Here is a 500,985-nt window from a genome sequence, read left to right on the forward strand (position 1 = left end):
TCTCGCAAATTATCACTGGCAGAACAGAACTACGATGTCGGCAACCGGGAACTACTTGCCATCAAGCTGGCATTGGAGGAATGGCGTCACTGGTTGGAGGGAGCAGAACAGCCATTCATCGTATGGACCGATCACAAGAACCTGGCTTATCTCCGCTCAGCCAAACGGATCAACTTCAGGCAAGCTCGTTGGTGTCTCTTTTTTGACCGCTTCAATTTTGTAATCACCTTCAGACCCAGATCCCGAAATGTCAAGCCCTGTCCCGAAAGTACAGCCCTTCAGAACGCGCCCCAGCCACTATCCTTCCCTCCACCTGCGTCATCGGAGCCCTCACGTGGGACGTCGAAAACAAGGTACTCCAAGCCCTGAGAGACAATAATGACCACCCTCCTGTCCCCAGGGGTACCTTGTTCGTTCCTGCTGATCTCCGGTCCGAGGTCATCACATGGGGGCATACATCCCGCTTGGCTTGCCATGGGGGAATTCACCGGACTCTTAACCTTGTTCGCAAAAGGTTCCATTGGCCTGCCATGGAAAAGGACGTGCGGGAGTATGTAGCAGCCTGCTCCACGTGCGCCCGATCAAAATCTTCATCCTCTGCTCCGGCAGGTCTGCTTCATCCACTCCCCATTCCCAATCGACCCTGGTCCCATCTTGCCATGGATTTCGTCACCGGTCTTCCCCCGTCACACGGTAACACAACTATCCTCACTGTTGTTGATCGTTTTTCGAAAATGGCTCACTTCATTCCCCTTCCTCAACTCCCTACGGCCACTGAAACTGCTGACCTAATGGTCAACCACGTTTTTCGCCACCATGGCATCCCTATGGACATTGTCTCCGACCGTGGCCCCCAATTCACGTCACAAGTGTGGAAGGCCTTCTGCTCGGCCTTGGGGGCCACGGTCAGTCTCTCGTCCGGCTATCATCCCCAGTCAAATGGCCAAGCGGAGAGAGCGAACCAGGAGCTGGAGGCAGCTCTCCGCTGTCTGGCGGCACAGAATGAAAAGGACTGGTCCACCTTCCTGGTATGGATAGAGTATGCCCATAACACTCATCCTTCATCTGCCACCGGGATCTCTCCTTTTGAGGCCGCCCTAGGGTACTCACCACCTCTGTTTCCATCCCAGGAGTTGGATCTGGCAGTGCCTTCCGTCCACCATCACATCCAGCGTTGTCAACGCGTCTGGACTCAGACGAAGGCCGCTCTCCTCCGCACCAAGGAGAGCAACTGCCGGATCGCCAACCGTCGCAGGGTGGTGGGACCCGACTATCAACCTGGTCAGCGGGTTTGGCTCTCCACTCGCAATATACCCATTCAGGCATCCTCCAAGAAACTGGCTCCACGATTCATCGGTCCTTACGTCATTGACAAACTCATCAAACCTACCTGTGTCCGTCTTCGTTTACCCAAAGCCCTGAAGGTCCACCCGTCGTTCCACATCTCTCAGATCAAGCCAGTCCAGGACAGTCCTCTGTGCCCGCCGTCCACTTCCCCACCGCCCGCCCGGGTCATCGACGGCGCTCCGGCCTATGACGTCAGCCGGATTTTGGATGTCCGTCGAAGGGGTCATGGATTCCAGTTCCTGGTCGACTGGGTGGGCTACGGTCCGGAGGAGCGCTCCTGGATTTCCCGCTCGTTTATTTTGGACCCCTCAATCCTTGAGGATTTCTTCCGTGCCACCCTGATCGCCGCCCTTGACCGCCTGGAGGCGGTCGTTGAGGGGGGGGTACTGATATGGTGCCTCTGTCAGACTCCTCCCCCTCTCCTCTCCGCTTGGCTGCTGATTCTCCCCACCTGCGACCACTTACCTCATCATCTCATCCGCCTTCATAAGGAGCCACAGGATCATCAGTCTTCGCCAGTCCGTTGCCCCTGATGGTGCATAGTTGGTCCTCAAGTCAAGCTATTGTCTGTTTCGTTACATCAAGTCTATGATTAAAAACTGTCTCTCTCTACTCACCTCCAGGAATCCAGTACCACGAGTGGTCGCCAGAATCAGTTTCCAGCCGGTCTCGCCAATCTGTCCTCTCCTGCGGACCCACCACGAGCCTCTGCCTCTTCAAGTATCCCATCCTCCACCAACATCTGCCTACGGAGAAATCCACCAGTGACGCCGCTAACTTCTGCCTCTAGTTTGGAACCGACATCCAGTCCTGCTCACGCTCTGTTTCCTGCTCCACGTATTAAACCTCTTACCTGCCACGCTTGCCTCCCGCTGTGTTCCTTCTGGGTTTCAGCATCTGGGTTCGAAAAGTGTTCTGTAGCCATGACAAGGTGAGTCATTAAAAAACTTCCTGATTCAGGAATCAGCTTCATGGCAAATCCAGCTTTAGAGTTTATCCCCTTAGACATTTTCGTCAATTAAGAAAAACATGAAACTAAACGTGCACCTTCTGTCAATACAGAATAAACATCTAAAAACAGCTTCTGCTCTACAAGAAGTGGAAACAACCAGCCCTGATCAGTGCTCTGCCGCCCTCTTGTGGCCAACTTGACTTATAACATTCCAAGGTTTCAGTGGTTAAAGATCTCCTCAGAAAAAGCACCGAAATCAAAACTAGATCATTACACAATGAAGAGCAACAGTTACAAAGTTGTAATTAGAAATATTTCAAACATTTTTTTACATTTAGATCATAGTTATTGTGGTTTTGTATAACTGCAACAATAAATCTAGCCAAACAAACACAACATCGTTGAACATTTTCCCTAAGATAATTGAATTCAGTCTAAGTTGTAAAATAGAAAAATTATCTAGATGTGTTTAAAGTTTTTCTGAGATATTTATTTTTGCCACATTGAGAAAATGTGATGGAAGCATGTTATCTTTTAAACTGATTCGATTTTAAAATGACTAAAATCCAAATCTGACTCCTGACAAGCAGAACTGATTTACAACAACCACCAGGTTGCAAACGTTGGTCAGCTGGCCTATGATGAAGCTTTTCTGAAGGTATTACAAGGTGCAAAAAGTGGTAAATGCTGTCATACTGAATTGAATTCTGAAGTACCTCCTGATTTACTAGATTCTGCGTCAGATCAGTTTTATTGCAAGTTACTTTTAAACTGTATCACATTACAGATTATTTATATCTATTGTTCAAAGAATATCCCCATATTTACTTCCCTCAAAATTGCACTGCGTTCTTAATTATTCCTGTAATGTTTGATTCAAAGTTACTTTCTGCACAATGCCAGCAGAAGGATTAGAAGGAAGAAACAACTGTGCCACAAAGTATTTTTAAGGATGAGGGGGTGGTGTGGGGTCGTATTAACTACTAATAATAACAGTGTTTGTTTTGGGTATTTACTTAAAGAATAATTGAGGGAGCCACCCTGTGTTTTAGGCAATTTATAAAAAGGAAAATGATGTTGTTTTTTTAACTTTGGAAAAAGGGAAAATTGAGACCCAACAGAGAAGCTGAGCTCTGTGTGCCTCAGAAAAATACTGTCATAAAAGCAGGTTTAAATCACTGCACCTATAACCTACAATAACAGGACGAACGGACAGATCTGTGAAAAGCACAGAGCAAAACATAAAGGAAACACAAACATTTAATAAAAAGTATGGATGTATGAAGCCTGACAGAAAATTTAGCTCTGTAATTTACATTTATGTATAAGAAAGGCTAAAAGTAACTAAACATAAGCAGAAAAAACAGTTTTATTTTATTGTATCTTTTTCTATTATATTTACAGTCTTATTTTTTTATTTGGTATATTTTTTCTGAACATTATGTTATCTTTAGAGATTTTAGTCTGAATTTGCCGATTAATTGGTTTTGGCTTGTTGGCAAACATGTATAAATAAAAAAAATACAATCTTTGTCTTAAAATGCTTCATGGTCTCATCTCTTTATAAATATAAAATTGGGATGTTAAGTAGGTTGTAATACAAAGATATCTGAGCATGCAAAGAGTAAAATATTCCTCATAAACGTTTTAATAATGCATTACACTAGTTTTTATTACCAATAAATAACTTCCAACTTTTTGGTGCATCAAAAATAAATTTTAAAAACACCAAGTGAGATATAAAAACAGAGCCAGACCGAATATTAGTTTGAAAAACGTGGTAAACGTTCACATCATCTAAAGATGACCAGACAGTGGTGATGCCCCGTAGAAGGGAGGCTCCTGTACGTGCACGTTCACGACACCAGCGGCCGCGCGCACGTAGCTGTCAGTAGGAAATGCTGGGTGTTCGGGCAGTGTGCACTGCAACCGCTAAGCTTGAATAATTTGAACGCGTGGCGTTCTTTTAGAAGTATTGAACATTTAAAAAAAAGTTTTTAGTGCCGTTTGATGAGGCTGATAGTGCGCATGTCTAATGTGGAGATCGAAACCTTCAGATAAGCTCGGCTAACAGCAACGACGCTAATGCTAATAGTTGAAGGGGCTAAAAATTAGCTAGTTTGCAACTTAGCTTGCTAATGCGGAATATTTGCTCCTCCAACAGCGAACATTTTTCTGTGTTTCTATCCGGTCGGGCGGCTTGGGACCCTCGGTAAACGGAAGACGCTGTGGAGCCGGAGCTGTGGCGGGGGTGGGTGTATGTACAGGAACCCCCTGGCTGGCTACCCAGGAGGACGGATCGCAGTGACACGCAGGTCGAGGGTGAGTTCACCATCGGAGATGATGAACTTGTTGGGTGATGCAGTGGGCAGGGTGAGGCCGTGGACGCCGCTCGGCCGGGGCCTCGACGCTGTGAACAGTGACTAAACCTTTTGCTGCTGATTCGGGAAGTTGTGTCGCCGGGGCTGCTTCGCTGAATGACAACAAAGAGTTATTCGCTGCTACACCTGCGCGCGGATCGATTAGCCTACACGCGCGTGAACCTGCATTAGCAAAGCGGTTCTGCCCTTGTGTCAAAATAAAAGCAGACCTTAAATAAAATATATTTATACACGAAAATGTATTTTTTTAATGAAACACGCAGCTTCATTGATTCAGTTATGACCCTTAAGTATTCTGTAAACCCCAACGCATCACTTTTGTCAGGTAGTTCTTTAAAAAATGTACATTATAAATGTTTGCTGAAGGATTTTTTTGAGCTTTTATTAATTTATTGTTGTTTTTATAAAACATACATTTGTATGCAGCTGTTTGGTAAATGCTTTATTACCCATTGGGACATTTGTCAAAAAATTTGATTTACAATGCAAATGACTGGCTCTTAATTTGAAAAGTTTAAGCATTTTTTTTTAGATAATTTTTGTTTTACAGTCATAGTTAAATTGATATGATCTGTTTGAATTGTTATAGCTAATTAAATATGTTCTCTGTATTTCTCAAGGAGAGATCAGTGGGGAACCATGGCTGAGCTCTCCACGTTATCCCCATCTCCGCCTGCGTTGGGTGATCCCTGTGCAGCCCCACCCATAACTCCGTCTTCATCTGTGCTCCCTCCTGCTAGCAACACTCCACCAGAATCTATTCAGGAAATGCCTCTACCCAAGTCTTCCCTTTACAGTGACAAAGCTCTGAGTGGAAACGCTTCTGCAGCATCCTCAAACGCTTCACCGTTGACTCCACATTTGTCCGCAAGTCCCCCCACACTTGCAGGAGAAACTCCCCCTCCACCGTCAGGAAATCAAGAGTCAAATGAAAAATCCAACAGTGTCCCGGCTGCTGCAGAACTCCTGAATGCAGTGGAAGCTCCACAATGTGCAAGTGGGCCTTCAGATCCAAGCACAGAGCTGCAAGCGTCCTGTCCACCTGATCTAGATGTTACTCTGTACCCTAATGTGCAGGTAAGCCATGAGGACGGCCAATCTGAGAAGGTGCCCGATTTCACTCCCACAACTGCTTCTTCAGCTGCACCAGCGGCTGAGGTGGAGACTCCTCAGACAGTTGAACAAGAACAAAAGCCTCTAAGTAAGCCTCCTCCTTTGTCCCCAAAGCCTCGCTTATCTGGTGAACCCAACAAGCCAGAGCTTTTCCACACTCCAACCCGAGCTGGACACTCTAGCCCCACGGTCCCAATGATCCAAGAGCCCGTCCTCCCATACGCCAAACCGCGGCCGGCCCCCGACACCCTGAGTTACCTGGAATCCGCCAGCCTGATGTCGGGAACATTGGAGTCCCTATCTGGACTGGGAGAGGACGGGAGCTCCGTGGGCTCCGACTCCGAGATCAATGGCCTCACTGTCAAACGCACTGATAAATATGGCTTCCTGGGCGGCAATCAGTACAGCGACACAAAGTAAGTCATAAAGTAATGTTACATTGAACAGCAAGCACTCAATTAATATAGTTTGGGTTGAAATTCTTAAAAGGAACAAAGAGACTGTTTGGTTCAAGCACTAAAGCAAATAATTTATGAAAGAAGCTACATTCTGCTCAGTTCTCCTCTTTTGATTATCCATTTAGTTCGACATGAGCCAGATTAGCTTTCCTCTATATCTTTGTTGCTTGTCTTTTATCTCTCTCTGGTCCGACGCAGATCATGCTGAGAGCATTTTAATGACTCAGTGTGTGAGGACAGTGTCTGTGGCATCACCCCACCCAGCTGCCTCTCACTTTTTGTCAGATTCTCTGCTGTTTCTCTGACAGGCTAATGCACTTCTGCTGATACATAATTAAACTGTTATGGATCTAACATCGTCAATGGCAGGAGACTCTGGTTACAGCTGGAGATGCTCTGACACGGAGCCCTTCAGCACATTGTTTTGTGAACATATTTGTCATTAGTAAGTAGAAAAGTGGTTCCTTCCTCTGTTCTTGTGCAGCGAAAAGGACCTTCGAGTGGAAGTTGCCCGGCAGAGAGAACTGAAATGGCTCGAAATGTTTGCCCACTGGGATAAGTGGGTCAAACATCGCTTCCAGAAGGTATGCAAAGCCACTTTTGAGGAGTAGCTCGACCTGTCGATGTGCTCCAGCATCCATTTCTGTGTTACAGGTGAAGCTGCGCTGCAGGAAGGGGGTTCCCTCTTCTCTCCGGGCTAAAGCCTGGCAGCTGCTGTCCAACAGTGAGGAGCTCCTGCATGCTAACCCAGGCAAATTTGAGGTAAAACCTTAAGAAGTGGACGCAATCTCTTCCCTTTGTGCAATTTTACGTTCTGTGTAATGAAGAGGAAAAACGCCCCAATTTTTTATTTTGTTTATGTCAAGCTGGCCGTACATATGAAGAGTTTAAGCTCTTTTGCTGTACATTCTAGTCTAAAGGAGGTCAAAAACGGACCTCTCATCTTTTAAAACAACCATGTCAGACCTTTATTGTCTTTAGGTTCTCTCTCTAGGTTTTCATGCATCAGGTTTTGTGTTGAAATCTAAAAAGAAAAGGATGTAAATGTTGATAGCAATCATGATGAGGTAAAAAAAACCCAGTTTTCTCATTTCCTTTAAACAATAAATCTTCCGTGTGTGTATTTCCTTTTGTTTTAAACATGTTCATTGATTTTCCGCTCTTACAGAAGCTTCTGCTTTTTTTTTCAGAAGCAGGGACAGTGCATGACCAGAAATATATTTGGCAACAGACTTGAAGCAAAAAACAGCTTTTAAGGAATTTAGTGAGTGAGTGAGTGAGGTAAATTTAGCTCCAGCGGTGCGGGCCGAGTTGGCTGTGAGCCTCTTATCATGACCACTAATCCAGTCGGTCCAGGGCCCCCCCCCCTTTGTTCAAAGTGTAGCAGGGTTTGGCCCCGACCGGGCCTGAAACCTGGCACTCTAGTTTTAGGGAGAGTTTCACTTCTGCTTTTATTTCTTCTCAGGTATGATTTAGAAAACGAGTTTTAGAGTGTTTTCCTCCGCGCTAACCAACGCACAAAATGTTTAAAAACGACCCCAGAGAGTGTAAAAATGTGAATTTCTGTCTTTAGGAGCTGGAGAGGGAGCAGGGGGAAGCTAAATGGCTCGACATTATTGAGAAGGATCTTCACCGGCAGTTCCCCTTTCACGAAATGTTTGCTGCCCGCGGTGGCCATGGGTAAAAATATCAACTTGTTTATATTTATTTATACATTCATAAAATCGGTAGTCTGTGGGAAACAATGGCTCTTTGTTTGTATGAATATTGTCAATTTTTCAGCAATATTTTCACTCTGAACTATATCAGACTTAACTATAATATGACGATATGAAATTCTCCTTTGTTATTTTTGGTCCTGCAGTCAGCAGGACCTGTATCGCATCCTGAAGGCTTACACCGTCTACCGGCCTGACGAGGGTTACTGCCAGGCCCAGGCTCCAGTGGCTGCTGTGCTGCTCATGCATATGCCTGCAGAGGTGAGAGCCCCCCACACGTACATTAACCTTCTCTATGCCGGGATAACTGGCTTTCAAATGTGTCATTTCTGAATATTTCAGTACAAAAATCAACTGAAAGTGAATAAAAGATTCCTACACTTTCTCAGTCCATCTCTCAAAGTGTGGTTGGTTTTCTATGTTTTGTGACTCAGTAAAAACTCCTGCTGGTCCAAAGGGCGCAAAGATAAAGGTGTTCAGGAGTCTACCTATACATGTGCACGTATGTTCATACGCCCACGGCGAATTCGCGTCCCCTACCTCTCGTGACGCACATCCAATCCCCAAAATGTGCTCCTGAACGTGATAATCCAGACGCATGTGGGAGGAGCTACTATCAAACGCTTTTAGCCCCATCGGTCTATGGAAGCATTGACAATGCATTGCAGACGTGGATGGTGTTGAGAGATCAGCTTTGTTTATTTTAAAGAGCTCTACAAAAGCGTCAGTAATCACTGTGCCTCACCGTCTACGCCAGGAGCTGCGTCTGAACGAGGGCGCTTTCAGCGGCTCTATTGCTGTCCCGCAATAGTCCGAGCAGGGAAACATAATAACATTGTTATTATGTCAATACATATAAGAAAAAAGATCACAAAGTTCAGGAGTAGATCGACCAGATTCTCCTCCATGTTGGTTTTGAACTCCAACCGCTAACCACATCACCAACAGGCCACAAGCCAAAGCCGAGTTCCTGATTGGTTGACCCGACGTGAATTCTTCACCAAAGTTCAGAGTTTTTAAACTCTGGGACGCCCAAAAATGCTCCGCAGTCAGACCGCCGTGCCGTACCCGATGCTGAAAATGATGGCCTCTGTACATCGCCTTCACATTGAAACTGGATGCCCCTGACGCGCTCAGTGTGAACTTACCTTTATTCTGATGGAAGCTGTTGGTTTGAAGAAGCATCACGGAGACTTCCTTTGGGTTCCTCGCTGTTTGAAGAAAGCTGGATGTTCCTTGACGGCTCTGACACGAGAGCCCTCGAGTTTCACGCGCGGCCTGAACTTTACCGTTGAGGTTGATGTGACATCGCAGCTTCTCAAACTTGTTAAACCTCCTTTGACCGCCTGACGCCACATCAACAGTGTGTAGTGAAGTCGGTACCTGTGTGCTGCGGTTCAGAGGTTCAGTGCTTAGAAGCCAACTGTGAGGACGTTGAGACAGCAGCAGGTGTGTTTGTGCCAAAAAAGACGAAAGCAGTTTTCTGAATCTGATCATTAGAACCTAAAATATTTCATGATGTTTGCAAAGTGATTTAAGACAACGTTGTGAATTTTACAACTAAAATATAAAGGATTGTTTCAAGTAATTTAAAAAAAGGGGGGAAAAAAGTATAAAGCTTAAAACTGTACAGCTAAATGGCTCCAATATTGCTCGGCATTTTTGTTGCACCGATAATGTTAGATGGAGTTGTGAGAGGTTGGAAGCTAGCGGGAGTGCGTGTAAACAGAGAGCTCTCAGCAGCGGAGAGGGGAAGGGGAGTGGCTTTGCTCCACGCCAACAGAACTCCCGCCGCTCTGCAGAAACTACATCCTAGAAAACTATAATCTTTTTGGGCTAAAAACGGCATAATCCTGATTGAAAGACCACTGGGAACATTTTGAAAATGGCTTACAAAGTGATGGAGGTGGGTTTTTATTAAATGAAATACACAGATGATAAAAGCCATTAATTGAGGTTTTTATTTCTCGCTAATTTGTTATAATTTTGTTGTGTTTTGCAGCAAGCGTTTTGGTGCCTTGTCCAGATCTGTGAGAAGTATCTTCCTGGTTATTACAGCGCCGGCCTGGTGAGTAGAAAATTCTCTCTCCCTCTGTCACTCTGTCAGATCACAATCTTCAATCGTTTGTCGCTCCTCGTACCCAGGAAGCAATCCAGCTGGATGGCGAGATCTTCTTCTCTCTGTTGCGGCGCACGTGTCCAATGGCATACCGCCATCTGAAGAAGTTCAAGATAGACCCAATTCTCTACATGACCGAGTGGTTCATGTGCATCTTTTCTCGCACGCTGCCTTGGTCCAGCGTCCTGCGTGTGTGGGACATGTTTTTTTGTGAAGGTATGAGTCTTCACGGCTGAAACTCTGGTGTCTTTCTTTGCGCAGAAAATCAAACGTTGTGTTTGTGTGACTGCAGGAGTGAAGATAGTCTTCCGCGTTGGTTTGGTGCTGCTGAAACAGATGCTCGGATCTGTGGATAAACTGCGGGAGCTGCAGGGCATGTACGAGACCATGGAGCGCCTCCGAAACATCTCGCCCGACACTATCCGGGAGGACTTGTTGGTTCAGGAGGTGAGTCTGGATTTGAAAGAATGATGCTTCTGTCACAAGAGCTGTGAGTCACGTAGCGCCCGATCTTACGCTCCACTTCCTCTGTCTGCCTTCTTGACCTTGTCTGACGCGTCCATTTGCAGGTCATTGCTCTTCCAGTGACGGAAACCCTCATCGAGAGGGAGTGCAGCGTCCAGGTGAGGAAATGGAGGGAATCCAGGGGGGAGCTGACGCACCAACCGGGCCGCCGCCATCACGGTACAAGGGCCATCTATGAGCACAAGCGGCGCGCTGCCGCCATCACGTCAGGAGGCAGCTTCTCTTTTCTCGGAAGCCCAATCCCACCTCCAGGACCCCTCAGGGCTTCCTCCAGCCTTCTGTCCCTCCCTGGCTTCAGAAGATCGAAAGCCTCTTTCCTATCCCAGACGAAAAAAGGTTCCTTTTCAGGGCCGTCCGGATTTGAAGTCTCGCCACACCAAGCTCCACCTGCGGTGACTTCAGCCCGAGGTACGAGCCACAAACCGCCCATCCCTCCAGGGGCCGCTCAGAAGCCCCCGTCAGCCCAAGTTCAGAGCCCCGCAGTTCCAGCTGTCTCATCTCCACCAGCTGAGGGAACCCCGACACAAAGCACAGCCCCGCCCAACACTCTGTCCCCGTCTCCCGTGGTCGTTTCGGAGCAGATCACCCCCACCATCCCGTCTCCTACTGCGAACAACGCTCCTCTGCAGCCGTGCCCCGCTCCACCGAAAGACGCCGCGCCTCCGGCTGATGCCCCGGCTGCTGCCCCCGCTGCAGAGGAGGAGGGGAAGAAGAAGAAGAAAAGCAAAGAAGACAAGAAGAAGGAAAAGGAAGACGAGAAGAAAAAGATGAAAGAGAAGAAGGACAAGGAGAAAGCTGAGAAAGAAAGGCTCAAGAAAGAGAAGGAGAAGCAAGAAAGAGAGAAGAAGAAAGTGGTGAAGAAGAAAGAGAAAGGGGGAGGAGAGGCGGATAACAAAAATGGAGCCACAGCGGCGAAAGACTCGGCCTAATTCCCCCGACCGCTGCAGGATAACGAAAAGGGAGACTGAACAAAACAAAAATAAGAACATAAAGAGGTCAGACACAAAAAGCCCTTCATGTAATGACTCCACAAGATCCGCCGACCTCCTGTCCAATCCATCCTTTCATTCCATGTGGTTGAAGAACCACAATGGCGTTTTAGCTCCTCCCACACTTTTCACTTCGTTTTACTGAACCGGGAGAAGGGACACCTGGAGTACAGACTTTTTTCAGTCCGGTTTGTGTCTGTTTTTAACTAGTCATTGCTTAATCAATACTTTAATCAAAGTAAAAACGCAGAAATGAGTAAAACTAATAAAACTAGTGTTACAGTTAACAGTTTCAAAGTGTCGCCCACTCCCCCATCTGTCCCACCGAGCCTCATCTGATCCAATCAGGCCGAGAAGGAACGACATCATTTTCATCTCAAAACGCAGGATGTGGAGGCGGAACTGTTAGCCGTGTTGTTTAGAGTGTATTTATTGTCTAGTTAAATGTTGTGAGTGTGTGCCTTAGTAGATTATTGGCATGTGTTTGCTGTGTGCGTTCCTCCCCTGCCTGCTTTTTATACTTGAGTTTCTCCTCAGGTCAAACCACATTTCAGTCTTTCTGGGTTTTCACGGACAAACGGGACTGAATCAGTCCGAAAAGGGGAGCGTGTACATTTTTTTATTTTCTGTTTTTTTTTTTTTTTTGTCTGTGTCTTAGGCTGAAGCATTATTGCGCGTGTGAGCCGTGCAAACGTCATAAAGACCAAATGTCCTACAGAAGTAAGCGTTCAAAAAAAGGACTGTCTTTGAAAAGCGTTAAGAACATCCGTTTATTAGAATGTGATCTGATGCACCTGGAGGGGAAGGAAGGAAGGAAGGATGTATTTTTGCACTTGGGCTTTGGGTCGCCAAACTTAAGTGCTCCCTGGGTGTGGAGACCTGAAAGCTGGTCTGAACACTTCAAAATCTCCATAGGAAGCTACTTGACTGGAGATGCCGGGTCAGTGCCAATGTAGCAGCAATCTCTGGTCTCTGACCCGTGGGCTATATGGTGTATTTATGTACAAAGTGGTTAATTTAAGGAAATATAGTATATTATGAATTATTATTTTCAATCCCACTATTTTTCTAAAGAATGAGGAGACACCTGATAGACTGGAACGATGGCGAACGTCAGAGTTTTGCTGTGCGAAGATCTTTTTTTTTTCCTTTTTTCTTTAGCCGTGTTCTCTGCCTCTTCATCACACTCGCATGTTTGGTCGTTTCGTCTTTGTAGTCGCTGCCATTGTTTTTTTGGGGGGGGTCAAGTTGACAGGCTCGCAGTTACGAAAGTGCAGTATTAGTGAGGAAAATCTGGCGTCCTGGAGAACAGACGTTCTTCAGACGGACATCTCTGTACCGTAGGAGGGGATTCATCGGCTTCTCCGTCGACCTTCCTGACGTTTTTACACACAGTGTTCTGTACTGTAACTTATTTATGCATACATTGAAAGGCACTGAACCCCATCAGTATGCTCCGTTAGTGTAAAAAAAAAAGAAAAGCACTGATGCTTTAACTGTACTTTTTCATAGATGATAATTAGTAAGTCTTTTACACAATTGTAGCCGACCTAACATCTGTCCTCTCTGTCTTCCCCACTCGTTTCTGCTCTTTCAGTGGTGTCATTTGGATATACGGATGTGTCCATACGCTTTATGTAAATGCTGTCAGAGGCATGAATCCGTTTTGGTGAAGGAAACACATCTATGCAATCCTTCCTCTGTCCCTGCCTGTGGAGACAGCAGAGCGGTAACTCGGAGAAGGGAATCCTGTGCTTCTGTGGGGGTTCTAAGCACACGTTCAGCCCTGAGGACTCTGAAAGTCCTGCCTGGTTTTCCCCGCGACGGCTGGGGTTCTCGCTCAGTTCTTTGTGGAGGCCACCCCTTTCCAAAGTGTCCACTGTCCTCTCCGCCACTCCGTCTCTGTCCTTCGTGTCTTTAAGTTTACATGCCACTCTGGTGAAAGTGAAGTTAAATCATAGCTAAATGAGTTCATTCCTTCAGATCAACAACTGTTGTATTTATAATTAATGACAATAATGACATTTGTGATGAGTAATAAACCATAATATATTAAGACAGTACTGTGTTTTGGTGTGATTTCGGGATCTTTTGCGATTGTTTTACGGCCTTGGCAGAAGCTGTTGGCTCCTGCAAGACTCGACCACCAGCAGATGTCACCGTAAACCTGCCGGCTTTTCCTGCTGAGCCCTGCATGAATTCACTGAACAAACACACCACTGTACAAAAAGGAAAGTGGTTTTATTCACATTTTGTCCCTTTTATTGGTTACAGAGGAAATGCAAAATGCCGGATTTGAGACGGCTTATGGAAAAAAGGGGGGTGGACTGGAGGCTGGATGGAGAGGAGGAGAAAAAAATCAAAGATTGAAATGTTTTCTTTTGTCTTTTCTCCTTTCCTCTCCTTTCAGCCTATTTTGCTTTTAGGTTTTAAAGTAAAGATGGTTTTAAGGATGTTTTCCTTCTGCTCTGAGGAAACGCTTCCTCCTCTCATTGTTCTCTATCTTGGAGGACATCTTCAAAATTTGGAATGAGGTCCTTGAAACCACGCTGCGGTGTGCAGCAGGTGGTTTGTGTCCGCTAGAGGATGATGTGACGGAGCGAAACGAATGAAAAGGAAGGAAGGAAAGGGTTTGAGCAAAGCGTGCAGTTGGAAATGACTTTACAGAATCGTTTTATTGAAAATCATCCCTATTCCCCATAAGCAGATCTTCTCCAGGCCTCAACCATCCCATGTGCAAGTGTGACGGCTTTGGGTGAGCGGGGAGGAAAAGGAGGACAGAGGAGGTAGGGGAAGGCAGAAAGCAGAGGGATAGCTGTCTTTCTTGTCTTCTAGGTTTCTCTTTACTCCTCCTTCTCCTCTCCGTGTGTGATGACGTAGCAGATGTTCTTGTAGTCGACGTTGCCGGCCACATCTGGGGGGAAGGCGGCCCACATGTTCTTGATCTGAGGAGGGGGAAATGACAAACAGAAATGTTCTTAAGAAGCTCCATTTCCATGAAGATGTTAAACTAAAAAAGAAATCTGGACAGATCTTTACCTCCTCCGCGGAGAACCTGTCGCACTGAGTGGTCAGGAGCTCCTCCAGGCTGGAGAAGCAACAAATTCCAGATGTTAAAGGACTCTCCGTTGCGTCTGGACATACAGGAGGGAAAAAAACATGGACTCACAATTCCTTCTTAATGGATCCGGTTCCCTCGGGGTCCAGGACTTTGAAGGCAGAGAGAATAACATCCTCTGGGTCGGCACCTAGCATGAAAAGAGAGGAAGAGAAGCTGAACCTTCATCTGGAGAAAAAAAAAACACAGATTTCCTGGTTTCTTAGCGGATGCCCACCCTTCAGCTTCTCTCCGAACATGGTGAGGAAGACGGTGAAGTTGATGGGGCCGCTGGCTTCCTTGATCATGGCCTCCAGCTCCTCATTCTTCACGTTCAGTTGGCCTGATCAGAGCAAACGTCAGCGTCAAACTACGAGCTTCGTGGAGGAGCAGATTTTGCTCCGGGAAAACACCCACCCATTGATGCCAGCACGTCTCTGAGGTCATCTTTGCTGATGATGCCGTCTCTGTTCTGGTCAATGATTGTGAAGGCCTGTGAAGCAGAGGGCAGGGCTTTGTGATGGAAGGAAACTCTGATGGACAATTACAGAGGCATCTGGAAAGCGCAAATGGTGTTAGAAGATACTGTGCGGGAAAAGGGCTGCACCCCGCGTGGCCTTGGGTGGAGCAGGAGGAGTCTGCGGTGGTGGTGGGGGGTGCTTCAGCAGTCTGTTCTTACAAGTTAATTTGGGAACATGTCTTCATGGAGCAGCTGTCTAATTTTCACTGGGATGCAGTGATGAAACTTTAGATAACCTCCTGGACTTGAACGCTTCTTACTTCTTAGCCTCTCTTGGACTCTGGCTTGTGCCATAAATACATCCCTCCAACGGGTATTTGCACACCTTTGCAATGTGCTAAGACCATCCTAAGCATCGTATCATATCCTTCCCTAAGTGGAAGCACGTATCACTTTCTTTCTATCTGACGCAGACGTCGTGAAATCCCATCTATTCTGCTTCACTTTCACCTTTTTTTTCTGCATTTCTTCACTCCTTCAACCCTCCTTAACATCCAGCCGCCCGGCGATTCCTTTAGGGCCTCCAGGAGGAGGAGGAGCTCGGCGGAGACGTCTTAATGACAGCTGAGCGGCGGGCCAAAGGTGAGCTTCAGATGCCATCAACATTTCAACACCCCCGTCTAATGACATTCCCATACTTAGCATGTTGTCAAGGGAAAATGTGAGCCAGGCAAAACAGCAACTGCAGCCGAAGCCTCCAGTCTGATTTTCCCTGCACGTTCTCAGGTGAGCAGCCTCACCTCTTTGTACTCCTGGATCTGGCTCTGCTCAAACATGGAAAACACGTTGGAGGAGCCGCCGTCTCCTGCTGCCTGCCTCCTCTTGGCCTTCTTTGGTGCCTGGAGGAGGAACATTCAAAATACATTTTGGGATGTAAATCGGATATTAACCCCCCCATAACACAGAAAAAGTCTAACAAAGCAGAGCATCTTCTTTCACTATTGATGATAGTCTTTAGAAAAAAGTTTATTTGAGGAAGTATACTAACTGAATACTTCTTCAGAATATTACAATATAAATAATAAGTTAACTTCAAGTATACTTGTAGTAAACTTGAATGGATTAGTTTTTGCAAAGGGCGAGGATCTCCTTCAAATGTATAGCTTTAGAATTCTTCACCAATGGTTGACTTTCCCCCAAATGGATTAAAAAAAGTTTCCAGATCCTGCTGGTCTCTATATTCCAAGTTGAAACAGATGATGAGATAAAATCCCACCGGTTCCCGTACATGATCCCATATCGGCAGTGTGGAGATGCAGGAGCTCTGGTACTCACCATCTTCAGAAGCTGTGAGAGGAGCTTTGGGTGATCAAGAAAGAGAAGACAGTGTGAAGCCGCATTTTACGTATATTCCCGGGGGCTTATATACTGCTCCGCAGGCTGGGCTATCTTTAGCCGGCGCTTTAAATTTGGATGGGGATTAAAAAAAATAGGAGAGGGAGAGGATGGTCAACCATGAACTGATGGTGAAAGCGAAGGAGACAGAATGGCGGGTTAGCATATCACCTTACGGGAGATCAGAAATAGACTCAGGAGTCTTGGAATTAAGTAAACCTGATAGCTGAGGGACTCTGCACCATGTTTGCAGTCCCACGTGGACAAATAAGGACATTCAGGACATAGATGCTTACTTGGACCACTGGACACTGTCCCTCCTCCTGACCACCTCCATCTGCTTTGCAGAAAGCCGCTGGTGGCGGACTTTATTTTTGGTTTGTGATGCCCGATGCAACGTTATATTTTATATCCACTCCTAATGCAGCTTTTGCCCTGTATGTTCACAGCACTGCTGTCTTTTTAAAGCAGCACTGCTGCAGACGAATGCATGGGGAACATTGGGGATTTTACCCCCCAAAAATAAAAAGGGGATTGGTTTTTTAAGTGCTACAGACATGCATTGATGTAAAAAAAAAAAAGAAAAGATTATATTCTGTTCAATAAATGCCCAAAGAAATAATCTATTTGATTATTTTACAAAATTGTAATGTTTGGGAGGAAACAAAATATTTTTTCTATATTATTGCATGTTTATAAATGTAAAAGAAAATGTTTCTTGAAACTTTTATGTAAAATATTTGACATCTTCTTTTTGGATCAGTATGTACATTTGAGCTGAAATACTTTCAAATAGAAGTTTTTTTTTTCTCTGTTTTTGAGTCAATGGTTCTTTAAAAGGTTTTTGCATTTATAGTTTAATCTAAGAAATACTTAAAAAAAATCTTGTTTGTTCTTTAATGGGAGGTTAAAAAAATTCAAATCAAAGTTAATGATTCAGTACTAAATCCTGCATCACCATTAGAAATATAAACATTTTATCTGCTATTTAAATATCTTAAATAGTAAATAAGTTACTATTTAAGTCTAAGTCACTAAATTTACTATATTAGCTTTATTTAATATTAAAATAAAATCAAAACTTAGAAGTTGGAGGCTAAATCATTCAGAAAGACATTAGCTTAAGAAGTGAACAATCTTGATAACATATGGACTTTTTCTTTGATATGCAGTAACATTACGTTGATGTTTTCATTAGAAATCCTATTTATTCTAAGAAAGTTATAAACTATTGTTTACTTCCTGATCTCATTCTATTTTCCAGGAGTGACAGACCTTGGATTCCAGTCTTGCTCCGCCCCACAAAGGTGTATTTGGCATTTTGCCAGTTATGAAAACTTTCCCACCTGTTAAGCCCCCACCCCAACCCCTTCTTACCCCCCGCCCCGCCCCGCCTCTATTAAATATATGGGAATGACTTGGCTGCTTTGAAAGCTGCAGACATTCCCGGGGAACATAACTGGGGCAGCTGAGAGCGACTGAAATAGCTGAATAAACTTGACGGTCTGCCATTGAGCTGGCCCCAATGCTTCGTCTCATTTGTTTATTTTAAGGTTTTAAATCCGAATTCGCCCCAAAGACAACCTGGGTTTGCTTCGCTGACGTGTTTATTAGCTGAATCCATTTCCGCCGTGTGGTTGGGAATGTTTTGGGGTGCTGCTGGCAGTCAGGGATGAGTCTGTTCTGGGTTGATTTGTCACCTGACAATAACAGGGATTAGAGAAATGTTTGTTCTGGACACGCAGAGCCAGACACTAACAATCCCAGTTCCTGCTGACCTTTGACCTTTTTAGTGCAAAATCCACATGGTTTACAGCTTTTAAATCCTTGGGATTTGCATATAAGCAGTGACAGATCAGGTTTTTTTGATTGCTGATGACTAAATTCAGAGGGATTTCAATTTAAACCCTGAATTAACCAAATCTAGTGTGTGATTTATAGATTTTCTGTAATCTTAGTATTTGTTTTATTTGTTGTTTCTCTGTGCTGCAGTGATGTAAAGGCCTTTTCCACAACAATACTGCAAAACATTTAAGAAAAACCAAGCTTTTCAGGCCCATGAAATGTTTTTGATTTGCATGTTTCCTATTTTTGTCATGACAGCTGGCTTTGCTTGTGATTTACGAGCAAGTTTTAAAATGTATTTATTTTGAGCAAGATGCGTTATTTAATGTGTCAGATGCCCTAATGAACATTTTGTGTTTTTTTTATAGGAGTGGCTATGCTTTTAAATTTAATTAATTTCTCTCACTTATTCATTTTAATGCAGTAATGCTTCAATACTGCTTCAATGCTTCTCCCTGTTTGTGTTGAAATTTGAAGCCGCATTCCTTTTTTTTTTTTTATTGGAGGTCAACAGGGAACCATATCTGTCTGCCATGTTTGATTACCCATAATCCTTCAGATAGTCCAGATCTAAATGGAAATGCTAACAATTCTAAAATACATGAGACTGGAACCTTTCTTAATTACCTAATTAATTGAATTCGTCTTAATGTTTGCTGCTTTAATATCTAGTAGGACATAACTACTGAAACATTGAATAAGTGAATCTTAGAGGCGCATGTCTGCATTCATCCAACAGCACATTTTAAATTAAAAAAATTCAGTTTTAAATATTCATAAATAAAGTTTTTTCACTCTGTTTCTGTGAGATTTTCTGTTTGAAAACCTGAATTTTCGTGCTGCTATACAGATGTGTGAGGTCTGCAGGTAGCTGTAAAATGACTCGTCTCCCCACACTCCTCTGAAGCCATCAATCACCTTTTAGATGATTGGTATGTATGAATGTATGGCGGGGAATGTGAAGAAGCTCCCCTGCTTGACCTATGCGGAGGTTTCAGGAAAGGATGCAGCCTGTGAGGCCTTAGAATTTATGTTCCATTCTGGTGAGTGTCATTTCTCCCAGGCTTTAAGTTCCTTTGTTTTGTTTGTTGTTTTTATCTGATTGTTGGAAATCAATGACTAAGCAGAGCTGGTAACTTATTCAGTTAGATCTTTTCTTGAGTCATTTTTAAAGAGTAGTACCATAGTAGAGTCATTAAAAAATGGATTGGGCTACTTTTTTTTGCTTACTTTTATTTGTTATTTTGGAATGTCTATGACAATGATAGTATTAAAAAACGTGAATGTGAATTAACAGGCGCCAACACATCAAATACTAGTTAAAATTTAATTTAGTGGAGAAAAATACATTATTTACAGCCAGTTTGGCAGGCTAAAATGTTCTTCTTTTAATGTATTTTACGCCAACTAAAGCTTTGGCGCCATTTCACTACATTTCCCATGAAGCCTTTCGTTTCTTATGGGGGCGGGGCTAGTTTGGTAAACATTACAAGGAAAAAAATAATAATTCACTTTATTTCAGACTCGGGTGCGGTCCATAGAAGAAGATAAAAATACAACATACATAATATAATAAAATAAAAATTTAAAAGAGTATAATCGCTGTATCCAGTGTTTCCTCAAGGCGGAAGTGTAGCGGATCAGTCATCACTCCAATCAGTGTCCAATATATTTGATAGTTGAGGTTTGTTCCAGAGAGTTTCCACAAAGCTTAAAAACAGGAAAGTTTACATTTATGTCGTATTTGGTCCTTACAATCATTATTTTGCTTTTAGAAAGTGTAATATACGACGTGTACGGAGTCAAGTTTTCAGTCTACCGTCTGTTTATGTAGCTGTCTTTCACTGCACCACAACAGTACAACTCAAATCTCACAGCGACACCTGTGGACACAAAGTGTATAACAACTCCAATACACTACAGAAGGATTGTAGTTAATATCAAAGTCAGAGAAAACTTTTAGAAGTGTTCGTGTCCCAGCACTTTCCCAGTGTACATAAGATGATTAAAAGTTTGACATCCAACAACACACCCAGTTTTGCACAGATTCAACTTAGCAGATAGATCATCAATATACACATTGTATAAAAATGGAGAGAGGATCCCTCCCTGTTGAACGCCATTGCATACATCAAAAGGCTCAGATAAAACATTGCCCCATTTGACAACCATTGTTTGATTAGTGTACCAGAAAGCCAGGAATCGTACCAGATATTTCGGCACACCTCGATTAAATCGCTTCTGAAATAGTTTGTTTGTGGTGGTTCACCCTGTCAAAGGCCTTAGTGGCATCAATAAAACACAAAAATATGGATGTATTCAGATTCCTGGTATTTCCCGACTATTTCCTGTAATGCGTAGATACACATATCAGTGCCGAGGCTTTTTTAAAAACCAAATTGATTCTCACTTGTTAAAAGATGCACTTCGAGTCTAGTCAATACAACATATTGTAAAATTTTTGAGATGTTGCTGGCAAGGGCAGTCGGTTGGTAATTCAACATGCTATTTAAACTGGCAGTCTTGTCTGTAATGACAGGAACCAATACAACCGAGAGAACTGAATCAGGTAGGACTCCATGGGTTAAAAAGCCAGTGAAACACATGGCCAACAGGGGCAGTAATTTAAAACTTGAATATTTGAAATGCTCGACTGTGATGTCATCTAGACCACATGCTTTGCCTTCTTTTATCTTTAAAATTGCACCATGAATCTCACTTGCACGAATCACCATTGTGTTAGTAAAGTCCACATCGTCAATAGAAACTGCATGAATTTTTACCATATTAAGCAGTATAAATGTAATTGCTAGCAAGAAAGAGGTTAATTATTGTATGATGAGGATAAAATAAAAAGAAGGAGATAGAAAGAATAGAAGGATTTTTTTATTTATTTAAACGGTTTTATCTCATCTCTGAATATTTGGAAATGTTGCAAAAGTTTTATCGTTAAAAATTTTAGATAACAAACATTCAAAAATAGATCATGTGTTATATGAAAACACTGCACCAATAATTCATTCCGTTTTGTGATTAATTTTTTTTTTCAAATGAAAAAATAAATAAATGAGCAGGATTTAAAAATATATATATTTTAAATTTTAAATGTGCCTTTGCGCCCCATACTTTTAATAATAATTCCATAAACTCAGCTAGCAACATCAATACTGTGTCTGCAGCGCCCTCTACTGTTACAACTATTTTAATGAATAAAAATGAAAAAGTTCTTTGGATAAATTAGAAATCTCTCAATGAACTGTCTGAAAAGAAAACAGATGAAATAGTATAAATAGTATGAAATTGGATAAATTGAGATGCATTTTTGCTTATGTAATGATATCAACAGAATGATGTGGATATGACAGGGCACCCCCCTTCTTTTTTATTCCATCATCCACCTCAGCAGAACATAAACACACACCTGAGCACAGGTGTTAGCTCGCCTTTGCACAAAGAGTTTGCATGACTGAATGAAATGCTTTAAATGTGATGGTTCGGGGGAACTGTAGTGGTTGTGGACATGTTGACATGTTTGTACGCGAACATTTCTGGAGCCATCAGGTATGTTTGAAGCAACTTAGTGTGTGTGGACAGGCCCCGCCCCTTTTAGACTAACACCTGACAGTAATGAGCGTGAACTTCCGCAAACTTGTTGTTTATTATATTGGGAACAGGACAGGACAAGTTAAAAAAAGAATGATATAAATAGTTTTATTGATTGCAACAACCACAGAATTAATCATAACGGAAAGAAATAAGTTTTAAGTCCTTATCAAGGGCGTTTTCTCCATTTTCAGGTGAAAGTGCAGCGAGAGGAAGCTGTCATTTTCCTAAAAAAAGAACAAAAAATTATATTTACTTCAACTAAATTTTGTCTGAAAATCTGCTTTGTATTAAGCATTTTGTATCTTAGTATTATAAACATAAGGATTCAGAACATTTTTATGACAAATTCAAAGAACTAAACTTCCCACCCTGAGAGTATTTATTTACGCTGCAGATATTTTGTTTTTTGCAGTGAATTAAAACATTGATAATTATAGAAGCACAGTTTCAGGAAAAGCAGAAATTGATCGAATATGTGTTTTTATATCAGGTAATTTCTAAATCACCTTATATGACCTTCAATAGGAATTTCTCTAAGACAGCAAACACTCAACTGCTTTGAACATCAACAGGTGTTTGGGCCTTAAAGTTCAGTTCCTCCAGCTCGGTTCCAGTTCCTCCTAAAGAATCTCAAATCCTTTTTTTTTTTTTTTCTTCTTTACTGCAGGTCGATGAGGGCCTCCTCACTCGTATCCTCCTCCACACGTTTGCCTCTCAGCCACTCTTCTCTCACTCTTCCCACTTCCTGGCCGTAATAATCGTGAAGTTGGCTGAAGTCCTCCATTGCGTCCGACCCGACCAGAGGCCATTCTCCGTAGGGAGGAGGCGGCCCGTTGAGCGGGGTGACGTAGGCGTTCCTCCTGGACCACACTTTGGGGGATTTTTTGGTGACGGCTTTAGTTGATGATGGAGGCGCTTGTAGAACGGTGCTGGCACTGAAGCTTCTCCGCTCCCTGACACTGACGTCCACCGGTGGGCCCAGAGCTCCCGATGAGATCCTGTTCATGGCCAGACTGAGAGCACTGCCAGACGAGCGAGAAGCTCTGGAACCTTGTTTAGCTTCTGCAGAGTACAGAAGGAATTTGAACTTCTCTTCACAGAAAAGATTTCTTTTTTATCAGTGGCGGACCGTGCATCACACACCCAGGCCTTCAGTAGTGCTATGCATGAATCACTCAACCCCTCATTAACCATTTTATGATGCTTTGCATTGCATATTGAAAATTCCTGTAGCCACGGTAAATAAAACCTCGTTATGGAACTACAGCCACTAAAAAAAAAACATTGAAAAGAACCACATAAATTTGGAATATTTATGTGAAGGCCTAAAAAGTATCTGAATCATGTGTGAATTATATTTTGTCCATGGATACCACATAAATTTGAAATATGTATGTGGTATGCATGGACCAAGTATAATTAACTCATGATTCAGACATTTTTTAGGCCTTCAGAGAAGGCCTTGAAGGCCCTGACGGCCCACCGCTGCCTTTATGATATTGTTTGGAGGAGATATAATTTGAAATGAGATCAACTTGGGATTGCAGATCATTGTGGACCATGTATTTTGAAAAAGATTTGCATGCAAAAGTCAAGGAATGTTAAAAAACAAAAAGAACTTTCTCATGTACCTTCATACAGCCTCTCCAGGTCCCTCACCAGCAAGGAGAGGTAACAGTGACTTGCCGACATCAACGCTTCCACCCAGCTCTCCTGAGTTTGACGACTCTCCGCTGCAAACGTGTACGTTTTAAGTCCAGGCCCAAACACCAAGGAGAAGGCAAACGGTTCTTCGGCCTCCAAACACCGGACGGCACAGCCCTCCAGCACGATGACCCCCAGCAGGTGGCGGTCGGCGGGGCGCTCCTGGTAGAAGAGCAAGTTCGCCTTCAAAACAAACCATCGTCTCTGGAAGGTGGCGGTTCTCACTTTCTGTCGGGAAGAAAAGCGTAACAACAACTCCTGTGATTTCATCTCTGTTCATGTTTGTAAAATACATCTTTATGTTTGGAGTTTTGTCAGACCTTTTTGTAGAGGTAGCCTTCCTTATCAACTGGAGAAGTGCATGACAAGTAATGGGTCAGAATCTTCTCGTGGACTTTCATCCCAACTCCTAAAAATGAGAAACTAGTGGAATATGTTCAAGGTGGAAAATATTGCTGCAAAAGCCAAATAAAGCCCTTTTTACTGTTTAGCCATAGCCAACTTGTGTGCAGTTACTGGTTTCATGTTCACATCACTTTTTGGTTTAACCCACTAAAACAGAGCAAGCTTTAGTTTCGGTCTTCCTCCCTTTTGCACCTAAAACTTCCTGTAGTTTGCAGGAAGAAAAACACCAGTTTTTCAAGTTTTACAAAGACAAACACAACTTTTAACCATTGTTTATTTTGAAATTTGAAGTAATAACCACCTTGATATGTAAATGACCTTTCTTTTAGCAAACAAACCTTTACATATATTGTTTTTTTAAAGGAGGCTAAACCCTTTTTATCTAAACAAAAAAGGGCTTGGAGCTTTTATTTTTTTGTTTTTGAAGATGTTGCTCCTCTAATCTAACTGTTTTGGTCTGATATTTCTATTCTTCAGTAAAAACAGAATGTTAATCAATCTTTTTATTTATTTATAATACACCTTTTTGTTTTAATAAAGTAATGCAACAGAATTTTCAGAATAAAAGTATCTTTAAACCTTAACTACTAGAAGTGAACAAAGATCATCATATGAATAAATGAATAAATAAAACTTGTGAAACATGCAATACCATCAACCCCCATGCATCCAACATAACGACATTTATTTTAAACCTGGTAAGTACCTCATAATAAACAATAAAAATGTCAGCACATTTCCAAAACCACAATATTTTTCTTGGCTGCTCACATCACTGCAGATTTGACAGCGCTGACTCAGACTTACCTTTTGTCAAGCAGTAAGGGTCACTTTGGCCTCCCACGCAGTCCTTTCATTATTCAGATCGACACATTATGTTTTAATTTTTGTTGTTGTTAAATATGAAGGCGGTTGTTTGCTGTCAGGTTGATTCGACCAGCCCAGACAATGTTTTCATATTTAGCATTAAGTTACTAAAGCTGGTTCCCTCATGGGCACCGAAGGACGAGCGTTTAAATATAAATAACTCAACCCACTTCCTGGTAATAATACCCTGACACGTTATATTCTCTGTTGAGTCTGCCCGGAGCTCCTGGGAACTGAGCAGTCGCGACCTGCTTCACTGTCAAGAAGTGAGATTCTAGTGGCTGTGGTGGAGTTGACTGCCTTGGCTCCATCATTTCTCCTTTTATTTCTTTTATGATGTGATTTCCTTATGATTGCTTTTAAGGCGACTGACTCTGCTGTGGGCAGATGGAAAATAACTGAAAAGATTCAGTTCCCTGTCAAAAACAGCACCACTTTTATTGATCTAGGTTTTTTTTCCACTTTTTTTAAAGCTATAATTAGATCAGCTTCTGATTCTATATTTATAGAATAATTTCAACTCCTGGTAAGGATTTGTGTTTGTTGCCATGGAAAATAACAAAATCTTTTTTTAAATTGAGCAGCTTTCCTAATAAGGTTCCTATTGTGCATAAATCCCGTGCATTTTCCTTATGTGCTTTTAAAAACTAATACAATAAAAGATTAAAAATGCAAACGATTGAAAATGCAGATCTAATAATAATTATTTTGTTTGTGTGCTATCACAAATAAAAAAAGAGCTATTTTAAAAAATGATAAAATAAAAAGACTTAGTTATAAATTCAATAGCATTAATGGCTTTTAGGGAGAAGCATTAAATCTACAAAAATGAAACATAGCTCTATTCAAAGTGTAGTTTTCAAAATGACGTCTGAAAGAGCAAAACTGAAATCGAATATTGTTTCTCTGAATTCTCATTTCTAGATTTATTAACAGTTTTACAGAAAATTATTCCTGCTTTAACTATTCACAACTGCAGTTTTTCAAAAAGGGTGTGGTAAATAAAGACAGTTTGCTAAAAAAAACGGATAACAAAAGATGAATGAATCCTAAACAAAATGTAATTTTTGAGCCAGCCTCAACGCTTTTATCTTTGAAAATAACAGCTGTTACCCTCCACACCACATGGTGGCGGTGTTGCGTCATTCCGCCATTGTTGAATAACAATAAAATCTAGATTTCCGTCAAACAAGAAGCGAAAGCGAACGTTGACAATTTATGCAGGTTTTTTACCACGCTCTCCCTATCTGTTCTATTGTGTCATTTATACTTATTATTTGTTTATACATTATGTTGACCAACATAATGTTGAATGCCTTTCGTATATCGAGTCGCAGTTGGTGGCGAGGCGTTTACTTGTTCTGCATGCTCTCCGTGTTGTTGTTTGCTAACACTTAGCTGCAAAGCTAATAACGTGCGTGTTATTACAGTCACTTGTGGGTGTGTAGTTGCGTGGATAAAAGTGGTGCTCTGTTGTCTTCTCCAGCACCATGTCGAAGAGAAAAGTGACATTTCAGGACGGGAACGAAGAGTTTGAACTGGAAGACGACGGGCTCACGAAGAAGGTAAAGCCGGAGGATCTGTCAGGGTTTTGCTAAAAAAGTTTAGCCTTTGATTTCCTGAATTTTGATCTGGATAAACTATATAAGTAATCATTTGTTACGTATTGGTACTAATTAAGTGCCGCGTGTTTTATTTTAGTTTTGTGCTGCGTCATTCATTTCTGTGTTTTCCTCATGATGAGCTGTTGGCCTTTATTTGATGCACTATTTTCATTCCACTATTCTATTGAAATATTAGTACAGTTATTTTAAAGATGTTTACTTTATTTTGATATATTCTAAAACGGCATTTGCATAACTAATAAGTTATAACTTTTATTAGTCATTTGAAATCTTTTCCAGTAACTTATGAACTGAGATTATTTTTAGCTTAAGTGGACACTTTGTTTAATTCAAAATATGGCAGACCTGTGTAATTTTTTTATTATCTGAGAAATGATAGAATGTAAAAGAATAAAAACACCTATTTTTAGGTGAAGCATGACCTTGTTTTACTGTTTAGGTTATGCTTTTTTTGGGGGCATCGATCACAAAATAAATACATTTGTTTCGCTTTTGTTTCTAAGTGCCATCCCTATGACTTTGTTTTGTTGAAACAGAGCTGTGAGGCAGTGAGTGGACCAGGTTCCAGGTTCAAGGGCAAACATTCACTAGACAGTGATGAAGAGGACGAAGGAGGAGAATCAAAACACAGCAAATACAACATTCTAGCCAGCGATGATGTGGAGGGTAAGCCTTGTTTTTTGTTTGTTTTGAAAAATAATATAAGTGAGGGTGCTTTAATTTTAAACCAAGATGTTTAATATCTGTTTACCTGCACAAAGTAGTCCTTTATGCTAATAGTGCTTTCGTAAACTTTCCCTGGAAGCTGTTTTAATGTCAGAAAATGTGTTTTCAGGTCAAGAAGGAGCAACTATCGACTATGATGAGGGAGTATCTATTACACCTTTTAACCTAGAAGAGGAGATGGAGGAAGGTCACTTCGATTCAGAGGGAAACTATTTCATCAAAAAGGAGAAAGAGATTAAAGACAACTGGCTAGACAACATAGACTGGGTAACTAGTTTTAGGAACACATACATGGCGTATTTTCAGTCAAGAGAGAATGAATGAAACATCTTCCTTTATTACAGGTAAAAATAAGAGAGCAGCCTTTCAAAAAGAAGAAGAAAGGTCTGGGAGCCAAGCGGGTGCGCAGAGCTGGTGATGAGGATGAGGCTGAGGAGGAAAAGCGGAGGGAGGAAAAGCAAGTAGACAAGGGTGATCAGGAAGAGGAAGAGGAGGAGGAGGAGGAGGAGACACCTGTAGAGGACCCCCTGGCATCCTACACGCAGCATCAGCTCACTGAAGCTGTTGTTGAGTTATTGGAACCCGGAGAAACGGTTGCTACGGCGCTCCGTCGGTTAGGAGGCCTTGGGGGGAAGAAGGGGAAGCTGAGGAAAGAGAACGAACCCACAAAGGAGAACAAAAGAGATGCCGAGAAGCTGGATAAGCTCACAGCTCTCGCTGACAGACTGGTTGGATCAGGGATGTTTGAAATCTATCAGCACACTTATGAGAAACTAGGATTTTTGATGAAGAGGATGACGAGCAAGCAGCCAGCAGACAGGCAGAGAACCAGGTGTAGTGACGATGAGGATGAACTCGACATGTTTGGCGACAAATTTGATGAGAAAGTTGAGGAAAAATCAGAAGACAAAGAGGATGAGGAAGACAAAAGAGGTAATTTGGCGAAACATTTGAAGATTTTCGGTTGTCGTCACATGCAATGTAACTTATTTGATCGATCTTTCTGAACTTTTAGTGACGGATGAAGTGATGTGGGAGTACAAATGGGACAACAAGGAAAACACAGAGGTCTACGGCCCCTTCACCAGCCAGCAGATGCAGGTTATTCCCCTCAAATTTGTACATGAAGAATTATTCTTATGGGATTTGTGCAAAATTAAACTGTTAATCTCCCTTTTGTGTTTTAATATAAACAATTAGAAAGTGGTGTCTTTGTCTATATCTGTCAGCTAATAGTTCATTTGACGCCTAATGTACAAGAATTGTGTAATTATTGTTACTCCTATACATTGTTTTGAATAAAATCAGGATACAGAATATGTTTAAATGATATTTAAGTGAAGTCATAATTGACATTATTACAAAAAATGATAAAATCTGTGCAGCTTTAATGCAGCATTTTATGTCTACCTTTTAAAGTTTATTTATTTTTTAAGTGAATTTTAACTGCTCTCTTTCTGTAAAGATAGCAGTAAATCCCACCGTGTTTGCCAGATTATTGACTTGTAAAGTAGCTCTGACCCTCAGTTGGACCTGGTGGGGTTTTAATCTTCTTATTGTTCGTTTTCCAGGGCTGGGTGGACGAAGGCTATTTCAGCGACGGCGTGTACTGCAGGAGGGTCGACCAGGAAGGGTCTCAGTTCTACAACTCAAGAAGAATAGACTTTGATCTTTACACATGAATTATGGCCATAAATGATCCTCATCATTTTTGCAGTTTGGTGTTGTTTATCCCATAATTCTTTCAAAGTCTTCCCTGTCTCTTCTTTAATTTGAAAAACATGATATTTGTTTTAAATGTATTTCTTTTCTGCATGTTTTTAATAAACTTGCTGTGTTTAATATTGTTTCTTTCCTTTATTTTGTGGGTCATCCAATGTACCATAATATATTTTAACAGGTGCTGAAATTCAAATCAAGGAAGCAATATATATATATTTTGTATTTTTCTTATATTTGTTTAGACATTTCTTTAAATAAATTTGAAGATGAAGCTCGAGTATTTAATATGATTTGAAGAAATCTGCTTTAAAGCGGTGTCTTTTAAGTCATTCAATTTACATTCTTTTGAAAATTACTCATTACTGATACTGTGTCACCCGAGGACACAAAACAACCCAACGCTAAAGTTGTTGTTTCTCTTTCGGCTTTTTCCCATCAGGGGTCGCCACAGCGAACAAGTCGCATGGTAAATTTGGCAATGTTTTACGCCGGATGCCCTTCCTGACGCAACCTTCTCAAAGCAACCGGGCTTGGGACCGGCACAGAGGTAGAGAAGGGAACAGGGAGCAGCCCGGATTCGAACCTGGGTTTCACGGACGGAAGGCGCCGCAAACCAGCACGAGCTAAACCGGCTCCACAAAGCGTAATTTTCCACAGCGCTCCTATTGGCTAACCTCAAACAGTGACCCCGTTCATGTTGTCTCCTTATTGGTCAGATTACAAAAAGGCGGGCCTCGGTGGGAGCTCTTCGTGCCGTGATTGGTCGAGCTGTTTTGCCTGGCTGGTTCATTTGTAAAAACGGATATTTCGGCGAGTCGCGGTAGGGCGCCGTCCGTCCGGCATGTCTTGTTTACGTCGCGTTTGGATTATTACTCCACGGCCCAGTTAAATATTTCGCAAAGGTTTGTTAGCTGTTTTATATTAATGTGTGTGTTTCTACGTAAACTACACGCATTGGTCGAGCCCTGCTTCCACCTGAAATGTTCTGGCGAAATGACAGTTCTCGGATACGACTATTGTCTGCTGCAGTAACTGCTGAAAACCTTTGGAGAATATCGAGGTTAGCCGAGGAAAAGAGAACATAGATAATGTAAACGTACATGTTCTATCAGGGAAATGGCCTTAATTTGTGTTTTCAAAACGACAGGTGACCAACGTTAACCAGCTATATTTATTTCGTTTGTTTAAAAAAAAAAAAGTTTGGAAAATGAGACCCTCTCCAGGAAGTAGACGGCGCTCAGATTTGATGAAACCACCGCTTCATTTTTTTGGGGTAAAAACTAGCTCAGTTAAAGTTCATTGTAAGAATACTTGTGTCTTTTATGGGTTTGGGTAGGGTAAAAAAAATAAAAAATGATTGTGGTGCGTTAACCGCAATGAAGGAATCGGCGCGTGCTCATCTCAGTAGCTGGTATTTGATGCTAGAATTCAAATGATAATCAAATGGGAGTTATTTCTTTTTATGTATATTTTTCTCTAAGTTTGTTTTGTTTAAGACTCAAACTAAAACATGAAAGTAAATTTCATCATTGTTTAGTTGTATTAAATCGTTTAAATGCAGAAAACCAACAACATCAGGTTGTTGGAAGCAGAAATGCTTCATCAGATGAATTCCATGATAATAATCTGTGATCCTCCTCTTCATCACACAATAATTTAAGCATCTTCAGTCAGTCAGATCAGCTCAATTCATTCACAATGACTCTTAAAAAATCTTTAAAAAGTTGAAGTCATTTAAATGTTCCCCCCTGGAGGCCTAATAGATGAATTTAACACTTTAATATGAATATGTATCTCTCAATTTCAGACTAATCGCTGCAGCAGGCTTGAGGAAAGTAAGTGACCCGTCTTTGGAACTTGCTTTGAGCTGTGTTTGTTCTGATGTGAGCCCCCCCCCCCCCCCCCCCCCCCTCCGCCGCATGTTTTATCCACAGAGAAGACCAGAGGAGGAGAGTGAAGGAGCAAAGGGATGTTGACCCATCCCTCTGACTCGCTCGCTCAGATCATTTTCCCGATGGATGAAGATGCTATTGCCCCAAACCCTGTCTGTAGTGCACCTCCCCAAAGTGAACCTGCACCGCCTTTCCTCCCCCTTTCCTACATCACTCCCAGGTATAGTTGTTGTGGCACTTTTTGCTTCTGTTTTGCTTCCACCTTCATGTTTTGTTGCTATATTTTACAGTACAGCTGATTCAGGAATTATAAACAAAACACACTATAGTTATTTTTACCTGAAGAATCTGAAATTCTGTGCAGGTGACTCTTGGAAGTTAAAAAAAAAAGCTGCAAAGCTGATGACATAACTTTATGTTTATTTAAACAAAAAGCTAAAATGCACATTTGTGTACAAGAAAAGCCTTAAAAAATTGCTCAATAGACATCATGTATGTATTTTTCCCATAACTATTGTTTGTACATGTTGAATTTTTTTTAACAGTGATGCATTTTCTATAAGTAAACAACAGACTAAAGTTCTTATTTATTCTTTTTTTAAGCTGTTCAAAAGATGGCCTGTCTGGTCATCAGAGGAGTGGTGGCGTCCGAGGGATTAGAGGGCAAATGCAGAAAAAGCAGGGTTACGCCGACACACAAGTCACCCAAAAAACAACCACAAACAGTCCGTCCACTGCCAATGATCAAGAGGAGAGTGCAATTATGGTATGCCGTCTGCAAACGCACCATTTAACGGCTGAACTATCAATGCAAATTTCTCATTTCTCATTCAAAGTTCAAAACATGATCCTCATTGAAAAACATTCAAACTAAATCATTTGTTTGTGTTGATAGTTCACATGTGTTAAACCAACTATCACCTTTATATTTATATATTTCTGTAGAAGCCGTGCAAAGGCTCTGTGCAGACGAACTCGTGCAAAGGGTTAATTGACTGATTTAATCCTCTTTCACAGTCTGCTGCACCAACACAAACGAGCATTTGAGTTTCTGTGTGACCTACTAACACATAAATTGCAGTTATCATAAACTAAAATATGTACCGTTGCTTTTCTGAGGCAATGCACATCAAGATAAGAGAGTAAACACAAATCATGTTTAGTAATAACGATTACAGAAACTTTATTTTGTTAAATATTTACTAGTGATCACGTTGGTTTGTGCCCTTGGTGTTGTGCTCTGGGGCATCGCTGTTACTCTTGAGCTCAAAATAAATCCCACACGGCGGTCTGTAAAATAAAAACGCTTCATTTCAACAGAAAGGGCTGTGGAGAAAGATACTCACAAATGCTTTCTAATTAGGCCTGCACAATAAATCGCAAATGTATCATTATCACGATATCTGTGCAATATGCATATCGCAAAAGACGATGAAAATTACAAGAAATGGTTATGCATTTGACCAATTGGATGAAGCCCTTTTATGTAGACAAGTTTATTTGGAGTATAATTTAAGGTATGTTGACTCTTGTTTAAATTAGACTGCAGTGAAATAGAAATGATGTTTTTGGTTGTTTTGCTATTTGTTCATATATCGCTAGTTATGTCATCATCGCGATATTGATCACTAACATCGCATATCGCAAGTTTTCCTCATATCATGCAGCTATATTTCTAATCTAAGAATAATTTGTAAGGAGAATAAAATAACAAACACAAACAAGAAGAAACATGACAGAAGCTTCTATAGAGAAATAAACAGCTATTACTCAGTCATGATGTTGGTCAGAATAACCATTCTTACTCTGCTAATGTTTTTTAACATGTTCTTTTATAATCTCATTTTTTTTCATGATATTTTTTCTGTAGTTCAAGTTATTTAAGTTATAAATTGACCAATCAGATGCCTCAGTAAAAGAACGAGGTACCGCTGTGTCACATAAATGCAACAAATCCCAGAGGATTAAAGAGAACACTTGAATGTTAGACTTCTTAATGCAAAACAAAGCTGATTTGAGAACAAATGTTCTGCATTATGTTGCTCTCAGGATCCGTTCTTGTTGGGCTTTGAATGAGGCCAACGTATAACAATATCATTTCTTTGCAGGATGAATTTAGCAGACCTACAGTGGAACTCCAAACTGAGTAAGTTGGCACAATTATCAGATTCAAGCGTTATGATTTTAGCTACAAGCATTGATATTATTTATTCTTTTTTCAAGGGGACTTAAACTGTGTTTCTTCATTCCAGGCAAAAAGAATCAGAAACACGACAGAAGAACGTTGTTGTCTTCTCTGGAAAACACAAAGCTGAAACCTTTGAAGAGACGACCTCACAAAACACATGTCTAACTCAACCTGACATGGACACATGTGGAGAAATTCCCATAGGACATGTTGTTGAAGATGCAGGCGCCCCAAAGGGATGGGTCATTGGTCCGCTGGTTCAGTCGCTGAAGTCCAAGATGGCCAGTTTCACGGAGATCGTCATGACTCCTGTCAAGTTTTTCAGAACAGGGAGTCCTCCACAATCAATCAACTGCTCATCCACACAAGCAGATGGAGACGACGCCACAGATGAACTGGAGAACCACAACCAGGATGCTGAAAGTCATCCGCAGGCCCACGGTGACTCTGGAAATACAGAGTGTTCACAAACAGCTTCACCCAAGTATTCTAGGAAACTGGAATTTGATGGATTTTCCACAGACACACGTGAACAGAGGGACGAATGCGCGTTAAATCAACAGGAACAAAGCTCCTCTTCAGTGCCTTTGCTGGACGCTTCTCTAGCCTGTGTTGTCTCCCAGCAGCATTCAGAACCCTCTGGACCCACGTTGAGTTGGTCTTCCAAACTAAGTGCCTCGCACGAGTCCAAGTTGAACAGATCTTCTTCAGAGGAGAACCCCAGAAGCCGTCCACGAGGTGATGCCGGGATCAGTGACAGACGTGCCTCCCAGCAGAGTGTTGTCAAAGTTGAACCAAGTGAGACAAACAGAAAGCCATCGGTATCTTCTTCCACGTTTCACTCTAACACTGATGAAGACGCGCTTCGGCGTGAGGAAAGCAGCCGATGCTCCGTTCAGAATCGTCTTCGCAGCAAATTAAGTGGTGGTGCTAACAAAACGCCTCTGTTGCCTATTTTAAGCACACAGCCGGTGGAGTGCCAAGCAAACTCTGAAGTCCTTTTAGTCTCAGGTGTGGCAGCAAAAAGGGGACTGAGACCAAACTGCCATGAAAAGGACGCTTCAAAGCGCAAAAAAGTGACCTCTCTTTCACACGAGACAGAAAGTCTGCCTTTTTTAAGCACGGACTCAAGTGTTGGGAGGAAGTCAAAGGCACCGCGGAAGATGAGTGCGTCCACAAATCCCACGGCAAGCGAGGAAGAGGCCGTTAAGCAAAGCAAAAGAAAAAGGATTGAGCCAACAAAAGGAAGCACAAAGGCAAGAAACGGGCATGAGAGAGCAGCAGCAAACTGTTGCCCGGATCCCATGTTGCTTTGCTCAAGCTGCGTAGCGCCGCATGACGCCTCCAGAGGCTGTAAGAGCAAAGCAAAGCACGTTAGTTCACGCGAAAGTCTCAAAACAAAAGCAGCTGACGGTGAAGCCCGTGTCAGAGTAAAGCACAGTGCTCTTTCTATCGATCTGGAATCTTCCGCTGTAATCTCTCAGGTATCTGTAGCACTCGTCCATCTCGATGAGAAGCAGCTCCAGTGTGCGACTGCAAAAGATAATCCAATGAAGCGAAAGCTGTCAAGAGATGCCAGGGCAGCAACAGACGAGACCTCGGTGCCTGTCCCATCGGGGTGTAAAACGTCCCAGAACCGCCTCACAACCAGACCGTACCAGCGGCCGAAGAGACCCAAAAATGCTCTTTACGATGCACTCGAGCCCCCCAGCTCCGCCAAAACTCCAGAACAGTGCACTGACGGTCTGAAGACCAAAGACAACCAACAAGAAAATGGCAAAGTCGAAATCCCCAAGAGATCTTCAGATTCAGAAATGACAGCTTTTGAACAAACCGCCCAACATGTTTCTACACGATCACACAGTTCTGTAGACTCCTATGAAGAAGATAAGTGTGTTGTAGATCAGGGAAACTCTCCTTTCACAGGGAGTTTTCCAAGGAACTCAGAAACTAGGAGTAAGTCCCACATGAGACTAGTTAAGAGGAGAGCAGACAGAAGATGCAGAGTTTTACAAACCAGAGGTCCTAAAGCTGAAGAGGTGACAAAATCTGCCACCATGGAGGACGCCGATCTGGCTTCTTCATCCATCCGGGATTCAGAAAGCAGCTTATCAAGATGCCTGCAACGAAGCTACTCCTGCCCAGAGATCCTGTCTCTGGAATGTCACGATGCTCCGTGGAGAAGTTTGCATTCGCCACATCCCAGCAGGTTTCACGCCTCTCACCACCATCACCACCACGGTCCTCACGTCTCGCCTCCTCACAAAACCCTGCGCCGGGCCCGTCGCCACACCGTCTGCAGTGTGGAGGTGGAGAGGGAGATAGCTCCTCTGTGTCTCCGGAAGGAAGTCTACCCGTTCAGGAGATCCGCTCCACACGAGCCGGTCCCCCGCCACCCGTCTCCCACCCACACACATTCTCCCAGCGCCTCGCTCTCAGCTCTGGCCTCCTGCTTCCTGTCTAGCCCCTTGGCTTTCCTGTCAAAGAAAGGTGACTGCAGAGGATCTGCTGCCAGCTCCAGCTCTTCTGCCCACTTCTCTCCACCCTCTTCTTCCTCCTCTGTGACACCCCAACCGTGCCCCTCCACCTGGCCTCCAGGACTGAGTCCAAAAGCCGATGCCTCTGCCACCTCGGACTCAAGCTGCAGGTAACACTTTTAAGGATCCACTCTGAAGAAAATGGTGTTTTTAACATGTTCTCGTGATGATGGGGGGGACATGTATAAAGAAAATTAGGCTTCAAATTGCATTTCTACAGAAGCAGAGAACGCCCTTCATTGTTTTATGTTTTTTTGTGCCCGTTTTCTCATGATATCATCTACTATTTCAGTGGTCCCGCCGGGCCAACCTTCTCCTCAAATAACGATGACTGTTTATGACTGACAACATCAGTTAGACCACGATTAACGTAATCAATTAGAATCTTATCGATTCTCCTGGTGTTCCACACTTTCTCTGACAAACTAACAAAATGTTGTTTTGCTGCGGATTGTAGGAAAATTAAGAATAGTATTTTGACGTCTGACTGGATTTGGTAAAAGTCGCAAACGACCTTTTCCTGCTACAGACCTTTTGATGCCGATTTATATGGTTTCTGCAGGCTACAACCACGCCTGATCCGGGCACAGGATCCTTAAATGCTTTTAAGAAAAAACTCAAAGCATGAGAGACTGAAACAATAACGTGACACTGCTTTTGATGATGTATGTGGCTTTATTGATGTTTGTTTTTTTGTATTGAAATGTGCTGCCTCTCGGCCGGGACTCCCATAGAAAAGAGGGTTTTAATCTTAGTGGGACTTTCCTGGTTAAATAAAAAAATCCAGCTAAACCAGCTGTCCTATCCAGCCCCTATCCGCTTTAAACCAATCACTTTTATCACTAAACCTAGAACACAACAGAATCTCAGAACACAATAACACTAAAGCGCCGCTGGTCGCCACAGAACAGGCTTTATCTCGTTACCACGACATAACATTTGTTATCTCGTTATCACAAGAAAATGGGATCAAAACAAAAGCTAGGCGGGCCGTTTTGTGCTTCATTTCTGATTTTATTTATTTTATTTATTCAAATCAATGTGAATCAGCAGCAGACAAAAAAATTGCTGTTTGGAAAAAAAAAGAACTTCTTTGTGACGTCGAAAATACTCCGGGCGGTCCTCAAGATCCCTGCTCTCCTCCGAAACGAGGGAGAGAAAGAGGGGACGGGGTTGCTGTTTTTAACCAAGGTGTCACGTCTGAACACTGTTTTTTTTTCTTCTTAAGTGGAAATCCGGTCCAGCTTGAATCTGAGAGGAGACAACGGAGCGAAGAGGAAGATGATGGCGAAGACACAAGCTCCTCCAGCCAGGAGTGCGAGGACGTCGTGCTGAGGGAAGAGAAGGCTCTCTCGGATTCAGAAATCAAGGTATAAACGGTCTAAAGAAATGTTGACGCTTGTTTACATTTTCTTCATATTCTTTTTTACTTTTGCTCGTTTTGGAATTCCTCCTTTTTGTGTTACTGTTGTACTCTGTTGTGTTTCTTTTCCTGGCCAACTGATGTTATTATACATCAGACTAACATTGAAACAATTAAATAAAATAAGGTATGTTTCTTCAGTGGGTTTTTCTTTAAATACATATATGTTTGAACATGCGTGGCTTTACTGTCTGATTCAAGAGTTTTCTTGTTTCATCCCGTCAGTCAACAGTAGTCTTGCAGGAAAATGTTGCTGCATGTTGATTTATTTAAAACAAAAGGATTAGTTTCTTTATTTAATACACTGCTTTGACCTTTTTTTTTTTAAACCCGAATGCCTTCATTTGTCGCCGGGTTTGCTGTTTCAGTCCTACTTTTTGTGCTGCTTTGTTTGGGATTTGGTTCATAAACGTTGGCTTTCTGTTTCCTTCACAGCTTGTGCAGCAGCACCAAGAGCGGAAAAAGGTCTCGTCTATTCGAATCCGCAAAACGTTACCCAAACCTCAGACAAACCTGACACCCATGGGTCTGCCCAAGCCCATCAGGTATGATTGAAAACATCACTGCTGCTGCAAAAGATGATCAAGATCTGAGAGATTTCAGACAGATTAAAGCTTTAGTCAGGGGTGGATACGGCCTGTCTGCGGGGAGACACAGGTGGCCCACATGTAACATTGAGGTTGTTGACAGCTCGGTGAGCCCGAAGAGAGAATGCAACGCGTAGAGCCTGCGTTATACTGCACAGCGATTGGCCATCGCACCAGTCGGATATCCACAGGCGCTGGTTTTGCCTGCCACCATAACGGCGATCAACTTCTGAGTGGCGTTTATACCTTTCAACGTATCTAGCGTTTATTTTCAACATGATCAACATCTTGATCAGACAGTTTCTGCGTCTGTGAACCCGCAGGCACACGAGGAGACGGAGGAGGAAGTGGTGTTCGTCCGCCAAACAGAGGCAGGCAACTCGGAGGCAAAACACACAAAAAAAAACTGGGATGAGGTGGATTCTCTAGTGCCTGAAGACACAAGATATTAGATCAATCTTTCCACTTGCTCTCTGCGTCTGTGTGGGAAGTTAGGTGTTTCTATCAGGTTTTTATCATCAGCAGTGTTAAAGACAGTTTCCTGGACAGAGTTGCTCTGTCATCGCGTTTTCCAATAAAAAAAAGAAGTTGAATTTATACTACAGGTGTGAAATTCCGGTCGTGGATGATGTCATCAGCCAGTGACACATTTCCCAGTGATCGGGGCGAATCCGCCATACTTTAAAGCGATGGCAAATCGCTAAACCGGGCTTTAGGATGCGGCCGCTTGACCCTCCACGGACCTGGACGACCCAAAAACCCGCAGCGTTCGTACGGGTCAACACCTGTACGGACACGTCTGACCGAGGCTTCAAATGCAGTGATTTTTGGGGCTAACGCCAGCTTTGTTTCGTTGAGTTTTATAGAACGCATTCCAAAGTAGAACTGTTAAACTAATTAATGCTAACGTATTTAAACTGTTTATGAGATTTGAAAAGCCAGCCAGATCCTGGAATTCCTTAAAATAAAAGGCAGATTCATCCAAACGTCCGTCCTGCAGCGGCTTCACCAAACGTTCCATCAAACTGAAAACCCTAACAGCTGCTGAGCATCGACTCGAGTGCAGAGTTTAGAGAATTACTTCCATTCCAAACCGCAGACATCATATCTGGCTCTGAAAGCAGGACGAACACGGTTCGCTCACTTTCTGCAGTCTAACTGAGGCAAATGCATTCCTAACTGTCTTGGTTTGTCATATTGTTTACACGCATTCTCTGTTTCTCTCTATCTAACCACAGAGTGAAGAAGAAAGAGTTTAGCTTGGAAGAAATTTACACCAACAAGAATTTCACTAAACCTCCTGGAAGGTGAGCACTTTCTAGAAATTCAAAGAATTTGGGGAGTTTAGGTTGACGAATATCTGGGTAAACTTTACATTGATGTTTGGTTTTCTGTCATTTGTGACATTTTATGGAATCATGCTTTTGTAAAAAGAAAAACACTGATTTATTCCTGTTATGTTGGTGCAAAAGAAATCCCCCAAACACCAACATTTACCACAAACTGACAGTTTAAATGGGAAATTACTCTGGAAACCCAATGAAACTTGTTTTCTAATCTGGCGGAAAACAGGATTCATAAAAAAAAGGACAAATGTTGTCAATAAGCTTAAAATTGGCTGCAAACGTACCCGGTTTTTGAATTCTTTATTTTGATATGTCTATGTTTGATCAGGAGGTGGCAGCAAAGGAAACACTCAAGTCAAAAGTGTTTATCAATCTGATCTGGACCCAGATGTTCTGACTGAATTTGTTGCTCATGTTTCAGCCGGCTTGAAACCATTTTTGAAGTGGCTCTCAACCGCAAGAATGGCTCGGAGTCGTGGTTCGGACAAAGGCGCGTCAAGCGCTTTCTGGAGTTCTTGGAGGTTGGCGGGGCCAGAAAGCCGAAGAAGGCTTTGGTGGGAAGTGGAAAAGCAGGTATTTCCTCTTCGAGGACGAGGCGAGGAGCGTTTTCTAAAGACGGGCCTCCCCTCACCATTCAGGACGTGGACTCGCTGCTCTGTGCAAAACTCGACCAGTTGAGTTTGTGGTTGATTGGCGATCAGACGGAAACGTGACTGAAGCCTCTTTGTTACCGTGCCGACTGTTATTTGTGTTTGTTTCAATGTGATGACACGCTCTTTGCAGTTTTGCTTTTATAAATACTGTGGTATTTACACACACACATATATAAATATAGTGTCAATTTATTTATTACCACTATGAAACCGTTGCCGTTTGATTCTGAACCAGCGTCTTTGAAGCCATCTGTGGTGCAGTATTCTTTACGTCGCTGAGATTTCTCGTCTCGGTTCACAGTTTGTCCATATGAGGATAAGCTAGGCCGCTACGCTGAACAGGGCGGAGCTTGTCGCTCTGCCTGTTTGAAAAGAAGTCGGCGCTTCACGCCGGTTTGTGTAACCATCCAGCATCCTTGTAACTTGTTTCTGCAGGCAGCTACTATTTTAGAAGGCTGAAAAAACTCAACATCATGCGTGTTTGTAGCCTAACATTCTAGTCGGACTTCTTGGATCTTCAGCTCAGGAGTAACCCGTTTGACGTTTGTGGCTGGGTGATGTTGGACGTTTTCCAGTTCTTCACAAAGCCTTCTGAGTTTCTTTGTCTTCTTTCTCCTCCCCTTTTTGTGTTACTACTGTACCCTGTTGTGTTTTTCTTTTCTTGGCCAAAATGTAAAGGATTATTGTCAGGTTTAAATTGTGGGTTTTGTTTGTTACCGCTGTTGAGGAGGACAAGCAGAAGTGCATGAAGAAACCGAAGCACAACATCTTTACACATTTTTATCACAAAATACATTTTGTATGTTTGTATAAAAGTACAATGCTGTATATAATTTGACAATAAACGTCTAGTAACAATGCAATAATGTCAAGGTAATTACGGCACTTTAAGACTTTTTAAGAGCTCTGCTGTCGTTTCTAGTAAAGACTCAAGAATTGCTGTATTGCTGAACAACATGCTTAGACGTAGTAAACACATTTGATAGTATTTTAAAGTGGAATTGGATATTTTACATTTTAATAAAACATGGTAATGATGAAAGCAGGAGGGTTCTGATGTCTTTTATGGTCGATTTCTTCTAAAAGTGGTTCATATATTTTTTGTTCTTCTGCTTAAGTGAAAAGTCTCCAGATTGAGTCCTGCTTCGAACCTATTCCCACTTAAATGAACATTGAATCTGTAAAACAGTTTTTTTCAACCCTGGTCGTCGAGGCGCACTGTCCGTCACACCTGGAGCTCACCTGGTTCCGCTGTGCAGAAGTGCAAAATGCAGGACGGTGAACTCTGCCGCCAAAGGTCCGTTCTCTATGCATTTAGTGACTGCGTTTTCTTCCAAAAAAAGTAACTATAAACATTTGTAAAGGTCATGTAACTTCCAGCAGCGTCGTCTTGTCCGTCCTCGCAGTAAAACGTCTCCACTATGGACTTCCAGGTGAATCAGTCTTTCAGAGTGAGAAGATATGAGACCAGTGCCAGGAGGCAGAAAATGCTGATCAAAAAGGCGTACAGGGTAACGATGGAGATGATGCCGAACTTTTTAGCCTCCTTGGAAAGCCTTGCAGAAGCTTCTCTGTCATTCTTTCTTTCTTTAGCCTGAGAAAAAAATAACAGGTTTAAGGAGCAGTTTAAGGATTCCTTGAGGTCGAATCTTCCTGTCGGGTTCAATGAGACTCATTACCTTAACTGAACTTATCAGAGCTTTCATTCCGATGCAGGAAATGCCGCAGATGATGCTGAAGATGGCCAGGACCCGGTAACTGTCATCATTCCGCACATATGAGATCATCCGCCGGACTCTGCTGGCCACAGGTTTGCAGGTTTCGTCCCTTCTGTCCTGGTCCCCCCGTTGAGCCACGACCGTCAGAGGCATCACTTCATCCCTGGGCGCTTCCGCTGATTCTGGCATTTCTGCAAGAAAGATAACTAGACGAAAAGAAAACAAACCAGAAACTGGTTTCAGTTCTGAAGCAAAAGAGAACTTAACAGACCTCCAACTAATAAAAACATGTATCTTTATTTCATTCAACCACAAATATAAAATAAAAAGCTGATCCTGAAGTTGACCAACCAAACTCCTAAAAACTGATGTGAGCTTTTCTTCTAGGGGTTTGTTTCCTATTGATGCAAATGAACATCGAACCATTTATATGAAAACAAAAACAGTGATTTTTATTTCTTCTACTGGAAATAAGTCCCGACATCAAAGGATTATTAATGAGTTGCACTAAATTGTATTCTCTGACTCCATGCTTTTCGTTGCTCTGACAAATTTTCGGTCTGATTTGAGTTTTTTTCTCGCCTCTCCACCAAACCGCTGTTACTTCTGCAAAAATAAAATACACACGTTTGAATAGGTTCCTGAAAACTAAGTCAGCAAGTTTCAAGTCTGGTATTTGCATGGATCTGTTGTGTTTTCATTTGACAAACCTGCATGACCCTCAAAGGTGTTGCCACTTGTTTTTTTTTTTGACAGGTAAGGACAACAAAAACATGGCAGGTCGCTCTTCCCATCACAGATTTGATCAAGCTTCCTCCATATTTTTGAGAAACGCTGGAATGCAGCCGTTCCCACACAGCCATGTGAATCATGTTTAGCTTCACAAACATTTGGTTTTAAATCCTCAAATGTCATCATGAGCATCACAGTCATCTTGGTCGGGTTCATAAAAGCCTTAAACATCTAAAAAACTGTTCGGATCTGATCATGAAAAGGTTGAAATAGTGAACTCACCCGACTGTCTTGAATCACTTGTCAGTAGAAATCCTCAAAAGATCAAAAATGAAGCTGATGTGAAAGTTTCAAATCCTCTTTTCTCCTTAAAATCCGTTGTTGTTCTGGTGTTTCCACCTGTGACGAACCAATCCCAGCGGACAGCTGCTCTGCCGTCACTGTGGAAATCTGGTTTCATGTCATTGGTTTTATGGCAGGAAGAAAGATAGTCATGAAACTTCCACACCCACTTACTGAGAAGGAATTTGCTTCTGTGACTCTTCCCCTCTTCCCACCCACCTTCATATTTGTCACAGGAATCCGTCACTTTGTTAGTGTAGCAACCTCATACTCTTTCCTTTTCTGGTGGGTACCTCACTTGTTGGTCTCCGTGATTCAACTTTACTAAGATTAGAGTCCTGCTTACCCAATCCCACATTCCACAGGTGCTGTTGAAGGTGTGTCAGAACTTGTTCCTCCTCAACGGGGTCAAAGAAACATTTTTGTTGTTGTTTCTGAGTGTGGATTCCCCTGCATGCTTTCATTTTTCAGGATAGCTCTATATGTATTCATCTCAAACAACATTTTCTTTCAATTAATATTAAAAACCATGTAATTTCCTGCTTTGCTCTCTTACGCAGAGATTAGATAAACTGTCTCCCCTTTTTGATCACATGATGTCATTTTTTTTATAGATTAATGCCATAGTAACTGAACTGTCAATGACATGGAAAGAACCACACCCTGTTCTTTTTTTAAATCAATGTATTAACTATTTATACACCTGATTTCAATGTGAATTTTCATCATAATGTTGTTTTCCTTATGAAATGTAAAACTATAATAACAGTAAATTACTGCATGAGTTTTCCTGCATACTTGTGTGATTCATGTAAACCACAACATTCAAAATACGTAATTTGGGGATTTTTATAAATAGACACAGTGATATTTAAGAAAATAATACAAATTGTTATCATAATTTGAATTTAAACGTTTAAACGCTCAAATAAGTCCCGATAAATATCAGTAAGTAGCGTTTTTGCGGCTGGTCTCTGCTGCGCATGACTGTTCTGGAGCTCCGCCTCACTGTTCATCCACCAATGAGAAGCCGAGAAACTGTAAGGGCGGTAACAAACCCGGAAACAAAAAATAAATTAAAGAGGACGACACGTCAGCTGTAAATAAAAACACTAGTCTGTTACTAAAAAAATATCCACAATACTTACTTTTTTACGGTTAATAAGACGTCTAACAACAACATGGAGACAAATGTGGATGGAATAGTGGCTACAGAGCGGTACGGCAGCGCCGAGTCTTGGAAGTATGTAGTTCAGGACGGAGTGATGCAACGGAGGAAGGATGGATCCAGCAGCTTCTCTCTAGTTGGAGCTTTTAAAGTAAGGATTTTATTTATTCAAAGAGGTTTCATCCTCCCGGACTCTCATGACAAATGTGCTTTTTTTGCAGAGTGTTTTTCTGCCTCAGGGTTATCCTGAAAGCGTCAGTGAAGATTACCTGCAGTATCAGTTTTGGGACACCCTGCAGGTACAGCAAATCTGAGGCTCAGCCAAACCAAACAAATGGTTTCTGGCATCAGAGTGAGAGTCTGCACCCTCCTTATGTGTGTCAGGCGTTTGCCAGCACCCTGTCGTGGACTCTGGTGACTCAGGCTTCCCTCAAAGGTGTTGGTGTTGGAAACCAAGATGCCACTGTAGCTGCAGCTACGGTTACATGGATATTAAAAGGTTAAAAGTCATTTAACTAACACCATAAATAAGAACAGTATTTTTTTTAATTTGCATTCTAAATTTCTTGCAAACATATATATTTTTTTCTCCTGCAGATGGGACTGGAATGTTTGGAAGAATCCTCTTCGCCTGGCAGAAGGGGTAGGATTGAACTCCGGCCTTTTGGACCATCAAAGTTTTTTAGGTATTCGCCTCTTCTGAAGTGGCCCTCATTTGTTTTTCAGGAGTAGGCTGGACTCTGAGGCTAAAAAATGGAGGTAGGCAGCAAAAAAAAAAGGCTCCACGACTCCAGTTTTTTTCTTTTGCTTTATGATTGTTTCCCCTCTTTTTCCAACTACCAGACTGTTTGCCGACGTTCTCAATGACATCGCCATGTTCATAGAGATCTTGGCTCCTTTCTTCCCGTCCTTCTTCACTTTGATTGTTTGCACTGCAGGAGTTTTCAAGGTAAAAAAAACAAAAATAAAATTTTCCCGTGGTTTTCCCACCCCTGGTACACAATATGCTGTTATGCAATTGTTTCATTTAATTTATTTAAATGAGGACGAGGCATGTGTTCATCAATGTTTTAGCATAGTTGGAACATAAATATGCCTAAATTAGCACAATAGATAAATCACATTAAAATAAACATACAAACATTGCAAAGAAACAAAGGGAAGGCATAGAGTTCCACAACAGCACATAGCAGACATGACCATTGGTTTTGGCTTTTAAGACTTTTAAATCAGGTAAAATGTTCCCAATTTCTGATGTGATCAGGCAATGTGGTTGTACCTTTGATGGACGCCATCATTTCACTAAATTTAGCCCTGCGTCTTCTAACTTCACTTCACTGCTTTACTTCAGAAGTGTTCCCAGTGGTCTTTTGATTATGATGATGACATTTTTAGGCAAAATGAAGTAAACTGTAAATAAAAAGAACTGTTGTTTTCAAAGACAAGTTTTCTGCAGAATGGAATTAAGAAATTTGCCTCTGTGCTGTGGGCGGGACTGTTGGCGCAGAAGTAAGCCTCTGCTGATATCCCATCATCCCTTTGCTAACAATCTCTCCCACTAGTTTACAGACCCTCACAACCCCAATCTAACGTTAGCGGCGCAACAAAAATGGCGAGCAGTATTGGAGCTTTTGATCCAATTTCCAGCTCAGACGAAGAAAACCAAGATTTATTAATGGATCTATTTGTCTGCAAGTGGATGCATCAGAATGGAGCAGAGCAGGGAGACTTTGACTCGCCCTTTTTAGTTGCTATGTCACAAAAGAGAGCTTTTTTTGAATCTGGTTTTGATTCATCGTTATTTGAAAAAACAAAAACTCAGAAATGCAGTTTAAATACAAAGTATTTGTTTATGTCCTCCATCATGAGAACATTGCATCAAGAACATGTTAAAAAAACATGTTAAAAGCACAAATTTCATTGGAGTGGGTCTTTAAAGTTTTTTTTTAGCTCACATTTCTTTGTCTGTTGGAACGAATAACTTTAAGTAGATATTTTGAAGTTTTTCGTCACTCAGTTTGTGACATAAATGGGAAAACAAGTCGCATTGACTTTCAGAGACAGATGGAGCAGACGGTGGTGGATTTAGGTTCAGCTGTACAGAAACTGTCTGCACTTGTCTTCTTTAGGCCATCGTTGGAGTCGCTGGAGGTGCAACCAGAGCTGCGCTGACCGTTCATCAGGCTCGCAGGGACAATATGGCTGACATTTCTGCCAAAGATGGAAGTCAGGTCATTTTCATACATTAAGTTTTTTTTCCAAACTTCTTCTGAAACCTGAAAACGGCTCACAGGACAAATTTACTGAATTTACCCTCTTTTTATTTTTTATTCAGGAGACTTTGGTGAATTTGGCAGGACTTGTTGTTAGTTTGATACTTATTCCCCTCATCACTGATAACTCCTCGTAAGTGATCTGAATGTTTTTTCTTCCAAACACGAACTTTGGAGTCCTTTTAAATATCAAATCTTCCTTCATTCTTTCCTGGCTTTTTGCCCTTCAGGCTGAGTCTTGGTCTCTTCTTCCTCTTCACCATCCTCCATCTGTTTGCCAACTACAAGGCTGTGCGTTCAGTTGTCATGGAAACCTTCAACCAAGCTCGACTTTCAATCGTGTTGCAGCAGTACCTGAAGGACAAACGCATCCTGAGTCCATTTGAGGCCAATCGGAGAGAGCCCGTTTTCTTGGGTTTGTAATAAATCTTTTCATTTTTTCCACTGTCACTTTTTTGTCGTTTTGCGGTGATGAAATGTCGTCTTTTGTTTGTTTAACTTGCAGAGTTTAAAATAACCACACCGATCAAGCTTGGAGTGAAGCTGCAGGATGTTGTACAGAGGTGACTCGGTCTATCTTTTTTGCATAAATGTTGTTTTCTTTCAAATCAACAAACTAAACTGCTTCATTCACAGCCCAGAAGACTTCCATTTGGCTTTGAGGAATAACTCCATGGCTTACCTCCTAGGAGTCAGAAATGGTAACTCGTATTCCTTCAAACGATGCATATTTAATTGCCGTGTTAACACTAACCCTGTTTTCCGCTCAGGTTGTATTTGCGTTTGTCTGGGATCTGGGGCATCAGTGCACGATGAGATCCGAGCGGCATGTCAGGCCTTGTGCCTGAGCAATATGTTGAAAAGTCCTTCATTCAGTCAAACAAGCAAGCAAAGTGAGTCTTGACATCTCTTTGTATTCTTTTTGAAGTTCTTTTTTACTCTAAACTTTATTTCCATCAAAGGTTTGTGGGAAATGGTCCAGAAGAGTCAAGAGGTCATTGATGCTAATTTCCACACATTTCTCAAAGGTGAGTTAACTTAAAATTATCACTCGTAATTTAGCTTTTCTTTTTTTATGAAATGTATTTATTTGTATTACATTAAAAAAAGCACAATTTGCTAATATTTGCAGGTGTGGAAGCTGCAGGATGGGACACAAAACGAACTCTGCTCAACTGGGATGAATGGAGAGCAGAGTGGAAAAGAAAAAGCAGCTGAGCTTTCCTTTTTTTTAATCCTCTGATCCACTTTTGATTTAAAAGGACTTCTGTTTTTTTTTTGTCTAGTTGTTATATCTTTCACATAAAAAGGAGAAAATGTTTTTTGAGGCACATTTTTATTTGCTGTCAATAAAGCGATTATTGACCAGATTTAAGCTTTGTGACTTTTTTCTTTCTTATTCTTATTTGTTCTTCTTCTTTCTCTTTCGGCTTTTCCCATCAGGGGTCGCCACAGCGAATCATCCTTTTCCACCTCACTCTATCATGAACATCTTCTACCCTAACGTTAGCCAACTTCATGTCCTCTGTTAAGACATCCATATATCTCCTCTTTGGCCGTCCTCTTGCCCTCCGGCCAGGCAGCTCCATCTCCAACATCCTTCTACCAATATATCCACTATCCCTCCTCTGAACATGTCCAAACCATCTCAGTCTGGCTTCTCTGACTTTGTCGCTAACACAGGCAACATGAGCCGTCCCTCTGATGTACTCGTTCCTTAACCTGTCTAACCTGGTCACTCCTAAGGAGAACCTCAACATCTTCATCTCCGCTACCTCCATCTCAGCCTCTTGTCTCTGTCTCACTGCTACCGTCTCTAACCCATAGAGCAGAGCTGGTCTCACCACTGTCTTGTACACCTTTCCTTTGAGTCTTGCTGGCACTCTTCTGTCACACAACACTCCTGACACTTTCCTCCACCCGCTCCAACCTGCCTGCACTCGCCTCTTCACCTCTTTTCCACAATCCCCATCACACTGAACTGTTGACCCCAAGTACTTAAACTCCTGCACCTTCTTCACCTCAGTCCCCTGTAACCTAACGCTTCTACCTTGATCCCTCTCGTTCAGACACATGTATTCTGTCTTACTACGACTGACCTTCATACCTCTTCTTTCCAGAGCAAACCTCCACCTCTCTAGCTGTTCCTCCACCTGCTCTCTACTCTCACTGCAAATTACAATGTCATCCGCAAACATCATTGTCCAGGGAGATTCCTGTCTTACCTCGTCTGTCAGCCTGTCCATCAGCATAGCAAACAAAAAAGGACTCAAAGCCGATCCTTGGTGTAGTCCCACCTCCACCTTGAACTCCTCTGTCTGACCTACAGCACATCTCACCACCGTCATACTTCTCTCATACATGTCCTGAACTACTCTGACATACTTCTCTGCCACTCCAGACGACCTCATACAGTACCACAGCTCCTCCCTCGGCACCCTGTCATACGCCTTCTCTAAATCTACGAACACACAATGCAGCTCCTTCTGACCTTCTCTGTACTTTTCCATCAACATTCTCAAAGCAAAAATGGCATCAGTGGTGCTCTTACGGGGCATGAAACCATACTGCTGCTCACAGATCTCCACCTTCTTCCTAAGCCTGGCTTCCACTACTCTTTCCCACAGCTTCATTGTGTGGCTCATCAACTTTATTCCTCTATAGTTGCTGCAGTTCTGCATGTCACCCTTGTTTTTAAAGATCGGGACCAGAACGCTTCTCCTCCATTCCTCAGGCATCTTCTCACTCTCTAAAATCCTATTGAACAACCTTGTTAGAAATTCCACTGCTGTCTCTCCTAGGCACTTCCATACCTCCACAGGTACGTCATCAGGACCAACGGCCTTTCCGCTCTTCATCCTTTTCAGAGCCTTCCTAACCTCATCCTTTCCAATCTCTGCTACTTCCTGCTCCACAACAACCACATCTTCCTCCCTTCTTTCCCTGTCATTTTCCTCGTTCATCAGCTCCTCAAAATACTCCTTCCATCTTTTCTGTACACTCTCCTGGGTTGTTAGCACCTTTCCATCTCTGTCCTTAATCACCCTTATCTGTTGCACGTCCTTCCCATCTCTGTCTCTCTGTCTGGCTAGCCTGTACAAGTCCTTCTCTCCTTCCTTTGTGTCTAACCTGTCATAAAGCTCATCGTAAGCTTTCTGTTTGGCCTTTGCCACCTCTCTCTTCACTCTACGCTGCGCTTCCTTGTACTCCTGTCTACCTTCCTCAGTCCTTTCTACATCCCACTTCCTTTTAGCCAACCTCTTCCTCTGGACGCATTCCTGTACTTCCTCATTCCACCACCAAGTCTCTTTACCGTCTTTCCTCTTTCCAGATGACACACCTAGCACCTTCCTACCTGTTTCCCTGATAATTTCTGCTGTAGTTTCCCAGTCATCTGGAAGCTCATCCTGACCACCCAGGACCTGTCTCAACTTCTGCCTAAATTCCTCACAAGTTTCTTCATTCTGTAGCTTCCACCACTTGGTCTTCTTTTCTGTTTTCCCTCTCTTCTTCTTCCTGACCTCCAGAGTCATCTTACACACCACCATGCGGTGCTGTCTGGCTACACTCTCTCCTACCACCACTTTGCAGTCATTAACCTCTCTCAAATGACCTCGTCTACATAGGATGTAGTCCACCTGGGTACTCCTACCTCCACTTCTGTATGTCACTCTATGTTCCTCTCTCTTCTGGAAGTAAGTGTTGACTACAGCCATTTCCATCCTCTTCGCAAAGTCCACCACCATCTGTCCCTCCAGATTCCTTTCCTTCACACCAAACCTGCCCATCACCTCCTCATCACCTCTGTTGCCCTCACCAACATGGCCATTAAAGTCTGCTCCAATAACAACTCTCTCTCCTCTGGGAAAACTCTCTATGACCTCATCCAACTCACTCCAGAATCTCTCCTTCACTTCTAACTCACAGCCAACCTGTGGCGCATACCCACTGACTACATTCACCATCACCCCTTCAATTTCTAACTTTAGGCTCATCATCCTGTCTGAGACTCTTTTCACCTCTAGAACACTGTTTACAAACTCCCCCTTCAGAATCACTCCTACCCCGTTTCTCTTCCTATCAACACCATGATAGAAAAGTTTGTATCCTCCTCCAATACTACGTGCCTTGCTGCCCTTCCACCTTGTCTCCTGCACACACAGTACATCTACCTTCCTTCTCTCCATCATGTCTGCCAGCTCTCTGCCTTTCCCTGTCATTGTGCCAACGTTAAGAGTCCCTATTCTCAAACCTATGTTCCTGCCTTTTCCCTTCTCTCTCTGGCAACGGACCCTTCTGCCTCCCCTCTTTCTTCCACCAACAGTAGTCAAATTTCCACCGACACCCTGTAGGTTAACAGCATCGGTGGCGGTCGTTGTTAACCCGGGCCTCGACCGATCCGGTATGTCTAAAGTGTTGTGCATGATTCGCATGGTTATTTTGGCAATTTTTACGCCGGATGCCCTTCCTGACGCAACCCTCTCTATTTATCCGGGCTTGGGACCGGCACAGAAGTTACTGGCTTGCAACCCCTGTGGCTAGATTCTTATTTGTTGCACTTTAAATATTTATCACGAATTTCCCCCAAAAAAAGATGCACCCAAAAATAATCCTGAAGAATATACTAAGTTTTAAGTACAATATCTCCTGGAATGCCTAACTTGAGTCTCTCACTTTCAATCTTTGCAATCCACAGTTGGAAAAATCAGTTTCACATCACGTTCCAGGAAAAGTAATGAGGATGTTAGAGAGCTTTCAGAAAAATATTGTAACTTTGCATCGTGTTATTCATTATTGCAGACAAAAATGCAGATGATGTATCTTGCTAAAGGATACGTAGTCACTATCTTATTTCCAGTGATGTAAAATAAGTTTCTTAAAAATGTTACCTAGATTTTACCCTTCAAAAACGTATTTAAAAAGATTTAAATCCAGTAATGAGAAAATGTGGACCTTTTGTAAACTTTCACCTGAAACGTTTATTTATTTTGGCTTTGCCCCTTTTTTTAATCTTTTGGCACATTTATGGTGATTTCTTTTGTTACACACTCCTTTTTTGCCTTTGAAACATGTATTGTGTGGCTTCCATCAACACAAGAATAAGCCGTTAGAATTTTTAAGAAACTTACTACTTCTACTCTTTGATACATTTTACAATAATGAATTTAAATTTTCTAACAAAATTCTCTTGTTATATCGAATTAAAATGTGTTACGATTTGTTCCCAACATAAACATTTTTCATGTTAAATCTGTAATGTTATGTCATATGTAGCTTTACACACCCATTCTGTGCTATTATTTATTCAATCATACCCCTGGCATTCTATCTTATTGTATTTTTCATTCCTTGTTTAATTTTTGTGTTTATTTACAATGTATAATGACATTTTTTTTTGTGGTTTTGCACCAGACATTTACAATAAAGTTTCAGAAAGGAATTGTCACAAGCTTCCCCAAGGGGGCAGTGTCGAAGCAAATTGTGTAGAAGAAGAAGCAACATCCGGTCTGGAAATCTATTCGACAAAATAGGAATAACTTTCATGTTTATCCAACCTATATAAATGAGTTTTTCCTTAAAATATATGCGAAATATTTTCTTAGTGAAGAAGATTTAATATGTTTGTGTAAAAACTTTTGTTTTTCTCTTTTCCTCAAAGAAACTCTGCTGTTTAATGTTATTTTGAAAAACCAAACCGGATGTAGATACGGGGTCAGCTATTGATTGGCGTGTTTTGGACAAAATCTTTAGCAGCAGTACTAGTTTGTCGGGTTAAAAGTTGACTGAAACTTTATTATTGTTATTGTTTTATGAATTTAACTTATAAAAATGGGAAGATATCGTTGTGCATACAATTGCGAGGAGTCAAGCGGTTCCGACGTTAAATTCTTTAAGTAAGAATCTCTTTCTGTCGAAAAGAAACAGTCAACACAGACAGACGTGAACCAAATTCTGCAAAATGAGTTATATTTGGCAAATGTTCTCTATAAGACAGTTTGATATCTGTTAAACAGACTGGGAACGGGGCTCAGATTATTTACGTATGTATGTAGTGCATCGATTGGATGTTGAAAAGAACAGAAAGGTTCAGTTTGAAATCTCTTGTCCAACAGGTTTCCTTTGAATAACAGCAGAAAACTCAAAAAATGGCTGACGAATATGAACCTGGAGGACTGGACTCCGTCTCGCTTCTCTGTGCTGTGCATCCATCATTTTGAGGAGCAATACATCGACAGAACAGGAAAGAACGTGACTCTGCGAGGAGACGCGGTTCCTACGATATTCTCCTCCTCAAAGATCATCACACAGCAGGAAAAAAAGGTCTGTGCGTTTCTGTCTGTCCTCCATGGAAACATCTGTCTGCATCTCAGTCATAACTTCCTGCTGACTCCGATTGTCCATAGTTTAAAAAACAAACAAACAAACGAATATCTCCTATGTAAAGTTGGCATGAACCATAAATAATGAGAAAAAATTTCCGTAATGTTTTTTTTTCTTTTTTCTTTAGGTGTCTGCCAGTCAGAGACGAAAGAGAAGCAAGGTGGTACTAAACGGCAATAAAATGAAATTTATATAAGTGTTATCCCGTAAACATGAAACCGGTTTATTGTTGTGGTCTTTATACCATCTGCTAACTTGAACTTCTGTAATCAGCCTGCTGGTTCTGAAGCTTTGGAGTCGGAGACGGTTCAGTTTGCTGCAGAAACATCCAGAAGCGTCGCCCAGCAGAAAGAGGTCGACCAAACAGAACAAACTCAAACGTATGTCACTAAGTCTTCACCACTGATGGATTGATTTCAACCATTTATTGTAGCCAATGCAATAAAAACTTCACACAGATTTATCAAACTCAGTACAAAAATGATTTAATGCATAGATAAAAAAACTGAAAAAACAAAAACAGTTGATTCACATTTGCTCAATTGAAGATATGGTCTATTAACTAAAGTCATGTAGAGCTTAATGTATTGCTTGAAAAGGGGTGAGAAGATGCAATTTGATACAATCCCACTCCTACTGACTGAGTTAATTCATTTGATAGTTTTGAATAGTTGCCATAATCCGGTTCTGATCCGATAGATTCTTTTCAAGTAACAAAATCAAGTGCTGGTTGATTATCATCAGAAAACATTCATTAGAAGTCATTCTATGATATTCACACTGTAAAAGGTTTCAATTATTTCAAATATCTGTCACTTATCATGATAGCTGGTTGGAAGTTTTAACCCAGAAATATGAGCAAAGGCAGGTTTATGAGTATTCTAATGAACTGAGAAGACACTTCATGTTATCGTCAATATCTAAGATCGTTTTAAATTGTGTTTCTAACATGTTGTTGTAGCATTTTTCTGATCAAGGAGGACATATATATATAAAAAAAAATCACATTTCTGAATATTTCTTTTTGTGAATCAGGAGCAGGAAACAAACACTTTGAAAAAGATCGTATTTGTGACGTAGAAAATACTCTGCAAGCTCCCTGACCTACTTATGGACAAAAAGATCTGTGTATGTTTTGCATCTGTACAGCTGCATGGGTTGCTTGCCGGGAATGTAAGGTTGGGGGTGTGAGGGGCTGTAAGCTAAGCGGGAGTGGATGTAAAGTCATAGCTCGGTTATAAGTGATGGGAAGAGGGGATGGGGTTGCTCCATGCCAACGATCCCAGCCACAAATTTCTAATAATTTAGAATTTTGGCTTAAAAACGTCTTAATAAAAATCAAACGACCACTTGGACCACATTTAAGAAAAGATGATTTAAAATGAAAATGCAGTGAAACCATTTGACAGTGTTTTATCTGAAAAATCTGACTTTTTTTTGTCTTTTTACTCTGATATTTTCTGTTATTAGAGGTTCTATTGTGGTAATCATGTGTTTTTTTATGTCTAGAGACAAAGAACCTGTAAAGTTGGAGAGATGGAGAATCATAGCTGATGAAGGATTGATGAAGATCAAATCGTTTCCGCATTTCTTTCATGGACATTACTGTGCACCTCATGTACGTTATGTTGTGTGTGTTTGACCTGAACTAATTATAGTTAGTAGAAGAAGTATCCTAACTGCGCATTTATCTTCTCACATGTCTTTGTGCGTTTACAGACTGTTCAGTGGATCCCAGACTTTGATTTTACTGTAAGTAGCTGAAAAACTGTCATAAAAAAACACCCCAAATCTCTCAATATTAGTGCAATTTTCATTTTTCCTTTCTGTTTCCACAGACGAACCATAAAGACTCTGTAAATATTATAGAGGTACATCTTTTAGAAACAGGCTGACGCAACATACAGATGAGAGTCCTCGCCTGGAACTGACTCTTTGCCATTTTGGCCGTGCAGGTACAGGAGGCTTGGCAGTGGCTCGGCTTGGACGTCAGAGGGCCGCTGCCACGGACGCTGAACGGCCACAGATACATTCTGACCGTCGCAGACTACTACTCCAGATGGGTGGAGGCCGTGCCCATGCAGTCCTGCCTTCCTTCAGATGTGGCGAAGAACGTTGCAGATATGATCGCCTACTTTGGATACCCTTTCAGAATCCTGTCCAGACTTCCTCATGACATCGTGCACAAAGTGAGTGTTTCATTTACACTACTTCTGCAGACTTCAACACGTGTTTTTGTTGGCACCAAAGTAGGATAGAGGCTCTAGAACAAGGTGCCAGTAGCGCCAACTAAGAAAATTAATATTTCTTTCAGAAATGTAAATATTAGTAAATAAAGGGGCATCATGTTCAAACTATGACCCAATTTCTCCTGAGTAAGTGCTCCTTTCCTTCCTCCATCATGCCTCAGCACATACAGGATATGACTGATGCTTAAGTTGACCCACGAGCAGCTCACTCCTCCACCCTCTCTAAGAGTGAAAACTATTTTAGAACCTTCCGTCATCAAATGCGTCAGAGAAAACTGATGATGACTCCGTCCGGATAAGTTTTAGCAGATTTTTTAAGACCATGTTGGGATTTATTTGTGATTTGTTGTTTCCTTGTTCAAGGTTAACCAAGAGCTTAAAGATCAGCTGAAGATTTCCGTCCCTATCGTGGTCCAACATCAGCAGACGGGCTCTTTGGATTTGGTCACACCTCAGCTGATTGACAGGCCGGTGCTCAGATGACTTTGAGGATGACTCTTTTGTTTTTTGTTTTTTTGGAGTTTCGTCATTAAAGGTCAGGCTTGGTTGTCTCCAACACAACAGGATGGTGTGTGATCTCACTGAGGAGCACGCGGCTGACTGGAACGTTTACCTGCCGGCCAAAGTTTTCAGTCTGTGCTTCAATGAACACCCCTCCCTGAAGAACAGGCCTTTTTCAATACTCTGTTGTAATGGAGTGGAGCCTTATCGATCCCCCAGAGAGCTGGATGTAAGCTTTGAACATTTGAAGTCTAAAGGTGGTTAAAGGATTAACTGGGTTCTCTCTGTTCCACAGCGTTCTGCCTCCGAGATCCAAGACAGTGTTTTTGTTGTAAGATGAAGCCTAAAATGGTAAGAATCTGTTATATTTTGTTTGGAAAATTGAGTGTTTTGTATTTTTTTTTATGTTGTTGGGTAGCTGTTTATATTTTTAAAAAGTAGCTTCATGTTTTAAGCTACTTAACAAATTCTCTCCCAACAGTAGTGCAGGATTTGATGAATTGATTTTTACTTTCAGGGCCTTTGAATCTGCAGCCAAGCCAGCTTTGTATTTAAACCAGGATAGAATTTCATATATATTCTTGCTGGGAACTAAAGATTTTTTTTTAACCAGGAATAAAGTATTTTTCACCTCTTTAAATGATTCTCCAGTTGTTTTTGTTGATTAACGTAACTAATTGTGTTCTTTGAGAGGTTTTGTCTGATGTGTGGATCTCTGCACTCACTGCTTTTAACAGTACAGCTTTAGTTTTTTTTTTTATTCATATAAAACCTTTTACAGAATAAAACCCGCAAAGTGCGTTACAAAAATAAAAGCATAAAACCAAAGCCCAAACACAGACAGCTTAAAACATTCCACAATTTAAGTGCACATAAAAGTTAAAATTACCATTAGAAAAAAAAATATCAAGCGATCCTAAATAAATTCATCTTTACCTGAGTTTTAAAACATTTGATGGAGTTGTTCTGACGCAGCCACAAAAGAAGGGAATTCCAAAGATATAGAGTGATGGTCCGAAAGGCGAGATCTCCTCTTTGTTTATTTATTTAGGTTGCAGGTTTTCTGTATATTTAAAATGTTGAGGTTTTTAGACATGAAAGATTTAGTCTAAAAAGGTCTTAAACTGTCACCAATGCTATTACTGAACCACCACTATTTGCTTTAATTTACATTATAGATGTATATTTGGAGTTTTGGCTATTTAAAACAACTATTTCATCAAACAAGGGATTGTTTTTTTTAAATCAATTTAATGCACATAAATAAACATTTATTTTTCTAAGTTCTATTTTGCCATTTTGTGCAATGTCCATGGACGATTTCTTTTATTTTCAAAAGCAGCTGTTTGTAATGGGAGCGTCTTTGCTGCCCCCAGCTGGCAGAAGGTGGAACCGCAGTTGGGGCAGCCTAATAATGTTATGAGCTCAGAGTTGTCGTCGTGCAGTTGCGGCTTTTTTTTCCTGTGTGCAGCAAACCGCAAGAAATGGTGAGTGTGGAAAACATAACAACCCACAACATTCATCTCTTTTTGACTTATTAAAACCCAACTTACTAGTTCACCGAAACCGTGTCTACGTTGTAAAATGTCTAAAATTAGTCGCGTAATTCCGCGCGTCACAAAAAAATCTTTCTAAAAACAGACGTCTTTGTGTTTAGCTAACCTGTGCTAAAAGCGATTAGCTTCCACTAATGAACACGGCAGCTGACTCTTACAGCGTGACAGCAGTGTCGGTGGAAAAAAAAGTTTAGCAATGGTTAAAATGTGTCATAACGTTTGTCGCAAACAATAAGTAAACAAAAAACTTAAATATGTATAGCTACATGAGGGAGTTAGCTAAGTTGCTAACGTAATCGTCAGTGGAAGAACTTGACAAAAAATACTCAAGTACAGTCTTAAGTTGTATTGATTCAGGGTCAGATTAATTGTAAAATGCTGTATGTTTCGTAATTATTAACACACGTATCCTAGAATTGTCCTTAGCGAAGAGAAACTAATGTTTAGTGAAATGGTTAGCATTAGCTAACGCTGAAATAGCTAAGCTGTCCCGTCTAGTCTAGACGCTAAGCGACAGATGTATCGCTGCTTTTAGGAGGCCAAACAATTAAGTCAACTTCAGATTTTAGCTAATAAAAATGATCCCATGACAATAATGTGTACAAAATATCTAAATAGTTTGTTAGCTTTGAAGCAGATAAAGCTAACTCATGCTAGTCCTACTTTTCACACATTTGATAGACATGAATTTGCCATTGAGGTTTAATAGGGGAAAAAGACTTGACAACATTAATTGATTATTGATCTTTTCCTCATGATACGTGCTTTCAGTCTTTGAAATTGTGTTTTGCTTCTATCTGCATTATAAAACAAAAAATTGATCTTATCAGAATGAGGTTTTTGTTTTAAAAATAAAAGCCTTTTTGGGATGTAAGCATTTCTGCGTGACATCAGGGACTATTTCATTCTCCTAATGACATTTGTTGTTGTTTTAGGATGTGTTTTTAATGATCAGACGTCACAAGACGACCATCTTCACAGATGCCAAAGAGTCTACCACAGTCTATGAACTGAAGCGCATTGTGGAAGGCATTTTGAAAAAGCCACCTGAAGATCAGAGACTATATAAGGTGACTTAAACGCTCCCCATGTATGTTTTCCTTTTATGCTTTTGCTGTTAGTTTATCATAAATTGACACATTGTTTTTCAGGATGAATTCTTGTTAACCAGACCTGATAGTTTCGTATATGTTTGGATGGTGAAGGTTCTCAGTCATCATTCATAGGGAACTCAGAACAATCTTTTAGAATTCATTCATTCATTCTCCAATCCTTTTTTTTTATCCCTTTTGGGGTCACGGGGCTGCCGGAGCCTATCCCGGCCACTTGTGGGTGAAGGCAGGGGACACCCTGGAAAGCCTGGTTTTAATGCATTCTCATTTTAAGTCCCACTCCAATCATCTTGGAAAACAATATTTTAAAAACTATGAACTATAATTTGTACAACATTAACTACATTATGACTCCTCTGGTCTAAGAATTGTTGAATTCTGCTTTAAAAGAAAATCCTGGATAAGAAATCCTTCTTAACAAATACAAACTCCTAAGTTTTGAACATAGTATACACTCAAAATCAGCTTGTGTGGTGTGGTAAGGCCTTTCTGGTATAGACCCCTCCATCGTTACATAAATTCATTAGACAGAAATCTTCCAGGGGGTCATGCCAAGTAACTTGAGCCACTGTTAGAGGTGACTGCGAGCTCCTGTTCAGACGAATGTCTTTCTCACAAAGACATTTATAGACAAATTGAAAGTCTGAGCAAACAGAAAAGTTTGAAACCTCTTTTATCAAAAGATATGTGAAGAATCTGCCTTTCTGAGGCAAAGAGCACAAGGACGAACATTTAAAAAGATGCAATAATGGCTTTAAATAATGGCTTTAAAAAAGATCATGCAGATGTAAATGACTGCTGGCAGCATGCTGGTTAATCCATACTATTTTAATTTTGCTGGATTTTTCCCTACTCTCAAGTTGATCCTCTCAGATGTTAAGTAAAACAAGTGAACAGTTGGCTCTTCATCATTTCACTTTTATGTATTTTTTTTTAAGGATGACGTGCTGCTTAATGACACTCAGACTCTTGGAAATTGTGGCTTCACGAATCAAACAGCACGACCTCAAGCCCCGGCGACAGTGGGTTTAGCCTTTCGTCTGGGTGGTGAGTCGCGTCTTCGCTCATTTGATCGTTTTCACTCGAACTCTTCCAGTCCTGGCTGTTCCTTTCACCTCACATTTCCTTTTTTGTCCCTTTCCTCCCAGACGACTCATTTGAGCAGCTGAGGATCGAGTCATTTTCCACCCCGCCTGAGCTTCCTGATGTCATGAAACCCCAAGATTCAGGCAGCACAGCCAACGAGCAGGCCATCCAGTGAGGGGAGGAAGCGGGGACGCCGGAGGGACACGCAGAGGGAAGGATGGGTTGCATTTTGGGAAGTTATGCCTCTGCAAGACAAGTTTTCCTGTGTCTTTGGCAGATCTTCAGCAGGGCATCAACAAACATGGACTCCCTTTGTAATTGGAGGGTACCTAAATTGCCTTGAATTGGAAAGCGCATGCTAGATAAATTTACAACATTTTACAAGACCCTTCAGAAACATCTGTTGGACTTGTTATGACACTGTCAGTCATCCATTGGATTGGTAAAGGCTGAATTTAAGACTTGTACCTCTTTATTTAATTTTTATTTTTTAAGTAAGGTAACTGCTGTCTTACTTTGTGTTCTTGTTTTGCTGGCTTAAAACTCTGAGTTTTGAAGTTGTGACATTTTAGGCTTTTATGTTTGTCTTTCTTTATGAAACTTAAATTAGGATTAACATGTTTTTTGGTCTGAATGTGTTGCAACAAAAGGTGGGAATTGGTCAATCTTTGAGGTAAAGGACAAGAATTTATAAAAAGAACAGACATGTTTTCAGATTATTGGAATCTAAAAACGAGATTGTAGCTGGAAAATCAAGGCGGTGATTTGAATGAGTGGCCTTCATTGCTTCAGATACAGCAGGCGGCTCATTTGACTCCTTTTGTTTTGATCTTTGGTACCGAACACCCCTTTTAACATCACCCATAGAATATTGAGTTGAACTGGGGGTAAAAAAGTTTATAAAGGTTATGGTGTAAAACAACTGTGAACTTCATTCAGGAGTTCCTGTATTATTTCCCACTCACCGACCATGTCAAAAGTGTTTATTGTTGCATAAAATGTGTTTGAAAATCAAAGCAGTGGAACTGTGTGGCGGAAACAGAGCTGCACTTTTGTTTCATTTAACATTAAAACAATTGTTTTTGACCTGTTTTTGCACCGTGATTTATTACTGTTGACATTTTGTCAGTTAACTGCTGCTGATGGTAAGCTGTGCTTTTCCTCTGAACTAAAACTAGTGTAAAAGTTATTTTTGTTGTTGTTGAAAGAAAGTAGAATTTGGTTAAAAAAATGTCTTTATAAATGAAACATTTATTTCTGTGTGGAGTTTAAATATACTCCCTGTGAGTGTGCGTCTTCTGAGGACTACTCCTTACATAAAAAAAAAAAAAAAAAACTAATATACGCGCGTGCGTGAAGCCTCGTGATAGCGACCTCTCCTGTCATCATTTATACTACAATACACGTATACTTGTATTGAATGAAGTGCGTCATTTATTGGCGCTGTTATAAAATAAAACTCTCGACATAAGGTAATTAATGTACGATTTCCGAAAGATCCTAAACGTCTCATGCCGCTCAAATTTCCAACGGTACGTGAAGGCAGCAAACAACAGGCTAAGCTAGCTGTGTGCAGTTAGCTATGGTGCAAGAGCTAAAGGTCTGTCTGATTTGTGAACTTTTTTCTCGCTGCGTGGATAAAGGTGGACGTGGGTCACCTCTCATCCGCGCAGATGGACGTCACTGAGTATGTTTTGTCGGCGGGGAAAGCCGTTTTGGACATGATGGAGCGGGAATGGCAGCCTCTGAACGCGGTCGAGCTCGAGCATCAGTTGGACAAGGCGGTGGAGCAGATCCTGGAGTCGGACCTGGCATCAACACTTAAAAGGAAGAAGTCTCCTTGTATTTATGAACAGTTGACACAAAGTCAAGCGAACGCGGCGCCTCAAATGCGAACAGAAAGTGGGTCTGCAGAAGCCGTGGAGTCCCAGCCGAAGCGGGACTCTGTGGACGATGCGGCTGTTCAGGTGATCACGTGGTCTGAATGAGCATCCACATATTTAGCAGATACTTGCTTCTGAAATATATCAGATTTAAAAAAAAAGAAAACTTGATTATTTTAAGGAGGCTACCAATATTTGCTGATTGCTTTGTATTTAAATGCTTTTTCTTTATTTTAAACTTCCATAAAGTCTGGACCTGAAGTGTCACCTAATGTCCAAAAAAATTAATAAAACAATCGTAAACGTTTCTGTAGGATAAAGTCAACCTCATAGCGTTTGGGGAGTGAATGAGAACATGTTGAATGTCAGTTGCATCCAGAGATGAGCTGTGATTCTGTCTCCAGCACATCTCAGAGCTCCTGCAGAGCTCCAAAGCTGGGACTCGGATGGCTGGACGGGCTCGACTGTCTCTGTCCCACACGGTCCTCCTGTCTCTCACGCTGCTGTCGGAGCGGGTCAGCTACCGGGCAGTGTCTGACCGCTTCCAGCTGGAGAAAGGAAACATCCACCGGATCTTCTTCTCTTTCTGTGAGCGCATCAACAGGCTGGAGGAGAAGCTCATTAGATGGCCAGTTGGTGAGTTTAAGCGGGTTTAGAGGGTCAGGGTCATTTCTGGGCTGAAATGTTGTAACTGACGGTTGAATGTTACCGTCCAGGCAGTGACGCCGCGGAGACGCTTGTTCCATTTTCCAGTCTGCTTGGAAAAGGCGAGCAGGAGAACGGGAAAGGGGTTCCTCAAGTTCTAGGAGTGCTGGGACACACATGGATCCCAATCCGTCTGCCAGTAGGCAAACGTGTCATGGAGAGGGCTAAAATGAAGATGGAGACGCATCCTGGCTCCTGGCTCCGCCTGGAGCTGGTTTGTGACCACAGAGGCCAGATCCTCCACTGCAGAGCTGGAACAGGTTTAGAGGACGGGAGAGGCACCTCTCTGAGGAACAGACTTGCACAGCAGCCTGATCTGACGCCCTCAGGTTCTTTCCTCGTAGCAAGGGCCGGATACCCACTGACTCCACAGATTTTAACTCCATACGAAAACAGCTGCGGACGGAAGGAGGAGCTCTTCAACCAAACTCTAGAGGAGCATTTTGGGACATTTGATCAGGCTGTGGCTAAACTGAAAGCTCGATTCCAAAGACTCAAGTACCTGGACGTGGGAAACTTTGAGCGAGCCAGAGCCGTTGTGCTGACCGCTTGTGTTTTACACAACGTTTTCCTGAACACGGGACAAGAGTTTGAGGGACCCTTTGAGACAGAGGAGGCCCCGATCCCCGAGAGAGAAGTAGCAGTCGATGAGGAGGGGATTCTTCATCGAGATGGAGTTGCAGAGTTGCTGTTTAAAAATGTCAACAGTGCGAGGATTTAATATGTGGGTCAGTGAGGATGAACACCATCTTTATCGGATTTCCCTGAATTTCTGTCACTGCTGTTTTGTCCCATTCCATCAATTCAATCTTAATTTATAAAACATTTTTCATACAAAAACAAGAAAAAGTGCTTTTCAGAATAAAAAATTTTTTCAACTAAAAAACAAACAAACACAAAGCCAAACAAAAAGTTAAGCAATGTGTTTGCTGCAGGAACTTCTTTGGAATTCAAGCAAATTAATCTTTCGGCTGATAAACATTTTCATATCCGATTGTGTTTTGAAAAGGGAGTTAAGACATGTTCTGATCTTGACAACAAAACAAAGAATTAAAAGTGTAATTTATACGTTTAAAAAAAAAAATAACCAAACACAAAAATGTACAAAAACTTTGAATTTTCTGCAACTTTGAAGAGTAGTTAATGTCAATAATTTACTCAGCTGCCGTTCCCTCAAAGCAACACAATAATTAAAGACAAATCATTTCATGTTTGCACATTCCACGTATGTCCAGTGGGATCTGGGTATGCGGTTGTAAATGGTGGTTATGAAAAAAACTGGATATTGATGTTTTGTAGAAATATGAAGTTGAAACCTTCAGTGACAAGAGGAGGGCAGAGTTCCTGTCATCACCATCAATCTGCCTGATCAAGCAAAATTTGAAACTATAAAAAATAGGTTTGTCTTTGATTGGTAGTTGCTTCACATTTGTTTTTGGTAAAACTGTTAGTATTTCTAAATACTAACATGGATGTACTGATGATTAAGGCAAAAAAAATAAACTATTGTTGCATTCTTTGGGAGTCTAGTAAAAACAACAACCTCTTTAAGTATCAATAAGATTAAAATTAACGTGAGCCATTCTGATAAATCAGCCGTTTGTTATTTTTTGATCAAATGTTTTATGATGAGGTTTAAAACACGCAGCATTAATATAGTGTCATGAAAGTCTGATAGAAGCTGCTGTCCTAGTGTCCTTCGTTTGTCATCCTGTTCTTCTGAGCCAGACTGGAGATGGCCTGGGCCAGATTGTTGATTGCTTCTATTTTCCTCTCCTCCAGTGCTTTCTGTTGCACCCACATGTTCAACTTCCTCTCCTGCAAATCCATGTACAGTTGCAGGACGTCCTGTGGAGGCTTGGCGGGACAGGGAGCGGGCATAATGGGAGGCGTGGGCAGGATTGGCGTAAACCTCTTGCTCGCTATAGCCTTGCCCACCTTAGTGCCACTGAGCTTGGCCCTGCGCTGGGCTTCGATCTCATCTCTGCTCTTCCCCAGGACCTCATGCATGGCCTTAAAGAACTCCCAGTGGACGCTGGCGGGCCCCAGCCGCTTTGCCCGCTCTGCGTTCTTCCTGTATGTGGCCAGCATATTTCTCCACTTGAGATCACACTCGTATGCTTTTACTGTGAAATCTGAGGCCTCCGACTCCCTCAGTTTGCTGTTTACTTTCTCTGCCACCACTTCCCACAGTTTCTTCTTCTTGCACACAGGCTGGTCAAAAGCGTGGTCCATTTCCAGCCGGGTATTGACAAGCTGCCATGTAACTTGCACGGTCCAAATAAATTCTATGGATTTAAAAAAAAAAAAAAAAAAGAATCAATAAAAACATTTAAAAATTGTGTTTTTAACATGTTCTTATGCATTTTTCTCATGATTGAGAGCATATATAAAGAAGATTAAAATGAAATCATGCATTTCTGTTTATCAAGTTTTGGTAAATCATGAGTATTTGTGTCTTAGGAGCTGCAGTCGGTGGGGCACAAGCTCCCTGCTCCATTCCGATGCATCCATTTCTAAACAACTAGATCCAACTATGTCTTTGTCTTCCTCATCCGAGCCGGACTCTGGTTTAAAACCTTACGGTTGGATAGCTCCAACACTTTTGTTGCACTGTTAATGTTATGTCGGGGATTGTGAGGGGCTGTAAGATGGCGGGAAAGAGTGTAAACAACGGGATGATGGGAAGTGGAGACAGGCTTTCTAATGAACTCCTGTCAATCTGTAGAAACTATGTCCTAGAAAACAAGACAGATTTTTTTTATATATTTGGCGAAAACGTCATTATAATCAAAAGACGCTTTGAAAATAGTTTAAAAGATGGATGAGTGGAATTTAAAGTCTAAATATGTATACAGTCGACAATAGTCAGACATGCGCACTCACCAGTTCCTCATCGCATTATGCGATGAGGGATGAAACCTATTTTACTTGATGAACTGAGTACCAACCTGCTCTCGTTTTACTCACGTCGGAACCGGATATGGTCTTATCTGTCTCTTTCCCTTCATTATTTGTTATTACAATAGTCTCCATTGCATCCATGGTGTTCACTTGCCAAATATAAATCTAAACTCTCCTTAAAAGCGATGATGTCTATCGCGGAATTTAACAACCAAACTCAGAATCCATTACGCTTTTTTACGGCGTCGAAAAAGATCAACGTTTTACCTGCTTGTTTGGGATTTGTAGTCCTGTGTATCCTTAATAACTTTGCCCAAAATTAATCTAAACTACAATCCCTAAATGCTTTGATTTCGCAAACCTTTTTTGTGGGGAATGTAGTCTGAAATGCAGCGAGTAACACCAAAGAAATACCATATGAACTACAAATCCCAGAATTCATATAAACAACCGACCTCTTTTCTCATTTCTTCCCTTTTGTGCCCGCCCTTGTTTGTTGCTTTGCTAAAGATGGCGTTAGCGGCTAGCCACAGCGTTTGCATTTTTTTTCAATTTGTTTTTCGATGATCTGTAACAAAATAACGATGAAATGGGAATATTAGATGGACATAAAGGCATAATATTGAGCAGATACGCCTCTGTAATGCAGAATAAAGGTCGTTTGGTTTGATCGTCGCGTAGGCCTGTTTTTCAGGGAGTGGACCGGAAGAGTGAACTCCATTTCCCATCAGTGACTGCGGTGTCAGGTGGTACAAGTTTAATTGTTTCTCCCCCGGTGCCTATATCGTGTTAGAAATTACCAGAGGCTTTAAAAAAGTTTTATTATTTTTATGTAAATTATTATTTTCCATTTGGATGAATTATCTGACATTTAAAAGTGCGTAGATATGCTTTTTCATTTCTGGGAGTTTCATTGGAAGTGTCCAGTGGTGACCTATTATGTTTGTGGGGACAGACAAGAGGGATATTTTTGCCTGACAGTTTGAGGAGTCATGGCTGGATCATCAATAAAGAGTGAATGGAAGCACTCCAGACCCCCCTCCAAAGACAGCCACTCTGCACTGCCAGAGTCATCTCTGTCCTGGTGTTTGGCGCACCTCTACAGATCTGGACCAGGGACTGAAAACCAGGTGGATGCAGGCTCTGGTAAAGACGTGGACAAAAGATTTCGAGTCTCACAATGGCGAGCCCTGGTTGCTATTCGGACCCAGCACATCAAGGCTGGGAAGGCTGGCATTGCCAAATTCAGAGGTTATGGTGGACTCCGGCCTTTGATGAATCTCCTCAAACAGTCTGAATGCCCAAGGAAGACTTTGGACCTGGCCCTCAGCATCCTGGGCAACTGCTGCACAGAACAGGACACACGCAGAGAGGTGACACACATTTTACAGGCACTGTTTTTTTATTTATTGTTGTTGTTCATTTAAATACCCATGAAAATTGCTTATCTTTTAACAGGTTCGGAAGATGGATGGGATTAATGTTCTAGGTATGTAATCGTAGCAGTCCTGGACCGTAAGAAACAGATTGTTTTCCCAATGGTTTTTTTCTTAATGCACCTTTTGAGCAAACATTTCACCCCTGTCACATACTGAAAAGCTCACCAAAATTTTAACTCCCAGTACAAAACATCGGGCAAAAATGTAAAAAGAAAAAAGAATGGAACCAAATTCTCATATGGGACTCTAAAGATGAAACCACACGTGTTGGGGAGTTTGAAAACATTATGGGATGACCACTGGATGAAAACTTGGATAATTTATTTAAAAAAAAACTAAAGATTAAAATACATTTTTTCCCCACATAAATTGTTCAAATGCAATGCATTGTGGTCTATATTTACCACACTGGTTTTTCGCAGAGACTTCTGGGAAATTTCTAGGGCACTGGATTTTGAAAATGTAGATTCAGACAGCCCTACAAATAGTGATGTAGTGAAGTTACCAAAGTCTCACACACACACTCCCAACTTAAGTCTACAACCACAAAGTTTATTTTACCTTTGAGCTCGGGAAGACATCACTGTCTTTAATAAAATAAAATAAAAATCCCTTTAGTACCTGCTGAACTCTTCCTAAGGATTTCGATTTGTCGCCTCCTAACTCCTCGAGCGTCAGTGGGAAGCTACTGAGTGAAAAAGTGTTGCTTTTAAGTTTGTAATTTTAAATGGCGTCAGCGTAGCGAACTCCCAAAAGTAGCGTTCATCTATTGCCTGCACATTATATTTTTAAAATGCTGAATGAAACATTACGACATACACAATGAACATATTAGGAATGTGGGCGTGGTTAACAAAAAAAAATCTCTGTTGTGAAGGAAATTCACATTCTTCTAAAACTAAATCGACCTGTTTGGTGACCACAAAATTAAAAAGGTGACAAGGAGATAAAACCAACAGAGAAGCAGATGTTTAAAAATAAAAAAGTTTCCTACTTTACTTTTAGACAAATCTGTAAATCTTTGTAACATTTGTGCAATTTACTGTTTTTTTTTTTTTTAACTCAGTTGACATCATGAAGAGAAACGTGACTCTGGAATCGGTTCTGAACCGAGCAGCCCGGGCTCTGGGGAACTTGGCCATGGATCCAGACGGCTCTCACCTCATCCACTCTGCAGGTCATTAGGAATGGATGCTGAGAAGCATTTGTGGTGCTAAAATATAACTATTTATGTGCAAAATCTGTGGATACCAAACGAGAAACTTGAGTCTAAACCTTAAAGAAAAATAGAATGGAAAAAATCACATTGTTTTGCACTAATTGTATTTCCCTGTTTACAGGTGGCGTTCCTCTTCTCGTCCTCTGTCTGTCCATGTCCTCGGCTCCGTCTTCCCCCACCGCTGCTCCTCCCGCAGAGTCCTGCCTCAAACTGGAGTGTGCCCAGTCTGCCGCCCGGGCTCTCCTCTACCTCTCAGATACCCCTTCGAGTCGCCTCTCCCTGATCACCCAGGGAGCTTTTTCGGCCCTCGCCCCACTCATCGCTCCAGAGTATCCTCAGGGGTTGAGGCGGGTGTCGCTGAAGACCCTCCATGAGCTGACCAGAGGCTGCGGCATGGAATGTGCCAGGGAGGTGTCTCGTTCTGGGGTTCTGGCCCAGCTGGGTCTCATGGTGTCGGAGGACTCGGGGAAAGGCTTCGAGGAGCTGGCCCTGAAAACTCTGGCCAACATGTGCGCTCAGGGCTGCTTGCGCCCCCTTGTGGGCTCGCTGGGTGTCATCCAGAAATTCACAGAGGAGATCAAAAAGGACCCTTTGAAGTCGGGAGTCTTCCTCAAGGCTCTTTGCCTGTGCTGCAAAGAGGCCGTAAATCGGGCCAAAGTGAAGGAGAGCGGGGGCTTGGAGGTTCTCACCAGCTTTTTAGCTTCTCATCAGAACCACTCGCTTTCCAGGCTGGCCATTCTGGCCTGCGTGGACTTTGTTTTTGACGAGGCCGCCATGGAGCAGCTGCAGGAGCTGGGGCTCGTCCCGCTTCTGGTCGCACGGCTTGTCAAGATCACCAGAGAAGAGGAGCAGACCGCCGAGAAGCTGGATGCCAGCTCCTTATCCGGCACATCTCCAAAAGAGCTGCTACCCACGTCGTGTTTGGAGTCCTTTGATTTCCCCCCTCCAGAGGGAAGCAAGAAGGAGGAAGCCTGCAGAGAGCAAGGATCCTCGAGCTTTCTGAGTCTGAGGTACAGAAAAGGAACCGTCGAAGATGTTTTCTACAGTTACTTATACGTTTCTCCTCTGCAGATCCTGGCTGCTGTCTGAAGGATTAATATCTTCTGAAGGGGACCTTCTGGATTCGTCCCGTGTGGATGGAGAATGTGCGAGTCTTCCATCATCTTCTCCAAGCTCTTCCTCTCTTAAAACCGCTCAGTCTCCTAAAGTTGCCGTCACTCCGTCTGCGTCCTCTTCGTTTTCCCCCGCGCCGTCCTTGTTTTCCACTGGTTCTTCTTCACCTGCCTTCTCTTCCTCTTCAGAGACGTACAGTTATTCGTCTCCTTCCAGCGCGCTGGAGACTAGTTCCTCTGCTTCCTCTAAGACAAGTCAAGCCTCGGCCTCTCCGTCAAAGTTCTCCTCCCCACAGAAGAAGAGAAGAGTCAGTTCAGCGTCTCTCCTCGCTAAAGTCACTCTGGACTCCCCTCCGTCTTTGCCTCGGCCGGCAGCGGCTTACCAACACCCGTACCACCCCGAACCCTGGACGCCCGAATCTCCCGTCCTGCTGCTGCTGTCCCGCTTCTCCCACGCCGGCGACCCGAGCGGCGCTCTGGTCAGCTCTGGTGTCACGTCTGGGCTGCTCTACTACCTCACTCAGCACCAGGACCCGAGCAGCAGGTGCTTCCGTTTGCTCAGCCGCCTGAGCTGCAACCCAAACTGCTTGCAGGCTCTGGTCCGGACGGGTTCGGTGGCGCTCATTCACCATCACCTCTGCCAAACTAAAGGAGGAGAGGAGAGGCAGACGGAGAGAGTGAAGGCCAAAGTGAAACAGCTGGGTAAGACGGAAGAAGCAAAAGAAAGAAATGGCATTAAAGATCCACTCCGATCATCTTCTGATCTGTTTCAAAGCGTTCCCAGTCTTCTTTTTATCAAGATTAAATGATTACCGGTAAATTAAAAAGAGGATTTTTTAGAAAAGTCACCTCCGACGTGTGAGCGGAACTGTTGGTGTGGAGTAAGCCCGCCCCCCCTTCCCTAACAGTAGCGGTACGACAAAAACGGCTATCCGGTTGTCCAAGTGGATGCATCAGAATAGAGCAGAGCAGGGAGCTTGTGGCCAGTCCAGCATTTCCTACGCCTTTTCATCTGCTCCTGATTTACAGTGATTTAAAGAAAGAAACCCCATCTAAGCTTAATTCTGTTCTCTTCCATGAGAAAAATGCCACAAGAACATGTTTAGAATAAACAAACAAATCGGAGTGGATCTTTAAAATATCTCATTTGGTGTGGAGGACTCTTCTTGAAGGCTCTGCATTTGTCTTCTGCCTCTGCAGGCGTCGCTGTTCTGAATAACCTGCGGGTTCAGTGCGAGTCGGGCTTTGGTTCCGGCGTCCTTTCCCATGTGATGCTGTCGGGCTCGGAGTCAGACAGGATGAACTGTGCGCTGTCTCTGCCTTTCTTAAACAGGTGAGGAGACGATTTAATTCTTTGTCTGTTGTGTTCAGATAAGCGATTATGTGTTATTTTGCTTTATGTTTTTTTTAACCCTTCAGGGGAGTTTAGAGCATTTTTTTTACTACTATACAATTTGATTTATTAGTGAACCTGTTTTTTTACGGCACTGCTCGACATCCATTTCATTAGTACAACCTCAGATTCTTTTTCTGTACAGATATTTGTCATTGCATTCCACAATAATTCCACATAAAAATGTCCAAAAACTCAATCCTGAGAAGTGAATGCGATCGTTTATTTACTGCAAAAATCACAAGAATTGAGATCTTATGCTTTAATATGAAGGTTAAATGTGTAGAGAGAAAATAAAAATGAATACATCCAGAAGATAAAGTCAAAACAATAAGAAAAATGTCGACAAAATTTTCTACGAAGTCCCACTAAATGACGTACAAATGTTAAAGGATTTATCCCAATAACACAGTTATGTGTCACAACTCTTGTAATGTTAGTTTAAAGTCCCCTTTCCCATGAAAATCATGTTATTTGTGTTTTTGACACGTATTTGCATTTGTGTTCTCCCTTTGGCCGAGTTTGAAGGTCTGCTGTCCGGTGAGGGTCATAATAAAAACGAGAATAAAATCAGGGGACTTTTTTTTTTTAATCATTGCCGGCAGCCTGGCTCTCTGTCTGGCCTTTAGCTCGCCTCACGGGTGCCGGCATAATGATCGCCATCGCTCCTGCTCCAGCCGCCCTGCGACAGACTGCCCAGGGTGACTCCGCCTTCATTTGGTTCAGGCGGGTACCAAATTGCGCCCCGCTGCTGCCAGACCTTTGTGTTGCTCCCGTCACTCAGATTGCACGTCTGGACCTCATACCGCGTCGGTGTGAACACAGCCTCGCCGTAACCGTCATTCCTAAACTCAACCCATCCTCTGAGTCCCTGCGGACAAGAAAGAAGTTCAGCTCTGCCCCCACGTATTTGGAAAATTACATGTGAATAATAGTCACTTTCTTCCTGGGATTTCATTCTATTTGCTGTGCGAGTGAATTCAACAATCTGCTTGTGCTAGCATCTAACAGGGCTGCTTGCTGCCGTAACGGAGCCTAAATTCTAACCTCATTTAAAGCATTTTTAATGGGTTTCATGGGTCGGTGTCATTCCTCGGTCATTGTAAACATCTGGTATACTTCAGACTCTACTAAAGGTTATCTGATGACACAGTTGACCTAAAAAAGATGTTTTTGTTTCTTCTCCAGCAACAAAACTCTGTTGAGGAAGCTTCTTCTCGACACTGGGGGTCTGCTTCTGGCTCTGAAACCTCTGGGTCTTGACGCTGACGCTGATGATGATGACGATGAGGAGGGGGACGATAAAGATCACACCGTGGAGTGTGGCCGGCTGCTTCCCGACCTGATGAATTTACCCCCCTCCGGTCGGACCTCTCGCCTCCGTTCTCTGTACGTCTCTCTCCTGATTGGATGCTTGTCTGCTTTGACCGCTAAAGCTGACGTAGCCAGAACAGATAGGCGCTCACTGCCGTCACGCAGTCACCCTGAAGTGGACTCCACCCCTCCCTTGAAAAAGCCCCGCCTTTCCGACACCTGCCCGTACGGTCTGTCGGCGTCCGACTTGTTCCTGCTGCTGGACGACGGCAGCCGGCTCCCGGTCAACAGAGCGGCCGTGGGCGGGGCGGAGGGAGCGGGCGAAGTGCACTCGCAGTACTTTCGGGCTCTGTTGAGAGGAGGCTTTGGAGAAGCTCAGACTAAAGCAGAAGAAGCCATAAGAATCAAAGACGCAACTACAGGAATGCTGCTCCCGCTGCTTCATTACCTCCACGGGTGTCGTTTTGGCGGGGAAACCAGTCAGGGGGGCGGGACAAAAGCAACGTGTCTGATCCTGGACACATTGGTCCACGATGGACTCAACATCTGCCAAACGGCCAAAGAGCTTTCAACCAAAGACGCGGTTTTTCTGAAGACCCCTTTAGGCGAAGCGATGGTGGGAGCGTGCAGGTTTCTGGTGGATCCGCTGCAGAGAGACTTAGAGGATCTTTGCGTTTCGCTCCTGTGGTCCAGCTCCTCAAAGGCTGCTCCTCGAGGAGAACCCGCTGCAGACCGGAACGCAGAAAAGCGGAAGCTGGAGCAGGAGTTTGCTGAGGTGAACCTGGCGAGTCCAACATGTGAGGCAGAGCTGACGGGACTGAAGTGTCCTCTGCTGCAAACTGAGAGGAAGAAAAGGGGTTTTTCTGGAGCAGAGCACAACATTTGCACAGGACTGGATGCTTTGAGCGAAGTCACAACCAAAAAAGTGTCTCCTGCTTCAAAACCAGTAAAAGAACCCCCCCAGTGGGGTGAGGAGCCGGCAGCTGCTGGCCTCGTGGCCTCGCTGCTTCCTCAGATGTACTGCTTCTCGCAGCGCTACAACTACCCCACATTGGGTCGGACGTGCCTGTCCCTGCTGCTCGGCGTCCGGGATGGGCCCCCGCTGTTCCCGTCCTCGTCCGCCGCCGGAGTTTGCCTCCGTAGGTTAGCCAAGACGGCGGACAGCACAGAGACTCTGAAGCAGGACCTGCTCCATCTGGCTTCGGCCGCTCTCAGCTGAAGACATCCCGACCACGAGCTTCCAGCGATTCCACAAACTCTTCACATCCACTGGAGCTCCATAAACGAAAAAGATCTGCTTCTTTTTATATAATTGGACCTGTCCCTTCATGATAAGCTTCTGTTCCAGTTTTTATTTTATTTCTTACAACAGTATTATTTTTCTTCTGAAGCTGTGCATTGGATGGACATCAGAGCATCCCTGAACCGTCATGTAGCTGGACTTAAGGAATGCTGTAGGAGCCGGTTATTTATTTTGTACATAGAGATGCTATGGAACGACACACGTGCACTAACAGCTGTCAGATATGATGAGTGTGCAGCTAAATATATTCTTTGAACATCAATTGGTTTCCAGTTTGTCTTCTTTGCATCCAAATGCAGAAACAATTGTTTACGAATTAGAACCGGGAGGTCCAAATCCAGACAAAAACTGACATCAGTGGAGTTCAAAGTTCAAACCTGACCTGCTGGACTGTAATTCTGGACTTTCATGAAATCCAACGACAAAAAGGTGTTTTTGTTTCACTGAAGCCTAAAAACATGTTGCCGTTGGGATGAGACCAGCTATCTAAACTGAGTTATCCAAATATAAATATGCAGAAAAGAAAAAGTCCAGCAGATTTCCTCCAAAACTGACCTGTTTTTCTGAATTAAAAGCTTATGTTTTACTATCTGCATCATATCTCATTATGTAGCTGCTTATCCCTCATGAACTATGGTTCTTTGTCGTTTAACGTTTTAAAAGTCCGACTCCGATCGCCTTCTGATCTGTTTTCTAAGCGTCCCCAGTGATTTTTCCATAATAGTAATAATAAATTTTATTTAGAATGCGCTTTACATTTTAGATACAATCTCAGCGCTACAATGGAGGCAGGAATAGAAATGGTTTACAATAAGAACAAAGTAAGACAAAAAAAACAACTGCTTTTTGCCAAAATGTAAAAAATCTGTGATGTTTTCCTGGACATAGTTTCTGCAGAGCTGCTTTTTGTTTTGTCTGCCTCTCATAAATGTAATGGTAAACTACATTTTCCTAATATTCATCAGAAAAATGCCACAAGAACATGTACAAAACACTAAAAACAGCATTTTAGTTGGAGTGAGTCTTCAATCTTCCTCCACCTGGAGCTCCATGGACGATCTCACCTGGTGGAGTATGAAGGATTGGCGAGGAAACGGCCCAGAACTGGGAGAAACGCCACTCCCTGTGTTCAAAGAGGGAAGGATGCTGAAGGACACGATACCCACTGTGAGGCATGGAGGTGGAAGCATCATGGGTGCTTTTCTGAAAGGATGACTGATCCGTATGAAGAAGAAGATGGCAGGTCTGAAAAGATTTTGCACCAACTTGTCCTTTCATCAGTGAGAACATTCAGGAGGAAACATGGCTGGATCTTCTACAATGAAAATCATCCCACACACGTCACTTGGGCAACGAGGGAGTGTCTACGTTAAAAGCAATTTAAGGTTCTGGAGTGTTCTGGCCAAACTGTGGACCTCAGTCCAATACAGACTCTGTGGAGAAAAGTCTGTTACTCAGAAACGGCGGCAAAACATCGCAGCTCTGGAGAAGATCTGCATGGAGGAATGGACCGAATGGACTTTTCATTTATTTTGCCCCTCTGTTGTGTCCTAGAGTTTGGGAATAGAATGACCTCTTAGGGTAACTCTAAATCTGTTTGGATTGTCCGGCACCGTTTGGATTTTCTCAGCTCCACCCTCCACCTCCACATGACCTTTTCTTTAGAGTTCATACGTCCTCTCATCATCCTCTTCCCCTTCCTCCCTCCCGCAAACTTTTCTCAACCATTCAGCCCTCCTTTCCTGTTGTTTTCTGGGCACGACACTCAGCTTTCTGGCTCAGCAGACCCCCCCCCCCCCCACACACACACACACACACAAGCTCAAGACATCTTTGTTAAATTTCATTTTTGCTTAAAAAGTCTTTATAAGAGGTTTGGACTTGACAGCAAAAGGTGTTTTTGAATGTTTTTTCTAGCTTTAGTTGTTTTGTCTCTGCCAGCTTTTTGTTTTCATAAAAACAGACGCCAGAGAACGCTGTACTTCCTGTATTCAGGTTGTTGCTCCAGATCCCAAACATCTCATGGATTTAAATGCAATAGAAATGAAATGGTTCTCATTTTCACACAGAATAAAGTGGTTTTATTCCCATCGAGCCCCTCGATGACAGGGCTGCCTCTCCCGTTGGCCAACATTGTCAAAGCGAGGGTGGAGGCCTGCGTCAGCTGAGCGGACTGAGTGATGCTCTCAGTGCTCTGAGCTCTCGAAGCCGTCGGGAAGAGCGTTGGCGTGCGGGTTGTGGAACAGGCTGTGGTTGCCGTCACCCCAGGGGAATTTCTGCGGGAAGGAAAGATCAACTTCCAGGTGATGGAGATACAGATCGCCTGCTAATGAAGTGGGCCTGACGTTCACCTTGGTGCGGATGCGGAGGTGAGAATACGGCACAAACTCCGGCTGGTGGTGGCTGTGGTGCTGCATCTTCATGTAGGCGTTGGCCATGCAGACGCCCACGCCGGGAAAGGCCAGAACAAATGTCAGGATCTTCCAGGTCCTTGCTGTGGAAAAAAACATTCAACCAAACTGAAGACTGAAATGCAGAGGAGCAGATTTCTTCTGCTTATCAGGTTGAATTTCAGCCCTGCTGACCTTTCCGTTAATGTTTAACCGTGGATTCAAACTCTGCGCCTGCAATCTCACATCTGAAACGACTACATGGCTGCGGTAGATCCTGACGTCCTGCTATGGCGAACTCACCTCCTCCCTCCTCAGCTGCATGTGACGCAGCAGCGGCGAGGACTCGACGAGCGGCCAAGGTGGCAGAAGACATCTGTGGAAGAGGACAATGGGAGGGCAAAGTCAGAGCTGCGTCACATTGTGCACACGCTCACGCCTGAAGCCACATTGGTGACCTTCTCAGCAAAGACAGTGTGGATACATTTGAATTCAACTCTATGGTTTCTAATGAACCAACATCCCAAACAGAAATAAACCGATCCTCCAAAAGATCTTAAAGCGTCAAGCACACGTCCTCTCCTGAGCAAACAGAGGCTTGAGGCATGTCCTGCTGGTCCCCAGATATATCAACACCACACAAGCCTGTTTATGTTAAACTATGAAGAAAACATCAAGCAAACACTTACTTTCCAGCCTGGAATTTGTCAAAAAAAAAAAGAAGCTTTGTTGTTCCCTTTGTCCTCTCACAAATCTTCCTACTTGTTTGTCCTTCAGTCCGTCCTGAGTTGAACTCGGCGTCAGACTCCTCCCCGTTTTGAATCTGTCGCTCAGCCAAGAAATGGTTTATATTTGGGAAAGTGCTCAGTCGTTGGAGGAGGAGGTGCTGCATTCAGGACGTGAAACAGGAGGAGTGCAGCCGCACATGCATGACGGGGACTTTCCAGGCCTTCCACAGGGGCCAAAGAGCTGAATTTCTCTAGGTTCTGGTAAGGTGCAGGTCAGCGTTCAAGCTCCCTGCACTGAAAGTGACAGTTCAGCTGTCAGTCAAAGTTTTAAACATGATATGAGTTTGTTGCAGTCTGACAGAAAAGAATTTTTGTCTGATATTTTAGATGGGCACACATTTTAACCCTTGTTCTATCTTGTGGGGTCCAGATGACCCGTGGGGTCATCTGGACCCCACAAGATAGCACAAGGGCTAATGACAACTTAATTGAAATTCCAACAGGACTTAATTTAGCTGTCTATTACAAAGCATTAATATTACCTTTCTTTAAAGCTGAAGCTCAAACTTTTTCAAAACACAATAAAACAACAACTTTTATAGTTGGCAAAGTAAATTGTTTTGCATTTTTTGCTGTAAAATTCTCTAAATTAAATCACAAAGTGTGCTCTTATTTTGAAAGTTGGGGTTTTCAGCTACAATTTAAAGACCTGCTCAGATGAAAATGTTTTTTTTTTTTTTAAAGTTCTTCGTTATTCTGATGATGGAGGACAAATAAAAAAATAAATTTGAGCTTAAAATTGAGCATTTCTTCATTCAAATCATCGTGAATCAGGAGCAGACAAAAAAATATCCAACATTGCTCGCCATTTTTGTTGCCTTGGTAATGATAGGTTGGGGGTGTGAGAGGATGTAAGATAGATTCAGAGGCTGTTTTTTTTAAAGGCCTGTTAAAGTTGCACAAAAGACACAAATGTGAGAGTTTTTTTCAGATTTAGGTGGATCATGTCTAGTAGAGACCTTTAATGATGCTCAGAGGTGGAGTGTCCAGCAGATGGAGTGATGTTCTCTCACAGGATTGCTTGTCTTTAAATGCTTTCACTGTGACTCTTCTCGGTAGATTTTTCTTTGTGATGGTAAGTGGTGCAAACGTATGCAGCTCTTTTTATTTTTACCTTCATTCTAAGTGCTTTAAACAGTCACAAACATTCACACACTCATGGCGCCACCACACCAAACAGGAGCATTGTGGGGTTCAATTCCTTGCTCAAAGACACTTTGAAATTTCTATTTCTGCCTCATTTCACTTTACATGTCTGTTCTGCAGTCTGTGTCCTTTATTCAGGATTGAACAAAAGCAGCTTTTAGGAGTTTTTTTTCCAGGCTTTTTTTTTAACCATCTTTAACTCTGACAGAAGCTCCTGTCTTAGTTGCTTCTCTGTTGAGAGTCTCATCTGGGCAGCGGCAGACAGTCGTGCAAACAGAAGTGGAGCCAGCTGGCCGTGCGAGCAGCCAGTCTGAACGTCCAGCACGTCTTCATTCAGCCTAAAGATTTATGCTCTCACCTGGGTTACTTTAGAGCTTCTGTTTGACTCTCCGTGTGATTTGAGATGAGAACCAGCATAAAACTGCAGATCAGTCAGTTCAGGTAACAGAAAATATGACTGAGCGGACAGCAGACGTGTGAGCTCCACAGTCTGCTTACCTGCATCAGCTGTGCATGTGGAGTCTCTGCAGCTTGAAGGACGGCTGCGTTTCTGAAGGAATCAACAGGTTTTTGTTTGGAGTAAAGGAGCAGCTTTTCCACCGGCGGCTGTGAAGGCTGAACACACGCTTGAGCAGTGAAGGAAACACTGCAGACTCAATAAATCCCAGCGTGCGCATGACAGACTCATAAAGTCGTTCAAAAAAACATCACTTGACTTGATGGCTGTTTATTTTACAATTTTCAGGACAAGGATATTGAAAATCAGCCCTCAACGGTGACAAACTAGTTTGCAAATGAAATTGGGGGGGGAAAAAGCCGTGCGAGCTGAGCTCATGCAGGTTTGATGCCAAGACAGATAAGTCTAGGTGTCGTGAGACGTGGAACTGGGGTTTGTGCCAGTTTCACAAGTCACATTTCGTCTGGCCTTCGCCAAGCCGAGGTCTCCAAGGGTTGCCATGGCAGCCACGTCTCTGGTGTTCATGTTGTGCAAACACTGTGTGAAGTTTTAGCCAGAAAATTCAAGCTTCAAAATGACTTTTTCAACTTAATTTATCCCTAAAGATCAGAGTGTTTTTTTTTTTCATGTATTCTAAAAAATAACTAGTATACTAATCACAAATAAACACATTTGTTTGAACGAAATGAATGAATATCTTTAAAGATGTGTTTTGTTTGTCTTTTTCCATTGTGGAAACTTCTTGAAATGAACCAATAAATTCAAACAAAACAAAAAACTTTGATTTGAACTCTAATCCAAAGTGGAGAAATTAGTTTATAATCTTTTTTTTGTTGCCAGGTATGATGGGGATGAGCTGAACATCTATTAACATTTTGACCTAGATCTGAACAGGCATTTAAAGTCAATCAAACTCCACTCAAATGTTCTTTGTAAATCCTAAAGGGAAATTGAGTTGTTGTAAAAGTAAAAGTCATTGGGTTACAGCGGAGGCTAATTATGTTTTCTAATTGCTGCGGGAAGGAATAACCTTTATTAGCAGTCTGCTCTGCAGTAGAGCTGAAGATCCTTTGACCGAGGACTTCAGTGTTTTATGCAGTTACTCGACATCAGTGGTTCCAAATCCTCAAACGCCACTGCTTTGCGAGCTTTACTTATTTTTCTGCTCCAACGCACATGACTTACATGACTTACACCATGGGTTATTTATGTATTCATGAATGCTTTTCCTATATGAAAAATGTAAAAGTTTCCCTTGAATTAAATGAGATAACTTGAAGAGACACAATTTTCATTGTGTTTAATATTTATTAACTCCAACAAATAGCCCCAATTGACCATTTCCTACCACCATTTGCAGCAACAACGGCTTGTCGACGACATCTCATGCTTCTCACTAACCTCATGATGTTGTTCTGAGGCAAACTCCTCCACAACATACAGCTCTGCCAGGTCACTTGGGGATGGGGGTACCATCATCAGCTGGTTCCAGATGGGCTCTACAGAGTTCAGGTCATTGCTGGCCAAACCATATGAGGCCACGCCCACTTCCTGTAGTCCAGCTGTGACAATTCTGTGATGTGGAGCATTATCATCCATGAACAGATAGTTGTGGAATTGGGGGAGAATGATAGGTCCTATGATATCTCTGAGGTAAGAACGTGCAGTGACCAAAACTCTACAAAAAGCAAATGGGTTTTATGATATTTGGTGATGCCTTTCCAGACTGTTGCACCTCCTCCACCAGAGTTGACCCCGGCGTATGACTCACGACCATCATTTTTGTACAAGGTGACCCGACACAGACACCGACACCCGACACAGTAAACAGGACGGCAGAGCATTGCTGCATTGTCCAGGTCACATGGTCTTGTGTACACTGCAGATGTTCACGCCGGTGTCTTGACGTCAGTGGAGTCACCTGCAACCGTCGCCGGCCATTCAAGTCAAAGCGATGGAGTTGGTTGTGAATGGTTTGTCTGGAAACCCTGGTACCCCGAACATCTGGTCTGCAGCTTTGTGGCGTTTTCTAAACCATGTCTGAGTTCAGTCCTTAGGAACTAGTCACGGTTGTGGTCTTTCACTGACGGGGCTCCACTCCTGGGTCTGTCACAAACATCTGACTGCCTGCTACCAATCCGAAGGTGCCCTATGACCGGGTGGCGCTGCTTGTCCAGTAAGTGGCGTTGTGTGTCCATGGCTATTTGAATGAAGAACTTGGAACTTTTTACACATTGAAAAGGATTTTCTATTAGTATTTTGGGGTCTTGGCTCCAATATGTCACCTGCTGATTCGACGAGTCCTGCAAGAATCAGAGATTTTAAATGTTGCAAAACAGAGAGAACAAATATCTCGGTTCCTGCAGGGAAGGGAAGGTCTTGTCCTGAAGATGCTGTTTTGTACATTCTTAACCTGACTTTTTTTTACACCACAGATACTATTTGGAGGGAAATTATTCAGATTTCTGCCAAGTTGGACATTATTTTGCATTTTCTGTGTCTTAGTGGTAGCAGGACTGACGTTAAGTCTCTCAAAAGCTGATCCTCAAAAATCTGCATTATTTAAAACTTCTTTGCTTCCCTGCTGGGCCGTAGAGTTTGTAAAGTGACTCCCACATCCCACTCGTCTTCTGAAAAAAGAAAAAGGAACACATCAGTTTCCAAGAAAAACTGTAAAGTTGTTTTTTTTTGCCTGAGGTGGAGATATTTGACTCCAGACGTGCAAAAGTTCTGGCTTCATCATCCAGCTTGTCACATCTCTAATTCATTCATCTGCAGTTTTAGGAAACTTTACTCGACATTCTTATTTACTCATCAAACTGCTTCAGTCCTGACACTTCCTTCTGGCTCTGAGGATGTGATTAAACTTTGATTGAACGTATTTAGTGTCTGTCCTGGTTGGAAGGGGTTCAGCTGTCTGCCCTCTCTGGCGGTGATCTGTGTGTTCTTTGCTGAGTCTGTACGCATCACAGAGCTCAACACTAATATTGAGCCCCCTGGAGGTGGAGCGGAGTGCTTGACAAGGTGTAGACATACATGAGCGTAAAACCTCTGATAAACACTTCTGTTCCAGAGGCTGAGAGAGCAGACTTTACCGCAGCTCAAGTCCACAGAGAAAGACACCCGCCACTTCAAAGGTCATCTTCCACATTGGAGAACGTGTCGCAGCAAAGTGGTCATCACAGAGTCCATGAAAACTACATTATCTTTCCTTAAAAATGAGCTTAAATCACCTCAGATGAACAATAACCTAAAGGCAGATTTTAACAGTCACTTCTTTTCATTTTAAACAGCTGCAGCCAACAAGATGGCAAAGACGTCTTTAACTGCCGACCCTACCAGTTCCTTTGTTATTCTGACTTAAGCTTTAAACCTGTAACACTGGAGATGTCTCATGTCAAAACCTACTGAGCTCTTCGACATACTATTACTCTTTATGTACGTGAATCAGCTGATCCACAGAGAAAAGTGGCGGTAAGTAACACCTTAAAGCGGCTTTTCTCCGCCCCAGAATGTGCTGAGATGGCGTTAAAGGACCTACAGTATATCATGCTTTTTCTTAAGCCTTTCAGAATAAACTATATCCATATATTACCTTTGGCACACTAAAGATTTCTTTGTTTTTTAATGAATTATTAGTTATTTTCGCAACTCAGAGCGTTTATCCGATCATCACTAGCTCGGCGGAGAAAGTGTGTGTGTGTGTGTTATTCTGGGGGCGGAGCTGGCAGGGTAGACTCTTACTGGAAGGGGCTGTTCCTCATTTATCTACATCACAATGTGAGAACCCGCTTGTTTTTGTAGATTGGGAGGGGCTGGTGCTCAGAGAGCAGGTTAATGAGGAATACTTAGAAATGAATCAAAATACCGCTTTTGGGTTGTTGTTTGTGATGAATTAACATTAAAATACACTTGAAAGCTCAAAAAGTTTATTTTGCATGACACAGACCCCTTAAGGGTTGAAAAGCAATGCAAACACCGGAGCTAAAGCTTCAGTTTCAAAGGGTTAGCAGTTTTACAAATCTGAACCCTTTTGTTTGTATGACTTTTGAAAGGAACAAAACACGTGTTTTTGTCCCATTTTAAGATCATCTTGCACACTTAATGGTTTATTCACATTAAAAAGTTTTAATTAAAGATGCTCCAATTCTGAAATCTTGTTGAATTTCCATTTCAGGCTGGTGAGGGCCATCTAGTCTGCAGCCAGGTCCCTCTCTTAATTTTGCAGCAGGCTGACATTAAATTTTAGTCACTGCAGCATCCTGATTCCCTTCTTTTCCAGCCTTCTGGCAGCACTTTTTTTCCCCCATTTCCATCCATTTTCTCAACCCCCTGTAACCCTTTTGGGGTCCTGGGGCTGCCGGAGCCTAACCTGGCAAATCTGACAATCTGGACCTGTCGCCAGCCTGTTGCAGGGCCACACAATCACACACATACCTGTGAAGCATGCTTTTGAACTGTGGGAAGCTAGAGTGACATTTTTTATTCTATTTATTTAGAACTATTAGAAAAAAAAATAAACATCGTAGAACCGATATTGTAATTTAAAAAAAAGCTTTGGGTCAATAAGCTGATAGGACACTCATTCCCACAGTGATGGGAGGTGAGATGTCTGAAATATAGAACTGGGTCCTATCTGACCCCAGTGGGACTGTCATCCAGATGTGTCGACTCCTCTGTGAATAAATGAACCTGTCCCAGTCTTCTCCTCCATCTCTGACAGCCTGCCTTTCTTCTCAAGGACCTCTGCTTCAGGAAAACAGACACGCTCCTTATAGATGAGACAGACGCAGACAGACAGATGTTTACAGGGGGAGTCATGGGTGGCAGCCTCATGACTCAGATGGGGGTTTGTTATTGTCATGTGCTCCGTACCACCAGAGGAGACGATGCGGTGGTCCGCACGTGTGACAACAGTTTTCCTAAGTTGCCGAAAAACAACTGTCTTTTTTCAAAGTTTAACCAAAATATGTGGTTCTTTAGTCAGACGTTTGCATTGAGCGCAGTCAGTGCATGGCAGATTCCTACATAAACCTTTGCATTGTGGCTGTTTTAAGACCCACCACAGTATAGACCATAAGGTGGAACCCAAAGGCTGCAGATGCTCCCAAGGCCTGATGCATGTGTATCGTTACTCGATACAAGCGCATGTACTCACAGTTGGGAGAGGTTTGGTGCGAAATGTTGTAGCCGCGCAAAACTCGTAACTCGTACTCCAGGCTTTTCCATGAATCAAAAAAGATGCAACCCATACGTCACTAGCACGTCGGGTTCCCTGGTCAGGTTTAACTAGTAACTCGCGTATGACAGCTACGCATTTTGTATATGGAGCCCAAAAACTGACTTAAAACTGTGTTGCGTATGTAAACATAATGTAAAGCCAATGTAAACGCATGTAAATGCGTGATTATATTGACTTTTCATGCTGCATTCACACCGTCCACGTGTGGCGCGATTTCATGGAAGCACATTTAGCCGGTGGTGTTCGCATCAGACACGCAGGGAGCGGTAGGAAGTGGGATACTTCTTCTCTAGTATTTTTACTGTTAACTAGCGCTTGTCCGCCACCTACAGTGGGATGAGGCTTGACGTGAAATGTTGACGTGGTGCTCCAGGCTTTTTTCTTTCACAACTCTATTCCGATATGTGAACAATTCGGTGTCATATAGATCAAGCCGGGGCACAAAAAAGCGCAATTATTGATTTCTCCTCTATGATAGTGTCTACAATGGTTGGCACTTCCGACAAATAATTACCAAAACCGCGTCCCTGATTGGTCACAGTTCGGCGTTACCACGTTTTAACAGCCAAGAAGTTCAACCGGTTAAACTGACTGCGCGTGATCAACGAACGTAACGTAACGTAGAGCCCACGAACGGACTTAAACACTTGCGTAGCGACGCATGAATGCATTTCCAAGGAAGTCCAAAGTTTGAATCGACATGCGTCTACATAGACTTTTCATTGAAAGTGGACGCGTTTGGTGGGAACATTAGACAAAAACTGCAGGACTGCGTCAAAAATAACAAAACAAAGCAAAAGAAGTCAAACAAACTGACATCAGTTGAGCCGACTCTATTCAGGGTCGTTTCTTTGCCTTGTTGCCATAATTAATAGTAATTGCAGCCTATTTCTGTCACAACTTAAGCTGCAGATGTCAAAACACAGACATAATAATAATGATGTCACACATCCTTATTTGACTTACTAGAACATTTAAACAAACTTTTTCTTGCTTTATTTTTTTTAGTTTTTGGTGTGACATTTGGCTCGTTTGCTGAAACCAAGAACATCAAACCAATTATGTGTAGAAAAAAGAACATCATTGTTCCTGAATGAGACTGCTGTGTTTTCTCAGCTCTGTGAAGGAAAAGTAATGCAGGTAGACATTCATCTGCAAAAAATAGCAGCTCTCAAATACTTTTCACTGTACAATTGTCCTTTTAGTTAGGACAGTTTTTGTGCTTAAAATGCATATTTCGTTGGTTTTATCTAGAGTTTTTGCACATTCTGTTGGTTGATTTACTCCATAATCAAATCAGAGGATTTAGAAAAAATTGTAGACCAATTTTCCATAAATTTTCATTTATCCTCAGCCAGGTATTAACTGTATTGGAAAAAATCTCCAGGAAAAAGTGCTGATCTCACATCCCTCGTGTTTATGTGCACTAGTGCGAAATGTATGTTTAGAGGGCAGGACTGGTCAGGGGCGGACGGTATCAGACAGAGAAAAAAAACCCTCCAACATATAAAAGACATTAAAGGGGGGAGCTCTGCTTTAAGTCCAGTCTTGCATTCGGTCTGGTTCATCCCCCCGCTGTCTTCTTTGCACAGAACCCGGCCGGCTCCATCATGCTGCTTCCAGCGCTGACTCTGCTTCTCTGCTTGGCTCAGCAAACTCTGCAGGGCGGTAAGGAACCCACAACCCCACCAAAGAATTTCAGATCTCGTTTTTATCTGGTTTGGTTCGTTAGCTGATCTTTGTAACTTTTAACCACATCTTAGATCTCATCAGTTCTTACGTTGCCTTGTATTCATATTTTGTAAGATACTTTACAAATAAATTGCTTCATTACATTTAATCAAGTGCTTAAATTTTGCTATATTAACAATTTTATTTTTACAATATTGATAGGAGCTGTTTTATGAAATAGAGTAATTATAATTCTATATAATGGAACATAATGTGTTAAAATACATTTTACCTAAATATATGAAATGTATTGGGACAAAATCACCGTCTATTTTGAACTGTACACTTTTTTTTCTTTTTTTGTTTTTAAAGGTTTTAAATGTACACGTTTCACTGTAAAAACTTTATTTTTTAATTTTTTTAATAAAGTCAAATTCATCAAAGGATTTGCAGTGGGATCAGCGTTTCGTGCGACTCGGCCTCACATACCTGTTAGATTTCATGTCCGTGAGACGGAGGGAGAAAAGAACGCTGCTGTCTTCCAGACTTTTTTTGGCTGCAACATCAGTGACATCATGTGCTCTCCATCTTATAATTTCACTGAATCAAAGGATGCAATGAAAAAAAATGGCAGCTGCAGGTCAAATGTGACAAGCCGCTGCGAGAAGAAGGAACGGCCTCCGAGTCTGATCTGCATCAATACATGTCTGTTTCTGTGCTCCTCCAGTGAGAAAACAGTTAAAGCAATTGAAATGGGTTGTGAAATAGTTAAAAATGCACTGTTTTGTACATCTTGACTTACTTTTTCTTTTTAAAGTAACTAAGAAAAAGCTTCTAGGAGCAGAAGTGTCCTGAGTTTTAGGCTGTATTCGATAGTTAACCAGCCAACCAGTGGAGGACAGATCACTTTTCTTTCCTTTTTTTGTCTGAATCATGTAAACAGTTGCATTTTTCCTATCGTTGCAGGAGTTAAACCGCAAAGTGTGGCTTATGGGAGACCCCTGGCTGCTGGAGGTAAACTTTTTTTTAAAGTAAAATCCAATTATTCCTCTAAAATAAAAAATAAAAATTGATCAATATCATGTTTACTGCTTGGAAGCTGTTAAGTTGTGGCTTAGAAATGTACATTCTTTTATTTCTGGGATTGTTTTTGCCTTCATGTGTCAGTATTGGAATGAATCCTGGAGGTGGGTCTTTGTCTGAACAATGACGCTCCTTCTTGAACCCATTTTTGCATTTCTTTCGGGTGAAAGTATCCTGATGGGTTTCATTTCTGTTCAGTCAATGGGGCACTTGGAGCACTCGGGAGCAGATATGGAACCAAAGCAATGAAGACTGGAAGTAAGCTGATCTTAAAGACCTGCATTCTGAAGCTCTGATATTTTTAGTGGGGTGACATTTTGCTTGTGTTTTGAACCTCAGTTGGGCGTTATCCTGCAGCTCACCTTGGCACAGGTAACTTGCCATCAAATTTCATGATTCAAGTGTTGCAGTTTTTCCAAATCTTTGCCTGTAGTTCAGAGAAACACGCGTGTGGACTCCTAAGAGTTTGCTGCTTTGCTCCTTAGCAGGAGGATACAGGAATCTTGGGTTAGGAGGAAGAGGCGCGATGAGACAGGGTGGATATGGAGCCATGCAGGGAGGATATGGAGCCATGCAGGGAGGATATGGAGCCCGGGGAGCCTATGGTACAAGCCTTCACTGACCACTGTGTTTTACTGAGAAAGGACCAATTTCCCCATGTGGTGAGAATATTCAGTGGAAAAAGTTTTGGCTGCCTTGTGTTTGCAGGAGCCGGTATGGGGACAGGAATGGGCCTGGGACCTGGATTTGCAAACGGACTGGGAATTAACTTGGGCCAAGGAGGGAAACGCGGTGAGACAAACTTTTACTAAAATGTCAAATTCTTTTATTGTGATTGGATGACAAAAAGGTCCAGGAGCAATCTTAAACTAAAGGCTTACAGATTTAGCACAGTTTTTTCTTTTATTCTTGCTTCATTTTGCTTTTTTTTGTTGTTCTGGGCTGCAGATTTTTTGGTTTCATTTCCTAACATCAATCCCAGCATGCAGTGCTGTGACTTTAGCATTGCAGAGCGTCGTTGAGAGACAGAAGATTTCTGTGCTTTTCCGTCAGACGGGTGGAAACTGTGTGTGATTGCACATAAAATAAACATCATAACTTTGTGTCTTTTATGACTGTTTCCATGCAGGATATGGCGCCGGCCTTGGCGCTCTTCCAGGTACAAACTGTTTCTTCGTTCAGATCTTTGTTTTCTTTCCTTTTTGAGAACCGAATTCTTTTCTGTATGATTAGATTTGTCTGATGTTGGGAATAATCTGTTTGATCCTGTTTTTATCCTGTCAGGATATGGAGGTTTTGGAGGAGCTGGCTATCCTGTCTCTCGTCCAGGTGAGTGTCGACTCCAGTCTTAGCTGGGCCTCCCGTCACGTTGTGAATGAGTGTCCTACCTGCTTATTTTGTCTCTTTTTTTATGTTATCACTGCATTTCTTTCTTTCTGCTGCAACTTTACATTCCTGTCATTAGTTCTTTCCAATGAATTCTATGGAGTTCAAACTGAGAGAGGATCCTAAGAGCATAAACCTGCTTGAAATCATAACAACTACTGCTCTTAATGAGTGGAGGCTCTGCGTTTGTTGGGATTTATGCCCATTAAATGAAGAATCCACCCCAGTTTCAATCTTCAAACTGTCTAGCTTTCTGCTGTGCTTCACTTCAAAGCCTTTTTATCTATTCTTCTATCTCATCTCAGTTTAATTTTATCACCAGTACAATCAGCCTAGTTGTTCTTCGTGAACAAATTTGCTTTGGTTTAAGTAAAGATCAGTAAAGAAAAGAAAACAGAACCTCCGACCTGAAACTCCCTTGAAAAACAACATTTTTTGCTGGATGAGTAAGCCAAAGTCCTCCTCCTCTGACTCGATGACCTTGCTGCTTCACATGCATTTTTTTGCTTCTGTCTTTAGATTAATGAGCTTCAACGTTTTTTTGTTTTTTTTTTGCACTCAAATGTGGTCCCAGAATTTAGATGAGCAGCTAGATGTTGAATCTTCAGCTGCCTAACTGTATATATTCCTGTCAGAATATTTTGGGAGTCTTCGTCTTTGTCAGCCAACCTGCTGGTGACCACAGAACAATTCAGATTGGACCAATGCAAAAAAACGGTCCATCTCTTTATAGCCTGTGGTTGAAACATCCAAGTGTGGGACCTTTGCCCTGAGAGAGCTGAAGTCACGGCTGCACATTTAGTGATTGCAGACAGTGGGTCCCCTTGTTCGGATGTTTGGTTTGACCCATCCCATCCCAGATGATACAGTATTCTCACCATTCTAACTACTAGAATGTGGAATAAGGACACAGCATTAACTGTACGTCATACATGCGCGCAAATAACATTTACCTCACAAATTCTTCACACTTACCACACACACGACAATGGTACGTTCCATTTTCATGATGTGCCTTCAGCTGGCCGCACGAGCCTCAAGGGAACCGTAAGACACACCTGTGCTCCCCCTTAAGATGCGACCACTCCCCTATAGGACCCTCCACAGACAACCCAAAAACCGTACAGGTCAACCCCAAAAACAGGTACAGGTACAGGAACAACTAGTTACTGCCCCTCCATGATGTCATCATTAGCCGCCACTGGTGAGCTGCGTTGAAGCATACCTGCCAGCGCTTGGAAATCACATAACAACATCGGTTTAATAGCTCTAGAAAGTCATACAAAAACAAAAAATCAATTATTACATTTAAATGTGAACTCCTGCGTCCTTTAGAGCACACCCACGTAAAGTTTCTTCTTCGCCCAGAAGAGGTGGAGGGATCCCCAGCCTAGAATCGCCATGAACGTCTTTCTGACATAATCGGAAACAACAAAGCTTCAAAAACCAGAACTTTGCTGAAGCGACACAAACAGGTCCTAGAAGGTTTCCAGTGTTTTGTCTGTGCAGGAAACCCAACAAGAGCTCATTCCAGCGAGCCTCATTTTTTAATTCTGCCTCTTGTTGCCGGAGTGAACAAATGCTAACTCCATGACAGCATTTCTATACATGTTGGGCTCCACTTTTTGCATCATTTGTGTGCCAGACACTAATGATGCCTCTTTGTGCTTTTGTCAATGTTTGATGGCATTGCCACAGTTTGTGTTCTAATGCCATATTTTCCATTTTTGTGTCGTTGAACTGACACGCTCATGTACTTTTGCAGTTGTTGTCGTCTTTCCTCCTAATTTTGCCCAGAAAGCAGATTGTGTTTCTTTCATGAGAGTGGTGAACTCCTGGATGCCCTAATGCTATTTGAATTACTGAGTTTGGCCATTTTATGTTTAAAGATCACTGTTTTTTTGTTTCTTTTGACTGAAAACAGCATTCAGAATCTGCTGTGTCCCAACTGTCTGGAAGTAGTGAATCCATGATGGTATTTCTCTGTCAGGTGTGTCGGCAGCAGGAAATGGTGGACCTGATGTGGCCGGTCTGGGCCAAGCTGCTCCAGATCTTAAGAGAGAAAAGAGCACAGCTGTAGGAAACCAGTTCGGCGATAAAGACAGAAAAATTGGACCTGAAATGCCCGGCATGAGGAGGACCGGTGTTCTCGGTCCCAATCCTCCTGAGTCACATTCAGGACTCGAGGTCAAACGCCTCGATCCGCTCATTCGGTCTTCAGATCTTAGACCTGCGGCTCCGCTTGACACACAGCTGGGGATGCTTGGTCTAGATGTTTCAGGAGCTCACGGGGTAGGGCCCCTTGGGGCTTTGGTCCCTCGAAGAAAGGGGACATTAGGTCCTGAAGCCACTCCAGCTCCAGGAGGCAGAAGAGGGCAACTCCCTTTAAGCAAAGACAACATCAGAACTCTGGGTTCTGCCTATTCACGGGTACACAGTGCCAAAGACTTTGACCCATCCATCCAGCAAATTCCTAAAGCTAAAAACTGCGGATCCCCTTTGTCTGAAGTATTGCAGCAAAAGGAGGGAACTTATCGACCTCTGACAAAAGACCCCAGAGGCAATGTCTTCTCTGTTCAGGGGCAGGGAAGCAGAGATTATCTACCTTCTCTGGCAGACAGGCAGGATGCCAAAGGACCACTGGCTAAAAACAAAAACGGTCCAACTGAAACTCAAGGTTGGGACTTTGCTTTAGTTGGAAAAGAGCGTGATGCTCATGGCTTTACTGGCGAGGAGGCGAGGCGCCTTTCACAAGCTGAAAGGATAGAAAGAAAACCAAAAGCTCTCCCTATCCCAGGACAGGCTGAGAGGAGAACACAGGCAGCAAGTAAGCCTCCTCTTCTTCCCCATCCATCTACATAACGCTTTCTCCTTCTCCTCTAGTGGGATCTTGTCTGCATTAAATGCTACGTTCACACCAGGCTCAGAAACGCACATTCCAGCATCCACTTCCAATGAAAAGTCCATGCAAATGCCTTTTTCGGGCTTCTGTGTTCAAAAGTCTCCCGTTCAAGCGTTTTTTTGGGCTCTACGTAGAAAACGTGTTAGTTAAACAAGCTGAACTTTGACCAATCAAGGACTCAATCATGCAGGAGATATTAATAAGTGCAGCTTTTTCTCGGCAGAATTATATGACACCAGGTCTTTCACAACATTAAGCAATGCTTTGGTTTTTATGCTCCACTTTACGACCACACCTCAGAAACCTCTGTGTTCTTTTTGACCTTGGACGCCTTTTCAAGACACTTAGTTTAAAACAGTTTCTTTCATCTCTAAACGTAGGTCCATTCTTCCAAAATCTGACCTAGAGTTGGTCATCCAGGCTTAGGTTATCTGTCTTGACACATCTGTTGTCGCCCGCCTCCAGCTTGTCCAGAATGTGACTTGGAAAGGAACCAATAGAAGGGCACAGCCGCAACTGTTCTATGCCTATTTCTGCCCCAAAAGGTCAAGCGCCCAATTCAATGTCTGATATGGTCTTTGGACCTAAACCTCCTAAAAGTCCTGAGAACAGAGTTTAAAACTGGTGGAGACCTGCCCTCTCAAGGTGTAGCCCCCAGACTCTGCCGTTAAGCCTCCTTATGGCTGAATCTGTTGCTTCTTTTAAAAAGATTCTTTGGACATTTTTATTCAGACGGGTTTTTAGCTAACTTCTGCATCTGACTGCCTTTACTTGTTTTAACTTTTATTGTATTTTACCTATTTAGTTAATCAAATTTGAAATTTTACCCTGTAAAAAGTGCTATATAGATCAATTTCATCTACTTCTTTATCTTTCATTGGAAAAAAATTGCCATATTTGCACCGCTTCAACATTTTGCATCAAGCCTCTTCAAGCTTTGAATACATGTGCCAGTATCAGGTAACAACAGATCTGTGTGAACACTCTAGGCTAAAAGCGCATACAAAAACCCACGTTCAGCGGGTCCACACATGCCCGGGGTGTACGTAGCATTGTACTATGTATAATTATGATTGCATGATCAATTTTTAAATGGTTGGTACTTCCGTGTTCTGAAAAAGACGCTACCCTTTCGTCCCTACTGAATGAGAGTCCTTGATTGGTCAAAGTTCAACTTGTTTAACTTTTAGTGGGTGTTTAAAAGCGGCACTCTGTACGTAGAACCGAAAACAGACTTAAAAATATGTGTAGCAATGCTTGAATGCAGATAACCTGCATTGAGGTGCGTTTCTACAGACTTTTTACTGAAAGTGGACGCTCAAATGCACGTTTCCAAACTTTGAACTGTAACAACTATCCTCATTGGTATCTTAGGAAGTTTGGATTACAGTTCAAGGTTGTATTTTACTGGACTGTAACAATTAGGAATAAAATCTTTGTTTTGTCATTTCCCTCTATGTTCAAACACATGTTGTGCCAGACTTCAGCCTCACTTGAGAAAAAGTTTTGATTTTGTCTTTAATAGTTTCTTAAAACGTGTCTTTTATGGTTCCCTGAGTTATTGTGCAACTTGAAGTGATGGAAGGAATTATTTTACAAAGTTTATTTGAAAAAACGCTGCCAGGCTTTTGTTGCCTAATAAAGGCAACATGATCCAAAATCGTGTTCTTGTTCATTGTTAAAACATTTTTTTTTCAATGGAAAAAGGCATGTATTCCATTGACATACATGTATTTATTTTATTTGTTTTATTCTTCCCAGTAGATTTTGAGAAACGACTCTTTTCAAATTAGGACAAATGTAGAAACATTTCTTTGTTGTCTCATTCCTGCACATGTTGCTTGGTGTAGTCCTGCATAGAGTTGATCACCTTTTCAGTGATCAACTAGATCAGAATTTGTAGTAAAATGACAGTATGCGCTTTCTTGATGCTTACATCTGCTTTGCCAAACAGTAGTCAGCAGAAGTGGATAAAGACAGGATGAAACAGCCGCAGTGATCTGCTGGATGTCTCCTCAGGTTATCCGGCTGGAGCAGGAAACTACCTGGGAGCCAGTGTGGGAGCTGGAGGCTACGGAGCAGGTTGGTTTTCCCCTTGTCACACATGGAAGGCTGTGCTGCTTTCTTTCACTCCCTTAACATCTGTGTTCACAGGTCTGGGGCAGGGGGCTTACCTGGGAGGTGCAGCTGGAAAACATGGAGGTTAGATTGTAGAAGTATTATTTGTGCAGCGTCAAAGATGATTGGCCATATGTATGTTTTTTTTTACATACATTTTTCTCCTAATATAAATGTGAAGTTCCAGCTAATGGTGTGATATGACAGAGTATCCTCAGGACGGTGAGGATGTGAGACCGTTCTTCTTTCTGTTCACCTTCCTTCTGCTGCTCCCGTTCTTGTTGTGAACAGAAGTTTAGCTTCACGATTTTCCTCAAAGAAAGCTGCTGAGGAGCTGAGCTCCAAGCCAGACAGAGGCTACTTTGCCTACTAAATGAATGATTTGCTATTAAAACAACATCCTGTGTCTTCTTCGACTTCCTGAAGTTCCAGGAAGCTGATGAAGACACAGGATGTTTTCTTCGGCTTCCTGGAACTGCCTTCCATCTCAGGAGACTCTCAAGTAACACTTAAAGAAAAAATAAGAAAAAATATACAGGCTTTTATTTTGGCGGCTCCCTTGACCCTGGCTTTAAGTTGTTGCTATGGCAACTTTGCATCGGTTTCAATCACTGACTTAATTGTAGAATGGTTTTTCTTTATTTTTGATAGATTTGTTAGTTATAAGACTGAGCAGATCAAAAAACGTACAGTCATATTAATAAAAAGAAGAGTTTTTTAAAAAGATAGAACTCTTTTAATCTAAGATTCTGACCTTTTTTTTGCTCAAAATTATGAATTGTCTTCAAATTGAGAGCAAAATTTAATTTTTTTATTGAAGGAAGCGTTAATCTCAGTCAGGTGTTGTATTTACTACATTAATGTCTTTCTGACATAAAAGCAGCATCATAAAAGCCGTTTGAACGTGTTTTATCTCAGGTTATGGTGACGGATTAACCGGATACCTTGGTGCGGTGGCAGGGAATGGTTTTGGTAAGTCAGAGGAGCCTCAGAGCTGACGCTGTGTCGTCTGGCTTTCAGCTCAAGCTGCTCTCTCTCGGTGTTTGTTTACCTTGTTGTTTGTTTTCTCTGCAGGTGGAGATGCTGGAAAGACTTTGTCTGCAGGTTTTGTTCTCGTTTGTTTTGCATCCCTCTCAAAACCACTCTGCATGCTTCAGCTCGTATCTTCTGTCCACAGGTTACGGGAACGGATTCGGAAACGGTTATGGCACTGGTGAGTCCATTCCTTCAGCTGTTCAGGGGAAGCTTGTTCTTTTAAATTACAGACTTAATTACAGGGGAGGAAATAAGTATGTGATCCCTTAGTGATACTGCAAGTTTGCCCACTAAAAAAGAAACTGACAGTCAGTCATTTGAGCAGTGAGAGATAGAAAATCAAGAAATCGACACAAATTATTTGCCTCTAATTGAGGGAAATCAGTTTTTGAACCCTGTTGCGGGAAAGAGTTAGTGTTTTGTGGCAAAATCCTTATCAGCAGCACAGAGATCAGAGGTTTCTTGTAGTTGATCAGTAGGTTTCTGCACATATCAGGAGGAATTTTGCTCCAATCTTCTTTACAAATGACTTCTAAATCATACAGATTTTTTTTGGTAAAGCTGAGCTTCAGCTCTCTCCAAAGGTTTTCTATAGGATTAAGATGTCTGGCTGGGCCACTCCATGAACTTCGGTTGATTTGTGTCACTTTCCTGTTGAAAAACCCATCCATGACCCCTTTTAACCCCCCTGGTGGAGGCAAAGGATGTTTGATTTGGTGGCACATGGCTCCACCCATCCACACGATGAAGTAGCCCTGAGCAGAAAAACACCCCCACAACATAATACTTCCACCTCCATGCTTGACAGTGGGGATGGTGTCCTTGTGTTCATAGGCAGCATTTCTCTTCCTCCAAACACGACAGGGTGAGTTGATGCCACACTGCTCAGCTCACCTTCTCCCAATCCCTCTTTAAATCATTAAGGTGTTCATTAGTCAACTTCAGGCTGGCCTGCACACGTGTCCTCTTCAGCAGGGGAACTTTGCGAGCACTGCATGATGTTAAACCATTGATGTTTAAAGTAGTACCAATGGTTTTCTTGGTGACTGTGGTTCCAGCTGCTTTGAGATGAACAACTAACTCCTGCTGTGTTGTTTTAGGAGCCCCAGAGCTACAGGTGGATTGATGGTCATGTTGTCATGGTAACCTCCAGCTTCTTACTGATGGTGTTTTGGTCAATTGTGGTCTTGTGCAGGTCTACAGTCATCTCCCTTAAATCCACTGAAAGATCTTCCGTCTTCACATGTTGGAGGTGTATTTAGTTCAGCTGGCTGGTTGATTAGAAGAGTCTAACTGGTCGGAACCAGAGTGAACCCACCATTAGGAGGACAGACTGTCAGTTTCTTTTTTAAGTGGGAAAACCTCCAAAATCAGCAAAGGATCAAATACTTATTCCCTCTACTGTACCACTAATAAGAACTATGTTTCAGGGCTTGATTACCCTGCAGAGTTAGCTGTTGGTGCTGAGTACAAAGCAGGAAAGAGTAAAGGTAACATTAAGCTGCTGGAAACCTCTAACAGGTGTGAGCACTAACCTGTAGCTGCTGGAGCTGAGATGAGTGACAGCTTGAAGAATCACAGGCTGGGTGTCTAACACAGATCCAGATCGCTTTATTCCAGGCGTTTCTGCACATCTAGATGCTTTAAATAATATTTAGCCTTTTCAGTGAAAACTCAACGCTTACCTCTTCATTTTTTCATGACTTTACAGCGCTGGGCAACGGAGGTTATGCTGCACCGGTTCAGGGGGCCTTTGGTGAGGAGTGCACATTTCTGTTGCGTCATGATTCTGTTGAATCAAAGGGACATCCACACTTATGAGCTGTCTCCTCCTCTTGCAGGAGCTCTCGGGGCAGGGCTGGAGTCAGCTGGTGGAAAATACGGTGAGTGCTTCTGCCCCACTATGACTCAGCGCGGCCTTATAACGCATCAGTCAGAGTTGAAGCAGGGCGGTTGTCATGGGTAAAGTGTGGCTGGAGATGTGAGTCAGTCCGACTGAACGATGTTCCTTTCTCACAGCAGGAGGAGCAGCTGCTCCGGCTCATTATGGAAATGCTCCGGTGATTCCTGCTGCTCTGGAGGGTAAGAGCCGCTCAAACAGGACAATGGAGGCCCCATCCCTGCTTCTCCACAGCTTCATTTATCTGTGAGGAGAAGGGGGTTTAAGTCACACCCTTCTAAAGATAATAGACTGCTCAATTTGGAGACGTTTGTGACTGAAAAAGCTGCTCTCGCTTGGCCTGAACTCAGTTTCAGTGCAGCCAAGCACCCAAATGTCAGCAGTTTGTGACACCCTGACAGCTTTTCACAACATCACAGCTTTGTTGACGGTTTGTCGCTGCTGTAGGTGACGCCGGATACCCGTATGCTGCTCAGCAGCTCGGCCTCGCAGCTGAAGGGACCAAAACCGCCAGCAAATATGGTGAGAAAGAGAAGTTATTTGGTTAAAACAAGCGTCAGAGACGCAATGGAAACTTGTCTGTTGCTGTGGGTGTTACCCAGTTTGTCTTAGAAACCACTTAACATTTTTGTGGTGATGGAGTCACTAGAGCAACCGTGCAGAGACTACAAATGTAAAGACGGATTGAAGAGAGGGTTTTTTTTTGTTTGCATCCTTTCATTACTTCTGTGTGACTCATCATGCAAGTCTCTGCTTGTGCTTAACGGCTATATGTTATTTCAGGAGCCACTGAAGGATTTGGAGCTCAGCAAGCAGGTAGAGTTGCAAAAACATTCTCTAAAACCCAAAGTCTTCAATCACGCCAGTGTCCTTGTGAGCTTGACCTTTTTTTTGTGTGTGTGTGCATACATGACCTGTTTGGCTGAACACTCCAGCTTCCTTTCATGTACCAAATAAAACAGCTATATTTAACTGCTGTGTTTCCTCTCCTTGTTTCATATGTGCGGTTTTCAACTTTGTTCAGGTTTTGGCGTGCAGCTCGGAGCAGCTCAAGAGGCCTTGGGTAAGACATTTGAACAGGTTCTTCCTCTTTTCTGATGAACCCCCTCTCACTCTGCTGCTTCTAGTAATCCTAGTCATGTGTGTTTTTTCCACAATGTTCTTTTAAAAGGTAGCTGAGTACATCTTGTTCAGCTTCAGCTTTTATTGTTGGTCTGAGCTTCATCTCTTAGATATAAAGAGGAAAAGCTCTCTTCTTGGGTTTGTTTAGTCAGTTTTTATTCATGTAAAAGGAGAATACTCATAAGGATTCACCTTTCCTTTCTAGTTTATTGCTAACCTTTTTTCTGCTCATCCGTGGTCGTTCTCACAGGGCAGCAGCAGAGCAAATATGGAGGAGTGAATGGCGGGCTGGGTAATGGTTACAAAGGTGATAACACATTCATTTTAAGACCTTTTAATGGTTTAATTTTAAAAAAGTTAGGTCAGAAAACAGCCAGGATGCTAAACTCCTTCATTTGTGTTTTCAAACAGGCTGAACTCAAAGGAGTGGACCTCTTGACGTGATCAACAGCCCAGTGTGATGCTTTTTACCTGTTCGTATGTGTTTTAGTCTAGTTTGTCTTTGTCTTTTTAGCTTGTATTTCTTTGTACGTCCATGTTTGACACCATTTTTGTTGTTTGCTAAAAGAAAAGAATGAATTTAAATCCTCTGGTGCCCCACCGGCTCTTTTCTGTCAGAGCAGGTGGTGATTTTTGAACAGAAATGAAGACACGAATGGAAAAAAAAAGTTTGTCATTATTGTCATTTTCTGTTCTGAACCAATAAATTAAATTACAAAATTATGTTAGACCAGTGGTGTCACAGTTTTCATGAAGATGCAACCCTGTGTTTGTCATAAACAGTAAAAAAACAAACCTTGTGCATGTGTGTGTACACAGGAAGCAGAACCACTTCCCTTCTCACCTCAGGTTCTACTGCGAACTCTGAACGAACCAGTGAAAACATGAGACTAAGCACAAGCAGCTGTAATGCTTTGCTTTTATTCTGCGGATGCTAGAAAAACACACAAACTCGTATTAAATACATCAAACATTTCACATAAATATTCAGTTAAATATGGAGAGTGATTTTAAGAGTTTTTCAAGCATGTTTTTTTTTTAAGATCCTGTAAATACATTGTTAAAAGTAATGATGAAATTTACGGTTACATAGAGAAAATTATTGAAAAGGTTAATGCTGCATTCTGTATTTATGTTCTTTCGGGTTTTTTTTGTGGCTAAAACAAGTAAATCCATGTTACACATCCATCTGTCTTCCAAACCCTCTGACTCCCTTTTGGGGTCATGTTGCTGCTGCTGGAGCCTATCCCAGCCACTGCTAGGCAAAGGCGGGGGTACACCCCGAACAGGTCGTCTCTCTACCGCAGGGACACATCAGAGAAACCAATTCAGCTATGAAGTGTATTTTTGGAATGTGGGAGGAAGCCTGAGAAAACCAGCACATGCACGAGGTGAATGTGGAAACTCCACACAGAACCCATCTGGGATCCGAATCAGGACCCTCTTTTGCATAGAAAATATGGTGGGCGGGCCACAAGCTACAAGCTCCCTGCTCCATTCTGATACGTCCATTTGTAGCCAAATAGATCCATGTTGGTCTTTGTTTTGTCACTCTGCAGAAACTATAACCCAGAACATGACTGTTTTAAAATAATTTTTGGCTAAAAACAACAATCATAATTAAAAGACAATTGGGAACGCTCTGAAAATAGATCAAAAGATGATCGGAGGGAAATTATTAATGCCGGTGCAGATCTTTTGTACGTTTTAGAAACAAAATGGGATTCAAATGAGAACCATTACTTTAGAAAATATCTAATTATGAGAAATGGGAAGGTGTTTTATTATAACGGAAGGAGTGGGTGTGTTGTCGATGTCTGCAGGCAGGTTACAGTTTTTAGCAGGACTGTCCAAGCGGATGGATAATGTTTGGGTACAGGGAGCTAATGTGAGCAACAAAAGCTGAAAACATCGTCAGGAAGTCACTTTTAGGCATGGGTGGTGAGTTTGTAATGGGAATCGGACCCTCGATATGTACCAATGTTGATTTAAACAAAGATTGAAATAGAAAAGTGTTGTCTTCCAGCTGAGCAAATCTTGGTGGAGATGTCTTGTTAGATTGATGAAAGACTTCATGATTGGATGTTCATTGACTGGACCGCTGTGGTGCAATCTGGTGGGGATAGGTAGCCACACATAACATTGCTGTTTAGCCCTCAGTTGAGGTTGTGAGTGAGATTCGTGGATGAGCGATCTTTATCCACAAATACACCCATCTTCAACAGAATGGACTCTGGAATAGGGTGAGCGTGTCGGGATGTGTACATCTTCCTCAGGCTTTGATTCATCGGGGAAGCCTCATAGTCCGTGCACGACTTTCCTCCCAGACTTGGAGCACACTTCACCTCCCATTTGTAGTAGAATCGGCCGTGCTGCAGAGTGCACACATCCTCTTTTGTCCCGGCGGTCAGAATTTCCTCACACCCTCCCAGCAGGTCGTCGTCCCAGCCACTGTCCTGGTCCCAAACTTCAAAGCGGATGATATTTGGGGAAGACAAATCCATTGAGCCCAGGTCGACGATGTTCTCCCAGTGTGGATTGTTGTTGTTGTTGATGACAGGAGAACGATGAACCTGCTGGTTGTTGACCAGGACCTTCACAAAGCCGTCTGTGGGGGTGGAGTGGTCCCCCCAGAGATCCAAGGCTCGCTGTACTGTAATGATGACCCGGGCCATGCCCTTCCGAGTTGGACAGCAGTCCGAGTTTACAGCGGGCTCGTTGTGGCACAGACAGACACAGGAATCTCTTGAGTCGCTCTTGATACCGGCCTGGCAGGGTTGGCTGCAGTTCTTCCACAGACCTTTCTCCAGGATGTAATGGCGGATGGCAGAGCGCAGGTTTTTCCTGACAGGGTCCTTAGGACTGAGTAAGTCATGAAGGGAATCGAGGGAGTATGAGAGGATGTCGGGATACTGCGGCACGCTGCTCAACCAATCCTTGTAGGCTGATGGATCTTTTTTAGCAGAGAACAGAAGGTCTGGTTCTGTGGTATGACCGCCTCTGATTTCTGTCAGCCTGATGGTGAGAAGGTTTGACAAGTGAGCACATTTGTTGTTTAGAAAGAATTGTTGAAAACATTTAAGAGAATGTTTGAAAGAAAGGTACCGCACCTGTCTGTGAAGAAGTCTGAGAACGCTTGCTTGTTGTCCAGCTTGTTGGAATCTTTCTTGCAGTGCTTCATTTCTGTTTTCGCGCTCATTTTGACGTTTGCGGACGCCTCCGCTTCCAGACACATTTGAACCTCCTCGGCAGAGAGACCCTGCAGGCTGGCCTCGCACTGCCTGATGCTGGTCACAGTCTTAACTTTGCCCCCCAGCTTCACCTGTGGCAGAAAATTTCACACCGTCAGTCACCCAGAAGGGATTTTACAGATTTGAGAAAGACTTGTCCAAAACTTTTGAAGAAGCCCGACTTGACTGATTTGAACGTTAACATCACTTAACGTGACTGAAAAGAAACAGAGCAAGAAGACATAAATTAAAACAGTGTGTTGAGAATCATCAGAATAAGAAAAAAAAAGTTGTTGTGACGATTGAAACATCTGTGATTGTGACTTTGGTTGCTAACAAAACGAAAACCCAAACGTTTTTAAAGCACATCTGTGGGCGATTAATGGTCAAAGTTGTGCGGGGCACACAGGTGGCCTGCACACATTTTTTAAAAATAAGATTGTAGACTACTCAGTGAAAATCTCAGAGCACTTTTTTGTCGAGTATGCTGCAGGTGACAGGTCATAGCGAACACTCATACAACACACAAAGGTCAGTAAGGGGTGGTGGATGTGACACAGGTGTGTCATACGTTTTTTCAACCCCCGACTCTACACACTGCACAATAATAGATAATCGAAGTAACACGCACTTGCTGTATCCTCATGCCACACTATAGCCATTGGTGTGGTGCTAGATCTGGCGCCTTACTGACCGTGTGCAAATGCTTTAAGGACAGGATGTGCTAATCAGTTGCCTGTATGAGTTTACTCAACAGGTTCAATGAGCGATCTAAGATCTAAGAATTTTCTGTGGGCCGATTACGTGCCCCGTACAGATTTGCCCATTTTTCATCCGTAGGCGGCCCATATCCACCCATACGAACAGTTGTGACTAATGGTTAAGGCATAAAGGAATATTCACCTCCCATTTTCACTCACCTTCGTGATGTAATGGGTGCCGAACTTCTCGATGACTTTGTTAAATATCTTCCTGTTTTCTTGGGTGTAAACTTTGGGGAGCTCTCTGACGGCTTTACGAAACTCTTGGTGCATCCTGGGATGGCTCGACACTCTGTAGCTGCATTCAATGGAGAATTTAAACAGTGATTGATTTCTGGTCACAGATTGAGGTGGGAGTGGGAAGCATCTTCAATCAAATCCTTTCTTACCTGTAGTACTCACAGGTTATACTGTTAGTAGAAAAGCTAAACCTGTCATTTTTGGTTTTTTCCATTGCGTATTCGGCCAGTTTAGAGTTGGTTCCAGCCAGCATCACCGACCCGCTTTTGTCAGTCACCTCCATTTCCAGATCCACCTTCCAGTTGTTTTCAACAGAAGAGGTGCTGGACTCAACCAGAGACTCGCTGGATTTGTGAAGTTTGCTGGACACTTTGCCGCTGCAGGAATGCTTCGCCCTCCAGTCCACCACAGATAGAGGTAACTTCTGCTTTTTCATCTCCATATAAGGGTTACTGCACAGGGTGCAAGCCTTATCCTTGCGTTTCCATTGGTTCATGTCGAGCACAAAAGCCCCCTTACGCTCCATTTTTGTGATGTCGAAGCCTTCTCCCGCCAAATTGGAGCCTGGAACAAACTCTGCCTCCTGGCACTCTTTGGGCTTCCCGTCAGTGCACGTCTGAAGAGTGCAGCGAGGTAAGCAGAGGAGGAAGAGCGTGAGGATGATGATGTGCCACAGGAACATGTTGCTGTTTAGTTGAATGATGGATAGTGCCTAAAAAAGAAAACAAAAAACGAAAGAATCGGAACGAGTCTCTTACATTAGCATGAGGCTGTAAAATGAGAAAGGAAATGTTTATTTCTACAGCACTTTTCAGCCCAACGACAGCTTGAAAGGCAAGGTCTCCTCTGGTTTTAGAGCGGGTTATGGGGATTTGTAAAAGTTTTTGGTTTGTAGATCTCAGGGACCGAGCCGAAGAGTTCAAAGGTCATAAATGTATGCTGGAGTTTGCCCATACAAGACAACAGACAGCTTAAATAATTTATAAACAATTGTAAGACTCTGTTCAATTGTAAAATATTACATTTTAATGACAAGTGGACCTTTTAGTAGTTTGAATTAGTTGTAATTACTTGTTTTCAATAACCATATGATACACTTTTTTGTTGCAAATTATTTACATTTTTTAAATGACTGAATAATACATTGTTTATAAATAAATAAAAAAATTAGCAGTAAACTCTTTTTTTTTTTTAATGAATCATGCACTGACCTAATAGCATTTGACGATGACAAATAAAAGTTTCTAAGTTTCTATCAACCACTACGCCTCGGTGCAGCTCTCTCAAAGATCAATTTAAATTATTATTGCTGTGAAGACTAACAACCTGTGAGATTAATTAATGAATTGATCCTTTCACTTATTTCACACAGTCACTGAACCACGTTAAGCATTAAAGCTCACCGTCCCAGAAATGTTTTAATGATAGACTTTAAACAGAACTTGAATGAAATAGAACTTTATCGATCACATGAAGGAGATATTGATGTTTTACCACAGCTCTATGAAAACAGCACAGAAAGAATAAATAACACAATAAAAGTGTCTGAGAGGCACTGTAGAGTCTAATAGCTGGCAGGAGGAAAGACGGGTGAAAGCGCTCCTTCCTGCAACGAGGACGTTTCAGTCTCTGATTGATGGAGAGAATGCAAAATATACAGAATATTTAGTATAATAATACAGAATATTGAATCCAAAACCTAAACTAACGTGAAAAATGCTCTTATTAGTCATCTATCAACTCCTTATTGGAGCAGAAGCTGTGCTTTTTTACCTTCTTCAAGGCTTAAAACTGGCTGAACTGCCAACCCCTGTGTGAAGAATGGAGGTCAGTGTGTTGACCAAGGGCACTTCAGCACAGGGGCAGGCAAAGCAGGGAGTGAACCTGCAACCCCCCGATAAGTACAGTAAGCAGTAGTAAAAACAAGTTATTTTGTTCGGCACAGAAATGCTTCTCTTTTTCGCCAGTGGAGAAGGTCAGCTGGGTCTCCGCTGAGTCTTGTGATCAGCTCCTCTCCACTTCTCTTTTTGGCAACAAATAAATTTATCTTCAGATCACTAAAAAGCAGATGTAACAGTTGATGAACTTCTGTGGTTTCCTCAGAATCTCTTATCTGCTTTGAAAGCAGATCTCGCTCTCATTCTTTGCGCCTCTGATGTGTCAGAACAAGCGTGCTGAACTCCGCTTTCATTTGAAATTTGTTTTGAAAAACGCATAATTTGGCCACGATAAATACATGCTTTAGAGCAAAAAAAAAAGCCATTTAGTTCAGTGTCCTACAGACTAAAACCCAGCGAGAGCCGCAAAGTCCCACTTCACCGTAGGCATACAAATCCTGCATTTGACTCCAGAGCCTCAGGTTGAAGAGCCTTACTATAGACCAACAGTTTGATGCAACTCAGATGTAGAGTCAGAGTGTCTGCTTTGGCAGAAGTAACACATCTTTTTTTTCTGGCTCTCAAGGATCTCTGCTCTGCAGAAAACCTGCAGCATTTTGTACAGATTGCAAATGTTTGAAAGATAAAATATAAAAAAAATATATAAAATATAAAAAAATATAAATAAAATATAGAAAAAACAGATTTTAGTATCACAATGTTTGTTAAAGAAAGGTTGAGACTGTTCTTTGATAAAATGATAAGATAAGATTTCTACAACAGAGTATAAGGGCCACCATAAAAGTACGGTATTATATAAATATATAAAGAAGAAAGTCATAAAAGTATGAGAAATAAGTCAAACATTTACAAAATAAAGTCATATAATTTGAGAGACAAAATTTGTAATTTTAAATGAAAGAAGCTAGGCTTTTTCCAAAACAAAGTTGGTTGTGTAAGCCTCCATCGACCTTACACGAAAAGACAAAATCCATCACTGCAGCCACTTATGTCGATGCCACTAAGTTTATAATCGAACTCCTTTGCCACAATCTCCCAATTGTGTGACAGTTTGAACAATTTTCTGCACATCATTTTTTAATGTTGCTATAGTTACAGTCAGGGGCCTGCAACCCGAGGCTCTGGAGCCACATGGGGCTCTTTTACCCCCTCCAATGATAGAAAAATGAATAGTTTTTTATTTCAAACTGTAAAGTAAGAAGTAACTGAGTAGTACGGTAAAAAAAAAAAACTTTATTCAACTCATTCACAAACAATTTAAGTAAGTTTCACACATCAAACAAAATTGTTTTAACATATTTTGTACCACAGAAATCTCTAGAATTAAGGCGCACTGGACCATAAGGATGATTTTCTATTTTTGAGCAAAATTGAATCATTTTAGGTGCACCTCATGGTTTGAAAAAGTAAGTGTCACTTAATTAACTTAGATTCACTATTTTTTCCAGGAAGAGGTGAACCATAGAGGGAAAAGAGATTTTTAAATCACTGCTGACATTTCACTGCCTATTACTACATTTGCTGAATTCAGGTGACACAGGGGGTCTTTTATTTTGAAAGGAAGTCATGTGAACCTCTGTCAAAAGTTAGAAACGTTTTCATATTTAAAAAGAAAGGCTAATATGTCTTTATGTTCATGTTTTATTAATGACAATATCACAAAAATACAGCAGTGTCTTAATCTTCTACAAGGTGAAATGAGACTTTGCAGCCGCTGCTGGGTTGTAGTTGGTGCAAAATCGATCCGAACGGCTCATAAAATGTTTAAGGTTGCAGATGCCTGTTTACACCAATATAATGTGGACTTGCTAAAAGACTTCCTCATTTGTGGAGCCAAAGTTGACGTAAACGCTCTAGAGGTCTCCTCTACTGAAATATGAGGTTGATTCTTTTTTGTTGTTGCAATTTTTTTTAGCCTTTTGCATCATAAGTATGACTTTATGTAATATATTCTCAATTGATAAACTTGTGAAATTTTAACTTTATTGTTGTAAAAAAAAAAATTATTTCTCATAATCTTATGACTTCATTTGTGGACATTTTTTAATCTCACATGTTTGTTCCATGTTGACCGACAGACAAAAAAGTAGTCTGAAATAATTTATGAACTGGAGCAATGTAGTTCAGGACTTAAGTCTGTTTGGAGCAGACATGGACCGTTCTATCTATATTTTAACTGTCAGACATGTATACGGAGCTGCAACTTTAGAAAAGTGTGGAGAAACTGGTCACTATTTGCACGTGTTTTGTAAATAAATTATGGTAGAAAATCTTGGAGTGCTTCGTACCATTAAAAAAAAGCAGAAAACAGAGACATCACACATTCCCTGTGTGCTGATTTTCCCCACTCCCCGTTTTGAGGCAGAAATATAAATAAATCTTTAATTGATATGAAATTAATCTCAAAAAAAGGTTTTGTTAAAGTTCAGGAAATTTCCACTAACCACTCAATGGAGCCCCTTAACAGACCTGAAGGACCACACCACAAGTAAAGGTGTACTGTTAAGCTAGTTGCATCAAAAAGGCAAATACTCTGCTCTTTCTTTCATTACAACAGGGTTTCCTGAAGTGTGAATGGTTTCAAAATAAAAGCAGCTCTTAAATAGAAATTGTCCATATCTGTGGATTTGTCTCTTTAAGTTTGAACACGTTTCTTTAAACTTGCTTGTTTCCACAAAAACAAACTTTTTGCTGTTTGTTGATATATAACACTCATAGACTTGTAAAGTAAGGTTGTTTGTGTTAATATTCTGCATTTGAGGTTAAAATTGCAAATAAAAAAAGGAAAATTTGCTTTTCTTTGCTTTTCCCTCAAACACTCTTCGCCGTCTGCTCTTTCACGCACCAACAAATTTAAAAAAAATTTCATGCTCTACCAGTTTTTCTTTCAGAAGTAAAAGTTATAAGTATGAAACATGATACAGAAAAGACTTGCATAAAGGTTGGTGCAAAGTTTTTACAATGCAACATGATTAAACCACTTCCTGTAGCAAACATTTTGAGATGTGGTCCACAGAAGTTTAATTTTTTATCTATATATTTATATATATATATACTTCATACATATACATAAAAAAGCAGAAGTAAAACTTTTCTATAGCTCATGAGAAGAAACTCACCGATCTTTCCAGTTGAAGCTGAAACTGACTACTGCGAGAATGAACGTTGGTGCTTCAGGTATGACTGACAGAAGGAGGCAGTGAGGGGGTGATGTGACAGTGGTCTCAAAAAGACAAGAGGAAAAAAAAGGTGGTTTTGCTTCAGTTTCATTTATGCTGATTAAACGAGCTTGAGAGGTTAGTGGTCTGCCCAGACAAAGTCACATCATCGATATTGTGGAAGCTTTCCAGTCAGAGAAGAATCACAAACCACAGAAACGCATTTCCTAGAAAAAGGTAGTCACACTCTTTATTGATTTCAGTTTTTTTAACAGGAAAAACTGATGACAGTAAATACCGTCAATGACAGAACTGTCAAAATCCTTCCAGGTGTGAACCCCTCTGAGAACATTTGCTGATAAGCAAAGGGATAAGCAGTGAGCGTTCCAGAAAGAGCAAGACAGAAACACAAACATTTCAATCAAATTAGAAATGCTAATGCAAGATATGTAATTTTCTTCAAGCTCAAATAAATGTGTATTTTTTTTTTATTTCTTTAACTTAATGTCCAACAGCTGGGCAGACAGATGAGAGCTGAGGGCCTCTTGTGTTGGACATATTTTCCTTTAACAACAGGGGTTATGAAACTTCTGACAAACCAGAGGTATGTCTGAATAAACCCCTTTTGTAATCGAGGCCAAACTTTTTTCATTTTAATCGTTTTGAAAATCTTTTGTGTTGGACCGGACGGAATTGGACCGGACAGATTTAAGTGAGTCTTTAAAAATTGTGACCTCACCTCAATATTTTGTGTCCGCTCAGCAAATTTGAAAGAGCAAATGAGAAAGTTATCAAAGACTAACATGTTAAAATCCAAGATGTGCCATAGCACCAAAGTGTGACTGGAAAAAGCTTTGTAATAACCAAATCATGATACTACGGAGCCCGTGACCTGACATGGGTAAAAAGAAAGAAAAAGAAAAATTGTTCCCACGAAATAACAATCACAGAAATCCATGCCTGTCATTAAAGTAGCTGGAGAATGTAATTTTTCTCCCTAACTTGTCTTTTTTTTGCTCGGCAGTTCTGCACCTCAATTGAATTTGTATTTATGCTCATAGCTGCGAATGCTTAAACACTGAGGCAAGTCTCCGCCTCGTTCACTTTAATTTCTTCCAGGTGAGCTTTTTAAAATAAAATAATCAGATTTCTCAACATCCTTCATGTCTTTCATGCATTGTCATGAGATGTTCACAGAAAGAAATGTGAAGGTATCTGCCATAGAATGATTATTTCATGGGAACAAATTCATTACTTTGTGGGAACAAAATTTTATATTTTGGGAACGAAATATTTTTTGTGGGAAAATAATCTTTCCATTTTCATTCAAATTAGAAACGCTAATGCGAGATATGAAATTATCCTCAAGCTTAAATAAATGTGTAATTCTTAGCAGCAGAAAACATGCGCAATACTTGACCATCAAACCTGCCATGTGTTAAGAACTTTTTCTGATGTTAAATGGTCAGTAGATGGATCCGGTTTAAAGGAAATACTCTTTGGTAAAGTTAGAGAACTTCTTGTTGGCGTCATAGATTTTCATCAGATTCTCATTTTTCCTTGAACTTGATTTGTTCACAAACACACCCATCTGTTGGAGGATGTCTTTGGGAACAGGGAGGGAGTGCCTGGACCTGTACAGCTCCTTCAGGTTTTTATCCATTGGGCTGCTTTGATAATTCTGGCAGTAACTGCCACTCAGATTAGGAGTACATTCTACTTTCCAGTTAAAGAATAACTCACCATGATTAAGGGCACAAACACCCCTCTTAGTGCCTGATGTCAGAGCTCGCTCACATGTTCCAAGCAATTCATCATCCCAATTATCCTCATCCCAAACTTCAAACTTCAGTTTAACTATTTTTGACAGAACCTGGGTTCCCAGGTCAAGTTTCATGTTCCAGTGTGGGTTGTCATCGTCGGCGATGATAGGAGTACGACCCACCAGTTTACCAAAAAACACTTTCACATAGGCATCTGTGCCACTACTGTAATCCCCCCACAGCTTAGAGGCCCGCACCACTGTAATGATAACACGCGCCTCACTCTTCTCAGCTGGGCAGCAGTCCGGGGTCACAGCAGGGTTATTGTGGCACTGGCAGACACAGGGTTCTCTTGAATTGCTCTTGATACCTGCTTTACAGGGATCAGTGCAACTCTTCATCAGGCCTTTCTCCAGGATGTAATGGGTGATAGCAGAGCGCAGGTTTTGCCTCATAGGGTCACTCTTTGGGATTAACTCATGAACAGAGTCCAGAGAGTAAGAAAGGATGTCAGGGTTCTGTGGCACAGAGTTCAGCCAATCCTTGTAGGCTGATGGATTCGTGCTGGCAGAGAAGATGAGGTCTGGTTCTGTTGTCTGACCACCCTTTACTTCCATAAACCTGTCAAAAGAGCATTACTGTGTTACAGTATATACAATCTGTGTTGTGGCTTGGCTACCACACACAGACAAAATTAACCAGAAATTTAGCAGGACGAAATCCAATAAGATGTGATGGTTGGAATAAATCAATCAATATATAAACTACTGTACAATAAACTGTTTGATTTTATTTGTTGGTTGTTGTTAGAACTTATCCATTTAACTAAATGTAAGGAAAAATAAATCTAACTACTCCTTAATGTTAAATAACTCATTATTTTTTTACTATACCTTTTTAAAGAGACAATTGCAGTTGCATAGAAAACATACGTTTGCTTGTTACTCTAGCATAAATCCTTTTAAATTTTATTCTGTCAGGTCAGGTTATATGGACAGTGTTTAAGTCCTAATGTATATTTGTCCAATCGAATATTTCAAGTCTGATTCCCCCTAGATATTAATAAATACACACCAATTTTTAATTTTTTAATTCTAAAAATGTAAAAACTTTTATGTTCTCGCGGGCCACATAAAATGACATGGCGAGCCACATTTGGCCTTGAATTTAACACACGTGGTATACGGTGTAATTTCTTTTGTTTGGCTTAGCAATCTAAAATAGACAAAGGGAACCTGAATTCGAAAAATGAAATGGCATTAGATTCCATAAGATCAAACTTGTCAATGTTGTTTGTTGATGTAAATCCATACCTGTCGGTAAAGTAGCTGGAGAATGTAATTTTTCTCCCTAACTTGTCCTTCTTTCCTTGGCATTGCTCTGCTTCAGATGAAATTGTAGTTCCTTTTGTAGTTGCGGACGCTTCAACCCTGAGGCACATGTCCACCTCGTTCACTTCAATTCCATTCAGGTGGGCCTCACACTCACGGATGCTGGTGACAGCCTGAACCTTCCCGCCCATTTTCACCTGTAAAGAAACATTAAGAGGGTGTTTAATTTAGATTCAAGCCGCCCAGGTCAAGTAACATGTTTGATCTGTTGTGTTTCACCTTGGTGATGTAATGGGTGCCAAAGGTGTCAATCAGATGGTAATAGTTGTTCTTGCTTTGTGGGTTGTAGACTTTAGGAAGTTGTTTCACTGAGTCCAGAAAATCATTTTGCAAAGTTGGGGTTTTAGATACACGGTAACTGTTATCAGAGACGAACAGGGCAGAGAACATAGTTTATAGTGTGAAGGTATTTCACAAAATAGTTTGATTAAAAAGCTTTTGTTGTTATCTTACCTGTAGTACTCACAAGACAGACCTTGGGTCGTAAAGCTGAATTTGTCAGATTTGGTTTTTTCCATGGAGTAGCCAGCGACTTTGGAATGGCTTCCAGCCAGCATCAGATTTGCTTTGAAAGGAATATTGAGACCCACTTTCCAGTCATTTTGAACAGTAGAGGTGGTGGACTCGACCAGAGACTCGCTGGATTTGAAAATTTGACTGGACACTTTGCTGCTGCAGGAATGCTTCGCTCTCCAATCCACCACAGACAGAGGCAACTTCTGCCTTCTGTTGTCCATGTAAGGGTTGGTGCACAGGGTGCAAGCTTTATTCTCACGCTTCCATTGATTCATGTCGAGGACAAAAGCCCCCTTGCGCTCCATACTAGTGATGTCGAAGCCTTCTCCGGCCAAATTGGAACCCGGAACAAACTCTGCCTGCTGGCACTCTTGGGGCGTCCCGTCTGTGCACATCTCGAATGTGCACATGGGAAAGATCAGCAGAAGGAAGAGGGAAAATTTCACAGGGAACATGATGCTGTTCGCATGTGAAGTGTATGTAAATTTAAAAAAAAACTCTAGTTTAGTCAAGATCAGCAAATTACATTTCGTTTTACAGGTTAAATACCTGAAAATTCATATTGAGTAGTAGTTGAATATTTTGTATATTTAAAAAAAATGCAATTATTCAACTTTTGTGAAAAAGTTGTAACACACTGGGGTTCAAACTTGCTCCTTTGATACGACAGTCTTCCTCTTTCTGCTAACACCTTTCTCTCTAATCTGGTTTATTTAAATTCATTGAAACATAAGAAGAAAACTGCTGTGCTTTTTGCTTTTCTAAAGGGAATAAATATCAATTTTTGCTTCACAAGCTGTGAATTTCTGAAACTCTGATTGATAAATCACAAACATGATCAAGAACAGGTTTGGCGTTCTAATTAAGGTTGTTGTACATTTTAATTGATTTTTTTTTTCAGTCAAACAGTTTGCATCCATCAATCATCAATACTGGAAAGTACATGTACAGTACCATTGGAAATTATCAATCAAAAAGAAAACATTTAATTAAAAATGTGTAGGCCAAAGTCTTGTTTTATTGCGTCAACCCTTGGAGTCTACCTGTACGTAATTGTTAAAAATAATTTAAACAAAGATCATCTATATGTTCACATACAAACCAAAAAATCAGTTTTCACTTTTGTAATTATCAAAGATTGAGTTTGTAAAGACATTTTTTGGAGAACGGAGTAACATCTCATGTGTACAACCAATGGTTTTGTAGGGTAAAATAAGATTGAATTTACTTTTTCATTTTATTTCAGTATTTTAAACAAATTCTGGAACTTGATTCCATTAAATTTAACCTGAATGTCAAACTTAAAAGCTTGAAAACTGTGAAAGTGTAAAATTCGTTTGTGGAATTTTGTCAGAATATTTTATTTTTATCTCTAAATTATCTTTATCGTCATAAAGTGTATAAACCTATAATCTTTTAGCTTTTCAAAAAAAATCATTCCTTTTCGGCTAAAATTGACTTTTTATTTATTCTGTAAAAAATCAATCAGAATCAAAATCAAAAACATGTTTTAGAAAAACGGCTCAACGGACTTGAATTTTGAAAAGAATGATCACAAACCTGCCTGATGGGTCGTTGTTGAGGGTTTGGAGCTCACAGCAGAGACGCGGCGAGATTTAAGGACCATGCAGTGGAGGTGTGCGTGTTTGGGGGGAGTGTGGTGTGAAGTGACAGTTTCTATTGGTCAAAAAAATTTGTTTCCTCATTTTTACAAATTGACTTTTCAAGTTAGTGTTTATAAGCTAAGAAAATACGTAGTCAAACAGAGATGACATTTTTGCACTTGAATGAAGCAGTTTTTGTGCATTGAAGACATTGTATTCATTCATGTTCTAATCTGTTTGGGGGTCACGGGGCTGCCGGGGTTTATCCACTTGAGGGTTGAAGGCTGGGGACACCCTGGACAAGTCGCCACTCTGTCACAGAATAATCAAATTATACATAATAAAACACTGCCTAACTCCCTGTCATGGGAAGGACACATGAGATATGGAAGAGACAGAGAAGACTTTCTTGGAGGAATATCATTGTTAATAAGATGTTCCAACACCCATTCCTTAGAAGTGCTGTCCACCGGGTATCTGGGTAGCTGTAGATATCCAACCCATCCATGTTCACTTAGGACAACACCATGGAAACTGCGGACAAACCCATCTGGGGCCCACATTTTCTGCCCACTTTAAAACTACAAGGGCCAACTTGGCCTTGCTGGCTGGGTGGTGGCGTCATTTTGTGACCATTATTATCTGCCTTGCAGCGGGTAATTGCTCTGGTCCTGAATCCACGGTTCCAGAGGGGCGTCTGGCGGTGGTACCTGCTGGATGCATCGCTTCTTTGAGGCTTTCAGACAGAACTGTGAGCCTTCCGCCCTGACTTTTAAATTCAGTCACAGAGCAATTTGTTTTAGGATACGCAAACAAACACACAAGAATAGGATTCTTTTCTTTTGCTGGATATGCAATGGATGGTGCCAACCAGCCAAAAGTAAATAAATGGATAAATCTTTTGAGGTAACCTTTATTAAAAAGTTAACTTAAATATTATCTAGAAAATCTGGAAGCGTTTAATCTCATGTCTGAAATTAATCATTTTGGATATTAACAGAAGCACTGTTTCAAATTTTCTGAAATGTTTTTCTCTAAATGATTAAAAAAAGAGTCACTTGAAACTAGAAGCAATGTCTGGTCTGCGTAGCACGTTGGAGGATTTCTTCTTTTTTGTAAAAGAGCTGCAGAAGCAGGTGTGAAAAATTAATGGTGTGACTGATAACTCATACAGAAGTTTAGATACTATATTTGGTGTTTTAAATCTAAAGGGTTCTGGTAAAAACTGGAGTACATTTGATGAAGGAAGGACAGGAAAGGCAGGAATGAGAGACTTAGAGGAGGAACTTTGAATGCTGGGACCAGCATTTACAGCGTCACTCTGGAAAACAGCTTGTTGAATCCAGAAACGTGCATGTACTGATATCATTCAGAGTTTCGACAGATTCCCTGTGTGCTGACTTTCCCCAGACCTCATTCTGTCAGGTTTGGAGGGGCTGGTGAGCGTGAAGGACCCAAAATGCAGAGACAGGAAGCACACGGTTCAAGGGCAAGGGGTTTATTTAACAAAAGGCGCTGCAGAGCAGGGTAGCAAAACCAAACTCACTGTGGGCAAAACTTGAAAACATGGCAGAAGACAAACATGGACATTACAGCCAGGGAAGAGACTTGGACCAGCACAAGAGGAAGGCAGAGACAAGACTTATACACAGACAGGACTGACAAGACACAGGTGAACAAGATCAGGAGAGATTGGGACCAAGGAAGTAAAACTCAAAAGCATGACAAAACAGGAAACCTTTCAAAATAAAACAGGAAAAATAACTTTAATATGACAGAACAGGCAAAAACCAAGAGAAAGAAACCCAAACCATGACACATTTTTGAAAGAGACACAAACATTCTGTGTATATGTTGAGATTTTTAATTGACTAAATTGATCTCAAAAAAGAGGATTTGTTGAAAGATCTTGAACAAACCGTCCTGTTAAAGTTCAGGAAATTTCCACAAACCACTCAATGGAGCTGCTTAAAAGACCTGATCTGTGTGTGTGTGTGTTGGCAATGTTGATGCAGCGCCCTGAAGTTCCCCTAAAGTTTTTGTCTTCCTATTAGCCGAAACAACGCTGTTTTCTCCTCCACAACTGGCTCTGACAGTGGAGGGGCTTATGGACTGGATGGACTAGATGAAGGTCGCTGGTGTCAGAGTAGAGGATGCTGAAGACAGGGTTAGATGGGGGAAGCTGTGGCGACCCCTGACTGGAAAGGCCCAAAGAAAAAGAGGAAGAAGGAGATCAGATGACTATTTATTGAATATGTCTTTTTAAAACTTTTTAAGTTTTTATCATTTTTACACCGGGTTCCTTGAGCTGATCTAATCACTAGCTGTGTGACAGTTTCTGTAATGTTTTTACCGATGTGACTTCCTGTCGTAAAACTACTGGTATGTGGCCCAAAGAAGTGCAAATCTTTATTAAAAAAAATAGCAGAAGTAAAATCTTTTCTGATGCTCCAATCTGGCTCCAAAGGTGTTTGGCTGCTCATTTTATCATTTTATCAAAAGTATCTGCATTTATTTAAACTCTCACAATAGAAAAGCAAACCTTCCTCAAACCTTAAATGTAATTAAAAATGTAAAAAGGAGAATTCACAAAACATCAATGATACCTCATCATGATGAACTGTCTGCATTGGAAACAGTATTTTACATCATTTTTAACTAAATATTCTCACCAGGGTCCATTTGGTACAGAGCCTATGACCTGACATGGGAAAAAAAAATTGTTCCCAATAAATAATAATTTGCTTTTATTGCCATAAGAATATGTTCAAAACATCAAATAACCCTACTTTCATTGGAGTGAGTCTTTAATTATTGCACCCTCACCTCAATTTTTTGTGTCCACTCAACAAATTTGGAAGAGCAAATGAGTAAGCTATCAAAGACTAACATGTTAATATCCAAATTGTACCACAGCAACATAGTGTGTCTGGAAAAAGCTTTGTAACAACCAAATCATGATACTACGGAGCCCGTGACCTTACATGGGTGAAAAGAAAAAAAAAATTGTTCCCACGAAATAACAATCACAGAAATCCATACCTGTCATTAAAGTAGCTGGAGAATGTAATTTTTCTCCCTAACTTGTCTTTTTTTGCTCGGCAGTTCTGCACCTCAATTGAATTTGTATTTATGCTCACAGTTGCGGATGCTTCAACACTGAGGCAAGTCTCCGCCTCGTTCACTTTAATTCCTTCCAGGTGAGCATTTTAAAATAACAAAATCAGATTTCTAAACATCCTCCAAATCATGATACTACGGAGCCTGTGACCTGACATGGGTGGAAAAAAAACAATTGTTCCCACAAAATAATAATTTGCCTGGTAAGTCATTCATGGAGATCTGCTTACAGATGCTTTTGTAGACCTTTTTAAAATAAAAAATCCAATATCTAAACATCCTCCATGTCTTCCATGCATTGTAATGAGACACACACAGACAGAAATATGAAGGCATCTGCCGTAAATCCAAGTATTGCTCACATCCGTGTTTACGAGTGACTTATCACATGAATTATTATTTCGTAGGAACGAATTCATTATTTTGTGGGAGCAAATTATTTTTTTTTTTTTATCCACATCAGGTTGCAGGCTCCGCATAAAACATCCAGCGTCCCCTCTCAAAAATAAAGAAAAAAATATTCTGAATTTTAAATTACAATTTTCTGCCCCTCCACTATTTTTTCTTCTTTTTGCTTCAAGTTAGCTAGTCTCCACTTGCTAATTTGTCATTGACAGAATAGTCCATTGCTGCAGAGGGACGGGGGAGGAAGAAAACATTTTCACATGAGCCTTCTTATGCCATTTTATAGATTTTTTATGTTTTTATGACATAGTTAAATGATAATGAGCGTGGAAAAGATTTAAGAAATATTTTAAGAGTTCAGCACAATCGCCTTCCTTTGACTGATGGTTGATCTGCCTCTGGTGCTGTCTTGCAGGATGGATATGTGGTTGTTGCAGAAGCACTTGGCTGCATTTTCTTTGCTTAAGTAGTATCAGTAGTTTAATCAATGCTTGCGCATTCTTTTCTAACTTTTTTAACCAAGTTCTAATGCGCAGTTAATGGGTGGAACAATACAGAATGCGAAACTGAGATAATACCATAGCAGCAGCACCTGTTTTCAGAGAGCCTTGACCATGGATGAATGAATGAATGAATGAAGATTGGTGCTGCAGGTTTGACTGATATAAGGAGGTGGTGCGGCGGTGATGTGACAATGGTCTCAAAAAGACAAGAGGAGGTGGTTTTGCTTCAGTTTCGTTGATGCTGATTAAACAGCTTGGGGAGTTAGTGGTCTGCCCAGAAATCACATCATGGATGTCCTAAATGCTTTCCAGTCAGAGAAGAATCACAAAACACAGAAACGTAATTCCCAGAAAAAAGTAGTCACACTCTTTATTGATTTCAGTTTTATAACAGGAAAAACTGATGACAGTAAATACCATCAATGACAGAACTGTCAAAATCCTTCCAGGTGTGAACCCCTCTGAGAACATTTGCTGATAAGCAAAGGGATAAGCAGTGAGCGTTACAGAAAGAGCAAAACAGAAGCACAAATTTAAAAATTAAAGACATTCAAGTGATTGACATCTTTCCATTTTCAATTCAATCAGAAATGCTAATGCGAGATATGTAACTATCCTCAAGCTCAAATAAATGTGTAATTCTTAGCAGCAGAAAACATGCGCAATACTTGACCATCAAACCTGCCATGTGTTTAGAATGTTTCCTGATGTTACATTTAACAGTAGATGGATCCAGTTTAAAGGAAATACTCTTTGGTAAAGTTAGAGAGCTTCTTGTTGGCGTCATAGATTTTCATCAGATTCTCATTTTTCCTTGAACTTGATTTGTTCACAAACACACCCATCTGTTGGAGGATGTCTTTGGGAACAGGACGGGAGTGCCTGGACCTGTACAGCTCCTTCAGGTTCTTATCCATTGGGCTGCTTTGATAAGTCTGGCAGTAACTGCCACTCAGATTAGGAGCACATTCTACTTTCCACTCAAAGTATAACTCACCATAATCAAGGCTGCAAGCATCACTGTTAGTGCCTGATGTCAGAGATCGCTCACATGATCCAAGCAGGTCATCATCCCATTCGTTATCCTCATCCCAAACTTCAAACTTCAGTTTTATTTCTGACAGAACCTGGCTTCCCAGGTCAAGTTTCATGTTCCACTTTGGGAAGTCATCGTTGTCAATGGTATCGGTACGAAAGACCTGTTTACCAGTAAACACTTTCACATAGGCATCTGTGGCAGTAAAGTCATCTCCATATAGGTAAGACCCTCCCAACACTGTAATGATAACACGAGCCATGCCCCTCTGAGCTGGACAGCAGTCCGGGGTCACAGCAGGGTTATTGTGGCACTGGCAGACACAGGGTTCTCTTGACTTGCTCTTGATACCTGCCTTACAGGGATCAGTGCAACTCTTCAACAGGCCTTTCTCCAGGATGTAATGGGTGATAGCAGAGCACAGGTTTTCCCTCATAGGGTCACTCTTTGGGATTAACTCATGAAGGGAATCCAGAGAGTAGGAAAGGGTGTCAGGGTTCTGTGGCACAGAGTTCAGCCAATCCTTGTAGGCTGATGGATTCATGCTGGCAGAGAAGATGAGGTCTGGTTCTGTTGTCTGACCACCCTTTACTTCCATAAACCTGTCAAAAGAGCATTACTGTGTTACAGCATATACAATCTGTGTTGTGGCTTGGCTACCACACACAGACAAAATTAACCAGAATTTCAGCAGGACGAAATCCAATAAGATGTGATGGTTGGAAATAAAATTTGAAAAAAGGTTAAATTATATATATATAGAACCCTAAAGCTCCCAGGTGAGTTGAGTGAGAAACCACCCACGGAAGGGTGAAAGGCACAAGTTTTTATATATACATATATATATACACCGTACATATACACGTGTATATACACATTTATATATACACCGTACAGTAAACTGGTTGATGTTATTTGTTGGTATACAGTGGATATAATAAGTATTTGATCCCTGCTGATTTTGTAGGTTTTACCCACAATCGAACAGTGAGAGATGGAAAATCAAGAAATCGACTTTTAAAATTGAGACACATTTATTTCCATTTAATCAAGGGAAGTGAGTATTTGATCCCCATTAACCTGTGACCTGTGTAGAAGATATCTGTTTGAACTAATCACATGAATAAAAGACACCTCGGCCTAAAACAGCACTGCATGAGTTAGTTGATGGTCTCAAAGCAGTTGGGACCACATTCACCATCGGTAAGACTTTTCTTCCTCATGTGGATGGGAGGATGGGTGGAGCTATGTACCATCAAATCCTGAGTGAGAACCTCCTTCCCTCCACTGGGAGGCTAAAAACCAGTCATGGATGGCTCTTCAATAGGATGATGACCCAAAACATACAGCCAAGACAACCAAGAAAAGGCTGAAGAAGCAGCATATCAAGGTTATGGAGTGGTCTCTGGACCTCAATCTTATAGAAAACCTATACAGAGAACAGAAGCTCATGGTTGCCAGGCAACAGTCACCACATCTAAATGAGTTAAAATTCATTTCTAAAGAAACGTGGGCCAAAATACCTCCTGATATGTGCAGAAACCGGGTCATCAAGTCTGACCTCTGTGCTTGACAAGAGGTTTGTCACAAAGTACTAAGTCAATGAAATGATTTTTTAAAATTCTTTATAGCTGATTTCTTAGATTTCATTGGGATTTTCTTTCTCTCACTGTTCAAATAAACCTACCATTAGGACGTCAGACTTTGAATAGAGTAGGAATCAAATATTTATGTCCTCCCCAGTAAATCCATACCTGTCGTTAAAGTAACTGGAGAATGTAATTTTTCTCCCTAACTTGTCCTTTTTTCCTTGGCAGTGCTGCACCTCAGATGAAATTGTAGTTCCTTTTATAGTTCCGGACGCTTCAACCCTGAGGCACATCTCCGCCTCATTCACTTCAATTCCATCCAAGTGCGCCTCACACTCACGGATGCTGGTGACTGCCTGAACCTTCCCGCCCATTTTCACCTGTAAAGAAGCATTAGGAGGGTGTTTTACTCCTAATGCCGCCCAGGTCAAATACAATGTTTGATCTGTTGTGTTTCACCTTGGTGATGTAATGGGTGCCAAAGGTGTCAATCAGATGGTAATAGTTGTTCTTGCTTTGTGGGTTGTAGACTTTAGGAAGTTGTTTCACTGAGTCCAGAAAATCTTTTTGCAGAGTTGGGGTTTTAGATATGCGGTAACTGTTATCAGAGATGAACAGGGCAAAGAACATAGTTTAAGGTGTAAAAATATTCCACAAAATACGGTATGATTAAAAAGCTTTTGTTGTTATCTTACCTGTAGTACTCACAAGACAGACCTTGGGTTGTGAAGCTGAATTTGTCAGATTTGGTTTTTTCCATGGAGTAGCCAGCGACTTTGGAATGGCTTCCAGCCAGCATGAGATTTGCTTTGAAAGGAATATTGAGACCCACTTTCCAGTCATTTTGAACAGAAGAGGTGGTGGACTCGACCAGAGACTCGCTGGATTTGAAAATTTGACTGGACACTTTGCTGCTGCAGGAATGCGTCGCTCTCCAATCCACCACAGACAGAGGCAACTTCTGCCTTCTGTTGTCCATGTAAGGGTTGGTGCACAGGGTGCATGATTTATTCTCACGTTTCCATTGATTCATGTCGAGGACAAAAGCCCCCTTGCGCTCCATACTAGTGATGTCGAAGCCTTCTCCGGCTAAATTGGAACCTGGAACAAACCCTGCATCCTGGCACTCTTGGGGCGTCCCGTCTGTGCACGTCTCAAATGTGCACAAGGGAAAGATCAGCAGAAGGAAGAGGGAAAATTTCACAGGGAACATGATGCTGTTCGTCTGTGAATTTTCTGTGAATTAAAAAAAGATTTAGCTTTGTCCTGATCAGCAAATACAACATTTCCTATGACAGCTTAAATACCTAAAAATTGAATAGTAGTCGGATACTTTATACATTTTAAAAAAAATGCCATTAATCAAGTTTTGTGAAAAGTTGTAACACGCTGGGGTTCAAACTTGTGACTTAGATTGTACCTTTAATACGACAGTCTTCCTCTTCCTTCTGACACTTTTCTCTCTAATCTGGTTTATTAAAACTAATTCAAACATGTTGTGTTTTTTTGCTTTTCTAGATAAATAAGTATCAATTTTTGCTTCACAAGCTGTAAATTTCTGAAACTCTGATTGATAAATCACAAACATGATCAAGGACAGGTTTGGCGTTCTAATTAAGGTTTTTATACATTGTAATTGATTTTTTTTTCAGTGAAACAGTTTGCATCCATCTATCAATCATTAATACTGAAAAGTACATGAACAGTAACATTGTAATTAATCAATAAAAAAGAAAACATTTAATTAAAGATGTGTAGGCCAAAGTCTTGGTCTGTCGCGTCAACCCTTGATGTCTACCTGTACGTAATTGTTAAAGACAAATTTAAACAAAGATCATCTATATGTTCACATACAAACCAAAAAATATCAGTTTTCACTTCTGTAATTATCAAAGATTGAGTTTGTAAAGACATTTTTGGAGAACGGAGTAACATCTCATGTGTACAACCAATGTTTTTTTTTTCAGGGTAAAATAAGATTGAATTTACTTTTTCATTTTATTTCAGTATTTTAAACAAATGCTGGAACTTAATTCCATTAAATTTAAACTGAATGTCAAACTTAAAAGCACGAAAAACTGTGAAAGTGTAAAAGTCATTTGTGGAATTTTGTCAGAATATTTTATTTTTATCTCTAAATTATCTTTATCGTCATAAACTGTATATACCTATAGTTTGTTCGCTTTTCAAAAGAAAATCATTAATTTTCAGCTAATATTGACTTCTTATTTTTTGTAAAGAACCATATAACATGTTTACAAAAACGGCTAGACGGACTTGAATTAAAAAAAAAAGAATGATCACAAACCTGCCTGATGGGTTTTCGTTGAGGGTTTGAAGCTCACAGCAGAGACGTGGCGAGATTTAAGGACCATGCAGTGGAGGTGTGCGTGTTTGGGGGGAGTGTGGTGTGAAGTAGAAGTTTCTATTTCTCAATCAAATTTGGTTCCTCATTTTTACAAATTGACTTTTCTAAGTTAGTGTTTAAAAACTAGAGATATGTAGTCAAACAGAGATGACATTTTTGTACTTGAATGAAGCAGTTTTTGTGCATTGAAGACATTTTATTTCATTCATCTTCTAATCTGTTTGGGGGTCACAGGGCTGCCGGGGTTTATCCACTTGCGGGGGAAGGCTGGGGACACCCTGGACAAGTCGCCACTCTGTCACAGAATAATCAAATTATACATAATAAAACACTGCCTGACTCCCTGTCATGCGAAGGACACATGAGATATGGAAGAGACAGAGAAGACTTTCTTGGAGGAATATCATTGTTAATAAGATGTTCCAACACCCATTCTTTAGAAGTGCTGTCCACCGGGTATCTGGGTAGCTGTAGATATCCAACCCATCCATGTTCACTTAGGACAACACCATGGAAACTGCGGACAAAGCCATCTGGGGCCCACATTTTCTGCCCACTTTAAAACTACAAGGGCCCCACTTGGCCTTGCTGGCTGGGTGGTGGCGTCATTTTGTGACCGGTATTTTCTGCCTTGCAGTGGTTGATTGCTCTGGTCCTGAATCCACGGTTCCAGAGGGGCGTCTGGCGGTACCTGCTGGATGCATCGCCTCTTTGAGGCTTTCAGACAGAACTGTGAGCCTTCCGCCCTGACTTTAACATTCAGTCACAGAGCAATTTGTTTTAGAATGCGCAAACAAACACACAATAACAGGATTTTTTCTTTTACTGGATATGCAATGGATGGTGCCAAACAGCCAAACAGCCAAACTGCAAAATAAAAAAAATAAAAAAATAAAAAATCTTTTGAGGTAACCTCTTTAATAAAGTTAACTTAAATATAACTTTTGATTAATCTTGGCACCCCAAAGATGTTCAAGAAAGAACAAAGAGTTTTTGAGATTTTGCTCTTTATCAGATCTGGAAGGGTTTATTCTCATGTCTGAAATGAATCATTTTGCTTATTAACAGATGCTTTCTTTCAAATTTTCTGAAATGTTTTTCTTCTCTATATGATTAAAAAAGAGTCACTTGAAACTAGAAGCAATGTCTGGTCTGCGTAGCACGTTGGAGGATTTCTTCTTTTTTGTAAAAGAGCTGCAGTAGTAGGTGTGAAAAATTAATGGTGTGACTGATAACTCATACAGAAGTTTAGATCCTATATTTGGTGTTTTAAATCTAATGGGTTCTGGTAAAAACTGGAGTACATTTGATGAAGGAAGGACAGGAAAGGCAGAAATGAGATACTTAGAGGAGGAACTTTGAATGCTGGGACCAGATAGAGAGAAAGCAAGGCTCACAGAATGGGAGTTACCTGTTCTAGTGCATGTTCTAACAGTTGGAAGAGGCTTGATGCAAAACGTTGAAGCGCTGCAAAGCTCAGTCTGGCTTTTCCTTTCAAGCATCTGTTTTAATATAAGAAAGACTTGGTGTGATTTAATTTGGGCACAAACCACAATTATTATTCGTCTCCCATGATGACTTTTGAAACAGTTGGCACTTTTCATTTATTAAAAAGAACACCAATTAAAAATACCAAAAAGCCAAGTCAAACATGGTGTTTTCTATAGTGTGACTTTGAAGCACCTTCATCTTTTTTACTGAATATAAACATGACAACATGGGTGTAGAATCAGTTTTTTATCTAAATCTATTTCTTATGCAATTCTATACCGTATTTGAAGAACTTTGCCTCTAAATTATAACAACACACTGTTATTTAGCAGAAGATAAGAAAACCAACTTTAAGCTGGATATCAATCCAGTCTGACAGTAGATTAAACCTTTACAAGGCTTGTTTGTTAAAATGTAAATATAAATGACAAAACCTAACTGCAAACCTATTAATTATTTCACTTGGAAGACACAGGTTTTTTGAAAACGAGCAATCTGATGCACTTCAGGTTTAGAGTCAGCGTGTCCGTTTCTACTTTTTCTAAAGTGGCCCTCAAGTATCAGCGTCTGCTCTGCAGAAAACCTGCAGCATTTTGCAAAAGTTTTAAAACTAACACAATTATAAAAGGAAAGCAAAATATTTCAAACAAAAAAGCAGCATAAAGAATTTGTTATACTTCAGCATTGAGAATAGCAGATTTATTCTTTGTGATGTTTGGAAAAAGATCTAGTTTTCGAATCTGTTTTTTGAACAGAAGGAGAACAAATTTGGTTCTGAAAAAGAGCGTCACTCTGGAAAACAGCGTGTAGAATCCAGACACGAGCTTGTACTGATATCATTCAGAGTTTCAACAGATTCCCTGTGTGCTGATTTTCCACACACAGACATTCTGTATATATGTTGAGATCTTTAATTGATGAAATTGATCTCAAAAAAGAGGATTTGTTGAAGGATCTTGGACAAACCGTCCTGTTAAAGTTTTGGAAATTTCCACAAACCACTCAATGAAGCTGCTTAAAAGACCTGAAGGTTCCACATCACAAGTGAAGTTGTACTGTTGGGTTAGTTGCAAAAGAACAGAAAATACTCTGTTCTGTTATTTGATACAATGCGGTATCCTGAAGTGTGATTTGTTTCAAAATAAGTGCTGATCTGTGCGTGCATGTGGGCAATGTTGATGCAGCGCCCTGAAGTTCCCCTAAAGTTTTTGTCTTCCTATTACCCGAAATGACGCTGTTGTCTCCTCCACAACTGGCTCTAACAGTGGAGGAGCTTATGGACTGGATGGACTAGATGAAGGTCGCTGGTGTCAGAGTAGAGGATGCTGAAGACAGGGTTAGACGGGGGAAGCTGATTTGCTGTGGCGACACCTGACTGGAAAGGCCCAAAGAAAAAGAGGAAGAAGAAGATCAGATGATTATTTCGTGAATATGCCTTTTCAAACATTTAAGGTTTTTATCATTTTAGCACCGGGTTCCTTGAGCTGATCTAATCACTAGCTGTGTGACACTTGCTGCAATGTTTGTGCCAATGCGACTTCCTGTTGTAAACCTTCTGGTATGTGGCCAAAAGAAGTGCAAATCATTAAAAAAAAACAATAGCAGAAGTAAAATCTTTTCTGATGCTCCAATCTGGCTCCAAAGGAGATTAGCTGTTCAATTTATCATTTTATCAAAAGTATCCGCATTTATTTAAACTCTCACAATAGAAAAACAAACCTTCCTCAAACATTAACTGTAATTAAAAATGTAAAAAAGAGAATTCACAAAAGGTCAATGATACCTCATCGTGATGAACTGTCTGCATGGAAAACAGTATATTGCATCATTTTTTACTAATTGTTCTCAATAGGGTCCATTTTGTGCGAAGCCCATGACCTGACATGGTTAAAAAAATAATCAATTTCTTCCCTTGAAATAGTCATTTGTTCCTATTGTTCTAAGAATATGTTCAAAACACAAAAAAAACTATTTTCATTGGAGTGAGTCTTTAAAAATTGCACCCTCACTTCAATGTTTTGTCTCCGCTCAACAGCTTTGGAAGTGCAAATGAGAAAGTTATCAAAGACTAACATGTTAATATCCAAATTGTACCACAGCAACACAGTGCGTCTGGAAAAAGCTTTGTAACAACCAAATCATGATACTACGGAGCCCGTGACCTGACACAGGTAAAAAAAAGAATAATAATTATTTTCCAGGAAATAATAAGTTACGTGATAAGCCACTCATAAACATGGGGATGGGAATCTTATATTTTTTCATTATTTTTATCGAGACAACAAGAAATAGATCCTTTAATTTGATTCTTGTTTTATTTTTTTTCTTTCTTGAATTAATGTGGGTCACAGAGAAACGGAAGAAGCGGCGGAAAGCAGCTTTTGCGGACGGAATGTCAATGAACCCAGACATGGAGATGTACTTACAGATGCTTTTGTAGAGCTTTTTAAAATAAATAAATCATATCTCTAAACATCCTCTGTGTCTCCCATGCATTGTAATGCGATATAAATAGAAAGTAATGTGAAGGTATCTGCTGTTAATGAAAGTAAATTAAAGTTTATGAGTGACTTATCACGTGAATTATTATTTTGTGGGAAAAAAATGTGTTTTTTACTCATGTCGGGTCAGAGGCTTCGTATTATACTGCCAGCCTCCCTTCCTTTCCTTTTCTGTCCCTTTTCTCCTTCTTCACTTTCTTTAACTCTTTATGTAGTTCATTTGAATCTATTTTTCTCCTGTTTTGTCTTTCCTTCCCTCATTTTTGAAAGTGTAGCAACAAACACCTTTCTTTCTCAACGCCTTTTCCTTTTGTTACAGCCTCTTGATTATTGCTTCAAGTTAGAGGGCTGCATTGGGATTGGGTCCCGCCGGGTCCCGCGGGACCCAACGCAAATCTCGCGGGATTGGGCGGTTTGAATTATACTGCGGGCGGGAGCGGGCGGCAAAAAAAAAAAACTCTGCGGGATCAGTTTTGCCATGAATATCTCATGAATATATAATAGTGGACTACGTTAGGCTGTGCGGCTGTTGGAGTCTTATGTACTGAAGCTCCGTGAAGGCACCAGGTAGAGACGCCCAATGGCCACTTTCATCTAACCTGTTGTTGGGGGTGTGCAGCGCCCCGCCCCGCCTCTTAGAAATTGTGTTCTTTAAAGCCTGATACCGCGGTCGCGTATGGGCGGAGCTATCAGCTAAAGTTCTGGTCTGATCGCTGCATGGAGCGATGTGTGCATCAATGATGGTAGACACGAAGAATGTGGAGAGATCAGGCTTATTATTTTAAAGAGTTCTGCTTGATAATCATGTTTCCATGTTTGAGTTCATAGAATCATCCCAGAGAAAGTCTCTACTTCAACTCCCGCAGTGAAAGCTGCGTCTGAATCTGAAGCCGTGTTTCCATCTCTCTGACAGAGTTTGAAGCCAAAGCCCCTCCCCCGCCTCTTTACCTGCTTTTCCTCTCTACCTGTTCACCTGTTCACATCTTCTGCAGCTTAGAGTTATTTTCCCCGCGCTCCCAGTGTATTCTACACAGAGAGCGCAAAATACGGTCATAGCAGGTTAACACGTTAGTCGGAACGCTCTAGCGCAACAGAAGGATGAAAGAGCTGTCAATCTATCTGGCAACACTGCGCGGGATAAGGAAGAAGCAGAGGTTTCCTGACAGGGACATGATGTCAGTTGATGAAGCAGAAAAGAACCTCAAACGAGGTTCATCGTGTTCAGATCTGCGTGCCAATGCCCCACTGAGGCGCAAAACAGCAAAAACGGGAAAAGGCTGAAGCTAAAAAAAAAAAAGTATTTTTCCGTCAGGAAAAAATTAATTCATAGATTTTCAGCTCTGTTGAACCATTACAATGTTTTTCTTCCTGCAAATGACTTTGACCTGCATCTATCCCAGCTGGTTCAGCGCGCTTCAAGCTGTCTGTCTGCGCGCGGACACACGCACACTTTTTTTACCGAACAGGATTTGTGAAAATATATTTAATGATTATGTTGCACATTACACAAAAGAGGAATGCATGAAAAGATGAGACTGGAGGAGGGACATGAATCTCTTTAATAATATCAATAAAAATACGTGTTTTTTTCTGCGCGACGGGAGACGATACAAAATCAATGCATCTCTATTACTGTGCGGGACTAAATTCTATGAGTTTTGCGGGTGCGGGCGGGAGTGGACATACATATTGCGGGTGCGGGCGGGAGTGTAACGCATACGTTGCGGGAGCGGGCGGGATTGGTCAGAAATTTGGCGGGTGCGGGCGGGAGCGGGATGAAGAAAATAGTCCCGCGCAGGGCTCTACTTCAAGTTAGCTAGTCTCCGCTTGCTAATTTGTCATTGACGGAATAGTCCATTGCTGCAGAGGGACGGGGGAGGACCAAACATTTTTACATGAGCCTTCTTATGCCATTTTATTGATTTTTTATGTTTTTCTGACATAGATAAATGATAATGAGCGTGGAAAAGGTTTAAGAAATATTTTAAGAGTTCAGCACAATCGCCTTCCTTTGCCTGATGGTTGATCTGCCTCTGGTGCTGTCTTGCAGGATGGATATGTGGTTGTTGCAGAGGCGCTTGGCTGCATTTTCTTTGCTTAAGTAGTTTCAGTAGTTTAATCAATGCTTGCACATTCTTTTCTAACTTTTTAAGCCAAGTTCTAATGCACAATTAATGGGTGGAACAATACAGAATGCGAAACTGAGATGATACCATAGCAGCAGCACCTGTTTTCAGAGAGCCTTGACCATGGATGAATGAATGAATGAATGAATGAATGAAGATTGGTGCTGCAGGTTTGACTGATATAAGGAGGTGGTGTGGCGGTGATGTGACAATGGTCTCAAACTGACAAGAGGAGGTGGTTTTGCTTTAGTTTCGTTGATGCTGATTAAACAGCTTGGGGAGATAGTGGTCTGCCCAGAAATCTCATCATGGATGTCCTAAATGCTTTCCAGTCAGAGAAGAATCACAAAACACAGAAACGTAATTCCCAGAAAAAGGTAGTCACACTCTTTATTGATTTCAGTTTAATAACAGGAAAAACTGATGACAGTAAATACAGTCAATGACAGAACTGTCAAAATCCTTCCAAGTGTGAACCCCTCTGAGAACATTTGCTGATAAGCAAAGGGATAAGCAGTGAGCGTTACAGAAAGAGCAAGACAGAAGCACAAATTTAAAAAATGAAAGACATTCAAGTGATTGACATCTTTCCATTTTCAATCCAATTAGAAATGCTAATGCGAGATATGTAACTATCCTCAAGCTCAAATAAATGTGTAATTCTTAGCAGCAGAAAACATGCGCAATACTTGACCATCAAACCTGCCATGTGTTAAGAACGTTTCCTGATGTTAAATGGTCAGTAGATGGATCCAGTTTAAAGGAAATACTCTTTGGTAAAGTTAGAGAACTTCTTGTTGGCGTCATAGATTTTCATCAGATTCTCATTTCTTCTTGAACTGGATTCGTTCACAAACACACCCATCTGTTGGAGGATGTCTTTGGGAACAGGACGGGAGTGCCTGGACCTGTACAGCTCCTTCAGGTTCTTATCCATTGGGCTGCTTTGATAAGTCTGGCAGTAACTGCCACTCAGACTTGGAGCACATTCTACTTTCCAGTTAAAGAATAACTCACCACGATTAAGGGCACAAACACCCCTCTTAGTGCCTGATGTCAGATCTTGCTCACATGTTCCAAGCAGGTCATCATCCCATTTGTTGTCCTGATCCCAAACTTCAAACTTCAGTTTAACTAGTTCTGACAAAACCTGGGTTCCCAGGTCAAGTTTCATGTTCCAGTGTGGGTTGTCATCGTTGGCGATGATAGGAGTACGACCCACCAGTTTACCAATAAACACTTTTACATAGGCATCTGTGGCAGTAAAGTCATCTCCCCTTAGCTTAGAGGCCCGCACCACTGTAATGATAACACGAGCCATGCCCCTCTGAGCTGGACAGCAGTCCGGGGTCACAGCAGGGTTATTGTGGCACTGGCAGACACAGGGCTCTCTTGAATTGCTCTTGATACCTGCCTGACAGGGATCAGTGCAACTCTTCATCAGGCCTTTCTCAAGGATGTAATGGGTGATAGCAGAGCGCAGGTTTTGCCTCATAGGGTCACTCTTTGGAAATAACTCATGAAGGGAATCCAGAGAGTAAGAAAGGATGTCAGGGTTCTGTGGCACAGAGTTCAGCCAATCCTTGTAGGCTGATGGATTCATGCTGGCAGAGAAGATGAGGTCTGGTTCTGTTGTCTGACCACCCTTTACTTCCATAAACCTGCCAAAAAAGCATTACTGTGTTACAGTATATACAATCTGTGTTGTGGCTTGGCTACCACACACAGACGAAATAAACCAGAATTTGCGATTTTACCAGGAAAAAATCCAATAAGATGTAATGGTTGGAAAAAATAAATCAATATATAAACTACTGCATAATAAACTGGTTGATTTTATTTGTTGGTGTATGGCAGAGGTGTCAAACTCATTTTCACATCAGCCACATCAGCATAGCGACTGTCCTCAAGGGCCAGATAGAACTTATCCATGAAACTAAATGAAAAATAAATGTAACTACTTCTTAATGTTAAATAAGTCGTAATCTTTTTTTTACTATACCTTTTTAAAGAGACAATTACAGTTGCATAGAAAACATATGTTTGCTTGTTACTCTAGCATATAAATCCTTTTAAAATTTATTCTGTCAGGTTAGGTTATATGGACAGTGTTTAAGTCCTAATGTGTAGTTGCCCAATCTGATATTTCAAGTCTGATTCCCCCTAGATATTAATAAATACACACCAATTTTTATTTTTTATTCTAAGAATTTCAAAACTTTTATGCTCTCGCAAGCCACATAAATTGACATGGCGGGCCACATTTGGCCCGCGGGCCTGAGTTTAACACGTGGTATACGGTGTAATTTCTGTTGTTTGGCTTAGCTATCTAACATAGACAAAGGGAACCTGAATTCGAAAAAAAAAATGGGATTAGATTCCATAAGATCAAACTTGTCAATGTTGTTTGTTGATATAAATCCATACCTGTCATTAAAGTAGCTGGAGAATGTAATTTTTCTCCCTAACTTGTCCTTCTTTCCTTGGCAGTGCTGCACTTCAGATGAAATTGTAATTCCTTTTATAGTTGCGGACGCTTCAACCCTGAGGCACATCTCCACCTCATTCACTTCAATTCCATTCAGGTGGGCCTCACACTCACGGATGCTGGTGACAGCCTGAACCTTCCCGCCCATTTTCACCTGTAAAGAAACATTAAGAGGGTGTTTAATTTAGATTCAAGCCGCCCAGGTCAAGTAACATGTTTCATCTGTTGTGTTTCACCTTGGTGATGTAATGGGTGCCAAAGGTGTCAATCAGATGGTAATAGTTGTCCTTGCTTTGTGGGTTGTAGGTCTTAGGAAGTTGTTTAACTGAGTCCAGAAAATCTTTTTGCAAAGTTGGGGCTTTGGATACACGGTAACTGTTATCAGAGACGAACAGGGCAGAGAACATAGTTTAAGGTGAGAAAGTATTTCACAAAATAGTTTGATTAAAAAGCTTTTGTTGTTATCTTACCTGTAGTACTCACAAGACAGACCTTGGGTCGTAAAGCTGAATTTGTCAGATTTGGTTTTTTCCATTGAGTAGCCAGCGACTTTGGAATGGCTTCCAGCCAGCATCAGATTTGCTTTGAAAGGAATATTGAGACCCACTTTCCAGTCATTTTGAACAGAAGAGGTGGTGGACTCGACCAGAGACTCGCTGGATTTGAAAATTTGACTGGACACTTTGCTGCTGCAGGAATGCGTCGCTCTCCAATCCACCACAGACAGAGGCAACTTCTGCCTTCTGTTGTCCATGTAAGGGTTGGTGCACAGGGTGCAAGCTTTATTCTCACGCTTCCATTGATTTGTGTCGAGGACAAAAGCCCCCTTGCGCTCCATACTAGTGATGTCGAAGCCTTCTCCAGCTAAATTGGAACCTGGAGCAAACTCTGCCTCCAGGCACTCTTTGGGCGTCCCGTCTGTGCACATCTCGAATGTGCACATGGGAAAGATCAGCAGAAGGAAGAGGGAAAATTTCACAGGGAACATGATGCTGGTCCCCTGTAAAATGTATTTAAATAAAAAAAAAAGGTTTAGTTTAGTCAAGATCCACAAAATACAACATTTCGTTTTACAGCTTGAATACAAAAACCTCATATTGAGTAGTAGAAATAGATTCTTTAAAAAAGCAGATGTTTTGTTTTTTTAGCACTTTTTTAACCATGTTTTTTTAATCAAGCCTTCAATCTCCTATGATTATTCCTTCATTCATTCATTTTCTTCTTCCGTTTTGTCCCTTTCGGGGTCAAGGGGCTGCTGGAGCCAATCCCAGCCACAAAGGCAGGGTACACCCTGGGCAGGTCGCCAGTCTGTCACTGGGTCACACTGACACATGTGGACAATTTAGGGTTGGAAAGTTACCCATGAAGCATGTTTTGGGATGGTGGGAGGAAGCCGGAGACCCGGGAGAGAACCCACGCATGCACGGGGAGAACATGCAAACTCCACACACAAAGGTCCCCCATCGATGTTCTGTTTCAGTTCCCCCAGCCGGGACTTAAACCGCGGTTCTTCTTGCTGTGAGGCAAGAGTGCTAACCACTGCGACACTGTGATTATCCACCCAATTTTTATTCACAAATCATTTGTGACCACCAAAAAATTTTGAAAAGGTTCAATCCGGGGTATATTCCCAGACACTCCGAAGAGTTCTAATCTTGTTTAATATATTTGTCTGTGCACATACAGACCCATACAGACACCTGCAATGAACTTCTGAGTGGTGTTTATACTTTCCAAGCAACCTGATGTTTCCAGAATTTATTTTTAACATGAACGACATGCTCCTCACACGTGCTGCGCCTGCCAATCCGCTCAGACGGGAGGGAGTGGTGTGAGGCATCAAGCCCCAAAAGGAGATTTGCATTCTGTAGTTCAAGTAAGAAAGATAGATAGATGTAAGATCGATCTATATGAGATATATTTTTCCGTTAACTTACTCAATTTCCTATCTTGTTGTCCGCACTTTCTGTCTTCTCTGTGTGTCTCTGTCTGTGTGTAAAGTTTTGTATTTCTTCTCAACTTCAGTTACGTTTTTATCATCATAGTGTTAAAAAGACAATTTGCTGGACAGTTTTGTCCCTTATTGCGTACTCTTGTTGCTCGAAGTAAATTCAGGTTAAATGGCGCGATTGTATGCATTTGCACTACAAGTCACAGGTGTGGTCATCAGGAGGTGAGGCAGTCTGCAGCGACTTGGGTGATTCCCCTCCAATGGTCTTGCGACCATTGCGATGTTACAAATCACTTTGAACTATAAACCCGGCCTTGGTCAAGGCCCTTTTAAGCAACTTTGTAGCCACAAGCTACATAGGGTGAACCACAAGATTTGTGTATTCTTAATTTTTTATATAAATTGGGGCTTAAGCACATAAAACACACAAAAACAGGATTTCAGATCATTAGAATACTCTAAAGAGGTCTGCCCAAATTTACACGGCATAAATGAGGTGATGTAACAAACCTAATCTTATGAATGGCTCATTAATGTTATTGATTTGGGGGGGCATTTTGCCATCGATTTTTTTTTTAATTGAGGTAATATTATAATACTTAAATAAACTTGTTTTTAATCACTCCTGGCATGATGAGACAGTCATCATTTGGGCTGCAATATCAGGCGCTGGTGTTGATGAACTTGACTTTCTTCAATCCTGTTTTTGTGGGTTCTATGAACTTAGTGTAAGTAATCAAAACAACAGCTGAAATCAGTTAAATATGGAGCCCGTGACCTGACATGGGTAAAAAAGTAATTCATTCGTTCCCATGAAATATTAAATTTGTTCCCAATCAATTATAATTCGTTCCCACGAAATACTAATTTACTCCCACGAAATAATTATTTTTTACCATGAAATAATAATTCCTGTGATAAGTCATTCATAAACACGGACGTGAGCAGTACTTCCTTCGCATTTCTGTCTGTGTATATCTCATTACAATGCATGGAAAACACGGAGGATGTTTAGAGATCGGATTCATTTATTTTAAAAAGGTCTACAAAAGCATAGGTAATCACGTCTCTATAGGCGCTCCTAGCAGTGAACCCCAGAAAGGCAGCTGGCCCAGATGGAGTTCCTAGTAAAGTGCTCAGAGCATGTGCTTCTCAGCTCGCACTTATCTTCAAAGAGATCTTCAACCTCTCCTGATGCGAATTGTACATGTGTATAGTGACAACAAAGGCATTCTATTCTATTCTATTCTATTCTATTCTATTCTATTCTATTCTATTCTATTCTATTCTATTCTATTCTATTCTATTCTATTCTATTCTATTCTATTCTATTCTATCTGGGTTCATTCACATTCTGGTACGCACTCCGTCCTGCTTAAAAGCTGCCTTCCGCCGCTACTTCCGTGTCTCTGTGACCCACATTCATTCAAGAGGGGAAAAATAAAAACAAGAAACAAACTAGGGGATCCATTTATTATTGTCTCTGTGAAATTATGAAAAATATCATAACATTTAGGAGGCCTGAGCTGGGTGCTTCCCCATACAGCAGCAGCTCTATGTCTGTCTTCCTGGCAGCCACCCGGCGTAGTGATTACCTCGCTATAGTCAATGGAAAAAGATGTAACTGGAAGCATTTAAGTTTATTTCTGGTTGAAAATATAGGGTGTGTAAAAGGTCACAATAATTTCGTGGGAACAAATTACCATTTCGTGGGAACGAATTATTATTATTATTTTTTTCCATGTCAGGTCATGAGCTCCGTAGTTAAACAGTGGGCCCTGAATCTATATTCTATCAAAGTTTATTTTTTAATGTAATTTTGAAATACACATTTTCAATGAGGTAGACCAGTCGATCTCTTATAAAACGATCGTAGTTTCAGTCCCTGCCCTGTCTGCCCATGCGTCAAAGTGTCCTTGAGCAAGACACTAAACCCCACATTGCTCTTGGTGGTTATAGACCATCAGTCTTTTCACCACCATAACCACCAGTTATGTATGGCCAGTGTTTGGCAGCAGAGCCCCCATTCGTGCGTGAATGTGTGTGTTAGTGTGAATGGGACTGTGTCTGTAAAGCACTTTGGGCATTTTTCTAGAAGGCAGTAAATCGAGGCACGTGCACTCATCGGGCCCTATAGGTGTTTGAGCACCTGCCCTTTTTGCCTAGAAATAAAAAGTGCCCTCTGATTTTTTTTTCTTTTTTTTTGTATTAACATTCATCCATTTCTGTTAGAGATACAAATAAAAAACCCTGCTACAAAACCCTGCTGTATTTTATCAGGCCCATTTCTGAGCTGGCCTTTCTGTCTTTGCGGCTCCACTCGGACTCAGAGAGAGTTAAGGACAGCCGGGGACAGCGAGAGAAACTGCTGCCCAACGGAAAACCGAAGAGATGGGACAGTAAGCAACTTGAACCTGAGAGTTCTGGTCGCCATCCACTGATTTAACAAGCTTACATATGGTTCATATTTTAGAAAAACGCTCTACATTTGTCAAGGGGTCACTTTTTACTTTTGCCAGACGTCTGAATACAGCGCATCAATTCGGCAGATTGTGCGGGTACAGGAAGTTCGGATCTAAGTTTAAAATAAAAAAACGCCAGGGAATTTTCAAAATAAATGAACAGTATTTATGGTGAGTTCATAGCTCCCTCACTACTGCCACTAAATGTATCTGTTCAATGTAATCTTTTCTGATTAGAATTGCCTTTTATTAATTTCTATATCATTCAGTTTCAAAATCTTCTGTAAGAAAATCTTTCCAATCACAACAAAAGCTTGTTTTTGGAGGATAAGATGCTTACCGGATTTTAGTTGTGAATGCCAACATAGAACTTAATTTTAAGGGGATGTAATTTCAAGTTGTGCATACTGAAATTGTATTTTCTCTTTGTACGTCTTTAATATTTGATTGTACGTCTGAAATTAGAATTGTAACACAGATACGGACAAAAGGTATTGATTTATAAATCAAGAATTACGTACACACAAATCCAGTGAGACTATAGCTTTAGTCTTTTGACTTTTGAAAATTAACGTTTCTTTTCTGCTGCTAATGTCTTTTTATTTAACTGTGATATAACATTTTAACATGTTTCTTTAAAAAGGCTCAAAGGACAAAGATGCGGTCTTGTATTTGGAGAAAATAAACGGACACAAACCTGCACGAAGTCCCCTTTGGCTGATGGTCGCTGCCAAGGCTTTGAAGCTCACAAAAGAGATGCAGCGAAATTTAAGGACCATGCAGTGGAGGTGTGTGTGTTTGGAGGGAGCGGGGTGTGAAGTCACCATTTAATTTGGTTAACCACATTTATTTTCTCATTGTTACAAATTGTTTTTACAAGTTAGTGGTTGGAAAATGTTATATATGTTTTAACACTTAAAAAAAAAAAACTTTTTCATTCATTGTTTGTTATAACTTTTGTGAAGGATCTGATGTGTGTAAATGGCAACAGGCTGTCATATAATTTCTCTGCGGATCAATAAAGTATTTATCTGTCATCTATCAGATGTTTTATATAAAAATATTTTATATTTTTGATCAATGAACAAACAAAGTGTCCAATAAAACAATGGCAAACTCCCTGGGTTAAGAAAGGACATGAGATATGGACGAGACAGAGAAGAGCAGACTTTTAGTGGAAAATCATTGACAAAAATGTGATCTAACCGAATTTGTAACATCTGCATCAATCACACCACCAAACCTTCAGACAAAGGCTGAACCTTGCTTTGCCTCTTCCAGTTTTAAATAACCATGTTAACAGAGGCTTTGTTTAAGATTCTCCTATAAGTTTTTTTCTACAAACAAGTTAAGCCAAACCACATCTAAACTAAAAACAGTGTTTGGCTTGCGTGCAAGAAGATTTTTTTTGTGTGACACATCCACAGAAGTGTGAAAACTAATGGCTTGACTGGCTTTTTTTTTTTTTTTTTTTACACAGTTTAGACACCCTATTTGGTATTGCAGAACTTAAGGGTGCTGGTAAAAGCTGGACTCCATTTGGTGGCAGAAAAACAGGAAGTGGTCATGTTCATTTGAAGATAGGGCAAAAAGAAGGACAAGAGGGAAAGACTTTTAGGAGTTGATTTTCATTATAACAGTTCAAGATAAGGCATCCATGAGTGTTTCCGTGATACACAGCATCAAAGTGTTTGGGGATGAGGAACAGGAAGTGGTTTAGTACTGGCACATGCGTAAACGACAATGCTCGTTGCCACGGTGCTTGGCTGCATTTGCTTCACTGAAGTAGTTTCAATAGTTTCAATACTGCTTGTGTCTTCTTTGCTAACTTTTTAGCAAAGTTCTAACGCCCATTTTTAGCTATTATATTGTAGAACAATACAGAGGCAAAAATTGAAACCATACAGTAGTGGCAGCGCCTGTCCTTGATGGACCTCATTCGTGGACGAGGCCAGGCCTCTTTAAACCCATCAGAAGAAACTCACACATCTTTTCAGTTAAAGCTGAAACTAACTGCTACAAGAATGAACAGTGGTGCTATAAGGAGGCAGTGAGGTGGTGATGTGACAGTGGTCTCAAAAAGATGAGAGGAAAAAAAAGGTGGTGTTTCAGTTTTGTTCATGCTCATTAGAAAAGCTTGAAGAGTTGGTGGTCTGTGTAGACAATGTCACATCATCAATATTTTAAATGCTTTCCAGTCAGAGAAGAATCACAAACCACAGAAAAGTATTTCCCAGAAAAAGATAGTCACATTCTTTATTGTTTTCAGTTTTTTAACAGGAAAAACTGATGACAGTAAATACCATCAATGACAGAACTGTCAAAATCCTTCCAGGTGTGAACCCCTCTGAGGAGATTTGCTGATAAGCAAAGGGATAAGCAGTGAGCGTTACAGAAAGAGCAAGACAATAGCACAAATTTAAAAAATGAAAGACATTCAAGTAATTGACATCTTTCCATTTTCAATCCAATTAGAAATGCTAATGCGAGATATGTAATTATCCTCAAGCTCAAATAAATGTGTAATTCTTAGCTGCAGAAAACATGCGCAATACTTGACCATCAAACCTGACATGTGTTAAGAACGTTTCCTGATGTTAAATGGTCAGTAGATGGATCCAGTTTAAAGGAAATACTCTTTGGTAAAGTTAGAGTGCTTCTTGTTGGCGTCATAGATTTTCATCAGATTCTCGTTTCTTCTTGAAGTGGATTCGTTCACAAACACACCCATCTGTTGGAGGATGTCTTTGGGAACAGGGAGGGAGTGCCTGGACCTGTACAGCTCCTTCAGGTTCTTATCCATTGGGCTGCTTTGATAATTCTGGCAGTAACTGCCACTCAGATTTGGAGTACATTCTACTTTCCAGTTAAAGAATAACTCACCATGATTAAGGGCACAAACACCCCTCTTGTTGCCTGATGTCAGAGCTCGCTCACATGTTCCAAGCAGGTCATCATCCCATTTGTTGTCCTCATCCCAAACTTCAAACTTCAGCTTTTGTCCTTCTGACAGGACCTGGGTTCCCAGGTCAATAGCCATGTTCCACTGTGGGTTGTTATTGTTGGCGATAACAGGAGTACGACCCACCAGTTTACCAATAAACACTTTCACATAGGCATCTGTGGCAGTAAAGTAATCTCCCCAAAGACCTGAGGCCCGCACCACTGTAATGATAACACGAGCCTTACTCTTCTCAGCTGGGCAGCAGTCCGGGGTCACAGCAGGGTTATTATGGCACTGGCAGACACAGGGCTCTCTTGGATTGCTCTTGATACCTGCCTTACAGGGATCAGTGCAATTCTTCAACAGGCCTTTCTCCAGGATGTAATGGGTGATTGCAGAGCGCAGGTTTTCCCTCATACAGTCACTCTTTGGAAATAACTCATGAACAGAGTCCAGAGAGTAAGAAATGATGTCGGGGTTCTGTGGCACAGAGTTCAGCCAAGCCTTATAGGCTGATGGATCTTTTTTGGCGGAGAAAATGAGGTCTGGTTCTGTTGTCTGACCACCCCTTACTTCTGTGAACCTGTTAAAAAGGCATTAATGTGTTATATTTGTTTTGTTGTTTGGCAACCAAACAGACATAGGAAACTTGAATTCCTGAATATTACGGGATTAGACTTGATAAGATCAGATTGGTAAAAAAAATGTTTAAAAAGAGGAATGATACAGTGACGCAAATAAATATTCGAACACCCAGTGATTTTGCAGCTTTTCTCAGATATCATGAAGGGGCCTGAAATGTTCACCTTAGATGAATGTCCACTGTGAGAGACATGATCTAAAAAAAAAAAAATTGGAAATTCAGAATGTAGAAGTTTTTAAATTGTTTATTTGCTTCTGCTATAAATAAGTATTTTAACCCCTGTCTATCAGCTGGAATTCTCATCTTCAAAGGCGTGTTAATTCACCTTCCACTCCACTTATTGTTCTAAATCAGAAGCGCCTGTTAGAGGTGGTTAGATGTATAAAGACACCTGTCCACCCCATACAATCAGTTAGACTCCAACTACTAACACTGCAAAGAACAAAGAGCTGTACAATGACACCAGAGACAAAATTGTAGACCTCCATAAGGCTAGAAAGGCCTACAGGGCAATTGCCAAGCAGCTTTGGAAAAAAATATACACTGTTGGGGCAATTAGTAGAAAATGGAATAAGCTAAACATGACTGTCAATTTCCCTTGGAGTGGGGTTCTAAATGATCCTAAGAAAGGTGAGGACTCAGCCCAGAACTAAATGGGAGGAGCTGGTCAATGACCTGATAATAGCAAGAACCACCATCTCCAAGGTTACTGTTGACAACACACCAAAAAGTCACTAGCCGCGGTTACATGGGCAAAATGTCTTGATCGGACCAATGGTCGGATTAGAATTAAACCGTGTACATGGGCCCAGAAAAACTTTTTATGATTAGAACAAATGTTCAGATGGTCACACTTTCGGTCGGAATAAATCATTTGGGCATGCGCAGTAGTGTTGATAATGAGATCCAATGTAAACAAAGTGAGCTGCCATATACATTTATGCAGGAGTTCTGTAATATACGAGATGATGTTCTAAATGGGGTTTTAGTAATGTTATGAATATTATGAAACGCCTGTTCGCTCATCATTTTATTATTAATCCGTGTGGTCAGTGCTTTTTTTTGTGGAAGAACGGAGCTGGAAGAAGGGTTAGGAGAAGGCTATTTGAACGGTTTCTAAGGACTGAGTGACATTTCTGCTTTGAAAAGCTCACACACCGACCCAAAGCCGCTATGTGAGCTGGCGGTCCGAGTACGACACATAGTTCTCCTGAGTCCGGCAGCCGCTAACCCAGAGCGGCGGGCCGGAAGCCTCCCCCCCGGAGCGCAGATGTAACAAAGCACCCCCGCCCTGTCCGCAAACACAAAGCTATAAGTCCGGCTGCTCTGCTCACAGACACGGTTCACTCGCGTGGAGCAGCCGGTCGTTCCCGTATGCGTCCAAAGCTTTCTCTGAAGCACTGCACCTTCTATGCGTGACGTAAACCAGAGCAGTAGTGACACACGATCGGAATGAACTGTTTACATGCAACACGATCGGATCAACAATCGGCATAACCCACCTATCTTGATCGTAAAGAAATTTTGATCCGAACGAGTCTGATCGGGGCAGACTATTCCGAACGGCGTGTTTACATGATGCATTTTTCTTCCGATCAGGCGTTCTTTCTGATAACTTTTGTCCATGTAAACGCAGCTACTGTTTAAAATCATGCATGGCACAAAAGGTTCCCCGCCTAAACCAGTACACGTCCAGGCCTGACTAAAGTTTGCCAGTGACCATTTGGATGATCTAGAGGAATCATGAGAGAAAATTCATGTGGTCAGATGAGACCAAAATAGAAATTTTTAGTCTTAATTCCACTCACCATGTTTAGAGGAAGAAGGATGATTAGTTCCATCCCAAGAAAACAATCGCTACTGTGAAGTATGTGTTGGTAGCATCATGCTACGGGGTGTATTTCTGCATATGGGACAGAAAGACTGCACTGTTTTAAGAGAGGATCACCATAGCCATATATTGCCAGATTTTGGGGAACAACCTCCTTCCCTTGGTTAGAGCAATGGAGATGGGTCGTAGCTGGGTCTTCCAACATGACAATGACCCGAAGAACACAGCCAGGATAACAAAGGAGTGGCTCAGTTAGAAGCATATCAAGGTTCTGAACTGGCCTAGCCAGTCTCCAGACCTAAACCCAATAGACAATCTTTGGGGGAGCTCAAACTCCGTGTTTCTCAGCGACAGCCCAGAAACCTGACTGATCTAGACAAGATCTGGGTGGAGGACTGGGCCAAAATCCCTCCTGCAGTGTGTGCAAACCTGGTTAAAAACTACAGGAAACGTCTGACGTGTGTGGTCCCAAACAAAGGCTACTGTACCAAATTCTAACATTGAATAAAATTGATTATACCATGGTCCAGGCGATTACTCGATTTTGATTGGCTGCTGGGTGTGGATAAAAAAGTGACAATCCACAGTGATAATGCACACCTAAAAAAAGTGCTGGTCACATTGCTTAAATGTTCTCTATCACTGTTCTATATCAAGCGGTAAAACGTGAACTTTCTTTCTCAACTGATTATTTAACCCATCAAGATGATCAGCATATTAATCTCTTTCCTTTGCTGCTGCAGTCAAAGTCAGTTACCATCTTAGCCGGCTAAGCAGCGCGTTGTCATGGTAACATGCCAATACGCAGCACCAAGTAAAAAATAGTCCGCTTTTTGTGAAAAAAGTGATCTAAACTGAACAAATAACAAGAACGTAAGAAAGTAACAGAACAGACTTCGCGGAAGCAACCATCCGACGCGAAGGCTTCCGTGGCTTGAAAATTTCAGACCTCTCCATCATTTCTAAGTGGCAGAACTTGCTAAATCAAAGGGTGTATAAATAATAATTTGACTCACTGTATCAAACTTTTCGATGTTGCTTGTTGAAACAAGTTCATACCTGTCATTAAAGTAGCTGGAGAAAGCAATTTTTCTCCCTGACTTGTCTTTTTTGGCTTGGCAGTTCTGCACCTCAATTGAATTTGTATTTATGCTCATAGTTGCGGACGCTTCAACCCTGAGGCACATCTCCGCCTCGTTCACTTCAATTCCTTCCAGGTGGGCCAAACACTCACGGATGCTGGTGACAGCCTGAACCTTCCCGCCCATTTTCACCTGTAAAGAAACATTAAGAGGGTGTTTTATTTGGATTCATGCCGCCCAGGTCAAGTAACATGTTTCATCTGTTGTGTTTCACCTTGGTGATGTAATGGGTGCCAAAGGTGTCAATCAGATGGTAATAGTTGTCCTTGCTTTGTGGGTTGTAGACTTTAGGAAGTTGTTTCACTGAGTCCAGAAAATCTTTTTGCAAAGTTGGGGCTTTGGATACACGGTAACTGTTATCAGAGATGAACAGGGCAGAGAACATAGTTTAAGGTGTAAAAATTACGGTATGATTAAGAAGCTTTTGTTGTTATCTTACCTGTAGTACTCACAAGACAGACCTTGGGTTGTAAAGCTGAATTTGTCAGATTTGGTTTTTTGCATTGAGTAGCCAGCGACTTTGGAATGGCTTCCAGCCAGCATCAGATTTGAGATTGCACCAAAACTGAGACCCACCTTCCAGTTGTTTTCAACAGAAGAGGTGGTGGACTCGACCAGAGACTCGCTGGATTTGAAAATTTGACTGGAGACTTTGCTGCTGCAGGAATGCGTCGCTCTCCAATCCACCACAGACAGAGGCAACTTCTGCCTTCTGTTGTCCATGTAAGGGTTGGTGCACAGGGTGCAAGCTTTATTCTCACGCTTCCATTGATTCATGTCGAGGACAAAGGCCCCCTTGCGCTCCATACTAGTGATGTCGAAGCCTTCTCCGGCTAAATTGGAACCCGGAGCAAATTCTGCTTCTTGGCACTCTTTGGGCGTCCCGTCTGTGCACATCTCGAATGTGCACATAGGAAAGATCAGCAGAAGGAAGAGGGAAAACTTCACAGGGAACATGATGGTGTTCACCTGTAAAATGTATGACAATTTTTAAAAATTGTTTAGTTCAAACAAGATCTGCGTAATAAAACATTTCCTCTGTACACCTTAAATACAAAAAACTAGAAGGCGAACACGCTTGCTTTGCTGATGAATTTGATTGACAGATTCATAAGCCAATGATGATATTATTTGACCTGCTACGTCAGGGGAGTCTCAAAATTCACCACAGGGATTTCTCTCACAAATGAGAGGGGGTTTGTAAATGCACATTCTGCAGTTTGCATGATATGTGAGTTCATTTTACAAGTCTATCTGAAAATGTTTGTGAAGCATTTATTTCTGCATTTCTGAAACATTTATGGTGAATATCCACGCTGAGAAACAGCGTGGATATGTATGAAACACTTATTGTGCATTTGTGAAACATTTAGTGTGCATGTGTGAAACACAATGTGTGCATTTCCAAATGTACATTGAATGTTTGCATAAAATTACAGCTGTGAATCGGACTGTGTGCATTTCAGAATTATGAGATTGTTCTGGCCTCATTGATCATCATCATCATCATCATAGGGGTGGATGTGGTGCAGTGGTAGGGCGGTAGATCCATGATTGTAATATTGCAGGTTCGATTCCCGCCTTGCATGCCCGTGTGTCGAAGTGTCCTTGGGTAAGACACTGAACCCCACCTTCCCTTTGGTGGAAGGTTGGCGCCAGTGTTCGGCAGCGGAGCCGCCACCAGTGTGTGAATGCGTGTGTGCATGGGTGAATGGGCTCACATTCGGCTTTCAAAGAAGGTAAAAAAGTGCTATATAAGTATACTCCATTTTACCATTCTTTTAATTGCTTTTTTTAAATAGAGCCTTTAATCTGCTATATTCTTTGACACTATTTCTATTTACAGCTGTTTGTGACCAAGTTTCAACCCAGGGTAGACTCCCACTCACCCTATAGTTTTCTTTAACTTAAAGTAGTTATACATTACAAACCTCCAGCTAAAATGCCTTGCTGTAAAACTATGCAAATTTTGTGAAAACATTTTTTAGACAAGTGTTCCAAACCTCAACCAGTGATTTGGACTGTGCCTTTGATGTGGCAGTCTTTCTTTTTATCTGCTGACACCTTTCTTTCTGATCTATAATGTAGCGCTTTGAGATTTTTTTCAAAATGTAAAACGCATTTCTTTCTCAATAAAATGTATTCTTCTTATTCTTATTAATCTGGTCTATTGGAACTCCTATCTATTTGTGCACATGCAGACACTTTTCAAAAAATTACAATATCATGTAAAAGTGTGTTTCATTTCCATAAAAAAAATCCAACTTTGATGGAATAAAGATTTGGGGGCCCACTGTTGAATTGATTTATAGTATTAATTGTTTTGTTATTTTAACAGAAATTGAGGTTCTAGCTCAAAAAACCCTTAAACAAGAGGATTTATACAACCAAGAACAAAAATTGATGGAAATTCATGTTAACGGACATTCCTGCCGTGCCTATTTTAACCATAACCCTAACTGCAACCCTGACCCCGCCCTTATTACATACAAATAGTTGCTTCCCTTAATAAAATTGGAACACTCCTGAGAAATCTGACCAAATTCTGCAGGGTATGAATGTCTAAAACTGAGTTTCACCAACTAATCATCTACTAAACTTAAAGCATCTGCACAGGTTCCCAGATGTCATTACATTGGTTTAGTTCAGTTCAATTGACTCAGTTGGGTTCATTATGGGACGACTTCGGACTTGACAACTAGCCAGAAGACAATCACCGATCCTCTCCATAAAGACGAGATCAATGGTCGTGGTCAAAGGTACAGCGGTCGACCTCTGATCAGAAGATCACTGTTTCAGTTCATGCCATTCACCCATGTGTCCAGGTGTCCTTGGGCACGACACTGAACCCCATATTGGTGGTAGTTATAAGTTGGTGTCATAATTTTGCAGCGGAGCTGTCAGTTTTTTTTCTCTTTGAAATGCATATTTTCACCTTTTAATTACTCTATTTATAAATATAACATTTACTACCTAAATATTTAGTTAGCAAGCTAAAAATGTTCCTTAAAGTAAAATATTTTATAATTATATGTTTAGTTTATAAATTAAATGTTTAGTTGATAAGCTAAATATTAAATTTGATAAATGAAACATTTGGTTTGCAAATGTAATATTTAGATCTGACCTAAAAATTTATTTTCCAAACTAAGCATTTGAGCTTCATAACTAAACACTTTGTTTGTTATATAAATATTTAAGTCCAAATAAAATATTTAACTTTTTAACCAAATATTATTACTAATTATTTAGTTAATGTGATAAAGAACTTGCCAAGAAATGGAAGTGGAGTGTCAAAATAAAAGCTGGATTTTTATTCTGATTCTTGCCAATGTTGTTGTCCATGCATGCACTTGTGCTATACTGATTCAAGACATTTCCAATTAAAAGATAAAAATGCGCATTTGAAAAATGAAACCTGTTTTTCTTTTATCCTATAACAGGCTAAATAGCAAAAACTATTGCTGTTGAAATTTTATTTTGTCACTTTACAAACGACATCCCATAGCTGTGGGCCTTCTAAGGAGGTGGAAAAGCATCGCTTTATTCATTGTACATTTTTTGTGGAAATTTCCTTAAGGAAATTATCTTTATCCTCACATTTCAAATAAACCTTTAATCCTTAACTTTTTAACATTAATACATTTCTTTTCTGCTGCCTAATAGCAAAATTATTAAAGGAGACTCAACGGATCAAGAGCCTATCTGTTGTATTTTGAGAAAATAAGTGAACACAAACCTGCATGAAGTCTCCTCTGCCTGATGGGTTGTCGCTGAGGGTCTGAAGCTCACAACAGAGATGCAGCAACATTTAAGGGGCTGTGGAGGTGTGCGAATTTGGGGGGAGTGAGGTGTGAAGTGACAGTTTCCATTGGTTGACCAAATGAATTTGTCCCTTCTTACAAATTGTTTTTTAAAAAGTTAGTGGTTAAAATGAAGCAGGTGTAATCCATCATAGTTAGACGCCCATTTTTGCACTTTGCACATATCCACACACCCACATATACAGTGGCTTTTCAACCTTTTGCCACATTTCAGGCTTCAAACAAACATAAAGATATAAAACTGTAAGTATTTGTGAAGAATCAACAACAAGTGGGACACAATCATGAAGTGAAAAAAAAAATGTATTGGATATTTCTAACTTTTTCATCAAATAAAAAACTGAAATATTGGGCGTGCAAAATCATTCAGTCCCTTTTCTTTTAGTGCAGCAAACTCTCTCCAGATGTTCAGTGAGGATCCCCTGATGATCCAATGTTGACCTAAATGACTAATGAACATAAATAGAATCCACTTGGATGTAATCAAGTCTCCGTATAAATGCAGCTGCTCTGTGATCGTCTCAGAGATCCCTTTAAAGCACAGGGAGCATCTTGAAGAACAAGGAACACACCGGGCAGGTCCGAGATAAAGCCGGAGAAAGCCAGATTTGGATACAAAAATATTTCCCAAGCTTTAAACATCCCAAGGACCACTGTGCACGCACAATGGAGGGAGTATCAGACCACTGCAAATCTACAAAGACCCAGACGTCCGTCTAAACTTTCAGCTCAAACAAGGAGAAGACTGATCAGAGATGCAGCCAAGAGGCCCATGATCTCTCCGGATGATGATCTACAGCTGAGGTGGGAGAGTCTGTCCATAGCACAGCAATCAGTTGTATACTGCACAAATCTGACCTTTTTGAATATTGGTAAGAAGAGAGCCATTTCTTAAAGTTATCCTTAAAAAGTGTTGCTTAAAGTTTGCCACAAGCCACCTGGAAGACACCACAAACATGTGGAAGAAGGTGCTCTGGTCAGATGAAACCAAAATCCAATTTTTTGGCAACAATGCAAAACATCATGTTTGGTGTAAAATTTTTAGCTTTAAAAGTTTGAGGTGGCTCGGGCATCTAGTACGGATGCCCCCTGGACGCCTCCCTGGAGAGGTGTTTCGGGCATGTTGAAGAGACCATGTCTGTCGGCTGGCCTGGGAACGCCTCGGGGTCCCCCCAGAGGAGCTGGAGGAAGTGGCCGGGGCGAGGGAAGTCTGGGCATCTCGGCTTGGACTGCTGCCCCCGTGGCCCGGTCCCGGATAAGCGGAGGAAGATGGATGGTGGAAAAGCAACACATCACATCACCCTGAACACACCATCCCCACTGTCAAACACAGTGGTGGCAGCATCATTGTTGGGCTCTGCTTTTCTTCAGCAGGGACAAGGAGGATGGTTAGACTTGATGGGAAGATGCATGGAGCCAAAGATAGGACCATTCTGGAAGAAACCCCGACGGAGTCTGTTTTTCTTTTCTCGCCTTTTCTGGGGAAGTCAAGCAGGTCGGTCCTTGTCCATCTGCTCTGCTCAATGGCCCCACCTCTCCTCCATCATTGCAAGAGGCAACCCCTTCCTCCTACGGCAACAACCTTTTGTAACAGTTATTTTCTGCTTTGCAGTGTGTGATTGTTCCATGGTTCCTGAGGGGCGTCTGGTGATGGTACTTACCGGATGCATCGACTGTTTGAGGGAGAGTCATGGGCCTTTCGCCTTGACTTTTACACTCTGTGACACAACAATATATTTAGGAGACTCAAACAAACACACACAAACAAGATTAACTTTTGCTGGACATAAAGTTGCCCAACTTTGAACATTTATTTTGACTAATCCTTTTACTAAATCTAGCTCAAATATATTACTTGTGACTCATCTTGCCACTCCAAAACACTGATTAAGAAAGAAACAAAAAAAAAGGTTCTGCTCTCAATCAAAGCTCTGAAAGGGTACTATCCCATTATTGAATGAATCATTTATTTAAAAATAGGCATGTTAATGAATCATTGTTTCAAATTGTCCAAAAAGTTTTTTTGTTGTTTTTGACACGGTTAAAAAAAAGAGTCACTTGAAACGCCAAACCGCATCTAAACTAGAGACAGGGTTTGGTTTGACAAGGTCGCAAGAGGATTTTTTTTTTGTGACACATCTGCAAAAGTTTAAAAAAATAATGGTTTGACTGTTAATTTATTCACAGTTTCGGATACCATATTTGGTGTCATAGACCTTAAGGGTAGAAGTCGTGTTCACTTGTAGAGAAGGCGAAAGGAAAGACAGGAGGGAAGTACTTGGAGGAGGTACTTTAAATGTTGGGACTGACAGGAAATACTGGAGAGTTGGCAGACATAATAGAAAGAAAAAAATTGATTTCCTGTATGTTCAAGAGACCAGATGGAAAGAGGAAGGGAGGAAAGGACACTAAAATATTCAGGAGGTGAAGAGAGGGTAAGATAGGATTATTTCAGTCTGGTGACTGCAAGGCACTTTGGGCCTTAATGAAGGTAGAAAAACATCAAATAAAAATATAGCAAACCATTGTTTCAAGAACAACAAGAAGTGTTCAGGACAGGTGGCAGATGGAGCTATTTATCAAGGTCTTGGAGAGTAAACAATGAAGGAGTATGTCTTTGAGGACACCAGAGACATGCAAAGTTGTGGAAACCACCGAGAAATATAGCTGATGATTCACACGATGTAGTCATGGGAAAAAGTAGAGGAGGCTAGACTGAGGTCAGAACTAACAACCGTATGGTTTCATGCAGAGGAACAGAACCACAGGTGTAAAATTAGTGGTGAGATGCTGTGGCAGAGAAGCTGAAGGTGGAGGTGAAACTGCACTAAGGATCAGTTTTGAGCTCCTTCTTGTTTTCAGTTGTGATGGACAGACTGACAGATAAGGTTAGACAGGAATCTCTGTGGACCACGATGTTTGCAGATGACATTGTGATCTGTCGTGACAGCAGGGAACAGGTGGAGGAACATGTAGAGAAACGGGGAGGTTACAGGGAGGAGACGAGAAGAAGGTGGAGAATTTGAAACACTTAAGGCAAACAGTTTAGATTAACAGAGAGTGGCAAAGAAGTGAAGAGGTTTCTAGAAGCAGGTTGGAAGGTGGAAGAAGGTTTTAGGTGTGATGAGTGACAGAAGGGTGTCAGCAAGAACGAGAAGAAAGAAGTGCTATGTCTTTTAGTTTAGAGCAGGGGTCTGCAACCTGAGATCCAGGAGCCCATATGTGGCTCTTTTAACACTCATCTTTGGCTCTGTGGCTAAGAAAACAAAAAACATAAACCTATTTAGCATTGATTTTGTTTTAGTTAGTCATTTTCATAAATTTATCGCCGAGGTATTTCTATAGCAGTAAAGTGTGTAAAGTTTTTACACCACTGCTGACAATCAAAAACCTTTGTGTGAACAAAGACTGACTGCACTGGTTTCTAATACTGAGCAGAACGTGGGTAAAACGTTTGATCTTCTGTAGGCATGTATTTTATACTACTGAACAATGTTTAATTACTGCCCAGAGGGAAGTTAGCTCATGAGCCTATTCATTCCTGTTTATTTTCAGGTTAACAGCATCAGAAGAAAGATGACAGCACTCGAAGGTACAGTTAAGCTGTCACTAGAGAAAAAGCCATTCAAAATGTTGGCGTACATATCCTACAGTGAAATTATCCTTTGTTACACAGGGTGTCCAATTATAAAAAAGATTTCACACGACGTTCTGGAAAAAGTAAAAAAAAGTCTTTAAATTTAGAAACACACACATTTTGTTTTCATATTTTACATTTTATTAATGACAAAAGCAACATTTTATTTATATATGGCATGAGCAACGTTATTACAAAACTGTGTCAAATGTTTATAAGTAAGACTTTGCAGCTCCACAGGGTTCTTGTCTGAGAGGAATTGGCCCAAATGTATTTTTTGGTGTTGAAGTTTGCAGACTGCTGGTTTAGAGGCTCTGAGAAAGAGACAGGCCCAAACAAAGCCCAAAAATATAGTTAACTGCAGAACAGACATGTTTTGTAATCACTTGACCTACATTTTCCTGTTGTGTTTTAAGGGTGTAAGTTTACAACTCTGCCCATTAGCTAAGTATAATTTTGGTCTATAATTTTTTGCAAAGTTGGAAATCCTTCTCCCTAACACAGCTGGTTATATATTTTCAATAAAACTGGAGTAAATACCAGATAAACTGCCTTTTGTGGATTATTTAATATCAGTGCTTGTTTTATTTTGTACATTTTTGTGGTTACACTGAATAGTTTTGAGTCCCGTTGAGATTATTTTGCATTTGTCTGGACATTTTCTTTTTTCTGGGGGGGGGGGGGGGGGGGGGGGGGATAATTATGTGGCTTTGTAGTATGCCTATGTAGTATTGTCACAAGAACAGGCAGATGGCTGGATGAAAATGCAGCAGTTTTTTTAGCTGAGCTAAAAGTCCACAAAGGAGTCAATAGCAGGCATTAGATCATCAGAGGAGAGACAGGGTAGTCAAGATCCAGGTGAGAGTCGGGGCAGGTGGAAGGCAAACTGAGTCAGATACCGGGTCAGGAGACAGAAGATCAGGTCCAAATATTATGCTCGGTAAGGAAGGCAGAGTAGCACAAACAATACTCTGCACTGAACTTAGCTCATTGCAGTGCTTGAGTATGTCGTGGTTAATTGAATGTATGAGAGTCAGGTGTGCAGTATCCAGGAAGTGAGTGCTGGGGATGCTGGGAGCTGTAGTGTGGTAGAACTCAGGAGACAGTTCCTGCTGATGACCAGAGGGGGAGACAGAGCTCTGACTTCTGACAAGTGTATGGTTCAGTTTTTCCCCATTTTTTGATCTAAAATTCTAATAAATAAATAAATGAAATAAAATGAAGGAAAATTTCAGTTTATTAAGCATTTAGAAAAAATGAGCATAACGATACTCCTTATTTCACACATACATCTAAAAAAGTCGTAGTTCCATAAAAAGATACAACTAAAAAAAAACGTTTAAAAAAACATTTAAAATATATTTAGTGAGTTACTAACATAGTTTCATTGTCTTCCACGTGCTATCTGTTGAAATGACCAAACAATCTGGCATGTTCTATGAAGCGTGTTTTATTTTGAAAACATAAACCGGAAGTGCGGTGGTTCTTATTTAAAGAATCAGAAAACCTGAGGAGATGTGTGGGGACTTGAGGCCGCTAAAGAGGGTTCCGCTCCAAAGGAAGACTGTCACTGTAATATTTGGGAGGAAGATATTCAGACAGATCAACGTGTGGAGGCGAAAATAGATACCCGCTTCGCGGACCGGGTCATGTGGGTTCGGAGAAATGTTCTTATCCTCACGCGCGCCGGACATCGGTAGCCATCTGCCGGCTTGCTAGCTGAGTCCTTCAAAATTACCGCTCCGAACCCGCATTTTTATTTATTTATTTTTTTCCCGTTATCTGTTACTAACATCCGCGGCTGAACCTCCTGTCTGCTCTGGATTTTCGTGCAGCTACTAGTCCTCCGCTGTAAATCTGACCGCTGGAAGGATCGAGCTAGCATCCTCTGGAGTCGGGTGTCCGCGCGGCGCTCGCAGCATCCCCGATCATCAAGACAGTTCCTCTGCGCTGGAATGCTAACGAACGAGGAAGGGAAAGAGTCGCCATGAGCGCTGGCCGTTCCCGTCTCTGGAAGCACATCTGTGAGGCTCCGACGATCCACGGATGCCGAGCGGGATGAGCATCCGGAGCCATGCCCTCCGCTGCCGGCCGTGTCTGTCTCCATCCTTGGGGATGACGCTCGCACAGGGACCGGGCTTTGGATGCAAGCAGCGGCGGGACGCGCCGAGAGGACTTGACAGGAGCATGCTAGCGCGGTGCTAGGCGGCTAACGGACTTTAAACACATTTTTTTTAACAAATTAAGAAACAACCGAGACCAATGTTATCCAACAAGGTTTGGGTGGCAGTAGTTCTACTGGGCGTGTACATAGGGCTGCAGGCGAGGTTCTACTTGTTCGGCGGAGTCCTCCTAACGGTCCTGTTTGCCATGGCTTTTCTGAACGGACCCCGGCTGCTGGACTGGGCGAACTCCCCTCCGCACCTCCAGTTCAACAGATACGTCCTGACGGGATACCGGCCGAGCTCCTCCGTGCAGGACTGCATCCGGAGCCTGTTCTACCTGCACAATGAGCTGGGGAACATCTACACTCACGGTGAGCGGCGGATCAGATGCGGGACCAATAGAAAGATTATTTAAAAAAGAGAGAGGGGCGTTTTTTGAGTATTTCTTTATTCAAATCGTTGTGATTCAGGAGCAGACGAAAACATGAAAAAGCTGTAGCTGTGATGTAAAACCATTGACTGTATATGGGAACTGGACTGAAACAGGAAGTACTTTCTGGCTCCAAGAAGCCAAAATCCCATAGACTTCTATAGAGAATTAAACAGCTATTACTCAATCATAACTTTTGTCAGAATAACTTTTCTTATCTTCTTTTATTTTTTCTTTATCCTAAGTTAATCACTGACCAATCAGATGCCTCAGTAAAAGCCAGTGGTTCCCACCTCAAACGTTTCATTGATGGATTCTCCTGAGCCGCTTTCAGCAAACTCCCAAAAGCCAACAGCTGTTACCATAGAAACGCTGACTCAGACCAACTCAGATCAGTGATTGACGTCTGGCTCCAACGTGGTTGTATCACGGAAAAATGGTGACCGAATGTACTTCATTTAAATGGAGGTATGGTATTTTCTATGGTTGAAGTCACACGCGCTCAGTCCAGTTCTATTATACAGTCAATGCGTAAAACGGCCCTGCCCTGCTCCATTCCGATGCATCCACTTGCAGACACATAGATTCATGTACATCTTTGTTTTCCTCTTCTGAGCTGGAATCTGGCTCCAAACTGTACGGCCACATAGTAATGTTAGGTTGGAGGTGGTAAGGAGCTGTAAACTAGCGGGAGAGCACGTAAACAGATAGATGACAGGAAATGGGGGCGGGGCTTACTTGCACCAACAGTCCTGCCCACAACTCAGAGGTGAGTTTCTAATGAACTCCTGCCGCTCTGCAGAAACTAAGTCCTAGAAAACGACACAGATTTTAGATTTTGTCTAAAAACTGTGCAATCATAATTAAAAAACGCTTTGAAAATAGATCAAAGGATCATCGGAGTGGGTCTTTGACTAATTTTAGACAGATCAGTAGACAAAAGTTTATTTTTGCATTTTATTTTACACCACACCACATTACTGAGTCTAAATGGAGAAATATTATTTTATTCTTTCATAAGTAAGAGTTTCAACACTAATAGCCTTAAAAGTTAAATGATTAAACTGTTTTTGTAATCATTGTTTTTTTCTTTTAAAACGTTAGGCTGGGTTTTAAAAAAATTAAATCAATCTTTATTTAAAAAAATAAAATGATCAGTTCTATAGATTAATGTTCTTTTAAGGCAGTTTGTGTCAAAAAGACAAAAAGAAGACTTTATTTTTATTTTTTTAATAATACATTTTGTTTTTGGATATACAATTTAACAACATTTAATGAAAATACGTTTTATTGCAAATTGAATGTTGGAGTTCAAAATTTGACTTATTTAGTTGTTGTTTTAATGAGAAAACATAGCAAATATAGATTTATATCGGTTCTTGTAGAATTTCTAATTTAACATTGTAGCTTCATGTAATAGTTGTGTTACTAACTAACTGATCAATGTTAGGGTGGACTTTTTTTTAATATCTTTCTTAATTTATCATTTCATGACCAAAATGGCTAAATTTTTTTTTTTGTTTGACATAATGATAATGTCATAAAGTTAATAGAGTTTAAATTTTGAGCATCATAAAATCCTGAAAGATCTATTTCTTACATAAATGGGATGTTTTTCTGCCTTATTTTTTTCACCTTAACCTTCTTGTTTTTAGCAGTTTTAAAATAAAAAATAATCATCCGTACATGCCCTAATACACTGTTTCTCCCAAAAGCTGAAATTCCTTTGAAGGTTGTTGCTCATCTTATATTGTGGTTGTTGATTTAATATATATATATAAAAAAAGTTGAAATACATCCTGTGGCTTTATTTCCACTGGGATGTTTTGTAGATGAAATGTCTGGGTTGTGCAGTAATTTCCCTTTAGACCAGGGCTCCTTTGAAAAAGAGATCTGTGGATCTGGTTAAACAACGGCTACATAAATAAATCAAACTAGTCACTCCCAGGAAAAGGTACAAACATTTTCCAGATTGGCTCATCAGCTCTGATTGGTCAGCTTCTGTGGACTTTTCCATCTCTTCTGCATCATTTTAGCAGAATCTTTTAGCCCCAAATCCTTTGCTGTGAGCTTTGCAGTCCAGATGTTGGTGTGTAAAACAAAAATGATATAAAGTTGTGGTAAATACTAGGTATTTTATTCGTTTTATGTTGGAATTTAATGATGAATTAAAGGATTTTTTATTTATTTGAAAGAGAAAAAGCTTTAGAGAAGTTTTGCTTTGGCCCCAAATGTCATTGTTAGCTTATTTTCTCACAATATTTATAATAATTTAATGCAAGTCGGAGTTTATATTAACAATCTTTGCAGCCAAAGATAAACAGGAGCTATTTTTTCTGTGTTTATTCTTGACAAAAGCACACATTTGTTTCTTCTTCTGCTTTCTCTATTCCTCCTCATGGACGGTTGTCCGCAGCGCGCTCAGCAGTATCATGTCTGAAATTCTCCAGGTGGGGCTGTCAGGCGTGCCGGCGGTCACTCAGGTGACAGCAGCGCCTGTCATGATCCGGGCTCACCTGCAAACTCTTAACTACAGTTCAGCGTAGCCATCTGACCCTCACCGACAGCCCCGTCCTGATACCTTCACGTTTGGAAGTTGGTGAATTAACAATGCCGATCCGCTCAGGTGGAGCCTCCATGATGTAACATTAAGCTTCAGGTGCTGCCTTGCTTTGCATACGAACAGAGAAAAAAAAGCCTGCAGGCTTCAAGATGGACCGTCCACGCCTGACTTTGTCGGCTTGGCTCAGGACCAGCGTGGGGGGGAGCAGGGACATGGCACTTGAAATAGACGCGACCATAGATGGTGTTGGGTGCATCACCTGCTCGGGACAAAAAGCTCCGACTTTGGGAGCGGGCGGCTCGAGCGGCAGAGGAGAGCGTGGAGTGTGCGACCTCATATGTGCAGCAACAGTGGATGAAGATTATTTATGGATGCAATTTCAAGGTGTGGATTTCAGTGTCAAGCAGGGAATGAATGGAACAACACAGGGTTTGGCTCTTTCAAAATAAAAGCCTAATTGGAACTTTATTTTGGTTCTAGGAGCGTCATTTCAGTGGTTTTACTGTCCCACTCTGATCATCTTTTAATTTATTGTAAAAACATCCCGTATGGTCTTTTAATGATGTTTATGCTGTTTTTAGCTAAAATACAAAAAAAACCCGAATTTTCTCAGACATAGTTTCTACAGAGCGGCAGTAGCTCATTTGGAATTTGGCTCTGAGTTGTGGGCATGGAACAACCCCGCCCCTTTTCCCCTTCCCCTTGCTCAGAACTCGCTCTCTTTCTAGCCTAAAGCCCCTCACACCACCAACATTACATTAGCGGTGCAATAAAAATGCTATCGTTCACGGATCTGTTTGTCCGCAAGTGGATGCATCAGAATGGAGCAGAGCAGGGACCTTCTGCCCCCCCCCCCACCGTATTTTCTTTGATCTTTTTCAAACGTTTGCACTGGATTCAGAACTATTTGATTTTGAGCTGAATCTTCTTTATCCATGCTGTCCATCATCAGAAAAATGCTACAAGAACATGTTTTAAACACGATTTTCATGCGATGGGCTCTTTATACGCTCACACCGCTCTTGACCCCTTCCAACGAAAAGTCTGTGTAAATGAGCGTAAATGCAGGATTCCTCGTTCCAAACTCACGTTTACGTCTCACGTCACTGTTTTATGACCGTCTACGTGTTAAAAGTTCAGTCAGCTTACGCTAAAATTAGGCCTGCACAATAAATCGCAAATTTATCGTTATCGCGATTTCAAGCTGTGCAATATCCATATCGCAAAAGTCGGCAAAAATCGCAATAAATGGTAAACCTTAATTGTGCTAAAACAATCTTCTAGCAACTTGAACTATTTAATGAATTGAATAAATTTCTTTATCCATTTGACCAATCAGATGGAGCCCTTCACGTTGTTGACCAATCAGATGGAGCTTTTATGTTAGATGTTGCCCTCCTAATTATACGAGGGTCCTTTGGAGAAAAATTTAGAGTATTTTGACTCTTATTTAAATTAAACTTTTGCAGTGAAATGGAAATGTTTTTGTTGTTAATTTTTCGCAAGTTATATCATCGTTGCGATATTGATCACTAATATCGCGGGTTTTCCTCATATCGTGCAGCTCTAGCTAAAAGCGTCATCCGCCCGGTGTGAACGGCAGAATTGTGGAGCTTTTCTGTGAGAATTTGACATCCTGTCGCCTCCTTTCCCACGGTCCCGTCCACTTGAAGGGCCCCCCTCCCATCTTGAAAAGCATTAATAAGCCTTGCGTTTTCTCCCAGGCATCCCTTTGGTTTGCTTCTTGGTGCTTCTGCCCCTCAACATCCCCTGGTCTCAAATCAGCGTCACCTGGCTGGGGGTGGTGCACTTCCTGGCCTGCCTGTCGCCCCAGCTGGGCTCCGTGCTCTATCACCTGTTCATGAACCACGAGGGAGGGGAGCCGGTCTACCACACCCTCCTGAAGCTGGACGTGTGTGGCATCTGCATGATCAACACACTGGGTGAGTCCTCAGATTGGCCCGTCGCTCCAGGTTCACGGTCAGGTGCCTCTTTTTTATTGCTGACCTGTTTGCTTCGAGGGTTTATCGATCGCCAGTGACTTAGTGAGCAAACGTTTTGCTTTGGAGGTGTACAAGTATTGATCCGACAGCACAATTCACTGCGCAGCGCTCCGCCGCGGAGCAGGGGTCCATGTAAAAAATGATCCGTCTAACCCTACATCTGCATGCTGTTTTCAGAACAGAACAGCAGGATTATATATTTATGGATTTACATCACAAATGCTGATTGTATTTCAGCAAGAAAATGTAGTTTAGAGGTTTGGTTGATGATGTGCGATGACTTAGAGAAACTTTATGTTTTTGTGGCCTTTCATTTACATTCATTCAACTTTTAACATTTACAATATCTGAGTTAAAAGAGTATTAGTTTTTTATTTGATTTGAAATGGTTTATTTCAAGCAATCAAGTTAGAATAATACACAAAAACAATACAATCATCAGTTAGACATTAATACAATAACTAATCAAACTTAGGATAATTAGACATATTAATAAATATTGCTTAAAGGGAGGGGAAGGACGGGAACTTATATAATCCCATATCTGTTCTACCGTAACCATTTTATTACATGATTTATCATTATCTGGTTTTATCAGACAAGATAAAGAATCCTTAGGTATCAATAAAGCACATGACAAAGATGAATTACTTAATTATTATGTAAGAATAGACATAACTATTTTAGAAATCAACATGGCAAATGTAGATCAGTTATCTAAAATATATGCAGATTATATTCATTAGAAAAATCATTAACATGATTAAAAAATAATTGTAATTATTGTAACTGTTTCAAAAATCTTCATAGCAAAAATGGATCAAGTATCAAAAGTTAAAAATATGTGCAAATTAAGTTTCATTAGGAAAAATCATGAATAAACTTTTTGAGCAAGTGAAGTAATATCAATTCAACCATCTTAACCATCAAAAACCACAACAACAACAAAAAGACTGTAATAGTGGAACATTCCTTTAAAAAAAACACTTTTTTTTTACTATGTCAAATGTGATTTTTCTTAATGAATTTGACTTTTGACAGAAGTGGATACAAGTTCCTCTCAAAATAAAATACACCAGAGTCCAATCACAACTTCCTGCTGCAGCAGGAGTTCAACGTTTTCTGTCTCGATGACTTGGGTTCACTTTTTTTCTTCTTTTACTATTGAACATAAGCAACACTGCTATGGAATCAAAAAATCTATACATGTGAACGCTGCCTCTGAACAGTAACTAGACACTTTGATGGAACAGAAGATCGGAGTAGGACTTTGAAGCTTCTTCTAACCACTGACAGTAGATTCAACCTTTTATTTTGCTTGCTTGTTTACAATCTCAAAAGAAATAAAAAGAAACGCACTCAAAGACCCACTCATGAGCAGTGGACCGAATGTAGACATTCGGATGTTCGATCCTCTTTTGATCTATTTTCAAAGCGTTCCCATTGTGCTGTTTTTTTAGCCAAAATTTGGAACCAGATCAAATGAGGAAAGCAAAGACACACATGGATCTTTCTTGGATGCATCTTTGGTTCTACGTCACACCTATAAGCTTATTCAAACTGTATTTTTTCATTTGCTCCTGATTCACAGTGATTTGAATCAAGAAAATACACAATTTTACTCTTTTTATGTTTTTTTTCCATCACGAGAAAACATTTTCATAATTCAAATAAATTGACCTTAACTACCAAACCATTGTGTATTCAACTGGTTAGAATTTTTTTCAAAGCTAATTAGCCACAATAGAGGAATAGAAGAGCCTTTAATGAATCAATTTAGATAATGTTTTAGAACCAGAGAACATAAATGATCATTGTTTCAGCTTAAAAAAATGTATATGACCTTTTAGATCCTCTTTGTCATTTTAAAATCTAAACATTTAGTTTTATTTGAGTCTGAATGAAAATGTTTGATTTTTATTTGTTTTAACTTTATTTTTCTTTCACATGACTGAAACGGATGAAATGAAACAACAGTTTGGGATTTTGTCTTCATGACTCCAAACATGAACTGAGCCATAAATGACTTTTGCTGCTTTTAGGGGAATCTTTTGATCGTAAACTATGTTCCTCACCTGAAAACCCGAGTAGATGATGCCGAAAAGAGAGAGAGTCGTAGAAAAGAGAAGACGTTAGGTCAGTAACTTTGGCTGAGGATGAATCAGAAGCGAGTCTGTCTGACCGTCTGTTTCCTGCCTCAGGGGCTCTCCCCATCGTCTACAGCACGCTGCTGTGCTACCCCTTCATCCGCACCGTGGCTCTGCTCGTCTACATCCTCCTGTCCAGCCACGCCATCTACTGCGCCGTCACGGCCCGGAGCAGCGTGCGGCGGCTGCGCTCCTTCGCCTGGCAGGCGCTGTTCCGCTTCTCCTTCTTCCTGCTCCGCTGGGTGGGCGTCGGCGGCGGCAGCCCCACCTCCCTCCGCCACTTCCTCACGATGGACACGTTGGCCGTGCTGGGCGGGGTCATCAACATCGCCCGCATCCCGGAGCGCTTCCGACCGGGACTCTTTGACTACTGGTGCAACAGCCACCAGATCATGCACGTTCTGGTGGTGGGGTCCATTCTCTACCTGCACTGGGGCGTCCTGGACGACCTGCTGTGGATCAACAGCTACAACTGTCCCTCCGACTGACCCCCTCATTCCAGCCCCCGCCTACGGACGAGGAACGCCAGAACTCAACGTCGGAGGACCTCAGGGGGCGGCTGGGAGTGCCTTGGGAGTAAAAACAGTGGGACAGTGTCTCACCTCATGTACTTTTGCGTCGAATGTTCACACCTTCGCTCGTCTTTGTTCGCAGGGAACTCACAGGCATTCACACCCCCCCACCACTGCTGCATCTTTCACACAGGTGTGCACAGGTGTGCCAGAGCATACAACTGTAAAGTTAGGAGCGCTTCTCATGACAGAATTTGAGGAGTTTTCCAGGTAAAACGTCAAGAAAAAAGGAAGAACTGCAATAATAGAATTGTTTTATGACAGATCTACTGGTTCTCTGCATTTCAGAGGAAAACCTTTCAGATTTACCTTAATTAACAGCTAATAAAGGGAGGTGTAGTTACTCATTAGGTTAGTTTTTATAACAAGATGTTAGAAAAGCGTACAAGAAGCTCTGAAAATATGCAAAACTTCGTAAAAGGTCAGATGTGTGTAGAAGTAGAACCGACATCGTTTGGCTTCATTTCAAATCACCGCAAACGGATAAAAAGTCGAGACCAACTTTTTCTTCGGAAGCACAGAAACCTTTTCCGCTTCAGATGTTCTCCTGTGCCGTTTTTCTGAAAGTTCTCGGCGGCAGGAGATTGTTTTAAGATGTCAAAAAGTGAGCAGAAGATTGAAAAATAGTTCATACAATCTTGATGTCATTGTGGATAGACGGGGCTGCTACCAACTCAAGCTAACGCCGACTCATCAGAGATACGATTCATTCGTTCCTTTTTTTTCTTCTTCAGAAGTACGAACAAATGCGTAATTGTCTCTCGAGGCAAAGCTTAAGCTCGCCTTCATTTGCTAAATAGTTTCGTACAAACCGGCAGAAGTGTTTGATTCATTTGCCGCTGCAAAGATCCCTAAAGATCTACCGAGCTGACGGATCCTTTACACCGAGACGCAGGAAACCTTTTCCAGCAGCGTGAAACGCTTTTTGTCATTTGGATGTTTTACGAAGGCCGCTCCGCTTCAGTGGCACAGAGACGCAGAGTTTGAGAAAAGCGTCTAAAATGCAATAAGAGTAAAGGCCGAGCAGTTCTGCGACGATAAAAGCTGAGTTTAGGCTTCAGCTATTGCAGTTGATAAATAATAATATCACATGCTCCGTCTATATCTTGACTGCTCCACATCACCTCTATTTAAACCCGCTAGCACCGCTGAGTTCTTACTTTAATGAGTTTCAGCCACTGTGTGCAGCACGCTGTGACCTGTCTTTACTCTGGATACGGGCGAGGGGTTCATTCTGCGGTGCACCAGCTCTTTAGCAAGGCATTGACTCTGTCGGCCAGAGTTTATTAGGCCTGTTTCAGAACCCTTAATGCTTGAATGTATTTCCAGCTATTAAAAAAAAATCACTTATTCTTGGTTTCAGATAGATGCAAAATTAAGGTAATTTTGAAACCAAAGTGGTTTGATGCACATTTAGGCATCAAGGAGTTAAATCTGGCAATGTTTTAATCATTTGGGCTTTGTGGAATATGATTGAAGACACCTTTGTCCCCGTTTTACATTGAAAGACCTAAAGGAATATAATCTTCCATTCATTCTAAATGTTTCCGAAAGTGAGAGGAAGACGCTGTTTTAGTCTGAAAAGTGTTTCTATTGCACTTCATGAGAAACATGTCAAAAGAAATTTAAAGGAGATTTCTTTTTTTGCAGATTATGGGCTGAATTTGTCTGCTGATAACCTGGAAAATTGCTCCACGTTTTCTCCAAACGCACTTTTTTCTCCCCAAAATTCCCCAAAATTTTTGCTTAAAAAAACAGACGTTTACCTCTCTGCTGTATTTTGTGTCTGCCATAAATGTTTACATCCTTTCTATTTTTTATACTTTTAACTTATAGTAGCTTAAAGTTTGAAAATCCTTTAGGTGGAAAAAGGTTTTGCACATTTCTTTTGGAACATTTTAGGGTTTTAAATAGTTTGACTGTAAGGAATGAACCCCTCACCCTCCTGCTGTGCAAATCCACTGTTTGTTTGTTTGTTCTTCTTTTTGGTGCAATATTGAGTTATATTTATTTGTTAAAAAATGATTTGATTGTCAAAATGTCTGGGAAAAAAAAGGTCTTTGCACTTGTTTCCCTTTGCAACAGTCAGAATTGGGGCTAAGCGGCTCCCCTCACCGTCCATCTCAAATGAGCATTTGCTAACAGCAGCTTCAGACCCGCAGCTTCGGAGGTGTTTGCACGCTGACACTGACGCTGATGCTGACGCTGACTGATGAGTTAAGAAGCTGGTAGTGAGCCACAAGCCCCTCAGAGTTCAGGACTGGACACTGCCGGAGCAGAAACTCCTGCATCGTTGGCCCCTGAAGGGAAAAGTGTTGCATGAACTTGGACGGCTGGGACACAGAAGGGTCTAGTCCTCATTGCTCTGCTGGAGGTGGACAGTGCGGCGCCCCCTGCAGGACACTTCTATAAATCCCATATGTTCATTGTTCTCTAAAGGGCTTTAGTTTAAGTGAATTTTGCATCTCCTTCATATTTAAAGTCCAAATACATCATGTAAATACGTGTATTTAGATGATCTATATATCTATATGTACACACAGGAAAAAGGCATTATAGGATTTTTTTTTTTTAACAAGAAGGGAAGCAAGAAAGGATGCACGTTCGTGGGAAACAGTGAGGGATGGGGCCACACGCGTCCATATCAGTCGTATTTGTAAACAGAAACAAATGACGGAGGTTTGGGAAAAAGAGGCTTACCTTCGTATAAACTGTGACCACAGCAAGGCATGTGAATACCTCTCGACCGCACTCGGTCAGTCTATGCATCATCAGCTGAAGGATCCGTTCAAGTGGACGCGTGTGGCTCCAAACGGCGGGCGGGCGGGCGGGCTCCTACACCCTGGGCCTCCCACTGCTCAGGGTGCCGTAACTGTAGCTGCAACACGTGCTGTCCGAGCGGCGGCTGGGAGGCGTCCGAAAGCACGCCGGCTCCAGGTCGGTCTGCTCACTCCGTGGGCCTCGTAGCAGACTGCAGGCAAACTGGAGGAACCGCGGTACAGAAAAGAAACTGGCTTTGTTCTGTTTGTCTGTTCACTGAGAAGAACAAAACAACCCAAAATGCGTCTCCAACAAGACTTAAACCTGTTTTTTAAACACTGCAGGTGCCGGAAAGCCTGTTCACAGCCTGTTTATAACGACTATATGTCTTGTTATGTATTAATTATTATGCCTACTTGAATTATGTGACGATGTGTACAGGTCATGAGGTCAGCCCTTTCTTTTATAACGAAGGGAGCTTTCTGGAGAGTCTGTCTGTTCATATCTGCAGGGTTGAGGGATGGTGCCTCCATCTAGTGGAAGCTGTCGCAGTCCTCACAGCTCACCGGCGCGTCGCCGTGTCAGCGCTGGCCTCCGTACATTCATACCATGTATGTAAACGTGCGTTGGAGTCCACCTGCGGAGTCCATTGATTTTGCACTGGCGGGGCCTTGGCTGCAGCCCCCCCCCCCCCCCCCCCCCCCCCACCTAGGAGGAGGAACAAGCCAGCGCAACATTCACACACTCGCCGTCCAACGTTGGCATCCCGGGTAACAGACAGACTCTCCTCCTCCTCCTCCTCCTCCTCCTCAGTCTCCAGCAACGATTGTGCAATAAACTGAAGTCTATATTTTTAAACCTGTCTTCAAATCTGTATGTTGCAGTGAAAAATATTTTTATTTATGCCTAAATAACTCAAAAAGACATTTAAATATTTCACAAAGGTAACTGCATTTATTCGATTAAAAGCTTCTCCAGAAAAACATTGAATGTAAAGTAACGGATCACCGGATCCATTTGTCTTTCTCGTGGGACCTGAGTCATACGTTATCATAAACCGATGAGCATGAAAATGTCTGCAAAGACACACAGCTTCATGTTTGAGCGTCTTCCTGCTGCAGCAGATGTCACTTCTGTTTTCCTCACACAGATGCCATAAGCTTAAATGTCTTAAAGTCTCACTCCGATCATGTTTTGATCTGTTGTCAAAGCGTTCCCAGTGGTTTTTGATTAGGATTTTGCTGATTTTAGGAAAAAAAATAACTGTCATTTTCCAGGGCATAGTTTCTGCAGAGTTCCTTAGAAACTCACTTCCGAGTTGTGGGCGGAACCGTTGGTGCAGAGCAACGCCGCCACCCCTTCCCGTCATCCATACACTCTCTCCTGCTAGCTTAAAGCCCCTCACGTCTGAAACCTAACATTAGCCATGCAGCAAAAATGGCGAGCCGTATTGGAGCTATTCCTCAGTACAGTTCTGATCCAGATTCCAGCTCAGACGAGGAAAACAAAAACGTTTATGGATCCAGTCGTCTACGGGGGGGGATGCATCAGAATGAAGCGGAGCAGGGGGCTTATGGCCCACCCGCCGTATTTTCTGCGATCTTTTCTCAGCTGTATTTTTATGTCCGCTCTCGATTTAAGACTAATTGCACAAAAAAATCATTAGAAATGCAATTTAAAGCTGAATTTCCCCAAATATATATCCTCCATCATGAGAAAAATGCCAAAAAACACAGTTTTCATTGGAGTGGGTCTTTATACAGCAGAATGTCTGTTTACTAGGTCCAACTTGGTGATAGAATAAATAAAAATGACCTATATTCACATTATTTCTACTCAAATACCATCAGCAGCCTGTGACAGTGGCTGGACTCTGCATGTCTGCAGGATTTTAAGGATCAACCTCTGCTATTATAACAGTCACATTTGTGTTCCTGCTCTCTGAGTTCAGAGCTGGTTTGCTCCTGAAAACCGTTGGTTTGTATCCGCAGAATCAGTCTGCATTTTTCAAATCCCTTTCTAATCTAAAACATCCGTATTTCTCATTTCGCGTCCCTCTGCCGTTTTTCAAGAGCACAAAGTTGCAGAAGACACCTCCCACTTCCACCTTCATTTGAAATTTTCACTTCCTTCATGTCACTTTGTGATGTACATTAAGCCGCCGTCTCCTGTGAGCCGTCACTCTGGTTGGCAGGGTGTTGGGTGAACTCCTGAATCTCCTCCGGCTGCCTTCGACCCTGAAGCTCCCCAGGTAGGCCTGCAGCAGCATCTCACACAGCTTTCAGTGCACCTGGTAGACATGGAAGGTGAAGATGTGGTTTCTTCTGAATCACCGGCGGGTTTTCTTAACTTTCCCATGACACGGTGACACGAGCAGATTACGGACATGCTTGACAAAATTACAGCTCCCTCTGAGGAGTTATTAAATTAGACAGAGTTCCAGGTCTTGTGATGCACATGCAGCTCAACAGTTGTGCACTTCTGGGTTTGAAGTTAGGCGCGGCCGCACAGTCCAGGAAGTCAAATCTGCAAATGGAGGTAAATTGCAGCCATTCAAGCATTTGTTTTTTTCTTTAACGATGCAAAGGTTTGTCTTGCAGCTTTTTAAGATGCTGTTAGACCGATTGGTGCTTTGTTTTCTGCGTCATTTTGGAGGTCTTTGACGCAGAGCTTTAGAGCAGAGCACTGATGGTGGGATGAGTTTTCATGTGAAAGCTTTGGAGTTTTGCTGCTCACCCTGCAGGATGTGGTGTAACCGATCTCTGGCAGCTGCTTTACCTTTTTTGGCTGACTGCATGTGGGGCTCAAACACGTCACCAGAGCATGTTGTGTGTCTTTTATGGGTTTTTTTTTTGCACGTTTTTGTCCACTCTGATGTGTCGTTAAAGCACAAACGGGAGACAAAAGAGGCATTAGAGGAAGCAGTTGTGAAAGCGTTGGCTTCCCTTTTTTTTTGTTTTTTTAAACTTTCCTGTGTCTCTACAGCAGTGTCAGCTTTAAGTCTGTCACTTTGGTTCCACATTGAATCCGACAGCATGACCATAAAAGGGACAAAAAGTGTCAGTGAAGACTTGCTCTCACCTTAAAGCACCTGCATCTTCTTCCCAGTTCACCATGTCCAGGAAGGTTGTGAGGACCAGTAAGTTCCGTCACGTCTTCGGCCAGGCGGTGAAGGCCGACCAATGCTACGACGACATCCGGATCTCCCAGATGACCTGGGACAGCAACTTCTGCTCCGTTAACCCCAAGTTTGTGGCCATGATCGTGGACGCCAGTGGTGGGGGCGCCTTCATTGTGCTTCCTTTGAACAAGGTGAGGGAGGATGTCAGCCCCCCCCCCTGCAGACTTTCCAAAAGAAGGATGTGTCTTCTTCTGGAAAGCAGCCTCACACCTTCAAGCAAAGAAGGAAGTTTGATTTAGTCTTTCAGTCTGTCTACACGTCACTCAGACATGCAGTTTTCACCATATTAGGAGTTTGTTGTCAGCTCAGTGGAGATAGACAGGATGTGGCCTCTACCCAATTTCTTTCTACAGTCACCGGAGGAGTGCTTGGTTGCACCCGAGCTTTTTATGCCTCCAAAACGTCGACCTCAATCCTCACCTGAGCATGTGAACGTCTGCTCCCTCAGGCACCTGCTCATTAGCATCTTATCTAACAGAGCAATAAAATCGGATTTGATGCTCTTTATTATCTGTCAGTCCACAGCTGTTAGGTTCTGTTTTCACACCTTGGTGTTTTCTGCATTTCCTGTTTTTCTTACTGGAAATGGTTATGAGCCGTAAATTTCTGCTAATTTTAGGTTTTGCCGCTCTTGCTTCCTTTAAAAATTCCTCTATTCACTCAGTCTCAAAGATTCATGTGATTCTTACCTGCTGAAACGTTTCAACTTTCAAAAAATGTGTTAATATTTGCAGAGAAATCTGTTATAGAAAATCTAAACACAGTTTTTTTGTGTAAAGAAATACCTGCCATTTTCTCTGGTTTTTAATACTCTAAATTGAACCAGAGGTTTGTTGTCAGCGTTCCTCTCCATGATTTCCTGCAGACTGGACGCATCGACATGTCCTACCCCACTGTGTGTGGGCACACAGGTCCGGTTCTGGACATCGAGTTCTGCCCTCACAACGACAACATCATTGCCAGTGGGTCTGAAGACTGCAGTGTCATGGTAGGTCAGGTTTTTATTTTTTATTTTTTTTCTGGTACAAATTTGCAAAACTGTGCTGATAAATCCATCGTTTCCCTCCAGATTTGGGAGATTCCAGAGGGGGGGTTGACCACGTCCCTCACAGAGCCGGTGGTCAAGCTGGACGGCCACTCGAAGCGAGTTGGCATCCTGAGCTGGCACCCCACCGCCCACAATGTGCTAATGAGTGCAGGTGAAGCTCACGTTCACCAGAGAGGCGTTTAAACAACACTCAAATTACATAAATAGCAAGATAAATAAACAGTCATTTTATTAACAAATGTGTGTATCTGCTGCCTCTAGCAGATTATATTTAGAATAATGAACTTCCACTTTTTCCCCCCAAGCTTTTATTTTGTAATGCAGAACTCATCCAAAGCAACTTTAAGACTTTTTTCCTCTTCCTGGAATGCTTTGTTCCTTTTTTCACGGTTTCCACGGTAACCATCTCCCCTATTCTGCTTGTTGCATACAGAGCTGAGTTGTAAAACTTTTTCTTCAGCCACTCAAGCGTTTTGCTGTGAAAACGATCCGAACACCGAGTGTTTTTGAATTTTCTTTCCCTGCAGGCTGTGACAATGTGGTCATCCTGTGGAACGTGGCTCGGGGGGAAGCGGCCGTGAGGATCGACAGCGTCCACACTGACCTCATCTACTGCGCCTGCTGGAACAGGGACGGATCCCAGATTCTCACCTCCTGCAAAGACAAGGCGCTGCGAGTGCTGGACCCCCGAAAGGGCACCGTCCTCTATGTACGCTTCCTTCTCTGACCACAGAAACTGTGATTTCACCCAAACGCTCAGAGGACTCTGCTATCTTATCTCCATGCTATTCTTATGTTAACTTAAAAGATTTAGTTTAAAAGAAACCCTTTCTGTGATTTTTGTCCGTCGCAGGCGCTTGAATAATAGAAGCTCATATCCATCAAATCATAAATTCATTCATTTTATTTTTATTGAAAACAATAACAGGGATTTTGTTTACTTACTGTTTCAAAGTGTTGTGTCTCCGTTAACCCCGCCTCCTCCGCTCTGCCTCTCACCTGCAGGAGCGGGAGAAGCCTCACGAGGGCTCCAGGCCCATCCGAGCCGTTTTCACGTCTGACGGGAAGATCCTGAGCACCGGTTTCAGCCGGATGAGCGAGAGGCAGGTGGCGCTGTGGGATCCGGTGAGCTCCACCAACTCTCCCACTCCACTTTTTAGTCCCTGCAAAGGAACGGGAATCTTTCCGTGTTTGTTTGAAGCATCCGGGCTTTGTTCAGAGAAGTGATGCTGGAGTGCTGGATGTCGTTTAAGAACATTTTCAGCTGCTTCAGTTTCACACATCAATCTAGACAGCTGGACATTTGTCTACAGGGATTAACTTTAGTACTTTAATACTGATGTATGTCTTACAACACTGTTTCACAACAAGCAGATTACTGAAACATGGGTGAGGCGCCACGTCAGCCTCAATTAAACAAGGCCCAGGCTTACCTCCGGGCTGCAGAACGGGCTTGTTTTATGTGTGTATTAGAGACATTTAAGAGACATTTAAAAGTAAAATTTCCTCTGATTGTTTGATTACAGAAAAACTTCTCCGAGCCGCTGACTCTGCAGGAGCTGGACACCAGCAGCGGGGTCCTCCTGCCCTTTTATGACCCAGACACCAACGTGGTCTACCTCTGTGGCAAGGTCAGGAGCTGATGTTGAAACCGCCGCTCGGCCCGCGCTGATGCAGACGCCTCAGTTGTTTGTTGTTCACCGCAGGGAGACAGCAGCATCCGCTACTTTGAGGTGACAGACGAGGCTCCTTACATCCACTACCTGTCCATTTACAGCAGCAAAGAGAGCCAGAAGGGGATGGGCTGGATGCCCAAGAGGGGCCTGGAGATCAACAAATGTGAAATTGCCAGGTAGTAAAAGAAGCTTAATGAAATAACAAACAACTTTTTGGTGTTTTCAGCATGTTTTTGTGCCATTTTTTTAATGATGATAAAGAAAAATGAGCTTCAAACTGCATTTCTGAGTATTTCTTTAGAGCAGACGAATAAATGCAGTTTGAAAAAGATCGTATTCGTGACGTAGAAAATACTCTGGGCGGGGGCCACAGGCTCCCTGCTGTGCCTTATGCCGATGCCTCCTCTTGCAGACAAATAGATCCATGTGAGTCTTTGTTTTCCTCATCTGAGCTGGTATCTGGCTCAAAACTGTTTGACTGGACAGCTCCAATAAGAACCCATGCATGTAAACAGAGAGCTCTCAGTTATGGGTCACTCAGAGGGGAATTTTTAATGAACTCCTGCCGCTCTGCAGAAACAACAGGTTTTTTGCTTTGAGCTAAAAACAGCATAATCATATTTAAAAGACCACTTTGAAAATAGGTGATTGGAGTGGGTCTTTAACAATGTGTGTCACCAGTTTAATGCTGCAAGTAGGATCCACCCAAACAAACAAACAAACAAACATTTTGGAGTGTGTTTACTCTCCATTTGCTTCCCCTTTCCCTGACCGAACTTCCTGAAACATGAACCTTTTTCCACCTGCAGGTTCTACAAACTGCACGAGAGGAAATGTGAGCCCATTGTGATGACGGTACCTCGCAAGGTACGGTTTAGGCAGACAAATTTCAGAAAGCTGTCATGGACGTCTTCTTCACTGCTCTGCCCTCTCCGGCTTGTGTAGTCGGATCTGTTTCAGGAGGATCTGTACCCCGACACCCTCGGCTCCGAGCCTTCGGCCGAGGCCGACGAGTGGTTCGCAGGGAAGGACGCTCCTCCGGTTTTGATATCTCTAAAGGAGGGGTTCGCAACCACGACCAAATCCAAGGAGTTCAAAGTTCACAAGAGTCTCCTGAAGACCACGACTGCTTCAGCGGGAACTCAGCCGGACAGCAGCGGGGTGATTTCTTTGTTCTTTTTCCTGACTGAGCCTTTTTGGACCTAAAACCTTAAATGTTTATGTTTTTGACATAGTTCAGCTTTTTAAAAAAGCCATCATTACTAAGTTTTTGATGTTGGACTCTTTTCACTCTCAAAAAAATACATTTTTTCCCACTTGATTTGCTTATAATTCTTTATTTTTAGAGTAAATTGAGTAAATCAATGCTGCAAAATTGCCTTTCTGTCTCCCAGGAGGTGCAGTCTTTGAAGAAGGAAGTGAAGGACCTTAAAGCTGCGATAGAAGAGCTGACCAAGCGTGTGATGGAGCTGGAGAGCAAGCATTAAAGATGACAGACCTCCAAGCTAGAAAATGCATCAGAAGAGCTGATGGAAACACAGGAGCACAACCTGACAGAGCGCAGAAACTGCCGTTCACTTTGGGTGGAAGTGAGACAAAGGGATAGATTAGGACAGATGTGAAACCTTTCCAGTTTGAGAATTCATTTATTTGATTCTAGTGACCAATTAAATTTAAAATAAAAATACTTCCTTTTTAAATATATGATTTTATTTGGAATAAAGTCTTCCATATTTTCAAAATGTCTTTTTTTTCATCTTAAAAATGCGCACAAACATCCGTTTAGGTTGACCAAACTGTCATCATTTCAGTCAATTATCATAGAAAATGAGCATAAATGTGAGGGAATCATTGCAGAAAACGATGCACAGATATTCTTACTGAGGTGATTTTTGTTTGTGATTGATTTTTCTGACAACAAATAATACAAACAAAGAGAAAAACAGCAGATCATCTAAATCTGTGCCTGTAAAGCCGCTTTAAATCCTTGCATTTCCTAGCTTACAGATAATCATGGTTAGTATCTGCTGGCAGATCTGTGCTTTCCAGGTTTTTGATCTGATTTTCAGGAAAACTCAAATGTTTGTGGAGTCAATGAGGGTTTTTGTGTAGCCTCTCCTTTATGAGGCATGTCAAAACCAAAAAGGAAAACAGTGTAGATATTATCACAAATCTATTTTTGGAGTCAACATTTGAACAAACACTTATTTTTCCTGAAATCAACAACTGGGTTCATCTCTGCGTCCCAGTTTTTCCTCCATTCTCTCAACACTCGTCCCCTCTCTGAAGGACTCTACACGTAGTTTTTGTTGGAGGGGGGAGCGCTGTTGCTGTAGTACTTGGCGGTTGGCCCGGGGCTGCTGGATTTGGGCCGGCTGAAGCAGCACAGCAGACCTCCGGCCAGAAGCAGCAGCACGCCGGCGCCCCAGCCCAAATAGATGCAGGCCCCCATCTCCCTCTTCATGCTGGCAGGGACCAGCGGGTTGTTGAAGTCCCTCACGGTGATGTGGGCGGACCAGCTGACGGGGATGATGACCAGCAGTCCGGCCAGCAGCAGACCCACCCCGCCCACCAGGTTGATCTTGGGTTTGGCGTCTTCGTTCTGAATGCAGGTGGTGAAGTCGGCGCCGCAGAACATGATGAGGAGGCTGAGGACCGCCAGCATGCAGCTGATGATGGTCATGGCCCGGGCGGCCTGCAGGTCGGAGGGCAACACCAGAATGGAGTCGTAGTTCTTGCACTGTTGTTGGCCGGTGCTCTGCACCACACACTCCATCCACAGGCCCTCCTCGGAGTTCTGCTCCCACAAAGACACCGAGAACCTCAGCATCACCACAAGCCCCCGTTCTGAGACGTTTTGAGCATAACGCGAGAACCTTTCCTCACCTGTGCCGTGACGATGTTGGAGCCGATGAAGGACGACACTCTCCAGCGAGGAAGAATGCAGGCCACCACAATGCCGATCAGTCCCATGACCCCGAGGACCACGCACGCCATCTGGACGGCAGAAGATCCCATTTTAGCGGAGGAGGAGCTGAGGAGAAAACAAGAAATAAGAGGATCAGAAAACTCTCCATTCAGAGAAAAAAGATCATTTTTGAGGGAACAATTTTAGTTGTATAAATATCAAATTATTTATTCTTTTATATTTATGTATATATATATATATATATATAAAAGGTTAAAGGGAGAGAGTTAAGCAATCAGAAAAATTGCTGCCTCCAGGAACAGAACTTGTCTTTTTTTTCCTCAGAGGCTTGTTCAGACTTGCTCCATCTAGCTGTAAGCATCTTTCCCTCCACCTCAGGCTAAAAGAACCACACCCTCACAACCACCTAAACACTAAAGCTCTTTTCTTTAATCGGGCAATAAATAAAAATAAATCTACATTTAATTTAGGAAAATAAATCTCTCCCTATATAATCTCACCCAGGATTTACTTAATGTATATTTTTCAAAGCCAAACATTTTCATCCAGATTTTTTTAATTTTTCACAAAAACAAACAAAAGATTGGATCTTCATAAAAAGTACAAAAGACGCTGAAAGCCTTTAGTATTTTTACATTTTAAAACAGTATCAAAAAAAACCTTGAACACTCCTGTAATTATAGGATAACAGACAAAAAATTTTTTTTTTATAAAACTTAATTTTTAAATAATCTGAAAAATATTTATGTAAAAACTTTTTGAGAAACAAACCTAAATCTAGATCTTTTACAAACTTTATTTCTTATACCAACAAATCAGAAAAAATGAATGTGATGGAATACTTTTAAAATTGCCAGCGTTCATGTCTGTTTTTTGCTTTTAAACTCTCAAAAAAAAAAGTTATTTTTTTCCCCACAAAATTCAAGCAATTTTACAAAGAATTCCTGCTTTCTTTTGTCTTCTGATCTTTTTCCTACACCTGTAGAACTTTTTTTGGAGCAGGAAAAAACAATATTGTGAATAAAAAAGAATTTTCTTACCTTTTTTTTAAGATTGAACAATTGGTCAAGTTTTGAAGTTTTTCCTTTTGTGGGTCGTTGCAGATTCAGTTTTCTATTAAACTGTAGAACTGTGTTGCGTCTAACAATGTCAGAGTATTTAAGAAGGGCAGCAGGTGGAGGGAGGGGCTCAAAAAAAAAAAAAGAAAAGCTCAACCTGAAGAGTTGGAACCAACTAGTATCAGCTTGTCCAGCTGGGGTATTTAGGCCTTTGCATTAAAGCAGAGAAGTCACGCAAATCTATATACAATTGTAAAATCATTTTAAAAAGAAATACATGGATTATATCCATACTGAAACATTTGGATAAAGGATTTACTTTACTATAAGGTAAAAATCACAGCAGACGACACACACACACGTGAAGCAGCAAAAAATGATCAGTCCATCCTTTGAATGAAGCAAAAACATGTGACCATACAGTGTAGTAGAATGTTCCAATAACCTCCCCTTTGGGTTATTTGCGGTGGCAGTGGCCTGAACTTTCTGAAGCTAAAATATGAATGAATTTGACTTTCATTCTTGTTTACTGGTTTGTTTGCGCACATATTTCATTTATAGTTGATTATCTTGCAGATCATCTGTAAACCTTCCCCTGCACTGTTCAGGTATTTCTCTCTGAGTCACACTGGTGGAATTTTTGGCCAAAGATGACCTGGAATCCATTTTAGGTCAGTGAATCGTATCGCTCCAAATAAATCGAATACGAATCGAATCGCAACCACAAATTATAGGAATCGAATCGTTAAAACGAATCATTAATTTAATTCAGTTTCATTTAAATCGCTCAATATTACAACACAGTTGTCTCAACGGGATTCATTAATTGTACAACACATAAAATCAGTTATAAAGTTAAATGGCTGATTGCTAAACTAAACAGACTAAACTAGAGTGGGCATCTCTGCCCTTAGAGTTCCTTTTCGGTAAGGAAAAACATAGAATTCCAGGGAGGAAAAAAGAGAAAAAAACCTCAGGAAGGAGGGGTGTGCATTACACCCCCTAATATATATATAAATTCTTCTTGTCACCTTTTATCAAATAGAACAGCCACCCCATGTCTTTAAGTGTTGAGACAGCATTTTGATGATGCTGATGGTCATTTCTCAATCCCAAGTTTCCACCACAACAGAAGTGAGTCAGCTGAACTCCCGACATTTTTCTCCCTCACTCAACTTAACACAAACAACTCCCAAGGAGATTTCCAACCCACCTGTCTGAGGTCCACACCTTCTTGTGTTGAAACCAGGATGATGAACGACGAGAAAGGGGGGCAGGGACCGCAGGAGGTGCTTCGTGGAACCGTGAAGCTTTGTTTTATAGGTCAAATATAAAAGCCATGTACATATAAAAGGAATGCAGTCATAACAGTTTTGACTTGCATAATACATTGAAATAATTTTAGAAAAGGTTGCGACAACCAGGAGGTGTGAGAAATCATTGTTAGGCCACACTTATAATCACAGAATTGGGCTCTGTGGATCAGATGTTTATTTTACAATAAATGCACTGTTTAAGGTTTTTTTTAAGTAAAATTTAATTTGAATATCACAAAAATTCTGCATTAAAACACAAATCACAAGGTCCTGCGCAATACGAAAATAGCAATGACTGAAAATAGTTTCATTTTCTTGTACAAAGTATTGTTTCTCTCAACCCTGCATGTGGTAAAAGTCATATTTGTGCCACTGAAACGGGAACAATGGGGTACAGTTTGAAATTAAAACTTCCTCAAAAGCGAACAAAATGTACATGTGGCAGCACGAGAAAACGGGTTGACAACGCCACCTGGGGCTGCTGGGCCCCAGGAAAAGATTTTGAAGTAAGGCAGGTGCAGGTCCTGCTCTAAACCAAGGCAGAGGCGGTGGTTTGTTTTAAAATATAATTTATTAGAATTCAGTTAAAAACAATGTTAAGAAACCTTTTAATAAAACAATCCTTGACAAAAGTCAAAAAAAAATGTTCTGGAGGAGGAGCTTACCGAGGTGGCTAAAAACAGCATAAAAACAATGCAAACACCCCTTTTTGTGAATCACTGCACACTGTAAAAAATCCCAAGTTGACTCAACTTAAAATAATTTGTAACCTGGCTGCCTTAAGATTTTGATTAAATCTAGCAAATTATTTCAAGTAACTTCAACCTATCGATTTGTTTCCCAAACTTAAAAGATAAAGTTTATATCACTTATTGCTTTGTTTAAGAAAAATCTTTTTTTAAGTTAAATAAACAAATATTTTTATTACATCAACAAAGGAAGTCAAGTATTCTCAACTAACTTTCTGATTAAGTCTAACTAATTTGTTAAATAATGTCAACTTACAACTAAATTCAAACTACTTAAATAAATGTGTAAGCCAGATTTAAAATTGAGTTGTGATTACTTGATTTGTGTTGTTGAAACAACAAACTATATGTTTTTTTCAACTACAACATTAAGTACGCACAACAAATCAATAAGTTATGTGAACTTGAACTTTTAAGTTGAAAATACTATCATTGAGTTTAAATAACAACAAATATTTTGCTATCTTAAATTAAAATTTTAAGGCAGCCAGGTTACAAATTATTTTAAGTTGGAACAACTTGAATTTTTTTACAGGATGAGTCTGCTTCTTAAATGCAGAAGTCGGTCAGAGCTAAAGTTTAACACAAAGCAATAAGAAATACCATATTTAATCCACTACTATGAAAACAACATACCTTTGGATTAAAGACAATCTCAATAACTTGTGAAAAAAATTAATTCAAAAGTTATAATGTTATTAAAACAGTTTAATCATCCTTTTGAAAAAAGCCATGTTTCTTGCCTGTGTCAGTGTTTAAAGTGGCATCACAAGCAGTAAAAGCGGTTGGCTTGGCATTACAAACACAGCAACCCAACAGTTTAAATTAATGACTTAAAAAAATAAAAATTTGTTTTTTAACATGTCACTGTGCGGGGTGCACAGTGACATGTTAATGTTAAAAATGTTAAAACTTCCTCAAAAGCGAACAAAATGTACAGTTTTGAATGGGTTGAAAACGATTTTAAATATCAAAGCTAGGTGGAGCCATTGGCACAATAGGCTATATGCACACTCACTTCCGCATTCCAAGTCGGCCAGCCAGGTTACATCCGGCGTCGACGGAGCACATAGCGTCAATAACAACTATGGCATTTTTCACTCGGTCCCTTCAAGATGTCCCAAAGGTAACGGTCAACGACGTGAGTCGAATCATACAAAAGTTATGTCACACTTCGACAACCAAGAAAGAGAAGGGCTTCAAATTGTATGTGTCAAGCTACATCCACAATTTTGAAGGTAAGATCTGGACGTGTTCTGTGTTTACATGCCCATAGCATGCATGCTATCTAGTGCTAGCGCAGCAGGTGCAGCGTAGGCTATGTTTACTATTATGTGTCAATCACAGCCAATTTTCCTAACGCCTTTGTCAATGTCAGTTTCAAACAAGGATTCAAGCACAGGAGAGGTAACGATTAGGGCTGAGTGCTACAGATCTATCTATGAGGAAAAGCCAAAAGCCTCACAGCTTAAGCGTAAGAGAAAGTTATACTGCAGGTTCAGCGCAGATTGGTTCATGGTTCATGAGACAGGTTACGTTTGGCAGATCAAAGTTTCTGTGAATCATTGCATCTAATAATGCTAAAGGTTATTTTAAAGACAAATTTCATTTACCATACCATAAATAACACTGGTGTGTTGGAATATTTATCGATATTTAAATATGTACGCTAATCACTGGGATTCACAGAAACTGAGTTCCGTTTTGTCACTGCATTGACACACGTTCTGTGTCCACTGTTGGGGATGATGAGTAAAGTGAGATAAATAATAATATAAATAATATTGTGGCTACAATTTTAGCTCATACAAATTGTTTAGTAGTTATTAATTGTTTTAGTAGTTAATAATTATATGTCGATGGTTCAAATTTGTTTGTTTTGTTAAACATTCTCACTGTACTCATGTATTCTCTTTTTAAAAAAACTGCGCTTTTATTCTATTATAACAGATTTGTGTATTTTCAGATTGTGCTTGCGGATGCCCGTCCTGTGCAGCTACAAAGCTGCCAGTGTACCTGTGTGGCAGGTACAGCTGTGTGTAATCATGTGGCAGCACTGTTGTACCAGACTGCACATTATTGCCAGCTTAGCATCACCTCTGTTCCCCCAACACACAGCTGCACAGAGACTGAACAGAAGTGGCATAAGCCAAGATCCATGGTAACTAATGTTTTTAACAGGGTACTTTTCTACTTAATTTTCTATTTATGGATGTTTGTGTTTATTGAAAACCTTTTTTGTTCAAATGCAGGGTGTTAAACCTGGTCTTGTAAATGACATGGTGATTCTTTCAGCCAGACCCAAGGAACGAAAACTGATGGAAGGCATTAGGTTAGTATTATTTTTATTATCATTAAAGGAACACTCCACTGTTTTTTCATATTAAACTATGTTATTTCCTTAACTAAGATGAGTTGATGCATACCTCTCTCGTCTCAGTGCGTGCACTTAATTGCTCTGGATAACTATAATGGATAACTATAATGTATGGCAGAATAGCACTTGGGAACACTACTATATCTGCACTTGAGAGCACTTTGACTCGGCGCAGTAATATCATCACTCCTAAAAGGATATTTCTGTGGATATTACTGCGCCGAGTCAAAGTGCTCTCAAGTGCAGATATAGTAGTAATGCATTTTCTGTAGTAATCAGTGAGACCTCAGATAAAGTAATAATCTCATCATATGATACATTGTATGTTTAAATAAATAAAGCTTTTTTGTTGTTATTTTGTTCATTCAACTTATATGTAACTTACTTTATGGCTCATTTTAAAAAATTAAATTAAAAAAAAACATTATTTTGTTTTTTCCATAGGAGCAACTTGTATAAGGGTGTCAGTTCAGCTCTGCCTGAACTTTCCACACTCAGGGTGGATGAAGTCTACCATGATGTTCCAAGTGATGTGGCTCCACTGATAACAACTATGGCTATGGACATTAATGTTCCTCTGGTTGACTCTGCATTTGGAAAAGTGCAAGAAGGAAGTGTGTTATCCTATCATATGCCAGCAAAAAGAGTTCCAAAAACCTGTCCCCACACAGATGCTCCTTCTCCCCCACAGCTGCCACTTCAGGGTTACAGGCTGGGACCCGCTACCTGCTCTTTTGTCTGCACTGAACATCAGCAGCACCACATGATGTCCCTGGAAACAACATTAGAGAACGCACACAAAACAAACTCTTTGCTTCCCTAAATAATTAGATTCTGATTGCCTGTCACACTTCTTTATAGAGTGCTGTTAATTTCTCTTTTCTCCATTTCTCTTACTGGCAGTAACTCTTATTAGTTCAATCCATTTCAAAATATTTGTACATATATATTGATTCAAGTTTTTATTTTTTTTCTTAATAGTATTACTATGTTTCTTGTTGTATTAATACTAATCTATTATTAAATTACATGTTACATGTTCTTCCGATTAATTTTTTTGATAATTGGTTACCTAAAAATAGTATTTTATAACTGTTGTTTGTAAATTGGGAGCCCTAAATAAATGTTATTCAGTAAATAATTCACTGTGCATGAAAGTATTATTCTTATATTACAGATGGCTTAAAAGCATTGGTGAGGTAAAGTACATATAACATGCAAATAATTCAGTAGTTCTTTATTCAAAGAGTATGTGCAATGTACAGCAGTGCATACATAACATTAATTATAAAATTCAATTTATACAAAGTAATTTACAAAGCTAGGACGCTCTCTCCTCTCCCACACCCCCGGTCGTGAAGTGGGAAGGGTGAAATTGTTCCACTCAAACAGTGCTGGGACAGCTCCCTTGTTTAATAGCCGCCTCCCCGTCTCTGATAAGAGCTCACGAACATCATCCTTGTTTAAATGTCGGCTACATACTCGGGTATGGGGAGTAACTGTGAATTGTCCCTCCGGATAGCTACAAGCCATTTTCGCCTGATTTCCGCGTCAGATGGAAATGTATGAAAACTAAGTAAACTGTTGTACTTGCTCGAAGCTTGACACAGAGACACACAGCAATGCTCGGCTGTACTATAGATGGTTCGCTGAAATTTGAACGTTTTCTTACTAGTCATATTGTAGTTGCTGTTATGTCGCTTTGTAAACAATCGCTTCAGCGCGAGCGGAAATGGCTTAGCAGGCTGAGATTTTAGCGGAAGTACGTCATCACCTGATGCGTTTTGAACTGTCACGGGCGGGGCCTACGTGTTTGACGGAGCTATTCTATAGCCAATCATATCCAGATTTTTGTGTTGGTAAATCTTCAACGGACCAATCACCTTTCGACAGTTGTTAGCCCCGCCCCGAATTCTACCATAGACGCTCATTTGGAATGGCCCTGTTTTAAAGTTCCTGGGCAAAGAGCGGAGCGACCTGGCCAACCCCTTGGAAAGGGGCCAAGATTTAACTCAAAGAAAATATATTTTCACTCTTTACATACAAGCAGCGTACCTGTCACCCCGAATATAAGGTTTGGGAACATTTAATCTTCTGATTTGGGGTTTTGTTGAGCTAGTCGCGAATATTATTGAATGTTTCGCGTATGCTACTTGGCTAGCAGCTAGCTTAGCTTCGTTAGCTTAGTCTCAGTTAAGCTCATTGATTGTTTTTCTGTTGCTCGATTCGCCGGTGCGTCACATTCACACAAATATACCAAACTATAACAAATAAAAAGCTAACAAATGATTTGACCAACAGTTAACTTGTCTTAATCTGTCTGTTTTTGAATTTGAAGGCGCAGCACTAAAGAACCAAGGTCTACAGCTCGATAACGTCGGAAAATACGGAAAATGGCGGAGCCGGACAAATTAAACATCGACTCTATAATTCAACGTCTTCTGGAAGGTGAGGAGAATTAAACTCACGGTTAACGGAAATGCCCTTTTATTTTCACCGTTTATTGAGTTAAGTGGCTGTGAAATGTGTGTAACATATTTACTAGGTAGGTCATGCAACGCTAATGATGTCGCGGCGCGCTGGGATAAAATAGCATACTTATGATAATGTTGATTATGTTTATTATTATGATTATGTATGATTATGTTTAAGTTTGCTCTCAGGTTCAGTGGTTGGAATAAAATTAAAAATCTAAAATGATTAACCTTTTTGTTATTCAGATGTTCCTAAATGTGGAGTTTATGTGCGTTTGAAAGAAGACATTGAATTAAAATAACAAGATCATTTTTTGAATGTGGCCCTGGCTGACTCTCTAGTGCTTCCAGATGAGGTGATTTGTCTCAAACTGTTGCAATTATTAGTACAAATTTCTGTTTTACTCATCAAAAGCAGAAAGATCATAACTTGTGTTTATTCTTGCTGTAAGATTTCAGGTTTTGCTAGATTTTGGGATTCATAGTGTGACTAATATTAAATATAATTCCAGTTTTAAATCAGAATAACTCCATAGTAGTGAGGTGTATTGTTTACACGCTCTAAAGAATGTCTTCCTGCTTTTTTCTTTCCTGGTTTGTTCTCCACACCTTATAGACTATAGTTTGTTTTTTGCTGTATAGTTTTATTTCTACCTAAACTGGAAGAATTATTGACTGCTACGCATTATTTATGTCTTTATTTTTAATAACTTTGCATGAATCTGCATAAATGAATAGGTTTTAGCCCTAAACATCCACTTCAAAATTGATAAAAAAAAATAAGCGCATTTAAATATATCTAGATATATCAAGTCCCTTAAGAAAAACAGTCTTGAAGAAGAAAAAAGATATATATTTTTGCTTTTTATCTCAAGTGTATTTTAATTCACCTCTATTCCACTGTTTTGTGTCCCTTTATGATCAGATTATACAGCTACATTCAGCAAATTGTTACATTTTTCAGTTTTATTCAGTTTCTTTGAGAAAAGAGTCATGTTACAAATATCTAAGCTTCATTTTTTTAATGCTCCTTAAAACATTTTGGGTTTTAGTGTTGCTCTTAAAAGGATGCAGACAACAGAAGGTAAAGCTAATGAGGTGATGTGCTCCCACATGAAGGCAAAAGCTACACTAGCTTTTAGTTCATTGATCGCTCATCCTCAAACATCTAATGTCAACACACTGAGGTCCGGCTGCCTGGACGTCAGCGTGCACCCACACATGCTCCATGTTGTAGGCAATAAGCAGGAATTATTCAGCTTTACCTGGTTCAATTTCACTGAAGCAAGTTTCCACTAGGCCTTGGTGAAAAGTCCTAAAAATATTTGTATTGGCTGCAAAAATGCTTGTAAAACCCTGGTGGTTGTTTTGTGAGCTGCCGCTAGTTTGAACATCTCACAGAGAGCAGCACTTCTGGCGCTCGACTGACAGAGCCTCTGATTCAGACGTTGAAACAAATTTGTCATATTCCCACATTTGCTAGCCTTCAAACAGATTTAGCAGCGTGCAGGTTTGTTGCTCCAGGTCTGAATTTACAGAACACAACCAGTTCCTGTTTTGGGAACAAGCTCCTCTTTGCTAGTTGGCATCTTTACGTCTGTGCGTTGCGAGAGGCTAACCGTATCCGGAACAACGGAAGCCCAAGTGAGCAGAGTGCTAGGATCATTTTAAAAACCCAAATTTCCCTCAGAATAAATTTTCGGAAATGGCAAAGTGGAGTTAATAATAATGCTTTCTAGTTTTGTGTTTTTTCTTCTAATGCTCATTTTCTTCAGTCTTTTAGACGCTCTTTGTTTTTAATTTACATTTGTGGTGTAGATATTCTGCTGAAAATATCTGGCATTCTTAAAGCCTCCAACTATAAACACAGAAGAGATGCTGAATGATAAAGTGATGAGTGTCTTCAGCCGTTTTAGTTATTTTTTTGTTCCAAGTCGCAATAAAAAGGTGTTTTTGAAAAGTAAAAAAACAAAACAATGTTTGGAATGATGTTTCCTAGAAGCAGCCCTGTGAGAAAAGTGTAACCTTAACCTTCAGTGTGTTTACCGTCTTATGCGTTGGCCCGCATGATCAGCTGAGCTGAGCTGCTGGAGGTGATTGGGATTATACACAAATATGCCCGGGCAATAAAATTGCCTCCAGGCGGCTTGACTTTGACTGTGGGGCACGCTGAAGTGTTGGGTACATGGATGGCTGTGCACTAACCGTGATAAGGGTGTTTAACAAACACAGGAGAAGACAGAAAAGGCCTGATTCCGACAGTATTTATATCTTGTGTAACTCTCTTGACCTTTTCTGGCTCATGCGTTCGATTGCTCTGAATGCCGCTCATTAGTTGACACTTCCATTAGATCCATCTCTTTTCAAGAGGACTGTAGATTAAAGGATAAATGATGCATCAAAAGATTGCCGTTTGATCCTGAGTCGCCTCCGTTTTGAAACCAAACCAATTAAACGTGTTTGGGTAATGAGCAGCTTCAATTGGATTACTTCCTCGGGTCTGAAAGCTCGGCAGACTCTTGGTGTGTGTGTGTGTGACATCACATCAGCCTAACAGGAATAACTGGCACGGCGTCGGACGCGCATCTCGATTCCATCACTTCCGACGGCGAGCATCATTCTGTTGTTTCTGTGATCCGTGCTGTGGAAATTCTTTTGTTTGAGTCCACGTGATTGGCTCGCTGCTGCCCACTGACTGTGAAGCTAACTTTGGAGTGAACTCTGTCGGGGCTTAGCCTTTTCTAATCCAGGTTTAAAACAACAAGCCGTGCTGCAGTATTTATATCTACTTTTCATCGCCTTTTGTCGTCCCTTCACAACAGAGTTATTGTTCCACCGCATGCTCTCTGCTTTAAGTTTTGTCGGCAGCAGTGAATAGCTGCATGTTTTGTTTTTTTAATCTTTTACTGCAATAATCTACTTCAGAGTTCAGTTTTATTCAGGTCTGTGTTTGCTAATGTCATAAATTCATGAAATAACCCCAGAGGTTTCTTCTTTTGTTCCTGAATCCTGATTTGTTTAGGAGTTTTTCCTCGCCCAGAAGGAGGGTCAAAGGGCAGGGATTCCCAGTGTAGCTTAGTCTGCGTAGTTTAGCCATTACTTATTAAATTATGACTTCATGATTTCATGTTTCTTATACAATTACCGATATGAAGCCCTTTGAGACGACTATTGTTGTAATATTGGGCTATATACAAAAAATCGAACAAAACTCTGTCTGAAGCTGTACCTCTACAACAGCATGAGCTCCGTTCACACTCGCCCCAACACTGAAATGTGTCATAGGTATTCACTGGAGCGCTTTAGTTCCCATTGGAAGCTCCTGCATTTGATGGATCGGCATGGTTGGGTGGCGTTTGGGCATGAAGCCGCGCTGTCATGGCTGGGGTTGTTGTCGTCTGTCATTTGATTTGTTGTTTTCAAACTGCACCATTAGCAATCTTGCTTACAGTTTCAGTGCCTACAGATTATCTGAGGTACATTCATAGTTGGGAACTGTTGACCCAAATTCTACCAGTTCTCAAAGTGCGTGACGTATAAGTGGATTTCTTTCCTTTTGCTGACTTTTTTTTTTTTAATAATTTCAAAATATTAACTTTTTTCTTAAAAAATTCCATAATATAATTCTGCAAGAATAGCATTAAAATTCTCACACCTTTTTAGTGAGAAGTTTTATGTAGTATGTGCAAGGAAAGAAAATCGTGTAAATCAGAATGAACAGGCTTTACCTTTAGCCCGGACACAGCCGTTCTTCGTTGCAGCCCATCTACAGATGCATGCATGCATGTGCACAATCCGTCTGTACTTCCTCCCGAACGTGAATGCAATCAATCCTTACTTTACTGCAGGCTTAAGACGGAGGTAAACAACAACCCAAATGACATTTATGTGCTTGCACACAGTGTGTCATACATCATTAATGCACCCCCTCCCATGCACCTCAGTTTGGAAACTACTGTCAAATTCACATCAGAAGGAATTTAATGATGCGTCTGCAGTTTGTGCAACATCAGCAACAAGAGGAAGTGGCTCCGTGTCTCTAAGTTTCTTCCAGGTTCAAAAAATGTGCGTTGAGGTTAACAATCTACATCTAGTTTTCCACTGAGTTTTTTGAGAAAGCCTTTGTGTGCCGGCTCATTGTGTCGTGTCATGTTAGCAGCTCAGTTCCTCACAGTGCAGTTCTACCTCTGAAGTGATTGAAGTGTCCCCTGATATGGTGCCTTGACTGAACCGCTAACAGAGTTTGACAGCATTTGGCTGGTGGGAGGTGTTAACCGTCCGGTCTGGTTTAACATTTGAGTATTGCATTTCATTTCCTGTCTCTACGTCAATATTCTTGTAAATGCATCTCTGTAAAGGCTCTGTTTCCTTTCAAACGTTCACTTCTGTTTTGGTTCTTGCAGTCAAAGGCTCTCGGCCAGGGAAGAATGTGCAGCTCACAGAAAACGAGATCCGTGGCCTTTGCCTCAAGTCCCGCGAAATCTTTCTGAGCCAGCCAATCCTGCTGGAGCTCGAGGCTCCCTTAAAAATCTGCGGTAAGTTGGGTGTTGGTTAAGCCGGGCTGCTTCTGCGCCCTCCAGCAGAGTCCAAATGTCTCCTGTGAAACAGCACTCAGAGTTCAGATGATTCTGTGGGTTTTAGGGGATGCATCAAAATAAAAAATATCAAATGTGGATGTTACCTTTTTCATGGTTTTTTTAAGTATTGCATAAATGGCCTCGAATCACCTTTAAACATGGTTTTATAAATAAAGTAAATGTTTACATCTCAGGGAAACACTTGTGAGAAATCCCGCCGGGTCGGTATCGTGTAACTGGGTTCAGTTTAAGCCAGGGGTGGGCAATTCCAGGCCTCGAGGGCCGGTGTGTCTGCATGATTTCCAGATAGTCTTGCCCTACTCATGGCTGATTACCTAGTTCAGGTGTGTCCAGCCAATAATCTTGCCCTACTCGTGGCTGATTACCTGGTTCAGGTGTGTCCAGCCAATCAGAACATGCCAGAGCAGGGTATGCTGGAAAACATGCAGGAATGCGGCCCTCAGTGCCCACCTCTGGTTTAAGCCAAAGTCTTCAACACTAAACTGTTGCTCACCTTAAGCCACGTTCTCAACTACCACCTTGGTGATTCTCGTATCCATCGAGAATTAACACTAAGGTGCTGAAGTATTTAGCAGATGAACCCCCTCTGTGTGATTTGGTTCCAGGTTTGTTTCAAACTGCAGTTCTATTGCCGTTCTCGATCACTTAGGCGTACCTCCACACTGTAGAAGATCGTCGCTGCGCGTTGATTAGCCAGACTTTGATTGTGACACACGGCGCTCTTCAGCCTTACTTTCACTCACTCCCACTTAAAGTTGAATGTGGCTTTTTTTTTTTTGCAATATTTCGCTGAACATAATCAGTTGCCAAATATTCGGTGCATCCCTAGTAGTTTTTATGATGACAGTGAGAGGCATGCTGGGTAATTTAAAACCCTGTAATACGGTGTCTGCGTTTTCTCACTGTAGTCGTCTTTTGAATAAAGTCGGTGAAGGGATTCTCACCGTCGGAGCATATGTGGACTGCGTGACGCTGCACGGCACAGCCGTGAAGCTGGCGCTCAGCGCTGAAGCGTTTTGCAGCCGTAACCCTCCTGCAGCTGAACATGAGTCATAAACAGACGTCAAAAAGTCCCAACAGCTGCACAGCACTTTTTGTTGTCTTTTAAAGACCAAGCAACTTGAGATTTTTGTTTTCTTTTTAACATGTTCTGGTAGCATTTTTCTCATGATGGCTTATAGTCATAGGACTATAGCAGTGTACAAGTGCCCTTATAAAGGGCTGTTGTGGTGTAACTTCTGCAGTCAGGTGGGGGGGTAAATGTTGCAGTAACATGCTGAGACTGATTTTTACATTCCTGCCGTCCGTTTGGGAATCTGGTTGTTGATTCGGCCATTTGCGCGTGACTGAAACACACTGACATCACTAAAATAGTTCAGCATTGTTTGTGGCTTTGTTCATATTTAAACATGAACGCAGAGCCTGACTGACTCAGCTTATAGCACACATCATTCAACGTGCAGGTAATTGTCATTTTTACTTGCTGGTTGTTGAGAGAAATAAAAATTCATGCTGGGAGTGAATCCACATTTTGAATTCCTCTTCTCTGCTGCCCTCTACAGGTGATGTTCATGGTCAGTACTACGATCTGCTGAGGCTCTTTGAGTATGGAGGTTTCCCCCCAGAAAGCAACTACCTGTTCCTGGGCGACTACGTGGACAGAGGGAAACAATCACTAGAAACCATCTGCCTCCTTTTAGCCTACAAGATCAAATACCCAGAGAACTTTTTCCTGCTCCGCGGTAACCACGAGTGCGCCTCTATTAATCGAATCTACGGCTTTTATGATGAGTGTGAGTTCAGGAGACACACGGGAGGGATGGGAATTGATTTTCAGGTGGTAAATGTTCCCTTTTTGTGTCTTTGGTGTGTCTATAGGTAAGCGGCGGTATAACATTAAGCTGTGGAAGACCTTCACAGACTGCTTTAACTGTTTACCAGTGGCTGCCATCGTAGATGAGAAAATCTTCTGCTGTCATGGAGGTGGCCCTCGATGAACCTGAACATCAGCCGTCAAGAAGCAGACGCATTCAGAGAACGATGAACGCCTCTCGTTTCTGTCCAGGTCTCTCTCCCGACCTTCAGTCAATGGAGCAGATCCGCAGAGTAATGCGGCCCACAGACGTGCCGGACCAGGGTTTGCTGTGCGACCTGCTGTGGGCGGATCCAGACAAAGACGTTTTGGGCTGGGGGGAAAACGACCGCGGGGTCTCCTTTACGTTCGGTGCAGATGTGGTGGCCAAATTTTTGCACAAACATGACATGGACCTAATATGCAGGGCACATCAGGTAATATTAGCCTGTGCTGCACAGGTTATCCTATTTTCCGCACTGTAAGGCACCCCTAAAAAAGCCTCACAGGGCCTCAATCGTGCATTTCTAAAGCTTGTCAGAGTAAACTACATATATAATATATGACCTTTGGCACACTATAGAATTGCTTTTTTAATGAAATATAAGTTATTTTCATGAACTCTTTTCCTACCAAGAAGTGAGGCGCCTCGATCACTGAGGCCCCGCCTTTCTTTCCTTAATGGTGACGCCCATTTAATGTGTTTTTTCACAAAAACAAACAACATCCAAACTCTTGTACGTATTGTTCATATGAAAGGAAAGCATTTCTCCAATCACAGCTAGCTCCATAAAGAAAGTGTGTGTGTTAGCCTAGGGGCGGAGCCGGCAGCGCAGACTCTTCCTGGAAGGGGCGGTTCCTCACTCTGTGATGTCACAATGTGAGGACCAGTCCTTTTTGTGGATTGGGAGGGGCTGGTGCTCAGAGCGCAGGTTTTAGTGGAATACTCAGAGATACATGAATGGATCAAAATGCGGCTTTGAGGTTGTTTTTTTTGTGATCAATAAACATTATAATACACTTCAAAACTCAAACGGATGATTTTCTATAATATAGGCCCTTTAAATGCCTTAATTGTCCATAGCGGTCTGTCAGTTTTTTCTACATGTTCCAAACAAGGTTGGGCGTTAGCGCAGTCACAGTTACGACAGTTTAAGCGGCATCTGTCTATTTTATTACGTTAGTTTGGGAGTTGCAGCGATTGCAAAAATGCTAACGCTTCTAAGTTGGCTAACGTGTTGAGCGTTAAAAAAAACAAGGTTCTGGGAAAGTAGAGAATAACGTCTGACGGAGTCGTCTTTGACTCCTTTGTGTTAATGCGCCTTTTGGAAGATAGATGATCACCGACGGTGCTTCCTATAGTGCGAACAATATGGTTGCTTGGATGATGGGGCTTTTCAAAATCAAACAGATCTAACCATTCTTTCTCTTTTCCTAATTCAAGGTGGTTGAAGACGGTTATGAGTTTTTTGCAAAGAGGCAACTGGTCACTCTATTCTCAGCTCCCAACTACTGCGGCGAGTTCGACAACGCTGGTGCTATGATGAGCGTGGACGAGACGCTCATGTGCTCCTTCCAGGTGAGCAGAACCTTTTCTGTCCCTCCGTTTTCTGGATCGAAGCCTTTAGAGCTAAAGCCGACGTTCCGCCTTTTGCAGATTCTGAAGCCAGCAGATAAGAAACTGTATCCCTACGGGGGAGGAATGGGATCGGGACGACCGGTGACTCCTCCGCGAAATTCAGCCAAGGCTGCCAAGGCCAAGAAATAACACCCGCTGAGGTCCCTTCCTACAACGCGCCACCTCTGTCGGCCCAGTTTTTTTTTTTTTTTTTCTTTCCCCTCACCTCCCAAACTTGTTTGTCATTTTTCTTCTGGTTAAAAACCATCAACCAAAAAGAACAAGAGAGGGTTTTTCATTGTAAAACTAATTTTAATGGTTGTTTCTTTGGTCATTTGCATGTTTTATGTGAGCGTTTGGGTAAAAAGTGAGAATGGTAAAAAAGGGAGTTGTTTTCTTTTATATCCCTTCTCCTCTGAATTCTTATTCCTTCTGTTTTCTCTTCATTTTGTAAAAATAGATCTTCTCATGAATTCTGTACATTTGAACCTAGCTGCATCTATGGGGGGGGGGGCTGTTTAATGCTAAACAAGGGCGTTTGTCCACCATGTTTCAGAGGGCCATGTCTGTCTGTGTGATGGGGTGGGTGGGGGGCCTGTTTTGGGATCAACTCATGGTAGGGAGGGGGGCGGGGCTTCACAGTAGGTGAACGGGTGCACAGACGTGCGGTTGAATGCTGAAAGACGGAACCACAATAACGTGTTTTTATGTTTATTATTCCTACATCCACTTTGATATGACTTCATCATCATGGACGTGCTGTTAGATTTCCTCTTTTTATTTTTGTAGAAACATGAAACCAGCATTGTTTTTCTTTAGTTCACTCAAAGTTGACTAAATAAAAATCACAGCTCATTTCAAGTTGGCCATCATGCGGATCACTTTTGTGTTTGTCATGTTTGTCAAGGTCATGTTTTTTTTTTGTTTTTAGCTCTGTGTTGCTGGCTTGCTGAGAATAGACACATTTTTGGAATTTTAAGAATGGACGTTTGTGTTAAAGGTGCACAAACAGAGCCTTTTTTCGTTTCTTCTTTTTTTTTTTACATGTTATGAATAGTTTCAACATTCAAGTGTTCAGTTCAATGTAAACATTCCCAATCTAAACTGGGCACACGTGGCCGAGGAGAGAGCAGTGCAATAACTCCCGTTTGGAATTGTAGGAAGTGCGTATGAAACTTTGTTCAACAAATATACTTCAGATAATCACAACCACGTATTCCCATTGAACCTAGCTTAAGGCGTTTTCCACGCGACCAGCTTCTGCCGTTTAGTAATCTAGTAAAAGAAATTGCATAAGGAATGTAGAATTACTTGGGATGCTTTTGCCTGCAATAATTTTTGGTTCAGCTGTGGGGAAAAAAGAGCCATAGACGGATAAAACAAAACTGTTTTCAAATGCGGTGATTTTTATTTTATAATTACCGCTGTGCATTAAGTTCAGAGGCACACAGGGTCTTCCCAGTGAAAGCAGGCTGACGTTCAGCTTCCTGGTGAAAAACACAAAAGGCTTCCCTCTGCAGCGTATTAAAAGTATTTCACTGCCCGTTACTTCTAACCCAGACACACTTTCTGTCCGTCCGTCCGTCGTGTTGCATAATGGCTCCATTTGTCTGCTCTCTATCCTCATTCTTGAGCGCTCTGTTCAAGTGTAAACACATGCAGCTTTGAGATTACGAAGCCACTAAACGTCAGAGCGCGGAGGAGCTGGAGTTCTACCTGCTCTTGTTCCTCTTTTCTTTTTTGTTTCTTAGCCAGAGGTGCTAAATTCAAGGCCTCTCCAGACAAGAGATTCAAACGTCACCGGTAAATTCTGTTGAACGGTTTCTGTGCAACTTTCATTTTTATTTTTTTCTTTAAACACCCAGCAAGTCAACTCAGGAAGTGAAAATTCAACGACAAAATCATGCAATTTAATGATCCACATGGAAAAACACTCACAGCCCATGATTAGAGGATGAAGCAAGTTTTATGTTCACATTTAAATAAAAATGTAAACAGGCGTTCTAATGTTTATGAGGAGCCTGTCATGTTCAGGTGTTGCTACTTCTGATTGTAAATGTCAGCAAACACTGATCATAAATGTGGGAAATGTCTTCTATCATGGGTGTAAAAGAAATTTAGGATAGCATCAACAGATGAGTAAATCTCCTGCATTATTGCTCCATAGATGGACACTTTTCCTCTTAAACTTCAGCTTTAAGCATCTTTATCTTGTTTGTTTAAAGGTGTTGAGTCTAAAGTTTGCTTTCTGAGTTTTCCTATAGTTTTGACTGAACACTTAAGATACTGCTAGCTCGTTAGTGTAGGAACCTTTAATCAATCAGGGATGTTTTGCACCATGCACTGTTGCTGGGGAAAAGTCTAAAATCATAGGATTAAAGCAGTTAAACTCCAAAAGAAAGAGAAATAAACCATAGTTTTTATTATTTGGGTTTCATCTGTTTCAGGCCTCTCAGACAGTCTCTGTTCCAAGGCAAAAATAAAATACAGAATTTTGGAACTTTGTGTCTTGTTTTTCTTTTTCGTGAAATCTTAGAGGAAAAGTGAGGGGATGAGCATGTGCGGGCTGTACTTCTTCGGCCGAGTCATCCGGATGGGTGGCATTGGATCTGTGTGTTGCCGTATTTTGCCTCTTTCATGCCAACTGCACAGAAAACTGCAAAAGTATCTGCAGCACTCAGTCCTGACAGATGGAAAACAAAGAGTTCATCACAGCACGGCGTGCTCTTTCACCTCAGATTAACGTCATGCTCACGGTTTAATGCACATCAGTGTCTCTTTTTTTGTGTGGAATAAGATGATAAAAACTGTCAGTTACCTTCTGCCTTTACTGATAGACGGTGGATGCAGTTCAGACTTCAGCTTCTGGATCAATCAGCCACAAAGTCAGGCGGATGCCCCCCAGATCATTGTTGATTTTAAGAGTTTAAAATAGTTTTTTCGAGCAAAATGAATCCTTTTAAAAGCTAAATCAATACAGATAAATCATCTGAGATCAGACGACTTAATTATATTTAAAGAGGAGCTGCTGCTCCAGGGAGGTTAAAGATTTACTCTTTGATAAACGTCTATTAACATGACCAAACTCTAAGGTTAAATTGATTTGTTTAGCCACATAAAACAGTCTTTGTGATGACAGAGTGAGCAGTTTTTATTTTTTACAACAGCTTCATATCTGTGGAGTAGCTTAAATATTGCAGCAGCAATGGGTTGAATTGTTTTCCAGTTGGAACCTGTCCACAGAAGGAGAGACTGGCTGGTGGAGGCCAGGCCTGCTTTCCAAGACAATTCCCACAAGGGGGCTTCTATGAAGGTATTAATGTTCCAAAATGGACGAGCTTGTATATTTGATTTGAGAACTTGTAATACAGAATGTGAATACTTGTGCAAAAAAAATCTGCATCTGTGTGTAAAAATCTTCTGCTGTGAACTGACAAATTTCCATCTGCATGTGTTCATTTAGAGTTACAACTTCAAATCTGTGATTACAACTGCTCAAATGTGCTTCTGCGTGTGTTTGAATCTGCTGGCGCAAATCACAAGTGCGCTACAACTGCGCTCTGAATTCTGACTCATTCCTGGCGAGAAACTTGTGTCTAAACTGATCTGTGTCCGATAATGGACCTAGGGGGGGAGGGAGGGTTAGAGGAGGCGGAGTCAACCAATCAGAGTGCAGGATTCTGAGAACTAGGTAAAGTTAGAAAGAGCTTCACAGAGTCGGACTTCCTGCTTCAATAACTCTTTTGATAAACGTTCAAATGTGACAGCAAGTCTCTCAATCATTTTGTATTAACACGGAGAGTGAACTACAAATGCATTTCTAAAGAAAAAAAACGTTTTTTCCAGCATTTTAATGAGAAATGATCTCTTCGTGCTTAAATGCAGACATGCGATGCAGCTAGACGGCTGCCAACAGGAAAATCATCTTTGTTGTAGCAGGACAATAGGGCCAGGGCTGTTGAGCATCTTTATTATAAATCATACGAATTAACCTTTGAAAACATATATTAGAAACCATACTGGGTTTGTGACACCGCGCTACGCCGGCGCTCAGCGGCCAGCCGTGGAGCTCCGCCGATGAAGGAGATGCGAGGACCCGCTGACCGACGGCGGAGCACGGCGGTCGCGCAGACCCAGCCTCGCCCTCGCTCGGCGTCTGGCCGCTGAGCGAGGGCGTAGCGCGGTGTCACACCGCTGCCAGCCGCCGAGCTCCGCGGAGGAAGGAGAGGCCGAGGATCCCGCTGGACGAGGGCGTAGCGCGGTGTCGTGGACCCAGCCGTCGGTCAGCGGGATCCTCGCTTCTTCTTTCCTTCGCGGAGCTCAGCGGCCAGACGCCGAGCTCCGCCGAGGAAAGAAGAAGCGAGGATCCCGCCGACCGACGGTGGAGCACGCCCTGTCTCTTGCACAGAAACAGCCGTTGCTCAGTGGGCTGGGACCGTCACAGCCACGCTCCGCCGTGCCGTCGCCTGGAACATCGCGGGGAACGCCTTGATCTAATCTAATACATTTTTTTTCAAATGTTAATCCATATGATTTATAATAAAGCTGCTCAATAGCCCTGGCCCTGTTGTCCTACTGCAACAAAGATGATCTTCCTGCTGTCCGTTCGAAGCCGTCTAGCTGTATGTCTGCATTTAAAGCACGGAGAGATAATTTCTCATTAAAATGCTGGAAAAAAACGTTTTTTTTTTCAGAAATGCATTTGTAGTTCACTCTCCGTGTTATTACAAAATGATTGAGAGACTTGCTGTCACATTTGAACGTTTATCAAAAGAGTTATTGAAGCAGGAAGTCCGACTCTGTGAAGCTCTTTCTAACTTTACCTACTTCTCCGAACCTGCACTCTGATTGGTTGACTCCGCCTCCTCTAACCCTCCCTCCCCCCCCCTAGGTCCATTATCGGACACAGATCAGTTTTGACTCAAGTTTCTCGCCAGGAATGTGTCAAAATTCAGAGCGCAGTTGTAGCGCACTTGTGATTTGCGCCAGCAGATTCAAGCACACGCAGAAGCACATTTGAGCAGTTGTAATCACAGATTTGAAGTTGTAACTCTAAATGAACACATGCAGATGGAAATTTGTCAGTTCACAGCAGAAGATTTTTGCACACAGATGCAGATTTTTTTTGCACAAGTATTCACATTCTGTATTACAAGTTCTCAAATCAAATATACAAGCTCGTCCATTTTGGAACATTAATACCTTCATAGCTTCTGGTGAAAAAAACAAAACAAGAAAAACAGAAATAGACCAAACAGCTGAAAATAAGGCCCCTGCTGTGACCAACCAGAACATAGAATAGATCAGCATTTGGAATTTATGGTTGATTCATTGATGACTTTGTAGTTTATACTATTTAAGTTCCTATAATCCAACCAGATGGATCGGTCTGAGGCAAGTTGTTAATTGAATTGGCCTATACCATTATAAAACCATTTCAAAATTGAATAAATAGATTTTGGAAAATACCATTTAATCTAGCCACAGGGGTTGCAAGCCAGTTACTTCTGTGCCGGTCCCAAGCCCGGATAAATAGAGAGGGTTGCGTCAGGAAGGGCATCCGGCGTAAAAATTGCCAAAATAACCATGCGAATCATCCACAACACTTTGGACATACCGGATCGGTCGAGGCCCGGGTTAACAACGACCGCCACCGATGCTGTTAACCTACAGGGTGTCGGTGGAAATTTGACTACTGTTGGTCGAAGAAAGAGGGGAGGCAGAAGGGCCCGTGGCCAGAGAGAGAAGGGAAAAGGCAGGAACATAGGTTTGAGAATAGGGACTCTTAACGTTGGCACAATGACAGGGAAAAGCAGAGAGCTGGCAGACATGATGGAGAGAAGGAAGGTAGATGTACTGTGTGTGCAGGAGACAAGGTGGAAGGGCAGCAAGGCACGTAGTATTGGAGGAGGATACAAACTGTTCTATCATGGTGTTGATAGGAAGAGAAATGGGGTAGGAGTGATTCTGAAGGGGGAGTTTGTAAACAGTGTTCTAGAGGTGAAAAGAGTCTCGGACAGGATGATGAGCCTAAAGTTAGAAATTGAAGGGGTGATGGTGAATGTAGTCAGTGGGTATGCACCACAGGTTGGCTGTGAGTTAGAAGTGAAGGAGAGATTCTGGAGTGAGTTGGATGAGGTCATCGAGAGTATCCCCAGAGGAGAGAGAGTTGTTATTGGAGCAGACTTTAATGGGCATGTTGGTGAGGGCAACAGAGGTGATGAGGAGGTGATGGGCAGGTTTGGTGTGAAGGAAAGGAATCTGGAGGGACAGATGGTGGTGGACTTTGCAAAGAGGATGGAAATGGCGGTAGTCAACACTTACTTCCAGAAGAGAGAGGAACATAGAGTGACATACAGAAGTGGAGGTAGGAGTACTCAGGTGGACTACATCCTATGTAGACGAGGTCATTTGAGAGAGGTTAATGACTGCAAGGTGGTGGTAGGAGAGAGTGTAGCCAGACAGCACCGCATGGTGGTGTGTAAGATGACTCTGGAGGTCAGGAAGAAGAAGAGAGGGAAAACAGAAAAGAAGACCAAGTGGTGGAAGCTACAGAATGAAGAAACTTGTGAGGAATTTAGGCAGAAGTTGATACAGGTCCTGGGTGGTCAGGATGAGCTTCCAGATGACTGGGAAACTACAGCAGAGATTATAAGGGAAACAGGTAGGAAGGTGCTAGGTGTGTCATCTGGAAAGAGGAAAGATGGTAAAGAGACTTGGTGGTTGAATGAGGAAGTACAGGAATGCGTCCAGAGGAAGAGGTTGGCTAAAAGGAAGTGGGATGTAGAAAGGACTGAGGAAGGTAGACAGGAGTACAAGGAAGCGCAGCGTAGAGTGAAGAGAGAGGTGGCAAAGGCCAAACAGAAAGCTTACGATGAGCTATATGACAGGTTAGACACAAAGGAAGGAGAGAAGGACTTGTACAGGCTAGCCAGACAGAGAGACAGAGATGGGAAGGACGTGCAACAGATAAGGGTGATTAAGGACAGAGATGGAAAGGTGCTAACAACCCAGGAGAGTGTACAGAAAAGATGGAAGGAGTATTTTGAGGAGCTGATGAACGAGGAAAATGACAGGGAAAGAAGGGAGGAAGATGTGGTTGTTGTGGAGCAGGAAGTAGCAGAGATTGGAAAGGATGAGGTTAGGAAGGCTCTGAAAAGGATGAAGAGCGGAAAGGCCGTTGGTCCTGATGACCTACCTGTGGAGGTATGGAAGTGCCTAGGAGAGACAGCAGTGGAATTTTTTAACGAGGTTGTTCAATAGGATTGTAGAGAGTGAGAAGATGCCTGAGGAATGGAGGAGAAGCGTTCTGGTCCCGATCTTTAAGAACAAGGGTGACACGCAGAACTGCAGCAACTATAGAGGAATAAAGTTGATGAGCCACACAATGAAGCTGTGGGAAAGAGTAGTGGAAGCCAGGCTTAGGAAGAAGGTGGAGATTTGTGAGCAGCAGTATGGTTTCATGGCCCGTAAGAGCACCACTGATGCCATTTTTGCTTTGAGAATGTTGATGGAAAAGTACAGAGATGGTCAGAAGGAGCTGCATTGTGTGTTCGTAGATTTAGAGAAGGCGTATGACAGGGTGCCGAGGGAGGAGCTGTGGTACTGTATGAGGTCGTCTGGAGTGGCAGAGAAGTATGTCAGAGTAGTTCAGGACATGTATGAGAGAAGTATGACGGTGGTGAGATGTGCTGTAGGTCAGACAGAGGAGTTCAAGGTGGAGGTGGGACTACACCAAGGATCAGCTTTGAGTCCTTTTTTGTTTGCTATGCTGATGGACAGGCTGACAGACGAGGTAAGACAGCAATCTCCCTGGACAATGATGTTTGCGGATGACATCGTAATTTGCAGTGAGAGTAGAGAGCAGGTGGAGGAACAGCTAGAGAGGTGGAGGTTTGCTCTGGAAAGAAGAGGCATGAAGGTCAGTCGTAGTAAGACAGAATACATGTGTCTGAACGAGAGGGATCAAGGTAGAAGCGTTAGGTTACAGGGGGCTGAGGTGAAGAAGGTGCAGGAGTTTAAGTACTTGGGGTCAACAGTTCAGTGTGATGGAGAGTGTGGAAAAGAGGTGAAGAGGCGAGTGCAGGCAGGTTGGAGCGGTTGGAAGAAAGTGTCAGGAGTGTTGTGTGACAGAAGAGTGTCAGCAAGACTCAAAGGAAAGGTGTACAAGACAGTGGTGAGACCAGCTCTGCTCTATGGGTTAGAGACGGTAGCAGTGAGACAGAGACAAGAGGCTGAGATGGAGGTAGCGGAGATGAAGATGTTGAGGTTCTCCTTAGGAGTGACCAGGTTAGACAGGATAAGGAACGAGTACATCAGAGGGACGGCTCATGTTGCCTGTGTTAGGGACAAAGTCAGAGAAGCCAGACTGAGATGGTTTGGACATGTTCAGAGGAGGGACAGTGGATATATTGGTAGAAGGATGTTGGAGATGGAGCTGCCTGGCAGGAGGGCAAGAGGACGGCCAAAAAGGAGATATATGGATGTCTTAACAGAGGACATGAAGTTGGCTAATGTTAGGGTAGAAGATGTCCATGACAGAGTGAGGTGGAAAACGATGATTCGCTGTGGCGACCCCTGATGGGAAAAGCCGAAAGAGAAAGAAGAAGACCATTTGGATTGAGCCACAGTCGGTTTATTTTACCCCAACGTAAAAAAGGAAGTGAGTCGGATAAAAATAGGATCGTTCAAAATGAACCAATATCGACTGAATCCTATCAGCAACCACACATTATATGACTCGAATCATTGTTAAAATGAATCGTTACACCCCTACTTTGCACAGTTGTGAGACGGACTTTGTAGATTTTGGGGTATTAAGGCTGACGTCAGTTGTGTTACCATTTAACTAAGTAAAGAGAGTGAAAATATTACAAATAAGCGATTATCTTTCAGGTAAATGCTGTAAAATTGCTCTAAAGGCTGGTTATTAGTTTATTTGCTTTGCTATATTGAGTTTTAGGGGGCGGATTATAAAAGTTAGCTTCCTCCTACTCCCTTTAAAGCAATTTATTAAACTCCTTTTGACAAATCTAATATTTACTGGCTTCAATGTGTCATGTACCGTATACAAAAGTGCTAATTTGTCTATTTATGAATAGAGTAATTACAATTAATTTATTTTCACGTAAATGCATGCTTATTATCAATCCATTCATGACTAATTATCTTAGGTTTGGTATATTACTGCTGTTTGTCTTCTTTGGTTTTATTTTTGTTATGATTGCTTGAAATAAACCATATTCAAATCCAATTTTTAAACAGTTTTATGACACAACAATACAAGCTTACCAAATTAGTTCTTAAATTTTGTATTTTAGACTGTGCCACATTAATTTCCCTCTGTAAATCGAACCCCAAAAACACAATTAGTTTTTTGTTTTTTTTTTAGCTTTCTTAAATGGGTAAATATTTAAATGCAGCACATTCCAAAGGATGGGAGTAAACGCCTGGAGGAGAAGCTTTCAGACTCCTGCGGAGGCTGCCTCCTTGTGTTCAGGTCAGCTGTTGAGCAGATAAACACACTACAGCCCGCAGAGGAACCGCTCAGCAGCGTAAACCAGGCCGCATGGGCGGCAAAACGCATTGGAATCCAGCCAATCAGAGCGCGAAAATCTTACTCCAGGCGCTGTTCGCAAAATCGACCTGAACCTCAGCCAATAGCGTTGCGAGTGGGCGTGGCTACGCGCAGTTTGGTTGCATCGGACGTCGCTTATCAACTTTTGCAACTAGAGGATTCTTGCGAAGCTACTTACTTAGCAGCTTTGAAAACATTTACTCGACTCGAATCGTGTGTGCTGTTGTGCACGACCGTGACCCGGGAGTCCGCTTTAGGAGCCGCGATCGTCGGTAAAGCAGCGAGAAGCAGGCGAAGTGACGAGGAGACTCCATTTTCGGATGCAGCTCTGACTGAGGCTAGCTAGCAGCCCAGTGCAACTGCTCGCGAGGCTAGGCTAACTTTCCCTTCCAGGCGAACGGGGAGCTGCAGCAAGCAGAGCTGCCTGCGGTTATTTGACGATACTTTCGTTGACTACAAAAAGACTCCCAGGTAGGATGACCGGTGTGACCGATCGCCGTTCCGGTGGTCTCTCTAATAACGTCCTGATGCACTAAATAGATGATGCATTCCGTTAACTCACTGACTGACTGCAGGCCGCCAGGGCGGCCGCAATGTTTAGCCTCCTCCCTTCCAGCTGATAATGTCCCACATTTCCTCCGAGATGCTAAGCTAATTGGCCATGGATGCTAATTGGTACACACAGTTCTGGCATCCTTTTGTGGTTCTGGAGAAAACGGTACCATCCGAACCCAGAGGAAAAAAAAACAGAACATGAATGCCTAAGCGGTCGGCTGGGTGCATCATCATCATGTCTGCAGATTTCTGGATTGTGCATGATGGATGGATGCATAGTTTGTTGTTTTTTTTCTTCAAGCCCGTCACTTTGACCCCTGTGATTCATTGCAGCATGCTGATGGTGGGAGGCAATGGACGGGTGCACTAGAATGAGTGTGAAGGAACTGTGTGAGACCGATGACCTGGCCACCAGTTTGGTGCTGGACCCTCTTCTGGGCTTCAGCACCCACAAAATGAACATCAGGTAACATCTGCTTTATTTTGTTTTGTCTGTGTTTTCATCCAGCTATTAAAATAAATAAAAATAAACCCCTTAGGGATGATGGGAGATTGACCTTTAACCTTTGTTTTGTTTTATTAAAGACCCACTCTGTCGAAATGAGTGTTTTCTACATGTTCTTTTTGCAGTTTTCTCATGATGGAGGACATGTATAAAAGAAAATTAATTCCATATCTTGGGGTTTATTTATTTACACATCGTTATAAATTGGGAGTAGAAGGAAAAAGGCTGTTGGAAAAGGTGTGATGTTGAAGTTACTACGGTAACCCACAAGCTCCATTCTGATGCATCCACTTGCAGACAAATAGATCCATGTTCATCTTTTGTTTTTCCTCGTCTGAGCTGGATGACTCGATTGCTCCGATATTGTTTGTTATTTTGGTTACACCGCGGTTGGGATGGGACAGAGTGTAACTCTACAGCCGCTCTGCAGAAGCTATGTCCTAGAAAATGACACAGGTGTTTTGATGTTGGCTAAAAACAACCATTGTAAGAAAAAGACCCATCGGAACTCTTTAAAATAGATGATCAGAGTGGGTCTTAAGTGATAATTGTGGCAAGGAGTCGAAACGTTCTGGTTCTCCAAAACATGATTCATGAGTCCATCCCCCAGCTTCTCTGTTTTTTTTAGAGATATTGTTTCATTTTATCATACTTATTTAATGGTAGCAATGTAACTTTACATAAAACACAACTCGTAGTAGTATAATTTGTCTTTTTTTTTACTGCAAAATTTAGTTTTCATGTTTTACAATAGGGATAACAGAAAATCTTTAAATAAATTTAAAAAAAAATCAAATTGAAGGTCAAAACGACCACAAAATGACACGTCATCATGCATTTCAAATCCTGCAGAATCAGAATTGACCTCGGTCTGTTCGTCACATTCCTAGTTTGTCTGCAGCTGTGCATTCTGCTGGCTCACATACAGACGCTCTGCAAAACCTACTGTTCGGTCTTGCTCGCAGATACGATGTTAGGATGAATTACCGTAACAGTGGTTTGTTTTTGCTTGAATTCCTTGATTTCTATTGGCCCATTAAACACAACTTTGGAACAACGAACAAAGACCGCGTGGCCGTTTCAGACTTTTCAAATGAAAGACTCGCTCGACAATTTTCAGACATTTGAAGGACCTTGTTAGTTATGTGTCATAACTCATGTCATGTTTGTTTAAAATCCCAAATGCCAAAGCTAAAAGCTTTCTTGAAATCCTCTTTCTGTATTATGAATGAAAGGTTTCTGAAGGCGTCATTGCTGGGTCATCGGAAACAGCCGCTCTGGTTGGCAAATGCAGCGCTGCGATCAGAGGGTTGAAATGATGTTTCATTGGAAATGGGTCAAAAATGAAGTAAACTGCTATAAACAACCCCCCCCCCCCCTCAAATATTTCACTCAGTACCAAGTAATAAAGGTTTTTTTTTTCTTAAGCTTTCTACAAAAAACATATTTTAATTTATCCATCTGTTGTCACATTTTTATTTAAAGGTAAAACCTTTTTTTATTGAACAATTACAACACATGGAAGTAAATCAAATATAATGAGACATAGCTTGAGCTACTAAATCAGACGAAACACAATAAAACATAACATAACATAAAATAAAGATAAAACTGAGCAGAGTGAGGCAAAATAATAATATTTTATATATTTTTTCACACACCTATGAGAAGGATCAGGACTTTTTCACTTTATGAATGACTGTTTTTAGCTTTGGTTCCGTAAGGAGTTTCAGTGATTCCAGGTTTAGTTTTAAATTCCTTTTTTAATTTTTCTAAAAGCTGTTATGTTTTGCTTTTTCTGAATCGTTTGTGATTTAGTCCCCAACCAGAGATCCGGCGATGGGGGAACCTGAAAGAAACCTTGTTGCGGTTCCAGCGCACGCACGACTTCAACGCTGCGTTCGAGGCCCTGACGGTGGGAGAACCGGCGGGCGACTTCTTCGGTGCTTTGGGAAGCCATCGACAGGAGCTGCTGAGACAACATGTGGGCATGACGGGGACTTGTGTTTCTGTTAATGCAACTGGAAGGAGAATCTAATGCGTTTGCTGCGTTGTTATGCATTAAGGTCTACCGCTACCTCAGTGCCTTCCTGCTGGATAGTGGCATCAAGATCGAGCCCTGCGACAGATACTCCTCAGAGACGAACGGTGCAAAGATAACATCCACCAGGCACTGGTAAGTTTCTGTCCACGCGGTCCTGCGATCCTGAGCCGCAGTGATCCGACTCTGTGATTGCTGCTCTGCAGGTTTATAGGAGAACGCGTGGAGGTCCTGTTGGGCTGCATTGCAGAGCTGAGTCCGGCGGACAGTTGCTTTGTGACAGCAGGGGTCAATGACTTCAGCGTCATGTACTCCACGCGCAAACGCTGCGCTCAGCTGTGGCTCGGGCCTGCAGCTTTCCTTAACCACGGTGAGTGAGCCGGCCTCCATAACGCACACAAGCAGAACACTTCCAGCGTTGATCGATGGCGTTTTAATTACAGTCTTGCTCCCCAATAATTAAGTCTTAGTAAAAATTGTTTTGTGGTGCTGATGTGTTGCTGGCAGGACTGTGGAGGGCCTATAATTTTGCTTATGAAACCCCCCGCAATTAAGATTTCACCCCAACTGCTGCTCCGTTTTAAAGATTCGATGAAAACTTGTGTTTTTATCGTGTTTTTGTGACATTTTTCTGATGATGGAGGAATGAAAATGAAGCTCAAAATTGAATTTCTGAGTATTTCTTTATTCAGATCATTGTGAATTAGGACCAGATGAAAGCGTGCAGTTTATAAAAGGTCTTATTGTTGACGTAGACAAAACTCTGGGCGTGCTCCTGCTCGATCAATGGTCCCGACCACAACTCGGCGCAGATGTCGCTCAAAAGACAATCCGACCGGGTCTCAAACGTGTTCCCAGTGGTCCTCATTATTAGGATTATGCTGTTTTAATCCAAACAAATAAACTTCCCATTTTCTAATTCCTGCAGAGTGGCAGGAGATTAATAGAAATTAACCTCAGAGTTGTGCGAGGGACTGTTGCTGGCGAAGCAACCCCGCCCCACTCCCCTTCCCAGTTGCTAAGAGCTCAGAGCAGAAAGCTTTAGAGCTTTAGGCATATTTTCTAAATTACAAGTAGGATCTTTTTCAAACAGCATTTTTTCATCTGCTCCTGATTCCCGACATACAGAAAAAGGCCATAAGAACATGTAAAAAAAACTAATAACAGGTTTCTTATGTAATAAACTCCCATTCAGATATGAGTTTATTTTTCACACGATGTCCTTGTTTGTCTTTTTTGAACCATTTTGCTGTTTAATTAGTTGCAGATTTCGTAAATATCTTTAGTATTATGGCACTTTGCTTTTTCTATTTTCTAGGCTTCTAGGCAGCTGGATTGTAATAAAAAACCTATGAGATTTGATTAAAGGAAATCAGCTAAATAGGCCCCTGTACTATGGTCAATATATTAAAGCTGCAGTACTGAATGCCCCCCCCACCCCCTTCAATGAACTGAAAAATACCAAATGTTTATTCAAAGGCGTCTCTGTCCCTGACATGCCGCTGCACAAACATTCGGTCAGAAAGCTGCTCTGTAGGCGCTGATCTAAATCCAAAGAAATGACAACACAATGACAGTTGAGTGACAGACGAACCCAAACAGATGTTATGTCTACTGGGAAAACAGATTCCTTCAGGTAAAAGACTCACCTGTGTGGGAAATGGTTTGTATCGATCCTTCAGAGATGCTAAAAGTCTCGGTTCTTGATGTTTGTGACCCTCAGGGTTCAGTTCTTTGCCTCTCACAGCCTCACTGTAAAGAATCCACTTAATGAGTGACAGAGTCAGCACTTGTTTAAATAAAGTTTTTTCACTGTATAGTACGGCAAATGCATGAGCTTTTGATGAAGAATTTCAGATTTTGGGTAGAAAGTTTTTCTCTGCAGAAACACCTGGACTGAATGTTTTGTCACACAAAAGATCTGTGGAAAAATGCCCCCCCCCCCCCCCCCCCCCTGCTTTTTTTGTTGAAGGTTTAATCAGATTATAGTCTGAGCTTTTGCAAAATGAATCCAGTGTAAAAAAAATAAATAAATAAAAGCTGCCGATCTACATGTTGGTCTTGAAATGACTGAATTACTAACTTGCACTATTTTTTTTTCTTGATTTTTGCCTTTTCTGGGTTGAAGACTGCAAACCAAACTGCAAGGTAAGGCACAATGTAGCGCACGCATTGAAGATCACATCAAATCAGGCAGAATTAGCCGTCACTGACACAGTTTACTTGCTCGATATCTTTTAGACTGATGTTTCCTTTTGTTCTTCAGCTTTTACGCTTCCTCCCAGGCGGCCGGGCCATCTTTGTCTAACGCTGCTTTTCCTCCTGTCTAGTTCGTCCCCTGTGAGAAAAACGTCGCCTGCGTGGAGGTGATTCGACCCATATCGCCTGGGGAGGAGATCACGTGTTACTACGGCGCCAGCTTTTTTGGCGAAGGCAACGAAATGTGTGAATGCTGCACCTGTGAAAGGTGTGTCCGTCGTGTCAGGGGTGTTTGTCTAAAACTGGGCTCCCTCATTGAGTGCTAATCCATAAAATACAGCTCAGCTTGTATGTTACTGTCTTTATAATGTTTTCCTGTCCTTCAGGAACGGGGAGGGTCACTTCAAACACAGAGGAAAACAGCCCGAATGCGAGGAGACAAAGGAGCCCGGGGGCCAAAAGTACCGCCTGAGGGAGCGATACCTCCGTCATCAAAGGGAGAGAGGCCACTTTGCTGCGAGGCCAGTCACACCTGGATTACACTCTGGCATCTTCAAAGGTAAATCTCCTTAAAAAACAACAAAAAAAAGCAGTTTAATTTGCATTAAATTTCCTTTTGTTTGCTTTGTGAAATCCCAGCCAACCCACAGAAATAACAGCTCTTAATTACACAGGAGGATGTAATTATGAAGGTTTTTATTCAAAGCACCGCCTCACTGAAAGACTGCCTGTTCATTAAATCCCACTTGGGTTTCAGTTAAAAAGTTTAAGTTTAAAAAATAAATAATAAAATAAACGTGCTGTCAGACGCTTGGATCAGGCGCTTGACAAATGCTGCCAGTTAAACTTTTTCTCCTTTTATTAAAAAAAAGACGCATTTCTCTTTTAATTTAATCTATTTGGACAAAATTGATGCACAACTGTATTCCATTGGCAGGGTGGGGGTTTGCCAACAATAAAAACATCAAATTAACCATAAAGTGACAAATAATATAAAAGTTAAACAGCTTCTACACATTTGATCAAAAAACTTGAAAAATTATCTGCAATATTTCCTCATTATGCATCCAACACTGACATACAGACGTGCAGGTCCAGGCAACGTAGGAAACAGGACATGGCCTCTTTAAGAGTGTGTTTGGATTGAAGCCAAATTTGATGTACATTCCTAAATGTTTTTAAAAAGTGTGACCCTCTTTTAAGGTAAGGGGTTAACAGAGAACAGATTGTCCAAAGTTGAGTCATCTGTAGGCCACCACACGCTCACTGATGGCCAAGTGAGCGCTGTAGATTTCCCCTAATGGAGCAGGCATAAGTCCATTGTACATGCAAATTTAAAGTATTTATAGTTTTTGGAATTCAAAATGTTTTGTTTTCCAAGAAGAAGTTGGTTGTCCTTTAGTACAAAGATTCTATATTTAAAAACTCCAACCTCGGGATTCAAACTCAAGAAACCTCTTGGAAAAATATTACAAGTCATGAGCCGAAGCGCCTCCCATGAACGGTGGGAACGAGGAACTACCCAACGTAGACGTCAGTTTATCACCAAAGATTTGTAAACAACAATCAACCGTTTCCGTGGTAACAGCATGTAGGTCTGCCCCAAAAAAAGCCTGTTTTGATGATTTTTTTTAAAATAATTTATCAAGAAAACACATGTTCGCAACAGAAAAGAAGAAGAGCCAAAAAAGAAACACTAACTACAAATGAATATAAACTGTCACTAAAAGTCAGAAAAAAAAGAAAACTAATCACAAAGTGTGTCTGTGCCCTGGAGTCGAACTCGCATAACAAAAACAATATAAAACTATAGCAACTGATAATGAACCCAGACATGGAGATCATGTCTGGAAAAGCAATGCAGAGAGTGATTTCTTTCAATTTTTACTTTTTAGGAGTGGTGGGGTCAGTGATGGGGATTATTTGTGTGCAGCAGAAAGTGGGAGGGGGCTTTGCATGTTCAGATTTACTACAATTATGGGAAACATGCGTAATGCCAGCTTTAATTGAAAAAAAAAATTGCAATGGCTGCAAAAATCCCAAAGGGGGAAAAAAACATCTTTAAAATAAATAACTCAATGTCATTTGTGTCTTCCATGCATGGTAAATGCTGCAGACACTGCTCAATGTAGCGATCATGCTAAAAACATGTGGTGGTAGCTCCTCCCACATGTGGGGTGTCTAGTTAAAGAACACATTTTTAGATGACAGGAGCAGCAATTTGATTTCGAATCGCGTTGCGTCGCGCGTGAAGGTAGCATCACTACTGAGTGTTTGACTAAAACTAAAAAAGATGCCTGAACTTCTTTTTTCTTGTTGTCTTTTGTTTGTAGCCATCCCGTCGAGGAACTCCTTCACCCAGCAGATGAGGAGAAATGCCCTGAAGAACAGAAAACTGACCCAAACCAAGACGTGGAGAGAGAAGCAGAGACTTTCTGGAAGGCGGGTCAAACGGTGTCAGACGGTCCCGCCTCTGTCGAACGTCACTCTGAAGAACCTCAGTATCCGAGTCCGGCGCCACACGGTGGATTTTTTACTTCACTGCAAGAATCCCAAAAGCAAAGAAAGGGCTTTGCTTCAGGAACTGGAGGACATGAACCTCAAAGGTCACTCCACCGGCGAGCAGAATGGCAGCAGGGCGCTGAAGTTAAAACCTCTGACCCTCAACTCTTCCAGACCATCCCAGCAGAAGACCAGAGAGGCCCTGAACAGAGCAGGTCTGGACAGGAAGCCCGTCAAAGTGGCGGGCAAGCCCACTCCTCCCGTCAGGTCCTCTTCCAGAGCAAAAAGTACGGTTGAGCCCACCACACAAACTCAGACTATGAATGCTGACAAATCCAGCTGTGAAGTTACACAGGAAGAGAAGAAGACCGCAATCGCAGAAGGTCAAAGCAACAAGAGCAGCAGTTCTGAGTCCTGCACCATCACCGCGGACCAAACTCTGTCTGCCGAGCACAAAACCGTCAGGTCCTCCTCCCTGATGGAGGTCTGTAAAAGCATCACAGTTGGGTCAAAAAAGGCAGCAGACAATCAAACGGTGTCTCTGAAGCAATACGTCACGGTCAACCTGACCAGGTTATCGGTGCCGCTGACTCCACTGGCTGCTGCTGACGCTAAACAAACGGCTGTGGTCTCAGGTTCAAGGAAACAGCGTCCCAGACCGCGGAGCAGAAAGCGGAGTTCCAGGTCTGACCGCTGCGCGGGTGAAGGGAACGGAGAGAAGAACGCAACGTTTATCCAGACCAAAGACAGACTGAACTTACAGGAAACGGAGGTTTGTCACAAAAACAGGACCAATACGGTTACAAAACCTTTGAAACAAAAGAGCCAGCAGGACATCGAGAAAGAGGAAACTCTACCGCCGAGAGAAAGAAGAAACGATCTGGCAAATGTTGTCCAATGTAAAGATGAATGCGACGTGAAAGCAAAAGAGACGGTTTTTGAAGACAATGGTGGCGGAAATAAGATCAAAAGTGTTTGTAAGCAGATTCCGAAGGTGTCGGAACAAATCAAGCAGAACTTCAAGGAGCAGCCAGTTTGTCCAAATAAGGAAGTTGTAATAAAACGGGCAAAAGTTTTACTGTCAGATATTTTAGGGAAAGGTCAGTCGCTAAAAGAGAGAGTACTTTTGGAGAGTTTAAGGTCCTCGGTCTCCACAGAGACGCTAAGAGTCAAGGAAGAGCTAGAAGAGACGGAAATAAACGGCAGCAGGTGTCTTCGATCCTTAAGAAGGAAGACTGCGAGCGGTCAAAAGAGAAATCTTAGACCTGCAAAAACAAAAGCTGACAGCAAACAAAGCAAGGGTGAAGCGCCAGCTTCAGCTAAAGCAGCGATGAACCAGGAACGTTTCCAGCCTCAGTGTCCACAGAGGCAGGACGACCCAGTGACCTCCTGTCCCAGCCCGCTACCTCACAGATCACCAAGTTTAGCAAAAGCTGCAACCAACCTAAAGACAGACACTAACCCGCAGCTGCACACGCAGTCCAACATACCTCTGAAGAAACGCACGTTTCGCAGTTCCGTGGAAGTGGACACGGAGCAAAGTCGCCATCCTGCCTGTGAGCAAATTCCCCCCAAAATTCCTGACCTGGACTTAGCTCCAAAGCAGAAGGACGTTGTGGGTTCGCAGGAGAGGGACGGCAAAGTCAGGTGCAGAGCAGAAGGCCCGGCAAGAAAAAAGATGAAACCCGCCAAAAGTAGACGAGTGCTTAGGTCCAGAGCAAACCGAGTGCAGCGAAGACATCTAGCGAGGAAAGCGAAAAGAGGTCCATCGGAGAAGCGAAAGGAGCCCGCCGCTGCTCAGGAACGACAGACCGACAACACAAAGGAGGCGGACGCAGCTGAAACCCAGCAGGAAGGAAGTGAAAGTCAAGGGAACAAGCAGGTGGATGAACACAGTAGTTCTGAAGACACCAAACCGACCCTGGATTTTAAGATCCGCCTGAAGAGAAGAAGAGGCCGAGTGTGGGAAATGCAGAGCGAAAACATGCCGCTAAAGGCGGAGAAAGGAGACGACGTGGTGCCGTGTGATCCTTTCAAAGCCATCATGGATTCTGTGTCCATTCTGAACATGGAGATGGAGGCAGCTCAGGCTCATGTGCACGCCAGCAAGAAGTCACGGAACCGGTTGCACCGCTTGAAAAGGAGGGCGGAGAAAATGAGCGGAAAACAAGTTTCCGGTTCAGCTGCAGCTCGCCAAGCGCCTGCCAGATCCCCTGAACGCACCGGGCCGAGAGACTCTGTCAACGGAAGAGTGGCCAATAAGGAGACGTTCGCGGGATCGCAGCAGCTTTCAGGATCAACAGAGAACCAAAATGGTGGCGGTGTTGCATCCCCATTGATGGGGCGTGAAACAAAAACGGAGGATCGATTTCTAAATAATTGCTGCCTGTTTGAAAGTGGGTTGGAACCAAAGCTGGAGTCCAAATTAGACGATATTTCATTACCAGTAATCAAATTACGGAGGAAAGTGGAGGATATTTGGGAGGTGGACAGCAAGGACGGTCTCCTGCAGCCTGACCGTGAGTCAGAACTCTGCATTAAGAGGGAGATCAGGGGTCTTGGGTCAGACAAAAAGCCTAAAGGATGCACGGATTGCAGTGCTTTCAAAGAGGAGAAACTGAACAGCATCGCAGCCCCGCTGAAAACAGAACCGCCCTCCTTCACTCTGTCTCTGTCACCATTATCGCTTTCGTCGCCGGTCAGTGAAAGTAGAACGGAAGTCCCACCCTCTGCTGCAGAGAGAACCGCCGATAGGTCTGAGATGAACAGCGGAGGCAGGAAACCCAGGCACAAAATGGAGAGACCGCGCAGGTGTGCGCCTGTGGAAGCCCCGCCCACCTGCCTGAGTCACACGCTCCAGCAAATCGACAACAGCCTGTCCAGGCTCTCCGAGGGCTTGTGTTCCTCTCAGACGTTGGAGAAGCCGGCGGACGGCTCCTCGGATTCCAACTCTGTGGTCCAGCCGTCGTCGCAGTCTCCTCTGTTCGCGGCTGCAGAAAACATGCTTTCTGCTGAGCCCAGCTTCACCAACTGCTGTGAGGACATCCTAGACTTTCAGTGTCTGAACTTTGAGGGGTATTATCAGCCACAGAGCATGCTGCCGTCGTCTCCGTCAGACCTGTGTTCCCTGGATCCACCCACCGATCCCTTTAGCAGCCCGCTCTCCCACAGCCCGGCTGACACATGGACCACAGAAACGCCGTACCTCGGCCCGCCCAGTCCAGGAAATAACTTCACTAGTGAGGATTTGCAGTTTTTTCCGGGCCTCATTTCTTCTAAAAGTGAAGCTGCCGCTTTGGAATGTGAAGCCAGAGAGGCAGCTAAAGACAGAAACCCTCTCAATCCCACTTTTGGCTTCGTGGGAAACTCCGACTTGACCACAAAGGATCGAATTATTAGCAAAAACCTTGCAACGAGATCTAGAGAGGACCTCAAAACACAGTCTGTGTCTGTGGCCGGCAAGCCTCGTTTGTTTGGTTCCACCCCGTCTTCTGCTATGCCTCAAAATCCTGTTACTTTGACCCAACCATCCATCAGCATCCGGCCCAGCACCAGCCAGTGTAAAAGCCAGTCCAACCTCAAAAGCCACGGGCCTTTCCATCGCATGACCATTCCGGGAAAACCCCAGTCGTTCCCAACCGGTCAGTCGAGCACAGCTAGAGCTTCACCTCAAACGTCCAACAGATTCCTCAGTCCTCAACTTTTGTCTGTGAAAAACCCCAATCCTCCCGAAAGTCCATACAGTTTCCAGGAGAAGTCCTCCACGGTTATCCACAGGGTTTTGAAGTTTCAGGGGGGGAACCAGACGCAGAACTTATACAGCGCACCTAGCAAAGACACTATGGCTGCTGCTGACCCGTCTGTCACGGCCAGGACACATGCTGCTAAATCAGGTGTTGGCGAGAAGCCCCATGAGGCCTACGGCATTGGTGGTCATCAAAAGAGCATCAACTCTCTTCACGGGTTCGGTTCTTCCAACAATCACAGCAGGCCCAGCCTTCATTTCAACAAAAGCAGTTCTTCCATTTCACAACCTGTCAACGCAAGGAAGATGTCTTCGGACAAACAAGACGAAGCCAACATGACGTACAAAAACTTCTCTGCGATGCCGAGATCCTTCGTGTTTCCCTGCAAAGACAGCTACGCCTCACTGCACGAGAAGAGCTTGAAGCTGGATAAGCCCAGCATGCCAACCTCTGAGAAGAACCAGCCGTGTTACACCCAACAGGACCCCTTTGATTACAGCTTTGGGTCGTCGCTTTCGTCCATGACTCAGCACAGCAGCCCCCAGGTGATCCAGAGCACACCCCCTTCCACGCCAGCACCAGCAAACAAGAGCCAGTCCTCAACGTCCTCCTCTTTCCCTTACGGCTACCAAGGTCCTCCGTACGTGCTGAACTTCAGCGGAGACCACTCACTGACTCTGGGTCTCAGGGACGGGGCTGAAGGCTATCCGGGCTTCGGCTCCACAAACTACACCTACCACTGCCTGATGGAGCCTTCAGGAACTCAAGGGCGGCTGGTTCTGGAGCCGTGCGGACCCCAGCTCTCCAACGCAGCTAATTTAGGTATTTTTTCAGGTCTCAAGAGTCAAGATGACCACTGCAGGAAAGACCTGCAGCAGTGCCAGCCCGGAGAAAACCAGGCCACGTCACACTACGGTCCAGTCCTAACATCCCACTCTATGGGCGCCACAAAACCCAAGAGGGTGAGGCTGGTGGTGACGGACGGTACGGTCGACCTGGACCTCCAGTACTCCGACTGACAGCCGTCAGTTTGCCACAGAAATGTTTTTGTAAGCAACCGTGGGCTTCGCCAGCGGTACTGTTTTCCAATGTGTTATTTCAATAGACTGTTATTGTATAAATGGTTCTAGAGGGTTTTATGTAACGCGGGTTTATCCGAGTGTTTTTCTGGTTTAATAAGAAGTCCACTACAGTTCACTCAGAAAAACCAAACGCAGGAAGAATACTCAGCATTACATCCGTATGTGACGGGGTGAAGGTGAAATCCCCCTCTGCTGTACTGTAACATAGTCGTGTGAATTTTCTCCACGCCGTTTGGCGGCCACCGCTGTTTGCTGGTACTTGTTTTGGGGGTTTAAAAAGGCAGCTTTGTGCCTCGGTCTTTGATATATTCGTGACTTTTTGAAGCAACTGTTGAGATAACGCCGACCCTTCGTTTTTTTTTTTAATACTTTGTTTTTTTCTTTTCTCAAATTGTGTGTAATTTTGTGTGAGAACGTGCATGCTTTTGGTTGGTAGAACGTGTCCGACCCCAGGACTTTAGTAGTGGTGCAAAAGGACAAAGCCAGTGCAGGAAAAGTGTTACGAATTGAGCTGTAAGAAGATATTCTGGGACATGTCATCTGGGTGCAGATGGGTTTAATGAACGACACTTTTCAGCATCTGTTATCTGGGGACCAGAGGGGGGAAATACATTCATTCCACTTTCCACAATCTGAAAGGCAAAATAAAGAAAATATTCAATGTTTCCGTTGCATCCAAAGTGTGACAATCCTCCTTATTTATTTGTTTTCCCCCAAATAGACCGAAGAAAGCTTTGGTTTGTTTGTTGCCTGCAGTAGTTACAAACGGTGATCTTGTGAGCGGAGTTATTAGCTTGTGAGGGTCGAGTGCGATTCCCCCTCTTCGTCATTGCATTCTGTCTGTCTGTCGGTTGGTGTCATGTGACGAGGGTGTTCAGTGTGACTGCACAGCCTTACATTACTAACATTCATGTACTGTCTTGAAATGGAAAGGCCAATTATTTATTTTAATATTCTCACTCTTGAAAAGGTGCTTTGATGTAATTTATATTTCACGTTGATTGCTGAAACTAGTCAATGATTTTGTTTTTGTTATTATTATTTAATGGGACAAAATGATATTTACATTGAGTATTTAATTTTTAAACCTTTGAAATTTTATCCAGTTTTAAAGTGTTGCAGAGAAGCTAGTTCCTTTTTTTAATTGGCTGTTAGTCTGACTGGAAGTCTGCTGTAGAAATGTATAAATGTAGCCTATAACATTAAAGACACTTAATTCTTTTTATGCATCTTTATCTCTGACTTTTTATTTCATTTCCATGAGTGTAAGTTATCATAAAAAACAAGTATATTATATTTATAATACGTTCAAATTGATGCAACGCATGGTTTAGTGGTGTTTAGAATATTTAGGTGTTTAGTGGTATTTGGATGACATTTTAGGTCTTGAAAAGTCTCAAGCATAGGTTCTGGTTGGCAATTATTTATAAGAAGCAGTAAATGTTTATAATGTTTATATTGTGTAAAAAATAACATTAAAGATGCATTTTTTCAACTATTAAAGTTTATATCACAGTTTTTGTTAGCTGTTGCTTTTCTCTATACTTGTAAATGAAATTAAAAAAAGATCAAGAAGTTGATTTGATATTTTTCAGGAATTATTCTAAATCTGTGCATCATCAATTTTTCACATTTATTTTATTTCATCACCCAAAGCGTTTTTTTCAGTGAACAGAAACAAAACAAATGAATAAATTGGGTTAATAGGATCTCAAGCTGAGTCTACCATACTTTTTTCCACTATTACCTGTTTACTTCTGTTCATTTTCTACCCACTATTTTAGAATATTTGGATGGTTTATTTCACTAAACTTAGTGCTAAGTGACAGTTAGGATGCCATTTTTTTAGTTGCTCAGCTAATTTAACCCTGGATAACAAAATCCCATTTTTCTTCTTGGTTTTTTAAGTTCGTTTGACAATTAATTTGCTTATTTTATTCATATTTGGGTTGGAGCAATTAATAATCATTAAAACATAAAAAAAAACATTAAAAAGGAAAAAAATCTTGTTTCTAGCTCTTAATGAGACAAAAACAATTCTGTGCTGATTTTGATAAACGCTTAGAAAGATCCAGACCAGAGAAGTTAAAGCAAAGTAGTAAAAAATATCCCAAATGTCTAAAAACAAGGTTGCAAATCACTGCAAGTGTCAAATGGTTTGCAGTGTGGGGAACAGGCTGTAAAAATCCTTGCAAGTGTCCCTCGGGTTATAGTGCATCTGCCAAATTTGTTGTTTCTCCACAGATTTGGACGCGGCATCAATGCAGTTTGAATGCAGCACAAAGACATTTCTACTGTAAACTCATCAGAAGATAAACCGACAGCAAAACTGCTCTGCAGCTGATGCTAGAGGGTTGCTAAACAAGTAGGAAACACAACATTAGGAGATAAAGGACTGATTTTGCATCGAGCAGAGCAAGCCTCTCCGTTGTCTTACTGCTGCATTGTTATTACATAATCTATATAAATGAAAGAAAGGAGGTCACACATCTCCTTTTGTATATTTTACTGTGCATTCTTTAAATCTGAGCTGCCGTGCATATGCAGACACGTGACTGCATGTTCTCTCTGCACAGGACTCCAGGGATTATAATCTGTCATGGGATGTGAGCCGTGCACAGCAGCTGCAGCCTTGTAAAATGGCTGACAGTGTTAAGCTGCTGTAGGGTTTTGCACCGGCGCTGGGATCCTGGGAGCAGCATCGGGCGTGAACTAGGGCAGAAGCACAAACGGTGTCCGACTCTCACGTGCAACCTTAGGCTGAGTAGAAAGAGCTGCACCTCTTAGTGCATGCCGTTTCCCAGGTGAGGGGCTGAACCGGCATCAAATGGTTGGCTGTGGGCTGAGGTGGAGCGTGAGTTATGACTACAGAGAGGAGGCTGAATGAAAACATCAGCTGTTTTTCCATTATTACTGCTGCTATTGAGGCAACTCTCTTCTTTGGTGAAGCTCAGCTATTTACTTCTGTGACTTCTTTCCGACTTTTGGCCATTTGGTGCTTTTAGTTTGATCTGAGCCTGATGAGCAAAACCTTTCATACAGATTCAAACCATTAAATGATGGCGAGTCCCGTTAACCGCAAACCCAATTTAGAATAGGCGAATGAATCAAACTTTCCTCTATTGTCAAGATTTATTTCATCCACATCCAACTTTAATGAACATAAGTGAGCTGGTAGCTTTCATGAGGAGAGAAGGGGGACTGGAGAGCCATCCTCTGAATTTTTAGTCCTGTCAGAGAAATCTTGCAGTCAGAGAAAACTGACACTTCAGATTATGCCGCTGTTCTTATTCCAGGGGGCATGCACAGTGCATCCGTTTGGGAATAAAGCAGAAAAAGTACACAATTAGACTAAATTACACCATTGTGGAATCACCCCAACATTTCTTTAAATGCAAATAACAAGGCACAAGAGCAAAAAAAAAAAAAAAAAACAAATAACTTTTTTCTTGGCCACATTCATTTTGAGTGCTAATAATTAACGTAGCCGAAATAAATGTTGGTAACCATTCCCGTTAAAATACCACTTAAAACAGCAACAACATTCAGCCTTGGACTCATTAAAAATACGTTTAGGCAAAGCAGCAGTGTGATTCTTGGCCGTGCATGTTATGTGTGGCCAACATGTCAGTCAGTTTTTGTTGCTTGGGTGCACTTACGAATAACATCAGCCTTTCCGATGCAGCACAGCTGTAAAGACCCGCTCCGATGATCTTTTGATCCATTTTAAAAGCGTTCCCAGTGGTCTTTTTTTTTTAATCATGATTATGCCGTTTTTAGGCTAAATCAAAACACCTGAGTTGTTTTTTTAGGACAGAGTTTCTGCAAAGGGACAGGAGTTCATTAGAAATTCACCTCTGATTTGTAGGCGCGGAGTAAGCCTGCCCTCATGGCATCCCTTTGTTTACACTGTCCTAGCTTACAGCCCCTCACAACCCCAACCTAACACTATTGGTGCAACAAAAATGGCGAGCACTGTTTTTTAAATTTATTTATTTAAGTGAGACAACAGAAAAACAAAGCAACAACAAACACTAGAAAAAACAGATCTGACAAACACAGACTACCAATACTAGCGCATAAAGGCAGGAAATAGACAGCTGTTAAAGTTACAAACTGACCAATCAGACGCCTCAGTAAAAGCACGTGGTGCCTGCTGGCCCCCACCTCAAACATTTGATTGGCAGATTCTCGTGAGCCACTTTCAGTGGAAGGGGTGAGGACTTTAAATAAACGTTCTCATGACTGGCGACAGTGGTTGCCATAGAAACGTGACTTAGACCTACTTGGACTAATCACTATCGACTGGCTCCAAATGGCGGCGCCTGTGTCATCTGACGTGTCGCGACCGAACTGGCTTCATTTAGCTTAAGCCAGAGGTAAGGCGTTTTCCCGCGGTGTCGTCACACCTGGCTTTGTTCAGCTCCCCATGGACAGTCTATGCATCACAACCTTTTTTGTTTGCACCTGTTTCACGATTTGAATAAAAAATGATCAGAAACGCAACTTTGAGCTCAATTTTCTTCGTATATGTCCTCCATCATCAGAAAAATGCCACAATAAACAAGTTTAAAACCCAATTTTCATGGGCATTTTTGCAGCATTTCTTCTTTTATCTGAGTTTCCACGTGAGCATCAACACACCGCCAGCTCAGGATTTTAGCTTCTTTGGCAGTAGGCTCTCCTGGTCTCTGTAACCATCTCACACGCTTGTGCAGCTACTGTAACCCCCTCCTTCAGCTGTGAACTGTTAAAGAAGCATTAGCTCATCAGAGTGAGCGATAAAGCTCCCCTCAGCCCTGAATGGTGTTGAGGAGTTGCTCTCTACTTGCTATTCAATTCAGCTCGTCAGTAGAAAGCTCCTTCTCCACCCACAGTCATCTCTTTCATCCTCCTCTATATGTTAATAAGCATTGCAGCAGTGGTTCCCATCATCCTCTCAAACACGCTGCTTTCATTTCTTATTCATGTTTCTGAGCTGGTGAGAGCGTGCATGGGCGCTGTGCTGCAGACCGGATGGACATGTTTGGGTCGGAAACCCTGGAAAAAAAAAATCTGTCAGTTTTGTTTGAAGTTTTTTTTTGTGGTTTGGTTTTCTGCGTGGTTTGATGGGTCTCTGTGTTCTCTGTGCTGCTCTCAGCTCTGTAAAAAAAAAGAAAAGACAAAGAGTCAACTCCAGAACATCAAAGACTGGAGGATAGAGGGAAAGACCGATACAGAGAAGGAGGGAGGGGTACTCCCTGTATCTGGGTAATGATGGAGGAGGGAGAGATGGAGGGACACAGGGAAGTGAGGGAGGGGGAGAGATAGAAAACAACCAGTCGGTACAAAGAGAGAGAGTGGGGGGGACTATGAACAAGCTGAACAGAGAGAGGGAGGGAGGGAGGAGGGCATTGAGCGAGGGATGGGTAGTCTTCCAGGCTGAGGAGGCAGAAGTCTTACTACAGAGCTGCTGGAGGACAGGCTGGGAGCCCAGGATAATGCTCCGTCCCTCAGCTTGCGGCGGCTCGCCGGACACCTTGTAATGCCTTGAGGTGTTAGAAGGAGGAGGGTTTTTATTGTTGCAGCTGTGACTGTTTCTTTTTTTTTTCCATTTCCTTCTGCCCATTCCCATCTACTCCTCTTTCCTCGGCAACCGCCGGGCTGCCCCTCCTCTTCTTCCTACTTCTGTCCCCCTTTTCCAGTGGAGGGATTTGTGTATTTCTTCAGGGATTGTAGAAGACAGTAAGACTCTTTCTGTCCTTTTCCAAAAAAAAAAAAAATCCTTTCTGGGCATGCATGGAAACAGGGGAAGGTGCATGAAAAAGCAATGCAGAGTGTAATTTTTTTTAGGAGTGGTGGGGTCAGTAATGAGGTTTATTTGTGTGCAGCAGAAAGTGGGAGGGGGCTTTGCATGTTCAAGTTTACTGCAATGATGTGAAACATGCATTTCTTTCCATTCATGCACCCACAATGCCGGCTTTGATTGAAAAAATTGCAACGGGTGCACAAATCCCAAAGAAAAAAACACAAGTATTGAGGAAACAAAGCATCTTTTTGAAGTGTTTTCTGTCCGCAAAGACAGCTAAGGAAAGAAAATGAAACCCATTCAAGCTTTGGATCCTCACTTTACAAATCGTGTTGCAGCACAAGATACAAAGAACAACAGACAGTTGATCCCAAAATTTGGAAATACAAGTGTACACATGCAGGTGATGCATTACTTCTCACATATAATCTTCATGATCACTGATAATCTCAGCTACACATGCTCGCCTGCCTCTCCAGGGCTTCCGATGATCTGTGCACGCAGTGGCTTGCTGCACAGCAAAAGGCTATGCAGTGCATGAAATCACCCAGTAAATCAAAGCAAGGCTTCCCTGACATATGGACTGTGGTGTGAGCAGGGAGAGTATGCATGAATGAACACAGTCACAGATGCAAGTGGGCTTAAAAAAGTGTGGACTGTTGCACACAGGTTCAGATAGAAAATACTGCACACACAGTGGGGAGATGAATTTGAGGGATGATGCTCGGGCTGCTGCCCCCTCACTTGAGTAGCTGGTTTTACAAGAGGAGGTTCACTCTTTTCACAGAGAACATGTGTTCTGTCATTACCTCTTTCTGTGTGTTCAGTCTATCTATGGATGCCTTTGTCTTTGCTAATGACAGCCCACCCTCACATAATTGCACACAATTCTGTTTGTATTGTTTGGTTTTGCAGATTCGCTTGGAAAAACCTGCCCTTATAAAAGTGAGCGGCCATAAGTTCAGGTTGGGGGTTTCAGGGGACAATGCTAGAACAGGGACGTCACCCACATGCATGCATGCAGCCAAAGCAGCAAACATTTTTCCAAATGGAGAGAAGAAAAATAATCATTTGCCAGATGAAACCCCAGATATCTGCTAGATATAACCCCCCCCCCCCCCCCCCCCCGCCAAAAAAAAAAAAAGACACGAGAAAAAGCCTATAGATGCAGATTTGGCCCAAACAAGGACTTAGTTTGGGAATGAAGCCAATTTGAAAAGTAACTAGATCAGTTCCCTCAGTAACCACTAGGGGGTGTTCACATAATCATTTCTTTGTATTTCTTGTAGAACTTGTATTTCTTTTACCCAGAAATACAATTTCTTATATTCTTTTTTAAGAAGGACAAAGATCTTCCTTTTTTTTAACCAAAAATTGCACAACTCCTCAGCTGTAACAGCCTCAAGTTTAGGAGAAACCAGGGTTCTGTGCCGTCAAAAAAACTAGCCTAATGCAAGCCAAAGCAGCACATTCAACTACCATTCTACTCTTCTACTATTCTAGATGTTCTTCTGTCCTAAGCACAACCACCAATACAATCAATCACAGCTTTAAAGAAAGAAGGAAACACTTTTGTTTTCGGTTTGGAGCTGAATTAAAAATGACAGAACCTGGAGCCACCTCAGTTCCTTAGATATCTACGGTGGCCCTGCAATAAAAATGAAACGTTTTGGAAAACAAAACTAATATTCAGAAATCAAAATGAAATGTTTACAAATGAAACACAATACGAAACCGGAAAGGGTGGGAATCATGGGATTTCTCTGAGTGGATGATGATGTTTGTCTATTATTTCAACCGGAAGTTATTTGGCATGATGCGATACTAGATGTCCTTCGTACTAATCATAAAACCTCTTTTAGTAGTACGCGGACACTGAAGGCTCATTTACGTCATCATCCGGACAGTGATGTCCCATTGTACCTACATTTTTTTTCCTTATTGTGTTAACGTTTTTTTATTTTCATTTTGATTGCTTGAAATTGCTGTTGTATCTGAAATGTTTCCTTTTTTATCTTGTTTGTATTTTGGTTTCTGGAAGTTTGTTTTGATTTCTAAAATGCAGTTTTTTTGTAATGATCTGTTTTGCTTTTTTAATTGTTGTTGTGGTCTTTAATGTATTTTTACTCTTATTTGTTGGGGTAAATTGTGTTTCAGGGCCACCGTAGAAAACCACTAGGTTCCTTGTAGCATCAGTAAGTTAGTCTGATACCAGAAAACCCTATTTTTCATCTTCTTTGTTAGACCTGACTGGAGGCAAATTTGCATTACCCTTAAAACCTTGTTTTGTATTTCAGACTGAAATTTACAGTCAAGGTTGTGGTTTAATGATTGACAGGAGACTGTTGAATCCTCAGCTTCCACTTTTTGTGTTTATTTTTGCTAATTGTATGTATAAGCCACCGGTTTTTATGTATGGTTGACCTTACGGCAAATTTGGAGCTGAAAAACTGGCTTCAAACTGGTTTAATGCAAACCATTGAGCCAATCCAGATATTTAGATTTGCATCCAGAATAAACTGGAAAAAAAAACATTTTTCTGGTTAACTGGAGTTAGTTTAGGTCTGAATAAAAACGGTACAACTTGTTGACATACCTTGTTTGGATGGAGAAACAAGCGTCGAAAATGCCGCTGGAGTTCAGCTGAAGGAGTTGGTCTAAGTGAAATCAGAAATGTCTAAACTGGAAAGAGGGAAGCTGCAGATGTAGAGCACATGTGGCTTTAGCTTGCTCAGAAGTTGCATCACTTGGCTCAGTTTGCCAAAGTGAGTTAGCGTTTGTTCCCTGCTGTTGGTTTTGGAGGCAAATGTAAGACCAACATCCTGCTGTCAGTGATGATGAGGAGAGTCTGTGAGCAGAGCCACGGCTTCGACTTTGCTTCACTCTTTCTGTGTGGATGTGGAGCAGCCATTACTCATGCAGCCAAAGATCGCGGCGCCTCTCTTGCTTATGCAAAGTAATTATTCCTAATCCGCTGAATCCATTATACTGGACACATTGGAAAGAAAGCTCGTTAGTGTCAAATGTAATTGATTGATGTTATGGGAGATGTCTCTCTAGATGGAGAACTCATAACATCATGTCTGGGTCAGCTCCTGCTCCACCAGCTCCACCAAAATGTCTTCATCTGGCATTGTTCTTGTCTGTTGGATTTATTTCTCAAAAGTTTTTGCAAATTTGGCCTTTTAAAGGTCAAGTTGGTTCACTAGAGAGCTTTGAGCCTAGTAAAAGGTCCAGCAGACGCATCACTTCCTGTAGGAGGTGGCGCATTAACATTCAGCTCATGCGATCGGGACAGGACTGTGAATTCTGTTCTGTTCTGAACGGTGCATAGTTTAGTTCCACTTTGTGTACGGAGGACTCAGCACACAGTTGACATTTCCACCTGGTTAGCTCTCTCTCTCTGGGGTTCAGGGAGCACAATCTCCTCTCAGCACACGTTTAGTCTCAGTAAAGGGCTGCAAACACGAGTATTTATCGCCACATCGGAGCAGAGGGGGCCTAATTTGTGGAGAATAACAGGCTTTAACCAGGATCAATCTTGATTAATTAAAATTAATTAGATTTCTTCAAGCCATGTTTATTCAGAGTACAATTCATTAGGATGGGAGGTGCAGATGGATTATTGTTCTGAGGGCTCACCAGTTGCACTGTTAGACAAGTGTCATTATTCGTCAAAGTTCCTGGGCCAGAAGCTTACCTTTCTTTTCACTATTTGCTGAACTGCATAGTTGATATCTCCGGATTTAGTAATTCTGTTCACAGTCTTCTTCTCTCTCTTCTTCCTTCTCCGTCGTCTCCGGTGGCAAACGACTGATCTGGGACAGAAACTCTTCCCCTGTGCTCTGTCCTACTTCTGCATTGCCCTCTCCCTTGTTTCTCAAATCTTTTCTTGTCGATTTCTGCAACCTGCCCATTTTTTTAGCAACTTAATTGTCGTCACTCCTTTGGATTTCTGTGTTTTCCTCAAACCAGACGGATGCTTCTGTCTGCCTTTAAAGACCCACTCCCATGAAAATTTTGTTTTTAACGTATTCGTATGTTTTTCTGATGATGGACGACAAAGAAACTTAAGATTAAAACAGCATTTTTGAGTATTTCCATTTTCAAATCGTTGCGAATCAAGAGCAGATGAGAAAATGTTTGTAGGTGTGGCATGGGGGCTACAACCGGCAGGCTACAAGCTCCCTCCACCCCGCTAATGTGAGGTGTGTAGGGTTTAAGCAGCTCTAAGCTAGTGGGAGATCATGTAAACAAATAGATGATGGGAAATGGTGGCAGGCTTACTCCGGGCCAACAATTCCGCCCACAATTCAAAGGGGAATTTCTGCAGAAACTATTTTCTAGAAAAAAGTTTTTGAGTTTTTTCTAAAAACATCATAATCATTAAAATAAAAGAGCACTGGGAAGACTTTTACAATACATCAAATGATGATCAGAATGGGACTTGAACAGGCACTCAGGATCTTTGCGCGACTCAAATGCTATAAATTCTTTCGCTATTTTTTTGATTCAGAAAGTAGATGCTTGTGGCTCATGAAATGCCATCTTCCTTCAGCTGCAAAAAGGGGAATTGTTGAAGTTGTGCAGCTTTATAAAAAAAACACACAAGTCTTTCACCAGTCGGCTGTGGAACTGGCCTCTCCAAAAGCTCGATCACATACCTGTAGGATGTCTACTACACTCTGATTGTCTAATTTCCTCATTTTTAACAGTCAGGCTACAGCAAGGAGTGCACACCTCTCAGGTGAACAGCACTAACGGGCTCTTTGCCCAATGCGCAGGTTTCATCAGAGAGATGAAAAATCTGTAGGACGGGCTTGCATCTCACCTACTTCACCTTTACTCACCCTTGCATACTGTATAAGTGTTCACTACAATCTATCTGCGGCAGCTTGCCCATAGCAAAAATGTGCATCTCTCTAAAGGCACACCGAGTGGTCTAGATCTTGATACTTTGTGTGGACCAACTGTGTTCCCCTTACAAATTTGCCCATGTTTTGCCCGCAGACTGCTCTTATCCATCCATAAGGGCAGTTGTGACTAAAGCATAGAAGTTGCAGCTCCTCATGGGCCCGGACAATCCAACAAACCCCAGAACCTGTATGGTTAAACCTCTGTTTAGGTTCATGTTACTTAAAAAGATAGCAGGTGCTTTCTTTTTTAGTGTTTACTCATGCATTTTTATCATGCTATTGTTTACACCTTTGTCTATGGAAAATGTTTACCTGTTTTAACCTGGTTTTACTTTCCAAACTTCTTCTAGCAATGCAGACGAGTAAACACTTAGCCCTGATGATGATTTCGTTTTTACTGATTTGTTTTTTCTAATATAAAATGAAAGCAATGTCAAAAATAGCAATAAAAAAAAAAAAAAACTGCATTTAAAATTTTAATCAAGCCTAAATTTGATGCATTTTTCTCTTTAAAAAGTTCATTCAGGTGAGACGTAAGCCTAAAGGATTTTACTTTCTGATTGTCTCCCATGTGTCCCATCGCAAAGATCCCAATCAAGGCGAGGAATGCCTTCGTCCGAGGCGGAGAGGGGGAGGGCATTGGTCAAGCTGAATTCCCTCTTGGTTTATTACAGCTAATTGTACTGTAGTGGGGTGGGGGCTTTCAGTGCTCCCCACAGTCACTGCTGCATCATCAATGGGGTTGTTATTTTTAGCAGCAGCAGCAGCAGATGCAGTAAAGCGCTGCTGGCCCGGGATGATGAGCAGCGTATCGGGTGGGGTGTAATTTTCCGTGTTTGAGTGTTTGCACAGAACCGAAGGCAGCAGCTTCAGCATCAACAGGAGGATCTAATGTTGCACTAAAGTCCTCTGGGACAAACGGCCGATACCAGCCTCCCACTTGAAAGCACAGCTCTATCAGAGTCTGGGAAGCTCTTTCTCCATTAACAAACGCAAGAAACTCTGTAAACTGCTGTCCGTCCATCCTTTGCACTGAAAAGCCAGAAAAGATTTAAGATTTTACACATTAGGTGTTACAGGAGGATATAAGGGTAATCTGCTTTAACTGTTTTGTTTTTTCAAAGACTCATGTCTTTGAAAAAACTCATCTTGGTAGCAAACTGTCTCCTACCCAGAGCTGTTGTTTTAAAAGATGCTCCCAGCATTGGCAGCCAAGTGAAGACAAAAATGCATCTCCCATGAAAAAAAAAGAAGAAGTGTTAAATGGAGTTTAGTTTTTAGTTTAAGTTTATTTGAAGATTTTGTTTAAAAAATACCCAGCAAGTTTGGTTGCAGAGTATTCAGATAAAAATATTGTTTTGGACTTTCAATGTGAGTCTCAACACTTAAAAATCCCCTCTGGTCCTCTTTTGATCTATTTTTAAAGCAATTCCAATGGTCTTTTTAAGTCAAAATCCAAAAAGTTGTTGGTGGGACCGTTGGTACAGAGCTACCCCGTCCCCCCTTCCCCTCCCCCTCCCCGTTGCTGAGAGCTCTCCATTGAAACACAGCTAGCTTACATCCCCTCACTGCTCGGACGAGGAAAACACGGATCTATTCGTCTACTTGTGAATGCATCGGAATGAAGCTGGGTAAATTCTACGTCACAAATACGATCCTTTTCCAACCGCATTTTTTCATCTGCTTCTGATTCAAAATGATTTGAATTGGAAAAAATACTCATAAATGCAGTTCTGAGCTGAATTTTCTTTATACATGTCCTGCATCATCAGAAAAATGCCACAAAACATAATTTTCATGGGAGTGGGTCTTTTACAGGGAAATGAGGAGGAGTGGTGCGAGGCTTGAGGTTACTTTTGCTCCTGAGGGAGTCGAACCAACATCTGCTAGATGATGACCTCGTTCACCTCCTTCCTGGCTTTTATTTTGGTGACGTTTCCGTCTGCACGCTGGAGCGGATCTCAGCTCATCAGTTGGTTCAGGACCTCTGTCTGGAGCTGAGTGATGATGCTGTCGCCGCGTGCGACTCGCAGCTTTGAGCAAATTTAACCTGCTGTCAGATTTGCTTCTTGTGACTGAAGGGTGTCGAGCCGCAGGGCTGTGTTTCTGTCATGCAGTAACCTGTTGTGTGGGCAGCTGCACGTGACAGACATGTATGTGTTTGACTCTGCTCGTTTTCCGCTACAGTGATCATCTCTGACATTGCAAAAACACTTCATTATTTCTCCTCATCTCCCTGTGGTTTTATTAAGCAGCTGTACTGCATCTCAAATTGCTTCTCCAGAACTGTTTCAGTTTATAAATGTTATTATTTCTAAAACAGTGGTGTTGATTTGAGTTTAAATGCAGACTTTCATGTTTGCTTGCCTCCTACTGCTCCGTGAAGCTGTTTGGGACAGAAGCGTGCGTCGGTGTGTGCGCACGCCCCTCCTCTGCTCCTTCTTGGGCGCCAGTTTTGCACCAGCAGCAGGGAGCAGTGGGTGTACGGTCATGATGATTCAGCAAAGTATTGGACCAAGAAAGATTTTTTGAGTCTTAATGCATTATACATAGAAAAACGGCACTTTGCATTTGCATCATAAAAAAATTTAAGTCGACGCAACAACAACAACAGCAGCTAAAACAACAACAACAACAAAAACAGAAACAACAAAAACAGCAACAGCAGCAACAGCAACAACAGCAACAGCAACAACAACAAAAACAGCAACAGCAGCAACAGCAACAACAGCAACAGCAACAACAACAAAAACAGCAACAGCAGCAACAGCAACAACTACAACAGCAACAACAACAACAAAAACCGCAACAACAACAACAAAACAAAATCTATGACCTTAACATTACAATTTGCAAATTATTTCAAATGTTTTCAACTCATCATTATGTTAAAAGACCAAATTCACCTGACCTGCTGCTTTGTTTTGGGACATTTTTTATTAAGTCAAATAATTATATGCATCAAAAGTGAAACTCAAGTTTACTTTTGTTTAAGTCTAATTATTTGAGTCATTTCAACTCTTTGAAATAATTTGTTAACCACATTTTAAAAGTAAATTGAGATTACCTCCCTTCCCTTTGTTAACTTATTTAGTCATTTGAACTTAAAAAAATGACTGCAAACAAGCAATAAGTCACACATTTTAACCCTATATATCCATTTATGTGTTATTTATACACACCTTTTGAGACCCCTGTCTCATTGGCCAGATCAAACCTTCACTTTGGACCCCACTCCCACGAAAACTGTGTTTTTGTGGCCTTTTTCTCATGATGGAGGACATATATAAAGACAATTAAGCCTCAAATTACATTTCTAAGTATTGTTGTGAATCAGGAGCAGACAAAGAAATGCAGTTTGAAAATGATCGTTTTTGTGAGGTAGAAAATATGCTGGATGGGCCACAAGCCTACTGCTCCACTCCATTCTGATGAATGGGAGGAGAGGAATGCATGGAGAGTTTGGATTTGGCTGAATATTTTTGAGCACAGAAAGAGATAGATGACTTTATAAAGGGGCATTCATGAACATGTCTGTCCGAGATTTCTGTAAAAATGAACGTAGTGATAATCATTCATGAAGAAATTACATTTCATTTTGCGACTCACTGAACCTTCACACGAATTTCCTGATTGAATTTCTGTGAAGTTGTTTTCTATCAGGAGGAATTAACAAAAACATGGCCATAAGCAGCCCATTTCCATCTGTGATGCTCGCGCTGAAAGCAGAGCCCCTCATGACATAAATATCCACCTTTCAGCTAAAGTCTGACAACACAGGAACTAAATGAAGCAAAGCCCAACAGCGTAGCAGTTTAGGCTGTCCTGAACTGAAAATATTTGCCTCAGATTGAGCTTTTTCAAACTAGATCCTGAAAATAGGATACATTGATGATAATTAAAAACTATTGCTGCTTCTTCAAAAACATTTAGGAGCTATTTAACAGCTTTTCTCTGTCAGGCGGGAGCTGAGGAGCAATGCCGTTAGATCAGTAGACCATTTCTTCACACATCATTTAAAGTGAATCTCTTTCACTTAAAGAGGTTGATTTTAGCTTTTAAAGTCCAGAAAATTATCTTCACAAATGCTTCCATCATTGAAGATTTTTCAAAGCAATCTTCAACAATTTGCGATGGATCTTTGAAGGAGGTTTGATTGCTTTGAAATCTGATTTCATGCTTACAAGAGTTTGATTTCCAAGTTCACCTTTAGTTTAAACCTTTATCTCATTTTAAATCCTTTTGAAATTCAGTTTGTCCTCGTTGAAAAAATGCGAGTAAAATCAATTAAATGCCAAAAAATGTTGCTATAATCTCCATATATGGATGGTTTCTTCTTAAAGGATCAAGCTTCCCTCAGTGATGGATTCTTTGTGCTAGCGTACGGCACTACCACAATCCTGAAATTTAATATGCAGATTAATTGTTGCTCATACAGCTGTAATTAATGATTTAATAGCCCTTAATGTTCATTTCATGCCTCCATGCCTTTGCCGTTTTACCCAGAAGGATGCAACATCCATGAGTTCCAAACTGAATTTTACACTTTGATTATTCACACCACAGGGCATCTTTTTCTCTGCCTCATTTTACCCCAAAGTCAGATTTCTAACTGCGGTATGCATTTACGCAGGGCAGACGTTTATGGATGGACTGTTTTCTTTCTCTGTGAAGGAAACTAGTTTTTGCTCTAATCTGCAGCCTGTGAGCTTCAGATCACATGTGTCAAACTCAAGGCCCCCGGGCCAAATGTGGCCCGCCGTGTCAGTTTATGTGGCCCTCGAGAACATAAAAGTTTTTAATTTCTAAAAATAAAAAAATTAAAATATTTGTGCATTTATTCTTAATGTATTGGGCAACAACACATTAGGACTTAAACTCTGTCCATATAACCTAACCTGACAGCATCAAATGTAAAAGGATTTATGCTAGAATAACAAGCAAACATGTGTTTCTATGCAACTGTAATTGCCACTTTAAAAAGTTATAATAAATAAATAATGAGTCATTTAACATTAAGGAGTAGTTATGTTTATTTAGAGCAGGAAGACTTGAACAAATCCAATGCATTTAAAGGATTTGATGAGAGATCCAAACACAAAAGACGCTCCAACAAGAGAACCACCTTAAATAATGACTACACAGAGACAAGAACTCAGGAGGGTGTTGCGGCCGCGTCAGGCCTTACCAGGTCCGAATGGTTTAGGACTCCTTAAACCTAATGTGCTCTGGAAAAAGGAAATTCACACTAGAGTCTGCATGGAGTTTCAAATCTTTGCAAAGTGAGAGCCAGGGTCGTCTACAGAGAAGAAGTGCCTGCTCTGAGCTCCCCCCTCATGGCAAGCACTTATTAATTGTAATAGAATAATGTGTAAATCAAGTTATGGCATACGATGGCTCTGTGTCTGTCCGTACAAGCATGAGATTAAGAGACCATCTTAAACTTTCTGGAGTGAAGGACAGTTGGGTCCACATCCCCACAGATGTTTCATTTCTGTTCAAAAAGTCATAGACAAAAAAAAAAAAAAAAACTTTCAGCACTTCCATGCCCTTTTATGGCAATTCATGTAGGCTCCGCTTGTTCAGTTGGCAGCAAGCGAGCACAGTCGTTATTACAACAAGTATATGCATAGTCAACAAGTATAAAGGTATAATAAAATCAATTATCATTCTACAAGGGCTGAAGATAACCTGCATAAAACAAAAGAGAAACCCAGAAACAAAGACACAAGGGACAAACCCACATTCACACAACACATAAGGACTTGTTGAGCTCTGGGTGGGGACCTGCATCACCGCTTAGCTGTGGTGGAGCGGTCCCCGCCTGTGATGTTGCATTTGGCTGTCTATGCGGCTGTTCACAGGGGGGGAGGTTCCAATTACTAGCGTTTCCCGCATCATGTTTTTGTGCTCAGCATATGTTTTACAGCCTATTTTTCATTGTCATTTTCCATCAGTTAGAGAGTGGGAGGTGTGAAAGGCGTGGGGGGTTAGGTACGGGGAGGGGGGCCCTATTATTTATTTATTTATTTATTAATGCTTGCTTGTTTTTATATTTTGTTGTTTTAATGTAAAGCACTTTGTGTTATATTTTTATATGAAAAGTGCTTTATAAATAAAGTTTGATTTGATTTGATTTGATTAAAGTCCCTCTCCAATCATCTTTTGATCTATTTTCATATTGTTCCCGGTGGTCTTTTTATTATGATTATGCCATTTTTAGCCAAAATCAAAAAACCTGTATTGTTTTCTAGGACATAGTTTCTGCAGAGCGGCAGGAGTTTATTAGAAATGTGCCTGTGCCTTGTAGGCCTGACTGTTGGCACGGAGCAACCCTACCCTCCCTGCCCGTCATTCATCTGCTTGCATGCTCTCCCGCTAGCTTACAGCCCCTCGCACACCCAACCTGATATAAAAAAGTGGTGCAAACGAAAATGGCGAGCCATATATCAGTTTTAAGACAAATATGAGTTCAGACGAGGAAAACAACTGAAAGCATTACCAAGGATTTATGGCACGACACCCTAATTGGCCATTTCACCTTGGTTTCTCTACTTCTTGAAACGTTTCTTGTTGTGTGTGTTTTTTCTCTCTTTATTGTCTCGATGAATTTACCAGACAGGAACACAAACCTTGCTCAGGTTCTTCTGGTGAACGTTTGGCGTAACTGCCAATCATCCAAGACAGAAAAGATTCAAGTTGTGTTTAAAATTCTCCAAAGTGCGGAGATACACATTCTGATTTTAGGCTGTTAAATGAAAAAACTCTGACTTTCCCACAAAGACAGAAATTCTGTTGACTTGAGAAGAAGGCGCTGCTCTCAAAGTGTGGCAGCTTGGTTGGACACTCGTTCTCTGTTTAGTTTGTCTGAGGATGAATCAGCTGGCAGAAGCTGCTGAATTCATCTCATTTAGGAGCCCCCCCCCCCCCCCCCCCCCCCCCCCCGTTTTTTTTTATCCAGAGTGGCGTGCTCATCACAAACGCTGCTCTGGTCAACTCCCAGCGGCTCAGATCAAACTTCCTCTGCTGATGGCTGACGTTCTTATCAGGGCTTGTGGTTCCCTTATCAGGGAACGTGCCGGTGAGCCGAATAGCTCATTTGCTCTGTGACGGCCCATGAAAACCAAAACGCAGGAAGCTGAAGGGCATGGCCAGGCTCCCGTTAGGCCCCTGAAGCGCCGAAGCAGCATCCACCTTAATATTTCACAGCATCGTATGTTCACCCAGACTCCTCCCCTACAGCTACTCCCATTGTGATTCATTTATTCACACGCAGTGCCAGCTATGAGCTCCAACTTGGCCCTCAGTGAGACATCAGAGCAGCAAGTGGGTCTTGCCACTCAGCGCCGAGCCACCGCTTCAGCTGCTCTGCCAGGCGAGAGATGAGTCTGGAAGATTGGGGATATTACTCAGCTCTGAAACAGGCAGCACACATGGCTGCCAGCACAACACCAAAACCCATTCTGCACGGCGGCCCCTTTGAGGTTTAGCGGTGATGAGGAATAAAGCTAATTAATTAGTAGACTATTTGAATGTGATCTCAGCTCTCTGGTTCCCCAGCTGACTGACTTTCTTCATGTCTACGGCTGGAAATAGCGGCTTTGACAAACCCTCTGGCCTCGTTCGCGACCATGCAGATGGATTTTGCTCGGCTTCAACTGGTAAAGAGCGAAAAAAAAACAACAACAACAAAAACATGATCAGTTGTATGAAGTCATCATTGCTTATTTTTGTAATTTTACAGCTCTGAAAACAATGTCAAACATTCAGAATATATTTGTTTTATCTAAACATTTCAAAGACAAAGACAAAATCTGAAATGACAAAAAAAAAAAAAAAAAAAAACAGAAATATTCAATTTACAGAAGAAATAACCTTAGAAAAAAGCATGAAAGCAAACCTGTAGCTGTGACAAGTTTGAAAATGTTTGAAAGACCCACTCAGATGAAAATGGGGTTTTTAACAAGTTCTTTGGATAATTTTTCTGATGATGGAGGAAATATATAAAGAAACTTAAGGCTTAAAATTGCACTTCTGAGTTTTTTTTTATTCACTGTGAATTAGGAGTAGACAAAAAAATGCTGTTTGAAAAGGAGCTTTAATTTTTCAGCAACAGGGAGGGGAAGGGGGGCGGAGTTGCCCCCTTAGAAAACGACACAGAGTATTAAAGGAATTAAAACCAAACACAGCCATCATAAAATTAGTCTCTATGCAGATGACATATTACTGTTTTTAAGTAATATACATTCTGTAAATGAAACGGCAACAATCATTAATGAATTCTCTTCTATATCAGACTATTCCATTAATTGGAATAAATCTGTTTTATTACCACTGAACAGTAATGCGGAGCAAGGACTCACAATACCAGTTAAATCAGGCAATATAAAATATCTAGGTATTTATTTTTCCCCCAAAATATCAGAACTGGTGCTGCTAAACTACACCCCATTACTGAAAAACATACAGGACGACCTAACACGCTGGACCAACCTGCCTTTGTCCCTTATGGGCAAGGTAGCCACGGTTAAAATGAAAATCTTACCCAAAGTTAATTATCTCTTCTCAATGATTCCCACACAACCGCCATTAAAATGGTTCAAAACATTAGACTCATCCATATCAAGCTTTCTATGGAACAATAAACCTGCAAGAATTAGTCTAAAAACTTTAAAATCTGCAAAAAGCTGTGGAGGATTAGAATTACCTAACTTCCACAATTACTTTCTTGCAAATAGATTACAATACATCTTAAAATGGTTAAAAAATAATCCAGAAACCAACTCATGGTTAGACTTGGAACAGGCGTTATGTGGAAAGATCAACCTGTCAGATCTTCCATTTATTAGTCAAATAGTTAAAAAACAGGATTGTTTCAAAAGTATTAATATAAATGCCACTTTAACAGCCTGGTGGGAATTTCTCAAAATATCAAAATCATCAATTCAACCGTGCAAAATGACACCCATCTGGAACAACCCAGACATCCTCATAAACAAAAAAATTATCCACTTCCCAGCTTGGCAAGCAGGGGGCATAAAACAACTAGAGCACATAATTATTGATAGAAGATTCATAACTCCCCAGGAACTTCAAGACAAACATGGAATATATAACTTCTTGGAATATCAGCAACTTAAATCAATTATTACTAAAAAGTTTAAATACAGAGACAACGATTTAAAGCTACCAGATGTAGTTACCACTCTGATCAATTTCTCAATGAATAAAACTCTCTCCAAAATATACAAACTTTTATGTAATTTAGATAACAATATTTCACTTCCGACAACAAAATGGGATGCGGATTTGAGCATCAGCACAGATGAAAGTTTTTGGTCAGAACTTTGTCTAAACACCTTTAAAATGACAAAAAATCCAAATCTGCAGCTAATCCATTTCAAAACTCTTCACAGAATTTACTACACTGGACAGAGGATGTTCAAGATGGGTCTCAGTAACTCAGACATTTGTCAGCACTGTGACAGTAATCTACCCGACAATTACATGCATGCACTATGGTTCTGCACGCCTGTCCAGGCTCTCTGGCAGCAGGTATGTGCCGATCTATCAGTCTGGCTTAAGGTTTCAATCACAGCTTCACCGTCACTTTGTGTGCTTGGTGACATGAGTGCCATCGATGTAGAAGGAGGATTAGGCTCTATCATTTTCATAACTCTTTGCATTGCTAAAAAAACTATTTTAATAAATTGGAAAAGCAAAAAAAATATAAATATAAGTCAACACAGAAATCTGCTGCTTGATCATATCAGCTTGGAAAAAATGTCAGCCCAAAGTTCAAGTAACTTTGAAAGAATTCGGTCTCTCTGGTCTCCCATAGCTAACTCCGTGACTTAGGGGGTGCGGGGGGCATGGTCGTCGCTGCTCCTTGCCCTTCTGCCGTGGGCCGGGGTGGGGGTCGGGGCCTCCGGTGCCTGGCCGGGGGTGGTGGGGGCTCCGTTGGTCGGGGGGTCGGGTCCGGCGCCTGGGTGGGGCGGCCTGGGGCGCTGCGTGGTCCTCTGGGCTTGGGTGTGGGGGTGCGTGGTGGGTGGGGTGGTGGTCTGGCTTGGCTTGGGGGGGTGGTCCCTTTGCCTGTGCTGGGGGGGGTTGGCGGGGGGCGCTGCTCGGGGGGGGGGGGGGCCCAGCGGCGCTGGATGGGCTTCCCGTCTACACCTGGGGCTGGGATCGGCCCTTCCCTGGCTCTGGGGCGGGACGGGACAACCCTCTTGGGGCCCCCGGTCGCTCTGGGTGTCATCCGCTTCGGCTGCGGGGTCTGGGGGTGGGGTGGGGTGGGGGTCTTGTCGGCCCTGTCCTGTGGGGGGGCATTCTGGGGGAGGGGGGGGGCCACTATTGGTACGGGGCAGGGGGGGTTGACGGGTCGGGGTCTCCGCTGAGGCCATCGGCGGTTTCCCCGGCCGGTTGGCTGCCTCGGTCCCGTCGAGGCCTGACCAGAGCTCTTCTAGGGCCGGCGTTTGGGGGTGGGGGCCTGGGCTTGCTCCGGGGGGGGGCGGCGCTTTCTGGCTCCCCTCTCTCTGTGTGGGGGTGGTGGTGCTGGGCCTGGGGTGTCTGCGCCTCCGGGGGTGGGGCCCCGGGGCTGGGTGGGCCTGGCCCCCTTGCTGGGGGGGGGGGGGCGGGGGACGGCTGTTTGACCACCGGGGGACAGTCTATCATCTGTCCCCAACTTACCCCCTTCCTCATATAACCTCATAATAGGGTGAAGGGGTGGGGGGCTTAGCCTGCGATGAGCCTTGGGGGGGGGGGTTTACTAGGCAGTGACCCCCCTCCTGTGGTTGCCGTATGGAGTGGGCCCCCCCTCTTTCGGTTTTATTTGCACCTTAGACATGTAGGGCCCTTGGTAGGGGGGGTGCTTGGACATCACTGCCAGCAAGCAGCGGATGTCCTCCTAGCACCCTATCCGCCAATTTTAACCGCACCTTAGACATTTAGGGCCCCTTGGTGGGGAGGGTGAGGGGACGTCACTGTGAGTAATCAGGAGACGTCCCCTTAGTGCCCTACCCGCCAATTTTAACCGCACCCCCCTTAGTACACACACCCCTCCCCCCTCAATATATACATCCCAACATAAACACACACACATGCACACACACACTCTCTCAAACACACATACACGCACACACATTTTGCAAGGAAGGTGGGACCTAGGACCATCTGTCCCCTGCCTCTTCCCTGGTGGGGGGTACGGGCCCCTTTGCAACGGCGGCTGTGTCCCCGGGGTGCTGGCTTCCTGGGCCCGGCGGTGCTCTCTCCGCGCGGTGGGGGGGTTCACATTACATCTGAGCCGGGGGTGTTCGTGTCCCTGGGGGGTGGGTTCTGGTCCTTGCTCCTGAGTGCTGGGCCCCGCCAAATTTCCAACTGTGGCCGAGCCTGGTCGGGCCATATTTACAACACCCCTTGTGGGCCCTCTTTTTTCCCCGGGGTTCCCCCCTCCTGGGCGGGGGCGGCGGGCCCCTGCCTCGCTCCTCCCTGGACCAACCGTTGGCCGGGCGGATGGCTGCCTGGAGTGCGGAGTGGGTCTCCCTTGGGGGGTCCTGGCCCGTACCTGGGGTTGGGGCGGGGGGATGCCCAGAACTCCTGGGTGGTGGTGGGGTGCTCGTCTGGGGCTGTGGGCGTCCTTCTCCGGTGGGGCCCTGCGTTGGGTTCTCCCGGCGCGGCGGGGGGGCTGCTCTCCTGGTTGGGCTGGGGCGGCGCCCTCTTTCCCTCCGTGCCTCCCTGCTCTCTGGCTCTGGGGGCCTTGCGGCGGCCCTGCTGGCCCTGGCCTGGGTGGCGGGCTTGGTCGCCCGGGCGGCGGTTGTTCCCTGCCGGTTCCCGTGTGGTGTTGGGGGGAATCCGGCTGCCGCTGCTGGTGCGGTGGGGGTCTTGGGGTGGGGATGGCTGGGCACTCTCCCTCCTTCTTTTCACGTTCCACCATCCATTTTAGAAGAACATAAACACTCACCTGAGCACAGGTGTCAGCTCAACAGACTGAATGACTGAAATATTTCACACTAGTTGGTTTTAAGGCATAAGTATGCGTGTGAACACTATCTGTTTTGTGTACATGTCGACAGGTGGACATTTTTGCAACTAACAGGTGTGTTTATAACATTTGAGTGTGTGTGTGGACAGGCTCCGCCCTTTTTTTTTGTTTTTTTTTTACATTTGAACCTTACCATAATGATTAACAACCAGTAAACTTGTTGCTTTATGCTGCTTCATGGTCTTATCCCCCTTCCCCTCCTATTATCACCCCCTACCCCCCCTCTCTCTAACGTCCCTCTTTCTTCTTCCCCTCTTTCCTTTTCCGTCCGGTCCAACACCAAAGATTTTCAGACATGTTTGAAATTAATAAAGTTTGGCCTCAATTACAAAAGGGGTTTATTCAGACATACCTTTGGTTTGTCTGAAGATTAATAACCCCTCTTGTTAAAGTAAAATATGTCCAACCCAAGAGGCCCTCAGCTCTCATCTGTCTGCCTAGCTGTTGGACAGGACAAGTTAAAAAAAAAAGAAAAAAAAAAAAAAAAAAAAAAAAAGAAAACGACACCGACTTTTTGATTTCGGCTTAAAACAGCATAATCATAATTAAAAGACCACTGGGAACAATTTGAAAACAAATCAAAAGATGATCGGAGTGGGACTTTGAGAAGATTTTTCTTTTGGTTTGTAAAATAATTTGCTGGAATTCTGTTTCATTCCTGTTTCTTCACTTTTAGTTTAGCATCCTCTTTTTGGAAAACAGCCTCACAGCATGAAGCTGCCACCGCCGTGCTTCAAGGTTTTCCTCTGTTTTGTCTTATTTAGCTTTAAGGTGGCCATATCGTCCGAACTTAAAATTAAAATGAATAACATTTTAAATTTTTTTCTTTAACCAGAGAGCTACAAAGGAGGGGGGTCAAAGAACAACACGCACCTGCAACCTCCTGCTCTTCAAAATGATAGTCAATTTAGTCTGTTTAAAATTATAAAAAAAAACTTATATTAAATGTTTTTTTAATGTCAAACATTTTTTTTCATGTTTCTGATTTTGTAGAGAATTTCTACCCGATATTCTCTTCTTCAACTATTCACAGTTTAGTTTGTAAGATTAAAACATGACAACAGAAATGGCTGAAAGCAGGAGCTGCTCTACCGTTGACCTTTATCAGCTGTCGAGGTCTGACAGGTAAACAAGTCGCCATGTTTGTGACGGAAAAGCAAAGAGACGTTTGTCCAAGAGTGATTCGCTGTGTTTAAATGTCTGTTTAAAGTCAACCGAGACAAAAAAGCTGTTGTTTGTGACTTCTGACATTAGATCTTGATCTTCGTGGACGGGAAAACAAGCTTTTTACCGTTAAACACCTTTGAAGCCTCCTTCCTGAGGGACCGCACACCCCAAATTTTGAAAAACAGGGAAGTAGGCTTTGAGGTCAGTCCTACCCCACAGGAGGAGTGTGCACGCTCATTTCATCCCCGTGTTTTCATCCACCCACTAACATCCACACGATAAAGACTGATGTTTGTACGGAGGAGCCCTCTGGGCATCAGTTTTATTGCTTTTCCCCAGCATGTTTCTAAATGTTCTGCACTCATCTCCCTTTTGATGTGAGGACATGGAGTTGGAGCGCCGTCTTTGGACTGATTGTCAGTGCAAATTCCTTTTTTTTCTCAGGGATGAAAGTCATAATTGCCAACCTTTGATGTGTTTTGGATTTGGTTTTCGCGCCGTAATAAACTGATGCAGGGGTCTGTTGGAAAAGCAGATGATGTGACAAGATGAAAAATAAATGTTCATTGGTTTTAACAGCACTGGTACTTTCAAGAAGGATCATGTAGACATGTTTGCAGATCAACCATCATAAAGAATATTTTTATAAAACTGTCCCTGTATTTCAGGGTGTTTTGAATGGTTTCTAACATGTTTTTTTTACTTTAATTATGAGTTAAACTATCTTAAAAATATATTTTCTTTGAGTGGTGAACTTAAAAATCTCAATGAATAAAATTATCAATACTTAACTAATTATAAATGTCAATAGCTGGGTGACCACAAGATAACATATTTAATACAGTCCTGGTCCTTTTGCAGAAAAGAAGCCCCAAACCATGATGTTTCCACTACCATGCTTTATAGTGGGGTATGGTTGTTTTTGGGATGCAGCTCATTCTTTTCCCTCCAAAGGGCGAGCGGCGTGTATACCAAAGAGTTCAGTTTTGGTCTCATCTCACCACGGGACCGTCTCCCAATCCTCCTATGGATCATCCAGATGGTCTCTGGAGAACTTTAGATGGGCCTGGACATATGCTGGTTTAAGCAGGAGGACCTTTGGAGCTCTGCAGGCTTTAAATCCATGACTACGCCTTGTGTTACCAAAGCAACCGTTGTTACTGGGATCCCAGCTCTCCCCAGGTCATAGTCCTGTGTGGTTCTGGGCTTTTTCCTCACTGATCATTTGTTGCCCACCACATGAGATATTTGATGGAGCTCCATGTGTGTGTCTGTGTGGGTGGGGTGGTGGTGGTGGGTGGGGGGTTGTCAGTGATCTTTTTCCATTTTCAAATAATTGCTCCAACAGTTTCTCATCAAGCTGCTGATTATTGTGGATTGGTTCTTCTCAGTCGTCTGGTGTTCTTTGACAGCTCTTCGCTCGAGAGGTTGTAGTCTGACTGTTTAAGGTTGTGGACAGATGTCTCTTTTACAAATAACCAGTTCAGACAGGTGAAATGAATACAGGTAAAAAGTGTGGGATAGAAGAACTTCTTATAGATGTAACAGATTTAGAGTGACATAATTCTCGTCTGTTTCTGGGTGATAAATATTTATTTTCTGCACCATTATATAAATAAATTCTTTGAAAATCTAAAAATGTGATTTTCTAGATTTTTTTACATTATTAAAAAACTCAGGCTTTTCCACAAGCATTACTGCTTTTTAAATGGGACAACTAAAAGGGACAACTTGAAGAATTTATGACTTTCACCTCCATGTTTATGTGCAAGTCCTAACTTTTTCGGGGACTGAGCAGCTTCTAATAAGTTATCCTGGAGTTTCATCCAGGTCAATGGCTCAGGGATCTGTTTGACACTTGAATCCCAAAATGACAACGACCTAAAGGTGAATGGACTAAATCAAAAGGTTTAGTCAAATGACTTGGTGAAATGACATCTTAGCCATTAATAAAAACAACAACTTGCCTCTGAGACTTCCAATCCAGAGATTGTTGTTAGGAACCGCAGACATGATGGGATGTTTGCGTGTCTGCAGAGATGAAATGTTCTGGGACACTACATGTACTGAAGCTTATTTCCCTGAAAGCGCACGACCAGTGACGTTTTTGCTCACCTGCCCCACTTTTCCTTCAAACTGGAACCAGGTTTCTCTGCCGGGCCTCACCCTAGTTTCACAGCACAGGGGAAGGTTGCGTAAGAACCTGTGTAAAACAAGTGGCTTCGTTCTCCTTCACACAGCTCTTATGTGTGATGAACTAACCGCTCCTGCAGTCGAACCACGAACACATGAGTATGTGGCGGAGCAGAAGGTCATAGATTATGAACTTTATCAGCTGCAAACCTGCCATCTCCTTGCAGGAGTGAGTCTCCTTGCGCCGTGTCTGGGAGCGTCTGGTTTGTGTGTAGATGTCAAACGAGCAGGGAGGGAGATCGGCCGTTCCAGTTTAGTGGCATGAAAGTGGGGCGATCTGTTCTTTGGAAGTTTCCCAGTGAAATTTCCTGGGGACTGAGACACTGAAAATATCCATGTGTCCTACATAAAAGAGAGGGTGAAGCAGAGAGACAGAGATCAAGAGAAAGACAGAGCTGTGAAGATGTTTGGGACAGATAATAAGGCAGCAAGGTTGAGTTTGATGGAGTCACGGCAGACGGCGGACCGATCGAAGACGAGCTGAACAAGGTCAAACCTCTGGCAACACCACCGCAAAAGTTACTTCTTAACCTTTGTAGCTAAAGAACCTTCCATCTTCAAAACCATTTTGGTTGATCATTAGCATCAGTGTGTTCCTGATTATGTTTCTGAGAACATTTACAAACTAGGTTGGCAAACAAATCTGTAGATCTCGCCGTTTCTTTCCTTCCTTCCAAAACAAGTGTTACTAGTTTGTCTTGCATGTTCTCGTTCATGAATATTTAATTTTCTCATATTTGAAAAGTGATACTACAGTAGTTACAGCCATCTTTTTCATTTCATTAGTATATTAAACTCCAAAGGATCAGAGCAAAGCCTGGCTTAGAACATTTACACAATTCATTCAGTTTATTGCTTTGGGGTCAAACCTGTGACGGTGGATTGGGTGAGCTGATAGAGACATATTTAGGTTTAAAATCCCACTCCGATCATCTTTTGATCTATTGTCAAAGCGTTCCCAAAATCCAGAAATGTGTGTCATTATTTTAGGACATTGTTTCTGCAGAGCGGCGGTAGTTCATTAGAAATTCAACCCTGAGTTGTGAGCGAGGCTGTTGGCATGGAGCAAGTCCGCCCCCAGATCCCATCATCCATCTGCTTACATGCTTTCCTGCTAAACTACCAACCTAACATCAGCTGTGCAACAAAAATGGAGCTGTTTCAAGACGAGGAAAACCAAGCTTTACATGGATCTATTTGTCTGCAAAAGATGCATCAGAATGGAGCGGAGCAGGGAGCTTGAAGCTTGCCGTAGCAGCTTCTACATCACACCTACAAGATTTTTTAAAGGGCATCTGCTCCTGATTCACAACAATTTGAATCATGAAATACTCAGAAATGAAAATTTTGATCTTAGTTTTTTTTTATTTATAGTTTTCTTTAAGTCCTCCATCATCAGTAAAATGCCACAACAACATGTGAAAAACACCACAAATACAGTTTTGTCGGATCAGGTCGTTAAGAATTAATAAGAAAGGATCAATGTCGGTTCTGTAAGGAACACAAAAAGAGAGCCAGCTGTACATAATACGGCTCATCACAAAACAAGACCGATGGTCTTCGTGTGCGTCGCACGCCACTCCATCCAATATAAGCCTCGGCTGCAGAACTGCTGAAAGGGACAAATGTGAAAAGTGTCAGATCTTTGCAGGAAGACAAATTAATCTCAGCTTCTGTAAATGTGCTGAGACACAACGCTGGCAGCAGGAAAACAAACACTGTGACCTATAATCCATAAACCCACATCCAGATGTCTCAGAACTTAAAAATTCAATGGATCACGCTTTTTCACAACCTAACAGAGGATGCTACAGTTGACTTCATTCAGATCTCTGGTTCCAAAGCCTTTCCACCATCACATTCAGGCTGTTTTTGTATCATGTGACTCTCATCTGTCTATGAGTGAGACTGAAGAATTACCTGTAAGGTTGACATTCAGACCTCAGCTTTCTGTTGTATTTCTGACCTTGCAAATACTTTTTGTTGGATAAATCTTCTTTTAAAGCAACATTTCAATGTAATTAATTAATCGTGGCTTGAAAGCTCAGATCAGGTGCAGGATTCTAGAGACTCCAGAGTCTAGATGCTGGTGTATGGAACTGAGTAGAAGGAGGTGGAGCATTGGGTGGAGAACTTCTGCAGCAAATGAGTGTTAAGACGATGAAGAAGAAAAGAACTGATCTCCCACGATGGAGCAAAAGCTTCACATCGATGGTTGTGTGCTTCCCTCTGTCAGAGGTTGAAGGGAGGATTTCTACTCTGCAGTCAGCTTCTTCTTTTGTGTTGCCACGGCGATGAGTTTAGTGATGAAGCCACTCGCACCTGCAGCTACAACTTCTCTGACTGATCTTGATTTTACATTAAAGCAATTTTGACTAGATCTTCATCCAGCGAAGGTTCAAACGGAAAAGATGCCAAAACGTTTTCTGGCTACAAAAGATTTTTTAATCAAATTTATGAAAATGATCTTTATTCCAGGAGATTATGGTAGATGTGTGTAGAAAAGTTATTATAAAAAAAACTGAAAATAAATAGAATTAAATGCTTTTTCAAAAGAAGAGATTTTTAACAAAAAGACCTGACAACATTCCCCAAGGAAGAACTTTATTTGAATTTGATTAATTTAGAAAAGTGCTCACAAAATGCCACAATATGTTAACCCTTTAACATCTGTAATTCCTCGACAGTTATCGTGATCATTGTGAATCAGCTGACCTTACGTTGTTATTACTAACCCAAAGTGTAGCTTTTCTCTGCTCTGGATCTCTCTTAATTGTGTGAACGGTTTAGAATGTCAATAACGTATCTCATGCTTTGGTCAAAAATACAACTACAGCCGTGGGACAGGGAGGCATCAGCAGAGTCTTCAAGATTTAATGCCGCCGTCCAATTTTTGGAAAATTGTTGGCGTGGTCATGAATGCAGACGGCGGGCCACTTCTCATTTGCAACTCTGATTTTAGCACACACTATGACCTTGTCAACTGAAAAATTGACCCATTATTAGACAACATCACTCCGAAGAAGGGGCAAGGCCCCAACTCCCAAGAAAATAAAGGGCCTAGCAGTCCAAAGACGGCAACACAGGGGCAGTGGGGTGGCAGTCTGAAATTGGCAGATCAACAGACGACTCCCACCGTGCGACCTACAGGTGTTTAATTTGAACTTTTTTTTTAAAACTTTGGCGTGTAAAAAATGCAACAGCCGCCATCCGATTACAAATACCTGCTAAATTTCCTAAAAAACTTGCATATGGGTCGCAGCGCGGTGGCATTTTAAATATGTGACTGCAGTATAACGCTCCAGTGTTAAAAGGTTAAATGAGCTACAAATCAGCCCATTATTTAAAAAAAAAATGTTTTTTGCCTGTGAAGGGGGTAAAGCTTTCCCAACTATTCATTCTCTCGCATCAGAGCCAAGTTTTAGACAAGTTTCCTTGGCTTAGAGCATTTCCTGGTAGCTAAAGCCAGTTTCGATTTAGGTTTCCAGGTTTTTAGTCAACTGTGAGCCCTATGATGGACTGGCACCCTGTTTAGGGTGTACCTCACCATCACCCAATAGTAGATGGGATAGGCTCCAGCAACCCTGGAAAGGATTCAGCAAGTTAGGAAAAGGACGGATGAATAGTCAGGTTTGAGCCTGTTTCTATCAAGGGAAGACCTCTTCTCTTCTTTTTGACTTTTCTTGGAACCATGTAAGACCTGGATCATTGGATTAGTGCTTGATGCTGTTGGTGATATAAAGTGGTGCCGTGTGATAAAAGTAACAACGTTTTTTTATTTTTTAAAGAATTTTGAGAAACTGTTTGAAGAATAATTAAGAAAAGTAAAACTGAAATAATTGTTTGCCTTCATAAAAGAGGAAGAATTGAATTTTGTCAGATAATGTAGATTTGAACACTGGGCTCATAGAAAGCGCTGAAACAGGCTTTCATAGCCGCTGACAAACATTGTACTAAGTGGAATCTGTCGCAGAGATCTCAGTCCTTTTGTTGAAGTGGATGTCTCTAATTGCTCAGCCAGGTCAGCGTAGGTTTCGGTTGGTGAGTTGGCTGAAAAGAGTTAATGATCTGACCTCAAACGTCTCTCTGAGGAGAGCGGCAAAAGATAAAGATTCCCTTTCTCAGAAAGGAAGACGCTGGCTTACATTAGATAACATCTAATCACATCATCACCCAGATAGACGCTGATAAGCTCTCACACGCACAACATTCATTATGAGTCTTTTATGAGCGAGCCTCATTTTGTTTCCCCTGGGGAGCTGATTATCAGTCTCTGTCATGATTCCCCGTCCGGCCTGACCTGTTCCAGCTTAATTGACGGTGACCGATTCAATCAGAGGTTAGTTTTAGTCTTTTATTTTTTTTCCTTTTTTTCTGCTTCATCCCATAGGATGAGACTGATATCCACCATAAAAGTATGAATAAATAGCCAAGAAAGCATGACAAATAGGTCTGTCACACCATCCACGTTATTATTTCAGAGGGATGATGATTGCTGTGGTGTAGGTGGAGAAAAAACACCCAAGATATCAGTCTGGGGAAAAGCTGCAATAAAAGCTGTCTGAGCTCTTCACTGTTAACTCAATTTATTATTACATTTGAAACATTCGGGGGTTGCTGAGTTTCTACTGTAAATACGGTTATGGAGCTTTTTTTTTTTGGCTATGGATTAAATTTTTAAAAAGAAGTCTAAAAATGGAGCAAAAAGCTATAAATACAGCACATTTGGGAGTTAAGCATAGTCTTCATCGTCTCCAGTTCTAAACTCTAATGCAGTTCTGGTTTTTCCTTGTTCTTCTGAATCCCAAAAATTTTAAATTCCTTTTTTCTTCATTCCATCACAAATCCTCATCATTGTTGCACCACGGTTGTCTCACACCTTTAAATCTCCCTTAGGTACATTTTTTTTAAATTATTGATTATTCATGAACCTGACGGTTTAAGACAAAGGTTTTTTTTTTATACTGAAGTGGAAAAGTTGCTTTTGCAGTTTAAAGATCTCCTTTATTAAAGCTCAGTTATCATAAAGCAATACTGTATGATTACATTTTTACCATGATTAAAAAAAAACATATATTCTGAAGTTGAATCATCAATATTTAAAGGAAAGTTTATGAATTGGACAGATTCAGCATTGTCATCTCATTTTCTGATGCTTATCTCTTAAGCCTCCTCTCTCTTTTCATGATTTGTCAGCATTAATTTATAAAAATATAGGTTTTCCCCTTCTGTTTTTATCTTCAATGTGTGCAAATTCAGCAGAAGTCCGTCCGCTCTCACCGATTCCTCCTTTTTTCCATTGTTCTCATCATTTTTCGTCATTTGAACCTTCAAACAGTTCGAATCAGCTTTTGTCCTCCCTTCTCTGTCTGTGTTTTCTCAAGCTTCCTTGGATTTCGCTGCTATTTTTTCGCTTTTTACAAGAGGCAGAATCGATTCGAGCAACCACCAAAGGGACGCCATTTCACCTTTTCTGATGATTTAAAAATCTACCAGGCGATAGCGCCGCTCACCTTTGTTTGCACGGGTTCAAGTACTTGGTGTATTTGATTTTCTGCAGAAGTAGCCTAAATACTTTTATGGAAGCACTCATAAAAACAGAAATTAAATCTTAATCTAGAGTAGGAAATCAAAAATTGAATGTATTTGGAGTTGAAGGTATAAACTCTTAGATGTTAAAATATCTAAGTGTTAACAATTAGTTTTAAATAAAAAATGTAAGTATAAGTATACAATCTCAGTGTCAAATGTAAAGTTACGTTTATTATTTACATATAACTATATTTTACACTGAGATTTTTCTTTTACATTTAAGATTAATCATTAATATTTAGATTGAATTTAGCATCAACACCTTAAAACGTCAACACCAAGTTACAGATAATACTTAAATTTGGGATGACAAATTGTGCAGCACATATGGAAAGAAATGTCTAAATGTGGTAAAATGCATGCATGATCTCACTATCATCTATCTGGATGAAGATTTTGTGTTGACAAAAGCACAATAGAAGAATAAAACCTCAGGAAGAAATAAAAGAGAAGGAAAAACTGCTCTGAGGAGAGCGACGGTCCCTTTGAATTTAAAGGTGTGAGGATGAGAGGAGGCAGCCACGCTGCTCAGATGAAATTGTACATTTTGATCATTGAAGATGAGACCAAACATTTCCATTGACACAATTACAAGGGTCTGTGGAGAAGACCCAATCAGAAAGCTTTTTTATTTAAAGAAAAGTAGTGCTTGATGAAATTACCCAGTTTGTTCGATAAGTGGAAGAAATTTAGCCTCCGTTGTTGTTATAGTAAAGGTTATAGTAAAGGTTTAAATAAGTACATTTAACCCCCATTCATTTGGGTTGTTTACCCCTGATCTGGGGTAAATTGAACTACTCCTTTTTGTTGTAGATCATTTTTTTGTCTTTAGTTTCTGTTGAAAATGCACAGCTTTCATTTAAAAAATGGTCATTATATAGTTGATTTAAAACGTTTGGTATCCCCGTATCAGTCATTTTTAGCTCAGATGTCAGAAAAATGTCAAATCTTCTTTTCCTTTTTTATTTTATTATTTATATTCTGGGCGATGCAGTCTGGATGTTGTTGCAGTTTGCTTCACGCTCGGCTGCCATCTGTGTCTCCTTCTTTGCTGATGGTCTACAGAAGTTGGAGTGCTAACAGGCTTTCAAAAAACTGCTGCCATAGAGATTTGCAGTTAGTCTGTGTTCAGTCGTTGGAGTGTGGAAGAAGTCAGGAGAAATGAGAAGATCGAGCAGCACACAATAAACCTGCAGCTCAGATTTAACCCCTTGATGCCTGAATTCATGTCCACTTAAGAAAAAAACAAAAAAACATTCACTTATGTTTTTGCTTTCCTGTAGACTTTAAAATGTAGTAATCTTGGGCCCGCAGGGTTTGGATGCATATTTGTATCAAGGGGGTTAAACATTATTTACTTAACAACCCATGCAGCTTCCGATTCAGACCTGGATTTAAAGCAATTTCTGATAGTTTTACCTGTAAAAAGCTAAATATTGGGCACAGTGGGGTAAGCGGTAAATGTTTTCCCCTCACAGCAAGAAGGCCCTGGTTCAAATCCCAGCTGGGACCTTTCTTTGTGGAGTTAGCATGTTCTCTTCAGGCACCCATACAGTTCAAAAACATGATTCATAATCTCATTGGCATCTCTAAATTGCCCCTTTGCCCAACAGTGCCTGGGTGGGCTCCAGCAAACCCCATGACCATAAGAGGGACTCAGTGAGTTCTGAAAATGGATTCAGAAAAAAAATCTAACCAACAGTTACTTTTCATCAATCAGAAATGATCATATAAAAGCTGTCATCGCTTAAATCTCAATTTGCTATTGAGACTCAGAATAACAGTAAATTAAACCGTGTTTCCACTGAGTGGTGCGGTCTGGTCCGGTCCAGTCCGGTATTTTGAGCGTTTCCATTATAAAATGGACCCATCAAGTGGTCCAAACCGTACCCTTTTTTGGTGCCCCTGTTGGTTGTAGGTCCATAGGAAAATGGGCGGATATTGGTGGAGGGATTGAGGAAGGTGTTGGGTGAGGGGGTTGTAGAGGAGAGTTTTTAGTCTGGGGGGGGGGGGGGGGGGGGGGGGGGGGGCTGTGGTTGCGTCCCCATCTTTGGTGGGAGGTGGGTGACTCCTGGGTCCTCTGGGTTCTGGCTCTGTCCTTGGCCAGCATCTGGGTATCGTCTACTCCCGCCCATTTTTTTTCTTTTCCCCTATTTTTCACACATCTCCCCCCTCCCTTCCCTCTGTAAAAAAGAAAATGTATATAATACATTAAATGTAATAAATTGATAAAGACATTATAACTAACAAAAAGGTTTGTACAAACATACACCTTGGCTAATAGAAGGTAACCTCTTATTGTAATAGTTAAATCTGTCCAACACAAAAGGCCTTCAGCTCTTATCTGTTTGCTCAGTTGTTGGACAGAACAGGTTAAAAAAAAAAGAAAAGAGAAATGGAATGAACCGGTTAGGATCGAGTGACTGTTGAAACCCATTGATTGGTTGAAGGTCGTCACGACAAAAGAAAGCTCCAAGAAAGCGGATGTATCCGCAATCTTCTCTCAATCGAATTCTTCATGAAGTACCAACAGCAATGTGGAAAAAAAAGAGCAGCTGGACCTCCATAGTTGTTGTTGTGACGGTACATCTTTAAGTGGAAGCGCTCACCTGAATTGCCTGGACCATTCTAAACCAGACCAGACCAGACCAGACCAGACCGCTCAGTGGAAAGAAGGCCTAAAATGAGCCCCATAATTACACGTCTACCAGCATTTTTTCTTTACAACAAAAAACTGATCTTCTGCCTTCAATATTAATTATTTTTAATTTACCTGAACTTGATTTTTCTCGCTAAACATTCATTTTCTTTAACCTTTCGAGTCAGCGTTGAGACAGAAATGCATGTCAAACCCAAAAACATAAAGTGTTTCATCTTTTAGTGATAAACAATCGGTTCAGACTTCTTTCCAGTTGATCTTTCTCCTCTCATTGGTCCTTCCTTCTTTGACGAGTGGAGTTTTTTGTGATGCAGCTGCTTGTTTTGGAGCGCAGCCTTCCAGGCTGAAGTGCTCCTGAAAAATCCAGAAGCGGCTCGTGGAGCCAAGCGGTGGCCTTCAGGGACAGATCTGTAATCTTGCTCACTGGTGCTCTGAAGTGGCTCCTTGGCTCTGTTCGGACTGATGGCAAGAGGAAGATTACAAGGTTTGTGACAGGGGTATTTTTGTCCCCTGTGTTTGCAGAACCTGCCTTATGGAGGAAAATCAACATGCAGCTGTGAGATATTTCAGGAAAATGTCTTTGATTTAAATTGGTTTTATATTTTTAAAAGAAATAATTTCAAAAGAAATAATAACCCCATTCATACAGAGAGCTGCTCCGACCTTACTTTGCACCTTTACCGTGTAACAGTTCTAACTTTTGTGATGCGGTTCTCATAGTCATGCAGGCGTCTGATGACCCGGTTCTCAGCAGAACACGGACGGTTCTGGGTGTCAGTCAGGAGTCAAGTGGGTGCAAATTACAGCCATCGTGGGTGTGTTTATACACGAGGTGTGAAGAGTATGTCATCATGACTGTTATGTAGTTCTGACAGTTAGGGAGTCTGTTTCCATGGAAACTGGAGTTTATCAGAAGAGTGTTGTGTAGGCACCTGAAACCAAGCCGAGAAGAAACTCATGAACTTCATCTTTGTTTTGACTGATTTCAGCGTCTCTCTGGAAATGATGGTGCTGCTGCCGATGCTGCGCCCTCTGATGCCGTAACGATGCCATTCAGCCCCCTGTCAAGTGACGAGGAGCAACAAAGGATGCTGGGAAACAGTAGGCTTCTCTATCCCGGGGCAGAAGACGAGGAAGAGGAGGAGGAGGAAGAGGAGGAGGGGGAAATGGAAGAAGACGAGCGAGACGAGGAAGTAGAGGAGGATGAGAATGGTGAGCTGGAGGGGGAGGAAGATGAGGAGGAGGAGGAGGAGGTGAGACGGGGAGGTCTGTCTCGGATGGACCGGGGTCAGGGGCACAGGCAGTCTGGGAAAACGTCCGGGCGGCCCGCGGCAGAGCGACGCTCGGGGAATCCAGGACACGCGGCAAACCCATACTCATCCAACCCCGGACCCCCCCACCAACAAGCAGCCAATCAGATGCAGCAGCAGAGGAGGCTGAAGGATCGCAACTCAGTGGCATCTGAAGATGCCCACATCGCCATGATGGTGTTCCGCATAGGCATCCCAGACATAAAGCAAACGGTGAGAGCACGCCCACACACAATCACTGCAAACCGCCAAGCACACAACACTGTCCCTGCAAGCTGTTACAAAAATGCATGAACACAAAAACACAGAGAGACACCTGACCGACCGGCCACAAGGACGGTGGCCCTGAAGTGCAAATCACATCAACAAATCACTCAATGCAAGAAACATATTTAAGACAATTTAAAAAAGCAAAGAAAATGATAATTAGCGATATGACATCTTAGAATTGGAAGTAAAAAACAGAAAAAGAAACAAAATTTAAATGAAATGTTTTAGAAAACACCAGTAATTTCCAGACATGAAATGTTATAAAATGAAACTAAAGAGGAAACAGGAAATGGTTGGTATTACAGGACGTCACTGATTGAAAGACGAGGTATGTTCAACAGAAAATTATTTCCGTGGGAATAACTTCTGAGAGAAAACAGCTTCTGGCCACCAACACTGCAACATTTGATGATTGCTCAAGCAAATCTTTACCGCACTTCAACCGTTTTTCTGCTTTCCCTCTTCTTTAAAACTCAAGCATCAGTGATTTGGACTTACAGGGGTCTGTCTAAATTTAACAACATTGGTCCTTTAATATCTTTGGTTCAAGAACTTTGGTTCAAAAAACTCTGTTCTTGCTAAAAATGACAAGGAAATGTATGGATTGGAATATTGTCGCCATATTGACATTAGAAGTTAAAGCATCAGGTTTTCTGATCCTGTAAAGATTTGGTCCCTGAAACTTTGCATGTGCAAAAGTGCAGAAGAAACTGTGCAGGTCTCAGAGGACCGTCCTTCTTTCACCGCATCAGCACTGAAAAAACCCCAAAGAGGGACCGATAATTGGCTAATCTGGGAGAGAATGACTCTCAAGGTGACTCAGGAAGAGGAAGGGAAGTGAGCGGCAGAGCCAAAGTGCATGAATGCAATTCTGAAAAAGCCTGCAAGCATGAGAGGATTCAGAGTCAAAGAGAGGGAAGTTGAAGTGAGGATGAGCTGGAGGTTAACAGAAGGGAAGCACAGCCACTTGGTAAATGTTGCCAAAAAGCTTTTAAATAGTGCAACAAAGCCTCCACTGAAGGCTCTGTTGGCCTGAAATGCATTTAGAAGGGCCGTCCAACATCATGATAGACCAATCTGCGGTTCTTCACCTTCCCGAAAGCGGTGTGACGTCAGGAGGCGAAGCCTTTATCAGAAGTCTAAATGGATAGATGCAGCTGCCTCAATGAACGGTACCTCTCCCACACTTCAACAGCACACAAAATTACAGCCAGCACCGCCAGACGCCCGTGATGCCCCCCCTCCCGCCTGGGTGATGAGTAATCTCTTTCAGTGAACTGTCGCCGGAGACACAATTGTTCTGATAATTGAATTACCAGCAGTGGGGAATCATTGCTGTGGGGGACCAAAGGTGAGATAAGTGCGAATGTGCTGCTGAAAGAAAATTTAGGTAAAAGAAAAACAGAAGTGCGGAGAGAGAGGCGAGGGACGCTCCTCTGCACAGAAAACACGAGACAGAGCGCTTTTGTTTTGGAGGAGCAGAAGGCTGTGGAGCTCACAGCATCAGCTGTCAGTCTTTTCTCTGCATCCGGCTCACATCACGTCCACATCACACGCAGGACAGAAAGCGGCAAATGGACTAAGTGTATTTGTGTCTTCCTGCATGTATTTGTGTTCATATATCAGGTTCACCACCACACTGCACCACAAATACCTCTCTGAACACTTCATCCTCCCACTGCTCTGTGATTTAGTATTGATCTTTGCTTGCGGTGGATGTGTGTGTGTGTGTGCTGGAAACCACAATATTTAGTCAGTTAAGACTAAAAACGTTTGCAACAAAATTAGCAAAAGTCAAAACCTCATAAATTAGGCAAAATTGTCCTTTTGAAGCATCAAAACACAGAGAAAATGCAGAGAGCTGATCGAAACGTTGGAGTAAAGAAACAAAAGCAAATGGAGAAAAATTTGCTTTAATTCTTGCAATGGCAGGAGCAGGTATTAGAGTAAGAAATAAAAGCAAAAAAAAAGTTTCCATTTACAAATGTTTTAATATTGGAGTAGCTTTGATTTTTTACTAGATCAAATAAGTTAATGAGTAAAATGTTTAGCTGCAAACCAATGTGTGTTTTTTGTCTGGAACTGGTGGTGTAGGACCAAGAATGCAGAGGTATGATCCTCTTTTAATCCATTTTCCAAGCGTTCCCCGTGGTCTTTAATTATGATTCTGCCGTTTTTAACCAAATAAAAAAAAAAACCTGTGTCGTTTTCTGGGGCATATTTTCTGCAAAGCGGCAGGAGTTCATTAGAAATTCACCTCTGAGTTGTGGATGGATGATGGCATGGAGCAGCCATGGCTTACGGCTCCTCACAACCCCAGCTTAGCATTAGCGTGCAACATAAATGGCGAGCAATGCGAGAACATATTAGGAATGTGGGCATGGTTAAAAAAAAAAAAACTCAGTTGCCAAGGAAATCAAAAAATTTACTTTTGCAGATTCTAATGATTCAAAAAATTATATAGACCCGTTCCTCACACCCACGGGAACAAAAAACAAAATGGTTGCTATGGAGATAAAGCCAACAGAAAAGCTACCATATTGAAAAGCTCTGACCATGGTGGCAGGGGCGGGGGCAGGAGAGTGAGGGGCATGTAGTAGCCGCTTAGCCAGCGGGGGTGGCTCAAAGGGGATGGCGGGGGCGGGTCCTACAGCGTGGCCTCATGGCTTTAATTCTACATGTATTGGTTGGTTAAATCTCACTGCGTCCTTCACAACTGTTTCAAAACTGGCCTCAGTTCATTTCTTGTGTTATTAATGTGGTGTATTGGATCCCTTTTTCTCATGTGAGTTTCAGGCTTCAGTGAGTTCATCTTTCATTCACTCTATAATGCTTCACACTGCTGAACAGCTCTCCACCTTCTGCTTTTGACTTGAAAGGCAAAGTTAGGAACATGAAGCTCCATTCATGCAGTTTTAGATTTGTGGGTGGGGTGTAGAGATGGAGAAAAGGCAAAAAGAGACATTTATTTAACTTGGAAAAAAGTTGTTTTACAGACTTGCTGCAAAGATTCATGAACTCCACATTTCTCCTTAAAGGCCGTGTCATACTGTTGCTGTGTACAATCTGTGCATTGTCCACAGATGACATTTTGGTATTTCGTAATACGTGTGTAACATACATGATCCACGCGTGTTTCTTGCGTTCGTCATTTGTCAATGAGCGCAGATGTCTGTGAGGGTCTTCACGTGAATTCGGTTTTTGAAATTCAATATTTTTGGTGGGTTGCAGTTCACGCATAGGTCTCTTGCAGGGCGGTGTCCGGCGCCGCGCGGGAGGCGGGTCGGGTACAGCAGGCGTGGATGGGACTCGGGGCAGGCGCCAGGTATTTCTTGTGGGGGTCTCCAGTCTGGGCGGGAGTCCTAGTAGCTGACTTAAACTTGGTGTGGATCAGGGGAATCTGACTGTTTAATTAAAACAAAGGATATCGAGGTCCCACTGCGGGAGCTGACCATGGTGCTGAAGCGGTGTGATTTCAGTTCAGTGCTCTGTCAAAGTGAAGAATATCAATAAAGCGCAGGTTTACATGCTCTTTGGGTGGTTTATTGGGACTTCTTCAGTGGTCCTTCCGTCCACGCTGGACACCACCCGGTAATAGACCTATGCATGAACTGCAACCAGCAGATAATTTTGGGCAACTCAAAACAGAATTCACATAAACCCCTGGACGCCTGAAACCGTCGACTTACATCTGCGCACATCAACGAATTACACACAAACCTAAGCAACACTTGTCAATTAAGTATAATACACATGTATGACGGAAGACCGAGGACATCCGTCATCCGTGGACAATGCGCACATTGTACGTAGTGGCAGTGTGACAGCGGGCTTTTAGGTCAGGGGAGCTGCAACCCAGCTCTCCTTTTTTAGCTCCATTTCTGCCATATTTTCAGTGAATTTTCCTTTTTTTAATCCCTTGTTTCTCTCCCTCCCCCTCTCTGATGTGTTGGGTGATGAGCCTCCAAACTCCCCGTGTATTTGGTCTGTTCTACATGTCAGCAAATTCCCTCTCAATATATTCTAATTGTTGGTTAATTGTGCTGAAATGAGACAGGGGAGTGGAAGCCCTGCACAAATGAACATATTAGGAAGTGAGGGAGGAGGATGTGAGTGGAAAAAAGTGCGTTCATGTGCAGCTTTTTCAGAGGATACACATTATAAAACAAATGAACTGGTGACTGTTCATTCATTTTGCAGCAGAGAAAACAGAGCTTTAAATCCTTCTGTTCTGAGTGTGAGGTGAAACGATGGAGCTCGGTTACAGAGTGACCTCCGCAAACTGACCATGACACTAATGTGGTCAGGAAAGTTAAGTATTAGGAAAAAAAGACAAAATATTGTCTTTTTAGAGGCAGAATGTTAGCTAAAAGAGACAAATAAAATCGACGCATGGAGGGAATTTAATCAGAAATGATGTTTTCTCCTTCCATGGAAAGTAACAACAGCAGATGAATGCTGGCAGCTGGACATTTTGTGCTTTTTGAAAAACCTGAAGAGCAAACTTAAAATGATTAACTTAAATGTTGTCTGCAGTCTTGTCAACATTGCAGAAAATATTCTCCTTCACTTTAGTCAGATCCACCCACAGAACGGATGCTAAAGCTGCACCAAACCCGTCTCTGCTAGATGAGAACCTGATTCCTTCTGCAGACACACAGTTCCGTCCTCCTGTGGTATTTCTCAGCAGACTGTGTGCTGCATTGATGCACGTGGATAACAAATCTGCTCTGCTTCAGTTAAAGGAGAGTTTCAGAAGCAGACAGGCAGGTCAGGCTGTTAGAATTAGTTTGTGTTAGTGTTTTGTAAGTGTAAAATACATAAAGTATCTGTGTTTGTATTTCTGACTGTGTGAAATACTGAACTAGAACATCAAAGGCAACAAGTCCCTTGAGACTTTTTTATTTTTAAAATTATTTGAAGTTTCTGTTTAGAAAAATTTGAAGGATTCTGTGGAAATATAAGGTTAACGTTTTTTGTCATTAAAGTCCCCCTCTGATCCTCTTTTGATCTATTGTAAAAGTTTTCCCAGAGGTCTTTTAGGGATAATTCTGCTGTTTTTAGCCCAAATGAAAAAACGTGTGTCGTTTTCTAGGACTTACTTTTTGCAGAGCAGCAGGACTTCATTAGAAATTGAGATAAGATCTTTTTCAAATGGCATTGCTCCACAACTATTTGAACAAAGAAACGCAATTTTGAGCTGAATTTTCTTTATATATGAGAATAATGAGAAAAATGCCACAAGAACATGTTAACACAATTTGAGTCATTGTTATGTCTTTCATTCACAGCTGTTCCTGAAACAAGAAAACTCACAGTTTAGGAGCAAATGTATATCCAAAAAGTAGCTGTTCTCTACTTTCTGCCACTAAAACATACGCATCAACTTCCTTTTCTAGGTGACATTATTTGGGCAAACCTTCAAAATCGAACATTTTTCAAATTGTATGAATTATTATGAAATATGTCTTCGTAGAAAAAAACACAATCTTTGAATAAAAAAGATTAAAAGGAAAAAACTAAGATGCAAGATGTGATGGACATTTCTGTTGTCTATAGAAAAATGTGAGAAATGTCAAGCAACTCTTTTTTTTTAACCCTCTTTTAAAATTGTATTTTATTTAAAAAAAAAGAAATACTAAATCTTATTTTAAACTGACCTTTTATATTGCTGTACTGTAAATATATGAGCTGCAAACACAAATTCCCCCACATTAAATTGAGGATCAAATTCAATTTTCTTTTGACTTAATTTTGTTTTATTCATGAAAAATCTGGAAAAAAAGTCATTTTACTTCAGTAAAGTAGAACCAAAAAATTCATGTTTTCCATATGTTTTTATGGTATGTTTCCTCCATAACTGTACATGAAGTGAGCGACCTTGGGAGCAATTTCGAGCAGATAACTCAGGCAGGCGTTTACTTCGGTTACTCCCCTAGGTCGGTTCAGTTAATCAACTCACCTGTTCAGCGTCCTATTTAAGTCCAGGTGTGTAAGCTTTTCATCCTTCTTTACTGCAGCGCTGCGTTTGTGGCCCCACCCACCTCCCCGGCTTTCACCTTTGAGCTCCTTTTAATCTCCGTTACCCAAAATTTTATGGAAATTTGTCTCATGAAATTGCACGAAGTCTTATGCCAAACTAAAGGAATGTGAAATGCAAAGTTAAAGGAATCTGAATGCATACTGAATGCATTACTGCATGAGTTGTCTGACTGAAATATTTACCATTGTCTCTGCATACATCAGTGACCTTAATGGTAAACTTTCACATCACTTTACTTTTTAATGGGAAATGTATGCAATCAAAAAGGAAAACTCATCTAATAATCACCATTAGGACCATTAGAAGAAATCTGAATTATTTGTTCTTCTAGCATGACCTAGTTCCTGCCTGTTGCTCTGAAGGAACCCGTACGCTGACCCTGGTAGGATTTCCTGTCTGACTTCAGGCATAAAGTGGATTCAAAGTTTTGTTAAGAGCAAGAGACACCAGATGCTACAACAAATATGAAATGAGAGCTACTATCACAGAGCTGACATCCCACCTGACCAACACTGATGCAGCATTTTCTGTGGAAGGAAACCTGAGCAGGTGCTGAGTGAGCACACACAACCAGCTTTTGAAGGCCTTTTTTAAAAGACCTACTACCATGAAAATCTGTGTTTTTAACATGTTCTTGTGGCTTTTTCTGATGATGGAGATCATAAATAAAGAAAGTACAATTTTTAGTTTTCCATTAAAATCGTAAATCAGAAGCAAATGTAAAAAATGCAGTAGCATTTGAGACAAAAAATACACTGGACGGGCCCACAAGCTCCCTGCTCCACTCCGCTCTGACGCATCCACCTGCAGACAAACAGATCCATGTACATCTTTGTTTTCCTCCTCTAAGCTGGAATCTGTATCCAAAATGTACGGCTGGATAACTCTGATATTGCCTGCCATATTTGTTGCGCCGATAATGTTAGGTTGGGGGTGTGAGGGGCTGCAAGCTAGCGTGTGAGAACATGTACAGGGAGCACTCAGTTATGGGTAAGGGGAAAGGGGGGGGGCACAGTTTAGAGGTGAATTTCTATTAAACTTTTGCCGCTCTGCAGAAACTGTGTCCTGGCTAAAAATGGCATAGTCATAATTAAACAACCAATGGGAACGCTTTGAAAATAGATTGAAGATGATTGGAATGGGTACTTAATTATAATCTTTTGTTTTCGGATAAACTTATAAATAAATACTTAACTAAATTTATTATTCAAATGCTTATTCATTAAATTAATATGAAACTGTGATCCGTTAGTTTACAAACGTTAGAATTTTAAATTATTATCCTGAACTTTTATTCCTTTGAGCTACATCTACCCTGTGAAACAAGGTGTCAGCTGTTGCAGAGGTGGAGTGTTTGACCTCTGATTGGAAGGTTTCAGGTTTGGTTGCTGCCTTACCTTTGTGTTAAAGTGTCCCGACACTGACAGGTGGTTACAGGTTGGCACCCTGGATCACAGTGGAGCCACCATCAGTGTGTGACTTTGTGTGCAGGAGTGAGTGGGATTGTGACAGAAAGGCCTTATAACATTTATATCAAATTGAAATAAACATATTTTTTCATGAAAAATGTACAAATGTGACATTTATTTATAAATATTTCTTTTTGTTATCTCCGGCCGATTCATGTTCTATGTGATATTTTCATCCTCTGTGTAGCAGCAGAGAAGAGGTTGGACATTATAACAATAAATCAACTGCAGAAGCAGAAAAATAAAAAGCGACAGCTGCAGCCGGTCCAAAGGAGACGACACAAACGCAGCTCGTGGCGCATGCTGCTCAGTTTCTTTTCACTCTCAGGTTTATTTGCTGTTAAAGGCAATGGTCCGTGAACACTAGTGTTCACAGCGACAGTCACGTTCCTCCTTCGGTTCTCTCGCAGCAGGAGTTCAGGGCTCCAATGTTTGCAAGTTTATTAGATGATCAAATCTGCACACACCCAGCCAAGCTGCCATTTGTCAGGCGAGCGCATTAAACAGCAGGAGACAAACAGTTTTTTCTCTGTTGTTTGAACTGAGCTGAATCTCACAAACTCCAAGGTGCACATTGTATCGTTCAGTCAGGAGTTAGGCTCAGACTAAAAGACAGGAGTGTGAAGAACTAAAGGACAGAGTCTAGGAGGCCTCTCCTCACTGCTGAAGAGGCTGTATGCTAATGACAGGAGGAGGTCCGGGGTCAAGAGATAAAAAGAAAGAGGATTTGAATGAGTCAAAAAGGGAGAAGTGCAGAAAGATGAGATAAAGAAGAGGAGAAGGGGCAAGCTAGGAGGCAAGTCTTTTAAGGTTAAATAATTATACAAAAAACAGAAGAAAGAAGTTCAATTGAGCTGTGTGTGCTTGTATTAAATCAGAGTTTATTTCCCCACAGATATTGTTAAAGAGACCCGTCCTCCTGCATTTGGCCTGCAGAGATGCTGGCAGTGAAAGAGGAGCGCCTCGTATTTCTGCATTTATAAGTGACAGAGCAGCTCCTGAGAAGATGGACGGGGAGGAGACGGAGAGGCAGGGAAGATAAAGAGCAGCATGGACAGAGAGAGTGGGTGGGTGTGTGTGAGCAGGGAGTAGTGGAATTGCAGCTTTAACAGACAGGATAGAAATTGCGATTTCAAATAAAAGATTTAAATGTTACAAAAAGCTATAAAAGACCCATTTTTAAGGCGTTCGCAGTGGTCTTATAATTATGATGGTCATTTTTAGCCCAAATCAAAAACAGTTGTTGCCGGAGGCGTTGTTGAGAGCGTTTGTATGCTCTCTCGCTAGGTTTCAAGAATTATGAATTAAGCACACAGTTTTGACTGTTTTGACTCCATAATACCAGTGGGGGTCTCCCGCTCCACCCGACCCCCGTCATCCAGATACGGCACGTGCAACTCGGTGTGCCCTTCTCTGGATCTCCCCAGTTGCAGCCAGTCTGGGGTCCCTGTCTCGGCAGGGGCCCCAGAGACAGAGACCCTGGGCAGGGACGTCACCATTACTGACAACTGCGATGGAGAGAATACAAATCACTTTGAAGTATAACTTAGAAGTGGTGCAGACCCGGAGAATCCGACTGTTTAATATATAAAAAAAAAAAAACATTGTTTGCTCGGCGGGAGCTGACCATGGTGCTGATGCGATGGTGCTCAGTGCCCTGAGTTTCAAAGTGAAGAAATTCAATGAAGCGCAGATTTGCGTGCTCTTTGCATTATTAGTATTTCTTTCGTGGTTTTAACATTGTTTATGATGATACATCTGGGAAGATTTTCCAGAAGAACTATAACTTTTTTACTTTTTACATCCATGTTCAAGGACGACCAGTTTTCATCTGTAGACAATGTGCAAATTGTACTTAGCAGCAGTTTGACACAGCCTTCAGTTCCTTATACTTTCATCAAATCTCTACAGCTTTACTATTTCCCATAAACACTGGTTTTTCAGAAGAAAACAAAATAGATGTCAGTCTTATTTCTTTCTTGGTGTTTTTTTTAAATTGAAAGTCAATAAATATGAAAAGTTTATACCACCTTAAACAGAAAAACATAAAAATGTTTACCATCAGCACTGAACTAAGTTTATTTTTTAAGGAAAATTTAATCAAAAGAAAATTATGTAAAAAATATTTGCAAATGACCACCTTTGCGATGTTTGCCTCAAAAAAATCCTGACAAATGTCTCGTTTCCATAACTTTGCAAGTCAATAACACGAGAATGTGTGTTTTTTTCTGGGTCATCTGAACCTATAGGATCATTTTGTTCTTGTTGTTTTTCTGATCCATGTCTCCATCTCAGTCAAACAGCAGAATAACTGTCTTTTCTCCACAATCTGTGCTCCACAAAAAATTCTCTCACAGCTGATTGTGGTGATTTTCTCGCGGTGTGTCAGCTGAGTCCTTCATTTTTCATCCTCTCCTGCTGAGTCTGTGACTAATTTGAGAGTTTGTTCGATGGCACTGTAAGGGCGTGCAGGATCGTGCACGCATCTGTAGCCACAAACAAGCAGACGTCTTTATCTTTTGTGCTCTTCACCCTCAAAGCATCTCCTGTGTGCTGTGGCACACATTCGCGCGCGAAAGCTTGTGCACGCCGTTGCACGTGCTCACGTGCGACCACAAGCACACCCTCCCAGTACCACATCTTCTTGGGAACACAGCGATGTCTCTATGGCAACAAGCAGCTTGCTCCACTAATGAACTGGTTGCCACGGTGACCGTGTTGGCTGTGCGCTAACAGAGTGGCTCAGTAAAACAGAGGGAGAGAATGGGATGTTAGTCCTCTGCACTAAGCCGCAGGCTGCTCTTTCTCTCGGTTGGACACAGATGTGTGTCGATGTGATGTGGACGAGTGACGCTGAAAGGACGCTCTGTCAGGGAGCAGCCCTGCCAGGAACCCATGCAGCTGCTGGAACTCATCCTGCTGCCGCCTCAAGGTCAGAAAAAAGTGCAGGGAAAGGGGGTCGAAGAGGAGAAGAGACGGAGAGCAGAATGGAAGAGCTGCCATCTGCGTGAGGGAGTTCATCTTTGCTGAAGGAGCCTGTGAGCTGCTTGGATGCTCATGACCCGCCGCAGACACGGAGGGCTGCAGGAATCTGACATTCATTCCCTTTCTGCTGACGGAGGCTGTGAGGAGTCATCCTCTTTACTCCGACACTGTCTCCCCCCTCTGGCTCTCGGGGGGAGCGGCCTGAGAGTGCTGCAAACTGAACACCTGCTTCCAAGCAGCTGAGCTGGAGTGGATTCAAGCGACACATATATGTTGCACGCTCTGGATCCGCAGTTATAAATAAAATGCATATCTAAATAAAAACTCTGGCGGGAAGATTCTGAGCATCGCTGCTACTCCACAGAAGTTCTGCAAAGGTTTAGATGCAAGCAGAAGACCTCAAACATTCACCTTCACAATCATTTTTCTTTGCAGATTGTTTTCCTTAAGAGCGGACTGTCATCACTGGCTAATGATCTTTGCTTTTCCAAAAACTTTTGCAGTTTCCTCTGTGCTGAGAAGCATCCCACAGCATGACGCTACCGTCCCATGCTGCATGCATGGATGATTTCTTTTACATTTGTTTTTATTTTTCTGCTGTTTTTCCTTCAATCAAGACCTTTTTTCCTGATTGACATAAATTTATAATCTTAATAGTTGATCTTCCAACGTTTTACACATTGCTCTTTCTATAAAATAAAACCATCAAAACTTATCATGAAGTGTTATTGGCTTCTATGATCTTCAAGAAAACTACCCTTAGTAGTACTTTTTTGAGCTTTTATTTTATTTTATAATGTGCTTAGTTTATCTTTAAAACAGTTTCCGTGGCAATCTCGTTTCTTTTTTTACAGAGATATTTTCGATTATATTATGCAATGATTCCATGATGAACCTGAAACTGTCATTATTTTACTGCAAAAAGTAAGATAAAACTGTTTTTATGTTTTATTATAAGGATTAAACATGTAGAGACAAAAAAAACGTTTCCAAAATAAAATAAATAAAGCAAAGACAAAGTCAAAACAAACAAAAAATGTCTAAAAAAACAGGCAAAGCTCCACTTAATAATGTTACAACGATTTATTTCAAGGAGTCTCATAAATTACGTTGTTATGTTTGTTTTAAACTAAACTAATAATAATATAGGTAGAGACACCTGCGGGTTCATTTCCATTTTAATAGGAGGGTTGGGAGAGTTAGTGGTTTTAATTGTGGTTAAACAGCTTACTAATCAAAAATCAAAATAGAGTCTTAACCTTTAGTAATCAGGGGCCTTTTTGGGAATTTTTTTTTTTACTTCATAATTTGCTTAATTTATAATTAAAGCATGTTTTTTCTGTAACAATGTTTGACATCCATCTTCTTAGTGTATATTTTTGATTATATTGCATAATAATTCCACAATGAACCTGAAACCTTATTATCAAATGGTAAATGTGGTCTTTTTTACAACAAATTACCAAATATTAAGACCAAACTGATCTTATGTGTAACAAAAAAGGATCAAACATGTAGAAAAAACATAAAATGTATAAATCTAAAAATAAAGCAAAGACCAGGTCAATGCACACAGTAAAAAATGTCATAAAATCAGCGTAGCTCCAATAAAATATAAAATATTGATTCCGGGATATTACATCTTGATGTCAGAACTCTAATGTTTATTTTGATCCAATAAGGTTTTTAAAAACTTTGAACAGTTTCTTTGCAAAGGGCGTTCATGTTTAAAAAATGATCATTCTATCATTATCCTGAAAGTACATGTTTTTAGGTTTTTATATCTCATATTAAAAATGTATTTTTAATTCTAAGCCTGACTTTACAGACTCTTTTAAACACCTTGGCAGCATTATAATGTCCTTGTGCATGACAATAAAGAAAATTATGACTGTTGATCATAAAGGATCAGTTGTTTTACCTTTGTGTTGTTTTCTGTTGGGTTTAAAGTGCTGATAGTTTAGCAGAAGAACAAATAAATGTTTGTATTCATTAATAAACATATCAATAAATGTGTCTATTGGTTAAGTAAGACTGTTTCGTATCTCACATTTGACATTGACATTTTCTTTCTGCATTAGTGTTATTTTTTCTATCGCGTTAGCTCCTGTCCTTTAATGGAATGTGTTTGTCCTGCAGAAATGTTTGCGGTTCAACCCGGATGCCACAGTGTGGAAGGCCAAGCAGCAGGTGCTCTGCTCCCTGACCGAATCTCTACGAGATGTTCTGAACTACGGTCTGTTCCAGCCCGCAACGGACGGCCACGACGCCAAGTTCCTGGAGGAGGAGAGGCTGCTCAGAGAGTACCCACAGTCCTTTGAAAAAGGGGTTCCATATTTGGAGGTAACACCCAAACCTCCAGAAACACTTTGTGTTCCTGTACTTAATGTGAACATCATAAATGCCCACAGGAGGGCGCTGTTCTTCTGATTATCTTCCTCTTTACAGAACAAAATCTTGCGAAAATGTTAACATGCTTGCATAAAGTTCGTTCCAAATATAACTCTTTTTTCGTATAAAATTCTCTAAATGTTTGTGATGATCGGTAAGCTCCATAAACAAGACAACATTCCTCACATTGTGTCCTACAATGTCTTTAAGCTGTAAACACACCTTTTCCACCACAGGTGTAATAACTTCCCATTCACTGGCTTAGGTTAAATAAACTAAATCCCTGCCTTCTAAAAGGGTTTTAAGGCAAATTGTAGTCTTACCTGCTCGGTGACCCACCTGTTCAAGTCTCATTGGTCTGCACAGACGTCTACTTGCAATCTGGTAAGCAGTGAAGGAAGCAGATAAATCTTGTCTATGCAGTAAATCTACAGACCTCACTGGGTGGATTTGGGCCAAAAGGAGCTAAAAGAAACCAGGACAAAGTCCCAGTGTGTCAGGAGGATTAACCCCTTTCTCTTTTTCTGTCTCCACTTTAGTTCCGTTATAAAACCAGGGTATACAAACAAACTAATCTGGATGAGAAGCAGCTGGCCAAGCTGCACACGAAGGTACGCAAACCTCTGTGGGGACATGTGTGTAATATATGTGACCAATAAACAGGCAACGGTTTGTTTTTTTCCTGATTGTTTCAATTTTCTCCCTGTGTGGTTTACCACTTCAGGCCAGTCTGAAGAAATTCATGGATTACATTCAAACCAGCGCTGTAGACAAGATGGCCAAGTTTTTGGACAAGGGTCTGGATCCCAACTACCAGGATGCCGACACTGGCGGTAGGGAGCCACCACAACATGGAGGACATTAAAAACAATATCTGACAATCAAAACTGTAGAGAATGTGTTTAGGTTCACATTAACAAAGTTTCACCAACCACTTTTACTCAATAAAGTCCCTCATCTTTTGTAAAAGTGTTCCCAGTGGCCCTTTATCTATAATTATGCCAGGTTAAGTCACAAAAAAAAAAAGAAAACAGTTGCTTTCTGGGACACATTTTCTCCAGAGCGGCAGAAGTTCTTTATAAATTCACCTCTAAGTTGTTGGCAGGTCTGTAGGCGCGGAGTGAACCTTCCCAGTTTCTCATCATCCCTTTGTTTACACGTTCTTTCGCTAGCTCACAGCCCCTCACAACCCCAACTTAACATTAGCAGTGCAATGGAAATGGTGAGCAATATCAGAGGTATCCAGCTGTTAAGTTATGAGCCAGATTCCAGCTCAGACGAGGAAAACAAAGACATACCTTGATCTATTTGTCTACAAAGAAATGCATCAGAATGGAGCGGAAAAGGGGGCCAAGTGTATTCTGTATGTCACAACTAAAAGCTTTTTAAAACAACGTTTTTTTTGTCTGCACCTGATTCACAACAATTTGAAGAAAGAAAAACTCAGAAATACAATTTTAGGCTTAATTTTCCAAATAATAATCTTCCATCATCAGAAAAATGCCTTAAATGGGTGTTAGCATGATTAAATTATCCATTAAAAAGCTAAAAATTGACTGACAGAAGTAGTTAAAGTCCGTCCACGGAGTGTTTCCCCATTCCAGCAGGAGACAAATGTATGTTTGCGATCTAAAACTGTCAACATCTAGACTTGACCTCAAGGTAGAAGAAACTGATCGTGAAAAGTGGCTTAAAAACAACATCTCTAAACAGTAAAATCCAGACAAAAAGTTCATTTAAATGAGACCAGCATGCTGGTCCCAGCAGACCTATGACCCCCCAGGCTCAGCTGTTTAACTCAACCTTTACAGTGTCTGCAGGCTCCCGGCCTCCTGCTTAGCTTTCCGCCCTCAGCACTTTCATGTGTGTCTTCACACTTAGTGCATAATCTGAGTCAGAACTGTTCACGATTTTGTGGCTTTTCTCAGATGCTGTTACTGCTCTGGGGGTTGCAGCAGACGGCTGCTCTACAGTTTGGGTGTGTTGCACAGCGCCATTCCAGCTGTTCTGGGACCAGGTGTCAAAACACAAAAAGCAGCGTGTAATCAGGGGTGTGAAGCACACTCCCAGTGCTGAGCACTGGGGGGCAGCAGAGAGCCCCTGTAAGGGCCTTCCAGCAAAGGGACTAATCTAAAAATGTCTGTTTACAGTTTAAAGCCTTTTTTATTTGAAATATTTAAAGATTGTTTGCAAAAACGTTGCAAACGTTCAAACATGTTAATACTGTTTTTCAGAGCAGAAAAAAGTTTTTGTTGTACATCTAACTTTACTTTCTATGGAATTTTTCACTAAAGGATTCATGATTCATCACTTAAATTTCAAATAAAATTTGAAACATGACGTCTTATATTAAGGTGAACTTTAGAGTAACTGACTAAAGAATATAATTCATATCTTTAGCATTTAAATCTGTTTTTTTCTGAATTTTTTTTGTATGGCACAGCAAAAAAAGGTAAATTTGTTTTTAAAGTTGCTTTATTTTAACTAATTTTTTGCTGTTTGAGAATAAAATGAACAGTATACCAAATTATACAAATTTATATGGTGTTTATGCTTTTATTTGTTCTAATATGAATTTTAAGATGTCATTTAAGATTTTTTTTATTGTTTGCACTAATTACTTTTGATGTAATGCAAAAAAAGAAACTGTTAGACAATATAATGACTGGCTGCTGAATGCTGAGAGGAAGGCCATTCTTAACTTTCCTAACTAGTACAGCATAGAAAACAAAACAGCTTTGACTTCCAGAAAATAGTTTCCCTTAATTTCATAAGTAACGATATTAACAGACATGTGAAACACAAAATGTTTTATGTCTAAACTACGTTTTTATTTAAATGAAAAACAAAGTGTTTTAGAACCACGACAAAGAAAAGATGCTGCAAGCACGGTTTTTCCCCCGGCTTCAGCACCATGGACAGCGCAGAGAAACATCAACACACTCCCCTGTTTGACACAAATATCTGTCCTAGAGAGAATCAGTGGAGATCAGCTATAACTAGACTGAGAGGCTTCAAAGTGAACAGAAGTTTGTCTTTAATCCCAGCTGAAACCACATAGTTAAATAATAAAGTTTTTTTTTTTGTTTGTTTTCTTGAAGGCTGATGTCATTGGCACATACATGTGACCAGCACAAAAAGTGATTGAAATTCAGTTTGGCTACATATATTGCGTGCAGCCAAGATGCTCATTTCTGTACACGTATTTATTTTATGCGCATCCAAGGTTGCATTTTGTTGTTGGCCGCACGTATTCAAAATGAAACTTAAAGTTCCATTAACTGTTACACTTGTTACACACTCAAGCAAAGAATAAAAAGTTGTAACTCTGTTTAGGTCCCTTCTGAAAAAAAGTCCATCAAACTCTGGATCTGTGTTTTCCTGCAGAGACTCCTTTGACCCTGGCGGTGCAGTGCGAGCCAGGTGGGGGCGAGGCCATCCGGGTGCTGGTGGATGGAGGGGCTCACATCGACTTCCGTGCCAAAGATGGACTCACACCGCTGCACAAAGCAGTTCGAGGCCACCATCACACAGCCCTGCTGGTAAACAAACCTTCTTTAAGGCCGGGTTACATTGCCACGTACAACGATCTGCACATTGTCCACAGATGACATTTCGGTCTTTCGTGATACAATCGTGAGATTAATAATTCATAACTATTTCTTATGTTTGTCATTTGTCTATGTGCGCAGATGTCCATCGAGGGGTTCGACCGATGGGTCTTTACGTGAATTTGGTTTTGAGCCGTACAAAATCTTTGGTCGGTTGAAACTGAACGCGCATTAAGTGCGTCTTGTCTTGTTCACACCGGACACTCAGGGAGCTGCAAAGAGGGGGGATTCTTTTTTGTTTTTAACTTTTCACTGGCGCGTGTCCAGGTTGAACTTTGCGCGGTTAATGAACGACGAAATGTATATAGAGTTGGCGACAGGACCTTAAAAACATGCGTAGCGACGCGCAATACTCAGCGGCATTTCTTTGTCCGGAGTGAGTCTCTGTGTGCGTGGTTGACGGGTCTCTCAAACCGAACACTGTGAGCTCGGCGCGGAATATGGAATTAAGCCTTTACGTAGTGGTTCAGTTCCAGCGTAAATCCATATTGCCACCTGCGCTCTCAGTGTTCTGTTTGAAAGATCTCGCAATATTTGTTTTCCATATTCCACACTGATGGCACTTCTCCATACAGCTCATTAATGGCAGCCGCACACATCTCGTACACTCTCTAACAGCACAACTCACACCACAGGGTGGACAGTACATTTTAACCCGTGAAAACCACTAATAAAGTGCATATAAACAGCGCAAAAATCCTGCACTGTTCACGCACGCCAGTGTCCAGGCGTGGATGCGGCTCTAAATGCACGCCGGGACCTTCTGGCAAATCCCCCCAGCTGCGGCCCCCACCGGGTGTTCCTTGTCCCTGCCAGTGTCCCCCCACCCCCGGCAGGCTGCCTCTGCTGGCGCCCATAGCTGACTTAGAAGTGGTGCGGACCAGGGGACTCCCACTGTTTAGTTAAAACAAAGCATCCCAAGGGCCCGCATGGGAGCTGACCATGGTGCTGACGTGATGTGATTTCTGCTGTGCTCTGAATTAGAGGATGAAAAAGGAGTGGATTTTCACTCCTGTCCAGGTTTCTGGTATTTCCCAACGAAGTTCTGGAGAAGCTGGTTTGCTGTTTAGACCTAAATATTCCAATAAAATTGAGGACGGTGATCATTTACAGCCTGAAGTGTTGCTTAAATCCCCTGAACTCTCTGACTGTTTCCACCATTTACTAATACATAAATATCATCTGCTCCTGCAGGTGCTGCTCTCTTTGGGTGCATCTCCAGACTACAAGGACCGGCGGGGGCTGACACCGCTTTATCACACTGTGCTGACGGGAGGCGACACCTCCTGCTGTGAAACAATGCTGTACCACAGAGCCAAGCTGGGCATCAGGGACGAGAACGGCTGGGACGAGACGCATCAGGTAGAGTCGGGTGGATCCACAGACATTTTACTCTTAAATCAAGAAAAATATACTTGAGTATGCTTTTTTTGGCAGAGGTTTGCACGCATCCCTGCCTCTGAGTGTGTGTCTGCATTCAAACTCATGCCATCAGACGTGTCACCCTTCATCCCCTTATCCCCCTCATCTCACAGTTATGAAGACAGATGTGAAAGAAAGAGAAAGTCAAGGTTTGTCTTTGCTCTTTTTAATTTCTTGCGTTTTGTTTTCAATTAGGGGGAAGTTCTGAAAAAAATCTTCTGAAAATCCCCGGAATGTAAACATTTAGCGTAGTTTTTTACGCCAAATTGAACCAAAAAGTTCCATCAGGTGAAACACCCCACATCATCATTTGAATTCATTTCCAGCTATGTTATAGAAAATTTCACTTGTGTTTTTGCTTTCACATGATGAATAATTGTTATTTTGGAGCTGAAGTGGTTCGCTGCATTAATGCATCAATAGACGTCAAGAGGCTAAAACAGAAAATACCAAAAACAAATCCAAAACTAAAAAAAAAAATCATTTACAATAAAAGTAAGGAAAACCCTTGTAGGTTATTATATTTTGAAACATATTTTGTTCTTAAAGCATACAGAAAAGCTTCAATAACTAGAAACACAGGTGTCAAACTTGGCACACCTGTTCCACGTTACCAGCAGCAGATAAGTCAGAAAATCTGCAGGAGGCCTTGAGTCTGCCCCCCACTGAGTTACTAGAAGATAAATGGGGCTTTAGATCATCTTAATCTTCCACTGAAACAAAATAAAAATGACGCATAATTATGCGGCCAAATGTGACCTATAAAGATAAACTAGCTTGTGGAAGCACAAAAGATAATGAGCAGCTGTCACACAACCATCTAGTGACAGGAACCTCTGCATGTGTTTGAGGGGAAGAATGGCTCCAGCCTTTGTGATCTCACTTCCCCTCTCTTTGACTTTAGAGGTGGTGCTAATTAAACCTGGAGTCGCTCAGTGGCTCTCATCCTGCGTATCTGTGCGTATCATTGTCTTCATCCGTGTTTGCTTTTTCCCCTCATCTCCTTATTAAAAACCACATCATTCTTATTTGTTCACGCTTTGATTCATCTCACTTGTGTCTCTTTCTTCTCCCCCTCTTTTTTTATCATCTCTCCAACACGTTGACGCACAGGCCTGTCAGAACGGAAACTCGCAGCATCTGGAGCACCTCCTCTTCTACGGGGCAGATTCCTCCTCCCAGAATGCCTCTGGAAACACTGCCTTGCACATCTGTGCTTTATACAACAAGGTATTTGCGGAGTAAAAGTAGAAATAACTGCTGTATCTGTCCATTTTGTTAAAAAAGAAAAATGTAGTTTAACTGAGTGAAACAAAATCTAAATGATTTTACTATTTTTCTAAAGATATTTATGAGATTCTGCTCATTTGTTTTACAGTATTTAAGAATTTCTATTCACAGGAAAGTAACTGAACAGTTTGAAAAATTAATGTAATAAAGAAAAGGTGTGAAGGTTTTTTATTTAAAGCTACGGTGGCCGACAGGGCTCACACTACATACAAAAGAAAAAACACAATGGCATTACCCGAAGCGCAACAAAATTACCCGAAATGTGAAGAGAAAAACTTTGCAGCAGAGCCGTCTGCAGATGAGGAGGTGCCAACGGTGCATCTTGACTTCATCTTTGAAAAGCTTAGAACCCGTCAATGTTTGAGGTGTTGGTTGCAAATCTTAACCTGAACCTACTGTGGTTAAATTTGTGTGCAGTCATCTGATCTCCGCTCAAAAATTACTTCAAATTTTGCTCCTGAATTTCTGTTCTTCTTATTTTATTGTGTTTTCTGAACTTAAATCAGCCTGCTTGAATTCTCAAATTCAAGTATAATAGAGTCATGTAACAAAAGTAGAGTTTTTAACCAGTTAAAACAATCAATTTGTTGCCAGATGGTGAATGTTTAAGATTGAAAGCTGGTTTTAGGATCAACCGTTGGAATAAAGCTGAACCCAAATGCTCAGTTAAACCCCACATATTCATTTGATGCTGTATTAAAAGTACTTTCCATGAAAACCTTTAACCCAGAATACAACTTTTTAATATATTTTATCAACCTGAAATGTAATTTATTAGAAAATGTAAGTATTAATTACAAATGAGGAAAATGAAAATGTCTACCAGGACAGCAAAAATAACCTTTTTCTATTTGAACCAGATAATATAATGTGCATGAAGTTGTTTTTAAAAGAACAGTTTGTTTTGCAGGAAAGCTGTGCACGAATCCTGCTGTACCGTGGAGCCAGTAAAGACACTAAGAACAACAGCGGGCAGACGCCCTTTCAGGTGATTCACTGGTTTACATGGTTTCTGGCTTTATGTTCTAAAAAAAAAATCCCTCCAAGTGGCAGAGACTGCTTGGAATCACATCAGACTTCAGACTTCATTTTTCTAAAGGTCCCCAAATAAAAAGAACCAAACTAGCATTAGTGTCTGGAATTCGACGTCATCGCCCCGCCTTCCCTCTGCAACTGCTGACTGGAAATGAATTATGCAACACTTTTTGCGCTGTGGATGTGAAAATGCAATCCCCTCTTTGCATTATCGCTTTAATTATGTCACATAATGAGATATGTTGAAACAGAAAATGAAAAAACATTTCAGAGGAGGGATTTTTAATTTTATTTTTGAGTCATTGGATGCAGTTACATTGTGAAAATGAAAAAGCACTTCTGTTCATCCATTTCAATTGTCAAATTGGATACTTCTAATTGAATTTTGCTACACATTTACAGAGGAACTTTCTGAAAATAAAATGTCAAATACCATTTTATTTATCATTTTAATTAAGTGACAGAATGAGAAAAAGAAAAGGCTGTTTGGCGGATTGATTTTTCATTTTGTATTTGAGTCAACAAACGCAGCGTCATTGTGAAAATGGAAAAGCATTTCAGGTACGGACTTTTATTTTGAATTATGAGACACAAATGCTTCCAAATCTCCAAATCCAAAGAGTCCGAATTAGCTAAATAATTGATAGTCCCAGACTATCCTGATAATCCGAAAGAGTAAAATTAAGACGTAACCTAAAGAGGAAGAAGAGGAGGACAAGGGGTTGAGGTTTTTGGCTTTACCTACTCCAAGTGAACAAATAAAGGCTTCAGCTTTATGTGAACTGCATGGACGTTTTTTCACCAGTAATTCAAACGGATATTCAATTCTAAATTATATTTTGTTTATGCATACGGATGGAAAAACGCCAACAGAACTGCAGTGATTTGAATCAAAGTTCGGCCTCATACTGTAGAAGAAATGGCAAACCTTTGCCCTGTTGCATGCTGGGTATCTGGTTATCTGAGTGTTATTGTTTCCCTCATTTCAGTGGGTTTCTTTGCTTGTTTTTTATATGGCATTCACACAGTTTCCTGGATGCAATCAAGTGTTTTTGAGCTTTCAAGCCCATTTTTCTTTTCCTTCAGCAGTAAAAATGTCAAGTTTATCAAAAAAGAAAAACCCAAACGTAAACGACATCTTCCTCTGTAGAACAAAATCCTTTTGTAAAATCTGATTCAGTTGAAAAAATGTCTGACATGAGATTTCAGTTAAAGCACTTAAAGGTTTGCGGCTTGTCCTCATCAGGTGGCTGTCATGTCTGGTCATTTTGAACTTGGGGAAATCATTAAAAACCACCGGGACGTGGATGTGGGTAAGCTGACCTTCCGTTTTTTTTACCTTACATTTTGTGTTTTCACTGTAGTGACGGGTAAGTTGCTCTACAGATCAGGAAAGTGCAACATTCATGGAATTGTTTGCAAAAGTTACATTAAAAAGTAATATTTTGACACACAGTCATTCTGCAATTTTTGAAAACATCCTAGTTCCCTTTGTGGAGTCTCCAAAGTACGCCCCCCAGAGGCGGGACAGTTCCCGCACCCTGGCAGTGCCCCACCCTCACCCGTTCCTCCGGGCGAACAGTGACAGCAGCATGAACCTCCCAGACTGGATGGCAGTGCCCAACGCCCCGACCTCCAACATTGTCTCTGTGCAGGTACCTGCTTGAGATTTCTGAAGATCCGTCAGAATAATTTCCAAAGAATTGCTTTTAATGTGATTCCATATGTGAAACTGCGTCCTTCTGTGCAGTGCAAGCTTTGCTTTTCCCATCAAAAAGCTGTTTTTATTCCAGGATTTTGTCACGTTGGAGCTTAAACAGGGCTTGTTTTATTGTCTAAAAATGACCTTTGACCGTCTCATGTTTTGCTCTTCAGGGCTTCAAGCACACAGGAGCTCTGAGGAGTTCCAGCAGCCCCAGAGGAGCAAGGACACGCTCCCCATCACGAGGGAGGATCGGTGACAAGGAGGAACGGAGCAGGCAGAGCCGGAGGCAGGGGTGAGGTGCCAAAAAACAGAAAACAGAAACCTTGTTTAAAATTGACCAGCAAGTTAGAGCCACTGTGTCATTCCTGCACTTTTAAAACCAATTTAAAATCAAATCCATTTCAAGGAAGCTTTTTTGATTTGATTTGTAGAGTAACAAAAACAATTATGTGTTAAAACTTTATATAAAGTGTCTTTTTTTGCAGAAATATACTCAAAGCAAAAAGCAAATTATTAATATTTTCATGCCAGGCATGTTACAAAATAGAACTATATGACTTTATAGAAGGATTTTTGTGTTCAGCGGAAATGGAGATCATGGAGGATCTGGATGCAGATGATGGGATTGTTGTTTTTTTGAAAATAAACCTCAACAGACGATGGAACAGGGAAATTACCAAGATAGGTGGTATGAATGAAAACTTCAAAATAAAACAGGAGTAGAAATTAAAACCTGAAAAAACCCTAAAAAATTAATAAAGACAGAATTTGAGCTTTATCTTTGACAACCAAGAAAAAACAGACAAAGCAAACATTTAGATTAAAAGAATACTAAAGGAAACAAAAAGCAAAAGTAATGCAATTCCCATTGACAGAACACAGCATAGTCCCAACAGCCCAGGTTTCAGGTACCAATACTCCCATGCTTTTATTTTGTAAAGACTAAAGGGCGAAACGTTATTTTCTGTAGAAAAATTAAAACTGAAACTAGAATCTTGACTAATTTTAATATTTTATTTAATTCTAAATTGTCAGCACTTGATAAAAATATTTAAACTGTTTAAATTAGAAGTGCTTTTTATATTCGTTTTGTGTTGTTTTTACATCAACTAATTACTATTATTATTAACTAATTATTAGCTTAAAATGACAAAGTATATAAAAGTTATAAAGTAAAAAGTTGAATTGTAAATAGTGGTTTATTTTTTGATTTTAGCATTTACTGTTTACTTTTTATCTGGCTCTGTTTTATCTGCCCTGTCCAGTCAGAATAACTTTTTTCCATTTGAGGAGACAGAAGAAACTGCTGGAGGCGTTTAATAGTTTGTGTTTTCAAAAGAATGGCTAAGTTTCAGATTTGATAGATATGACTCCAATTTTATAGATATAGTAGGTGTAACAGTTTTTTCCCCCACATCTCACTTTGAGTAGTGGCATAGACCGCATGTGCTGTAACTTATTTTTGTGTCATTCACTCTGTTGTCTGAATTCTAACAAAACCAGGTTTGTCTAAAAAACTAAGTTAAGTGAAAGAAAAGAGGATCTTATATGTGCTGTTTTTTACCTTGAGAATTTATATGGATGAATAAAAAGTAAAGTAATAATTAGTGGATTACATTTTCTAATAAGTAACAAGTCATTTAATTACAATTTCATCCAGAAACTAAAGTAAAATAATGCATTACTTTTTGAATATAGTTTACCTAACACTGCCCATTTGCACTCTCATACTAGCTTGCAGCCCACTCAAATTCTCAACCTAATATCACTGGTGCAACAACTGATATATTTTAATGGCCAAGAGGGCCACAATTAAGCAAAAACTAGAAAATGTCAAAACCACTTATGTAAAAAAAACAACTTTAAAAGCTGTTTTTTTTTGGATAGCATTGAAATTTTTATCTTCAGGTAAAACCTTCCTCTTCCTCCCCAGGCCTTCCTCCACCAGCACCACAGCACAAACTGCAGATCCCCGCAGACGCCTGTACAGCGCCGTCCCAGGACGGGTCTTTGTGGCCACTCGTGCGCACTCTGCACAAGGAGAGCGAGAAATCAGCTTCAATAAGGGAGACAGGGTTAAAGGTGAGGACAGAAAAGACAAAAAACAAAAACTAGGAACAGACAGCTGTCTGACAAACTACTCACCGCCTCACTAATCTGCCAAATAAATCCACAAAATTGAGCCTCTACATGTTTAACTTAACATGTCTAATTTAAGACCAATGTTTTCTGTTTTTTTTCTGAAGAAAAAAGACTTCCTGTGTTTGCTTTGTTCTTATTTGGAGTGATGACAGCAGGAAGAAGACACATTTCTTTTTTGGCTTTGTGTTGGCCAAAAATCAGAACTCAGACAAAAATCAGTAGAGGTAACGTGGCAGCAGAGTTAGTTGTTCAGAGGCAGCTCTTGGAATTTCACCTTAGCCTTGGTGCTGTTGACTGAACAAAGTCTGTGGAGCTCAGAGATCCAAGTTTCTGCCCGTTTAAAGATGCACCTGTCCTCTCAAGAGTGTAAGGCCTCCATATATGTTTGTATTTAATGTCTGCAGGTATGAATATGTGTGTGTTTGTGAGTGAGTCTAAGGTGTCTCCAGGTATGTATGTCTTGGTGAGTATGTAGGAGGTTTGCATGTCAGTGTGTGCGTTTTTTTTTTTTTTAATCCTTTTATGTTTTTGTAACATCCGTTTTTGTGTGTGTCTGTTTATCGTTGTCGTCTGTGTGGTTGGGAACGTTTTGATGCAGCGTCCTAACACCGCGCTCTTCCCTGCTGGCGTGTTTTAGTGCTGAGCGTCGGCGAAGGCGGGTACTGGGAGGGCACGGTGAGAGGCCGCACAGGATGGTTCCCCTCCGACTGCGTGGAGGAAGTGATGCTGCGGAGCCAAGACAACCGATCAGGTCATCACAAGTACCACACATCACTGCGAAGACTTGACACTGTGCAACCATAAAAATAAAATAATTTTACTTTGTTGTTATGCTGTTAAAGTGTCAAAGTGTTCCCCAGTGGTCTTTTAATTTTGATTATTCTGTTTTTGGCCAAAATTTAAAAAACTGTGTCATAGTCTAGTATTGCTTAACAATAGTTTAAATAAAGAAATCAGCAGAAATTCAATTTTAATCTTACTTTTCTTTATATATGTCCTTCATCATCAGAAAATATGACAAGAAAATGTTAAAAACAGTACAAAATGTAGGTTTCAAAGGGGTTCTATTGTTTTTGCATCTGAAACATTATATTTCGGAAATCCCGTGCAGCAGTCATTTGCTGCTTGAAGTAAAGTCAGAGACTTAATCTAAGTTTTTGAATAAAGTAGAAATTGTCAAATTGCGAGCACTAAAATAAATGGGTGTCTGATTTGTGGACTGAGTGGCCCCTGAGTGGCCCCTCCCTCTTGGCGTTCCAATCAGGAAGTATCTGCTGGTTCCAAGAAGCCAAAATCCCTTAGATGGAACACTCAACACTAAATGAGTGTTATTAAAAAAACACAGGACGGATCTCTTTCCTTCTATACAGTTTGTGTTCATTTTATTTTTACACAAACAACCCCAAGGATGTTTCCCAGTTACTTTGTTATTTTTGACAAATGCACAGATATATACAAAAATATCAGTTATTTGGCGTCTTTCGTCTCCCAGGACAAAGCAGTCTGAAATATTGTGGGCCCTTTCACGCTCCATCTGCATTCAGATGGACAGCGGCTTCTTACCGGTACAGTTGAGTCAACTACTGTACGACTTTCCGATAAAAGGAAGACCTTATGATGTGTGGCAGAAAGTTCTGGCACACACCCCAACGATGCGTCCAGAGAAACATCTGTTGTATATTAATCCATCGGGATCCTGTTGTATTCCCAGAAGCAGTGATAGATCTGTTGGGAAAGTTTGTTTTTTCCCTTGCTTGGCCCACTCTCCTCCCTTTTTGGGCCATCGTTAGCCGTAATCAGTCACAAACTGAATAGACCCGAAGTCACACGGTAACTGACTCAACTGAACCGCTGAGTGTTACAGAGAAATAAGCAGCTAAACTTGTTCTTCATAATCAGGATATTTTTTTCCAATAAGCAAATTATTCAAGTTATAAACTGACCAATCAGATGCCTCAATAAAAGTAGGTGGAGCCTGCTGGCCCCCACGCCCAACCTTTGAAACTTTTGACAGATTTTGTGTTCAAACACCAGGGATGGGGACTTGCTACAAGCTCACTCCTGATTGACTGGTTGCCATGTTTGTCTCACAAATTTGTCAATTTTAAGGAAAAAACTGCGCAAACTGTGAAAAGAAAAACAAAAATGTTGGTGTTGAGACCTTTCTTTGATGTTGCTATTGATATTTCAACCCACGGGTAGGCTTCAGTTGTTCCAGCATTTTGACCTCATGATCTTTGTGTTTCAGAGAGTCGAGGGGAGCGAGCTAAAAGGCTGTTCCGACATTACACTGTGGGCTCGTACGACAGCTTTGATGCTCCCAGGTAAGAGCGTTTCCTTCACCGACCTGCAGGTCAGGCAGCAGAAAAGTGACGTTTATGTTATTTCTTCCTGTTATTTCCGTCTTATTTTGAGCTCACCAATCAAAGACTTAAAAAGTTTGCTTGAAAAATATAAATCGCAGATAAAAAATAAAAAACGTAAATAAAAACTGAAGCAGATGTAGACAAATCTAAAACAAAAACAAAGGAATAATTGTGTTTCTCTTTTTAACAAACCTGTTTCCATTAATTCTTTGATTAAGAACTTTTTCCAGATTAACACAGTAAATATATATATATCGTAGCTTTTAAGAAAATTAAGCAAATAAGCAATACAATTTAAAAAAAAAAAGACCATAGAAGAGTTATACCATGAGTCCCTCAGTGAACAGTTCTACTCCACACGGATCTCGGCTTCATCCAGAAACAAAGACTTGAACATTTTTTTGTTCTGCAGAGTCGTTTATAAATTCACTGCGACTTCACTTCCGCTGAATTGAACCTGACAGCTTCTTCCTTCTGACCCCCTTCCTCGCTTTCTCGCTGCGAGTTTGCGGCGCATGCTGGCAGGAGATTTGTTTGTATGGTAACAAACTGCACACATCCACCCAGATAACATGATTCATAGACTCCAGTGATACTTTGACCGGTTGGGAGTGCTGTGAGTGATTCATCCAGTCGGATGATGTATTCGGGTTTACCGCCTCCAGACTTCAAGCTGATCTTCCGGCTCGGATGGGCGTCTTCTTTACACAGTTTTGGGGGAGGCCGGCCTCCTTTTCACCAGTTGATGTGCTGCCTTTAGAAGTTTTTATTTTAAACATCCGCACTCAGCTGCAGCTCTAAGCTCCTATACGTTCCTCTTTGTTTGGACCGTTTTTGAGATTTCAGTAGATGATAGAGATAGTTTTCCCAGTTTTGTGCGATGAAGCAGCAGCCGAGCCACTCATCCTCTCACCACAACCTCATCAGCATCCACTCATGCTCAGCTGCATAACTGGCAGATGATTTTTAACAGAGTTCAAACTATTGTTTCAATCAACATCACAATGAATATCTAAAAGAAAATATAGCTTTGATGAAGGATTTTGTTGCCTTCTGATAGTTTCGCCAGCACACATGGAGGAATTTTAATAAGAAAGTATTTCTAGATGCTTTTACTCATTCATTCACGTTGGATACATTTTGTAGGGAAAATATATCAGAGTGAACTTTGTGCAACACAAAGTAGAAAAAAGGAAAGCTGTAGACGTTCGACGTTTTCAATGAAGGCAGTTTTGGAAAGTATTTGGATGGCTTTTCAAAATAAAACTATTTTTTTCAAATTAACTTCTATTAAATGACACAGTTTGTGAAAAACTGTGAACTTAAATTGAACTAAAATTCCATCAATCAGGGTGTATTAATGACAATCTTTCACTTCTATACCCATTTTCAGCAATGTTTTACTTTTCTTTGCTGTTTCTTTTCCACATATTATTCCCTACATCAGCTGTCCTCTCACAGCCTCATCTTAAAACTGAAAGGATTTTTTTTTAAAACATCAAGGTTTCCTTCATTCCACAGAAAGACAGGCAGAGGTGCATACCTGTAGAACGTGCAGACACGTCTGACTCAGAGCCGCCCTCACACTTGTTCCCGTGTCCTTTCGTTTATATTTGGCCGGGTTTTTGACCATCCCTGCGTCCCTCCTTCACGTTCTATTCATCACGGCATGAGGAACCCCCTCTGCACTTTTTAATTTTCTTTCTATCACCCTCACCTCCCTGTGGTGTTTCCATCTGGAGGTCAGACAGTGAAGGGCACCGAGAAGAGAAAAGAGAGGGATGAGGAGCTCAAACGGAGGAAGAGGACTATTCTGTGGTGCAATAAAAGGACATGGATATAGTTTTTATGTAGCTGCAGCAAGCAGACGTCAGCAGGTTGTGAAAGATTCAGGAGACGTCAGGTCTGTTTGGACTCCAGACTTGTGATATCATGATAAGGTATCAATCAGTCAGCATTTTCTTCACAAAATAAGAGTCCCCCCCCCCCCCCCCCCCCCAGACAACAGCAACAACAGTAAAACAACAACAACAACAGAATTTTTTTAAATTTTATTGATGCAGTCAAAATTATCATTCAAAACAATGCAAACTTGGATTTACTTTATTCCTCTCATGAGAATAACTGCTTTTCTTAGTTCTTATTTCTCAAGGTTTGGATGAAAAGGACAAAACAAACAGATTTAAAAATAATGTATATTAAATGTTTGTGGTTTGATTACTAAAATCCTGCTATTCGTCTTAATAAAAGAGCAGTAATCCAAACAACTTCAATTGTTTTTGACACTTTTTGAACTTGGAACAGAAATCTTCATCCTCATTAGGATTTAGGTTCTTTTGAAAAACTTCACTAAAATATCAATTAAAAGATTACCTGGATAACACTGAGTTCTTTCTAAAAAAATAAAATATAATAAACACCTCTGTGATGAGATAAGAAGACTCGTGCCTCCTCATCATCCAGCTCTGCTCACGGACTGTTATGAGGCATTTTGCGGTCTGACGTTTGGAGGACAGGACAAGCCGTGACGCCGTAACCAGGCGTGATAACTGGATCCTGGCAGGGATCAGAATGAAGCCCTCTCACTCAATGTTTGCTTTTTATGAAGACATAACACAGCTTCAACTGACTGTGAGCTGATTTTTATGCATAAATCATTCATAGGGGTTAAGTGGCTAAGAAGTCTAAGACAAAAAAAACTTCGAACGACTTTCAGAAATCCTGGGAAACTTTTGCGTCAGACCACTTAAGGAGATTACAGCAAAGTCTGGCTGCTTGGAAGCAAAAGAAAAAAAAAGTGAAGGGTGCCAGATTTCTGTTGCGTTGTTGTGAGGTGTTGTTGAAATGAAACACCAGCTTTTTATAGTTTTATTTTTTACCATTTCTTAGAATGCAGAGCTTCCTGTTGGGAACATAAATAGAGACTTTTGTTTGGTGCATATACTGAACAACTGCAAAGAAAAAATGTAATTCTCTTGAAAAAAGTGAAAAAAAAAATGTGTCAGAACAACTTTTACCTGTTCACACCTGCTGCTGCTCTGCAGACCCACATGAAGCTTTGTTCAGGCTGGTTTTACCCACCCCAATGAGACATGTTCTTTTACTGATGATGGAGGTGAGGTGTAACAAAAATTAAGCTTAAAATTGCATTTTTTAAATATGTCTTTAGTCAAATTGTGAATCTGGAGCTAGTGTCTGGCTCAAAACTGTACGGTGGGATAGCTCCAATGTCGCTTGCCATTTTTGTTGTAGCTGTAATGTTGTGTTGGGGTTGTGAGGGGCTGAGGGGTAGTAGGCAAGAGTGGAAACATAGGAATGATGGTAAATAAGGGGAGGCTTACTTCCATGCCAACAGTCCTACCAACAACTCAGAGACAAATTCCTAACAAACCACTGTTGCTCTGCAGAGAGTACGTGTATGTCCCACAATTTTTAAAATTTAGTCTAAAAATGGCATAACCAGAGTTAAAAGACCACTGGAAACGCTTTGAAAATAAATCAAAACATGATTGGAGTGAGACTTTAAGGAGTTAAAGTGCTAATCTGTGCCTTTTGTTATATTTAACACTATAGACATGTTTCTGACTCAAAATGCTTTTAAAATATCGATTTGAATGAACTGCTGAAGGACAGAATGAATCTGCAGATTCCCAGATGAGCAGAAACACACATTTAACAGATAAACAGGAGCGTGTGCACCTTCTGTCTGCGTTTGCTCCACCCCGGCCGTGCTCTCTGCCATCACACATGCATGCGCTCTGCACGCACGCAATCATAGTGGTGTGGCCGAACATGCAGGCAGGAGAACAGACATGACCAGAGACAGAGCAGGAGCTGCGGTCAAAGGCAGGAGGGACTTCAGAGGATGACAAATGTAGGGGCGCAAGCAAAAGGGAGGGGGGCGAGCTGGCCGTTTTGACGTACGCTGAAGGAGGCGCTGGCTGGGAGATGATGTGAGTGCCTTTCTGTCCTCTTCCTCCCTCTGCCACTCATCTGCCAGCTATTTCTCTGTCCTCCCTCTTCCTGTCTGCGTCCGCCCCTCCCTCCTCTTTCATTCATGCTTTGTTTACAGAGAAGAATGGTGTTTTACAGACATGCTGGGAGAAAAAAAAACAGGAGGGTGGGTGAGGTTAGCCGTGTTTGATTTTAAAGGGTGTCAGAAGCAGCACAGTCGGATGAATTCCTGTGTGGAGCATCACAACCTGTTCTCACTCACTGGATGTCACATTCTGATGCATTCAGAGCGTATGCTGCTGACATCAACAGAGATGAGACACGCAGACATGTGTTCATGTTCAACGCCTGAAGAAAATCCTGTTTATTTGACGTGACTGAGGAATTAGTCTCAGGATCTTTGATACAGGGACATGTTTGATCGGGACTTGTACATCCAATTTTTGTCCTGGCAAAGTTTAGATTTAAAGCCATAAAATTATAAATGTATGCACCAAAGCTGCTTGATTTGGGGTAGTGAAGAGGTTAAATTAGGTATTTTCTCTGTTTTTTGCCCCCAACAATGTTGATTATCGTGGTATTTATACCTCCAAAGAAGCATAACATGTATGCTTTTATTTTGGAGGGCTTCCAGATCTGCAGACAGGGAGTACACAATGTTTTTAAGAAAAAACGTAATTTTCAATACAGGAGGAGGTTCCAGGGAAGCAGGGAGACATGGGAGAGACAGCAGAATCAGGCAGATGGATGCTGGTCAAGTCTGTTCAGATGGGGAACTGGTTGGTCACGGAAAGCAAGACATGACCAAAACATGTTTGACACCTTTTTTACAAACACTGTGACTCATTTTCAGGGTGAAGGTGAGAAGGGGTACCAGCTGTTGTGCAGACTGATAAGAAAAAAAATCAGCTTGTTTTTTTAATGTGTCAGATGGTGTCGGGAGCCCAAAACAATGCTTTAGTCAGTGACATCATTTCTGTAACCCAGCCAGCCAAAGTAAGCGTATATTAAAAAATATTTAAAAAAAAAGCTGCATCCAAATGCTGAGCCTGTCTCATTTCGTCTGTAATGATTTGATGCTCTTAAAGTGCCACTCCGATCATCTTTTGAACTATTTATAAAGGTTTTTAAATCGTGATTATGAAGTTTTTAGCCATAATTTTAAAAAAATTTCATTTTCTAGGACATGGTTTGTGCAAAGCGCCAGTAGTTTATTTTGAAATTCCCCTCTGAGTTGGTGGCTGTACTGTTGACTTGGCGTATGCCAACGCTGACTTCCCATCATTCCTTTGTTTATGTTCTCTCTGGCTAGCTTACAGCCCCTCACACTACCAATGCAACTTTACCGGTGCAAGACACATCGCAAGCAATATCAGAGCTATACATTCGTAAAGTTCTGATCCAGATTCCAGCTCAGACGAGGAAAACAAAGACGTTCATGGATCTGTTGGTCTGCAAGTGGATGCCTAAGAGCGGAGCAGAGAGCCTGTAGCTCGCCGACTGTAGCACATACGTCACTGCTACAGGCTTTGCAACAGCTTTTTTGCCATCTGCTCCCGATTCACGACAGTTTGAATAAAGAAATACTCTGAAATGCAGTTTTTATCTTGATTTTCTTTTATATATGTCCTCCATCATAAGAGAAATGCAACAAGAACATGTTACAAACGCCAAAAGCCTGATTTTCATCAGAGTGGGTCTTTAAAGCCCCCTGCAAACCAATCCAATCACCCCTCACTTTCTCTCTCCTTTAAACTGCCCTCCCTCTCCTCCCCTCCCTCCTCTCTCTCCTTCACTGTGTCGCAGTCACTGCTAACCATCTCAATCCCTCACTCTCTCCCAGACCTCCTCCTCCTCTTCCTCCTCCTCTCTGTCTTAAGTATGAAGGGGCTGGGAGAGCTTGGCCCTCTCCCTTTCCCTTCCTTCATCTCTCTCTCCTCTTCTTCCTCCTCCTCTCCTCCTCCTCCTCCTTTCTCGCGGCTCTTTCTCACTGCTGTCTTGCTTGAAGACGGAAAGGAGAAGGAGCAGGAGAAGGAGAAGGAGGAGGAGAGGGAGGGGAGGAAATGGCGATGGGGGCATGCGGCGAGGAGGATCTCTCCCTCTCCCTCTCCCTCTCTTCTTCCTGGCCGTCGCTGGGCCCTTTGAATAGGAGCATCTGGTTCATTTACAGGTACCTGCCATGACATTTCATCCCTCCCATCCCCACATTTACTCTGTCTTTTTAGAGATGCTGAGGAGGTGAAGGAGGGATGCATGCGTGTGGACGTCACACTGGGATGAATTGACAGATGTTACAAAGCATGCCTGCATACAGCTGTGTTAGAATGGGCGCGTGTGCGGCTGAGCGCAGCGGCACAGCCGTGTCGGAGCAGTGCAGTTGTTCTGTGTGAACACGCCAGAATGTGGCGTTTCCTTTCTCCCCGCTTTGAACAAATGTCCTCCAGCGATGCTGCACTGGCACAAGTGACGCCTGCTGCCTGTGCTGATGTGCAGGCTGCTTGCACGTTTTGTTTGTGTTGCATACATGTCGGAATGCGTGGCGTTTCTGCCACTGTTCGAGCAGATTCCTGCAGCCAGCGTCAGGTTTGGTGTGTTTCGCTGCGAGTGGTCGTCGGCGTGTCTTCGCCAGTGTTGGTGTGTGAGTGATGGAGACAACTGTGAGAAAGCAAACAGAGCACGGAGGGAGAGTTTGAATGATGCAGCATCATCACAAGTTCAAGGATGCTCACTAAGCTGAAGCTGCCTGCAGCCTTGTGGCAGGTCCTGCTCTGCACGGTCCTGCTCCAAAGCTTTAACAGTGTTGGCAAGGAGGTCATCAGATCTTCTGAAGTAGGATGAACTTTGATTAAAAATTGCATTCGTTAGTTAATCAGGTCCATCAATTAACAGACTGTAGATAATATTTTCTGTGTATGGTGTCTTGCAGTCTGTTTTGTTTAATATAACTTTAACCTAAGTTAGGATGAGAAAGAAGTTTGCCTGAAAAGTCTTGAACGGTGGAGATGGCACCTGGCTGTGATGCAGATTTTCTTTTAATTTTTTTTTGCTGATTTTAAGTTTACTTGACTTTAAGGTTTGTGACTTCCTGAAAAACCTGAACCAGAGAAATGTTTGTGACAGTTGACAAAAAAAGCTGTGACTGTATCTCAGAACTCCCCTGGCATTCGAAGAGGAAGTACCCGCTACCTGAAAGAAGCCAAAATCCTATAGACTTCTATAGATAAAGAACCAGCTATTGCTATGTCATTCTATTTGTTAGAATAACTTGATACCTTTTGAAACATGTTCTTGATAATCCTTTTTTTTTCATATGTGTTCTTTATTGCCAAGTCATTCAGGTTATAAACTGACCAATCAGATGCCTCAATAAAATTAGGTAGGGTGTGCCGGTCCCCAATGTTCAACGCATTTGACAGATTTCATGTAGCCCGTTTTCAAGTAATAGGGGTGTGGCCGTCCAACAACCTTAATTCTGGTTGGCAAGAGTGGTTGCCATAGTAATGTTGACTCAAAACAACTCACACTAGTTGTCAGAGGTCAGAGGACTGTCTCCCCCTCTGGTCACCAGCAGGAACTGTCTCCTGAGTTCAACCACAGTACAGCTCCCAGCATCCCCAGCGCACACTTCCTGGATGCCACACACCTGACTCTCATTCACTCAATCAACCACAGCATATGAAGTATTGCGAAGTCTTGATTGTGCTACTCTGCCTTCATTACTGAGCGTTATATTTGGACCTGTATCTGACTCTGTTTGCCTGCCGCCTGCGCCGACTCTCGCCTGGATCCTGACTACCCTGTCTCTCCTCTAATGATCTTATTCCTGTTATCGACCCTGCCTGCCTGACCCTGTTTTAGCTTTTTGACTTTTAGCTGAGCTAATAGAGCTGCTGTATGTGGATCCATCCGTCTGTCTGTCACTAGTTCACTCAGTCCAGGTCTCAGATACAGTCAATGGTAAAAACAGGACAAGTTCAGTAATCATCAGGAAGATCTGGGAGCAAACAGCAGATCTTAGGGAGCACTAATGCAGAGAGCTTGGTCTGGAGAGTGCCCAAAGAATGAAATACTATTTAATGCTGTAAAACCCCAGGACAATATTCCTATGGGCTTTTGAAGGAAATTTGAAGATTTTCTAATCAATTGTTCATTTTGGGTAGCAGCGATAAACAGCATCCAAAAAAAATAAAGGACTAAAAATATAAGCATTAAAATAGGACAAAAATTGACAAACAGTACAATTTAAAAAAACTGAAAGAAAAGAAAAATGTGACCCTGTGGGTTCTCCAGGTTTAATTCGTGCAGTATCTCATGCACATAGATTTCAGAACTGTTAATGATTAATGTGAGAGGCATTTTGTTTTGGGGGCACAATATAAAAGGTTAAAAAGTCCATAATTGTAATTCTTTATTTCAAGCAATTAAAAAAAATATACACACACACACACACACATAGAGAGAGATTTTTCCAAGTTAGTCCAGCTAAACCTGGGATCTGCTTCCGGGCTAATCCAGTACTTTCTAGCCCGTTTTCAGTGCTTAAATGTGATCAGACAGGAAAGTGTGAAACATCTCTCTTTGAATAATGTGAAGTATTTTTAGTCAAACCTTTTTATCCCACAAACTTGCATTCCCCCACCTGAAAAGACTCTAGTGACTTGTTGCATGTTTTGCCTGCAGGGATACAACAGGCCAAGCTGTAAAATGTGATTCAACTTTAAGCAATGAACTCTGAGCTCTGCCAATTCACGCGTCAGGCTGAATATGTCCTGAGCTCGTCGCGAGTTGGCTCTCCATGCCCCTCAGAGAAGTGAAATCTGAGCTTCATGGCAGAGATGGACAAAAGAGGACAGGAGTAACAAAGTGGCAGAGCCGGGGAAGAGACAGAGCAGCTCTCATGGCTTATGGAGAGAATCACACACTTAATCGACTGAATGAAAAGATCTCGGGGGGGGGGGGGGGGGGGGGGGGGTCTTAGAAGAGAAGAAAAGAGTCACTTTTTGATCAGAAGGTGTAGGGCTCAGAATGGAGGAGCCATCCGGATGGTAGTATGCAACAACAAAAAAAAGACTAAAGAGAGGGAAAGAGGGATGAACAGATGGAGTGGGACGGGACTATTTTGGTGCACAGTGGGATTGTCAGCATGTGGTTACAGTATGTTACAGCTGATAGGATATATATACTTGTGTGAGTCACTGCCTGGATGCACAGCTATTTGTTTGGTCCATTCATTCATAACAAATGTCCCAGAGAAGTGATGCTACAACTAACTTTGAAACTGGTTCAAAGTTTCAAGAAATGTCTTTGGTTGGTATTGACCTGCAGCGGCTAGTTTGACATAGATTTTAAAAAGTGTTGCTGGAATTATCTTATTAGCCCTTAAATTGTTTTAAACAAGGCCCATTACTATGTTTGGTTGTAGAAAAAAATACCTTAACATATCCTTTACCAAACTGAAAGCTTATTACTTTTCTTAAAGTGACTCCATCAGTAAAAAAAAGTTATTTTGTTCGTGTTTACATGTGGGCTGTGCTCCATCAGGGCACTGAGATTGTTTCATTGTTGACCCGTGGATTAAAAAAGCATCTAAACAGCAGAAAAAAGTTCATAAACTCTCTAAGTCTCTCTAAGATGCACAAACACACACTTCTACCTACACAAACACACACTTCTTTCTACACTGAAACACACCTACTTACACACACCTACACCTGCACACTCACCCAAACGCCTACACACATGTACACATACATACACTTACACCTACACAGGTCTACACTCTTAACTAAACACTTACACACACACACCCACACCCACACACGAACATGTACAACTACACTCACACACAACTACACACTTACTCACCTTCATACACACACAGAAACATGTGGAACTAAATTCACACACAACTACACACATACACACAGACCTACACACTCACAACTACATACTTACAAAACTTCAAACACAGCTACACACACTAACAACTACACACATACCCACACGCTCACACCTACACCCAGACACACCTAGAGTCACACATCTACAGTGACCATGCAACTCCACACTGTTGGTAGGCTCCTCTGATTGGACTCTACAAAGTCATAAATGTGAGACCACCCACATCTACACACACACTTTCTAAAATATTTAAAGAATAAACTGTTGACAAAGAATCTGAGATTGTTGTTTTACATCTTTATAAATGAATTCTGAAGTGATCACTTCACATTTATATGATGATGCAATACAATACAAAGTGTAATAACGTTCTCTGGTGATTGTATTTTTTGTATTGCGTAGCAAAAAAAATTATATAAAATGAATTCAATTGATTTGAATTCATGACTAACAGGTTGTCTCAGTGTGCACAATAGATATTAGTTCAATGAAGTTGTTTTATTTTGGGGCTTTGATAGGGTGAGTAATTTTTGACCCGTAAGACAAGGACAATAGACAGAATGTGAAGAACACACAGGGTTTTATTGATAACAAACTGCTTTGGCTTTTTCAACAAAAAACTTTGTGATTTGTTTTAAACCAACAACACAATGTTTGATCAACAAAAAAAGCTAAACCGGTTCAGTCTATGCTCTTCGTTTTTTATTTTACTGATAGAATCACACAGAACCTCACAGTAGCTTTAGCAGTTTTCCAGTAAGTAGATTCTGTAGATTGGCCACGTTCCCGCCTGTTGTGCCGTAGCAGAGCGAGGAAATGCTCTGCCAACATCACCTGTGAGCGTGCCGTCGTCTTCTGTCAGTGACTAATAATTTACAGTTAACATACCCTGACTCGGCTGTGGACCTACCCAAGATTCCTTGCGTCTGGTACTAGCTGTTGCTGAGGCAACGAGCAGCGCCATGGTCCTGGATATAGCATCTCTTTCTGTTGTTCTGGTAGAAATTGGCTCTTGGCAGGCTGTCAAAGATGTACAGGCGAGCGAAACAGAGTCCAGTTTTGACTCGCTGCTTTCATGAAAAGAATTATTATGTTTTCAAAATCTGTTCTTGTTTTAACAGTATTGCATGGTAAATGTATGTGGCTAATTCTGTTGTTCAAACCGTATGAGTAAGTTAGAACAATAAAAAAGGAGGTAAGGAAAACTCTCAAATGCAGAAGCAGTGAGTAATTATGCATCCTTGCTCCTCAGCAGTACTAGTTTAATTCATTAGTTTTTGTTTTTAGTGTTTTTAACAAAGTCATTTGTTATTTGTCTGAAGATGGAGGACAGATATGAAGAAAATTAAGCTTAAAATTATATTTCTATGAATTTCTCTATTAAAATCTTTTTGAATCAGGAGCAGACAAACGATATGCAGATTGAAATATTCCGTGTTTGTGACGTAGGTGCGCCACAGGCTGATGCGTCCACTTGCAGACAAATAGATCCATGAACGCTTTTGTTTTCCTCGTCTGAGCTGGAATCTGGATCTAAACTGTGTGGCTGGTTGCTCTGATATTGCTCGCCATTTTTGTTGCACTGCTAATGTTAGGTTGAGGTTGTGGGCCTGTAAGCTAGCAGGAGGTCGTGTAAACAGATGTGTGATGGGAAGGGTGGCTGGGCTTACACCACATAAATGGTCCCGCCCACAACTCATAGGTGAATTTCTAATGAACTTCTGCCACTCTGCAGAAACTACGTCACAGGTTTTTTGCTTTTGGCTAAAAATGGCATTAAACATAATTAAAATACCACTGAGAACGCTTTGAAAAAAGATGATGGGAGTAAGTTAATTAACTAAATAGTGATGCAATGTCCAATTGCTCATTATTCACAGATAACATTTTTTCTGCGGATGTCAAAACATTTTTTTGCCAATTTGGAGCAGCTGAAACTGAGGAAGAGTTGATGTTATTTTCCATTTTTAGTCTTTGCAACTTGATTTGTTTAGAACTGTGCTGATGTTAGCTGTACAGGGAGTGAATGTCTTCCAATTGCTTTTTTTTCTAAGGCTCTATAAGGCCTTTACCTTTGACAGGGGAGACACGAGAAAGACAAAACCTCTGTAAACTGCTTCTAATTTTCCATTTGCTTACTGTTTCTGTCTGTGCCTGCAAGTGACTACATAATCAAGGAGAAGACTGTGCTCCTCCAGAAGAAAGACAGTGAGGGGTTTGGCTTTGTGCTAAGGGGGGCCAAAGGTAAGAAAAATCTGTAAAGATTTTCTCTTGACTTTGTGATTGTAACAGTAAAGTTCATGTTGCTTTTGTCACATCTCACCTGCAATGTTTATGCTCAGTCTGCTGTTCTTATGGTGTCTCCAGCTCAGACTCCAATCGAAGAGTTTACACCCACTCCGGCCTTTCCAGCTCTGCAGTATTTGGAGTCAGTGGACGAAGGAGGAGTGGCCTGGAGAGCCGGGCTCAGGATGGGGGATTTTCTCATAGAGGTAAGGCACATTTATTCGTATAAAACATCCTTTAGCACCGGTTGGTCTACAGTTGAATTAATTTAAGCTTTACTGCAGTAGAATAAAGACAGACTATAGTAAGAAAAGGATTGTTCATGTCACAGGTTAACGGTCAGAACGTGGTGAAGGTGGGTCATCGGCAGGTGGTCAACATGATACGACAGGGCGGCAACAGCCTCATGGTAAAGGTTGTCATGGTAACACGCAACCCAGACATGGAGGAAGGCTCCAGGAAGAAAAGTGAGTACCTGCCTTGATTTCTGGTCCTATTTGTGAACACTTTGACCGACTGATTTGCTCTTTTTTTTCTCCTCCTGCAGTCCCACAGCAGAGTAAGAGGCTGAACACTCCGGCTATTGCCCTACGTTCCAAATCAATGACTTCAGAGCTGGAGGAAATGGGTAAGAAACTGCCTTAAATTAACTTTACAGAAGATGAAAGGGGAGGGATTACAGAGAAAGGGGCCAGAGAGATACAGACAATAAAGGAAACAGTTTCACTGGTTGAAACAGGCTGAGGTGATGAGGAGTGATTGTCACTGTTAATAAAAGTGTGAGAGGAAGCTGAACTTTGGCTGAATTTAAACAGCGAGAATGCAGAGAGGTCGTGGTGTGATTATTTAGTGACAGAAAGGAGATAAAGACAGATTGGCTGTCGCCATGGTTGACGGTCTCAATGCGTTTCACTGTTCTTTCAGAGGTTCCACACTGTCACTTCCAGCACCCCCACTACAGGTAACCCCACAAGAAAAAGTGTCTCCATCCACAGTTTGATCCTCCTCTCACTGCCCGCTTCTCCTACCTTTGACCCCCCCCCTGCACCTCCTATTCTTCCCTCGCCAAACCACAACTTTAACACCAGACCTCCCTAACACGCAACCCTTCTCTCAACAGACACTTGTTGACAGGACAAGGGCATCGCCCTAATGGAGCCTCCAGGTTCTTGGGAGAAAATAGGGACATAATATTTCAGGTTTTTGTTTTCTAATAAAGCAGCAAAAGCGTTGCTTTCTCCATCAGTTTATTTTTGAAAATGTCTTTGCTTTGAAAGAAAACACACAGAAGATAAAGATGAGTAATTGTAGAGAATTAAAAAAAACAACTTTGTTCCAGGTCTGTTGCCATAGTAACGCCATTATGTTCGACTACGCCGTCTCTATTTGAGGCAAAATAGTGGGAGTTGCATGACCAGGGTCAACGCCCCCATTTGCAGATTAGAACATTGGCCGGTGGTGCATCGGTAATTGGTTGATGTCTTCTGCGTGTTGCTTCTGACCGAGTCCAGCGAGCAACAGAGATGTTCACGAGGGAGGGGACTCTTAAAGAATCCGCAGCAGTCCATCTCTGTAAAGTGTACAGGCACTCCTGCTGCAAAACGTCAGCCTTCCACCCCTTCCTCTGCCCTTACCTGAGTTCTCAATGTGATGTGACCTCACCTGATCGACAAAGCATGAACACGGAGCCTGATGCACAGACTCTCGTTTTCTAAACCTATAAACCACCTTCTGGTTGCCACAATCTTTGCTTTAAAAAATAGTACTTTTCACTGTATGGATTTATTCATGAGGGGGACATATTGTGCATCCCTTTTGATACAGCATGAGTTTCGCAGAAAAGTGATGAGAAATCTGAGAGGGAAAACATCCTGTTTTAAATATAAAGCCTGGTTAACCCTTCACATTCAGCATGAGCAATTAAATGGTTTCTGTACTGATGTTGAAACCAGTAACCTGAAGAATAAACCATTTTAATAGATAATATGATGTTTAAACTGTTGAGGTTAAAATATGTTTGTTCCAAGTGTATTTATATTAGAAAAAACTGTTACCCAGAAAAACATGCAAGATGAAAAATTTCAGTCATCAAAACGTAAAGTCCTCTTTGAAATTCTTTCTCAAGCGCTCTCGTTTTTAGACAAGATAAAAAAAAAAAAGATTAATTTTTTTATTTATTTCACCTCTGAGTTGTGGGCTGGACTTTTAGCGTGGAGTTAGCCTCCCCTGACTTCCCGTCATCCCTTTGTTGACGCTCTTTCCCGCTAGCTAACAGTCCTTCACACCCCAAACTTAACATTACTGGTGCAACAAAAAGGGCGAGAAATATTGGAGCCAGATGCCAGCTCGGATGAGGAAAAGGAAGACGTGCATGGATATATTTGTCTGCAACTAGATACATCGGAATAGAGTGCGGCAGTTAGCTTGTTGCCCGCCCAACATATTTTCTATGTCGCAAATATGATCTTTTACAAATGACATTTTTTTTGGTCTGTTTTTGAATAAAAAAATACTCAGAAATTCAATTTTAAGCTTCATTTTCTTGTTAATATGTCCTCCATCTTAAAAACAATGCCAGAAGAACATGCTGAAAGCACCACAAAGACTATTTTCATTGGCGTGGGTCTTTAAATCCACTTCTTTAAGAAAGCGGGTTCTAACTCCAGTTCTGACACTACATTCTGAGAGGAAGGATGTCTGCTTGGGCCATAGGCTGATTTTAAATCATCTGAATTAATTTAGCTGTGAAACAATTTCACCTCTAAGATTGCTGCAGTGTCCCAGTTCACCTGGAAGTCATGCTGCAAGACAACAAGGGCATTAAAATAAAACAAAAATCTTTATTTAAGGCACCCCAGTTCACAAATACTGTAAACTCGTCTGTAGTTTGTCACAAGTCTTGCTCAAATGTGTTTTGCTGCATGTCTTATGAAACTTTTTTGAAAGGATTTGAAAATCATCATCTACGTGTGTTTATTTTGGATAAATCCTTCAGGACAAAAGCAACACAGACTTACTGACACCAGTGGATGCAAGGGCTCACTTTTTAACCCATCCTCTTCCCTTTTCGTCGGTCTCGTCGCTAATAACCACATTTCTTTTCTTTTCTTTCAACCACGCCGATGGGACCTCAACAGTGGAGAGAGGTGGGAGCGTCTTCAGACTAAGTGTAGATTGAATGTGTGTTTGGTTGCATGTGAGTGCAGCATGTTTCCTGTAACACGCGTGTGCGTTCGTCGGCTGTGGGGGGCGTGGGTGTGTGAATATGCCTCCTTTTTCATAGAGGATCGAAAAACCTGACGAGGTGACTCAGTTTGTGAGGCCCTGGGGAAAATGATTAGTATTCACTGTCACAACGCCATTGCACTTTCACTTCTGCCAAAACTTAAGTCTCCTTTTGTCCTCCTCCCAGCTGCTACCCCATGGAAAAAAAAATCAGGTATGCTCGGATGCACTGCAGCTTAAGCCGTTGTATTTATGTCTGTCCAAAATGACTTGGCACCCGGTCTCTGACTGGCCTTCTTTTTCCCTATTTTAGAATTCGAATCCTCACAAGCTGTAGAGAAGAAGAGGACAGTCTATCAGATGGCTCTGAGTAAGGAGGCTCATGTTTGTCAGCTGAAGCTCCCCCGTATCTATCTGGTCACACTTGTCGAGTGTTCTTCTTGTTTTGTTGCTGTCCGTTTTTCTGTTTCATTGCCGTGTGTCTCTATTTCTCTTTCCTGTCTGTCTCTTTACTTCTTTACGTTCTCTCAGATAAACTCGATGAAATTCTTGCAGCAGCTCAACAGACAATCAGCAACAATGAGGCGCCGGGGACACGGGGACAGGGGCCAAAGAGAGACAGGGGGAGAAGTTTCTATGGCAATGAGGTGTGTCTTGTGAAACAGATCACAGATGTGTGTTGTTAATGCACGCGGCAGGTTTGGAAGCTTTTGCAAATGCCTGTGTCAGTGCGGCTTTCTTCCAGCAGGCTTATGGGGATCAGTCCGGGATGGGGCTGATGTCGTCAGGTTCGGGCCTTGGTTACGACCGAGGACAATACGCCTCAGGTCATGCCCCCCCGCACGGTATGCTGCGGCAGAAATCCATCGGTGAGGTTGTCTGTTTCTTTGTCTGCCCCCTCCTTACCTGGCTGTCTGTTTGTCCTCTGGCTCAGTCGAGGTCTGTGCTGTGCTGACCTGTTCGTCTTGTCTGTGGCCAATGAATCTGATTGGAGGCTAAAAGTTTGTTAGTCTGATATCATTTTTTTATGTAACATGCAGCACCTGCTTATTTTTCTTGCCCATATCTGATTTGCTTGTAGTTTTTTTAAACTTTCTTTTGGACACAGCTAAGTTCTTTGTGGTAAAAAAAGATAATAATGTTCCTGTTATTTGCTGTATATTTTCTTCAAGTGGAGGAATATGTGGCACAAAGCAATGAGGACAGACTTTCTGGCAGCTTCTTGGGCAGGCAGATTTGGACAGACACTCTCAGCATTCCCCTTTTTTTATTCTATCTTCTATTCATTCTTCTTTCTTCTTCGTTTTGTAACATTTTTTTTACTCTCTACAAATATTGCAGGTGTGCCTGAGGAGGAAAAACAGTTCCTGCATCCTCCAGGGATAAAGTTTGCCAGAAGTCTATCAGTGCCCGGCCCTGACGAAATTCCTCCCCCTCCCACCACTGCTCCACCGGAGCCTCCATTCTCCTCGGCTCCTCCACTTGGTTGGAGAGCCAAGTCCTCTCAGCAGCCGTCTGTCTCCGTGTCCCAATCTACGTCCACCTCTGCACACTATCAGCCCTACTCCCAGGCCCAGTCTGTGCACTTCACCCATGGTGGCAGGGAGAGGGCAGGTGGTACCAGTGCTGGCCCTAGAGATGGAGCAGTGGACCACACCACATCTTATGCACATGCTGCGGCTGTCCATACAGCTCAAAGCAGGACTGCTTCGCGAAAGGTTGCCTACACCGGGGAGCCTGTTGGGGTTGGGATGGGGGTTAAGGCAGCAGGTCTCAGAAGAGGCTACAGCACAGCCGTCCCTCCATCCAGCATTGCAACAGTGATGCCCCAGCAACAACAGACTACTCAGAGCCAACCCCAGCGTGCAGACCGCAGCGCAGCGTCAGCCGGGGGTCCTAAAGGAGGGGCCAGGAGAGGTAAAGGCCCTCTAGTAAAGCAGTCCAAAGTGGAAGACCTGCGTGTAGGCCAGGGAACTCTGGGGGGGAAAGACTCTGTGGAGAAAAGCTCCATTCCTATTCCCACCATCATTGTTAAGGCCCCTTCAACCAGCAGCAGTGGGCGCAGCAGCCAAGGCAGCAGTGTGGAGGCCGACGTTCCTGCATCAGGGGAGGCAAATGAAACAAAAACACCTCATGGTGCTCCACCTTCCACTCCTGCTCCACAGCCTCCTGCGCCACCATCCATTCCAGCACCGCCACCTCCCTCTTTGCCTTCAGTTCGAGCCCAGGAAAACTTGGACTTCACCAGCCAGTTTGGGGCTGCCATTGTTGGTGCAGCTCGTAGAGACAGGGAGCGGTTTCATGAGGCGCGGCGAAAGAGCGCCTCCTTGTTCATGTCAGCTGAGGAGGACGTGAGTCTTGGGGGAGTAAGTGATGGAATAGGTGGGATAACAAGGACTCAGCTGTCCCAGCAGCCGCTCAACTCACAGGCTGACAGTTCATCCACCCGACTACGACCCTCCAAATCCATTGATGAAGGCATGTTTTCTGCAGACACCTTCATCCATCACACTCGGAGTATGCCCCCAGCTTTTGGCCTGCCTGAATACTCCACGCCTGCCCTGGACTATCAGCCCAAGTCTGTCCCTGCTGATTTGTACACATCAGCAGGCAGACAGCCCCCACTCCCCACAAACACCACCTTCATTCACCCCCTTACCGGAAAAGCACTTGACCCCACATCGCCATTAGGGCTTGCCCTGGCTGCTAGAGAACGGGCCCTGAGGGACGACAGCACGCTGAGAAGAGGACCAGAGCATCACTTCGCCCGCCAGATGTCGAGTGTGGTCTTCCCTTCGTCCTCTGTTACCTCTCAGGCTGTGTCCTCCACATCACAGTCCTCCAGCTCATATCTAGTCACCTCCTCTTCCCTGGCGGCCACTACCCCCACAGTTGGTCGCCCACCGTCTCCCAGAATCCTCAGAGGAGCTGGGAGTTCTTGGGGTGATGAAGGTGGTGGAGGAGAGAGGGAACGGGAAGGAGGGACTCGGGAAGGGCTTAGGGTTCGCTTCTCTGAGGACAAAACGGTCCACACACACCACTATCAGTCTCAGCCATATCAGCCTTCCTACAAGGAGAGGGAACGCGACCGGTCGAGAGAAAGGGAGCTGTCAAGGGAGAGGGACAAAGACAGGGAGGGCTACATGAGGAGGGCAGAGCAGACTGCTGCCAATGCGGCTGCAGCTGATAGCACCGGTCATCAGGTGCCCCAGTCTCAACAGCCACGGAGGCCCACTTTTCTCAGGATGGAAAGTCAAGCTGATGCTTATAGGTTGTCACTCACACCTCCTTCTCCTCCACCAACCAGCACCCAGCAACCAGTGAGCAATGCAGGAGGCACCGGGACAGGCCTGATGATTCTTCCTCCTCCTGCTCCTTCAATTGATGCAGATGATGAATTTGTGTACGTAGACCCCCTCCCGCCACCGTTAGAGTTTGCGAACAGCTTTGATAGGGGAATTTCCGGGTACTCACAACACAGGATGCTGTCCAACAATATGGCTTCCCGCCAACAACAAGCCCCACCTCCTCCACCTCCTCCACCGCCACCACCTCCTCCTCCGCCCCACAAGGACCATTTTGTAAGTGGCTTTCCTGCTCACACACCCCTGCCCTCGCCCCAGGCAGGTGACTCCACCGCCTCTAGCCTCACGTCATATGACAGCGAGGTGGCAAATTTGACTCAGTCTGCTCCATCTCCCTCCCAGACATCCCCCAATCCGCCTCCGCCTTCCTCACCATCAACTCTGCAACCAACCACGAGACCCCCACCACACCCTGCGGTCTCTCCCCCGCCTCCTCCTGGATCATACCATCGACCCTTCTCTATGTCACACCATCTTTACAACAGCACCCCTTCCACTGGAAGATTTTCACCCACACCTCCATCGCACAATATTGCACCACCCCCAGCATACCGGGGTCCCCCGGCTCCCCCTACAGCTGCCACCTCTGTCCCGCACAGGGGCACTGCCTCCCATGCAACGACCGCTAGCTGTGCTGCTACAACCACTGCTGCTGCCACCACAACAAGCACCTCCGTCCACCTCTACCAGGAGAGAACACAAATGACACATGCAACCACCTCCACCACCACTGGAGGCAGTCGCAGACCGGGGGAGCAACAGCGCTCTTACCCCACCACCAAAAAAGGAGAGTCTCAGGAGACGGTGGTGGACTCTGGAATTGAGGAGCTGGACAGTCGAAGCAGCAGCGACCACCACCTCGACAGCATCCTGGGACTGGGTGGTGCTGGTGTTCGCGGGGAAAGACTAGACCGAGGAGAGAGGTTAGGAGCGGGAGGGAGATTGGGAGGAGGAGGGACAGGGGAGACAGAAAGAGGGGGAGATTTCCTTGAGTCTTACATGAACTACTTAGATGGGCAAACTTTCGAGATGCAGAATGCAACCGCTGCAGCCTCCACCTACCCAAAAACGAGCAGGTTCAGAGACGGAGGCCGTACCGGGGAGCTGCAGAGACAGACGAGCACTGCTCCTGCATCCTTCCACTCCCACAGGCAAAGGACGGAGCAGGAGGAGGATGAGCTTGAGGAAGAAGCGGCAGACGATGACAGTGGGCAGGATGCATATAATATCAGGGACATGCAAAACTTGGGACGTCCGACTTCGCCGTATTTCGATCGGCCACGCACGCCGGACATGAAGCCTCTTTGGGGAGACGGACAGATGAGCGGTGATGGAAGCAGCCAGTCGGGAGCCATTTTGGAAGGGAAGAAAATTTACCCCCCTGTATCCAGTATGAAGCCCAACATCATTAATGAGCTGAGCAGCAAACTGCAGCAAAGAAGCAAAGACAGCTGGAGCAGCCAGAGACCACTGAGCAGACACAGGTACATGCAAGCCAAAAAGTTTGTTTTTGTTTTTTTCCAAAACATTAATGGTAAATTCTTTATCTCGACAAACGGATGTTTGAACCTTTGCTGTCTGCTTTTTGTAAGCGTCTACAATCTGTAAATCTGCATTATTTCTCTGGCTTTTTCCATGTGTTTTTCCCAGAAGCAGAAACAGGTAATGGAGACACAACTTTAACACTGTTTACCTTTCTGTCTGAAAAAAGAGAGATTTGACCTCAACTTACATTCTGTCATGAAACAAAAATGAACAAAAGATAGTTAGAGATGGAGGAAGGGCGTGTCCCATATTGAGTCCGAGCATGTTTTTCATCATTGTTCTCCTTTTTTAAAAAATTTAAACTTGGTTCCTCTTTCTTTTGACAGATTTTCAGAAGACTCTGCTTCAGCTCTGAGCCCCCCCTCAGCTCGATCTCAGTCCCCGTCACCAATCTCATTATCGCAGCCGTCGTTATCGCCATCTCCCACCCCCGCTTCCCACTACCCCAACTGGGGACGATCACCTTCACCTCAGCCCCCAGCCGCCTCTCAGCCGCCACGTTCCCATTCCCCAGTGTCCCCGACATCTTATTCCCCGTACCCCACCTCCCCCAAACACAGACCTGTCTACCGGACCAAAGCTCTAGAATTTCAGTTCATCCCCAGTCGAGACTCTCGAAAAGCAGAATCCCACGTACTTCAGCGCAGGAGAGCCCCAAGCCCGCTCATTTCCCCGTCCGAAAGGCCCAAGCTGGGCCCGCCGCGCCCATCATCCCTTCCTCTGCTCCCTACCTCACCCCTGTATAGTGCCATCTATGACCTCCGTGGTTCCATCACCCCACCCTCACCTGGAAACCCCCTTGGCGATCCTTATTTCTCACCTTCCCCTCCCCTGTTTGCTCCATCTGGTGCACCTCCTCCTCCAAACTCCACTTTGGTGGTATCTCGATCCCTTTCTCCAACTCACTTTCTGTCTGGGACATCTTCTCCGCCCCTACACCCTATCCCTCCACCTACTTGCCTGAGTTACCCCCACTTACCACCCCCGTCCCCCACCAAGCCTTTTGCTTCCAAGCCCCTGCCCTACTGGACCAAGTATGACGTTGCTGACTGGCTGGGATACCTGAACTTGGGAGAACACAGAGACCGATTCCTTGACAACGAGATTGATGGCACCCACCTACCCTCCTTGACGAAGGAAGACTACCTGGATTTGGGAGTTACAAGAGTTGGCCACCGCATGAATATAGAACGAGCTTTGAGGAGTGTGATTGACAGGTGAGCCTGAACATCTATTTTAAATAGATTGTGTCAGTTTCTAAAGGAATTTGGGGGGGGTAACGTTTGTAATGTCTCTTTTACAAAGTAACATGAACTGAAACTGCTTTTTAAGCACTCACATCTAAACTAAAACCATAGTCTGACAGCAGAAAATAATGCAAAATCATGTAAAGTGCTTGCATGTTTAAATGCATCGCATCATTCTAGTTTTTGTTTTTTAGAAAATTCCCACACCCTTGAACTAGGTCATTATTGTAAATAAGAACACGTTCTCAATAGCTTATCTGGTTAAATAAAGGTTAAATAAATAAATAAAACTTTGTTTTATTAAGTGCTAATTTTAGCATCATCACTTTTGTTGTGACATTTGAGAATTTACCCACATGTACACGTCAAAATTCCTCGAATCTTTTCTGTCTGTGATGAGTTTGTGGCTTTAAAGATCAAGAAGAAGCTTTTTGCTACATATAGGGACACAGAGATTTCTTTTTAAACTTTGAAACAGGGAAATTGTATAGTTGTTAAACTTTTTTTTTTTTTTCATTTTATGAGGAATTTACTGTGGGGCCTGCATGGTGGTGCCTCACAGTGAGAAGGTTCAAATCCCAGTTGAGACCTTTCTTTGTGGAGTTTGCATGTTCTCCTCATGCATGTGTAGGTTTTCTCATGGCACTCTGGCTTCCTCCAACAGTCCAAAATCATGCTTAGTGGGTTCATTGGTCCTTCTAAAGTGTCCCAAGGGTTGTCAGTGTATGTTAAGGGGTGTGTGATTGTGTGCCCCTGCAACATGCCGACAATCTGTTCAGGCTGAACACCATCATCCAACAGTAGCAAGGCTTAGACCCCATGACCCTAAAAGGAGTTCAGAGGATGGATGGATGGATGAATAGATGGATGGATGGATGGATGGGTGGATGGATGGATGGATGGATGGGTGGATGGATGGATGGATGGGTGGGTGGATGGATGGATGGATGGATGGATGGATGGATGGATGGGTGGATGGATGGATGGATGGATGGATGGATGGATGGATGGATGAATAGATGGATGGATGGATGGATGGATGGATGGATGGATGGATGAATAGATGGATGGATGGATGAAAGGATGGATGGGGATTTTCTGTGATCAGTCTCTCAGCCGTCAGTGGTTCTTTTTAAAACCCAACCCTTTTGAACACCTGATTGCATCCCAGGTAAACTTTTTAAAGGATCAATTCTCTTTAACATTTTCTTGAAAAAAAGTAATTTTTTTAAACATTAAAAAGGACGTTAAAGTGTTTTATATAAATAGATGTGGGTCGCATTTCAATATATTTACAAGTAAACTCCTAGAAGCGTCGAGGTCCTTATTATAGACAAACAGCGCCCTCTTCTTGTTGACTTCTGTAAGAGCATCTAGATTTGATTCATCTGGAGATGTCACACTTGTTGTTTTATTGTGAGCTAGAGGTGTAGGTTGAAGTTTTATAATCCAGTAAATAACCTGGTCAGGTGTATCAGAATGTGAGGAGAAATGCTCTCTAGCTTTTCATGTTTGTGGAATCTCCTGGAAATGAGTCACCTGTAAAATATTTTAGGAATAGATTGATTCTTGTTTGAAGCGTCTGTATGCCTCAGTTGAATTCGTGTAGTACTGGCACATGGGAAGCCAGGGTCGGTCATGGTCAAGACCTTTCACACTGCTGCCTAACTACGTAGCCACAAGGGGGACCCCTGTACCGGCCCCCAGCATGGATAAAATGCAGGGTTGTGACAGGAAGGGCACCCGGTGTAAAAATCTCGGCTAAACAACCAAATCAGTGAAAGCTGATTTGCTGTGGCGAACCCTAGAGGGATATGCCGAAAGGTAAAAAAAACAACAATTTATCCTTGTTTAACTTTTATAGTTAGGAAGTCCTAACTGTGCTTTTGTCCACAGATTATCCAGCAGCCCTTTTCCCATCTCTGTCCTGTCACCTCGGGATGGACAAACGGAGAGGAGGATGGAGGACGGGAGTCGAAGCTGAGGCTGCAGGTCTGTTCCGAAGAGAAGCTCAGAGAGAAATGAGGAGTCCTGGGAGTCAGTGAAGGAGGAAGACGCCAGTGCTGCTATCCACAGGGGATTCACACGACAAATGAAGAGGGGGGAGGGGGGCAGATTTTAAAGAGTATGAGAAATAAAGTTTAAGGCTTGAAGAAACCCCAGGATGGAAGGACGGCTGACACAGACCGATTCACACACACACGCTCAGACACAAACCCCCCTTCATCTACAATGTGTGAGAGGATTCTGTTTCTGCAGCACCAATCAGTGATGAGGTCCTTAGCAGGAACCATTACAGGCCAAATGCAGTGAAAAACTTCCATTGGTGAGTTTTCAGTCCCCACACTCCTCAGTTGGCGGCTCCTTTTCGTTGAGGAGTGCAGCCTTTTTGTGCGCGCGTCACAGAGAGGAGGAAGCAGTTCAGGGTGAATGCTGATGAATGTGTGCAGAAGGTGCATTTGTGTGCTTGGTGACAAAGCAGTATTTCTTCCTCGAGTCTTAGAGGCGACGAGGCAGCAGATGGATGAGTGGTGTCCCTGGTTCCAGGCAGGGAGGCTTGCTGTGTGTTCGACTTGGATTGGGCACGTGTTGTTTGTACCTCATGGCTGCTAGGGCTCTGTTCTCAGTGCGCGTCCCGCCATCAGGATTACACGTTACCCTAAAGCTCTTTATCATATTCTGCCAACAGATATACAGACTGGTCACTGTATCACCAATTTGTAGCAAAAATAAGTGCCCAGACCAACAACGTAAAAAACAATGAAAATAATTGATGTGCACACACAGGCACCCAAGTTACTACCACTCAAGCCTGCATGCATACATCAAACATGTAGACGCTCCAGGTGTCTGTGACAGTTATTGGGACACCTTCTATATAGACACATTTAATTTTTGGATCCAACAATGCATCCAGGAGACGGGACGTGCTTTCAACTGTTAGGTGGGACTTACGTGAAGAGAAATCTTCCAAAGGATGTTTATTTTTTTTTGTCAGAGACAGATCTCTTCAGCATGAAGACAGGTGCTATATGCTCCTTCTTCAGACCTTCTGAGTGGTGGAGTCTTCAAGCGAGAGCGGGGATGAAGAGTAAAAACTGCCTCTTTTGTGTTCTTTCCCACCAAACCCCCTCAGCTCCTTCCAGGAGACGCAGTTCTCCCCGGAAAGGAAAACCCAGGAGGAGACGAGACGCCCGGCCGAGGAGGAACAAATGCTTTCATTAAGTTTTAATACACTGATTGTTCTTAAACTTTTTAAACTTTAAACGGGATCACTGGAATATTGATACAAAGAGATTTGTTGTTACTTTTTATCATTACTATCATCGTCCTTACTGTTATTGAAGTCCCGCTTTGCCTTTGCAGACTCAGAGGTTGCTCCCGAGGGATCCTCTTTATTTTAAGCTGTTTGCTGAAGATAATCATTGTGGTAACTAATATTAAAGTATGTGAGGGTATTTTTGAAAAGTTGCACTTGACCCCGACCATTGCTTAATTTCTGTGAAAAAGCGACCAAGTGTGAAGCACATTTCTCTGACATGTTGACCTTGCTGTTGTCAGACTGTGAAGCTTTCATTTAAAATGTTAAAAAGGCCTCAAAGTATAATTTTCTCAGTTTTTTTTAAATTAGCTGCCACTCAATAATATGCAGATGCTGTAAGGATGTAGCAGCTGTTGCCATGGAGGCAAGATTTTTTTTCCTAATCTTAGGATGCGTCACTTTTGGATTTTCCAACCTGCATGTAAGCAAGCCCCCGTTGATTCACCACAAACTCTTGTTTCCCTTTGTTTTTTGCCACTTTCCGTTAGTTGTCGTAGCTTTGCTGAGATCAAATATAAGGGCTCTTTCATGACCTCTACCTTCACCTCTCCTGCTGTCCTCAAGTCCACGAACACTTTTGTCAAATGTGAATTAGACGGCCATTCCTGCTCTCCTCGGTATACTTTTGCAAAAAAAAGCAAAGTTCTACATGTTTGTTCCTCAAAGTGCACACAGGCTGTGAAGTGTGATTCTGCAGAGGTTCTTCGAGTGATTAGTTTTGTACCCGTTTATGGACAGATGGGCAAAAAGAGATTATATTTAGATGTAAAAGAAATAACATTAAGGACGATGAAAATAATGTTCATCTATCATTTAAGATGTACAAACAAGAGAAATCTGAAAAGTTCTAAAGAATCTTTGTCTTCCAAATAACGTTTAACAAGAAAAGGTAAAATGTGTTTATTTAACTGCTCTGCTTCCTATACAGTTTGACCCGTTCTCTGCCTTTTTGCGCTCTTTTCCTCTCATTCGCATCTTCCAGTTTGTACAAAGCAGCTCCTGCAAACGGTCGGTCACATGTGCCAAAGTGCTCACAGCTCATCCACCTGTACCTCTACATTATGCAACAATCTTCTTCTCATGACCAACTGTGACTTTTTACATTTCCCTTTGGAGGTTTTGAGGTCATTTCATCTAAAAGAAGGCCAAACAGGAACATTGTGGCTCAGATTCTGCTTCCATCAGGTCTGGGGGGAAAAGAAAAGAAACTGGGGCCAAAACCTTTTTGCCCACACCTCCAGCAGATCAAATTTTGAAATGACCTATGAGAAACAGCTTTGACTCATTTCTCTGCTGACAGAGCGAGCGCTCGCGGAATACAACTGGACGAAAACATCTGGGGGAATCGGTCCGACTCTATAGAAAGCAATCGATTTCAGTTAAGAGATCTTCAAAAAAAAAAAGAGCTGATAAAGTTAACTTACAGAATATATATGTATATGTTATATGCATATACACACATTCATACAAATATATGAATTTCAGATGTTTTAAGAAATAAATTGTTAGAAATATAATAAACAGAAACTGTTCTGATTGTTGAATGTTTCTTTATAACAATGAAGATTTTCAGGTGAGTGTGGGCATCTTCAGCAGAGCAGACTTGGACTTTTGCAGCCACCGTCCCGTCAACCACTTCTGGGTTTACCAAACAGTAGTTAGGTTGGATCCCAAAAGGGGATTTAGTGGATTCTGAAGATGGATGGCCGGTTGATCCTGATGCTCAAAGTCTACCACCTTGTCTGGTTCTCAGCCTTACCTGCAGCCAAATATCTAGAACAGGTGTGCTCTGTCACAGTCAGGACACAGCAAGGCAGAAATAGGGTTGGGAAGCCTCGTAAAGCATTTCACTTTTTTCTATGTGGGTTCCTCATGGTTCATCCCTAGAGGCCACTGGCCTACTTTTTCTGCGAGTGCAGTTATAAATGGGACTCTGGAAAGATTTGGCATCCTTTTGAGGCTAAAGAAAGAGCAGTTAAATCCTGCATCTATAGCCATTCAAATGTACATTTTTTAAAATATGTCTCGACCTCCAATCAAAGCCTAAAAAAGCATCCTCAGCTTCGCAATTTTTTTAACAAAAGTAACATGGATATACTTTGCTATGTGCAACAAGAAACAAGGTAACCTTTCTTATCTATTTTTTTAAAAAGTTTTCGTTTGAAACCCGTGTATATAAATGAGACCAGAGAACATGGTAGAGTTGCAGGCAAGTTTATTGATCGGGCTGATTTGTTAGTGGTCGCAGATAGAAACCTGTGGGAGAAAAACACAAACCTGTCAGATCAAAGAGCAAAATGATCTAATTCAGATTTCATGATGTTTGTCTCTTCAGACTCTGCCATGTCAGTAGCAGAGTTGCACTTGTGTCATCACTGATTCCTCTGAGCCCAGTGCAAGGCATCACAAGAGTCTCACAGCAGCAGCATCTTCGATCAAAACCAGTCTAAATGTCAAACCTGTTAGTGTTAGGGTCCAGATTTGGTTTGACCAGAACTCTGCAAACAGAAAAAGAAACACATGTTTAGTGTAGCATCATGACCCGATGCCAGGGACCCACGTGCTGTGTGAGCGTTCTCCTCAGAAACCTCGGCTTGTCAGGCCGAAGATGCACAGCCTCTTCATGGAGACTCAGAGCCCAGTGCTAAAACATCAGCGGAGAAGTCCGATTAAAGCTCAATTAAGGAAAAATAAACTTCTAAAGCGTGATGGCGCTGCTAGATTGGACTGCAGTGTTTAGCTACTAGCTTGTAGCATCCTCACCACGTGGGCACGAGGCCTCCACAAGTAAAGGAATAATACCAAGTATTATCACCGGTCAGTATAAAAGTACGATGATTTTTTAATATTAATACTATTATAGTAAATCTTCATAAATAACGATTAAGGGTTATACTGACTGCGACATTTCGTAAAAGCATAATAATAGATACATCGTTATCCATATTCGCTGTTGTGACGTCACTTAACATAGTAAATTACTGACATAATCATAAAAATATTAATTTATAATATACAAAGCTTCAAAAAGGTGATGAATCGAGGTCTTACCACTCTAACCGGTGCGTTCTGCTGATTTGACTCTGTGCAAGAATTTCAAACGGATGCACCTCTTCTGCTTTATAAACTCTGCGTCTGCCAGAGGTGTGCTGAATTTGTTATCGCCACCTAGTGGACTGGAGTATTACAACACTGATTGGCATTACACTGAATTCATGCCTAAAAATTAAATGTATAAAAAAAAACATGCCAACGAGGGTTTATGTAAACAACAATTTATTATTATTATTATATTGTTATATTATATTGTTATTATTATTATTATTATTGTTGTTGTTATTATTGTTATTATTATTATTATTATTATTATTATTATTATTATTATTATTATTATTATTATTATTATTATTATTATTATTATGTAGCTTCTTTTCGTCTCTACAAGAGATCTAAAATTAAAATAACATCTTTCTTCTAAATACTTTTTATTCCAGGCCAAGAATCGTTTTTTAGGAGAGGCTGAACCGCCCTGGCAATTTAAATCACAGAGGATGTGGTGAAAACAAAGCATTGAATTTCCAGATAAACAGCCCTAACATGGGCCCTTTAGGCAATAACATGACATTAAAAAAAAAACACATTTTAAAACACATTTGTTTTTCTACAATTGCAGCCTTAGAATAGTCTACCTAAGACATAAAAACTCTTTACAGCTTAAAATTGTGTTTTAAGGGTAATAACTAGATGTTTGAATCCAACTTCTTCTGCTTCAATTTGTTTTTTTTTTTTATCAATATTATTTGTTATTTGAGTGTTAGGTTCATCATATTGGTTTAATTATTTTCTCAAAAATGTTATATCCTTTTTTCAGCTAAATCCCACGCTGTTTCATGGAGAAATCATGAATCGTATAACTGTGTCATAAAAACAGGAGACAATCAAAAATGATAAACATAGGCAGCTAACAAATAATACTTGAGAAATAATAAAAAGTAATGATCTTGTCTTAACTAATTCCATTTCTCAAACACTGTTGACTGCTGTCAAACACAAAATCATCAAAATCTTAATCAAAGAAATTATTTTTTAGTAAGGAAAAAAATCCCCATTAAAAATCCCCAACATGTCCAAACAGGGAGGTTTACCGCAGCGTTCCATCAGCTCTTTTGTCAAACTCTTTTCAAAGATTCAAGAACTGACAGAACCTGTTCTATTGTTTTGAAAGTGAAATGTTGTCCACAAACCAACAAACAGTTCGATTATTTTTAAACTGCTTCAAACTTGCTGTACGTGTTCTTATCCGAGCAGTTTTAAAAAAAAAATTAACCTCTTTTCCATTGATAGTAGAATTTACAAATGATCGATAGTGATCAACAAAAGGGTTATAAAATGTCAGTCAGGACAGAAAAATCAAAGATGAGTCTCAGGAGCTTACTCCCGTCTCAAGTTACTTCCGAGCAGATATTCTCGTGCTGCAATGCTCTTCCTGTGTCATCAGTGTAATTGGAGAATCGACCGACACCCGTTTGCTATCTTTCCAAACTGGATGGCAGAATTAGTCTTTTTTTTTTGTGTGAAAAAAAAGCAGGTTGCATCGTTGCAACACAAAACAGTATGTCTGTTATTTGCAGAGCCTGTATCTGCAAGTTTAATGCTGCGTGACTCATTAGGTTACGAGGGGGAATAATTCACCTGCAGCAGTTGAGGCTTTTGCACACAAACATGGACGTGTCCTCTAGCTGTGGAGGGTTTCCAAACTTTTCCAGGGAATGTCAAGAGACTAAGGAAGGATCAGGGTTATCTGGTCAAGCGGCCTTGAATTTTCTGTAATGTGGCAAAAACAATGAAATAAATCAAAGCTTCCTAACCAACAGGTTGAATTAGTCAACGATGAGCTGAGCTTCCCAAACATGCACACACATGATGGTCCCCATTAATTCAGTCAAGACACGAATGATGAGTCAAAGACAGAGACGATCTCCGATAAGTGATGACGTCCAAAGACCAAGCAGCTGTGCTGGTGGAGAGAGGAGGAGAACTTTTACAGGGCAGGGAAGGAGAGGAGGAAGGGAGGGAGGGAGGAAGGAAAAAAAAAGAAGAGAAGCCAACTCATCTGACACAAGCTGTGGGCCAAAGAAAGGGGAAGAGAAGGAGCGGCAGTGTCCTGAATGAGCGGAAAATCAAAGCTGGAGGAGCAGAGAGAAGGACTACCAAAGAACTTTTGCACAACTGAAGAGAAGGAAAACTCAGGAGGGACCAAAAGGTGAGGAAAAAGTTACATATTTTTGAACGCCTTCACACAAAAAAACCTAAAAAACATCTCCAAGAGGCATATCTTGTCTATCTGCTTTGTGGATTTGTTACTATATATTCCCCTCTTTGCAATGTGCGCTGAGTTATGTGCGACAGATGAAACGGGTCAGAGGGAGGAGGGAGAGCGTGCTGCAGAACAGGGTGAAAGGGTTTAGCAGGCTGGGAGCTCCAGATGGAGCCTTTTATCAGTTTCAAGTTTAGTTTGTCCTGCTAGAAGGTTTTAAGCAACTCCCTGGATCCACACCTGAACTTCTGATGGGACAAATGTACCTCTGACTCAGAGGATCCATGCTGAATTCTGGTGTGTTCCCATAGGGGGATGAGTCCTGCTTTTGATTCAACTTTAAAAGAGAGTAATACAGCATAAAAAGACAAAATTCCCATCCTTTTCTTAAAGTGAAACATTCCTGAGGGGAAAACTTGTCAAAAAATGAGACGTGCTTTTTGTTTCTTCCACATTATCTTGGAAGGGTTGAGTCTTAAATCAATGACAGGAAAATCTGGGTCAATCCCACCCTCTCAGGGCCTGTTTATCTTGATTACTAAAGCTATGAACTCATGTTTGAATTGGCTGTGTGGCTAGCATAACCGATTCCAGATGGATTTCTCAGAATTGGTAAAAAACAAACAAAAAAACCTGTGAAAGGCCCAAATGGAGATCAAATCAATCTGACAAAAAGCTGTTTTCTTTTGTCTTTGTTCAAAATGGCACGCAGAGCTAATTTTAAGCCATCAATATGGTTGCAAGCTGCTTTTTAGGTTATAGGAAATTTTGCAAAGGCTGGCGCCAAAAATTTGACATGAGAACAAGACGTCAGCGCTCCCAACCCCCCATTTTCCTCCAAAAAAATCCAGTCTTACTTTAGGAGGAGCAGCTATTGAGGAACGGGGACTCAGGAAGTTAAAGGTCAGAGGTTGAAAGGGATGCTATTCATTACTTGTGACCTCCTGCAGATCACAGTGTTGTGTAATCTACCACAAACCCACAGTGGCACAGAGAAAACGAAGCGAGGCTGGGGAAGATTTGGACCTCCAGAGCCTCGGAGGTTGTTCTCTGAGCAGAGCATGTGACGCCGCGTGAACAGCAGGATGTCAGCAGAAATCACTGAATGTAATTGTGCGCCTGAAGGTTGCTGCGAGGAGAGATGGTGCAAAAAACAAGCCAGCAATGAAGGCTCTGTTCGGCTGCACTTCAGCTTTTAATGACGGATTTAAAAAAATGCTGACTTAGTTTCTTTTTTTTTGAAAAATACAATCAGAAGTAGAGTCAGATAAAAACACAACAGGTCATCGGGGGAGCACTAGGCTGCTGTTGTGAGATCTTTTTTACGGTGTAACATGATGCATGAAAATCCAATGAAAGACAACAAACGGAATGAGGAGGACGTCGAGGAGCTTTAAAGGCCACGCAGAGTCATGCAAACTCATTCAAATCTGTCCGATCCTTAAAGTTTAGGGTGTCCAAACGTTTTGCAAATATGATTTTGGTGTGAGTAAAATGTTTGAGGACCAACCACTCATCCTGATGTTCTTTGAACTATTTTAATAACATTAAATGCAAATTGCAATGGCATAATTAAAATGTAATAGATTTAAATGTTGTTTTACCTAAATTACCACATTTTTCAGAGTATAAATCGCAGATTTTCTTCTTGCATACTTTGACCGGAGTTTGCGACTTAAATGTGATTCTTAAAAAACCAAATACAGTAGAGGGCACTGTGGGCACATGCATCTGTATTTGCTTCTGACAGCAATGCAGAAAAAGAAGTGTCACTCAATCACACGTCGGCCTTGGAGGATTGTTCCAAAATTGAGAAATTCAACAGATTTAGTGATCTGAAGGATTACAATGTATTTGATTGACATGTTAGCATTCTTTATGCTGTGGATATCTGAATAATTGTTCATATGTGGCACTAATATACTACATTCCTCCTATGTTTCATGTTATGGTAGTGACGTGTGCACATATTCAGTCTATTTTTGTTGTTATCTGTTCCGTCTTTATAATTTGATTAAATGTGTGTTCTTGTTACCGCAGTTTGCAAAGTAAATTTGTCCCATTTTTTCTTCTTGCATATTTTGGCTGCTGCGACTTAAAGTCCAGAAAAACGTATAGTCCAGGAAACATGATAGTTTCTTTTTATCAATTTTCTGCACCTTTTAGTCCCAGTTGGCTTGTCGTATTTAGCATTTCTTGTCTGGAAGTCCTTCTTGATATTGAACTCTTTGAAATAAATCGTAGCCTCTTTGCATATTAGGCAGATACAGTCGTTTTATGTTTCATTCTTGAACTATGGCAAGTTTCTACTTGTCCTGGAAGCGGTGGCCCTCACTGTCAACTTTCCTCTTTTATTTAGAGTTAACATTTTAAAAGTGAGCTGGGAAGTGTCACAGAGAGGTCGCACAACCGTGCCGGTGTTGGGGGGGCCCTGGCTACCGCTGCTGCTTGTTGCTTAATGATTGAACTTCCCCACCACTTCTGTAATCATCCTCCAGATTTCCTTAACACCCCTTTTCCCCTTTCTGCTGTTCCCTTTCCCCCTCTCTCTATCATCCCTCCTTTCTTTCCTGTTCTTCTTTTTCGTCCAGTTCCACAATAAAAAAGGATCAATAAATAAAGTTTAGCCTAAATCACAAAAGGGGTTTACACAAATACACACCTTGTGTGTCAGTTGATCCAAAAACCCCAATGGTAATAGTAAAATCTGTCCAACACAAGATGCCTTCAGCTCCTATCTGTCTGCTCAGCTGTTGGACAGGACAAGTAAATAAAATAAAAAAATCATTAATTAGAAACCGTACACGTAGTTTTTAGAAAATGCTTGGGGCTGCATATTATTGATTTTATTAAAGGAGCCTGTGAGCCGATAGAAATGTGAACACAGGTCGCATTTGGCCGGAGTTTGCACACGCCTGCTTTAAGTTTTTCCTTTCTATTAAAAGCTGAATCAAAGCTCCTCTGCCACAGACTTGAGGATGAGCGGCCGTGTTGACCTACAGTTGCTGTTTTATTTCGAGAAGGTTCAGGTTGCTAATCTGGGAAGTAGCATGCACGCGTTTGCTGGTGTGTTCTGAGCTCATCATTAGTCATAGCTACAGACGTCTGGAAAATGTATTTCAAAAAATTCAACATTCAAACCTCCTTCTTACTCTTTAAATGATTGATCAATTGATCATAAAAACAGAATACCTTAAAATCATTTAGATGGAGATCATCTGATTTTACACACTTAAAGATGTTTTTGGAGTAATCCTATTTCTTCCCTCTTTATGTCTTCTGTTATCAATTGATGTGATTTATTTTGTGTTTTTAATGTGTGCAAATCAACAAACTAAACCTAAAGAAATAGCATTGATGTCACAAAGTGTCAAAACATCTTTATGAAGTTCAGTGAGGGAATGAATGACCGTTAGATTGTTTTAAACAAACCAGACAGTTTGGGTCTTACGTTCTGTCATCCTTTATAAAGTAAAATAAATCTCATAAAAGACGTTTTCAAATCATCCAATGGCTGAACTGAATTTAAATGCACCATGTTTGAACATTGCAGATATCTGATTGTTCCCAGTTATCAGATTTCTGTGGTCGTAGAAGTTGAGTAGGTGAACTCAAGATGCAGTTGGAGCTAAAGATGGTTTACAAACTTAACATTTAGCCATTCACCAAATGCAAAATGCTGCACAGTAGAATAAAGCTAAAACTTGCAATGAAGGTTACTGCTGATGCCTTTTTAGGGAATGCTGGAGTTTTTATCAGATGCTCTAATGGCTTCTACAGATATTTCCATCAGCAGGAACTAACAAAACTGCAAATATTTGTGTGCAGGAATGATATAACCAGATGCAAAGTTACGTTTTTAGAGAGGAACACCAAAAAAGAAACCTTCACCACACTCTTTCTTCCTTCCAAAGTTATATTTTTAAATTGTATTCATAAAATAATTAGAACTGACTAGTTAGGTGGAACTACCAATGATCTTGACAGGAGAGTTTCCTCACTTGACTTCAGTATCACCAAGCAAGAATGGCAGTAAACACAAAAATCCACCCCTCAGGCTGAAAAAGGTGTGTTTGTTACAAACGTGAGAGGCCCCAATACAGAGCTGTGGTTCTGCTCCTAAATCCAAAATGCTGAAGCATTAAACAGAAGCATTAAAAAGTGTTTTTTTTGTGCTAAATTATTCAATTATTATCAAATAATTGAGGCTATTTCACGAAGGAATGTTTTTTGCACATTTAATCCCTCATTGACGCTGGAACCTTAGCCATCATTTCCTGTCAGTGAAGGATGAAGTCACAAAGGTCAACGCGTGCATCAACTCACTTCTTTCTCTCTTAGGGAACAAGATGTTGACGGCGTCCTCTGAAACCAGCTCTGAGGATGTCTACAGCCGCAGCTTCTGGATGGTACGTACATATTGCCTCTATTTGTTATGACTGATGGGGACGGAGAAGATAATTTTGCAAGTCAGGGTAACCTTCTAGTCAAAACAGTGCAAATATTTTTGTCACTCAGGCTGCAGATCTCTGTAAACAAGGCTGTGCTCTCACTTTACCAGCAGCACTGGTTCCAAGAAAAGCCTTGTTTGGAGGAAATTTCTCTCCAGAACAGTTCAATCCAGTTCAAATAATCTCAACTCTTCTTTGTGGAAACTGCAGTGAAATTGAGGCACTAGTTTGCTTTAACTGTGCCAGACGGTCTCATTTAAATGTGCTTCCCTGTTGGTACCGGCTGCTTCCCTTTCATCTCTCCCCCCGCTGTCAATTTGGAAGCCTCCCGTGGTGTTGGTGGGTTTCCAGGTTGCTTCCTGTTCATGTCATCCTGCCGTCATGCCGTCAGGGGTGTCTGTCATTTTACTGCAAGCCAAGACTCTTGTGCTTTTTGCCGAGTCATCGAAGTGGTGTTGAAACGTCTGGCTGTTGTGTCTGCAGACTTCAGAGATGCACTGTTTGTCACACTTTAGACACAACCACTGATTGTCTTTTCAACTCTCACCATACACATTTAAAACGACAAAAACGGCGGCATTTGATGTTTCAGTGGAATCTTTATTCATTTAAGGCATGCAGGTCCAGACTTTTATCTGCCAAGTGTTGCATTTCTGGGTCTCATAATCTGATTTTGGATCAAAATACCACCAAACGTCTTTTTTTTCTTTTTTAAAGACCCTCCTGGGATCCTCTTTTGATCTATTTTGAAGCAATGGTCTTTTAATTATGATTATGCCGTTTTTTTAGGAAAAACAAACGAAAAAAACTGTTATTTTATTTAACATAGTTTCTTTCGTGCAAAAGCTGAATCTTAAGAAAATAAAGACTCTTGCTTCAAGAAAAAATTGTCTTACTTTCTGTCATGCAAAAAAAAAGATCTTATTAAAAAAGTTTTTCAATAAGAGAACAATCTTAGTTTGAGAAAACTAGACTAGGTGACTAGAATTTTTTTCCTAAAATTTAATTACTTTTTTCCCAAAACAGTGGCCTGTTTTCAGGTGTTTAGAGTGATTTACAACTTGGAAATTCACTTCCACTGGTGCAGAACAACACAGTTACTGAGAGCTCTTTGTTTTGAGGCCCTCTCCCACTAGCTTAGAGCCCCTCATTCCTTGACTATTATGGGTACAACAAAAATCCAGATTCCAGCTTGGACGGGGAAAACAAAGATGTACATGAATTTGTTTGTCTGCAAGTGGATCAAAATGCAATGAAGCAGGGAGCTTTTAGCCCACCCAGAGTATTTTCTAAATCACAAATTTGACCTTTTTGTTTCGTGCACTCCTGATTCACGATTTGAAAATAAAGAAACACTGAGAAATCTTCTTAATATACGTCTTCTGTCATGAGGAAAATGCCACTAGAACATGTTTAAAAATGCCAAAAACACAATTTTCATCAAAGTGGGTCTTGTAGATGTATTTATCCACTTTGCAGCAGTTTCAGCTTTGGAAATTCTGGTTTTTACCTCCGCCCTTACGTTTTGTCTTTCAAGGTTTTACCAGGTTTCCATCACGACTCTTTTCCAAGTATAATAGAAATGCACACATTTTGCCTAGTGCATGTCTGCTTTACTTAAAAATTGTGTTCATGAAATCTTTCCAAAATGCTTTTTTTTTCCACATTGAACATATTTGACAGTTTGTACATATTTTTGCTGGTAAAATCCCTCCAGTAGAGGATTTTTGTCCTCCTCATGGGAGACAACATGGCGGGTTTTACAGCCTCGCCGCTGGCCTTTAAGTGGATTCCTCAGCTGTTTCTGCTTAGTTCACAGACGAGTGGAGAGTCAGTGCAAAACCACAACAGAGGCAGGGAGAGAGAACGGAAGTGGGAGAAGAAGGGGAACAAGAAGGGCACTGATGTAAAGCTCCCCTCCTGATTCTGATTAAAGCATGAAAACCCTGAAGTGTTTCATTAGGAGCTCTCTAGGGACTGGGGCTGCTTAATGAAGGCTGCTAGAACCACAATAAATCACTTTATTTAATACAGGTGTAGATTTTTTGACTTCCAAAATGTAGCCAGCTTTGGATGCCAAATTAAATAAATGAGATGTAGGAAAATATTTGTTAAAAATGACATTTCTGTCAATTTATCATTACTAAAAATATATAAAAATGAGCTCTTTCATAAATGCTCGATTTTTGCCTCAAACGAAAGCTGTGGATGCTTCAAATAACCATGAAGATTTGATTCATTAATGCAGAATTAATGCAGGAAAGCAACAGAACTCGAGTGTCCAAGAAGGAGTTTAAAAAAGTTGATCCCTCCAAATAAATCTTGACTCACAAGCTTTAAGGTTTTAAAAATTCATGGATCAATTTCCCCTTTAATGTGATTTCTTGAATTTATGTGATGAAAAACTGCTTTCCTGGTAGTTCTCAAGGCAAGAAATAAGTTTCTTATGACTAGTGGTATGAAAACATTTATACCTGAGAATATTTGTCTTGAAAAATGAATAAATATTGAATAATTCCATGTATTATTTTTTTCTTAGGAATTCCGAAGTGTTAGTCTTTCCTGAAACATTTGATTCCCCATACCATCACACCATCACCACCTGCCTGAATTAAGGATAAGTCACTTGAATGTCTTGTCTTCTTTTTATGCTCAGTGTGAATTTCAGTACAACAGTTTGTGCCATGTGATCGGCATCATTTTCCATGTACATCGTTGACTGTATATGAGAACTGGACTGAGAGACTCCTCCCCCCTGGAGTTCCAAACAGGAAGTACCAAGAAGCCAACATCTCACAGGCTCACTAAAACTAAACAAAAGGAGATCAGAAAAGTTCTTTCTGGTCTGTTGAGCTCTCCATTTCTGCTGCTACATTCAGATGGTAGGGTCAGAATGTGGTTTCAAAAAACATGAAGGCATGGGTCCATCCTCCTTGTATTAATGGTTCAGGCTGGTGGTTGTGGTGTAATGGTATGTGGAATATTTTCTTGGCACATTTTGGGCCCCTTTATACCAATTGATCATGGTTACAATGCCTCAGCCTACCTGAGTATTGCTGCTGACCATATCCATCCCTTTCTGACCACAGTGGACCATTTTCTGATTGGCTATTTCCAGCAGGATAAAGTGCCATGTCATAAAGGTGGAATCATCTGAGACTGGTTTCTTTAACATGACAATGATTTCACTGGACTCAAATGACCTCCACAGTCACCTGATCTCAATTAAATACATCACCTTTGGGATGTGGTGGAAGGGGAGGTTGGCATCATGGATGTGCAGCCGACAAATCTGCAGCTATTGTATGCAGATATCAATATGGACCCAACTCTCTCAGGAATGTTTTCGGTACCTTATTGAATCTATGCCACAAGGACTGCGGCAGTACTGAAGGCTAAAGGGAGTCCAACCCAGTACTAGTAAGGTATATCTAATAAAGTGAGTATAGTTTTTGCAGAGTGGTAGTAATTCAATAGAAACTCACCTCTGAGTTGTGAACGGGACTGTTGGCAAGGAGCAACCCCGCCCCCCTTTCCCTCCTTGTTGCTGAGAGCTCACATCCCCAACCTTTTTTAAAAGGCATTTTTTCGTCTGCTTCTAAGTCAAAATAATGTGAACAAGAAAATGCCCAGATATACAATTTTAATCGTAATTTTCTTTATATAGATCCTTCATCATGAGTAAAATGCCACAAGAACATGTTAAAGGCACCATGAATGTGAATTTCTTTGGAGTGGGTCTTAGAGTGCCAGCCATTTATAAAAAATGTGTAACAGTACTTAAAGAAGAACTCTACTTTCTGCATTCATATCCACTTTGTCTATGATCTTAATGTTGTTTGACAGGTAAAATCTGTTTGCTTCTCTTTTGTTCCTTGGTGGTATTTACATGAGAAGTGCCTCTTCAAGTGATCTAACAGAACATGACAGCCCACAGTGAGCGGCGTCTTTCGGCCAGCTGTCTACACGTGTCAGCCACGACCAGATAGAAGGCGAGGAGGGGAGCGGGAGTGAGTGTGAGCAGAGTGAGAAGGAGCCCAGAGCAGCTGCCAGGAAAACTGTGGAGACTTCCAAATTCCACATCCACAAACAACACGCTTGCTTCAGATGTGTTATTCCACTCAGGGCTGCGCTTCTGCCGCTCCTTCTCTGTCTGCCCGTCACGTCCACGGCCCACAGTGCTGCGGCTAGATGAAGAGTTAACCATGACTGCGAGGATCAGAGACAGCTGCTACAGTATCACAGATGTGCAAGCATGAACTGTATGATGACAAAGAGACCGAGGATTTTCCAGAAGCAGTTAGATGAGAAAAGGCCTTGTTCCCTGGTACATTCGACATCCAGCTGTCACAAAATAGTTTGGTTTTCTCTTACAGTGACAAGAATTTCCCCCATTTTTATGCAAACTGGAACAGAGTTAAGTTAAAATTAACAAAAATAGAGCTGAAATAATCAACAGGAAGCATAATTTACCCACAACGTCCAACATGTTTGCTTATTTTAACCTAAAAAGGCATACAGCTTTCATATTCCTGTGCATTAAACCTGACTTGTGTCTTGGAGGAGCAGGCAGACACAGTCACAGTCACAGAGAGGAATGTAAAATGAAAGTTAAAGGGCCTGTTTCATGCTTTTCTTAAGCCTTTCAGTGTAAACCATATCCATATAATTGATTATAGATTACACAAAAGAACGCATTTTTTATGAAATGCGAGTTATTTTCGCAGATAACTCTATCTCTGAGGCTCCGCCTTTCGCTCAGTGTGGGTGCCGCCTATTTCATGACATCAACCAAGAGCCGAACTCTACAGCAGGGCTGCGTTTCTTCCAAGAAAACAAACCATACTTGTTGTCATTGATTGGGAGGGGCTGGTGCTCAGAGTGCAGGTTTTCAGAGAAATACTCAGAAATGCATGCATGGATCAAAATACCGCTTTGGGGTGGTTTTTTGTGAGGACTTTACATTATAATGCACTAATGTAAATTAGCTCATAAATTTAAATTTTGCGTGATATAGGCCCTTTAACTATTGTCAGAACTAGGCTTTGTCCAAATTCCCTCTCTTCTCCATAACCCTCAAACACTTGAGATGTCGCCGGCGATACTTAAATGACATAAGCTCTTTGACGTGCCATAATGCTGATGTCTTGTCTACGCAATCAACTTCAATCAGCTGATACCGACGTGGGGAAGAGAGGTTTATATTGGCTTTGTGCCATTATGCTATACAGTACTAATGGAAAGTGTTGCATGATGGCACAAAACCATCAGCTATTGTATGTTGATTTCTTGAGCACTTCACTACTGAAAAGTGTAACGCTGCTTTTTTTTCCGCCTCAGGATCCACTGCAATTACGTTAATTGTGTAAACGGTTGAAGAATTGCGGCAGTCAAAAAAACATTGACAGTGGAGCTAAAGCTTTGCTGTTAAAGAGTTCATCCCTGAAGGTGCGGGACCATCCAGTGTTCTGGATTTTAATACAATTCAGGCATACTCTCTTTTTTTTTTTTTAAATGCCTAAACATGGCGTCACCTATTTGTCGAAGTAAAAACCGTTGTAATACAAAGACGATTTATGGATGCACTGTGTTCTGATAATGAAATCTTAGATCATTTATAAATAATAATCTTACATAAATATTTTTCAAATGACCAATCGTTCAAATGCAATGCGTTATGGTCTATACTCACCAGCATTGATGAACACTGATTTTTCTGAGGCTTCTGGGAAAATTCCAGGTTGCATGATTGGCTTCTAGGGGTAAATAAGTTGAATGGAGATCATTGAAAAACTTTGAGAAGAAATTTTAGCCTTACTTTAAAGATGATCCCTTTCCACAAATGTCACTATCCTTTACGTTTACTGTTTTTGGTCATATATCTGCATTAAGGGCCTTGCAAATTGCAGACTTTGAAAATGAACCCACTGTTTGGGTTCCTGAGGAGCTAAAGCGGTCGCATTAGACCAATTGGTTTCTGCTTTTAAACACACGGATTCCACCACCATGTCGAGCTTTGTGTACAAAATGAGGCCTCCTTACCTTCACACCCTCATCCTTGAAACAGGTTTAAAGGAAATCTTGTCTCTTGTCGGGTTGGAAACAGACGTCGTTTGTGTCTCCTGTCAGCCAAACCTTAGTTTTTTAGTTGTTTTTTTTTTAGTTTTTCACGTTATAAGTCGCAGATTTGCAGCACATTGTTAAATCAAGGACTCAATCTAATTTAGCATCACCTTGAATGGAAACTAAAGAATATTTTTTTATGTAATTGGAAATAAATTCAGGCATAGTTTTAATTTTGTTTTAGCCAACTCTAAAGCAAACATTTCTTTTAATATTGTCCCTTATTGTAAATATTTATTCTGTAATTAACTGAATGAGGGGTATAACGTGTTCCCCTCAATTGGTTTATAAAACTGTTATGTGAAAAGGTCAAAGGTCAGGCCCCTCTGTATGTTTCTCATGACTCCGTATCTCTTGTGTCCTGTCAGCCTGGGAACTATCAGCGCACAGTGAAGCGCACAGAAGACGCTTTCCATGCCTGTAATGACATGGTGGCGTGCTTCCAAGAGCGCGCTCGGCTGGAGAGGCAGTACGCTCAGCAGCTCAGTGAATGGAGCAACAAGTGGAAACCAGTGGTGGACTCCAGTGAGTGCAGCAGCTGCAGCCCTGTCCTGGGATTTCAAAAATAAACTCCATGTTTTTGTTTGATGTCAATGAAAACCACAAAAATGAACCCCTCTTCCTGCTCCTCCTCCTCCTCTTCTTCCTCGCTCAGGTCCACTCTACGGGTCTCTTCTGAAGGGCTGGCAGTGTTTCATGTCCTCCGCTGACCGGCTGGCCTCCTTACACGCCTCCATCTGTCGCTCCTTGGTGTTGGAAGACGGAGACCAGGTCAGGACCTGGCAGAAGGACACTTTCCACAAAAAATTATTTGGAGGATTCAAGGAGTCGCAAGACATCGAGAGTGGGTTTGCACGCACCCAGAAACCATGGGCCAAGCGGCTTAAAAAGGTCAGATTTTTGGACTTAAAAGTCAACAGTTTGGAAGTAAAATGGGAAAAAATAAACAGTAAAACCTTAAATTTTGTGCTTTCATAAAGACATCCCAGCTTCTACACATTTTATTGCACACCTCATTTAAAGTCTGCTTTTGTCTTGCTTTATAATTTTGCCCTCATTATAAAAAAATGTATGAATATAGAAGAAATCATTCTTAAAGAATGGCATGCTGATATCATTCATTGGCCCTCACTTAACGTATTTATTTTCATTTTCCAGCCTTTGACAATATAACACACTTTCAGAGTATTGCAGGGGGAGACCTTCCAAAAAGAGGTAGCCTAATAATTGTAAAAAAATGCTATTCTTAGGGAGAAAATCACTAGAAAGTGGGAGACTGATCTGCCCATGCAGCAAGTCAACAAGAAATATTATAAGATATCAAAATCTAGAAAAAAGAAGTTGCACACAAACATTCAAAAACGGCCAAAATTAGCTAAAAATGCCAACAGGATTATTTCAAAGTGAATGTTTTTCAGCCCAAGATTAAGTATTTTTCGCTAATTCTAAGCAAATGTGATTTGTGCTTTTTGAGTTTTTATAAACCTACTTGTATTTAATTTTGATTGCAGTGAGAAAAAACTAGTTTATTAAGTGGGAATGACTCGTTTAAAAAGAAAATGTGAACAAAATGAAAAATTTAGTACAAGTTGGCCCATCTTCAGAAAATCCTCCTAAAATTTAAAACTATCATTTATTCTTAGAATTAACCAAAATGTTTGTTTCCAAAATAATGACAATAAATTCCAGTCTGCCAACATTTATTGAACGTTGAAATAGCATCCTTAACATTGAACCAAAAATGACTGTGGTTCTTATTCAGAAAATAAATAAAATGTCAGCACTTAAAAATGTAAATAAATGTAGCTTTTCTATAAAATTTGCAAAAGTTTGCTAACAAAAACAACAAATTGCTTGATCATTTCTCAAATCGAGCAAATTGAGTGTTTTTATTTAATTTACTTTTTTAATCAAATTTTTCTATTGTCGAGTATGGAGCAACAGGATTTTGACTCAATTTAATAATATTTTCCATATGTCTAGATATTAATTGGATAAAAAATTCTTAATTGTGCTGAATTTGTGACGAAAGCTTGACAAATGTTTGGAGCAGAAAGGAGTTAAAACGTCTTAAAACCTGGTAAATATTTTGAATGTATAAAAAACAAGGTTTGAAATCTTTGCAAGTATCAAATAGTTTGCAGTGCATCTGGCCGTTCTGGAAGTTTACAATGGATATTTTTTAAAAGTACCACCAAAAAAATTCTCTTTTTTAACAATAGATCTGCACAAAATGGTTTAAACACGGGGTGGATGCTCTCTCAGGAGCTGCATTGTTCTATAACCTGTGATATGGAAGTTTCTCATAATTAATCTAACACGTAGGCACTCTGATGGTTCCCTGAGGATACCAGAACAAGATGTATGACTTGATCTTTCAGTTCACCTTACATTAAGCTGATTCTCTTAGCTAATGTGTCGCATTTCAATTGGGCTCTTGACGCACTTTACGAGGACAATGGACCTCCACTTTGTAATTAGGAGCCTCTAAAAAGAGGCTGAGGTGAGGACAAACAGAAATGATGGTCATCAGTGGGGTATAAGCGACTCTATAACATCGTCTGATCTTGTTCTCCACAAGCAGTCTTGTCTTGTTCTAACAAAAGATGTAATATAACTTTTCTGATCTGAGGCAGCAGTAGAATACAGTAGAGCAGAAAAACCATTTAAATGTTAAAATCCTCAATTTTGCGTTTATTTTTAAAAATGTTTATCATCTGTGTCCTCTAGATAATTTCCTCATTAAAACCGTTAATTTGACTAGTTTGTCAATCGGTTTACTTCCATTGATTTAATCTTTTTGACCACAATCTCTTATTTACATATTTACTTTCTACTGCAACTGTTATTTCAACTAAGCCAAACAGAATGAACTGTTGCAGGAAAATCTGACTTTTCTTCTTCTAATTTATCTTTTTTTAAACAAATCTAAATATTGTACACATGAATTTCCATCAAATCCACAACCTAAACATCTAGAAACATTTCTGCGGTTCTGGTGGTTAAACATCTACTGTACAATCCAATGTATAGCACTGTGCTTTGCAGGTTGAGATTGGTTATTTTGCCCACAGCTAGACAAAGCCAGGCGGGCGTACCACAAGGTGAGCCGAAAGGAGCACGCAGCCAGGGAACGAGAAGCACACGCTCAGGGAAACCCGGACGTCGCCCTGGACAAACAGAAGAAGATCCAAGAGGAGAGGGAGCAGGTTCAGCAGGAGGCTGAGAAGGTGTGAAACACACATCAGAGTAGTTTACTGTTCTCCATCCATCGGCTTATTGTCTGTATCTGAGAATTAGAGTTGGTTTGGAGCACCCCATAGAAAATAGTTCACTTCCAGCTCTAACAAAATAAAGTCACTTCAGGTGCCATTTTCTTCGTGACACAGACATCGCCATGTAGCAGCCAGACGACGTCAGTAAGCAGTGGTTGGTCTAAAACGTTTCAATGGCAACCCCTCTTTCCAATCAAAAGTGAGCTTGTTGCAAGTCCACGCCCTCTGCAAATGAAAGTAGGTTACACAAAATCTGTCAAACGTTTTGAGCGTTGGACATGGTGGCCAGCTGGCTCTACCTACTTTTTTATCAAGGCATCTGATTGGTCAGTTTTTAACTTTCAATACAACATAACATCATTAAAAAATTAGGTTTCCTTGGTAGAAAAGGTAGCAGAGCAAATAGAATGACTGAGCAATAGCTGTTTTTTCTCCATATATGTCTATAGGATTTTGGCTTCTAGGAACCAGAGGGTACTTCCTGTTTGGCACGCCAGGGATGAGGGGTCACTCCTCAAAGACAGTCAATGGTCCTGGTTCTGGCCCAGGCCTTATGATGCTGCTAAACATAGACCGAAAAGTTGTAGATGTTTTTCTTTCTCGTTATTGTATTTCTGCCAAGTTCACGTGTTTCCAGATATAAGCAATCGTTTAAAACTGCCGAATTCTCTTGTGGTTTCAACTTCTGCAGGTTCGAGCCCGATACGAAAAAATTTTGGATGAGGTCAACCGCTATGTCCCCCGCTACATGGAGGAGATGGAGACCATCTTTGACCAATCCCAGGATGAAGAACGCAAGAGGATTGTGTTTCTCAAGCAGACCTTCCTCTCCATTCACAAACACCTGGACGTTACAAACAATGAAAGGTTTGTGACGATTTCTAGAGAGTCCGATTTGGGGCTGGTGATGTCAGATCTTATTGGTTTATTGTTATGGATTGTTTTGTTTTTTTTTAAGCTTTGTTTTTCTGAAACATTTTTGTGAATCGAGGAAGACTGAAGCTTTGAAATCTTTCCTGCTTTGTCTCAGTGTGAGAGCTGTGTACAGTGACCTGCACAACACGCTGATGGCCATCGACGAGCAGGAGGACCTTCGCTGGTGGAAAAACACCTATGGGCCTGGCATGCCCACCAACTGGCCTCACTTCCAGGTATTTGTTCACCCTTCAACTTCAGCTGTTAGTTTGATTCTTTCAAACCTTTTTTTTGTTTTTCCCTTTATCACGGTTTTCAGGAATGGACACCTGAAAAGAAAACTAAAAAAGGGAAGAAAGAAGTGGAAAAGCAAGCAAAAATAGAGAAGAGGTAAGTAACAAAGCACAGTCAGCTTTACTGTGGGGAGATTCTGAAAGCCTGTTATGGACAACGTGAGAATTTCAGACTCTCCTCTGCCTTTTATTAGGTCTCCTTCCTTCTGTTTGCCAGCTTTTTAGACTAAAATTGATTTTAGTCAAACATTTTGATGGATTTTGCAGTGATTTCCAGGACTTGTTTAATGCAATTTACCTTTGTTTGCTCCATGAGTGGGTCTTTGCCTTTCCTTCACTCCTGCCTCAACTGGAGGTAATTGAAGGAAAGGAGAATGAAGGCTGTTCTGACTTCTTGGTTTATTTAAACAACACTACACTTGTGTTTTATTAGAACTTTTTTGTAAAGACAACAGAGGGAACTGGACAGACATTAGGAGCTTTAGTTTTAAAAAAATGCTTTATTTGATTTATAGCCTAAAGAAAATTGAATTGTACCTCAGTCAAAGCTGCATCTACTGAAAAAAAATAGCTAATTCTGTTACAGCAAGATACAAATACCCATCAGTCTTCTATTTGATCAAATAAATGTTTTTCTCCCAGATTTGACCTCTAAAGCGATCAATTGTTCTGCAGAAATATGATCCAGTTGGGGAAATTAAAGTTGTTTTCACAATGGATTTGTCTTCAAACGTTTGATCTTTATTTTTATCTCAAAAGCTGCTCAACAACAATGGTTACAGCAATTCTGCACCTATACACCACAACTTTTAGTTCAAGCATTTGTCTAAATCTGCAACTTAAACAAAATCGCTTTATGTTGAATAAAATGCAGGTATCTTCATGTTCAGATATTTTTTGTATTGGTTATATGATTGCAGGTTCTAAAATGTTAACAAAATTACTTTTTTTTTTAAGATAAGATCCAGGTCTACGCAGATAGATATCTAATGATGTTCAGAGTTCATAACCCTCTTTTTTTAAGTCTTTTTTCTGCTTGCTTCATAGTGTGATGATTGGAGGAGTACGAGTAAGAGCTTTGTATGACTATGTGGGCCAGGAGACAGACGAGCTCTCCTTTAAAGCAGGTAAACACAAAGTAAAGGTAAAACATGTCATGCCAAGCTGAGAGAGAGTGTCATATTTTTCAGGAATTTCAACCATATTTCTACCAAAATGCAGAAGCATGAATGAAAATCTGAAATCTTTGGGATTGACAAGCTGACGATGTTGGTTAAATACAGACTTTTATGGATTAGCTCTACATGATTTCTTAAGGTGAAAAGAAATCAGTCGTCATCTCAGAAAAGCTGTTGTTGCAGAACATCAGCCATTCCTACACAGCTTTAAGTCCTATTTAAGCACAGAGGAGTTATTCTAAAGCCAAGTGCAGTCAAGACACTTGCAGGCTTCCCAAATAGGAAGACATCCATTAAAGAAAGAATATAGAAAGTGATTAGAAACTGCAAATGTCGGGAAGGACATCTGATCGGATCCCAAAGTCAAGATAACCATGTTAATCATGAACAGATATATTCTCTTTAAAAGCTGGAAGAGATGTCCTGTTGCTGTGGGCGAAACAGAGGAGTCTAAGGTGGAGGTGGGACTGCCCCCAGGATCAGCTTTGAGCTCCTTCTTGTTTCTCTGGTGATTGACAGACTCACTGACAGATGAGGTTTTGACTGAATGTGGGTCATGGAGTCCCAACGATCCAAAGCAGTAGTTCATCCTGAAAAAAAATAAATTAATAAAACCCTTAATTTGCTGAAAAGAAAACCTCAGGACGACAATAGTTATAAATATTCATAAAGTCTAAGGCTAAAATGCGCCAATATTTCTCTATAAGTGTGTCAGACAGCGAGAAGTCGCTCAGAAAACCACAAGTTAATGCTGTTAACTATTGATTCTTCAGACTTTGATTGATTTGGACACTTATATTTTGACCCTTGGTCCAATGCTTCACTTATGGTCGTGACTGAAAGAATGAGGCCCAGAATACAAGCGGCCAAAATGAGTTTCTTCTGTAGGGCGGCTGGATGCTCGGTCACCTGGAGCTCGGAGTAGAAGTGCTGCTACTCCACATTGACAGGAGCACGTTGAGGTGGCTCAGACATCTGGTCTGGATGCCTCCTGGACACCTCCCTGGGGAGGTGTTCCACAGGGGTTCAGACACTGGGGTAGATCCAGGACACGTCTAGCTAGACCACATCTAGCTGGCCTGAAAACGCCTCAGGATTCCCCCAGAGGTGCTGGCAGAAGTGGCCTCTTTGCTTAGACTGCTGCCCCCAGTCCCAGATGAGTGGAGGAACATGGATGAACGGGGCACTTAGATTGTTTTCATGTTTGACTTAGTTTTATATTTTAAAAAATCCTAAAAATGTAATAATGAAAAGTTGTTTTTTTTAAATGTCTTAAGTACTTTAAAACAATTTTAAACAATTAAGTCTTTTCTTTCTCAATACAGGTGAGGAGTTTTTGAAGATTGAAGATGAGGATGACCAGGGATGGTGTCGGGGGATGAAGGACGGTGGGTGGGAGGGGCTTTATCCAGCCAATTACGTGGAAGTGGTATAGTGGAATGCAGACAGAATGTTAGGAATTTCCAAAAGGCATGGTTCTGTGTTTCACAGAGACACAGAGATCATTTCTGTAGAGGTCGACACCAAAGCTTTCAGGCTCGCAACCTTTCGAAGGACACAATGTTTCAGTTCATTCAGAATGCATCAAATCAATATGTTAAGAATGCTTTAATATAAGGAATCCATGCTGGAATGTAAAGGTGCACCGACACGTGTGGTGAGTTCAGAATCACCGTTTTTATTTTTTAGATTTATTTTTTGTATACAGTCACAAACATGCTGACAGAGTAAAATGAGATCAGCTATAAAACACACAAAAAAAAGCTTTTCTCTTTTGTTTTTGTTGTTAAAAAAAAATCTGTTTTACCTGTTTAATGTACTTTCGGGTAGAAGTTTCAGTTACTACATTTTAACTATTATTTTTTTCATCAAAAGATGTTTTTCACCGTCATTTGAATGATAAATAAACATCTTAAAGACGTAACTTGATGCTGGGTTTTAACTCATGGGCTGTTTTTTAACATTTCCTTTCAACAGAAGTGACATTTTTATTATACTCTGATTCAGTGGATCACAGAGATCTTAACATTGTGATTAGGATCATGTCAGCATCTGCGCCAGGTCCAAACATGTTGCAGACGCGGTGCGCAACACTCAGATGAGACTGATAATTGCTGTTTGCCATCAGATGTTTAGTCTCATCCTTTCAGTCCAGATAAGGGTTGGAATGAAAAATGCTGTATGTATGTCTGTAAATAAAACAAAACCACCAAAGTAAGAAAACTTCCCAGGAAAACCCTTTTTGTCTTTAATTTCAAAGATAAATAAATCTGTTCTTGTCTTGCAAACTGACTGAATTTCCAAACAGTTTGGGGAATAAATTTGCAGCTCAGATATCAAGTGCTTGAGTCTTGGATGAGGGAACAGGAACAGCGTGGAGAGGATGCGTGAGCCATCATCAGCTCAGACTCACAGACCTGCCTGCCAACACGTCCACAGCTGCCGTGTGTCACAGTCGTCCCCACACTGAAGCAGCAGCCACCAGTCTGCTGCATGTCTGTGTCAGGAAAGCCGTGTCCGGGTCAAGCCACGCTCTAAGTCGATGAAGTCACCGCAGAAACAGACGACCACGAGGGAGCCCTGCAGAAGGGTGACTCAATGGGATGATTGCTAGACGAGAAGCCTGGGATGAAACGACACTGATGTCATCACAGAAAACACCTCATGAAGAAGAGAACTCAGAAAGAAAAGGATGATATCAAGCTTTGTTGTTCTCAGCTTAGATCCGCCTCTTTCAACCTTCTAACACATCACCGTAGTAAAAAAAAAAAATCTTAACAGCTGAACTAATAAAGAAAATGCATATGAGTTCAGTTTCATCAGTTTAAGGTCAGAGGGCCTCATTAAAAAAATGTAACTAAGAGGATTTGATGAAAGGAAGTCAAGTTGAGCGGTGAGGGTAGGTGAGTAGAGTTGAAGGTGAATGACTTTAAGGATTTAGATGGAGGCGGGTTTCAGGTGTGACTGAAGGCCGAGACGGGGACCCCCAACTGGAGCCGCAGCTGGGGAGAACCCAGCGGGAGACCCCCGTCACTGTAGACAGCAGGAAGGGTGAAAGAGCAGCAGATTTACATACCCGTCACACACTGCGCGAGTGATGCATCAACCGTGCGTGATTATTGGGCTGTTAATGTGCATTTTATTAGTGAGTCGTGCATCAATTAGGCCTAAGAACCTTTCGTGTGATTTGTGCACCGTATACGCGATATGAAAGTTATTTATCGGTGGTAAATACTTGAAAAGTCCTTTAAGGTGCTTGCACACCGGCTGCATTTACTGGTGATTAAGCTGTGTAGACCAGAATTTCAGGCTTCTGCGTTCTGATCGACCACTAGGCTCTTAAAGAGGAGCTGGCGTCTCTTTGAGATTGGCATCTATTAGCGACCAACCAGCCACTATTGGTAGAGATATCATGCATGACGCATGATACCCATGCATGAACTGCAACCGTCCAAAATTTTTGAACAGCTCAAAACCCAATTCCCCTCTGAAGACCCGTCGGTGGAAGGACATCTGCGCACTTTGACGGATGACGACTGCAAGAAACACTTTTGAAGTAGTAGGCCATATCACACAGCAGGTATCACGGAAGACAGAAATTTCATCCATGCGCAGATTGTAGCGGCAGTGTGAAGCTGTATTCACACTGTGATGCATTTAAGACGCACATATGTTAGATACATGGTTTCATGAATTTGTATTCAGCCGGTTGTGTTACACTGCCCCAGACATGCGCTACCCGCATGGTAGCGGCAGGGAGGGGATTCTTCTTCTTTTGTGTTTTTACTGTTTACTAGCGCTCGTTCGCTAGTAAACAGAAGGTGTTTTGTGTTTCACCTGCCTTTATTTACCGCTGCCTTCACTCTCAGCTCTGGAGCATCAGAAAAAGCCACCTACAATGGGTAGAGGCTCTGAGGGAAATGTCAAACTGGTGAAAATCCCGTAACTCTTCCTCCAGGTTTTTCGTTTTCAAAGCTTTGTTCCTATAAATGTCCATCTTGGTCTCATATTATTCTGAACAGAGACAAACCCCTTATGGTTAATTTGTCCTTTGTTCCGTGTTTTGAAGTGGACGCCACCCACACGTCACTACCAAATCCAAGCTCCTGATTGGTCACAGTGCTGCGTTGGAGCGGTTCAGCGTGATAATGTTCAACTGGTTGAACTTTCAGCAGACAATAATACCGGTATGAACCCCATTGAGACGACCATTGTTGTAATATTGGTTTATATAAATAAAATTGAATTGAATTGAATTGACAATTAATGAACACCCGAATAGTAACCGCCGTAGAGCCTGTGACCTCACTTAAAAACTTGCGTTTCACGCTCAATCATGGGAGTTTTAGACATGGAAGCCCAAAATTCTGGTCTAGGCGCATTTCCATAGACTTTTCATTGAAAGTGGCGGTTTGAACAATGCAGCACATCTGTATGCACCTAAAGAACCTTCATCAATGCTCGTGCCTTGTCTCCACATCAGCATAATGATTTGTTTTCATCTGAACAGACGTTGTTGCATTGAACCTTACCTGATGCTTCTGTTGAGTCATGGTCAGGAGATCTGGAGCTTCAACAGTGGAACAAAGACTGTGTCATATAATTAGCTGTGGCTTTTTAGAACACAGGAGTACCCAGAAAGTTGTTTATTTTGAAAAGCTCTTCAGATGAGGTCTCGCTCAGGATGATGTGTGACAACAAATTTTGTTTAGGATACGAACATAACATGGATATGAACATGTTATGTTCATAACATGGATATGAACGGCTGATGTGATATTTCGCACTTCAGACGCAAAACTACATCTGTCAATCTAAATCTCAGTTAAAAGTGACCTTTATTTTGAAAGAACTAATTGGAAAACTCTGCAATAAAATGTATTTTATTCACTCTGGAGGTGCAGTGTAAATATGCAGGCGTCACCAGGCTTTAGTTTGAATGAGCAAAGTGGAAACTCCTCATTTGCATGCTAATAACCTCATGAAGTTCAATGGTGCAGTAAGCTCTCAAAATTCTAAATGAACCTCAGTCTGGTATTGATCTCTGTCAGGTCAATACACGGACATACTTCTCAGAGCAGGCCTGACCCCACACAGCCAATCCATGGTTGTTTATGAACCCAAGCAACTCTATCAACTACAAACACTCCTTTAATAAGATCAATGTTCTGCCTTTCTTTGACTTGAAATTCTTTCTTTTCTCAGCAGAGGGCGCTAAAAGATCAGCAACACAAACCTTCACAGGCCTGACTTCAGGATAAAAAAAATCCCTGTGGAGTGGAGGCATGATGGGAAAATTTCTTTATTTCCTCATATCTCAAGAGGTGACAACCAGAACTTCAGGTTGCCATGGAGAGCGCTGCTGACACCGGCCAGATTAAGAAAGCAGCAGAAGTCAGTTCAATGACTCATTACGTTTAGAGATGTTCTTGAGGAAATCACATTGATCTGCAAATGCCTGTGTGTATGCATAATGTGTACATGCAGCATAATAGATGTTAGAGGTGTTGCAGCTTCTTCTGCACGGCTAAAAAGCATGTGCATCCATGACTTTATTGTCTTTCTGTCGGAAAATGCATGCAAATGAGTCAGAATTATGGCTTATTCTCCCCAAAACCCACTTGTTTTGGGTTTTTTTTCTGTTTTCTGTGAACACAGACTGCCCTGGGGACGCTCCTCATCACAGCTAAAGGTCCACAGTGGGTTTCCAGAGAACCCATCAACACAGGAAAAGCTGCCCAACCACCTGTAGACCTGCCAAAAGCACTTAAGCGCAAAGAGTGTCTGACAATTTGTCTCAAGGATGTGTGGAAAATCTTACTTGACTCTCTGGCTTAACAACACTGGAGCCACTGGCGGGGGACGCTTCCCTCCCGGGGGGGCAGAGGCAAGGAAGCAACAACTAGAATGCTAAAGGTTCAAGTGGAGAGGGTCCGATGTGATGCAGGAAAAAGGCAGAACTGTCTCTTCTTTACATTTCAGTGTGGCTTTCATTTCATCGCCCCACTTCAAAAAAAAAAAAAAAGTTAGCAATCAAGAAAATGGTTATTCTCGCATTTCAATTAGCCTAATTAAAGCGGGGGCAGCAAGCTGCCTGGCAAACAGTGTGGTGTGCATTTGTGGGTGTGTATATGTGTGAGAGAGAGAGAAAGCAGGAGATTCTCCAAAGGCTTCAGCTGGAACACTGCATCAGCACTCAGAATGCGAAATTAACCGTTTGCTCCCTCCTCTCCTGGGCCAGAGGCCCAGTCTGGTCAGAGAGGAGCCACAGCGGCTCAGGCAGTGCACCATCACTCATCTACGCCCGGGATTATGAAGTCCAAACTATTCACCAATTAGTTTCCTGAGATGAAAACAAACAGAATGGAGGCTTTTCTCCATGTGGCTGGAGTCAGACAATATGGTATCTACTAATGGGCTGATTTCGTGAGCCGAGGATGCTGGCAGGGAGCGGGTTAACTGAAGGTTCAGCATCCACTCTGACAGAGAGAGCCAGATGGTCATGTAGAGCACTTACAGTGACACGGACCTACACAGCTCCCTCTGCTGGAACACACACACACACACATGCACGGTCCCATCTGGAGGTACACACCCCTCATTTGCATGCACACATGAACTTCCCCTGACGATAACAGCGTCTGTGCTTCCCAGGTCACTCAACCATCTCTCTCAATCCCCCCAACTCTTTCCCCCTCTAGCTCATGTGCTCCTCCTCCTTTCCCTCAGTTTCAGTTTGATGGCCAGAGTTAATTAACTGCTGTCTAATTGCTGCTCATCAGCTCGAGTAACCAAACATGTGAGACGTAGCAAACAAGGTTTTCTCGCTCTGTGTTTGAACGATTCCCATCCCTAATCCCCCTCATCCCGTCCTCTGAAGGTGTTTTGTGTTCTACCTGCCTTTGTTTACCTCTGCCTTCACTCTCAGCTCAGGAACATCAGAAAAAGACACGAATAAGCAAGTTCAATGCCAAAGCAAACATTTCTTTTTTTTTCCTCTTCTCAGTTTTCCTCTTCAGCAGAGAAGCGATTGAAGCTTTTCATCTGTAAGTGTGCAACCTGTGCAGACAAACTCGAGCACGCCCACTCACAGACACAAGCAGGAGAGACATCTCTGCACACATCCTTGAATTCCTGCAACCCCCCCCACGCCGGCAGGAATCCGAAAGGCCGGCCTCTTTGCTTCTGCCCGGCTGGCATTTGGCAGACTCTCTATATTTGGGTGGCGCCCCTCCCACGAGCCCAACAGTCTTAGCTCTCCTCCCTATTTAATCTATCTTAGAATAACCTCGGGGGTTTAATTTCTCTCTCAAGGCAAAGTGCTCTGCTGGCATGGCAGCTAAATCCATACACAAGGAGTGCATCAAACTTTAATGTGGGCATCTCAACAGCAGAGCAGTTTAGTCAAAGGGACATGAAATATAGACCAAAGTGTGTCACTGTAGAAGAACAAAAATGATTGAGCTCTGCGGCCGAGGTGGACTTTTCCCGAACAGACAAACTCCCCGGAAACACAATGTTTAACACAAAGACTAATAGATCAACCATGTGGCTTTCTACTGGAGAACCACGGCTCCACAGTGGCACAGCAAGACAATAAATTACAGACAGAAACTCAAAGTCACACAAATTATTCTGTCTCGGAATCGCAGAAAACAACAGCTTCAACTTCCAGCATAGCCTGGAGTGAGTCAGAGCTTTTTCTCCCACCAATCAGACTGACATTTGATGCCCTCAAAAATTCATAACCCAGACAAACCAAGAGGAGAAAAATCTTGCAGAAGTCTGCTTTTTTTCACATTAAGTCTGAAAGTCTGGTTTTCATCACTTAAATGAAGCAAAAAAAAAAGCTTTTGCAAAGAGTAGGACTTTCTGGTGATTTATAAGTGATCGAAAGCTTGACGGGCAAAGTAAATCCAAACTAGGGAAGCTAATGCACGCAGTTTAAAGCAGCTTTAATCAATATCTTCCATAATAACTGTGTATCAAGTGACGAGATGAACACAATGACGCAGTCGCGAGCTTGAAGAGAAAAACTCAGCAGCTTCCCTCACTTTGATTAAACTTCAGAGTTCCAGTTCAAAATTTTGTTTTAGTTATTCTACTTATTTGTTTTTCTGAATTATCGAGAGAAACAGACCGTCTTTTTAAGTAATGTGTGGGAAACTTTAACTTTTAAAATCATTTAAGGTTAGCTCAAAATTTCAGTGAAATTCTTCTTCCACAGAGTAAAAAAAAAAGCATCAAATTTTAATGAAACATATAGTAGAAGACTCAGAAAATGGGCCCGAAAAACCAAAACCCTTACAGGAAAATATCATAAAAGTTTTTTTTTAACCACGAATTGAAACTGAAGCGAATTTGTTGAGTTTTTCTGTGAGCTGACCCCCTATAGGAAATATATGTGGAGGAGCTGCTCCTTGACAAGTCAGTACTAACTATGTTTACTCTGTGGTGAGTTTCAGAAATACTGAGCCAAAAAGTTAAGTTTAAATCTACATTGTTGTCACAAAAACAGAAGAGAGGAGTTTGGTGATGAATTAGTGAAGGGTTGTATCTATTATTTGTATAGTCGTTTATTTTTTTAACAGAAATTAAAAATACACCTTTTTAAATTAGATCTTAAATAATTCCTTTCATCATTCCTTTATGTCAACCACTGTAAAATCTACAACATGCTGATGAAATATCGTCTATATATTTAGTGATTGATTAAGTGGTTGATTTCAGGAGCCTTCAAAGTAAAATCCTGTCAATTGCTGCATTTCCATTGACTACAAAATTGTGCAAATTGTAATTGCGATGTTAATTTAACTAATGGAAACACAAAAATTAAAAAAAAAAAAAGTTTTTGCTCTTAGAAGAGGTGTTTTTTTTAGGCAAATCGAAATTTATATATTTCTCAAAACTGCAATGAAACAGCTCATCAAAAGGGGAACTGTTGGATCCACAGCTCTGCTGTAAAATCACCAACCACAATTTCCCAAAATGGCTTCATCCCACGCCAAAGGAGCTCGCCGCTCCATGTCCTGAATAGGACGCCAACGTCTCCTTTGATGGACGACAATTAGCGCCAGTGCTGTGGCAGAAATTTAAATGTCTCTGCTGTAAATCAGAGGATTCCTCACGTCGGTCTCATTTTATTAATGACTTATCGTTGGAGGTGGTTTGTGTTTTTTTTTCATAATTTTGAATTATTGGAAACAGTGTAATTGCAAAATAGTATTTTTTTAAATATTTCTAGAATTTTGATAGAGTTTTGCGCATATGTGTGATGGAAATGCAGCCACTGACACCTAAAAATTGGGATTGTTCTTGTTGAAGGGCTTTACGGCAATTCGAGGTTGGCGCCATCATACACATAGGGGTTCCTTCATGCTGTTGACCTGTTGACCAGGATTTACTGGATGCCAGCCAAGGCTGCCTTTTTTCCCAAAAGTTTCAAAAATTTGGAACTCACGGAAAGTTCTGTTCGGAAAAGAAGTCCAACAACTTTGACCCCTATCACTCAAAACTGGCTCTAACATTTCCACACTGGAACAAATCCAGTGGATGTCACCTTCATGGACTAGGCATGACTTGAAGCGACACTCTTGGGAGAGCCTTGGCCACCAAAAGACTTTGAAGTTTTGATCTTATCACACATCTTATATTGTCGCTGTTGAAATGGCTGCAGGCAAAAGAGAAGTAGCATGAAAATTAAAAAAAAAAAACCCTAAAGAGTGAGAACAAGACACTGAACTGACCTCCAAGATCTTGCTGGAGGGGCTTCTCTGCCAGATGTCACACGCTCAGAAAAAAAAAAAAAAATAAGAAAGGTAGATCATTTTGGTAAAGGGAACAATTAAATTCCCCTGTTTAGAAATCAAAGTGGGTGATTGCATGGGTTGATGGGTGAGTGGGTGTCACGACAAAGAAAATGAAAAAGCAGCAGCAGCAGAAGAAGGAGAGAGACAGCCAGGAAAAAAAGAGGAAGACAGAGAGAGGTGGGCGATCGCTCCTATGAGAGAGTTGTCATGGCAACGAGTGATCACGATGAGGCTGAGAGTGATCAAGGAAGTCTTTGGGTAAGAAATTGACAACACACACACAAAACAAACATAATGACATTAGTTGTGGAATGCCACGACAGGAGATCAGGAGTGGGAATTGTGTGACCAGAGCAAACGTTGGTTTTTGCAGTTAAGTTAGAAACTTTTTTATTCAACAGACGTTAACTTACAGTGGAACATACAACACCCCCCCTCTCAGACAGATGTAATACTGCATTGAATCTTTAAGGGCTTCATTCATTTAATAGACCTTCTTTATGGCTGCATCCACAATGAGCTGTAATTATGTTTGCAATAATATTTTGTCTGCAGAATGCACAGGTCGAAAAAGTCAACAGTGCTTTTCCAAACTCTCTCATTATCATCTCTGCTCTCATTCATGATGGTTTTTACACTCTCGACAGACTGCACACTTTTGTTTCACGAGCAGTGAAGGAAAACAAAGACTGTAAAACATTTTGTTTGCATCCTGAGAACGCTGCATCTAGCTGCAGATCTGATGTGGATGCAAATCCTCTCTCTCTTTTTGTCTTTTTTTTAACTTTTTTAACTCAAGCAGCTGAGCAAACAGGTCAGACCTGAAGGCTTCTTGTGTTGAAAAGATTTTAGTTGTTATGAATATTATAAGCGGTTTTGTTTATAGTTTTTTTGGACAGAATTTCCTGGTGCAGCCAGGGCCGGAGGAGGTTTGGTTTAGGGACCACAGGATTTCCTCTCTGCTCTTTGCAGATGATGTTGTCCTGTTGGGTTCATCGAGCCGAGACCTCCAGCGTTCATTGGGGTGGTTTGCGGCCAAGTGTGAAGCGGCGGGGATGAGGGTCAGCACTGCTAAATCTGAGGCCATGGTTTTTCGCCCAGAGAATGGTAGTTTGCCATTCTCAGTGGGTGGAGGAGTTTAAAAATCTTGGGGTCTTGTTCAGACTTCCCTTGAGTGAGGGAAGATCGGAGCATGAGATCGACAGGCGGATCGGAGCAGCGTCTGTGGTTCCCTCGAGGCTCGTGCCTCGAGGGAACTCCAAGACACACCTGCGCTCCTCTTAAGATGTGGATCTACGAACCCGGGTCACCCAAAAACTCGCAGCACCCATACAGGTCAATCCCAAAGCACTGGTAAGGCACATGCCTTCTTGTCTTTGCTTTGAAAAAGCCCCGTTCATGTGTTTATGTAGTTTCCTGACATTTTTTCTTAAGGGTCGTGCAGCGGCTTGATGTTCTTCTCTGCACTTCTCTGATCTGCATCGTCATGTGTTTTCACCCTCCATGTCTGTAAATAAGCTAAAACTAAATCTTTTCATGACCAAACTCATTCTTGTGCGTGTTACCCATTAAGACACATTTTTAGACTCGTATTTTAAAATGTCTTTGCATTAAATTCTTTTTTTTCCATCTTTATTTGCTATAAACCGAAAGGATCTAATGGACACAGACCTTCAGACCAGGCTGATAATCCATCAGATTCTCCAACAGAAGCCCCTCTGCATTGACCCTGCTCAGATGAGGTAATGGGCTCCATTAATTACAGTTAGTCCTGTGCTGACGTCACTTAACACGTAGACCTCTGATGAATTTGTAAAGCTCAGTTTCTTGTGTAACTCGTCCTGCTGTCTTTGACAGTAAATCAGGAAAGTCTCCTTAAGTGAACAACAGGTGTCGTCTAATCTGAAACTACAATCCTCAGCAGCTAAAATGCTGATTTTCTGACTCTGGTGGACTAATTCAAAGCTCTATAATATTTGTACTCGTGTGTGTTTTCAGAGGAAAAAATAAATAAAGGTACCAAATGTCATCTCTATGGAAAACTGCTCCCAAAAGTCAGTCTATGTTATGATTAATGGCAGAAATAACAGGAGGCCATGTGCAGTGATAACCTCCATGACCAGCGTCTCATCCTGTGGCTGCGCTGCATCTGGAAGGTGATGCAGTCATGTGGGGGTTTTCGCTTCACACCATTTGAGGCTGAAGGATCATCATCATGACTAATGTGCATATTTTACCTCTCTCTTTGTGTGCAGTCTTTCCATGTGGGCTGCTCCATGTTGGGGTTTTGGGGAGTTTGAGTCTTTCCTGTCGCTGAACAGGCAGATGTGTGCGCACTCGTGGCTGCTCATGCGTGTGACAGCCTGGCTGTGCGTGAGCGTCCCCCTCAGCTGTGTCAATCAGCAGGACCAAACCACCGATGCTTTATGTGAATGTTTTTTTTTTCTTTGTCGTGGCAGAGCTGGTAAGTGCGGACAGTCTGTGTGGCTGTGTGATCTGGGATGTCCAGCTCCTCCACACATGGCTGAGTGAGAGCTCATTCATGCAACAAAAGCATTCTGCTACATAATTATTTATGGTCAGTCTGATGAAGTATGAAGCCATGACGGTTTTCCCTGTGGCACTTCCCTAATCTCTACATTTTGTGTCTATTTGCATTATAAACAGTTTAATTTGGACTCCGTTTGTCTTATTGAGTTCTAAGCTTTTTCCTAAGACAGGTCTAAGACAGTGAACTTCTGTAAAAACAGAAAACTAAGACCCTCACATTCATGTCAGACACATGTGTAAAGACTGCTCTGCTTGGGGACGACAGCTGAATTCTCCTTTTCCTTTGATCACAGGAGCTTTTATTGTCAGTTTATAACTGCTATATTTCAAGACATCACTTTAAAAAAGGTTTTTGTTGCTTGTCTTTCATCTGGGGCAGCTGAAAATTGCAGTGCAAAGCCGCCTTTAGTCAGTTTTAATCTCGCTTTGTGGGATTTTCTCCCCTCCAGTGCCTCTTGTTCTACTTTCTTTTATGTATGCACGTGTTTTTAACATGCATGTGTGCTAAAATCCTGCATGTGCGGAATAAAGTGTGGTCGCAAAAAACGATAAATTGCCCCATCAAGAAATAAACCCTCTTCAGGTCTATATTAGCAGCAGCTCCCAGACAAGCTTTACATTTTTTCCTCATATTTGTTTGTCTTTCTCTGCTGCTTTCCTCTTTTGCATGTGTGCCCTTTTCTGTTATGTCTCATCCTCTCTGTGCTCTGCTGTGACAGCTAACAGAGGTCACTGTTTACTCTCATTTATCAGTCAATCGTCATGCGCTGCAGGGTCCTCCTAAACACGTTTTTTTTCTTTCCTCCATCTCTTCTAAAACCTTCAGAGTTTCCAGCACAATTACGAGGAAATTAATTCACGAGCCGATAATTCATTAATGTCATTTTCTGAGCAACGTCATGTTAATTTTCCCTCCTTATTTTATACCTCTTTCATGTGAAGTGCGATTATGAATTGATTGTCTTCCTTTATTTAATCGGTGAAAACAGCTGCCATGCAGAATGCACAGGAGTGGATGTTCCAGCAGGTCAAAGGTTAGAAGCGCTGTACTTTCTTTTGAAGTACATTTTCATTTTTTTCATTTGAATTAAAAAAAAATACTGAATAATGATGGATATGGGCTTGTTTTCAAATGACAGGACATAATCATCTTTCTCTTAATGAGCGAAAAACACATTATTTTTGTTCACTTGAATATTTTTTTGTCCAAAACATGAAAACATTATCTCAATCTAGATTTAGGACTTGAATGATTTTTGCAAACTTTTGCAAAAAAGAAAAATTATTTAAAGCATAAAAATAATCTCCAACGTTTTTTACTGTGTTAAATCCTAAGTAGGCTATTTTTTGTTCCCTCAAAGCTTTTTACCTTCATCCTAAGTGATTAAATAATAGTACATATTAACCTCCTCCACATGTGGGTGTGTCCTGCAGACAAACCTCACATCATTTCTAGCTCCTTGTCATTTGTTCTTGTCATTCACTCCCTCTGTCCTCCTCTTTTCTATGCTTTGGAACTCTTAGTTTGTCGTTTTTTCTGGAGTCTGTGCTCTCGGATCTTGCAAGTGCAGTTTTTTTCTTTGGAAATAAATTGTTATCCACTGTTCAGCAATGCTCTACATATTATTCTTAACCTTGGAGATCCCACGGGGTCAAATATGGCCACTTGTTTCTTTAATATTTATTTATTTATGCTAATTTTTTTTACTTTTGTCAATTTAAATCTTTGTTTTATTGTTTTACATTTTTGGCTGCTGTTAATTGCTGCTACCGGAAATGAACATCGAACAGTCAAATAATCCTTAAAAGCCCAGGAGATAGTTGCTCTTCGGTTCTCCCGAGTAAAAAATGCGAAAAAAGGTTTAGAATACATCTAGATTTTGTTACTTTTTTTGATTTGAAAAGTAAAAAAATACTTGTTAGAAGTAACATTAGACTGATTTGTAGTGTCTATAAAACTTTTTAAATGTTCTATTAGAATCATTTTGCTCATTTGTCTTCAATACGATAAAAATACACTTTAAATAATTAAAAATACTAACGATAACAGTAAAATATACACTTTAGTTGATATACATGATAAAAACATTCTCCAGCTGAACCTAATTGAAGCCCATGGGTAGTATTTTAATGAATAACAGGTTGGATCCTTGCTTCATTTAGTTTTCCGTTCATGGTGGATTTTCAGCTCAGGGTCTGCAGGGTTCTCTCGTGGAGAACTCAGTCCAGGCCTCCATGCTGCCTCTGCTGTGGCCCCATTAAGACTTATTTGGACTCACTCAAGGAATATGATTAATTCATCAGTGCTTTTAAAAGTAAAGGTGCTCGCTTTTTTCTTGGCAACCTTACCCAAAGTAGAAGAACCTTGAGACTAAAAATGGAGACGAAGAAGTGATTGAAATTAAAGAAGCAAAGACGGCAGCTGTGTTTCTTGGAAAATCATTATGTTTACTTATATAGCAGGGTGCCCATTCTAAAGGCCACAGGGTTCACTTATATAACTGATACTGTTGGCTCTGTCAGCATCAAGAGGAGCTGAAACCTTAAATGTGCACATTTGTCATCCTCATGACAGTTTCCTCTCAGATCTTTGTCTAATTATCTTTTGTTTTTGGTAGATCTGATTTGACTTTTTGTTGATTTGATTCGATCTCCAATGTGATTCCAGGATATCAATTCGTTCCACGTTCTCCTGCTGCTGGGAAGGAAAAAAAAATCAATTTTCTGAATTTGTTGGTTGATTCCCCTCATGCAACCTTACAGAAAGCCCACTGAGGGACAATTTTTTAAAAGCCTGCAGGAACATAAAAATTGAATCACGACTCTGGTAATACCATGTCTGCCTCTAACCAGATCAGGGCCTCTCAAGGCTTTATGCTCTTCAGTTTGAGGTTTCCAAGGAGAAGGAGCAGCACAAACCAAACAAGCAAAGACATGTCCTTCATTTATCTGAGACCCCTTGACAGTGACCCTCCATGCTGTTCACCACCTGACATCCAAGTAACACCCTCCCGCCATGCTCCACCCCACTGATGCTGCCATGAAATGGTCTACCAACACCCCATCAACCCCCCAGGGACATCTGCGGGAGGATTATTATCTAATCACAGCTCTAATGAGACCAAACACGATCCAGGGCTTTCCAATCCACCCATGCACCCTGCAGGCTCCTGGAGGCTGACTTCCGGGCCCCCACCCCACCAACACCTCCCTGCCTGTCACACACACTCCCTGCACACGCCCCACATACATCAGTGAGTCTTTAGCACTGGCCGGACTGTGCAGGCAGGGAGGAGAGACAGAATATTAGTATTCAGAGCACAGGGAGGGAAAGGAGGATAGGCAGCGAGAGGGAGGAGCGAGCCGGAAAAACACGAGCAAAGGAGGAAAATAGAAGAAAAGATCAGGGGAGACAGGAGGTTGACGGAGGGGAGGGAGATACCATATTGCCCATTTCTCCCTCTCAGTCTGCTATCCTGGCTGCGGGGTCGGTGCGTCTTGGGGAGAGGACAGGGAAGAGAGGGGGCTGGACTGAGTGGAAACGGCGCGGAATGCTCCTTTCCAAGCGTCGCATCTGACAGAAGCAGGAGCTCGTAAATCGGAGCAGCTCAGGAAGGAGGAGGACAGTGTTTCTGCGGCGCAGAGGTAGGAGGATTTCTGTTCTGTCATTTTCAGCAGCCCTGCTTTGATGCGCATCTCGCACCGCTGAAGATGCTTCAACCTCACAGCGAGTGGCTGTTCTCCATCAATATTACATGCACTGCCCCCCCCCCCCCCCCCCCCCCCAGTGCTCCTCTGTGTTGCATTCTGCCATTGCTTCAGTTCGGGAGCAGGATGTGGAGGCAGACCGCGCGCGCGAGGCTGCTGTTTCACAGCATTAGTGACAGCTCTGCTCACCTCCTTCAATGGAAATGGTGGCAGGCAGGTAGAAGACGAAGAGACCCGGCGGCGCACGCGCACGAGCACGCTGAGGGCACACACAAATAGGTTGGCGTGTGTAAGACGTGCGTAATTCCTCCCACCCACCCCGCTCACTGCCCCCGCTTACCATCAAAGCCACAGTAGCGCTTTGGTCCCACCAGAGAAGAGCTCTGGAAGCGGTCAGGAGAACAAGTGAGACTCCCTGACTCACAGAGCGGCCCTGTGCGCGTGCGTGGATACAGGTCCCTTCCTGGAGATCCTGTTGGTGAGGCGGGTGTCTGCCTACTGGTGTCCCACGATATGGATAATTTAGACACTTGCAGCTCCACAGAGGTGAGCTGCGAGAGCCTCTGCAGCGACCTTTCAAAGGTGTGAACTCCAGATAGAAAAAGGTGAAGATAGGAGGTGACAGTGTCACAGAACTGTGTTCACACTAATGCCCACCTTATGTTATTTATTTCCTGAAAAGGTGTCCGAGACCTATTATGAGACAGACTGATTCTGAAGCACCTCGAGGCTCCGGCTCAGCAAAGCTATTACCTCCAGTCAATAACATTTATATCCCTGCGCTCAATCGTGGCCTCCTCTGGCGCCATCTCTGTCCCGGTGAAACATGGTGGACTAACCAAAACGAGTGTCGTTGCGGCTCTGTTCTCTAAGCCTACCGCATCAATCTGTCACGGATGAACAAGGGCAAAGGAGTGATGATAGCAGACATCGCTGCAGCCTTAAAAAGACACCATGCATTACCTGACAGCGATGGTGGAGCAGGTCATGACCTCTGAGGATCAGTGATGGCCCCCGATGAACAGTGGCTGATCTGAGGGTACACGAGAGCATCGATTTGAGGTGGCACACAACATGATGCTGCCCAGCAGGGTAAAGCAGAGCAGACGGCATCAAAGAGTGAGGAGGAGGAGCTCACAGGGCAGAGCCACAGTTCAACAGACTGGAAATGACACGCTTTCACAGGAAATGCAGCTAACGTGTAAACTGACACAAATACGGTCCTGTGAAAACAAATGAAGTCCCACTCCAATCGTCTTTTAAACTATTTCAAAGCTCTGGTTTTATTTGTATTATAATTATGCCATTTTTAGCCAAATTCAAAAACTTGAGTCGATTTCTTGAATGTAGTATCTGCAGAGCGGCAGGAGTTCTTTAGAAATTCACGTCTGAGTTGTGGGCGTGGCCGTTGGTGCTCATTTCCCATCATCCCTTTGTTTACACGTTACATACAGCCCGAAAACTAACATAACCGCTGCAACAACAATGGGGGGCACTATCTAAGCTATGTGGACGTACAGTTTTTAGCCAGATACCAAATCGGCAAAGGAAAACAAAGACGTACATGGATCTATTTGTCCGTAAATGGATGCATCAGAATGGAGCGGAGCATGGAGCTTTTGGCCCCACAATTGTGGTTTCTACGTAGCAAATACAAGCCTTTCAAATGTCTTTTTTTGTCTGCTCCTGATTCATAATGATTTGAATAGAGAAATACTCAGAAATATAATGTTAATGTTAACACATGTCCTCCATCATGAGAAAAAGGCCACAAAAATGCCAAAAATACAATTTTTACTAAGTCTTTCAGCACATTTGCAAACCTAAAAAAACATAAAAACGAACAAGTCCTACAGAGCAAAAGGCAATTACATAGGACTTCTAGGTACAGAAGAAAACAAAAGCAGGAGTGAGATAGTCGAAAGGACCAGAGACAGGTTCACTCAGATCTGCCTCAAACATCCTGTTAAGTAAAACCAATGGATTAGTCTCCTTTTGTTTGTGGAAGCATTATGTTCTGACACAGAAAGGCGTCTGACTGTTTTCAGTTCTCTAATTATGAAGGTGCTCATGTTCTCCCCTTAAAATAATTACCCATTTTAGCAGTAAACAGTCATTTTCCTGTCTCTGCGCTTCATAAAAGGAGTTGAGGTCAGCTGGAGGCGGCAGGAAGAGACGTGGATGAACAGCAAACACAGATCTGATATGAAACATCCCTGATTGGGAGCTGAACTCACAAATTACATTCACGGAAAATCTCAGAGCTTTTCCTTTCGCTCTTGCCACTGTTGATAAAATTGATTCAATCAGCTGCAAACTAAATCTGTGGAAGGCTCATATGAGATTTGTGTTATTGGATATGTTGACAAATGCAGAACTGGGCTGAAATCACAGAATGATAAAAAGGAGTGCTTCGAATTCAGCAGGTCCACATGCCTTTCCTTATCTTTGGATCCATCTCAGATGTGAGATCTTTCTTCCAGACACATGCTGGAGGTTCACGTCACGCTCTCTAACATCAAATTACGTGCGGAGGAATCTTTTTCTTGAAATCCATCTCAGGTTCACTGGTGAGGAGGAAAACTGCTCGTCTGGAGTTCCGACTGGATGAATATTAGTTCAAATCTGGTTCATCTATAAGCATGGTGGTTGAGGGGGTGTGTCCTTGGGAATTTTCAGTCAGTTGTCTGGACTGTGATTTGTATACCTGTGTCTGCACCTTCTGTTAAATGTTTCCTCTGCTTCAAACGCGTCAGTTTAGCTGTGGGTTCGATGACAAACAGGTCACAGATCGGATGCCAGTAAACAAGCAGACGGAGGTTAGTGTTGCTCAGGGCACAAGCTTAGGATGTGCATTCCTTTCCTCATTTGGGGTTCAGATTTAACTCCCCCCTCCTGCTCCTCCACGGCTGGAGACCTATCAGGCCTTCATCCTCTTTCTGTTTTGGGGATTGGACAGGCCTGATTCTTCACCGCCGTGACGTGATTAGACTTTGACCTTGCACGCCGTCCTGTCTCCTCAGCTCGGCCGTGCTCTGACCTCTCAGGTCTGTGTTGTGGCGCGTTCTTTCGCTGAGAGCATCGATCCCAGACGGAGCAGCAGTCAGAGGAGCAGCAGGAACGCATGCTTTAAAGTGTCCAGCGTTTCTGAAATCATTCTCGACACTTTTCCTTAAATATTTGGCTGGAAATTGTCAAACTAATGTTTTTTTTTAACTAAAAGTCTTTTTTCTCTCCTCAATTTATATCCAAATCCTCTTTTTTCCTAATTCTCTTTTGGTTTTCAGTATGTGATTAAAATCCTCAGCTTGATTTTGAGCATTTGAATCAAAATTAGGGATGATTCACTTTCCCCAAAATTTGGTTTAAACTTAGATTTCTGGGTCATGGTTTTGTTTTGGTTCGATAAATAATTATATAGTTTGTTTATTTAATAAATTTTTGTTGTTGTTGTGTATTCCAAAACAAAAACAAAAAAATAATTAATCAAAAATCAGAAAAACTGTTTTTCTTTCATTTGCAAAGAAGCAAGAAAAAAAGAAGAAAAACCTTTCAGTTGGCAAAGTCTAAGCCTGGTGTCATGTAATAAAACAACAAATAATAAATCCTTAAATTTAGCACAACACATATGTAAAAATTTCGATATAAACGTACTGGTATGTTCGTTTTTACCACGATTTGGTTCAACGGTGTAACAAACAGTTTGGTTTTAAACTGAGCATTGAGACGTCCTTAATCAAAATCAAACAAAACTTTATTTTTAATGAGTTTTACAGCCAACGCTAAAGTAAAATTAAAATCAGGTAAAAGACAAAAAGATAAAACCAAGGTATGTTAAGCATTAAAAGTCACTTTTAACATGCAAGTTCTTCAGCTATCAATTTGCAGTCTCCTTCCTCTAGTCAGGATTTCCAGCAACTTCTGATCACTGCAAAACTCAGCTTGGTTTGTGAAAATGCTCAAGTTCACAATAATAAAAACAAATAGTAAATGTTTTAGCTTTAAAAGGGCCTAGAATCCAGTAGAACTTGAAAAGAAGTCTCATTTCTATGGAGAGCAGCAACATTTCTTGGTAGTTCGGTAGAAACGTTCAGTCCATCTTTTCTGTTCAAATGTTGTAGAAAGTTGGGCCAAAAGACAGAAAGATAAATAGGCTGCCAGATAATTCTATCCTAGAATCTGTTTCTGAAAGGAGGTCTGAGCAAAAAAAAGACAGAAAAGTAGAAATGGAATAGAATCACTTTTTGTTTCGGACCTTGTGGGGAGTGAAATATGTCACTGGCTAATGCGGTGATTGATTGAAAGCTGGAAGACAGATGGATTCATAAGGAGCACTTTACAAGGCGGGGTGCCGCTCAAAGACTGACAGTGACATCTTCCAGAAAAACATACGTCAGATGATCAATAGTCCCTCCTCGGCCTGAAGAGGCGCCTTGGTCAAGGAACAGGTCAGCCGCTGTCCAAGAACGAATCGGCTGAGAGGAAAAGGAGCTGACCAGTGATTGATTCTCCAGATTTTCCCCTTTGTTTGAGAGAGTGATGCAGCAGATCTGTTTTACCAGACAGAAGTTTGCCTACATTCCCTTCAGTCAGAGCCCCCCGAGACCCGCAGAGCGTGAGAAACCGGAATTTGGGCATTGACCTGTTTTTGTTTTGACAGAATGGGATCAAAACTAAAGAGAATGAGCTAAAGAAAGCAAGCATCTCCTGGAGAAAAAGTGCTAGAAAAGCTCACATGTTGGAAACACACTTCTATGCATCAGGCTTGCGAGATGCTGCAAATCCTCTGGAATCGCTGTCACATTACAAGCGTCCTTGCAATTTTTTCTAATAATCACTTTTGTTTTCTTTCTGCTTTGTTTCTTTTCAGGTGATGCTGGAGAGCTTTGATGAAGAATCTTCAGAGGCGTTTCCCCTTCCTCCAGCAGAAGCTAAATGAGTCAGACTTCAGCTTGTGGTGAAGCGATAGAGAAAAATACTCATCTGCAGGCATCCATTTATGATCTTGGAACTATTAGGAAAATAACAAGCTGAAGGTTTATGCATGCACTGCGGGGATAGCACCCTGTTCCCCAGCCAAATCCATTTGCAAGGAAAATATCTCATGCAGAGTGACTCGGCCCTGGCTCGCAAATTCAGCACGATGCAGATCCTCAACAGTTGAGGTCAGCAAAGGTAAACAAAACTCTGTGACATTTTCCAAGCTTGCAATAAGCTTTAATTAGAGTGTTTCTGTTAGTGCAACAACCTCTTTTTTTAAGCACTTGTGGGATGACATGCATAAAAGACACGAGCTGTTATACTAAAGGGAAACAAAGCGTTTGTCTGTTAATCTTATCCTCTAACTGTTCCCGGTTTGAATGTGCACTTAAGAATAAATCAATGATCCTCAATAATCTTGTAACATATCTAAATTACTCTGTAAATTCAATGCAGCAGGTTCTAGTATAATGCATTCTGCAGCTGCCTCGTGAGTGAAGGTTCACTTCATGTTTGGCTGTGAAATTCAGTGGGTTAGGTAAAAAAGGTGAATTCACTGAAAGTTTTACACATTTTATTTATTTTCAGTTTATTAATGTTCCGCTTGTAATTGAATTAAACCTAATGTCAAGGACAAGCACAGCTCTGTCCACATTTACAGCGAATTTTGGCACAAAGTACTGTGTTGAATCTACTGAAACAGCAACATTTGGCCTGTTCAAAAAGACATCCAGAACTGTACACTGGCTTTGATGTTGTTGGTTTTTGAGATTAATATTTGATGTCAAATTAAAAACACAGAAAGGAAGGACTCTCAGGCATGTGGTGGTGACAGAAGGGATGTCAGACCTTTGCAAAAACAGCATCAAATCCTCTTCAGTACAGAAAAACGTCTTCTATTGATCAACATGTCTGCTTAAGGGGATTACGGTACATTTGTCTCATTTAGATTCCTTTATTTAGAAATATGACTTTGGTCACAATAAAACCTTTTGTTTTTCTAAAGCAGATAGAAAATGTTGTTTAGCCATTCCAAAAGTTGCACAACTGTTTTATAAACGGTTAAAATAAGGATAAAGTCATCAATTAGTCTTTTAAAAACTTAATATTTTGTAAAATTTGCATAAAGTCTTTATGATCAAAAATATTTGATTTAGAAAAGTATTATTATCTTCTCTTAAAGATCCAATCCAATCATCTTTTGATCTATTTACAGATTAGGCCGTTTTTAGCCTAAATTACAAAAAAAATGAAATAAAAAATTTTGTGTCGTTTTGTAGGACATAGTTTCTGCAGAGCAGTATCTCTAAGTTCTGTGTGGGACTATTGGCACAGAGCAACCCCGCCCCCCCATCCCCTTGCTGTTGCTGAGAGCTCAGAGAAGGGAGCTTGTGGCCCAGTATATTTTCTACATCACAAATAATAAAATAAAATAAAGTCCTCTGCTCAGGATTCACAATAATTTGAATAAAGAAATACTCAAAAAGGCAATTTCAAGCTTAGCTTTCTTTATTTATGTCTTCCAAACATAATTTTCATTGGAGTGGGTTTTTAAACAAAAAAATTTCTGCCTTGTCGATATTAAGTTTGTTACATTTGGATACAATTGTTTAATAGATTTTTTTAAATGACAGGAAAATAATCTTATGTTGAATAACAAGATATATTTAGCATGTGCTTGATACAAGTTCACTGTTTTGATCCATGATGCTGATCCATGATCCATGATGCATGATTGTGTCATAAAGTGAGATTCTTTTATCTCAGTGTTATCTGCAAAAACATAGAAATGTCTGACCAATTTAAGTTTTCTGTCTACACACTCCAATGCACCACAGACAGGGGGGTCTAAAAAGTGTTTTCGCTTCTTTGTTGTCACTTAATGTGACCTATGGCAGAAATGTTTTCACTTTTATGCCTTTGGCTCTTGTTCACAGTTTTCTCCTTTCATTTCTTTTAGTGAAAGTGAGAGGGGAGTTGACGGACATGTCAGTCAGGTCTCTGTGATCCAGACCAGGACTTCCACCAAGCTTCCCCTGTTCGTCCTCCACCAGCTGCCTCCTATTCCCACTTCAAGACCTGTAAAAGGTGGATGGGCCAGCAAAGCTCTTTCCCAGGTGCCGTCCGATAGGTGAGGGCGGCGTTGGCTGCGCTGTCATTGGCTGACTGCTGGTGAGAGTGCGATGCAGATTGGAGCATGTCGGGGGACTGGGAAGAAGACCTGTGTAAGAAGGCGCTGATGTTTGTGGAAGAGCTGTGCCTCAACTCCCCGAAGGGTTACAGCCAGAGTGAACGCTGCCAGGAGTTCAGGTACCTGCTGGGAGGTCGCAGCAGTCGGGTGGACACAGGTAACTGCAGCTTCTAATGAATCCTTTGAAAAACAACGTTTTTTTTTAAGTGTGTAAAATTAGAAGCCACAGTGGGAAAGCTCATGCAAGCTATATAGTTCAAATTTTGTTCTGCATATTCCAAATAAAGCAGAATTTTCACAGTAAATATGTTGTAAAGGACTGACTAAAACTGTTGTGATGTTTAGACAATCTAGTTTCAAAGACAAAAGCAAACATGCAGCGTGTCTCTTGCTCCTTTTTAACCAAAACCAACAGCTCAGATGTGAAATTACAAACGCACAATGTGGATAAAAAGTTTTTTGGCCCCTCCTCAACCCTATGTTAAGCTTGAGATGTCGGCACAGCGATGACATGAGTGGTGAGGAAGAAGCAGGGCAGCCGCCATGAAGGGTTGTAGCTGTGCGTCTGTTCATCACAAATGTTTTCAGTAAAAAAAAAAAAAAAAGCAAACACAAACAGGCCAGTTGTTCTCTGAGCTCCTTCAATATCTACTGTGCAGCATTTCAGCTTCGTTCTTCCCAAAAACTTTTGAGCTCTTACTTAAACCATCACAGTTTCCACAGGCAGCCTGAATCCCAGCGTCCAAAAAAGAAACGTAGGCCCACGTGTGAGAAATTAAATGAGTGTTTCCTGTTCACTTTAAAAATCCAACACACCATTCGAACCCTGAGGCATCTCTTTTGTGTCTCCAACTCCAAGAATGCTGCTGCTGGTGTTCTGGTCAGAGTGCAGAACACCCAATCCTGCCTGTGAATGTTAAAGCTCATTTTCTTTTATTTGTTTTTAAATCTTTATATCTTGCACCCACCTTTTCTCCTCATACACCCTAAACCAGTATCTCAGGTCAGCTAATCAGCTTTTCTTAGAGGAAACAAGGTCCAAGAGGAAGCTCAAAGGGGAACAAGCGTTTTCCATCTGAGCCCTGAAGCTGTGGAGCTTGTTCCCACTGAGCGTTCTGAAGGCATCTTCACTCTCCATCTTTGAACAAAGTCTCAAAATTCATTTTTATAGTCAGGTCTTCGACACATCATGAGACTTGTTTTCACCTTTGCTTTTATCAGTCTTCTTATTTTACTATGGTAACCCTTGTGCTATCCGAGGCACTTTACCATTGGGAGTGGGGTCATCTAGACCCACTAGTGCGCTGAACCTATTCTCTTCAATGATTTTTGAACCTCCCAGATAAAAGCTTTCCACCTTTATCCACATTTGTCATAGCAGGGAGAACACGTCAATATAAGGGTGGGGTCATCTAAGATAACACAAGGGTTAATTATTTTACTTTTTTATTGTTTTAGCCCTTTAGCTGTTGCTTTTAATGTTTTGAGTTTCTAAAGACCCACTCTGATCATTTTTAGATCTATTTCCAAAGTGTTTTGAGGAGTTTTGATCCAGCTGAGACAAAAGAAATCCTTTTTTTTGTCTACTGCTGATTTACAGTTATTTGAATAAAGAAATACTGATTAAAAAAAGGAAAATTTAGGCTTAGTTTTCTTAGTAAACATCTTCCATCATCAGAAAAATGTCACAAGAACACGTTAAATCACCATTTTCATCGGAGTGGGTCTTTCATGTATGGCGCCTCGCTTCACTGATGATTTCATTCACTCCTGATGTTTTTAAAAATCTGTGGAAAATCTTTTCTAATTGCTTAACTTGATTTGCTTTTATAGAGCTTTGTGACAGGGCTTTTTAGTTTTGTCTTAAACTAAAAAGCTTTTCCGATCTCTAAACGTCCTGGATGTGATTTAGACATTTTAGCAAGAAGTTGTTTAACTGTGTGAGTTTGATTGATTAGAATCCAAATATTTAAATGAAACCACAGTTATTCTTTCAAATGAATACATAGAGAAAGAGCATGTCCTCCTGAGGGAGAGACGTGATGTTTGCAGACAATTTTTAAACTTTGAAAAAAAGAACGATAAGAATAATTATCCCCCCAAAAAAGCAGTAAAGCTTGATTGAGGTCTGGTTTGTTTTTCTGCTTGTTGTTCAACATTGAAGCAATAATTTGATCACAAGCGGCAGGCAAATTTGCAGAGGGAGTCTTGTGTTTGGTTGTCAGAGGTGCTCCGCTCTCTGAACAACAAAGCATGAAATATTCATGTGCTAGATTGAAATGGCTACCCTACAAGTCGTGCCATTTACTTTATGATACCCAGAAGAAACTCAGAGTTAGAGTTAAATATATGGACAAACATATATTACCAATCCAAATAGCTGTATCCGGCTAAACTATTGACTCTGTTTCGTGTGAGGGTTTGGGGATTGCCATGCAGATTAGCGTGCACGCGTGGCTCAGTGTAGATTAGCCTGGATTGTCTGCATCTTGTCCCTGGGGATTTGGACGGCTCTGTGAAGAAATGTCATGCTTTGGTTTTAGGCGCTGGCCCCCCCTCATCTTACCAGCTGTGATTTTTCTGCGTTTTCCGATTGAATACCGGGATCCCTCAGAGGGGCCGGGACTGCCAAAAGCTGTCAGCGAAAGGCTTGTGTAAGCAACGGAGATGTGTTTGATGCGGAGCAGTGTATGACTCCCAGTGTGGTTGCATCAGTAGCTGATTGACAGGGGGTCTCGGTCGCTCTTCGTGGCGCACTTCAGAGGGCTTTCCACCCACACACCTAACCGCCTGCTGACTTGCTTTTTATGCTTTGTGGATTAGTGATGGATCATTGACAGGATCAGTGCTCAGTAAGGTGACGAGACCGCCCTAAACAGAGACAAATGGAGGAGAGTGGTTTGGTCCTTGACAGTCACCGCACACGTTTGATCACAAGGGTCTTATCGGTGCACCGTGATCTACCATCCAACAACAATCTCCTTGTCTGCCTGGCCGCTTTCTTTTTTCTCCTATAGATCAATGCATCCACAGGCTCCTGCCCTTCTCAGGTTTTGCTACAAATCATTGTCTTCCTTTCGTTCTGCTGCCCCAATTCCTCCTCTCTCCATCATTGTCTGTTTGGTTTCTGCTTTCTCACCCATGCCGTGAAAGTTGTATCGACTGCTCAAGCCCACCTCAGTGGAACTGACCCAGTAAGCTTATGTGTCTGTTTCAACATGTGCAACAATCTGTTTTCTGCCTCTGTTTATCTCAACCTTGAAGTCTATTCTTCTTGGATTGTTTTTTTCCCCTTTATTCCACTTCACTGCTTTTATTCTTATTTCCTATTTTCTTTCCATCACGCTTCTCTTCCGCTCTGCTCATGGTCGCCTTCACCTCGCTTTTACATCCCCTTCTTCCTCAATTCACGCCCTGTCTTGTTCTCTGCCAAGACAGATCGATGTCGCCGCTCCCATCCCCCCCCACCCCACCCCCACGGCCTCTCTGCCATATTTTTGAACAAGTGCTGATTAATGACATACACAGACTGATGAATAATTCACCAAAAAAAAAGAACACAAGGAAGTAGAGGGAGAGAAGGTAACGGGTGGCAAACAGAGGCAGATGCTGAGGAGAGGCAGGCGGCGTGCAGATGACAGCAAGGAACGGAAAACGATAGTGGGGATTCCACAGAGGAGACGGGGAAGGGACAACCAAATTCCGGTGATAAAGGCCTGAAGGATGTGTCTTGGTTTCACTCATTTGCTTCCACTCTGTCATCATGTGGATCTTTTTGTTTGCTCACTTCAGAATAAAACCCATCCGTGAGGAAAGGGTTAAGAAGAAGGATGTTTTTGCTGTGGAGTTAGGAAAACATGCTCTCTGACAGTAACAGAGTGGCACTCTGAGCAGCGCTGATGGCCGGCCGGCCTGCCTGCACACTGGAAGGATTTCCAATTTGTGGCCTTGTGGTCTGGAAGGTACCCAAAAGGGCAAAAGGCACAAATTTCACTTCAATGCTTTAAGGAGAACAAGAGAACACAGCCTGCAAAATCTGCACGCAGAATCGTAACAAGTGTTCTTGGTCTACTTACAACCCATGAATATTTATGCTCAGGGCTCTGGGACTTAATTCAATGTGGGCTCCGATTGGTCCTTTTTGCCAAGCCAGTCATCACACCAAGAGAGGCTATTAATAAAAAAGACTTCAAATGGTCCAGGATAAAAATAAATATTCATTGTATATTTAGTCTATTTGTCTATAAATATTCATTGCAGTATTTATAAGGGCTTCTGACGCTGGGCAGTTGCAGGGCTTGTCAGCTTTCCTTCATCTCTGCCTCCCCTTAACAGGAGCTGTCCAGCATTCTGGTGCTGAAACTGCACTTTTCCTTTATTCTGAACACTTTTTCATTTGGATGAGTCCCCCCCTCCCCTCCCTTACCCGGCTGCCACATTGGACCCCCCCCCCCCCCCCCCCCCCCACACACACACACCTTTTCTTCACAAACACAATTCTTAAAGCTCATAAATCGCAGGAAATGCCGGGATAACACCGTACCAAGGCTTCTTTTCAATTGTTTGCCTTGTCTCCACCTTTTCTCTTCTTCCTCCTGTGGAACCTCCAACACATTACTCTCCGCTTGCATTATCAGCTCAGAATTCAAATGTGAGACGTGAGCTTTTACGGCAGGCTCCCTCTCCTTCTTCATCATGTGCGATTTGTAGGAACGATGCTGATGTTGCCTGAGTTTTAAGTGGGTGTCTGGTTGTTCACCGCGCAGTGGTTTACTGCTGACTTGTTTGGCATAAGCATAATGTGTTAATGCATGAATGCCAGACGCATACAGATGAGGCTGTCATGCTGGTGGCAAAAAAAACAATTGTGATGACACTGTAGATCTGTCAGGCAGAAAGCTGGGTAAAGGATTTTTTTATTCAGGCATATGATGATCTGAAACTGTAAATCCTTCTTTCTTTATTTTTGACACTGTTTTCACACATTTTTATGCTTTGACTGGTGCGATCCATTTATGTCTTCTCTAACGTTGGCATTCAAACTTGTCTGGTATTTAAATACATGACAACATGCTGACAAACGAAACACAGTCCACTCTAAGTTGCAATTAATAGACACAAATCTCCTAAAAGACTGGAGTGCTGCATGAAAACTAAAATCTTTAAGAAATGAAATTGTATTTTCAAAAGGTGCAGGTTTACCCTCTGGAAAAAAAATGAGTCACTTGCATTTACTAGTGCAACTTGTTTTTCTGGGTCAAAACGCCAGATTGTTGTTAAAGGCTGATAGAGAAGGAGAAATTGGAGGTATCGTTGCAAATGCTGCCACTTCCGCTTGTTATTCCTACTATTGCTGTGGTGTGTTTTTTACTTAGGGAATGTTGGCAGTCGTGGACTACAGCTCCTCAGGCTTGTTGCTAAAGTGCATTTGTTTTTTTTTTGGGATGACTCCACATCAGCATTTAACCCATCTAAACAAGAATAAATTGCATTTCGTTCTCCTGTGGCAGAGAACACAGCGAGATGAATCAATTTATGATGATTGCTGAAAATATAGATATAATACATTGAAGTTATGATTAAAGACTCACTCCAATAATCTTTTGATCTATTTTTAAAGCATTACCAGTGGTAATTAATTAAGACTGCCGTTTTTAGCCAAATTCAAAAAACCTCTTTTTTTCATGGGACATAGTTTCTGCAGAGCGGCCAGAGTTCATTAGAAATTAGCCTCGGAGTTCTGGGCGGGACTGTGGATGCGGAGCAAGCCCACCCATAATTCCAGTCACCCAAGAGTTTACACACACTCCCGCTAGCTTACAGCCTCTTACACCCCCAACTTAAAATTAGCGGTGCAACAAATATGGCGAGCAATATTGGAGCTATCCAGCCGTACAGTTTACAACCAGATTCCAGCTCAGACGAGGAAAACAAAGACGTACATGGATCTATTTGTCTGCAAGTGGATCCATCAGAATGCAGCTGAGTATGAAGCTTGTGGCCCATCCAGTGTATTTTCTACGTCACAAATACGATCCTTTTCAAACTGCATTTTTTGGTCTGTTCCTGACTCACAACAATTTGAATAAAGAAAACTCAACTTGCAATTTTAAGATTAATTTTCTTTATATATGTCCTCCATCATCAAAATCGGAATGGTTCTTTAAATTACTCAATTCAGCTACACGTCAGTTGTTTTTGAAAGCCAAGTTTAACATAAAATTTTATCTGTTGTTTCAACTTAAATAAAATACACATGAGAAGTATTGTTTTAGTCTTCTTCAGGTGTGACGATTACTGACCTGAAACGGTTAAATTCCTACGATACAACCAGATCAATCTGTGTGAGGCAAGTGTTTAATCAAATCGACCTATACCATTCTAAAATAGTTTCAAAAGGAAATGAATCAGTTATATTCATCTTGGAAAATTGGATCGAGGTACGATAGGTTTATTTTACTATAACGTCACCTGCACTGTTCAGTACCAGGTATTTCTCTCTGAGTCATACTGGTTGAATTCTTAGCTAAAGATGTCCTGGATCAATTTTAGGTAAGTGAAGCGGATTGTTCAAAATGAATCAATATCAACTGTGAATCGTATCAGCGAACCACAAATTATGATATGAACCAAATTGTTGTTAAAAAAAACCTTTACACCACATACTTACTCCAGCTGCTCACACAACCGCCAGCATTGATCCCAGAGAGCACTGGATCCTAGAGGAGCACCTAAGGACAGAAGGAGCCATATCCCCCATTGAGAACAATGCTGGAGGCCAAGATCAAGGCGGCAGGGAGAGAAGTGAGCTAGCCATCAGAGCAACAGAAAGGTGCAATAAAGAAAAAAAACTCCTGGGAAACTTTACAACAAACTACATGCCCGAGCCGCTGGAGAGTCCCAAACAAAAGGCTCACAGCTTTGGCTACTTGCCCAAGAAAGTGCAGCAAAGAAACAGGAGCCAGGGGAATAATCAGGACATTCTCCACCAGACCATCCAAAGCGTTTGCTCAGCAGCGGGGTAATGAGATGAGAATAGGCCTTCCCAGGGCCTATTCTCTGCAAGAGCATACTGGAGAAAGAGACGTCACATTCACAGCATAGTCAGCTGAGACCTAATTGCAATAATTCTCCTAACACAAGAAAGAGTAACCATAACAATGACAGATACCCATTACAAATTACTAAGTTTTATAATACAAAGTAGATCAAACTGGACTTGGAGAAACAGCAGCAGCTTTTTGGACTGGACCTGATTAGAAGTGCGTCTAAAAAGAGAAGCCTGAGGTACCTCCCTCATGATGAGTTCTCCCCTTTTATTCTTGATCCTTGGACTTCTGCTACCCAAGGCACACATGCTGAGGCTTATTACTGGGTAGAATTTAACAGAGATTTTTGCAGAAAATTAACCTAATCCTATTTTTTTTATTAACCCAATATAACCATTTGTTATATCCTCTTATCTCATTAGCATGATCTAAACTTTTCTTAAAAATCCATATAACTCGGTCCATGTTTTCTGCCCTGTAGTTTATCGTCATTCCACTAGGGGCAGCAGAAGGTCTTTTCCTGCTCATTTCAAAATGGCCGCTTCCATGAAACCTCACAAACTCTTGACGGGAAAGGTTTTGCTAATTTTCAAAACTTTATGGTGAGAAAAACTCATCTATTGTTATTCATTTTAATTTTTCTGTATTTAAATAATACAACATTAGTTAATAATTAATATTTTAAAATACAGTTACACCATGTTAAAAAACTGTGGATCAAATGTAAGACAGGGGGTATTTAAGTTGCTTTTTGTCCCCTGAACACTCGTGTTAATATATTTGCATCATTAACTAACGCTGATGTGAGCGAAAAATTAACATATCACCAATGAACCATAAGATCTATAAGAAAAAAATATATTTGTGGATTTCATCAAAGGTTTTAAAAAAACAAATCAATACAACAAAAAAAGGATTTTCTATCAATTCCTTGAAGTGGGCTTTACAAGGTTAATTTTCATTGTCGATGTTTTTTTCTTAGCCAGTAGATTGGTCAGTCGGGGTGAGAGTCTCTCTAGATTCAGGCTTCTGTGCTTTCTTTGACATCCTTTTTTTTTAAGATATGTTCACAATGTGCATCTGTTGTCGTTCCGAACATCTCCCAATGATGCCTCATTCAGTTCTGTCCTAATGCTCCTTTGGAAGACGATTCCATACAACTGGTGACATGGTAACTATTTTACAATAGTAAGCATTGCAGCTCATTTGTTTCTGTCTTTCTTATGAATTGTAGTGAATGCTGTGTCACACAGCCACTCCGTACAGTTTGCGCAGTCCATGGATGAAATATCTGACTTTCGTGATACGTGTGTGATTTATGTAATACATAAGTGTTTCTTTATGGAGTAATATTTATGCCGCCATGTTGCACACAAAATTTCTTAGTTACACGTGACCATATTAAATGTTTGCTTTCAAATACTTTTTCTTGGCTTTCAATTTATTTATTTATTGCTTTCAATTTCTTTCTATTTAATTCTTTCATTTTGCAACTTAGATAATTTTGTGTGCATCTTGGTGGCATAAATGTCACTCCAGATTTCTTGCATTAAAACAACTCATTTGACCACTAACACATTGTATATAAACAGTGCAATAATTGGTTTTGAGCTGTTCAAAAAATTTGGTGGGTTGAGACTTATGTGGTTCTTTCGTAGTTTGTGTAGTTTCTATGCAATTATTGTGCACAACTGTGCATGATTCTTGAAAGATGCATACGCAAGTTTGTGGCTTTCCGGTACCATTCCACATATGTCCATGAGCCTGGGGGTGGGGTCAGTTCTCTCACACGGCATTGTCCAGCGCTGCATGGAAGGCACGCCAGACCCTTCTCCCGGGTCCCGGCACCTACCAGGGGTCCTCGTCTCCTCGGCTTTCGCCTAGCAGCTGAAGGCCTTGTCACACTGCCACTATGAACAATTGGTGCATTGTCCACAGATGAAAACTGGTCATACGTGAATTTACGTTGGAAAAAGTGAGAAAAGTTGTGCTTCTTTACGTGAAAATTGCACAGATGTATCACGAATTCACCATTTTAAAATCACAGCAGAATTATGAAATAAACCACGGAAATAACACGTGACCCATAATGTATTACCCATAATACTATGCTAACATACAGAAAACAAAAAGCCTGCCCTTACATCCCATCATCCATGCTTACACTCTCTCCTGCGAACTTACAGCCCCTCACACCTTCGCTCCTAACATTGCCTGTGGAACAAAAATGGGAGCAATACTGGAACTATCCAGCCTAAATTTTTATTATATTTGTCCTCCGTTATCAGAAAAATGCCACAAAAATGTTAAAACACCCAAAACCCAATTTTCATCAGAGAGGGTCTTTAAATAGTAAAACTGATGAGTGATTCCAGGTGTCTGTGACTTTCTCAAGGAGACCTCAAAAGAGGGAGAGCATCCACAAGAAGTCGCAGCTGACCTGCACAAAGCAAATAGGAATTAAAGCTACAAGTAGCATTTAGCGGGCCCGAGCACGTGCGACCGCATGGCACGAGCGACCGCCCCGTGAGCAACGCCCTGCTCGAGCCATTCTCGTCGTTTTTTCTTGTCCATTCTGGAGCTCCAAGCTAATGTTAATACGACAGCAGCCTGGGGGGGGGGGGGGGCTGTAATCTGTTGCCTTAAGGGACAAAGACTTTTGCATATAGCATGAAAAAAATTCAAGCAATGATGATAATTGCTATCACTGTCCCTAAGGATGAGAACAATAGAACTCATTCAATTTCCACTACAATGTCTAGATGAGTGTCAGCTATGTCTGATAACTTGGCCAATTAGCTGGACCGGGATCTTGCAAAGTGCAGGTGGTTAACGTCCAGTGTGATGAGTCTGTGGACGGCAACAGTACAGCATAGCTTTTGGTTTCCACAAGAGAAGAACTCCTGACACATCTGCCCTAACAGACAACTACAAGAGGAGTTGAAATGTATAACACGGTGAAGGAGTTTTTGTGCAGAAAAAGGTACAATTAGAAAAGCTGGTAGCAGTGACTGCAGATGGGACTCCTGCTATGATCAATAGACAAACAGGTTTCATCACTCACTGTAAAGCTGACCCAGACTTTCCAAAATGTCTGCATTACTGCTGCGTCATTCACCAGCAGGCCTTATGTGCAGAAGTGATTGGCTCTGGACATATAATGACTCTTATTCTGAAAATCGTAAACAACCTCAGCTGCAAAGCAAAACAGCACAGGATTTTTAAGGTGCTATTGGAGGAGATGTCTGTTGAATATGGTGAATATGAACATTGTGAATCTGAACTTGCATTCTTGACTGACATTACTGGAAAACTAAACCACTTGATCTGCGAGCTGCAAGACAATGGCAAAACTATTTTTTTTTGACCAGCCTGCCTTAGCCAGTGTTTTTCTTGTGGGGATCTTTTCTGCCAGGGCTTGTCAGCTTGGTCAGTGGATGTTGCTGCAGTTGTCTCCCTTGCTGGGACAGCTGGAGTTAAACACAGCAGCTCACGGCTCTGAAGTGGACCCCGTTGCTGTCCCAGTCTGGATGGGCACTGTGGCGATGTTCCAATGGCCAGGCTGGCTCCTGGTATAAAGAGATTCCCAAATACCATTTCCTAACCGCAGAGCCAAGGATGTGTTTACATGTTTAGGTCAAAAATGTGATGGACAGCTTCATGTTGTCTATTGATGTAAGTTTAAACCTAAACATGCCACCCTGTTATTAATCCAGTTGATATGGTTCTCCATCTGTGTCTAGGTGATAGAAAAGCATTTTTTTTTATATTTAGAGCTCTAAGCAAACAAACAGTTGTCTATATAAAAGAGCTTTTACAATTGTGCACTTTTAGCAGGTCTCTGAGTTCATATGACCAATGTATGGTGGATTTTCACAGACCTTGTTTAAAACTGAAGGTGAGAGAGACTTAGAGAAATGGCTTCATTGTTCTGGAGTTCTTTGTTTCATCCACAGAAGAGTAGAATTGGTGATTGATTTTGAAAAGCTGCTGAAAAAAGTATCTTTTTCAAATTGCAATTTCTAACTTGGGTTTTACATTTTGTGTTCCTTTTTTTGTGCTTTATTTGGGAAGCATTTGTTATTTGTTTGGTGTTTTTAAGGTTCTGCAAATATACACATCATTTTTTAGAGACATTTGTTATCAGTTGTGTTTGTTGATTTGTAGTTTAATTTCATTGGATGTATAGATGTCGTGTGGGGGGGAGGCTCGAGAGCAGGTAGGACCCAGGCGCAGAGACGGGAGGCAAACGGGTTCAGGGCAAGTGGGTTTATTTAACTAACAAAAAGCGCTGCAGAGCAGGATGACAAAACTAAAAACAAAAACTTACTGTGGCATGGCAAGGGACATGGACGCCAGACAAGAAGACGTGATCAACATGAGCAGAAGTTAATGGACCAGCACAGGAGGAAGGCAGAGACAAGACTTATATACAGACAGGGCAGACAAGACACAGGTGAACACGATTAGGGCAGATGGGGACCAAAGGAAGTAAAACTCAAGAAACATGACAAGACAGGAAACCTTTCAAAATAAAACAGGAAACAGAACCAAACAAGACAGAACAAGAACTAAAGCGAAAAACAAGACAACAAACTGAAACCATGACAATAGAAAGGAAAAGAAGTTCAAACATTGATTATAAAAAAGGATATAAGAGATAAAAAAAAGAAAAAGGAAAAGAAAAAAGATAAAATATTGATTTAATTGCATTTTGAATGAATAAAAAACAATGATTAATAGAATCAGAATCAGAATCAGAAATCAGAAAAAGTTTTATTGCCAGGTTCAGTAGAGCGCACTTTACAAAACGAGGAATTTGACTTGGTGTACAGTGCAATTAAGAATAAGTTAAAAATTAAGTTAACAACAACAACACACTATATACAGTAGATTAAGGTAAATTAAAGTGGGAGCACAGATGGGCTGGGATGGTGGGGCCTGTAAGTGGCACCGACAGTCCTTTGGTGGGCGGGGGGGGGAGGGGGGGTCACCTGGGGGAGTTGGGGTACTGTTCAGCAGGCTGACTGCAGTGGGGAAGAAGCTGTTCTTGTGGCGCGAGGTCCTGGTCCTGATGGACCGGAGCCTCTTGCCAGAAGGGAGGGGCCGAAAGAGATTATGTCCTGGATGAGAGGGGTTGGCTACAATCCTGGCTGCCCGCCTCCAGGTCCTGGAGATGTGCAGCTCCTGGAGAGACGGGAGGTGGCAGCCGATCACCTTCTCTGCTGAGTGGATGACGCGTTGCAGCTTGGCCTTGTCTCAGAAACTGTTAAATATTAAATATTTGTGAATAAAATAGAATGGAATTACATGAGTTGCTGTGAGCACAGCTTAATAAATATCAAGTTATTGCACAGTGACCCGGTTAGACAGTCAGGATATTGCACGCATTGTAGTAAAATTAGAGTGAGGTGTGGTTGGTGGACGTATGTGCATTCCGTATGATAATTGCCTGTGGAAAAAAGCTGTTTCTTAGTCTGTTTGTCCTGGTTCTGATGGACCTGTACCTCCTTCCAGAGGGCAGCAGTTCAAACAGAGGGAAAGCAGAATGGGTGGAGTTAGTGGTGATGCTAGTCACTCTGCTGAGGCAGCGAGACTGGTAAATGTCCTTCAGTGAGGGGAGGGGGCAGCCGATGATCCTCTGCGCTGTCTTTACCACTCTCTGGAGACTCTGCCGTTCTGCTTCAGTGCAGTGGGAAAACCACACTGTGATGCCATAGGACAGAATGCTCTCAATGGTTGAGCGGTAGAACGTTACCAGCAGCTCCTGGCTGACGTCGTTCCTCCTAAGTTTTCTCAGGAAGTGCAGGCGTTGCTGGGCCTTCCTGATGACAGTCATGGTGTTGTTAGACCATGTGAGGTCAGCAGAGATGGTGGTGCCCAGGAGGGTGAAGCTGTGGACCCTCTCCACACAGTTTCCATCGATGTAGAGTGGGGGTGGATCTGTTCTGTTTTTTCTGAAGTCCAGGATGATCTCCTTGGTCTTGGTGGTGTTCAGGATGAGGTTATTAGCCTGACACCACCTTGAGAGTTTCAGGACTTCGTCTCTGTAGGCCGTCTCGTCGTCCCCAGAGATCAGCCCCACCACAGTAGTGTCGTCTGCAAACTTCACCACGGTGTTGCTGGTGTGGGCTGGTCTGCAGTCTGCTGTGTACAGTGTGTACAGCAGAGGACTCAGCACACATCCCTGTGTGGAGCCTGTGCTCAGCGTCCGGGTGGAGGAGAGGTGGGGGTCAAGTTTGACTGTCTGTGGTCTGTTTGTCAGGAAGTCCTTGATCCACGTGCAGGTGAGTGGGTGGAGTCCTAGTTCAGACAGTTTGTTGACCAGAATGTCAGGAATGATTGTGTTAAAGGCTGAGCTATAGTCCACAAAGAGCATCCTGGCGTAGGTGTCTCTGTGTTCCAGGTGGCTCAGCGCAGTGTGGAGGGTGATGGAAATGGCATCATCCGTTGATCTGTTTGCTTTGTAAGCAAACTGGTGGGGGACGAAGATTGGAGGGAGGGAGTCTTTAATGTGTCCCAGGAGCAGCCGCTCCAGACACTTTGTGATGACAGCAGTGAGTGCAACTGGGCGGAAGTCCGTGAGGAAGGCTGTGGATGAGGACTTTTTGGGTATTGGGATGATAGTGGATGACTTCAGGCAAGCAGGGATGAAAGCCTGAGCTAGCGACAGGTTGAAGATTTTTGTGAAGACCTGGGAGAGTTGATCGGCGCAGGCCCGCAGAACCTTTCCGGGAACTCCATCAGGTCCCGCCGCTTTCCTGGGGTTTACCCTGCTGAACATCCGTGCCATCCGTGCCACGTCCATAAAGGCATTGTTTTTATATTTAGAGCTCTAAGCAACCAAACAGTTGTCTATATAAAAGAGCTTTTACAATTGTGCACTTTTAGCAGGCTGAAAAAATTATCTTTTTAAAATTGCCATTTCAAATTTGGGTTTTAAATTTTGTGTTCCATTTTTCTGTGCTTGTATTGGAAGGATTTGTTATTATTTTGTTTAAAAGTGCTACATATTGTATATACACATAATTTATTTAGAGAAATTTGCTATACGTTGTGTTTTTTGGTTTTGTAGTTTAATTTCATTGGATTTATATTAAGGAAAAGAAGTTGCAGCATTGATTAAAAAAGGATAAAAGAGACATTTACTGTCTAAGTCTTATGTTACATCTGTAGAACTGTACTGAGAGTTGGGTTTTGTTTTGGAGCACATTCATATGTTTTGTTTGTAAAAAAAAAAAAGATAAAATATTAAGTTAATTGCATTTTACATGACTAGAAAAGCAATGATTTTTCATAAAAATCTATGAAAGACATACAAAACAAATGAAAAAGCAGTCTGCCCTCCCTCTTGTGTCTAAACTCTTGTCACCTCACCTCTGGGTTAGTTAGCATATGAACAGGCAGCTGGTGTGTGTGTGGGGGGGGGGGGGGGGTGAAATTTGACTCCAGCAACAGGGCATATTGAGGTGCAGGCTGCAGCATGAGGAAAAGACTGAAGCATGTAAGAGGAAATGACATCCTACAGTTGACCAGTTCATTTTATATCTGTAAAGAATATTCAAGAAGCATTTAGACATGTTCAGCTATATGCGTGTGAAACTTGGTGTGGATAATTGAAGCATAAGTAATTTTAAAACACACTTGTTTGGAGTCCAGACGGAAAAAGCACAGGTTTTGGGATGAATCAGGATTTTTTTAAAATCATCTGTTTCACCTGGACTTCTGAAAAAAATATGGAAGGCAGCAAACACAGATCCCTACATTTAAAAAAATAAATGGTGTTGATATATGATGATTAAGTTATGAAAAAAAATAGGTGTTTGTAGTTTTGCCTAAAAAGACGTTTTCGGACCTTTTTGGATGTAATGCTCTCTAAGATGTCACCTGTAACTTCAATCATTCTGAATTTTTTTAGGAAGCAGTAGCACATAAATGCCTATTAAAGTCTAGTCTTTGGTGCTGATAACCTAAACAGAATTTATGCTAAAAATCTTTGTTCAGTCCAAAATTGCATAGGAAAAAAAGAGGTATGAAGTTTCTCATAGACCCTATTGTGTTACATATCAAAGCTGGAGGTTATTAAAGGCATCTAATTCTGAAATCTCAGCTTCCTGAGACAAACGGCTGATTTATAATAAATTTCTATTATTTGGGTGCACATAATCGACCACTTCCTGTTACGCAGGCACCGTCAGGTGTACACCCATGAAACTTTACATGATGAGAGAGGACCCTTCTGAGTATCTCCAGTTTTAATTTCATGCACATCGGACAAAGCAAAGAGAAAATACAGGGCAGAATGTGCCCAATGCAATAACTAGGTGGCGCTATAGAGCTCGTCCAAGATTGTCATATCCATGGGTTCAGAATAGAAGCTTCATCATATCCATTGAATTTCAGTGAGATTGGACAAGGAATGTGCACGTGAGAGCAACTTTTGTGTGCATGGCGAGATGCCCAACTTTGCCGCTCTGTCACGACCACACCCCCGCATTGAAAGTTATGGTTTTTTGTCAGAGTAAACTTCAATGGCTTTTCAACAGGTGGACGTCATTTTCAGGTGTGTCGGCTCATCCTACTCGGAGCAGTGATGCTCCAAGTAAAACATGTCATTTCCTCTTGCCAGCAGGTGGCGCTACACTTTTTCCAGATTTTTTCACTGCAGATGTGTTCAGAGTCAGACTACAATCATGCACATCAATTTTGGATCAGATTGGATTATGCATGGCTGAGTAATGGCCATTTTTCTTTTCATGGCGTGTTTTCGAAACGACCTCCAATTTTGACGCGCCGCCATGGTCACAAACATCCATAAAAACTTAAAAGCTTTGCAATTTAAGATCGGACATGTGTCTAGTTTACAAAACCAAAGTTTGGAGTCATTACTCTCAAATCTCTAGGAGGAGTTCGTTCTAGAGCGAGGCCTGCAAATGACCAAAATACAGCAAAAATGACATATTGTCATCAAAATATCAGACTTCCTGTGCGACTGACAGCTTGGTCCCAAGAGACTTTTTTGTAGGTTTCTATCCGATGAACATGCCCTGTTAAAATCAGGTTTGTACTATAAAGCATATGGAGGTGCTCGCGAAAACAAATTTTGCAGGTGGCGCTATCGAGCCATTTTTGTTTACCTATGCCGTTCTCCTATAAAATATGAAATTTTTCGCGACTCCTGATGTGTATACAAAATTTGGTGAGTTTTGGGGTATGTTAAAGGCCTCAAAAAGGCGACGGAAAAGTCGGAAGAATAATAATAATAATTAAAGCTACAAGTAGCATTTAGCGGGCCCGAGCACGTGCGACCGCATGGCACGAGCGACCGCCCCGTGAGCAACGCCCTGCTCGAGCCATTCTCGGCGTTTTTTCTTGTCCATTCTGGAGCTCCAAGCTATTGTTAATACGACAGCAGCCTGGGGGGGGGGGGGGGGGGGGGGCTGTAATCTGTTGCCTTAAGGGACAAAGACTTTTGCATATAGCATGAAAAAAATTCAAGCAATGATGATAATTGCTATCACTGTCCCTAAGGATGAGAACAATAGAACTCATTCAATTTCCACTACAATGTCTAGATGAGTGTCAGCTATGTCTGATAACTTGGCCAATTAGCTGGACCGGGATCTTGCAAAGTGCAGGTGGTTAACGTCCAGTGTGATGAGTCTGTGGACGGCAACAGTACAGCATAGCTTTTGGTTTCCACAAGAGAAGAACTCCTGACACATCTGCCCTAACAGACAACTACAAGAGGAGTTGAAATGTATAACACGGTGAAGGAGTTTTTGTGCAGAAAAAGGTACAATTAGAAAAGCTGGTAGCAGTGACTGCAGATGGGACTCCTGCTATGATCAATAGACAAACAGGTTTCATCACTCACTGTAAAGCTGACCCAGACTTTCCAAAATGTCTGCATTACTGCTGCGTCATTCACCAGAAGGCCTTATGTGCAGAAGTGATTGGCTCTGGACATATAATGACTCTTATTCTGAAAATCGTAAACAACCTCAGCTGCAAAGCAAAACAGCACAGGATTTTTAAGGTGCTATTGGAGGAGATGTCTGTTGAATATGGTGAATATGAACATTGTGAATCTGAACTTGCATTCTTGACTGACATTACTGGAAAACTAAACCACTTGATCTGCGAGCCTCAAGACAATGGCAAAACTATTTTTTTTTGACCAGCCTGCCTGAGCCAGTGTTTTTCTTGTGGGGATCTTTTCTGCCAGGGCTTGTCAGCTTGGTCAGTGGATGTTGCTGCAGTTGTCTCCCTTGCTGGGACAGCTGGAGTTAAACACAGCAGCTCACGGCTCTGAAGTGGACCCCGTTGCTGTCCCAGTCTGGATGGGCACTGTGGCGATGTTCCAATGGCCAGGCTGGCTCCTGGTATAAAGAGATTCCCAAATACCATTTCCTAACCGCAGAGCCAAGGATGTGTTTACATGTTTAGGTCAAAAATGTGATGGACAGCTTCATGTTGTCTAAACATGCCACCCTGTTATTAATCCAGTTGATATGGTTCTCCATCTGTGTCTAGGTGATAGAAAAGCATTTTTTTTTATATTTACAGCTCTAAGCAAACAAACAGTTGTCTATATAAAAGAGCTTTTACAATTGTGCACTTTTAGCAGGTCTCTGAGTTCATGTGACCAATGTATGGTGGATTTTCACAGACCTTGTTTAAAACTGAAGGTGAGAGAGACTTAGAGAAATGGCTTCATTGTTCTGGAGTTCTTTGTTTCATCCACAGAAGAGTAGAATTGGTGATTGATTTTGAAAAGCTGCTGAAAAAAGTATCTTTTCAAATTGCAATTTCTAACTTGGGTTTTACATTTTGTGTTCCATTTTTTGTGCTTTATTTGGGAAGCATTTGTTATTTGTTTGGTGTTTTTAAGGTTCTGCAAATATACACATCATTTTTTAGAGACATTTGTTATCAGTTGTGTTTGTTGATTTGTAGTTTAATTTCATTGGATGTATAGATGTCGTGTGGGGGGGAGGCTCGACAGCAGGTAGGACCCAGGCGCAGAGACGGGAGGCAAACGGGTTCAGGGCAAGTGGGTTTATTTAACTAACAAAAAGCGCTGCAGAGCAGGATGACAAAACTAAAAACAAAAACTTACTGTGGCATGGCAAGGGACATGGACGCCAGACAAGAAGACGTGATCAACATGAGCAGAAGTTAATGGACCAGCACAGGAGGAAGGCAGAGACAAGACTTATATACAGACAGGGCAGACAAGACACAGGTGAACACGATTAGGGCAGATGGGGACCAAAGGAAGTAAAACTCAAAAACATGACAAGACAGGAAACCTTTCAAAATAAAACAGGAAACAGAACCAAACAAGACAGAACAAGAACTAAAGCGAAAAAAAAGACAACAAACTGAAACCATGACAATAGAAAGGAAAAGAAGTTCAAACATTGATTATAAAAAAGGATATAAGAGATAAAAAAAAGAAAAAGGAAAAGAAAAAAGATAAAATATTGATTTAATTGCATTTTGAATGAATAAAAAACAATGATTAATAGAATCAGAAATCAGAAAAAGTTTTATTGCCAGGTTCAGTAGAGCGCACTTTACAAAACGAGGAATTTGACTTGGTGTATAGTGCAATTAAGAATAAGTTAAAAATTAAGTTAACAACAACAACACACTATATACAGTAGAGTAAGGTGAATTAAAGTGGGAGCACAGATGGGCTGGGATGGTGGGGCCTGTAAGTGGCACCGACAGTCCTTTGGTGGGCGGGGGGGGGGGGGGGGTCACCTGGGGGAGTTGGGGTTCTGTTCAGCAGGCTGGCTGCAGTGGGGAAGAAGCTGTTCTTGTGGCGCGAGGTCCTGGTCCTGATGGACCGGAGCGTCTTGCCAGAAGGGAGGGGCCGAAAGAGATTATGTCCTGGATGAGAGGGGTTGGCTACAATCCTGGCTGCCCGCCTCCAGGTCCTGGAGATGTGCAGCTCCTGGAGAGACGGGAGGTGGCAGCCGATCACCTTCTCTGCTGAGTGGATGACGCGTTGCAGCTTGGCCTTGTCTCTGGCCGTGGCCGCAGCGAACCAGACTGTGATGGAGGACGTGAGGGTGGATTCGATGATGGCGGTGTAAAAGTCTACCAGCATCTTTTCAGGGAGGTGAAACTTCTTCAGCTGCCTCAGGAAGTACATCCTCTGCTGGACCTTCTTAGTGATGGAGCTGATGTTCTGCTCCCACTTGAGGTCCTGGCTGATGATGGTTCCCAGGAAGCAGAAGGACTCCACAGAGGTCACCGGGGAGTCACAGAGGATGACAGGGGGGAGGGGGGCTGGGGCCTTCCTGAAGTCCACTGTCATCTCCACTGTCTTCAGAGCATTAAGCTCCAGGTTGTTAGCGCTGCACTATGACACCAGCCTGGCTATTTCACTCCTGTAGGCCGACTCATCTCCGTCAGAGATGAGGCCGATGAGTGTGGTGTCGTCAGCAAACTTCAGGAGTTTGACAGACAGGTGACCAGCTGTGCAGCTGTTTGTGTACAGGGAGAGTAACAGGGGTGAAAGGACACAGCCCTGGGGGGATCCGGTGCTTGTGGTCCGAGTATCTGAGACGAGCTTCCCCAGCCTCACATACTGCTGTCTGTCCGTCAGGAAGTCTGTGATCCACCTGCAGGTGGAGTCAGGCACATTCATCTTGGAGAGTTTTTAATACTAAGTCTAGACAGATTTAACACAGGTTTTTGGATGAAAAAGGATTTTTTATAAATCATCTGTTACACTTTTAAGTCTGAAAAAAATATGGAAGGCAGCAAACACAGATCCCTACCGTTTTTAATTTTTTTGTGCTGATATTTGAAAGATAAGTTATGCAAAAAAATAGGTGTTTGCAGTTTTGCCTAAAAAGACGTTTTCAGACCTTTTTGGATCAAATGTTGTCTAAAAGTTCACCTGTAACTTCAATCATTCTGAATTTTTTTAGGAAAACTAAACCACTTCAACTGTGATCTGCAAGGCAATGGTAAAACTATATTTTTTATGGAACAGCCTGCAGTGTTTCTTGTGGGGATCTTTTCTGCCAGGGCTTGCCGGCTTGGTCGGTGGTTGTTGCTGTTACCAATCCAGTTGATATGGTTCTCCATCTGTGTCTAAGTGATATAATCAGAATCAGAATCGTTTATTGTCATTGTACATGGGGATACAATGAAATTGCAGCAGCCTTGGAGTGAAGGAGTTACATAAAATAAAAATAAAAATAGAATAGAAAAAGAAATACTGTATTTACAACTCTTAACAAAAAATGAACAATATGGACAGAAACTGTTAAATATTAAATATTTGTGAATAAAATAGAATGGAATTACATGAGTTGCTGTGAGCACAGCTTAATAAATATCAAGTTATTGCACAGTGACCCGGTTAGACAGTCAGGATATTGCACGCATTGTAGTAAAATTAGAGTGAGGTGTGGTTGGTGGACGTATGTGCATTCCGTATGATAATTGCCTGTGGAAAAAAGCTGTTTCTTAGTCTGTTTGTCCTGGTTCTGATGGACCTGTACCTCCTTCCAGAGGGCAGCAGTTCAAACAGAGGGAAAGCAGAATGGGTGGAGTTAGTGGTGATGCTAGTCACTCTGCTGAGGCAGCGAGACTGGTAAATGTCCTTCAGTGAGGGGAGGGGGCAGCCGATGATCCTCTGCGCTGTCTTTACCACTCTCTGGAGGCTCTGCCGTTCTGCTTCAGTGCAGTGGGAAAACCACACTTTGATGCCATAGGACAGAATGCTCTCAATGGTTGAGCGGTAGAACGTTACCAGCAGCTCCTGGCTGACGTCGTTCCTCCTAAGTTTTCTCAGGAAGTGCAGGCGTTGCTGGGCCTTCCTGATGACAGTCATGGTGTTGTTAGACCATGTGAGGTCAGCAGAGATGGTGGTGCCCAGGAGGGTGAAGCTGTGGACCCTCTCCACACAGTTTCCATCGATGTAGAGTGGGGGTGGATCTGTTCTGTTTTTTCTGAAGTCCAGGATGATCTCCTTGGTCTTGGTGGTGTTCAGGATGAGGTTATTAGCCTGACACCACCTTGAGAGTTTCAGGACTTCGTCTCTGTAGGCCGTCTCGTCGTCCCCAGAGATCAGCCCCACCACAGTAGTGTCGTCTGCAAACTTCACCACGGTGTTGCTGGTGTGGGCTGGTCTGCAGTCTGCTGTGTACAGTGTATACAGCAGAGGACTCAGCACACATCCCTGTGTGGAGCCTGTGCTCAGCGTCCGGGTGGAGGAGAGGTGGGGGTCAAGTTTGACTGTCTGTGGTCTGTTTGTCAGGAAGTCCTTGATCCACGAGCAGGTGAGTGGGTGGAGTCCTAGTTCAGACAGTTTGTTGACCAGAATGTCAGGAATGATTGTGTTAAAGGCTGAGCTATAGTCCACAAAGAGCATCCTGGCGTAGGTGTCTCTGTGTTCCAGGTGGCTCAGCGCAGTGTGGAGGGTGATGGAAATGGCATCATCCGTTGATCTGTTTGCTTTGTAAGCAAACTGGTGGGGGACGAAGATTGGAGGGAGGGAGTCTTTGATGTGTCCCAGGAGCAGCCGCTCCAGACACTTTGTGATGACAGCAGTGAGTGCAACTGGGCGGAAGTCCGTGAGGAAGGCTGTGGATGAGGACTTTTTGGGTATCGGGATGATAGTGGATGACTTCAGGCAAGCAGGGATGAAAGCCTGAGCTAGCGACAGGTTGAAGATTTTTGTGAAGACCTGGGAGAGTTGATCGGCGCAGGCCCGCAGAACCTTTCCGGGAACTCCATCAGGTCCCGCCGCTTTCCTGGGGTTTACCCTGCTGAACATCCGTGCCATCCGTGCCACGTCCATAAAGGCATTGTTTTTATATTTAGAGCTCTAAGCAACCAAACAGTTGTCTATATAAAAGAGCTTTTACAATTGTGCACTTTTAGCAGGCTGAAAAAATTATCTTTTTAAAATTGCCATTTCAAATTTGGGTTTTAAATTTTGTGTTCCATTTTTCTGTGCTTGTATTGGAAGGATTTGTTATTATTTTGTTTAAAAGTGCTACATATTGTATATACACATAATTTCTTTAGAGAAATTTGCTATACGTTGTGTTTTTTGGTTTTGTAGTTTAATTTCATTGGATTTATATTAAGGAAAAGAAGTTGCAGCATTGATTAAAAAAGGATAAAAGAGACATTTACTGTCTAAGTCTTATGTTACATCTGTAGAACTGTACTGAGAGTTGGGTTTTGTTTTGGAGCACATTCATATGTTTTGTTTGTAAAAAAAAAAGATAAAATATTAGGTTAATTGCATTTTACATGACTAGAAAAGCAATGATTATTCATAAAAATCTATGAAAGACATACAAAACAAATGAAAAAGCAGTCTGCCCTCCCTCTTGTGTCTAAACTCTTGTCACCTCACTTCTGGGTTAGTTAGCATATGAACTGGCAGCTGGTGTGTGTGTGTGGGGGGGGGGGGGGTGAAATTTGACTCCAGCAACAGGGATGATTGAGGAGCAGGCTGCAGCATGAGGAAAAGACTTAAGCATGTAAGAGGAAATGACATCCTACAGTTGACCAGTTCATTTTATATCTGTAAAGAATATTCAAGAAGCATTTAGACATGTTCAGCTATATGCGTGTGAAACTTGGTGTGGATATTTGAAGCATAAGTAATTTTAAAACACACTTGTTTGGAGTCCAGACGGAAAAAGCACAGGTTTTGGGATGAATCAGGATTTTTTTAAAATCATCTGTTTCACCTGGACTTCTGAAAAAAATATGGAAGGCAGCAAACACAGATCCCTACATTTGAAAAAATAAATGGTGTTGATATATGATGATTAAGTTATGAAAAAAAATAGGTGTTTGTAGTTTTGCCTAAAAAGACGTTTTCGGACCTTTTTGGATGTAATGCTCTCTAAGATGTCACCTGTAACTTCAATCATTCTGAATTTTTTTAGGAAGCAGTAGCACATAAATGCCTATGAAAGTTGAATTCTTGGTGCTGATAACCTAAACAGAATTTATGCTAAAAATCTTTGTTCAGTCCAAAATTTCATTAAAAAAATCAAGTGATGAAGTTTCTCGTAGACCCTATAGTGTTACATATCAAAGCTGGAGGTTATTAAAGGCATCTAATTCTGAAATCTCAGCTTCCTGAGACAAACGGCTGATTTATAATAAATTTCTATTATTTGGGTGCACATAATCGACCACTTCCTGTTACGCAGGCACCGTCAGGTGTACACCCATGAAACTTTACATGATGAGAGAGGACCCTTCTGAGTATCTCCAGTTTTAATTTCATGCACATCGGACAAAGCAAAGAGAAAATACAGGGCAGAATGTGCCCAATGCAATAACTAGGTGGCGCTATAGAGCTCGTCCAAGATTGTCATATCCATGGGTTCAGAATAGAAGCTTCATCATATCCATTGAATTTCAGTGAGATTGGACAAGGAATGTGCACGTGAGAGCAACTTTTGTGTGCATAGCGAGATGCCCAACTTTGCCGCTCTGTCACGACCACAGCCCCGCATTGAAAGTTATGGTTTTTTGTCAGAGTAAACTTCAATGGCTTTTCAACAGGTGGACGTCATTTTCAGGTGTGTCGGCTCATCCTACTCGGAGCAGTGATGCTCCAAGTCAAACATGTCATTTCCTCTTGCCAGCAGGTGGCGCTACACTTTTTCCAGATTCTTTCACTGCAGATGTGTTCAGAGTCAGACTAAAATCATGCATATCAATTTTTGATCAGATTGGATTATGCATGGCTGAGTTATGGCCATTTTTCTTTTCATGGCGTGTTTTCGAAACAACGTCGAATTTCTACGCGCCGCCACGGTCACAAACTTCTGTAAAAACTTAAAAGCTTTGCAATTTAACATCGGACATGTGTCTAGTTTACAAAACCAAAGTTTGGAGTCATTATTCACAAATCTCTAGGAGGAGTTCGTTCTAGAAGGAGGCCTGCAAATGTCCAAAATAGAGCAAAAATGACATATTGACATCAATATAGCAGACTTCCTGTGCGACTGACAGCTTGGTACCTACAGACTTTTTTGTAGGTTTCCATCTGATGAACATGCCCTGAAAAAATCAAGCTTGTACGTTAAAGCGTATGCGGGGCGTCGGGACAAAAGTCAGTGTAGGTGGCGCTGTCGAGCCATTTTTGCGCACCCATGCCAATTTCTCATAAAATACGAAATTTTTCGCGACCCCTGATGTGTGTGCCAAATTTGGTGAGTTTTGGGGTATGTTAAAGGCCTCAAAAATGCGATTCTTCCGGCAGAAGAAAAATAATAATAATAATTAAAGCTACAAGTAGCATTTAGCGGGCCCGAGCACGTGCGACCGCATGGCACGAGCGACCGCCCCGTGAGCAACGCCCTGCTCGAGCCATTCTCGTCGTTTTTTCTTGTCCATTCTGGAGCTCCAAGCTATTGTTAATACGACAGCAGCCTGGGGGGGGGGGGGGGGGGGGGGGGCTGTAATCTGTTGCCTTAAGGGACAAAGACTTTTGCATATAGCATGAAAAAAATTCAAGCAATGATGATAATTGCTATCACTGTCCCTAAGGATGAGAACAATAGAACTCATTCAATTTCCACTACAATGTCTAGATGAGTGTCAGCTATGTCTGATAACTTGGCCAATTAGCTGGACCGGGATCTTGCAAAGTGCAGGTGGTTAACGTCCAGTGTAATGAGTCTGTGGACGGCAACAGTACAGCATAGCTTTTGGTTTCCACAAGAGAAGAACTCCTGACACATCTGCCCTAACAGACAACTACAAGAGGAGTTGAAATGTATAACACGGTGAAGGAGTTTTTGTGCAGAAAAAGGTACAATTAGAAAAGCTGGTAGCAGTGACTGCAGATGGGACTCCTGCTATGATCAATAGACAAACAGGTTTCATCACTCACTGTAAAGCTGACCCAGACTTTCCAAAATGTCTGCATTACTGCTGCGTCATTCACCAGCAGGCCTTATGTGCAGAAGTGATTGGCTCTGGACATATAATGACTCTTATTCTGAAAATCGTAAATAACCTCAGCTGCAAAGCAAAACAGCACAGGATTTTTAAGGTGCTATTGGAGGAGATGTCTGTTGAATATGGTGAATATGAACATTGTGAATCTGAACTTGCATTCTTGACTGACATTACTGGAAAACTAAACCACTTGATCTGCGAGCTGCAAGACAATGTCAAAACTATTTTTTTTTTGACCAGCCTGCCTGAGCCAGTGTTTTTCTTGTGGGGATCTTTTCTGCCAGGGCTTGTCAGCTTGGTCAGTGGATGTTGCTGCAGTTGTCTCCCTTGCTGGGACAGCTGGAGTTAAACACAGCAGCTCACGGCTCTGAAGTGGACCCCGTTGCTGTCCCAGTCTGGATGGGCACTGTGGCGATGTTCCAATGGCCAGGCTGGCTCCTGGTATAAAGAGATTCCCAAATACCATTTCCTAACCGCAGAGCCAAGGATGTGTTTACATGTTTAGGTCAAAAATGTGATGGACAGCTTCATGTTGTCTATTGATGTAAGTTTAAACCTAAACATGCCACCCTGTTATTAATCCAGTTGATATGGTTCTCCATCTGTGTCTAGGTGATAGAAAAGCATTTTTTTTTATATTTACAGCTCTAAGCAAACAAACAGTTGTCTATATAAAAGAGCTTTTACAATTGTGCACTTTTAGCAGGTCTCTGAGTTCATGTGACCAATGTATGGTGGATTTTCACAGACCTTGTTTAAAACTGAAGGTGAGAGAGACTTAGAGAAATGGCTTCATTGTTCTGGAGTTCTTTGTTTCATCCACAGAAGAGTAGAATTGGTGATTGATTTTGAAAAGCTGCTGAAAAAAGTATCTTTTCAAATTGCAATTTCTAACTTGGGTTTTACATTTTGTGTTCCATTTTTTGTGCTTTATTTGGGAAGCATTTGTTATTTGTTTGGTGTTTTTAAGGTTCTGCAAATATACACATCATTTTTTAGAGACATTTGTTATCAGTTGTGTTTGTTGATTTGTAGTTTAATTTCATTGGATGTATAGATGTCGTGTGGGGGGGAGGCTCGACAGCAGGTAGGACCCAGGCGCAGAGACGGGAGGCAAACGGGTTCAGGGCAAGTGGGTTTATTTAACTAACAAAAAGCGCTGCAGAGCAGGATGACAAAACTAAAAACAAAAACTTACTGTGGCATGGCAAGGGACATGGACGCCAGACAAGAAGACGTGATCAACATGAGCAGAAGTTAATGGACCAGCACAGGAGGAAGGCAGAGACAAGACTTATATACAGACAGGGCAGACAAGACACAGGTGAACACGATTAGGGCAGATGGGGACCAAAGGAAGTAAAACTCAAAAACATGACAAGACAGGAAACCTTTCAAAATAAAACAGGAAACAGAACCAAACAAGACAGAACAAGAACTAAAGCGAAAAAAAAGACAACAAACTGAAACCATGACAATAGAAAGGAAAAGAAGTTCAAACATTGATTATAAAAAAGGATATAAGAGATAAAAAAAAAGAAAAAGGAAAAGAAAAAAGATAAAATATTGATTTAATTGCATTTTGAATGAATAAAAAACAATGATTAATAGAATCAGAAATCAGAAAAAGTTTTATTGCCAGGTTCAGTAGAGCGCACTTTACAAAACGAGGAATTTGACTTGGTGTATAGTGCAATTAAGAATAAGTTAAAAATTAAGTTAACAACAACAACACACTATATACAGTAGAGTAAGGTGAATTAAAGTGGGAGCACAGATGGGCTGGGATGGTGGGGCCTGTAAGTGGCACCGACAGTCCTTTGGTGGGCGGGGGGGGGGAGGGTCACCTGGGGGAGTTGGGGTACTGTTCAGCAGGCTGACTGCAGTGGGGAAGAAGCTGTTCTTGTGGCGCGAGGTCCTGGTCCTGATGGACCGGAGCCTCTTGCCAGAAGGGAGGGGCCGAAAGAGATTATGTCCTGGATGAGAGGGGTTGGCTACAATCCTGGCTGCCCGCCTCCAGGTCCTGGAGATGTGCAGCTCCTGGAGAGACGGGAGGTGGCAGCCGATCACCTTCTCTGCTGAGTGGATGACGCGTTGCAGCTTGGCCTTGTCTCTGGCCGTGGCCGCAGCGAACCAGACTGTGATGGAGGACGTGAGGGTGGATTCGATGATGGCGGTGTAAAAGTCTACCAGCATCTTTTCAGGGAGGTGAAACTTCTTCAGCTGCCTCAGGAAGTACATCCTCTGCTGGACCTTCTTAGTGATGGAGCTGATGTTCTGCTCCCACTTGAGGTCCTGGCTGATGATGGTTCCCAGGAAGCAGAAGGACTCCACAGAGGTCACCGGGGAGTCACAGAGGATGACAGGGGGGAGGGGGGCTGGGGCCTTCCTGAAGTCCACTGTCATCTCCACTGTCTTCAGAGCATTAAGCTCCAGGTTGTTAGCGCTGCACTATGACACCAGCCTGGCTATTTCACTCCTGTAGGCCGACTTATCTCCGTCAGAGATGAGGCCGATGAGTGTGGTGTCGTCAGCAAACTTCAGGAGTTTGACAGACAGGTGACCAGCTGTGCAGCTGTTTGTGTACAGGGAGAGTAACAGGGGTGAAAGGACACAGCCCTGGGGGGATCCGGTGCTTGTGGTCCGAGTATCTGAGACGAGCTTCCCCAGCCTCACATACTGCTGTCTGTCCGTCAGGAAGTCTGTGATCCACCTGCAGGTGGAGTCAGGCACATTCATCTTGGAGAGTTTTTAATACTAAGTCTAGACAGATTTAACACAGGTTTTTGGATGAAAAAGGATTTTTTATAAATCATCTGTTACACTTTTAAGTCTGAAAAAAATATGGAAGGCAGCAAACACAGATCCCTACCGTTTTTAATTTTTTTGTGCTGATATTTGAAAGATAAGTTATGCAAAAAAATAGGTGTTTGCAGTTTTGCCTAAAAAGACGTTTTCGGACCTTTTTGGATCAAATGTTGTCTAAAAGTTCACCTGTAACTTCAATCATTCTGAATTTTTTTAGGAAAACTAAACCACTTCAACTGTGATCTGCAAGGCAATGGTAAAACTATATTTTTTATGGAACAGCCTGCAGTGTTTCTTGTGGGGATCTTTTCTGCCAGGGCTTGCCGGCTTGGTCGGTGGTTGTTGCTGTTACCAATCCAGTTGATATGGTTCTCCATCTGTGTCTAAGTGATATAATCAGAATCAGAATCGTTTATTGTCATTGTACATGGGGATACAATGAAATTGCAGCAGCCTTGGAGTGAAGGAGTTACATAAAATAAAAATAAAAATAGAATAGAAAAAGAAATACTGTATTTACAACTCTTAACAAAAAATGAACAATATGGACAGAAACTGTTAAATATTAAATATTTGTGAATAAAATAGAAAGGAATTACATGAGTTGCTGTGAGCACAGCTTAATAAATATCAAGTTATTGCACAGTGACCCGGTTAGACAGTCAGGATATTGCACGCATTGTAGTAAAATTAGAGTGAGGTGTGGTTGGTGGACGTATGTGCATTCCGTATGATAATTGCCTATGGAAAAAAGCTGTTTCTTAGTCTGTTTGTCCTGGTTCTGATGGACCTGTACCTCCTTCCAGAGGGCAGCAGTTCAAACAGAGGGAAAGCAGAATGGGTGGAGTTAGTGGTGATGCTAGTCACTCTGCTGATGCAGCGAGACTGGTAAATGTCCTTCAGTGAGGGGAGGGGGCAGCCGATGATCCTCTGCGCTGTCTTTACCACTCTCTGGAGACTCTGCCGTTCTGCTTCAGTGCAGTGGGAAAACCACACTGTGATGCCATAGGACAGAATGCTCTCAATGGTTGAGCGGTAGAACGTTACCAGCAGCTCCTGGCTGACGTCGTTCCTCCTAAGTTTTCTCAGGAAGTGCAGGCGTTGCTGGGCCTTCCTGATGACAGTCATGGTGTTGTTAGACCATGTGAGGTCAGCAGAGATGGTGGTGCCCAGGAGGGTGAAGCTGTGGACCCTCTCCACACAGTTTCCATCGATGTAGAGTGGGGGTGGATCTGTTCTGTTTTTTCTGAAGTCCAGGATGATCTCCTTGGTCTTGGTGGTGTTCAGGATGAGGTTATTAGCCTGACACCACCTTGAGAGTTTCAGGACTTCGTCTCTGTAGGCCGTCTCGTCGTCCCCAGAGATCAGCCCCACCACAGTAGTGTCGTCTGCAAACTTCACCACGGTGTTGCTGGTGTGGGCTGGTCTGCAGTCTGCTGTGTACAGTGTATACAGCAGAGGACTCAGCACACATCCCTGTGTGGAGCCTGTGCTCAGCGTCCGGGTGGAGGAGAGGTGGGGGTCAAGTTTGACTGTCTGTGGTCTGTTTGTCAGGAAGTCCTTGATCCACGAGCAGGTGAGTGGGTGGAGTCCTAGTTCAGACAGTTTGTTGACCAGAATGTCAGGAATGATTGTGTTAAAGGCTGAGCTATAGTCCACAAAGAGCATCCTGGCGTAGGTGTCTCTGTGTTCCAGGTGGCTCAGCGCAGTGTGGAGGGTGATGGAAATGGCATCATCCGTTGATCTGTTTGCTTTGTAAGCAAACTGGTGGGGGACGAAGATTGGAGGGAGGGAGTCTTTGATGTGTCCCAGGAGCAGCCGCTCCAGACACTTTGTGATGACAGCAGTGAGTGCAACTGGGCGGAAGTCCGTGAGGAAGGCTGTGGATGAGGACTTTTTGGGTATCGGGATGATAGTGGATGACTTCAGGCAAGCAGGGATGAAAGCCTGAGCTAGCGACAGGTTGAAGATTTTTGTGAAGACCTGGGAGAGTTGATCGGCGCAGGCCCGCAGAACCTTTCCGGGAACTCCATCAGGTCCCGCCGCTTTCCTGGGGTTTACCCTGCTGAACATCCGTGCCATCCGTGCCACGTCCATAAAGGCATTGTTTTTATATTTAGAGCTCTAAGCAACCAAACAGTTGTCTATATAAAAGAGCTTTTACAATTGTGCACTTTTAGCAGGCTGAAAAAATTATCTTTTTAAAATTGCCATTTCAAATTTGGGTTTTAAATTTTGTGTTCCATTTTTCTGTGCTTGTATTGGAAGGATTTGTTATTATTTTGTTTAAAAGTGCTACATATTGTATATACACATAATTTATTTAGAGAAATTTGCTATACGTTGTGTTTTTTGGTTTTGTAGTTTAATTTCATTGGATTTATATTAAGGAAAAGAAGTTGCAGCATTGATTAAAAAGGATAAAAGAGACATTTACTGTCTAAGTCTTATGTTACATCTGTAGAACTGTACTGAGAGTTTGGTTTTGTTTTGGAGCACATTCATATGTTTTGTTTGTAAAAAAAAAAAGATAAAATATTAGGTTAATTGCATTTTACATGACTAGAAAAGCAATGATTATTCATAAAAATCTATGAAAGACATACAAAACAAATGAAAAAGCAGTCTGCCCTCCCTCTTGTGTCTAAACTCTTGTCACCTCACTTCTGGGTTAGTTAGCATATGAACTGGCAGCTGGTGTGTGTGTGTGTGTGTGGGGGGGGGGGGGGGGGTGAAATTTGACTCCAGCAACAGGGATGATTGAGGAGCAGGCTGCAGCATGAGGAAAAGACTTAAGCATGTAAGAGGAAATGACATCCTACAGTTGACCAGTTCATTTTATATCTGTAAAGAATATTCAAGAAGCATTTAGACATGTTCAGCTATATGCGTGTGAAACTTGGTGTGGATATTTGAAGCATAAGTAATTTTAAAACACACTTGTTTGGAGTCCAGACGGAAAAAGCACAGGTTTTGGGATGAATCAGGATTTTTTTAAAATCATCTGTTTCACCTGGACTTCTGAAAAAAATATGGAAGGCAGCAAACACAGATCCCTACATTTAAAAAAATAAATGGTGTTGATATATGATGATTAAGTTATGAAAAAAAATAGGTGTTTGTAGTTTTGCCTAAAAAGACGTTTTCGGACCTTTTTGGATGTAATGCTCTCTAAGATGTCACCTGTAACTTCAATCATTCTGAATTTTTTTAGGAAGCAGTAGCACATAAATGCCTATGAAAGTTGAATTCTTGGTGCTGATAACCTAAACAGAATTTATGCTAAAAATCTTTGTTCAGTCCAAAATTTCATTAAAAAAATCAAGTGATGAAGTTTCTCGTAGACCCTATAGTGTTACATATCAAAGCTGGAGGTTATTAAAGGCATCTAATTCTGAAATCTCAGCTTCCTGAGACAAACGGCTGATTTATAATAAATTTCTATTATTTGGGTGCACATAATCGACCACTTCCTGTTACGCAGGCACCGTCAGGTGTACACCAATGAAACTTTACATGATGAGAGAGGACCCTTCTGAGTATCTCCAGTTTTAATTTCATGCACATCGGACAAAGCAAAGAGAAAATACAGGGCAGAATGTGCCCAATGCAATAACTAGGTGGCGCTATAGAGCTCGTCCAAGATTGTCATATCCATGGGTTCAGAATAGAAGCTTCATCATATCCATTGAATTTCAGTGAGATTGGACAAGGAATGTGCACGTGAGAGCAACTTTTGTGTGCATGGCGAGATGCCCAACTTTGCCGCTCTGTCACGACCACACCCCCGCATTGAAAGTTATGGTTTTTTGTCAGAGTAAACTTCAATGGCTTTTCAACAGGTGGACGTCATTTTCAGGTGTGTCGGCTCATCCTACTCGGAGTAGTGATGCTCCAAGTCAAACATGTCATTTCCTCTTGCCAGCAGGTGGCGCTACACTTTTTCCAGATTTTTTCACTGCAGATGTGTTCAGAGTCAGACTACAATCATGCACATCAATTTTGGATCAGATTGGATTATGCATGGCTGAGTAATGGCCATTTTTCTTTTCATGGCGTGTTTTCGAAACGACCTCCAATTTTGACGCGCCGCCATGGTCACAAACATCCATAAAAACTTAAAAGCTTTGCAATTTAAGATCGGACATGTGTCTAGTTTACAAAACCAAAGTTTGGAGTCATTACTCTCAAATCTCTAGGAGGAGTTCGTTCTAGAGCGAGGCCTGCAAATGACCAAAATACAGCAAAAATGACATATTGTCATCAAAATATCAGACTTCCTGTGCGACTGACAGCTTGGTCCCAAGAGACTTTTTTGTAGGTTTCTATCCGATGAACATGCCCTGTTAAAATCAGGTTTGTACTATAAAGCATATGGAGGTGCTCGCGAAAACAAATTTTGCAGGTGGCGCTATCGAGCCATTTTTGTTTACCTATGCCGTTCTCCTATAAAATATGAAATTTTTCGCGACTCCTGATGTGTATACAAAATTTGGTGAGTTTTGGGGTATGTTAAAGGCCTCAAAAAGGCGACGGAAAAGTCGGAAGAATAATAATAATAATAATAATTAAAGCTACAAGTAGCATTTAGCGGGCCCGAGCACGTGCGACCGCATGGCACGAGCGACCGCCCCGTGAGCAACGCCCTGCTCGAGCCATTCTCGTCGTTTTTTCTTGTCCATTCTGGAGCTCCAAGCTATTGTTAATACGACAGCAGCCTGGGGGGGGGGGGGGGGGGGGGGCTGTAATCTGTTGCCTTAAGGGACAAAGACTTTTGCATATAGCATGAAAAAAATTCAAGCAATGATGATAATTGCTATCACTGTCCCTAAGGATGAGAACAATAGAACTCATTCAATTTCCACTACAATGTCTAGATGAGTGTCAGCTATGTCTGATAACTTGGCCAATTAGCTGGACCGGGATCTTGCAAAGTGCAGGTGGTTAACGTCCAGTGTGATGAGTCTGTGGACGGCAACAGTACAGCATAGCTTTTGGTTTCCACAAGAGAAGAACTCCTGACACATCTGCCCTAACAGACAATTACAAGAGGAGTTGAAATGTATAACACGGTGAAGGAGTTTTTGTGCAGAAAAAGGTACAATTAGAAAAGCTGGTAGCAGTGACTGCAGATGGGACTCCTGCTATGATCAATAGACAAACAGGTTTCATCACTCACTGTAAAGCTGACCCAGACTTTCCAAAATGTCTGCATTACTGCTGCGTCATTCACCAGCAGGCCTTATGTGCAGAAGTGATTGGCTCTGGACATATAATGACTCTTATTCTGAAAATCGTAAACAACCTCAGCTGCAAAGCTAAACAGCACAGGATTTTTAAGGTGCTATTGGAGGAGATGTCTGTTGAATATGGACTTTTATACCGGATCGGTCGAGGCCCGGGTTAACAACGACCGCCACCGATGCTGTTAACCTACAGGGTGTCGGTGGAAATTTGACTACTGTTGGTGGAAGAAAGAGGGGAGGCAGAAGGGTCCGTTGCCAGAGAGAGAAGGGAAAAGGCAGGAACATAGGTTTGAGAATAGGGACTCTTAACGTTGGCACAATGACAGGGAAAGGCAGAGAGCTGGCAGACATGATGGAGAGAAGGAAGGTAGATGTACTGTGTGTGCAGGAGACAAGGTGGAAGGGCAGCAAGGCACGTAGTATTGGAGGAGGATACAAACTTTTCTATCATGGTGTTGATAGGAAGAGAAACGGGGTAGGAGTGATTCTGAAGGGGGAGTTTGTAAACAGTGTTCTAGAGGTGAAAAGAGTCTCAGACAGGATGATGAGCCTAAAGTTAGAAATTGAAGGGGTGATGGTGAATGTAGTCAGTGGGTATGCGCCACAGGTTGGCTGTGAGTTAGAAGTGAAGGAGAGATTCTGGAGTGAGTTGGATGAGGTCATAGAGAGTTTTCCCAGAGGAGAGAGAGTTGTTATTGGAGCAGACTTTAATGGCCATGTTGGTGAGGGCAACAGAGGTGATGAGGAGGTGATGGGCAGGTTTGGTGTGAAGGAAAGGAATCTGGAGGGACAGATGGTGGTGGACTTTGCGAAGAGGATGGAAATGGCTGTAGTCAACACTTACTTCCAGAAGAGAGAGGAACATAGAGTGACATACAGAAGTGGAGGTAGGAGTACCCAGGTGGACTACATCCTATGTAGACGAGGTCATTTGAGAGAGGTTAGTGACTGCAAAGTGGTGGTAGGAGAGAGTGTAGCCAGACAGCACCGCATGGTGGTGTGTAAGATGACTCTGGAGGTCAGGAAGAAGAAGAGAGGGAAAACAGAAAAGAAAACCAAGTGGTGGAAGCTACAGAATGAAGAAACTTGTGAGGAATTTAGGCAGAAGTTGAGGCAGGTCCTGGGTGGTCAGGATGAGCTTCCAGAGGACTGGGAAACTACAGCAGAGATTATCAGGGAAACAGGTAGGAAGGTGCTAGGTGTGTCATCTGGAAAGAGGAAAGACGGTAAAGAGACTTGGTGGTGGAATGAGGAAGTACAGGAATGCGTCCAGAGGAAGAGGTTGGCTAAAAGGAAGTGGGATGTAGAAAGGACTGAGGAAGGTAGACAGGAGTACAAGGAAGCGCAGCGTAGAGTGAAGAGAGAGGTGGCAAAGGCCAAACATAAAGCTTACGATGAGCTTTATGACAGGTTAAACACAAAGGAAGGAGAGAAGGACTTGTACAGGCTAGCCAGACAGAGAGACAGAGATGGGAAGGACGTGCAACAGATAAGGGTGATTAAGGACAGAGATGGAAAGGTGCTAACAACCCAGGAGAGTGTACAGAAAAGATGGAAGGAGTATTTTGAGGAGCTGATGAATGAGGAAAATGACAGGGAAAGAAGGGAGGAAGATGTGGTTGTTGTGGAGCAGGAAGTAGCAGAGATTGGAAAGGATGAGGTTAGGAAGGCTCTGAAAAGGATGAAGAGCGGAAAGGCCGTTGGTCCTGATGACGTACCTGTGGAGGTATGGAAGTGCTTAGGAGAGACAGCAGTGGAATTTCTAACAAGGTTGTTCAATAGGATTTTAGAGAGTGAGAAGATGCCTGAGGAATGGAGGAGAAGCGTTCTGGTCCCGATCTTTAAAAACAAGGGTGACATGCAGAACTGCAGCAACTATAGAGGAATAAAGTTGATGAGCCACACAATGAAGCTGTGGGAAAGAGTAGTGGAAGCCAGGCTTAGGAAGAAGGTGGAGATTTGTGAGCAGCAGTATGGTTTCATGCCCCGTAAGAGCACCACTGATGCCATTTTTGCTTTGAGAATGTTGATGGAAAAGTACAGAGAAGGTCAGAAGGAGCTGCATTGTGTGTTCGTAGATTTAGAGAAGGCGTATGACAGGGTGCCGAGGGAGGAGCTGTGGTACTGTATGAGGTCGTCTGGAGTGGCAGAGAAGTATGTCAGAGTAGTTCAGGACATGTATGAGAGAAGTATGACGGTGGTGAGATGTGCTGTAGGTCAGACAGAGGAGTTCAAGGTGGAGGTGGGACTACACCAAGGATCAGCTTTGAGTCCTTTTTTGTTTGCTATGCTGATGGACAGGCTGACAGACGAGGTAAGACAGGAATCTCCCTGGACAATGATGTTTGCGGATGACATTGTAATTTGCAGTGAGAGTAGAGAGCAGGTGGAGGAACAGCTAGAGAGGTGGAGGTTTGCTCTGGAAAGAAGAGGTATGAAGGTCAGTCGTAGTAAGACAGAATACATGTGTCTGAACGAGAGGGATCAAGGTAGAAGCGTTAGGTTACAGGGGACTGAGGTGAAGAAGGTGCAGGAGTTTAAGTACTTGGGGTCAACAGTTCAGTGTGATGGGGATTGTGGAAAAGAGGTGAAGAGGCGAGTGCAGGCAGGTTGGAGCGGGTGGAGGAAAGTGTCAGGAGTGTTGTGTGACAGAAGAGTGCCAGCAAGACTCAAAGGAAAGGTGTACAAGACAGTGGTGAGACCAGCTCTGCTCTATGGGTTAGAGACGGTAGCAGTGAGACAGAGACAAGAGGCTGAGATGGAGGTAGCGGAGATGAAGATGTTGAGGTTCTCCTTAGGAGTGACCAGGTTAGACAGGATAAGGAACGAGTACATCAGAGGGACGGCTCATGTTGCCTGTGTTAGCGACAAAGTCAGAGAAGCCAGACTGAGATGGTTTGGACATGTTCAGAGGAGGGATAGTGGATATATTGGTAGAAGGATGTTGGAGATGGAGCTGCCTGGCCGGAGGGCAAGAGGACGGCCAAAGAGGAGATATATGGATGTCTTAACAGAGGACATGAAGTTGGCTAACGTTAGGGTAGAAGATGTTCATGATAGAGTGAGGTGGAAAAGGATGATTCGCTGTGGCGACCCCTGATGGGAAAAGCCGAAAGAGAAAGAAAAGTCTGTTGAATATGGTGAATATGAACATTGTGAATCTGAACTTGCATTCTTGACTGACATTACTGGAAAACTAAACCACTTGATCTGCGAGCTGCAAGACAATGGCAAAACTATTTTTTTTTGACCAGCCTGCCTGAGCCAGTGTTTTTCTTGTGGGGATCTTTTCTGCCAGGGCTTGTCAGCTTGGTCAGTGGATGTTGCTGCAGTTGTCTACCTTGCTGGGACAGCTGGAGTTAAACACAGCAGCTCACGGCTCTGAAGTGGACCCCGTTGCTGTCCCAGTCTGGATGGGCACTGTGGCGATGTTCCAATGGCCAGGCTGGCTCCTGGTATAAAGAGATTCCCAAATACCATTTCCTAACCGCAGAGCCAAGGATGTGTTTACATGTTTAGGTCAAAAATGTGATGGACAGCTTCATGTTGTCTAAACATGCCACCCTGTTATTAATCCAGTTGATATGGTTCTCCATCTGTGTCTAGGTGATAGAAAAGCATTTTTTTTATATTTAGAGCTCTAAGCAAACAAACAGTTGTCTATATAAAAGAGCTTTTACAATTGTGCACTTTTAGCAGGTCTCTGAGTTCATGTGACCAATGTATGGTGGATTTTCACAGACCTTGTTTAAAACTGAAGGTGAGAGAGACTTATAGAAATGGCTTCATTGTTCTGGAGTTCTTTGTTTCATCCACAGAAGAGTAGAATTGGTGATTGATTTTGAAAAGCTGCTGAAAAAAGTATCTTTTTCAAATTGCAATTTCTAACTTGGGTTTTACATTTTGTGTTCCATTTTTTGTGCTTTAATTGGGAAGCATTTGTTATTTGTTTGGTGTTTTTAAGGTTCTGCAAATATACACATCATTTTTTAGAGACATTTGTTATCAGTTGTGTTTGTTGATTTGTAGTTTAATTTCATTGGATGTATAGATGTCGTGTGGGGGGGAGGCTCGAGAGCAGGTAGGACCCAGGCGCAGAGACGGGAGGCAAACGGGTTCAGGGCAAGTGGGTTTATTTAACTAACAAAAAGCGCTGCAGAGCAGGATGACAAAACTAAAAACAAAAACTTACTGTGGCATGGCAAGGGACATGGACGCCAGACAAGAAGACGTGATCAACATGAGCAGAAGTTAATGGACCAGCACAGGAGGAAGGCAGAGACAAGACTTATATACAGACAGGGCAGACAAGACACAGGTGAACACGATTAGGGCAGATGGGGACCAAAGGAAGTAAAACTCAAGAAACATGACAAGACAGGAAACCTTTCAAAATAAAACAGGAAACAGAACCAAACAAGACAGAACAAGAACTAAAGCGAAAAAAAAGACAACAAACTGAAACCATGACAATAGAAAGGAAAAGAAGTTCAAACATTGATTATAAAAAAGGATATAAGAGATAAAAAAAAAAGAAAAAGGAAAAGAAAAAAGATAAAATATTGATTTAATTGCATTTTGAATGAATAAAAAACAATGATTAATAGAATCAGAATCAGAATCAGGAATCAGAAAAAGTTTTATTGCCAGGTTCAGTAGAGCGCACTTTACAAAACGAGGAATTTGACTTGGTGTATAGTGCAATTAAGAATAAGTTAAAAATTAAGTTAACAAAAACAACACACTATATACAGTAGAGTAAGGTGAATTAAAGTGGGAGCACAGATGGGCTGGGATGGTGGGGCCTGTAAGTGGCACCGACAGTCCTTTGGTGGGCGGGGGGGGAGGGGGGGTCACCTGGGGGAGTTGGGGTTCTGTTCAGCAGGCTGGCTGCAGTGGGGAAGAAGCTGTTCTTGTGGCGCGAGGTCCTGGTCCTGATGGACCGGAGCCTCTTGCCAGAAGGGAGGGGCCGAAAGAGATTATGTCCTGGATGAGAGGGGTTGGCTACAATCCTGGCTGCCCGCCTCCAGGTCCTGGAGATGTGCAGCTCCTGGAGAGACGGGAGGTGGCAGCCGATCACCTTCTCTGCTGAGTGGATGACGCGTTGCAGCTTGGCCTTGTCTCTGGCCGTGGCCGCAGCGAACCAGACTGTGATGGAGGACGTGAGGGTGGATTCGATGATGGCGGTGTAAAAGTCTACCAGCATCTTTTCAGGGAGGTGAAACTTCTTCAGCTGCCTCAGGAAGTACATCCTCTGCTGGACCTTCTTAGTGATGGAGCTGATGTTCTGCTCCCACTTGAGGTCCTGGCTGATGATGGTTCCCAGGAAGCAGAAGGACTCCACAGAGGTCACCGGGGAGTCACAGAGGATGACAGGGGGGAGGGGGGCTGGGGCCTTCCTGAAGTCCACTGTCATCTCCACTGTCTTCAGAGCATTAAGCTCCAGGTTGTTAGCGCTGCACTATGACACCAGCCTGGCTATTTCACTCCTGTAGGCCGACTCATCTCCGTCAGAGATGAGGCCGATGAGTGTGGTGTCGTCAGCAAACTTCAGGAGTTTGACAGACAGGTGACCAGCTGTGCAGCTGTTTGTGTACAGGGAGAGTAACAGGGGTGAAAGGACACAGCCCTGGGGGGATCCGGTGCTTGTGGTCCGAGTATCTGAGACGAGCTTCCCCAGCCTCACATACTGCTGTCTGTCCGTCAGGAAGTCTGTGATCCACCTGCAGGTGGAGTCAGGCACATTCATCTTGGAGAGTTTTTAATACTAAAGATGTATGAAAGACATACCGAAAAAATATGTCTTTCAGTGTTTAACTGGCTGTCTTTGGATTATGCATGCCTGAGTAATGACCATTCTTACTCCTCATCTCTCTGTTCACTGCTTGCTAATTTACATAGCAGGGGTCCCAGCAGGAGGGGGCGGGGTTGTAACACGACTCCTTCAGCAGAGCCAGGCTGAGAGAGGCTTTGACATGTAGATGTTAGAATGCCAGATGTTAGAATGACCAGTTCATTTTATATCTATGAAAATATTCAGGGAGCTATGGGACATGTTCAGCTTTAGGTCTGTAAAAATTGGTGTCGATTGTTGAAACATAAGTTACCATAAAAAAATGTTTGTTTGGAGTCTAGACAGATTTAACACAGGTTTTTGGATGAAAAGGATTTTTTATAAATCATCTGTTACACTTTTAAGTCTGAAAAAAATATGGAAGGCAGCAAACACAGATCCCTACCGTTTTTAATTTTTTTGTGCTGATATTTGAAAGATAAGTTATGCAAAAAAATAGGTGTTTGCAGTTTTGCCTAAAAAGACGTTTTCGGACCTTTTTGGATGTAACGCTCTCTAAGATGTCACCTGTAACTTCAATCATTCTGAATTTTTTTAGGAAGCAGTAGCACATAAATGCCTATGAAAGTTGAATTCTTGGTGCTGATAACCTAAACAGAATTTATGCTAAAAATCTTTGTTCAGTCCAAAATTTCATTAAAAAAATCAAGTGATGAAGTTTCTCGTAGACCCTATAGTGTTACATATCAAAGCTGGAGGTTATTAAAGGCATCTAATTCTGAAATCTCAGCTTCCTGAGACAAACGGCTGATTTATAATAAATTTCTATTATTCGGGTGCACATAATCGACCACTTCCTGTTACGCAGGCACCGTCAGGTGTACACCCATGAAACTTTACATGATGAGAGAGGACCCTTCTGAGTATCTCCAGTTTTAATTTCATGCACATCGGACAAAGCAAAGAGAAAATACAGGGCAGAATGTGCCCAATGCAATAACTAGGTGGCGCTATAGAGCTCGTCCAAGATTGTCATATCCATGGGTTCAGAATAGAAGCTTCATCATATCCATTGAATTTCAGTGAGATTGGACAAGGAATGTGCACGTGAGAGCAACTTTTGTGTGCATAGCGAGATGCCCAACTTTGCCGCTCTGTCACGACCACACCCCCGCATTGAAAGTTATGGTTTTTTGTCAGAGTAAACTTCAATGGCTTTTCAACAGGTGGACGTCATTTTCAGGTGTGTCGGCTCATCCTACTCGGAGCAGTGATGCTCCAAGTAAAACATGTCATTTCCTCTTGCCAGCAGGTGGCGCTACACTTTTTCCAGATTTTTTCACTGCAGATGTGTTCAGAGTCAGACTACAATCATGCACATCAATTTTGGATCAGATTGGATTATGCATGGCTGAGTAATGGCCATTTTTCTTTTCATGGCGTGTTTTCGAAACGACCTCCAATTTTGACGCGCCGCCATGGTCACAAACATCCATAAAAACTTAAAAGCTTTGCAATTTAACATCGGACATGTGTTTAGTTTACAAAACCAAAGTTTGGAGTCATTACTCTCAAATCTCTAGGAGGAGTTCGTTCTAGAGCGAGGCCTGCAAATGACCAAAATACAGCAAAAATGACATATTGTCATCAAAATATCAGACTTCCTGTGCGACTGACAGCTTGGTCCCAAGAGACTTTTTTGTAGGTTTCTATCCGATGAACATGCCCTGTTAAAATCAGGTTTGTACTATAAAGCATATGGAGGTGCTCGCGAAAACAAATTTTGCAGGTGGCGCTATGGAGCCATTTTTGTTTACCTATGCCGTTCTCCTATAAAATATGAAATTTTTCGCGACTCCTGATGTGTATACAAAATTTGGTGAGTTTTGGGGTATGTTAAAGGCCTCAAAAAGGCGACGGAAAAGTCGGAAGAATAATAATAATAATAATAATTAAAGCTACAAGTAGCATTTAGCGGGCCCGAGCACGTGCGACCGCATGGCACGAGCGACCGCCCCGTGAGCAACGCCCTGCTCGAGCCATTCTCGTCGTTTTTTCTTGTCCATTCTGGAGCTCCAAGCTATTGTTAATACGACAGCAGCCTGGGGGGGGGGGGGGGGGGGGGGCTGTAATCTGTTGCCTTAAGGGACAAAGACTTTTGCATATAGCATGAAAAAAATTCAAGCAATGATGATAATTGCTATCACTGTCCCTAAGGATGAGAACAATAGAACTCATTCAATTTCCACTACAATGTCTAGATGAGTGTCAGCTATGTCTGATAACTTGGCCAATTAGCTGGACCGGGATCTTGCAAAGTGCAGGTGGTTAACGTCCAGTGTGATGAGTCTGTGGACGGCAACAGTACAGCATAGCTTTTGGTTTCCACAAGAGAAGAACTCCTGACACATCTGCCCTAACAGACAACTACAAGAGGAGTTGAAATGTATAACACGGTGAAGGAGTTTTTGTGCAGAAAAAGGTACAATTAGAAAAGCTGGTAGCAGTGACTGCAGATGGGACTCCTGCTATGATCAATAGACAAACAGGTTTCATCACTCACTGTAAAGCTGACCCAGACTTTCCAAAATGTCTGCATTACTGCTGCGTCATTCACCAGCAGGCCTTATGTGCAGAAGTGATTGGCTCTGGACATATAATAACTCTTATTCTGAAAATCGTAAACAACCTCAGCTGCAAAGCAAAGCAGCACAGGATTTTTAAGGTGCTATTGGAGGAGATGTCTGTTGAATATGGTGAATATGAACATTGTGAATCTGAACTTGCATTCTTGACTGACATTACTGGAAAACTAAACCACTTGATCTGCGAGCTGCAAGACAATGGCAAAACTATTTTTTTTTGACCAGCCTGCCTGAGCCAGTGTTTTTCTTGTGGGGATCTTTTCTGCCAGGGCTTGTCAGCTTGGTCAGTGGATGTTGCTGCAGTTGTCTACCTTGCTGGGACAGCTGGAGTTAAACACAGCAGCTCACGGCTCTGAAGTGGACCCCGTTGCTGTCCCAGTCTGGATGGGCACTGTGGCGATGTTCCAATGGCCAGGCTGGCTCCTGGTATAAAGAGATTCCCAAATACCATTTCCTAACCGCAGAGCCAAGGATGTGTTTACATGTTTAGGTCAAAAATGTGATGGACAGCTTCATGTTGTCTAAACATGCCACCCTGTTATTAATCCAGTTGATATGGTTCTCCATCTGTGTCTAGGTGATAGAAAAGCATTTTTTTTATATTTAGAGCTCTAAGCAAACAAACAGTTGTCTATATAAAAGAGCTTTTACAATTGTGCACTTTTAGCAGGTCTCTGAGTTCATGTGACCAATGTATGGTGGATTTTCACAGACCTTGTTTAAAACTGAAGGTGAGAGAGACTTAGAGAAATGGCTTCATTGTTCTGGAGTTCTTTGTTTCATCCACAGAAGAGTAGAATTGGTGATTGATTTTGAAAAGCTGCTGAAAAAAGTATCTTTTTCAAATTGCAATTTCTAACTTGGGTTTTACATTTTGTGTTCCATTTTTTGTGCTTTAATTGGGAAGTATTTGTTATTTGTTTGGTGTTTTTAAGGTTCTGCAAATATACACATCATTTTTTAGAGACATTTGTTATCAGTTGTGTTTGTTGATTTGTAGTTTAATTTCATTGGATGTATAGATGTCGTGTGGGGGGGAGGCTCGAGAGGAGGTAGGACCCAGGCGCAGAGACGGGAGGCAAACGGGTTCAGGGCAAGTGGGTTTATTTAACTAACAAAAAGCGCTGCAGAGCAGGATGACAAAACTAAAAACAAAAACTTACTGTGGCATGGCAAGGGACATGGACGCCAGACAAGAAGACGTGATCAACATGAGCAGAAGTTAATGGACCAGCACAGGAGGAAGGCAGAGACAAGACTTATATACAGACAGGGCAGACAAGACACAGGTGAACACGATTAGGGCAGATGGGGACCAAAGGAAGTAAAACTCAAGAAACATGACAAGACAGGAAACCTTTCAAAATAAAACAGGAAACAGAACCAAACAAGACAGAACAAGAACTAAAGCGAAAAAAAAGACAACAAACTGAAACCATGACAATAGAAAGGAAAAGAAGTTCAAACATTGATTATAAAAAAGGATATAAGAGATAAAAAAAAAAGAAAAAGGAAAAGAAAAAAGATAAAATATTGATTTAATTGCATTTTGAATGAATAAAAAACAATGATTAATAGAATCAGAATCAGAATCAGGAATCAGAAAAAGTTTTATTGCCAGGTTCAGTAGAGCGCACTTTACAAAACGAGGAATTTGACTTGGTGTATAGTGCAATTAAGAATAAGTTAAAAATTAAGTTAACAACAACAACACACTATATACAGTAGAGTAAGGTGAATTAAAGTGGGAGCACAGATGGGCTGGGATGGTGGGGCCTGTAAGTGGCACCGACAGTCCTTTGGTGGGCGGGGGGTGGAGGGGGGGTCACCTGGGGGAGTTGGGGTTCTGTTCAGCAGGCTGGCTGCAGTGGGGAAGAAGCTGTTCTTGTGGCGCGAGGTCCTGGTCCTGATGGACCGGAGCCTCTTGCCAGAAGGGAGGGGCCGAAAGAGATTATGTCCTGGATGAGAGGGGTTGGCTACAATCCTGGCTGCCCGCCTCCAGGTCCTGGAGATGTGCAGCTCCTGGAGAGACGGGAGGTGGCAGCCGATCACCTTCTCTGCTGAGTGGATGACGCGTTGCAGCTTGGCCTTGTCTCTGGCCGTGGCCGCAGCGAACCAGACTGTGATGGAGGACGTGAGGGTGGATTCGATGATGGCGGTGTAAAAGTCTACCAGCATCTTTTCAGGGAGGTGAAACTTCTTCAGCTGCCTCAGGAAGTACATCCTCTGCTGGACCTTCTTAGTGATGGAGCTGATGTTCTGCTCCCACTTGAGGTCCTGGCTGATGATGGTTCCCAGGAAGCAGAAGGACTCCACAGAGGTCACCGGGGAGTCACAGAGGATGACAGGGGGGAGGGGGGCTGGGGCCTTCCTGAAGTCCACTGTCATCTCCACTGTCTTCAGAGCATTAAGCTCCAGGTTGTTAGCGCTGCACTATGACACCAGCCTGGCTATTTCACTCCTGTAGGCCGACTCATCTCCGTCAGAGATGAGGCCGATGAGTGTGGTGTCGTCAGCAAACTTCAGGAGTTTGACAGACAGGTGACCAGCTGTGCAGCTGTTTGTGTACAGGGAGAGTAACAGGGGTGAAAGGACATAGCCCTGGGGGGATCGGGTGCTTGTGGTCCGAGTATCTGAGACGAGCTTCCCCAGCCTCACATACTGCTGTCTGTCCGTCAGGAAGTCTGTGATCCACCTGCAGGTGGAGTCAGGCACATTCATCTTGGAGAGTTTTTAATACTAAAGATGTATGAAAGACATACCGAAAAAATATGTCTTTCAGTGTTTAACTGGCTGTCTTTGGATTATGCATGCCTGAGTAATGGCCATTCTTACTTCTCATCTCTCTGTTCACTGCTTGCTAATTTACATAGCAGGGGTCCCAGCAGGAGGGGGCGGGGTTGTAACACGACTCCTTCAGCAGAGCCAGGCTGAGAGAGGCTTTGACATGTAAGATGTTAGATGTTAGAATGCCAGATGTTAGAATGACCAGTTCATTTTATATCTATGAAAATATTCAGGTAGCTATGGGACATGTTTAGCTATAGGTCTGTGAAAATTGGTGTCGATTGTTGAAACATAAGTTACCATAAAAAAATGTTTGTTTGGAGTCTAGACAGATTTAACACAGGTTTTTGGATGAAAAAGGATTTTTTATAAATCATCTGTTACACTTTTAAGTCTGAAACAAAATATGGAAAGCAGCAAACACAGATCCCTACCGTTTTTAATTTTTTTGTGCTGATATTTGAAAGATAAGTTATGCAAAAAAATAGGTGTTTGCAGTTTTGCCTAAAAAGACGTTTTCGGACCTTTTTGGATGAAATGTCTAAAAGTTCACCTGTAACTTCAATAATTCTGAATTTTTTTAGGAAGCAGTAGCACATAAATGCCTATGAAAGTTGAATTCTTGGTGCTGATAACCTAAACAGAATTTATGCTAAAAATCTTTGTTCAGTCCAAAATTGTATAGGAAAAAAAGAGGTATGAAGTTTCTCATAGACCCTATTGTGTTACATATCAAAGCTGGAGGTTATTAAAGGCATCTAATTCTGAAATCTCAGCTTCCTGAGACAAACGGCTGATTTATAATAAATTTCTATTATTTGGGTGCACATAATCGACCACTTCCTGTTACGCAGGCACCGTCAGGTGTACACCCATGAAACTTCAGATTATGAGAGAGGACCCTTCTGAGTATCTCCAGTTTTAATTTCATGCACATCGGACAAAGCAAAGAGAAAATACGGGGCAGAATGTGCCCCATGCAATAACTAGGTGGCGCTATAGAGCTCGTCCAAAGTTGTCATATCCATGGGTTCAGAATGGAAGCTTCATCATATCCATTGAAATTCAGTGAGATTGGACAAGGAATGGGCACATGAGAGCAACATTTGTGTGCATGGCGAGACGCCCAACTTTGCCGCTCTGTCAAGACCACACCCCTGCGTTGAAAGATATGTTTTTTATCCGAGTAAACTTCAATGGTTTTTCAACAGGTGGACGTCATTTTGAGGTGTGTCGGCTCATCCTACTTGGAGCAGTGATGCTCCAAGTAAAACATGTCATTTCCTGTTGTCAGCAGGTGGCGCTACACCTTTTCCATATTCTTCCACTCCAGATGTGTTCAGAGTCAGACTACAATCATGCATACCAATTTGGGATCAAATTGGATTATGCATGGCTGAGTAATGGCCATTTTTCTTTTCATGGCGTGTTTTCAAAACGCCTTCGAATTTTGACGTGCCGCCACGGTCACAAACAACCATAAAAACTTAAAAGCTTCGCAATTTAACATCAGACATGTGTCTAGTTTACAAAACCAAAGTTTGGAGTCATTGTTCACAAATCTCTAGGAGGAGTTCGTTCTAGAACGAGGCCTGCAAATGACCAAAACACAGCAAAAATGACATATTGACATCAATATAGCAGACTTCCTGTGCAACTGACAGCTTGGTCCCAAGAGACTTTTTTGTAGGTTTCCATCTGATGAACATGTCCTGTAAATATCAAGCTTGTATGTTAAAGAACATGGCGGGGCTCGCGAAAACAAACATTGTAGGTGGCGCTATTGAGTCATTTTTGTGCACCCATGCGAGAGCTGTATATTTAAGTTGGAGATATGTATGGGGGAATTTCATTCTGAAATCTCAGCCTCGTCAGAAAAACGGCTGATTTTTTATGAATTTTTAATTATCTGACTGCAACGCAATCAACCACTTCCTGTTTGGCGGTGGCTTGCGCAAGCACCGTCAGGTGTACGCCCATGAAACTTTAAACAATGAGAGAAGACCCTTGTGAGTATCTCCTGTTGTAATTTTATGAACGTCTGACAAAGCACAGAGAAAAGATAGGTCAAAATGTGACAAAAAATGTATTTGTTTATATCTAGGTGGCGCTATGGAGCTCGTCCAAGATTGTCATATCCATTGGTTCAGAATGGAAGCATCATCATCTCCATCGAATTTAAGTGAGATCGGACAAGGAATGTGCACGTGAGAGCAACTTTTGTGTGCATGGCGAGACGCCCAACTTCGCCGCTCTGTCACGACCACACCCCCGCATTGAAAGTTATGGCTTTTTGTCAGAGTAAACTTCAATGGCTTTTTAACAGGTGGATATCATTTTGAGGTGTGTCGGCTCATCCTACTTGGAGCAGTGATGCTCCAAGTCAAACATGTCATTTCCTCTTGCCAGCAGGTGGCGCTACACCTGTTCCGGATTCTTCCACTGCAGATGTGTTCAGAGTCAGACTGCAATCATGCACATAAATTTTGGATCAAATTGGATTATGCATGGCTGAATAATGGCCATTTTTCTTTTCATGGCGTGTTTTCAAAATGACCTCGAATTTTGACGCGCCGCCACGGTCACAAACAACCGTAAAAACTTAAAAGCTTCGCAATTTAACATCGGACATGTGTTTAGTTTACAAAACCAAAGTTTGGAGTCATTATTCATAAATCTCTAGGAGGAGTTCGTTCTAGAACGAGACCTGCAAATGTCCAAAATGCAGCAAAAATGACATATTGACATCAATATAGCAGACTTCCTGTGCAACTGACAGCTTGGTACCAAGAGACTTTTTTGTAGGTTTCCATCTGATGGACATTCCTTGAAAAAATCAAGCTTGTATGTCAAAGCATGTGGCGGGGCTCGCCAAAACAAATTTTGTAGGTGGCGCTATCGAGCCATTTTTGTGCACCCATGTCAGTCTCCCATAAAATATAAAATTTTTCGCGACTCCTGATGTGTGTGCGAAATTTGGTGAGTTTTGGGGTATGTTAAAGGCCTCAAAAAGGCGACTGTTCCGTCGGAAGAAAAATAATAATAATAATAATCCGAGTAAATACAATAGGGTCCTTGCACTACGTGCTCGGGCCCTAATAATAATAATAAACCTAACAGATACAATAGGGTCCTTGCACTCCGTGCTCGGGCCCTAATAAACCTAACAGATACAATAGGGTCCTTGCACTCCGTGCTCGGGCCCTAATAATAAACCTAACAGATACAATAGGGTCCTTGCACTCCGTGCTCGGGCCCTAATAAACCTAACAGATACAATAGGGTCCTTGCACTCCGTGCTCGGGCCCTAATAAACACCAAACAAGGGGCAATATGGAACTATCTTTGAACCCTCTATTTAAAACCTTGTGGTTTCGGCCACAAAACTGATCAGACAGGAAACGGGACAGTAAGCGATTGAAATGTTTGTTATTTTGGGCCTGAACTCTGGATGTCAGCAGCTGTTCCACATTAAAACTGCATTAATGACAAAGGTTTTTTCTTCTGACTCTCATCTGCCTGAGGAGTGTCCTGTCTTCACTCTCTCTGTTTCCTTCTCCTGTCGTCTGCAGAGATCTCTGTCAGCCTGCTGTCTGTCATCGTGACTTTCTGCGGCATCGTCCTCCTCTCTGTCTCCCTGTTTGTCTCCTGGAAGCTCTGCTGGCTGCCATGGCGGGACCAGGAGGGCGGCGGTCTGAGTCTGACGTCGGGGTTGCTCCCTGGATGTGCCGGTGTTGGAAGCCTCGGAGGCACTGGGGGGTCATCGCTCCTACCACAGGCGCTGCAGAGGAAGGATGGCCACTCCTCCTCCTCCCTGTACCCCTCACTTGGACAGCAGCACCACCCCCATTTCTCTGACTTAGTGGGGTTAGAGAGGGGGGAGGTTGGAGGAGTGGTTGGGGGACCACAGGAGACCCAGGAGCACTCGTACCTGGACATGGACTCCTACCCCAACAATGCAGGTGAGGGGCAGCAAACTTTTAGACATTTGAATGTCCAGCAGGAATTTTACAATATTTTGAAATTAAAGTGGATTAATTGGCTCAACATCTGAAAAATGATGACAAAATGATGACTTTTTCATGTACATCTATAAATTTAATTTCCATTTTTGCCTTTGAAAACTTCTCATCAGTTACTTTAAAAGATTTAAGTTTATAACCAGATGCTTGTTAAGACTCTTGCCTAATTTATTCCCACCTTGTTGTGGTCTTTTTGCCTCTGAACTGAAACCAGTTATCTTGTGGAGAACAGCTGCCTGCTGCAGCTGGAAAACCACAGCGATTGGAGCGGTGAAACCAAAGCACACTGTGGATGTCCCATGAAACTAAACAATAGAAGTGCGCGGGAGCAGAAAGGGCCAGCAGGCCTGCCTACTTTTGTCTTGCGCTGATAAGTTGCGTCACACCTGTTTGAAGAGCAAAAACAAAAGAAACAAAAAATGCACTCTCCTTTTTTTCCCTTTTATGGGGTTTTACTGAAAAAAAGCATCAAAAAAATAATTAGGAATAGTTAGTGGCGAGTTAAAAGTTCATGTTAGTTTTGGGAATTCCCTCAAAGTGCACTCACAGCAGTAAGGAAGCTGAAATCGGAAAGATATTGGATTCAAATGATACGATCCATGATTATTAATGCTCGTTTTGAGTGTCTGCATTGTCAAATCCGTTCTGTATTGAAACAGCGTTCTCTTCTTCTGTAAATGTGTTTTGTTCAACCCTTCAGCTAAGAAATGCAACCACCCGTTGCAGGAGTGTGCAGACCGAGGCATGGCTCAACCTGGGCGGGGTTAAACGCGTTGTCTGTTGTGATTCTTCTTCGTCACCGCAATTGCCATATTTTATATTTTGTATTTATATTTTTCCACGTGCAATATTACCACCTACCGGATTCAGGAGTGTCTGCGGAGATGATTAAATTAAGGCTCGCGACGTACATTTTTTTTAATTCAGGAAAAGATTCGTTATTTTGATTTTAGGACATGTACACTCCTGCTTTAAAAATAAAAACACAGCCCTTTTTATGTTTGTCTACAGGAACAAGAAAGACTGAACTGAACTGTGATATGTTGGTCGCGAATGAAACGTTGCAGTTCCCGTAGACAGTTGCAGGCAAATCCAAACAACACTAGTATTAACTAAACTAGATTGCAAAAAAAATCACATACACTGGACGTGCCTCAACGCGATTAACTCCCCCACATTGAGGCACGCCTCCAACTGTTTTATTAAAGTAAAGCACGTGAATTGAGTTTGAATTGGACCCACGATAGGAGCTGACCGTGGTGCTGACGCAAGGGAATTTCTGCTTAGTGCTCTGTCAAAGTGAAGAAATTCAGTGAAGCGCGGGTTTGTGTGTTCTTTGCGGTTTATTTGGACTTCTTCTGTGGTTTAATGTTTTTCCATGTACATTCGTGTCTGACCAGTTTTCATACGTGCAACGTATGCGCAAATTGTTCATAGCGACAACACAGCTTTCAAGTTCTAAGCGGGGGGGCATGCACATGAACTACAACCGACTGAAAAACAGAAACAGCTCAAATCTGAATTCACGCAAAGACCCGTCTGCCTAAACATTTTTGCACGTTGATGAATGACAAACGCAAGAAACACTTATGAGTTCATGTGTGTATCACGAAAGACTGAAATGCTATCTGTGGACAACGTGCAGATTGTACGTAGCGGCTGTGTGACACGGCCTCAAGACATTGGTCTTCAGTACCTTTGGTAGACCTGATGCCCTGTTTTGCTATTTTTTTAATATTGTTTCATTTGCCTCAGGAACTCTGAAACTCAGTCAGACGTCTCCAGATGTTCCAAACTCAGAAGGTGGAGCTCAACCCCAAAAAGATCTGCCCAACGCACATTCGCAGCAGCAGGTTACCCCACGGTCAGTGAATTCATGCAGTTCTTGTGCATGAATGTTGAATTTGTTTACGTTTATTCAGATTTCATCTTTTAAGAAAACTAAGTTGTCTAAATTGTAAAATTGTACGTGCATGTTATTGGGACTTCGTTGTTAAGGTTTTTACAGGCACGGTCTCCATTTGTGTATTTTTTTTTTAATGAAGGTGTTGAATCTCACCGCTGCATGACATCTTGTTCTGTACGCTTCGCTTAATATTCACCCTCAGCACTCCCCTGTGTCTATTCAGGCCCAAGCCAATGACTCACCAGCTCTCTAGCCCTGATTTCCACGGAGAGGAGAAGGAGCAGGTCACCTGCATTGGGCAGATCAAGCCGGAGCTCTACAGACCCAAAGGCGACCAGGGCGAAGGCAAACAGGGCGACAACTGCGGCAAGATCAGCTTCCTCCTGCGTTACGCCTTCAAGTAAGTCATTGAGTTTCAGCTGGCAGAGCCTGTGCCAGTGGGCACCCATGTTGAAAACTGGATCATTCTTCCACAAATTAATAATTCAAGATGAGAAGTCTGCCTGTGCATCTCCAGTCTTTATTGACTCGTGGTTTTGAAAACTGTATGTGCTGTGCTTTGAACAAAACAGTCACATTACCCTTATTAGGGACTTTTCCCAGCAGATTTGTTCCTGAAACAAAAATAATTAGGTGTGAAAAACAAAACTCCTTGTAGGCTATCTTGAATTTCCTGCCTTAAAATTGAGAGTTAATGCACTTGGTGCTTGTTTTAATAGTGTCTTCCTGTGTTTTTGCCCCCATCATCATGTAAATCTATGGCAGGAAAGCTAAACGCCATTTAGCCCACAATGTTCATACTAGACAAGCAGGGAGGGGCTTCTTCTTCTTTTTCTTTTTCTACTGTTTACTCCTGCGTGTCCGCCACCTACGGTTGGAAAGGGTTTGGCTCAAAATGTCAAAGCCGGGCAAATCTCGGGAATCCTGCTTCAGGCTTTTTCTTTTACAGCTCTATGCCGATATTGAAAGACTTGGTGACATATCTTCGTGATCAATTTTCAAATGCTTGGCATTTCCGTGAATTGAAGGCCATCCATACATCACTGCTAAATCCGTGTCCCTGATTGGTCAAAGTTTGTTCTGAACTTATGATGCGTATTCAATGTCTGCATGTTTTGAATAAAGCCCTCAAACGGTTTGAATATGTGTGTAGCTGTTTTGAACGCAGAAGCCTGAGACAGGCATTTATGTTCTTTGACATTTTTCTTTTATAGCTTTCATTGAAAGGGGCTGCTTGAACACACGTTGCTAAGGCGTGAACCCCCCCTCCCTTTAGAAACCTTAAAAGTGATATTAAGTGGAAAGTTTCATGCTTCTTTTTTCATATATACTGTAAATACGGCAAAGGATTTCTCATAACAATGGCTAGAATGATCAGAAACTGGGTTATAACTGGAGATGCGTGACATCCAAAATTATTCTTCATCTTGTTTCCAAACTGTAAAGAGAGAAATGCGTCCTCCTAAATGACCATTTCTCCAGCTGGTCATGATGTGATTTGTTGTCTTACTAGGATTCTTATTTGTGGTGCTTCTGAGTTGTGTTATCAACAACTTGCCTCTGCCATTTGATCCTGGTACATTTTTTATTTGGTTCTCACTTCTAGCTCCAAGTCAGACTTGTTTGTTGTGTCTCCACACTTTCTGTGAGCTGTTTCCGGTTTAATCAGCCCAGAACTGAATCTCTGCCTCTTGCAGAAAAGGCTTCCTTTTCTCTTCTCTGAGTCTTTCTTTGGCCACTGAGATGTTTGCAGCCAAGTGTGAAGCAGATGGGAGGTCCTGGACCAAGCTCCTCTGTCGGGTGGCGTTCCCTCTTTGGGTCGGGAATGAGTTACTGCTTCACATGAAGGGGTTTAATTATCTAGAGGTCAAATTGAGTGAGGGCAGAATGGAGTGGGAGTCTCACAGGTGGACTGAGGCACTATTTGCTGTAATGAGAATGTTGTACCTGTGTGTTGTGCTGAAGATGAAGCAGAGCCTGAAGGCGAAGCTGTCGATTTACAGGTCGATCTATGTTTCAACCCTCACCATCGCTCTTGAGCTTTTGGTAATGACCAAAATAACGAGGCTGCAAATACTGGTGACCACAATCAGTTTTTCCTCTGAAGGGCGACTGGGCTCAGTCTGACGGCTGGAGTGCACATTCGTCCAGGAAAATTCCCAAGCAGTGTCATTGATCCTTCTCATCAAGATCCACCAGGAAAGGTTATTCGGACATTTGTTTGGAAGTAGTCTGGGTGTTTCAGATTTGTCCCGTGAAGACACTTTGACGCCGATGCATGTCTGAATATTCCCAAACTTCTTAAAGACTATGTGTGGTGCCCCAGATTTAAACGTAATTTGGACAGATGCTCACTAAACTCTTATTTTTCTAAACAGCAAATTTAACATCACCCATTTATAGAAATAACAATTAACATTTTATAAAGACTATTTATGAATTCACTGTGTTCTGATGATGGAAAATGTATAAAAATCAATTTACCTAATTTGGACACAACCAAAATTCATGCAGTGAAGTTTCCTGGTTGACCTTTCTTTGGATTAGAAGAGTTTATCAGATCATTGCTGCTGCAATACATTTTCAGATAAAATAGTCGAAAAAGAACAAATAGATAAGATAAAAAGATGTGAGAATGAAGGAAAAAGGAAGAACTAGAACTGAAAAGGACAGACAAAACTCTTGCCTTTTTCTTTCTTGTCTCTTTCCTTCATGTTAAAACAGTCTGAGATTCAAAAATGATGTTTTTTTTATTTCAAAAATGACTTTTTTTGGTGTACAGAAAATGAACTACTAAAGAAGAAGAACTTCATGTCTTTGTGAGACTGGGGCTCACAGCTAAGTTATGTTATTATCTTTAACTGCACAAGCAAAAAAAATGTATCCTGTGGCTATTTAAAGACCCTTTCTGATGGTGTTTTTTTTTTAACATGCTCTTGTATTATTGTCTTGACGATGTAGGACATATTCAAGGAAAATTAAGCTCACAATTGCATTTCTGAGTATTTCTTTATTTAAATTGTTGAGAAACGGGAGCAGATTAAGAAATGTCATTTGACAAAGATCCTATGTGTTATAGAAATGTGTGGTGGAAACATGGAGCTAAATGTTGAGTCTCCTATACACTGATAAAACAACCCCCCTAGAAATAAGTCAAAAATTCTTAAAATTAGAAGAAAAAAATAAAATAAGCGAAATAAAAATTGCCCAATGGGATCAGAAAACTAATACTTCTAAATTTAAGAAAATATTTCTCATCACTTATGTGTTTTTGTAAACTAAGATTACTTTGCTGTTCAAAATCTCTCTGGAAAAGTTTATTTATCTTGTAAAATAAATACTACAACAATTTTTTCTGAAACAAAAGTCTTTTTTATGTTCTTAATTTTTAGTTTCTGCAGTGTATAAGTTGTCTGCACAGAAAGGGCTGGGGCCCCCCGACACACAGAAAGGGCTGGGTCCCCCCGACCCACAGAAATTGTGTCCGGGGGTCGCTGGGTGCAGGACGCCTGCGTGGGTTGCTGTTTATCAGCTGGCACTCCTCATTCCTGCTCGCCCTGACATGCAGAAACACAGCTGCGGTGAAAGTGCTGATGATCAGAAAAGAAGGAGAGCAAGAGGCTGTTTCAGTCATGAATTATAAATGGCCAGCGCCTTTTACCAGCAACCTTGTCAACACGTAATAACGCCATACGGTGTTCCAGTCAAACAGAGACTCAGCAGAGGAGCTGCATGGACGGGAGGACTGTAACAAAAGCTGCTCATGTGTCCTTTTTTTTCTTCATCCCTATACTCAGAGGATAATTCCTGTTGTTCTGTTGCTGCCTGTCACCACGTTGAGGGAAAATTGATTCAGTGAAAGGAAATAGAAGAGGCAACTCAGCAGTAAAAACAAAAAGGTGTAGCACAACCGGTGTGTAAATACACTCGTGTTAGAGTGTTAGCATGTATTTAAACGTGTGAAACCCTGCCTGCTTGCAGTGTTACAGTCAGAACAACAATGTCAACCCTGTTCAGGTCCTCTGGGAAGACCGTTTCTATTGACTATCCCATTAATGGCTGACACATTTCCACGGTGGGAATAACAGCTCGCTCCCAGCACTGTTTGCCAGGATGAAGGCTAGGGAATTCTCCCTGTTCAAGCAGCAAAAGGTGGGTTCTGGGCGGCCTGCTGGTGGGAGCGTGTAAAAAAAAAAACCACAGGGTTTGGTTCAGGCTCTGGTCTATTCAGCAGTCACTTTAAACGTTTTCTGATGTAAGGAAAACATGCAGGAAATTTCAGACACTAATGTCCTGTTCCTGGTGGAAGTGACTGCTTTGTCACAAGTTCATGACCTAATTACTCTGGATTCTAAAAATTCTCCTGCAAATATCTGTCAGGCTAAAGGAGGAATGTCCTGCAGCAGCTTGATGGATGCTTTTTTTTTTGTTTTCATTTTTCATTAATTGGATGTGAGTCAGAGGTAACACGTGTCCCCATTTACCACAGTTCTAATGTCAGCAGGCGTATCTTCTTGGTGATTGGTGCGCATGGTCTATGTGTATGATAGCTGCTGGGGTCATCGTTGGCCTGCTGATCCACAAAGTTCACCGTGTTCTCCTAAAGCAACTAATGAAGTGCAGACACGCTGCTTAACACGGGCAGACATAGTCTAACGAGGTCTGATTAAAAGCCTCCGAGCCATCTTCATCTTCGTCTGGTAATTAAATACATAATAAATGGCGTGAGAGACACAGCCATGACTGTGTGCGAGTGTGTGTTTGTATGTTTGTTTGTGACAAAACCTCATGGTCCAGAAACACTGGAGGTTGTTAACATGTTCTTGTGGCTTTTTTCTAATGATGGAGAACATATAGAAAGAAAATTAGGCTTAAAGTTGAATTTTTTTCCTTTATTCAAATTCGTGTGATTTGGAGAAGATGAAAAATCTTGTTGGAAAAAGCTGCAAACAAATAATTTTAAGAAAGTTCTTTGTATTTATCAGTCTTGCAAGAAAAATAATCTTATTTAGGAAATTTTCTAATAGCAAAATAATCTTAGTTTCGGAAAACATGTCATAGAGATAATGAAAAGGCCCCGTTTCTTGCCCCATTGGTATATTTTTCTGTAGATATTTTGTCAAATTTTAGCAAACTTGACTTATTTCTGAGGGGTTCAGAAGCTACAATTGGCGCAGCACAAGCTTCCTGCTCCGTTCCATCCTGATGCATTCACTTGCAGACTAATAGATTTGTGTATGTCTTTGTTTTCCTCGTCTGAGCTAGAACCTGGATCGAAATTGTACAGCTGGATAGCTCCAGTATTGATCACCATTTTTGTTGTACTGATAATGTTAAGTTGGGGTTTTGAGGGGCAGTAGGCTAGTGGGAGAGAGTGTAAACAGATTGATGATGGGAAATGGGGACGGGCTTACTGCAAACCAAGGGTCTCGCCCAAAACTCAGTGGTCAATTTCGAATGAACTCCTGCCGCTCTGCAGAAACTATGTCCTAGAAAATGACACAGATTTTCCGGCTTTTGGCTAAAATAGGCATAATCATAATCAAAGATCACTGGGTTTTAAAATCGATCAAAGTGGGTTTTTAAGTCTGTTTGGTTTGTTTCAAACTATAAGAAACACTGTAACCGTAATTAGTGACGTCTGTTTTTTATATTGCAACCCCTCAGATATCATTGGAAACGTCACGTGCTGTCCTGTATTAGTTTACTTACCGCTTGTTAGTGAAGCTTAACGTGTTTGTTTGTGTTTTGCATGAGAGACCTGAAATGTTCAGCAAACCTTCACTTTATGGAGAGAAATTGTTAATTCAATACATCTGCAGATCACATAAATGTTTTAATTTTAAAGTTTAAAACTATTTTTTTTAAATATTTAAACTATGACAATAATTTTAGGTTTGCAGGCATGTTTTTAATTAATTTAAACCTTTTTTTTTACTTTGATTAAAAAAATAACTAATAAACTTAATAAACTTGTGTTTTATACACTGCAGCTTACTGTGCAGCATAAACAAAAGTGTACTTCTATTTTCACCTGAATATATTGACCTTTCTACCATGATGTTTGCTTCTTTTTCATCATGAGGTTGGAACCACAGAAACACTTTTGTTTCAATTTAAATGTCTTGAACATGTGTTGACTATGGAGAAGTGAGAATAAGCCATCTCTGGTTCCCATGGCGACACAGGAGGCACCAGGATCATTTGCTGTCTCATAAAGCGGTCGTGAACTTTCTGATCTGGGAGGCAATAAAAACTCACAAACTGCTTCACTTCTCACAAGAAAGCTTTAAAACTCCAATAAAGAAAATTTTCGTCTCTTGAAATTTCTGCTTATTTTGAACTTTAATGAAAATGAATGAAAAACGTGAGCTGACCTGCATCTGCAGTCAGATCAGTTCTGTAGTTTCTGAACAGAATTGTTTGGATAAATTAACATACAGATTTCTGCTGCTGACATTTTTCTTCTTAAAATTGGTGGTGATTTATGAATTTTCTGTAACTTCAATTTGCATTGCTATAATTGATTACTTTTTTAATAAATTGTCATAAAAAATCACAACAAAGTTTAATGGATTTTCAAAATAAATCCGTGAAACTGCCTTAATTTTCAGTTTAAATGTTTAAAATCAACTGTTGACTGAGACAGAGCAACAATACAAATATGAGGTTAATGTTAATACTAATGTTTTTCTTGTCTGCAAAAATCAAAATAACTTTAGTTATCAAGGTACTTTAATTAAAAGCTTTCGGTTTAGATTTAAATGAGACTATTTTTCTGTCTGCAAATGTGAACATGCATGTAAAATCGCTGACAGTGCAGCAGTGATGCAGTTGCGAAGATGAAACACACACACTGCTCTGGCTACTCTTTGCTCCAGAGACAGTGTACCTCCCACATTAATCTGTGTGCACAAGCTCTGCACATGTTTCCTGTGTGGGTTAATCCTGTCTGGAGTGTTTCTTTAAAGCTTTATGTGAAACTTAGATGCGTATTTTTCTGTTTTCACACGACACAGTACGGAGCAGCTGGTGGTGAAGATCCTGAAAGCTTTGGACCTGCCGGCGAAGGACGCGAACGGCTTCTCTGACCCGTATGTGAAGATTTACCTACTGCCAGACAGGAAGAAGAAGTTCCAGACCAAGGTGCAGCCCTCATGCCTCGCCTGTCCTTTATGAGATAGTTCTTTCTAAAGACACTCAAATTCAACCAAATTCCTACCTTCACTTAAACACTTAAAGCTCTCAAGGGTTTGTTTTTGCTTCGTTGCAGCTCTGATGACACCCGCCTGCTCATGGACAATCATTACAGTTTTGCTAATGTGATCTAATGAGGGTAATCATTTGTTACAAACCCTGGCTACCTTGTGTTTTCTTTGCTGCTTAGGGAGCCGAAGCAACACTTTTGGACATTCTGTACCACAAAAAGCCCCTGAGCTAAAAGAAATTCTACCTAATTTATTCTCAGAGGGAGATCTTGTAATTTTTTAGCTCATTGCCCTCAAAAACCTGACAAGAAGCTCTGACGTTACATCCAGAAATACCGAACAAGGTTAAAACAGATGCGTTCTGTGGCTCAAAAGATCAGAAGTGAACACGGAGTGAATTTCAGAGAAAATGAACGTTTTCCCCTTCTGGTTTTGGCTTTTGTCTGACTGTCTCCTGCGGGAACAAAAGCTCCTTCAGCCATTGAGCTGTATGAATGCTTCAATCATTTGCATAATGCTGCAGATCTTTTGTTGGAAATGGGGCTGATTGTTTCATTTCAATCGCATCCTCATTAACATGGAATTTTAACACTTCTTTTTTGTCCCTTCTATCTCCCCTGCCGGATGTGAAAGAGGCGCAAATATCCGTCACACTCCGATTTTTAGGGTTTGTGCTCCTATTTCTAAACGCTACAAATCCGTTAGCTGCATTTTTAATCCACAGCTAACAAAGTAATGATCAACTGCAAACATAATAGATGGACAGATGCAAAGTAAACCATTTCTCACAGAAAATGAGAAATTTAAGCTTTAAAACAAATTTACAAATGATCTCTGCAAACGTTTTGCTAAATTTCTGTGAGAGTCCAATTTCTATTCTGACGTTCTTCAGAACTGATGCACATCTGCTGAGGGAAAAAACGGGCTGGCAAAACTCAAACTGTTGAGAAAATGAGCCTTTTGTCTCTTTTGTTGATCTAAATTTGGAATAGAGTTTATTTCAGTTCAGTTGGTTTGCTTCAGAAATGCAAAATTCACTTTTTACCCCCTCTGTCATAAAACAAACTGGAAGATTGTATTTAATCAAAGTTATGCTTACTAGAATTTCCTTTTTCTTTCACCGTTAAAAATGAATCTGGAGCGTTTACCACAAACTCACAAAACTGATACGGATGAATGGACTTTCCCTACATCTACAGCAGAAATCCAAAAGTGTGCCTTTAGTAGAACATTTCATTTATAAAAAGAAAAAAAAAACAACAAATAAGGTTCCCAAAAATAGCAAAAGAGTGACTGATGCAAGTTCATCAAGACAATTACAGTAAAATCTTTAGTCACAACTGCTCTTATGGGTGGAGGCAGGCTGTCTGCGGGCAAAGACCTGTATAATATGTGGACAGGTGGTACGCATAAAATAGCAAAGTCGACTGCTTGATGGACCTGTAGATTTAAGGTGTTTATGCACATTTTTTGCCAAGGGCAACAATTTATAAGTATAAGTATAAGTATAAGTATACACAGTGATGGGGCTAGAGCATTTCTATGGGGACAGGAGGGGCGCAGAAGAATTTGGAAGGGTGGCGAATGAGAACAGGGGAGTGGAAGGCTGGTTCAAATAAAATGATCAAAAATACGTAAACGTAAAACATATACAAAATAATTTCATGGAAAGTATTGCTTTTGTTATTTTTGCAGTTCTTAGAGAAGCTGTGATGCCAGTGCTCGCACCGTATAATGTGGCGTAAGGAAGCCGTACGACAGCATCCGCACATACATATTACGAATACTCCGTTACCACGCACACAACAATGGTACGTTCCAATTTTTATGACGTCCATTGAAGTGGCCACATGAGCCTCAAGGGAACTGAAAGACACATCTGCACACACCTGAAGCCTCTCCTGCCCTCCAAAAGCGAAGACACCAAAAGCCCCACAGACCCCGTGCAGATCAACCCCCGTACGAGTTCATGTGACTAAAGCTTTCGTTATTAGTTTAGTTCTGACTGTTCTGTTTAAAAAGTACCATTCAGCGAATCAATGTATGAATAAAACTGTCTTAAATCTTGACACTTGATTGTGGTTTTAATGTTCAAACCAAAGCGACACTCAGATTTTGAGGAAAATGATGGCATAGCTGAGCAACAAAAGCTTCCACTTCAGTCCAGATTTTGCCTTTAAAGCATTGTTGTCCTTCTGCTTCTGCGCACATTAATCCGTGCCATCTCCTGAAAGCTGTTTTGTTTCTGGTTTCAGAGTAAAAAAGCAGCAGCATTACACAACGATGTTACTGGAGCAGTACAAATGCATCTGCAGAAAGGCAGAAAAGTTTCCTGCAGATCCCACGGCAACAGAAAGGCCATACAAACCAGTTGTAATGATGTAATAGCAGCACACATGGTCTTTTGTACATTTTTCATGGAAGGATTTAGTTTGGGTGACCTTCTGTCATTGATAAACTAAAATAAAACGTGCGCTGCTTCTATTCAGAAAAAGCCCCGAAGCCATTAAATCATATGCAGCGATCTGACATGTGGATGAGATGTTGTCTGTTTCAGGGTTTTCTAGTTTAAAGTGACTCTGCAAGCGGCGGTCAAAGCTTTCAGCGTCTCAGCAGGTCTCTGATGGATGTTTCTGAATAAAAGTAAAGATTTCTCTGGTTCGCTGAAAACAAAACTTCCACAAAAGTGCTTCAAGTCCTAAGAGAGGGGTTTCAAAGATGCACCTTGGAAACAACGAGCTCTAGCCAAATAAAAGCTGTTTGACCAAAATACAGAACTGGTTTTGGTCTCTGGTTTGAGATGTTTGTCCCAAATAAAACAGTAAACAAGACTTTGAAAAGCAGGTTTTTAGAAGGCATTCATTTTCAGTTGTCATCTTTAATTCCTTCACTTTTAAAAATTAATTTTTGTGCAGAATTCTTATTTTCTTTTATTTGGTAAATTTTCAAAAACTTAACATTTAAGCATTTTTGTTTAAAGCATTAAATTCAACAGCTTCTGAAGCTGCATAAATCAAAGATTTAAACCTGATATCAAATGTTTTATTAACACAAGTTCTGAAATGGTACTAAAATATCAAACTTTAAATAACTTCAAATAAATGTTTCAGAAAGCCCTGAACAACATTGGCAACCCTTTTTTTCTTCTTCTGTTAAAACATAAAAATACTTTTGCAGACGGTCTCAACTCTTCCCGTCTCTCTGTGTCTGTTCCTCAGGTCCACAGAAAGACTTTGAATCCAGTTTTCAATGAGACGTTCCAGTTTGGCGTGCCGCTGAACGAACTACATTCCAGAAAGCTGCATTTCTCCGTGTACGACTTCGACCGCTTCTCCCGGCACGACCTGATCGGCCAGGTCGTGGTCGACAACCTGCTGGACTTCAGCGAGGGGAGCGGGGACAAACCCATCTGGAGGGACATCGTGGAGGGCACTGCGGTGAGAGAAAGAGAGCCCTCTAGGTCAAAACAAGCTCTAGAGGGGAGACACTTTTCTTTTTGTTAGCCCAAAGCAATTTTAGTTTCTGTTCAAATTTTGATGTACTGCGGAAAAAAACAATAAACTATCGTGACCACGAAGATCCAGCAAAATACAGATGGAATGAGCTGGAATTCTAAAAAGCATCTTAGAGGATTGTCGTGTACAGTGCAGTGCTGTTTATCAGGTAAATCCACACTGGTTTCAGGATTTAGGTGGGTGGGTCTGTGATGTTCAAACCATCTGCTGCTGGGACTTCACTAGTGTATTACGTTCACATTTCACTTGTGGCTGAACAGAAGCTTCCCTCGACTTAGAGTTGAACACACCTGAAGAAGTTTAAGTAATTATAGATGAAGTGACTCTGTTGAGAGAAGATCTCTGCTATTATCACTCATCTCTAAATCATAAATCAGGAAAGAAAAAGGTAAAGAATTACCTATATCTCCCCCCCCCCCCCCCCCCCCCCCCACACAGGTCCTGCAGACTGCCTGCATTTAAAGTCTGTTAACATGAAAATCAGTTTAGGAGAGTCCAGAGGAATTATTGAAATCCAAACTGTGTATGAGGCTTTGTTGGAGTAGATTTATTTGAAGTACTCAGAGACGGCTATTAGCAAATTAGGTACAGCAAAGCCCCTACATTTTTTGGCACTGAGGTCTAATTTTTCATTAAAGTTTTAAGGCAGTAGCATTTTGATTTATTTCAGTGTTTCACTTTGGGAAGTATTGATTTGTGCGACTGAGGAGTCAACACTGGGCTCTGAATACGAGGATCATCATAACTCTGTAGGCCACAGGCAGCCAGACCATCGGGCGATGGCCGTGGAATGAGGGAAGGGGAAATGTCACCTCAACTTAACACTTTCTCCACTTGGGAACTTTGACAGACAAGCATACGATTCATTCACAGTGACAGCCCTTCCTCTCGTGCCTAAACACTCCGCCTGTCCACATTTGGGTCCCTTAGCCTCCATCAGTCAAAGATGAACATTTCAGGCCGCCTGTTGGTGCTTTTTCAAGCTGGCTCTGCATCTGATGTGCGACAGCGGCCGCCTCGCTCCATTTCTAATCCCCGTTTGTGTTTGTGGTGACCTGCAGGAGAAGGCGGATCTCGGGGAGCTTAATTTCTCGCTGTGTTACCTGCCCACAGCAGGCAGGCTCACCGCAACAATCATCAAGGCCAACAACCTCAAAGCCATGGACCTGACTGGTTTCTCAGGTAAAGGAAACACACATCAAGCATCTGCGGCTTCCAGCAAACTCTGACTGGAATCTCATTTAGAGGAAAAATGTGACAAGAAGCAGCTTTGGGACTGGCCAACTGTTGCTGCTGCTGCTGCTGCTGCTGCTGCTGCGCGTTGCTTCTCATCTTATCTCGACATGTAACGGGTCAGAAACACAAATCCGTTTAGAGATATTTTATTCACATCCAACACAGTCATGAATATAGATCCAGCGAAAATAACTTTAGTGCCATTTAGAAAAAAACAAAGACCAAAATGAAAAGCACTGACAGGATAATACCTTACAGCAACAACCACTCGTCTCTCTACTTGAAAATAACAGCAGCGGATTTGCATAGTAAATGTCAGCAGAAAGGTATTTTTCAAGACTTGATAATAAGTGGAGTCACAGGGCAACTGTTGCTCCGGAGAGATAGAAGTAAAAAAAAAGAAAGAGGTTGATGGTTCAGTTACCATCATCTTCAGTAAACATGTCAATTGACCACAAATACATTTATATTGGTGTATTTATGATGAGAGTGCAAGAATAAAGAGCAGGTTTAACGTCTGGGGATGCAGCTGGAGCTCCTGTGGTCAGCAAAGAAATGAAAAATGTGATATATTTCCAATCTGAAGGGAAACGAAGCATACGGAAGGGAATTACTCTGAATGTTTGCTAAATAACTCCTGAGGAATATTGAACAAAGTCAGATTGATTGTTTAATAGTGTGAAAAAAATGGTCCTCATGAGGCAGGAACAGCATTTATAAATAATACATGTAGGATCTGTATGTGTGAAGTTGCTTACAGGCAGAAAAACCACAGGAATTACCAGCAGTGTCCACAGAACTACAAAGCAATTGGAGTTAGGGGATCGTGTGATTAAAGATTAGATTGGTAATCAGACCATCTGATAATCCCTGTGCCCTGTTGTTAACGGCACATTGATCTGAAGCAGTGGAGCATACAAGCAGCATGCAAACTTAGCCGTGAGCGAGCTGGCTGAATGTTCTGCATGCAGAAGTGAAGCGATTTGACCTGTTTTGCTTTGTCAAGGTGACTCTTTCAAGTGTAACACATGCGGATAAATGTGAACACAATGCCCAGGAGTTTTATCCTCCCATGCTTCTTCTCTCCGGTCTTTGATCTCCTTCTACTTTCTCTTCTTCCGCCCTCCTTCCTCTGTTTCAGACCCGTACGTCAAGGCGTCTCTGATATGTGACGGGCGAAGGCTAAAAAAGAGGAAGACCTCGATCAAGAAGAACACGCTGAACCCCACGTACAACGAGGCGCTGGTGTTCGACATTCCCAACGAAAACATAGAAAGTGTGTCCATCATCATCGCAGTGATGGATTACGACTGGTGAGCGCTGTTACTGTTGCTGCACGCCGCCTGTGCATTCAAAGCAAACTAATCACTACCATTAAGTGTCTGTTTATGGAAGGCGTGTTTAGCATATGCAGTACGATGTTGACTTTGGGGCGTCGCTCTATGATGATGTTGCAGCTCTGTTGAACATGATGAAGGCTCCCTGAAGAGTCGCCCCCCTGGTGGATGATTCCTGTTTTACATAGATGGGCAGCTCATGAATTTATGCTAATGGTGAAGATGTGCAGCCAATATTTATCTCACGGCTGCTTGCAGCAACACTTGGCTGTTTTTCTGTGTTTGTGTACAAATGCGCCGCCCCCCTCTTTGCTGTCAGCCCACTGTTTGGCATCTCTACAGGTGCACACTTTTGTGTGTTTGCCTGCTCATGCTGACACCAAGCTTTCATCCAGTGAGCTGCTATTGAGAACCTTCTCTCAAGGCTGAACTCTCTTCCTGCTCTCAAGGCTGATAATTGAGACCTTGTTTTCTTTTTTTTTTACCTCCTCTGTCTTCCTCTCTGTGTCTGCTTCTTCCCTTTCCTCTCTTCCTTTTCTCATCCTTGCTTTCATGCCTGACCGTCAGCATCGGTCATAACGAGGTTATTGGGATGTGTCGTGTGGGCAGCGACGCTGACGGTCCCGGGAGGGAGCACTGGGCGGCCATGCTGGCCAATCCACGTAAACCAATAGAGCACTGGCATCAGCTTGTCGAGGTGAGCACACGACTGAGCGCACGCGTCCATGTGTCCTCATTCCGAACGCTCCAGTTTCTCTGTCCTCAGGATGATGACCAAGGGATTTTTGCCACATGCAGCCTGACTCCTGCGTGGTCATTCGCAACTAAACTGGCGACAGAATAAGAACTGGTGCTATAATGTAGGTGTCACGCCCCTGATGAGGGGAAAATGGAAAAATCAGGTATCATAAAGAAAATCTGCAGCCTTTTATTAGGGTGGCTGGTGGAGGGTGTTACAAAACAATAAACTAATTAACATAAATGACTGGCAACGCCTGAATCAATCAAACATTCTTAGACTACTCAGCAGTAAACCGTATAACAGAAAATACAACAACAAATCAAATAGAAAACTATCAAAACGCAAAAATAACACAGGGAGGAAACCATGGATGCAAACACGGGACGTGAAACTATACGGCTAAAAAACAACAAAAACAGAGGAAAACCAGGCAGATAGCAAGGGCAGGCTGAAAACTCAAACACAAATATAAATTCACACACAAGACCACAAAATTAATGCACACAAGTGCCGGGGTTGTAACGTTAAGGAACAAGAAAAGCGCGGAAACAACAATTTATGAAATGACTGTGTGGCTGCAGACCCAGCTGATGGGAGTGGCCACTTCTGCAAGTTCAGACCGCTTTGCTGTCAATCACGACTACTGCAATCTACCATGACCAGCACAAATTTGCATGGGTGTCGTAAACAAGCACATAGTGTATAATCAGGGGCAGACTATTTCCTAATTACCCTAATCAGCGGGTTTATTAATGCTTCCTGTACAAACAAATGATGTTTTGGTATAAGGGTTCAGGGACACGGACATTGCACACCAATGAGGTGGTTATTGAATCATTACAGCCTAATGTGCTGTGCTGAAAATAATAAGGACACTGTGAACTTTCATGTTAGCCACAGTTTCACTTCATCACCTTTTTTATTTAAAAAAAAAAAGGCAGAGAAATGTATTGAAAAGCAAAGATATAACCTCAGTTTCTCTTTACAGGATAAATCTGTGTATTTGCAGAGCTTTATGTTTATTTCCAAATGGTACCCAACCCTGCACTCTTCTCATTTACTGCCTCATAAGAGGGCCTGCTTTCTGCTGCTTCTTCATCCTCTTCGTCAACTCTTGTTCAGCTTCTCCTCCTCCTCCTCCCTTGACTCAGGCTAATATTGTCAGGCTTTTGTTTATGACGAGCTTTGCTTCATCTGTAAACAACATCACAACAAAATTTTCCTATTAGAATTGATTGGCCATTTGATATAAAGACAATAAAGAAACAAAGTTATTATTTATTTTCACATTCTCTCAGGATATAATTGCCTCTGTTGGCAGTAATTACACAGACAAAACATTGTACCGCCGCATCTATTTATCACTTTTTTTTTTCATTCTCCTAGAAAATAGTCTGATCTAAAATCATTTAATGACAGAATTTGTCCCAAGATTCTTTGTAAATGTTATTCAACTACAATAATTTGACTTGTCCTGCATTTAGATGTTTTGAGTGTTCCTCTTTATCGACTCTCGTTTGAGATCAATGCGCCAGACACTGTCCTTGTTAGCAGCCTGCTCAGTCTGCAGCCAGCAAGCAGCCCACGAAAAGGCGGGTGGCCGTGACATTCACACCTCTGGAAACTCTAATGAGATGTTCCTTCTAATATTTACAGGAGGCCCTTTGGTTTAATGGAGACTGTAAATCTTCATAAAGGAAAACCAGTCGATGCCAAAACGATTGATCTAAGAAATACGTTTCAGCTTCTGAGAAACTGTCCTAGCTGAACATCATCAAATGTAGTCGTGTGTATGCTTAATTATGTTATATCGTACCGTTTAAAAACACTCAGATTCCTGTACTTTGGCACTTTTTGAAGGTTTAAAAATATCATAAAATCTATCGTAAACCACAGAAGAGATGATGATGATGATGAGATATTTATAGGTAAACACGATGCACCGTCAGAAAGTGCATGCAATTAACTAAAAACAGCAGAATTTAAACAGTAAAGAGGATTTGAATTGCTCAGCCACATAAAGGAGTTTTTATTTACTTATAGGAAAGTATACCGGCATCAAAAACAGAATATAATTCCAGTGTTAATACAGAACAATTAGGCATAAAGCGGGACTGGTGTGAACTGCAGAAAACACCTACCAGCAATAAAACGAGCCAGAAATGAAAAGTGTGGTGGTGAAGCTGAAGTGAATCCTCACTTTTAGAATTGTTCTCCATCATACATAATCCTGCAGGATAAAACTTAACTAAATTCATGGATTTTATCTCCTCTTGTTGGCTTGTTCTGTAAAAAACGTTGTCTACTTTTACTTCATAAAACCTCTTTATGGTCTTGACTCAGTTTACAGAACAAAGCTTCTAACTGTTTTAGAGTTTTAAAGAGCTGCTTCAATAAAATTGTTTGGTGTTTTTTTAACATGTTCTTGAAACATTTTTCTAATAATGGAGGACGTATACAAAATTGAGCACGAAATTGCATATCTGAGTATTTCTTTATTCAAATTGTTGTCAATCAGGAGCAGATAAAAAAATGCTTTTGGAAAAAGATCAGATTGGTGACGTAGAAAATACGCTGGGCGGCCCACAAGCTCACTGCTCTCTTCTGATGCATCCACTTGTAGACAAATAGATCCGTGTACGTCTGGTATCTGGCTCAAATTCATACGTCTGGAAGGCTTCAACTTTACTCGCCCCTTTTTGTTGCTCCAGGAATGTTAGGCTGGGGGTGTGAGGGGCTGTTAGTTGGATGATGGGAAATACGGTGTTTACCTAATGCCAGCGGTCCCGCCCACAACTCAGAGGTGAAATTCGGATGAAGTCGTGCCGCTCTGGAGAAATGTCTTAGAAACCAACATAGGGTTTTGTTTTTTTTTTTGGTTTTACCTAAAAAAGGCATAATTATAATTAAAAGACCACTGAGAATGCTTTAATAAAAGATCAGTTACTGAATAATATTCCTCCAGAACTACGCTTGGCAAATGACCTCGACAGATTTAAGCATCAACTAAAGACTTGCCTTTTTAGAATTGCTTTTAATTCTCAGTAGTTGCCAGCATCTTGGTGCCTGTTCTAATTATAGGCTGTTGTTTTGTTATTTTTTGTTCTTAATGTGCTAAATGTTCTTTTTGTCTCTCTTTGAATTGTAAAAAACTTTGTTATCCTGGTAGCTTTGAAATTAAGATTCATTCATTCATTCCTTTTATATTACTATCATAAAAAAGAAATTGTATTTTCGGGAAATACATGTACATTTTTATTCATGCTAAGTGTTTTCTTTCTTGCAGGAAAAAGCTATCGGTACATTTGTGTCAAAGAGCGCCACAACGCCCACTTCCAAGCCTCATATAGTGGTGGACAGTCCCCACTCCGACTGAAAGGGTGAGCCTCTTCCACTGCCGTCCGCTGGTTTCCAGCATTGCTCTTCGCCGATTAGCCCAAAACTTCCTTGATTTCTTCCAACGCGCACTGTCTCGCACGCCTCGTGTTCTCTGAGCCGGATGCTTTCCAGTCAGATTAAGACAGGAAATCGAGTCAGGCCTTCAGAAAGCAAGACCAAACTGTGAGAGCGAGATAAGGTGGAGGCTGTGGACTCCTCAGATGAATGAGCTCCAAGGCAGTTGCATCTGTATAATCTAGATGTTATGCCTTGCGTAACGTTTCCTCCCCCTCCCCTCAGATTTATTTAAGACTGCATGCTGTTCATATACCCCCCCCCCCCCCCCCAGTGTCTCTCACTTGCTTAATCTGCCTCTTCTCCCTTTTTCTCTTTCCTCAGGTCATTATCATCTCCACAGCTCCAGACTTTCCTTTTCTTCTTCTCATCTGTGAATAATTCTCTCCATCAAAGAAGAGAGGTGCAGAGACATGGCGAGTGTCCAACTGCTAGTGCTGGTTTGCTTCTGCTAATGAATACTTTGAGTCCTGCGCTGTCTTTGCCGATCAAAAGAAAAAAGGGAAGAAAAAGATGAAATAACTTCATCCCTCATTGGCTACACTTTGAGCGTTTGTCTGCACAAACAACGGCAGACATTAAACCTAACCTTTGGACTGACGTCTGCTGTAAATTTGGGATTCGAGCAAGGAGATGCACACTCTTTTCTCTCACACACGCATAAATACACACACGAGTGGTAGTATGTGCATAGATTATGTGCTCTTCAGGTTAGTGTCGTGTTTCATCTTGAAGGGATGTGATGTGACAAACTTTTCTCTCGTTAGAAGAAAAAAACGATAAAAGACAACCATTGTTGAATGGTCGTTTTAACCTGGACCAAAGGTTCGTGCCCTTGTACAGACTGCGAAGAAGAAAATCTATCTTTTTTTTTTTTTTTTTTTTGCAACATTGGTGTGCAATATTAGGAAAAATATCTCCAGTAAGATTTCAAAGACACAAAGCATTCATGATGGATTCTCCTGGCCGATCTGGATGCTGCTCTGGGGTCTGTGCCCTCCAGTTTCACAGTCCAGGGAGGAATAAAAAAGATGAAGCGACTGGTGGTCGTTATTGATGTCAGAGGAAACTGAGGACAGACTTTTGGTCTGAGCATGTTACACAACCTTGAAATGCGGCCATCCTTCTTGTCCCAGTCCTCGTTCATTTTTTTTTATCAGTCATTTTTGCGCGGACATTTATGTCAAGCATCCATCTATCAGCTCAATAGAGTTTATTTATGTCATTTTGACCGTCCACTAACAAAAAGAGGGTGTGGGTTTCCTGAAAGGACGCAATCAGACATTGAACTCTACGGGACCTGAGATGTGTTTTTGGAGTCGGACCAGCATCTGCTCGGAGATGCACCCCACAGGAAGTGCATTCACTCTGTTGTTTTTTTCTATGCTTTGTTCCCTCAGAAGCTCATTGGTCGGCTTCCGTTCAGTCTCTTGACGAGGCTTTGGAAGAGCACACATGTCTGTTACTTTAATAGTGCGTGTTTCTGTGTTTGTTTTGTATTTGTGTGCCTGTGTGTGTGTGTGTGTGTGTGTGTGTGTGTGTGAGTGTGTGTGCTCACCACCTCCTTCATCCTGTTTCCGTTTCCCAAAACTCAGCATCCATGGACCGAACAGCTTGTCTCGGCGCCAAACGTGTCTTCTGTCTTGTGCATTTAAAAGAAGGCGTTTAATCTGTGTGTGTCTGTGTACGTCTGTGTGCGTGTGTATGTGCGTGTGTGTGGGAGCGTGTGTGTGTGTTCTACTTGTGCCTCATTGCACTAGCTGGGGAAACACTGTCTTTCATAGACATTAGTTTGTATTGTCTATGTCGTCTTTAAAATCAGCTGCCAGTCACCCCCTCCCCTCTCTTCCTGCAGCCTCTGCCTGATGTAAGTAACTGTGTTGATTGTGTACTTCTTCAGTAATTTGTGTAATGTTTGTCTGTCGGGGGGGTGTCAGATGGCATTGTGTTCAAAATTGAAAATTACAGAGTGTGTTTCTAATTACATTTAGAAAAAAAAGCAGCAATTGTTTATTAATTATAGAGGGGGGGAGCTAAAAATAAAGTAGATACACTAAAAGGAGGTGAAGAGGTAGAGGGAGAAAAAACAGGAGCAAACCTCAGCAAAACACCACAACAACCCTCGTCCTGCTGTTGTTGCCATTTTCCTCTGATCTGTTTGCTGGAGAATCCTTTTTCTGAATCAGGTTTTCCGAAGGTACTCCATGTTTTCACTGTTTTGCAAAAGAAGGGATTATGGATCAGCTTGTATATATAGAAATGGTATCGATCTATTGGCGCAGACGTCTCACGATTCTCCATCTTTCTCAGCCCTTCTCGTCTTTGCCCTCTGAGGCCTTGTGATAGATTACAAGCTCCCCCTCAGAACCAGCACAGTCCCTCATTCTCTCCCTGTGAGCCAGCTCACCCTTCTTTCTGTCCGTCTGATTACTGTCTGATTACTCATCCTCTCCTTCTCGCCGCGAGCAATCCTCACCTGTTCCCTCTGCTCCCATTCTCTGGCTCACCTATCCAGATCCTTCTCTTTGCACCCGCCCTCTCCTGTCCTCTTTCCTTCCATCTTACTTTTTCTTCTTCTTCCTCCCTCCGTCTTTTCGCTCTCCCTCTTTGCTCTCCTCTCGCCTGTGTGGTCCTGGATGTGGAAACATGTTTGCATGCTTATATTAACATGAATGATGTCAACTTGATGCAATGAAAATTCTATAAGTGATGCTTTGAGCAAAATCTGACTTGATACTAATACTACTAACGAGGACTCAGTGGAGACCAAACCGTTGACAACATGGCTGAAATAACATTGTTAATGCTGTAACTGTCTCAATTGGTATTCTTTTTATTTTATAGATTCTCCTCTTTTTTATATGATTTAGTCCAGAGGTTTACTTTTTTATTAGGAAATGGTGGGAATCTGAGTGGGGGTTCAGTCAGAACAGCTGTACCAAGTCACGGGATGCCAGTGAATGTGTATGTAAGTGTGGCTGAAGCAATGATAAATGAAATAAAGCAAATGTATCATCCAGTCTCGTCTTCCTGACTTGTTCTGAAAGCGCTGGAGGCAGAAATCTGGAAGTTTCAAGCATGCTTTATGACTTTTGCTTAAATGAATGACAACTGTCTGGGATCAAGGAATTATAGCAGCTCGGAAGTGCAAATCACAAAAAAACATATTAAAGTCCCACATTTCCCATCATTCCTTTGTTTACAATGTCTCCCACTATCTTACAGCCCCTCACAACCCCAACCTATCATTGGAGCTAATATTTGAGCTATCCAGTCGACCAGTTTTTAGCCAAATTCCAGCTAAGACGAGGAAAATGAAGACCTTCATGGATCTATTTCTCCACAAGTAGATGCATCAGAATGGAGCAGAGCAGGGAGCTGTTGTCCGCCGTCCGTTTATAGCACCTACATCTACAGGCTTTTTCCAAAGGAATGTATTTTTCGGCTCGTTATCCTTAATGATTTGAAGAAGGAAATACTATTACTTTGTACATGTTTCTCTATCGTGAGAAAAATGCTAGAAGAACACGTTAAAACGCCATGTTTCATTGGAGTGGGTCTTTAAAGATCACAACTACAATTAAAGAAGCAAAACAAAAAATTTAAAAAAAATTATATTTTAAAGATTAAAATAAAATAAAAAATGAAATTTATTAAAAAGGAAACATTTCAGAAAACTGAAGTTATTTCCAGAAATCAAACTGAATGGCTTGGCAAACAAAAGACAGAAGGAAACTGAAAACTGTAGGTATATGGGACATCACTGATTGGATGATGATGTTTATCCATCATTTCAACGGGAGGTTTTTTAGGCATGAAGCCAAACTGGCAATGCTCTTTATTGGTCATAAAACTTGACATAAAAGACACATTTGAAAGAGCTTAAAAAAATCCAATGTCAACATTCAATCAGTTATTGTTCCATACCATCTACCTTTTCTGGTTTCTTCTTTTGTTTTGTTTTTTCATATTTCATTTAGATTTCTGAAATTAACTTCAGTTTTCTGAATGTAATTGTTTGTCTTGCTTTTTTTAATTGTCGTTGTGATCTTTATTTGTTGTGGCATGAAGTGATATGTTGAGGTGATTTGCACTTCAGGGCCACCGTAGGTAACTTTTCCGATCTCTGACTTGCTGCTTCACACTTTACATCGTGTTATTTTGCTACCTGATTTCCCTAAATTCTTTTTTGTGGGTGTATTTGTTTTGTTCTTCTTCTTCTATTAAGTCTCTCATTTATTTTAGATAATCTTACGGTTTGTTGTGTGTTTTTTATCCCACGGTCAAGTCGTAGAAATGTGCAGCTGTAGTTTTCCAGGAGAAAGCAGACCGAGGTGGATGACTGAGCTGCACAGGGGGAATGACAGAGGAGGAGGAGAAGTGGAAGAGGATTAAACAAATGACAGAAGATGAAGAGCTGTGGAATGCCAGTGAGGAGGAGGAGGAGGAGGAGGAAGCTGAGGAGAGCAGAGCGGGGAAAACCTGGAGCAGAGAGGAGATGGGTGCATGCAGGACGTGTGCGAAGAGTCGAGGTGGAGGAGGACAGTTCTGTTTATAGACACACTCATCACAGGGGCGACCTGCAGCATGTTAACAATTGAAGAGGAGCAAAACACACACGTGCAGACGTGACGAGGCGCTAGTTAGCATGGCCTTAATGCTGTAGACTGAGAGAGGAGGAGGGGGGAGGGCTGCTGTCTCCATGGCAACTTTCCCACAGAGCAAAAAAAATAGAAATAAAAAAAATAATTTACTCAGAAAGACATTTCACTCAGTTCAGTGAGCTGAAAGAGGCGGAGGGGGGGGGGGGGCTTACACTCTGGGGGTGGTGTGTAGAAAACAGAGCTGCTTCTGTCAGGCTGACGGCATTCGTCTGAAGGTATCCAGCAGCTGACAGCCGGGCATAAACTCTTAATGCTAATATATGATTGCAATGCATGATGATAATTGCCTCCCACTGCATCGCTTAAATGACTGCCGCAGCTTCAGGGGATGCTTTGGTGTTGCTGTTTTTCCGACAGGACCATCTGTAGAAACCAAAACTGCTCTTTTGTCATGAAGAAACAGGTGGAAATTCATCACCTGGAAACTGACAAGTCCTCATCTTTTATCATAGTAAAATCAGCAGGAAGTCACTATACGGGTTTGATTCCAAAAACATAAAATTACCCCCAAAACTCTTTATGTGAACTGAATGCACGAGAAGCCGCTCGCCTCTGCAGGAGGCCTGCATGCTCATAAAAGAGCTGAGCCTCCGGATATGACCTTCTCTTTTAAGCACTTCCGAGGAACAACTTGGCATCAACTCGCTGAACTAGTCTCAGGTGAGATTAAAAAATCAATTTTGCTCCTCGAAAATCACACCAAACCTCTCAGCCCTTGTTATTCTTAGGTCGTGATACAAACATTTTTGTCCTCACTAGAATTCAGAACGATTCCAACACAACAGATCTATCAAATTCAACAAAAAGTAGGTCAAAAAGCAGAATGAGCCTGTAAATAATTGAAAGCACTCCATGATTTTACAGTTTTCAGCCTTCTCTTGAAGTTATCATTTTGTGTATTGGTAAATGATCATCTTGTTTGAATTCCTGTTGCTTTTCATGCATTCAGTTTGGTTTCTGCGTTCTGTTCAAGTCCAGACTCTTTTTGTTAGTTTGATTTTATTTAGTAACTCTGATGGAATCAAAAAAAAAAAATGAGAGTCTAGAATTCTCTGATACACACTGTTCATATTTTTTTAAAAAGACTACAAATATAATCCATCCATATAAGAAGATTTTTTGTTTGATTTTGGGTTTTTTTACATTTCCATTTTCCTCTCCACTTTAGTGCCTGGAACATTTGGTTTCTGGTGTTTGACATGTACTTTATAAGCAGATCTGCAAACTTGAGCTGCACCTTTTTCATTTCTTTCAAAATAAACCACAAATGTTAAGTGTTCCAATAGGTTGAGAACTATATTTAAGATTCTGAATTTTCTGACAATTGCAATAATGAAATTACTTAGTAATTACTTGGTATTCTATATAAAGACAGCAAAGTAGACAGCAAAGAAAACGGTTGTGAACTCATACTTTTGTTATATTGTTGTTGTGCTTTTATTCTGAAGGGTGTTTTACACACAAAGAAAGACTTGGGCAGGGATTTTAGGAATTTCATATAAATAACGGGGAAAAAATGTCGTATAAATTAGAAAAACAGCTGCTGCTGATGGCAGTGGGGCTTACGGTTCCCAAAAGGTGTGCTTTGTTGTGCTTACCCATTTGTGCGGATCAAAGTGCATCAGCAAGCAGCCTGTGATTACCTGTTGTGAGAAGACCATCTGGCCCAGAGTCCCAGTAGGTCAGGTAAAATGGTCAGGAGACAGATTGTCTTATCAAAGCCGCCTGCAGACGTGGAGTTTTAAAGAACCACATTTCTGCATTCAGATTATTGATTTCTGACCAACAACGGGGAAAAAAGGAAGCAGTGTGTGTCTTTCTAAAGGCACACCCAGAGAGCCGGCGCTCTGTAATTGCTTGGCAACTGCTTGCCATGTGTGTGCTAAAGTTTAAGACAACAATAAGCACAAAATGTCTCCAAGAAAAGCATCAGAGCTGCAAAGTAAAGAGCTTCCTGTGCATGCAATCCTTCCTGCCACTTTAATTTGGCCATGTTTCACTGTCAGGATAAAAGATCCGTGGGGAGCTAAATGTTTGCAGGTCGTGGATAGCCACGGGCTTAAACCCTCTCCAGATCAACTTTACTTAAGCCGCCATAAGCAGCCCTGCTTTTTGACACCCAAAAGGCGAAGCTGCTTGGGCGCACAGCTTGTTTTCCTTCTCAGAATTTGGGCTGAATTGATATGGATCATTGTGTCTGTGGGAGGGTTTTGAGTTTGATGAGCTCTGAAGCCTCTAAGCTGAACGTTCAGCTTACTGGCTTTTGTCACAAGGGAGCGGAAGCCATTAAACCGACCACACAAACTACATCAATGTGTTAAAGACACAAGTTCTACCACAAACAGGTCATTAAATTTTACCTTTCTCGGTACAAAAACACATGGGCAGGAATAAGTTTTATCCTTAAATGTCTGGCATTTTTCTACAGGCCTGTTTCTTGTCTGCCTGAGCTCACTTTTTAACAACATTAATCAAGCTTGGTGTAAATAAACTCCTTTTTTTGTTAAGTAACCAAAATCAAATTACACTTTTGAAAAAAGAAAAAATCTGTATAACAAAAGCTCAAAAGCGTGTGGAGCAGAACACCAAGTTTGGCCTGTAAATTTACATATTTAAACAAGATGCAAAAACAAAAACAAACAAAAAATCTGAATTTTCTTTTGCAGACATCATTAGAGCTAGTATCAAATGCACGCTTGCATCTTCTCCACTGTAATTCTGATGTCTTCTCTCTTTGCACTGTGGAGATCTGCTGACATCTCCTGGAGATGTGGATCATCAACATCTGGATTTTTTCTGCATCCGGCTCTGTTTCACATCTGAAATAAAATCCTCAACAAATGTGAAAAACAACTGTTTGTTTTTCATAATTCTGAAGACAGATTGTACCTATTATTTCACAATGCAGTTAATTAATTGGAAAACATCAAAATTAATTAATTTTGGAACTTCCTGTTGGTCCTCTGCTCATTCTGCCTCCAATGTTTTTATTGTTTTAGGCTCATCCAGAAGCACATATTTCTTCTGACTATTCCAAAAGGTAACCACTTTATTGAAATGCATTTGGTTATAAGGTTTGAACTGAATTCAGAGCTGAAAACTCTAAGCATTAATTGGTCCAATTGAAGCTTAAATGTATGTAGCTGGCTAATCTGAATCTAAAGGTTTTATTCGCATTATAGTGAACTTCATAGTTACCTGCTGTTGAAAAGACATTAAAATGGTTATGACTTCAAAAATCTCATTTATCACTGATATATGGTGAAAATGAACATAGAGGACTTTACTGGTTTGACTTACACATTACCTAAAATAAAAATCTGGAATAATAACTTTAAAATCTATTAACAAATAGCTTCTCTTATTATTACGCCAAAAAAGAACTTTATTGTTTTTACCAGTTATTTCAGCAACACCTCGTTGTTACCAAATGATTGAAAATAAAGCGCAATTTGGTCTCTTTTACATGGGATTTTCATTTTATTATTATTACTATTATTATTATTAATTTATTTATATTTTATTTATTTATTACCACAGTGCTGTTTCACTAGGAATGACTCAACGCTAGGGGGCAGCAGTGCGCTCAGAGACATCCTATCTGCACATTATATTCAACGAAGAGGAAGCGTCTCCATTGAATTTTCATTGCGTCACTTCCTTGTAAAATAAAACAAACGTATATGCGGTTTTGTGCTATGGTTTAATTTTTTTTTGTAAACAACTGCCTATATTTCGGTTTAGTAAATCTCATATTTAAGGAATAATAGGTGTTCACTATCAGGTTAGTTGTGTCTCATTTCTTCTTGAATTACAGTAAAGGCTTTTCCAGTCGTATTATTTATTTAGTCTTTTTTCCATGCTTGCTAAGCCGGCTAATGTTTACAGCCGGTGGTTTCCTTTTCATAAACTGCCTCAGTTACATAAACGCGTAATTAATAATAATCATAGTTGAATTGTTAGATTATTCGTTGTCATGTTTTAAGCTAGAGAGACATTTTAAACAAACGGTACACACACACGGCTTTGTTTGTTTGTTCCTGCTCTCCGTTTTTAAATTGTTTACAATATGCCAAATCATGACGTTTTATTTCAAGTTAACACATAATGAAGATGTGATGAAGAGAAACATTTTAGATGCTCACTCTGTCTGATGGTTAGAGAATCCATTAATTGTGACATTTCAAAGCTTGAATTTCATTGAAATAATCATCACACATGTTTATATATTAATATTTCACCAAGTACCGCCTGTAGAGGAAAATAAAGTATTTTGTGTGTTTTGCTCCATGATACCACCCTTATTTCCCCTTTTCCCGTGTCTCCCACACGTCCAGGTTGTGGACATGGAGCCGCCCAGTAAACCTGGCTCCAACCAGGTGGCCGATGTGGTTTTTGTCATCGAAGGGACGGCAAACCTGGGACCGTACTTTGAATCACTGAGAAAAAACTACATCCTTCCAGCTATTGAGTAAGAAGCAGAAGATGTGCAGACTTTACAGAGTGAGCTGCTCATACATTAAAACAGTAAATATCTTATTTCTTTTTTTCTAGATATTTTAATGGAGGGCCCCCAGCAGAAACAGATTTTGGTGGAGACGTGAGTGTAATTTCTGTTTTTGTTAGTATTTCAGTTTTTTAAACTATTTTAGTCCCGTTTTGTAATAATAAGTGACATCTGTTTTTCTTCCTAGTATGGTGGAACACAGTATGGTCTGGTGGTGTTCAACACAGTGGACTGTGCTCCTGAATCCTACGTTCAGTGTCACGCACCAACCAGCTCTGCCTACGAGTTTGTTTCATGGATCGACAGCATCCAGTAACTTGGCTACATTTATTAAAAAAGCAGATAGGGATCTTGTCTAAAACTCCCATGAATTTCTTGAAAGATGTGATGGGTGTTTTCCTGCAGGTTCATGGGTGGTGGAGCAGAAAGCTGCAGCCTGATTGCAGAAGGCCTTTCTGTGGCCTTGCAGCTCTTTGACGACTTTAAAAAAATGAGGGAGCAAATGTAAGGTATCATTTCGTCTAAGATGTTTAAAACATTGTTCTGTGTTTATTAAAATAAAAGTTAAAGTACATTTTAGCTCCCTAACTTTTGTTTAAACCAGGGTCTGCAACCTTTAACACTAAAAAAGCCATTCAGGCCAGTTTCCCATTGACAAAAACAGCAGCAGCTCCGAAGTCTTGTTTCACCCTCTAGAAAAATTCAAAACTCCTTTGTATTTGTTGCTTTCTTTTTTTGATATATATATATTAATTAAGCTATTTTGACTTAAATAAAAACAATAGGGAAAAAATAAATGATAGCATTTTATTCAATTCACATGAATTTGTTTTTTCCTCCTGAGAAAAGTGGACACTTTTAAAAAAATAAAGACACATCTGCTGCCGTAAATATACTTCAAAGAAAATGTTATACAATGTAAATCAACAAAGGCTTTTTCTTTTGTTTTATATAAGTCTACTTTGGTGTGTCATCGCCCTTTTCCAAGCTTAGTAATATAACCTGAAGATAAATATCATGGTCTGAGAGCCATGTATAAAAGTATATACATGTCTTTCTCTTTCCCCCTCTGGGCAGTTATTAAACATTATTTTGCAGCGTAACATAATTTGTTTTAAGTATATCCCAATAATAAACATACTTAAAGGATTACAATGTTTTTAAGAACACATGTAATTTGCTGAGTGTTTGAAATGTGTGCATTCTGGGAGAAACATAAGGCCGTTTTCATTTTTTATTGTTATAGGAGCATTTTAGCCAAAAATCTAAGAAACTACATTTAAATCAATGCTACGATATTTATCACAACCAAAGAGCCAGAATGGAGCAGTTTGGCTCTGGAGCCTCGTGTTGCAGATCCCTGCTTAAGACATCACTGACTACTTTTTAAGTTTTGTCTAAACAAGTTTTTTTCACGGTAAATGGGGAGAACGTAGACTTCCAATGTCTGATGTTGACTTTTACAGTATTCTAAACATACTGTGAAGGATTTTTAACAGTCATTGTTCTTGTTTCTGTCTGCGTGTGTCACTGCAGAGGTCAAACACATAAGGTCTGCGTGCTTCTGTGTAATTCTCCTCCGTATCTGCTTCCTGCTGTGGAGAGCGTCAGCTACACCGGATGCACAGCGGAAAGCCTGGCCAAAATCATCAGAGATGTGAGTTTTTCTACTGTGGTTTTTAATTTTGTTCAGTTCTATGAGTTGTGGCATTTCTCCTTTTTTATTATGGGAATATTTCAGATTTAAGGGGGAATTTTCAATGAATTAATCCGTCCATCAAATTGACCGTCCAACTAACTAGTCTAAGCGATGATGTCCTAAGATTTCCCTCCCCAGAATTGTTTTCAAATCTTCAGTTTTTCCAATTATTGTCACAATATATTATATTTGAAATAGATTTTTTTGAATAGGAATTAATATCTTCTCATTCAAACCAATTGTTTAGTCTGTCTGAACAGCATTCTTTTAAGAATATTTTACAACTACAAACCAAAAAGAAGAAAATCTCAATGCAATTTCAATTGCTGTCATTCTATTACAATATTTTTACACTGACTTTCACATCCATGAGGCTGTGAAAGCAAAACTTTCTAATATTGTTGAGGCGACTTTCCTACTGAAGCTTTCTGAGGAGCCGATGGGTTGACAGGGTCTGTCTTATAAATGCGACGCAGTTCATTCCGTTGTTTTGTGTGTGTTTTTTTTTTGTTTTTGTTTTTAACTAAAAAGAATCAAAGTAAAATAAATTTATTTTGTACGAGTTCATGAAGCTGATTAACCAATGGGAAGAAAAGTGGACAGCAAAGAAAACGGTTGTGAAAGTAGCAAATAACTAAAGAAACAACCCAAGCTGCCCTCTCAGTTTGCGGATTTGCTGAAACAATTTAGTCAATATTCAAGATAATCAAGTGTCAATTAAATATGAGTACAAACAAACAAGTAAACAAGAATTATTGGCAAATCCATTCACATTTGAGTTTCCTAAAGTTCAGCCGACTGTTGTTTTTCCACATCCAAAGAATCCAAAGGGAACAAGATTAGAACATTCTAGACACTGTTTGGTCACATGACTTTAGTAATTTCAAAGTGTTTCCACACATTGGACTGGAATGATCGTCGTCACATGTGTGTTGTCTGCAGTGATGCACATCAACCTACTGCGCCTCAACCCAAATGGCGTTTTCCATTATCGATAAAATCGGTTTATTTCATTTTGAAACTGTCTTAAAATGCTGTCGGTTGATTCCGTTAGCAACTTTCCTCAGACGGAGCGATTTCTTTGGACTAGAAAAAAAATGTATTCATCATTTAAGTAGATGAACCCCTTCTAATTAACAAATTAAAAAAGATGAAATATGTAAACAGGGAAATGTGCAAAGAAACTGCGGGACATTTAGGCTTCTAGAAATATAATTCTGAAGCTAAGGATAAAAAATAAATGTTACAATTTGCCAAATAGACTCGTTTATTAAATATGTATGTAGGACTTTTCGGACTTGTTACATAAAGACTAAACATTATTCTTCATAATCCTAGTTAGTACACTGCAGAGCTATTTAACCCCCCAAGAGAATTTAGAGCATAAAGAGTGAAGTGATGGTGTTTTTAATTGAATGTATGTTGTATATTTCTTTAGAGAGGAATCCACTTTTCTGTGGTGGCGCCTCGAAAGCTCCCCGCTCTGAGGTCTTTGTTTGAAAGAGCGTCACCGCTGAACGGGGCGGTCGAGCCCCTCCCTGACTACAGCCAGGACCCCTTTCACATGGTGCTCATCAGAGGCATCTCACTTCCTGGTGAGAAACCACACAGAGGGCGCCGTTTGTGCACTTCCCTGACCCGTCAGTCTTTTTGTAATGCACCGAGCTACAAGGTTATGCGTCTGCAAGCTTTCATTAGAGTGACGAGTTTCTTTATTCTCTAACATCAGCTATTAAAGATCATAAAACTGTCACAATTTTAGGAGAAAGAAAAATCGTGCCCGCTTTCAGGGAAAATGCCCTTGAAAATAAGCAATGTTGAAGATTTCCGCGTTTGGAGACAAACTGAGTCCTGACATTCAAAAACAGGATGTCCTTGTTCATTCAGAGAAGGGCTGTGTCCATACAGATGTTTCAGATGTTTCATGACTTTGATTATTTGGAATGGATGTGCTTAACATTACCTCGCATTATAAGTTTATTGGATAACTTTGTTAAAGACCCACTCCAATTAAAATCAGGTTTTTGGTGGTTTTAACATATTATGTGGCATTTTCCTGATGATGGAGGAGCTAGATGAAGAAAATTAAGCTTGAAGTATTTCTAAAGTAACACATTTACATCAATATATTTAATCTATTTAGTATTTGTGAATCAGGAGGAGATGTTTGTGTTGTAGAAAATAACCAGCTCCCTCTCCATTCTGATGCATCCACTTGCAGACTAATAGATCCATGAACGTCTTTGTTTTCCTCATCTGACCTGGAATCTGGCTCCAACCGGTACGGATGGATAGCTCCGATATTGCTCGCCATTTTTGTTGCACTGCAAATGTTAGGTCAGGGGTGAGAGGGGCTGTAAACTAGCAGTAGATGAACAGATGGATGTAGGGGTCTGCACCAGACCTCTCTACAAGTCAGAGGTCAATTTCAAATGAACACCTGCCACTCTGAAGAAACTACATCCTAGAAAACGACACAGGTTTTTTTTGAGTCTAAAAACGGCATAATTGAGAATTTAAAAATAGATTAAAAGATGATTAGAGCGGCTCTTTAAGTTCTTTATTACTTTTGTTTATTTATAGCCAAATGGACGTCTCGGCAGCGTGATTGGACATTTTAAAGCATTAGACACCTTCCATCTGATTGCAGCACAGTCTTTATGTCTTGTTACCCTCTAAATCTCAATGTGCATAAATGATGCAAAGACAAATAAATGAATGAATGTGTGGGTGTGGGTGGGTGTGGAGGAGTTTGCTCCATCTTAGCCTTGGGTTGAATTAAGGTGTTGTGCTTTTGTTGGAAACGCCATTTTCTCCCTGTTTTTTAGTGCAGTCTGAATAAATGTATGATTGTATTCAAACAAAGTTAGTCCAGTGAAACTAACCGAGGACATGGAGGCACATCCTGACACCGTTGGGTCCAGCATCCACGTTCGTGTCTTAACACTTGGTGGTTTTCTTCAAAAGTTCTGCGAAGTTAAATTTGTGTCATCTGTTCGTGTTTTTGACAGATTTCAGTTTCCTGTTGTTTAACTTTGTACTTTTTCTGTTAATGCTGTGCTGTTTACTGACGGCAGGAAGAGGTCGTTGAAAAGACTTTACATTAGGACGTTTGTGTGTTTCCTGTAATAACTTTTGGGAACTCTGCTGCTTTGTAGCTTAGCAGTTTTGGCAGCAGCGGTCTGCTAAGCTTCTTACCAACATACAATTTCAGGAAAGGATGTTAACAGACTTTTGAATAAAGCAAAGCTGCCGTTAATGTTTTGTTTTTTTTTCTTCATAATTTCAGTTTCCTCGGGTGGAGGACCCGGGCCGCTCAAACCTGTCCTCCCCCCTCTGCCTGGCACCTACCCTGTTGGTGCTTCGCAGGCCCCTCCACCCACAAACCCCAACCACAATGCACAGGTAATGGGCAAGCAGCCACCAGCGCTGTTTTCCCTGCAGGCTAATTCCCACTACCTGCTTTTGGCTTTGACTCAGGATGTAGTGTTTGTGTTCCTCTGGAAAAACTCAGCACTGTCTGCCTTTAATCTGCTTTCTGTCAGAATTTTCCCAACGCTCAGGTGGCTCCACCGATGACCGTGGAGCAATCCTACAATAAACGCAGTAAGTAAACTGGATTTATGAGCAGCAGCTTATGCGCATTTGTCCTTTTGTTCAGGCTGTGTGTGTAAGACAATCTTACCCTTCGTGTTTTTACATTTTAAACATTTACAAGCAACAACCGCCTCACCTCGAGGTCAAAGTTTTCTGTTTCCTTAAAGAGTCTTTGTTTTCTTGTTGTCCTCCAGCACACGTTTCTCAACCAAAGATGAATCCACCCAACATATCAGCAGGTCCCACACAAGCCGTGCCACCGATGCCCCATCAGGTTCCCCCCAATCAGCTGGTGCCGCCCCCGGGACAGCCGACACTCAGCCAGCAGCCTCAGGCGCCGCTTCAGCAACAGCAATCGGCCAACCAGCCCACGGCGCCATCAGGGCAGCCCAACATGGTAAAAGAGGATAAACCAGTGTCCCAGTGAGGTGGTTGTGACTCCCCCATTGGTGTCAGTCGTTCTCATTAGTATCGGCTGCTCAGTCAGCTCTTATGTGCTGATCTGCAGAGGCATCCAAACAAGACGGGAGCGTTGGCTTCTTCCACCCAGATCAGATTTGACTTTTAAAAGAAAATGAAAATATTTGATAAAATTGTCGGAAAGTTATTATTTTCTGACCGTTTGATGTTTTCCTGTGGAATTAAATTCCCAAACTTCTTTTTTTTTTTTAAGGCTGCCGGTCAAGGAAATGCAAATTCCATTGTACAGCCCTCCAGTGTGGCAAACAAAGTCGTGGCGTGGACCGGCGTCCTGGAGTGGCAAGAGGTAAAAAACATAACATCACACAGAGGAAATTCAGTTTGTTTATCATTTTGCAGGAAAAATACTTTTTAACCTGTTCCCAGGTAAATAAAGATGTGTCAGCATAAATATTTGTACGCCTAAAAGAAAAGTCTTTGCATGTTGGATTGTGCAAAGTAAATGAGTCCTGAAAGGTTTTAAGTTGTTTTTATTTTGTGAAGACACGCCTCTAAAGCTTAAGGTTAAATAACCATCAGAATGATGAGCAAAGATGTGACTTTATGGCACCTAAATGAATTCATGCTGTTTATCTCCTTTTTGACTCACAGTCCAAATATGGAACTGCAGAAGACGAGTCTTTAATCCTGGCAACTTCCTGTTCAGCTTTTTGTGATCTTGTTTGAACTTAAGTTGGGTTTTCTGGTCTTAGCCGCTCGCTGCGGTTCCTAACCTGCTCCTGTCTTTGCCTTTGGAGATCAAAAGTGTCTTTAGAAGTCAGGATGCCCATGACCTCTGACCTCAGACCAAATCGATGGTTGTGGGTAGGGAGGGGTGTGACGATAACCGCATCACCGCGATGATCATCTTATCACCTCATTTCTATGTTGTTTTTTTTAAGTTCTACACATGGTGCGTGATTTAAACTACAAAAAACACATTCATCTTTGCTAAAATTTACTTTTTCTGCGAGTCCTGTGTTCAAACGTCAAAGGCTCCTGGGGGAATTTCCCTTGTATTCATTTCCATTACAAGCTGCGTGCGTTCTTGGATGCGCGATGCCCGCTGTAGGATTTTGTGTTTGGCGTGGGGGTGGGGGGTCGCAAGAGTCCAGACACCGCGACTATTGGTGCTTTATCACCGCGGCGATCAAAATTCCCACACCGTCACAGCTCTAGCTGTGGGTACAAATCATCGACATAGCTTCCGGCTCCCACCAAATAAAGTCAATTCAGCTGCCATGTTGGAGCCAGATAACGTCAGTGAGCAGAGATTGGTCAGTCAGTCTGAGTCGGCATCTGATTGGTCAGTTTATTCTTTAAATAACCTGCAATAAAAAAATATCATAAAAAATGTATTAGGATTATCAAGAACATGTTGAGAAACTGTATCAGAGCATTCTGACTAATATGATGACTAAGTAATAGCTGTTTATTTCTGAATGGAAGGCTGTGAGATTTTAGCTTCTTGGAACCACTTCCTGTTTCAACACCGGGGGGAGGAGTCATTCAGTCCATTGGGGGAGGAGTCCCTCAGTCCAGTGGTCAATGGTTAATGGTGCAGTCAATGGTACGAATGGAGGTAGACGTTACATTATGTGTGAAACGGTTTGAGCGCTTCTGCCAGCAGAAACGCAAAGGGTTTCTGCAGCATGTTTGCTGGATGACATTTTTGGGTTCCAAGTAGAGGTTTTTAGGTCATTTTTTCTTCTTTTTAGACAAAATTCTCCTCAAATTTTGGAGCCTAAGCTTTTTCCTTTTGCTTAATTGCCTTTCCGGTTCTTTTCCTGCAGAGCCCCATCAAGGTCATAAGTCTTAATAACCACCCGAGATGGATTTCCCTACACTTTGATTCATTGCTCGTCACCGCTCGTATTGGTTTAGCATGAGGTCAAGTCAATGGAGTTTACAGTTGCAGCGCTGAACCCAGAAAATGGATGTTGATGGCTTTTATGCGACACTCATGAGGTCTTCATGCTTTTGTATGGTGGCCAAGGATGGATCAATTCTCCTCATCAGCAGCAGCCTGATCCTCCTCATCTGTTTGTCAGAATTATTGAAGTCAGGTAAATGAATTGGACTAAGAATGAGTAGCCCTGGACGAGCTCCATCTGTGGAAAGACGCAAACAACCGTGGCGCATGAGGAGCGTGAGCCATCGCTCCTGATCTGCCACTTCTTCCTGCATTTAGCTCATCATCTTCCTGCATTTAGCTTCTGGACGTGATTATTTGCTGGAGCTATTGGTGATGTTGGAAAGGCTTGAAATGGAGAATCTGAAACTCATCTGGAGAACATAGTAGTTGGTTAAACCAGAGATGCCAGCATGCTGGGAGTTTCCACAGACTGCAGTCGTGTCTAAAGTATGTTGAAAGTTTTTTTCTTAATCTGTCAAGCTTTCCGGTTGGGTTTTAGTCAGCACCTGTTTGTTGTTTTCTTTCTTTCATCTTCTAATAAATGCCCCGTGTGTCTTTGTTGGAATAAATGTTGATGGAGGTCTCTGGTAAAAGACTGACCAGAGCTGCGATCAGCTGCAGGTCTCTCAGCGTGACTTGAAGCCTCCGTTTCTTTTTTTTTTCTTTGCTTCTGCTACTAAATCTTTTGGTGTAAACATTACTGTCGTCCTCGTTTGGGCCTCAGGAACGTTTTTAATGTTCACTTCTTCTGCTTTTTCTTCCCACAGAAACCCAAAGCCTCGTCTATGGATTCAGCCACCAAACTGACCCGCTCCCTGCCCTGTCAGGTCCACGTTAACCAAGGAGAAAATCTGTGAGCAGCAAAGCAGAAACACCACGACTCCATCTGTGGCTTGTTGCTGCTGACATGTTTCTCTCTCAACAGCAACACAGAACAGTGGCCACAGAAGCTCATCATGCAGCTGATCCCACAGCAGTTACTCGTGAGTTCGCCGTTTGGTGGTGTCTGCAGTCTCAGCCTCGCTCTCAGCTTCATCGTCTGCTTCTGTCTTTCTGCAGACCACCTTAGGTCCCCTGTTCAGAAACTCCCGAATGGTTCAGTTCCTCTTCACAAACAAAGACCTGGACTCGCTGAGAGGCCTCTATCGCATTATGGCAAACGGTTTTGTACGTCTTCAGAGCCTCTTCTCCATCTCTTTTCCATTTTGTATTCGTGGTCTCAGTTTATCCGTTTTACAGAACCTTCATGCAGCTTTTGAATGATAACATGTATTCTGTTAGAATTCACTCAAAAGGTTTTGCATTTTTTTGAAATGTTGTTAGAGAAATGCATTTAATTGAGAGCGTTTCTTTTCCTTTTTTATGATTTAAAGAAGTGAGGCTGTTAAGGATCCTTTTCTAGGAGTGTTAATCCTGTTTCTGTCCACAAGGTGGACTGAACACAAAACCTTGTCGTGTTGATCTCATTAAAACTCAAAGGTTTTTGTGAGATCTGTTTTGTTTTTAGCTTCGACCTTTTCCTTTGGTCGGTTTTTTAGTGCACCAAAACCTCTAAAGAAACAGGAAAAACCTGAGGATTTCCTGTAGGTGAGCTCTAAAGCGCAGCTTGAATTCAGTTTCTACTGTTTGCATTCCTGCAACATTTTTTGATTGGACAGAGGAGCTCAGAAGTAGGTTATGTCCCGAAGCCCGGGCCCTGTCGCATAATTAAAGCCGGCTCCCATGTCAGGGCCTTAATCTGCCCTGTGGCCCTCTGCAGGCGGGCTGCGTCCACTTCCCCCACACCACCTCCCCCTGTGAAGTCCGCGTGCTGATGCTGCTCTACTCCTCCAAGAAGAAAATTTTCATGGGCCTCATCCCCAACGACCAGAGCGGCTTCGTCAACGGCATCCGGCAGGTCATCACCAACCACAAGCAGGTCCAGCAGCACAGAGCGGTGAGTGGCCAGAGAGGGCGGGAGGCTGGGAAAGGATTTTGGGGGTGGGTGGAGCTAAAAGATGTGATAATGAGGAGGATTTAGAGAGGAGCTCCAGGGAGCTGAGCAGCTTCTTAGCAGTCCGCTGCATTGTTACTGACATTTCATTTTTCCAGCACGGCAGCTGCTGCAGACTTTTTCAAATCAAAGTTGGTGTGAAGGAGAACGGATGAACATGTCAAAATAAAAGCACATTCATTCAGCCACATTGTGCAATGATACTTGTATATTTTATATTGTGATTAACCTTAATGCCAACATTTCAAAATACAGTGGCCCATCAATATATTGAGGTTCCCTTTTGGCTAATTTTTTTATTTGCAATTTACACTTTTTTCTTCAAAACAGTGCACTGGGTTCTGCATCCTGATTGGCTTTTGACCTTGTCAATCAATCTTTGTTTTCCTTTTAATAATACTGGACGCATTTTCTATGAAGATTTGAATTTTAAGATTTCAAACAAGGTTTTTGTCTGAGAAAAGTCCCTAAAGTGTGAAGTGAGGAGTTTTACAACAATTAGTAATCTTTCTTTGTAGATGTCAGTTATTGCAGGTTATTTTTAGAATGTAACCCTGCAATAAATATGGGACCACTATATTTCTTTATATATAGAGTTAAAAATGGGGGGGTATCAGAATTAGTCAAAAAATTGTTTAAAATCCCCGTCTGGGTAAACCATAGACGGTCATTTTAGCAAAAAAAATCCTTCAATTTTCAGGTAATGAAGGAAAGAAAATGTTATGTTTCCGTTGAAAGTTTTCTATCTTCAAATCCTGATAAGGGAATTATAAAAAAAAATAATAAATACACGAATGTTTCATGTTCAACCCCCCTGAAGTAGAAGCTCCGCTGCCGCAACCGATTACGGAAAAATTTCAGTGAAGTCTCTGCAAACCGGAAACCCCAGAGAGGAGGTGATTGTGAGAGTCTCCTCAGGATTAACACTCCACTGCATCACGGATGAGAGGAGCTGCATGACTGGGAAACAATGCAGCATCCACACAAGCTGCACATTTCCCTCCACAGGAAAGATGCTCTCCTCAGGTTTAAGAGTTGCATCAGGTTCTTTCTCGTCCTCTGCTATCATAAGTCGTTGTTTGCTGATCCTGCTTTATGTCGTTGTAAAGCAGTCTGGTTTGTGTTTCATCACACGGTCTGTTTCGCATTGCTAACGAGAAAGCAACCTTAATATGATTCAAATTTAGAGTTGGGGCCAGTTGTTGAGGTTTCTGTCAGGAAAGTTCCTTGAACAACATTTAGGAACTGCATGTTCTTTTCTCCAAAGCGATGCTGGATCGTATGAGTTACAGCAGCTGAATCATGAACAGAGAAACAAGCTGCTGCTCTGTGGCTTCCTCTAAAGGCCTTAAACGCTCTGCTGCCGTCAGTCAGAGAACATGCCATGTATCTGCAAAAATCCCAGGGTGATTCAGCGAGACGGATGGCTAAAAGGGATGTTTCATCACACTGCTTTTTCCCAGAGTCCTATTAGTTTCTCTGTGGTGTGAGAAGCCCCCTCCTTCCCCTGTTGTCTCCTCCTCAGTGGGGAGGCGCACAGTTCACAACAGCAACTGCAGAGGAGAGGGAGCTCAGGAGCAGCTTCTAGACGGGACTTTGCAGATAAACTCTTTTTTTTTTTTCCCCAAATAATGGCCGCTTCCCTTTCTGCAGCCTGCTGAACAACAACAGGTTTTCTCCTCCGTTTATGCTGCTGCAGTGATTCATGTTCAGCCGCATGTGGACGGTGTATATCCCCCCCAGATTTACTTCATTTTAACCGTGAAATCCGGGGTGGCAAACACCTCTGCAGGTGGTGCTTCAAGTGAAATCTCTTCTTCCCTTTGTGTTTGCTTTTGCTGCCCTAACAAAGAAATGCAGAATGGAGCCTCACGCACCTTCAGCATTCTTGACTCAGTAAATGCCAATTACACAGAGCAAATATGCAAATTCTAAATATACATGATCTACAAAGTCTATTTATTCCTGCAAAAGAAAGGGTGTTTTTTTTTTTAAATAAACATTTTCAAACTAAAAATCTGTTTGTGTTTATAATGTTGAGTAAGGATGAGATATGAGATACAGTACTCCAAATCCTGTTTTTGGCGTTTTTCTGATGATGGAGGACATGTATAAAGAGAATTTAGCTGAGTATCTCTTTATACAAATTGTTATTAATAATGAGCAAAAAAATGGCATTGAAAGAGATCGTAGAAAATACGCTGGGCGGGCCACTAGCTCCCTGCTCTGAACCCTCAGCATCAAGGAGGGGAAGGGGGGCGGGGTTGCTCTGTGCCAACTGTCCTGCCCACATGAATTTGAGCTCCATGCCAGGAATGTATGTGTTGAATTCTGTCTCACACATAACCTTGTAATAACCTGCACAGAGAACACAATTAAAAACAAAAAAATAATTGATTATTAACATTAAGAAATAAAACATAAGATTTGTTTTTCTCTAGTGAAGTTTAAAAAGTCAAGATTTTCTGTAAATAAATTTGAAATCCAGTTTCTCCTTTTTCATCATTTCACTTTTAAGTTTAGGAAAATTCTTTTGATTTTAACTTTTGTGAATGATTCCGATTTTCAAATTAAGAAAATAAAGTAAAAAGATGATCCAACTTTGAAGAAGTTATTCTCACATTGGTCTTAATTTAGTAAAAGTAAAGACCTAAAGAAAGACAACGTTGTTTTTTTCTAAATTCCGTTAATCCGGTTGTGTTTTTCTCAAAGGTTTTTCTTTGAAGTCATCAAACATGAATCTCAGTCTCAGCAGCTGGTTTTGGAGGCTGGAGCTCCAAACGTTCCTCCTCTCCAATGATGAAGCAGCTTTGTGTTTTGGTCACAAATGATCAGTGATTGATTGTTCAGTCTTTCTGTTGTTTTTCTGCTGTCATCTGAAATCGGGAATGACGAGCATCCAACAGGGAAAAGGATGAAAATGACCTAAATGTTTGTGTTTTAGTCTGACAGTTTACTGGCAGAGCGTGATTGGATGATTCGATTTTCTACTTATTGAATGGCATCATAATTTACTGTACATAAAGTTAGTTTTCTGTTGTTGAGTATTTTTAGCAACCAAACAATGGAAAAACATGAAGGGAGACTCCAAATATTAGATGCCTGGAAGACTAAATTTGGATTTAACTCTTTATTTCCAACTCTAGAAAAAGTCCCTGATTGCTGTTAGATATAAGAAAATTATTGTTTTCTGTAGTTCTTTGTCATTTCAGCTTATTTTAGTTAAAAAACTTTAAATAAATCTGGTGCTTTTCTAATTTTAAGAGTAGGAAACTGAACCAAAAAAATGACCAAACGATTTTTTGATTTGTTTGTTTGTGTTGTTTTTTGTCATTTAGCAACAAATGGGTGCATCTGGGGGCCCAATGCAGCCTGGTCAAGTTCCCCCCAACCAGAACTTTCTTAACAGGGCCCCTGGTCCTATTCCCGTTTCCCACGGTAACGTCCAGCCTCAGGTAAATGACAGGGCTCTGCGCTGGCGATGCCTGCCTGCTCCTGGACACCGGGTTTCTTCTGCACGTTTGCACTTCTGCATGTTTGACTGGTAACTCTTCTTTTTCCTTCACCTTCATTTTTGCGTTCTGGCTTCCACCACTCTGGCCTGTGCTGCATCCAGTCTGTGGTGGTGGGCATGCCTCCTGTTAGTCAGGTCTCCATTATGGAGGAGCAGCAGAGACAAAACAACATGGTGAGATGCAAAGAGATTCCTTACAATTCAGCACGTTTCGATTCCACCAGGCTGGACTTTTTCTTATTTCTTTGAGTTCTGATATAACCTTTTCAGACTGTCACTACCATCTCAGTGCCTGTTTTTACTACCGCATGCCTTTACTGCTGAATATTTAGCTAACATGTGTGTTTGTGTGTTCAGAATATGTGTTCAACCCTGTGGCTTCACATGTTGGTGCCATTCAGAGGTTTTACAATTTAAATATCGATTAAGATGGGAAACGATTGAAGCTTGTTGAAAGTCCCAGCAGCCCCTTTATGGGTGGATACGGGGAGTCAAACCCGCAGGAAATTCTGAAGGTGTTCAGTTAGCCTGTGAGTGAAAATGCTGATGCATCATTTTTTGTTCCCAGCGAACTCTTAAACAAACACGCAAGGGGGAAGTAGGTGAGGCGCATGCGGGTTGTATGGATTTTTCATGTTATCCAAATCCTGTAGACCGAGCAAGCGCCGTGTTAGTGCTTTTCACGTGATACGTGCACGCTCCCCGCTTCAGCCTGACTGTTAGAAATGAGGAAATTAGACAATCAGAGTGTAGATTGTGTGGGCCTCCAGGCGTCCCACGTATCAAATGCACACCCTGTGTGTGCGACATCTGTGCGCGGTCGGTAAGGGGCCGGGACTCGCACCTTACCAGCGACTATAGAGGCATGAGGGCAGCAGACGACAGCTTCACCTGAACGCCACACGTGCGTGGAACTTACATTATCCTTGCAAATACTTACCAATACTTTATGACGTCCCTTAAGGGAACAGCAAGACACACCTGCGCTCCTCCTAAGATGCGGGGTCTCTATGACCCTCTACGGGCCCGAACGACCCAAAAACCTGCAGCATCCCCATAGAAGTGCATGTGACTAAAGCGGAAGTTTCTCCTCAGGTTTTTAGGTTAAGGTGTACAATCGCTGATGATAAATTCTGTTCAAGCTTCAGACTTTGTTTCCAAAATCCGCTGAAAGTCAGATTTCTGCCAAACGTTAACCTTACAGAATGATTTACTTCTACAGCGTCATTTCTCTGCAGGTCAACATTTCTCAGATGTTCTCATGTGCAGATTAAAACTGTGTTGCTAACCGTTCACTCAGATGACAATAAGAACAGCTGGACCAACCAATCAGCAGTCAGCGGTTAGTGGAGCTCCGCCCAATCAGATGGTGCAGAATACCCAGGCGCAGCCTCAGGGTCCCATTCTTCGCCTCTCAACCCCAGGAGCCAACCCTCAGCTTCGCAGTCTCCTCCTGAGCCAGCAGCAGCCAGTAAGACTGCAGGGAAGGACTCCGTCACCTGTCCTGTAGGAAAACTCTGAGCTGAGAGGGTCTGTGTCTGTGTCCCAGCAGCAGGGAGGGGTTCCTCACATGCAGGGCATGATGTCTCACCAAGGCCTAGGACAACAGTTGGTCCACCAAGCACCAGGAGGGGGGGCTCAAATGCAAGGCCAGTGGAGGCAACCCATGCCAGGTCAGCAAACAGCCGTCACAACGGGGAGAGTCCCACACAAATGTCAATATGGAGGTTATCTAAAAGACTAAACATTGCTATAAATAAAAATATTTAACATGTCGAACATTTTTTAGAAGAAATCTTATGAGGGTGTTTTAAAAATAGTCACTTTTCAAATGAAAGCAGATCTTTTGTGAGTTTAATGAAGTGTTTTTGTAAAAATGCTGCTTTTATTGTGTAGAACAACAAAACATTTTTGTACAGTAGTACCCCAGAGTTACATAAGCCTCTTCGACGGCACTTAAAGCTGCGTCACGCTGCCACTGCGTACATGTTGCACATTTTCCACCTATGACATTTTGGCCTTTCATGATGCATGTGTGATATACGTAAAGTCTTAGTCATTTGTCGATGTCCGCCGTGGGTTTGGTTTTGAGCTGTTCAAAGTTTTGGCTCGGTTTTTGCGTATTTTACGTGCAATTGCTACGGAAATCTTGCGCAGTTGTGCGCGATTTTTGCGGAATGCAAATTTATGGCTTTCCACGACCGCTCCACGTAAGTCTAACGGGCGTTTCACGCATATAACTTGTATATATAAACGCCGCACATATCTCATTTGAATTACATAATTGAAGCACGAATCACTCATGAATTGCACATAAACTGCGCAATAATGGTGCAGTCATAATGGTGGTCAAACTCTACTTATACCTCAGTTAATTATCACTGTATTTAATTAAGCATATATGATTTAAGTGACATTTTTGTTTTGTTTTCTGTCTTTTTAATCTATGCATTTCATCATTTCTGTAATGAGTTTGATAAATATGTGTAAATTCTTTATTGCTTTGACTACAATGCTTGAAATAAATCAATAAAATCAAAAATCAAATCAATCAAAATCAATAATCACGCACGGTTCATGTTCTACGTTGATTCACGTGTTCTTTGCGTGGTTTATCTGTACGTGTGCGGTTTGTTCATTCTCACAAACAGTGAGATAGACAGTGTAAGTCCATTAGCAAATGCTTCTGCTGGTTGGACTTCAAGAAAATCAAGTGGAAAATCTCCGATTCTTGCTAAAGACGGGAATGTTTTTGCCACTTTCCTGCGTTCAGGTCAGATGCTGATGGCCGGCGGGCAGAGAGGACCCGTGCCCCAGACTGGGATGCAGCAAGTCTCCAGCGCCATGGAGGACGACCTTCTCATGGATCTGATCTGAAGGACTTCAGTTTTAGTTCCGGCCGCCTGCTTCAGACATCTGCTCTGTTTCTTTCTTGGTTTAAATGTTCGTCGTAATCAAGAAATGAATCATGAGTAGTTTCTCCTTTTTATCCAGAGGCCTAAGCAGTGTCAGTTAATTAAGGTCAGACAATGTGAGCATTAGATTTTCATGTAAATGGTCAAACCGTGAGCACGCTAATCCTTCATGCTAAAACACTGGATTCTTACAGTGGAAGCACTTCATCGCCGGAAACTCCTCCTCTTTATGTTTTATACTTTGATACCTAAACTGTTCTTTCTTATTTGACTACAGCTGAAAATTTACAAATGTATATTTTTTGTTATCTATTAACTTGTTTTGAGAATAAAATCTAGGAGCCAGTTTTGCTGTTTGCTGGGTTGCAGCAGGAAAAAGGTGAATGCGGGAAAAGATTCCGTTATAGATAGCTTACTGTCTTTCTCTGCCAAATAGTGTCACAGTGTTAATTTTAACTACTCCAATATGTCGCAGGACCATAAAGGCCGTCTCTGTGCCAAGTAGATCTACCAGATGGCATCAGTTGGCCATGTTTCCATTGGCAAGATGTACAATCAGGCTGGCTGCATGCGCACATGGCACAGACTCACTATACATGCACACAGTCCGCTTTCACAGCACCCTCGCATAGAAGCGCCATGCATTGCTGTGAAATCGCTCACGCGGTGACGCCGTCGTGCACCTGGTGGCGAGGCGGGCGCTGAAGCTGCAGGGCGGGAAACTCGTGAACTATTTGCACCTCACACAAACGCACATCCACAGACCTGCACTGACTTGGACGGTGTGTGCACGCATGCACTCTCACCAACAGGAAGTGATGTCAGCCCCCGTCACCTGGGAGACGGAGGCGGTTGCTAAGCTACTGTGACAGAGGGTTCTTGTTTCGGAGCTTTTCTTCAGCCCCACTTTCACATGGACTCGCACAGATAGACACTGGTCCCTCAGTGGCTGGCGCTCATCCCTCCCATCCTTTAATCAGCGGCCTGCCCCTCCGAGCCCGGCTTAGCCTCACTTTCTCTTCCCCTCTTTTGCTCGCTGTCCCCATCTCCCATCTATCAGCCTCTATCTCAACTCAAGCTATTAGCGCCTGACTGAGATCATAGGTTTTCTTTTATTAGAAGCAGAAATTTACCTTTAACAACAGCTCAGGTGAACAACGTGGGGCAACTGCACTCCAGTTTTAACTCAACTAGATTGTTCATTTAAAAAAAAAAATTGTTGTTTAAATTCAAATTCTGAAGATTTTTTTACAATAAACCAGAAGTCCTTTAATATTGAAGTAGTTCCTCACTTTTCAAAAACTAGCCTCTATAAATAATTGGGTTTCGTTAACTAAAGCAGCACTTGACTCAAATACATGTTTAAGCCCCTTTATAAACAGTATTTTGTGATGTAACAGAGGGAGATGGAGGGTTTTGTTGCTCCGGTTCGTTCCGAGCCTTTGTGAGAGCTCGGTTGAAGCTTACCACCTCCTGTCTTCTCGGGAACGGAAAGCTCTGCACACCTGGATCTGGGGATTTTCTGCTCTTTTTCCCTGTAGATCCTCTCAAGCTCTGTTAGGTTGGATGGAAGCTGTCAGCACAGGGCTATTTTCAGGTTCCTTTGGAGAGATTCAAGTCACTGGAAAGACTGGGCCTCTCAAAGATGTCAAGTTGGGCTGTAGAAAAAAACAGTCTCACTCTGTTGTGTTTTGCGTTTCCTGGTCCTTAAGTGTTGAATTTTTAATGACAAAGCAGCTTTTAAAAGTGTAAAATTGTGGTTTTAGGCTGTCATTTAGTTTGCACCCAGTTTCATTTGTTTTAATTTTGGCAGAAAGTTTTCTTTGATTTGGTCTAAAAGGAGTTTTAAATACTTTAAGAGTTGTTGTCATATTGAAAGGGTTCACCTTATCCAACCGCCGAAACATTCACTAAATATTCTTTCAATACAAAAGATTTTGCAGAACTTTTTTTGGACACATTAAAAACGACCTTTTTAAATCTCCTTTTGTCCAATTTTGCTTTGGATAGCCAGAGTTTTCTCATTCATTTTTAAGGTCATTTCAGGGAATTTTAAATGGTTTGATTGGATTTTTTTTCCGTCTTGTTCTGATAGATTTGTTGCTCTGTGTTTTTGATCATTTTTAGAAAATATAGTTTAGTCAGACAACTGCCTTCACATTTGCCTCCAGAAAACTGATATACCGAGCAGATCATGCCGGACTCAGCTGCTTTTAGTTTCCCTGGTCCTGTGGGGAACATCGGAAACCCAAACCATGAACTGCCCCTGCCGTGCTTAACCATTCCATGAAGAGTTTTAGTTGAAAAACCTGAGCTCCTTTGATCTTCTTATCTGTCTATATAACTGTGTTCCAAAGTAGTTTGTTTGGATTAAGATTATCATATTTTAATTTATACAAGCAGACATTTATTTTATTTTTTTATAGAGTTTATGTTATTTTGCTTATACATGACAATGGTACTCAGACATGATCTGCCAAATCTGCATCCAACTTTCCCTGTGAAGTCTTTTTTAGCAATAGAAATATTTTACTTTGGAACATAAATGTTGTTTAAAGGGTATTTTCACTTTATTGCTCGTTTTATTTCAGGTTAGATATTCTCTAGACAAAGAGGCAGACGGAGGATTTTATTTTTTCAGAGGAAGGTGCGCTAACTCGACCTGCGTCTGCACATTTTTAAGTCTGCCTCACATCTGCAATAAATATATTTAAGTGCATTAAAGTCACTTAGCCTTGAACTTTACAGGGAATTGGGTTTGTTCTGTTTGGAGGCTTTTTACTGTTGAGTGGTTGGGGTCGGCCTCGCTGTGGCCCCAAATTAAAATGCTAATGATTGTGTGGCATTTTGGTTTTTATTCTGTCATCGTGGAGGGAAGCAACAGACCAGTTTAAGGGACGATCAGGGGAGGCTAAGAGCTACAGATGAAGATTATACAGCCTGGTGGCAGAAGCGCTGCTCAGCATTATGGGGTTTATAGGCCTGGGGCCAGGGTTTGTTTTATGCCCTGCCGGAGGAGGTGCTGACAGGAGCGAGAGAGATGGAGGGAAAGGACAAAGAATCTTCTTATTCAGCCTGATGATCTGGAAAATGTGGTGATGGCCGTGGATGAGTTCCGCCTGCATGTGCGGGAACAAGAAAAGGTGCAACATCTAAGGTTGGATTTGTCTTCGTTTTATTTGAGGTGGTCCAGGTGAAGGAGGGGGGGTTCAGCTGCCACATAGATTGTTTCTGTTAGTAGAGGAGGGCTGACGGTAGTGCAGGAGGTGCAAGGTTGGTTAACTCTGTGTTTGGAAGAGCGTCTTCTGCCTCTGCAGGTGAAGAGTGCCCACGAGCACCAGAGCGTTCAACCCTCACCTGAGAGTCACAGCAGCTCCGGTGTTTAGTCTGATATCACACAGGCTGGAATCTGCACTCGGTGGCCTGCTGTTCCACCATCAGATACGGATCAGGGCTCAGTTTGGGCCTCAGAGGCTGAAGGGGTCTGGGAGTTGAGACGGAAACGCAGACGCTCTGGGGGAGAGAAAAGGAAGCAGCTTGTTCCTCGGCACTGGCGTGGTTTCTCTCATCCTGCCTTTCACTTTGCCAACCGGCCAAAGCAAAGGTTTGACTGCAATGCTGCAACTGAGCCCAGACAGCCAATCCGTGTCCCACGCAGTTTGTAAGAAGCGGCAAAACCATCTTTATTCATTTACCTGCTCGAGGTGTCCACTCCATCAGTCAGGTAAAGGCTGGCCTGATGGAGGAGGCCCCACACACCCACCACACAGAGGGAGGAGGCGAGGGGGCACTCTCCACACCATGTAGACACTGCGGTACCGAGACAAACAGGGTGGGAAGGGGGGGGGGGGGGATGTGAGGCACCTCTTTTAAATAACGAGCAGAGCAAAGGAGGAGAAAGGAGACCGACGAGGAGGCGTGACGACTGGAGGCGAAAGAGTAGATGGAGAAGTTCAAAGTAGAAGAGGGGAGAGAACAGTCAATATGAGGAGCGAGCGAGGGGGAGAGATCCAGGACAACACCTCCACACATTACAGAGGTTTGTATGTGTGAGCGAGAAGACGGGTGAGGAGGGGCATGGCGGTGGGGAGTGTGTGAGAGTTAGCGAGAGGGAGGGATATCCACTGCACTGTTGTGTGACTAGAAATTTAATAGAGCAAGGGAGGGAGGCAGGAAGGCAGCGGGGGAGGGAGAAGCAGGAAGGAGCGGGGAAATGCAAAAGCTGTGAGCGAGGGCTGTCTTCGCTGGAATGACAGAGGTGTGGGGCAGGATGTGGATGCCCCTCCATCACTGCAGCGCCAAGGAGATCACACGTTCTGCATGAGAGCAGAAAAGGCCACGCGGAGCTTCTCGAGAGAAACAGACCCCCCTCTCCACCTTCGCCTCCCCCTGATGCACCCACAATGAACAATCAGGGGTCACTCATTCAGACGCCTCCTTCTGTCTGCTGTGGAGCTCCAAAGATGTGTGAATGAGCTGCTTTACCCTTCTCAATATAGAACATGATCAATCCTGCACTAATCACCCATCTACCCCCCTCCCCGCCCCCTCCACTAAAACGGCTCCCTCCCTCTTTTAGACCTGAACCACCCACCTGTCCTGCTGAGGCGATTGACGGCTCAATCTTCACCAGACCATCTGACCTCTGCCTGACCTTTACTCACTCTTTATAATTACCAAACCCTGTGAGGGACCCCCCCCCCTCCTTCCCCCCAACACTCTTTAGTAGAGAATTCACCAAATTCACCTACCTTTTTTTCCCCCTTTACCTCTGATATCCTCACCACACCTGCAGAAGCGGCGTCTAAACCCGGCTTTCTGATGGGATCTGCAATGGCAGCAGGGCTCAGATCCAATGAGGCAGTGCTGCTCAGGTGGGGCTCAGCTCTGTGAGTGCATGTGAGTGTTGCCAAGGCAACCGGCCAAGCAGCAAATGTACCAAGCAGTAAACACCACCATCATCAGAGATGAAGCTCATGCGGAGGACATGGATGAGTAAAATGTGCAGCCAAGTGGAAAAGACGACCTGCAGGAGTGTCGATCCACCCACGGACATAGGACGACCAGCGAGTTATGACGTCATGATTCGTTTATTGTGTGATTGAGCAGTTTAAAACTCCCGGGATGCAACTTTTTAAAAACATATTTACTATAGAAAAGAATGAAATGAAAGAGATGTAGAGTTTCAAAGTCAGCGGCCGCAGAGGTCCAGCATCCTCCCCGCCCGCCAGTGGCTCCATCCACACACCTGAAGCTTTCTGAGACAGCTCTCATTATAGCAGCGGTGGCAGCGCAGCACTTGGAAAGGCTGAATCAATCTGAGAGAGAAAGGAGAGGGAGGGGGAGACAGAGGAGGGAGAAGAGACAGCGTCGGCGGCGGCTCTGCAGTGGAATACGCTGGAACTGAAACCGGGAGCTCTCGGTTACCGAACGGCGCGCTTCGGTCAGGATGCGTTACGGGACCTGATGGCAGCATCCTCACGGAAAAGGTGAGTCTGCCTGACATTCACAGATGTGGAGATGCTGCCTCCTCTGTGCATAAGTGTGTGTGTGTGTGTGTGTGTGTGCACGCGCGCGCGCTTGTGGGGGACAGTTTGCTCCACGCGCAACAAACTGCTTGGAATTTATATCCGCATCCATGTGCTGATCTCATGCGTGACCTGAACTCGCGCGTTTTCTGGAGCCTCTTAGCTGCTGCGCATCGAGGAAATCCGAGATTTTTGGGTGTCGAGACTGAACAAGATCAAACCAACGGATCCGATTTGTTCCTCTTAAACTTTGCTGCCACTCATAGCACCAGTGCGCGTTTTTATTGCGTCTTCATGTAACCTTGGCGTGAAGCGCGTCCTCACTCCAGTGAGGGCTGAACGTGTGATCCGGTTAACGCGCAGCTTTCGCTGAAATATGAAGCCCTCTTAATAGAAACCTGTAGGTTTTCTCCGTGCGTTGCGGTTCTGCCCGTCTGATCTGGGTCCAGTTCTTCTGGCTGGCCCCTGCTGATGACCCCAGATTTGGGGAGGGGGGTAAATGCGCAGACACCTTGCGGCTCAATCGTGGTAGGTTAAGCTTTGAGTCAGAGCCCCTCCGGCAGAGAACTGAGAGTATAGATTAGAAGTGATGAATGAAGATCTGCTGCTTCCATCTCCGACACAATGACACGGTTATGAGCGGATTAAAACGCTAATGTGGAGGATTTTTGTCAACTCCGGGCGGTGGGGGGGGGGGGGGTGCTGGCAGTGCTGGATGATCCCCGAGTTCTGTGAAGGAAATAAGTTGTTAATGTGGGGGGTGGAAAGGTGATGTGGGGAGGGATTGGACACGGTGGAGGTTCGGATGAGGGGCAGTTGGGCTCTAGGATTTTCTGAAAACGTTCCAAGAATCAAAGAAGTTTCAGCAGATTGGAGCCCAGTCTCAGTATGTGCGTGTGGGGTGGGGGGTGGGGGGGTAGGTAAGTAGGTAGGCTGTGAATATCAGTTTGACACAAAACCAAAGGGACCCCCCCCCCCCCCCCCCCTTAGCTGATTGAGGATCATCCATGCGTCCTCTTGTGCGCTTTTGGCTCATAGTGGCGGCTTTAAGCGCTGTTTTGGGGCCTTTCTGTGTGATGATCATCAGCTTTGGAGTCACCAGCCTCTCCACAAGGCCGTGCTCTCCTGAGAAGCTCGACATATACAATCACATTTTAAGACAAAGTCCTTTCGCTCAGAGTCGCCCTTTCAAATCTCCGTGCGTCTTTCTGCTGCAACAGGCCAAGAGTTTGCTGATGTTGAACTCTGAATTATTACAGCTCTCCAAACCAGTGTGTTACAAGAGTTGGAATATGTTCAAGCTTATCAAAAGACTCAATTAAACTGGCTTAATCCTGTGGGCATCATTCAAATAAAAGAGGTTTGTTAAAAGGATGTCCACATTTAGATATTGGATGTTGGTTCATTCACACGTTTTTTTTTATCATTTTCGTTCATTTGAGCTACAGAATCATAACAGCAATAATAGAGTTTCTTATTTACCAAAGAGAAATGCGACCATCCCATCATTTTACCCGTGGATTGTAGCGTGCAGGTGACGCACGCGCGCCAATAAATCTATAGTTCCTAAGGCGGATCTTATCCATGGCTGATGGAAACAAGGCCGGTAAACAAGAGCGCACCTGGCCTGCAGAGATGGTGTCACTTCAAAATAAGACTCCAACAAGTAGAGATGAAAAAAGCACACGAAACAATAAAAATGCAAACATGACGTGGATTTCTACGCTGTAAATAGTAACCGATGCTACAAGTTGAAACAGAACCCGTGTATTTCTGTGCGTAATTCTGGGAGAACCGTTGAGGGTTTAAGCGACACTTACACTTTAATCAGGCCAAGGTGGTCGCTGATCTCCTCACAGAAAGGGGTTGTCAGTGACTGATGGCTGCACAACTTGCTGATGAGCGCAGCTTGGAAGCTGAGGAGGCAAACTGGGAACTTGTGCGCGTGCTCGAACCTCCGCTCAGGTTTTTGCGCACGACGTGGCGCAGTTTGAAGGCGCACAAGCGCATCCGTACCGTGATGGATGGATGGGTGGATGATGATGTTTAGCTGTAACGGTTTTGCCCCGTCCGAAGCTGCGTGTCAGCTCTGCGGGGGCGCCGCTGCTGCTGCCCCAGTATTAATTATTGAACAATCTTCTGAAGAGCAGCGGCGGGTAATGTGACATGAAATCAGATGCTGTAATCAGTTGAGGGGACATAATTGGAAACGGTGAGGGTTCCTCCAAATGTTTTCACATCATGACCTGAAAAATGAACGTTTGGGGTTCTGGAAGTGCCATACCACATGTTCAGAGCTACCGATGCGGAATGTGGATATTGTGCTCCTCTGGTATTTGTAAATGTGGATAATGAGAGTGGTCAGGCCTCAGTGACCCCCCCTGCTTTGCAGCTACACTGGGGGGAGTTTGTTTCGGGTCAGTGGTATCTTAAGAGCCCGAACAGCAGACAGGCTGCGGCCTTCGCTCTGTCTGCCTCACTGACTGGCTGCAGGCGCAACAGTGTCGGCATACAGATGCTGCTTGATGACAACATCAATATTGATGATGGCAGCAAGGAGACGCCGAATAAGCGCAGCAATCACCGAATCATAATCCTGCATGGTGACCTAGTGTGTGATGTTAACAGTTTAGCAGTCCGCGCGGCTCAGTGTCACGCGGACAGGTTTGGTTTCCACAGCGCTCCTGACGGATCAGATGCCTGGAGAGAAGCGTGGGCGCGCTGTCGCGCAACATAACACGTAATCAAATGTTCTTTTTGGATCTGCTTGCAGCTTGTTGTGTTTTGGGCGGGCGGAATTGATGTCACGGTGAGACGGTGGCTCCAGGGGGTGTGTGGGGGGTGAGACACGCCAGCTGCCCCTGGGGGCTTCAAAGAGAGCCACAGAGGAGGCAGTGAGCGCGCGCCGATGCTGCGATAAATCACAGATTTGGCCGCGTGTTTCTAGTCATGCAAACCGGAACAACCTTCTTATGTTCCAAGCCCCCAACGTGGACGCAGACCTTTAGAGCCGCTGGTTTGTTTAGGCTTGACCCCCTCGCCCTTTTCTCTTGCATGTATGCGCATGAATGGCTCAGATTTCCTTTAGTGGAAAAGATGCCCAGCCAGATATTTAATTTTCCTGTTCTAACTCAAAAGAAAACTTCCGACCTAAAAAACGCTCGGGACTAAAGCGTTGCTGCGGCTGACGCTCCCGTTTCTGAAGTTTTGCGCGGCTGGACGCAGATTGCTCCATGGACGCGGCTGAGCGCACATGGAGCTGCGGAGCTCGGCGACGGGCGCACCGAGTCTCAGCTGACGTGACGGAGACACACAAGATGGGGAGTGGTTACTATGGCAGGTTACTATGGCAACCTCGGGTCTCTTCGAGAGCTTCCATTTCGCACAGCGTGGGAGAGGGAGAGACAGGGGTGGAGAGGAGAACCCGGAGAAAAGGCGGAGTAAAGAAAAGCGTTGAAAAGCTGGGGCCTTAGGTGTGTGTGGATGGGTGGTGGGGGCAGGAGAAGATGGGGGGGGGGGGGTTGAAAAAGGTAAAAGAAGACAGGTGAGAGGAAGGAGGGCAGATCAGAGGGCAGGGACCCCACTCCGCATCCATGCGCGCTGGAATACATTTGGGTCCGGTGGGGCGCAGCGTGTTGCCGCTCTCCAATCCCCATCCCCTTTTCTTGCCCCCGCCTCCTTTCCTTCCGCTCCGCAACGAAAGTGTCAGTCATGGTGACTGGTCTCCATGGAGACGTCTATCACTCAGTCCGCGCCGGAGTTTGTGGGCAAAGCCTTATCGTGTTTGTCAACGTGAGGGTTTATCTGGCTGTGTGTTAGTCACAGTGTCATTCACCGAGAAGGCTGGGGCGGGGCGTCTCTGGACGGGTCCCATGCATGCGCACACCGTTTGTTTGTTCGGCAGAAGATAAACCATCTTACTACAGCTCTGAGGTGGCGCGCGCGCCTCCACGTGCAATTTTAAAACTTAAAATGTAAATCCACTGTAAAATACGCGGCTTCCATGACAGAACAAGAGTTTTTCTGCTTATTGTACACTCAGTGATAAATTTGCAAATAAAAAAAGGTCTTTAATTTTATCAATATTTCACTGTCACAGTGAGGAATTAGAAACTTTAGTTTCACTTCAGAAGAAAAGCAGATCTCTTCCCCAACACTGCTTCACACCCAGTTCTGCATTTCTGATTTAGATTACATCACTCACACTTTAATTAAGTGTTAAAGTGACTTTTAAACTCTTACTGCTATTTTCTCAATTCTACAACTTCAGAGCAAAACAATAGCAGATGTTGATATTATAGATTTGGAAGTGAAATGTTTAAAATATTTTTATCACATATTTTTTATGAAGTTATTAAAAACGTCATAAATAATGAAATAAATCAGAGGACAGGTAAAAAGTTGGTGACTGAACCATGAGATTAACCAATAAGAAGGTTCAAGTGATGCAATGAGGAGATTTGGAGAAATTGCTAACATTTAAAAGTTGAGTTTCAGTTTCAGGAGTCAGGCGTGGGGGGCTTTTCATCAAGGGTACAGTTCTGCATGGGACAATATGGACAGAGAACTCTATAAAGTGCAGATTGCCAACGTTTTCTGCTGAAGACCAAACAAATTTTTTTGAGGCGGTGAAAAGTTTTGCTAATAAGTAAAAAACAAAAAAGGTGACTTTTTAAACCAGCAAGTCAACATTTTTGTATTTTTCTTTTTACATTTTAAGTTTTTCTGGAAAATACTTTTTTGTCAGCTTTTTTCATTTACTCTAAGGTACAGTTTTCTTTTCATGAGTCAATTTGAAATGAAGGCTCTGGAAGTCAACATCCTGTATTTGGAGTCTTGGCTGCGATGGGGGCCTCCTGTGATACAGCCCTGCCTCCAACAGTTAGATTTATCCATAACGTGCATCACCTAAATGGTGCAAACCATCGATCCCCCCTCTGCAGAGTCTATTACAAAGTGCATTAAACCTGTAATGCTCACTGGCTGCAGAAGAGTCTGCAGGAAAATTCTGCCAGCTCAAACGGCATCACACAATTTTGTGACAGTTTAAAAGCACAAAAGCGTCAGGACGAAGCGTAGTTCAGGCCCCCTTTTATAGCAGAAAACAGTTCTCTTTCTATGTTTGCCAGCAATCGGATGCAGTTTTGTTGAATTACTTTGTGCTGCACATTGCGTTTGCCACAAGAGCCTCATAAACAAAAAGCAGAGTGAATATTTGGAGGTTAAAAATACATATGCAGAGGCTGCTTCCAAAATCCTTCATATTTATATCTCCACCCGGAAGATAAATGTAGTCTGAAACTGTGCTTAACAGGAATTTCAGCAGCACAAACAGTGTGCTGGATGCTATATTTTCAACATTTGTGTAGGAGTAATTGCTGTAATTGCCAGGCCCTGTATGCTTTGTGTTACAGAAAAACATTCTGCATCCATTAGTTTGGAGTGATTTTTAGAAAAGCGCTGATTTCCAGAATGTGTCAGAACCCATCCATTAGTGAATTTATCATTTCTATCTTTCTAAAAATAACCGTTTGTTTGTTTTAAGGTCGGGCAGCTGCCATTCAAGTTGCTTTTGGACATATAAAGTGAACAAAAATATAAATGCAACGCTTTTGTTTTTTATCCCATATGTCACAACTTAAAGATCTGAAACATTTTGTAGAAACACAAATTAGACAGCAGGATTATTGCACAGGTGTGCCAGACAGGCCACAATAAAAGGCCAGTCTGAAATGTCACAGATGTACCTTTTGAGGAACGTGCATTTGGCATGCGGACAGCAGAAATGTCCACCAGAACTGTTGCTCGAGAACTGAATGGTCATTACTCCACCATAAGACGTCTCCAAGGTCATTTAAGAGAATTTTGCAGCACATCCAACCAGCCTCACAACTGTAGACCCCTTGTAACCACACCAGCCTTGGACCTCCACATCCAGCATGGTCACCTCATCTGAGACCAGCCACTCGGACAGCTGCCAAGACAATAGCCATAACCAAAGAATGAGCAGCTTTCCTATGATAATGTTGTGGATTGAGTGGCCCGTGGTGGTCAGGACATGATATGGGACAAGAACGTAGGTGGATTTTATTAATTTCATTTTGAATGCCCAGAAATCCTAAGAAAAACACAGTCGTGCCGTAAATCCAAGAACCTCCCCTCATGTTAAAGCATGTTGCAATGATCTGTACACAACTCTCAGAAGCTGGAAACAGCCCAGTTCTTGCATGGCCAGCCTACTCCCCAGACACGTCACCCATCAAGCCTTTTTGGGATGCTCTGGATCGGGGTAGACGACGCCGTGTTCCAGTTCCGGTCAATCCAGCAACGTCGCACAACCATTGAAGAGAAGTGGACCAATATGCCACAGGCCACAATCCACAACCTGATATGCCAAGGAGATATGTTGCACTGCATGAGCTAAATGGTGGTCACACCAGATACTGACCCCCCCTAATAAAACAAAACATGTCAGAGTGGCCTTTTATTGTGGCCAATCTAAGGCACACTTGGGCAAAAGTCTTGCTCTCTAATCAGAATCTTACAATGGCACACCTGTGAGATGGGATGGATTTTATCAGCAAAGGAGAAGTGCTCATTACTTGAGAGAAATGGTTATTTTGCGTTGGTAGAAAATGTTTCCAATCATTGAGTTCATCACATGACAAAAAAACAAAAGTCTTGCGTTTATATTTCTGTTCAGATGTCTCTGTGGTTTTGTCTGTCCATCTGTTGGATTTTGTTCCAATTTTTATTGAAATAGACAGAATCTTGCTGATCTCTCTAAAGATAACTTTAAATGAGGACTCAAAACTTTTTAAAAATGTGTTTATGCACAAGACACTTTATGCTGTGTTCTGTTCTCCCAGAGAACAAGAGCAGAAAGCCAAAATCCCAAACGCAGCTGAGACTGACCCCATCACAGAAATGTCACAAACACAAACAGTCACAGAGTAAGAGCTGACATGGCACCGTTTGACCTCTTGAGAGAAATCGCACGCATGCTTTTTCATGAGCAGCAAATAAAGGAAAGTGAGGGCAGCATGAAACGCAGGAACGCTGAACCAAGACCTCTTCTGCAAAACAGCTGGGAGCAACAAGCGCTCGGCTCGCCAGCACAGGAAAAAGGTTTCCCTGCGAGAACTGTGCAGTTTGTGCAGCTCAGTCAATGGCTGAGAGACATTCTGATTTGCTGCTGCCTCCCCCCACTCCAGCAGAACAAAAGCAGGCTCTGCAGCCTTAAATATGGATTAATTGTTCCCAAAATCGACTTCCTGATCAAGCAGCGCCGCAGAGCGGACAGTAATAAATGGATTTCATTTGAAGCAGAGAGCTAAATGTGAAGATGTTAACATTAAGAAGACTTTTATCCTGACACTTAATGGAACGCACAGAGCCCCCAGTTAGGGATCTGACCATGTGGGGTGGAGGTAATGTCTGTTAATGGGAGAGCTTCAGCGGGGTGAGGAACAGAGTGACTTTTTAATCTGCAGCTCTCGGCCTCCTCCGAAAGGGGAGGAGGTCCCTGCTCTTGGAGGGCCGCTTTGAATAGATCAGAGCTCCTCTCTGCATCCTAATGAGAGCGCCACTTTGGAGGGTTTGAGTGGGAGGGCGAGGCAGGAGAGCGTGGAAAAGGGTGGGTGTGGGGTGGGGGTGGGGGCTCTATACTCCATTTGTCAAGGATGAGTGGTGATTAAAATGTGGAACGCCAAATTATCCAGTTTAAGGAAAACCTAATCAGGCTGTTGTGCCGTTTTCTAAAAATAAGGCCTGGTTGTAAGAGCGCCGCAATAACCAAAATAAACTGTTTGTTGTAGCAAAATACATAAAAATGTGGGAGTGTATTATCGCAAACTGTATGACCTGCCATGAAATCACATTAAGGGGCTTAATAACTAAGAAGGGAGGAAATGAGGAGGAATTTCACTCTAATTAATAGTTTATCGTACAAGCATAAGCTCAATTGACCTCCTGTATGTTTAGCTGAGGAGAACAAAATCACAGATTAGCTCAAGTGGCAGCGGGGCGTTCAAAGACATCAAATGCACATTTACCCCGACAGCACTTATAAATATATTTATTGACCCGCTGGAACGGGATGGGATTAGGACAGCTGGGAAACCTGGCCTTCTGCAGACGGTGACACCGCAGTCCAGGGCGCTGAGGTTCAGGCCCTGGTGGTGCAAACATGACACTTTACTTCTTTATTGGTGGTCAATAGTAATTGAGAGAGGCATTTATTTTGACTTGATTTTAAAAATGAAAGTCATTTCTCACACCTAATACTTTTGCATTTACTCGATCTAAATAAATAGTTTGGCAAAATCTATCACTTTGGTGCCCTGCTATCATTTACAAAGTAGTAAAGTAAAAGAAAAAAACCAAGACACAAGGCATGACTTGTACATTTTAAGTTTAAAAGAACAAATTAATATTATTTTATTATTGCAGTGAGGAAAAATACTTTATACTGATGACAGCAATGATTTCTGTTTTTCAGGTACCTGCTTTGTCCTGTACTTTACATAAGAAATAATAGGGTACTTAAATAAAACAGACACATAATAGAAGCAGATAGAAAATGACTTGTAACAACACGTCAATAGGAACAAAAAATGAGTTTCTGAGCCCTAACAGAATATTTGACTCAGTAATTTCAGTTAAAATTAATTAAAAGGCCTACATCCTTCTATTCTGAAGCCTTTCAGAGTATGTCATTTTCATGATAATACGTTACCTTTAGCACGCTAAAGAACACTTTTTTTTTTCTAAACTTGTCCTGTCCAACAGCTGGGCAGACAGATGAGTGCTGAAGGTCTCTTGTGTTGGACATATTTTACTTTAACAACAGGGGTTATGAATCTTCACACAAACCAGAGGTATGTCTGAATAAACCCCTTTTGTAATCGAGGCCAAACTAAATATATATGAAAATCTTTTGTGTTGAACCAGACGGAAAAGGAAAGAAAGGAAGAAGAGAGAGGGAAGTTAAAGAGAGGGGGGGATAGGAGGTGATCATAGAAGGGGGGGGATAAAACCATGAAGCAGCATAAAGCAACAAGCTACTGGATGTTTATCATTACGGTAATGTTCAGATGTAGTACAAATCTCAAAGGGCGGGGCCTGTCCACACACACACTCAAATGTTATCAACACACCTGCTAGCTGCAAAAATGTCCACATGTCAACATGTACACAAAATAGATAGTGTTCACACACGCATACTTATGCCTTCAAACCAACTAGTGTGAAATATTTCATTCAATCAAGCTAAATATTAGTGCAAAGTTGAGCTAACTTCTGTGCTTAAGTGAGTGTTTATGTTCTAAAATGGATGGTAGAATGTGAAAAGAAGGAGGGGGAGTGCCCAGCCATCCCGACACCAAGACCCCCGCTAAAGAAGAATATAAAATAAAAAATATGAGTTCTTTTCGTGAGCTCTTTTCCTACCCAGAAGTAAGACGAATTAATTTCTGAGGCTACACCTTTTAGTCCTTGTGAGCACCGCCCATTCCATGACGTCAACCTAGAGCCGACCTCAGCCGTGCTTTTTGGCCACGAATACAAACAGCATCCGAACTTTAGCAACGATTGAGGTGCACATTGTTTGTAAGAAAGGAAAGTGTTTTGCCAATCACCGCTAGCCCCACATAGAAACTGGGTGTGTTTGTTAGCTTGGGGGTGGAGCTGGCAGTGCAGACTCTTCCTAGAATGGGCAGTTCCTCACTTTGTGATGTCACAATGTGAGGACCAGTCGTTTTTGTGGATTGGGAGGGACTGGTCCTCATAGAGCAGGGTTTAGAGGAATACTCAGAGATACATGAATGGATAAAATACAGCTTTATGGTTGTTTTTGTGAAGAATTAACGTTATGACACTTAAAACCTCAAAAGTTGATTTTGCATGACAAAGTCCCTTTAAAAAGAGCTCACAGTGATCAGCCATGGGCAAAAAATAAATTTTGTTTGGTGAATTGTTTTTACAAGTCCCACTGCTTTAAGCAGTTTCCTCAAATTATTCTGTTATGATAAAAAAAAAAGTAAGCACATGTAAATATAAATATAAAATAAATATTATTAAGAATTCATTGGATAATGCCTCAATTGCATTAAAGCAAAATGTCATATTTTACTTCTGTATTGAGTGAGTCCACACAGTTTTTGTTCTGTAGCATTTTAACATGTTTTTGGGCATCAACACTGAATTTACACGCCGTAGATAAAAAAAAAAACTGATGACACGGCAAAATGAAAGGGTATAAGAACTTGAATTAAAATAATTTGTCATCTACTAACAAGATATCAATCTATGTGATACCGGCAACTTGGCAACACAGCCCCTCAACACCCCACACAGATTCTTTTTTGGAATGAGGTCCAGGGACTGGCTAGGACACTTGAACCAGAACCGTGAAATACTTTTATGTAGTCAATCCTTCATGTCCCAGGTGGTGTGTTTGGGATCATTCTGATGCAGCTCCAAGCCATGATGTTTCCACTCCCATGCACCACACCTAGCAGCCAATCAGAATTGAGTATTCAGCCGGGGCTTGGTATAAATGCAAGCAACAGTTGGATGATAGAAGAGCTTCTTAATAGATGTTAAAGGTCTATGAGGGACAGAATTCTTGTATGTTTGAGAATCAAACAACTTAATTTCCTGGATTATTTATTTTCATTCTGTGTCTATGATGAACATTACAAATCTCTCTCTTTTGCTATCCTAGGCACTTTACCATTGGGAGTTAGGTCATCTAGACCCACTAGACAGTGCTCTGAACCTTTTTTCTTCAATGATTTGTGATCTTCACTGGTGTCCATAGATTACATGAAATCTTTCCACCTTTATCCACCTTTGTCATGGTAGGAATAACACGTCAATGTAATGGTGGGGTCATCTAAGATAGCACAAAGGTTACGTAAGACAACTGTCAGAAGCAGTGAAAAATATGTGTTTGGCCCTGCTGTATCTTTTTGTTCAGAGATAGCCGGCAGGATCCATGATGCATACCCCCCGTATTAGAACATGCCACCCGCTTAATGATATCAGGCTCAGGCTTGGCATGAAATTGCTGTATGTAATATCAAAGAAATCCCAAATTGACAGTGACTGTGTTTGGTTTTGCTCTGACTGTAATGGTGCCCTCCTCTAACACGTATGTGTTTGTGAGTCTTTATCGAGTTGGGGGTGGGGGGCTATCGACTGGCATCATTGATTCACCTGTGCTAACATCTAACATGGTTGAATGCGCGAATCCCCCGGGGCCCTCCTTCCTCTGGGAGCTTCATGAATCAGGTTGAAATGAAGCAAGGAGCGTTTGCATGCTATTAGTCACAGTGCTTCCAGTGTTTGTGCATCAGTGTGTGGGCCCTGACGTCAGGGCTCCATTCACCAACAAGGCCAGCGCTCGTCCGGCTCTTTTCTGAGAGGACACTGCCGCTGATGACACTGAAGGGAGGAAGCTGGGGAGTGTGGGCCTTCCTTTCTTTCTGTCATTGCATCAAATCTCCATGAAAATCTATTCAAAAATTCCCAACCCCCTCCCATTATCATGAAAAAAACAAAAAACCCTCAGCGTCTTCGGCAAATGGTTTGTTTTCTATTAAGTTGCTGCTTTTATGTCCTGGTGATGAATTTTCCTTTTGGTTTTTAAAAAGCCTCCCAGTCTTTCAACCTAAAGTTGATTTTGCCTGGCAGTTAGTCAAAAGCCTTAAAAGTGTAAGTGTCTGTGAAAAGTCTAAGCTTTAAGTGTGATGGACTACCCCGGGACCAGAACGGAGCAGACAGTGAAGAAGGATGAAATGAGGCTCAATGAGCAGACTGCATGGCTAGAAATGAATGCAGTTTGGTAGCAGACTGTGGGATGGTCTGGATGGGATTATAATGGCCTGATGATTGTGAAACAGTTTTCTTATGGCAGGATTTTCACAAATCTGTTGAGGAAAACTAAAACGAGTCATTTCCTTATACTGTACATTCACGCGGAGGAGAAATATTTTTTTCTATTTAGGATGCAAAAATAATCAGGTTCTGACCTGGTCTAGAAATTATGCAAATTGACTTTTATTTGAAATTTTTTTCGTTATTTTAGCCATAAAATTCCAGCCAGGTGCTTTTGTGATAGATCATTAGCAGGTGACAGGCTCCGAATTCAGGCCCTTTGCTGGTCGGGGACAGTCTGAGGCGTTCACACCTCGTCAAGACGATAATGAACACTAATGTTTGCGGCACACCAACCTGAGAAATCACGTGATTTGCAGCATCTAAACAATAAAAACCCCACTTACAGCCTGTTAATCATCAACATTCATAGCAGGCAGTTAGAAAACAACCAGAGCTTAGTAAAAGTAGCCAAAAAATGAGGATTAATTTATCTAAAAATAACATGGCAGCGCAGCTTGAGTAAGTAAAGTTGCAAGAAAACGTATGTAAAACTGATTCAAGTCCAAAAATTTAGCAAAAATGCATTTTTTACATATTCATAACACCTTTAACATTCCATGAGCATATATCAGGCATTTCCTAAGACTTTCGTGTACAGTCAGGACCATAAATATTTGGACAGAGACACATTCTTTCTAATATTGTTTCTGTTCATTACCACAGGGAATTTTAAAGAAAACAACTCAGATGTCATTGAAGTGCAGACTTTCAGCTTTTATTCCATGGGTTGAACAAAAAGATTGTTCAACCCCCAAGATTGGGCAATTCCCTTGTTATGTCATTATGAGTGAAGCAGATAAAAGGCCTGGAGTTGATTAGAGGACTCGTGCTTGCATTTTGATGATTTTGCTTTGGACAGACAACATGCGGTCAAAGGAGCTCTCCATGCAGGTGAAAGGAGCCATCATTTAGCTGAGAAAACAGAAAAAAACCAAGGGAGAAATTGCTACAGTATTAGGAGTGGCAAAATCAACAGTGTGGTACATCCTGAGAAAGAAAGAAAGCACTGGTGAACTCAGCAACGCAAAAAAGACCTGGACGTCCACGGAAGACAACAGTGGTGGATGATCATAGAATCATTTCCATGGTCAAGAGCAACCCGTTCACAACAGCCAACCAAGTGAACAACACTCTCCAAGAGGTAGGCGTATCAATATCCAAGTCTACCATAAAAAGGAGACTGCATGAAAGTAGATCCAGAGGGTACACTGCAAGATGCAAGCCACTCATAATCCTCAAGAATAGGAAGGCTAGATTGGACTTTGCTAAAAATCATGTAAAAAAGCCAGCACAGTTCTGGAAAAACATTCTTTGGACAGATGAAAACAAAATCAACCTCTACCACAATGATGGCAAGAGAAAAGTATGGAGAAGGCGTGGAGAAGCTCCTGATCCAAAGCACACTACATCATCAGTAAAACCCGGTGGAGGCAGTGTGATGGTCTGGGCGTGCATGGATGCTAGTGGCACTGGGACACTAGTGTTTATTGATGACGTGACACAGGACAGAAGCAGCCCAATGAATTCTGAGGTGTTCAGAGACAGACTGTCTGCGCAGATCCAGGTGAATGCAGCCAAACTGGTTGGGCGGCGTTTCATAATACAGATGGACAACCACCCAAAACATACAGCCAAAGCAACTCAGGAGTTTGTTAAAGCAAAGAAGTGGAATATTCTTGAATGGCCAAGTCAGTCACCTGATCTTAACCCAATTGAGCAGCATTTCACTTGTTGAAGACTAAACATCAGACAGAAAGGCCCACAAACAAACAGTAACTGAAAGCCGCTGCAGTAAAGGCCTGGCAGAGCATTCAGAAGGAGAAAACCCAGCATCTGCTGATGTCCATGAGTTCAAGACTTCAGGCTGTCATTGCCAACAAAGGCTTTTCAACCAAATATTAGTAATGACCATTTTGTTTTCAGTTATTTCAATTGTCCAATTACTTACCAGCCCATGAAATGAAGGGATTGTGTTTAAAAAATGCTTTAGTTTTTCACATTTTTATGCAATCTTTTTGTTCCACCCATTGAATAAAAGCTGAAAGTCTGCACTTCAATGGCATCTGAGTTGTTTAATTTAAAATTCACTGTGGTAATGTAAAGAAACAATATTAAAAAGAATGTGTCTCTGTCCAAATATTTATGGTCCTGACTGTATATGACCTTTGGCACAGTAAAGAAGACATTTGTTTTATTAAATATGAGGTTCTTTTAGAGCTCATTTTCCTACACAAAATTAAGATGACTCTATCTATGAGGCCCCGCCTTGTGCTCCTTATTGGTACCGCCCATTTCATGACATCAACCTAGAGTCTGCTTCGGCAGAGTGTCTTTGTTTAGCCCACGAAAACAAACAACATCCAAACTTTTGGAGCCTTACAAAAGTGTTATGCCAATCACTGCTAGCTCCTTGAGAAAGCGTGTGTGTGTGTTAGCCTGGAAGTGGTGCTGGCAGCACAGATTCTTACTGGAAGGGGCGGTTCCTCACTTTGTGATGTCACAGTGTGAGAATCTGATCCTTTTTGTAGATTGGGAGGGGCTGGTACTCGGAGAGCAGGATTTTAGAAGATTGCTCAGGGATAATAGAATGGATCAAAATACCACTTTGGGGTTGTTTTTCGTAAGGAATGGACACTACAACAAACTTAAAAGCTCAATGATGGTCAAATGACGTCAACTCAGTTGCTGGCTCCACTATGTAGGAGTCAGCAGTGCAACCACTCTCGCCAGTCAGAAGTGAGCTTGTTGGGGGTCTACACCCCTACGACATGAAATCTGTCAATCAGACAATCAAATATTTGGAAAAAAAAAAGAGTATTACCAGGAACATGTAAAAAAAAAAAAGATATCAGCGCCAGAATAGAACAGTTTTTTGACCAATAGAATGATACTAGTTGTTTATTTCTATATAAAAGTTTATGGAATTTTGGCTTCTTGGAGCCAGCGGGTACTTCCTGTTTGGAACATCAGTTTGAGACCTGGATTTGTTTGGTCATTTTTTTTATCAAGCTATAAAGATGATTCATGAATATTATTTTACAAAAGAAACTAAAAACATTTTAGTTGTTTTGAATTCGGAAATTGGTTTTGGACGCCAAAGAACCACAGTGTGCGCTTTGTTTTTCACACCTTCTTCTGTGTTTTGGCTAAGTCTTAGTCAAATAAGCAATGTCCCGGGTGTGTTGTTGATTTTGTTGGGTATATTTACCTATCTTTGGAGGACCAGATGATCTGTTCTAAATCAGGTAACGTTTTCAAGCCAACGTGGCTGAGTTTATATTTAGCCTTGGTGCTGCACTCGCATGTTTTCTGCATGAGCTGCTTCCTACCTTCCCGGTGGGACAAACAAGATGAAGCAGGCCGAGTAAGAAGCACCTGCTAAGTGAGCAGTTAGTGGTTGTTTTATGTAAACCAGTGGACGCTGAGGGTAGTCTTGTTTGCCGCTGATATCTTTCCTGCAGGAGCTGTGCAGAGCAGACGAGTGATGGGCCCATTGTAACCCCATCCCTGATGTTTCTGTGGTCTCTCACATTCTGATCCAATAAAAAGCAGTGAGATGAGACTCCTTTAATTTGTCTCTTTGTGTTCATATCATCCTTTTCTGAGATGGTCAGAGAGCACTGCAGGAGAACATTTTCTACCTAAACCAAAGATTTTCCATAGAAACAGAGAAAAGTTTCTTTCTGTGGTTTCTTTTCTCTGGAATCACAGCTTTTTCTTAAAGAATTAAATATGCATTACAGTGGAAACAGAACTGTGCCAACAGCGAATCCAAAACAAAGCCTTGTGATAGGAAAAGTGAGAACGCCGCCCACTGAAACTCACACCGGTTTGTTCCTCTGTCTGCTGTCAGCCCACACGCACTGCTCTGCATTTGTTGGAGGTGCTGCATCAATAAATAGATCTTTCTAGAAAAGGTTGAATACCTTTTTGGCTCTTACTAAAACAAAACAAGCTCTTCTCTGATTTGGATCACGTGATATTTATGTCGGGATTTCTGTTTTATGTATCTGTTGTTACAGAAATCTCTGTCAAATCCTGATTACTCACATTATGAAGGAAAGCAGCTGCAGGAACAGTCTTCACTTAAATTACAAGCTGCATTTCCCCCCACTGTTGTCAAAGAAAAATAAATAATCAGGTCTGTCGTACATTTCTGTCCCCCTCAACATGCTTCAGACCACACGGTCCTGCCTCTCAAAAAGTCGGTGAAGTTTCAATTATTCAAGCGACGTCTTGAAATTTGGCTTCTGGACTCAAAGACTTGGAGTTCTGGGTCTTTTTAACATGTTCCTGTAGCATTTTTCTTATTATGGAGGACATAAAATTAAGCTTAAAATTACTGATCGTTTCTTTGTTCAAGGGGCAGTAAAAAAAAAGTCATTTGAAAAAGCTTGTAGGTGAAACGTAGGACCTACAACAGCATGCCACAAGCTCCCTGCTCCGCTCCATATTGATGCATCAGCCTGCAGACAAACAGATCCATGTACGTCTTTATGGCATCTGGATCAAAACTGTATGGCATGATTGCTCCGATATCCCTTGCCATTTTTGTTGCATCGCTAATGTTAGATTGTGAGTGCGATGATAGGAGAACGTGTAAGAAGAGTCATGGATGATGGGGCTCACGAAGATGATTTTTTCTGAAAACGAGTGAGCCAGAAGTTAAGCACCCTAGATTGTTTCCTTATGCCTTTGGGGAGGCCAACCCCTCCGTTCACCACCTGAGTTTGTGTTGTTATTTCTAGGACAAAGCTTCTACAGAGCGGTAGCAGTTAATTAGAAGTTCACTCTACGTTGTGAGTGGGCATGGAAGTAAACCTCTCCTCATTTCCCAATCTCCTTTAGTTTACACTATCTGCTGCAACCTAACACTGACGGTGAACCAAAAATGGCGAGCAATATTGGAGCTATCTAGCCGTACAGTTTAGAGCCAGATGGCAGTTCAGACGAGGAAAACCAAGTGGATGCATTGGAGTGGGTCAGTAAGACGGCACTATTGAGTCGGTTTGTGAGGAATCAGAAGATCACTCCGGGTTCCTATTCCTGCCCTTTTCATCACCCCACCGCTGCAGCTTCAGACAAATAGAGCCAGGCTTTAAGACACCTCCTGTCCTGCAGCTCTGTTGTTGTTTGGTTGGTTGCTTTGTCTGATTTCCATTCTTTCTCCTGACGTTTAGTTGAAAGACTGAGCTTACAGGATATCCTTTTCAGGATTGTTAACCTCTGTAGCTGCAGTAACACAACAATGAACTTAAAAAGTCCCAAAGGAAGCAGAGAACAGCAAAAACGAAGCCTGATAGATGTGTTCAATGACTTCTACTCAAATTAAGAGATTCAAATGTTGTTGTTGATCAATACTGATATTGACCCGTGTTGCCCTATGATATTTATCTTCTTGGACATGTACCACCTTTAACAGAATTTTAATTAAAAGTGTATCGATTGCATTGATTGGGTAAATTGACTGAATCAGCATGGCACAGTGTCCATGAGCCAGCTGTGACACAGTCAACAGAGGCGCTATCTCCTGTTTGGACCAAAAGCTCTCTCAGGTCATCATTTTAAATTACTTCCTTGTCTCAAAAATTGGGGTTTCTGTGTGTGAGCAGATTTCCCTCCATCTCAGAGCCTCTCAGGATGAGTGTGGGGATGTCACCACCATCAGGAAAGGTCACGGCTCCATTCCCACCGCACACAACAGACATGATGAGCTCGCCTTTCTTTTCTTTTTTTTTTTTTTTAAGGCTGCATGAGCTGCCATCTTGGCAAGGGTCGAGACTTTATTGATGGGCCTCCATGCTGATGTGCAGACAGAATACTGGAGAGGAGAGTGGTGCTGCTGTCTGCTCGGCTCGCTGCACGTTTGACTGTCATCCTGCAATGAGCAACGTTTCCATCCAACCATCTGCTGCAGCACAGTCGTGGTTACACTCTGCTGATGAGGACGCGCTCAAATTTCACACTTTATCTGTCTATTTCAGGATAAATCGTGAGCTGTAGTCAATAGTGGAATAATCCAAACATACTAATTAATGTGTGGAGCAGCTGGTTTTTAAGAAGTCCAAATCAAGTTGAGAATTTCAGAAACTATACCAGAGGAAGCAAAGATGGGGTTATCCCACCCAGGCTGATGTCGATTTTTTTTATCGGATAAAATTCAAATAATTTGTTTGCTTCTGCCAGAGTCATTCAAATATCTAGAATATTGTCACAAACTCAGATCAAAATGTTTATAATAAAAAAAAAAGAAAAATGCTTCATTTTAGTTTGACCTTGATGAGGCTGCAGAAGGTTAATTTCCTAATTTCCAAAACAGCAGCTGGCGTGGTGAACTTTAAATGGACTCTTTGTGTTTTTAAGTACATGTACAGTAACCAGTGTTGTGGCAGGAATGCACAGCATTTTTATCATCTTTTTGCTTGTTCTAATTCTAAAAATATGTTTTTCTTTTTATAAATATTCACTGGTGTTCATAGGGTTAAAGATCCACTAAAAGGTTTTAATGGAAGAGTCTGCATTTGTCTTTTATAGTTTTGGTTTTATATGAGTCCAATGTAGTTTCGGAAAGATGTTCAGTCTCAAATGGAGGAAAATATGATCTAAAATAAATCTTTAAAAAACAGTTTCGCCTAAACATAGATGTAGTTGTAGTGACGTTTGAAAACAGAGCCAGAAGTAAAAAGAGAAAACAGAGCCGGACAGAAATTTCTATCAAAACGTATGGAAGTTAGGGCAGAAAAAAGAAAGTAAAAGACAAAACTATTATTTTTAAAAAAGGAGACTTTAAAAGCATAGTAATAAAATGTGCAAAACTCTTTTTTAACAAATCAAAAGTCAATAATTAAAACTATGTAATGAAAAAACAAGATTGTAGCTGGTGTTTAGGGTTAACAAGAAAGGTCGAATTTTTGTCCAATAAAAAGTCCAGATGTTTTTGTGACTGAGTTATAAATATGCAATAAAACAAATTTTACTTTTATATAAAAATCTACTGAGTCGTAATCTCTGTATAGTCTTTCAATTTAGCGTTTTTCTTAGATTTAGGCTTTACATATTTTCAGTGCAATTGTTATGTTCCAATGTTGTTTTACAGAATTAGAACCTGTCACAATAAAAGCACAAGTACTTGTGGTATTAATACATGCAACAGGTGACAGTGGGTAAACATAGGGAGGAAACAGTGACTCCTTCCTCTTCATAAATCTAAAAATATAATTGCAAAAATATACCTGCACTTTTGTCTCAGACCTGCAAATGAGTCCCTGATCCCCCCCCCCCCCCCCCCCCCGCGCACTCACCTGAGCTAATCACACACTCTCACCTTTTTGATTTCACAAACACCTGAAGACGTGCGGATGATGCTGGATGAACCTTGCTGCTGACAAGTCTCACCCTGCAAGTGTGCAATTGTTTCGTTCTGATTCAAAGCTTCGACTGTGAATGTTGCCACACTGCGGCTTCAGGTAGAAAAGCTAAGCTGCTGAATTATTTATGCATGCTTGCATTAAAGATCTGCTCTGATAAAAATAGGGTTTAGGTGTTTTTAAGAGGATCTTGTAGCATTTTTTTCCATAATGGATGACATGAAAAACAGCTTATTTCTATGGGCGGGCCACAAGCTCCCTGCTCCGCTCCATTCCAATGCATCCACTTGCAGACAAATAGATTCATGTAGATTTTTTGTTTTCTCACCATTTATAATGCTTTGGTTATGTTAGATTGGTCGGTGTGAGGGGCTGTAGCTAGCGGGGGAAGGCGTTGGCAAAGGGATGATGGAAAGTGAGTGGAGGCTTATTCTGCATCAACAGTCCTGTAAAAAAAAAACTCCAAAAGTAAATGAATATATTAGAATTAAAGTGTTTTGGGTGTTTTTTTTATGATCCTTAAAAGAGACGTACAAATAAAGAAACATTTTCAAGTTGGTTCAATCGGAGTTCAACACTTCAGAATTGAACTAATCTGCTTTGTCAATATTCACAGTGCTCACAAACAAGCTTGGGCAAACAAAGAGTTGCATCTTCAACACAAACAGCAAGAGGCTGATCATGAGAATTCCTTCTGTCGGCGGCTTTGAAACTTCCAGAAATCTTTTTATAGATCTGAAGTTTTTCATGTTTGCACATCCGTCCTTAATCTCTGAAATAAAAAGGCTGATTGCAACTTGTGGAGCATCAATGGCGCTCCTGCCTCGCTGCAGTTCGCACGTGTCCGAGTGCATAGGGTTCTAATGAGGGAGCCCAGCAGAGAGGAGAGGGCTGGATGCAGGATTGGTGGGATACAGCTGGACAGAGCAGGAGACTGTGGTGAAAAGGTAACCATGGTAACTCTGTTGGCTAATATTTGAATGCAGAGAGAGGAATGAGAGGGAGGAGGGAGGGGTGGTGGGGTCTGCAGTGTGCGGTATTCGGGGGAAAGAGATGGCGAGCGGGGGGTAAGGGTTAATATGAATCATTGTAGCAGGTTAATCTTTCATCAAACTACAAGGTCAGTGCAGTGTTTACCCACCGATGCTGGACACTACAGGTGGGGAGGACAGAGATCCAGGAAATATAGCAGGGAGGAACAAGATCAGGCGCGAGGACGGTTTGCAAAATTGTTTGCAGAGAGGAAGGATGTGTTCTCACCTTTATTAAAGGAGATGGGAGATAGGAGGAGGAGGATGTCAGGGGAGATAAACGAAGAGAAGAGAGGACGTGGAGGAAGAGTTACAGGTAGAACCTGCTGTAAAACAGTGAAGAAGAGGAACACAATCACCCGGCCTCTAACTGTCAGCTCCAAATAGTCTCAGTCTCCTCCATGGACTCTCACATTTGAAGCGCAGCATCTGAGCCAGCGTCTTAACCTCAGCCACCAGCGCTCATTTTTTACACCCCTTCAACTCCGCTCAGTAGCTGTCTACCTGAAATAGCTCTGGCTCTGAGACCTGGAACAAAAGGTTGCTGGAAATTAAATACATAAAAAGGTGAGAGCTGCTCCAAAAATACCTCGGAGCTGCTCTTTTGCTGCTGCGGGCGGCGCAGGCGAGGCTGCAGACGATGAGCGGCTGCGGGTCGCACATCTACCGGTCCCCCCACTGCTGCAGCTGTGATTTATTGTGCTGTCCTTGTGTGTGTTTTAATGTCATTGGACTTCAGCGTTATTGATCCATTTCACGCCACCAAGTCCTTTCTCCTCCCACGCCTCCCCTCGCTCTCCACCTGTTTCACAGCTTCTACCTGCCTCTCTTCATCTTAAATGCATCTGTGTGTTGTCATCCTCATCCCTCCATCTCTGTCTGCTTTATATTCATCTCTCTGCTGAGCCTCCCTTTCTCTTCTGCTCTTTCATTCTTATAGAGAGAGAGATTATTAATATTAATGCCTCTTTATTTGCTCCCTCCCTATTTTACCCCCCCCTTCCCCACTGCAACTTATCTCTTTTCTGCTCTTCTCTCTATTTATACCTCCCTACATCTTTATTCCTTTCAGTCCGTCTTCCTTCCATCTGTCTCCCGCTCCTCTTTCCTGCCCGTCTCTCTTTCCCCGGCCCCTTTCTTCGCAGCTGTTCAGCATTCATCCATTGCTGTAGTGTTGATAATTCCCTTCTCTGCCTGCAGCCATACAACCATCTATCAGATTAATAATCCTTCTTTACGTCCAATTCTGCCCCCCCTTCCAAAAAAAAAAAAAAAAAAAAAACTCTCCTACTTTGCCAAGAACTCAGCATCTAAAATGAGTGTCAAAGTCCCATCATTACATCTTTCATCAGTAATATCCAGATTACTGGATGCCCCTTTTTTTTAAGGTTATCCAGGTCTAAACAACCTGCAGAGCGGAGCAGAGGCTCTCCGCCTCTACAGGCTGCCGGAGTCTGACTTAACCAACCATGTATTAGCGCTAATGTAGACTGCACCATTTGCCACCATCCTCCAGCCCCCGGAGCATACCAGGCAGTACTCACATTAGCATTTTGGTGCCCCCCCTCCCTCCCCGTTCTGTTGCCACGCAGCGAGAAGCATCGCAGCTGCTTTCTGGGTTTAGTTGCTTTTTGTTTTCCGAGTCTGGACATGGGATCACGTTAATTAAAAGGGGGTCAGAGCAGCATGTTCACATTGACAAATCATTGTCATATTAACTGTTACACCTTGATGTAATTAGTGCAGAGAAAACTGCAGCAGACTTGAGAGGAAGAAGTCCAATGATAGATTCTCAAAAGTAAGATTTTTGTGACATTCTTTAAAAAAAATCTATTTCTGGGGGGGGGTTGGCGGGGGGCCCTGCTCGGGTGGGGGGGGCCCAGCGGCGCCGGATGGGCTGCCCATCTGCACCTGGGGCTGGGATCGGCCCTTCCCTGGCTCTGGGGCGGGACGGGACAACCCTCTCGGGGCCCCCTGTCGCTCTGGGTGTCACCCGCTTCGGCTGCGGGGTCTGGGGTGGGGTGGGGTGGGGGGCTTGTCGGCCCTGTCCTGTGGGGGGGGCGTTCTGGGGGGGAGGGGGGGCCCATTATTAGTACGGGTCGGGGGGGCTAGCGGGTCGGGGTCTCCGCTGAGGCAATCAGTGGTTGCCTCGGCCGGTTGGCCTCCTCGGTCCCGTCGAGGCCTGACGAAGTTTTTCAAGTAAAAAAAAAAAAAAAATCTATTTAATAATTATTCAAACGTTTTGTTGTATTTAGATTTTAATTCTTTAAAACATCTTGTAGTTTAATTAAACTTTATTTTGATCGTATTTATTCAGATAAAAGTAATTCGAAAGTGATTTTATTGTTATGATTGTAAAAAGACAATTTATTAATTGAGGTCTTCACTTTTGCTCTACAGAAACCTTTGTGTCAACAATCAGTTGTCTAAATGGGGCATCTTATTTCGGTTAATAATGATAAATGTTAAGGCTGTGTTACACAGTCTTTACGTATTTTATGTAGTTTATACGCAATTATTACTAAAGTGTTACGCAATTGTGCGTGGTTTTTGTAAGATGCATAGGCAAATTTGTGGCTCTCCACGACCTTTTCACCAATGTATAACTTTATATCGCGTATAGAGTGCACACATCACAGTAGAATGATGTAATAAATCACTAATGAATTGCATAAAAACAAAGCAACAAATCACGCACGGTTCATGTTTTAGATTTATGTGTTCTTTGCGTGGTTTATTTGCACGTCTTTACTTTTAGCTGGTTTTAGATATTCTTTCATGCAAAAAACATTTTTTTAGTTTCATCAATTTTGTTTTCATATCTTAAATTCACATCTAGTTTAAATAGCTTTTTAACAACCTAAAACTGTTAACATAATAATTTCTCTCTCTGCCTTCTTTCGTCATAACACAACTTTGTAGTTCTGATCAACTTTTCGCTTTCTAGCCAACTTAGAGAAAGTGTTCTTTGCAGAGTCTCAGTTCAAAGATAGAATGTATTAATGAATCAAATGTTTCTGCAAAAGCAAGACAGAGGAATATTTGATCATCAAATGCCGTCCTGACAGACCACAGAACATTAGGACATTATTAAAGTCAGGAAGACTCACTCTGAGACGACGGCAAACACAAGAAATCAAAAAACCTGTGAGGTTTACAAACCTGCTTGCTAGTTTCAGCTTGGAGTTTCCATCCAGAGTTTTATGCTGAGAAATACAGTAGAAAATTGAAATTAAACACAAGAAAACGATCTTCCTAGTTCTTCCTGCATAGGATCATGGGAGTCGCTCTCATAGCTCAAGGTGAACCATAGACTGATCAACTGTCACAGATGACAATTTATTTGATCTCATTGAAGCAAAGAAATTTCAAAACAGAGCCAATCTTTGTGGGTTTTTTTCTTTCTTATTTTCAGGATCTGTTCTGTCGTTTTGTGTTGTTTTTTTTTTTTTTAGATACGACAGAAGTATTTTTTTTTTAAATTTACTCCTTTCTGTTCTCACTCATCTCTTGATGGAGAAGTGAACTCCAGCAGGAAGTTTACAAACTGAGGGTTTTGTACTTTAATAAAGTTGAACTATAAATGTGTGTTTGATTGAGTTTAGCATTAGAATTATTAAAGATCTGTGAACGATCTGAGCCCCAACAAAAAACTGGCCTCAGTGAAGACCTGAGGACCTCTGTTGTGTTTCTGTTTGAGCTTTTTTTGTTTTGTTTTAGTTGCTATAAGTTGAAATGCATGTGAACAGCATGTTGAATCATCATCCTGCCTTGTTGAAGGCTTTAGGTTTCTTTTATTCCTAAAACATGGTCACAGAATGAGTTTCCCTGTTTGGATAATCTTTTGCGTATGCTGATACAACTGTGCACCTTCTGAGCTGATCTGAAAACAAACCAAACATTTATTTAGTTTATGTACAATAAGATCCTGCAAACATCCCTAATATCCTGCTTTAAATTGCACGTTCACTTGTGTCAGTTTTATCTCCTCCTAGAGTTTTACCTGTGTGGATTTGATTGCTTACAAAATATCTGCAGTGGGATTTGGCGGGATTTGATGCGAGCTGTGACTCAGACTTCGTAACACTTTTGACAGATTTTTTTTGACAATCCCTCCCATGATAGACTCTACTGTAGACGTCTAACCGTTTGTTTGTTGTTTCAGTGTTGGTGAAGTTAAAAAAAAAAAATAGAAAAAAAATCTTTCTGGGTTCTGTCTCTAATATCTGCTTTCTCTGTCTTCCTCTCTTTGTCTTTCTCGCTTTTGTTCTTCACAGTTACTCCTGGGTTTCTCTCACTTCACTCAAATCCCCCGACAACTCCAGGAGAAAAAGGAATAGCATCTGTTTATCTGCATAGTTTGGCTTCAAAAACAAGAGAAGGAGACGCAGATCGACGGAGGACAAAACCCTCTCCGGGGATGCGGAATTAGAAGGAGCAGACTGGCACAGCAGGACTAAAAGTAAAGAATTCCTCCCACCAGAGTGGATTCACCTCACCTGTACCTCCGGATTAAAGAGCAGGGTCATGTCCCAGTTGCCATGCGCATCGCCACGCTAACCTGCCTTCCCAGCCCCTCCCCCTTCCTCTTTCTATTGGCCCAGCTGCTATTGTGGCTCCTCCTCCTCCCTGGGCAGGAGCTCGTAGGAGCCGCCTCCTGCCCCTCCCTCTGCACCTGTTCCAACCAGGCCAGCCGAGTCATCTGCACCAGACAAAACCTGGAGCAGGTCCCCGAGAGCATATCTGTTAACACACGATACCTCAACCTGCAGGAGAACTCCATACAGGTGAGTCCGGGTGGGAGAACGTCACTCATCAAGTCCTATCCTGTTGTTTCTGTGTGGATTTAGGTGATGCACTTCATGCAGGGTGCATGGTTTTGACAAAACAAATTCAAATGTCCTTAAAATGGGAACAGATCAGGTCAATATTGAGATTCGACGCTGCAGCTCGTTTGCTCCTTGATTTAATTGCTGCTGTTTACCTCGTTCTGCTAAAACACCTGGAAGTCTCTGCAGGATGCAATGATAAAATACCTATTTCCTTTTTCTTTTTTTTACTGATATCCAGAACTGTTCCTGTCGAAAAGCACTCATCAACTCTGTACAATGTACAATCCCTGAAGGCAGAAAGCTTCACAAAACGAAGCAACTTCGTTTTTTAACAACTTCTCAGACTCACGCAGAGCTTCTGTTTTCTTTTTTTTTTTTTTTTACCCGCATGTGTTTTATTGATCCACAATCCACTGTATTTATTGAATTTAAGGTGAGAGCTCTTAACCATCACACGAGGTCACATGACTCAATGAGGAGGTGAAGGCGTCCTCTCTGCTCAGCTTTTTCGCTCCTTTCGTTTGACTTTTTTTGCTGCCCTCTCAAAACAAGCACTAAAAAGCCCCTCCACAGTGTGATGGATTTCAATTAAAGATATAATTGTGTGAACTCAACAAGGGGACCCTAAACTAGAGTCTGGTGGTTCGTTTGCCGGTGTGGGTACCTGATCGACTCGGGCTGCCACATCTTCCTTCGGGGTCCTTCGACCAATGGTGACGTTACACTATTTGATTGGCTGTAAGTTGGCACGATGACGTATACAATGGTGATTGGTCAGTTACACTTACGGTGAATGATAATACTATAATCATTTTCAGCTATTCGTGAGAAACATGGATGACTATTACATCGGAAAAAAAAATTTTGGTTGTTTGTTTGTTTTGATAAAACATGAAGAACAAATAAAAATTGAGCAGAAAAAGTGCTGTTTTTTGTAATTAGTTTTTTAATGCTTTCAACAAGTTTTAAACAGGAAATATAAACTTTGCAATCATAACTGTTCAATCTGATGAAGTTCTGTAATTCCATAGTGTGGAATTCGATTAACGCTTTGGACTGTAGGCTGCTCCTTTTGATTATAGTTATCAATATGACAATGTTTTTTCTGAGATAAAAAAAAAGGAAAACTGACATTTGGGAGAATTAAACCAGACTGCACACCATAAATAAATATTGTTTTTATACAGTCATACATTTGCTCAAATTGGAAAAATAAGTTTATATTGCCATTGTTTCTTCTTTAAAATATAAACAGAACATATTTGCTCTGTTCCTTTACAAAAGGAAACGTAAAATCGCTAAGTAGTTTGTCCAACTGGTGTTGCCGTAGGGTGACGTCAGCATTGGTCGAAGGACCCCGAGAAGATGTGGCAGCCCGAGTCGATCCGGTACCCACACCAGGTTTAAATTTTCTCTACAAAACCACCTTTTATGGACGTTTTGAGCACGCAACACCCTGCCCTCATTTTTGACACAAGTCAAAAATGTCTCACAATTTAAAAAATGGGATTGAAAGAAGCACCCAAAAAAAAAATCCTCCCTTACTTTAAGAAAAAGATTCTCGTCACTTTTTTCAAACTAAGATTATTTTTAATGAGTTTTGTATTCTTAAAGTAGATACGTACACTTTTCCCTCAAACATACACAGTTTTAAGCACTACAACAGTCCAACATTCCTTATTTCTAGATCAAAATCATTTTAAAATAAGACTAGAATTGCACATTTAAGAATACACAGTCTCAAAATTTATATTAGTCATAAAAATCTTTGTATACACTTCTGTATAAAAATATTAGTGGAAGTAAACAAGCTTGTTTCATTATTGATCAAAACAGACGTTTTCAGGATCAAATGACTCAAGAAATTTCAGATTTATTGCCTAAAGGTTGTTGCATCTTTCTGAAAAACTACTAATAATTTAGACATTCACTCTAGAAACTAGGCGAAAACTTGGTGTGTTTTGCAGCTCATTTTCAGGTATTGTCTGAAGTTCAAGTGCAGCAAAGTGTTTGAACTCTTTCTTTCTCAGTTTGTCAGAAGTGTCTGACACATTTTGTCACTTCTTTTCTCCTCTTCAGTGTCTCGTTGACTTGACAAAAACTGCTCAGGTATTACCAGGTTTCAATTGCTTCTGTGAAGCCTCCAGGTTCCCTGTCTTTGGTGGAGACATTTCCTTCCCTATTTTAGGGTTGTGGCGGCTGACTCCACTTTAAGCTGTCTGTCTGTCTGTGCAGATGTGCACCACAAACCTGTGCATTGGCGGCAGCCCTCCTCAGAAAGTCATAGTCCAAGAGTAAGCGTCTGTAACTTCATTCTTTGATGCTGGTTTGAAGTTGTTCTCATGTTTGATTTCAGTCTTACACACACAAAGCCGGTAGGATCGATGAGACTTTCCTGTCACATCTGATGACGCCTCACCAGCAGCTTTTTGTTCTTTTTGCAGCACAAACTGCTGGCTGAAAAGTGACTGAAATCATCACATTTGGTATATTCCAGCTAATCAGCAGTGCACTAAAAGGACATTTTCGTTTTTTTGGACTCGTCTCTGAAAAATTAGTCAGCAACATTTTATACTCTGAAAAATGGCCAAACTAAGACCATTTCTTATCTTTAGAAACAAATCTATCTGCTCTTAAGTGGGTCTAAGATGGAAAAAATATTTTTTAGAGCTTTTATACTTTAGTTTAACATTAAATTGACAACACATAACCCATTTGATCCCTTTTGATGCGCATATGCATCAAACAATTTCGACTCCATAATTACTGTAATTTAGCATTTTATTGAAAGCAGAGATATAGGTGGCATTTTTTTCATAGCTGGGAATAAATGAGTTAGTCTACTGACTTACCTACTTTTCTATGAGATTTTGGCTTGTAGGAGCCAGTAGGGACTTCCTGTTGGGAATGTTGGCGGAGGGGTCACTTAGTCCAGTTCTTATATGCAGTCAATGATTTTTGCACAGGTTTTACACACAAACCTTTTAAGTTTTCACCATTTTCAGGACATCTACAGGAAACAATTAGAAATCTGTTGTCTGTATTTAATATCTGTGTCGTTCAAAATGGGGGCATTTCTGTTGCTTTTATCTCCATTTCACGTTTTGATCCCCTGGGGGTCAAATCTGCAAAACTTAATGTTTGGAAGAGGTTTTTTGTTAACCATGCCCACATTCCTAATATGTGTATGTTGTATGTATTATTGTTTCATTCAGCCTGAGCCAACGATTCATGTAGTTTTCACAATATTTCGGTAAAATTGTGCGAGCAACAGGGGAACGCCACTTTGGTGAGCTCGCCATGCTAACAGCCTTTAAAATCTACAACTAAATCCAACATTTTTTCCCAAGTAGCTTCCCAATGATCCTCAAGGAGTTAGGCGGCCATAGATTGAAATCTCTAGGAGGAGTTTAAATTTGTAGTTGTTCTTAATTGTTCTTTTTATTAAATTCAAGATGACGGGCTCTTCCCAAGGAGAAAGGTCAACAAAAATTGTTCACTGTATCAAAAGTTTTGTTTTCACTGGATGTTATTTGGTTAGTTTTGAGTCTGGCGGTGACAAAAAGGCGCAAAAAGAAAGAAGAATTGTGAAAACAATCTGGTCCTTGCAGTCCAGGACTGCTGCAGGACGTGAATGTTAACCCCACACCTTAAAAATGGCTGCGAGTGGTCATGTTTACAACATCTTTGGGGGGGTTTATTTATTTAGTGTTTTTGCTATTCTTTTTTTAAATCACGTTTTTGTTTTTTTCTAAGAAATTTTATTACCAAGAAAAGAAAAGACAAGAAGCAGTTCTAAAGACAGAAAAAGACACTGGGGCTTTTGCTGAACTGAGCGAATATTTTATGAATTGAAAGCATGGCATATTTCCACAACACCACGCTGCCTTTTGTATGCATTACCAATTCATCTGGAGTCCCTAGACGGCGCTTGTGGCTTCACAGCTGCAAAGGAAGATCATTTAACCACCGAGTGCTGATAAAAAAAAAACTACAAGACTCTAAATTTGTAAAAGAAAGTGGGTTGATTTCACTCTTCATAGAATTTGATGTAATTGCATCCATCCTCCTGTTGCTGACAGGGCTTTGTTGTTTTATGGGTTTAAATTCATTTCCACCACATCTTATCTCCAGTAATGAAAAGCTACTAAACAATGTTAAAATTTCCAGCGCCTCGTCTGTAATGCGCTGAAATTATAAGGGAAGCGGCTATTCTTTACAGAGCTCATCTTATTAAAGTGTGGGATGCTAACGGAGCATAAATGGCGAATCAAACCACATGATTTAAGATGTGAGGTACTGGGAGATGCTGCTAACATGAAGGGGGAGAAAATAAAGAAGAAACAGCAGCGTTCGCTGCATTTGGTTTTCAGCCTGCAAATTTCGATCCGGTTTGTTGTATCCTGCAGCTCCACTTGAAATGATTAAAAATCTAAAAATGTTTTAACACCTGAAGGCATCCTAGATTCTCTGGCTTATTTTTTCCTCCACTGAGTACCCTGAGAGTAAAGCCTTGACAGCTCCCACCCCCTCTTAACATCCCTCACCCTCCCTCCACTTTATGCCTATCACCCCCACTGCTGCTCTACATACAGAAGTGGCGATGGCCTCCCTCCAGGAGGCTCCGTGAGCCTCACTGAGGGCTTTGGCCACACATGTCTCCAACAGTCAGAGATTTGAGGGGCTTTTAGTTGCGCTCACTTACGGCTCGCCCCTGACAACTCGCCAAATGAGCTCCAATTGGACTACACTAAATGCTCGTTAGTGGCGTCCGGGGCCCGTGGCGCCCACGACGCTTAGAATTATGTCTTCTGGTTGTTCGTTTGGAAAAGGCAGGAAAGAAAAGTGACGCACAGTTTCAAACAAAGTGAGTGGATTTGGTTTCATTGTGATTTATGTTGGCAGTTTATGTAAATAGTTCAGTACTGATTATGTGCTTTTGAGCGAGTTGTTATAATGAGGCTGTTTGGCTCCTGAGTCCGACCGGCCGTGAAAAAGAGTTTCAGTTTGGAAAAATGCAGTGGGGTTGAGGTTGTAAGTGTGACTGTGGGCGGCCTGTGTAATTAAAACACAAATTTTATCCAGTGACAGAGTCAAATTTAACAGCTTTGACCCATAAACTAGATGTGACCGATTTGGTGTCACTTTTGTATCTGCTCTTTAACCCCGGTTTCTCCAAGGTGGGACTGCAACACTCATTTGCCCCGCCACATCTAAATCTGATGGTGATCTTTAAACCAAGGTGGGAACTGTGTTCTTCTGCAGCAGAAGGTATTGATTTGGGCTTTTCTACAACACCTCTATTTATCAACATGGAGAAAAGCTACAGCACAAATGACTTCACGCTGGGAGAAGGACAATAACGCTTGTCTTCTGGAAGAAGCAAGTTTGATTTGTTAAAATGATGTTAGCCTCTCTGTAAATTGATTAAGGTGATAATGCATTGCGAGCAACTGAAAAAGGAAATGCCAGCAATAAACCTATTCAGCGTCTGTTGACGTAAATCCCTGTTATATTTTTAGGTTTCATTAGTGATAAACTGGATACTTGTGATTCTCCCCTCTGGCTGAGGCTCGTGAGGTTCATCCATGATAACACTCTTGCTGTGTGAGCACTGAGTAACGACTGACCTTTTGCACACGGACGTCACAAAGGTCAAGTTAGTGTGTTGTGGTGGCTGCCTGACAAACGGATGGCCTGGGCATGCCTTCACAGGAAACCAGATAAAAAAGGTCAACTGGGGCTCTCTCACTGCAGAGAGCCAGAGAGAAAACAAAAGCCACTTCTTTATTTATTTTTCACGTTTTAGGAAACAAATCAATTTGAGATTTCAAAGCAGTAACACACAAAAACAACAGTGAAATACAAGCTTGCTAAAAGAATGTTTTATTTAGATGATGTGAAAAGTTCTGTCCCAAAGTCGTCTACAGACAAAGCGAGAAAAGATTCCATAGGATTTTATGTCCTAAAGACATAAGAAAAGCCTGCACATATATCAGGGGTGGGGGGATGGGGATCTTTATGGGTGCTAGAGGTTTTTAGGCTGTCTGGCCTGTGGAGGATTGTAGACTGGAAGTGGCATGCCATCCATCCATCTTCTTCTGCTCATCTGGGACCGGGTCGCAGGGGCAGCGGTCTAAGCAAAGATTCCCAGACTTCCCTCTCCCTGGCCACTTCCTTCAGCTCCTCTGGGGGGGACCCAGTGGCGTTCCCAGTAGTCTCTCCGGCGTGTGTCTTCCCGGGGCCCTCTGGCCAGTGGGCCAGTCTGTATGTAGTATAGTGACCTTACGCCACTCTCAAGTTGTTGGTATAGTGCGAGTACCAGCCCCTGCGAAGGGTGTGTAGCTGTTGTGTAATTGCTTGTACGACATCGTAGGATGTCCACACAAACCTGTGATTGTCTCATATCTAACCTTTTAACAGTCAAACACGTACTTGTCCCGTGAACAGCACTACTGGGCTCCTTGCAAAGCCCGTTAATGCCCCCCCACTAACGGACTTCCCCCCAAATCCGTTTAGGGGGGTGAAAACATAAAAAAATCAGTATCTGCTTCTCACCTACTTCACCCTTATTTACCTTTTCATATTGTATAAGTTTTCTTGTGTCAATTTTCACTCAACGATCTAACACAGCAGTCTACTGGTACATCGCCTGTTCGTCCTGGGGGAGGATCCTTCCTCCATGTGGGCACCCCTGAGGTTTATTCGTTTCTTCCGGAATCCGTTTTTGTTTTGGGAGTTTCCTTACCGCGAAGGGGGGTCTAAGGGCAGGGATGTCCAGTTTAGTTTAGTCTGTTAAGTTAAATTTTAGCATTCTCCTATTGAATTCTATGCATCTATTATCCTTTTGATTGTATGTTCACTTTACTATTACCGGTACGAAGCCCATTGAGATGACTTTTGTTGTGAATTCGGACAATACAAATAAAATTGAATTGAACTGATTGAAATTTACAATTTTGGTATTTCAAGTGGGCCATCTGTGTGGCCCGTACAGGTTTGACCATTTTTCATTTGGGGACTAAAGCTAAATGTCTCCAAGTGAAGAGGAGATATCCAACCCCCAACTGTAACATGTTCTGTAGTTTTGTGTCACCTTAACTTTTACATCTGGCTGCACCTCTGAAAGATAACCGCCTTGGTAGCCTAAGCGGTCTGGATTGTTTGGATCCATGAAGTGGTTCCTCGTGGTGTTGTGAGGCCGTTACATTGAAAATAAATAACGTACAGTACATGGGATCAGGTGGGAATTCTTTGTGCTGTTGCACTCTGCTGGCATCAGTAAAAACAGAGATTAAGGTTTATTTGTTTTTCAGTACGTCTGCTTTGGGGGTTTTCTTTCCTCAACAGAATCTTTAGCTTGAAGTTGTGTTTTTTTGTTTTTTTTGCAGAATCAAATCCAAAACGTTCAAACTGGTTCTAGTTGGATTTTTGCTACAAAATCATAAAAAAAACTAATGATTGTTGACAAATAGTTATAAATTATGTTCAGCACTGCCATTACTCTAATGTGTGTGTGTGTGAGTGTACAATGTAAAAGTAAACAACGGAGTAAAGCTAAAGAAAATGTTGGTTGTCCTCTAGTAAGAAAAATTCATGTATGAGGCCAAGAAAGGCCTAAAATAAGTTTTATAAAACATAAGTTGTATTTTGCTGTAAATTCTGTAATTTGAGAAAAAATGTCAAGTTTTTAAAAAATAACCAGTATGTTATAGTAAACCTTTTTACCAACAAGAAAGCTCTGAAGCAGTTATAAAACTGTAAAACTGCATTTATTTGTTTATGTTTAGTAACTTTTATTATTCTGTGTCCCTCCAGGTTATAAAGTCGGACACCTTCAAGCACTTGAGGCATCTTGAAATCCTCCAACTATCCAAGAATCAGATACGTCAGATTGAAGTTGGAGCGTTCAATGGCCTCCCCAACCTCAACACACTGGAACTCTTTGACAACCGGCTCACACAGGTGCCGTCATACGCTTTTGAGTATCTCAGCAAACTGCGAGAGCTATGGTTGCGCAACAACCCCATTGAGGATCTCCCAGGTTACGCCTTCAACCGTGTACCCTCGCTGCGCCGGTTGGATTTGGGCGAACTTAAAAAGTTGGATTTCATCTCAGATGCAGCCTTTGTGGGCCTCGTCAATCTAAGGTACTTGAACCTCGGAATGTGTGGATTGAAGGACATTCCCAAACTGACAGCGCTTGAGCGACTGGAAGAGCTGGAGTTGTCAGGAAATCGGCTGGAGATCATCCGTCCTGGTTCCTTCCAGGGTCTGGGGGCTCTTCGGAAGTTGTGGCTCATGCATTCACAGGTGTCCGTCATCGAACGTAACGCCTTTGATGACCTGAAGAACCTGGAAGAGCTGAACCTGTCTCATAATTCCTTGCACTCATTGCCACATGATCTCTTCACACCGCTCCACCAGCTGGAGAGAGTCCATCTCAACCACAACCCCTGGGTCTGCAACTGTGATGTGCTTTGGCTTAGTTGGTGGTTGAAAGAGACCGTGCCAAGTAACACCACCTGCTGTGCTCGCTGTCATGCTCCCCCAATCTTAAAGGGCAAGTACATTGGTGAGCTTGACCAGAGCCACTTTACCTGTTATGCACCTGTCATTGTGGAGCCGCCCACTGACCTAAATGTCACAGAGGGAATGGCTGCTGAGCTGAAGTGTCGCACAAGCACTTCCACAACGTCTGTCAACTGGATCACCCCCAATGGCACGTTGATGACGCACGGGTCCTACAGGGTACGGATATCCGTCCTGCATGATGGCACTCTTAACTTCACAAATGTTACCCTGCGAGACACGGGTCAGTACACCTGCATGGTTACCAACGCTGCCGGCAACACCACGGCCACCGCTGTCCTCAACGTTACTGCTGCTGATACCAATGTCAACTACACCTACTTTACAACGGTTACGGTGGAGACGGAGGGCGAAGGAGGTAACAGTTATGACCTGGTTCCAATCAATGGGACCTTCCTTCCGGGTCACCCTGGTCCCACGTCCTCTGAACTGTGGTTTAGTGGTGTTCCCACCACAGATTCCTCCCTTCCTCCTGGCAGATCCTCTTCCTCCCCTCGTGCCACTCGACCAACCTTCACTGTGCCAATCACTGAACCGGGCTTCTCCGGTCTGGATGATGTGATGAAGACCACCAAGATCATTATTGGCTGCTTTGTAGCTATTACTTTTATGGCAGCAGTGATGCTGGTGGTGTTCTACAAGTTGAGGAAGCAGCATCAGCTACACAAACATCATGGGCCAGCTCGGGCCATCGAGATCATCAACGTGGAGGATGAGCTGGGACCTGGAGCCGGCGGTCGGGGCAGTGGCATCTCCGGAGGATCCACAGTGATGCAGGGTGGAAGCAGTGGAATAGGAGGGGGCCAGAGCCTCAGGTTGCACCATCCAGAGATAGTCAACATACCCAACCTGGCTCGATCGGAGCACCTCAACCACTATTACAAAACCCACCACTTTAACAACAATATGATGGGCCTGGGCATTGGCACGGGTTCGGGTGCGGGCCTTAACAACAACAACAACCCGTGCTCGCAATCACAGACCTTATCCTGCTCCCAGATTTCAGCTAGTGGTGGGGGAGCGCCCACAAGTTGCACCCTGCCCTCACCTGTACCCCTTTCCCAGTTGGGCCTTCACAGTTCTCTGAAAGGCCTGAAGGGTAAAGGCCAGAACGAGCCACTACTTTTTAAGAGTGGCTCAAAGGAAAATGTGCAAGAGACTCAGATCTAAATAAAAGTGAGGCGTGAAGTAAGAGGAACGGACTACAGGGAAAAAGGCACATATAGAGAACGTCTGCAAAGCTGAGGGTGAGAGGCTGGCTGTCGCTCACTTTTCGTACTTGTAGATTTTTCTAATGATGTTCCAGAAAACCACAGTTTTGTGACTTCTGTTTATGAACCGAGAGAAGCAGACAGGAAGACAGAATAAGACAGTCCAACAGTCCTATTAACGCTTCCACACAAAACCAACTTTTAGCCAAAAAACACCAGAATGTGGGCGACTTGTTTTAGTCAGTGAAGAGAGGTCACCCTTCTTGACAAAGACGCCAGTGGTGGAAAAAAAACATATGCAGTGATCCGTCCAGATTGTTCTGATTATTTCCAGCCACGTTCAGTGTATATATTTGGAAGTAGACAAAGTGTTAGCCATTGAACATGTTGTCAGATTAGTGTTTGGCAAAGGCAGTGAATTACAAACACTGATTTGTGTGTGCGCTGTGGACCCAGGTTTCCAGGAAGCATTCAAATCCAGGTGAACCAGAATTAGAACAAAGCACTGGATCTGCCCAGGACATAAAAACGACAAATAGTATTTTTCAGAGGCAGATTTGCTTTTTTGCTGTGCTTTTTTTTTCTCCCCCTTTCACACTGTCTGCTGTCTGCTTTGAAGGAGGATGGCTGCAGAGTGGGATTATCACGGGACAGGCAACTTCCTGCATAAAAATAAAGGTCAAAGGATTAAAAAAAAGACTGGACATACATATTATATATACCGTAAATATATTTTCATTTAAATAAATAAATTATAAAGAATCTTTATCAAGCTTCTGACTGAAAAGTACAATGTATGAAAATATATATTGGAAGAAAAAAAAAAGTACTCCAGGGAGATTTTTTGGTGGCTCTTCCGCTCACAGCTTTTCTCAACTTGGAATAAAACAGCCACCCTGACTGCCCTTCGCAAGGACACAAGTGGAAAGTGGCATCTAGTGAGCTTGGCAAAATGCTTTTATTTTGGTCTTCGATTTTTTTTTTGTAGCCACAGACGGTGTTTCCCCTCTGAACAGGGTCATTGGAAGCAGAGGGTCCTTACACTCCTGCAAAAATACAAGAAGCTTCTCGTTTGGTATCAGGTGGCACTGTAGTATGAGTAATAAAGATCATAGCATTTTTCATGATTATCCTTTAATAATCAACAACATTATATGATGGGCGGTTTGGTCAAATAATGCCCATCAACGGGTTGAACATTATAATTGCAGGCTTCCAGAATTCAGTTTTCAACTCAAAATATAGATGAAGACATGCTATTATTCTTACTTCGGGAGCCAACAGGTACCAGACGAGTTTGTTTGTGTAAGAAAAGTGATAGCTGATCCTAAAGCCGTGGGACACGCTCAATGGAGTCGACACCTGCAACACAAAGAAACAACCTCCAAAAAATGGCTTCTTCAAGTCCAGTCTCCACCAACTCATGTGATGTCTGGAGCAGTCAGGGACCCTGGTGTTATCAGGCGTGAAAGGCATGAAGTTTTTGATGAAGACTGCACCTTTGCAGAGGATTATTTCACAGCTGTATCTCAGTGTTACCGTGTTTGATTGGATTTTATGGCAGCAGAGAGCTAAATGGACCACAGACAAGCAGTTTGAAAGGTAAGCGAAGCTTGTTTCATGAGGAAAGCGGCATACAGTATTGTATACAGAGATGGGTGAAACATTTTTCTAATGAAAAAGACAATAAAAAAACAGAACCCGATAGATCTCCTTTAAAAAAAAAAAAACTATTCTATGTGTTTTCATTTTTGTTTTTTATCTAGTTTGGTTATTTTTTTTATCACGTGTTATCTTTATTGTAATATTGTTATTGTTATTATAATTAGCTAATTACACTGGTTATAATCAAGAGAGATGTTCTTTTAGCAGAGGTCACTTTGAAAAATTAACAAAATATATAACCTGGCACATAAAATGGCAATTGAAGTCTGTGAAATTCAGTGGCTATTTTGATTTCTTCACGTTCTGATCAACTTTACTTGTAGTATCACTGTTTGTATCCCTTGTAGCTGCTCTTGAGATGAGACGTAGCGAATGTGAACTAGTCAGCAGTGGGTCCTCTTATGGTTCTGTTTGTTTTGTTTTGTTTTCTGCACAGGGGGACAGGAAAGGCCCTGCTCTGGTTTACAGGCTTACTTGTGCTCGCTGTGTACTTTTCCGTGAATGTCATCACCATCACCACACTCAGAGCGTGATTGCGCTGTGTCAATGCCCCGTTACCATGGCTACGCGTCGGTCTAATGCGCCAAGCCGCGTCACCGTCAGCGCCTCATGAGGCACTACTCTGCTCCCTGTCAGCCTCGCTCCTCTGAGCCGCCGCATCTCACCGAGAGGGCCAGTGTTCCTTCGGTGGAGGCCAATCAGCCAGAGCGTTGTGCCCGTGTCTTCACTGCCCCCACCCCCAGCATCCTGCCATCAGGTTTCCCTGGCAACTGTTGCTGCTGCGACAGCTCTTATCACAACTGTTTAATTCTGGTTTTGAATGCTAAATAGTCGAGCGCAGGCAGTAAAAAAAAAAAAAAAATAGGTCTCTGTTTTCTCGTTATTGGAGAGCAAAGAAATTCGTTCAATTATCGGAGGATTTTGGTCATTTTTCCCTGGCAGAACACTAACTTTCTGCCAAGACCACTACGAAAGACTTCAATGCTCCTGAGGATTTCGAATCATACCCCATCATGAACATATTCCTCACAACTCATTTACATATTCAGCTGCCTCTGTGTGTGCAAACAGGAGAAAGTGTCACGTGGGCATGCTTGTGTGATTGATTTTTGTCTCCTTTTTATCGTACATCTCCAGCCGAAAAGCAAAAGACTGTTACAAAAGCTGTTTATCCTTGGTTAGTCATGAAGCTGTGTCGCACCAGGCCCATCTCCTGTTGTAGCTCCTGATGAAGCATTGCGTAGCCCCCGTTGCTCCTGTGAACTGGCTCAAAGCAGAGGCCGTGTCACTGAGGCTTTGGCGTGAGAGCGAGCAGTGGCGGTGCTGGAGACTCTCAGTCACCGTGCTGCAGTGTCTGAGTCACAGCAGTGAACAAGCTCCCATCAATTTAATGGAAGTGCTGTGTTTACAGTGCAGGAAGGGGTCCACCCAGTCACCCATAGGGAGTAGCCCCCAAAATAGTGGTTCGTTTCAGGCCGTTGTAGTGCGCGTGCAGATTTTGAAAGATGTCACACGTTTATTGATGCGGCACGGTTCAGGTGGGCTTCTGTGAGCGTGGTTGTGTAAGAAGGCTAAGAGGGAGGAGGGGCGGTCAAACCTCCATTTTAAATCCCCACTTTAAAGCAGCTCTGTCTGCCTCCTTCTGCTTCAGGCTGCTTTAATGATCCTCTCACTGACACTTTAAGTAAAAACTGGATTTTCTTTTTTTATATACTTAAGCAGATCCCCTCCTCTTTGCTCTCTTTCTCTCCGTATTTGGGTAAAACCAATTCATAAAAGGACTCCTCAGACCTCTGCTCTCAGAAAAGCATCCCTGGCCTTTTTTAACCCCCCCGGCCACAGCTTGCAGAGGGTCGAATGGTCAAGTGCACACAGCTGTAGTTTTGGCTTTGATCAAGGTTAATACTTTGAATTGGACTGTTTATTATTGCCTGATCATCAGAATGAATCCTAAAGTCTGTTTTCAAAAAGGCTTTTGGTGTTTAAAAACAATCAAAAATCTGACCCTCTTATATTTTTTATCCCAGGTTGACGTCAGTACGAAATGTCTTTAAATAAAGTATTTGACTGCCCAGAACATCCTCACCATGGCAACCAGGCAGAGTTCAGGTTACTGAAGCTAAAGTCAAAAATGCTAGGAGCTTGTCAAAGGTACCTTACATTGAAACACACAAACATCTTCTGACAAATATTCAGCGCCGATCGTTTAGTCCCCTTCATAACTAGAGCTTTAAGTTATTATTATATAATATAATACAATATTATATTATATTTCATTATATTATATTATATTATATGATATTATATTATATTATATTGTATATGAAACATTATTTGACCATGTTTGGATCTATTTAAAAAAAAAAAAGAAAAAAAAAAGTAGTTTTCTAGGACATAGTTTCTGCAGAACAGCGGGAGTTCATTAGAAAAGTTCCTCAGAGTTGTGAGCGGGACTCTTAGGGTGGAGTGAGCCTTCCCTAACTTTCCATCATCCATCTGTTTACATGCTCTACCGTTAGCTTACCAACCCTCACACCTCCAACCTCACATTAGCGGTGCAACAAAAATGAGCAATAGGACTATGCAGCTGCACAGTTTGGAGATAGATTCTAGCTCAGACGGGGAAAACAACTCATGAATCTAATTGTCTACAAGTAGATTAATCAGAATGGAGTGGAGCAGGGAGCTTGTGCCTTGCCATAGTAGCTTCTACATCACACCTCCAAGCTTTTTCTAGCTGTATTTGTTCGTCTGCACTGGATTCATAAACAATTTGAATAAAGAAATGCTCAGAAATGCAATTTTAAGCTTAGTTTTCTTCATAAATGCCACAAGATAATGTTAAAAACACAATTTTCATCAGAGTGGGCCTTTAAACTTACTGCAAAAGTTCTTCACCTTTGGAACGTTCCTCATTTCTCACATGTACTTAATTACATTGACAAAAAGAACAGTGTGAAACAAGGCTTGTTGTCACAGTTGTCATGGTAACAATGTGGGCATGGATGCCAACAACACTTCCTTAAGAAAAATTAGGAAATTTGTTTTTAAAAGAAACAAAAACAAAAAAAATCATATTTTCTTTCCTTGCGCATGAAAAGGATGGTTGCTATGAGCCTGTCAGGCTCACTTTAAATCAAAACTTCAGCCATTCTTTTCTGTCCTCATAGAAACTGCTCTACGCAATCTGCAGGAGGCTCAGCCAAGGGTGATTACGGGCCGAGGCGAGGGCGTTCAATGCTGCTTCCAGCTTTCTTTTTTTTCATTGTTTTGCTGGAGCCCATTTGTATGGGAGAGCAGCACCTGTTGGTGAAGCTTAAGTGATTTTTAATGCGCTTTTTCAGTAGCTGTATTTAAGGTTAATCACCTTGACGGAGACGTGACTTTTAGTCATAACGATGCACACGAAACCGTCTGGGGCCGCTGTGTGATTTCAATGATGAGAACATTCCAGGTTCTGTTTTGTTCACCTTGTGACCAGCAGTGTTGAAACCACGGCTGTGTTTGTGCCAGCCCCCGAGGGCTGTACTACACACTTGTAAACCCCTGCATTACAAGCTCTTTGCAAGCTCCACACTGCATAATTCCCCCCCTCCATTTAAAAATAGCAGTGAAGCGATAGCTGGGCTTAATGCATTATTGATACATATGGTGTCAATGATGCATGTGCAAAGGCAGCAGGGCTAATTTTCTCCATATTGCAGAGGCCACAAGCATCAAACTGGGTTTTAATTTATAAGCGTGGTTATTGCTATTATTTTTCACACGGCCATTGTAGCTATCTGGCCAAATGCTGCAGCTTGTCTTCTTACATGACAGCTTCTATGATTCTGTTAAATGCAGCGCGGGTTTGTGTGCCACTGTGTCATCATCTGCCCCTCCCCAGCCAGCAGCAGCAGCAGCAGCAGCTCGCCAGGCTTCGCAGTGCCTCTGCCATTGGATGCTGGCAGTCATAGGCTGGTTTTATCACCCTCAACTGACTTAATGACAATGCCTTTTTTTTTTTTTTTTTTTGGTGCCCCGGTCATTCTGTTCAGTCACATTATGGGAAAATGAAGAAGTTTTGTCAGATGTGTGCAGACATTTTTCTGTGTCATCACTGTGAAATTGAAAACCCTGCCCTGGAGCCACTTATCAAACCTGACCACACACTCAAGTACAAGTTAGAGCCACATGCCTGCACACACACAGACTCGCTGAAACTGAATGACTGAGTGATTTATTGATTGAGGAGGAGCCTTTTTCAACACTTTGCAGCTGAGTGCAGTGGAGGTTAATGCAACCCTCTCGCCGGCTGCCATGGCGCTCTGTGCGTGCTTTATATCCTGTGAAGGTGTCCTTAATTTGAGAATGGCTGGGACATTAGCACATGCCTTATGTCCCTGTTGCTCTGGATACCGGGTCTCTGATCACAAGATGCCCACTGTGGGCGCCTGGTGGGCTCAGAGTAAGTACTGTCTGTGTGACGTAACGGGGAGGAGTGGCTTCGTCTCGGATGAACATCTCCTCTTGTCACTCAGCCATGGGTCTAGTCAAAGGGTGTCTGAACTGGAGCTCAGAGCAAGACAAACAAAAATCCGGTAAAGCTGTAACAGACACGCTTACAGCCCATGAAATTGTAAAATACAGCTTAACGATGCGAGAGCGCTGCTTATCACTTAGCCTTTCGTGAATGCTTTATAAAGGAGAATATTATTGTCGTCGTGTAAAAATCTCAAATCTCCAGCCTTTCTAACTTTTGCTCTGCAGCCCTTTGAACTGCTGGGACCCGTTTAAAGCGCCATGGGGTAAAAAAACAACAAAAAAAATGTTTGTGTGACAAGTTCAAAAGAGGCTTTTCCTTTTTTCCTCGTATCCTGAAAAGCTGACATTTGGGGCCGTGCGAGCTTTTCAGCCGACAGCAACCATATTGCTCTTTCAAATACGGATTTACTTCACAAAAACAATCTGGGATGTTGCAGCTCGTGTTGGGATTTGGAAACACACTTCTGCAGCAAACTCATGCCTGGGAGCTGCAGCAGGCTTCCTTTTCAGTGTGATGATGTGTGTGGACTCTGGGACTTGTTCTGAAGCAGCCTCAACTATTAAAAGGACTGCTGACCCAGCAGCTGTGCACCTCTCAGAGGACTTAAGTTTCCACACTCCCACTATCCATCCATGCTGTTTATGGCTCAGGATAGTGTTCATACTCAGCTATGTTTGATGTTCTTAGATTCTGGGAAAAGGCTATACCTCTCAGTGCTTTGAAGTGTAAATTTGGGTCTTTTTGAAGAACCTCGTGAAGGAAAGGGAAGAGATAGTGACAGCTGAATACGTACTGTTTACAAGCTGGTGGTTTGATGACGGCACCTTCCATCCCTTATCCGTCTCTTTTGGTGGCACTGACCTCTGATGACACGAGGTCAAACCTCTGCTTGCCTTCGAGTTCACGGGTCGGAAGCCGTTTAGTCTCAGAAAGGTGAAACTGGAGCAGGATCCAGCTCTGACCCAGATACGCCGCTCCAGCTGAGCTCTGAATCAGAGCCTCCTCTTGATGATTTTTCTTTTTATTATTAAGCAGGAAACTGTAGTAAACAGTCATCAATATGAAATAAACTCTTCCTGTCCGCATTGATTTTTCTTTACTCTTTTTTTGTCTCCACCTCCACATGTCAGTGAGTTCATCTCTTCTCATTGGTGTTGATTTATTCCTCTGGTTCGGCCTTTAGGAGCCTCATTTTGCACATGTTCTCGACTCTCATGCCGTCCACATGCAGTACAGCAGCGTGCATTCCTACCCGACGTGCTCTTGGATCGCCACGAGCGACACTTGGCAGGCGCAGCAGCCGTCTCCATCGCGCCCGAGCTGCTGTGTTTTTGTGGGCCCGCTTACCACGCTACAGCTTCTGTTGCCTCGGGCCTCCCCAGATTGTGAGCTCAGAGGAAATGGAGTGACAAGGGAGGACAGAGCAGGCGGAAAGGCAGAAAGCAAACGGAGACATGGAGTGAAAAGAGACTGAAATGACAGAAGGAATAAGATATAACTGAGAGGTTCCCTGTCAGTCCATATCCTGATAGATTTGCAGTTTGCATGTCATGCACACAAAGAAGCCTGAACTCTGGGTGCTCTTCAAGCATTCGTTCAATATTTGCATGAGTTTGTATAAAGTGGGCTCCATGAGCACAGTATGCGTGTTCGTGTGTGGCCGGTATGAAGACATGAAGGAGGAAGGGCCGCTGTGGTGCTTATATGTCACCCAGTGCCAGAGGGGAAATGACTTCTCTCTGTCCCCGACCCAGGGGAGGCAGAGGAGGAGCACGGCTGACTACCCTCGCTCCTCTGCCTTTTTCTCACCCTCTACCCCAAAAATGCAGCCAAAGCCTCAATCATGGCCTCCCCCACCGGCTCTGAGTCACTCACAGGCGTTTTCTTATGCTCACTTGCTCACAGGCATACGCTTGCATTATCCCCCTTCTTCTCCTCCTGTGGCTCTCATCTTCCTTCTGTTCCCCTCCTCCGCTGTTCTCTATCTACCTCATGCTTACTGTTTAACCCTCCCGCCACCTCCTTCTGCCATTTTTCACCCCCCTGCAGCTTGATGTCAACTTTTAAGTCTCATCTACCCAAACACCATCACATGCTCGTGTTGCCCCCCCCCCCCCCTTCCTCGCAACTGCGACCGTCTCTCAGGAAAATGATAAACAAACTCACAACAAACCAAGGCCTCTGATATTTCCTTCCCTCTGTTCAATTAAACATGGCCTCCATCTGCTTCTTTGTTTCGCTTCGGCTTTTCTTCTGCAATATTGACTGTGGTTGTTTTTTTGTGATTGTTTCTTAAGACTGTGTTTTAACCTTGTTATAACCACAGGTGTGTGCATATTAACACCGGAGGAACATGTCATGGGGGGCGTGTGTCTGCTTGTGTGTTTGGAGGAAGGAGGACTTGTTCTGCTTCAAGGTTCTGTGCCAAAACTATTTTCAGAACATTAAATCTCTGTTTATGTGCCATACTGAGAAATTTATGAAATAAAAATAACGTTTTTCACAATTTTCAAGGTGAGATTGTGTTGCTTATTTTTGACAGGAAAACGTGTCTCATCAGCAAAAAAATGACACTTTTCAGTGTTGACCTGTATCTGCACTCTGCGCGCTAGGTCTGCGCACTGCGTCTGCGCACTGCGTCTGCGCTTGTGTCTTGGCGCTGCCATGTCTGCATGTGTTGTTGCGTGATGCTGTTTTGCCCCGGGTGAACTCTTTGCTCTCAGGAGTTTTACAGAGAGGTCAGTTTCAGGATGCTTCTGACTCAGAGTTAGAATGATCTGCTCACACGTGTGCAAATGTGTGTGGGCGTGAGCAGTAAGCAAACTCCCCTTAATCTGAACACAAGTTCCCTTCAATTACTGTAATTTTTGGAGAATAAGTCACACCAGAGTTTAAGTTGCAGGAGCCACAAAAAAAAAAAAACATATATAAATTTCACTTTGAGGAAAAAGTGCAACACTTCTGAACAAATCCACCAAGCCAAGTGTAAAGCTGCTATTACACCAGACACGATTTGGGCATCAAATTTGCATCTGTTGCTTCTTCTTTCAACGCATGTTAAATTAGTGTCTGCTGCCTCTTATGATGCGTGTCATTCCATGTTCAATGCATCTCCAAAAAATGTGTTCATAAGCTTAAGGGCTCCCTTAACGTGTGGGAGGAGCTACTGTCAAGTTTTTAGCCTTAACGGAAGCATATACAATGCACGGAAGACACGGCTGACGTTGAGGGAGCAGGTTTATTAATTTTGAAGAGTTCTACGAAAGCATCGCGTCACCATGTCTGGGTCCATGAGATCATTTTACGACAACCTTTACCTTCTACTGCAGGATCTGCGTCTGAATGTGGTACTTGACCCAGTTTGAAGACTTGCTGTCCCGGAAGCAAGGAAGGAAAACATAAAAACAAGAATAATAATGTCTCGATGCAAATAGGAAAGATTTTTTAAGGCTCAGAGGGAGGAATGAGCCTGTCATTCCAGGAGTTACATTGCAAGAGATGCTACGCCAGCCTGCTATCATCAACAAGGTCAATAAACCATGAGACACAGCTTAGCAGCCAGTGAAATTACCATTAAATGTTTAATGTTGGTCCAATTTTAATAGAAAAAAACTCTGATCACAAAAACACAAAAATAAGACCCAGGTCATTGTTTTAATATTTTTGTACAAGATGAAACAGATGAACAACATTTCAAACTTTTCTATAAGTAAATAAATAATTATATAGGAAACACAATACTTGATGCAAGGTTGTGATTATGTTCAAATATACACACATACTAAGATTTACACAAATTGTTAGACTCCTCGGTCTGCGTCGTACCAAGAAGGGTCGGGAGGATGGCTGACATCGCAGCAGACCCCTTGCCGTTATGCCGGGGCGGCGGAACAGGATCGGAGCGCACTGGGAGCAGTTTGCCCTGGTTGACAGTTGCACCAGGAGTTGCTGTGAGCTCGGAGCAGTGACCTTACGTCACCAACAACCCCAACCCTGCTCCTGAGTCACAACAGTTTGAATACAGAAATACTCGGAAATGCCATTCTAAGCTTATTTTTCTTTATATTTGTCCTCTTCATCAGAAAAATGCCACAAGAGTATTTTAAACACAATTTTCATCAGAGCAGGCCTTTAAAATTTAGGAGTAAGGAGGTGAGAAACAACATTTCAATGGCTGTCTTCATCATAGTGTTGCATTGGTCAAATGAGATTTACTGATTCTGGTTAACGCCCAGCTCTGTTCACATTCTGATGTGTCACAGCAGAGTGATGTCTGGGCTTTGACAGGACCGGCAATGTCCTTTCTTTTTGGGATACGCTGCTGTGGATCTGCGGCTCTGCACATATCTCTGTTCTGTTGCATCACTCAGTTTTGTCAGAGCTTTCCAAGCTTTGACACATAAATACTCAGCAGACAGAGACTTTTGTGGTCAATTCTCTGCAGAATAAACTCAGAGAAGGACACACTGCTGTAATACTTTACAGTTTGCATTTGTGAGGATTGTTTGCTTCATTCTAGTTATACTTTCTTATAACTTTTGTCCAAAAGAGTTTTGTTGTGCTGCACAGAATAGTTTCTAAAAATGCTTCTTCATCCAAAGTAATTGGATCAATTTGAACATTCAAAAATGAGTTAGCTTTGTAAAGACTTTCTCTTATTAAGAATTTATCCTACCGTGGCTCTCTTTTTTTATTTGCATGCCGTAATATGATCACATTTGCCACCACATTTTGGTTGCAAACACCACTTTCGACAACAAAACATCCCATTTTTTCATTTATCATGCAATCTAACCAACCAACCAATAAGTTAACATTACTTTGAAAGAAGAGAAATAGTAAAAGTTTTGTTTTATTGTAGTAAGATTGTTTTTAAATGATTCAATTACCCTCATCAGTAGAGTCCTAAAATCACACGACCCGACCCTGTGAGGTTCTGACAGTAGAACCTGTCTGCTCCTCAATGGTCAAAGACTTGTTTTGTTTGGTCCAGTTTTTCCTGCAGATAAATGAGACTGAGAGCTGAAGTAGGAAGCAAATACAATTACTTTTTAAAGAACTCTTAAAAAAAAGTGGAGAAAAACTCTTCACACTGAGGAGACACTTAAGATTCACACAGAGCAGTTGTGCAGAATTGTGTAAGCCAGTAATCCCCAATTGGACCGGCGCCGGTCTCTAGGACAGTTGGGGAGCAGAGAAAAAAAAATTACTTTTTTACCGTTTTATTTATATTTTTGACTCTGAAGGAAGTTTTATTTTGGAAAACTACCAGATTGTCTCCACTACTTCCGACTCATTCTTAAAACGTCAAGTCGCTCCGTCATGTGTCGAAAATACATCCATTTCCTTCTTAAAGCGCTGACTGCTCAATTGAAAACCCCAAACTGGCAAAGCTAACAAAAGAACAAAACGTTTTTGGAAAGTTTCTTTTGACAAAAATGAAAGCTGCATTTCTGGCTATCTAAAGTTATAAGGATGCTACTAAAAAAAAGGTTCTCAAACAGTGGTATCATGTTTATTATTATATTTAGAAAATACCAGTTTTAGTGACTGTTTTTTTACATTTTTCATAGACTGTTAGTGTCTGAGTTTTTAGCATCAACTTTAACAGTTGTGGGGTTAAGAAAATATCTAGATCACCGTTTAATGGTTCCTACACAAAATCTGGTGTACAAAAAATGTTTTTATTTAACACAGGATGAAGATAAAGTTTACTCTTAAAAGTTAAGGAAAACTGGAGGCAAAAAAAAAAAAAAGATTGGACTATCAGTTCAGCTTTGTACAAGCCGGTATTTGAAAAAAATCATCTGTGGCCTGAAAAAGCTTGAGACCACTGGTGTAAAACAAAACTTAATTTTGATATAAAACTGGTGTTGTGATGGTTACACAGGAAAAATAAAGAAAATCTATGTCATTTGTTCAAATTAAAGTGAAGCCAGTACAGAAGAGTCTGACATGAATTTTAAACTTGCATGGATGTCTGATATGATAATAATCGATTGATTTAAAAACATTTTGACCTGCAGCTCTTCACCACCACTCAATCCCTTCACAATAAACAGAGTTTTTCACAAACTGAACTTTACACATCCCTTCAAAGGAGCAGAACTCAGGTGGAAATAGACGTCCATCTGTAAATGAGAAGTCAGATGATGACCAAAGTGGATTTGGCTGGACTTGAATCCTGATAAAGTCCATAGGGAAGACCCCAATTTATAAATACAAATGTGTATTTCTACCAAAGAAATCATTGACCTAAGGAAAAAACTCCATCTGCAGACCTGCCAGCTTAAAGGTTAAAAAAGTTTTTGAGTTGATCATTTTTCCTTTTTTATTTTGTTTGTGACCATGCACTGAAATGTTTCTGCTTTTTAACTCACTGCTCTGTTGGGTTTAGACATCACAAGCCTTTAGTGTGTTTGGAGAAAATGTCATGCTTGAGTTGTGGAAAGAGAAGGGCTTTTTTCAGTGATGATCCAGTGTTGTGGCAGAGGCGGCGGAGAGCGTTTCCCCCCCGAGCGACAGCAAGCTGGTGTCTCTGAAAAATCAGCCGATGACGAAGATCATTAGGATTCATCTCATTGGATCATAAAAACGGGAGTAAAGTATGCATTAAAAAATCTTTGTTCAACTTTTCAGCGTCATCGCTGTTGCCAAAAGTGCTTGGAAATTCAAACGTTTTTAAATATATTTGACTGGATTTTTTTCTCTTTTGCAGTTTTTCCAATCAGTTTTATTCATGTTTCAAAGTGGTTGATTCATTTGGACCTTCATTCTGAAGGAATCAGTTGTGTAGTTTCTCTAAAAAAATTAAAAACAAAATAGTATTTCACTTATTACGATTGTTTTTTTATTCATATTTTTCTGTTTTGAGGGGTTTCTTCCTTTCACTGCATAGTCAGGTCTCCCCAGCTCTTAAGGACACCAAAGCTTTCCCTTGAGACCTGGTGCGCTCTGAGGCCTCCTCACAGGGGGAGACGACTGAAACACTCCCACCGGGAAGCATCCTGAAGGCATCCTGAGCAGATATCTAAACCAAGGCCCTCGAGGAACGTTGTCATAGGCCTTCTCCAAGTAAATAAAACCCCAGGAAGCACTAATTCTATTTTCTAAAGTTGGTAATTTGACAATCTTGCTTTTCATGTGTTTTGCCAAAAATTCCGTAATCAGATTATTGTAATCCAGTTACACATGATGTATTACTCCCACAGCTTTTGTGGGGGTGTGTGCATGAGAAACAGCAGAAAAAGCAACAAAAAAAAGAGCAGTCCTCTTTTGCACGGCATCTGCTGAATCCGTGTTAAATGATGGAGCTTTGAACTGCGCAGACACTCTGTCGGTTCTCTGTTAAAACATGTGTTGTGCACAGCAGTTCATTGCATGTTCAAGGGGAAAACGTAAGTCTTTTTTTACATCTTTGTTTTGTTTTTTTGGGTGTAAATTGGAGCGTTAAAATGCTGATGCGACCCCTCATTTTGTGCATGTGTGCTCTTAAGGGTGCAGTCCACAGTCACAGTGAATAGATTATGCAAAATCCTCTAGAAACTCTTATTCTCACCTCACCGACGTCGTATCTACATGACTCAAGGGTAGAGAGGCAAGTAAGATTAGAACAGACGTATGAAATCCAGGGCAATTTAAATGTGACAAAACAGTGAGGCTGAAGCATGCGACTCAATCACGAGGCCCTATTTCTCTTTCAGCTCTGTTTAGATTAAAACAGTTGTGATGGAGAGGATAGAAGCCAAAGCGGTGGAATTTGAGAAAACACGTTTAGCAGCAGCAAGAATGAAAATGAGAGTCTTGATGAAGCCAACTTTTCTCATGAAAATGTGATTCTTTTGGCCCTCAGTGTTTCTCTGCTTTGTCTCATGTCTGCCTCACTGCTGCCATTTCTCTGGTTTTTTTGCTCCCACTCACTCACGCCGCAGAAGGTGAGCCCCGTCTGGAGGTCAAGGCTGCCGTCAATCCCGCGTTTTCAAGGTTGGAACCAGAAAAAGGTGCCTCTGTCTTCTTTAATTCAGTCTCGTGTGATGAACGGTCCATGTCACCCACCCGCACGCCCCCATGCGCCCTCCCCTCAACCATCCCCACTGTCCTGCTCCGCCATGATACAGTTGTACAGAGTAACCTTGGAGACAGGGGCTAATCATCCATCCCATAGCCAACCTTTTAATCCGCCTCCCTCCGCCCTGCTGGCTCTTCACTCATCTCATGACATTTGCCTCCCACGTCCTCTTCACCTTTCTCCAACTCTTCACTGCAACACCGTCTTTTCTCCTCCCAGCCTCCCTTCTTTCCTTCCATGCTCCGTCTTTCTCCTCCCCTCTTTTTATTTGTCCTGTAGAAGGACATTTGTTTCCCTGTGAGAGAAGAAAGGGATCGACATCCAGATATGAGCTATTGATTAGAAAGGAGGGCGCAGGAGCGCAGCAATGCGACTCCCGGTCAAAAGAATGAAGGAGAGACGACACGTACAACCTATGACACATCCCACATACAGCATCTGAGCGGCGGACCCACGCATGCCGGTGCAACATATGTGCAGCGTGCTGTGTACACATGGCTGCAAGAATACACAATCAGCAATGACACAAACTGTCACTGCAGTGCGAACATGAATATAATCAGACTGAGGACCATGCAGCGGTGGGTGACTCTTCAAACAGGTGAGCGCTTAGAAAACAAGTTATTTTAGATTTTTCTTTTTCATAAATGTGATTATGAAATGTGACAATTTATAATAGCATTTAAAAATGTGTTCCTTCCTGTGCATACCAAAGGCAGTCACATCAATTTACATATGTTCCCTGGACGCCTTATACGCAGTCAGCCGATGTTTGCAGGTGTATAGCGCAACTGCAGGGGGTGCATGCAGACCAGGGGTGATAGACAAAAAACGCATGAAGCGAGCCAGAGGAGCACATTTAATGATGCTGGAAGACCATCCCCACAACATGCAAAAGGAGAAACAAAGAAGCTGTATTTAGTCGTTAAAAACCGTCTTCCCTGTGTTGATTCTAGGCAAACTGTAAAGGAAACTTAAGAAACAAAGTCCGGGAAATAAAAAAAAAAAACTTTAATAAAAAAGGTTTTGAAAAGCTCTTGATTTCACTGAATGGACAGCAGTTTGAAAAAAAAATTGATGGTGCTTCACCATTTCTCAAAATAAACCTTTGGATTTTTGGAAAGATTAACCTAAAGTGCTGTAAATGTTCGGTACTTGAAATCATGCACAGCATAAAATCAAAAGAAATAAACAAGCAGCTCCTATAAAATAAAAAGAGAAACAAACATTCTGAACATGATAATGCCTGTATTTTCACAGAAACTTTGCTCATTAACGAGGTAGAAAGTCAAAATACTTTGACCAAATGCCTTCTCTTAAACTATGAGAAATTTGCAGCCTGAAAGGCATTTTTAAATTGAGTAAACAATCGAAAAAGTCACACGGTTGCGACAATAATTGCTAAGTTAACAGTGTTTTTAAATATCACACGTAGAGGCAGCTGTGAAAAGATCCGAATCCGAAATAAAAATCTGTTCTCCAAACTACTTCAAGCTGAGCTCTGGGCTTCCGGACGTTGCAGATAACAAGTTTGCCAAAATTTGAAGCAGCACAAATTAGCAGTTTTCGTGAAAAGTGAAGAACAAACACACGAGTTTCACACGTTTATTATACATTGTATTCATGTGTAAAGCTGCTCTGAGTTGTTGTTTGGTTGCACCTTGAATTCCAATGCTGTTAATAGTTTTTTATATCCTTTTGAACAACCTTCGATATTCGTCTGGCACTAAGAAAGTAGTCTTTAAATGTCTTTCAGACAAAATCTCATTGCAAACAGCACAATCATGGATTCAGAGAGGCTTTGCAAAGGCTATTGATGCTGGTCAAGCTGAAAACCGGCCAATTTATTTCCATTCTTGAGAGGCAACTCACAGGAGATGCAATTTTCCACCTGACTGTGACATATCTTATACTCGGTGTTAAACACACCGTAACATAATGAAAAACATACACACTTTGTGTCGCACTTGACTCACATAGCAGAGCAGGTATGACAAAAGCAGTTTGCAGTTAGACAGAGCAGAGAATCTGTCATCCTGGGAGAAGGTCAACAAACACAGGATGTAATTTATAGCAAGGATTCACCGAGGGAAAATATTTCATGCACAGCTATCCATGAAGAGATGTCTTTTTTTTCCCATAGAGCAGCCATATGTTCTTTCAGGCACTGGTGGAAGCATCACATCAGTCAGTCGGGGGACCTTGTGTGAACGAAGCACATTTTATTCAAATTATTTGATCAAATAATAAATGTACCAGCATATTTTTTTAAAAAAACTTCTTTTTAAAAAGGCACAACATGAGCAAGGCTGCACGGTACTCAAGAAACCCCGGGACAGCTAAGTCTGCGCTGCCAGCTCCGCCCCCAAGGCAAACACACACTTTCTCAGCGTAGCTAACGGTAATCGACAAAAATGCCCTTATTTTATACGCACAATATGCAAATTCGTCTTTGCAAAAGTTTGGATGTTTGTTTTCATGTGCAAAACACAGACACACAACAGAGGCCAACTCTAGGTTGGCATCATGGAATGGGCGGCGCCCACAAAGGAGCAAAAGGCGAGCCCTCAGAGGCAAAGTATTATCATATATGTGGATAGTTTACTTTGAAAGGCTTAGAAAAGAATGATACAGCCCCTTTAATGTTACGTCCTGTTTGCCTGGCATAGTTATGAAGATGCTTTAGCATCATCATGTTCAAGATTCCGGGATTTTCTTAGCTGCTAAAGCCTTAGACAAATCAAACCCGATTTGAGTTATTCAATGTTTGTTGAATTAGTTTTTTGGTTCAATGTCAATGCTAGCTTGCTAAATACAAGACATTTCAAAATAAAATAAGCTATGACGAACAGAAGTCAGATAAAAGAAAATTACCCTATCATATCTGCTCCTTCTACAACAGCACATCAACACAAGAGGATATTTGTCTTGTTTTTTCCAAATAAAATCTGACTTTCACAAAAACATAAATAAGAACACAGTAGGCCTATGTCTGTTTTACAAGAGCACGTTCTCCTTGACAAGGCACACCAGCAAAAAAAATGTAAAAAAATAATATAAAAAGATCAACTCTGTAGTCTGCATTATTTTACTTTATGGCAGTTAAGAGATGTCCCTTCACATCAACCCAATGGATCATGGGAGATGTAGTGAAAAAATGGTGGCACTCACATCTCCAAACTGTCTTATTTTATGAACTTTTTCCAAGGTTTTGACACCAGATCCTGCAGGCTGCTACATCGCTAAACACGATCCTTAGCTTTTTGTTGTAACTGAAAGACTTTATAAGCCATGTCGGCACAAGGAAGGGAGAACGTTAACTACGTCTGGTTGATTAGATTAATGACAGATATGGTTAATCCCCCAAGAATGATTGATGGAAACAGTTAAGGGGTCAAACTTTTCTCCAAAAAAAGAACAATTGGCCAAAGTTGCGGTCAAATTGTGGCACAGTCATTTTCATCGAAGTCTCTTTAATAGAAATCTAATAAACACCCAGATAAATGTCTTTTATCATCTTTCCTAAAACTACTCCGTAAAACCTGGTCCTGTTTGGATGAACACAGAACTGGCAATGGCAAATGCTTTTCATACCAAGGTGAAATTAAATAATTTCCCACGGGACACCTGACAATCTCTGCCGGCACATTGGTTGAATACCAATGCACTGAAGGTTTGCGTGCGCAAAATGGTGTACAACCTGAGCAGCGCGCCATCTGAGTTGCTTGTATTCGTCGGGCAAAATAGTACAAGCATGGATGGATCTGCAAAACGTGCGATTTTAACACCAAAAAAAATTTGGGAGAAGCAGATGCAAGTAAATCCATTTATTTTCTATTTGATGCAGGATTTCGGGTGTTGCTTTGCGTCTATTATGCACAAAGGCGGATGTAAATAGTCCAATTTTACGCACATGCGGATGCTACTTTGTACATTTTTGTGCGTTCCTTTCTTTTTTCATTTCTCTAAACTCTCTCTCCTAGCGTTAGCTGCTGCACTCTGTCCAGCTAAGAGGAGAGCTGATCACCGCACACCAAACTCTGATCCCCCCTGGGGGCCCCTTCATCAGCCGTGATCAGCTTAGATACGGCTGATCGGCTGCCCAACACGAGCTGCAGTGGCCTGAACAACTCACCCTAAAGTTTCTGTCACATCCTTGTCAGGCCATCTTGAAAGGATACCATCACAGCCTAGTTTATTTTAGTTCCACTGCACTGAGATTCTCCAATAAACACTGCTGTTTGGGCTGTTATTCCAGCCCAATTTGTCTTAAAATCTACCACAAATCTCTAAGTATGGCAACCTCACCAAATGTGCACTCTTTAAATAATATCTTAGTGAATTAAGTCACATTTAAATGGTGACTTGATGGCACTAAAAAAGTTGTTGATAGGAATAAAGATAGCAGACAGGAAATGACCCATCAGATGAAAACAGCTGGATACCCTGTAGCTAAATATTAGTACTTAAGTAATTGATTACTAATTAATTGTAAAATTAATTAATTTCTATGCACTTTTTTGCTTTATTTCTTTGTAAAACCTATTGTCATATTGGGGTTTGCAAGGAGGATGCAATCATTTAAGGTTTGGGGGACAGGGCCATTACAAGGAGGGGCAGCTGCCTCCCCTTATTCCCCCATAGATCCGCCTCTGCCACCAGAGGCCTCAGAAATGGGCTCATGTATGTCCATGCATACACATCCTCACACCCCAGCATCCAGCAGAATGACAACAAAAGAGAAGAGATTATTGGCTGCTATCACGGATAATTATTTTTGATATTTAGAAATCCAGTTTGGAGCAGCGCAACCGTGAGACATCTGTACAAACATGATACGATTAAGAATGCATTACTATCCAGCAGACAGGCAATCAACATGCAATTTCCTATAGAATTAGGAGTCATCTAAGGTTTTTTAGCCACTGAAGATGATTGACATGCGCACAGCGCAGCGGCGTCAGCCCCGCCTCAACCCCAAACTTGCTCCAACTCTTTGCTCTGCGTCTCCATGCTTACATAAAGGTGCTATGTTTCTTTCCCCTAGGTGAATCGACTGGTTTCATGCCACACTCTGAGACAGGATTAAATGATTCAAGTGGTTACAGTAAAAATTGAGGCAACAGCTGAGGTGAATCCCCCTCCTCCATTTTCTTGAAAACTCATCAAAGTCCTCATTGGATTGATTAGCAGAGGAGGAGCTGTGACATGCTGCAGCTTCTGCAGTCCTGCAGGGCTGCTCCATGTTGACATCCCTGTGCAGGCATACCGGTGTGCATCACCCTTACTTAATTTTACTTGCTTTATTGAGTTAACCCCCTCAATTTGGCTGTGATGTAGTAGCCCGTCTGCCCCCCGCTCTGCTCCGCTGCCTCAAAGTCACTGTGTTTTACTTTGGTCTGTGCCTCTCTGCAGCTAAATTCCACCTCAAATCTGTGCATATGCAGGAGGTGTCCACCATGCAGAGGCACGCCGCGTCTGCTCCTGTTTACGCCACGGGCCGGAGTGGCGTCTAATGAAACGACATTATTTATAGTGTGGTGTGACAGCCGCGGCCTCAGCATTAGACTCATAATGAGACTCTGGGACGTTGTTGATAGATGCTGGTTGAAGTTGACATTCACCGCCGAACCAGTAGCACTTTTCTGGGGCTGATATGGAAACTAACGTTGCCTGCTAAATGACCCAATAATAATAATGAAAGTAATGACAGCAGTGTGTGGAGATGAGTTCCAAAACCACAGGGAGAAAGGATGCCGGCTGTTGCATGACAGAAAAAAAAAAGAGAGCGATGGGGATGAAAGGAGGGATGTATCAGAGGTTTGGACGGAGGGAGAAGGGGCAGCAAGAAACACACAATCCATGATCAGTGAAGTAGCATTAGCGTTGCTCACACACACACACACACACACACACCCCACCCCCTTCCCTCTCGCGCCCTCTCTTTCTTTCTTGCTGCAGCATTGCCATGGCGACCAAGAAATGTGGGAATACCTCTGTCCTTCAGAGAGACGTAGAGAAGAGGGAAGGTAGAGATGAAATGGAGGGAAGGAAAAGAGGGAAGATGCAGAGGAGCAGGAGGCAGAAAAAGCAGAAATTGCTCACCGACTGAGCGCACAGTGAAAGTCGTGTTTAGCCCTTGAAGGAGCAGCCAAAGTATGAAACATTCTGATCTTACACACTTGTATACACTCATAAACAAATGTGCGTCAGAGACGGCACTCCACAAAAGCATTCCGCTCCCATCGCTGCCTCCAGTTCCCTGAAAGCGAGTTAGAAGAAAGTGTTTTGATGGCTTTTTGCGTGCAAACACGCACACAGACGTGATTGTAATCACACACGTGTTAATCAGTGGCAAACCAGACTCCTATGTATTTACCTGCTCTCTGCTTTGCGAGACCATAGTTACTATGACAACCCATGCTGTCTGAAATAGTCTGAGAGCATTTCTGCTTTCGATTGCGTGGCATGTCTCCCTCACCTTGTTTACCTAAAATTATCCCTGTCACTTCTCCATGACGTCCACTCCTACTAGAAGCTGCTGCAGGAGCGGGAAAGCGTTCAGGAGTGGGCTTCTTTTCTGCGTCCCCACTCTGAGTCTGCTCCCATCGCCCCTTTCTCCCACCTCACTCTCACCTTCTTGCAAACCTGCTGCAAAGATCCTCCTCAAATTCATTTTACTGGCAGCTAGCATTTCCATGGAAACATCTCGAAACCATGGCAACCATTTGAACTGAGCCAAGCGCTTTCAGAACTGCTGCACTCGTCTCCTCATTTTTCCTCCGCTAAATCTCTTTTTATGCACTTCAGTTTACCTGCACATTATGAACACATTTACTGTAAGAGTTTGTTTGTTGCATCTTTTTTTTTTTTTTTTGCTAGGCTCAGCACGCCATACTGCACCTGCCTGAGCTTTGATGGGCTCTGGCTGCGTGACTGCGTGAGTCATGTCTGCATGTTTGTGTCCCCATCCTTGTGGACCTTTTGAGAGAAGCTACCGAATGCCAAAGCTTCTCCTCCTCTGCGACTTACCTTCAGCTTGTTCTCTCTGGTCTCGAACCTTTGAAACTCTAAACTGCTCCTCAGGGGGTACGACTGATTTGACTGGAGTCCATTCGCCGCAACCTACTCCTGCCTTATGTGATAGACTCTACAAACGGGATGCCAAGAAAATAATGGTTTGATTTGCAAATGCTGCAGTGGGTGAGTTTTGAGCCGATGCCAAAGTGGCCTTGAGAAAAGAAATTTGGCTATAAAACAGCTAAATTTGGACAAAGCTTTTTTTTTCTCTTCCAATAATTCCTGTGAAGTCCATATGAGCAAAAGAAGAAAAAAAAATATTTTGATGATGGTAAAATGTTTGCCATTTAAACAAATTCATTTTAACAGCCACCAAACCTATTAATGTAACGATATATTTAACTAGGAGAAATAGGGCCGAATAAAGAATGGCCAGAAACACAGCTCTGCTCATTTTTGGCACTTAGAACCATAAATACACGTTTTAGAACAAATATTTTAAACTATTTTGAATAAAGTTTTTCATTTTTTTGTAAAGGACTCGGGAATACGACAGGGTTTATTATAAAACCAGCACCAGTTGAAGGACAAACCCCTGTAAGGCCGTGGCACAACAACAATGGAGGCTTAAATAGTTTTAGGTGAATTATTATTAGCTACAGATAAAAAATGGAGAGGCTGGAGTTTTAAGGGAGGTTGATTTAAAAAATAAATGACATTCAAAGAAGTATTCATTTGTTTGTAGTTTTTATTTTGTAGACTGATCCAGTCTCAGTTTGGTTTATTGTTTTTTTCGAGCAATAAAACCGTCATAATAAGACCATGAATTGAGATCCTTTTTTCAAACCTCCATCACTGCTTCCTCTTTTCATGGCTGGTGCTCCTCTAATGTTTCAGAGGCGTAGCCTATAGATGAGAAATGCAGGGACAAACAGAACTGCTGTTGTTTTTGCCCTGATCTCCCATGTTGCCGCGTTGTTGGATGTTTCATGTTTGCATTTGTCGTGTAATTTAAAAAGATGATGCATGAAAGTGTTGGGATTCTTCAAAATGGATTTAATTGACATCTGATTGAAACTTCACTGTAGTTACAGTAACTTGCATACTGGACAGAACCCTGACATTCCTACAAGAAACATCATTTAATATTAAAATACTCATTAAAAATATATAGTCTACATAGACTTAACAGTAAAAATATCTTGAGCTCAGAATTTTTGCACAAATTATCTTCTTAAACTGTCTTATTGAAATCTTTTTTTAAATAAAATAGTATTCATATAATATCGATAACATTTTGTTTTGATTAAGATTAGTAATCATTTTAGTTACACCAAGATATCATCAGGAAGTGATGGCAGAATGAAAAAGAGCACAGAGGAAGAGGAGGAGGAGGAAGACAAGATGTGGCTAATAAAGATTATGTTTATTTTACTTCTCACTGTTTTAGTGTAAAAATATTTATAAATATTATAAAATATATTAAACTACTTTTGTTGAACATAAGACATTATTGTACATAGTGTACATGGGAACTTCTCATGTTACCTAGAATATTTTTTTAATTGTTAGACGTATGTATTTGTTTATAAAATTAGTTGAAAATAATAATAATACTTATTATTATTTTTTTATTATGACAGCAACATTAATGATACAAAAAACATATTTTGAAAGTGAGTAGGCAGTAGCTTAACTTATTACAGCCTGCCACTTAAAAAATAAAAACAAAAAGTTTTTTAAATTAAATTTCAGTCAGCCACCACTTGCAGTAAGAAATATTTATTTGACATACTTAATTTTTCCACATTCTTTAAGTTGGCATTCACATATTTTCGTTTGGCATAAGGCTCCCTTCAATTCCATGAGAAATTTCCATAAAACTTTCGGGTAACAAAACCCCCCTTTACGGAGCCGACAGGTGGAAGCCGGGGAGGAGGGAGGGGCGAAGAATGAGCGCTGAAGGTAAGAAAGAGAATGAACAGCTGCGCACCTGGGCTTAAATAGGACGCTGAGCAGGTGAGTTAATTGACTGAACCGCCCTAGGGTGTTACCTGGAAAACACTGCAGCGAGTATCTGCCAGAAATACGACAAGTCGTCATTAAATCTATAGACACATTTCCAGCATGCCAATATTATAATAATTATAGTTTATTAGTTATTGGGGAAATCCAAAATCTCCCCCTGCCCTTACATTTACTTTACTGACACTAAAGATGTTATATTTCTGTATTTGCCCACATCACTTTTTTGTAAAAATATTTGAATTTTTTGATGTTTTTGTATAGTTGTGTTCTGGATCTAAGCTTTTAAAAGATTTTTGTTTAGTACACAGAGACAGAAAATCTTCTGCAGTTGGTTTTAATTTTTCAGTTCCTCTTAGTTTATGGGTATTTTCTTTAATTAAAAAGTAATTTCTGAATATTGTCTGGTGGTAAATAATTCAATTCCTTACATGTAATTAATTCTGTCTGATAATTTATTAAATCATGTAATTTTAATCATTTAGACCGTATAGAGAGTGGTCTAAATACCCTACTTTGTGCTTGATCGGGACTTATCGTTTTTGTAATAGATGTAATGAACATTTCTAATTATTAGCCCAAACCTCATTACAGATTGAGCAGTGTGAGGTCCAGTATAAAGTACGCAGTGAATTGTAATCCATGAAGTGTTTAACTTTGTTGACTTTTTTTGATATTTTTGTTATTATGTGTCGGATGTGTGTTTTCCATGATTATTTAATATCGATTATTAATCCTAAAAACTTTTTCTTTTGCACAGTTTTAACTTGGAAGCCATTTATGTTCATTTTTGTTCCTTGTAGTTACCACAATTTTAGTTTTATTTAACTTTAGTAATAATTTTTTGCTGTGCAGCCTTTTTATATAATAGTTTTTGTATTTAGGTTCAAACACGTTGGACATGGAAGCTCTGGAACAAAAAATTAAGTCTGATCTACAAACATGAAGGCCTGTTGGTTTTACTTGTTTAAATACGATGTGAGCAAACAGCAATCCTGTAAATATTCAGAACAAATAAAGCAGATTAACAGCTTGCTAAGCTTTTCTGTCCTTTTGCAGTCACCGGTTTGCATCAGGTGATTTGTTTAGGTTAGAAAAACAAGAAAAGCTTCAAGAAGATGGTTCCTCAAAGTAACAACCCAAAAGTTTGGATGTCGGTCAAGAATGAAATGAGAGAATGAAAAAATGTTGTGTATTGATTTGTGTGCCACATGTGAGGGTCGCTTGTGTGTAAAACGTGAGCTGCTTCTGAAGGGATGACAGCCGTTACTAATTTGGTGTGTTTGTGGGTGTGAAAGGAGCAGGAAGAGCAGCGCGGCTCCGTTCATGGCGCTTAGCTGATCTGGCGAGAGGGAACGCAAACCTGGGGAAAAAGGCGGCATCAGGTGGATATCAGCACCGACCTTTACCTGGAATACCAGCTAAAGGTCGCTGCTGCTTTGATGGGGCAGTCCGGGTGTCAAAGAGCTGAATGATTTAATTGGGAGAGTGACAGCACCTGTGCAGCAGAGGAAGCTAGTCTCATGCAGTAACCATGGCAACCACCTTTTGTTTTAGAGGGCCATTTGTGATGCAACTACTGTATATTTATGAGCATCCTGCACAACTGAAGCCCTGAAATCCTCAGTTTGAAGAAAATCACCTGCTGTTTAACAATTGACTGCAGTGGTGAGTAAAGGGTCCCTAGTATCAATTAAAAACGTTGGATTTTCAGGTTTTATTGACACTAGAGTATAAATGAAAGACCAACGCAAGAAGATCAGCAAGCTACAGATTTAAAGATCCACTCGGATCATCTTTTGATATCCTCAAAGGGTTCCCAGTGGCCTGTTAATTATCATTAAGCCATTTTAGTCCAAATCTAAAATGGAGCTGTGCAGGGAGCTTGTGACTGCCAAGCATATTCTCCACGTAACCAATCACCTCTTTTTCCAACAGCATTTCTTAATAAGACAACTAAAAAAAAACTCAGAAATGCAATTTTGAACTTAATTTTCTTTATAAATGTCCTCCATCATCAGAAAAATATCACAAGACCATGTTAAAAACACTGAAAACAAAATTTTCATCAAAGCTGAAATGCCTTCAATCACTGACTGTGTAAACATACATATATCAGCACGTTTACTGACGCATTCCAGCTTTGATCCAACCATGTTCCAACAAGTCAAAGTAGAAACCTTTCACGGCTGTATGCAGCTTTTATCATCCCGCCTGTATTTATCCAAAGTCACAGCTTGACTGAGCCTGGTGACTGTTGAGAGCTGCTTCTGACTTAACCGGGAGCTATTAAAAGCTGTTCATTTCTATTTTCCGTGAGCGAATCAGAGGGGTTTCTTTAACACCTCGGTTCGGCATGTGACAACAGCGATCGAGGGAAAAGATGTGAAAAGGCAGTTGTGTGGAACCGACAACCCCTTTGTGGGGCTTCTCTCGGGTGCTAAAAACAGAACAAAAAGGGATTTTAACCTAATATTTAAAGAAACAACTGTCAGTTTTTAGGGGTAGAAATCAAAATCATAAACCTCAACTAATAGTTTCTCAAACTGGGAATTATTTTACAAAAGGAAAGACCCCAGAGCGATCACAGGAATATGAAGATTGACCCGTAGATATTACATCATGGCTTTTCTGCTAAGATTTTCTCTGTATTGAATTACCTAAATAACTAACTTTTAATTCTTTAGCTGGCATACATCCAATACGTATTATTGTTTTCAGACTTATAGGTGGGGTTTTCTCTCTGAGACAGCCTCTTCCACCTGAAGCACAGATCCTGAATCTAGTGAGGAAACAGGACAGAAAATCATATTGGTTTTTTTTAAGCAATTAAATCTAAAACGATCCACTACTGTTAATTTCAATGAGCACTGTAAAGTTAAAAAGACAGCGTTATGGACTGGAAATGAACGTTTTTTTCATCTTTGTGCGCACTTTGAAGAAGCTTCGAAAAGTCGGCTTTTCCTTTTTGCCTCCAGAAGTCGCCGCCATAAACAGAACGAGCACAGGTCTCCGGTTTCCTCTCCTGCTCTGGTCATCTGTGGGAGCTAAGGTTCGAACAGACCGGTCGAGTTTGTGACAAACGTCCTCGTTTGCAGAATTCCTGCGAGCTAATGATGAGGAGCCAGCGGAGGTGAGGACATTATGATCAAACACATGCAGAGAGAACAAAATGAACTCATTTGGGGGGCTGACAGCATAACACAAGCAGCCCAACAACATGAGAGCATCAAGCAGCTGGTAAAGAGGAGCCACCTTCTCCTCCTACCTAGCAGCTGCAGTCCTGTAAAGGCTTCCCTGCCGGGTTTTGGCCGCATGCATCTTGGAAATTCTTGAGACAAGAGAAGAAAAAAGTGAAAAATAAAACATTTTTTGCTCATAACATCAGTTATAATTGCTTTTAATCAAATACTACTATTTCAATCATTTTCCTCAATTGGAAATACTAAATAAGGAAGTATTTTCTGAGTTGTTTTAGTTGTCAAAGATATTTTTTAATCTATTCTCTTAGCAGCCTGACTTCAGCTGGAGACGTACACCTGCCCCAGGTAACACAATCTGCCGCCTCTGCAGCTCAGTGAGGGAGGAGGGACCGTATATTTATGTGTAAACATGAATGACTCCTCCAAGCCCATCATGACAGGCGGATGACAGCAGGACTTTTCATCAACGCTGCAAGACGAAACTCCAACAAAACGGTTTTCGAAGGATTTTTTTTACATTAAAGAACCTTTTTGTAAAACTTTTCCTAACACCTGCAGGATGTTAGCATAGTATCTGACCCTTTCATCTACTCTTGCTTCTTAATACTTAATACTATTCTAAGAAAGGGTAACAAGGAAGACTCCTATCCAAAGTATTTTATTAGTAAGAGTGAAGAAATAGATCAAAGGGAAGAGATTGCTAAAAGATTTAATGATTTCTTTGTAAACGTGGGACCTGAGTTAGAAAAGCAAATCCCGGATCCAGGAACATTTGGAAAGGATGTGCAAATGTTAATTGACAGAAATCCCAGTAGCATGTTTCTTAACCCAGTAACTGAAAATGAAATATTAAAGACCGTGAGAGGAATGAAGGGTAAACTCTCTACTGATGTTAATGGCATTGATATGGCCTTGGTGAAAACAGTAATCAGTGGAATTCTGAAACCGTTAGAATATATCTTCAATTTATCATTCCAAACAGGTTCATTTCCTAATCAAATGAAAATTGCAAAAGTTATACCATTGTACAAAACCGGGAACAAGCATCACTTCACAAACTATAGGCCAGTTTCTATGTTACCGCAGTTATCAAAGATTTTGGAAAAAATGTTCATAACCCGATTAAACTCTTTCATCGAAAAGCACAAGATACTGGACGAAGGACAGTATGGGTTCAGGTCAAATCGATCAACATCACTGGCCCTGATGAATGTAATAGAAAATATAACAAATGCTATTGATAATAAAAAACATGTAATCGGGGTATTTATTGACTTAAAAAAAGCTTTCGACACAATTAACCACTGTATATTAATTCATAAATTGGATCGGTATGGCATTAGGGGGTTAGTGCTAGACTGGATCAGAAGCTATTTGAGCAATAGAAAGCAGTTTGTAAAGGTTGATGGTGCTTGTTCCCAATGTTTGGACATTGTTTGTGGTGTCCCTCAGGGGTCGGTTCTGGGACCAATATTGTTTATTTTATATATAAATGATTTATTTCAGGTTTCTAACAAATTACGGCTAGTTCTATTTGCTGATGATACTAATGTGTTTTGTGATGGGGATGATTTGCAGCAACTCATTGAAATTGTTAAGAAGGAGATGGAAAAACTGAAGCTGTGGTTTGATGTAAATAAGCTTTCACTAAATTTAAGTAAAACAAAAATGATGTTATTTGGTCACCATAAGGGTAAAAATATTGACATTGACATGCACATAAATGGGGTGAAACTTGAAAGAATTTATGAAAATAAATTTCTTGGGGTCATAATTGATGACAAACTTACTTGGAAAGCACATATTAGCTACATACAAGCTAAACTATCCAGAAGTATTTCTGTCTTAAATAAAGCTAAACTGGTTCTGGACCACAAATCCCTCCACATGTTATACTGTACATTAGTTTTACCATATTTTTCTTATTGTGTAGAGGTTTGGGGGAACAACTATAAAACAACGTTACATTCACTTTCAATACTTCAGAAGAGAGCAATACGAATCATACACAAAGTCAGTTACCTTGAGCACACAAATAAATTATTCATAGAATCAAAATTACTCAAATTTTACGATCTAGTAGAGTATTGTACCGCTCAAATAATATTCAAGGCCAAAAACAACTTATTACCCACAAATATCCAAAGGTTATTTATCACAAGAGAGGAAAAATACAATTTTAGGGAAAAAGATAAATTTGTCATACATAAAGCACGTACAAATAAAAAGAGATTCTGTGTTTCAATTTGTGGAGTGAAGTTGTGGAACAGAACCAGTAAATGCTTGAAACAATGTCCAAACATAAAAGAATTTAAATATAGATACAGGAAGATGATCATGGACAAATATGTGCAAATACAAAAAAATACAGAATGTCAGCATTTATAAATCTGCATACTTTGACAATACGTTTTGTTATTCATTTGTATGTTGTTTGGAAATGAAAATTACATGTATATATGTACATATACACTTGGGTAGGGCACTGGACTCTGATGGTGGGAAAGTAAGGGCTTAGGGTAAAGGGGGGTGAGAGTTTATAAGATTTTTCTTCTTCTCACTCCCTTTTGGACTGGTGTTTATATCATTTTGTTTTGTTTTGTATAATTTACTCGTCTTTTTCTTGTTTTTGTAAGTTTTGTCTCGTTCTTGTCTTATTCTGTTATTTTACATTTGTTTCACTAGTCCAAAATAAAAAAGACTACTACTACTTCACTGTTCAGTAAATGGATCTTTTCCACAGTTTAAGCTGCTTGACAGATGTGTGAAAAAGCGAAAACAGCTGCATAACTGTCAGCATTTTACTGAATTATTGTCCAGCAGTAGCATTTTTCTAACATTAAATGCAGGAAGAACAACTTGAAACCTAATCAGATGTCTGATAAATAAAGGTTCTCTAAAGGCAGTGTGTAGAATCTATTTACCAATTTATTCATGCAGTTTCGCCAACAGTTCAAGGCCCATTAATAGGAAAAACCACACAGTAAAATAGAAAAATCTTCATAATAATAATAATAAACCAATAAATATAGAACAATAAAACAGAGAGGTGAGGTAGTGTTCTTCATCTAAAACAGTGCTTCCCAAAGCAAATTAAACAAAAGCAATAAATAAGGATTTCTTTCTGTTGTAAATGAAAAAGAAAACCTGCCATTGTTTCAGTGATATTTCTTAAAATAAGCTGTGATGTCCCGATCTTTAAATAGAAAATTGAATTTTTAAATTAGCCACAAACACTCAGATATATTGCTCTGACCATTGGAAATTTTATGTCCTTAAATAAGCGCATATTGTTTAAAAAAAATGTTAAAGT

The 500,985-nt window shown here is 41.9% G+C and overlaps 28 protein-coding genes, 7 long non-coding RNA genes and 2 other non-coding genes across 74 annotated transcripts; 20 read left to right on the plus strand and 17 right to left on the minus strand.

Moving 5' to 3' along the window:
* The first annotated feature begins 1,734 nt into the window (after positions 1–1,734).
* LOC105354514 (uncharacterized) lies at positions 1,735–2,206 on the plus strand. The gene is made up of 2 exons (XR_909117.3): positions 1,735–1,882; positions 1,971–2,206. It is a non-coding gene; the product is annotated as an uncharacterized LOC105354514 (long non-coding RNA).
* Positions 1,747–2,283, minus strand: LOC144994326 (uncharacterized). The gene is made up of 3 exons (XR_013657818.1): positions 2,201–2,283; positions 1,965–2,093; positions 1,747–1,876 (listed from the first exon to the last, which is right to left on the minus strand). It is a non-coding gene; the product is annotated as an uncharacterized LOC144994326 (long non-coding RNA).
* A 1,845-nt stretch (positions 2,284–4,128) lies between these two features.
* On the plus strand, positions 4,129–13,662 carry tbc1d10b (TBC1 domain family, member 10b). Of its 2 annotated transcripts, none has more exons than XM_023957363.2 (10): positions 4,129–4,621; positions 5,301–6,209; positions 6,736–6,835; positions 6,906–7,013; positions 7,825–7,931; positions 8,116–8,230; positions 9,972–10,037; positions 10,115–10,304; positions 10,381–10,535; positions 10,658–13,662. In XM_023957363.2, the coding sequence occupies exons 2-10, from the start codon at positions 5,320–5,322 to the stop codon at positions 11,540–11,542; spliced, it is 2,616 nt and encodes an 871-aa protein (XP_023813131.1). In that variant the 5' UTR covers positions 4,129–4,621; positions 5,301–5,319; the 3' UTR covers positions 11,543–13,662. The 2 variants fall into 2 exon arrangements, with proteins under 2 accessions (XP_023813131.1, XP_023813132.1); XM_023957364.2 differs by lacking the exon at positions 4,129–4,621 and adding an exon at positions 4,891–5,005.
* A 162-nt stretch (positions 13,663–13,824) lies between these two features.
* mylpfa (myosin light chain, phosphorylatable, fast skeletal muscle a) lies at positions 13,825–16,707 on the minus strand. Its single transcript, XM_004071182.5, has 7 exons — positions 16,495–16,707; positions 15,960–16,058; positions 15,117–15,192; positions 14,938–15,042; positions 14,772–14,850; positions 14,642–14,690; positions 13,825–14,547 (listed from the first exon to the last, which is right to left on the minus strand). The coding sequence occupies exons 1-7, from the start codon at positions 16,495–16,497 to the stop codon at positions 14,446–14,448; spliced, it is 513 nt and encodes a 170-aa protein (XP_004071230.3). The 5' UTR covers positions 16,498–16,707; the 3' UTR covers positions 13,825–14,445.
* Positions 16,708–22,094: 5,387 nt separating this feature from the next.
* pheta2 (PH domain containing endocytic trafficking adaptor 2) lies at positions 22,095–25,061 on the minus strand. 2 transcript variants are annotated; one of them, XR_002873637.2, is made up of 5 exons: positions 24,922–25,061; positions 24,030–24,118; positions 23,637–23,937; positions 22,560–23,067; positions 22,095–22,229 (listed from the first exon to the last, which is right to left on the minus strand). XR_002873637.2 is itself a non-coding variant. In XM_023957362.2 (4 exons), exons 2-4 carry the CDS (start codon positions 24,108–24,110, stop codon positions 22,664–22,666), a joined length of 786 nt encoding a protein of 261 aa, XP_023813130.1. In that variant the 5' UTR covers positions 24,111–24,132; positions 24,922–25,058; the 3' UTR covers positions 22,644–22,663. The 2 variants fall into 2 exon arrangements, 1 of the variants encoding a protein (XP_023813130.1); XM_023957362.2 differs by lacking the exon at positions 22,095–22,229 and having other exon boundaries at positions 22,644–23,067; positions 24,030–24,132; positions 24,922–25,058.
* A 1,045-nt stretch (positions 25,062–26,106) lies between these two features.
* On the plus strand, positions 26,107–29,174 carry cd2bp2 (CD2 (cytoplasmic tail) binding protein 2). 2 transcript variants are annotated; one of them, XM_011477829.4, is made up of 7 exons: positions 26,107–26,205; positions 26,468–26,546; positions 27,143–27,272; positions 27,442–27,599; positions 27,677–28,265; positions 28,348–28,433; positions 28,904–29,174. In XM_011477829.4, exons 2-7 carry the CDS (start codon positions 26,472–26,474, stop codon positions 29,012–29,014), a joined length of 1,149 nt encoding a protein of 382 aa, XP_011476131.1. In that variant the 5' UTR covers positions 26,107–26,205; positions 26,468–26,471; the 3' UTR covers positions 29,015–29,174. The 2 variants fall into 2 exon arrangements, with proteins under 2 accessions (XP_011476131.1, XP_004071229.1); XM_004071181.5 differs by lacking the exon at positions 26,107–26,205 and having other exon boundaries at positions 26,249–26,546.
* A 630-nt stretch (positions 29,175–29,804) lies between these two features.
* Positions 29,805–40,722, plus strand: prr14 (proline rich 14). Of its 5 annotated transcripts, XM_078951839.1 has the most exons (11): positions 29,852–30,114; positions 30,202–30,327; positions 30,862–30,889; positions 30,989–31,166; positions 31,550–31,712; positions 33,055–33,092; positions 33,199–35,781; positions 36,900–37,041; positions 37,530–37,639; positions 38,920–38,988; positions 39,449–40,722. In XM_078951839.1, exons 4-11 carry the CDS (start codon positions 31,024–31,026, stop codon positions 39,738–39,740), a joined length of 3,540 nt encoding a protein of 1,179 aa, XP_078807965.1. In that variant the 5' UTR covers positions 29,852–30,114; positions 30,202–30,327; positions 30,862–30,889; positions 30,989–31,023; the 3' UTR covers positions 39,741–40,722. The 5 variants fall into 5 exon arrangements, with proteins under 5 accessions (XP_004071289.1, XP_011476130.1, XP_078807965.1 ...); XM_004071241.5 differs by lacking the exon at positions 30,202–30,327 and having other exon boundaries at positions 29,805–29,956; XM_020705082.3 differs by lacking the exon at positions 30,202–30,327 and having other exon boundaries at positions 29,870–30,114.
* On the minus strand, positions 40,447–42,570 carry LOC101172081 (uncharacterized). Its single transcript, XM_004071180.5, has 3 exons — positions 42,413–42,570; positions 41,360–41,604; positions 40,447–41,274 (listed from the first exon to the last, which is right to left on the minus strand). The coding sequence occupies exons 2-3, from the start codon at positions 41,585–41,587 to the stop codon at positions 41,119–41,121; spliced, it is 384 nt and encodes a 127-aa protein (XP_004071228.1). The 5' UTR covers positions 41,588–41,604; positions 42,413–42,570; the 3' UTR covers positions 40,447–41,118.
* An 851-nt stretch (positions 42,571–43,421) lies between these two features.
* rusf1 (RUS family member 1) lies at positions 43,422–47,283 on the plus strand. Its single transcript, XM_004071179.5, has 14 exons — positions 43,422–43,791; positions 43,862–43,939; positions 44,025–44,139; positions 44,238–44,283; positions 44,367–44,399; positions 44,484–44,589; positions 45,770–45,871; positions 45,976–46,046; positions 46,144–46,328; positions 46,419–46,476; positions 46,550–46,614; positions 46,684–46,806; positions 46,876–46,941; positions 47,046–47,283. The coding sequence occupies exons 1-14, from the start codon at positions 43,654–43,656 to the stop codon at positions 47,129–47,131; spliced, it is 1,272 nt and encodes a 423-aa protein (XP_004071227.1). The 5' UTR covers positions 43,422–43,653; the 3' UTR covers positions 47,132–47,283.
* Positions 47,284–51,610: 4,327 nt separating this feature from the next.
* LOC101171580 (elongin-B) lies at positions 51,611–59,882 on the plus strand. Of its 9 annotated transcripts, none has more exons than XR_013657821.1 (14): positions 51,611–51,954; positions 52,027–52,234; positions 52,422–52,457; positions 52,568–52,674; positions 53,804–53,912; positions 54,014–54,046; positions 54,133–54,165; positions 54,250–54,483; positions 54,907–55,010; positions 55,108–55,273; positions 55,340–55,395; positions 57,536–57,670; positions 58,651–58,759; positions 58,861–59,882. XR_013657821.1 is itself a non-coding variant. In XM_020705079.2 (12 exons), the coding sequence occupies exons 2-11, from the start codon at positions 52,073–52,075 to the stop codon at positions 55,382–55,384; spliced, it is 1,026 nt and encodes a 341-aa protein (XP_020560738.1). In that variant the 5' UTR covers positions 51,611–51,954; positions 52,027–52,072; the 3' UTR covers positions 55,385–55,395; positions 55,562–55,684. The 9 variants fall into 9 exon arrangements, 5 of the variants coding, with proteins under 5 accessions (XP_020560738.1, XP_078807970.1, XP_011476126.1 ...); XR_013657822.1 differs by having other exon boundaries at positions 52,422–52,454; XR_013657819.1 differs by having other exon boundaries at positions 51,614–51,807.
* A 297-nt stretch (positions 59,883–60,179) lies between these two features.
* LOC101167792 (uncharacterized) lies at positions 60,180–63,728 on the plus strand. Its single transcript, XM_004071240.5, has 4 exons — positions 60,180–60,330; positions 60,442–60,765; positions 61,086–61,317; positions 61,398–63,728. Exons 1-4 carry the CDS (start codon positions 60,310–60,312, stop codon positions 62,105–62,107), a joined length of 1,287 nt encoding a protein of 428 aa, XP_004071288.1. The 5' UTR covers positions 60,180–60,309; the 3' UTR covers positions 62,108–63,728.
* On the minus strand, positions 62,308–64,478 carry LOC101170928 (uncharacterized). The gene is made up of 2 exons (XM_004071175.4): positions 64,338–64,478; positions 62,308–63,674 (listed from the first exon to the last, which is right to left on the minus strand). The coding sequence occupies exons 1-2, from the start codon at positions 64,429–64,431 to the stop codon at positions 63,076–63,078; spliced, it is 693 nt and encodes a 230-aa protein (XP_004071223.1). The 5' UTR covers positions 64,432–64,478; the 3' UTR covers positions 62,308–63,075.
* Positions 64,479–64,898: 420 nt separating this feature from the next.
* armc5 (armadillo repeat containing 5) lies at positions 64,899–72,332 on the plus strand. Of its 2 annotated transcripts, XM_078951843.1 has the most exons (8): positions 64,899–65,036; positions 65,246–65,663; positions 65,749–65,779; positions 66,796–66,906; positions 67,070–67,958; positions 68,020–68,762; positions 69,261–69,393; positions 70,642–72,332. In XM_078951843.1, the coding sequence occupies exons 2-8, from the start codon at positions 65,283–65,285 to the stop codon at positions 71,984–71,986; spliced, it is 3,633 nt and encodes a 1,210-aa protein (XP_078807969.1). In that variant the 5' UTR covers positions 64,899–65,036; positions 65,246–65,282; the 3' UTR covers positions 71,987–72,332. The 2 variants fall into 2 exon arrangements, with proteins under 2 accessions (XP_078807969.1, XP_023813125.1); XM_023957357.2 differs by having other exon boundaries at positions 64,908–65,663.
* A 1,796-nt stretch (positions 72,333–74,128) lies between these two features.
* On the minus strand, positions 74,129–75,290 carry cox6a2 (cytochrome c oxidase subunit 6A2). The gene is made up of 4 exons (XM_004071174.5): positions 75,150–75,290; positions 74,764–74,836; positions 74,422–74,564; positions 74,129–74,346 (listed from the first exon to the last, which is right to left on the minus strand). The coding sequence occupies exons 2-4, from the start codon at positions 74,834–74,836 to the stop codon at positions 74,257–74,259; spliced, it is 306 nt and encodes a 101-aa protein (XP_004071222.1). The 5' UTR covers positions 75,150–75,290; the 3' UTR covers positions 74,129–74,256.
* Positions 75,291–83,602: 8,312 nt separating this feature from the next.
* On the plus strand, positions 83,603–96,033 carry LOC101167291 (uncharacterized). 12 transcript variants are annotated; one of them, XM_011477815.4, is made up of 23 exons: positions 83,603–83,761; positions 84,731–84,778; positions 85,046–85,105; positions 85,187–85,219; positions 85,333–85,452; positions 85,556–85,639; positions 85,977–86,006; positions 86,132–86,176; positions 88,224–89,060; positions 91,155–91,217; positions 91,290–91,337; positions 92,172–92,225; positions 92,328–92,357; positions 92,431–92,466; positions 93,719–93,778; positions 94,000–94,044; positions 94,130–94,171; positions 94,308–94,370; positions 94,636–94,710; positions 94,972–95,004; positions 95,213–95,251; positions 95,561–95,617; positions 95,722–96,033. In XM_011477815.4, the coding sequence occupies exons 1-23, from the start codon at positions 83,704–83,706 to the stop codon at positions 95,724–95,726; spliced, it is 1,965 nt and encodes a 654-aa protein (XP_011476117.1). In that variant the 5' UTR covers positions 83,603–83,703; the 3' UTR covers positions 95,727–96,033. The 12 variants fall into 12 exon arrangements, with proteins under 12 accessions (XP_011476117.1, XP_011476119.1, XP_011476118.1 ...); XM_011477817.4 differs by having other exon boundaries at positions 94,311–94,370; XM_011477816.4 differs by having other exon boundaries at positions 85,336–85,452.
* Positions 96,034–96,215: 182 nt separating this feature from the next.
* LOC101167041 (perforin-1) lies at positions 96,216–104,682 on the minus strand. The gene is made up of 5 exons (XM_004071237.4): positions 104,559–104,682; positions 99,691–100,253; positions 99,461–99,599; positions 98,421–98,632; positions 96,216–98,325 (listed from the first exon to the last, which is right to left on the minus strand). Exons 2-5 carry the CDS (start codon positions 100,221–100,223, stop codon positions 97,467–97,469), a joined length of 1,743 nt encoding a protein of 580 aa, XP_004071285.1. The 5' UTR covers positions 100,224–100,253; positions 104,559–104,682; the 3' UTR covers positions 96,216–97,466.
* A 152-nt stretch (positions 104,683–104,834) lies between these two features.
* LOC111946272 (perforin-1-like) lies at positions 104,835–109,921 on the minus strand. Its single transcript, XM_020705075.3, has 4 exons — positions 108,205–109,921; positions 107,971–108,109; positions 107,674–107,888; positions 104,835–106,981 (listed from the first exon to the last, which is right to left on the minus strand). Exons 1-4 carry the CDS (start codon positions 108,720–108,722, stop codon positions 106,081–106,083), a joined length of 1,773 nt encoding a protein of 590 aa, XP_020560734.2. The 5' UTR covers positions 108,723–109,921; the 3' UTR covers positions 104,835–106,080.
* A 4,322-nt stretch (positions 109,922–114,243) lies between these two features.
* Positions 114,244–119,011, minus strand: LOC101166552 (perforin-1-like). The gene is made up of 5 exons (XM_020705077.3): positions 118,833–119,011; positions 117,220–117,760; positions 116,984–117,122; positions 116,690–116,904; positions 114,244–115,537 (listed from the first exon to the last, which is right to left on the minus strand). Exons 1-5 carry the CDS (start codon positions 118,897–118,899, stop codon positions 114,637–114,639), a joined length of 1,863 nt encoding a protein of 620 aa, XP_020560736.2. The 5' UTR covers positions 118,900–119,011; the 3' UTR covers positions 114,244–114,636.
* A 6,363-nt stretch (positions 119,012–125,374) lies between these two features.
* On the minus strand, positions 125,375–132,645 carry LOC101166302 (perforin-1). The gene is made up of 5 exons (XM_004071234.5): positions 132,609–132,645; positions 127,969–128,498; positions 127,735–127,873; positions 127,438–127,652; positions 125,375–126,671 (listed from the first exon to the last, which is right to left on the minus strand). The coding sequence occupies exons 2-5, from the start codon at positions 128,484–128,486 to the stop codon at positions 125,768–125,770; spliced, it is 1,776 nt and encodes a 591-aa protein (XP_004071282.2). The 5' UTR covers positions 128,487–128,498; positions 132,609–132,645; the 3' UTR covers positions 125,375–125,767.
* Positions 132,646–134,138: 1,493 nt separating this feature from the next.
* LOC101166050 (perforin-1) lies at positions 134,139–142,671 on the minus strand. Its single transcript, XM_011477813.4, has 5 exons — positions 142,211–142,671; positions 138,911–139,440; positions 138,686–138,824; positions 138,389–138,603; positions 134,139–135,438 (listed from the first exon to the last, which is right to left on the minus strand). Exons 1-5 carry the CDS (start codon positions 142,280–142,282, stop codon positions 134,535–134,537), a joined length of 1,860 nt encoding a protein of 619 aa, XP_011476115.2. The 5' UTR covers positions 142,283–142,671; the 3' UTR covers positions 134,139–134,534.
* Positions 142,672–147,398: 4,727 nt separating this feature from the next.
* Positions 147,399–158,361, plus strand: paqr4a (progestin and adipoQ receptor family member IVa). The gene is made up of 3 exons (XM_004071232.5): positions 147,399–148,468; positions 152,815–153,033; positions 155,295–158,361. The coding sequence occupies exons 1-3, from the start codon at positions 148,195–148,197 to the stop codon at positions 155,726–155,728; spliced, it is 927 nt and encodes a 308-aa protein (XP_004071280.1). The 5' UTR covers positions 147,399–148,194; the 3' UTR covers positions 155,729–158,361.
* Positions 158,362–160,684: 2,323 nt separating this feature from the next.
* On the minus strand, positions 160,685–161,785 carry LOC110015451 (uncharacterized). Its single transcript, XR_002290647.3, has 2 exons — positions 161,654–161,785; positions 160,685–160,862 (listed from the first exon to the last, which is right to left on the minus strand). It is a non-coding gene; the product is annotated as an uncharacterized LOC110015451 (long non-coding RNA).
* Positions 160,685–166,219, plus strand: coro1a (coronin, actin binding protein, 1A). The gene is made up of 11 exons (XM_004071173.5): positions 160,685–160,823; positions 161,681–161,884; positions 162,619–162,741; positions 162,823–162,952; positions 163,329–163,510; positions 163,807–163,926; positions 164,328–164,432; positions 164,508–164,653; positions 165,287–165,344; positions 165,423–165,638; positions 165,872–166,219. Exons 2-11 carry the CDS (start codon positions 161,687–161,689, stop codon positions 165,962–165,964), a joined length of 1,371 nt encoding a protein of 456 aa, XP_004071221.1. The 5' UTR covers positions 160,685–160,823; positions 161,681–161,686; the 3' UTR covers positions 165,965–166,219.
* On the minus strand, positions 166,170–168,579 carry cldni (claudin i). The gene is made up of 3 exons (XM_023957355.2): positions 168,447–168,579; positions 167,364–167,511; positions 166,170–167,274 (listed from the first exon to the last, which is right to left on the minus strand). The coding sequence occupies exons 2-3, from the start codon at positions 167,493–167,495 to the stop codon at positions 166,771–166,773; spliced, it is 636 nt and encodes a 211-aa protein (XP_023813123.1). The 5' UTR covers positions 167,496–167,511; positions 168,447–168,579; the 3' UTR covers positions 166,170–166,770.
* Positions 168,580–171,570: 2,991 nt separating this feature from the next.
* On the plus strand, positions 171,571–173,584 carry LOC111947734 (uncharacterized). Its single transcript, XR_013657823.1, has 4 exons — positions 171,571–171,767; positions 172,496–172,690; positions 172,782–172,861; positions 173,351–173,584. It is a non-coding gene; the product is annotated as an uncharacterized LOC111947734 (long non-coding RNA).
* Positions 173,585–174,830: 1,246 nt separating this feature from the next.
* Positions 174,831–184,309, plus strand: ppp1caa (protein phosphatase 1, catalytic subunit, alpha isozyme a). The gene is made up of 8 exons (XM_020705073.3): positions 174,831–174,980; positions 175,245–175,354; positions 179,784–179,915; positions 181,541–181,771; positions 181,857–181,961; positions 182,044–182,267; positions 183,275–183,409; positions 183,488–184,309. Exons 2-8 carry the CDS (start codon positions 175,300–175,302, stop codon positions 183,596–183,598), a joined length of 993 nt encoding a protein of 330 aa, XP_020560732.1. The 5' UTR covers positions 174,831–174,980; positions 175,245–175,299; the 3' UTR covers positions 183,599–184,309.
* Positions 184,310–192,850: 8,541 nt separating this feature from the next.
* kmt5c (lysine methyltransferase 5C) lies at positions 192,851–206,884 on the plus strand. Its single transcript, XM_004071231.5, has 9 exons — positions 192,851–193,496; positions 193,914–194,046; positions 195,904–196,069; positions 196,152–196,261; positions 196,333–196,496; positions 198,255–198,274; positions 198,457–198,593; positions 198,712–198,884; positions 200,659–206,884. Exons 2-9 carry the CDS (start codon positions 193,934–193,936, stop codon positions 205,590–205,592), a joined length of 5,817 nt encoding a protein of 1,938 aa, XP_004071279.1. The 5' UTR covers positions 192,851–193,496; positions 193,914–193,933; the 3' UTR covers positions 205,593–206,884.
* A 4,193-nt stretch (positions 206,885–211,077) lies between these two features.
* On the plus strand, positions 211,078–294,082 carry shank1 (SH3 and multiple ankyrin repeat domains 1). Of its 6 annotated transcripts, none has more exons than XM_023957348.2 (27): positions 211,078–211,379; positions 240,997–241,530; positions 254,224–254,427; positions 255,015–255,086; positions 255,200–255,308; positions 257,863–258,017; positions 259,281–259,448; positions 260,622–260,738; positions 261,709–261,786; positions 263,080–263,146; positions 263,319–263,488; positions 263,709–263,830; positions 265,472–265,620; positions 266,318–266,431; positions 267,929–268,004; positions 280,063–280,145; positions 280,269–280,393; positions 280,519–280,654; positions 280,735–280,815; positions 283,325–283,333; positions 283,600–283,626; positions 283,726–283,782; positions 283,944–284,059; positions 284,158–284,281; positions 284,754–288,261; positions 288,649–289,539; positions 291,466–294,082. In XM_023957348.2, the coding sequence occupies exons 2-27, from the start codon at positions 241,054–241,056 to the stop codon at positions 291,551–291,553; spliced, it is 7,323 nt and encodes a 2,440-aa protein (XP_023813116.1). In that variant the 5' UTR covers positions 211,078–211,379; positions 240,997–241,053; the 3' UTR covers positions 291,554–294,082. The 6 variants fall into 6 exon arrangements, with proteins under 6 accessions (XP_023813116.1, XP_078807983.1, XP_078807982.1 ...); XM_078951857.1 differs by having other exon boundaries at positions 284,158–284,257; XM_078951856.1 differs by having other exon boundaries at positions 284,161–284,281.
* A 1,007-nt stretch (positions 294,083–295,089) lies between these two features.
* Positions 295,090–296,013, minus strand: LOC105354512 (uncharacterized). Its single transcript, XR_013657824.1, has 3 exons — positions 295,943–296,013; positions 295,351–295,535; positions 295,090–295,147 (listed from the first exon to the last, which is right to left on the minus strand). It is a non-coding gene; the product is annotated as an uncharacterized LOC105354512 (long non-coding RNA).
* On the minus strand, positions 295,216–295,306 carry LOC111947849 (small nucleolar RNA SNORD88). Its single transcript, XR_002873799.1, has one exon. It is a non-coding gene; the product is annotated as a small nucleolar RNA SNORD88 (small nucleolar RNA).
* LOC111947848 (small nucleolar RNA SNORD88) lies at positions 295,465–295,555 on the minus strand. The gene has a single exon (XR_002873798.1). It is a non-coding gene; the product is annotated as a small nucleolar RNA SNORD88 (small nucleolar RNA).
* Positions 296,014–297,927: 1,914 nt separating the features above from the next.
* On the plus strand, positions 297,928–316,679 carry si:ch211-51c14.1 (protein kinase C and casein kinase substrate in neurons protein 3). The gene is made up of 10 exons (XM_004071229.5): positions 297,928–298,154; positions 302,550–302,617; positions 309,151–309,307; positions 309,438–309,673; positions 311,857–312,012; positions 312,749–312,924; positions 313,088–313,208; positions 313,292–313,362; positions 314,313–314,392; positions 315,769–316,679. Exons 2-10 carry the CDS (start codon positions 302,558–302,560, stop codon positions 315,876–315,878), a joined length of 1,167 nt encoding a protein of 388 aa, XP_004071277.1. The 5' UTR covers positions 297,928–298,154; positions 302,550–302,557; the 3' UTR covers positions 315,879–316,679.
* A 267-nt stretch (positions 316,680–316,946) lies between these two features.
* LOC144994328 (uncharacterized) lies at positions 316,947–324,326 on the minus strand. Its single transcript, XR_013657826.1, has 3 exons — positions 324,190–324,326; positions 324,003–324,113; positions 316,947–317,066 (listed from the first exon to the last, which is right to left on the minus strand). It is a non-coding gene; the product is annotated as an uncharacterized LOC144994328 (long non-coding RNA).
* LOC144994327 (uncharacterized) lies at positions 317,503–320,547 on the plus strand. The gene is made up of 2 exons (XR_013657825.1): positions 317,503–319,837; positions 320,102–320,547. It is a non-coding gene; the product is annotated as an uncharacterized LOC144994327 (long non-coding RNA).
* Positions 324,327–324,452: 126 nt separating the features above from the next.
* syt3 (synaptotagmin III) lies at positions 324,453–408,418 on the plus strand. 3 transcript variants are annotated; one of them, XM_023957342.2, is made up of 14 exons: positions 324,453–324,510; positions 325,906–325,994; positions 335,381–335,685; positions 337,451–337,838; positions 385,553–385,942; positions 387,758–387,866; positions 388,132–388,308; positions 394,928–395,054; positions 398,335–398,553; positions 399,693–399,813; positions 401,009–401,180; positions 401,772–401,901; positions 405,233–405,326; positions 405,724–408,418. In XM_023957342.2, the coding sequence occupies exons 4-13, from the start codon at positions 337,688–337,690 to the stop codon at positions 405,320–405,322; spliced, it is 1,686 nt and encodes a 561-aa protein (XP_023813110.1). In that variant the 5' UTR covers positions 324,453–324,510; positions 325,906–325,994; positions 335,381–335,685; positions 337,451–337,687; the 3' UTR covers positions 405,323–405,326; positions 405,724–408,418. The 3 variants fall into 3 exon arrangements, with proteins under 3 accessions (XP_023813110.1, XP_023813109.1, XP_023813111.1); XM_023957341.2 differs by lacking the exons at positions 324,453–324,510; positions 325,906–325,994 and adding an exon at positions 330,025–330,447; XM_023957343.2 differs by lacking the exons at positions 324,453–324,510; positions 325,906–325,994; positions 401,772–401,901 and adding an exon at positions 330,058–330,447.
* Positions 408,419–413,685: 5,267 nt separating this feature from the next.
* Positions 413,686–431,007, plus strand: med25 (mediator complex subunit 25). Of its 4 annotated transcripts, none has more exons than XM_011477805.3 (20): positions 413,686–413,847; positions 414,401–414,534; positions 414,618–414,663; positions 414,758–414,882; positions 414,976–415,074; positions 416,107–416,227; positions 417,708–417,864; positions 419,559–419,674; positions 419,815–419,875; positions 420,061–420,263; positions 420,540–420,632; positions 423,008–423,093; positions 423,166–423,223; positions 423,300–423,407; positions 424,000–424,176; positions 427,572–427,688; positions 427,850–427,921; positions 429,048–429,218; positions 429,297–429,420; positions 430,521–431,007. In XM_011477805.3, the coding sequence occupies exons 2-20, from the start codon at positions 414,410–414,412 to the stop codon at positions 430,622–430,624; spliced, it is 2,163 nt and encodes a 720-aa protein (XP_011476107.1). In that variant the 5' UTR covers positions 413,686–413,847; positions 414,401–414,409; the 3' UTR covers positions 430,625–431,007. The 4 variants fall into 4 exon arrangements, with proteins under 4 accessions (XP_011476107.1, XP_011476108.1, XP_011476109.1 ...); XM_011477806.3 differs by having other exon boundaries at positions 429,300–429,420; XM_011477807.3 differs by lacking the exon at positions 427,850–427,921.
* Positions 431,008–435,627: 4,620 nt separating this feature from the next.
* lrrc4ba (leucine rich repeat containing 4Ba) lies at positions 435,628–473,109 on the plus strand. The gene is made up of 3 exons (XM_004071226.5): positions 435,628–436,151; positions 460,809–461,318; positions 469,182–473,109. The coding sequence occupies exons 2-3, from the start codon at positions 461,073–461,075 to the stop codon at positions 471,123–471,125; spliced, it is 2,190 nt and encodes a 729-aa protein (XP_004071274.1). The 5' UTR covers positions 435,628–436,151; positions 460,809–461,072; the 3' UTR covers positions 471,126–473,109.
* Positions 473,110–500,985: the final 27,876 nt, after the last annotated feature.

The sequence above is a fragment of the Oryzias latipes genome, chromosome 8 (genome assembly GCF_053564925.1).
Source record: "Oryzias latipes strain Hd-rR chromosome 8, Olatipes_Hd-rR_3.1".
NCBI lineage: Eukaryota > Metazoa > Chordata > Actinopteri > Beloniformes > Adrianichthyidae > Oryzias > Oryzias latipes.

Coding starts and splice junctions, on each gene's coding strand:
- tbc1d10b (XM_023957363.2), top strand. CDS start 5,320: ATGGCTGAGCTCTCCACGTTATCCCCATCTCCGCCTGCGTTGGGTGAT. Junction 10,038..10,114: donor GTTATTACAGCGCCGGCCTG/GTGAGTAGAAAA, acceptor CCTCGTACCCAG/GAAGCAATCCAGCTGGATGG. Junction 10,305..10,380: donor GGACATGTTTTTTTGTGAAG/GTATGAGTCTTC, acceptor GTGTGACTGCAG/GAGTGAAGATAGTCTTCCGC.
- mylpfa (XM_004071182.5), bottom strand. Junction 15,043..15,116: donor AGACGTGCTGGCATCAATGG/GTGGGTGTTTTC, acceptor TGCTCTGATCAG/GCCAACTGAACGTGAAGAAT. Junction 14,548..14,641: donor ACAGGTTCTCCGCGGAGGAG/GTAAAGATCTGT, acceptor CCCCCTCCTCAG/ATCAAGAACATGTGGGCCGC.
- pheta2 (XM_023957362.2), bottom strand. CDS start 24,110: ATGAAAGTCCACGAGAAGATTCTGACCCATTACTTGTCATGCACTTCT. Junction 23,938..24,029: donor AAGGCTACCTCTACAAAAAG/GTCTGACAAAAC, acceptor TCTTCCCGACAG/AAAGTGAGAACCGCCACCTT. Junction 23,068..23,636: donor CCTGGAGAGGCTGTATGAAG/GTACATGAGAAA, acceptor TGTACTCTGCAG/AAGCTAAACAAGGTTCCAGA.
- cd2bp2 (XM_011477829.4), top strand. CDS start 26,472: ATGTCGAAGAGAAAAGTGACATTTCAGGACGGGAACGAAGAGTTTGAA. Junction 27,600..27,676: donor GGCTAGACAACATAGACTGG/GTAACTAGTTTT, acceptor CCTTTATTACAG/GTAAAAATAAGAGAGCAGCC. Junction 28,266..28,347: donor GGATGAGGAAGACAAAAGAG/GTAATTTGGCGA, acceptor CTGAACTTTTAG/TGACGGATGAAGTGATGTGG.
- prr14 (XM_004071241.5), top strand. CDS start 31,024: ATGTTGACCCATCCCTCTGACTCGCTCGCTCAGATCATTTTCCCGATG. Junction 31,167..31,549: donor CTTTCCTACATCACTCCCAG/GTATAGTTGTTG, acceptor TCTTTTTTTAAG/CTGTTCAAAAGATGGCCTGT. Junction 31,713..33,054: donor AAGAGGAGAGTGCAATTATG/GTATGCCGTCTG, acceptor ATTTCTTTGCAG/GATGAATTTAGCAGACCTAC.
- LOC101172081 (XM_004071180.5), bottom strand. CDS start 41,587: ATGCCAGAATCAGCGGAAGCGCCCAGGGATGAAGTGATGCCTCTGACG. Junction 41,275..41,359: donor CTCTGATAAGTTCAGTTAAG/GTAATGAGTCTC, acceptor TTTTTTTCTCAG/GCTAAAGAAAGAAAGAATGA.
- rusf1 (XM_004071179.5), top strand. CDS start 43,654: ATGGAGACAAATGTGGATGGAATAGTGGCTACAGAGCGGTACGGCAGC. Junction 43,940..44,024: donor AGTTTTGGGACACCCTGCAG/GTACAGCAAATC, acceptor TATGTGTGTCAG/GCGTTTGCCAGCACCCTGTC. Junction 46,942..47,045: donor TTTCCACACATTTCTCAAAG/GTGAGTTAACTT, acceptor TAATATTTGCAG/GTGTGGAAGCTGCAGGATGG.
- LOC101171580 (XM_078951844.1), top strand. CDS start 51,743: ATGGGAAGATATCGTTGTGCATACAATTGCGAGGAGTCAAGCGGTTCC. Junction 51,808..52,026: donor TCCGACGTTAAATTCTTTAA/GTAAGAATCTCT, acceptor CTTGTCCAACAG/GTTTCCTTTGAATAACAGCA. Junction 52,235..52,421: donor TCACACAGCAGGAAAAAAAG/GTCTGTGCGTTT, acceptor TTTTTTCTTTAG/GTGTCTGCCAGTCAGAGACG.
- LOC101167792 (XM_004071240.5), top strand. CDS start 60,310: ATGCCGCTCAAATTTCCAACG. Junction 60,766..61,085: donor TGGACGATGCGGCTGTTCAG/GTGATCACGTGG, acceptor TTCTGTCTCCAG/CACATCTCAGAGCTCCTGCA. Junction 61,318..61,397: donor GCTCATTAGATGGCCAGTTG/GTGAGTTTAAGC, acceptor GTTACCGTCCAG/GCAGTGACGCCGCGGAGACG.
- LOC101170928 (XM_004071175.4), bottom strand. CDS start 64,431: ATGGATGCAATGGAGACTATTGTAATAACAAATAATGAAGGGAAAGAG. Junction 63,675..64,337: donor CGTGAGTAAAACGAGAGCAG/GTTGGTACTCAG, acceptor TTAAATCCATAG/AATTTATTTGGACCGTGCAA.
- armc5 (XM_078951843.1), top strand. CDS start 65,283: ATGGCTGGATCATCAATAAAGAGTGAATGGAAGCACTCCAGACCCCCC. Junction 67,959..68,019: donor TCGAGCTTTCTGAGTCTGAG/GTACAGAAAAGG, acceptor TCTCCTCTGCAG/ATCCTGGCTGCTGTCTGAAG. Junction 68,763..69,260: donor GGCCAAAGTGAAACAGCTGG/GTAAGACGGAAG, acceptor CTGCCTCTGCAG/GCGTCGCTGTTCTGAATAAC.
- cox6a2 (XM_004071174.5), bottom strand. CDS start 74,836: ATGTCTTCTGCCACCTTGGCCGCTCGTCGAGTCCTCGCCGCTGCTGCG. Junction 74,565..74,763: donor TGCAGCTGAGGAGGGAGGAG/GTGAGTTCGCCA, acceptor TTTTTTCCACAG/CAAGGACCTGGAAGATCCTG. Junction 74,347..74,421: donor ACCTCCGCATCCGCACCAAG/GTGAACGTCAGG, acceptor TCCTTCCCGCAG/AAATTCCCCTGGGGTGACGG.
- LOC101167291 (XM_011477815.4), top strand. CDS start 83,704: ATGCTGCTTCCAGCGCTGACTCTGCTTCTCTGCTTGGCTCAGCAAACT. Junction 85,640..85,976: donor GGGCCAAGGAGGGAAACGCG/GTGAGACAAACT, acceptor GTTTCCATGCAG/GATATGGCGCCGGCCTTGGC. Junction 95,005..95,212: donor ATTTGGAGCTCAGCAAGCAG/GTAGAGTTGCAA, acceptor AACTTTGTTCAG/GTTTTGGCGTGCAGCTCGGA.
- LOC101167041 (XM_004071237.4), bottom strand. CDS start 100,223: ATGTTCCTGTGGCACATCATCATCCTCACGCTCTTCCTCCTCTGCTTA. Junction 98,633..99,460: donor GCACCCATTACATCACGAAG/GTGAGTGAAAAT, acceptor TTTCTGCCACAG/GTGAAGCTGGGGGGCAAAGT. Junction 98,326..98,420: donor TCAGACTTCTTCACAGACAG/GTGCGGTACCTT, acceptor TCTCACCATCAG/GCTGACAGAAATCAGAGGCG.
- LOC111946272 (XM_020705075.3), bottom strand. CDS start 108,722: ATGTTCCCTGTGAAATTTTCCCTCTTCCTTCTGCTGATCTTTCCCATG. Junction 107,889..107,970: donor GCACCCATTACATCACCAAG/GTGAAACACAAC, acceptor GTTTCTTTACAG/GTGAAAATGGGCGGGAAGGT. Junction 106,982..107,673: donor TCCAGCTACTTTACCGACAG/GTATGGATTTAC, acceptor CTCTTTTGACAG/GTTTATGGAAGTAAAGGGTG.
- LOC101166552 (XM_020705077.3), bottom strand. CDS start 118,899: ATGGTCCTTAAATCTCGCCACGTCTCTGCTGTGAGCTTCAAACCCTCA. Junction 117,761..118,832: donor AACGAAAACCCATCAGGCAG/GTTTGTGATCAT, acceptor TTTAATTCACAG/AAAATTCACAGACGAACAGC. Junction 116,905..116,983: donor GCACCCATTACATCACCAAG/GTGAAACACAAC, acceptor GCTTCTTTACAG/GTGAAAATGGGCGGGAAGGT.
- LOC101166302 (XM_004071234.5), bottom strand. CDS start 128,486: ATGTTCCCTGTGAAATTTTCCCTCTTCCTTCTGCTGATCTTTCCCATG. Junction 127,874..127,968: donor CTGTCTTGTGAGTACTACAG/GTAAGATAACAA, acceptor CTCTGATAACAG/TTACCGTGTATCCAAAGCCC. Junction 127,653..127,734: donor GCACCCATTACATCACCAAG/GTGAAACACAAC, acceptor GTTTCTTTACAG/GTGAAAATGGGCGGGAAGGT.
- LOC101166050 (XM_011477813.4), bottom strand. CDS start 142,282: ATGTTGCTGCATCTCTGTTGTGAGCTTCAGACCCTCAGCGACAACCCA. Junction 138,825..138,910: donor CTGTCTTGTGAGTACTACAG/GTAAGATAACAA, acceptor CTCTGATAACAG/TTACCGTGTATCCAAAGCCC. Junction 138,604..138,685: donor GCACCCATTACATCACCAAG/GTGAAACACAAC, acceptor GTTTCTTTACAG/GTGAAAATGGGCGGGAAGGT.
- paqr4a (XM_004071232.5), top strand. CDS start 148,195: ATGTTATCCAACAAGGTTTGGGTGGCAGTAGTTCTACTGGGCGTGTAC. Junction 148,469..152,814: donor GGGGAACATCTACACTCACG/GTGAGCGGCGGA, acceptor GTTTTCTCCCAG/GCATCCCTTTGGTTTGCTTC. Junction 153,034..155,294: donor CTGCATGATCAACACACTGG/GTGAGTCCTCAG, acceptor TTCCTGCCTCAG/GGGCTCTCCCCATCGTCTAC.
- coro1a (XM_004071173.5), top strand. CDS start 161,687: ATGTCCAGGAAGGTTGTGAGGACCAGTAAGTTCCGTCACGTCTTCGGC. Junction 162,742..162,822: donor CTGAAGACTGCAGTGTCATG/GTAGGTCAGGTT, acceptor GTTTCCCTCCAG/ATTTGGGAGATTCCAGAGGG. Junction 164,433..164,507: donor TGGTCTACCTCTGTGGCAAG/GTCAGGAGCTGA, acceptor TGTTCACCGCAG/GGAGACAGCAGCATCCGCTA.
- cldni (XM_023957355.2), bottom strand. CDS start 167,495: ATGGGATCTTCTGCCGTCCAGATGGCGTGCGTGGTCCTCGGGGTCATG. Junction 167,275..167,363: donor CCAACATCGTCACGGCACAG/GTGAGGAAAGGT, acceptor TTGTGGGAGCAG/AACTCCGAGGAGGGCCTGTG.
- ppp1caa (XM_020705073.3), top strand. CDS start 175,300: ATGGCGGAGCCGGACAAATTAAACATCGACTCTATAATTCAACGTCTT. Junction 181,772..181,856: donor CTACGGCTTTTATGATGAGT/GTGAGTTCAGGA, acceptor GTGTGTCTATAG/GTAAGCGGCGGTATAACATT. Junction 182,268..183,274: donor TAATATGCAGGGCACATCAG/GTAATATTAGCC, acceptor TCCTAATTCAAG/GTGGTTGAAGACGGTTATGA.
- kmt5c (XM_004071231.5), top strand. CDS start 193,934: ATGGACGGGTGCACTAGAATGAGTGTGAAGGAACTGTGTGAGACCGAT. Junction 198,275..198,456: donor ACTGCAAACCAAACTGCAAG/GTAAGGCACAAT, acceptor CCTCCTGTCTAG/TTCGTCCCCTGTGAGAAAAA. Junction 198,885..200,658: donor ACACTCTGGCATCTTCAAAG/GTAAATCTCCTT, acceptor TTTTGTTTGTAG/CCATCCCGTCGAGGAACTCC.
- shank1 (XM_023957348.2), top strand. CDS start 241,054: ATGCCATTCAGCCCCCTGTCAAGTGACGAGGAGCAACAAAGGATGCTG. Junction 265,621..266,317: donor TAAGGGAGACAGGGTTAAAG/GTGAGGACAGAA, acceptor GGCGTGTTTTAG/TGCTGAGCGTCGGCGAAGGC. Junction 266,432..267,928: donor GAGCCAAGACAACCGATCAG/GTCATCACAAGT, acceptor TTTGTGTTTCAG/AGAGTCGAGGGGAGCGAGCT.
- si:ch211-51c14.1 (XM_004071229.5), top strand. CDS start 302,558: ATGTTGACGGCGTCCTCTGAAACCAGCTCTGAGGATGTCTACAGCCGC. Junction 309,308..309,437: donor GAAACCAGTGGTGGACTCCA/GTGAGTGCAGCA, acceptor TTCCTCGCTCAG/GTCCACTCTACGGGTCTCTT. Junction 313,209..313,291: donor CCAACTGGCCTCACTTCCAG/GTATTTGTTCAC, acceptor CACGGTTTTCAG/GAATGGACACCTGAAAAGAA.
- syt3 (XM_023957342.2), top strand. CDS start 337,688: ATGTCGGGGGACTGGGAAGAAGACCTGTGTAAGAAGGCGCTGATGTTT. Junction 385,943..387,757: donor CTCCTACCCCAACAATGCAG/GTGAGGGGCAGC, acceptor CATTTGCCTCAG/GAACTCTGAAACTCAGTCAG. Junction 401,181..401,771: donor GCAGTGATGGATTACGACTG/GTGAGCGCTGTT, acceptor CCTGACCGTCAG/CATCGGTCATAACGAGGTTA.
- med25 (XM_011477805.3), top strand. CDS start 414,410: ATGGAGCCGCCCAGTAAACCTGGCTCCAACCAGGTGGCCGATGTGGTT. Junction 414,883..414,975: donor TCATGGATCGACAGCATCCA/GTAACTTGGCTA, acceptor GTTTTCCTGCAG/GTTCATGGGTGGTGGAGCAG. Junction 416,228..417,707: donor TGGCCAAAATCATCAGAGAT/GTGAGTTTTTCT, acceptor ATATTTCTTTAG/AGAGGAATCCACTTTTCTGT.
- lrrc4ba (XM_004071226.5), top strand. CDS start 461,073: ATGCGCATCGCCACGCTAACCTGCCTTCCCAGCCCCTCCCCCTTCCTC. Junction 461,319..469,181: donor TGCAGGAGAACTCCATACAG/GTGAGTCCGGGT, acceptor GTGTCCCTCCAG/GTTATAAAGTCGGACACCTT.